This window comes from Cynocephalus volans, chromosome 2 (genome assembly GCF_027409185.1).
Source record: "Cynocephalus volans isolate mCynVol1 chromosome 2, mCynVol1.pri, whole genome shotgun sequence".
NCBI classification, from domain to species: Eukaryota; Metazoa; Chordata; class Mammalia; order Dermoptera; family Cynocephalidae; genus Cynocephalus; species Cynocephalus volans.
In genome coordinates, this window is record NC_084461.1 from 185,452,990 (window position 1) to 186,008,402 (window position 555,413).

The window sequence follows — 555,413 nt, forward strand, 5'->3', positions numbered from 1 at the left end:
AAGGCTGCTAATCAGCTTACCTTAAAACAGGGAGATTATTCTGGATTATCCAGGTGGGCTCAACGTAGTCACAAGAGTCCCTAAAAATGGAAGAAGAGACAGAAGAAAAGGTCAAAGAGATATAACATGAGAAAGATTCAACTGGCCATCATGTGCTTTGAAGACAGAGGAAGGGGCTATGAGCCAAGGCACACAGGTGGCTTCTAGAAGCTGGAAGAGGTAAGCAACAGATTCTCCCCTCAAGCCTCCAGAAGGAACACAGCCCTGCCGACACCTTAATTTTAGCCTATGAGTCCCTTTTCAGACTTCAGACCTCCAGAACTCTAAGATAATACATTTGTTTCAAGCCACTCAGTTTGTGGTAATTTATTACAGCAGAAGCAGGAAATGAACACAAGCACTGACTTGCTGATTCTGTGAAAGATCGCTCATCTGGTTTCCAGCAATGTACGCTTTGTATTTGACTGGTCAATGCCGTGGTTAATAACACACCTATAAATCAAAAACCCTGAAAGCCCTCTTATTTAAAACATCTTTTCTGCAAAAAAAAAAAAAAAAAAGTATCTGTGTTCCATTATATTTTCAAAGTCTTATTTCTGTGTTTCAGTTCGGTTCTTCTCTAAATGGTGCAGAGCCTATTACAGTCCTCAGTCCCTTGGAGGACTCTGGAGTCACAATGAAAATAACCTAACAGTGGGTGTATATTTTTCCTTGCAGTGAAGTGTCTCTCTCATTGCCAGATTGCTCTCCTTTTCTGAGCCACCCCTATAAGGACACAGGCCCATTTTGGGGTATCTTGGCTGTCTAGATCTTCAGGATGACAAAGGGCTGGGGGGGGGGTTGCAGCCAGTCCCCAGGGAATCTGATCGACCCTGGGAGGAGAAGGGCAAACCCTCACAGACTTTTCAGTTTCCCGGATCATCAATATCCCATACCACAAAGACTTTTCATGGTCTTCCATGTTCTTTTCTCCCCAAAAGCACAATTTGGCTTACAACAAACAGGGAAGCAACTTTTGTAACAGATTCTGTTGGTCCAGTCAAAGATGTCGATGCAAATTTTTCCAACAAAAGAGGAATAATACTGCAGGCCTCTTAGGTGAGGCTAATCTCTAACGTCAGGCTAGAAAGGAAATACAGGTCCACAATCCCTTATCCACAAATCCAAAATCCAAAAAGGTCTGAAAACCAAAGGTTTTCTCATAACTCATTTGGCAGCAAAACCTGAGCTGAACTGACGTGAGTTGACCTACAGTCTTTATTGATCCAGCCTTTATTGACTATTCCTACAATTTACTACAGCAAAGAAGGTGTTATTGCAGAGGTCTTCCCCCGAAACCTGCTGGAGGTGTTCTGTCGTACAGCACATGTACAAATGTCTCGTAACACATGACTTTTCAAAGTACAGAAACAATTCTGAGTCCCTAAGCACACTTGATCTTGGATAACACAGAGGTTTTGGATACTGGGTTGTGGGTCTGTACTAGGTTTGCACTTCTCCTTGTGTCTACATTTTCCCTCTCTGACATGCTGAGAACCTAAAATTGAAAAAAAAAATCTTTTTCCCTCAAGAATATTTTTAGTTTAAAATGATGTGCAAATTTCAAAATTGGGAAAAAGCACAATGGAGAATCTGAGTCAACTTCTGTTTTATCCACATTCCTGACCCCTTTCCAATAAGATGCCTTATCTAAGTTCTCCCAAACTGCCCATTCACCAGCTTCCAATGACATTGCTCAGAGGGAGGGAAGAGGACTAGCTAGTGGTTTAATCTGTGTCGAGGCAGCAAGCCAAACAACACTAGAGCACACCCCCAGCCAAATTTCCTAGAAACCAAAGGTCAAGACACCACATGTCTCTGAACATCAGAATCTGCTAAATTCATTGATCTAGTGTGTTGCCAATGTCTCACTGGACATCATTTATCTCCAAAGCCTTTGTTTGTCAAATACTTGACTGCCTAAAATGTAAGGGAGCATCTCAGGCTATTCATAACCCCAGCAGTCTCTGCTGGACAGCCTCAGTCCTTCCAGAAAACAGCCTCAGCATGCAGTCTTTGGGAATCCCAGCCTGGCCACAGGATTTATGTTACAATTCTCTTGTGCAAAAATAGTCCCATTTTTCAGAAAATTGCATTGGGTGTCTTCCAAAGCCTCTAAGATATAGTCTGTTAGGTTGCATTTATTTAGACAAAACGTGATGAAAGTTGAGGTCACTAGCCAGATTGTTCAGAGAAAAGAGTAGGCTGTTGGGGAATAGCGTGGTAAAGGTTTCATTCAGATATTAGATTCTACCTCAAATCAATTTCAATGTATAGTTGTTCAACTAACCACATCTATACCTGGAGGAACCTGGTCTTCGTACCTATCCCGTCTATTAAGTGGAGAGGGAACTTTATACCATGAGAGAAGCTGTCTTAGTTTGGGCTCTCCCAAAAGCAGATCCCGAGTCAGAATTTGAATGTCGGAAGGTGCAGAACGTACTATGAGGGAGTGGAGCAATGAGGCAGGGAGGGGAAGAAAACCAATGGAGCATCCTACATTTCAAGCCAGCCACTGCTGCAGGCAGTGGAGCTCAGCCCCACAAGGAAACTGGGCAATGGTACAAAGCTCATGCCCCAGAATTACTCCACCCAGAAGGGACAGCTCCTTAAAAAAGCATTCCAATTAATAAATGTAACAAATTAAATACTAAATAATTACATATATAAATTTAAGTAAATATAAATAGGTAAAATTAAATGATAAATTAATAAATTCCAAATAAATAAATGAAAACAATACAATATCACCATTAGGCAAACACTTCACTGGCCATTGTTACTAAGATCAGCAGACCAAAGTTGGAGTAGAAACAGGATATTTGCAAGGTCTCAAAGTATCTCCCCCAAGAGTTATTCATTACAAAGGAAACAATAGGAACATTACAAAGGATACATTGGCAGGCATTGCCTTAACCAAGGATTGAGGTTAATAACCTTAGTAGGAAGGCATATTGACGTCATGTCACCCTGGTATAATGCCATTGAGAAGGACACAACATCACCTGTGGCATTCTTGCCAAAAACCCATAACCTCCTTTTGAACATGGGGAAACAGCAGACAAATCCAAACTGCAAACTGAGGGCCATTCTCAAAATTGCTGACCAGCATTCTTCAAAAATGTCAAGGTCATGAAACTCTGAGAAACCAGCACAGATTGGAGAAGGCAAAAGAGACACAACAACTAAATGTAATGTGGGATCATGGATTGGATCTTGAAACCGAAAACAGACATTAGTGGGAAAACTTGTGAAATTTGAATAAAGTCTGCAGTTTAGTTAATCGTATCATATTAATGTCAATTTCCTAGTTTTGAATACTGCACTGTGGTTGTGTAACATTTCAACAAGAGGGGAAACTGGGAGAGGGATATTTGGAAACTCTCACAAGTATTTTTTGCAATTTTTTGTACATTTGAAATTGCTTCAAATTTTTTTTAAAAGTTTTTTTAAAGAAGAAGGAAGTCACCGGAGGAGAGAGGAAAGTGGGGTATTATATATCAGCTGCTCAGAGCCATGGCAATGTTGAGGCCTTCTGTGGGCAGCGCTAATTCCCAGCACTTCATTGCTGGCTGGGCAAGGTGGCCCTCCAGGGTTCAGGGGAAGAGCCTTCAGGCCCTGGCAGCTGAAGTCGAGAGGAGCCCAATGACCATCTGAGAGATACAGGTGGGATCCTGGCAGCATCCACTACAGACGCTCACTCTGAGCCGCAGCCGAGGAACGTCTTAGAAGCCTTGAGATTCAATTTTATCCATTCCGATGGCAAAGCCTTTCCAGGTACATTTCAACAGAACCCAATATACTCAGTCATTCAACAGTGACCCCTTCCTTCCCTTCTGGGGGGGACGGGACCTGTTGATTCAGCCCCACCCCCAGCCCCAACAAGTCATTCCTAGCCACCTTTGGAATGAGCACATCAGCAGGCAGAGAATGAAATCTTAGTTTTTAGAACGAAACTTGATATCAAGTTCAGTGGATAATGACAGGTGAGTTAAAAACAAAAAGATCCCTCCATGTATCTGTAAGTCCACTTAAGAATATGAGTTCTACCTAAATTCAAATGTAATGGTCTGTGACAAGGAATCAGTCTTTCTTTTCATTGTAAATCAAAGAATACATCTCTCCCTCCCTTCTCACATCCACAGACAGTAACCACACTGTGCTATCAGCTTACCTGACACAGCAGCTAGGGACCCCCAGTTCCCAAAGCTACAGTCTCTTCTTAGCAAAAGTCACCTCTTTTGTGAATCTGATGGTACATTTATTTTGAAAAAGAGAGAGAGTTCCTTATACACACTCCCAACTTCTGTTTTAAATTATTGCTTCAGGCCTTACTGCCAAACCTGTCAGGTATAAAGGGCTCATGGCTAAGTGTGTAAATAACTTTTAAAATTCCAACTAGTGCTTTGAAAATAAGGAGGTTTTTCTCTCTCTTTTCCTTTTTTTTTTTTTTTTTTTCCTGCTAAGATTACTAAGGAATGTAACATTGTTTTAATTTGTAACACAAGTCGGGTCTATTAAAACCTTTTGTGCCCTTTGTATGAAACTTGAACTTCACATCATCACAAAGCTTTAGGGTATTAAGTGATTGATTTAATTAAACAAGCAATTTTTTTGCCCTTCAGCCCCACTCTGCATATAAGAAGGTTTTTATAATTTTCAAAGAAGCGGAGACATGGCGTGGACCCATGAACCTAGAAAATCAAAGTGATCACTCATGCATATGTACTGGTGGACAAATATCTCAGGTGCCCCAGGTTTAGGCAAATTTGAAAGACCTTAATATCCTTATTTTATCATAATAGGATTCACTGATCAAGCAGACATTCACTGTTTTTGCTTCCCAGTATCATTCATTTTTTCTTCCAGAACAGTATCCCAGTTTCCCTCCAAGGACCCACCACCTGCCAAATGTTCAGACAAGGGGTTTAAATGGGGCTGCCATTCAGGCAGCCATGACCCAGGAATCCACAGCCACCATGATTGGTTCAGGGGTGGGCACATGACTCAACAGGAGCCCATGAGAAGCCAGGGGACATTGATGAGAATGCTGGGACCAAAGTGCTGGCTTTCTCTTTTCTCGTAGGCACAAGAGCTGGTACCGCTGTCTTGTGACCACAAGGGGTAAGAGTGGTTCTGCCAGCAGCCACCAGAAAAGCCCATGAAGGGACTCAACATGGAGAAGATGGGACCAAGTATTAGAGAGAGTGCCCAAAATCACTTCCTGATGACATTGTTTGGGCCCCTACATCCAACTGTGCCCAAAGACAAATTTCAGTCAAATAAAGCAATAAGTTATTTTACTGCTTAACCCAATTGGGTTTTCTGTCACTTGCAATCAAAAGAGACACAAACCAATTTGTCTGGAAGATTAACAAAGCAGTACCACATAAGTTTAAAAGTTACTCCTTAGATGCTATTCTATCAAATTTTCTTCTCTTGTCAACCACAGATGCAGTGTGAAGGATCAAGAGGATTATCTGTCCATGCTGGAGCTCAAGAGCCCTGGGATTTGACACCAGAGTGGCTTTGGACAGTCACTTGCTCTCTCTGGAAATCAGTTCCTAATATGGAAGAGGATGATATGGTCTCTAAGATCCCATCTCCATATTAACTTGCTTGACTGTAGTAATCATTTTCCTATATATATGTATATCAAAACATCATGCTGTACACCTTACAGACGAGGGTATATACACTGCATCAATCAATCAATCAAACACCAAAAAAAAAAAAAACTTCTGCAAGTTGGGGGGATGGAAATGTTCATTATTTTGATTGTAGTGATGATGTCATGGGTACATATATCCGTCAAAACCCATCAAATTACATAGTTTAAATATATACAGTTTACTGCACATCAACTATACCTCAGTAAAGCTGTAAAAAATATTTTTTAGTTCTATAGTAACTATGTATATGAGCACTATAAGAAATTGGAAATTTGTAGTTTTCATTTTGATGGTAATGGGGAAAAATAAACTTAAACATACTCTGGAAAAACAAAAATTTTAAAAATTAAAAAAATAGAATTCCACCTCCAGAATGATCTAATCTGTGATCTTAGTGACTGTGAAGAGAGACCTCATGATGCCTACACACACACACACCTCATGATGCCTACACACACACACACACGCGCGCGCACACACACAGGCTCTTCCCCAGGATATGCCTTTACCCCACAGACTACTCCAGCTTCCCTTGTAGTACTCACCTGTCCCTGGAACCGAAGAACCAGGAACCCCACTGGACCCTGCGAGTGAGCAGGGAAAGTAAAGCACAAAACCAGAGGCACCTCAGGCTTCCTTATCCCACACAAAATCCCACCTCCAACTCTTAGGGCACCGACGGGAAAAGCAGAGAACATCGATACCTAGTGTTCCATGCCAGAAGTCCTGGGATGCCACCGTGGAAAGTAAAGAAATTGCTGAACTCCCAGAACAGAAGAGAATAATCGTGGCAATAACAGCGCTTTACATCTGGGTGATGTTCAGTATCCTTCCCAGTGCTCTTTGGTTTTCCTACTCTGGTCGTGTCTGAAGATTCAGCAACCCTAATACTAATAACTGCTTGGCTCTAAAATGCTTGTTATGCCTACGATAATAAAGACATCAAGAAGGGCATTAGAAAAAAACCAATTCCTGATTTTAAAGTTTTTTTAACTGAAGAGAGTGGGAATAGAAGGATACTTCTTCAACATAATATAGATATATAGATAGAGAGACAGACAGACAGACGGGTGATAGTTACATATCACACGCCTGCACCCGATACATACATTGGGTGTCCTGTTCACAGGGATCCACCTGTAGGCACAGGTGGACACCCAGCCTGCTCCATTCCCCTTATCAGCCACCTCTTGACCACCCCTCAGGTCTAGGGATTTCCACACCAGGAAGGTGGCCTGTTCCCGGGAATTCTGGGCTCTCAGGTACCAGGAGTTCTCCAAAGCCAGGGCTGGCATGCGGATGAGACCAGAGAGCCGCCTAGGGGGCCAATTTAAGGAGGCGCGCACTGTCAGGCAGCACCCCTGCGTTTGCACCACGTGGAGAGTGAGTGCCTCCTTAAACTGTGCCCACTGGGCTCTCTCCAGCTTCACCTTAGTGTGGCCCTGCTGGGGGCCTTGATAAGCTCTAGGTGGACATGTCCTCTCACCCTTTGGACTCCTGGACCTGTGGGGAGGGACACAGACAAAGGAGGGCCAGAGCGGGGCTCTCTAAAGCACAGACCCAGGGCAGCCGTCCCCCACCCCACCCCCCATTTGCCAAGTTTAAGGGCACTGTTGACCACCAGGTACCACTTCCTAACCACCCTCATAAAAGGAAGTTTGGAAACCATAGCCCTAAAATACACAAGTCAATCCCCACCCCCACAGCATCCCCAAAATACCCTTTCTGGGAGCCCTATTTTTGTGTCCCTGGGCAGAAGCAGCCCTCCTTCCCTCGCTCTCTCCAAAACAGAGTTCTTTTCAGAACCAGGCACTCGGAGCACAGCGGTTTCCTCCTGCTTGGAAAAACAGAATCTCAGCTTCCTCTATCACGGCCGGCTTCAAAGGCATGGGGACAAATTGATTTTTCCAGTGCTTCATTAACAGTCCCGGAGAAGCCCTTTAATCTCTTCCGTCCTGTTCTATTTTCAGGGCTGTGTTTCTCCAGGCGCCTCTGACCACTCTCCCCCAAGACATTTCAGAGAGCTGGAAAGGCCCTAGACAGAGAAATTGGAGGTTTTTAGGAGGAGGGCTGGGAGCAGGGGCAATGCCAGGACCCCAAATCTCATGTCCCATGGGTCTTGGGATGCAAGGCAGAGACTCCACCTGCCTCTGGCACATTTTAATAGGCTGTCCTGGAGAAGGCAGAAATTGAGTTAAAGAAGCAATTTTTTTTTCCAAGCCAAATACCAAAGCCACTTTCACGGGACTGAAAAAATTTGCCAGTGACAGTCGGGAGACTGCTGCTCAGGCTGGAAAGGCCATAAGCAAAAGGAGGAGGCAGAAGAGAGACATCCGGACATGAAACAGTCCAGATCTCTGCTTCTCCACTTTCAAGGGAGCAGACAATTATTTCCACTGGAATCCAGAGAGGACTGAGATTTTCAATTTTCCTACAACCCAAGAAGGAAATTGAGATTTTTAGTTCTGGTTCATTCATTTCAGTTCAGAATCACTCTCTGGTTGGAAAACTCCATTGGTTGAAATTTTATGCCTTCATTCCCTTCAACTCCCCACGCAGTTACCTCCAGGTCTTTCTTTTCTTTCTTTCTTTTTTTTTTCTTTTTCTGTAAGTTCTAAACTGTTGTTGCAAAACTATCTTTCTATTTTGGATTTATGATGCTTCCACCTGTCAATAATCTTCCATCAGACACTTCAAGTGTGAAAAAAAGAATCATTTTCCCAGACCTATGTTAAAAGTTCCTTCATCACAATTTATACATGTAAGGGGTATAAATTCTTATTGAGATGTCCAAGTTACCAGGGTTCGTACCCAAATTTGTCTCTTGGTGGGGCAGAAATCCAAAGCCACTTAAGTAAGGGTGCTCTGTTTTAGGGGAGGATAGGAAATAGGACTGCTCCACAGTAGATTATTACATTTGCTTCAGATGTGTGCATCTTTCAAACCCTGAGACCGTGGACCACCCTCCATAAGCCTCCAAACACATACCCCTCTGGAACTGCCAGTCCTGACCCCACAGACCAACCAACCGCTGTCCCTCATGGACCACAGTCACCTACCCACAGAGTGTCTCAACAAGAAAACACTCTGTGATATGACCCAGCTCTTGCCCGTCAGAGGACAAGTGCATGGCAGAAAAGACGTATTTCTGTTCATGGCAATCATTTCCTTATTAAAAATAGAAAATAGAAAAAGAGTGGGATGGAGAGAAAGGACTGGAGACAGGGAAGGCAGGGGCAGGACCTGTACTTCTAACAACTGCCCTTTTCTGGAACAGAAGCCCAGACCCTGTGCATCATTCCCTCAATCTGCCAAACTCACCCTTCTCCACCAAGCAGTCCCTGCAGCCACCACCCAGAAATACATTCCCATCCAGTCTTTGGAAACTTCTCTTAAAATACTCTCAGTGTTCTACTTAAATGTTAAAAGGCCACAAGTTCCTGGGCCTGGAAAGAGAAAACTACTTAAGATTCACCCTCCAAACATCCTGTGTCTCCCCACCAGCTAGGAAACAAAGTACAGACGGTCTCTGACTTAACGATGGTTTGACTTACAATTTTTTGACTTTACAATGGGTGCAAAAGTGATACACATTCAGTACAAAGCAGTACCGTACTCTCACATGATGCTGGGCAGCAGTAGGAAGCCGCACCTCCCAGCCAGCCTCACGATCACGAGGGTAACCAACCCATACGCTACAGTGTACTGTGGTGCCAGGTGATTTTGCCCACCATAGGCTAATGCAAGTGTGCTGAGCATGTTTAAGGCAGGGTAGGCTAAGCTATGGTATTCAGTAGGATAGGCGTATTAAATGCATTTTCTTTGTTGTTTTATTAGGTTTTTTTAAAAATACATTTTCAACATGATGTTTTCAACATACAATAGACATAGTCCCATCATAAATCAAGGATCCTCTGTGTATTTGTTGTTCTTACAGTGACAAAACAATGCACATTGTAGGTTCTTGACTTATTTGTTAAAGTGACTTAACCTGTGTTTATTTCCTCATCTGGAAGAATGGGCATTAAAATGTGCTCTGCCAATCCATAGCTGCATGGAGGGTGAGGGGCTGCAGAGGCAATTTCAATAACATCCCAAATACTGCCAGCCTTCATGAGATATCTTTCTGTCACTTTTAGCTCAGTCATAGTGTGTTGCAGTGAGCTATTGCTTCATAACAAGCAAGTCTAAAACATAGTGACTTAAAATAAGCATCATTTTATTATACCTCATAATTCTGTGGGTGAGAAATTCAGGCAGGGTTTGGCTGGGTGATTCTTCTGTTCTATATGGTGCTGACAGAGATCACTCTGAAGTATTCACCTAACTGATGGGCTGGCCTAGAGAGTCCAAGATGGCTTCATTCATATGCCTGGCACTATGGAGGGAATGGCTGGAAGGCTGGGCCCCGATGGATTGTCAACTGGAGGATCACATGTGGTCACCCCTACATGGAAGGCTCAGGATAACTTATTTTCTTACATCACAGCTCAGGGCTCCAAGTATGAATGTTCTAGTAAACAAAGTAGATGCTTTGTGGCCTTTTATGACTTAGCTTTGGAAGTCATATGGAGTCACTTTCACACTCATCTGCTGGTCAAAGCAGTCACAAGGCTACCCAGTTTCTGAGGAAGAGTACCTTGATCCCATCTCTCAATGGGAGGAATGTCAAAGAATTTGTAGATATATTTTAAAACTTCCCAACAATGTCAACCATCTTATTTTGCCCCTAGTGGCTTGGAAAACTCCACAAACTAAGAGGTGGTCTCTTTGAAAGATGAGAGAGCATTTGTCTAGTATACCGTGGTGCAGTCTGAATAACTATACTTTTCCATATGGATGATAGACATGGTGAGCTGAGTTCCTGAAAAATCTATGTGATGGGTGAGTTAGTTCCTGAATACACCCAACCAAGATAGGTGGCAGTTGTCTCATGCTCAGTTCAAGATCCAGCTGTTTGTTTGATCTCATCTCTGGCTTTAGTTTATCCTATTGACAGCTCTATATGAAGCTCAAAAAAAAAAGTCTAAAATATTGAATGAAAGTTAATGAAAACAGAGCATAATCTCTTAACTCAAAAATCAGAATTTTTAGCATCACAGTAATGCCCAACCCTTTTCCTTTTGTTCTCTTTCTCTCTTTCTTTCATTCCCTTTTTCTTTCTTTCATTCTTTTTTCCTCTCTTTTCCTTTTATTTTACTCTTTTTTTCTGTTCATTCAACAATATTTATTGAGCAACTCCAAGTGCTGAGCACTGGAAACACGGGGTCATGGGGTAAACTAAACCTAGCTCCTGCCCACTTGGAGCCCAGAGTCTAGAAGAGGGAAGAGATAATCAAATAATCTAGTGACAAGTGTATCATTACAAACCAAGAGCAATGCTCTGGAGCAGAGGTTGCCAAACTTTTCCATAAAGGGCCAGATAGTAAGTATTTTAGGCTGTGTGAGCCACACAGTCTCTGTTGCAACTATTCAGCTCCACCATTGTAGCAAGAAAGCAGCCATAGACAATACAGAAACAAATGGACATAGCAGTGTGCAAATAAAACTTTATTAACCAAAACAAGAGGAGGGCCGGATTTGACCTAAGGGTTGTAGTGTATTTACCTCTACTCTGGAGGAAAGGAACATTGTACTGTGAAGATGTATAATAAAGAAACTTGATCTACTTTGGGATGGTGAGTCTTTCCTTGAGAAAGTGACTTTTGAATAAGTAGGCATTAACCAGCTGAAGGGGTGTATGGGAGGGTGGTGAGGGACTTGTGGTGGGAGAGGCATAGCACATTGGAGGAACATTAAAAAGTTTGGACAGAGGGGAAAAGAGTAAGGGAAACGGCCAAAAAATGCGATTGGGGAGAGGTAGACTGTGGCCAAATCATGTAGGGTCTTAGTAATTATGTTAAAAGTTGGGGGGTTTTGATCCCCAAATCAATGGAAAGCCAAAGAAAGATTTTGAGAGTTAAAAAAAAAAAGATTCATGTGTAATTTTCTGTTCTCTTAACTAGGACCTATTAACCTATCTGAATGAGCAGGTGTTGCATTTTCTCACAAGGAATTAATTTGTCAAAAAAGAGAATGAGGGCAATGCAAGAGCCGAGGTGTCACATTTTGGTGGTCTTTACGACCTTGGAGCAAGGTCACAGAAATAAAGTCACACATTCCAGGGGATCAAAAAGATAACATATGGAAAAGTACTTTTTCAAAGCATTAAAATGCTGTTCTCATGTAAGGTATTATTATTATTCAAGGTTGGTACTCCAGAGGGATTCCTTGCATAATTAACTAATTGGTCTCACATTTCTCACCATGGATTTTGAATTTTTGAAAAGAAGTATTTGGCTCCAAACGTTTTTAAACTATTCTGTTTCGTGGTGTTAATTTTTTCATTGTCTAGACAGCTGTAGAGTCAGACAGGATATCAAGAGGAAAGAGCCGATTTATGACCAAAAGTCAACCTTCTCAGCCAATGGAATTTTCATATTAATGACCACTGTGGCAGCTGTCATAAGAAAACATTTAAAAACCAAACTTTCTTATATTTGTGCATTTCTGGAATTTGGCATTGGGTAGATATTTTGCATTTTTAATACACATGAAAGACTTTTTAATAAAACCACAGAAGAAAGAGATTAATGAGTGTGTACCTAGTGGTGGGGGAATGTGAGCTCAATTTTAAGGGCTACATCAATGAACTTTCTAGAATTTTATAAGAAATAAGATGAATTCTAATATCTTGGTTAAGATGAAAAGGGGCACAAGGAGTCATTCAGCCACTTTTCAAGCTCTGGCAGAATCTAAAAACAGAAAGGTGAGCCCATTAGAGTTGTGTCATACAACCAAATTCAAAGTAGGAGAGAAACTCAGAGGTTACACTGTTTCATGCTTGTACCCCCTTTCCAATTCTCCCCAAGTGGACATTCCACTCCTGTGTGAATTCCTCTGTTGGCAAGGAATTCGCTGACTTCCTCACTGGAATAACTCCTTCCATCTGTAGACTCAATATCTTCTTTCTAGAGATTCTTATTTATTGCTTCCAGATCTGACCTTTGAGGCCAGTAGAATATGCCTGACCCCTCAGATAGATTGTTCTACAGTGATACCCTCTGGTACAGGCTAACATTCCTCATTTCATCTGCCATCTGCCCTAACATAAGGTCCTCTCACCAAGGGGACCCTCTCAGTTAGGGATTGCGATCGGCTACATGGACAGAAACTTCAGTGGCTGTCCCTTTGCTGCTAAAAACTTTATTTAACTGCTCATTACAATAAGATCAAGTCTAAACTTACTACCCTGGATTGACATTACGTGTGTGAAATATTCTGCAAATGCACAACAAATGCTCCGTAAGGGTTAGTTTCCACCCATTCATTTATTCATTCATTCATAATAACATGAATGTGAACCAATATGGGGTTCTGTTTCTCCTAAAATAAGAAGTCCATGGCATTGTTTCACAATGCCATCCATGTCACAGCCTCCTTCTACCTTTCTGCTTCCCTATTTACAATAGGAATGTCCCTTCAGGGTTACAAGATGGTTGTTCCACCTACAGCCTCATGTCCCTGGTTGAATTGAAGAAAAAATGACAAAGAGGCAGGTGTGGTCATTATATAAGGAAAGCAAAACAATCCCAGAGGACTCCTTTGGATTTCCACTTACAGCTCATTTTCCAAAGCTGTGTCATATGGTCACCTTGAGGCACAGGGGAGTCTGGGAAATGTAACTTTAGTAGATAGAAAAGGGAAGCATGGTGACAATCAGGCAGGGGTACTTTGACATCTGATAGAACCTCTTAATAACATTCCTCTAGAAGTTAGGGATCCAAAAGTGGACACCATGTCCGTAACATAAAAATGCGTGGCTCTTCACTCCGGGCTTGGTTTAATTTATACGGACTTGGGTTGGAATCCCAGTTCTAATATGTACTACCTCTGTGAACTTTGTCCATTTACCTCTCCCCCTTTCTAAACAACAGGTTTTCCGCTTATAAACTAAGAATAATCATGATACTTTGCAAGGTCATGGTGGGAATTAAAACAAGATTATGATCAATGACTAGCAGATGGTAGGTACTCAATAATGTTAGTTTCCTTCTTTTCTCCAGATCCAGGCAAACTATGTCCAGGAAGTGACATTGGAACTACCTTGTTTACTTGTATTCTTTCCCCGAATGTGGCACCAATTTCTGCCCTTTCTTCATCTTTCTTCTGTTCCTTGTTGAACTGGCTTGTGGGAACTGATTGTTAAATTTTCAGAAATTATGCAAGCTGGTTACCAAGCACAGCCACTAATCAAAATGTAATAACATAAACTTAAAATGAAATAAATTATACTAAGTATAAAGGCAATAAATACTCAAAACTCATCTCTTCATAATTATTTTACTACATCTTACTGTTACCTATGCTCTTGAGTTTATTTGCATCTGCAGTATCTGATTAGTAGAAATAGTATGTAATCGTGTGCTACATGCCGCCCTTGCTAATTCAACATCCAGTCACATCACATCGGTAACTTGAAGTTGGCTGTGATAGGAGCATTCACACCATGGAAATTGGCAAACACTACTGATCAGCACTTTGTTTATTGTTTTGTTGATTGTCTAGACTTAAGAAAGAAGTAGAAAATATTATCATAATGCAGACGAAACTTAAAAACATATCATGCCTATAGCTATTACATGATGAGTACCACAAAAACATTTTGAGAAAATATTCTTCCAGTATAATGCTAAAACCATTATCCAATTCAGCAAAGTCACTCACATCAGTGATAAACAAATGAATTTCCAACATATGTCTTGGTTATTTTGCCTTCGTCTTTCTGATTAATGTAAATGAAAATGTCAACCAGCGTTCGTGGGTGAAGTACACTTGTTAGTCAATTACAACCATAGGTTGAGTACAGATGCAAGAGTCTGGCAAAAATCAAGAAATATATTCCATGAGAATCCATTGGCTAGATGGAATTTATATCAAAGAATATATTATAGTTTATTATTATCTGCAAACTATGTACTACACATTCTTTATATTAGTAAATTTTGTAATTTATATATAGACATATACATACGCACACTTTCTTTCTCTCTCTCTCTCTTTTTCTGTAGAACTGGTTGTCAAACATTTACCAGCACACCATTGATTCTAAGTAATATTAAATCTCATTCAGCCCAGCTCTGAGGCAAAATGATCCTGTGTCCTTTGCAATTTTTAGAGGAGGCTCATGATGCTACACGACCAGTGGGGCAACGAGAAGAAGCCCCCAGGAAGTAGGAGGCCAGCAGGGATGAACCCGAATCTTGTGGAAAGAGATATGGGCTTTCACTGATATCTTGCCTCCTGCCTCTGGGAGTATGTTTAAGAGCACCCATGCACGTCAAAACCAAGACAGAGAGGGAAGAGAGATGTGAGGAGGTCTTGCTGGTAAAATACAAAAGAATTGATGTGAGACACAAGCCTCGCGGTGGCGAGTGCTCCGTTTCCTAACTATATGCTCACTTTGTCCCTGCTCTGACCCAGGATCTCCTCCCAAGATGAGATCATAATGGATTATCCGATTGCCTCAGCCCAGCACCAGGTCCTGTCCCAAAACAAAGCTCAAAGTAAACAGCTTGACTGATTCTGCCCTTTGTGAAAGGCCTCAGGGTGGGGTGGCCATGTTGCACTTGAAACCTAGGGGTCCCAATGGCAGAGCCAGTTGGAGAGAAATTACAGTCAAACCCCCGCACAGGGGACCTAGGTATATAGGTTGTTCTGGGTCTTTGTTGCTATGGCCGGCACTCTGTGTGAATACTGGACATTTGGGGCTGTACTGTTTTATGCATGAACCAAACACCCCTCCAGCATGGCCCAAGCACAGCCCCACTCAGGGGGGGGTTCACCTATTGGTGTTGCAGTTTGAAAATTCTGTTGCCAAAGCTTTAACAAGCTTCCAGATGCAGGGCAGAAAAATCAATCACGTGCTTTCGTATGTCTTCCCTCCCCTTTCTCCTCATTTTTATGCCCCAGTTTAGATTAGATTTAGGGTCTATACCCTAATTACAATGATCATTTGCAAAGAGGTTGATTCTTTACAAATCAGTGTATTGGTTTAATGTAAATCAAATCAAGATCCTTGATGGAATTTTTGAACATTTGTAGAATGATTCTAAAATGTATCTGAAAGTCTGACCTGGCAGGAATAGCTAACTTTAACAAAGCAACAAGGGAGAGGGATCTTGGCCTTCCATGTATTGAAACCATATTAATAAACTGCATTTATAAAACTACAGTAACAAATGCAATATTTGACAGAAAGTCAAGAATTTACACACAACAAAGATAGCATTAACTAGAGGAAAAGACAAATTACTTAATGAATAGTGCAGGGACATTGGGTAGCAATTTGGGAAAATAAGTGAATTCATATTTTCACCTCCAACCATGTACCAAAATGAATTATAGACAAATTAGCTTATCTCAGTAGTTAGAGCTTGGCACTATAACACCAAGGTCCAGGATTCAATCCTCGTACCAGCCAGCCACCAAAAAACCAAAAAATCCCCCCAAAAAACCCTACCAAACTATAGAAAAATTAAAGAGTTAAATGCATAAGTTAAAACCATAAAAAATAAAGTATTTTTTAGCTTGAAATGGAGGAGGACTTTATATGATTTAGGACAGTGGAAGAAATTTACAAAGAAAGAAAGGAAAACAACAAATTACTAGATAATTTTTTCATTGACTTTGAATCAAGAAACATCATCTACAAAATCAATCTATTACAACAAATTAAGGGAAATACCTGCAATAATCATGACAAGGGGTTGATAGCCTTAATACAGGACTACTTGATACAAATTTATAAGAAAACACTATCTCCAATAGGAAAATGGGAAAGAACATTAAAGTTAATTCACAAAAAAGAAACACTAGAGTCAAGTAAATATATACAGGGAAATGTTCAATCTCTCTGGTAATAAAAAAGCAAATTAGAATAATCTGTGCTCATATTGGAATAATTTTCACCCATCCAATTTGCAAAGATGAAAAAGCCAAACTACTTAATACTGCAGAGATGTCTGATTTAGGCTCTTTTATCAGATAATAGAAAATTGCTTGGTATAAAATAAATTTTTTTGAAACTAAGTGATAAAGTCAGGATACAGTATTGGAAATACAGTATTAACTACATTAAAACAGACAGAAAAATGGTGAGAAGGAAATATATCAAAGAGTTAATAGGATGGGGTTTTATTCTGGGTGGTGGAAATGTTTTGGAGTTAGCCAGAGCTGGTAGTTGTACAGTATAATGCATATACTAAATGCCACCAAATTGTTCACTTTAAAATGATTAACTATGTCATGTGGATTTCACCTCAATGAAAAAAAAGTTAATAGTGGTCATCTCTAAGGCGAGAGGTTATAGCTGACTTCTACTTCCATGTTCCCAAGAGAAGCTCCAGGCACAATGGATACAAATGTAGTGAGTATTTTCTGCTCTCCGGCATCTCATAGCCAAGCCCATTGCCACCCACCCCAATAGAATGAAGCACTTCCCCTTGCCCAGAGGGTCCTTCTGCTTCAAAAGGCCACCAGAGATTTTTCTGATGGTCTGTAAGGTGAAGTGTACATTTCAGACATTCCATGGAAGATGGAGAAACAATGGCCTAAGCTCCCTGCCTGAATGTGGTGTGACAAGCCTGCTCAGTGGAGGTTGTCCAACCTATGTCCTTGGAGGTTTAAGTAGGGTTGAGGGAAATGGGGCAAGGAGAGTTCTGCTATTTCAGCAAAATATCACACAACTGGGAGACACTCTGAACTTCCAAGGGGCTTCCAGCTCTGGATTAGGAGACTAGGGACCATGCTTTGGATGGCATTCCTGGGGAGAGCCATTTATAAAGGGTTAGAGCAGCCCAGCTCAGGGCTCCATGGGATCTGGACTTGGTCCAAGGAGCCTTCAATGGCAATCAGCTCTGAGGAGAAATCCAGCGGAGAAGCAGGCACTAATGACAGCTCCAAATTCCTGATTTCTGAGAACTTTGGGGTGAGGAGTGGAGGTTATGATCTTGGTAATAAGCAGTTTCAGCAGGCGTCACCCTGCAGTAAAACACGAATCCCTACAAAAGGGGCATTGTGTGAACTATGGGAAGTCTTTGTGGAGGCATCAATCTTGGTCACCTAGAGATGTTTATTATGAAGACAATGTCATGTGGCAACGAGGTGGGGAGTCGCAGGCACATGTATTCATCCTGGAGGTGGGCGATGGAGAAGGAAAGCCCTAAGGGAGCCAGGAGCACAAACCCATTCCAAATCCCACTAATAAGCAGCCATTCAAGAGAGCATGTTGGAGATCGCATAGCAAGAAAGGAAAAGACGAAGGCAAGAAGTGGAAAGATGAATACGGGACAACTTCATTTGGCCTCATTAGCGAAGACAGAACCTGCATCAAGTTCAGGACGGCAGGAGGAGAGGGCCTCCTTCAGGCAGTACATCAGGAATTAGCAGCAGCTCAGAAATGCTGGAGGAAAAACATTCTCATCTCTTACAGAGAAACGTGGGGCACTTCCCACGTGATAGGGGTTTTACCGGAAGCTCAGAGTGCTTTATTCCTAAGTAGAGCTCTGGCAGGTTGGTAAGAACAATACAGCCTTTTTCTTCCTTGAAAGATAAAAAGACATTGGGTTTATCTTCACATCAGAAAGCCAGAGCCAAGATCCAGTTATCTCACCCCTCCACAAATACAAAGCCAGCGACTGAGGAAGGGAAAGCAAGCTTTGGAAAGGCCGATTGGCAACGCCTGGCTGTTGAAGCCTCTGGGTTAAAACTGGAGGGCGGAAGCACCAAAATATGATAAATGGGCTAAACAAGGGGAATGGGACTAAAGTACGTGCACCAGCTTCCATGATCCACATTGTCAGGACAGTCTTCCTTCTCCGTCTCAATGTAAGAGTCAAGATAGCCTGGGCTGGCAGAGGACAAGTGTGTACCCAGGCGACAGAAGCGCTGGGTTCCAGTGCAACCACTGCCACTTACTCTCATGTAACATGGGGCATTTAAGCTCCCTGTGCCCTAGTTTCCTCACAGCATTAGGAGAATTAAATGAGACAACGTATGTCAAAGCCTTTCATATCCCATCAAAGGTCATGAATGCAAGTGCCACTGTTATAATTTTTCTTTGTTTTCAGTGTCTAGTTTAAAAGCAGTCCCTGCTAGGACAGAAGAAACCTCCAAGAGAAATTTTGGTCTTTGCAAAGTAAAAAAGAGTCCTTTTAATAACTCAAACACAGCACCTTTCAGGCAGAGAACAGCCAACAGGCTCGTGTTTTGAAAGCTGGATTTTTCCATCTGGGGGCACCGGGGTTTATTTGGAAAAGAGAAGATACTGGCTCAACTTCAAGCATCCTCCTTTTACACGCCTGGCTCCAAGTACGATATTGTTTCAGTTTGACTTGCTGGCCTCTTTAGCCCAAAACAGGCTGAGCCACCCTGGAGAAGAGAAAAGAGAACGGTGGGGGGAGAAAAAGGAAGAGAGTGGGTTAGGTATTTCCTGTACTGAAACCCAATCTGATTGAACTCAAAAATAGCAGGAAAATCTGCAGCTCAGAGACTGGCTTTCAAAAAGGGGGGCAGGGGAGAAAAAAGAAGGAAAAGAAACCTCCCATGTTTGGTCTATGAAATGTCAAGATCTTATTTGTCTGAGTTATGGGCCAGAAGCCAGTGAAAGGAACACAGGACTGTCCTCAATTTGGGGGCAACAGGAGAAAGATAGGGTTTAGATTTTGAGGAGCAAAAAGAAATAGGGCTGAAGTTTCTTGTTTCCCTGTTGTCTTTCTTGGGAAAAGAAGGAAGGAAAGGCTCTGAGCTGGGAACGATTGTCATGTGGCATTAACAGCTGGCAGGCTGGTTCCCCTGATCAGGGAAGCGTAAGGTAGATTCTACACGGAGGGGGGATAATGGAACAGCCAGTCATTTGTGGTTGTTGGCTATGAGTTATCGCACCAAATAAACCTAGGAATGGCATAAATCAACCATGACCCCCTCCTTCCAGGTGATACCAGTGCTTTCACAAGGGACAGATAAGAAAGGGAAATTGAGTCAAAAATAAGAAGGCAACGAGAGTGAATTTACTAACCCTCTGCCTGAAGCTGAGACAATATGAGAAAAATGGTGATTTCTCACAGCACACTTAAGAGATGAGTAAGAAGTAAGATTTCAAGCAACAGATGAGGAGTTTCTCCATCTGTTGGTTGAAGGTGGGGTTCTGGTGCTACTTCTCAATCCTAATATTAGAATCAATGACTTGCCAAGGATACTCGAGCTCCAAAGATTTGGGGGAAGTAAGAGAATATTAATTCTCTTTGGATCAGCAGGAGCAAACACTGGAGTCACAACTTCTGTGAAGATAGTTTCTAATCACTGTAGCCTTGATGTTGCAGAGACAATGTCCAGCCCAGAGCAAACTAATCAATGGGAGAGAGGTGGGAGAGAAACCCTCCATTTGTATCATCAGGATGAGAGGAGCCAAGAGGAGAGCAGAGCCGTGTCCAGCAGCTGTGCCCGAGGTCCTCGGCAGATTTAACGCCCACTGTAGCACTAAATGTTCCAGTAAATGTTCCATGAAGGAGGCTGCCCCAACTGGTGTGACCATCATTAGCATCAGTGTCCCTCGCAGTGCTGGAAGCAGGTACCAGTGGGTCTCCCTGAACACTGGGGCAAAATTGGGTGTGTTTCCAAGGCCATTGTCACATCACCCACACTCTGCATATGGTGTTGTCACCAGTGGGACCTGCAGCCAGACTGAAAAGAAACGGATACTGTCTTCAGGGGGGACACCATGAAGACCTGGGTTTTCCCTCTCTTGCTCACTTACGGAGTGCTTCCAAGCTACTGTGAATGGAAGCAGCTCCCCTTGGCTCGTGGCCGTGTGCTGAGAGATGTATATGTGATTATTTATTTCTCTCAGCTGCCCCATGAAGAGGTCTTGCCACTCCCCTACAGTAGTCTGCTTGAGATGCCATGACAAAGTACCACTGACTGGGTGGTTTCAACAACATAAATTATTTCCTCTGTTCTAGAGGCTAAAAGTCCAAGATCAAGATGTTGGCAGGGCTGATTTCTTCTGAGGCCTCTTTCCTTGCCTTGTAGATGGCTGTCTTCTCCCTGTGTCTTCACACGATCTTCCTTCTGTGTGTGTCTTTGTTCAAATTTCTTCTCCTTATAAGGACACCATCCATATTGGATTAGGCGCACCCAAATCCATTGACCTTATTTTAAGTGAATCACCTCTTCAACTACCCTGTCTCCACCAAGTACAGTCACATTCTGAGGTACTGGGGGTTAGAGCTTTTACATAGGAATTTGGGGGGGGACACAGTTCAGCCCAAAACACCCTCTAAAGAACCTGAGGCTCAGAGAGGTTATGTCATTTGCCCAAGGCCACACAGCAAGTGAATGAAGGTGCTGAAATGAACTACCAACCAATGTCTGGCTCTACATCCAGCCATTACCCTCATCGTGGTGCAGCAAAGCACCTATTTGGCCTGAATTTCCAGCCCCCAACCCAAACTGTAAAAATAGGTTGGATAGGGTTAGAGAGCAAAACACAGTTATTTTTGTCTTTGATTTTTTATTCCCTTGGTATTTGGACCACAGTTGTTTTTATCTTGGCTTCAGGGCCTTTCATAGCACAGCCCCACTCAGCCTACACACTGTCTGAGAAAGCCCATGCTTCATCCCTTCGTGGTGCACTGTGCCCAGTGGTGTTCACTCTCCTAAACCAGCTCTAATTTTCCTTCCTATAGCAAATACTCGCTCCCTTTTCTTACTTTCTACAGCACCTGTTCACTGTATCGTCCTCTGAGCACCCAATTCTATTTCATGTGCACTTTGAGACACAGTTTTGCTGAGTGTGCCAGTTGTGTAATTTATTTCTCACCTGTTCATTCTTCCTGGCTCCCTCCAAGGTTAATTCCTGCCCCGACCTTAAATCTTCTTGATGCCTTCACTGAGGTCTCCATCAATTCACCCTTTCTCTTGTCGATCTGATCTCTCCCTCTACATTAGTTCCCTCTCCTTGGATTGTAAATTGCCAAATCTCTGCAAGATCATGAATAATGATTCTTAGCTCCATCTCTTTCCTCACCAGCTTTCCAAAGATAGTAGTCGTGGCCTTGGCTTTCTCATGCCTCTCCTGGCCCTGTTCCTTACAATATACATTTCTGCTGAAACAGTTCTGTTCCCCAGTGACCTTTTAGTCACCAAACCCCAGGATGCCCTAAGCAGAACTAGGAGAGCACCTGGCTTTACAGATGAGGAGACAGAAACCTAGACAGGAAGAAGGACTTGGCCAAGGTCACACCCATATTTAGTGGCACAGTTAGATCTAGCATGGCACTGCCCAATAGAAATAAAAGATGAGCCACAGTTGCCATTTTCAGTTTCCTACTAGCCACATTGAAAAAAATGAAAAGAAACAGGTGAAGTTAATTTAATAAATAAGTGTCATTTACCCTGATATATCCATAGTCTTACCATCTCAACACGTAATCAACGTAACAAATTACTAATGAGATCGTCTACATTCTTGTTTGGCCCTACATGTTTGACAGCCGGTGTGCACTTCACACTTACATCACATCCAGATTCCCCAGCCCCCTCCCAAGCATTCTATAGCCACATGTGGCTGGTGGCTGCCAGGTTGGACAGCCCAGCAGCTCCAGCCTCAAGTCCCAGACTCCCAGTCCAGGGCTCTCTCTCCACCTGGGTGAGGTCCTTCTGGTTTCTGCTTGTCAGGCCTACCCCACCTGACCTCCCCACACCACGTGACCCTGGACCATCACCACCTCTGTCCACCTTTGCTTCCCATGACCCTGCAACCTCGCATCCTTTGGGTTCTCATTTTTACCTCCTTCCTCTGCCTTCCCTGACTCCTCCTTCCTCTCGACATGTGGAAACCCCTCAAATTAAGTATATTTACTTCAATGATAGTAATGACAGTCTTCTCCTCCATTATCACAAGCAGCAGCAGCATCACCATCACCATCATCATCATCATCATCGTCATCATTGTCCACAGAATTGTCATCACTGCCAATGTTATATTGAGCCATGCACCATTCGAAGTGTTTTCCATGTAATAATAACTCGTTTAAAACTCACAGCTACCACAAGAGGCTGGTACTACTATTGTCTCCATGTATTAGATCCCTTTTGCTGTCATAGCAAATTACCACAAATTCAAGGACTTGAAACTAATTTACTAAATTTATTATCATTATAGTTCTATAGGTGAGAAGTCTGATATGGATCTCACTGGGCTAGCGTCAAGTGTCAGCAGGCTGCACTCCCTTCTAGACCCTCTAGGAGAGGATCCATATCTTGCCTTTTCCAGCTGCTCGAGGCCACCTGCATTCTTTGGCTCCATGACCTCTTCCATCTCTGAAGCCAGCCACAGTGGTTGATTCCTTCCCTCATCCCATTACTCCGACCTCCTCGTCTTTCTCTCTCCTCCACTTTTAAGGACCCTTGTGACTACATTGGGCCCACCCAAATAATCCAGGATAATCTTCACATCTGATCAGCTGATCAGCAACCTTAATTCCATCTGCAACCTTGGTTCCCCTTTACCATGTAACCTAATGTATTCACAGGTTCCAGGGATTACAACATGGACATATTGTAATTATTCTCCCTACCACACCCCATTTTACAGATGAAGAAAGAGAGAAGATAAGTAACTCATGAAGTTCACACAGCTGTAAGTCCCATTGGTTTTAATTCCTTGACGTCTTTTAGACTCAGCTCTTCCCTGACTCCCACCACTAACATCCTGGTCTCAGCCCCCTCCACACCAATCTACCCACCAAAGCCTTTCTTGCTGAATCCCAGGCTTGTTTGCAGCTGTTATTTGCTGAATGCCTTATTCTATCTTATTTAAAACCAATGGGTCGATTGGGAAAGTGTAAAAAAGATGGATTTGCCGAAGTATCATACAGCTAAAATGAAAGTCCTTTGCAAACAACTTAGTTGCAATGTTATGCTCTCCATGGGCTGTGCACACATGTGGATTTGGGCTCTCGTAAAAGAGTTCCTCTTCCTCACCTTTGCCTCACCTGCACAAGGGCAGCCTTACTTGAACTGTGCTTGAAAGGCCAGCCTCAATCCAGGTAACCGTTCTGTGCCCCAGCCCAGAGACACTGGGGCTTGTGATCAGATCATTAACTACTGCCTCCCCGGTGACCCGGCTTCCTTCATTTTTATATACAACCTGTTCAGAAAGAGAAAGAAAATCTCAAATCTACTCCAGTCCCCCCACCAACCCCCACGCAGAAAGGTCGACTTGAGGCAAACTGGGGCCCACAGTCTCTGCCAGTCTCTGTTGCTCCTCCTTCTCCTTGCCTGCTGGTTCGGAAGCTTCCTGAACCTCATATGGATGGATGGACGATACATCACTCTCTCTCCCCTGCTGACTCCAGCTAATTCCCAGTGAGGGAAATAGAGACAAATAAATGAGAGCCCAGAGCAGCCCGAGCCCCTTCCCTGAACCCTCGACTGGTCAGGCCCAGGTCCCCAGTCCTGGCTCTCCAACTGCCTCACGCTTCACTCAAAGATTAGGGCCACTGTTAGAAGTTGGAGGGGCCAGTACCTGCACCTCAGCTCAAGTGACATCTGCAGAGAACTCAAGAGATTCAACTTCTCCTCACCAGAATGTAAAAACTACTTCCCAGCTTTCCAGCAAATTTGATGCTGGCAATAGCCCCGGCCCAAATATCCAGGCTGAGTGACTTGAGCTCCCCTCCCCGCTCCCACCCCTGGGCTCCTGCAGAACGCCAGGGTAGTTGGCAGCTCAGCTGGCCACAGTTACCCACGTCACGGAGGCTGCCCGCCTGAACGACATGCACGGCCTGCCCGCGAAAGTCATCTCGGTCACGGCTTGAGCAGATTTCTCATCTCATCTGGAATCAGAACTTTGCCCGAGAGCGGGGTGGGCCAATTCCAGTCTCATCTCCACTTTCACTTATTAAACGAAAATAAATGAAGACGGAACAAGACAAGGTGTGTGAGGGCACTTCAGATGGTGCCCAGCAAGGTCGGGACGTCCTCGTGCAGATTCTCTTTTCCCGCAGGCATGCCTGGCAGGAGGGCTCGTGCCCAGTCCAGCCATCCAGAGGTGAGCAGGCAGAGGAAAGAGGGCGCCTCCATCTGGGAAAATATGAATACCTATACTAGATGCGTGCTCTTTGAGCAAGTTAAGAAACCTGCAAATGGAATAAACTTACATGAAAAGGTGAGTATTACAGGTGAAAGGCTTAATGACAGAAAATTAGACACACAGTGTGCCCACGTTGATTTCCTGGTTTTAATATACTTTTGTTTGGTTATGTGGGGCAAAGGGCACATGGGACCATCTATATTATTTCTGCAACTTTCTGTAGCGTCTATAATTATTGCAACATAAAAAGGGTTTGGGGTTTTTTTTTAAAGGTAGTTGAAAGGGAAGGAGAGAAGGGAGGGAGGAAAGGAGGAAAGAAAGGGGAGAGACACAGTCAAAGAGGAGAGAGGGCTGGAACGAGAGGGAGACAGAGCCATTGCCTTCTACCACTGGGTCACAGATGACAAGTCCAGGAGCCGGTGTTCCTAGTGGATCACGCCGATCCTCCCTGCTCTATTCTGTATCTATCAATGACTTACGACTGGTCTGAATTCAAAGCCACCTCCAAGAAGTGCTTGGAGGGGCAGATTTCTTTTTATTTATTTACCTTGGACCCACACCCAGCAGAAAATGCCTTCTAAGACATCCGCTTCAGCTCTGGAGCCTGTTTTATTTGGAGAACAACTGAAAATGATCAGCAGCATTACATGCAAATTCTCCTTGGCAGCTCCTTAGAGCAGCACGATGCATGTTCCATATGCGTGGCCACGTGCAGGGAGAAGCCGCCCAGCACAGGCCTGGGCTCACGGAGTCTGAATCCCCCAGGCGAAGACACTACCAGGTTTGTTCATTGTTTTCCAATCATGAGGTGCATTATTCTAATGGGCTCTGGACTGACTTCCAGCAACACTGAGATCCTAGAAAATTCGTTCCAAATCCTGAGGCCTAAGGTGAAACATTTGAATGTTCTCAGCAGACACTAGTTTTATTTGACTCAAAAGAACACAGGCCATGGTGATTGGGGGGCTCCTCATCAAGAGTAGTGGAAAATTTATTCCAAAGCTTCGTTTCTCATTAAAAAAAAATTTAAGCCTAAGGAGACATATATTTTCCTGACAGTGCGGAACAGAAAAAGGCCACAGTACCCAGCCTGAACGTTCAGATCATATCCGCAAGGTAAATAAAGCATAAATTAACCAATTATAATAAAATACCGGATAAATGCCTTTGACAACTTTGAATTTCCCATGAAAATGCTTCCAGCTGTGACCCCTGGCTCGAGATGCACAGGCTGAAGGAGGCCTAAGTTTGTTTATAAAGGATGTTTCAAACACGCAGTCCCGGACAGGGAATCCTACACCGGGAGCTGGCAGGAGCTGGGTCTCTATCTTCGTGCTCCAAGAGGCCTCTGCGTCTAACTTGGACATAATGGGAGAGAAGCAACCCGTTTCAGAGTCCCTGGCAAGAAGAGATAAAGCTGGCTATTCCCAGGACTTCCCATTACTAGACATCAATCAGAAATCCACTTTTCATAAATTGGAAATAGACTTCTAAGAATGGAGCCGAGAGCAGCAGCCTTGATCTAGTAACTGTAATGGTTCATCCGACAAAGGACAAGAGGTGGGACGGGGCCTGGAGGGTGGGTGGGCCCTTTATTTTTTGTAAATAAAGTTTTATTGGCACACAACCAGGCTCATCCATTTACTGTTGTCTATGGCTGCTGTCTTGCCACAATGCAGAGTCTAGTTGCGACAGAGACCACATGGCCTGACAGTGACCTGAAGATGTCCATGGCTTACAAAATGGGGAGCCAAGAGAAGACTCCCTGTGGTGGCTGGAATAAGAAAAGAATGTGGAAGGCCATTGTTTGAAGTTGCAGAGGTGGCTGATTGTAGGGACTAAAGCAGCAACATGCAGCTGGTGGAGGAACATGGGGTGGTGAGGATTGCTGTGACAGCTCAATCCTCAGGACATCTGATGCTGGCTGTATTAGCTGTCTATACTGCATAACAAATGATCATAAACACATAGGAGCCCTCGATGCATGGGTCAGGAGACCAGACATAGTGTGGCTGAGTTCTGTGCTCCAGGCCTCACAAGACTGAAATCAGGGCTGTGTTATCCTCTGAAGTTTGGGGTCCTCTTGCACAGCCACATGGCTGTGTTGGAATTCGGTTCCCAGGGGCTAGAACTTAGGTCCTCACTTCCTTGCTGGCCATCAGCCGGGGCCACTCTCAGCTCCCAGAGGCCACCTGCAGTTCCACACCCTGTGGCTCCACAAGCCAGCAACTGAGTACTTCTCGCACATCAGATCCCCCTCTTGGGTTTCCTCTGTCTCTGACCTCCAGACCCAGAGGTGAAGCACCCCTGTGATTAGGTCAGGCCACCTAGATTGCTCCCTATATTAAGGTCAAATGATTTGGGGCCTTAATTACACCAGCTGAACCCAGAACAGCGTTTGACTGAATAACGGGAGAAGCCGTGTATACAGCAAGGGCCAGAATCTTGGAGCATCTTAAAATTCTGTCTGCTCCGCCATTCTTCACTACCCGGCATAGCAGAAAGTCAACAGACAATGCCTGAAGTAGGTGAACCCCAAATAACCACAGAAGCCTGTCCTTCAGAGGTGTGGGGGCAACCCCCAGAGCTAACACCTGAAACTGTGCAAAGGAGGCTGCCTCCAGGAAGCAGGGCCAGGGGCGAAGAGCCGTTGCTCACATTAGAACACTATTTTCTAGACCCTTTGATTTTTTAAATTATGTACATATTTTATTTTGATATGGATTTTTTAAAGAGGGTAAAGAAAAAGAGATTGACCCCCCTAGATTTCTATCCCTGGAGGTTCTTATCTCAGTTTTATTGTTTGTTAAACTTACCTTCATCTACAGCTATCTTTACTCTCTTTTCTCCAGCCCCCGTGTCCCTTCTTCTCTTCCAGGTCAACTCACTCACCTGTGTCCCGGACACCAGGCCTCCCTCAGGCTTTCCTGGGACCTTGCTCCATCACCATGTACAAACTCTGTCTCCGTTTGGGCTGCCCCAGAGGCAAAGGCTGAGCCCAAGGAGTGAGTGCATGTGTTTATTTGGGAGGTGACCCCCAGAAGCAGCAGCTGGGAGCAGGGAAGGAAGGAAGTCAGTGAGGGTGTGTGTTCAAGCAAGTTACCTCAGGGGCAGCTGCAGCTCAGTCCCCCAGAAGTCCTCAGAGGCCGTGGAGAGCGCACTGCAGAGTCAGCCCAGCCCCAGGAGGAGGACGCAGCGTATCTGGTGTATCCACCAAACTCCTCCGTGGTGGGTAGAGGCTGTGGCTGGGGCATTGGCTCTCTGGCTTGCCTCGTGCACCACAGTGGAATGTGCTCCCACAATGGCAAAGGAAGCTCTCAGGCAGACAGCCATGGTGCCCACAGTAACCTGCCTTCCACACGTGGACATGAGCACCCAATGGGGCACAGATGGGACCTGCAGCTTCCATTGCCTACCCCGCTCTGTACGCCCTCCCCTCAAACAGTGGTGGCGAAAAGGTTTACAGACCCCTAAGGCTGTTTCCCGGGGCTGCCCTAACATGACCACAAACTGAGTGCTTAAAACAACAGAAATATATTCTCTCATGGCTCTGGAGACCAGAAGTGCAAGATCAATAGGGCCACACTACCTCTGAAGGCTCTAGAGGAGGATCCTTCCTTATCTCTTCCAGCTTCTGGTGACCCAAGGTGTTCCTTGGCTTGTGGCTGTGTCACTCCAGTCTCTGCCTCTGTAGTCACACGGCCTTCTCCTTGTGTATGTCTGTGTCCAAACTTCCTTCTTCTAAAGGAGACACCAGTCATTGGACTAGGGCCCACTCTAATCTAATGTGATCTCATCTTAACTTGGTCACACCTGCAAAGACTCTGTTTCCAAGTAAGGTCACACTCACAAGTACCTGGGTTAAGACTTGAACATAACTTTTTGGAAGATACAATTCCACGCACAATAATCCTCTGGCCAGGCTCTGTGCTAAGTGCCTGATGCGTATTTACTCATTTAGATCTCACATGATGTCTTCATGGTAGGTGTAGTGTGATACCCATTTTGCAACTGAAGCCCAGAAAGGTTAAGCAATTTGCCCAGTATCACACAGCTAGTCAGTGGCAGAACCAAAATCCAAACACCCCCAGTTGAACTCTAGCCACTGTGCTACTGCTTCTCCAGTTTCTCTTCTCAGCCCTAAGTTCCTTTCTCTGTCCCTCTTCTCATCCACACTTTCCATCGGTCCACCTATACTTGTTGAGGGTCTTACAGGTAGCAGATCCTGGGCAAGGTGCTGTGGCCGCACTGACCCAAAACAGGCACCTGCCTAATTACTTACCATGCCGTATTTTATGTTTTCCTCTAAACTGCCTTAAATTGCTTTTGGGAACAGAGCATACTGTCCAGGGGCAGAGACCAATGCTAATCAAATCGTTGCACAGACAAATGCAAAACTGAGCAGGTGACAAGACTCTGAGGAGAGGCCCATATGATAAGAGGAGGAGCTGACCTGATTGAGAAGGTCAGTGATGCTGTTTATGGGACACTGGAATCCTAAGTGTGAGGAGGGGTGGCAGGGGAGGGAGATGTCTCCAGGGGGAGGGAACAGCAGGTGCAGACAGCCAACAGGAGACCTTAACCAACTCCTGCCCCATAAAGGCCACCCAGCTAATAAGAGAGATACTCAGGAGAGGACCCTGGTCTTGGGCAGGGATCAGCAAACCATGCTCCAAACAATTCCCATGGGACAGGCCATGGGCTAGTCCATTGCGATGACTCACCGGCCTCTGAATGACTCCTTTTTTTCAGTTGTTGTGGCTCCTTGCTCCTATCTGGGTCCATGGGAACCCTGTTAGTGGTCTTGCTGGCCTGGGGGCTACCAAGGCCCTCTTCTCCCCTGCTGCCTCCAAGCAGCTCCATCCAAAGGGCACAGCTGCAGGTTTTGCTGGCTCCTGCTTTGCATGCTCAGCAGCTCCAGCCTTAAAGTGGCTGTGACCCAAAACACTCCAAGCAGTTTTTTCTTTCTCTCATTGTGGTTTCTCCCACCTTCGTGAACTCGATAGGTCTCTCCTCCTCTTCCCCTGAGCTCTAGCAGCCCCAGCGTGGCTGTTGTTGCTTTTTTATAGTTGTAAATTGGTTGATTTGTGGGAGAGAGTGATGCTGGAGATCATCTATTCCTCCATCTTGACCAGAAGCCTTCCCCAGTAGTAAGTATTTTAGGCTTTGTAGTCCAGACAGTCTCCCTCACAACTACTCAGCTCTGCCATTGACTAAATGCAAAAGCAGCCACAGATGATAGGTAAGTGAACAGACATGGCTCTGTGCCTATAAAACTTTATTCATGGACTCTGCAGTCTGAGTTTCATATAATTGTCATATGTTATAAAATATTATTCTTCTTTTGAATTTTTTCCCCACCATCTAAAAACGTAAAGATCATTTATAGCTGGCAAGGTTGCTCAGCTGACCAGATTTGGCCCACGGGCCTTAGTTTGCCCACCCTTTCCCTAGAGCTCATGAAAGTCCCTTTAAGCTGGTTTGGTTCTGCTGCACCACGCGCACGGTTCATTCTGTTATCCCCAGGCCCTTGTGGACACAATTTTGTTACAAATTACAGAGCTCTGGGGAATTAAGGACTGGGGCTGTGTGTGAAGAGTGACCTATGAAAGAACAGCATTCCCGTTTGCAGAGACCTTCCCAAAGGTCCACAGGGATGGATTTATGGCACTTGGTTATATGTCTTGGGAATTCCCGGAAATAAGTAGGATCGGGAAGATCCTAGTAAAAGATAAGATTCCTGTGTGAAGCAAATTGTGAATTCAAACTGTGGTTATTTAGACACTAACGAAAAACACAGTATCCAAAGGCCAGAAACATCAGAGACGTCTTCTTCTTTCCCTCTCTCTTGTTCTCTTTCCTGCCTGGTTCCAAAAGGGATTTGAGGCAGCTTACAAGGAAGTATACCATTCATCATGATGGATTATGAGAAGATGGATGACAGAAAAACAACAGCAGAGATCCTATCCAAGATTGAGGCTGCTTCTAGACTGCAGCCCATAGTGCCCTGCGTGCCTGAATGAGTGGATACATGAGTTGGACACGACATTTTCTAGGACCCAAAGTGAAGATGAAAACAGGATTGGTTCTACAGCTCACCTCAGAGCATCCCTAACAAAAGATAAGCCAACTGCTCAGTGCACTCAGGTGTTCTCAAAAACAGAACACAAAATGCCAGGTCTGATGTCCCCAAAGCAGCAGGAAGTTGGGCACAAGGGCAACTTTGATGGGGCAGTTTCTCCTTCAACCACATCATTGTTTGATGCATCCTGCTCCTTGCAGTTCAGTAAAGGAGATAAACCACTTGTTAATAGTAATCCCCTCCAGTAGGTCACGTGAGTTAATTAATTCTAAAGGGTGACATACCACAGTCTGAGAGTGGCACTCTCTGCCAGGTGCCTTAATCTATCCAGCATTAAATTTTAGACAGTCTAGAGCAGAGGTCAGCAAACTGTGGTTCGCAGGCCAAATCCAGTCCCCATCTGTATTTGTAAATAAAATTTTATTGGCACACAGCCATACCTATCCCTTAATATATTGTCTGTGGCTGCTTTGTAGCTACAATGGCCTTGTTGAGTAGTTGCAATGGAGACCATCTAGCCACAAAGCCTAAAGTATTGCCATCTGGTTCTTCACAGACAAAGCATGCCAATACCTGGTCTAGATGACGGAAGGACCACATGTCCTTCAGGTCAGCCCTCCATCAAGACTGGTCTTAGCCAAGTTCCTGATAGACATGTGGCAGCAGAGAGTTTATGATCATTCTTCCTGGTATGCACCGCTCCACACTGGTAGTTATAAATGGAACCACATGCCCAAGCCAACGCCGTGGGTCAACCTTGAGAACTCAGGCAAGTGCAGGTGCCTGCATAGGAAACCTCTGCACCACAGCTCAGCAGGGAGAAGAGAACATCCATTAACAGAGCCAAGTTTATCTTTAAAAAGAAACTGCATTCACATTCTTGGTCAGGTAACCAGCACTCGAAATCCCACATTTCTGTTTTGTGGGGTGTGGCCACACTAGTAAGTCTGGAAATATCTCAAGGTTCAGGCACCCAAATCAAACTCCTCAACAAAGCCCTCCAGGACTGCTGAGCAATGAGGTAGGTGCTTTCTTGTGAAAGGTCTCAGCTCCCTTGAGGCCCCGCCCGCTGTCCCCTGGCTCACCTGGGTTTACCTGCAGTTGTACTAAGTGGTCCTGTGCAGTGGACAGCTTTTCTCCTTCTCCGCCTTTTTCCTGCCCCAGGGCTTTCTCTGAAGCTGCTCAGCCAGTCTCCAGGGAAGTCTGGAAGGACTGGGGATTTAGTGCCTCCTAGGCGAATCGTCAACTAAGAATGGCAGGCCATGCTCAAATAGGCTAGCTTGCCCACCCCTTAGGGGGATAATTCTGAGGCCTGGTCCTACACAGTTCTTCAGGGGACCCCTAGCAGGACTGATCAAGCCCAAGTTGCCCACAGTTGTACCCAGCCAAGCCCAGTTTTAGCAAAAGAATCCTGCAAAGTCACTTCATCAAGAATTCCCCCACCCTGAGATCTGATCAAGCTCTTCATCCCCCACTCTCAGTATCTAAGTCCTTGGCCTGCCTTTAGCAAGAATCTATTAAGCCAGTTTAGCAAGAACTCCCCTACCCTTGATGTCTAGTCAAGTTCCTCTTAGTGATTTTCCACCTACTGACCCCTCCCTCTGGCTATAAGTGCCCAGCTGTCATTGCTGTCTGCAGAGTTGAGTTCAATCTCTCCCCACATTCAGCAGTCTTGACCCCTATTGAAATAGTCTTGAACAGAGTATCTGGTGAAATAATTTTACTACTACAAAGCTAAACCTTTATAGAAATACCTCTTACGTAGATCTTCCAGTATCAGAAAAAAATCTAATTCTGGAGCCTCTGAGCCATCAGAAAATGTTGCTGTCAACATGATAACTAGTTTCATCCGTTTATTCATTTCTGCCGCAAGCATTTACGGAGTGTCTGCTATGCAAAGCAGAGAGGAATGGGACAAGGCTCAGACAAGCACAGCTGGGGAGGTGTGTCACATTCCAGGGCACCATGACAAGGGTATAAACGGGGGCGAGAAGGACCAAGAGGACACAGAGGAAGGAGGAGGTTCAGGAAACTTCACTGAAGGGGTGACGGTCAAGCTGGGGCTAACCCAATAGTTTCAATAATTAGAGAGTAAGGTTTCAAAGAGAAACTGCTGGGGAGGAGCAGAGTGAAGGTGACTTCATGTTATGGTTTGACAGAGGTGAGGGACATTGGGGCATTCCAAGCATCTTCTTTCATTGTCCCAGAGGCATGGTCATATTTTAGGATGAGGACAGTTAGTCACTCCAGATACTTCCCAAATCAATCTAGAAAGAGCATAAAAATGATAGGGGAGAGGGCTGCAGACTAGAGGACAGAAGCTTTTGCTGCCTTTTCTCATTGCTGGGTATTTCTGCCAAGAGGCCGTCCTGCAGGACACTGCAATGAGCCATCAGAGAGAGTGAAATGCGCAAGATACAAAGGCTTTGCAGGCAACATGACCCACAGACTCTCCTGGAGCAATGTTTCGGTAAGATCTGCCTCTTCTCAGCCTCTGCAGATGCCAGCATGGTTTGAAATGTCCATTAATCAGTTTTCTTCCAAGGTTTAATTCTGCCTTTCTGCTTCCCCTCAACCTGCCCCTCACACAAATGTTGTTTTCCTTTATTTTGAAAGAAAAGATGGAAAATGACAGAAAACTACAAAGAAAGAATGAAAATCACACATTGACTCCCCACCCAAGCCCAATCGCTGTTAGCATTTTGGTGGGTTTCCTTTCAGTCTTTTTTGGAAGCATAGTTGTGTGGGATTTTTTTACCTATGTAATCATGCAATGCATTTAATTCTGGATCTAGCTCTTATCCCTTAATATTTTACCTTATAGATTAGGTCGTATAATTAGGGTGGTTCATGTGCAGTTTGAGGTCATACAAGGTATAAGTCTGAGTTTGTTACCACATAAAATTTCATCAAAAACATTTTTCATATTATTTTGTATTCATCATAAACATCTTTTGAATGACAACAGAATAAACCGTGGAATAGATATATTGGATAGTGCTTCTATGGTCATATTTGTGCATGATGATATGTTTAGAAATACTTCCTTGAGTTAGACCCCTAGACATGAAATTGGAAGGCCACGGGGAATATCCTACCACATTTTTTATGTAGGATGGTGAAGCATAGACAAGAGAATACTGCCCAGATTCAAATCCCACCTCAGTGTCTAACTGGGTGATCGCGGGCAAATTACTTAACTGCTCTCTGCCCCTCTTTCCTCCTCTACAAGACAGGGGATGCAGATAGGTTCTTGTGAGGATTAAATGAGATAATATATATAAAATGTATAAATAGTGCAAGTAAGTAAGCCCTCAACAAATGTGAATTATCGTGATCAGGATTGTTACTGTAACTATTATCCTCATCACTGCTCTGATACCTATTGCTAAATTGTTTATGTGTTCATAATATTTTTATAATTGTATATATTTGCATATTATATTATTTTAATTTATATATTATAGTATATATTATATATAATATCTTATATATTTATATATTATATGCTTATACTGGGTTTTGAATCTGTTTATACCAAAAACTTACTTCCACTGGAATCTCATTCACTGCAACAGCGTTGCATATTATTTTATTTTATTTTCTTCTTTGCTGATTTGACGAGAGAAACATTTCAATTTGCAGTTCTTTGAATCCAATTTTGGTTGACTTTTATAAAAAGGTGCTTTCCATATTTTCCATGGTTTATCTTTGGGGTTTTTGTCAATGATCTGTCCACATTCTTGGCTCATTTGAGAATATAGTAATAACAAACTCAATTTCTCCTTCTGTGCTTTCACAGCACAATCGAGACAGAACACTTCAGTAACATCTGGTCACCAAAATGTGTGTGGGGATTTCTCCCCACCAGCAACCAATCAATCAATTCTTTCCTGGCTGATGTCCTCTAATTCAATTCAACTGGCACTATCTACTTTAGCGTCAACTCTACCAGGTTGAGGGCTCAGCCTCACAGGACTAACCCCTCTTCTGATGCCAATGGCAAGCCTCAGGTGCTTCTGATTTACTGACTAAATTAACCTTCTCCTTGGGTTCAATTAATTTGCTAGAGCAGCTCAAAGAATTCAGGGAAATGCTTACTTTTACTGGCATGTTGTAAAGGATACTATCAAGGATACAGATGAAGACATGCATAGGGTGAGCATAGGGGACGGGCACAGAGCTTCCATGTCCTCCTTGGGCAGGCCACCCTCAAGGAAGCTCCGTGTGTTCAGCTATCCAGCAGCTCTCCCTGTCCTGTTGGGTTTTTATGGAGGCCTCATTACATAGGCATGATTGATTAAATCACTGGGCATTGATGATCAACTTAACCTTCAGCACCTCTCCCCTCCCCAGAGGTTGGGGGTGGGGCTGAAAGTCCCACCCCTGTCTTTCCAGGGACCAATCCCCATCATGAAGCTACCTAGAGCTGCCAGCCATCAGTCAACACACTAGCATACAAAAGACACATCACTGTGAAGAGTCCAAGGATTTTAGGAGTTGTTTGCCAGGAGACTGGGACGAAGACCAAATATATTTTTCACAATATCATAGCCTGCTTCTGTATGGAGGCCTCACTGCATTTCTGACGCGTCCTGCATGTGCACATTCACTCAAATATTCCTGATCTGAGCACACCTATTCTTTGCCAGGCAGCGCGGGCGGCCCTGGGGACAGAATGGAGACAGGGAGGGATAAATAGACATTCGATTGCAACCTGTCACAAGTTGAGGATGCCATAAGAACATCCAAAAGGGGGTCTCTCTGGTCTCTGCTGTGAGAAGGTGATGCTGGGCTGACAGACGTGAAGGAGGGGTGAACAGGACAAAGGCAATGGAGAGAGATGGAAGAAGAGACATGAATGAGAGAGAGCCAAAAACAGAAAATCAGCTTTTTTTTTTTTTTTTTTTTTGGTAAAGAGTAGACTTTTATTACCACAATCATAGAAACACAACTGTTGCCACAAAATACATAAAAGTGCTTCAGATTCTTAGGCAGATAGACATTTAAAGAAATGTAGTAATAATAATAATAATAATAACAACTTGGCTCTTTCTGTGAGCCATGTGTAATCTAACAAGTCCTCTCCAAGTAAAGACAAATACTCTGGAAGAAATTTAGCAGCCCCGGGCTCACCAGCATCCAAGCTCTGCTTTTTCTCTATTTCCTTATTGTTTCAGACAATATAGCATTCCCTTGTGCTTCCAAAGTTCCAGAAATGCAGCTTTTTACTTCTATGTTACACCTATCTATTTTAAGATGGTCCTAATGGCTGGAAGTCAGTTCGCAGTGGAACTTCTAGGAAAGATTTACCTTTGGCAGTGAGGAAACACAAAGGCTTTCAATGCAGCATGCCAAGCCAAAAGTTCCTCATTTTCCTGATGCTCAAAAAATCTGACTGTGAGGTTCAAGGTTTTCTTCCAAATATGCCACATTAATTCCATGTGTTATATAGTTCCCAATAAATAATGGTCCTCCACTGTTGACGAGACCCTCACATAGCCAAGGGTTCCCTCCTGAAACCATTTCTAAGTCTGCTGCAATGTTTGAATTCACATAAGAAAAGAATCCAAAGGCCTAACTTCCAACCAGGAAAATACAACCACCAAAGGCAAACAGGATAAGAGAAAAGAAATGGGTCAGTGTTGGTTCCAGCCCTGAAAGGAATGACAGATGAAGGATGTCACAGTGAGAGAATTCACCAGCACCCAATCCATCCTGCACCTGTGAGTGATGCTGTGCGCTGTTCTCCATTCTCCAGACTGTAACTTTCTCATTACCTATTAAATTATTTGAGGGCAAAAGTCTTCAGGTTGTCCTCCAAAGGGAGACCAAACAAAAGGGCCCCTCTTCTACCACCCTAGACAAGGGAGAAATTAAGCCCTGATCTCATGACTGGCAGCACAAAACCTGAATGCTTTAGGGTAATTGTCTAAAAGTAGAGTAAGTCCATGGGTGTGGTTCTCAGAGCTTTAAAAGAGTACATAAGAGTCCCTCTCTCTCTGCTCCACCATTTTCTGCCATATGAGACCCCTGCATTGCTGTAAAGCCACCGCCAAAGAAGACCCTCACCAAATGTTTTCCCTGGACTTTGGACTTCCCAGCCTCTGAAACTGTAAGCAATAAATTTCATTTTCTTACAAAACAAAAAATAAATAAATAAAGTGGAGTAAAAATTAATTAGTTAATTAGTTAAATATGAGAAGGGCTTTCTGTCCCCTCCCCTGCCCTCCACATTTGCTCAGGGCACACCTGGTCACCACAGCACAATCAATAAGTCCAGAAGTAATTTTTCAGCTCATCCTATGTGATTGGTTCTGTATTAAATACTCAGAAGCATACTGGAAAATACTATTGCCTTGCCTGCCAAGAGCCCAAAGATTATTTAGTTTAAAAATATGTCTGATATCGTCTGTTTATAAAGTCAATGCCATGGGAAAAAAAGGGAGGGGGACTAGATTAAGAGAAACAGAACAACCAAATACAATGAGGGAAACTTCCTTGGTTCCTGGTTTGAAAAAAAGAGGTAAGAAACATTTTGTGAACAATTGGAGAAATGTGAATATTAGATGATATTTGGGAATCAATGTTACTTTTATTAGACATGATGACAGTTTTGTGGTTTTGAAGGAGAGAGTCATTACTGGAGATGCATGCTGAAGAAGTATTTAGGGTCATGATGAAGTGAAGGGTCATGACATCCACAATTTCTTTCAAATGGTTTGGCAAATAATATACACAGATAGATAGATAGACATGTCATGAAGCAAATATGGCAAAAATATTAATAATTACTAAACCCAGCTGGTAGATATATGGAGTTTGACTTTCTCTATGCTTAAAATTTTGATAATAAAAAAAGTGTTATCTGACTTACAAACCAATTATATGTAATACAATATTGTTTCAATGCTACAATATTGTTTCCAGCAAGAAAAACCATGAATAACATCTAGTATGAGACTTTTACTGGGGGATGTGCTATCCAAGTTTTTGAAAAACCTACCTACTCAGACTGACACTGTATAAAAATAGCAATTTTTTCCCAGGGAAACAGAAGGTCTATTATTAAAGATGTGTAATAACAACTGCATATGAACAGTGCTTTACTCTTTTTAAGTGTTTTCACATACATTATATCATCTAGATGAGAGCATTGGCAATGTTTTCTATAAAGGGACAAATAGTAAATGGTTTTTCAGGCCAGACAGTCTCTGTCACAACTCTTCAACTCTGTCCTTGTAGTGTGAAAGCAGCCATCAAGGACATATAAATGAGAAGAGAACAGAACTGTGGTTACTGGGGGGGGGGGGGGGGGGGCGTTAGCAAGGAATTGGTTAATGGACAAAAAGAATGATTACGTTTTGCAATGATGAATTATCCTGATTTATCATCACATATTGTACACAAATACCAATAGTCAACTCTATACCCCACAAATATGTATAATCAATTAGGTTTCAATACAAAAAAAAAAATGACGTATGAATGAATGGGCATGGCTGGGACTGAAACTTCATTGGCAGGCTGGATTTGACCCCAGGATTGTAGCTTGTTAACCCCTGATTTAGACCCTCTCAATGATGGGTAAGTACTATTTTCATCCCCATTTTACAGGTGAGGAAACCAGGGCTCTGTGATTGATCACCTGTTCAGCCTGTTCAGTGGAAAAATTGGCATTTAAACTCCAGTGCTCAGACCCCAAAGCTCATATTCTGTTTCTACTATATCACGTCTCAACATCAGTGTCTTAAAAGTCAAAGGCAAAAGGGTGGGGAAGGCTGGGAAAGACAAAAGTCTCTCTCTGAGCAGGATCAACTACTTCTCTTTCCCCAGGATAGCTGGGGCTCCTAGTATTCCTGCCAGTGTAAGAGAATAATCAACGTGTTTCTTCTCTAGGGCCACAGCTATAAGAGGATGAAAAATACAATCCTTTGAAGAAAAGCCAACCAAGTAAAGGAGACAGCCTCATAAAGAAAAATAAAAAATAAGCTTCCAACTTCAAAACCGATAGAAGAACTTGCATCAGTTTTGATATGTAAATCTTTTAATTAAACTTTTTATTTTGAAATAACTGCACATTCACATGCCATTGTAAGAAATAATACCAAAATCCCTTGTGCCCTTTACACAGTTTCCTTCAATGGTAATTTCTTGCAAAACTAGAATACAATATCACAACCAGGATACTGACATTTATACAGTCAAGATACAGAATATTTCTATTGCACAAGGATCCCTCATATTGCCTTCTTCCCTTCCATCCCTAACCCTTCCTTAACCTCTGGCAAACACTAATCTGTTCTCCATTTCTATAATTTTGTCACTTTAATATTGTTATATAAATGGAATCATACAGTCTGAAAAATTTTGGGATTGGTTTTTTTCACTCCAGCATAATTCTCTGCTGATTCATTCAGGTTATTGCATGCATCCATAGTCTGTTCCTTTTCCTAGCTGAGTAGTATTCCACATATCACCTGGATATACCACAGTCTGTTTAACCATTCACATGTTCAAGTACATCTGGGTTATCCAGTTTGGGGCTATTACCAGTAAAAATGCTATAAACATTCATGTACAGGCTTTCATGTGAATATAAATCTTCATTTCTCTGAGATAAACAACTGGACAGGCAATTTCTAGATCATAAGGTAGTTAAATGTTTAATTTTTTTTAACTGCCAAAATGTTTCCCAGAATAGCTGTGCCATTTTACATTCCTACCATCAATACATAAGGGATCCAGTTTCTGTGCAGCCTCACCAGCATTTGGTATTGCCACTATTTTTTATTTTAGCCATTCTGAAAGGTGCATAGTGATATCTCATTGTAATTTTAATTTGTGTTTACCTAATGGCTAGTGATGTTGAATATCTTTTCATGTACTTATTTGCCACATATGATCTTCTTCAATGAAATGTCTCTTCATGTCTTTTTCCCATGATCTAATTGGATTGTTTGCATTTTTACTATTAAGTTTTGAGAGTTCTTTACATATTTTAGATGCCAATCCTTTATCAAATATGTGGTTTATAAATATTTTCTCTCATTCTCTAGCTTTTTTGTCCTCTTAATAGGGTATTTTGCAGAGCAAAATTTTTTCATTTTGATGAAGCTTAATTTATCAATTTTTCATTTTATGGACTGTCCTTTTAGTGTCAAGTCTAAGATCTCTTTGCCTATTCCTAGATCACAATATTTTTCTCCTACATATTTCCTAAAAGTTTGAAAATTTTACGTTTTACATTTAAGTCCATAAGTCGTTCTGAATTAATTTTTGTAGAAGATGTGAGACATAGGTTAAGCTTTATATTTTTGCCTATGGATGAACAACAGCTCCAGTGCCATTTTTAAAAAAGACTATCTTTTTTCCATTGAATTCTTTTTACACTTTTGACAAAAATCAGTTGGGCATGTTTGTGTGGATCTATTTCTGGGTTCTACAATTGTTCCATTATCTATGTGTCTGTCAGTATCATACAGTCTTGATTACTGTAGCTGTGTAGTTAAGTCTTGAAATTGGGTAGACTGATTTCTCCCATGTTATTCATCTTTTCCAAAATTGCTTATTCCAGTTCCTTTAGCTTTCCATATGTGTTAGGATAGTATTGCCTATATCTACAAAAAAATCCTGATGGAATTTTGATGGGAATTGTGTTAAATCGGTATGTCAATTTTAGGAGAATTGGTATTTTTACTATATTGAGTCTTCCAATCCATGAACACAGAATGTCTCCCCAATTATTTAAGTCTTTTTTTATTTCTTTAACCAGTATTTTGTAGTTTTCAGCATACAAGTCCTATAAGTGTTTTGTTAGATTTAGACCCAAGCATTTCACTTTTTTCATGATTGTAAATGGTATTGTGTTTCTAATATTGGTATCCACATGTTCGTTGCTAATATACAGAATAGAGTTAATTTCTATATGTTTACCTTGTATCCTGTGATTTTGATGACCTCACTTATAAGTTCTAGGAGTTATTTTTGTAGATTCCTTGGAATTTTCTACATAGATTATCATGTTATCTGAAAATTATTTCTTCTTTTCTGATATATATGTCTTTTATTTTATTTTCTTGCCTTATTAGACTGGCTAGAACCATCAGCACTGTATCAAATAGAAATGATAAGAATATACATTCTTGCCTTGTTACCAGTCTTAGGGGAGGCATTCAGTTTTCCATGATAAGTATAATGTGAGCTATTGGTTTTTTGTCAATACTCTTTATCAAGTTGAGATACTTCCCCTCTATTTTTTTTTCTTTTTAGTTTTTATCGTGAATGAATACTGAATTTTTCAAATGTTTTTAATGCATTGATTGATATGGTCATGTGATTGTTCTTCTATAATCTGTCAACATTGGTTGATTTTCAGATATTGAAACAGCCTTGCATCCTTAGAATAAACTCCACTTGGTCACAGTGTATAATTCTTCTATATACTGCTGAATTTTATTTGCTACTATTTTGTTAAACATTTTTGTACCTATGTTCATGAGGGATATTGATCTGTAGTTTCTCTCTCTCTCTCTCTCTCTCTCTCTGTGTGTGTGTGTGTGTGTGTGTGTGTGTGTGTGTGTCACTGTCTTTGTCTGGCTTTTGGTATGAGGATAACACTAGTGTCATAAAATATATTGGGAAATGTTCCTCTTCTTCTAATTTCTGGAAGAGATTGTGTAGAATTGGTGTTAACTCATCTGTAAATATTTGGTAGAATTCTCCAGTGAAACTATTTGGACCAGGAGATTTCTTTTGGGGGAGATTTTTAATTATTAATTTAATTTCCTTAATATATGGAGAGATAATCCAATTATCAATTTCACATTGGGTAAGTTGTATTTTTCAAGGACTGTCTGTTTTATATAAATTGTCAAATTTATGTGTGTACAATTGTTCCCAGCACTCCCTTATTAGTCTTTTGATGTCTTAATTGTCTGTAGTGATGGCCTCTGTTTTATTCCTGGTAGTGGTGTTTCGCATCTTCTCTCTGTAGTTTTCAGTCTTTCTAGAGGTTTGCCAATTGTGCTGATCTTTTTAAAGACCCAGCTCTTTGGGCCGGCCCCGTGGCGCACTCGGGAGAGTGCGGCACTTGGGAGCACAGCAGCGCTCCCACCGCGGGTTTGGATCCCATATAGGAATGGCCGGTGCGCTCGCTGGCTGAGCGCAGTGCAGGCGACACCTCGCCAAGGGTTGCGAACCCCTTACTGGTCACAAAACGACAAAAAAAAAAAAAAAAAGAACCAGCTCTTTGCTTTATTGATTTTCCCTATTTATTTCTGTTTTCAGTTTCATCAATTCAGCTCTTTATTATGTCCTTCCTTCTGCTTGTTTTGGTTTTATTTAACTCCTCTTTTTCTGAATTCTTAAGGTGAGAGTTTATTGACTTGAGAATTTGTCTTTTTTTTTTTTTTTGGCAGCTGGCCAGTACAGGGATCACACCCTGGGCCTTGGCATTATCAGCACCATGCTCTAATGAACTGAGCTAACTGGCCAGCCCCAAGAATTTGTCTCTTTTCTAATGTATACATTTAATGCTATAGATTTTCCTCTTTGCACAGCTTTAGCTTTGTCCTACAAATTTTGATACGTTGTGTTTTTATCTTTATTCACTTTGATGTTTTGTGTTTCTTGTTTAATTTCTCATGAGTCTTCCTTTTGATTTATGGATTATTGACAGGTATGTTGTTTAGTTTCCACGTGTTTGGAGATTTTGTTGCTATCTTTCTGATTTCTAGTTTGATATCATTGTGTCAGAAAACATACCCTTTAAAATGTCAAATCTTTTAAATTTCTTTGGGTTTGTTTTATAGCCCCAGGATATGGTCTATCTTAGTATATCTTCCACTGGAAATTGAAAAGTACATGTATCCTATTGTTGGATGGAATGTTCTATAAATGTTAATTTGATTTTGTTGATTGGTGGGATTGGTAAGTTCTTCTATATCCTTGCTAATTGTACCTTTAGCAGTTCTATTAGTTATTGAGAGAGATGTTGAAGTCTCTAACTGGAATTGTGAATTTGTCTATTCTCTTTCAGTTCCAACAATTTTTGCTTTACATGTTTTTCAGCTCTGTTGTTTGGTATGTACACATTTAGGATTGTTATGTCTTCTCCGTGGGTTGACCATTTTATAAAGTTTCTTTCTGTTTCTGGTAGTTTTCTTTGCTACCAGTATCATCATTTATCAGTTCCAGGGCAGTATAGAAATTTATCTCCCATTGTCTCTTTACTATACCCAATTTATAATATAATTGTCCTAAATATTTTCTCTACATACGTTTAGTGCCACTCCAGATAGTGTTATAATTTTTGTTTCAGCCACCAAACTTAACTTAGAATAGTCAACAGGAGAAGAAAAACTTATAGAATTTACCCATATTTTTGCTTACAATGCTCTTTCTTCCTTCCTAGTGTTTCAAGACTCCTTCTCTTAGCATTTCCTTTTTGTTTAGAGAACTTCCTTTAGTAATTCTTTTAGATCTGCTGTCAAGATATTCTCTTAATTTCTCTTCATCTGATAATGTCTTGCTTTCCTTAAAGAAATTTTTGCTGAGTATAAGACAGAGTTCCTTTCTTTCCAGACCTGAAAAACGTCATGCCACTTTCTCTGCCCTCCACAGTTTGTGATGAGAATCTGCTGTATTCAAATTGTTTTTCCCCTTTAGGTAAAGTGTTAATTTTCTCTGGTTGCTTTCAAGATTTTTTCTTTCTCTATATATTTCAAAAATTTGATTATGATGTGTCTTGGTGTGAATTTCTTGGGGTTTGCTCAACTTCTTAAATCTGTAGGTTTATGTCTTTGGCCAAATGTAAAAAGTTTTCATCCATTATTTCTTTGAGTACAGTTTCATCACTTCCCCATTTCTCTTTCATTTCTATGACTCTGGTGACATAAATGTAAGATCTTTTGTTATAATTCTACAGGCTCCTGAGGCTCTTAATTTTTTTCAGTTTATTTTCTCTCCCTCCTTCAGATTGGATAGTTTCTATTATTCTATCTTCTAGTTCACCAATTCTTTCTTCTGACTCCTCCATTCTGCTGTTGAACCTATCCATTGAGCTTTATATTGTGATTAATTTTTTTTATTTCTAAAATTTCCATTTGGTTCTTTTTCTATATCTTCTATTTCTTTCCTGAAGCTTTCTATTTTTTTATTTGTTTCAATTGTATTTGGAACTGTTTGTTGAAGCATATTTATAATAGCTGCTTTAAAATCTTTGTCAGGTAATCTAAAATCTCTGTCATGTCAGTGTTGGCATCTATTGGTTGTTTTTCTCTTCATTCAATCTGAGATCTTCCTGTTTCTTAGAATGGCAGTGATTTTCAATGGAAACTTGGACATTTTTGTATTATAAGACTCTGAACTTTATTTAAATATTCTGTTTAGCTGACTTTCTCTCACACCACTCTGGCCGAGCAGAGAGAATTGAGGGTGTTGCCTCATTCCTGCCAGGTGAAGATAGAAATCCAAAGTTTCCCACCTGGCCTCCACACCTGAAGAGGAGAGCTCCTCATTTCTACTGGGCAGAGGTGGGAGTTTCAGCTCCCCATACACTCTCCCCCAATATCATGTTGGGAGTAGACTTATTGCCACTTGGAAGTGATGAAAGTTTGACTCTCCCTAGACTTATTCTAACACTACTCCAGTGGAAAAGGAAAGGGGTGCCTTATTACTGTCAGGTGGAGGTAAAAGTTCAGGCCTCCACGTGGTCTCCACTGACACAATTGGATAGAAGGTCTCATTTCCAGTCATCAGGGATGAAAATCCCAGCTTCCTACCTGGCCTCCTCTGATACCACACTGGTGGAGTGTTGGGGGTGGCTCCCTTAGCTCAATGTCAGTAGCATTCTGATTCTATAACTAGCTTTCACCATTCTCCCTCCTAGTCACCAAGAAATCTTTTTATTACCAGTTGGCTTCCCATGTATGTCTGCCTAAAAGGAGACAATGCACTACTCGTGCTGATATGCATAATCCCGCCAGAATAAATGAGTAAACTGGGAGCCTCAAAGAAAAAAAATTAAATTAAAGTTAAAACAATGAGAAACAAGTTTTCAATTATTAAATGAACAAAAATTGAAAATAATGATAATACCCATTGTTGGCATGGGTATGAGAAAATAAACACTCTTATACACTGTTTGGTGGTAGTATAAATTGGTACAATTTTTTCCAGAGTGCAATTTGACAGTATGTATGAAAAAGGTTCTAGGATTTTGTATATTCTTTGACCCATCCTTCTACTTCTAGGAACCTACCCAGAAGATGGAGTTTTATGAGACTCCATTTTGCTAGCAGAATCACTCTTGCTTCCCTGCTGGCCTTGAAGAAGCAAGCAGCCATATTGTAGACTGCTCACAGCTAGCAAAAACAAAAACAAGTGGAAGTTCTCAGTCCTACAGCCACAAGAAAATGAATTCTGCCAACTAAGTGGGCTTGGAAATGGATTCTTCCCCAGACTAGCCTCCAGATGATAACACAGCCCAATCAACACCTTGACTGCAGTTATGTGAGACCCTAAGCAAAGGAACTAGTTAAGCCATGCCTGGACTCCTGATCCACAGAAATAGTGAGTTAATAAATGTGTTGTTTTAAACCACTACGTTTGTGGTAATTTGTTATGCAGTGATAAAACTAATATACTGTCTTAAGCAAATAATGAATTAGTGGAGAAAAATTAATAATAAAAATTCCCAATTAATCAATGTTTATAATGTCAAAGGACTGGAAAAATAAAAATGTCCAAAACCAGAAAAGTTATTAAATAAATTATGATATGTTATAATAAAATAGTATATAGCCATTAAAAATGACAATGTAGATTATAGTTATTAATGTAGAAGGACACTCATGGTTTGTTTTTAAGTTGAAAATAGGCTACAAAATATTACATAAGGTATCCTGCTTTCACTAATATATTTAAGTGCATATTAATACATTATTATATATATTTATTACAAATACTTATTATTTGCATATATATATATGCATTATTTGTATAGGGAAATTCCTAGAAAGGTGTATAGCAAGGAAGGCAGCCTGGTGCAGTAGTTAAGAGCTCATCCTCTGGAGGCTAGACTGCCGGGGTTCAAATCCTAGGCCCACCATTTGTAGGCTGAGACACTGGTAAAGTTACCCAATCTTTTCACATGTGGTTTCCCATGTAAAACGTGGTGATAGTAGTACCCCCTCACAGCAATGCCATGAGGATTCAATGAGTTGATATTTGCAAAGCACTTGGATATAGTACCTGGCTCATCAATAACACCTGCTCTTAGTGTTTATCTCCTGGTAGTGGGATTTCTTTTTACTTTACTTGATTTTCCCTATGCTGCACCACTTAGGTAAGTTAAATAATTCAACATTTTGATTTTATGTATTGGTCTCATGAAAGTACTCAGGTTTGGGGATTAGGAAAAGATCGTGAAGGAAGAGTAGAATTTCAACAAGAGGGCAAGGGAGGTCACTCCTCCCAGCTGAGGGAGCAGCTTAAACAATGACACAGCTGTGAGGTGCAGAATTTATTGATGATGCACCTGGAGCAGCCATTATATTGAACAAGCATGACCCGCCATATGCAATTGTAAAGCAACTTTCACTTTGTCTCCGACTGTCCTCTTAAATCCACTCAGCAGGTATAATTCTCCTTCGCCCAGGTGAAGTCTGGGGCAGGTCCTATACCTTTTCTTGTCATTTTGAGATAGAACACTTCTTCAGGCCCTTCAAGTCCTAAAACCCACATTTAATACCATCATTAAAATGTCCAGTTCATAGAATAACCAAAACCCCAAACTTGATTTAAAATTGATTGTTCTCCCACCTCCAGCTCAGGCCCTGTTTCTTCTTCTCTCTTTCCCTTTCTAGCTGCTCCCTTCTCCCATCTTGATGTCTGATCTCCTAGGAAGGGAGAATAGGTGACAGGAGCCCAAAAGTTGTGACTTGGCTAGCACCATCATGGCCATCTGGCTTCAGGCTCTCTGGACTCGGTATGTATAAAGCAGAGCCCTTCTCTCACAGGTGCCTCTGTGGGTCTCACCCAGCAGCTCCTGGACCAGGCTGATGCATCTCCATTCTGGCTGGTCAGGCATTTCTGGCCCTGGGAATCCTATGGCTCCTCCCACTTCTCTTTACTGAAGGCTGTTCGCCTCTCAGTGAGGCGGCCTCTGTAAAGGGACATATGACAATCTCATACAGGCTCCTGTGGCCCATGACCCACTAGCTGGTCCAGGAGATAATATTCAAGCATCTTTACCCCAGCAAACTCTTGGCCAGCAGAACATTTTCCCTCCCATTGCCCAACACACACCCTGCCAGCCCCTCTCTTAGCCTTTAGGGAGCCAGATACAAGGCCACTGTGTCCCCACCTCGAGGAGGTACATACAAAGCTCTATGAGAGGATCCAATAAAACCCCTCTCCCATCGGGGAGAGGAGACAGGAGGGACTCACAGAACAACTCTATCCAAAGAAATCTCCTTATTTCCAATGCTGGAGACTTTTATACTCCTGATGTGTGTGCAGGATTAGGAGTCAAATACCAAATTTACAGACACCTCTTTGGGACATTCTTCCGTGGGGGCAGGCCCTCCTTTGAATGCGGTATCTGTTGTCTCTCTGTGCTTCCACCCAAGCCTCCATGGACACCTGTTCCACCAGCACACTCTCGTGTGCCTGGTGCTCGCCCACAGTAAAGGGTGAGGCCCCAAGGGTAGAGCAGGACAGGCCAGATGAGAAAGTCCAGCAGCTGGAGGAGAACAGGTTAGAAAGACAGGGTGGGCATGCCAGGGCAGGGGAAGTTTGGGTCCTTGGGGAGGAGGTGAAGGTGGGGAAGAGCCAAGCCATGCTGGGCAGCCGTGATTGGGCTAGATAGATTGGGGCCTCCTTTGGACCCAGGAATTCCCAGGTCCTTGCTATAGACCTCCCAACTATGGAGGCCACATACAGGGCCAACTTATCCACTAGGTAGGCACAGCAGACACAGTTCCTAAGCCGCGAAATATGTATAGAAGTACAAGAAATGTTTTCATTTCTTTTAAAATAAGAACAAAAATCCCAAACTTTCATCAACGATAATCCTGGAATATATACTATTAATAGATTTGCCTTTATATCAATGCAGTTGTAAAATAACATTCTTAATTTTCTTTTAAGGGAGGAAGGGACCCACAAAGGCAAAAGTGCCTAGTGGCCCACGAAAGTCATGGTGCGGCCTAACCAGCTTTGTACCTTTCATTGCTCATTGCTGAGCACGTGGTTCCTTGGACATATTCCACCTCTGACTCAGTATCCCCTGCTCTTTCCCCTCCCCCACTTTTCACTCCTACCCACCCTACCCCCATCCCATCCTCACTGAGGCCTCCAGTTCTTGACCTCCATCCTGTTTGGCCACTCAGCAGCCCTGAGCTGAGACTCAATCCCTCTGCTCTCTCTGTTGATGGGCACATGGCCACCCCTCCCTTTGAGCACCCCAACTCTGAGTCAGCCAAGCCTCCTTTTCTTCTGCCTCTAACCCCTCTGGTTTCCTCCTGCTGGGGAGGTCCTCCACATTGTGCCAAAGACCCGGCCACACATGCAAGCCCAGGCGTCTCCTCCAGGTCTCAGCGTTGCTTGGCAACCTTCTCATCTGGCCTGACCTCCCTGCTGCATCTCTCTGATCTGCTCCAGGCTTCTCACCTGCTGCTAGCAGCCAGTTGGCCTCTTACTCACTGCACGAAGCCCACCTTGTGAGAGGAGCTCACATCTGCCTCCTCCCCGCTAACTTTCTCTGTGTCTTCAATCACCCTCTCCTCCTCCCCTACTGTCTAACGACGACAACCCTATTTCCTCCTTCTCCCAGGGATACCACCACAGATAGTCCCTCTCTCTCTCTTTTCTTCTCCTCAGCCTGAGAACATCCTCAAATCTTCTCCATCCAGAAATCACCTCTCTTGATGCAAACTTCCTCTCTAGCTAATAGTCTAGCATAGAAAATCTCTGGCAGGATACTAAGAATAGGGATGCACTGGTTACCTCTGCAAAGGGGGTAGGGGCTGGGGACAGGAGAGGGAAGGAGACTGACTCTGGGCAGGATTCGCTGTATCATCTTTTGAACAGAGCACCTATTCAAAGCGTAGCATTCCACGCTCCCTGTCCCTCACTGCTAAGTGGCTCCCCGGGAGATGTTTTCTTCAAAAATATCATTTTTCACGTACCACACACTGCTGCTCTATTCTTGCAACTCCCGGGTGGTAGACGTTTTTTGCTTTGCCAAGCTTTTGACATTATAAGGATGTCACGACAACCATCTTTGTGCCCAAATCTTTGGCCATATCTCTGACGACTTCCTTAGGATAAATAAATGAAAGCAGCCCACCAGATAGATTCCTAAACGTGAGTTATCGGATCAATGAGGTTTCTCATGTACGGGGCCAAACTCTCCCTTTAGAAGGTAGTCATAAACCCAGATGTCCACAGCCATGCCAAAGAGTGCCTCTCCGTGCAGCCTCCCAGCTTTGAATGTTTTTAATCCTTGCTAATTTAATAAGTTAAAACATGTTGCCTCATGGTGTTCATTTGCATTTCTTTTAATATTGCTGAAGTTGAAAATTTGTTCAACTTTTCATTTGCAATTAGTTATTGCCCAATTACACTTTCTCTTCCATAAATTGTCTATTCAAGAGTTTTTGCTCATTTTTCTTTTAGGATCCTAGACTTATCCTTATTAGTTAGTATGAGTACTTAGTACTGTTAAGAATATAACTCCAATACATTTGAACTAATATTTATTTTCCCAGTTAATCTTTGGCTTTTCATTTTCTATAAGATTCTTTGTATATATGTGCATGGAAATTAAAATTTTTAAGTTGTCAATATATTCATTTCTTTACTGAAGGATTTTTTCCTGTTGCTTTTACACTTGGAAAGAAAGAACTTTCTTATCCGGAGAGCACATAAACACCATTGCTCATAGTTTCTTCTAATTTATCCATGATTGTATTTATACATGTATTTCCTTAATGCAACTAAAATTTATTTGGGATGAGGTGAGATTATTAATTGATTTTTTTTCCCGACTCAATTTTCCCGAAACTGTTTATTAACTATGTATTAACTAAGCTATCCCTTCCATTCTTTGGGGGTGCATCCTTTATTGTAACTAAACATATCTTCGCGCCATGCCCAAGGCAGTAGGGCTTGCTGCACCTACCCAGCAACTGAAATTCACAATCTCTGAATCCTGAACCACATCAAAGACAAATGTCAACCGCTGCAGGCTCAGTATCACAGCCTGAAGCTCGCATGTGACGAGCTGGCCAGTGAGAAGTCGGAGATACAGTGTCATTCTGTGGTGTACTACAAGATGTCCTACAGCCTGGACACTGAGATGCACAAGCAGGCTGAAATCGTCAAGAGGCTGAATGAGATTTGTGCCCAGGTCCTGCCCCACCTCTCCGAAGAGCAGCAGCTCTTGGGATCCATCAAGAGAGCTAAGCAGATCACCGCTCCATCATCTGACAGCAGCTCCAAGCCCACCAGCTGTCCCAGCTGCAGGCTCTGGCCCTGCCCCTAACCCCACTGCCTGTGGGGCTGCAGCCACCTTTGCTGCCAGTGATCAGCACAGGCGCTGGCCTCCTCTCACTGTCCCACGTCTCCAAGGAAGACAAGAACAGCCACGATGGTGACACCCACCAGGAAGATGATGGCAAGAAGTCAGATTAGCAGGCAGCCAGGATGGGGATGGTGGGGGGACAAAGAGGAGACAGAGGCCTGGAGAGAAAAGAATGTTTAGTGCAAGACACAGTGTAGCCCAGGATTGGCTAAACTCCAATAGTACTTATGGTAGCCACCTGCTGGGGTCCTACTCCTGCTCATGTGCCACCCTGCTGCTTTGCTCCAACACCCCCCAGTCCTGGCTTCCCTCCTCTTCCTCCCCTACAGCCTGAATAGGTGAATTCCTGCTCATACCACAGATGAGGCAAGCTGAGGCCTGGAGGGGCAAATGGGAGACAAGTTCATAAGGGAGCAAAACCTCAAGAAACCTAATACCCCTGGCACTTCCCCAGTTCACACTCATGTAAATAACAGTCTGCTTGCCAGGCCCCTCAGGGCACATGCCACAGCCTCCCACCCTGGCACTACATTCAAACATCATGGTAGCTGCCTCTTCCCACCCCAGGCACCCCATGTCTCCCCACTGGGACCCATCTCTCACCCCACTCACCTCCACTAGTTCCAGATGCTCCACATCCACCTGGTCCTCCCCCCTCCCCCACAAAAGAGGAGGCAAAGGGAAGCTAGCTTAGCTGGGACAAACAAGGTGGGGGTGGGTGGCCCAGGCTTTCTCTTCTCCCCTTCCCAAATAAAGATGAGGGTACTTTAAAAAAAAAAACAAGTGATCTGTTTTTGAGCTTTCTATTCTGTCCCTTGATTGGCCTGTGTATTCTAGACTTAATGCCATTCTCTGTAATTATTACAGCTTCACAATATGTTTACTGTCTTGTTGGGTAAGTCCCTCTCCATTAGTCTTCTTATTAAAAATTCCTAGTTACCCTTGCCTATTTATTCTTCCTCAAAAGCGTCAGTGTCAAATTCCTAAAACTCTAATACATTAATCAGCTCAACTGATTCTACCTCCACAACATCTTTTTTACCCACTCATTTCTTTATAGTTCCACTGTTACTTCTCTAGGTCTTCCCATTGCTTTCCTGGTAAATAACTGATTTACCTGGTGAACTTATGAGTTGCTTTACTCAGGGTACCCGGAAGCCCCTATTAAAGGCATCAGCTGGCATTTACAACACTAGGCTAAACACGATTAGTACTCTATATGCACCAATGGTGGCAAACTATATTACTGTCCCAAAATGTCTGTTGTCCCTCCCTGAGGAAGGATTATACTTTCTTGCCCCATTGGTGACAGGCTTGGCCACATGACTTGTAGAATGTAGGAAATGGATGTTGAAGTGACATGTGTCACTTCTGAAAAGAAGCTGTAGTGCCTGGTTCACCGTGTTCTTTTTTTCCTTTTGCCACAATGAGGGATAATCTCCAAATAGAGGCTGCTCCATTATGCAGGGTTCCAGAGCAGAGAGGACATGGAACACAGCCACAGCTGACCCAAAATGGACATGTAGCATGAGCAAGAAAAAACTTCTTTTGTTATAAGTCAGTAAAATTGTGATATTTGTTACTGCAGCATAACCTAGCCCATCCTGACTGGTACACTATGGGAAACAAAGAAAATGGATGATCTATGGACTAACAATTTGGGTTGGTTTGTTAAAAGAAGTATCAATTAAATTTCACTGGTAGAGTAGTTTACAACCTCATTTGCCTGTTTATTCTTCTTACATCACAGATGAAGACTCTGGATTACACAGAGACCAACTGATTAGCCTCAAGTTATGCACAAAGTCAAAAGCACTGGTGGCCTGTGGCTCAAAGTCCAGCCTCCTGGACCATATACTCCTTGATGCCTTAAATTAAGACACCCAAAGGAGTGTCTCTCTGAAAGACAAAAACTTCATAAGCAAATATTCACGTAAACTGATAATGCGACTGTCTTCATCAAAGGCGCGTGAATATGTAAAACAGTGAGTGTCAGTGAGTTCCACCAGCCTCTATTTATCCCTTCTCCTCTGTCCAAGGTCAGTCTGGCAACCATAAAAAGCTTGAAAATATATCAGATTGTTTAAACTAAGTCTTTATCTTGCCCTCTGCATCCGTTAGTCTCTTGTTAAGCTCCTACTCGCTTCCTCTCCTGTTGCTGAGAGTACGTGGATGCAGGCGGCATATGCTCTAAACCTTGCAACAGCAGCAGCTAGGAGCTCTTCATTTCAACAATGCCTGTGATCAAGATGAAGGGGGAAACACAGAGCAATCAAAATGTTCCTAGAAAAAAACTCAGCACCAAACGTATTAGCTCATTTATTTATTCATTCAGACACTGTGCCAGGGGAATGTTATGGGCCAAATTGTGGCCCACCCACCCATCCAAATTCATATATTGAAGTCCTAATTCCGAGTACCTCAGAATGTGACTCTACTTAGAGATAAAATCTTAAAAGAGGTGATTAAGTTAAAACAAGGTCTTTAGGGTGGGCCCTAATCCAATATGACTGTTGTCATGATAAGACAAAATTTGGATACACAGGGAGGCAGCAGAAACACGCTCAGACGGAGGAATGACCATGTGAAGACACAGCAAGACATAGGCCACCTATAAGCCAAGTGCAGAGGACACAGAAGAGGACAGACCTACTGATGCGTGGATCTTGGATTTTAGCCTATAGAACTGTGAGAAAACAAATCTATGTTATTTAAGCCACCCAGGCTGTGGCATTAGTTACAGCAACCCTAGCAAACTGAAACTAGGGTACTTCAGAAAGTTCGCGGAAATATTCGTATTATCTTTTAATTCTATTTTTTCACGAACTTTTTGAGATACCCCTGTACAGGGCACGACACACACGTAAATCCTGGCTTCCTGTAACTTACAGATCAGTAGTGGCCATAGAGAAATAAATATAACTAGAACAAAGTGTGTCAAGTATTAGATTGGGGCAGATGTTAGGGAAGCATAAAGTAGGAGCACCTTATCTGGAACCAAGGGAAAGGGATGTCATCCACATCAATTAGTATTTCTCATACATCATTACATTCACCACCTGTACCATTTACTTGGCATCTATCATGATGAAGACATAATGAGAGGACCTCAAATAAAATTAGCATAAATAATTTTATATATTATAATGAGTTCAAGTTGTTTATTATTTAATTTGGGTGACAAGATACATATAAAAGAATAAAAATAAATAAGTAGCCTATTATGATTACTTGCTTAAAGGCAGTAGCTTGGCCCAGATAATTTCTCTATTTCCATATCAGTTCTGTGATTCCATGATGCACTTGTATTTTTATGGCAAACACTGCATTGAACTTTATCACAACAATTGCTTTTCTGTGACATGAATTCATGAGGCTTAACAGTGTTCTAGTAAATTCACTGTATCAGCCAGCTATTGCTGTGTAACAAGCAACCATAAAAATGTCAGTGACACTCGACAGTAAACATTTATTTCTCATCATTCAGATTGGTGAATTGTTGGCTGATCTTCTAGGCTCAGCTGGGCTGCTCTATTTAGGGTGACCAACTGTTCCAGTTTTCCCAGGATAAAGGAGATTTTAGGGATGTGGGACTTTCAGTTTTAAAACCTGGAAGTTTAAAACCAGAAAGTCCTGAGCAAACTGGGAAGGTTGGCCATCCTAGCTCTACTTCCAGCTATGGTTCCAGGTTGTTTGCTGAGGTGTGGGCTCCAAGTGTTCATATGGGGACTCCATCTGAATAGACAATAGCCCCCAAGGCCAGCTCTTCTCATGGTGATAACAGAGATGCATGAGGACAAGTGGAAACACACAGTGCCTGTTAAAGCCTAAGCTCAGAACTGGCACACTGTCACTTCCAATAAGCAAAGAAAGCAGAAATTTTTGACACCACTGTTTAAGAACCTTGATCCATCCATGCCTGAACCAGCATATCTATCCTGGATTTCTCAGTAATATGAGCCAATAGTTTTTAACCTTAAGCCAGCTGAGTTGGGTTTTCTGCCATCTTCAAACAAAAAGCTTCTTACTACAGGGATCATAGATATCTCTCTCTCTCAATCTTTCTCTCTCTTTCTCAGCCTCTTTCTCTCTCACTTTCTCTGTTGTTCCTTTAGAATAAGTAAGGCTAACACTTCTTGGGTTTGGAAGAATTACCAGAAGAGTTGGACTGGAGATATAGGCAACTTTAAATACATTGTTGAGGTTTAAAAAGGAAAGGGCTTGTGAGGTATTACAGTGGGAAGAGAAGGAGGGGGAAGGCTTCAGTAGACAGCCCACCAACACAAACACCAATTTCTCATCTCATGTTTAACGGTCCCCAACATAGTCCCACCTAAATGTCCAGCTCCTTTCTGTAAATACTCTACAGTTTCATGAACCTAGATGATTCGATTTTTCCCAAACAAAGCCCACTCTTACCCATTTCATTTAACACACATTTGTTAAAGAGCGACTGTGTGTGATTGGTGCACTGTGCCAGGCCCTAGGGGTACTACAGAGAACAATATAGACATGGTCCCTCTAGAAGATGGCAGACAGCAGACAAGCAATATCAACAAGCATGGTGAGTATCACAACAGAGGCACCCTTGGAAGGAGTCTCAGGGAAGAAGTCCCACATTTCCACTGGTCAGAACCTATTCATCTGTCCTAGTTAGGAGAAGAGACACTACGTGCTATAACAAATAGCCCCAGCATCTCATTGTTGAGGTTTAAAAGGCTTAATTCAACTCTTCCCTTACATTACAGTCTAATGCCAGGTGGGCAGCTCTCCACAGCAGCTCTCTTTTCAACAACTCAAGGATCTTGGCTTCCACCACTTATCCATGTGGAAGGGGAAGGGATTTCACTTCCACCAGCACCCTATTGACTCTGTTGCATGGCCCAAACATAACTTCATTGTGTGCCCTGGAAGATAACATGGGATTAGTGAGCTTCGGGCCACTCTCTGCAGCACCATCCCTCAAGGTCCCTCACCAATGCTTCCAACTCCATGAAGCCCTCCCTTCTCTCTATTCACACCTGGTGTGTGCTTTCCTGGTGACTGTGACATGCTTAGCTTTCTGTTAGAGTCATTTGTGACTCTGTCTGCTCCTCCTAATCAGATGCAAACCTCTTAGACCATATCTAAGTTGCAATTGCCTCTAAGTCGATAGCCTCCGCCTCGCTCGCAGACAGTGGGTGGTTAACATATTATTTGTTGAATTGTGGAAGGTACTTACACCACTGGGTTGAACTCTATGGTAAAAGTTGAGATGTTCTTTTCTCACTCCTTCTTTTGGGCCACCCTAAGACCAATTTTAATTCTAAAAATAATAATCAATGGTTTTTAAAGGGAAGATTTCTATGTGCCTATAAAACCACATGCTTGACACTTATACCTGTGTTCCACTTCTTTCCACAATTCACTATATTTTCCACTCTTTACTTCCAGCTAATGGTAAATGGATTTTAAAAAATATGCCAGTGTATTACAGGAAACCTCTTGATCCTAGAAAAAACAGAGAAAGGGACTCTTCAAAGGAAGTGAATGGTGTTTCTCTCCTGCGTGTTTGAAGGCTGAAGAACCTCCGTTTCTCATGTGTTGTGCTGGGCTGCCCCCTTGCTGCGTTCTCTGTAGCGACAATGTCCTATTCTAGCAGAGAGAGAGAGGTTTTGAAAAAATAACCTTCACAGGAAATGTCTCTTGAAGCTGTCTGCACAGGAAATATGTACAAAGGCAGAAGGAGGAGAGAGAAATGTGGAACAGATCTAGCTTATTCTCAACTGACAAATCATGGGGAACGTTTGTCGCATTTTCTGTTAGCATGGGAGGTGGGGTTTTGTTTTTCCCTCGCTGCTTCCTCTGTCACCTGCTTTTACTTTTCTGAAAGAGGGCTTTTTTGCTCATATCTGCCCTCTTCCCCTGAAGCTCTCCCCCACCTTTCTCTGAAGCCAAAGGCTCTTTCCACTCTGCCTCCTAGAGCTGCAGATGCCTGGACATTAGAGCTGGGAAGGGACCAATGAACAGCTTATGGAGCTTTTGCATTTCATGGAGGGAAGATCCTCGTAAGTCCCCTCTTCCCTTATATTTCAGAGCTTCTATTGAGGGTTTTCAACTAAACAGAGCAAGATTGCAGAATCCAATTTGTGAAAAGGCTCACAACTGGAAACCTGAGTGGGGATGTCTGAGCTTGAAGGTTCCTTTCTAACCCTGAGTCAATATTTACATGACTGAAGGCACGCCAGGAGCAGTGAGGTATCTGTGGGACCCCAGAAGTGAGGAGATGACACTGGGGGGCACCGCATGCATTTCCACAACACCCTTCCCTGTCATCTCCTCCCTGTTAAAGACAGCGAGGGCAAATTTTTTTTCACTTAAGAAATAACTCAACCCATAGGAGTTAAAATAATTTGTCAAAGGCTGTCTACCATGTCCATGATGGACAAGGGTTCATCCTTAGACATGTGCACCCTAAGTGTTGGGTACTCAAGAAATTAACCAACTTCACCCTGCCCAATATGGAAATCCCAACTTCCCCTAGAGATATGGATGCCTGGTGGGGGAAAAAAATCATACCAAAGAACTCATCTGATTTCTTTATCACCAGAAAATTAAATCCCTGAATGTCCTAAAGATCCTTAGTCTGCACCTCTGTCTATAGACCAAGCAAAGACCACCTTTACATCCTTCCAAAATTTGTCATTTCTTGGAAGTAGACAGATTTAGCAAGAGTTTTCTCTGTTCTCACTAAATATTTTTTTAAATTAACTTTATTAGGAAGTGAAGCACTAATGTCTTCATTTAACCCAAACATCTGCAACAAAGATGAACTCGGTGAACCTATTTCACAAAAGAGGGAAGACAGCCTTCCTTCCGTCTTCTAGCATGTATTTAGAAATAAATTCCAATTTCAGCCTAAGAAGGTCATATTTCTACAAATGCCCCAAAGGAAAGAATGAACAGAGAAAACAAATGTTTATTTAAGTTAACGATACCCATGTGCATGTACACACACACAATGGCCAGTGGAAAAAACATGGATTAGGCCTACAAGTTGTTTGAAATCCAAAAGATCTAATGACTGAATTTTCTTGCATTCGCCTAATTCCTTAAGGGAAGAAGCTAAGTTAACAAAACTGAATTCACACAGACCCCACAATTAGTTGGACTAGACTAAATTCTTCTTATGTAAGTTTCAACTGTGGAAAGTGAGGTGTATCATGACAGAACAGATTCAAGAATAGTCACAGGAAAGTCTTGCCTTTGGAGCTGGTTCTTAAAACTCACTTCCTAGCAATAGGACAAAAAGAAACATTTCTAATGTTAGTGAATCACCCACTTTTTATACACAGGTGCCCAATTTTATAGTGATACCAGGAAAAGCCATTTTGTCCAGGAATCTTCTAGACTCCAAGTCAATTCAAAACCAGATAACTTTCTCAAGCCCCAAAGTAAAACTTGCTTTTATTTTTACCTATTCACTAGTGAGCATTTACTATGATGGGCAGAGTTTCATTTTGTGAGAAAAGACTAAAGAAAACGAAGATTTGCCATCTTTGAGGAACCTCAATTCGACTTGAGAATCATAAACATTGTCTTGATGACTTGAGAATAGAAACATTCAATATTCTTTATCTGTACATGGGAAACACATTTTCAAACTTCCTACTATAGCTCTTTAGGAATAAAGGTAGGGGGTGCTTACAGGGAGCCAGAGGGAATCGGGGAGCTCTCCATGGAGGGGTAAGCCCCGCTCAGAGCTGCACGATTGTCAGGGATCAGGAGGCAGCCCTCAGGGGAGAGGAAACACCCGCAGAAGGCAGAACACCACCAAGACCCCAGAGCCACCTTCCTGTCTCAGTCCAGAAATCACAGTTTCTACATTTGTCCACTGTGGACATAAACTCCCACTTCCAGAGCTCTGGTTGCTTCACTCACCCTGGAGGCAGAGGACTCCCCAGACCTTCACCAAGAGCACACAGAGGACACTCAGCTCCTCTGTGGCTGGTCCACAGCAGGAGATTGACCAGAGGCAGCTGCTGCTGTCAGTATCATCACTGTCATCACGTCATCAGGCCATGGGCCCCATGTCAGCTGCTTCACCCACATCTTTCAGTAGAATTTGCAGGTCATCCTGCCTTTCTGTCGGAAATAAATAGATGAAGAGCAACAAGCGACGGGATTTTAGCTGGAAGTTGGTTGGGCAGTGGGTGAGTATTTACTGAACATAACACGTCTGTCCTTTTTACCCTCCTTTTCATCTTTCTTCCTATATTTAATTTATTAACTATTGACTCTGCACCAGACACCGTTATAGGGACTGGAAGCACAACAGTGAACAAGATTAACATGGCCCCGGCCCTACAGAGCTGACATTCTGCCACTGAAACATGGTTAATGATCTCATTCAAGCCACGGCCTGAGGCTGAAGGTAGCAGAAGTTGGCCAGGTGAGGTCTTAAAGGGGTGATTAGGGGAAGGATTTTCCAAGAAGAAGTCACTGCCTGTGGAAAGCACAGGGAGGAAGGAGAGAATGCAGGGTGTACTGGAGGAGATAGGCCCCAGGAGGTAGGGCGGGCAGTGGCATGGGAGGAGACCGGGAGTCTGGTGGTGCCAGGTGACAAGAAAGTCTGCACACCGTCCTCGACAGCCTGGATCTTCCCTCAAGGAAATGGGGCAAAGAAGTGACGGATATGTTAATTTGCTTGATTTGATCGCCACACTGTGCATACATGTATTGAAATATGACTCTGTACCCCATAAATATGTACAATTATTATATGTCAATTAAAAAAAATTTTTTTAAAGAACAAAATGGGGCAAAGAGAGGGAAGTGATCATATCTGAAGGTAGGACAGTCAGAAGAATGATTTTATTGTTTTTGTAAAAATAATACCTTGTCAATTACTAAAACTCAAGAAATACAGAAAAGTACAAAAAAGAAAAACATCCCAACTCCTGCTACCTGAAAATAACAGCTATTAACGTTAGGCGAATATTACTCCAGACATCTTCTATGCATGTATAAAGTAGCTGGAGGTTGCAAGGTGGGCATGTGGGAGGTGGGTGATGGGTGAGCAGATGGGCAGGTGTGCAGATAGACCGAGTTTTATAAAAGCAATGTCACACCAAACACAGTATTTTTAAATAAAAAGCATTACACTTAATTTTACTTGAATTTAAACAAAGAATAAGAAAGGGAAGTAAAACTTTAGGAATTAGTAAATTTAAGATCGTGTTTTTAACAAGATCTACAGTTCTTTAAATTCTTTCCTTTAAAATTATGCAAAATGGACTATAAAAAAACTTAGTAGCTTGGGGGGCTGTCAATATTTTCAACTCCATTTTAAATTAGGCAGTATCGCCTAACTCTGATCTGAACAATGAGGAAATTAACACTGTTAAAATTCCTCCCATTTCCCCTCTTCAAACCTCCTACTTTTTGTCCATTATATATTTTTTTAGCTTTGTCAGTATTTACAAACATTTTCAAAATAACCGTAATTTTTTTTAAAAAATCTCATGTTGAAGTGAATGATTCAGTGCTCACCGCTATTCGTTATATTACATTTTCTTCATTCCTGAGTTTTTTATTTTAATTTATTTTTTGGTTGGTTTCAAGAAGAATATGCAGATACTTCAGAAAATTCATTAAAAAATAGAATTAAGAGATAATACAAATCTTTCCATGAATTTTTTGAAGATGCCTCATATTTCTTGCTTGAGAATGTCTTTCTGTTGCCTTTATAATCTAAGGACAACATGACTGGGTATAAAATTCTTGGGTCTCATATTCCCTCTGGAACTTTGTAGACATAGCTCCAGTGGGACCCTGCACTGATGTTGTACTAATCCTTTTGCTACAGTTTTTCCACTCATCTTTACATTAGCTGGGTTTTATCTTCAAATGACTTTTTTAAAACAAACAAAAAAATTTATAAACATTATAGTCCTCCAGTATTTGAAAAAGACAGCCTGTTGCCTTAATGTTCTAATGCAGGGAGACATTAGTAAGCAGAATAAATCATCAAATATATGAAATATATTAGGTGGTGGTAAGCCCTATGGAGAAAAAAGCAGGCAGATGGTGAGGCAAGCCCTCATAGACAAGATGGCATTTAACCAGAGATCCAAATGCAATATGGGAACTAACCATGCAGATATCTAGAAGAAAGAGCATTCCAGTATAGCAAGTACAAGTCACTGAGGCAAGAATGTGCTAAGAGTGTTCAAGGAGCAGAATGAGAAGGGGAGAGTAGTGACAAGACAGAGTCAGAAGATAGCAGGTGGACAGGTCAGGGAGGGGTTTATAGACTTTGGTAAGTATTTGGGGTTTATTCTGAATTATACAGGAAGCCATTGACCATCCATTCCTCATAGCTTATTCTCCACATACCAGCCAGAATGATCCTTTAAAACTTAAGTCACATCATGATGCTTACATGACAACTCAGCTGGGTATAAAATCCTTGAGCCAAACATCTTTTCCTTAGAATTTTATAGATAAGACTGCACTGTTTTCTAGCACTAAATATTGATGTAGAAAATCTAAGGTCTATTTTCTTTCCTAAATATTACTTACCTTTTCCACCAAAATAACTGAAAAATTCTTTCTTTATCCTTAAAGCTTATTAATTGAACCCAAACAGTTTTAATGTCAATTAGTATCAATCAAAAACCTAAATTTTTCCAGGAACATAGTGTGCTTTCTTAAGCTGCAATTCAGTACTTCCTTTATTTCCAGGAAAATTTCTTCCAACTCTGAATACCATTTTGGTTCCGTTTGTTGATTACTCTGCTTCTGGGTTACAATTGGTCCTTATGTCAGATCATCTTTGCTGTCTACCATTCTTACATTCTCTTTGACTACTTTACTCCCTTGATTCTATTTCCTCTGGGCCGTACACGTATAGAGTGAACTATATGAAACTGTCTTTATTTATTTTTTTTGTGGGGGGGGCTCAAAAACAGTCATATCAGCAATTTCATATGGTTCAACCTAGTTTGGGAATTCGTTAGAATTTCAGTGGTAGCTGAATTCACAGAAATTGAACTGTTCTCCCCTTGTGCCCTGAAGGAAAATCTTTCCCATGTGCTCCCATCAGACTTTTCCTCATGTCTCATTGGCTAAACCTGGGTCACATGCCCACCCCAATGACCAATCACTGTCAAAGAGAACAGGATGGCCTTACTGATTTACACCTAGATACCAAAACAATTAGAATTTTGTATTAATAAGGAAGAAGGGAGAATGGTTGGTGGGGAGGTGACTTGGATAAGGGAATAGGCTTAGGCTACAGCATAAATCAGGGATTAGTGCTCACACAGCACTAATCTGGGGAGACCAAGACAGACCAGAGTCCCAGGGTCATGGAATGGTATTCGACTGACATCTGGCTCTTCAGAGGAGGTTAGTCACTGTCACAGATGACAGGGATAGGGTCAAATGCTCAGAAAGCACAGCAGGTTCCATAATACCATGAAGGGTCTATATTACCAGGACTGGGAAATGATAGAAAGAATGGAATAGAAACCTGGCTCTCCTGACTCTTAACTGTTCTCCTCTAAACTTCTTTTTTAAAAGATTGATAAGCAGAGATTTTTTTTTTAAGGGAAAAGAAATTCAGGAGCTGAGTTGGGGAGGACACTTGTCGCAGAAAGCTTGTCTCCAGGGCAGCTGGCACCCACAGCACCCAGACATGTTTGCACAGGGAACAGACCAGGTCTGTGCAGTACCGCAGCACATTCCCCCAACTGCTCACACAAAGAGCTGTTGCCAGTGGGAAGTAAAAAGACAAAGTGAGGCCTTTTCCTCTGCATACTGACCTCCTTTGGGGACCCTGTCTACAAAAAAAGTAATCATTTCCCTTTTGGAAACAGACCAGCCTACTCTTTTGTTCACTAAACTCCCCAAGCCTGAATCCCAAGGCGAGCTCACTGCCTCCTGGCCTATAAAATACCAAATTAACAAAATCTCTTGGCCCTTATTTTTTCCCATCTGGAAAGCAGGAGTGAATGCATCCCCTCCCTCACTCCAGGGGTATGTGATAGAGAATAAATGAGGTCACAGGAACCAGGAATTATACTCTACACCGTCTCTTCCCTCTCAGATTCTCCCATAGCACCCTCTACAACAGGGTCTCCGAATATTTCTAATCATGCATCCCTATTAGGAAAACAGAAATGAGCATGGTGTCAGTTGGATCTTCCAAGAAGCAGACATTGAGATGGAGTTGGGAGGGCAAGAGTTTATTGGGGTGACCTCTGTAAAAGGTAAAGGGGAGAGGAACAGGACTGGGCAGAGAAAGTCTCGGCACCGTGCAGATCTGACTGTCTCAGCCAACCCGACCAAGACTCCAGAGCACAGGCTTTCCATTCAAGGAGTCCAGAGTTGGGCAGAAACAGCCAGATCCCAGGACCCCTGCTCTGCTTGGTCATCATTTGCAGCTGCCTCTGTTCAAAAGCTCAGGAGGAGCCTGAGGCACATGTAACTGCTCATTCCATCAGATACCTCTACTCCTGCAGCTGGACAGATTCTTTCTTAAAGGGAGATCTGAGCAGTGCCCCTCCATAACTGCCAGGTGTGAGTGTGTGTGTGTGTGTGAGAGAGAGACAGACACACACACACACACACACACACACACACACCGGTTGATGTACTATATATACCATGCCCTAAAAATGTATCAAAAAATTAAAATTCCATAATGACACGATACAAAACACATAAATAGGAGCTTTCCTGTTTTCCTTCTGCTTCCTCCATGGATGGCATCACGTGCACCCCAGTGTGCAGGCTGCTCCTCTGAGACACATATAGCTCCTTCATGGAATACTCTCCTCTGTCCAGCAGTAACTGGTTATTCCTTGGGTGTCATGAGCCACAGGGTCAGGAGAAGGGACCCAGGATGAAAGGGTGTTTGCTTATCCTTTGTATTCCTTTGTTAAAAACTTAGATCTACCAGCTAAACCATGTCACTTCAGTTTCTGCTACAGAAATTCCCGAAGGCATATACAAAAGTCACGACAGGCAGCTCTCCTTGTCCTTCCCTCAACCCTTCAGCAAAGCAGCCACCAAGAGGCAAGACCTTTCAGATGCTCAAAGGGGAGAAGCAGACACCTTGCAAAAGCATCTCCAATATCGTTCCACAATTATTTCCTTCATCCTTTGTGTTGAAATCCTCAAGGTGCAATCTATTTCAGAGAATATATGAAAGGTTGCCCACCCAGCCTTGAATTCATGGCCAGAAGCAACTACCGAGTTCCTGTGATGACCCACATGAGCACAGAATCTCTGGCTCTTCAGGGGTTGCCCAGGTCTCACATCACCTTGATGGCGTTAATGCCACCATGACCCTAAGAGCACCCACATTGCTTCCCGGGATGCTGTGCTGGGCATAGGACTGTCTTGCCTTCTGTGTCCCCTGTTCTTTGGGAATGTAGGATGTGAATCTAAGTAAAGGAGATCAAAAAAGAAATACAGGAATCTAAACAAGCTGGGGAGAAGCACTGAATAGTTTGACAGCAGCTTTCCATGGAGCAGCGGTCATGATCATTTTATGATATTATATACAACAGCACGCACCCCATGGCCAGAGGATAAGCTCCACGAGGGACGAGACCTTTGTCTCCAAAGAAAAGTTCATTTCTTCTTGTGCAGCACCTACAGCAGGGCCTAACTTCAAATTTTTGCTGAGTTAATCCTTCCTTTCTCCTAATATTCACATTTTATTGAGGAGCTGAGATACCTACAGCAAAAATCTGAATTAAGGAACCCAGGAGACTCACTCCTTCCCTCATTGTGCTCTAGGAAGCCCAGCCCTTTGTTTCTGGGGTGGAGCTGTCATTCACAGCAACTTAGTAATGTGTTTGATTGCCCTCTCACCCTTGATAAAGAGCTGGGGCGAAACCAAGACTTGGCAAGCGGGCACAGAAGCTGTTCCTCCAATGCCTAAGGCACACACATGTGTACTTTGTCCAAATGCCTAAGGCACACACGTGTGTATTTTCAGGATCAAATCCAAAATAATGGCCTGGATCAGTGGTTCCCAACCAGGGAAGATTGTGCCCCCTCACTGCCCCAGGGGGCATTTGGCAATGTCTAGAGATATTTTTGGTTGCCACAACTGGGAAGATGCTCTTGGAATCAGGTGGGTAGAGGTCAGGGCTGCTGCTCAGGAGCTGCAAGCACACCACAGCTGCCACAACAGAGAATGATCCATCCCAAACTCTCAGCAGTGCCGAGGCTCAGAAACTCTGACTTCAGTCACACGAGATCCTGGCACCCTCTTCCCTTTTCTGTCCTGCTGCTCTCTTCTGTTTTGCTATGGAAAAAAAAAAAAAAAAAATCCATGCTGGAAAAAGTAAACCCTTTGGTTGACCTTGAGTCCATGACTTGCCAGGCAACATGGTTGGCAGAGGAGTACAAAAGCCAAGACAGCCTATGAGTAAAGTGTCTGGACTGCCTCCTGTATCCCCTGGGAGGCTTGTGATCAACTCAGGTAGAGGTGACTGAGGTGCTGATTTACCAAGAGGCTTTTTCACTGAATCATGCCAAGGGTCTTTTATATAATACATGGTGGATAATGTAGGGGCATGAGCATCCGGTTTTTGGAAGCCAGGTCCCCATATCCGTGGCCCAGAAAATAAGCAGCATCGTTAGGAGATATTCTGCCTATTGCACAGTGGGTCACGCACGTTACTGTTCTGATAGGGCACATGGTACATAGGGCAAAGGAAGGACAAGGGGCGGGGGGGGAGCCGATGACCCATCCCGTGTTGTCGGAAGGGAAGCTCATCTTCTGACTGGTACAGCAGTCACTGCTTAGGCATGCGGGAACCCCCCTGCCAATCTCTACACCTGGGAAGAAATGCCGGGAAGAAAGTGGACATCAAGTCCAGACTGTTATCGAATGCATCTTTCATATTCACCATCACGGAGGCATCTGTTTCTGCAAGAAGATTCAGATTCAGCATCAGACGGAACTGCAGATCGACAAGGTGATTCTAGAACACCCATCATAGAAGAGAGATCTGTTCAGATGGCCTTGAGAGTCCTAACGTGGGAGAAAGACTCAATTCAATTTGAGTGCATTAATTCAATATTTATTCCATACTCATTGATGATTAAAACAAGTAGAAGTAGAAGCAGAAGAAATTGAGAATTAAAGATATTCCATAATTACTGTTAAATTTGATTTTTATCCTGATGGAGCTAGTGTAATCTCATTATTGCAATAAGGCCATAGAGTTGGGAAAAGCCTCCTGTTTTGAATGTGAAGCATCCGGGCATCCCTCCCATCCAGGGAATCCCCCATTCCATGGGTCTTTCTGTGAGGTGGGGACCCACTGCCCAGTATGGCAAACAAAGGCAGAGGTGCAGACATTTCCACGGCCCATAGCTGAGATGCAGGCATTGGCCTATGCCTGATACTGGGTTCTATTGTGTCCCCCCAAATTCAGGTCCACCTGGAACCTGTGAATGTGACCTTATTTGGAAACAGGGTCTTTGCAGATGTGACCAAGTTAAGATGAGGTCATACTAGATTAGGGTGGGCCCTATATCCCATATGACTGCTGTCCTTCTAAGAAGAGGGAAATTCGGACACAGGGACACACACAGAGGGAAGAAGGCCATGTGAAGATGGGGGCAGAGATTGGAGTGATGTGTCTACAAGCCGAGGAATGCCAAGGATTGCCGGCAGCCTCCAGAAGCTAGGAGAGAGGCATGGAACAGATTTTTCCCTTGGACCTCAGAGGGAGCATGGCCCTGAGGACTTCTGGCCTCCACAAGTATGAGAATGAATTTCTATTGTCTTAAGACACCCAGCACGTAGGGCTTTGTGAGGGCAGCCACAGGACACCATACAGAAGCTCAAGTTAGCCAGTTCATTTCTGTTGTTTGCAACCAAACTCCCTGACTGGTACAAAATCTCATCCAAGTAATTCATAATGCATTGTCTATGCATATAAAAGACCCAGGAGTATTTCTCCAACTTTTGACTGAACATAATCTTCACGTGTCCACGAACACTCAAGCATCCCGTGATTGTGACCAGTAATTCATCAACATTGACAAGGACAAGTGATGGGTAGTTCATCACTACTATTAAAACCATTCGTAACCCTGAGGCCTTACTTGACTTTAGAAAGTAAGCTTTAGTTCTCAAAATCAAAGTTAGAATTTCTGCAACATGTAATTTATCATATGTGTCATCTGTTTGGACTTTGATACTATGCATTAAAATGTTTTTAAGATTGGATATGTCTTTAAACATTTATTTATTTAATCGAAAGATTAAAAATTTTTTAAGCAATGACCATATGTTAAAGATCTCTTTTTTAAAAAATGCTAAAGAAGCAATAGGAGAGATCAAATATGGAAGCTGAAATGAAACTCTACAGTGTTATACATGGAAAACAACAATTGGAAACAAGAAGAGCAGATGTCTCAGGACCAATCAATGGCATATAGACACTCAGCGAGCTGCGACCACCCGGGAGGAGCCCAGCACAGAGAGCCCAGCACAGCAAATCCGCGTTATAGCCACGAGTACCACAATGAACTTGGATATTATGTTCACACCGCATGTACCCCCCAGACCACCTGGTACTGTATAAACTTGCCTTCACGCTCAATAGAAGACACTTCCTATGCATTTCACATTTCCACTGATCACCAGAAAGTCACAGGCAGGAATTTTGGCTGAATTTGCCAAAATCCCACATTTGGTCATGTCCAATTATGTTGCTCCCTTGAGATTTCACTCAGCAACCCTTACATTTGAACTGAAAAGGCTAAATGTACTTATAAAGAAAAGTCTCAATAAAAAATGTTCATACATCATTGGTAGTTATCTACTATAATGATGCGCATTACATTGAACACAGCTAGTTGGAAAAAGACACTTCTAAAAATAGGTACCCATGACTTTGTGAAGGACCACACCGGTGACTCTCATCTAAAGCCATCAAATCTTATTCTCTCGCCAAGTGGAAAAAGAACCTTCCAGGTAAAACAATACCAAATTTTTGGTTCTTATTCCTTTTTCCTCTCCCACCAGGAGCAAACAAAATCTGGCTGGTTTCATTCATATTCCTTTCTCATTCTTTCAGAGTTCCAATCCTCTGGGTAAGCTGTCCTGTGGCTGGGAACGTTTTCTATCCTACCATAAACTCACCCAGTGCCCCATCAAGGGCTGCTGAGTTAGCAGGGCAGAGAAACCAACCGCAGCTGATCACTTCCCGGAGTGAATTCCAGGGCCAGGTTGCCCAGCCTCTTAGCAAGTTGATTCTACCTCTGCAAGTGTTGTGCTGAAGCAGAAATCTGTATCCTAGGTTTATACACTCTCATGCTGTTTTGAACATCAGAGGGTTAATATATAAGAGACAAATGGATTTTAAAAGTTGGACGATCCCATAAAAAAGAAGCATTCACAGAGTCTTTTGAAATCTCGGGTCCAGTAAGGGCTGCTAACGCATCCTTAACCACGTGATATAAGAAAAAGTTTAGGGACAGACCAAAGCTCCATGGGCAAGTTGGAATAATGAAGATTTTCTTTTTAACATACAGCGCAGAGTTAATTGGCTGGGCCTCCGTCTTACATAGGCAAATGTGGGTCAAAGACATCGATCAGAAACGTCAATTACTCCCGAGTGTGCAGGCACTGTGCCCACCCTGCTCGCTCACCCGATCCGTGAAGCAGCACGTTATTACCCCCTCTTTATAGTGAGAGAAGCTGCAGCCACACAGCTAGGATGAGAGGGCGCTGGATTCGAATCCAGAGACTGTGGCTGAACTGCCCCATAGCGATAAAAGGGGGATTTTAAAGGGGAATGGGAAAAAAATATATAAACACAAATTTCCAGGGAAACATTTGTACCTTAAATTTAATAAAGTGAGTCAGGGGAGTATGGATGTTTGTATAAATCATGTATGCTTATGTAAATCAGCCTATTCACTATATGTCAGTGGAATATATTCATATATATATATATATATATATATATATACATATACACATATATTCCAAAAAGCATTTGATACTTTTATTTTATTTTTAAAATCTATTTTAAGTTACTAATGCCATTTCTTTCTTTCCACAAAGGTAAAAACAAAGGATCACTGAAATTGTTTCCTTGTCTGCCACTTTATTTTTGTAAATCAAACAAACTTTTCCCACTGATTTATAATTTCAGGAAAGCTTTATATTTGTATAAAATGATTTAGTGCTTCATCTTGCTTAAAATAAATTTATTTATTCATTTCACCACTAATAATCCTCCCATTTAAATAATCAGAATACCTCCTATTTTTAAAATATATATATATATTTCCCACCTTAAAAATACATCCCACTTTATGTATTGAAATTTGCTTTTATAAAAGATCTGGTGAATCCCCAAGGCATGACAAAGACTCTATCCTTGACCAAATTTTAGTTAGGCTCCTCTGAGACTTCCTCTGACTAGACCTTGTCCTCAGGTCCTGTCTTCAGCCTGCCTAGCACGAATCCTGCTAAACTTAGAGAACCCCCCACGCTTGATATCTGATTGCCCTGGCCTGCCTTCAGAAAGAGCCTCGTTCTGTCGGTTTAGCAAGAGTCCCCCTACCCTTGATGTCTCCTCTTAGTGATTTTCCATCCATCCCCATTCTGCCCATTGACTAAAAATCCCAGCTGTCTGCGTGCGTTCAGAGTTGAGCCCCATCCCTCTCCTTCTGTGACCATCTTGACCCCAATTGCAATAGTCCTGAATAAAGGCTGCTTTACCATTTTAGCAAGTATCAGATTTTTTTTCTATAACAGGCCAAACAACTCACCACTGACCCTACTTTAAAGCATCTGAGGGAAAGAGTAGTACTCATATAACACAAAGGTATTTGACTTTAAAAACCAAACTTCAAAATAAGGGTGCTCCAAGAACATTCCAGAACATGCCTTCTTTTTCTCCTCTTCCCAGGGGGTTGTGTTCACTCCTACAGTATTCAGAGAGGATTCTCAGTCATTCTCCCCAATGTCACCCCCAGACAGCCCCCACCACCTCACAACTGGACAGATGGCGCTGCCCCATGGCCCCTACCTCATCTCTCTCGCCTTGCTAATTCACCACCACCAGTCACTTCCCCACTGGAAACTCCCCCGTGGCATTCAACATCATGATAAGTTCCAAGTGTTCTAGCTCTAGACCACCTAATCCCTTTCAGCCTCCTTAAATATATCCTGTGTTCTAGAATCTTCCACCCTTTTCACTTGCTCTTGACATTCTCACTCCCTGGAATGTCCCAATACTAGCTGACATCCCCTGAATTTCTACAACTTTATCCCATTCTTGTGACTTGAAGTACAAGCCAAGCTATATCATGGTTACCTTTTCTCCCTGCTAGGTCACAAGGGTCAGAAGGGCAGAAAATATTGCATTTCTTCACCACCCACAGTGCCCAGCACAATGCATTGGACGTGGTGGGTATTTGGTAAATATTTATTGAAAGATTAAACAATCATTGCCATTGAATTCAATAGAATGGGAAACACCAAGGGAAAATCTTAAAAGACTTACTTTCTGGAAGAACATTTTATTTCATTGCTGGGCCAGAAGAATGTAAATCATACAAAGCAAACCAGTGCCCCCTTGTGACTGTAGGATGACAGTACAGCATCACCAACAAAAATGGCCAACTCCCTGGTGGAGAGAGCCAGGGAGAAATTAGTTTAATTAGACAGTTCTGAGATTTCCTGCCTGGAGGCTTTCTTCCCCCTAACCATAGGAAGGAGCATGATTAAACTACTCCAACCATAAGCCTAAGGTCTGCTCATGCCTGCAAGGAGACAGGAGCTGTAGCTACAACAGGGAATTTCGCCAGATCCCTTCCACCCCAGATTAAAAGAGATCTAAGAAGCAACAATCAACTGCAATGTGGGGACCTTGACTGGATCATGGTTAAAATAAACCAGCAGTAAGAGACATTTGGGCGAGTCCACAAAAAACCTGTACATGAATGTTCACAGCAGTTTTATTCATGATCACTAAAAAGAAGACATAGCCCAAGTGTCCATCGACAGGTCAACAAATGAGTGAACGGTGGAAAAGCCGTATAATGGGACAGTGCACAGCAATTAAAAGGAAGGGACTATGGAGACACAAAACATGAATTAATATCACAAACATTATGCTGCATGAAAGAAGCCTTATGTAGATTCCATTCGTATAAAGTTCTAGAAGAGGCAACGATGGGAAAAATCAGAACAGGGTTGCCTGGAGTTGTAGGGCATGACTGAGATGGGACATGGGGGAACTTTTTGGGGGTAAAAATGTTTTTTGGTTTTTTTTTTCTAAAAGATGACCGCTAAGGGGATCTTAACCCTTGACTGGGTGTTGTCAGCACCACGCTCTCCCAAGTGAGCTACGGGCTGGCGTTGGGGTGAACATGTTTTACATCTTGATAGGAATGTGGGTTAGACAGATATATGTATTCATCTTAACTCATCAAATATTATATTTAAATTTGTGTGTTTCATTCTATGAAATTCTACCTCAAAAGAAAAAAAAAACTAACAAATACTGAACTCTTGAAAACGATCCCCATGCTGAATGTCTAGGGGGAAGAGTACCGCTAGCTGCACCTTACTTTGAAGTGTATTGAAAAACTAAGAGGGATGGATGATTAGAAGGACGGACGGACAGATAGGTATGTGATAAAGCAAACAGCAAAATGTTAATTGCAGAATTAAGTGGTGGAGAGATAGATTGTTCACTGTAAAATTCTTCCAACTTGTCTGATGTTTGAAAATATTTTATGATAAAATCTTGGGGGAAAAGACATCAAAGAATAACTGGGGATATCCAAATACAGACTTGGTATTGGATGATTGAATGAATTGTGTTAATCTTTTATGTATGATGGTGATGGTATAGTTAATAGGAACATGTCCTTATTTTTAGAGACACATACTAACTTATTTAGAGGTAAACAGTTATAATGTCTGAAATGTACTTCAAAAAACTCCAGGGGAAAAACATGAAGCTAATATATCAAAGTGTTCATAATTGTTATATCCACGCGGTAGACCCATGGTGTTTATACCATTTCCTCTCTTTGTTTGAAATTTTTCATAATAAAAAGAAGAGCACATGCTCTCCCAAGGAGCTCAGACTCCAACAGTTAAAGTTCTGTCCCTTTTCCCTGGTCCAGCCTCATCCTTAAATCTTTCCTTTTAAAAATTACATCCATGATGATGGTGAAAAAACCAGTTAACGATTTGCTAATCTGGTAATGAGCACCATGTCAGAAGGGAATTGCAAAGAGAATGAGTGAAAAGAGAAAATAAAAGATGACAAAATTAACCAGTAAGAGGGTAGTGAAAGGCTTCAGGGAAGGATGGGTAACTGGGACAGAGGGGGGTTGCCTGTCCCTGTGATTCTGGGCAGAATCATCACAGCTGTGCTCCTCCTGCCCCTCCTGTCCTGGTCACTGGCCTAACCAGGTATCTACGAGTATCTCCAAAGTCGAAATCAAGATGTCACCCTCCATACTCTCCCTGTCAGCAAGTGCTGGCTCTTCCCCCTGCCATCTCTCTCTCCAGTCTGCCATCTCCCAGCTCCATGGCCACATCACGTCACACGCTCGGAGTCTCCCAAAGGGTCCGGGGTAAGCCCCTTCCAGTCCACTCCAAACTGCCTGCCCAAGAGGTATCCTGATTATGTTTCTCCCCACTGCCTGTGGGATGGAATTTTAGCTTTCAGTGCTCGAGCGTGGAGCCTCTGGCCAGGGAGAAAAATATTAAAAGTAATTTAGAGAACAAATGGAGGGTGGCAGTTTAAAGGATGGCAGTCCATCCTTTTAAAAAAATGTTTAGAAAGTTGTATGAGGTTGGGGGTGGGTAATTAGGAAGAATCTGTACCGTAGCTCCCGCCCCACCTCTTTTGACCACTAGAGGGGGCACACCCACGGCCTGAGCCTCATCCCCTGCAGCATTTCCCAAAGCAAAATGACTCAATGCCAAGGTGCTAGACCTGAGGTAACCGAGGGCTTCGCTTTCAGCCTCTTTAGTCGTGTAACATACAACTGTCCGGTCTTTCTAATGCTCAATATCTCTATTTCCCTTTGTACAATAACTTTGGTGTTGAACTCTGCTGTGCTAATCAAATGTATCTGGGGGGAGGGTTGTTTTGCCTTGTTTTAAAATAGATCAACCCTAATAAAGGCAATAACAACACTATTCCCAGTGAATAACAAAGCAAATCATTCTCCAGTCTTAGATTCGTTTCATTTCGTAACAGCAAACAAACACCTCTTACTATATTGTGGTCTTAAAAAAATACCTCCAACAAAACACACAAATAACATAAATTCTTCAATATGATTAATCTTCAACTATACACAAATGAATCAACGACTTCTAGATCGCTGTTCTTCACAAAGGAAAACAGAAAGGAACCCCAGGTTGGCTTTTTCCATTAAATTATTGGCTCTTTCCCAACTACCTAGGTAACTCGAATTTGCTTAAGGAATGTAAGCTCATTTAATTATATTCTTCAAAACAGAGTCAGGAAAGCAAATAAAATATAATTAATTCCAAAGCACCATATCTATTTTATTATTCCCTTCTCTTGAGGATTATCCAAGTCATTCCTTCCCATCATCAGCCTGTATATTTAAATTGTATATTAAAATTGTATCAATATTCGGAGGCAATCATCAGGGGGACCAGAGAACTTTGAGGGGCTTGTAAACTATTTGGTGCTTTTTCTCTGAGGGTGTCAGAAAAAGAAAAGAGGGAGCCCCTGGCTGGTGCTAAAGTGCCGATGAGGAGCACAAGTCATTCTTCTGCAGGATCCCTGAGGACAGTGGCCTCCAGAGCCTTCAAAAATGTCCTGCACTGAGCATGTGAGGTTGACAACAATCTGTATTTCCCAGGCATCTTGCAGCCCCAGGATCTCTCAAGGATCTTGATCGGAACTTTGTTGAGACAGACACACTTGTGCTGAAAAAAGATTCTTCACGCATCTGCCTGCTGCTCAACCTCAAGCAGGTCAAACGGTTTGGCCAGCATGAAGCCAGAGCACTAGGGAAATCAGAAAAAGACCTGAAAATGCTGACTCTCCTACCTGCGCTTTTTGAGAAATGAGAAGATCGGGTAGTTAGTGCTTAAGATTTTGTGACCTAAGATTGGATTTCATTAGTTTGGGTTTCGATTTCATTCTTTTCTCAAAATTGCTGTTCCATACATATCGCTTTTGTTTACTCACAAAGGACAGAAATTGCACCTGGGCTCATCTAGTTTGACACCTTTGCTAAGTAACTCTTTGAAGGTGCACGGTGTACACTGTCCTTGAACATGGGTAAGAGGGACCCCTGCCCGGGCCCTACGCTTTCAAGGATCCCACTTGGACCCTCTCGGGGCCAGGGGATATGCCAACCCAGAGCACCACTTCTCCATCATGTTCTGATTATCCCAGCCCTGGAGGCTCCTTCCTAAACAGCCTGCACCTGCTCTCAGGGCCAGCGTGAGCTGCTCTGCAAGTGTGTCCCCCTGAGAGCCAGCCCAGCCCAGGGCCTACAAAGGGGCAGCTCCTGGAGTGGTGTGTAGGGATGGCCAGTGCTGGGACTTTAGGTCAGGGTGTTCACACATGTGGATTCAGGCAGGATTTGACAGGAATGGGAAGGGACACAGGCAGACCACAGTCCTGCCAGCCCCTCCTGCACCACAACCCAAGGGGGACTCTGAGGAGTCACAGCCCCCCACATTGTTCTGAAGGGATCCATGTTATGGTAGAATAGAATATATTTTATCAATCGCTTTGTTAATTTGATTTATGATTTTTAAAGGTGCAATCACATGGGGTGTGTTCTCCATCTGTACTCTTGTCTGGGCCCCCAACATGCTAGGAGCAGGCCAGTGACCAACATGATAGAGTAAAGTCCTGCCTTCTAAGCCTCTGGGGTTTGTTTCGAGAAAAAACATTCAGATGAACGTGTACACACACACACACGTGTAAATAAAATATTTTCAATAATAATACATAAATAAAATAATTTTAAAATAATATAAATAACATTTCTCCCTGGTAACCTGTTCCTAAAGAATTCCAAAGAAATCATTACATAGAGACTGAAGGAGCAGATGGAAATTGGGCACACCGGGTGTTACTGGTTTAAACTAAGTTCTACCAAACCCAAGGCAAGCCTCCAGTACAGCAAAAGGAATGTGGCTGGCAGGGGCCCCTGTAAAGAAATACTGTTGCTCCCAAATGCGTACAGGATGCAAGATGCAGTGGGAGTCCTCTCCGATGCCAGCTGCCAAGAGCAGTCCCTGGGACGAAGGACTTCCTCCCTCCATCCATCCGATTGTCAAGAAGTCATGGGCTTGCAGAAGAGTCAGTGATCCTCAAAGCCCTAACCTCTCTACTGCAGCATGCAAATATTTGCTTTAAGAAAAAGGCAACTAAAAGATTCTTTTTCCTCCTCCTGCTTTTGCTAGGCCCTGGATCCCTGCAAAATCCACCCGAGCATGTCTGGGAGTCACCAGGGACACCTCCCAGGTGCTTTCAAACAGGAGGAGCATGTCCAGCTACACCCACAAATGCCAGACCCTGCTGCCTCTACAAGCACCAGCTCAGCTGTCGTCACCTTCACTGAGGATAGCCAGCTCTGATGGGCAGTGCCAGCCATTCTGCAAGATCAAAGCAGCACTGGGGACCACTGCCACTTCCCCAAGAGCAGGAGGGATAACAGCTAAGACACACTGAGCCATTACTCTGTGCCAGGCACCAGCCGAGTGCTTCAGCTCATCTCGGCCCCACAGCCACCCTAAGAGGTAAGCACTGTCATTCATCCTGTTTTATGGATGAGGAAACTGAGGCTCAGAAAGGTAAAGAAACTGGAAGAGACAGAGTGAGACAGAGGGACAGAGAGAGAGAGAGGACCCCCAGACCAGGAGAAGAGCAGGGCAGGGCTAAGCCCGAGAGTCTGCACCACTCTCCACTGCAAGGAGTTTGGGAGCGAAGAGGTGGGGCTTAAAGAAGGTTCTGGGGGCCTCAGTAGTGCCCCCAGGGGGAAACTGAGGAGGAGGGGGTGAGGCGCAGGATGACCTCCCTGTGGCTTCCTCAAAGCCCACAGCAGTGTGTACAGCACTGGAGCCGCAGCCACACAGTCCCAGAGGTTTCCTTGAGTTAGACATGAGGACTTAGCCCTGTTTCTGGCACAGCCAATTCTCTCTTTTAGCTGTTACCACACAGGGTGCTGGGGGAGAGAGGAGGGGACGCTAATAGTTACAAAGCCAAACACACAGTCACGCTGGCCACCACCGCTATCCCTGGAGCCAGCCAGTGGGCTGCGCAGTGACCCACTTCTCACCACATCCTTCCTCCGCTGGGCTGTGACTGTACCTCCACAGCAGCCTCTGTCACATCTGCCTGCATCACCTAAGCCTAGCTGCTGCTGTTCCAACCCACTGCCTTACAAGCCAATATCTTCCAGAGTTTTCCATGAGAACAGCGCTCTCTGCTTGTACTCACGGCACTCTCCCCAAGCCCCAGATGTAGGAACCCACAGACCATGAAGTCAGGCATTCCTCTCAAGGCTCGGGACTAGGTTGTATCAATCCAGATCCTTCTCTGCAAGTAACCAGTGCAAACCAGATTAAGCAAAAAATGAAGTGTTTGACTCATGAAACTGGACAATTAAAGGGCAGATGTCATTTTTAGGTATGGATAGATCTAGGTTCTCAAACGACATCATTAGGACCCTGTCTCACTCAACCACCTGGCACTGTCATCCTGAGTGTGGCCTTTGTTTTCCAGCAGATGCTCCCCCTGTGGAAGCAGCTCTCTCTTCCAGTAAGGAGTCCCCACAAAGTTGCTGGGAGAGACTCCTATGGCTCTTCCTGGGTCTCTGAACCAATCGCTGTGGCCTAGGGGAGGCAGTGCTCTGATTGGCCAGAGCTGGGTCACATGTCCATCCTGGATAGCAAAGGAAGCCATGCCCCCCATTGATTCATTCACGTGTGCCAGGTGATCTTCCAGCCTCGGGGACTCAGCACTGAACATGACAGACAAGGTCTCATGGAACATGTTAATGAGAGACAGGCAAGTATACAAGTGAGCCGATTCTAGACAGCAGGCACTATGAAGACAGGGCAAGGATGAGAATTTCATTTAAGCAGGAGAAGAAGCTGCTGGAGAGCTTGCGAGCTTCGAGGAACAGCTTTGCATTAGTGGGAGGAACATGATCTGACTTGAATAGGAGAAGACAGCTTGTAGGGGGTGGGCTCTCGTGGGAACCACGGGCAGCAGGGAGACCATGTTGAGGGCTGCTGCAGTTTTGCAGGCAAAAGGTGACTGCGGCTTGGAAAGGGATTTTAGGTCAGTGAGAGAAGGGGAAAGATATGGAATGTATTCTGATACTGGAAGTGGCAGGACTTGCTGATAAATGTGAAGGGAAAAGAGAAATCAAGTTGACTTATAGGTGAGGGGCCTGTCCTCTGATGGGTAGTGTGATAGTTTTATGTGTCACCTTGGCTGGGTCATGGCACCCAGATATCTGGTCAAATACCAGTTTATATGTCACTGTGACAATTTTTGTTTAGATGAGATTAATATTTAAATCAGTAGACTTTGAGTGAAGCAGATGACCTTCCATAATGTGGGTGGGCCTCATCCAATCAGTTGAAGACATGAAGTGAAAAACACTGAGATGCCCTGAGGAAGAGGAAATTCTACATCCGGACTGTCTTTGGACTTGAGCTGCAACATCACCTCTTCCATGAATCTCCAGCCTGCAGGCCTGCCCTGCAGATTTCAGACTTGACCCCCCCAATCGTGATGTGAGTCAATTCCTTAAAATAAATCAAATAATACAGATGAATGCCAAGCTGTGAGCAGGCCCCCATCTTTGATTACTATCCATCCGAGCAGCCACAGGGCAGATTAAGTCTCATCGCTTCCTTTCAGGATTTCCTCCTCTTCCCCTTTTGAGTATCCCCCAAAATTGAGAAAATCCCAAGTCTCCCTGAGCGCTGCCGTTCCACTGCGTCGCTGCTCCATTGCCACAGGGTGGCACTGCTGACAACAGATTCCACCTTGTGGAGCTGGTTGGCCCAAAGTTGATCCAGTGCCCTGGGCTGACCCTTGCAGGAGGTAGGCCACTTGGTCCGTGTGGCCCTGGCTTCGGTGCCCAGGGGCCCCAGATCTGATTTGTTCTTGCAAACCTACAACCTTTCCCTTTCTCCCTCCCCAGGGAGCGTGTCATCACAAGCACACAGCTCTTCTCTTTACTGTGGAAACAAGAAAGGCCTCTCTACACCCCCTTTCCAGGCCAAGAGGGGTTGCCACCCACCCTGCAGTCTCCTATGACACCCCTTTCCTGAACACTAGAGCCCCTTACCAATCTTCCTAAGGGCAGGGCTGCCACACTTACCAAATAAAAATACAGGCCAGTTAGATGTGAATTTCAGATTCACAAAGAATAACTTTTAGCATTAAGTATGCTAGTATCTGAAATTCTCATTTAACTGGGCATCCTGCATTTTATCTGGCAGCCCTAGCTAAGGGTGACTCCTTGGAAACCAAGGCCTAAGGGTGCTGCATCCAGCTGAGGATGACCACGTAACCCAGCATCTCGCTTAAATAAGAAGAAAAGAAAAATCACAAGTTACATCTTCAGCCGTACATCCTGTTATTTATGTCTATGTGATCAGGAAACCAAAATAGGTTACGCTTCACTAGCAAGCCACAGAATCCTCCTCAGGTTCTGTCATGGCTGAGAAACACATCGCAGTGTGTGCAGCTGTGAGCGTGGGTCTGTGCACGTGTGGCCTGGATGGTACAAAGGAAGAAAGGGGCAGAGCTAAATTGCTCTTTACATGATGGTGCAGGAACTGGAGGGCTTGGGGGTAAAAGAGTGGGTTATGGAGGAGAGAGGTGGTCACGAAAGGAAAAGCAAGGCCCAGCAACACAGCAGAAGTTAGGGCCTAGTGGAAGAGAAGCCAAGGGACCCAGGGACAGGAGTGGCCAGGGGCCTCGAGGACAGAAATTCTATCATTCAACATGAAATTGCCGCATGCAATCCAAAGATGGACCCCTGTTGCTACAGTCAGTAAGGGACCCTTCTTCCCCCGCCACCCTCAACGCACTGCATGAGTCTGCGTGCAGGGAATAACACACGGGGCCACAAAGTCCACAAGAGTCCAAATGCAGAGCTGGGAGTGAGGACCCAGAAACAGGGACATGCCAGCCGGCAGTGACACCAAGAGACAGTTCACCCTGTCCCAATCTCCAAAATAATGGATTTCCCATCCCTAGGAACTGAGGCTCATGCTTATTTTACTTAAATTATAAAGGAAAGGGGGATGAACTTACTAAATAATGAAAATGCTTCCATACTTTTTTGTATTGTTTTTCAACTGGCAATAGCATAACTCATTCTGCAATTTAGCATAAATGAGATTTCCCCTCACAAAAAAGAGGGGAAATGTTTTGTCTTTATTAAAAGGAAGTATGAACATCCAGTCTGAAAAAAATTATCCTGCGCTGCTTATAAGACACATAGCTAAGACAAAATGACACTAAAGTTTAAAGGGAAAGGATCAAACATTCCAGAGTAGATGGGGGAAATCTGGAAAAGAAGGGGTTGGCCTTGCAAATATCAAAGTATATAATAAAGACACTAATTAAAAGCAGATATCTGACTGGAATAGAAACAGATCCAAACATAATATAAGAATTTGACTTGTAACACAGGTGGCATTTCGAATCCGCGGGGAAAAGAATTAATAAGTAGTAATAGGATAACTGGCTAGCCATGTGGGGAAAATTTTTTTTTAACTGAGTCTTTACCACATTCCTTACAAAAAAACAATTTTGGGTGGATCAAAGATTTAAACATATAAGACGAAAGCATAAAAGTAATACGAGAAAACATGGGTTGAATTTCCATCAACATAAAACTAGTGATATATATTAAGGTTTTCCATATAGTGGGAAATGATGCAGCCATTAAAAGAAAGATACAGTTTTGAATGCATCAATAATAGTCACTAGGAGGCATCGCTAATTGGAAATTAATCAATCTACAGCACATGCACTGAATATGATCATTTCTTCGGGAAAAAGCAGGACATGCACGTACACATGAGGGGTCTTCAAAAAGCTCATGAAAAGACTGTTATCTTTTAATTTTATTTTTCCACAAATTTTTTGAAGCACCCTTATCTCAGGAAAGACACACTAGAAAGTGGCTGCTCTTGGCAGGGGAGACCTCGGGGTCAAGAATGAGACTCAGGCTAGACTTTTTTACATTGTTTGAATTTTCCAGATATGTGCATGTCATACTTTTCTCAAAAAATACAAAATTATAAAAAGATAATTTTAAGGGATAAACATATCTTAAGCAAACACAACAATGAAAATATGAGTGGAAATAGTTATATAAACATAGAACTCAAGCAAACATCACTGAACAGGATGAAGACTGGTATTTTACACACAAAAAAAATCCAACTGAATATAAAAATCATTAAAAAAAAGAAAAGCACGGATATTTATACAATGAGCAGCACAGAATTAGAAATAGAGAGAAATTAACCAAACCAGAAGGAGAGCAGAAGTTCCCTCAGACACTTACGTGATCGAGTAGAAACAAGTAAATACAAAACAAAGGATTAGAATAATTCAATAAATAAGTTTAATGATATCCATCACTTTATAATCTTCAGCACACAAGAAATATCCCACTTCATTTGCCTAAACTAAACTGAATCCCACCCAAGTCGGCTCTCCCCAGAGTGGGCTTCCTGGGTGGTACCAGGGCTTGCTTTGAGTGAGGCCTCTGCTCTGCATGGTCCTGGTGGTGCTGAAAAGCTGGTGTTGAAGCCTGTGCAGCCTGTGCAATGGCTGTGGCCAGCCAGGACAGCCCTCCTTCCTTGGGCCAGGCTTGCACATAGATCTTTGTTCCCAAGGGCACAGCATCGAGTCCTTGGAAGCCAGGATGCATCCTGGGTTCCCCCATTGCTGAAGCACCTCATATAATGGGGCTCACCACCCATGCTCACGGAACAGGACCATCTCCTTCCTCTTCCTAATGTCAGTAAATCCATCTTTGCATCTCTCTTTTTAGAGGCACCAGCCTCCCTCCTTTCCTTCTCCAGAACATTCCGGACTGATTGCTACAACTGATTTAAAACAGCGGTTGGGAAACTTTTTTGGTAAAAAGCCAGAGAGTGAATATTTTAGGCTTTGGAGGCCATTCAATCTCTATCCCAACTATTCAACTCTGTAGTTCTTGTGCCAAAGCAGCCATAGACAATAGATAGACCTGTGGTTGTGTTCCAATAAAACTTTATTTACAAACACTGACATTTGAATTTCATACTTTTCATGTTCACAGAATACTCTTTAGATTTTTTATTTTTATTTTTTAATCACTTAGAAACATAAACATTCTTAGCTTGGGGGATATACAGAAATAGGAGGTGGGCTGGATTTGGCCCGAGGGCAATAATTTCCTGACCCTGAACTAGACCATTGAAAATAAAGCTTATTGTGATTGACTCATGGGACTCTCACAACTAAAAAATAAAAATGAAAATTAGAAAAAGAATAACAAGATAAAACTAAGGAAAGGAAGATGATTAACAATAATAAAACAGAGTAATTAGTAAGAAGATAGGAAAATACCCAGCAGAATTGATGATAATCAAATCCAATGACTGGTTCTTTGGGGGAGTGGAGGTAGAGAGGGTGGGAAACCACAACAAAATAAACATTCTTCTGGTAAGTCTAAAAAAGGAAAATATAAACACACAAAGGGAGGTATGAGAAAGGGTTATTAATTGAAATGCCATTAAGGTTTAAGAATCTAGTTTTATGCATCTCTAAAAAAGGGACAATTTTTCTATAAAACTATAAATTGCCAAAAAATGGGGGGTGGAAATCTGAATAGACTTATTAGTCTTGGAAAAAGTAAAAACACTGTCAAAGTTTAGTAAGTTCCACCCCCAAGGATCTGAGCCACTGTGGATGAATTCTATCACACTTTCAAGGATCTAGATGATTGATTTCAACAGTAATGGAGATGTTACCTTATTTTTATACTCCAGACAAGTGAAGTGAGACACAGATAGTAATCTACATGCTATTTAATCTCTTCTAGAACAAAGACAGAAAGCTTCTAAATCCTTTTTTAAATGGGACAGCATAACTGAACACTCTCTCTTAAGATTATACATACGTATATTTTCAAAAATTCACTAAAGCTGAAAGGAATTCTCTATGACCAAAAAAGATGTTCTCCTTATTTTTCAAAGTGACTCCGTACATTAACAGGTAAAAGGAACAGGAACATATGACGACCTTGATAAAGGCCAAAAAGTCATTTGATAAAATTTAAAAATCATACGTTCTTTATATATTTTTTTCCAGCTTGTTAGTTTGAATGCTTGGTTTATCTCAGTATTTCTTATCTAGTAACTGAGTTTAAGGCTATGAAAGTCTCTCGTTTCGGTGCCATGCACAAGACATGCTATGTGGTGCCGTCACTGCCACTCTGCTCTAAACAGTCTGCACTTGCTCAGATTTCCTCTTTCGTTGTAACTTGGGGGAAGTGTTCTGCTTTGCTTGTTTTTTAAAATTTCCAGGTGGATATAGTTTTTGGCTTTCTCAGTTGCCTTTGATTTTTTTCATCACATTATAGTCAGAGAATGTGTCCTGTGGGATTTTTACATTTTGGAATCTGGTGATATTATCTTTCCGGCATAAAACATGGTCAATTTGGGGGACTGTTCCAAGAGGGTGTGTTAGCACAAAGTTCATATACAGCTGACAGATCGAGTTTATTAACAGTGCTAACCAAATAGCTAGATTCATCTTTAATAGAGAATCAATAGAGTCCAATAGAGTTCAGATTTCTGAGATAAGGATTAACATTCTGCTATGATTAGGAATTAATTTCTCATTGTATTCTAAAAACTAAAACTATATTTTGAGCTATGTTATTAGCCAAATAAAGGTACAGAACTATTTTTATCATCTTGACAAATCATTCTTTTCATGGACTGGTGCTTTTCACCTTGCCCTCTGTTTTGATTGACAACACTACTACCTTTCCTTTCGCTAGTGTTTTACTGGTATGTTCTTCCACCCTTCCTCAGCCTTTTGTGTCACCTTTTTTAGGTGGCCTCTTGTAATCAACATATACACAAATGTGATGAAATTTGTAATTCAACTTGAAAATGTTCATAAACAGCAGAATTTAACCCATTCAAGTTCACTGTGCAAATGGTACGTTTAAACTTACTCTTGCCATATTATTTTATACTTTCCTATTTTTTTTTTCTTTCTTTTTCTCATGTTTACCGAATCAGGTGAGCTATCTCGGTAGTTAACACAAACAGAATTCACAGTTCTTTCCAGATACTACCTGTTTTGAACAGTAACACCATGTAGCAACAGCCACAGAAACACAGCTTGCCAGTCTACCAGTCATAATCTCATTTGTTCGCCCCAAAACCCCAGAAACAGGACTTACCCTTTGGACTAAGTCCCTGTGGATCTTGACCTTATCTCAGAAAGGGTGGGAGGGACACAGAGATGGAAGAATGCTAGGATTAAAAAAGACATTTTTGGGACAGGCAGGATGAAGGCTCAGGATGACTGAATTTAAACAATGAGATGTTACACCTTAATGTACTCCAGGCAAGTGAGGTGGGACATGAAATTACACATGAAAGAACACACCACCAGGAAATATGAAATAGGTTTATTTGAGAACTGAAACAGCCTACATCAGCACTGGGGACCTTACCCCAATTTTACAGTGAGAACTGCCTCCTCTGTAACCAAGAGACTCGGTTGTAGACCTAGCATTTTCCATTCACACAGCTAATTCTTTCCCCTTCATCAGCCCCTCTGAATACCTAGCTGCCTCACACAGACTTCAGCACACTGTTCACATAACTCTTCTCTTGTGCACGCTGCACTATCCACTGAGCCCAGTGCAACAACACATGCATATGTATCTTTTCATTTTATGCTAATGTCCTTTTCTGTTTCTTCACAAAAGGGCGTAGTGTTATTTTTCCTTCCATTTATAATACCCATTGTTTTCTATTCATTCTAGTAACCCACAACTGTTAGAACTCCTATGCACCCCTTTGCCTAAAATCGGCGCACAATGGAGTAACTGTGAGGCTATGTCAGAAGGTTCTCCTCGGCCAGTGCTCTTTATCTATCAGTCACAAACTGAAGGAAAGTGCTCTTTCCCAGAAAAGTGCATACACCTACGTATATACAAAATTTTGCACACATTTTAAGCAGCTCCTAGACCTCCCTAAAAGTCATCTACAGATCCTAGAGTTTTAAAACTCAACACTCTACTGTAATTCATGACACAGAGAAGACCTGGACCAGGGCCAGCAAAGAACTGAAAGGAGGGAAAGTCAGTCTCTGAGTGAACCCATTTTCAGAAGCAGCATTTAGGAAGTATAACTGGGACGGAACACATAAAAGTCTATAAAATGTATAAATTTACCTAATAGTAAGAGAAATCTATATAAGCTGTTATTTTACTCTAAAAATGTATTTCAAATGTATATTGACAAAATAAAATTTAAAAAAATAAAATAAAATAAAAAATAAATAAAAAATAAAAAAAATAAAAAAAATAAAAATGTATTTCATTTGCATATGCCTAAATCTGAACAATAAAATAGCTTTGGTATAATAGTCATCTTCCTTTGAGATTTATGCCAAGTTCTTACTGGCATGCATAAACACAAGGCCCTGGGATCTTTGGATTATGGGAATAAAAAAAAAAAACAGTAATTCATAAGTTTTCAGCACCGCACTCTCCCATAAGTTTTAATTTACTTATGACCATAAAATTATTCTACCTTATGTACACTGGAAATGGAAACAAAGATATCTGAGGCCTCTCTGCCCCTTAGGTGTTTGGGTAAATTTGGCTCAAACTCCGATATTCCCATGGCCTGTGAAAGCTTGAAGCTTTCCCAAAGACGTCTGCATATCCCTTAGAGCTTCGTCTGGTAGCCACCCTCTTCTGGCTCCTGTATTTACTTATGTGTGGTACTTATGTTTTGCCCCATTTCAGTTTGGACACAGCACTCAGTCCTGAAATCCGCTCATACCAAGCATCCCCTGACTTTCAAGAAAGATTCTGTGGTCATTAAGAATTCATATCCGAGAGCTTACAACTTTATACCATCCGACTCCACTGGTTCCCTCTCCTCCACTCCCTTTCCAATTCTCTTTTTCTTGTCACAGACTATCCTGCGACATTCAAGTTCTCTCATTATGTGGAGCAATTACACCCTCTCCAGGTCCTGCCCCCAAATTAAGATGCCCAAAACCATCACAGTGCTCAGAACAAAAAGAACTCCAAATAACACGACTCATCTTCCTTAATAGGCAACTGGGAGTAATTTTATTATATTACTAAATGCTAGGCACTACATGTTTATTTAGTTCTCCCAACTACTTCATAAGTTAGGTATTTTCAAAACCATTTGATAGATGAGAAACCTGAGGTTCAGAAAAATTAAGAAACTACATAAGGTCAAAGTAAGAGCTCTATCACCTTCATCTTTCCTGCCCATTTTTATTTCTAATCAGTGTTTCTTACCTCAGCTTTGCTATTTATATTTGGATCCTGCCCTGTGGTACTATTAACTTTTCTCATCTCTTCCCTAGTTTGCTTTTACCACTAAGTACTATTTCTGTCTGCTTCTGTTCTCCATTCACCCATTTTCTTCAAATTCCTGAGAATAGTAACAAATTATACAGAAAGACTGCTTGATAAATAATTGTAAATTTTTTACAATAGAACCAAGAGTTAGAGGGTAGCTTGAAAGGCACTGCACCCAAGCTCACAGAACACAATGGAACCCCTCCCGCCACTTGCTCGGAGAGCCTGTGATGAGCTGTGCCCACATTCATAGAGCAGGCTGCGTGGATGCTGGGCTCTGAACTGACAGAGTTCTATCTTCAAGTTGCAATTTGCCATTTACTCAGGCTCCCAAGTTAGAAACTGTGAAGTCGCTCTTGACTTCTCTCACACTCTAAATCCTAGCAGACACCAGGAGTGACCTAGTGGGTGACCTGTGAGCCGACAGGTGACCTCTCTTCCCACCCTGCTCACATCAGAAGGGCTAGTTTGGGTTGCTCCCACCTCAGCATTGGTACCGGAATACAGACTTGTCCCTGAAAGCTAGCAGATGCCAGAACCACTGTCAGAGACTGTTGCATGGAACATGGGCCCCCTCCTTCAGCTGAGAGGATTTAACGCTTTGCCAGGAGAGGGCTACAGTCATCAGGGACTAGCACACGGCTAAACGGGTCACACAGGGAAAATAAATTAGCTGGTAACATTTTAAGATCATTAAATTTTGTGTAAAAACCTAGGTGGTTGTTTTCTTGAAAGAACAAAATATAAGGGAACCTTAGGCCTGTATTCCACCATGGAAACACAGAGCTATAGCTGAGCAGAGGCTCAGCGGGGCATGCTTCCTCCAGTTTGCCAAAGACTTTCCTACTATTCTTTGAATTATTCCTGACCTAATTTAATCATTTGTTATTTGTTTGGCTGTGACCTCTGGGCCAGGTGTCCTCACACCTTGGTTTCCCTGGGACAGTCCCAGCTTAGGCCCATTGACCAGTCTTAAATATTAATAGCACTCCCCCAGACACACCCGTTACTCTCAAGTGTCCAGTTTGGACAGTAAATTATGTGGTCACCCTAAGCATAATGTACAAGCTAATCTCCCACCACACACACACACACACGCATACCCATCACCACTGAATTCACACAACTATGTCAAGCACAGAACCCTGTTATAAAGTGATTTTATTAAATTGATTTGGACATACTGTAGGTCAAATAATATTTTCTGAAGATAACAATTATGGACTTTAAAGCTCGACATAAAATTAGTAGCTTCAAAAGTGTTAGTCATATTCCCCAGCAACAGCATGATAAAATAATTCAACTATGTAGAAATATAGAACTCTAGGACTAGCTGGAAACTCAGAAATCATTTAGCCTAATGTCCTCATTTTGTGAGAAAACTAGACTCAAAGATTAAGCAATTTGCCAAAGCTCACATACCTAATAGTAATAAAGCTAGAAATCAAACCAATTTTTCCTAAAACTAAAATTTATCAATGATATTTCAACTGGTTCTCTATTAACTAAAAGTCTAGGCTTTTCTCTAATGCTCCACACTACTGTGACATGAAAGTGATAAGACACTACAGTAAATCGTAGTTGTGGAATTCAGGCCTGGAAGGGGCTTTAGCAAATAACTAAGCCAGCCCTCTCTTTGTAAAAAGGAGGAAAAGTATGTGAAGTGACTTACCAAAGGCTTGTTAGCAGAGTTGTCTGGATTAAAATCCAGATATTGACTAATTTATCCCGAAATTCCATCTCTAGTTTCATGACCCACCCCACTAAATTGTGTGCTCCTTTTAAATTGTCTTTATGCACTGAGGTTTTAGTTATATGAAAACCCCTTCCAGTCAAACAAGAAATTAATCCAAATATGGAGAGAAAATCAAGCTTTGTTTCAGTATTTCCATGACTATTTTGACTTCATTTTCCAAACTCTTATACAGTTGACAGACACCACTAACCTGATCACCCATATCAGAGCTTCAAAGATTCTTAATTTCCCCCAGCGACTTCCTGAGCAAAAGGACTACATGTGGGAAATCAATGAAAATAGGAATGAGAAGAGAAAGTTAAAAACTGGTTGCTTTTTGTTCTCATCATTGGGGACTTTTGGTCTTCTAAACATTCCTTGAGTTCCTCCACATGAGTTTTTAATATCAATCTAGCAAAAAAAAAAAAAAAAAAAAAAAAAGCCTATAATAGTCAGGATACTGAGCAGCTCAACATCTGTCCCCTCCCCGCTGCTCCCCAACTCCAGCACCTGGCCTTCCTTTTGTTCCTTAAATGTTCTGGCAAGCCCCCCCACCAGAGCAGCATCTGTGCTCTGCCAGCTGGTGCCCCATCCTCAGCCTCAGCTCCAAGGCCACCCCTCAGAAAGGTCTTCTCTGACCGCTAGCTAATGTCACCCCACCCCCACCCCACCCCACCACTCTAAAGCATCACCCTAGTTTATTTTCTTCATAGCACTTAATCACTATCTCAAACTACATTATTTATTTGTTTACTTGCTTATCATCTGTCTCCTCCACCAGAAGTAAACTCCACGAGTAGAGATCTTGTCTTATTCAGTGGTATTCCCAGCACCTAGCACAGTGCCTGGCACATAGGAGATGTTCAATAAATATTTGTTGAATGAATAAAGGATGGATTAATAGACATCATGCCTCAAAAGGAACTGATACACAATACTGAATGAAGGGCTATCGAGGACTCCTACACATTACTGTCAGAGACTACAGAAACAGACTCAATATTAACAGTGACTCCTCCTTGTACCCCCTGCTCATAGGTCTCCCACAGCTAGTAAGGAGCTCCATGTTGCAAAAGGAGCCTGACAGGGCAATTCTGGATGGAGGAAAGTTCTCGCTTTGCTTGCCTCTTCCTCCCTGCTATTTATATTCAGCTATTTCCAAACAATTTAAGTTAAAAATATGTGATGCAGCCACTAGAAAATAAGTCTGACTAACAGAGACACAGTGATTAGCAGAATCCAAACTAAAAAAGGGTTAAAGAAAAGTTCAAGGGCATGTATGTCTGCCAATGATTTCTCTGATAGGCCAAGTGAATGGATATCATGAGTTACCTGAAATCTAAAATGAAATTTAATGCCATCTAGGAAGGGCTGGGTATTTATGGGCACTTTCAGGACATATAAAGTGGGTTCAGAAATAATGGCATATATGGAAAGATATGCAGGAGCTGAATCAAGTGGTAACCTCAGAAACACCAGAACACTACCTCAGTGGGAGCTGTCCATTTTCAAATGCATTAACCAGTATGCTTGAAATCAAGAGGAAAGAAGGGCATGATCTCCTAAAAGGGGGAATATCTGGGATAACGTAAGTAAAGCACAGACAGAAGGTGACTCAGGAGGCTAGGCAATGATCATGGTCTTTCTGTGCAGTATTCAACCACTGAGGCATCGTGCTGAAATTCCAGGAAACGCACATCTGCAACTGGGAACCTGACAGGGGAGTCTACATTCAGAGTCAAGTTGTGGAACACTCTTGGCATGAATCAAAAAATCAACCTCACATATGCCTCCTCAAAAAGAATGTTCTGCTAGGGATTGCTGTAAATATTTCTTGGGTCAATGTTGTATTTACAGGGTTTCCTTCCTAGTGGCACTTATGGGTTTTAAGATTTTTTAACTCATAGCAAAATGTTTTATATAACTGATATTTTGAGATGGTTTCTCTCCTTTGTGTGAACTCTCTGGTGAATGCAGAGACTTGTACTCTGACTGAACGCCTTTCCACACTCATCACATTTAAAAGGTTTCTCTCCTGTATGGACTCTCTGGTGGATGCAGAGGCTGGAACTCTGACTGAAGGCCTTCCCACACCCACAGCACCTATAGGGTTTCTCTCCGGTGTGGACTCTCTGGTGGATGCAGAGGCTTGAACTCTGACTGAAGGCCTTCCCACACTCATAACATTTATAGGGTTTCTCTCCTGTGTGGACTCTTTGATGCATGCAAAGGCTGGAAGTGTGCCTGAAGGCCTTACCACACTCTTCACATTTAAAGGGTTTCTCTCCGGTATGGACTCTCTGATGCATGCAGAGGTTTGAACTATTACTAAAGCCCCTTCCACACTCACTACAGACATAGGGTTTCTCCCCTGTGTGAACCCTCATATGAATTTGAAGATGGGAGCTCCAATTGAAGGCTTTGCCACACTCATAACATTTATAGGGTTTTTCCACTGTATGGATTTTCTTATGTCTATTAAGTTTTGTTGTAGTGCTAAAATCCTTACCACAATCATCACATTTATAGACCTTCTCTCCTGTGTGGTCTCTCCAATGAATATGAAGTTCTGATATATGAAAGAAACCCTTATCACACTTGTCACATTTATGGGGCTTCTCAGCTGTGTGAATTTTCTGATGCATAAAAAGATCTGCTCTCTCAGAGAAAAATTCCCTACACATGGGGCACTTGTAGATCATTTTTCCTATTTGGTATCGTGACTTAGAGGAGAAAATTTGCTTACAACTACTAAAGTTACAGGATTGCTACTTCATAAAGTCTCTTATTTGGCCATTGTGGCAGTTTATCTCAGGCTTGCTCTATTGGGTAAGATTAAGGTCGGCCTAAGCTTTTCCCTGCCTGTCTTTCTATGGGAAGTTTCTTCCTGCATAGTGTTCCTCACTCAGTATTATTATTGGTTATAAAGTGACATTTACCTCCACATGAATTCTGTAACTCATTAACATAGAACTTTCTTTTAGATCCTGAGTTGTCAACATTCCAAGGGGCTCCAACGTGCAAACCTTATGTTTTTAAGCCCCTGGAATCTTCCTCTTGTAGAATAATCTCGTACTTCTCACTTCTAGAAAAAGGACTGCACAGTGTATCCCCCTGTGTTCGAGGGTAAGATACTGGTGGTTGGTCTTGAGCCCTTGTAGCCTCCCCTTGCAGAGTCAGTATGACATTCTGCCTCCTGCACATCAGAGAGGACACCTTTGCAGGAAGCAAGTTCTTCAGGTTCCAGGTATGACCAGCCTTGCTTCTGGGAATTCCCTATATAGGTAGCATGCCAGTCTCCTGTAACAGAAACATAAATAAATACATAGAAAATGCCTTTTTTTGTCTGGAAAACTGCTATTGATTCTGTAATTAATTTTATATCTATGTAACAGCAGTAACACAAACCTTTTTTGATCCTGAAGAAGCTCTCTTATCTTCTGAAGAGACGTATCTCTTGGATTCACGGTCTGAAGAAGAGAATTTTTAGATATCATGTTCCTGTTCATAGCCCAAATACATAATCCAATTACAACCACTTGTAATCGTCTGAACAACATCAAGGGAAATATTGAAAAAGAAAAGTAATCCTCAAAAGACCTACATATGAGTATGAAAAGCAGCTGTCTAAAGGAACTACAAGGAAAACTATCTCTGCTTTGAACTTCAGAAGGCACAGTGTTGCTCCTTTTGGAGATGAAACATCATATGTGAGTTGCATTCTAATCTACAGAAAAAATAATATATGACACATTGTACCAAACATCATTCCCCTGCTTGATTGTCCTCAATGGTTTCTTACTGTAAAGTAAAACCCAAATTCTTCATCTAAAAATCAAGGCCCTGCATGACCTCGTCCCCGCTCTCCCCACCTCGCTCCCTGGCTCACTGCTTCCTGCCATTGGCTTTTTCAGTTCTCAAACCCCCCACACTGTTTCCTGCCTTGGGTCCTCTGTACATACTGTCTACGGGTTTTGAGCCACTCTCTCCCAATGCCTGGCTTTGTGTCAACTGCCCTCCCCCAGCTGAAGAGGGTCCCTGGCTGGACTCTGAATCTCATGTGATTCCTTCAAAGCACATACAACTTGTAATTATCTTATTTATTCCCTGGTTTTCGATATGTCCCCTGTACTAGGATGTAAGCGCCACAAGGAAGGAACTTTGTGTGTTGCTGTCACATTTTGGCAAAGGGGAAGCGTTCAATAAATATTTGTTGAATGAACCTACAGAGTACTTTAGGACACCCCACAGACATAATCCTGCTTCATTTTGGTAAAGGAGATAAAGGTACACTTCCCAGTGCCTTATTTCCAGTGCTTTGATAACCTGCGGGGGACAAAATACACAAGTAGAATGAGGAGAAGATAGAAGAAAAAAATAAATCCCAAAATATTCAATCTGAAATCTTTTGAGGTTTAAAAGGCCGGCCCGTGACTCACTCGGTAGAGTGCGGTGCTGAAATCTTTTGAGGTTTCGGATCATGTCTTAGCAATCTTTTCACTTCCTGCATTCTATACGCAGTAAGTGACACTTCAATTAACTTAATTAAATGAAATCAACAGATTCTCTTAAAATAACTTTCAATAATATGTTCTATACAAAGATGGGGTGCATAGCTGATTGAGAAGATTTAACATTAGAATGGCAAAATAAATCTTCTATGTGGAAGTGTTGGGATTATGAAATTCAACTAGACACCCCAAATTTCTGCAAAATAGTCATCTGCCTTGAAAAATTATATATGCATCTATCCTTTGTCCTAGTAATCACACTTCTAGAAATCTATCCCAAAGATACATTGGCAAAAATAGGAAATGACTGATGTACCAGGTTATTCACCGACACAGCATTTGTCATAGCAAAATTATAGGCAATCCAAGGCCCATCCACAGAGGACTAGTTGAATCAACTACAGGACTTTCTCACAATGAAATACTGCTTAGCCATTAAAATTTAAAAAAAAAAAAAAAAAGAATGAGGAAGAGCACTATGCAACTGATACATAGTTAACTCGGGTAATTCTTTTAATTAAAAATAGCAAGGTACAGAACAGCATGTATTCTATATAACTTTCTATGCAAAAATGGAAGGGAATGTGAAAACATACATATTTTTGCTTATATATATTAAAAAAAAAAAAACACGGTGAAAGATAATCCAAAGCTTAATTTAATGATTACCTATGAGGGAGAAAGAACACAATAATGCAATGTCTTATTAATAATAATGAAGTTATCATTAAAACAATAATAATAATGAAGTTAAGACTTCTCTGAAAAATAAGTCCTAGCGGTATACAGCAGTGCTAGGCATCTACAATCAACAATAACTTATTGCATATTCTCAAGTGGCTAGAAGAGAGGGAGCGTAAATGTTCTCATCACAAAGAAACGATAAATTTTTACGATAGTTAATTTGCTGACTACCCTGATTTGAACACTACACATTGTATACATGTATTGAAATATAACTCTGTACCTAATAAATATGTACAATCAATACATTTCAACTAAAAGACATTTTAAAAGAAATTTTTAAAAAAGACTTCTCTGAAAATACATTGTTATGTAGTTTTGACTTTGGAAACAAATAAATGTTTATTTATTCAAAAAATAAAATGAAATAAAAAAGAAAAAACAATCCCTAAAATTTTAAAACCAAATTAGAAGAATGAACCTTAACCATCATGTTGGTGTCATACCCACAAATTACTTTTGAGCACACTAAGACTGACTGTACATACCTACAAGAACATATTCTATCAACTAATAAAGCTGCAAAGAACTCGAACTTCAATAGTTTAACTGTTACAATAATAATGGTGTTTTTATAAAGTAGGACAATGCAAAAAAATAATTTATGTTAATACTGTAAGTTAGGAACCAAGATTCAGTGTAAGAAAAATAAGATACAAGTATAAAATCAAAGTCAAGATTAAAATCCTGTAACATAAAATATGATTTAGAAATATCAGTTTGAATACATTTTTCTTTTAGCTCTGTCCACCAAAAAGGCCTGGAAGCAATAGGAACTGACAGTAATAAGCACACCTAGACCCCTTCCCTTAATACCCTTACCCACCAAGAGGCAAAGGGATCCTTGGAGGAATGTTTCAAGGCCAGAGCAGCACTTAGAAATTCAGCGGCGACATCTTGTTATGCCAAAAAGCAAGAGTCATGCCAGAGGAACACAGAGCCAGCTGACAAAGAGACTACCATTGGCTAAAAACAGACAACTGAGCATCAAAAGGAATAGAAAATGCAATCGATCGAAACATATAAACCCCAGGTATTCATAATGATTACAAGGGGTGGAGAAGAAAGAGACAGAGGCAGAGAAATGGAAAGACTCAGGCAATGGACAAAATTGGAAGTAACAAGGGCACCAACTTTTTATCGTGAAAATTGGCAATTAAAAGGAAAGAATTAATAAGCATTTGTCCTATGGTTCCCCTATTAACTCTCTTTCAAAACAATGAAACAACCCAGCTAACATATATGTACCCCTGATGAGATATCTGATTCAGACCATGATAAGCACACCCAAAGGCTGACCTGGAACTTGACATCGCCAGGATCAGGCTGTCATCCCCTGAAGCCACTCATCAATCTTAGTGTAACTCAAAGAGGAACAACCAGACATGCTTGCCTCCTGCTGTGATGCAATGAGAAACACACAGAGCCACCTGGAACACTCTTGCCAAAAGACTGAATCAGAATCTAATTGAGCCTCTGGAGCTAATTTTTACTTAAAGGAACTGGGGGAATAGAGGAAGTACCAGGAAGCAAGCAAGAAAATATCAAAAGGTGAGCCAGTCTACAGGACAACTGCCCCTTTTTTTGGAACAAGGGCATGGAAAAAAGGGGGTGGGGGCAGGGCTGCTATAGATGAAAGAGACTGGAGATATAACAATCAAATGTAACAGTAGGACCTTCTTTGGAATCTGACACAAATAAACCAGCTGCTAAAAGGAGACAGCTGAGGAAACATGATTAGGGACCGGAGATCAGATTACACAAGGCTACTGTTAACTGTGTGATAATGCCATTGTAGTTATGTAATCCAATGTCTATAGCTTTAGAGATACACACTGAAGTATACAAGAATAAAACGACACGATGTCTGAGATGTTTCTTAAAATGCTTCAGCAAACAAAAAAAAGGAAAATTTAAAAAGGGCAGACAAAGCAAATGTGTGGCAAAACCATTTTAATTGTTGAATCTAGGTGATGGATAAATGGATGAATAAAATATTCTCTCTACTTTGGTGTGTGGCTGAAATTTTCAAAACAAAAAATCTGTTAATGTCGAGAAGACATTCTTTTCCTGCTCTTCTTGCAATGGCAAACTAATCCCAGGACCAGTCACATGGCACAGAGGTGCAACTTTGAACTAAACAAATATAACCCCTGGGCAGCTGTAACTTCCCCCAAGGATCCTGAACCACAGACTTCTCCAACAGCAGGGGAAGAAGGCAAGGCTCGAGGGCAGAGACAAGCAGATCTCAAAGGAAGCCAAGCTGAGCCCTGACTCCACCCTCCCTTCTCCAGCTAACACCAGACAAGTGTGTCTTCAGAACCCCACTGGGAAATCAAGCAGCAAGGGCAGGGCACTTATACTGAAAGGCCTCAGACAGCGCACCCCGCGCTCAGCGACGGGTCCCCCTGGTCATCCTACATGACCTCCCAGGAGAGCTCCTCTTGAGGAGGAATTGGGCTTTGCCATTCCTTCCAGGTAAAATGCTGAACACGTCTGTCTCACCACATGGTGGGGGATGGGGAGGGTAAGTTATGTTCTGCAGGGGGAAAAAAAGACATACCAAAAGAAACTCCAGCAAATCTGCCATGTAACCAATCAAAGACCACAAAGGCAAACAACAAAAAAGATCATCACAATAGACCTTCCTAACACAGCCCCTGCCTGCTTCCAGACAGATGAAGGAGGCTGTAAATTAAGGGGGCAGTTACAGCTGCAGAATCCTATAGATCCAAATGCACCATGTTCCCAAGGTATCTCTCACTCAACACTCACCCTTTATGTCTCTCATTAATGTCCTACAAGGACTTTCAAGGGGACATCCGTATGACTGTGAGGCCACCTTTCTGACCTAAGGAGGAAGGAGCCTCACACTGAGGTCGCCTGACACTGCCAAGGGCAACATTCAGACTCTGCACCTGTGACCTCGGGAGCACCCCCAGCAGTCTGTGCACTTAACCTACATTGGAAGAGAACTCAAACAGGAAAATCAGAGATCCACTGAGAACTGAGAGAACAAAAACTTAAAATTTAGCCCATCTGCCTCAAATCCCCACCTTCCATGAAAAAGAGCCTTTCCTCTCTCCCTGTAGTTTGTCAATAGGAATCTGTGCTTCATCTAAACTCTGTGATACCAACACATATCTGAATCAGCACTGATCTCCCAGATGAAATTGAGGGACTAGCTAATAAATAACTGATGATGAGATGTAAAGAAGTCAAAAAATTAATAAATGTCTTAAATAAATGTTAGGAAACTGTGTCCTGAGAGAATAAATGCTCTGGGCCATGGCAATGGAAAGGGGCATCTGGAGATGGGGATGCAGGATTAACAGGTTGGGAGAAGGGAACGTGTTTCCCCATGAAGGCTGCTCAGGCCAAATGTTCCTAGTTCTAGAGACAGAGCCAAAGCCCGCCATAATCAAGAGAGAATGCTACAACTGCCCTGTGGGCCTTAGTATAGAGGAAGGAGTCTGCTGCAGCAGTCTTGATTTTCCTTCTAGGCAGATACATCCCTAGAGGGAAAAGCCCACACTGGCCATACCTCCAGGGAGGAAAAGGTCAAGAGGAAGGTACAGAGTGAGGACACAGATTTCCCCCCAACTTCAGCCTGAGTCTGCTGCAGACCCTGAAGATAGCCCATAGCCCTGGGAAGAAGCCATGATGCTGTGCTTATGGAGGGAAGATTACATGTGGATTTTGAAATATGGACTATTTAACATACTTTTGTATATGCCCTTTATATATTAATTCCTTTTACACACTTACCAAAAAATCCAATTTTGCTTGGGGGAAGAAAAAGGCGGCTCTAATTTTTCACAGATATCTTGTTAAAACAATCCTATGATTGCAAGCCAGTAGCTCAAAGCAAAAGGTGCCAGTCTCTACAGGGCAGGTGTTGGTGAATACAGGAACCGCGGGGAGCAGCACCCAAAGGGACAGCGTCCAAGAGGTGCTGACGTGGGGAAAACTGGAGGTGTCAGAGGAATGCCAACTATTCAAAGTGGAGGTGGAGACAGATAAGCTGCAACTGATGTTCCAGAAAGCTGACTCTGATCTGTATTACATTTAATACAGCTGGATATGAAATCAAGACTAATCATCTCGATTCAGCAGGAAAGAAAAATCCAGTTATACTCCTGAAGGAATTACCAGCCACACAGACTTAACATTATATTGCACACATGCACCCAGACAGCTGCTGCTAAGCAGAAAGGTTGAGTGCTCATCTGTGCTGTTCTGAATGAGGCTATGACCTTGACACAAGAACTACAGAGGCCCATGAACCCGGAGCTGTCGCCACCGACTAAGAAAAGAAAACTGCTGCCCAGCAACTAACATCTCACAGCCAAACTGGTGAAGAAACAGGCTTGCAGAAGGGTACAGCAGTGCAGAAGAGACCAATGCCAGGGAGATTCAGGACAGTGTCTTGTTAGCATGTGATGACAGACAAGAGGTGGGAGCTGGTGAGGGAGAAAAAGGTTTGGCGTGAAGACAGGACAATGATGCCTTTAGAAAGATTGGAGATGAAGGGCAGGTGCTGTATGAATGAAGTTCAACCCAAAAAATGGGACAGGAAGAAAGGAATTTAAAAATGGATTCCCACTTAAGTCTTGAACTTCATGCGAGTATATCACCTAACACTATTTTGCATCTGTTTTTTAAATTATATAATTGGGATAATGTAGATGCCCTGGCCTAACACACACACAGGAAATGTTTTATATACTATCAGTCAGTCAAAATGCAAAGGAGAAAGCTTTGGAAACTAAAGGATAGACACTCGTATACTTATTTCCTTTTTGAAAATGTTGACTGCATATGTTCACATTATTGGTGAGATTGCCAACACCCAATATGTGACCTGCTGTTGTCCACAAAACCCAACTCAAGTAATAAACTGGCTACTCATGTAAACATAAAAGTAGGGAGGGTAGATGAAACAAGAAAGGCAAAAAGTTGATAGTTTTTGAACCTGGGGTTCAACCCCTACTGTGATGGGTTCACAAGGGTACATAAGGATATTTTCGCTACTTTTGAATTTACTTGGAATTTTCCATAATATAAAGAAAGAAAACCAGTAATCCCTTGCTTACAAGATTCCTGTAGTGAAGGGATCATAAACCACCAGAAAGATATGCAACAGTAGCATTCTAAATTATAGAGCTAAATAAACTTGGCCTCCGTTGATACCACCAACCCATGCAAATCCAGGCACATCATTACACAAGACAACCATGATGTCATCTTACAAGTTTGTTAGCAATCTGTCCATCTTGAGTGAAACTCTGTTGTTTGACCAAAACACCCCACCTTCCAGCTCTCTAGCTATTAATCCAAATGAACCTTGTTCTTTGCCTCCACAGGGCCTCCAGTTCAGGCTCAGGCTCAGGTTCTGTGGCCCCTCCCTCACTCCAACTTGCTCCCCACTCCCCTCTCCTGGCACCATTTCCATGGCTACACTCTAGCTCTGTCTTCACCAGCAGCTGTGCTCCCTCCCAAATCTGTATTAAGCAACCAATTCTGGAACCACCACGTGCTCCCTCCCCTTTCTGCTAACTGGCTCCAGGAACTCTGCACTGACAGGACTCAAGCCAGGCCTGCCCATCCATTCTCAGCCATCCATTCATGCTTCTTCAGTCTGCACTGCCAGCTTCACTGTTAACTCTCTTGCCCCTCAACCCCTGCCACACTCTTAGTAACACCCCAACCTATTTAAACACAATTCTCCACCTACCCATGCAGGCACCCAAGCAGCTGAAAACACTGGTTATTTAATTCATAATCACAAATCTCAAATGGGCACTCAAGCCTCTCATGAATTCTTCTGAAAGTCTTCAGTATACACATTTTCCCACACTGTAAATTACTGCTTCATACTTCTATATTCCCTCTGCCTCCCTCACTTGCGGCTGACGACCCGACAAGATAACTTGAGAATCCAATAGCAATCGCACGGCCATCCCCTCGTTTTCCCACTGGCAAGCTCCGCACTCTGCCCCCTTCTGTTCCGGCAGGGAAGTGCCCTACTCCCATGATGGGCCAGCCCACGCTGGCGTTTCCTGGGCCCGCTCAAAATCTCATGCTGCAATTATTCCTCTCTCTTGGTAATCAGCAATTTCATCCTTCCTATAGGTCCATGCTCATACAAACACTTCTAGTACAAGCTTCTCTGGACTCCACAGTCCCGCCCCAGCTCTCAGCCACACTACCTGCTCACCCCACCACAGAACTCCTCAGCAGAGCTGCGTCCTCAGCCCTGCCCTCACCGCTGCAGGCAGGCCTTTCTCTACATTCCCCTGGCAAGGCCCTCCGCTCCGGCTGCCCTGCATGCTGCCCACTCGCCCGGTCCCACCTACTCCTCACAAGCCACCCTCCTTGCCTTCACTGCCCACCCTGCCTCTGCTCACTTCTAAATGTCAGATGCCCCAGGGCTCCAACACAGGACCTGCTTCTTCTCAGCTCTAGCCTCTCTGTATGATTCCACCCAGGCAATCCTGCTGTTGCCTCCCCAGCTGCATTTCCAGCCCTGACCTGCTCCACAATTCTTGTCGACAGGCACCACAAACAGTTCCAAACTAAAATCCCCCCTCAAGCCGTTCCTTCTTCATTCTTCCCCATCCCAGTAAACTGCCCCAACACCACCCAGATGAGTTATCCAGTTCCTCTTTCCCTCATCCCCACATATCCAAATCACCAGCAAATTCTGCTCTCCTCCACAACAAATCCCAGTCCCAACCTTGTCCGTCTCTTCACAGCCACACCCCACCCCATCTGGGCCACAGTCACCTCCCGCCTAGACAACTTCAATAGCCTCTCAAGCACCTGGTCTCTCTGCTTTTATTCTTGCTCTGCCACAACTTGGCCTCTACCAGCAGTCACCTTAATCTTTAAAAACATAAATAAAATAAAGTCACTACCCTGCTTCAGCCTTCCACTGCTCTTTGAAATTCACCCTCCGATCGCTGGCTCACAAGTGGGACATGGCCTGGCCTCTGCCCTCTGCAATCTCACCCCCAAGCTCTCAGGACACTACACACCCACCTCCCTCATCACCTTTCCAGTCTCCACGCTAGCCATCCCCTCAGCACCTTCAAATGACTCCCCGACCTGCACATCTCCCTGACCCTCAGACAGCTGGTACCTTCTCAGCACCCAGGTCCCAGTGCAAGCACCACCTTCTTGCAGGACAGCTCCTGGCCTGATCAGCTCAAGCTGATTCACCTCTTTACCCTCCAGTCCATCACCACATCATTCTGCTTCATAGTACTCTCCTCACAGCACTGCACCACTCACTGCCCAAAATTCTTCTGCTCACTTTCGTACATTTCCTTGTTTGTTGTCTTCCTCTCCCTGCTCTCTTGAACGTAAGCTCCAAGACCGCAGGAACCGCAGAGAATTAGTGAATTTTGTAAATATATCAAACTCCTTCATCTGTCTTCCACAGGTCATTCAAGCAACAAATGTTTACTGAGTGTCTTGTCCATTTGACACTGTGCCTTCAACAGACAGCAAAGATGTACCTAGTCCCTTCCCGAGTGCAATCTACAGTCCAGTAGGGAGACAGTCATCAAAGGTGCCCAGCTATGTGGTGTGTTCCAAAGCAGCCCTGTGGTACTCCAACAGCCTCGGACTGGGCTGGAAGTGAGAGCTGACCCAGGGAGGGGTCAGGGAAGTCCACGTGACAGCTGAGCTCAGATCTAAAGTAGAAAAGGAGACATGCCACTTGAGGGAGGAGCACCCGGGGACTGTGGTGAGAGGGGAAGGAGGAAGAGTGGAAGGTGAGAGAAGGGACTAGCCAGTATGGCTAGAGACCAGGGAGCCAGGGGAGCTCGGCAGGAGCTGAAAAGAGAGAAGATAGTGCAGAAGAAGCTAAAGACTGAGGTCTTTAACCTCAAAGCAGGGGAAAGCCATCTAAATGCTTAGTTTATGTTTGTATTAAAGTTTGTAACATCAAATTTGCAGTGTTAATCCAAAACTGTAGCTAAAGTACAGAAATTAACAGATGGGTAGAAAGCAAGAGTGTTTGGGGGTACATGTGTTAGGGGATTATCTTGGTAGTTGTGTTAGAAATAATGCTAATTTGGTCTAAGGCAGTGGGGGACATGAGAGAAAAAATCAATCATTCTTGGTGCTGGACAGAAAACAATGGGTGAGGGAAAAGGAAATGCCAAGGATAACCCCTAACTGTTTTGTTTGAATGATTGGGTGGAAACAGAGCCATTCGTTAAGACAGGAAACTCCAGAAAAGAACAACGTTTGGGGATTAAGATTCTCATTTCAATTTCAGACATGCTTTTGATATTCAAAAGCAGATATCAAGGACAGTAGCTGGAAAGAAGGAACTGGCACTATGATGTCAGGACTTCATAAAGTATAAATGTGTGAACCATTAACATTAGACGGTAACTGAACTGGGGAGGAATAAGTCTGCCTAGGAAGAAAGAATGGGTACGTTGTGAAGAGGAGCCCGGGACTGAACCTCAACATTTAATGACTGAGTCTGAAAGAAGCCAAGCACAAGAGCACACATTGTACAACTCCATTTATATAAAGTTCATAAACAGGCAAAATTAGTCGATGCTGTTAGGAAACAGAGAGGACAGGGGGCTGTTTACTGGAAAGCAGCACGAGGGGGACTTCTGAGGTTCTGGTCCTGTGGCATCTTACTCTGGACAGTAGTCTACAGGTGTGCTCACCTCACAGCTGGGAAAATTCATCAAGCTGTAGCTCTACGATTCGTGAATTTGTATGTTATACTTCAAGGAAAAGTTCAGGAAAGAAAAAATGGGAAGAATTCCACTGAGAGGGAAAGACTGAAACTAGGGGAGAGAAAGGAAATAACGGAAAAGGCAAATGGAGACAGGATCTGAAGCCCGGCTGGAGGGATGGGCGTGAGGGAGGAGGAAAGACAGCTGCTCTGCATGACAGAGGCGAAGGCAGGAACAGTGTGTGTCCAAGCATGGAAATTTCATCTCCTGAGAAGGAGGGCCGAGGGTCTCCAGCAGTTTGAGGAGCACAGAGGTGGTGTGAGATGGCTGTGTGGAGAGTGGAGTAACCGGAGAGATGTGGTGGGACTGCCAGTGGTGCCAAGGGTAGTCGTGCTGTCCCCAGAGTTCGGCTACTCGGGCCTGCATGAGGAATGCAGACAGATGAGCTTCTGCAGAATTGAGTTTTTGCCAAACGGGCATAATCAAAGGACACAGGAGCCTTCCACCTGGAAGAAATCACTACCTACCCCAATCCAAATCTCTGTCTTCGCGTGCGGACAGAGAAAATCATAAAACCACCATGGCTTTCATGGTTACTGCCCTCAGCCAGGCCTTCCGAGCCACCAGGAATGCTTGTGTGACCTCTCCTCAGCTTGCCACACAGCTACCACACCCCTTCCCATATTCCATCTACTCTGACCTGCAGTTAGCTCTTTTCTCCACACTGAATGCCTCAGATAGAAAGCAGAACTCATCAGAAACTCCCTCCATTTCCCACCAAGCTATCAACAAGCACACCCTGCACGACTCCAGTCTTTCCTCCCTCCTTTTACCAGTGCAAGAAGTGTCCATGATCCTGCTTAAGATTCATCCTGACACCATTCCTCTCTAGATGTCTGCGCTGAGCTTTTCTCGTTTTTTGTCTAGAATACATAAGCTAATATTCAGACTGCTGACTGAGAAAAAGCTAAAGTCATTTGAAAATAGCTACACAATTACTTTGTCATAAAAGTCAAGTGACAATTTTCTTTTCTTATTTTTGAGACAACTGTGCTGATTGTAAGAAACCTATAAAGTATCACAGGTTTTTCAGTAGTATTGTTGTTGCAAGTCTTCCTATGAAGCACTAAATGTAAACAACTCCACGTTATATTAGCAGACTCTAATACATCAGTTAAATCTATTTCACCAGAGATCAAATTAATTTGCTTTCCAGAACAAGATCTATCAGAATGTGTGGTATATAATTTTGCCATTCAAAGGGATAAAGGCACCCTTTCTGGGAAGGATAACAATGAAAAAGAATAAAGAAGGAGGTATGTCTCTGAACTCAATTGTGTCATGGAGGCTGGATAAGATTTTCCAAGAAAGATGATCAAAGTGCCTTAGCTCAGATGATGATGCACTAGGCCAGAAACCATGAAGTATAAAGAATCCGAATCAGCTTCTAGATCCCCTAACTAATGGGAAGGGTTTTACAGGAAGACCCTTATGTTCTCAGCTCCCCTAGCACATGTTGATCAGTGTTGGACATAGATAAGTGATACTCAGAAAGGCAGGCCAGAAGAGAAGTATTACTGCTGCAGCAGTCCTGGAAGCTGACCATAAATTCAGGCTCAGAGCTGCATGTGTACGAGCAGATGTTCCACAAATATTTATTTAGCACCCCACATCTGTGAGGCAGGGGCCAGGCTCTAGAGGATCCAGTGAGGAACAAAACAGACATGCCCTCTGCACTTAGGTGGTTCACAGTGCAGGAGGGAAAGCAACAGCTGCAGCATCCTGTGAGGGGCTACGACAGAGGCCTGCCCCTAGGGAAGAGCGAGGCATCCTAACTAGCCTTGGCATGGCAAGGGAGACTTCTAGTAGACTCTACTTTTAAGCTGAAACCCAAAGGATGAAACTAAGTGAGCCACATGAAGAACAGGAGGGCCGAGGGCCTCACCTAGGGAACAGCATGTGCCTCAAGGTAACAGGATGAGGAGCCCTAGGAAGTGACAGGTGGACATGCAGAAGCAGAGGTGGGGCAGAAGCACAGTCACCTGTAAGCTGGGGCCTGTCAGCAACAGAAACACCTCATTGACGTGCTAAAGACTTTTCTACAGGACTATTTCAGAGGTAATATAACCATGACAGTGCAAGACCCCTGGGAGGCAGTGGCCTTCCTATGAAGTCCTATAAAGCTGGACTTCTCTTAAGAAAAACGGCATTAAAGGGCCAGAAGCCTGTGGAGACTGTCACAGGTTCCAAAGAGTCAGGGAAGGATGGGATCCCTAAATATACGGGCAGGTAAAGTATGGTAAAGGCCCCAGTGGGGGATGAGAAAATCAAGTTTCACAGGCAATTAGCTCCCAAGTGCCACTGCATTTCCGAAATGAAACTGCATTTCTAGGTGAATCCGACCTCAGTAGTACTCCTGCAAAGGTCACCCTCACTTTCGGGAAGGGGGAATGCTCTCTTTGGCTCCAGCACTCCTATCCAGTGCCGTTTCCCAAAACTGTGTAAGGTTTTCATTGAAGTCCTCACTCCACTCAACATGAGTTTTTCCTTCAGATGCCCACACGATCTCTGAGCCTCCCTCGCACTGCAGCACAAGCAGCAGCTTCGGAGGGAGCATGGCCCTGACAACACCTCCACCTCAGAATTCTAGCCTCCAGAACTGTGCAAGAATGAGTTTCCACTGTTTTAAGCCCCTCCATTTGTGGCACTTTGTTATAGCAGCCCAAGGAAACTACTCTGAGGAGGACACAGCAAGCTCTCAGTAACATCTTCTCTCTAATGATCTCTGCCAAACAATGGTATCTGTTTACTCTTCTGTGATGCAGACTGGACCATGCCTATTTCACACTTCACCCAAGCCCTGTTCACTCTGTAAGAACCCAGTCATCTCACTTTTACTCATTTCAGAAGAATAGAAGTTGCATATTTCATTTATATACTTTCACTCAAGAGATTACATTTGATAGAAAAATCTTAATTTTTCCTTTCCTTTCCAATGGTGTCACTCTTTGCTCCCATTTCCAAAGCAAATATAAACAGTATTCATAGTCTTTGCCTCCCACACCAAACACACACACACACACACACACACACACACACACACACACTCATCTGGTAGGCAGCATGCTGAAGAGGGTGAGCATAGGTTTCACAATTAGACCAACTAAAGTGAATGGAGCCTTTGTATGCATGTAATGTGGGCCACCCCAACCTATTTGCGACCATCACAAACAGCAGGCTTTGTCTTGGTAATGCAGGAATGAGCTATGTTCCCTCACTGGCCAGGCACTGAGAGAATTCCTCAGTTATAACAGAAGCTAGCCACCAATTATAAAGCCTCCCACAACTAAATTCTGTCTTTTTTCCAGATAGAACACTCCTCCCCATTCCTGCCTGCTCCCCCATTTGATTTCACACCTTAAATTTTCATTCTATGAAAAAAGTGTCCTTCCCCATCATAGGAAAAACCATAATCTGGTAGACCTCACAGAGGTTTAAAGTCCTTCAGGAGGCCACCAAACTCGTAATAGACACAGGCAAAATTTACACTTATTCTTGAGAGCATTCTATCTCTGAAATCTTGAATCTCTAGGCACCTCCAACTCCCTGAGTCCATACACATTCTCCCCAACTACCACCATTCCTGACAATGCTCAGCCCATTTAAAAGCACCTTTTACCCCCAACAAGCAGCAGTTTCTGCCAATGCCACATACTGCAGCAACCACTTTCAAATAAGAATTCCAGATGTCCTGCTTACTAACACTGTGACTTCAAGCACGTTAGTTAACCCTAAGCCTCAATTTCCTCAAATGTAAAAGAGAACTAATACCTATACCTGTACCTCTTAGGGTTGCTATGAAAATGAAGTAACACGATGCACAAGCATTTATTATAGTGCCTAGACTCAATAAACACTATCTTTTTTTCCTTTCTCCAATGTGCCTGCTGGTAAACATGGAGAATAGAATGCACACTGTTAACTGGAGGATGGCTTTAGGAGCTTGCAGTGAACAGCGCAGCCTCCCAGCTTCCATTCCCTTTCCTAATCGCACTCTCATTTTCCTGTTTAGCCATTACCTCTCCCTCTCTACACAGCAATAAAAGGCCAATAACTCAGGATGCTTCATCTTCCCACTGTGAAAAGTATGACACCCCAGATCTTCCCTCTCACTACCTAGCACAAAGGGCAAGAAATAGACTTCAGTCAGACAGTCTTTCTCTCCAAGTCCCCTGAATCATGAAGAAAGATTCAACAATGACATAAAAGATCAGAGTTCATTCATACACTCTAGTGATAGCACCCAGGACAGACATTTTAGCAGTTTCTACCACTATGACCCTCTAGGGCTACTGGGTTCTTCCACTTTCCCCTCCATTTCATAATTCCTTTTTTTTTTTTTTTACCTTAAATTAGCCAGAGTCCATCTCTGCTGCTGATTACCAAGCAGCCCTAACTGACAAAGGGTTTTAAATAGCTACCACCAATCTCCACCCACCTCAGTTCTCTCCAAAGCTTGAGTGACTGGGATTAACATTTGCATCATGTACTAAGAGCATGTGGTAAAGAAAAACTGGGTCTGCAAATCTGATTTCAAAAAGCAATCCACAGACCAGCATTATCAGCCCCACCTGGGAGCTTGTCAGAAATGCAAAGCCTCAGGCCCCACCCCAGACCTACTGAATCAGAAACTGCATTTCAGCAAGATCCCCAGGTGATTCTAACCACTAGAATCTAAGGCACAATAAAGTTTGTAAAGCACTGACCCAGAGGGTAAATGTGGTCTGTGGCAAGTGCCTGATCAGTGTCTCATACTTACTATGAAAATGATGTTTGTAAACTATGGGGGGCGGGGGGGGGCCTCCTTAAGTTATACTCTCCCCAACAGAACACAGGGCTTGGCAGTACATCATCATAGTGGTTAAACACAGCTCTACACTCAACTCCTATGCTTATCACTAACATTGTGACCTCAGATCACATCCTAAACTATCAGAGCATCAGCTTCCTGTCTGTAGAATGGGCCTGTAATCCCTATCTCCTCAAATTACTCAGTACACAAACAGTATATTTTCATCATTGCCTTCACCATAACAGATGTTCCTCACTGCTCAAGGTATGCCTGCCCCAGGTGAAACCATTCCTGAACAAATGAGCAGGGCACCTGTTAACCTGGATCCTAGCTCTCAGCATGCTTCTCACAATTTCTAACAACCCTGTCAATTAACGTCCATCTAGGCAGGAGCTCCGCAAAGGCTCCAAACGACCACCGTGTGGTCATCTCAAGTAAAAGATCTATTCAAAGTCTAAGAGAGACTAATGGATTTTAACATAACAAAGTATGAAAAGTTTACAGATAATTTCAGATTGCACGTTTCAACCAGTTGTAAATTTTGGTGTCATATGACAGATAAAACCACAATTTTCTGAAAAGGCTACAAAAATCCCTTTTCCAATTACATTATCTGTGCAAGGCCAGGTTTCTTCATCTACTTCAGCCAAAACAACATATTGCAAGAGACTGAACACAGAAGCAGATGTCTTTTATTTAAGCCCCATACATTTAAAGAGACCTGCCAAAACATAAGTACCGCCACTCATCCTACTAAATGTTTGTTTTAGAAAATAGCTATTTTTTATTAAAATGTCATTTATATTAGCATGCAATGGGTTTACCATTATTTTTAAATAAATGAATTAATAAATATTTTTGTAAAATTTTAGTTTTCATTTCTATTATGGTAAAAACCAAAACCTGTAACTCACATAAACTTAAAAGCTCTTTGGGGCCCTTAATTATGTTTTTTTAAAGTGTAAAAAGGTGCACAGAATCAATCTTAAGCTCACTTTTTTTGAAGCTTGGAAGTATGGAGACTAAAAGATTAACACTCACTTGTAGTTAGTAACTTCCATCAGACAGTATTCTTGTAGAAGTAAGAAAAATGTCCCCCAAAGTCCTCTAAAGTAATTCTAAAGTCAAGTTTTGTACACAAGAGGACTAAGAGCTGAATACTACAAGAAATAACTCTCTACCCAGAGAGATGCTTTTTAAAGGATTCAGAAATTATTCTGTCCAGTGGCAATTCACTAATGTGTTCTTACAAGACGTTGATTTCCGGGTGGGAGGACATGCACCTCTGTCTTACGTTGTTCTCCTTTACATAATGGATAACTCTGCTCATGGAGAGAGAGCATGCTCTTCCCAGCATGGCTAGGGACTCCTCCTCCTCATAAATGGTCAGGAAGTCCCAGAAATCAAAGCCATAGATTTTAATTTGGCAGGTCTAGGCAGAGGTACAACTCCAAGGGAACCTCTGTTTAGCTTTTCTCTACAGGACTGAGAACACAAAAAAATTAACGGAAAGGCTGTTTAGGAACTATGTCTGTACACTGCAGAACAACAGAACTAAAAAGGCATTTGTTCTGATCAAGGCTGCATGCCTGCGTGCCTCCCCCTGTGGGAATACAACAGAGGCACTACCTACCTCCTCCCTGATCACAACACCTTCAGAAAATTCCAGTCTAAAATACACAAAACAAGGAATAGAAAGACTTAAATACTCAAACTACATACACAGGCCCAGTCCATTTGATCTTTGCTCAGATATTTGTCTGAGAACAACTTAATAACAGCAGTCACTTGTAAGTCATTGATTAGGACTGTGGAATGCCAAAACCACTCTATTTTGTTCCTATCACCACCATCAGTCCTGGAATTGAAGACACTGACAGCCTGAAACATGCCCATTAGGGCTGCCCGAGGCAGGTTCATGTCCCAAATGGGCCCTTCATATTTCCCCAAATTTTTCTAATACCTCACTCTTGAAGATACCAAGGCTGTTTTTCTTCTTTACAGTCCCTCTGCATGTGCCCTGGACCACCTCAATGATAACAGGTCACAGCAAAGCCCACCTTGTAGGTCCTAGACCTCTCACCTTGGCAGTGGGCTCTCACAGAGCCTCTAAAGGAGGGGCCACGTGGCTTTTGTGAACCCCCTAAAGCAGCCACTAAGGCCCACAGCTACTCTACTCACCACCCTTCAGCTCCCCTAACCAACAGCACCTTGGAAGGCCCGACTGCCAGGCCCCTTCCCTCAGGTCCGCTTCTCACTCATGGAAATGAACTCAGGTGCGCTTCTCACTCATGGAAGTGAACTCAGGCTTCTGTATCTTCCTGGGCTAACTTCAGTTATTGGATGTTGGAGGCAGTCAAAGCTAAGAGGGGCGAGTTTCACTTAGAGGAGCCCAAGCACACACCTGTAACTCCTGCATCTAAATCTCTTGTGGTCAAATTCTTCTACACCAAAATGCCCAGCCTCAGACTACATTTCAGGTTTCTAGTCACCTAAAGGCCTATTCAGTTCAGGTACCTATGCACTGCACCTTTGTCACTGGAGTACTATGCATCTCTGAAAACTGGAATGATCTCAAAGTAGGGCTCCTCAAATAGAACATGTCTTCACCCACAGGCTGCCATTCATGCAGCATCTTAGTAACATGCCCTAGCTGGTATTCAAATGCTCCCTTTCCTGGTATTCAAGTAGCAGTTAGCATTTCCTAAACATACTATTAATAATTATTTGCCTCACTAATAGGAACAACTTCCCCAAGGGTCTGAAGTCAACTTTTTAGGTTGATCAAAGGATGCTGACTCTGAGCAGGATTCTCCAATTAAAACTTACAATGTCAGCAAGGGTCAACTCTTCTCCTTTCTAGAATGAAGTCAAACTTTTTAAAAATTTGCTCTTTTATTGAAAAGAGAGGGGTCTTGGTCACTTCTGATGCCTTCCTGTGTGCATCCCTGCCACTGGTTGGCTAGAAAAGACTGTGATGACTACCAAGCATTGGAAGGGAAGCACCTAACAGTTCTTCCAGCCACTCACTCAGATCTGGAGAGGGCAACCTTGTCCCTACTCTCAGACCACTTTCCCTACTTGGGGATCCAGGGGTTTGGGTTCCTCCCCTCCCTTCTCCTATCCCCTTACTGCTGCGCCTACTTCCTTATGTCCTACACACCACAAGTCCTGGGTTCCCTGATTTCTCTCATAACAAAGTTCAATGGCTAATGATTTGGGCTCTGGGTTTTAATGAGTTATAAGGAAGACAGACATTTTCATTTTGTGCTGGGGAAAACTGTTCTTCGCATGACTTGGCCTAATGACTCCTAATGGAGTAAAGATAGACAAAAGAAGCTGTGTCTGGTTTTTCTTTAACTAGAAATCACCACAAAGGCTATGAAATTAGGTCCAGAGAAGGGCAACAAAAATTGAGGGAATGATGCCAAGTTTTCTTCTGAGTCTTGAGAAGGATAGTTGTGTGTGTTATTAAAATGATAAAGGGTAACACAGGCATACATTCCATAGCTTGTCTCCAGCTAAGTCCTCCCACAAAAATGACCTATAGCTGGGTGTAGGCCTCAGCTCTGCCACTTGCTGTATGATCGTGGCTGATCTCAGACTGATCTGCAAACGTCTGGATAATTACATCCACAACCCTTTGCTGGGATAATTAAAGAAGATAATAAATGTGAAAGTACCTATCAGAGTGCCCACAGCATAACTGAGGCTAAATAAATATTAGTTTCCTTATTTCCTTTATTTTAATTAGTGTATGACACATTCATTCATTTGCCAAGAATGTCATTTCACAGGCAGAAGTTTCCAAAGACCTGATGATCTAATCTCCCTGTAATTAGGGTTCCTCCTCTGTTCAAAGTCAAACACTGCCTTTATACCTACGTGTCTGTCTCCTGCTCCTCCCTATTTGTACCCATCAGTTTTTTCCCTGTCGACTCTGAATTCATCGGACTGTTTTTTAAATAAATTTGAATTTAGTGAGATTTCCTCAAAGTCTGAGCTCCAACTACTCTTTCTTCCTGCTCTTCAACATCACATACAAAAATGCCTGAGTAAGGGGACAGTACAATTTGCTTCAGGAACGACCCCGACGTGAACACCACACACAAGGCCTAAGTTTATCTTATCTATCTAGTAAATGTACTACATATGCATGAAGAATCATAATAATTTGGTGGGTAGAACACTGGACTTGTGGTCAAAAGACCTAAGTTCAAATTCTTGATCTGACACTAAATAGCTATGTAACCACAGGTAATCTGTTCTCATCAGCCTCAGTCTACTCAGCGATGAGAGAGAAATGATAAGACCTACTGTTAAGTTATGCAGACGCTCACTCCGACCCTCAAATCAAGGGAGGTTAAATGCTTCAGTGCTCATTCTATCCTAAGAAGGAACGCTGATGGGGTGACTGAAAAAATGACCTTTTCAGAACGCAATTAGGATACCCAGAGAGAGTTAATGCACGATCAGTACAACAGAATATAAGAAAATCCACTCTTTCCTACATACTCTGCCTTTTCCTGTCCCTTCCCTTTGCCTGAGTCTATTGGATCCATCTTCCTCAAGGGACCAGTCTTTCTCAACAGGGCTAGGCTAGGGGATGCATCCTGACGTCAAACAGGAGCGGGGAGGGGAGGGAATGTGAAAGCAAGGACAGAAGGCTTAGGTCAGATCAGCTCTGATGCACAGCAAGAATGACTCTCATTTATTAAACTTGCTTCCTCCTCCCACTGCTGGAGTAGTAAGAGCCAAAGGGACAAAATCCATGTTCAGGCCCAGGAGAAAAAAGAACAGAGACTGGAAAGCTCAAGCCACTCTCAGGAAGAGGCAAAAGAAATACCTGAAAGTCACACATGGCCCAGCTTAGCTAATTAAAGGAAGAAAAAGACAAAGACTAAGGCCCTGGAGACTAGACAGAAATGAGAACCAGGTATTTAGCAGGACTTTTCTCAGTGACACTGAGAGTGGGAGTAAACACAGTAGTTGGCAAAGGTTGGGGATTTGGGATTCTAGCTTTTTATGCATTTTTTATTGTAGTAAAAACCACATAACATAAAATTTACCATCTTAACTATTTTTAAGCATACAGTTCAAAAGTGTTGTATTGTTGTCAGACAGCATCTCCAAAACTTTTTCGTCTTGCAAAACTAAAACTTTGTCCCTATTAGACAACTCCCTTTTTTCCCCTCTCCCCAGGCCCTGGTAACCACCATTCTACTTTCTTTTCTCTATGAATTTGACTACTCTGGGTACCTCAGATTCTGGCTATTTTTATACCTGGGTAAAAACTCATAACTTGTACTGTTTGGCAAACCAAAGTAAGCACGTACAGAGGAGACAGATCTCACTCAGGAGGCACAAAGTGCAAGGCTGGCTGACTACTTACAGCCAAAGAATCACACAAAGATGACAAGAAACCTAAAATTGGGTAGGATTTAATAATTAGAATTCAGGATTGGTATGGATAGAAATTTATTGCCACCCCACTTTCAGAAAGGCCCAGGGAATGGTTACAAAAAATTTAGCAGAACTTCAGTATTCAGGCTTTTGACCTTGTAAAATTGGCACTGGTGGCTGATCAAATGTTATTTTGGAAGAGTATGCTATTAATGGCTAATATCAAATTTGGCCGGTGGTCTCAGCAAACACCCTTAACTTCTAGGTACCCTAGGTGCACAGGACTGAACTAGAAATGCAAAACACATGAACACTTTATTATTAGCTGGGCCTGTAGATCCAACTCACAATGCAGCATTCCATAAGCTAGGCTAGCACACATGGAGAACTCATTTTCCCTACACTAGTGGCAACCTTGAGCTTGAGGCCAAAGTACATATTGGTATGAAGAGGGATTCATAAAATACTAGGCCTGAATCTTCGGTCTTACCATCCAGTCAAGGCTGGCCGAGGATGCCCAAGTCAGCACAGGAGAGAGTGGAGCCAGAAAGAGACAAAGAGAGAACATTTGATGTTATGCCAAGGTACACTTGCTGCCAGCTTCCAAACAGCGCAGTCACCTGTAAACCAATCTAGCACATAGGAAAAGAGAGAAAAAGGAGAGCTGCTCAGGCCCTTTCCATTCAGGAGTAGCCCCAGCCTTACCACTCTGGCCAGGTAAAGCCAGGAAAGAGAAAAGACAGCCCACATCCACGTGGGTTTAAACCTTCCAAATGGGTACAGTAACTAGACCCACTACGACAGAGGCCACTGAAATGTCCTTTACCTCACTGAGCCAATTCTCCTTGTTGGGTGGGGAAGTGAATGAAGTCAGGGTGGAGAGAAGCACAGAGCCTGAGAAATAGGCCTTTGGCAGTGGGAGAAATGAGAAGCCACATGCCCCCCCAGAGGCCAACAGCCATCAAGACAAAGGTTCTTCATTCTCTTGTTTCCCAGCTATATACAGAAATACGGTGATGTACAATTTTACGATGCATGTGTATCACAGAAATTCAGACTGCATGTTCAACTAGAGCATTCTGGATTTCAGCAATGACCAAATAAAGATGAGCAAATACATGTCCTATATAAGATATATGTTGTCTTCTTGAGTTGAACCAAAAAGAGGGGAAAATCATCAAAAAAGGATCACAAATCCAAAGGCTCAAAAGAAAAGGAAGGAAAAAAAATACTTGTGCCAGGAACATGACAGAATCAAGTTTGCAGAGACTGATGTAAAACCTTAATGCCCAGGTAAGAAGACTTTCAGGAACTCATATTTAAGGAAAAGGCTATTTGTTGTTCAGGCTTTGGGAAAAAACACCAGAAACTTAAAAAGCAACAATCTCAACTTTTAAAAAAAGTGTTGATAATTCAGGAACAATGGGAAAAAGACAGGAACAATGGGAAAGAAAAATAGTGTGGCATGACACCTACAAACCATGGAAGGCCTCTAAGACAGCAAAGGAAAATGGGAGACACAAAATGAAATTTTAATTATCAACAGTTTATATGCAAAGAAGAAAATGAAACTCCCAAAGAACAAAAAGAGCTGGGACAAAGATGTTTTTGCCATCTTCATGGTGACGAAGGTGATCCAAGGTCTAGGGAAGGCCAAAGCCAGATGAAGGCAAGAGTTCAAGGAAGAATACGAGGCAGGATTCTCTTCCTTCCTCACTGAGTCCCAAAGGGCACAGTCTGAGAAAAAACTCCAAAGGTGGTTTCGGTTTAAAATATTCAAGGGGGATTCTCCATCTAGGACAAATGGTGAAATGGGGGGAAACTTACCACAGTGACAGGAATCAAAACCCCCAAGACATTCCAGAAGAATAGGTAGAGGCAGGGCCCACAGTGGCTGAAGGGCTGCAAGGCCTTTGGATCCTGCTGGATGGGAGAAATGGAGAGAGAAAAGTAGAAGGTTTATATTACAGAAAATTTAGAATTACAAAGTTTTTTGGAGAACTGGCTATTATAAATGTGGGGATCCAGCTCAGAAGACAGGACATAATCACTTGTATTTGAGATTTATATAAATATACAGGATTCAAGGCATGGAGAACCAAAGAAGGGGTAAAAAAATCTGAGACACATGGAAAGTCCAGGCAGTCTGTATAACTGCCCTCTAAGATAGAGGAGTCTTAGCCTCTTGATAGGAACTTTATCCAAAATTGAGTTTTAAGTTCTTAGGTATCAGATGACTGACTGAGATTGGCTAGAATCCTAGGAGTCAAAAGTCAATAGTGTTTTCTCGCTGATTTTCCAGTCAAGAGGAGTGCTGAAGCAGCAAACTGGAGTCAGACCAAAGTTGTTCAGGTCCTGGCTCTACCACATATCTGCTGTGTAACCTTCACCCAAGAGGTTAAGAATGGAGTTAATGGCAATAATACAGGCACCTGACTTTATAAGGTTACTTGAAAAGGCTGTTTAAGGATTAATTAAGTTAATCTATGAGAAGTACTTAAAATAGTACTGGACAAATTTTAAGGGCTCAAAAAAGAATAGTTATCATTACCATCATTTTATTTATTTCATCTACTACCTCCTTCCTCAGCTATACTGTATAATTTGCTCAGAGTAGCTTGGGTATAGATTTCAAGATCCATTTTTAAGTCCGGGGAACTTCCCTTTTCCTTGGGAGGTATGATGGCATATTAAGGGATTCAGGTATCAAACTGCTGCCACGTTCACGAGTTACTTGTTTATCTAAATGTTGTAAATCTGGGAACTGTGCTGAATTACCATTCATCTATATAGGTCCCCAGACCTTTGGAAGAAAGGAATTCGTGAAAAACATAAGGTTAGAATTATCCAACTTGCTAACAGCCATCTGAAGTTGCTATATCATTTTCAGCAGAAATCACTAGCATGAGAAATAGGGTCCTACACACTATTTTGAGTGGTCCTGTACTGTAAGAGACTGAATAAAATAGGAAGAAAATGAAAAAGTAAAAATGTTTTCAACATATTTAGGGATCTTAGCTTCTCTGTGGGAACAAAGGGTTCACTGAGAATGAAGGCTGTTAGTAGGATATACTTTAAAGGACAGAAGGGCCGAGCCCGTGGCGCACTTGGTAGAGTGCCGCGCTGGGAGCGCGGCGACGCTCCCGCCGCGGGTTCGGATCCTATATAGGACTGACCGGTGCACTCACTGGCTGAGTGCTGGTCACGAAAAAACGACAAAAAAAAAAAAAAAAAAAGGATAGAAATACATTTAAAGAAATTTCAAATGGTTTTGATATTGGGCCAGGTTTTTTCTTCCTTATTGAGCTATACATGCCAGTCATGGTACCCACTAGCCTACAAATCCTACTGATGGGAACTTCCTTTGCTTTGAGGGTGGGCCCAGGCTGCCATGGGCCACCTGACTGCTGATGAGACCAAGTGCAGACATCTGACCAAAGAGATTAACTGCCACCTATGATGTGACTTGGAACAATAATAAAAGCAACAACAAAATCAGATTCCCTCTCTCTCAGAAATCTAAATGATACTGACAGAATGAGGTGATCCACTGTAAGAGATGAAGCTGAAAGGTTACGATGTACAAAGAGACTGCCAAAGGTCATGAGAGATCACAGCAAACCAAAGTCATGAGCAAGGAGAAGCTAAAAAGTAGAGGAGATGGGCTGAGCCCGTGGCGCACTCGGGAGAGTGCGGCGCTGGGAGCGTGGCGACGCTCCCGCCGCGGGTTCGGATCCTATATAGGAATGGCCAGTACACTCACTGGCTGAGTGCCGGTCACGAAAAAGACAAAAAAAAAAAAGAAAAGAAAAGAAAAAAAATAAATAAATAAAAAGTAGAGGAGAGACACACAGAGCAGGGAAAAATAAGCTAAATGGCAGCAAGAGGAGAAAGACACAAAGAACAGAGAGATGCCATGAGAGACCCCACTGTCCATGGGAAAGACTATGGCTTGTCTCTGAACAGCTTTAGTTCCTGACGGTTTTCTAGTCCGTGCACATCCTTACAACGTATCCCCTTCTTCTGAAAATGGTCTGAATGAAGCTCTGTTCCTTGCAACAAAAAATCCCTAACTAAAACAGTGACTTCAACTCCCCCTTAAGATGAAGTTTTCCCAGGAGGCTCCTCGATGCCACCAACAGATTCCCGGCAAGTCCACCCCCACCAGACATGCCTAGGCATACTCAATGTCTGCTTCCCAGCAGAACAGGGATGTCTGGTCCCTAGGCATACAGGCGCAGTCCTGAGGGCTTATGAGCATCTCACGGGCCTATGAAAATGTTTGAGACCTAAAAAAAAATTTACTAGATGGAAAATATGAAAAGAAAATTGCAAAATCAAAGTCCATAAATGTTGAATGTCTACAACTAGTCAAATGAAGCTTAGCTCATATAGTTTCATATAAGCTAATTTTATGTGAGACATGGGTGATTTTTTAATGTTTTATATGACATGGTAAAGGCCTCCAGAGGTTAAAAGTGCTTAAGGCCTTCAAAGGTTTTCTAATTAGTCCCACAGCAATGGACATGTTTGGGCTTATGCTGGAACATGTCCACCCCATCCCTTGCATAAATGTGCACTTTAAATAGCATGCCTTACCATTCAAAACTAAGCAATCTGAAATTAGAAGTTAACTCCCACTGCCAAAATTGAAACATGTTATGATTTTAGCACTTCTGATATTTCCTAATTTCTATTGTTTTTTCTTAATGTAATATTTTGAATAAGTGAAGACAAAGAAATTCTATTAGTCATCCTACTAGTTTTACCAAAAATGAAAACAAAAATGGCATTCATGAGAGCAAATGGTCCTGCACATTTAAAGGATTTAACTTCTGACATTTATCGGAATAATAAATCAAAACTGGTCACATTTACTCTTTCCTTCTGCAAGAACTCCCTCAAACGTCATGAACAGACCTAAACATTCTCTTCCATTTGATCAGTTTCTCAACCTAAGAAAAACAGGAGGTGGCAAAAGTTAAACTAAACTTAGATCCTACACCCTGAGATGATGGTGTTAAAAACAAAAAAGCAACTATAATCCTTTCTATGGTCACTATTGATATGGCTCGACTTCTGTATGCACAGACAAGCCCTCCAACTTTTCTGTGGAGCTGTCTCCTGACCTGTCTGGCTAAGATCAACTCACTCTTCTCACACTCACTGCTGAACTTCTCCACCTCTGCACCTTCTGTTTATAACTCCTGCTTGCCCTTTTCTACCCTCCTTTCCCCCACTCCACCACTTCTGCAAAACTGCTCTCAAAGCTGTGATCGCTTGTCCAACCTCGAGCCGTTCCTCACATCTCACTCTTTGACACCTAGTTTAGACAGGTCTCTCTGGCCCCAATTCCCTGCACATACTCACTTTTCCTCTGGCTTTGCTGAGTGCATTTATCTTATCTTTTACACCTACTTCTCAAAAACAGGTAGCCTCTAAAGGTATGTCCTGACTCCATTTTCAGCACAACTACCTGCACAGCTTGAATGATGACCATTTCCATGATGATAATGCCACATTCTCTTATCACCAGTCTGTCTTCTTACCTATATCTCCAACAACCTACAGGAATATTTCCCTATCATCCCACAATGAACTGAAAATCACTCCTTTATCATACTTGAAATCCGTATAAAAGGAACTTCTTCCCTCAACACATTTCCCAGGCGAGGAACTCTCTCCTCCTCCCCCACCCCCCATATCTTTCAACTTCGTTTTCTCTCTGCACTGGTTTTTTCCCTTCAGTATTTAAACACAATGCCAAAGTCTCTCCTACCTTAAGGAGAAACAACTTTTAATCCTATGCCTTCCTCTAGCTGCCATATACTGCTGCCCCATCCATTTTCCCCTCCAGGCTCCTTAAAGACTTGATTTCCCTAATTTCTACTGCTTCACTTCCCACTCATTCCTCTGCCCACCACCATACCACTGACGTGCCTCTCAACATCAGGTTCCTCCTGACCAATCCAAGTGCACTTTTCATTCTCTGTGTCACTGGATGCTACTGGCCACTCGTTGGCTCCTTCTGTGACTCCATGGCCTCTGTGAACACACACTCACTGCATAAACCCCAGATCTTCAGTCTGCCTGGCAAGCTCCTGTTCCTCTATAAATACTTAGACATTCCCATGGGTTCCATCTTAGCTCTCCTGTGCCCACAACTTACATCCAACCAGTTTCAACCATCTTATCCACTGGCTCTCAACTCTGGCTGTTAAAGAAAACCCTTGCTAGGAGTCTGTGTTTCAACTGCTCATGATGCCTCCAGAGGGCACTCAAACACCTGCTCAGAAAATTTCAAGGATATTTACACTAAGGTATTAAAACTTGAAATGACTTTTACAGTAGATTACTACCTCTAACTAGTTGCCAAGCATCATGAAAATTTGTACGTGTTTTGTGCAGATTCCCTGATTCTAAGTGTGAATCTGGAAGCTTATCACAAGGTCTTAATCCTACCACAACATAAAGATGCAGTAATAAGTTAAATGAATATTGGCTAACTGAGAAACCTGACGTGTTTCTAGCTGATGCCAAGTACTTTTAATCAGTGAAATATTCTTAAACCCTATCGGGCTCAATCCTATACATATTTGAGCTATACATCTAAAAATGATTTTGAAAACCAAAGGGACATAATGGCATTTACTCTGCAGAAGAAAAGGAGCTCCAATTATTTTTATGAATTGTTTTATTGTTAACCTAAGAGCGCAGAACTCATAATCTTTGGGATAGAGGTCTGCTCTGGCTACAAGCGCTTCCTCACAAGCTCTGTCACAATACCATGAAACATACTGCAAAATAAGATCTGGAAATAAGCTATGATTATTTTATGAACTTGCAGGGGTATGAAAAATAAATGAGCTCTAGAATAGCTTTATTGAATTTCTTATATCAGGTGACAGAAGACACACTGCATATTCCAGAGTTAGTATAACACTGTAGAGTTAGAAAGCAATTCAAATTATGCTTCATTAAAATTAAACTTTGAATGCTCCTGGTACATCTCCAAAATAAATTTCATTTTTTAAAATCTTTCCTTCCAGTTTCTTACAAATGCCTATCTACTGAGGCCACTGGTTATCTACCCTGAGAATCTCCGATGTGGGCTAGCTGTGGCACAACTTTAAACCTGGGTTCAACGACTTCAATTTGTCAAATCTAGTTTCACTCTTGATCCCTTCATCACATGTCAGGGCCATTTAATACTACTGCTCCTGTCCATTCTTGAAACTTCCTCCTGTCAGGATACCTCTCTCCTGAGAATCCTCATAAGCATTCCCTCTGGCCAGCCCACGAGGCTCCTGCACACTAAGCTAATCTGCTCCACAGGCCCGACAACAGTGAACCCAACAGTGGTGAGCATGGGAGCTAAGCTGAGCCAATCAGATTCCCCTCCCTGAGAATTCAGAATTGGGAAGTGGAGAGGCTGTCTGTGAAGTGAGCCAGCAGGGGTTATTCACTCTGGATGGCCTTCTGGAATGGCCACTCTGGGGTCATTTATGCTACATACAGCAGAGAGACACTGTCTAGAGAGGGGAGCACGAGCACAGAACAGACTGGCAGTGAGAGGAGACCAAGGCAGAGAGTACAGCCACACTGACTGCTGCCAACTTCCAGCCAAGAAGTAACCTTGGATTCCATGGTGCACTCCTCAGAAAGCCCCTGCACTTAAGCCGTTTCCAATGGGTTTTATTTCTTTCAAAAAACGTTCCCTGGTTAAGACATTCTCCTTGTGCTCTATCTTCCGTTACCTTTGCAGGCACATTCTCCCCTACCTTTTACCCACCTTGTGCTCTGAGGTACCCATGCTCCACTCTGCCTTGCATGTCTTCTGATTCTGCTCTGCATGTTTTTGCCCACTCTCAGCCATGTGGCAAGGACAATGAACGATTCCCAAATCTCTACCCACACTTCTAAAGGCCAGGTGGATGTAGAGCCAGGGCACCACTCTGCCAATTTCCTGGCCTGCCTTTATGTGAAAAGGACCAGTTCATCAACATCAACAGAAATCACTCCAATTAGTCAGGAATACTCTGACAACATGATGACTGACAATAGATCCACGAATGCCCAGAGGAAACACCACCACCAGATCATACAGGCTGAATCTAGCGCAATGGACCCCGAAGACAATCACAATATCACCCAAAGTCAAAGTAAGTCTCAAATAATTCCATGTAAAAGACACTGAGAGTCCAGTCTAAGCTGGACAGATACCATGTAGAAAGATTGATTTAAGAACAGAGCTATGCACAGAACCTGTTCATTCACATAGCAAAGCATATATATGTACTATAAAATAATTCTTTCCAAATCCTCCTCAGGAAGAAACTATATGTCCTATAAGCCCTTCAAACTTTGCATGTCTGAAACTGATCTGTCATCTTCTCACCAAAGCCTATATTCCCAACTACGCTACCCCTCAATTGCCCAACCCAGAAACTTGAATATCACCCACCCGCCTCCCTACCACAAAGTCCATCTCCTAAATACCTCTCAGATCTCTCCACTCACAGCATCTACACAGTCTCAACTTTAACTCAGGCCACCACAGACTTCCCCTGGAATACTACAATAGCCTCATGTTTTGCTTTCCTCGAATCCACTATCCACTCTAATGTAATCTTCCTAAAATGTAAAATGGATCATTCTTACCCTGCTTAAAATTTTTCAATAGGTCCCACCCATTTCCAGTATAATTTCCAAATTTAATCATATGACTTTTTTAAAAAGTACACACATCTGTTCACCATGCACCTAACATATGTCCCAGATATAATATACTTTGTAAAATTAAATTTTCTATTATAAATGTAATACATCTAATCTTGGTAAATATAAAGAAAGATTATTTAAATCACCCAACATCCTATCACCCAAAGTCTACAATTGTGATTTTCATCTAATTTCTTCTAGACATTTTTCTACTCATAGGTTTTACTGGAAGGTTGCTCAGATTTTTGTTTAACTAAGAGTTTTCATCATATCATGCATGCAACTGAGTATTCTGATTTTCTTCCACTTAACACTGTTATGAGCATTTTAACATTTTCCTCATAAATTTTTTTTATTTTAACTTCTCAATATACATTGTAGTTGATTTTCCTGACCCTTTACCCATTCCTCTTCCCCCCTCCCCTCCCCCCATCATATCTGTTCACTTGTCTTAACAAGTTCAAGGAATTGTTATGTCCTCATAAACACTTTTAATGGCAGTATGTCATGCAGTGGATATATCATAGCCATTCTATAAACTGTACTCTTAAAGATAATTCTATGATATCTATCTTTTGTACATAAAGATTCTTTCAGTATTTAAAACATTCCTTTGATGGTTTCTAGATGGTTGCTACATCAAGAAGTATGAATATTTTTAAGGTTCTTGATACATATGGCCAATCTAACATAAGACTATGCCATTTTTACCACATCCTTTTAAGAACTAGGTACTATAATTTTTGGTCTAAATTTAGGTCTTTATTGAATTGGTGAGATATTGTAACGTCTTCATTACAAAAGTAAATGCGTATTGTAAAAAAACTGAAATAATGCAAAGGCATGTGAAATAAAAACTGAGTCTTCTCTATGCTTCCCCCAGAAGTAATAACAATTAAATGTTTTCCATGTATTCTTCTAGACCTTTTTCTATTTTTATTCAACACACACACAAAATGATTATTCTGTTTTGTATCTTACAAAAGACAGGATTAAACCTGTTTTTTGGCTCAGTACTATACTCTAGACATTCATCCAGGCTATGTCAATACATACAAAATCTACCTCTCTTTTTAAAAACTACATAACATTCCATAGTATAGAGATGCCAAAATTTACTGTAAAATTTATCTTTACTTTTTCCTCATAAAAATGATGCCGCAACAGACTTCATTCATATTAACTTGTGTCCTCAAATGAGAACATCATGGATTTCTTAAAGCATGATTTTTTTATTTTGATTGGTTCTGCCAAATGCCCATTTAAAAAGGCTCAACCAATTTTTATGTTCCCAACAATGTATTAGGTGCCTTTTTCTTTACATCCTTTGATAGCTCTTCATTTTTGCACCATGCCCTGCCCTCAAATCTAGTTTAAATCTCCATTTCCCTAATCACAACTGAGGTTGAATTCTTCATTGTTCTGACACTTTCATTTCTCAGAATTACTGAATTCCTTTTTTTAATTGTGTCAATTCTATTTATTCTTTATACCTGTTACAGAAACATTTTTCCCAGTCTGTCGCTCTGTAACATCTTCTGTCACACAGAAGTATCAACTTTGATTATGGTCAAATTTATCAATCTTTTTCTGTATGATTTTAAGTCTTGGTCTCACCTAAATGATCTAACCAAAAAACATATTTTTTAAAATATATCCTCCCTACATACCGAATTCTCTTATATTTCTTTCTAAGGCTTTTACAGGTGTTTGTTTTTGAAGTATTTCTTTAATCCATCTCAAAGTTATCCTGAATATGGTAAAACAGGATCTTTCTTTCTTTCCAAAGAGCCATTTATCCCCATACAATATATTGAACAATAATTTCCCAACTGTTGTGAAATACCAACTTTATCATATACTAAATAACTATACATAAATAGGTCTGTTACTGGATTCTACTTTGCTCCATGGATCAATTTGTCTCTTCTCGTGCTCACCATTTATATTACTACAGCATTACAGTATGCTTTGATATCTGGTATAGCAAATCCCTCATCACTATTTTTCCATTAGAAAAATGTTTTGACCGTTCTAACACGTTTACTCCTGGAAAAGAATTTTAGAAGCACTTTATCAAGTGTCTAAAAATAATTTCCACTGGGATTTCAACTGTAATTACATTGAATATTATAGCTTAATTTGGAGAGTACTGCAATATTTACAATGATGCCTTCCCCACCAGAAACACACAATGTCTGCCCATAGATTAGCTTTTAAATCATTTAGATAAAAGTTTTTACTCTTCTTTGTAAAGGTTTGGTAAATTTACATTTTATTCTTAAATGTTTTCTAGTTTTGCTGCTATTGAGAATAGAATCTTTTCTGTAGGAGTAATTATTATTTCGTTATTAGTGAACAACTACACATCTTTTCAAATGTTTAACAACTTATATTTCTATCTAGTGAACTGTCTACTCACATCCTGTAACCACCTGTGTGTGGATTTTCATTATTTTCTTCATTGATTTGTATAAGCTCTTTACATATTGAAAATATTAACTCTCTGCTTATCACCTGACACAAATATTTTTCTACTTTGTGGTTTGGCTTTCAATTGTAGGGTTTTGTTTCTCTTTTCTTCTTGAAGAAGTTTTAAATTTTTATGTAGTTACTACACTGATTTTTTTTCTCTATTGTTGCCAATAGGAGCAAGTAATAATAAATTTGTGTGCCCTAGGTACCAGTGCCTTATCTCTTACCCTCATACCACCTGCATGGTGGAGATTATTTTCCTCACTGAAAACATTCCAGTTTAGATACACATGATTGCAAAGCTTGTGTTCTGTCCACCACAGTATGCAAAACTCCTCTTTCCAGATGTTCAATATTTACTTCCATTTTCCTTATGACTCAAAAAGCATTCATGATGATTTACTATTTATTACATTTCCATTCAAAATAGTTTATCTCTGGGGTGCTGAACAGGTTCCAGTACAGATACTCTAAAGCCAGTATGACACGAGTGCAGCTCTATACTATATCTAAATATTATATTCAAAAAATGGATCTCTCCATAACACCTAAACATCACATCCAATATGACCTGTCTTTCCATTTGGGATGCTCTTTCAGATCTTTCAGGATATTTTATGGTCTCCTCCACATACATTGCATTTACCTCAGCAAGCTTGTGTCTAAATGTTATATGGGCTTTTTTGCAATGTGATCAGAGCCAGTTTTTTCTTTGATTTTTCCCAATTTTTTATGCTAGTTTATTTTTGGTATTCAGAAGGCTATCAATTTTATATATGCATTGTATACCCAGTCACTTCATCAATTTGTCTAACCATTTTCCTGTTATTCTTGTTTTTCTAGTCAATAGCATCTACAGATATTTCCTTTATTTTTATTTTACATCCTCACCTTACTCTTATTTGTTGTATTACTGCATTGTCAAAACATAAAAACCATATTTTATTTTGACTCCCTGATACTTTCCTTTTAAGTATACTATAGCATAGATTAATTTACCATTTATGTGTACTTTCTGAATTAAAAAAGTACCTTTTTATTATTACTTTTATTTATTCCTACTTTTTTAAAATAAGAAATGAGGTTTGTTTTTTATCAGCACCGCACTCTCCCGAGTGAGCCACGGGCCGGCCCCTGAGGTTTGTTTTATAAATTAAACATCTATTTTGAACTTAGTGTAGTTGGTAGTGTGAATTCAATGTGAACTCCAAGGTAAACACCGTGTCTCTTCTAGATAGCGCTCTGAAATGCCATACCTGGTCTTCCCCACTTCCACTTTCCACCTCCACTACCATCCCCACATTCAGCATGTAGCAACCAGAACAGCTGTTTAAAATTGCATATTTGATGATGTCACTCCCTGCTTACAACCCAACCCTTATAATGGTTTCCCATTTCACTCAGGATAAAATACAACATCCTTGACCTTCTTTACAAGATCCTACATGATCTGGCCCCCTGACTAGCCACACTTCCCCCTCACCCGCTACAATCTATCCACAGTCATTCTTTCAGTTCTCGAACCCCAGCAAAGCTATATCCCCCCTCAGGGCCTTCCCACATGCTGTTCCTCTGCCTGGAAAATTATCCCCCACTTCACTTGACATTAACGCCTACTCACCCTTCAAATCTCAGCTTCAGTCTAATTTTTGCAAAAAAGTCCTTGAGGGCCCCCCTCCCCAATCTAAAATTTGATACGCTTTTTTATACTCTCATAGCAGGTGCTACTTAACTTGCATAACAGATACCACAGTTTCCGATTATCCATGTATTTGTATGATTCTGTTTAATTTCTGATCCCCTTACCTTCACAAATTATAAACTCCATGAGAACAGGGAGAAGTTGATTTTGTTGGCCAAACTACAGACACTCATACGTATGTGAATGACAGAAAAATACCTACAAACCCCTAACTGTACCTCTTACATTTTAAAATGTTGCCCATCACATCATTCAATGTTTAAATTGCTAAAACTCTTTCTGCTACTGCCTACAAATCCCTTAAGAATCCCGAAGGACATAAAAGCTAATCTGAATCTACTGCTGCCACAGAAAAATATATGTGCAATTTACATCATTAGGAAATAAGTTGTGTTTAAATATCACAATGAGAGTTTTGTTTTATCCAGTATTCAATTGGCTGATATGTTTATTCACAGTCAACTGATAGCCCTTTTTAAGGCCTATAAAAGTACAAGGAAAATGTACTTTGCAAAATATTCTTTAAGAAGTCCAATGTATTGCTGGTACTTGATAAAAATTAATTATAACAAAATCACAAATTAAAAAGCACCCAAAGTTGATTATCTCTAGTATACTATGATGCACACATCTGGTCAAAAAAGGAAATATAAATTATATTGCAAAAAAATAATTTTTGGATCACAAACCAATCTTTATATACCACTTTACATTCTACAATGCACTTTCACATGTATAGATCACTGAACTCTGTGGAGCAGACAGAGAAGGTGTTATCATCATTTACAGAAAAAGAAAACAGAGACTTGGAGTGATTATGTGTCCTCCCCAAGGTCATGCGACTTGTAAGTGGTAAAGTCATAACTGCAATGGGGTAGAGGTGGAGGCTCACAAGTAAATTTCTTAACCAAAGAGAACTCACACCATAAACACCATAAACACAATCTCTGTAATTAGCGTGGATTTGTGCTCCCTTCACTAGAATTTCATCTCACCAGAGACCACCACCACCAAAATTGCCATCAATCTGGGAAATGGGTAAACAAACTATGGTATACACAAACCGTAGAACATGATGCAGCAGTTCCTAAAAAATGAGTTATAGCATTATATGCTGAAATCGAAAGACAGAGTACACTAGTACTTGTTAAAACAGTCAAAGATGATCTAAGTACATAGATAAAAGTATTTTTAAAGATCTAGGAAAAATACACAAAATAGTCATTACCTCTGCAGACAGGTTGATGGTCAATGACTTTTACCATCTCTGTGATGTATTCATTTTTACAAAGAAAATGTTCTACTCTAATTTAAAATTAATTTTTAAATTTTAAATGAACCTGTGAGTTGAACAAGGCCATTTTTCTTCTCTAAAAAGCTATGCATTTATAAAGGAAGTAGAGACCTCCTGTAAGAAGACACAATACATAAAAGCAGTTCAATCTTACTGAAACAATATTGTCTAAATATTACAAAACCTTCCTTAAAGAAGGCAATAGCTTAGAAATATTTTTTCAATATCTAGTCTCTTTTGTTGCGATAGACAACCAATAAACAAGCTATCAACTAGAACAGTACCGAGCAGCCTCCTTCTAGAGAGATTTAGTAGTTAGACTTCGGCAAGAAAGGTTTCACAAAGGAGCTGAGTTTTGAGGGACATGAGAGGTGATTTGTCAGAAATCCGGATGGGAAAACGTCTGGGAGGGGGATACATTAACTGGAAACAGAGAACAGGAAGAAAAACGAAGTCAAGTCCTGGAAAAGGAGAGAATTCCCTTGGATGTGAGACCCGAGAGAGAACTCGACTGCGCTGCCGGCCAGTTTACCTGGGTGAGAATCCGGCCCTTGTGGTCAAACAATGGAGGCGTCCAGCGGCAGCAGCCTCCTGCGCTGGGTGCGCAAAGGGTTCTTCATCACCTGAGTAGGATGCTGGCTGCCTCTGCCGGGGCTGAAGGCGCTATAACAAACACAACATCACACCATGCAGCCAGGCTTCCCGGAGCACAGCCTGGCTCCCCGATCCCACGGCGCGGCCATTACCGCCTCTCCGGGGACCCGCCTGGAAAGGCTCCAAGGAGCGGCTCCACGGGCTTCTAAAGCTGTTGTGCTCCCCCTTCCCTCGGCTCCAACAACAATGGAGCCCGGCTCGGGAGTCCGGCTCTCGCGGGGCCCCTGCCCGGCCTCGCCCCTGCTCGCTGCCCATCCTCCGCCTCGCGCCCGGCCGCCATCTGTGACCCCCCAAACCCTGCTCCCAGCACTACGGGCCCACGGCCGCCTTCCCGAGGCCCGAGGGGCCGCTGCCCTCCCCGGGGCCTGCCCGGGGGCCGTCCGGCTGCAGAGAGCCGCTCTGACCTTCCCTGCCGATCCCCAAGGGCCGGCACCGGCGCGAGGCCCATCTTAAGTGATGGGTTGTTTTTCTTTTCTTTAATCCACTCAACCTCCTTCCAACCCCCAGCCCGCGCCCCTTCCCCCAGCCCCCGCCTCCATCCGGAAAAGAAATAAAGAGACTACGGCTCAGCCGCTGGGAACTCACTCCAAGTGAGGGGTGTAAGCGCCCCAGGCCGCGGGCTCCGCGCACCCACCCGCCCTCTCCTCCAGGGACACCTCACAGGTGCGCCTCCGAGCCGCGCGCGCGCGCTCCGCACACCCAGACGCCTCCGGGGGACAGCGCGCGTGCGCACGCACGAGGCCGACGAGCCCCGGGGGAGCGGGGGACGCACGCATGCGCGCCGCCCGGCCCGCACCCCCTCCGCCCGTCTCCGCCCCCGCCCCCCATCCCACAACGGGCCCGGCTACCCCCACCCCACCGCTCAACGCGCGCGCTCTCGCTCGCCTGCCTCGCTCCTCCCTCGCCCCCCCGTCGCGGCCTGCGTTACCCAGGGCAACCGCAGTGCGGCCGCACCTGGGCTGTGCGCCTGCGTCTCATCGGCCAGACCCTCCCTTCCCCTAGGTCCTTGTCCCCGCCCTGCCACAGCTAGGGGGGAGGGGGCGTCACCCCCTCCCACCGGCCAACTGAGTATCGATCGGCCCCCCTCCCGCCCCACCCAGCAGACACAGACCCGCCGCCGCGCCGGCGCCTCGGCCGCCAGTCAGCCCGACGGGTCAGCGCGGCCAGGCTTCGCCGCCTGCCCCGCTCCCAGGGTGCACCGCGGCGAGCGCTCGGGTGGGAGCCGGCGGGATGCGCTGGGCGGGCGGCGCCGACTGACCTCCCTCGGCGGCCCGGCCGGGGCAGGGCCGGAGCCGAGTCCGTCCCGCCCGCTGCCTCCCCGCCCCGCCCATGGGCCGCGGGCCCCCGCTGCCGCCCGCCCGGAGGACCGAGCCGAGGGGGGAAGCCGCCTGAAGGACCGCGACGGCCGCGCCCGCAGGTGAGGCGGGGCCCGAGGTGAGCCGCGTCCAGTCCCCGCTCACCTGGCGGCGCCGGCGGGGGGCGGAGGCGCCCGGCGGGGACGGGCGTTCTTGTGAATGATTTTAAAAGCTCTCCCTGCAGGAGGACGGGGTCCTCCCGCCGCACTCCGGGGCTCGGGAGAAACGGTAGCTCTGGGGTTGGGCAGGGTGTCCCTTTGCGGAGACAACTCTGGGGAAGGAGGGCCAAAGCGAGGCGCAGCGACCACCGCGCCCGCTGCCTGCGGGGGCTGCCAGCCCGCTAAGGGGAGGGGGTGCCCTTGCCGCGGCTCCAGTCCAGGGTGCGGGCCGTCCGCAGCGCGCACCCCCGCCAGCGCCATGGGGGAGGAGAGGCCGGCCCAGGAGCCGCTCCTGCCAGCACCGGGGTGGGATCGTAGGGCGAGGGATCCGCATTGCAGGTGCACCAGGAGCGCCTTGGGGCCTGGCCCGGCTTTGTCTGGGATGCTGTGGGGAGGAGGCCGTCTGCATCCACACCGCTTTTTTAAATGCGTCTTACCACCCTGTGGACGTTAGAGACCTTCCCGGATAAGTTGCGGTTCCTAGTATCCCTTTACGTAAGTACTCTACCTTACAGCCCTTTTCTCAAGCTTTGATGTGGGCTTTAGTTTATCCTAAATAACGATTTGCTTGTGATCCATGAAACGGAGCATAATGCAGGTATGCAGCAGAGCTCCAGGCTTGGCTACTGAGCTGCCGTCTGCTACAGTGAGTTACTGACTGTAGTTTCTCTAACTTAGGTTTTCATGCTGACCTCTGTTGTTTGATTTCAAGCTTTAATGATATTTAGCAGCACGATCTATTCCACTAATGAAATTGAGGCGGCCTAAGAGAAAATATAAACGTGCTCTGTAATTTAGGTTGCACTAAGCGGTTTTATAACCAAAAAAATACAAGCTACCAAGCTGTAATACTTTATTACGCATTTCCAGAAACCTGTAAGAGTGTTAAAAGCTATAATTGCCTTTTTAAAACTTTTAAGTTTTAAATTTATTTAAAGAGCATTGTTATTGTTTTATTAAATTTCCTTTTTTTTTCTTTTCTTTTCTTTTTTTTTTTTTTTTTTTGGACAGTCAAGAATTCCCCAGCATTTTCTCACCATTGAATTGTAAGGGAAAAGACGCTAACATTTAAAGTCGTTTTTGCTTCCAAAGACGTTTTGAAATTTATGTATTTCTTTTGGCTAAATGTTCATCTTATGTGAAATAAGTTTGGAAAAGGGCTTTAGACTTGTGATTATATATGTGTGCTTGTTTGCATGTGTGTGTATATATGAAGGTACTTCAAAAAGTTCATGGAAAGATTCATATTGTCTTTTAATTCTATTTTTCCACAAACTTTTTGAAGTACCCTTCTGTACTCTTGTATGTGTGTACATATACATACACATTACCGAAAAACCTTAAAACCTGCATCATATTATGATTACTAATTAAATTTAGTTCAGGTATATTTAAAGCCTAAAGTACAGGACAGTTATTTGTGTGTATCAGATTTTTACTGTAACATTTAAATACATCAGTCTAACAAGTAGGTTTTTTGGAATTTAGATATTTTTATTGTTAGCTTTTTAAAAACCAAGTGAGAGGCCGGCCCTTGGCTCACTTGGGAGAGTATGGTGTTGATAACATCAAGGCCACAGGTTCAGATCCCTATATAGGGATGGCTGGTTAGCTCACTTGGGAATACGTGGTGCTGACAGCACCAAGTTAAGGGTTAAGATCCCCTTACCGGTCATCTTTTAAAAAAATTAAAATAAAATAAAATAAAAAACTCAAGTGAATACTTTTACTTACAACAGATCATTCATCTTGGATTTTTAACTCATCTATCGTACATTGGATAAATTGATTTTAATGTCATTACCTAATTGGTGGGATGCAGTTGCAACAATACTGGTGCTAATATCAGTGTTGATGCTTTTAAGAAATACTTATAAAGCATTTTTTCGTATTTCTGGCAAGAAAAGACATGGATCTTTTTCCTTCTATCTGGAACAAGGTCAGCTATAAATAGTTCTTAATACATAGGGAGCACACATGTTTATTAACTAAGATTAATTATATCTACTGAATTATATATCCTACAAGGGCAGCAACTAGCTGCCTTTGTACGGCTCACACAGCAAGATTACAATAAATATTTTAGTCAGATTGAAGTTTCAGACTAGTTAGGTAGGTGCTAGCTTAATGACACCAGTTTTTACATCTCTAGCTTTGATGTTTCAACCTGCAGAAAAGTTTGGGCAGGGAAGTGAATATGTCCTAATAGTCTTCAAATATTTGAAGGTCTGTCATGCAGCAAAGGGATTTTAATTATTTAGAGTAATTCCTGAGGACACGTAGTACTTACAGGAAGACAAGATTTCACTTTGATGTAAACGCAGTAGTTGTTTATGATTAAAACTTCCAGCAGTGGAAAGGATAGGCTGCTCCTTCCCAGGGGGCTTTCCTCATGAGCTGGCTCTTCACTGGATTCGAGGACTTCTGCCTTTCCCTTCTAGTTTTGTGGTTCTTTTATATTTCTTATGCTGGCTTCTACAGTTGTGGGCATAGCGACATCTCCAGACATCTATGTGAACCCTCAGAAGATTTTCACTGGGTTAGAGGCCAGCCTGGTATCAGAGATGATTGTAAGCCTACTTTGAATTTGTGTGGGGCCTTACAGGTAATAAAGCACTCTGACATTCAATGTGTTGTTTTAAAAGACTCTTTTTAATTATAACTGATTTGTATTTCTTCCTTTGGCTTTTATTTTCTACAATAAACATTTAATCGAGATGAAGAATACCCTTTTTTAGGAAGACAAGCAGAGTAGTCTTTTTTAAAAAACTCTTTTTAAAAGTGAGATGGTATTAGTCATTCTTTTGAGAGTCCGCAAATTGTGAAGGAGGATAGTTTTTGTTCTTAGCTGAAAATATTTTTTAAAAGATACTGATTAAACGATGATTCTTGTGCTTGCTCTGCATTTTAGTTTCTGTTCATTTCATTACTCAAACATGACTCAAGTTTCACAGCAAAAAGTCCAGTCATATCTACCTACAGTAAGTTGCACTGGGTGTTTTCTTCAATATGTCTGCATGGTTTTTAAATATATGCTGGCAGCTGAAGGTAAAACAAAGCCGAGAAGTAGGATTTCAGTGAATTGAAAGCATTAGGTGAATTGGAGCTTTGTGTTTAAAGAAGAAAAAGATGTACCTACCCTCTTCATGCTAAGCCAATCTTGGGAATGATGATTTTATCAACAGTGGGAATAATGATCTATCCATTATAGCAAAGATTAGGCTACTGAATGTTGATCTCAATACAGGTATTAAGTGGGTCAGTGGGGTAAGGACTCTAGTCTGTGGCCAAGGAGCAAAGCAAAGTCTGCTGTGAACACTAGAGTGCTCAGTACCCAAGGGTTGAAGTGAAGTAAGATAGTAACGAAACCAATTGGGTTCAACCAGTGTCTGACCTCCCCAATTTAGGAAGAATTCAGAGGAAAAAAATAATTCTGAATTAATGTATCCATGTACTTAATTTTTTTAAAACTCTTCTAAAAATAGATCTTCTGTTTTGTTCCTTAGCATATGGATTTGTCTCATGCTTTTGGGCCTGTCACCCATCAGCTGAATTTGGGTGTGATAAGTTAAGTGACAAAGACTCTCAAACTTTGTTTGAGTAAATAATACATCATTTATTTATACTGTATGCATGAAAGGAAAGAGGAATATCAAGTTTTTCTGGCCAACCAAAAAATAAATAAAACCATAGAAGAAGTACAAGTATTTATTACTTCAGAAGTAAAAATCACAGATACTACTTTAAATATTATTAGCAGGACAACAAGTTATCAAGTAAGGTAACTAGTTAAAAAGCAGCTTTTTTAGAGAGAGGTTAAAGGTTACATTTTAAAGCTTCTGGCCACAACCTCGGAATGCATCACACAGATGTCTTAAAAGACTTCTTTGTTAATCGGAACAGTCTTACGTTTTTATTCAGATCCCCATACTGGAGAGCAGATGAAGAATGATACTTTCATGATTATTCCCAATTTAACACTTTATCAGAAATAACTTTATGAGACAAGAAGTGTCTACTCTTCTGCAGCTGTAAGGGAAGAGGGAGTAAGTTTTCTCCTTATTTGTGAAATTCTTTGCTGTAAGTGAATTCTCAAGACTGAGCAGTAAAATTTCATTTGTTAGCACCAAAAAGAGCAGGCCTGAGAAACTTAATGCTTACAATGGGTGTGGGGGGGTGGGGCTCAGAAGAAAACTTAATAAATGATATATGAGGTATATAATACTCTACTTCTACAAATTTTTTCTTTGTTGCCTCTTTGGCAACACTTAATACATTTTGATCTGCATAAGATCTATTCTTTGCTCTTCAGATTTCCTTCCCAATCTATTTCTAAATGCATTCTGTGCCCTTCCTATTTACTGTACAGGTAAGAGAGTTTAGAGGCATTCTTTTAAGCTCACTCTCTGAAATAACATTGCTTAAGCATTACTGTTACATATAAATTATAATTTCCATTGTCATTGCAATCCTGTCTTTCTCAAAGTTGCACATTTTACCTAGAAATCTGTGCCATTATACTCTGAAAGGACCATCTTTGGTGTAATGTAGAGTGGACATAAAAACACTGTTTTCCCAAGATAAAGTTCCATCTCTGTCATGGCATAATTATCCTGGGATCTCCATTTTTTTCTAATGGTTTCTAATCTAATTTTTCTAATGATGAACAAATGTAGGAGGTTAGGATCATGCCATACTCTTAACATTAAAGGAGATTTTTATTTAAGCCCTATTTCTCCAGCTGTCACATACAAAAGGCACTGGTATTATTTCTCCCTCAATAGGTAGTGGCATGCAACAGACGATCCACTTTTTATAAATATTTAAGTCTTGCACATTGATAACAAAGATGAAGAAAGGTCTGATTTTTTAAATTTTGTGTTCCCATAGATAAGAATATAGCAGGGGTTAATAGGCCTGTACTTTCAAAGGAGGGTCAGTCTTTGTCTTTGATAATGAATCATCTTTATCCTTTGGTTGAATACCTATGACCAGACCAGAAAGTTCCAGTGGAATAGAGCAGCAGCTTTCAGCCACAGGGATGCTTGCTCACTAATGTGCATTACTTCTTGGGATAGGGAAGGGCAGTCTTTTTTGATGAGGAAAAAGGACATGTAATCCTCCTCAGCCTCTTCATTGGGCCATAGATGTCAAGTGAGGAATTGTTTTTCATCAGGAAAGTGGTCAAGTCAGTTTTTGACTGAAAGAGATCTGTCAGTACAGTAAGGCTGTGGTGTCAGGACACCCAGTTCAGAGACGACAAGGCCAACCCTCATGCAGGCTTCTTGCACCTGGAAATGAAATGCATTGACACCCTTCATCAGTGCTTTCCAGTGGCAGAACACAACTTCATCTCACACAGGAACATTCTGCCATTGGGGGAGTAACTAGAAGTCCCATAAGCCTACTCAATTTTTAGGCAAATGTCCCAGGTTTTTGTTTGTTGAAATTCTCATGTTTATAGGTAGGGCATCTGGCCACTTCAGTCCACTTTCCACAAAATCCTGGCCAGGTTATTTTTCACAATTCCATTTTGACATTTTACCACATCTTCTAATTCTGGATAAGACAGTGAAGGAATTGATAAGTCTGTAGGGCTTTAGAACTTTACTTACAATCTGACCTGTAAAATGTGGACATGCTTAATGCCAAATCTGGAAATGAAATATTTCAGAAGTCTTTTTGACAGTCATTGTGTCAGCCTTTGCACTTGGGTATCTTGTATACCCAGTGAAAAACCCTTTTTCTTATTTAAATAAAACTAACCTGAATATATTTACACACACACACACACACACACTCACTCTAGATAAGCTGCTCTCTTTGTCTTAATGGTTTCTTCCCACATGAGCTGGACAAATAGGATGACTCATACAACACTGTTGAGCTGCACTGGAAAATTTGGAGCATACTACCCATGTCTAATTATCCCTAGCATCTCATACTGTTTGTGTGTACCAAGCCATGGGACACAGGAGCAACATGAGGAAAGTAGATCCTTTGGAGCTACCAAGGGACTGTCTGGGGAATGCCAAAGATGCTGTGATTGCAAAGACTTACTCTCAGTCTTCAGAAGCCCTTTTCCCGTGTTGGGCCTGATTTTGAGACAAGGCCAGCATGGGAGATCTGCCATAAGGGACTGACTAGTCAATCTGAGAAGGATAACTGGCCATAGATAGCCTTGACCATGTTATTCACCAAAGGAAATATATTTCTGCAATAGTCCCAACTCAGGATAGCTTGAGGACCATTAGAAATGCAAGCTCATCTAAGAGCAAGGAGCCCCTACCATTTTCATGATTGTTCATAGAGCAAGTGAGAGTCAGGAGAAAGAGTAAGAAGGAAAAGTGTGATCACATATCGCAGTGAGGGCAAGAATTTTTGTCTTAGAATATGCAGAGGCAAAAAGGAATAGAGATTCTTTGTAGAGAACAGATTGCATACCAAAGACAAGTTTTCTTTTCTGTGAGCTACTAGTCTTCTCAATTATATACAAGTTTTTATTGATTTGCTTTACTACACCTTGATGCACACATTACATATGAAGGTACTTCAAAAAATTCATAGAAAAATTTGTATTTTAATTTTATTTTTCCATGAACTTTTTAAAGTATCCTCATGCACATGTAGTCATTCCAAACAGTACATTTAAGTGGCAATATGTTATTTAGAAATTTAAAATTGTAGTTTTAAAATGTTATTAAATATATCAAGTGTCCATAATACATTGATTGATTTTACCATCTTAGTTTGAGCTTTAAGAACAGCACTCAGAAAGACCTAACAGATCATCCATGGGGATTGTCAGGTGACAAAGTATGTTTTTCCACCTCGATTTTAATTTCTTTACAAGTCTTTAGGTAAATGTAGATTATTAACTAATTACCACATACTCTACTGGTCCAAAGAGAATTAGGGATTTTAGAAGACATTTAAAGTTTACATTAAAAAATGATGCAATTGTTGATATTAAGAATTGTCAGAGAAGTATGACATCTTAAAATATTACTCAGCTAATGGAAGTAGAGTAGCTTTATAGGTTGCCATAAGATATAATATTGTCCGAGATTTTTTAAAAAGCAGTTTATAAAGATACTAGTTTCTTAAATTATAGCTCACTTTAGTTGTATTCTAAAGAATTACTCTGAAATAACAGTGTAGATGATCATTTATCTGAGTAAGACAAAAGTGTAAGGAATTTAGGAAGTTCCATTCAATTTAGTCTTTGTGAAAAAATTCTTTTTTGTATAAATTGACATATGTGGCATTGTCTATCCCCACCCCACCCCCAACCCCAGAATGGCAGCTCCATGAGGGCAGGATTTTTATCTGTTTTATTCATCAGTGTATTCTGAATGTTCTCCACACTATCTGGCTCCAAGGTGCTCAAAGAAAGGCGCTTTCTTTATTGAAAGAATGAACTGTAGTACTTTATATTGCCCTACAGAGGGAAGAAATAACCCTCCTTTATATCCCCAAATTCACAGAACAATGTATGAAAATATTTGCCTTAAGAGTGCTAGGAGAACTTTTAATCCTTTTATGTAGTCTTCCATGTTATATTGGAATACCCTCATTCTTGTTCTTGGTACAGAAGCTTTTTTTTTTTTTAGGATAAATAAGCTTTTCAGTTTGTATGTGGATCTTTAAACTTTATTTTTAAATGGGGATTTTATAACCTGAGCAACCATTTTTACTTTGGAAGAGAGCTTTTCGAAGTAGAAAACCATTGTAAGATTTACCAGCTCATCACTAATTTCTTTAACTTCTCCAATACATTTGTGCAAATTACAAAGTTTAAATTATGGCTTTTTTTTTTGTAAACAGTTTTCTGGTGACCATGGAGCCTGCATTTTGATTTTTCTCAGCCAGAAAAGCTTTTCTGAAAGAGCTAGTATGTGTAAAATATTAGGAATTTTGGCATGATTTTATACATTTCTTGGGCATCTTTAAAATCTTCATAAAGTTTTTATACTTAGTGGTCTCCTTAAAAGCAGGAATTCCTGTGTATTTGAAAATTTTTAAAGCCTTTTGACATCGAAGTTTTCTAGAAATTTACTACCTCTTATAGATCAAAGTACTCCTGTGGAAACTGTACACCTGAGTCAACTTCACTATGTCCACTAATTTCTCTAGAAATATGCAGCTTTTATAACTGTAATGCTGGAGTCCCTACTTAGGGTTCCAGAATTCTCTTGCACTCACCCTCTCTATTTCTCAGTTCACTTTAGAGTTTGTACAGGAAAAACAAAGTCTCATACTATCAAAAAGTGGGAAGAAAATGATTACATTCTTAAGCAATTTGGAGTTTATGTGCAACCCAAATAATGCAAGGAAATGCCTGTGTTCTGATCCACATACTAGTAAAGGTAAAGCAGTGCCTTTCTGCACACCTGCCTCACCAAGAGTTTAAGGTTCAGCAAAGAAACTCATCCAAATAGGCATTCCAGTGGTCCTTCACCTGACGGTTGCCTTTCCCTCCAGCGTCAGGAGCTCTCTGTTATGGGAAGGAAGCCACACATGGTCAGGGCTTGTCTCTCCCAAGAGCTCCATGCCCCACAGTTTACGAGCAGTCCAGGAAACCCAGGGAGAGCAGAATAAACCTCAAGTCAAAAGGGAAAATAAGGCCCACCTCAGATTTGATTGACTCCAACCCAGGGTTTCTCCACCACAGCACCATTTACATTTGGGGCCAGATAATTCTTTGTTGTAGGGGCTGTCCTGTGCATTACAGGCTGCCTAACAGCATTCCTGACCTCTACCCCCTGGATGCCAGTAGCACCACCTCCCAGTTCTGACAACCCAAAATGTCTCCAGACATTGCCATTGTGCCCCTGGGGGCACAGCCCACCCCATGAGAAGCATTGCTCTAAGTCAAACAGAGTTCATCACTGGGATGGCATTCCGTATGTTCTTCCTTTAATTCTGACTGCTTCCTGTCATCTCAAATTAGAAAATTTACATGCTAACTCCATCTATTCTTTGGGTCAAAAAACACAACTTATGTCTTGCATCAGCCACAAAACAATGACTGTGTAGAGTTTCAGGGGGGGCGGGAAGAAAAAAAAAGCTTATGTAGATGGTGTTCTAAGCAGATTAGAGTCAGCTTGCAAAAGCAAGACAGTTCCCCACCATTTACTCTAAATCATGGCACCAGTTGTTGGTTTAAACAGGCAAAGACTCAAGCTACATTTGAATAAAGAATTTGTCAGCATCTACATTTGTTTCAATATTCTGTATGAACAGAGAAATCCCAAGCCCCTCCAGAAAACCTTAAAAATTTCTGTTACCTTTAAAAAAGAGATGTCACATTAAATTGTATTATTAAGACAATAAATTATCAAGTAAGGCAACCAATTAACAAAACAAACTTTTAGAAGTTAAAGTTACATTTTAAAGGATTCAACAACAATCTCTAAAGCTCGGGTATCTTAAAATACTTGTTTGGTAATAGAACAGAATTGTACATTTTTACACACATTTCCACACAGAAAATAGAGTAAACTTGTAGTTTTTTTTAACAGAACTAGCTTCTTAACCCAGAATAGTGTCTGCTTTTCTTCAACTGAAGGAGAGAAGAAACATTTTCTCTTAATTCTGAGATTTTTTTTTTTTTTTTTTACAAGCAGCATTCTCAAGAATAAGCGCTGGAATTCGGTTAGCACCGAGCAAAACAGAGCACATCTGAGAAGCTTACAACTTAGATTATGGGGAAATAAAAGGTGAGAAGAGAACTTTTAACAGATGGGATATGGGGCGAACAATGTTCTGTCTCTTCAGGATAAGCACTTTTAAATTTAAGTGGGTTACAACAATTTATCTTCATTTAGGGACAACAGTATAGTATATAAAGAAAATGGGCTTTGGGGTCAGACTTTGAGATGAATCCCACTCCTGCCACTTACCATCTGTAACTTTAAGGAAGTCATTTAAGCCCTCTAAGCTTGCTTGCTAATGTGTAGAAAATAAGGATAATAGCATCTACTCCTTAGAGTGTTTGTTAGGTACCTAGCACCCTGGCATGTAAGCACTCAGCAAAAGGTGATTCCGTGTTTCTGCTTTTTCCCAAGAGCTAGAGGATCTGTCGCCACTGCACTTCCCTTCCGCTTCATCCTGCTTCATCCCTGTCAGACTCAATCCCCTTAAGCAGGAATTTTGCCTGTATTGTGTAGAAACTCATCTTTTCCCTATCTCTTTTCTTTTTCTATCTCTTCCATCTAGACTTTTCTGAGCAACTTTCAATATACAACTTAAATCTGACACTAGCTTTTCCATCTAACCTTATTTTCCACAACTCCCCAGAATATTCTTTCCATGTCAGATAGTTTAACGGTCTCACTTTTACTTCTAAAACTTCATTCATGTTTATCACACCAGAAATACTTCCTCCTATCCAAAACATAACCATCCTTTAAAAGGCTCAGCTTAGTCCAGCCTCTTCAGAATAAAACTTTTGTCACTCCAGTCTTTATCCACTTAACATTCATCAGGTACCTCCATGTGCCTGGTAACATATAAGGTACCAGGAATGCTACAATAATTGGGACCTGGCCTCTGTCTTCCAGGGATTTACAAAGCCTGGTACAGGAGGCAGGCAGGTAAATAAGAGAGAGCTGCAGGTGCTGTGATGGGGGTACCTTCATGGATTACCTTCCCCTGGCTCTTGTACTTGGTATATACCTCATGAGAATTTAATTATCCTTTGTTTTCTTTGTACTTCAGTGGGTGGTCTCATATCCCCAAATAAGTTGTAAGCATAGAACTGAGTACACAGTGTACACTTTAGAAATATACAGTGGCATGATCTTTAACCTCTAGGCACATATGTAAAAAGAGTATTGATTGCCCAGCCTATTGGAACAGGCCTTGTCAACTTCAAAAGATAATTTTTTTTTTTAAAGTGATTATGATGCTAAGCTCCTGGCAATCACCATAACTTCTTGGTAATTAGAATTGTTCCCAGGATTTGGAATTCATGAAACAGTGCATTTTTTAATTGGGCAATTCTAAAATGAAAATAAAGAATTGTCCTTTGAATTGAATAAAGTTAGCTTTATGGAAAACCCACTGCATTGTCCTCGTTCACATTTCATCACAGACCAGTAAAAGCATCATCAAAGCTCAGCATGAACATTTCCTGGATGTCTGAGCTTCTTACCATCACTGAGTTCATAAAGCATGAGCTGAGTTAGTTTACATGTGACACAGCCACATCTCCAGTTTGATGCTCTGCCACAATGTCAGCACTAACAATTTACCCAGTTGGCTCATAACAGAAATAATTTTCCCGGGTGTCTGTAGCTGCATCAAGTAAGATACTATATGTCACAAACTTTACAGAAGGTCCTGAACAAGCCCACGCTTTTGTTCCCATAGAAGGGAAACTTTAACTTTTAGATGGCTTGATAATTTTTTAGTCTTTTTATTTGAGAGCTTTCCCACTAACCCCAGTTCCCCAAAGGCATGCATATCTACCTTATCCTCATGCCAGTCAGAGAAATATTTCCAAGCCCTCCCACACTCACCAGTATAAAATATACTACCTAATTCGGGGTGGGGGTGGTGTCAGCCCAGAGACTGAGTGAGATCACTGCTCATTTTCAACTATAAAGAACCCTTTTTTAAAGGGCCAGCTCAGGTTACTAGAGGCATTCATTCTAGGTGCTGGGGATATAGAAGGGAACAAGACAGAAAAGCCCTTGTTCTCGTGGAGTTTACATGCTAATGAGGTAAGAAAGATAAATAAATTACCTGATTTTAGATAGTGATAAAAGCTATGAAGATAGGAAATGGCATAGCACTTCAAAAGGTTCATGGAACGATTCACATTATCTTTCAATTCCATTTTTCCACGAATTTTTTGAAGTACCCTAGTATTATGGTAATGGCATTTAGAATACAATTGTTAAATGATTCCTGCAGCGCAAAGAGAACAGGCCACAGAATTGTTAATGGCGTCTCTGAGAGCAAATGAAACCCATTTAGATGACTGTCCATTTTGGAGTAATAATAGAGGCAAACACATAGTTCTAGGCATGGTGCTAAATGCTTTAGATCTGTGCTGCCCAATATGGTAGACACTAGCCACATGGGGCTATTTAAACTTTAGTTAATTCAAATAAAATAAATCAAGTGAAAAATTCAGTTCAGACACACGAGCCACATTTCAAGTGCTCCGTAGCTACATGTGGCTTGTGGCTACTTTATTGGACAGTAGAGAATAGAATGTTTCCATCATCACAGAAAGTTCTATTGGACAGCACCTCTTTAGATAAATTTCACTTAATCTTCACAACACCCTAATGAGGTAGGTACTATTTTCCCGTTTTGCAGAAAATGAAAGTGAGGCACTGGAGATTATACAAAACCTGCCCAAAGTGGCATAGTTAATGAGTGGCAGAGCTAGGATTCAAGCCATGGCAGACTGGATCCAGAGCCTGGGGGTTAATCCCTACCCTGGAATGTTGCAATAGCTCATAGATAAGTACAGCTCATCTATACAATCCACTTTTAACTGGACTGCAACCAATGCAGGACATTACCTCTTAGTAAAATCTTGTTATTGAACTGTTTAAGATTCAGCTAAAAGAAATTCTGAGCAAAGGATCAAATCTTTTCTGACTAAAAATGTAAGCCTGTGTTAGCACAATTTCTCCCTCACTTGAAAAGGGAAGAGGGAACTACAAAGTGCCTGGAAAACACCTAATTGATGTAACCTCAATAAGGCAAATTAAGTTCTCTAAGTCTCAGTTTCCCCAACAAAGTTGGGAAAATAAAAGCTATCTCATTGAGCTGTTGTGAGGATTTAGTGAGAGAGATACGGAAAGCACTCAGCACAGTGCCTAGCACACGGTACACTCAAGGCAAGTAGCAACTACTGTCATTGGTAGCAGCAGCACTTGGACAGAACATTCCAGAACAAGCAGGAAACAACCAGAATTATTTATGTGGGGAAGCAGCTCATCCTTATCTCCCAGAGCTGTCATGAGAACTGGATTCCAAACACCACAGGTTTGGAATTGGAGAACCCTTTAGGAAGGCCCAAGGCAGAAAACGTGCCAGGCTTTGGAAATATTTTCATCTAGCTCATGCACTTTGTGTTTGTGAATTTAGGCAAGTGTCTCTACTCCTCTGAGCCTCAGTTCTTTTAGAAATGGGTATAATTAGGGGGCCGGCCCGTGGCTCACTCGGGAGAGTGCGGTGCTGATAAACCAAGGCCACGGGTTCGGATCCCATATAGGGATGGCCGGTTCGCTCACTGGCTGAGCATGGTGCTGACAACACCAAGTCAAAGGGTTAAGATCCCCTTACCAGTCATCTTTAAAAAAAAAAAAAAAAGGCACATGGACACTTGGTAAATAATAGCCATAATTACTATTTTTATTAATGATTTTGAGCTTTTCATGATTAAAAAAATGCCTTTGAGTATTTTTCCATCCTAGGTATCTTAGACCCAGAGGCTGTGTTGGGACGGAATTGATTCTTATTCAACACAATTGCTGTTAGCACACTTTAAAGTGCAGTGATCACACCCTTGAAAAAAAGCATCATGGAGCATGTATACAGCACCTGCTTCACTCTCCCCACAACCAGTGAGAAAAGTGGCTATCACATCTGACCTAAGGTGACCATCCTACCCATTCTGCAAACTAAGAGGAAAAACAAATTCCCCAGGCTCTTGACTGATCAATAGGCTTAACCAGAATTGGATCAACCAGAAGAAGCTGAAACATACAACCTAAGAATTTTGAATTTCAAATGAACTATCTGGGCACTTTAAGCCAAAATTTCTAAATTCCAAAAATGTGGACACATGGGGTGCTTGTTAGTAAAAATATCTAAATAAAAGTGAGCCCTGAAAGAGTGTGTCACAACCAAGGCTAATTAATCCCATTGTGGGAACATGATGTCAAAATATAAGAGGAAAAGAAAACAAAGGCAGTTGCACAAACGGAAAAAGTGACAAAAGTGCGGTGAGAAACAGTGCCTTTAACAAGGTGACAGTAAGAGTAAGAAGAAGGTACTGGGCTGCGTTCCATTCTTTGAAAAATCCGAACAAGTATAAGATGTAGGTATTGTTTACTTTCCCCAGTATCTCCCACTCTCCTCCCGCAGTTGATACATAATCTATGAAATAAAGTTGTCCTGCCTCTTATTTTACTATCTTTATCTGTTTTCATTTACTTCTACCGGGTTAATGTACTAATGGCTCATTTGTCTAAGATGATCCAAGTTGTGGTTGCAAAGACAAGCCCTAAAACAAATACACAGCACCTATTTACCTTCTGTTGTTCTCACACTTATCAACTGCATCAGATCTTAGCATAGCTTGTACATTTTAAATGACAGACCTTATTAATAGGTAGATGTTTTGTGGGGAGTTTTTCTTCTCCCCTAGAAATTAGTGCATGATTTACTCAAGAACTAGAATGTATAATTCTGGGAGTTCTCTTGTTCCCTGACATAACAAAGATTGATTGTGAATAGAAAGAACTTTATAGGAGTCGGTCTGAAATGTCATCAGTAAATGTGCTTCATTTATTCTACACATCACAGGAAGCTTACAGGAAGGAAACTTTTAAAGAACTGAATAATCCATGTTGGGACTGTCAGATCACTAGATGGTCAAACAGCTTTAAGTGGACATGCTGAAGCCATCAAAAAAAAGTTCTAGGAAATGAAGATCTAGGGAAATGGTAAATGCCTTCTTAAAACGATAAGTTTATCTTCTTTTAAAAATACTGGCACTTAGTCAAGCTATGTTATTCCAAATAAATAAATGTCCAATGAAACAAAATGTTTATTAGTGATCACCAGAAGTTACATAATTACTAAAATTAAATGCGTGGCCATGGTAACTTTACTCACTGAATTGACTCTTGTTGGACTATTTTAATAATTTCAAAGATCTGCAAATATCATCCCTGTTTAAACTCTTCTGAAGTAATTAGTGTGTGCCCATTTTGTAGATGGGCAAGTCAGAGGAGTTCACTTGCTTTTGTTTGGTTGCATAGTTAAATTCTAATGTTGTCAATGATGACATGGCTGGGACCAGGCAGAGCTCTTTCTGCTACAGCACAAGGATAAAGTCTATTTATTAATGACAGTCATCTTCTCAGATGCCCAGTTTAGCTACAGATGTTCTATTACAGCTAATGAAACGATTGACTTTTAACTTTTTGTAAGTAATAAAGGAAAAGTATGACTAAAGTGTATAGAGCTTCAGTTATGAGTACCTTTCTTTCCTTGAAACCTAAGCTATAATTAGGCAGGCCCATAAAACAGATAAAAGAAGCCCTGTCAGTTAAATCAGCTGAAATGGGTCATCTGCTTGACAAACCATACAGAGAAATTTTTAAAGCAAGTGAACAAGTCTTCTCAACCTAGGGATTACAATTTAGATTGTGATCATCAAGCACTAAGATTTAAGAAATATTTCCTATTTCATTAGTATGAAAAGACAGTTTGGCATTTGGGTCACTATATCTTTTATCAACCAGTAAACAAAAGCTACTGTAATCACAATTAGATATGGAAATGGAAACACAAATTAGATAAGAGCTGCCTATTTTCCCTTCCATTAAAGGAAAATATCACTAGGTAAAACTATTTGTATAGTAAGTTATGAGCTTTATATGTCCGTAAATTGTTGGCTCAAGATCCTTTGGTAAATGACAATCTTGTTAGAGGTTCACAAAGGATGTTTCTGTTGTAAATGTTTCCAGCCCTAGCTTATGAAACAGGTCTATTTGGGTGATTCCCAGAGGGCAGCCCCACCTGTGGCCTCCGGCCCTACAGCCACTGCTCTCTGAGACTTTCTCTTTGAAGTGGAAAGTGTCCAGTGTCCAGGCCTGGACAGCAACCCCTCCTGCTTCTGAGGTCAGGCGATGGGGTGCTGGTGCTCCTGCCTCCTGGGGTGGGTGCCGGCATCCTGGCTGTGAATGGCCCAATTTTGCATGAAGCCCAGGGTACTCCCAGAAGGTACCACATGATACAACCTAAAATACAGACTTACTTTCTTCATGAGATATGTTTACACAGGGGCCAGGCCTTATCAGTGTACAGACACTTGACATGGTTTTTAAATAGAAGCCAAATAGAAATTCTAGAAGTATGAGATAATCAGAGTGCAGAGAAGCCCGGTTAATAAATCCATCATGAAGGCCTCCAGTGACTGCAGACTTCCCAGATGAGCTACATATCGTCTTTCCATGTCTAATCGCCAGTCTCTCTAATCACATCTAATACAACTTTAATGTTAGGCTGCACATTCTTTCAGGAGGAAATGGCTGTCAGTGTCTAAAGAGTTGTTGATGGGCCTTGTATTTTATGATAGATAATGTCAGAGAATTATAGGAATGTGTAATGAATGGGGGGTACCCAAGTGCTCATCCTTGTCATTTTCTGCATATCTTGGGGACATTGAATTGTTGCTTTTGTAAAAGTTGCCCTCCCTTTAAATCTTCTTGGTGCTGATAAACTAATCATAATTCTAGCAATCCAAGATTATCTTGGAACAATATTATTGAGATATACAATACCACTTTGTTAGTGGATAGTGATTATCTTTTTAAAAAGAAATCACTTTATAATTTTTTTCTGACTATGAAGTAATATATGTTCATCATTAAAGAAGCTTTAGGTAGTACCAAAGTAGAACTTTTTATTTTTTTATTTTAATTTTATTTTTTGTCTTTTTGTGACCAGTAAGGGGATCGCAACCCTTGGTGTGGTGTCACCCACACCGCGCTCAGCCAGTGAGCGCACCGGCCATTCCTATATAGGATCCGAACCCACGGCCGGAGCGCCGCTGCGCTCCCAAGCGCTGCACTCTCCTGAGTGCGCCACGTGGCCGGCCCCAAAGTAGAACTTTTAAGAAGTAAAAATTACCCATCTAGAAATAAATGCTTTTAACACTTTGGTGTACATCCTTCTAGATTTTTTCTCTAGTTATATATTCAAAAATATGATGATATACACATAACCTTTTTCTTTTCTTTTCTTTTCTTTTTTTTTTTTTTTGGTTAATGGCTGGTATGGGGCATATAGCTTTTAACATACTCTTTTTTTTTTTTTAACTTAACCTATCATAGGCATACTTTCTTGTCAATAAATATAGATGTACCTTTTTTTTAATCATTGCATAGTTTAGATGTGCCATGCTAACAACCTCTTATTGACAGATATTCAGATTACTTTGTGTGGTGTTGATCTTATAAAAAAACAAGACTTTTGTTTGTTTGTTTCTACTGGAGTTTTCCTCTTTTAAGTTTTGCAGAGATATCTATTAAGAAAAGATGTCTGCTACCTAGCCAGAGAATAGGGGACCCCACAAAACATCTCTATCCAGCATCTGGATGAGTCCAAATTTAGTTCGGTTACCACCTTATCACAACAAGCCAGACATACTGCTAAACGTTTGATCTGAAAGGTTCATTTTATCTTCCCAGTCACTGTAGCATGTCGGCACTATGATTATTCCTCATGTTGCAGAAGAGAAAGGTGAGGGCTTAGAGAGTGGCAGCTTGAACTTGGCCAAGTCAGGACTGGAACCCAAGATGACTCCTATACTAAGCTCTTAACCATACCTGTTTTTATTAGGTTTTTTAAAAATTCTTTAAGAATTCTCAATAAACAAGATTTTGTGTCTCTTTAAAAAGCAATTGCACCTTTTTCTTTCGATGTTTTTTGCCTCTACTTTGTAATGGTGTTAACTCTTTTTACTCAAAATATTTCCGGAGTCATTGCTGAATGCTTCCCGTTCCTTGAAATGACACTCTTTTTCTTGCTGCCCTAACTTTTGGGGATTTTCAAATCACTTACTAGTTGAATTTCTTATATACATGTACAAGTAGGAGTAATAGGATCCCATAACTTAAATCAGTTCATTTATCCAGGTTATTGTCAATTCAGAATAACTCATTTTCAGAGATGGTAAGGTTCTTTTCTCTAAAGCAGGTATTTGGATTGAGAGTTGATGGCCTAATTAGACTTGGACCTTTTTTTAGCCTCTTATAGCATACTATAGATTGTTTTGGAGGAGGAAGTAGGTTTTACTGTCCCTTAGGGCCCCTTGCTTTGCCTGACTCTTTATTCACTTCCCTAAGTGGCTCTTCTCCAGTGAAAAAGGAGGGTAGAGGCCACCAGAAAATGCTTCTATTTGCTTTTATGTTTCCCTCTTTGGAAGTAACTGGAATTTCTTTACTAGCTCATTTCCGTACTTAGATGATGTTCAGGAAATACTCTAGTAGGACGAAGTAAACAAGTTGGAGGCATATTTATAGCACTATTAACCAATACGTATATAAAAATTATATAGCTAACATTTATTGAGAACTTACTATATACCAGCCACCATACCTGATTGATTGCATTTAGCACTTAAAGCAACCCTATGAGTTAGATAGCATGATGATTTAGGTGACAAGATAGGGTTCAGATTTAACCCCAAACACATTTTAACACCTCAAGAGTTTGTCCACTCTGTTCTCTTTTATTCTATTTTGTTAAGTAAATCTTTGGGCCTCAATTTCTTAATCTCAAAACAAAGGCGTTGCTATATAGCTGATTTTGAAGGTGTCCTCTCCCTTCCATGTTTTCTGAGTCCATGAATCTACTTACAAAACCACCCCCTGCTAGGAATCATTTATCCTCCTTTTACATTTAATCACTGCAGTTGCTGCCTTTGTTACTGGCTAACCTTCATTTTCTTGATGGCAGTGCTTAAGCTATAGGACACCAGCCCAGTACAGAAAGTTCCCATGAAAAGCCCCCAGAGGTCCTCGTGCAAACGCTGAGATGCTGCGGTCTGTTAAGGGCCAGGCAGCGTCCACTGGGTCAGGGCCTTTCAGAAAGCACACAGAGAGGGCGGTGGAGCTCTAGTTGTTCCAATCGTTCATGGTAGGAGAGAAGCAAATGTGAATGGGTTATAACTTATTCATGACTAGAATCTAAAATAGCTTGTTATAACTAATTCACAGCTACCACCTGAGTACTAGTGTGCTATTTTTTCAGATTCTAAAATTATTACCCTATTTTCACAGGCTTTGTGTTCAGCTAAAAGATAAGTCTGCTTTTGATTGCCCAGGAACAAAGAAATTTCCCATTTTTTAGATGATGAGACCCGTTCCTACCAAAGATCTTCCATTTTTTTTTTTACTCTAAGAAATGTAGTTCAGGGGTATTTTAAAATATTGCTTCTGGCATGTCAAGAAATTATGAGATGAGGTCATGTTCAAATCAATGCTGCAGCAGTGCTTTTTGATTAATGCAATGTAATTCTGATTTAGATCTCTACTCAGTACCATTATGAAGCAGTATAAAATTACCTGAAGCATGTACGTAATGCATGAGTTCAGACGTGCAGGAAAATGGAAGTTAATTAGGCAAGGGGGCGAGAGGTGGTTTGCCAAGAGCATTCCAGAGAGAGAACAAGGCATGCAAAGGCCCTGTGTTGGGAGGGGTGTTGCAGATGCCAAGGACAAGAGGACACCAGTGTTGATGAGCACAGAGCCCAAAGGGGACCCAGTGGGACAAAGCTAGGGAGGGGCAGGCTGACCTGGGTCTCTGGGGATGTAGGGCTTGGTCCCAAGAGCATCAGAGAGATGTGACTTGATCAGTTGTGCTCACCAATAAAAATGCGTGCAAGATCAGTGTTTGCCAATAAGAAAGAGGCTAAAGAAAAAGGTGTATTTCGAAAAGAGGAAAAGATGAGTCTGCTTTGGTTCCTTCCCAAGGTAACAACAGAGCTGTTTCTGGCAGCTGCTGGCGGAGCTGAGTGCTGCTTTCTGCCCAGGAACAGCCTTCCTGCTGCCTCAGCCCCCATAGGGCTTCTGTCAGCCTGGCCCTGGAGAACAAGAGGGCGAATGCCATATCAGATGGTCAGCAATGCCCTTCGGTTGTATGACTTTTCTACCTTGGAGTGTAGATAGCTGATGAGGCCGTCACATGTGAGCAGTGGTTTTCCAAGGCCGGCACACTGCCTAGCCTCGCACGCTGCCGGAGCTAAGAGCCTACGGGATGGACTGTGTTTATTTTTCCTCTGCAGTTTCAAAGCTTTAGAGACTGACATTTACAACTTGGAAAGCATCTGAATTTCCAAATGAAATTAATTCTACGCCTGCCCTCAAGATTCTCACCCACAGAACCTGAGTGCTGGAAGAAGCTGCAAGGCTCAGGTGCATCTCGGTTTGTTTCCTCTTTCAGTGGGACAGTTTTCTCCTTTTCCTCAGGGTATTGTGAGAGCAAATGACATAAGTGACAGGAAAACACTCTGTGCCCATGCAAGTAGAGATGATCCATAAATAGAATTATTATGTCATCGTTTACACATTAATGCCCTGGAAGAAAGGAAAGAACATCACTTTTGAGTTAGGATGGTAATTAGACTCGAGCTATTGACAGGCCACTTGTCCTCATGCTACTAGAGAGTTTTCAGGGAGGTCAGGGTCCTCAGTCTCTCTCAGACCCTTCATTAGAGCACATTATCCTAAGAAATGACGGCAGTATTTCTTCCCGCTCTGGGAAGCTGTCTCGGCCAGGTCTTCAGAGCCTATCCTTATAGAATTTTGAATGAAAAGCCTTTTTTGAGTGTTAGTTTTCTGGACATGTAGTAAATTAACAGAAGTTTAATACCTAGTGAATTTACCACAGGAAAAAATGTATATGTGACTAAACCTTCAAGTCATGATCAAGGTCACCTATTCAGCAGGTCTTTCACCTTCGGGGTACCCATTCCCATTGCTTCTGCTGGAGGCCTTTGGGAAGAACAACTGGCAGAGCTGTGCATATTCCCCAGTATGAGGCTGGTCCTCTGGCTGCCACTGTGGCTGGGCCCTGGAAATGACAGTCACTTGGAATCCCATTATCTGCAGCTGAAAGCAGAGTCTCCAAGGAGAGAGGGGGACCAGTGTCCAAGCTGTGCTGCCCTTGGTTTTGCGAATAACTGTAAAATTGCCGATGGCTCCCAGCAACGCTTAGAAACAAAATTGGATTGCCCCAAGACAAAAGACTGCAGTACAAAGAGCCCATAATTTGTAGTATCTGCCCTTTTGACCCAGAAAGTGCAGTGTTTTGTAAGCCATGCTCTGTGAGTGTTGCCCTCCATTACCGGTTGACACACAGCTGGGCCGGTGAATGCCTCCCTCAGCAGGATGTGTCATTCATCCATGGTGGACGCTGCTGCATCTCCACCTTTGTCCATCACGCTGGTCCTTGAGGGGCCCGTCATGAATCCTCTTTCATGTTCTGACTCCTAAAGTGTCTTATGTGCTGAGTTAAGCCTTGGGACCAACTCCATGTCTTCCTCTGAATTACCTGCACAACCAGAGGCTTCCACAGCTTCAATCATGCCCAAGCACTGAAGGATTAAATCGTTATAGGGATTACATGTCATCAGTAGCTAAGGAAGAAAGTTGAAAACATCACCATCTTTTAAGCTGCAGCAACCTTTGCCCTCAGAAAGTCAGTGATACTATTATTCTTTGGAGCTGCTGAGAAAATAATTTAGCAATTTGGATACCATTTGGAGATGCGATCTGTTTCCTTGGCCCCAAGTAGACCTGTCTCATTCAGGTATATTCTAACAAACTGCAGAAAACTGTAGAATGCCCTGCACAGATGGTGTCTCCTTGTTAGAACCCTTTAAGTTGGTGTGGAGTGTGGCAGGAGGGGAGGCCAACAGTCAGTGGAGCATCACAGGCTGACAATCCTTGTCCTCCAACTGTGAGCACTGCAAACGGTGCCTTCAGAGCTCACTCACCAGTGTCCCACACATATAATCAGACACTCCCAGTTCACCTGTGTTTCTCCTCATGAAGACTATCTGCCCAGAATAATGGGAAGCTTCAAAGAGCCATTTTTATTATTGTAGTTACTACAGGAATTAATGAAACAGAGTTGTTGGAATTCACAGAGGCAGTTAGAATGGTGAATGCCTATTTCAATTGTATCTAAGTTTATTACAAATAGAATGTAATACCATGCTATGATTGGGATGGGGTGTCTGCTGAGGTTAGATTTTCACTCCCCTCCCTGCCCCCTATGGTAGATATAAAAACAAATTTTTATCTCCATGTACAGGCACACCTTATTTTGTACTGTCAGGACTGGATGAAATTATTTTGAAATTTTAGGATATTTTAGTATATCACATTTTCTTTGAGCAAGCCATGCCTGTACATTGAGCATCTAGGTAGGAGGCCCATCGACACAAGGCTGTTTGGCCATCAAGGCCTAGCACTCCCCTGGCACTACAGCTGTACTTGACAGACTGGCACCAGGGACCCATTGGTTTAGCAAGTGCTTGCTGTGGGCCTCTGCATGCCAGGCACAGTACCAGGGCTCAGGATACAGTGATGAACGAGCTTGTAGTCTGTATGAGAAGGCGGGGACCAGACTCACGCTTACAGACCATCACAAGGACAGTTAGCTAAAATTGTAGATGGGGTCATGAAGTGCCTGGTGCCATAGGAGTGCATAACCCCGTCTGGTCTGGGGGCCAGGGCTTCTGGGAGGAAGTGAACTTATGCTGAGACCTAAGGGATAAATAAATGGCAGTTCCCAGGAAAGGTGGGCAGAAGAGAGGGCCCAAGAAGAATGTACTGGGCAGAGGAGAAGCCATGAGAGGGCACCACGATGGGAAGAGCATGGCCCAGTGGAGACCTGATAGAAAGCTGGCACTGCTGGGAGCACTGGGGCAGGAAAAGGGCCATGGAGGGCGGCAGGACCTGTCCCAGGGATGGGCCAGCAACTCGATTCTCAGAGCAGTAGGAACTGTCAAAGTTTTTTAAGCAGTCTTGTATTTTTTTTAAAAAACTACCCTGGCTGCTATGTGGAGAATGGAATTGAGAAGGCAAAAGAAGACAGAAGGAGGTTTATTTGCAGTGATTGAGGTGAGGCTGACGATGGCTCAGGCAGTGGAGATGTGGGAAAGTGAACAGATTTGAGAACTAGTCTTGAAGTAAGATGAGCAAGATACAGCAATAGGCTGGACACCAGTGACAGGTGATGCTGAGTCAAGAGTGACTCCCGGGGACTGAGGCTCTAGGTCTCGGTCAGTTCTTCTGTCATTCTAGACCTACTCAGTTCTGGGTCAAATTTAAATTGTTCATTCTTTTCAATGGCAAGCCCTAAAATATGGGCTCTGCTTCTTCCACTAGCGAGCAGAATCTTGGATTTGAGTCTGTCATTTTTAAAGTCACGGCGAGGCATCTCATGAAGAGTTCCCACTTCCAAACCAAAGTTCAGATCATAGAAATTAGCGTTCCAGGTGAGATGCTGTCATTGATGCCTGAGTGGATGACTCGGAACTGCCGAAGAGGAAGACATTGGAGGGATTGTGACTGACAGCTCAGGCAGCACTCCCGGGTTTTTCCTTCCTTTGACATCGAGGCTGTTTGGCTTTCAAGCGTTCTGCTTTGTGAGGGAAGGGTCAAGGTCAACAGGGGCTGCTCCCTCTGCAGCGGGCACGCAGTTCTGCACACTTCACTCACTGAACTTGCCGTGGTCGTAGATGGCTCCTTTGTTCAGGTCAGTGCCTCATCCCAAGGCCATGTGCTGAGCAGACAGTAGTGGGATCTCTGGAACTGTGGGGTTCCATGTAGAAATGAGTGTCTGGCCCAGTGGCCTGTACAGGAGAGCTGTGGGTACAGCAGAGGATGATCTCAGGGGCAGAAGCCTCCTCTTGTGCTCCTGCTGGAGGGCTGCACCCAGCTCTGCAGAGGAAAGCCCTGTTTGATGGAGACTCAGCTCTGGCGTCAGCTGTAGCCAGGATGTTAGGTGAGGTAGAGGCCTGGCAAATCCACCTTTGTTTCATAGAAATGGGCCTAGCAATGATAACCCTGTTATTTCACCAGCTCCCTACTGTTGGATTTTGAGTTTGTTTCCAGTCTTTTCTGACTATAAACTGTTCTGCAGGGACAAGTTTCACAGCTACTTGTTTTCACACAAAAGTAATAATTTCCCTTTGGTAGATCCCTAGAAATTATATTGCTAGTTCAAAGAGATGGTTAGTTCTAAGGCTTCTGACAGGCTTTGCCCAATTGCTGCCTGTAATGAAGTACACCAGGTAACACTCCCAGCAAAAACTGAACTTCCTGTTTCCTGATAGTCACTGCTTTCTTTTGTCATTTTCCCCCTTAACTGAAATGTCCTCTTGTTTCTCTTTATCCTGGTCCTTTTTAGGAATGTCATTGTTCACTCCCCTTCTTGAGCTTTGTGGGGTTTATTTCCCTCTCTGCATTTTCAGCTTGCGTTTGGAATGGATCCTGGGGCCTCTTCACCAGAGTGGACCACGGGAAGCTTTCTTGTGTGAATGAAAGTGTGCATCTTAAGTTCCAGTTATGAACTATTCTTAGCTCCAAAGCTAGAGTGTAAATACATCACTGATCTTACAAGTAATAAGAGTTATCAGTGTCGCCTGAAGTAGTGACAGCCCAGGTGTGTTATCAACTCCAAAATTGTCCCATCTGCCATCCTTCAATTGCACTACATACTGGAAGCCTTTTGAGAAGTGGTGTTTCCTTTTTATGGGGGGGGGAGAGGGGTGGTTCTCTGTCATAGAAAATTAGGAAAAATGCACTCTGAGGCTCTGTATTTACAAGAACAATTTATAAGCAAATAATCCACATTTTGTCCTTGGCATTTTTCAGTGCTGCATAAGGCATCTTGAATTACTTTGGTAGTCTTTCCAGAAAGACTATTGACTTCACCACACCATATTTCTCAAGTTACAGTAAAGGCGGAGAATCTGAGGCCCTGAGTGAAGTGGGATGATTGAAACCTGGGGGGGGGGGGGGGGTCAGGGGTGGTAGCAGGGTTTGAGTACAGACTCCAGACTCCCATAGCCTCCATATGGCCCCATGAGATACATTCTCAGGACACTCCCAAGAAGGATTGGGGGCTCCTCTAAGCTCTGTGAAATGCAGAGGACTTCCCTCTGGAATTCTGCCCACCTCTTTCTCCTCCTCCCTCATTGGGAGCTCTAGTTACCATCCATAGGAAACACCCAGCCCACTTCCCAGGTGCCAGGTTTTCCTGTGAGGAAGCAGTTAGTGTCAGGAAAATCTTTCAGGAGTAATTTTGGTCAATCACAGTCTGTTGAGGTTAGGTGGAATATGGAAAGGGTAGGGTTTGGAATCAGGGGCCCTGGATATGAATCCCTGCTTCATACTTCCTGGCTGTGTGACCCACAGGCTTGTTAATCCACCTTCCTTAACCTCTTCCCTCATCAGTTAAGTGTGTGATTGCTCTGTGCTGGACATAACTTGCTGTGTGCCCGGCATGGTGTTAGAGCACACACACTGAGGCCCTGGCACACAGTAGGTGCTCAGTAAGCGGAGGCTTCAGTCCCTGCCCTACGGCCTCACTGTGGTGGTTTGAATGTAGCACTGGAGCCCCCAGAGCTTCTGCCCTCCAGGCTCCACTGGTTTCTTTCTGCATTCTTCTGGGAGGAGTGCATCACTCTGCACCCAGAGCCAGGGAGGGCAGACAGAGAGCAGCCCTTCTTTCAGCTGACTGCCTTGGGATTCTCATTGTTGGGGCAGCAACCAGGGTCTGTGTTTCCTGCAGGTCACCTGGATGTCAGCATGGCAGCCACAAACCTGGAGAACCAGTTGCACAGTGCACAGAAGAACCTCTTGTTTCTTCAGCGTGAGCACGCCAGCACGCTCAAGGGGCTGCACGCCGAGATCAGGCGGCTGCAGCAACACTGCACAGGTACCCCTGCGATGGCAGGGTGGGGAGTGGGGGGATAGGGGTTCCAGGGCCTCTGCCATAGAGCACAGCAGAGCCCATTGTCAGGACAGTGGCAGAGTGGCCAGATCAGAAGCTGGGCCAGGCTCACTCTCCCCCAACTCCCATACTGATGTGTTCCACCTGTGAATGCCTTTCCTGGCCCCCATTTCTTAATCCAAATGCACTGAGCATAAAGCTGCAAAGCCTTTTCTTGACATACTGAGGACTTTAAAAATTAAAATACAGTGGTTGGAACTTACAACACATTTTGGAATCGGTAACCAGAGGTGTAGCCTGTGTAATGTATAGAGCAAACTACTTGCTAATTTTGGATTATTGGGATGTGTTTTGGGGAAATGGGGAAGGGGGTTCTTTGGGGAAGGAAGTTCTCTTCTTAACCTTTGCGGCACTGATATTTGTGCTGTTCTCACACTTGCCTCTAATGCTGCCAAAGCCTGCTCTATCTGCGCAGGACTCACTGGCTAATCATGGGAATCAGTTCTGCATTTTTGGAGCGATGAAGGTTTTGAAATCTACTGCAACAAAATTAATGTATAAAATTTCCTTTTTAGATTTAACATATGAGCTGACACTTAAAACTTCTGAGCAGACAGGTAAGAACTTCTCCCCAAAAGTTAGTGACGACATCATTTCCTTCTGTGGTACACATTGCTGCTGTTTGTTTTCACTCATTAACACATTTAGAACAAAACACGTTTTCTATGAAGAGTTGCACACATGGCCAGAGCTCTCTAGGAAAAGATGAGAATGAAGAGTGATTATCAGTGGGTCGGGGGATGAGTGATTTTATTTTCTTTTGATTGACATGTACATTTGGAATGTCTATTATATGCTTTTCTGGATTTTCTGATTTGTCTGCAATGAATGTGTGTTCCTCTTATAATCAAGAAATGAAATTATATATGATTTAAACCTGAAAGAAAGAGGAGGAGCAGGGCTGGGCTGAATGGCCCACTCCCCTGTGTCTCTAGAGCTCAGCATGGAGCCTGGCAGAAAGCATGTGCTCTGGAAATGCTGGCCAGGTGAGGGATCACATGACCAGACAGCCTCAAAGGATCTTTGACCATCTTTCTCTGGGCTGCAGTCCCAGAAACACTTCCCCCATCAGAATCTTCAGGGACCTCAGGGAACCCCAAAGACTGTCTGCTGAAGACAGCTGGAGCAGAAGAGACGAAACCTGGGCCTTCCCAAGGGCCTCTGTGCCTGCTGCAAATGGCCTGCTCCCCAGAACAGGGTGAGGATTTAGAATGTGCAGAATCTGCATTTGAGTCAAGACTCCTTTTCTAAATAGGCTTTACAATGGCAGCTATTATTCATGAGAGTGTCTGATTCCATGTAAACAACATGAACCATTTCCACTGAGTTTTAGTGTATTACTGAGCACTAATTTTTCCATTTGTGTTACTTGTATTACGTTTTCCTAAGTGCTCCTTTCAGGAGCCAAGACATCTTTTTTGTCTATGTGTGGTAGAGAAGGCACTGTCAGGCTTCATGGGGCCTTGAAACAGCCTACCCTCAGGGGTCTCCCTAGAGAGGAAGGATACCAGGATCCTCCCCCGCAACCCCTGTGGCCAGGAGCTGGGCCCCCTCAGGAGAACAGGATTTCCGCCTGAAGCTGGGGACCCCCATCCATTACCCCTGCCATGACTGAGACCTTTAGGTGTCCATGTCATGAAAACCAGGGCATCCTCACTCTCCATCCCCTCTTGGCCAGGCTAATCTGAAGAAGCACAGGTCCTGCATTTTGGCCTCTCCAGTTGAGGGTCTGAACCCTAAGTCCCAAGGCCACCTGGCATAGTCCTCTCATCAGCAACAGGATCTTTTGGTAATGATTCGCAAAGGGTGTGTCTTAGAAGGGAAGCCATTTGAAAAGCTTCTCAGGTGGTTCTGGTAAGGGCATCTCCCTTCCCCAGTGGTGAAAATCATTGCTTTACATCATTAGTGCACCCACAATGTGCCAAGTTCTAAGAAGCTGTAGGACACAGGTTAAAAATACAGATTCCTGGATTCCCTCCCCTGGAGCCTGGGATTCCAAAAGTCTGGGAGGGGCCCTGGGAGCCTATGTGCTTAAAAAGTGCTACAGTGATTTAAGGCTCAGGCAGGCTTGGGAAGTACTGCTTTTGGTGATAAAGAGCATTGCTGCCATGAGCTCAGTGTGCATAAAGCATTCATGGGGAAGACTCAGTTTTCTAGAAAGGGTGTGTGGGAGGAGGTGGTAGAGTAGAGCTTCCTGTAAAGCGTGGAGAACTGGCAAAACAAGAGGTGCTGATTCATAGGAGTGATTGACACCAAAGAGCAGCTTTCTAGAGTCTGGGAATGGAGAATCAGTTGTACCAGCTCCTTCCCTCAGTAGCCCCGCTAAGTCAGGGCCCACAGATGTCCAGAGCCAGGGCTGTACCCTGAGAGGAGAGAGCAGCACAACAAGGTTATTGCAAGGAAGAGTGATAAGGATATGTCTGTCCAGTAACAGCCTCTCCTAGGACCATATGGCTGACAAGAACAGCAGCTTTACTGTTAGTGAGCCTCAGGTCCACAGCTCTGCTCCAACTTGGAGGAGCTGTGCTGCCTTTGGCAAGTTCTTTAAAGTCTCTGAACCTGCATCTTCATTTCACAGGTGCCCCACATGTGCTAGTTCACAGCCTGTCCACCCAGGCCTTCTGCCTTCATGGACTGCTCCCTTAAGCTGCCCTTTATAGGGTACAAGCAAAGCCCAGGGAGAGCCTTGTTCTCAGATGTTCCGGACATCAGTCAGCCCTCTACAGCACTGCCTGGGGAAAGAAAAAGCCCAGGTTGTTCATGTGGGGATGTAGCTGAAAGCCTGAGGTCACAGGCTTTCCTCAGAGGTAGGCTATGGCCACTGTCCACCTGTATGTGGGCTGGAAGCATAGACCCTGCATCAGACAAGGGGCGTTGCAGGGCTGAGCCCATATGGTCAGGCTCCCGGGCCTCACAGATGGCTTTAGAGCCACATGTGTATGTCTCTGTCACTCTCTTTATGTCTGAAACTGCATTTCAGAATCCATTGTTCTTCTCTTTGGTCAAAAGAAACGCCTCATGAAAATAGCATTACATTCATCCTTTCTAGGGAGATCACATACATGGACACAGGTTTTTAAAATACATAATTCACCAGCAGTGAGCTTGTAACGTACACGTGCTCTGCACAGTCCAAGTGTAGTTGCCCGCAGGGCTTGGGGAGCTCAGAGTCTGGCATACAGCATGCTGCAGAATTTGCTGGCTCAGGCAGGTGGGGAACTGCCCAAAGAGGTGAACAGACAGAGGCTCAGGGGATACGTCTCGGGGGTAGTAGGGTTTGTACAGGAAGGATGGATGTGTAGGTCTGGCGTGAGGTCAAAGATGGAGGTTACAATAAAGACAGATCAAGAGGAGGAGGCTGGGGGTGGGTGGAAGCTTAGGGTCTACGCGGGGGGCAGATAACGTTGGTGACAGACTGAGGAATTGGAAGGCATCTGGCATTTTGGATGTTATCAGGCAGTGAGGAGCCAGTATTGAACAGGGGATGGACTGAAGGAAGACCAGAGGGGAGGCGGGAAGCAGGAGCAGGGAGGGACTGGAGAGCAGGCAAGTCACTGACAGAGGCTGTGGGCATGAGCATTGTAAGGGAGGAAGGGCGAAGATGGCCTGTGACATTTCTAGATTCAGTCTAATTGGGAAAATAAAGTGTGGGAAGAGGAGCAGATACTTAGACTGGAGGGATCTGATGGACCACTACTTATGGAGTAGATGCTCAGGAGACACTCAGGAGCCGACACTCAAGGTGAGTTCCAGATCAGCAAGGAAGAGTCTAGAAAGGAGTGGACAGCTCACGACTTCCTAGAAGCCAGCTGAGGAACAAGGCCAGCCAGGCAGCATGAGGAGAAGCGGGGTGGTAGCACAGGGTCCCAAGCCAAGGGCGCCTAGTACTGTGAGCTAGTGTGAGATGGAGGCACTTGGGGCCAGGGCCTGCAGGTCACTAGAGGAGTGGGAGGACGAGTGGCTGCCACTTGCTGAACGATGAGATTAGGGCAGGCTCCCAAGGGACGGTAGAAGCAGGGAGCAGCCTGTGGTGTTAGGGGAGGTGGGCAGGCAGTGAGAAGCTGAGGACAGCTGGGACAGGAGACAAGAGAGGGAGGGAGACCAGTGGTGGAGGAGAAGTGACAGCCTGACCTCCCTTCTCATCTTAACTTCAGAGTTTTGTGTTTTAGACATGGAGAATTCTTTCTACATTTTGAGTTTCAAAGTAGTGCTTTGAATGTAGCAGGCATGTAAGGAACGCCACCTGAGCAGACAGCTGAATATTTCTAACAGTTTAATCCTAAGTATTTAGTGAAGTCCAATACTCTCTGACATTGCCTGTTTTAACATAAGCATTTTTAAAATTTGGAAACATTCTTTTTGCCATAAGCCAGAGAACTAAGAGCTGGAAGGGGCCTCAGAGACCACCTATCTCCCAGCCTTTCGTAAGGGCAGCAAGGCCTTTCCCCAGGATCCCACAGCCCTGCCCTCCATGTGGCCTCTGTGCACCCTGTTCCTCATACTCGCCCCACCTGAGAAGGTGACAGCAGCCTAGACAGGGCCCTCTCCTCCACACGGAAGGTCTGCCTGCCCCACAGGCCTAGCGCCTCTGCCTTAATCTGGTGGGTTCTTCATCTGTTTCCTCGGCTTATTCTCCCAGGAGACGGATCTTCTAGAAGCAGTGAACTAAAGAAAAGATGTGAAGAACTGGAAGCTCAACTAAAAGTCAAAGAGAATGAAAATAATGAGTTGCTGAAAGAACTGGAGCAGAAGAACGCGATGATCATGGTGCTGGAGAACACCATCAAGGAGCGAGAGAAGAAGTACCTGGAGGAGCTGAAGGTGAAAAGCCACAAGCTGAACATGCTGTGCAGCGAGCTGGAGCAGCGGGCCGGCACTGTCGCCTACCTGACCGCGCAGCTGCATGCCGCCAAGAAGAAGCTTGTCAGCTCCAGTGGCACTGTGGACGCCAGCCCCTCGGGGAGCCCCGTGCTGGCCAGCTACAAGCCAGCACCCCCTAAAGACAAGCTGCCCGAAACGCCTCGCCGTCGCATGAAAAAGAGCCTCTCTGCGCCCCTGCACCCAGAATTCGAAGAGGTCTACAGATTTGGGGCCGAGAGCCGGAAACTGCTTTTGCGTGAACCAGTGGATGCCATGCCTGACCCCACCCCATTTCTGCTGGCCAGGGAGTCTGCCGAGGTCCACCTCATCAAAGAGAGGCCCCTCGTCATCCCCCCCATTGCTTCTGACCGCAGCGCCAGTGAGCAGCACAGCCCGGCCCACGAGAAGCAGCACAGGGCCCACGTTGGGGTGGCTCATCGGATCCACCACGTGACCCCGCCGCAGGCCCAGCCCGAAGTGGAGACGCTGGCGGTCGACCAGGTGCACGGAGGTAAAGTGGTGAGGAAGCACTCAGGGACGGACAGAACTGTGTGAGGCCTGCGGGCCACCGCCACACTCCTCCTGCGATGCACTGTGACCACTACTAGGAAAACTCATCCACACCTTTTTTTTTTTAATTCCCATGCATGCCAAATTTTTTTCAGACCTGTCAACTGATTCTTCTCCTCCTGCTCCTCTTGCCCTCTTACTGACACCAAATTATGATCGTGCTCCTGCTGCAGAAAACGTATTTACTAATTGCTGTGGCAAAACACCTGTGTGTCCAACCGCTTGCTTCTAATCCCACTCTGTGTAATCTAAGTGCGCTCGTGGGCAAAGCACAGGCCACAGGCTGCATCGCTACTCAGTTAGTCACACGCCTAATTATGTCGGAGCAATACATATCAACCTTGACCTATCTCCCCAGTTTCCAGGGCAGCCTATCGGAGCAGCCCCACTCCCTCCTGGAGACTCTTGTAACCTCCTGACAAACCTTTCCCAGGGTGGCACCGATCACCGAGCAGCTGTATGTGTATATCACAAGGAACTAAATAAGATAACGTTATTCCTCCATAGCACCACAACCTGAATGTGTGTTCATATTTTTTTGTTTTATCCAAAATGTTCAAGATCCCAACAAACTTTATTTTCTAAACCGGCCTTCTTTCTGTTTTGTGTCTTTTATTAAACCACCTGATGGAGGGATGGGAGGAGATTTTGGGAGGGAGAGGAGCAGGTCCCCAGCGGTAACTCATGCTTTCTCACTGCCAGAGCTGTTCCTTAGAATGTTCTGAGGTTCTGGCAAAAGCTATTTTTGCCTGCTACTGGCCTCTGCCCTTCTGTCCTTCTAGTGCTCAGCCCTGCCATCCCTCATGGAGTATAGCCACTCCTTACCCCCAGCAGGTGTGGTGTGCAGAGGGAAGAGATGCCCAGTGGCTACTGGTCACAGAGGTTCTAAGTCTGTGCCTGACCCCACACAGACCCAGGCAGGTTGGGGGTAGGCGCTCACATAGGAACAAAACACTAAGCTCAGCAGCCTCATGGGCATCCTGGCAGGCCAGAGCCAGAGGAGCTGGGGCCAGAGAGTTCTGGAAGGGAGAGAAGTGGCTATAGGTGAGTGACTCTGTCCACCTCTACTCTGTGCCCCACATCATCAGCCCAGCCTGCCACCAGCTCATGTTGGGTGCGGGGGCAGGGAGGGGTCACTCTGCCTGACCCCACTCAGAAGCAGCCTCAGCCTTCCAAGTAGACAAGCTCTTGCCAAAAAGGGGCATCTGCTGAAACAGAGCTGGAGTGTCAGAAACACACCTTTGGAAATTTACATTAGGATTCTCACCTGTGCCCGTGACATGCCAGGCACTTTTGCTTAATAGTGTTTCCTCTGAGAACGAAAAGAAAATGCAACACATCTTAAAATGCTCTCTAGTATTTACTTTTTAGTTGAATACACAGAGTCCTTAAAAAGGTGGTTTAAAAACAAAACCATTCAGGTTAATTTGTAAGGAAAGGGATTTAAATGGCTGATATCAAATGAAAGTCAGTGTCAATGCCCCTCCTGCATCTTGAGAGGCCCAAAGAAATGACAGCAGACTTGATCGTTCTTCACAAGTCCCCAGTGTATCCATCACCAGCCAGACGTAGAGTCCGTTAGCCAGTTTTCTTGGCCCAAGGGTTAATCAGAATTCAAGGTGAGGCATACCCCTTGCAGCACCCAGTGAGAAATGTGCTTTGTAGTAAATAGATCAGCTTCAAAAACCAAGCCAACTCCCATGGCGTTCCTTCTCATGGAGGTGGTATAGACAGGTGTCCGGAAGGTGTTCTGCAAGGGAAGGGCAAGTGAGACACCCCCAGGGACAGAGGAGAAAGCTGATTACGTGCAAGGGGTGACAGCTTAATCTAAGTGCCCAGAGTACACAGCTGTGTCTGCGAACACACACGTGGCTGAGGCTCTGCAGAACCATCCCCCGCAACTTAACAGAGACTGGGATTCACACAGACACCCTCGTTAAAAGTGGATCCTGGCCAAGGCAGAGTAGAAGGCGCCTGCTGTCCACACCAGATATAACTACTTTATGATTCAAGTAATGCCCGCAGAATTTCACAAGAAGGGAGGGAGTCTCTCTTTTGCCTGGACCATGGGATCTAAACTTGAACCTGATACCTGTGGAATGATCCACATCCACACGTATGTGCATCCGTGCATTTTCCCAGGAAGTGGCTCCAGAGCTTTCATCATGTGTCCAAGGCTTCCCCAACCCATAGATGTTAAGTGCCCCATTTTAAAAGGCGTGGTGACTATTGGAAACCATGTCATCTATAACTATAGTGGGAAGAAAAAGGGCCCCGGTACCAGCAGAGAGGGAATTGGTCTCCACCTGCAGTTTGAGGCGATGGGCTTCAATGGGGATGATCTTCAGAATCGGCAGGTCCACAACCAGCACCTTGGGTTTGCTCTTGACAAGACATCCTCTCTCTATATCCCAGTCAGCACCTTCCAGGTAGAGTCCTGAGACAAAGCATCCTAGAGATACCAGGAAGAGACCAGATATACACAGAGGCATGTGCAGTCCTGCTGTGTAACAGCTCTATCTGGGGTACCCACAGAACGTACACAGAAATGACTGGCTGGCTTTCCTCCCCAGATGCACTAAGGACACAGTGCAGGCCTTTCTCATCATTTCTGTCCTGCCCACCCTCCTTTTTTAGAGGAACAACTCAGGAGATACTGAAGATCCCAAGAGCCTCCCCATGGCCCCAGAGAAGTGGGTGAGAGGCGTTGCCTTCCCCCAGCTGGGCCTATCATACCCTCTCCCCAGGAATGTGGCATCAAGGCACACAGACTTGGACAACATCAGGCCCTTAGGCTACACAGATGGGTAGCACCAGGGTGGAGTTGGCGCCACGGCAATCCCAACTCCCCCATGAGTCACAGTGGTGGGGGCAGGAACAGGAAGCCTCGCAGAGAAAGTGGCCTCTGGGAAAGACAGCCTGGCAGACATGCAGAGAGTAGCAGAGAAGAGGACAATCACTTGCCCCAGAGAGAGTAACACCCCAGACACTTGCCAGTTTCTCAGAGTCCTAGCTGAACTTCTGCAGCTGGGACCTGTGAGAGTCCCTGAATCTTTACCATAAATCCCCTCTCCTTATGCTAGCTCAAGAGGGCTTTTGTCCTTGCAGTTAAATGGCCTCTGACTAAGACAACATGGCCCCAGGGGAAACATCATTTGCAGCTATCATTTGCATAGTCAGTAATCGTGTCTAAGGGACCTGAAGTTATAGCTTAATTTAATGGTTCCAACCAAGTCCGCACTGCTCTCTGGCTTCCATGCCCCTGGCCCCTCAAGGTATACAGGGACGCCACCTGGCAACCTAATTCTTTGCAAGAGCTAATTTTGACCTAGGAGCACATTTTCCATGAACTAGAATGGTGGACATGACTCAGGTCTCCCCTGACATCAACCCTAGCTGGTCTCAGCGGAGAAGCTTGAGGACAAACCTATGCATTCACCCTCAGAGATGTCCAGACATAGGTGGTGAACAAACACAGTTACATGGCCTGGCCCACCTTGGTCCACACTATACTTGTCCCTTTGAACTGGGGATGGCTCAGGGAGAGAAATCCTAAATGAGAGGTTATGTATGCACACCAAATTGACTGTACCTTGTCCTGCCCGCTCATTCACTTCGTCTGCATCTTGGAACTTGGTCACTTGTGTGAACAAGGTGGAACGGTCCAGTGGCCAGCCGTTCCTCCGACAGGTGGCCTGCACCAGGGCCGTGAGGTAAGATTCTGGGATGTGTAGCCCCGAGAGCCACATCACACTGGGCTCACCCTCAGTGACCTGTAGAGAATGGAGGGCAAATTGTGGGAGCCAGGGGCTGCCATCAAGGCCAGGATTAAGGCTGACCATAGAAGCTCGGTGTGTGATAAAGTCATATTTCACCTCAGTGGCAAAAAGATGGTCATAGAACAATTGGCAGCCCATTTGCAAAATTCCAAATTTGGCACTGTCATATTCCAGATGGAGCAAAGGATTAAATATAAAAATGAAACCACAAAAGTACCGGAACAAGTCTCCAGTGAATGTTTTCATAATCTTGGAGTAGGGACTACAAAGCCCAGAAGCCATAAAAGAAAAGACTGATTCATTTGACTACATAAAAATTTAAAACTTTTCTATGGAAAAATACCATAAGCAAAGTCAAAAGATTTTTATGACAAGCAGGGAAAAATATTTGCAATACCCGCAGACAAAGGGCTAATTTCTCTGATATACAAAGAGCTCTTAAAAATCAATGAAAGAGATGGAGATGTCAATAAAAATGAAATCAAGATACAAAAAGACAATTCACAGAAAAAGAAATACAAAATGTCTATAAGCATGTAAAATACACTCAGCCTGCCCATAATTAAAAAAAAGCAAAGCAAAATGGTATTATTTTCACCTATCAGGTATTATTTTTCACCTATCAGGAAAATATTAAGAATACACAGGTTTGCAAAGAGGTGAGGAAATAATCACTCTCATATATTGTGGTTCAACTTCTCTAGAGAACTCTGATAGAGCTATCAAAATTTAAAATGCACACACTCTGATCCAACTCTTCATTCTCATGCGTTGGAATTTAGCCATGGAATATACTCATATATATAGACATGTGCACCAGAATGTTCTTTGTACTAGCAAAAAAGTATATGGTAACCACATAAATGCCCATCAATAGGAGAAAAGATATGGAATATTTGTAAAACGGAATACTCTAAGAAGGATGAGATCCATATGTGCCAATATGGAACAGTTGCCAAGATATACTCTTAGATAAAATAAAGTATGTATACCATTCTTCAAAGTCTTAAAAACAAAAAAGAAAGGAAGGAAGAGAAAGAAAGAAAGAAAGAAAGAATCACAATAATACATTAAATTTTCAAATATAAGAGAACAGATCTGTGGTTATTAGAGGTGGGAAAGGGGGCGAGGGGAAGGGAGTCGGCTGGTGAGAAACTAGTAAAGGGTCACAAAGATTAAGTTTTGTAAACGTGAGTATACTAATTATACTGATTTGATCACCACATATTGTACACATCTTGATATTCGATTCTGTACCCCACAAAGATATATAATCAATAAAAAAAAAAAAAGATACGGGTATGCTTGTAGAATCTGAGAACATTTTTAGAGCAACCAATAAACTTTAACAGAGGTTAAATAAACTGTAACTGGGGAATGGGTACAGGGGGTTGGGAGGTGGGCTGAGGGAGTCCAGGCTGACCCTTGAACTGGCAAAGAGACTGCTGCCCATCACTTACCCACAACGTGTACTGGCTGAATCGCCGCAGGAAGTAGACCATCCAGTGACCAAGGGACTTTAAGGTGTCAGGGGCAAGCTTTCTCCAGATGTTAGGGATATGCCCGATAAAAAGAGACTTGGCAACATCATCTAACTCACTGCTCATTCCAACTTCTCCAGCCAAGGCCTGTTTCCAGAAGCAAGAGCAATCAGGCAAGACTGTATCGGAAACCCATCTGATACAGTGCTACATCTGGCAGTAATGCACATTAGAAACATGCTCACCCTTTGAAGTTCAGCCAGAGACCTGGTCATCCGGATCACAAGCTTGTTGAAGCGTTCTAGCTCCTGCAAGAGCACCACTGCAGTGGGAGAGATTCCGACTCCGAGGTGCTTCCTGATCTGGTCCAAGTCAAAGACTCTGGGCATCTTGTTTTCTATGTCTTTGGCCACTTGGCCAATGTAATCATCACGGCTGATGCCACTGCTGGATTCCCCTGAAACCAGGACACATTTTAGAGAAAGCAGGGCACCTTGGTGAAGGTCTGAGGCATCCTGAGCCTTCTGGTTCTTGGAAAGGCATCAACAATATGGGAAAGCTACAAGAACCGTCCAGTAGCACATCATGCTAACACCATAAGACCCTAATCAAATTAAAGAAATCCTCTAGAGCAGACTTTACCCGTCTGAGGTTGAAGCTCCAGCAGGTGAGCCCACATGTCTCGGGCCGCCTGCGTGTAATATCCAATCTCAGCATTGGAATGAAGACCAAACACCTCAGGGGTGTTGGCAAGTGGGAGGGCCTCGATGGCTTCTGTAATCACAGGGAACAGACAGAGGTGACGTCATCAAGCTGCCCTTGGTATCTAAGGGCCCACAGCCTCAAAATCCCCGGACAAGCAAGACTGACTTCCACTGCTTAGCAGCTGACATGTTTCCAAATAAAAATTCTACACTACTTTGCCCAATCCAGCTCTATATCTATCTTTTATGAAAATGGCTCAGTGAGCTTCCCCAGGGCCACTCTGCCCTTCCAGGTGGAATCTGATCTATTTACCATCATTCCAAGATGGGAAAACTGAACTCTATCAGCTTTAAGGAAGGGCCTGCCAGGCCACCTAATGGGCTTACCAGTCCATACCTGACCAGCCCAGGAGCCCCACTGGGAGACGGCCAGAGAGCTACCAAGACAACTGCAAAGAACAGAACTGATGACATTTATGATCTCCCTTAGAAAAAGCTTTAAAACTACTTCCTCATGTTCAAGAAATCTCACCCACAAATTTTTCCTTTACATCACCAACAGGGATTTTATAGTCCACTTCCTTGTTCCGGAAAAAGTGGAATGGCTGGAAAGTGTCAAAAATGAAGTCTCCCAGGTACTCATCCATGTAGATGGTCAGGATGCGACGATCGAAGCTGTCAATGGCCCGTCCTCCATACATGACCTGAAATCAGAGGAGGTGAGAGCCTATCATGTACACCCAGAACCCCGGGGCCAGAGGCCCGACCAGGATAAAGACCATGTTTGCCCTTGGTGAGACTCCTGCCACCTCACTGCTGGGCCACCCAAACCTGTTGACTGCATAACTGGAAGGGAGCTTACACACTGCGGCTCTGCTGACTCCCCAGGGGACAGAGCCCAAAGTAAGAAACAGCCTTCATGGGTACCAGGAGCCATTATGCAATTGGCAAAATCCCCCAAACATGTCTGATAAACAACAAAACAAAACCACCTAAGAAGCCAGCAGCCACTCCGTCTTTGGAATCGATGTCACTGTCTGAACCACGTGCAGATTAGCAGAGGAAGCTTTCCCACGAGCTCTGTAGAAAGCCGTGGCCTCCAGCAGTGACCTCTGTGCCCAACGGACATGAGGAAAGCTCCATCAGCATACCTAAAGCATAGCTAGGCAGGCTACCACTGACTCAGAGGTCAGTGAGCCCCGAGGCAATGAACCCAGCTCAGAGACCTCCGTGTAAATGGGGCTTGCTTAGGACAAAGACCGGCAATGAGCCGGGAGATTTTCACAGAGACTGAAGGGGACTTCAGCTGAAAGGGAGCAAGCACAAGAGGTGAGTACCCCTAGGGCTCAGAGGACAGCAAGGGCACCAGCCCACAGCCCTGCTGCAGCCCCCAGGGTAGCCGCGAGGCTCCCTAAGCACCCCTACCTCTCCAATTAGGTACTTGAGGCTGCCCCACGGGATCCTAGGGTCATGCTGCTGGAAGGCTTTCGTCAAGTATGTGTTCAGAATTTCCATGCAGACCTTAAAAGAAGAGGAACAGGCTTGGTTACACTAACATCTCCAAGATTGTTCACACCCTGACTGTCTCGTGAAAAGGCAGGCAGGAACAACTCTGCTGTCTTGAACTTGGAAGAAAGGGTGGGATGACAGAAGGCGACTAAGGAAGCGGTTTCCCCAGGGGGAGAAGGAGCTCGAAGGGATCCCGACCTGGAAGTCAGACTCGTTGAAGTCATAGTACACATTCCACCCGATCTTCCCAAACTTCCTTCTCTCCTGCACCACCGCGTGGAAAAACGCCAGCACATAGACCAGGGGCTTAAAGGCATGGTGCGGGCACTGCTCCAGCATTTCATGGGAGATCTTGAAGTAAGTTGCCCTCATGTTCAGTTTCAGCCCATTGGGCGGCTCTGTGACAACCTTCAGAAAAGAAGAAAAATCATGGCAGAAACCACAGACCCCCAGGGACCGCTTTGAAGGGGACGTGAATGTAGACTTCTTGGCTCTTCCTTCGTCCTTACATAAAGCCGTCTTTCCTACCCGCAACAGCAAAAGCCTCCTGTCCAGGGCCCAAGAGAAGATGTTAAAGAGCTAGATGTTGCTCTAGCTCTTACGCTTGCTCAGCGAGTGACCCTGAGAAGGTTCTTGAACCTCTCTCTGAATGTTAGGATCCTCAACTGCACAGTGAACAGAGTTAAGGCTTCCCTCCACCTGCCCCTGAGACAGAGAATGAAGAAAACCTTTCCAAAAGGATTCCCTGGGGAATAAACTAAATGAGACATGTAAGTCACTAGAAGTTTCTACACATAATCACCAGAATACTGCCGGCTATAAGTGGGCCTATCATTAGAGATACAGGGGAGGTTCGACAAACGTGAAGTAAGTGAAAACTAGCCTAGATATTTTTATGGACATGCGCCAAAGTGTAAAGACAGGGCTGGAGTCATAAACACCCAATTCAGTACAGTGGTTCCCACTGAAGAGAGAGGGAGAGAGGAGTTTGGGAAGGGGTGTCCATGAGGTTTCAACTGCACCCTAAGTTTCAGTTCTGGACACACACACACACACACACACACACACACACACACACACACACCACAGCAAAATGGTAGTCATCTTAAGAACTGGAATGCAGGTACATCAGTGTCTGTCCTAAAGCCAGACCTTTAAGGACTTCTGCAGAATCCCAATGGGGAAGCCCTTGGTGGGGTCCGTGGTAAGCCACAGCCGGAAGTCTGGGTGGGGCTTAGTGATCCTCTCCAGGGACTTCTCCAGATCTTTCAGCCACTTGACCAGGAGATGGCAGTTCTGCAACATCAGCCACTGCCCACGAGCCACCGCTGTCTCCAGCAGCTGCAGCGCCACCTGCACAGAGGAAAAGAGAAGAATTGGCGTCCCCAAGCCCCGCCAACCCCCCACTCTCCCGCAGACCCCCTCCAAGCCATAGAAAAGTGATGGCCCACTCCAGCAGAAGCCAAAAAAAAGCTGGTGATCCAGGAGCTCCAGTTGGAGCCTTCGAAGAAACAATCTTTTAGAGATCCTTCAGGCAATCTGGGTCTGTGAGAACTTGCTGCACGAGTTCAATATGGTGTGGGACAAAGCTTGCACGAAAAGCCCATGAGTGCGTGAGTGTCGTGGTCACACTCACGGGCTTTGCTGTGAACCGTCTGTGAGGCTCTGGGCAGAACCCTCTGCTGCTAGAAGCCCATCGTGAGATGAGGGTGGATACACCAACACTGGATCACCCAGTAGGCATGCCAAGGGCACCTATGTCCATGGGGTTGGTCACAAGCCCGGAACATGAGTGAACATTCTGCACTAAATGGCCTCCCCCAGCCCTAAGAGCTCCAGCTTCTGCCACAGTCACCCCTGCACCCTGACCACCCCGAAGCAGGGCCCGAAGAGACCAGCTAAAACCATCCAAGAGGTAGGTACTGTCCCGGCCATCTTGAAATATTCAGGGCTCTAGGCATGGAAAACAATCACAATGTCCCTTCCTAAATGTAACTCAAAGTAAAAACAAGCTAAACACTCAAATACAACCTTGATTTTCAAAATATCTTAAAACTTCCATGAGTGCGGACATTAAAATAGCTTCTTTGAGTTTGGTGGTTTGAGACAGCTGGCTCTGCCCATCTGGTGCCCTTGGGCTGCCTACTGCGCAATCTGCCCTCAGCGTCTCCACCCTCGTCTCAGGGATGGCTTCCAGCAGCAGAGGGTCTGCCCAGAGCCTCACAGTTCACAGCAAAGCCCGTATGTGTGGCCACCACACTCACTCACTGGCTTTTCCTGCAAGCTTTGTCCCACATTGTACTGAACTTGTGTAGCAAGTTCTCAAAGGTGCAACATGGTTCAGAGAAAGCCCACTGGCCCAGAAGGATCAGCAGTTGCAGATCTGTACCACAGTTCTGTCCTGCGTGGTCCTGGGCTTAGCCTCTCTCCACCCATTTCCTTGGCCATGCAACTGGGCACTGATAGTCCTAATGCACAACGGGGTGTTGCAGGGACTGAGGGAGATCACAGGTGGGTGTGAAAGAGTTCTGAAAACAGCAGAGCACCGTGATCACATGAGGGTGTGGAAGCAGGACTATTGTTCATCTTGTCATCTTTCTATCCTTTGGTGACTGCTCCGTAGATCAGAGAGGCATCCAATTCATATGTGGAATGGCACTCTTAGCCTAAAACCAGGCCACCTCATTCCCAGCAGAAGCCAGGACCCCACCTGAGCGTAGTTAGTCCCTTCCAATAACAAATTACCTTTTCTTGGCCTTGACCCATGGCAAGGAATTTGAGGCGGTTTCCTCCAAAACCAGTTCGCTCGGCTAATTTCATAAGATCACTGGCGGGGTCAGAGCCAGGACTCAGGATAAACACGATGGGTGAGTTTGGAGTGCTCTGCTCAAAAATGGTTTCGAAGCTGATCATCGGGGGCTGCACGTACCTGATGAAAGAAACACAATCAGAAAACTCCCCAGGAAGACAGCTCCAGGCCTGGGCTGGCCCACCTCATCAGTGCTGTCTCCTCCCAGTAGCCAGAACCTTCTGACTCGTCCTCGGCCATAGCTCTTTGCACAATCTTCCTTCTTTCAGAATCCAGTTTGTACAAGTCTCCCACTCCAGATGGCAAACCTCTGAATGACAGGACCCCTCTGTGTCCCTCTGGCACACATGGTACATGAGTGTTGGGCTCATATACTGGTACTGAGCTGAGTACCTCGGCTCATACTCCGGGCAGACATACCCTTGACAGAAAACCCAGATGTTCCCCATTGACAGCTCTACAGGCATGTCCTGAATGGCCTTCGAGTTTCGTTTTTCTTTTTTATTAGTTGCCAACACATAAAGATTAGGAGATATCAAGTAAAAGCCTGAATTTCTAGTTTCTTTCAAACAGTCAGAAGACCTAGCCACTCTGGGTCCCCATTGCCAGCTGGTATCAGTCAGCAGGCACTGAGGGCTGCTGCCTACGTGGACCAGGACCCCACCAAGCCTCATTCATTCGTTCCTACTGCCTGCTGGCCATGAAGGTGCATCTAAGCTTGCAACCCCAAGTTTTCTGTCTGTCTTCACGCTCAGTGCTAGAGCTACATTGTCCAATATGGTGGCCACTAGGCACATGTGGCTACTGAACACTTGAAATGTGGCTGGTCCAATTTGAGGACTTAATACCAAAAAAAAGCACAAAAAATATCTCAATTATGTTTATATTGATTACATGTTGAAATGACCATATTTTAATATTCACCTAAATAAAATATGCTATTAAAATTAATTTCACCTGTTTCTTTTCTAATATGTCTACTAGAAAATTTCAAATTACCTATGTGGCTCACATTGAATTCATCTTGAATAGTGCTGTTCTAGAGTGGCTGTCAAATACCGCTCAAAGATAGGGCTGTGACAGTTCTCTCCAGAGTTGGCCAACTACTACTTTCTCTAAGTCCCAGTGGAGATGACATTAGATATTCTTCCCCACAGAAAAGCCCAAATAAATGAAAATGACACACTTACTTCTCTCCCATGGTTACAGTCACATAGTCCGTCACTGCCCGATATACCCGATCCACACGGAAACAACGCAAAATAAGCAACTTCTGGAAAGGGGTGATTTTGTCATCATAACCCAAGGGGAATGGAAACTGCTCAAGTGAATCCAGGTCATACCACTGGGGAAAGCAAAGAACACTCATGTGGTGTCAACTCAGAAGTGACACAGACCCTCATTTTTATGTGAAGGTGCCAAAAGCTACTGTAAAGGTATGAGAATCTATGGATATGTAAACTCAAGGTTACTTCTGGTCAGATCTGTCATTTTCTACCCCAGAAAACTATAAACTTCAGAAAGGGAGGGACTTAGTCTTATTCATTGTTGAGTCCCCAGAGCCCATCAAGGGACATGGTACATGATAGATACTCAGTAAATATTTCTGGGGAGGATGGATAGATGGGCAGATGGATGGACAGATAGATGGATGGATGGATGGATGGATGGGCGGATGGATGGATGGATGGGCAGATGGATGGACAGATGGATGGATGGACGGATAGATAGATGGGCAGATGGATGGACAGATGGATGGATGGATGGAAGGATGGGCAGATAGATGGATGAATGGGCAGATGGATGGATGGATGGATGGATGCATGCATGCATGGATGCATGGATGGATGGATGGAAGGATGGGCAGATGGATGGATGAATGGGCAGATGAATGGATGGATGGATGGATGGGTGGATGGGCAGATGCATAGCTGGGTGGACAGATAGATGGAGAGTTCTCCTACACAGCTAGCTGAATTGGACAAAGAATTCCACCCAAGGAGTTAGAGGGCATTAATTACATCCCGAATGAGTTACTCAGAGGAATATCTTGTCATACCCAAGGGTTTGGGCCACAGTTTAACTGCGGAAATTGTTGACATGTAAGGAAGAAGAGGAGGAGGAAGAGAAAATGAGCTCACCTCCTGCCAGACAGTCTGATGGTTCTCAACATCATCAGGAAGGTTCCCAAAGGTGTCTGAAAACATTTCTGATAAAAGAATGATATCTTCCCATCCCTGGTCGGACAACCAAGCACAGGGTCTTTTTCGTCTGCTTTTCTCCAGAGAAATGTTTCCTAATCACAACAGAAGAGAGGTAAACAGCCACTGTGCTGCCAACACCAAGCAAGCAGCTCAGTACTTCAACTTCTTTCATTTTTGGGAAAAAGTCCACTTCCCAACAAGGAGACTGGGAAGAGAAGGGGGCACATGCTTGCCCTTGTTACTGCTCGTGACCCCAATCAGGCAGCTCAGTGTGGCTTCCAGCCTCAGGGAAGCCCTTATGCAAAGGTTGGCTGCTCTGAGTCAAACCAGAACCATTGCTGAGGCTGAAATTTTCAACTGAAATATTTAAAAAAGCATTGCTGTTGGAAGACACATTTTAAGGAGAATTTTTATTGTTCCTTGTTTTAATGAACAAACTTATATACATGTACATTGTGGGACAAGGAAGTTGGCGAGAATGAAACTAGGCAAATTCATTACCTTTTAAAAAGAAATCTAATTCTTCCTGGGGGACTCTCCCTTCTGCTTGCTCTATCTTGATAGTCATATTAAAAGAAAAGAGTAGCTTGTGCCTCTCAAACAACCCTGTAGGGAAACACCAGATGAGTATTGATTTTTTTAAATTTTTATTTTAAAAACTGAGTTTCTTATGCACAATGTGCTTAAATTTAAGAGAAGTGAAATGAAACACACAAACTGCATGGCTGCATTTATCCCTCTTTGCACCTAATGTCCATGAATATCTAAGTGCAAGACAGATGGGCTCAACTTACAGGTCATGCCCAAGTGCAGTCTGCAGTGGCATTCACTTGTATGCAACCGACACGGTCATGTCTACAGGAGGTCATTAGCACACCCTCCTGGGAAGAGGAGAATGAAGGACAGTACAGTAGGAGTACAGAGCCAGCTTCTCAACAAAGTGCTGGTTGTTTGCCTGACTCAGAGTGTGAGTACTTATCTGTTACAGTCTAGGAGAAGTGCCAGAAAACTTTCTGTAAATATCTCCAGCTTTGAAAGCTAGATGGTCTTTGTCAAAACTACTCAACTCTGCCATTATAGTGCAAAAGCAGCCGTAGACAATACGTATGCAAATGGGTATGGCAGTGTTCCAATAAAACTTTATTTACAAAAGCAGCAGTGGGCCAGATTTGGACTGCTAGTGGTGGGTTTGCCAATCTCTATTGTAGAGGAAGCACACTCCATCAACAGAGTCTTTATTGAGGGACACAGAATACTGGATTTCTTCTTTCTTTTTTTTAACAGAAGAAATGTGTTCCTGGAAAAAAATGTGTAAATCAAAATTTGTGATTTGAATTCTAGTTTGTATGTATTAGGAGGATTGGCTACTTAAGTCAGCCCTATAGGAACGATAGCTTTCCTGCCCAACTGTTACGGGCTGAATTACATACCCCCAAAACTTCGTATGTTGAAACCCTAAACCCCAGTACCTCAGAATATGACTGTGTTTGGAGATAGGGTCTTTAAATGAAGAGATGATTAAGTTGAAATGAGTCCATTAGGGTGGGCCCTAATCCAATCTCACTAGTGTCCTTCTAAGAAGAGGAAATTTGTACACACAGAAAAACACCAGGCATGCGCATACACAGAAGAAAGACTGTGAGGACAAAGTAAAAAGACAGCCAAGCCAAGGAGAGAGGACTCAGAAGAAACCAAATCTACCAAAATCTTGATCTTGGACTTCCAGTCTCCAGAACTATGAGTAAACAAATTCCTATTGTTTAAGCCACCCAGTCTGTGGCATTTTGTTATGGCAGTCCTACACCAACCTACTACAACCACCACCAGTGTCATATGAAATATTGTTGTCAGTACAGTGTCTTTCCTACAGATGACTGAGAGGGGGACACAGGTGTGCCCTACCCATCCTCTACTTTCTAAGGTCACTATACAGGCTTCTGATTAAAAATGACCTTTCCGAGTTTACCCCAACTCCTTTCCAAAAACCTACTATAACGACACAAGATTTTTAAACATATAAACTCCAAGAAAATTGGAGAAAAGACAATAGCAACAAAGTTTTCAAGCTAAAGACAGATGGACAAGTGATAGCTGATTTAGCAGAGCTGAGAAAGTTGAATCTTACATCAGCAGGAGCCAAATCTGAAAAGCAAACCACAGAATTCCTAAAAATCTCAGGAAGTGGCAATAACAAATACTTCTGGAAGTGGGGTGAATATGGGCTAAAACAAAGGAAGATGGGTAGACAATTTGTTTCAGAAATAGGCTCCAGATCACCTCTCACATTCCATGCTGCTAGGCAACTGCCCTCCCCCACAAATATGAGCTTTGGAGAGGATAAAACAGGATCTATGGACAGAAGAACCCCAGGCATAGTTGAGGGGAAACCATACTGAAAAAATGGCTTTAAGTGCAAGTTTTCATAATGAATGTTGAAATCACCAGTCTTCTTTTTTCTCATGGATGCAGAATGCTGGCAGCCACGACAACATACTCAGGAAGAAGTTGAAGACTCTTCTTTAGGAAATCTTAAATCACATGAGAAAACTGACACCTGAGAGTTTCCCCAATGGCCACAGCCCAGCCAGATCACCCAGCGAAGCCCAACTTGACCAATCCCATCCATGCCGAGAACTTCCAAAGAGCTTTCTAGTCCTACTCTTAAATGTGAACAGATATCCAAGGATCACCAGACATTTGAGGAAAGTTTCTAACTGCAATATACAGGCCAAAACAAATAAATGGGGGGAGGGTAGAACTTATAGGAAATACAGACTATTCCATACAAGAAAAATTTAGAAAAGAAAGATCATAAAAGCCTTCTGAGAGCAAAGAGAAGATAGTCTATCTATGAAATATGAACAGAATGACTTTTTTAAAAAAAGAATATTAGTGTGACAAAGAGTTACTAGAAATTAAAAATATGATAGTGGAAATAAATTACTCATCAGAAGCATTAGAAGATAACCTCCTGAAACTTTTCCAGAAAACAGAGCAGCAAAGTAAAAAAAATGGAAAATATGAGCAAAAAGAAAATTAGAGAATCATCCAAGGAGGTCCAATGTCTAAATAATAGGAGCTCCAGAAAGAGAATATAGGGAAATTAGAGATAAGGAAACAAATAATTCACGAAAATTTTTCAGTACTGAAAGACATAAATTTACAGATTGAAATGGCCCACTGAGGGCAGACCACAGTGGATGAAAATAGGTGTAAACCAATCCAAATTATGAAATTTTAGGATATCTAAAATAAAGAGAAGACACTAAAAACTTATATAAAGGAGATAAAAAAGGGATTGCCAAAATAAGCATTAAACCACAAAGGAGGAAGACACAAGAACAGAAAACAGAAGATTCAACACAAGAGAAAGGTAAAGTGAATACCCAAGATGAAAATGAAGATAAGACACCAGAATGGAGAGTAATTGGTCCACCCTGAAATTGGTCATTTTTTTCCAGAATTTCCTGAATATATTTTGACTTCAGAACCATGTACATTTAATTAAAATTTTAAACTCTTAACAGTCAAAGGCAAAATGAAAAAATAACTGTGTATTAAGTTGGTGGCATAAACACACAGAGAGGAACTATTCTGAGTTATATAAAAACACAGTAATTTGATTGAACATCCCACTTGCAATTTTTATCTTTGGGGACAAAAAAAAGACATTTTGAACTGCTTTCAGTGATCATATTGGTGGCTGTTGTTTTGGTATTGTTATTATGAGACTATTTGTGTGTGTGTGTGTGTGTGTGTGTGTGTGTGTGTGCATGTGCGTGTGCGTGTGCATGTGTGTGTGTGTGTGTGATAAGCAAATGAGTTTATTGACGTAATAAAAAAGAAAAAAACAGCGTTTTTACATGAGGGAAGGAGATAGATACTGGTATATCATTGATGTGATTAAGTATAAATCCTTTAGTTCTAAATTTGAATTGGAATTGTCACTATGAACTCATGGTATATTTTTTTAATTTCTTAGCTCAGCCCACTGAAAAGGTATTGAGCACCCATAGCACTGAGATTTTGGTCTCCAAATAATATTTTGTGCTCAAAAGAACCAGGGTTCCTTGGACAAATGACTGATTCCAGGTCTGAGGCAAGTTATGTTCATGATGCCCCTGAAATACTTTGTCCTACCAGAAAGTAGGGAAACTGTCAAAGACTACAAATTGGGGCAAAGGACTCATAAGCCAACCTGAAAAGGCTCCAAATAGCCAAAGGTAGGATGATTTGAACATCAATAAGGACAATTACTGAAATGTACTGAAACATACCAAATACGTTTAAATCCATGAGTTCATAAGAATACAAAAAATAAAAATAAAAAAGGAGAAGAATACAGCATTTGACCTGCCTTTCCCATATGAACTATACCTCATGGTAACCAAATAGCTGATCAGAGCTAAGTTTCTCTTCATGAAACCATTTCAGCTAAGAAATGCAGAATGATTGCAAGAATTAGAATATTATTCTTCTGTAAGCCTTAATAAATAGGCAGATTTTTAAAATCCTTTTAATTGGCTGGTAACGTCACGCACAAAAAAGACTAGAAATTATGTGATTCCTGATGGAAATACCCTACACCACGTATGAAGTATTCTTACCAAAAACAGAACCCAAATCTGTTCAAGCTCTAACTTCATTACAAATTTGCAAGAAATAAAGGAGACAGAGGAACATATTTAACACATCATAGAGATGCAATCAGCAAAATTCAGACTATGGGAAATCATCCAAGACAATCAAGCAGGTTTCTCCCAAATAAATGTAAGGGGGAAAAAAGAGAGAGATTAAGTGACATATAACCAATTATAATGTATAGACCTTATTGGGATCCTGATTTAAGCAAATGTAAAAAATAGTTTATAAGGCAACTGGAAATACTCGAACACTAGATATATGGTGATATTAAGGAATTTTAAATTTTAGATATCGTAATGGCATTATGTCTAAGTTTTGAAAAAGAATCTTATATTTTAGAGTAGGGATGGGTAAATCACAGCCAGGTTTCAAATCCAGCCCACTGCCTGTTTTTGTAAATAAAGTTTGATTGGAATATAGCCATGCCCATTCATTTACATATCATCTATGGCTGCTTTTGTGCTATGATGGCAGAATTGAGTAGTTGTGATAGAAACCATATAGCCTTCAAAGCCTAAAATATTTATTATACGCCCTTTACAGAAAAGTTTGTTGACGCTTGTTTTACAAATACAAACTAAAATACAGTTGGCCCTCCATATCTGCAGTTTACACATCCTCGGATACAACCAATTGTGGATCAAAAATATTTAAAAAAAAAAAAATAACAATACAACAATAAAATAATACAAATAAAAAACAATACAGTATAACTACTTACATTGCATTTACATTGTATTAGGTATAAATAATCTAGAGATGATTTAAAGTATACAGAAGGATGCATGTGGGTTATATGCAATAATACACCATTTTATATAAGAGCATCTGAAGGTTTTGGTATCTGCAAGGGGTCCTGAAACCAATCACCTGTGGATACTAAGGGATGACAGTATTTACAGATAAATGATTTAAATACAAAGAAAAATTTCAAAATAATCTGGCTGACAGGAAACTGTGTTGTGGTCTAAATTAACCCAGAGCTGATTATTGCTAGGTAATGGGTACATGGAAGATCATTATACTATCCTATTTTGTATATGTTTGAAATTTTCCATAATAAAAAGTGTTTAGAAATCAATGCTTTAGGGATTGAAAAACAATGCAGCCATTATGGAAAACAGTTTGGCAGTTCCTCAAAAAGCTTATATAGAGTTACCATATGACCTAGCAATTCCACTCCTAGATAGTTAAAAACATATGTTCACATAAAAACCTGTACCTTAATGTTCATAGCAGCATTATTCATAATAGCCAAAAACAAGAAACAACCCAAATGCCCAGCTCTTCACGAGATAAACAAAATGTGGTCTGTCCACACAATGTAATATTACGCAGCCACAAAAAGGAATGAAGCACTGACACACAGTTCAACATGGATGAACCTTGAAAACATGATGCTAAGTTAAAGAAGCCAGGCATGAAACGTCTCGTACTGTGTGATTCCATGCATAGGAAATGTTCAGAACAGGTAAATCTGTAGAGACAGAAAGTAGATCAGTGGTTGGCAGGGGCTGGGGAAGGGGACATAGCGAGTGACTGCTAATGGTCCAGGGTTTTGTTTTGGGGCTGTTGGAAATGTTCTGGAACTAGATGGTGGTGATGATTGTACAACTCTGTGAATACACTACAAATCATGGATTTGTGTATCTTTTAAGGAGGGAAATTATGGAATGCGAATTACATCTCAATAAAGCTACTATTTTAAAAACCCGTACTCTAAACATTCCTCTTATAAAGAGAATAGTCACATTTCTGCCATTTGGTAAGTTTTCATTTTCAAAGATCATTTCCTTAAGGCCGCATCATACACACCGAGACACGCACATTGGTTCTAATCAGTGCGAAAAGTGCTCACCTGTGCAACCATAGTTATAGATGTTGAAGGTCAACGTGTCCATGATGTTCCTTAACCGCTTCATGAGAATGGAATCAGGCAGTGACTTCTTGAGTGACAGTCCAAAGACCTCTAAGAAGGCGATCAGGGAGTACTGGTACATGGAGTTGACAAGGGCCATCTCGGACAGCACGAAGAACAGGATGGCCCCCCTCCTGGCAGCCGGCCGGTAGCCGTCCCGCAGCCGGTCGATGTCCAAGGCTGTCTTCTCCGCTAGCTTGAGCTTCTCTGACACCTGAAGACAAGGCACAAATTACCCAGGAAGCAGGAAGATTTATGCCCACCATCAGGAAGACCTAGGAAATGGAAAGGGGCAGGAGCAGTGAGGGGACAGCCACGAGATTGTGCAACACTCCCAGAGTCTGGTGCAGATGGGGACCCAGGCACCCACCCTCTTGCGAGATGTGGTAGGTATCTGTGGCCTGACTCCCCTGTACCCATGCCCCCTTCTAGAACAGTCCCGGCTCTTACTTCTCTAAGTACCCCCCCACACACCCTTTTCATTCCATATGTGGGGCTCTGCCCCAACTTCAGGGGAGAAGGATGTGACCCAGGCCCAGCCAGTCCACGCCTAGCATCCTCAGGCCACAGGGACTGGTCTGGGTAGGCATGTGACTTAAGGGACTCTCAGGACCTTCCAGATAGGAACAGGAAAAGATTCTCACTTACTCCCTTGGATGTGAACCTGAGGGGACATGAGTCCAGACCCATCCTGTGACCACGAAGAGAAGTGGCAGAGAACGAAGCCAGCCCAGCAGAGCACCCAGCCCAGAAATGGAGAGAAACTGAGTCCTGATGGTACCTTTGGAGTCCTGGATCCAGCCCTGCCTGAAGCCATCCCTGGCCTTCTCTGCGTTCTAAGATGATAACTTCCCTTTTGACTTAAGCCAGGTAGGGTTGTGTTTCCTATCACTCTCAGTTGAAAGAGGCTGACCTGAGGCACAAAGGTCCCTGGGAACATCTTTAGGACTGTCCTTCCTATAGCACACCCCAGTGGAGGTGGCCTTTTCTCATCAGGAAAATCCTCAGGTGAATCAAGCCTGAGTCTGATGAGAGCACAGGTTAATGCCCCCTCAACCCTCATTTACCGTGAATGAGCCCCTGAGATCACAGAGTCCCCTTTCTCACTGAGCGAATGAGGAAATTGGCTCTCCAAGGGCATGTCCAGCCCCGCACCCCCATCCCAATGCATTTTCCCCTGCAGTTTATACCTCTGTGGCTTTGGATTTGGTGTCCTCCAGCGTCTGCACCAGTTCCACGTTGTCCAGCATGTTCCCTGTGGAGGTCGCCAGTTCTCGAAGGAGGGAATCTTCCAGATCCTTCAGCAGGTTCTTGTTCTCACTCGTCTCCTGGATGAGATGCTCCCTCTGCTCTTCCAGCTCCCTCCTCTCATAGGCCACCAGCACACTCAGCAGCTGGTCCTCGAGGCCCTTCAGCGTGACTGTGGGGGGACAGCGAGTGGCCTTCACTGCCTGTGTTCCCCCTACAGGCTGGGCACCGTGTCTTCCCACCTACACAGCTGTGACTGGCATAAGCTCAGAGTGGGTCTAAGCCAGCATTTCAGGAGCACAGAGACTCACTTCCTACCAAAATCACTCTAAAGCAACAAAGTGGAAAACATCAGACAGCACAATGGTGACATTGCTATACAGAGTGGTGGACAAAAAGGACAAAGAGGCACTAATAAAATCCAGGCCCCCCACACACCCAGTTCAAAGTACATCCAAATCAAATTAAGCTCTTTAAATAGCTGTATGACCACCTTAGAAAATGTGAGACATGGCTTCTGATTCCTATCAGAATTCAACTGAGAGGAAAAGGAAAAGTCCAAAACTATAACATATATTTAAATACATAAACATAGAATGACCTCCTGCCCCAGCAGACAGAGGTCTCAGCCCACACCAGTGTGAACGCACAGCCTCACGGCCCAGACTCAGTGCACCTAAGACACATAGCTCATTGCCTTCCAAAGGCCCCCAAGCCTTCTTAGTCGAGTTGTTTAATCATTAAAAGCTAACCAGTTAAGACATGAAAGAATGATCTAGGGTCCCTGAGTGAAATGACGTCCCATGAAAGCCTTGGCAACCCCCTTGATTTGCACCTGAGCTTCCGTACATACTTCTTACCAGTATAATTGATGACCATAGCCTTCCCAAACACTGATGGGGTATATCTGGGATTGGCCAGCTTGGTGTTTAGATACAGTCTGAAATTTGAGTCATAGTCAACTTCCTTGTCTCCCAGCACGATAAACTGCCGTCCTTGGGAGACTTTTATATTTTTTTCTAAGAGGTTGTCAATCACAGGATCAATATATTCATCAACGTCATGGAAAAGGAAAGGAGTCCCATACTTTATGGACATCTCCAGCTGCTTGAGGAAGTCAGGGTCATTAAAGGAAGCAACCTAGAAGAGAGGGAAAGCAGATGCTGGACGTCAATGTATTTCATTGTGCCCTCAGCAAACACGAGGGATCTTCAAAAGTTCGTGGAAAGATTGGTATTTTAATTCTCTTTTTCCACAAACTTTTTGAAGTACGCTTGTACAGGGGGACCGTGAATTGGAAGTGGGGAGTAGATGTGTCAGGAATTTGAAGGGAACCAGAAGTGAAAAGATTGGAGAGAAAGAAGCAAGACGTGGAACCCACAGAAACCCAGAGATCCATGAGGCTCAGGCTCAGAGCAGCATCATGTAGAGAAAGCTCAGTCCAGGAGCCAAAAGTCATTGTGAGACAGTTTCATTACATCAGAAGACTTCAAGAATTTAAACACAGATCCACAATTTTGGTTGAATCCTCTTTCCTCTTTAGTTCACTTCCCTCCAACCTCATGACTGTTTTGATATCTCAACATACTCTCCAGCTAGTCCCAGCCCATAGGGTTTCCCTTTTCCCTTCCTCTCCAGCCTCTTTTACTATGTTGATCTACCTAGCCCCACACCCCATAAGCTAGACTCCTTCCTCTTTAAGAGATGGGATGGAGCTGGAATGGACCAGGGGACCAGGAGTAAGCTGGCAATTTCAGAACTCCCTGGCAGGCCAAGGGAAGAGGGAAGTCTAGGAACATTCCTGTAATAATGATATTTGTCCCACTATAGCCATTTATGAATTCTAGAGGCACATGTTCCCTTGACCTTGGAACTCAAATGGGTTTCCCCCAACAGCATGTAAATATCAAGAGGCAGGGAGCAGAAAAAATATGGAAAAGGTAAAACTGAAAATCACTAATTTGTTAATTAGTTCAGCAAAAAATGATTGGGCCCCAGCAATTCCACTCCTAGGTATATGCCCAAAAGAACTGAAAACATACATCCACATGACAGCATTATTTGTAATAGCCAAAAAGTAGAAACAACCCAAATGTTTATCACCTGATGGACAGATAAACTAAATGTCGTCTATCCATACAATGGGATATAATTCAACAATTAAAAAAAATGAAGTATGCATGCTACAAGATGGATGGACCTTAAAAACATCATGCTAAGTGACAGAAGCCAGACACAAAAGACCACATATTGTACGATTCCATTGATATAAAATGTCCACAGCAGGCAAATCCACAGAGATAGAAAATACACTTGTGATTGCCAGGGTCTCGGGGGGAGGGGGGAATGGAAGGATGGGGCGAGGTGGTGACAGCTAAGGGATACAGCATTTCTTTTCGAGGTTATAAAAATGTTCTAAAATTGGCCCCAGTAATTTGTTACACAACTCTGTAAATATACTAAACCACTGAATTTTATGTTCTAAATAGGTGAATTATATGGCATGTGAATTATATTTCAATCAAACTGCTACTCTCACCCTCCCACCCCCATATCCAGGGCCACCAAGCCCTGTACTTGTAGAGCGGACACAAAGATGAGAAAAACCTCACCTTCAGGTTGCTCACAGCCTGAAAGGGCGACCCACATGTCAAGAGGAGAGGACAATTCAAGGTGGTTGGTGCTGCCCTGGAGGACACAGGGGCTGGGTGAACAGAGGAGAGGGCGGGCTGCCATGGGGAGCCAGGGTGGTGGCGTTTCAACTGGGCCTTGCTGGAGGCACAGGGTTGCCAGGTGGAGGAGGTGGGAGGGGCCTTCTCAGGAAGCTGGACACTGTCCTGAGAATGGGCAGTGAGGGCAGAGGGGAGCAGGGTGGAGCTGGCCATACCCGCAAGTTGTTTTTCTCCTCTTTCCTCTTTATCCAGTTGAGGGCCTGCTGCTGGGGGTCAATGCAGAGGGGGAAGCGGCTGGCCCGGGTGGTGAGGATGCCATTCTGTACCGAGAGCTCATCAGGGGGCAGTCCCTGGGAGCCCCACCTGCAAGGGACAGCCATAGGGAAATGGATTTTTCTCACCAAGTTGTGAATTCAGGAATGAAGATGTAGGATCATCCTTCCAGAACAATCTACCACCCCCAAGGCTGCTCCAACCCTCCTTAGACTCTGGGGAGAACTCCGGGCTGGATTTGCAGCTCACCCTGCCATTTCTGTGCAGTCAAGCCAGTTGTACCCCTTACCAAGCCCCCCCAGCCCATCAGCCCTCCCCAGGGTGGCACCCACACAGACCCCACCCTTAGGCACCCCTCCACCCCATCCTCTGGATCTAGGGCACCATGCACCTGCTGATCTCAACATCATCCGTGAGCAGGCTTTCTAGCCGAAAAGGCTGGCTCAAGGGGATCTCCCGCTCCAGGATGTCATTTTGCCAAATCTGATTGACCATCTCGTCACGGAACTCCCACGTGAACGCTCCCTCGTAGCTCAGGAAGGCAGCGCAGAGCAGGCAGTCCCCCAACAACTTCACTCGCCGGTGCATCAGTTCATCCAGATCATGCAGCCACCTGGCACACGAGAGGGAGGCTGTGGTCAGCAGTGACTCTCTGGCCACAGTCAAAAGGAACATTCTAGAAGAACCAGCTTCACACCTTATTAGCAGGGCCAGCCAGAAAGAAACTTTTTTGTTTTTTGAGATATTCTTTCCTTCTAGAGTCACCAGCTCATCTTGCAATTTTCCATCCTAGTGGACCCAGGGTATTGAAAGACTTTGTTCAATTCCAGGGCTCAGCAGAACTTGGCATCAAACAGGAGTCTCAATAAATATCTGTGGGACTCATTTAGTCTCAAAGCTATTTATTAAGTAGTAATCACATTGTTTCCAAATGCTTAATCAAAGACATGTAAATAAGCCCAGGAGAGCTAACAAGCTCTGGTCCTACTCAGTGACAGAATTCTACCCAAGAGAATTCTACCTAAAAGAAAGTGAGTGTTTCATTTGACCTCTTCTGGTAAACACCCATAGTCTTCTAGGTTTCAGAAATATTGAAATCTGTTGTTTCCCGTAAGCAAAAAATATTTTTCAGTGTTTTCTGTACCTCAATTAGAGATGCCAGATTAGAAACTATTGTCATAGTCAGTGGGTAAACTATGACTGGATGGTCTTGCCCATTAAGTATCAAACAGCCCCACCCACTGAAGACTGAAGGCCAGGACCGAACAAGCCACAGGGACTCTTAGAAGGCAGCTGTGCAGTGACAGAGATGGGCTCCCCCTCCAGACTCTTCCAGAACAGACCCAGGTGTTAAAAGTCACCAAGAAGTAAACATTCCCCCAAATCTTAGGGCATCTTGCTAGATATTATCCGGTTTCCCCTTCTCCACATCTGCACTGTCTCCTTAACACTTTATAATTACTTAATAAATAACACGTGGTACCAAATAAAAAACAGAGTCTGTAAAGTGGCCATTAGCCACTGTAAACATGATCATGGCAAAATCAGAACTTGTCCGTGGTTTTCAGCTAAAAATGCAACATGGAATAAAGAATCAACACGGCGAGAAATTCTGTTGATGAGGTCCGTCTACAAAGAACAACAGTTTCACGCAGAACCACTCATCAGGTGGCTTCATTAACCAAGCTGACCTGACGTTTTCCGATCCTAGACCCGAGATGAGTTTGTCTGCAGCGATCAGCCGCCTCTCCATGATTTCAGCTTCTTCCTGCAGCTTTTGCTTCTCCAGTATGGCTGCCTCATACTTGGCACCCAAAGCTTCCAGTTCTCTCTGGATTGTTGCCAACTCATTCTGGATCCTCTCTAGTTCCCGTTTAGTTAGGTAAAAATTCCGCTCCAGCCTGGCCACCTAAGTGAAGACCATTTGCAGAACGATGGAGAGAAGGACCGTAGTAGGGCGGGGATAAAATGATCTCCTGCCTGGGCATATGTTCTAATGATGTTCACACTCTCTGGGGTCACCATATGCTATACTGAGGCATGTGGCTTCTTTTCTTAGTTACTCCTTTAACTGTTTGCAGATCCTACTAGAAAAAGATATCCCACACCCAACTTAGCCGATGGTTTACTTTTCATGCATACTGAGGTCACAGTAAGATGATACAGTAGTTCTAAGTCAAAAACGCAAAAGAATACATTGAAGACAAAACTGGTCTTACTACTGGTTCTAAGTTTTCTGAGTAATAAAATTCTGAGTTATAAAGCAATGTCAAAACATGACTCAAAAGGATCATTTCAACCTTATAATTCTCTTTGTATTTTGTGTTCTCCATGTTACTTTGACCCTGTTGTTCTCAGCTGAGGCTAATTTGCCCCACTGGGGACATTTGGCAATGTCTGGAGACATTTCTGGATGTCACAACTTGGGGGAGAGGGCGCTACTGGCATCTATTGGGGCGAGGCCAGGGATGCTGCTAAGGATCCTACAGCGCCCAGAACAGCCCCCCACCCCACCCCCCAACAACAAGGAACTGCCCAGCCTCAAATGCCAATAGTGCTGAGGTTGACAAACTCTGCCTTAACTCTAGAGAACAATTTTGAGCGTCTTTTATCCCACACTTTTCACACACAGTCTGAAAGTCTTTGAGACCTCCATTCTGTCCGTTCACATTATGTCTAAATGAGAGTTGTATTTCAGGGTTAGCATTTACTGGGGAAAAAGATGTTCATGTGGTTTAAAGTCAGAACCTTGCCAAAATTTTTCCAGCAAAACTGAGGACACAGTAATTCTGACTCCAAATCAGTCCCTTGGCAGTGGTGTTTCAGTCTGACAGATGGGAAATACCTTGTCTCTTTTGGGCTTGATCTCTCTGAAAACATCACAGTAGCCCATTACAGCTTCAACAAATTTCAGCATTCCCAGCCCAGCTTTGCTTACAGCTTCCATTTCTTCAATTGTGGTGTTGAGAGTCCTCAAAAGGCCTAAAGGTCAACGACACAATGACTTCCGTGAGTGGCAAGCTTCATCTTGGGAACATAAAACAGGAATTGCCTATGACCCAAGTAAGTGTAACCACAAGTTGGGTATCCCTTATCCAAAATGCTTGGGACCAGAAGTGTTTCCGATTTTGGATTTTTTTCAGATTTTGGAATATTTGCATTACATTACACTCACTGTGGAGCATCCCAAATGTGAAAATCCAAAATCTGAAATAGCTCCAATGAGCATCTCCTTTGAATGTCATATTGTCATTCAAAAAGTTTCGGATTTGGGGTTTTTTGCTTTGAGATGCTCAGCCTGTACTCCCTCATTCTGCAGTAACCCTGTGAGTGGAACCCAGACAGCCCTCCTATGGACATCAGCATGGGGCCAAACCAGGGTGGGTTTTGTGTAAGTGGATGTTTAAGATGTGAGTGAGGGGCACAGTTTGCTTCCACCTGCAACATCTTATGACCCAGGTGCCTCCGTGTGACACGCAGCAGCCCCAGGGACCCAGGGTACAAGGGAGACTCCCCCCTGGGCACCACGGTAGCTCAGCACAGGCAGCTGACAGGGATTACAGGCCATTACAGGTCACCTCTTACCTCCACCCGCACCCTCACCCCAGGAGCAATTTCACATAGGTGGAAATTCATCCAATCAGTATTCAGATAGAGGGAGTACCTGACGTTTTATAGTTGTTATGTTTGTGTTTAGTTCACTTTTATTTCTAAGGGGCAAAAAATGAGCATTTGATGATAAGGTTCTAAAAACACCATCACGATAAAGAGCGACAGTAGGAACTTGCACTGATTTTTGCAAAGACGAGCATCACTCTGCCTGCTGAGCACCAGGTGGGGTCGGGGTTAGATCAGGCTCAAAGAACTCAGGCATTCTATAGCCAAAGACAGAGGGGTTGGCCCTGGGTGATGCCATCCTCTCCCCCTTGCCCATTCCCCAGGCACTGACAAGAGGTGCAAGGGGAGAAGTCAAGGTTAGACCAGCTCTTGGCCCCACCATGCACATGGGAGGAGATGTGCAGAAGACAAGGAGTCTTGTTCCCTGACAGGGAGAACCAGAGCTATCAATTACATTAAACACCCACAGGCATCACTGCTATTGTCTGTTCAATCCATTCTTCCTGTTTCTTGCAACACTGCTGCCATTTTCCTCTGGGGACAATCAGTCTACCTGTTCTATCTGCAGGGACACAGTGACACCATTTGACTACAGGGAGAGGGCCTGCCTGTGACAAACCCCCTTCTCACTCTCCATCCATGACCCATCTACTCAAATGCCAAATTTAGATCAACCCTGGCTCTTCCCACATCCATTTATATCCACCTTTGATATTTTTAACTTGGCTCTGGGAAATGGAATCAAAATCAATCTCCATCAGGGACCTCAGGAAGTTCGGGTCGGACATCATGCCTTTGGCAGTTTTCCAGTTGAGCTCTTTGTACCCTTTCATGATGAGGATGCACTCACAGACCGTCTGCACCTGCTTCGGGGGCTTAGCAAATGACCTGGCAGGAAGCAAAAGCACATGTGGGTCAGACTGGGGGGGGGTCAGAATCTGGCCTGGAAGAGCACTCCAGAAAGAACGGTTCCACCAGAAGTCATTCTCTGGAGGTGATAGTGAGGGACGCAAAGGAAGCCTGATCCCCACACAAAGCAACTCCTGGGTGGGAGCTCCCTGAGGTCAGGGTGGGTTTCATCCATCAGTTCCAGACAAGGCTCCCAGAACCCAGCTGGGCACAAGAATCATTGCGGGGGGTCAGCAAAATACAAACCTAGGCCACCCCCAGAGTCTGAATCAGTAGTTCAGGTTGGAGCCTGAGAAACTGTGTTTTAATTACTCCCTGGGGTGATTCTTCAGATTCCACGTGGTAGTTACCATCATTATTGTCATTATCATCATCATCATCATCATTTTTTCACATTTACCAGATAAAGAAACAGGATAACCTGGCTATGTTCATTCAGCCTGGGAGGTCTGGGGTCCCCGCATCCTGGGATCCTTCTAGGCCATGTCACCCCTTAAGTGTTTTCTTTGGGTTTGCTAAGACTAGACCACCACTCTGCTTCTCCAACACTCAGATGTCCAGTGCCCTCAACCCCTTGGAGAACCAGAACCCCAAAAGGAACAGGAGGCAGAACAGCAGCAAGTTTAGGTGCAAAAACCTCAGAAGGATGGAACCATCTCCCGCAGATGGTACCCATGGGGCAGCTCAGGCTCCCCGCTGCCAGGCAAAGTCTATGACAGACACATGAGCCTCAATGACAAAGCCGTGAAGAGAGACAGAAGCAGAGGATGCAGAAAAGGCAAAGAAAAAGAAGTGAAGGAAGGAAAAGGAAGAGAGGAGAGCAGGAGGTGACGAGGCCCTGGAGGGCATGGAGGCAGCATGGGAGAGGTGGGGCAGGAGCCAGGTGATCTAGAGGAGGAAGGAGGGGGACCAAAGGACAGAGACAGAGAGACAAAGAGATAGAGAGAGACAAAAAAGAGAGAGGCAGAGAGACAAAGTCAGAGACAGAGAAAGGCAGAAAGAGAGAGAGAGAGAGAGACAGAGAGAGAGAGGAGACAACCTGACCAGACAGCAGTCTGAAGACTTTCTGTACTGGGCAAACCCCACACCCTCCTGGCCCCAGAACCCCCACCGTCTCCCCTGCAGACAGGCGAGGAGAAGAGGAACCCCAGAGTGTAAGGACAAGCCAGGGCAATGGCCAGGAGGGAGGGCATCCATAACTCCAGCACAAAGCCTGGTGATTAAAGCAATAGCCCTGAGTCACCAGGGAAAGGTTCAATTAGGCCAGCGCCTGCTGCTTATGAAAGTAGGCAACAATGTCAACTGTCTTTAAAACGTGTTCTCAGAGTTGATGAAAGCCAGGCCCAGGCCGCTGCTCTCTGAATAATCAGGGGAGGAAAGAAGCAGGGGGGTGTTTTCAGATTCAGTACAGGAAGAGCCCAGGCCTAAGTGTCAGGGCAAGTTAGGAACCATCCAGGGGTCTCAGTTTTCCCATCTATAAAGTGGGGACGTGGAACCAGACCTTTCCAGCTCCCAAATCCCATGAGTCTATGAAAGTGAAGTTCTCCGCTATCAGCTTACAGACCGTGCCCTAGGACCTCATTTATCCAGAGTACAGAGCTTTCCGGAACCACGTAACTGAGGTGTTTGAAATACTGAGGCTGCAAGTCAGAGAAATGGAGATGGCACTGCTTCGTTTGATTCCTTTCTTCTATCACAAAACAAACCAGTGATAAGAGACAGAAATGGTGATATGCTGCCCTCCCTGGAAAAAAGACTCACTACGAACCCACTGCTCACCTCCCCCTGCTCCACCCCAGACACATCAGCCGTCTCTGCTCTCCTTCTTAGCCTTCTCCCATGTCACTTCACCGTGAACACAGGATTCCCGTAGGAACACAGACGGTGAAGACCCCACCTGCCTGGCTCTCTGCTGATCTGCCCCAGTGCCTGCTCAGGGTGGGCAGGAGGTAGACAGCCAATGACTATCCAAGCAACTAAAGGAAGAAAAGTAAAATCAAAAGCCAGTAACAAAGGGAGCCTTTTACACTTTTATAGTGAGAAACATCCACTTGTAATCTTCGTTACTCCTCTTCTTCCTGCTTAACATTTAATGATTTCTGCAAAGGGGATTGAGGATTATAGAAAGGAAGTGCTTTTCAAGGAATTAAAGGATTGTAAAATTGTCAAGGTGTAAGGGCTGGCTCACTGCACTCAACATCCAGGTGACCTAAAGAAATCCAGATTGTAGTCATCTGGAAAAAATAAAATTGGGTCTAAACTTACAGGGAACCCCAGGAAAAAATTCCAAATAGATAAAAATTTTAATGTAAAAAATCCAACCATAAAAGTACAGGAAGAAACTATGGGGAAATTATTTCACAATCTTGTAGTGGTAAGGCCTTTTAACTGACACAATATCCAAAAGCCACAAAATAAAATCTTGTTAAAATCTGCCACATATAAATAAACACACACAGCAAAAACAAACACCCGTACAAACCTCAGAAACAAAGTCAAACAGCCAGTGAAAACCTGGGAAAATATCTGCAACTCACATTGAGGATAAAAAGCTAGTCTCCCTATTGTATAAAAAGCCCCCCAAAATGGGTAAGGAAACAAAAGGAAAAACAAAAGGCAACAATAACCACAACAACCCAACAGATAAACAGACAAAGCACAAAACAGTTCACAGAAAAAGGAAATACATGTGACTCTTACACACATTTTTTTTTAATATGAAAAAAGGCCAACTTCACTCATAGTAAAAGAAACGCAAATTAAATCTACAGAAATACCACTTTTTATCTACAAAAGCAGCAAAAGTCCAAATGTTTGATAGTGCCCTCTGTCGGTGAGGCTATGAAAAAACAGGTACTCAAATGGGTTGCTGGAGAGAGTGTAAATTAGTTCCATCCCCAAAGAGGGGATTAGGCAACAGCTATGGACATTATAAATGCACACACCCCTGGACCCAGCAATTCCACTTTCAGAATGTACCCTGCAGGTGGACTTGCCCAGGTACACACTGAACTACGGGCAGGTTTATTCTTTACCACGCTGTTTGCAAAGGCAAAAGACTGGAGTCAAGCTAAAGATTCATCAATAGGGGCTGGTTAACTAAATGTATAAATTATATAAATGTATATAAGTGTATAAATGTATATAAATTATACAGCCATATAATGGAATGTGATGAGGCTGTTTTAAAATATCAAGGAAGTTCATCACATATCGACATACAATAGATCTCCTATGTGTATTGCTAAGCAGAAAAGACAGAAAAATATGCAGAGTGTGTTACCATTAATAGATAAAAGAAAGGAGAAAAGGATTTACAGGTATTCTTCACTCTGCAAATCCTAGCAATGCAGAGTAAGGAACTGAAGACACCCTTGTGTATCTGGTTGCCTTAATGATGCATAAAAACTCTCTGGATGGATACATGAGGAATGAATGGTAATGGCTGTCTGTTGCAGTGTGGGAGGCGAAGGAAGCTGATGGAGGACACAGTGCGAGGGAGCTTTTCCCAGCATGCCTTTCTGATGTTGGAACCATGAGAAGAGATGATGCTTACATGGTGCTAACCCTGTGCCCTGCCCCATCCGAGAGCTCTGCCTATATTACCTCGTTGATCCTCACAAAGCCCCTGATGCAGTGGGGACAATTATTATTACCCTCATTCTACAAATGAAGGAATTGAAGCACAGAGAAGTTAGATGACTTGCCAAAGGTCACACAGTAGGTAAGAGGCAGAGCCATTCATGAACGTATTACCTATTCTGATAATGGCATTTTATTTATTTATTTACTTATTTGGCCACTGGCCAGTAAGTAACCTTTGACCTTGGTGTTATAACACTGTGCTCTAATCAACTGAGCTAACCAGCCAGCCCAATAATGACATTTTAAACAATTACTCTTTTTAGCTTTCTCAGGGGTGAGCCGGGCACCTGTCCACACTGCCTGTCTCGCTGAAGGAAACACACGTCAAGCTCTCCACGTGGTCCCATGGAAGCTCCCTCCCACCTCTCCCCCTCAGGTTCATGAGGGACTCACAGCCCCTTCCTCCCAAATAAATCCCTTTCAAAAATCCTTCCCAACTCTCTGCTCTCACAATGCTCTTATGCTGCTGACCTGTGAGCAGTGCCTAAAATCAGTGCCAGTGGCTAGATATTTCCCTCGAAAATGTGTACGCTGATGGTCCCTCCTACCACACAGCTGCTTGTGCATTTCTTCTCTGTCCTGATGCCTCCATCGGAACTCCTAACACATAGTCTGAGATTTTAAAACGTCCATCCTTACACCCTCATTGCTACCACACTTTGCAAAACACTGAAATGATGACTTCTGGCCGACAACAGCAGCATCTCCAGGTGACCCCCCAAGAATTACTTAGGTCATTCTCTAACAATAAAAATGGGCATGGCCTTCGATGAGGACAGCTGCCCAGCCTCCACAGGAGACACAGAGCACAGAGGAGCAAGAAGCTCCGACAACGAGTGTCACTCTGCCCGCCAGGACACCAAGTAGAAAGTTCACAACCAACCAGTGGACAGCAGTCTCTCTCAGCTGTGAGACCTGCCTATGGCCAGGGGGACCGAAGCCCTCCTGGACATGAGCAAGTGACAAAGAGTAAAAGAAGGAGAGACAGGTTCCCAAACCCAGAGATCTGCGTGGGGCCAGGCTGCCAGGGGAGGGGGCTTCACTCACGCTGCTCAGTTTACCAGCGTATCCATGGCCGGTGTCCTGGGCAGACCAGGCCATGTGGGGAGAAAGCCCACCCGCTGTCCACCCCACACCAGACCACTCTTCCCAACCACGGATGAGCCCTCTGGCTGTGGGGGACGGAGTCACTTCACAGACTGACTTGCCACAATCATCACCCACTCGCCCCAGCCCTTGGAAGCCCACTTGGCCAGACTTGGATCAGGGCATCACCCACACAGGCTTGGCTTGGGGCACATCTTTGTCCCACTATCCCCTCTATGTTGAGCCCCTGTCACCATTTAGAGCAGACACTTCTGTCATGTTTTCTGTGAAGAGGACTGAGTCACAGCGCTCCATCCCTCTCTCACAGCCCGTGCTGGAGCCCAGCCTGCTTTTGTGAGCAGGCCTGGGTTCAAGGTCAGCAGGCCCTGCTCCCACTGTCTGGGGAAGGGCGACACGCCACCTCTCCTCCCTGGGCCTCAGTTTCCTGGTCCGCAAGTCAGGGCAGTAACCGTCCCCCCCGGGGAGAGTGCTCAGCACCGCAGGGGCCCAGGCACGAGCTCCATCAGCGCCTGACCGCCACGCTCACGGAATCACTGCTGGGAGAAGGTGGCGGCCGAGGCACACTTGCCAATGGCCATCAGGTACCTGATTTCGGTCACGTCGGATTTGTCCAGCTTCTGCAGCTCCAGCTTGGCGGCCTCCAGGATGGGCATGACCTCGGCGAGGGCCGTCTCGGCCTCAGCCTTCTCCACCGCGATGATCTTGTTCTGCTCCTCTATCTCCATGGCCTTCTCCTCCGCGAGCTTCTTCTTCTCCTCCACTGTGGGGGAGGGACACGAGTGAAGCTGCTGGGTGCGGGGGGGACGCGCTCACAGCCGCTGACCACGCAGCCCTCAGAGGTCAGTTCTGGGCAGTGTGGAGTGATCAAAGGGGGTTAGCCAGGGTGGTGGCCTCGGCGTCCCTGGCAGGACAGAAATCCTCACCAGGCATGGGGTCTCCAACACTAGGGCCTCCTCGACCTGTGTCCCACGCCCTCTACCCTGTGGCAAGTCACACCGCCCTGTGCGGCCCCCAGCCCTGCCTCGTCAGGGTCAGCAGGGGACACGGCTGCCCCTCCTGTTCTCATGCTCACTGAGATCTCTACTCTCCATCTCTTTATCACCTTTTCCTACATTCACTCAGGCCCAGCTCAAGAGCCACTGCCCTAAGGAGACCTGCCCTCTGTTCCTCTCCATCTCATTGCTGTTTATTTCCTTCATGACACCAACTCCAATCCAATCAGAAGTTTCACGTATTAGTGGTTTGTTTATTGTCTGGCTGCCCTGACCAGGATGAAAGCACCTCCCCAAGGACTGTAACCCCAATGCCTAGAACAGGGCTTGACTCACAGCAGGTGTACTGGGTCAAACAGTGTCCCCCCTGCACCACCACCAAAATTCGTGTCCACCTGGAACCTCAGAATGTGGCCTTATTTGGAAAGAAGGTCTTTGTAGATGTAATTTAAGATGAGGTCATACTGGGTTAGGGTGGACCCTCAATCCAGTGACTGGCATCCTTATAAGAAGGCCATGTGAAGACACCCAGAGAAGAGGTTGTGTGACAGCGGACAAAGAGATAGCAGTGATGCATCTATAAGCTGAGGAATGCCAAGGATTGCCAGCAACCACCAGATGCTGGAAGCAGCGAGAAAGAATTCTTCCCTAGAACTTTTGGAGGGAATACAGTCCTGCCAATACCTTTGCTTTCAGACTTCTGGCCTCCAGAACTGTGAGAAGGAAATTCCTGTGGTTTTAAGCCACCCAGCTTGCAGTACTTTGCTATGGCAGCCTAGAAACTGCTACGATAGGTATTGGGTAAACGTATGCTGGGTGCATGGATCTCCCCGAGGCTGCGAAGTCTCGGGACTGATTGCCACAGCCCACAAACAAACACTGATTGGGCAAGCAAAGCTGCAGGTGGCCCTGACACTGGGATGGGGCCCGGCCCTGGAATCGTTCCTTGCTGAGGCTGTGGGAGGATACATTCATTGGAAGAGGGTAGCAAGATCATGGGTGGGAAAGCTTCAGAAGGGAGAAGCAGAAGGGGAACCTCCGAGAAGGACCAGAACTGGCGGGGACAGCAGCACAGAGGAGGCAGCACTGGGGCTGGGTGGGAAGGTAGAGCTGCGATAATCATTCCAAGTTCAGTGCAGGGTGTGCCTGCTGGAAGGGCCAGCACAGCCCCTGACGCTCGCGGCTCCTCCCACACATGGAAGTGTCTTGGTGCTTACGAAAGGGGACAAGACTGCCTAGACACTAACTCAGAACAAAGAGCAGCCACAGGGTCAAAAGATGCCACACTCCGTGACTAAAGCATTTCTCAGGGATGTCCCCGGTGGAGCCATGTCCTGTTGGGGGCGGTCCCGACCTCAGAGCTGGCCCCACACTCACCTATGGCCGTGTTGGCAGCAATCTCCTCCAGCAATGCCTCGCAGGCCGCGGACTTCTCAGCCAGCACTATCTTCTGCTCGGCCAGCTTCTCGTTCAGCTCCTCGAGCTGAATGGCAGCCTCCTTCAGCTTGTCCAGCCCCCCCTCCAGACGCTTGCACTGTGCTGAGGAAAGAGAGCACCCAGAGTTCATGGTCAAGGGGGCACCGCTCCCAACACACGGGGCGAGCATCCTGGTTGCCCCACTGGGATTCACCTCCCTTGGGCTCACCGAAGGAAAAATCATTTTTATGAGATGTCATGCATCTTTCAGTAATGAGACAGCATCAGCCAAAATGAATATATTTCTGAAAACAGCGCTTCACTTGGCCAACAGCCAGGGCCAGAGCATCTTTTAAAAAGCATTTTCCAACAGAGCATGTTGCTGCTTTAAACGATATCTCTAATGGGATAAAGTTTAGGGCTACAAAGTGTATGGCCCAACACTGAAAATAAACATAAGAGCACGCCAGGGTCCTACCCACACAGAAGAATAAATCCAAAATCCAAAATGTGCTTTGCTCTGCCTCAATCTTGAGAGTACCTGAACTTGCTAAGCAATATCTGCTTAAAGAAAAGATCAGCGCTTGAATCCTTACTCCTAAGTAATAATGATTTCTGTTAACCATCCCACCCCAAGTCTTACCTATATTATACTGAGTTTTCTCATCCAGCAATTTTGAATATGTGTGAATAAAATCAAGGTAATTCTTGGGAGTTACGTAGTTGCTGCGCCTCAACTTTTGCAGAAACTGTTTGCTGAACTGATCCACGGATTGGTGGACCAAAACAACATGCTTCACCAGATCTTCTATATTTTCAGCTGGAATCATTGGATTCTCCCCTGGAGAAGAAGAATGAAAAAAAAAAAGTGCCCCTTAAAGAAAGGAAAAGAGGGTTTCCCAAAAAGGTAAACATGGAATTACCATATGACCCCACATGTCCACTCCTAGGTATGTACCCAAAGGAACTGAAAAACAGGGACTCTACCAGCTTCTTGTGTGCCATTGTTCACAGCAGCATCATTCATAATAGCCAAAGGGTACAAATGACCCAACTGTCCATCAGCACATAAATGGATACACAAAATATGGTCTATCCCTACAGTGGACTATTAAGATTCAGCCATTAAAAGGAATGAAGTACTGACACCTGCTACAACATGCATGAACCTCAAAAACACATGCAAAGTGAAAGAAGCCAGACATGAAAGGACGAATACTGCATGGTTCCACTTACACAAAATATCTAGAATAGGCAAATTCATAAATACAGATAATAGATTAGAGGTTACCAGGGGCTGGAGGGAGGGAGTGAACGGGAGGTATTGTTTAATGGGGACAAAGTTTCAGTTTGGGATGATGAAAAAGTTTTGGAACTAGATAGTGGTGATGGTTGCACAACAATGTGAATGTAATTAATGCCACACATACACTTAAAGTTAATAAAATGGAAAAGTTTATGTGATACATATTACCACAAAAAAAATTTTTTTAATTTAATTTTAAAAAGAAAGGAAAAGAGCAGCTATCATGTGTCAATGGCTTTTCTGGACCCCAGAACTGACCCATGCTCTGGCAATTTCTCTGATAGCGCAGAAAGCCAATTTTCTTTCCCTACTGTTAGGACAATCTGTCTTCCGTAATGACTAAGATACCGTGGCGGGAAGCGTTTAGGATTTCTGTAGAGATCACAGCATTTAATCCCTGCCCTGTTACCTGCCAGCCAAGCAGCCTCCCACCTGCAGGCTGGGTGGGCTTACTCAGCCATTCACCACTGGATCTCCCACACCCAGCACAAACTGGGCAAAGGTGGGCCTTCTATGAATCTGTTAAAGAATTAATGACCACTTCCAGTGCCAAGGTCACATCACTTGGATTACCTGACAGATTGTGAAATACATTCACCTCAAAGCAGAATATGCCTCATATTACAATGAAAGAAGGAAAGATTGATCAAAAGAATCAATTCATCCAGATTCTGCAGATCTAATCTTGAGTTATACCATAGGTCAGAAAACCACAGCCCAAGGGCCAATTTTACAGCACACATGAAAAATTTGCCTTACAAAATTCAGACTTTTGGGCATAGTCATCCCAATTCCAGGGAAGATATTCTAAGAAAAGAAAATCTAAACAAATTCCAGATAATGTTATTTATGATACTGAAATATCAAATACTGAAAGCAAATCCAAGTGCTAACACATGGAAATGGCTAACACAGCTATGAAAACTAGGGTACATCTATATTAGGATTGGCAAACTACAGATCAAAGGATAAATCTGGTCCACCACTTGTTTTTGTAAATAAAGTTTTACTGGCACACAGCCACAGACATTCATTTACATATTGTCTATAGAACTGAGTAGTTGCAACAGAGCTGGACTTTTAGAGGAAAAGCTTGCTGACCCCCAAGTTATGTCATCAGAAAAAAGTCATTCTCTTAGCCCCTTTCCCTGAAAAACTGCACTATGATTAAACTTATGAGTTCTGTTTATATAGAGGGACTATTTATTTACTGAATATGTATTATAAGTTTGAAATTATTTACAAGGTCCCCCAGTGTCATTTCGTTAAGTCTGCTTGTTAGGTCCAGAGAAAAGGATTTTCCCTGAAGATAAACTGACTCCCTTTCTTATTCAAAGATTAAAATTAATATTCAAGACCTCAGGTGTTTGAAACTTTAGGGAGAAATCCAGTGCTGACTGATAATCAGTTAACCAAAAGGTCCTTGGGGCATCCTTGGGTCAGGGGTCAGCAAACCTTTTCTACAAAGAACCAAATAGCCAAAGAGCATGGTCTCTGTTGCAATTACTCAACTTTGCAGTTGTAGCATAAAAGTAGTCACAGACTATGTTAATTAATGAGTGAGTCTGTGTACCAAAAAAACTTTATTTATCAAAACAAGCAGTGGGCCACATTTGGCTGGTGGGCCATGGTTTGCCAATCCCTGCTTTAGATAATACCTAACCAACTTTTTATCATAAATTGTCTTTATAAGTCTCCTGAAATCCCTTTGGACTAAAACACAATATAAAGCAGAAACATACTAACAAGATAAAAAGCCATTCATTACCATAGGAGTTTACAGTGAAGGATCAACTGGACCAATATTCAAAGATAGAAAAATGACAACAAATTGCTTTATTATACCAACTATGTAGTCCCTGTAATAACTGTGACTTACCTAAAAATGACTTAGCAACTGCATAAAGGGCTTGGGAAGGCCAGGGCATGAACCAGTCAATACCAGTGTTATTGACCAGACCTTGAAGAGAAAGAGAGATGAAAAAGACAATCACTCTGCAACCCCTAGATGCTCAAGAACATTAATAGCATCTTCAGTAGCCAACAAATTGAATAACATGGACTTGTCCAAGTCTGATTCATCAAAAGCAGGGTTTCTCAACCTAGATACTACTGACATTTGGGACCAGATAATCCTTTGTTGCAGGGGCTGGCTGTAGATTACAGGATGTACAGCAGCACCCCTGGCCTCTACCCACTAGATGCCAGTAGCATCCCACACCCACCCCCATGCCCAGCTGTGACAGCTAAAAATGTCTTGAGGCATTGCCAAATGTCCTCTGGGGGGGCAAAAAAAAAAACATTCCCCCATTAAGAACCTCTGCTCTAAAGGCAGGTACTGTGCTTTCCAGGAGGCTGGCAGAATTTCCCCAGTGGCAGAGACTGGAGAGCCACCCTCCATGCTCTATGGGCCTTGACCTGGGAGTGTGAACATGTCTTTGTGTCAAAAGCACATTACTCACGCCTAGTGACAATTGGGAGGGACAGAGTGAGACTCGTCCTACAGTGCAGAGCCCAAATTTCAACCTAATGACTGTGTCTTGTTTTACTTTGCTGGTGGATGGATCCCCAGGGAACTTGCCCTGCTGAAGCAGGGGAAATGGATTTGCAGGCTCAGCTTGAGGGTACCTGGGAAATTTCTGCACCGGGTCCTCAGGGTGTCCCCCACTGGCGACATGCCTAGGACAATGTGCAGGTTGTTGGCGCTTTTGTTCACGAAGTACTGCCACACAGACTCCTTGGCCGGCCCCAACCCTTGCTTTGCAGCTTCTTGTCCAATCTGGCTGAAAATAGACTCCTTTTCCTCTTCAGAGAAAAGTGCAGGTACGATTCCTAGTAAACAAAGACATATGGATTTTTTTTTTTAAGTCTCATGGTTATTACCTCTCTGGGCACTGACTTAAATGACAGAAGTGCACATCACAGAAAGAGCAGAAAATGGCGATTGCAAAGATCAGGGCTTGGGTCCGGGCTTGGAGACCTAGGGCTCGCTCACCTGTGTGTGTAGAGCCTCAATCTCCTCATCTGTAAAATGAGGGTAATAAATTCCTCCTGCTTTTATTAGGATTATTGTGAGCATCAAAGGTGATCATATATATGACAGCCTTACTTACCTGTAACTCTAAAGCAGGATTGGCAACAGCAGTTGATTTGCCCCCCACCCCAGGAGACATGTGGCAATGTCTAGAGACATTTTTGGTTGTCATAACTTAGGGAACTACTATCATCTAATAGGTAGAGGCCAGGGATGTGGCTAAACATCCTTCAGTGCCCAGGACAGCCCCCCCCACAACAAAGATCTGCCCAGCCCCAAATGCCAATAGTGCTGTGGTTCAGAAACCCTGGTTTCTGGACTTCTTGTTTACTATGTCTACTCCACTTCAAATTATGCGGTACATTTTAATGAAATATCTGATGTTCTCCTGGACAGAAAATAGTCAGCCTAGCAGGCTGCTCGCCTTTGAAAGGTCTCCTCCCCAGGTTGGCTCTCGGCTGGCATTTGGGAGCTTAGGTTTTGGAAGGGCTCCTGCCACCATAAACTGATAAGAGTGGATCACCATGCCTAAACCGTATAAAGAATATACTTCGTGTTGACCACCTGCCCTCCCTCTGGACGTCTGGAATTTGAGTGCACACCAGACAGAGGCTGCCAACATGAGCAGTCCCCAAGAAGGACCCTGAGCACAGAGTCTCTAATGAGCTTCCCGGGTAGACAACAGTTCGTAGGTGCTGTCACAGTGATTACTGGGAGAATTAAGTGCATCCGATGTGACTCCACTGGGAGAGGACTCTGGCACTTCATGCCTGGTCTTTGCCCGACCATCCCATGTGCCTTTTCCCTCTGCTGATTGTGCTTTGTGTCCTTTTGCTGTGACAAATCACAGGCATGAGTATGATTGTGTGCTGAGTCTAGGAGTCCTCCCAGCGAATCAGTGAACCAGGGGTGGTCTTGGGGACCTTGACACAGTTCCTAGGACTGCAAGAGATGAACATGCACTCACCCCCGCTCTCCCCCCACCCTCTTGGTCTCTCACTCCTTCTTCTTCTACCTGAACCCAGTCTTGGGCTCTCCCCTGGATGAATCCATCTTTTCTGTGGTCTCACAAACCACATGTCAGTGACTCTGAAGTTGACATCTCCACCCTGGGCGCCTAATCTCAGAATCAGACTGTTATACCCAACTGCCTATTTATTACGGCTGGAATTGCATTTCCCAAAAAGAGAGATATATTGTGGTCCCCCCAGTACCTCAGAACGTGGCCTTATTTGGAGATAGGGTCTTTACAGAGTTAATCAAGTTAAAATGAGGTCATTAAGGTAAGCCCTAATCCGATATGACTGGTGGCCTCATACATGGGGAGAACTTGAACACAGAGACAGGGAGGAGCTATGTGGAAATGAAGATGTAGATCAGGGTGATGCTTCTACAAGCCAAGGGATGCCAAAGACTGTCAGCGCACCACCAGCTGCTGCGGCTAAGGCAAGGAACAGATTTTTCCTTCAGAATGAACCAACCCTGGCAACACCTTGATCTTGGATTTCATGCCTCCAGACTGAGACGACGCATTCCTATTGTTCTAAGCCTCCCATTTTGTGGTTCTTCAAGAGGGCAGCCCTAGCAAACTAATACACTCTCTGACATCCCATTTGGACTCCCCATTAAATGTAGGAAATTCAACATGCCCAAAACAGCACAAGCCCAGATCTGACCTTCCTCCCCTTAGTAGATGGTATCACTAATCACTCACTCATGCCAGAAACCTGGGAGGCACCTGTGATCTTCCCCCTACCCCCTAATCTGCTCAAATCTACTCCCTCCAAGTCCTGCTGGCTCTGCCTCCGAAACAGCTCGTGAATCCACCCACTTCTCCCTCCCACCTCTGCCCCACCCTCATCCAAATCCATCATCTCTGACCCATACCATGGCAGTAGCTCCAAACATTCCCCTCCTGATCTTGTCCCCTCTAACCAAGTCACTATGTGGCAGCCAGAAGGATCTTTTAAAACATAAATCTACACCTGAAAAATGGCTCCCTGAAGATGTACACTTCCTAATCCCTGGAACCTGTGAAGATGTTTCCTTACATTTCCTACAAAAGGGACTTTGCAGATGTGACAGGTTAAGGATCTTGAGAGGGGTGAATACACCACTGATCACCCAGAGGTCCCGATGTGATCACAAGGGTCCTTACAAGAGGGAAGCAGCAGAGTTACAGCCAGGATGACAGAATCAGAGACTGGAAAGGTGCAAGCCCAGGAGCCAAGGAAGGCAGCAGCCCTGGAAGCTGGAAGACATGAGGAAGCAGATGCTCCCGGGAAACTCGAGGAGGAACCAGTCTTGCCAACAGCTTGAGCTGAGATGGGTCATGCCATTATTCTCTCTCACAGCACATGTTTTCATTCATAGCACCTATGGCAACTTGGAATCGCTGTGTATCTTTGTATGGTTTTGTCTTTGATGATAATCAACACACTGGACACTGGACTGCAAGCTTCAAGGAGAACAGAGGTCATGCCTATCTTATTCTCTACCAAACCCGGTGTCTGAAATAAACACTACGGAATAAATCCAAGTGGATGCCACGGTCCCTGCCCTAAAAGAGCTGACAACCCATTGAAACAGATATAGCTTAAAACCCAATGATCAAAATGAAGCAAATATTCACTTAAAATGTGTGCATTTCATAGTATGTAAGTTTACTCTAGATAATGGTATGCTGAAGCATTTGGGGGGGTGCACTGAGGCTGCAATTTACTTTGAAATGCATCAAAAATGAAATGGGTGGAGGGAAAGATGTGTACACATGCGATAAAGCAAGTGCAGTAAAATATGAATGGCAGAATCCACATGGGTGTACGCTGAAGTCACTGTAAAATCCTTTTGAACTTACTCTTACATTCAAAATATTTCAGATTAGGGGTTCGCCCATGGCTCACTTGGGAGAGTGTGGTGCTGATAACACCAGGTCCACGAGTTCAGATCCCTATATAGGGATGGCTGGTTAGCTCACTTGGGAGAGTGTGGTGCTGAGAGCACCAGGTTGGGGGTTGAGATCCCCTTGCTGGTCAACTTTTTGGAAAAAAAATTTTTTTCGGAATAAATGCTGGGAGGGAAACTCAATGAATAACACAGCAATACAATAAAAAATACAGTCACATGCCAAAATGAACCAGCAATAAGTACAATAAGTCCCTGGGAAAGAAGGTTCCTCTAAGCCATTTGGTGGAGCAAAGTCAGCCTGAACCTTGGCAGGGCCCCAAGGCAGACAGGATTTCGATATAGCAAAGAGGTTATGAGCATGGCTATGATGCTCAGGTTCCTGGGATCAAGTCCCACCTCGGTACCTTCCCCGCACAGTGCCCTTGGACAAGTTACCTAGTACATGTATTAGGCTGCCATAATTAATTACCTTAAACTGGGAAGCTTAAAACAACAAAGAAATGAATTCTCTCCCAGTTCTGGAGGCCAGAGGCCTAAAATCAAGGTATTAACAGAGCCATGCTCCCACCCACAGCTCTAGGGGAGGGTCCTTCCTTGCCTCTTCCAGCTTCTGGTGGCTCAAGGCATTCCTTGGCTTGTGGGGGTCTGTGCCTTCATCTTTACATGGCCTTATTCTCTATGCCTCAAATCTCCCTCTTATGAGAATGGCTGTCATTGGACTTTAACCCACCTTAAATCCACAATGTCATCTTAAGATCCTCAACTTAATTACATCTGCAAAGACCCTCTTTCTTAATAAGGTTCCATTCATGAGTCCCAGGAGTTTAGGACCTAGGACTTTTTGAGGGGCCACCATTCAACCATGTGCCTCACTTTCCTCAGCTGTGAAATGAGATGGTAATGGTACCCTCCTCATCAGGTTTTTGTGGAGACGAAGCAATGCACAAGTGCTTAGAAGGGTCCTTGGCACAGGGCGGATGCTCAGTAACACCAACTACTGCTGTGACTGCTGTCGTTATTATCAGTGATGGAGAAGCGGGCAAGTTCAAGAGATTCTCAGGAGGGGCAGGCCTCAGGGGTCTCATTTGCAAGATGAAGATAATCAGACCTATCCCGAGGGCTGCTGTGAAGGAGGAATGAGGACACACCTGTACAGGCTACAGCAGTGTCTGCAGATAGTAAAATGCTGAAAAACATGAACACATGTCAGGTGGCCCCCGTCCAAGCCAAGCTGCAGAGCCAGCCCAGGCAGTACCTGACGTTAGCATGTTGTTGATGAGCTCCAGGAAGCCCTCCTCGGCCACGTGGGCATCCGTGAACAGGAAGATCATCTTTTTGCTCTCAGTCCCAAGTTTCAGATAAAGGTTCTTCAGATCTTCCCGGAAATTGTTCTCAGAGTAGCCTCGGCTCAGCAGGATCTCAAACACCTGCTGACACAGAGCACAAAGTCAAGAGAAGGAGGGGAAGCTGGGAGATGCCAGGTGCACAGGGAGGGCACACGCATCTGCAGCCAGCTAGGGGCACACGGGCAGCGATACCAGATGACTCGGGCCATCTTCCCAAAATGCTTTGGAATGCAAGGTGCAGATGCAGACATGACGCGCGTTCTGCATGCGCGTGCGTGTGGAGGTGGGTGAGCGTGTGCAGAGGGCACGGGGTCTGTCCAGATGGGCGTGGGTGGTCTGGAAAGGAAACAAGCACGGCAAGAACTCTCTCCAGCCTGAAAATGAGGTCCTGGAGTCACAGGGGGAGGGACGGCAAGACCTGGGCAGGCGGGAAGGCAGCAGGGACAGGCCAAGCAACAAAGGAAAAGGGAAAAGAGGGCGGCATCCCGCAAAGCGTGTGCCGGGCCGCACACTGGAGTCACATAAAGTTAGATAAATTGTGGCAAGATGCGTAAGGAAGTTAAGTAAGAAGCCATGTTAAATTCTTAAGTTAGAAAATCCTATCTAAACACAAAATACATGTAAATGTAAATAAAGATGTACATTTAAAGCACACCTTTTCTGTTCAAGCATTTATTCTGGCTCAGAGGTAGAAGTTGTAACTATCACTGCAACCAGCAACCATCATTTTGGAAACACATCAGATTTACAGTAACTGGGAAATCTGTACCCTACCCCCCTCAGTCCTGTTCATTTGCACACAGTCACCCACTGTCACACTCACACAGACACTCATGTGCACTCTCAGGCTCACAGTCACACTTCGCAGTCACTCTCGCACTTTCACACGCACACACTTCTGCATGTGCACTTTCACACCCATACACACGAAGTCATCACACACACTCTCACACGCACACACACAGTCACACACACAAAGTCAAGGCAATAAGGACGCCTTCCAGCTAAATAGAATGTAGTCTCCAGTTCCAGCCAACACCTGCAGACCTTCTTTGCCCCTCCCAAGTGTCGCTCTCTCCCCTGCCCTTCAACAGCTCCTGGCACCACTTTGTGTGAACCTCCACTCTCATACATTACCCACCTGCCCTCCACTTCCCAGGGCCCCGTTCCAGTCCAATCCATCTTCATCCTCCTCTCAACCTCTGTCCCTCAACAATCTCTCTGGGATTCCTCGTGGCACTACCTCAGAGGAGAATACTTCAGATATACCAGGACTAATCAAAGAAAAAATCAACTTGCCAGAGGGGAACATCTTATCCTACAGAACAGAGTAGCAAGAAACTGTAAAACAACTACATTTTAATAATGGATGGTTTCGAGTACATATTTTATCAAATGTAAAGGTAAGTCAACCCTATTCATTTTTCACTTTTTTAGAAATACTTTAAACAAAAGGTCAATATTTGTGAAATACTGTGAGCTGGATTCATTGAATGAACCATGATCACTCTTCCATATAAAGAGTTCTCACAAACCAATAAGTATACAGGGAGGCGATTCACAAAAGAGAAAGGCAAATGTCCAATGAATCTATAAAAAGGTCTTCAAACTTCACTATGAATTGAAGAATCATTTAAATGCAATGTTTTTCACCTACAATATTGGCAAATATCACAATGACAATACCCATTTGTTGCAAGAGTGTGTGGAATATGGACATTGCCGTACATTAGTATAATCTTTTGTTGTGGGAGTGATTGGTGAAGATATTTTTTAAAATAAACCAAGCGTAATGAATACCGTAATGCTCCTACACTACCTACCACTCATATTTAACATTTGCTAAAAAAACCATAAAACTTGTCATATTTGCTTCAAACCTATTTTGAACTCAGTTATGGATAACTTAGTCACGGATGTCTTTCCCCTTGTCCTTCATCTCCGTGCCCTTTTTACTCCTCACGAGTGTACATGAATGTGAAATCTACAGTGGGTCCTCTGAGGTCTGGGCCAAGCCCATTACCACACGAGTACATGTCACAATTCCCAGGATTTGCTTGGGTTTGACTTTTGCCCTTGATTTGTCAAATTCTCCATTCTAAAAACAATACAATGGTAAGATGCTTTGGATATTCATTTAATATAATATGAAGCCAAAAACAAACCCCCCAAAAAATCAACAGAAACTCCATCTCTATACTCAAGGAAAACATCATGTTATGATCTGCTATAGATCGGCCCAATATTTGCATGAACTACCAGCTACAGGAACTGACATAAAAAACCTATTTCTGGGAAGGAAAGCGGACTCACCTCATAGCCAGCTGTGAAGGCAGCCAGCCTTGAAAGAGACTGCTTCCCTGAGCCCCCGACCCCAACCAGCAGGGCGTGGCCGCGGTCCATTCGAATGATGCGGTGCACACGGGTCAGGTGCTCCAGAGCATCATCAAAGAGAACCAAGTTCATTTTGGTGTTGCTTTCACTATACTCTTCAAGAATTTCCTGAATTACAAAAAAGATTTTTTAAAGAATCACTGGATTTTAAGAGGCAGACTCTCTCCTTTTGTCCAGGAGAGATTAAGAAAGGAGGAGAGATTTTTCTGAACACCTATAGTAGTTGAAATAGTTAAAATAATTCGGGTTTACTGAACTAATCTAGCTTTCGCAATCAAGATTTTGATATGCTGGTTTTTTTTTTTTTTTTTTTTTTTTTTTTTTTTTTGTCGTTTTTTCGTGACCGGCACTCAGCCAGTGAGTGCACCGGTCAGTCCTATATAGGATCCGAACCCGTGGCGGGAGCGTCGCCGCGCTCCCAGCGCAGCACTCTACCAAGTGCGCCACGGGCTCGGCCCTGATATGCTGGTTTTTGATTGGCCACCAGAGAGCCAAAGCAGATGAAAGGCTCAGCTCATGAACTAAGAGACAAGGAGTATTAGGGAGTCAGATGAGTGGCTCTTAAACCTGGCTGTGCATCACGATCTTGGACCCTCCATGGGCTTGATGAAGCAAATCTCAGGGGGGTGGGCCCCAAGAATTTGCATTCAACAAATTCCTAATGGCATTCCCATGCACCACTGGATGTGGGAACCTCTGGATCAGACACAGCCCTGGCTATTATCCTTCTAGGCACCCATGCAATGCTTGGCTCCCCAATTTGGCCCATGGCCCTGAGAGGAAGTGCGAGTCCCGTCCACACCTGGAACAGGGCCTTGGCTGCTTCGTAGTCCTGGATGTCTTCATAAACACGTGTTCCCTCTTCATGCAGAGCCATCCGGAAGTCTCCAAACAGTATGGGATCCCTCATTACCACCTTCAAGTCATCATTAAAATGTTCCATGACCAAGCGTCCTATGTGGTCTTGTACCTTAAAATATGAGACCACTTAAGGACCCAAACTCAACTCTACAGGTGCTAAAACTTATCAGGAAAAGAGCACACACTATTATTATCGGAAGTAATTCACATTCGATTTTTTTCCCAATTGCTACAAGGTAGCTAATAACCCCCTCCTTTTCCTGTTGACTTATATTCTTAGCGTCTATTTTTTTGCAGTTAGTGTCATACATACAAAATACATTGGGATTTTTTTTTTTACACTTGCTTGTTGTACCCAGAGAAGAATTTTGTGGTTAGATTTCTGGATTTGCTGGGACACTTGCATGTACTGACCAGCTGCTTGTCTGTTTCATTGATCAGTCGGTCATGGAAGACCCTCAGACACTCATTCCTCCAGACTCTCACCATTTGTGTCACTGTCTGGAACCTACATAATGGAAGGAGCAAAATGAGCCATGAGTCGTGTAGAGAAGATCAGAGCTAAATGCTACTATTTTCAGATGGACACACGGAGTGCAGTAAAGGACTGACATTTCTACGGTCCTTTTTCCCCTAGCCTCACATTCATGACATCTAACCAGAGAGCTCTACAGAAGCTCACAAATTAAATGAAAAGACCATGATGTCATCATTCACAACTTACCTTATTGTAAGGAAGAAAAAAAAGCATTATCTGTAAATGGCATAATTGACACCTAGCACCACCCTTACTTTCTGGAACACACAAATTTAAAATCAGCATCAGGGCCGCTTGCAGCTCCTCTCTCTAAGAGCCAACTCCATCTGGCCTCAGTTCTGGAACTTTCCCTGGTTTCTGTCAAAGAGCCATCACTCCACCCAAAACACCTGGAGCAGCCTGCCGTTCAAAGCCTTTCAAGGGCAACAAGAGCAAGTCTGAGTACATGGAAGGTCCTTAATTCATTTTTCAATATTTTGTTGATCCATAATATGAATCCACATAATTGGACCATGCTTGCAAATCCACAAAAAATATACATTCATGTAAAGACATAAGTCTAGTTTTAATGAGAAAATTTCTATACCCAGACTTAAATCCTTTCTGTCTTCTGTGCTTAATGATCCTAAAGACACACATCATATAACCAACTGGCAACTCAGTTGCTTGAGCAAGAGGCTCCACACAGGCAAATTCCAACTTCAGACCTGAGAACAAGAGGTCAGCGAAGGGGTCCCACCCGAGGGGTCTGATACAACTGTCCACAGGCAACAATTCTGCTCTCTTGATCCCACCTGGCTTATAGAGCTTCAGGCCTTAAGCCAAGCATTTACGGCTTTTCTTCATTTAACAAGAGCAAAGACATTGGGTAATTAATTGAGACACTGATTCATTGAATTCATTGATAAGTCCCCTGTCTAAAAGAATAAAAGAAACCATCATAGCTATGGGGCATATTTTAGTAAGACAACAGACTCACCGCTCTGGGTTAGTGAGGACAAGACCACTAAAAACCCGCGAGAGATCTCGAAGGTTAAAGATGTAATGGAACTTTGAAGGGGTAGGCGGTAGATCCTGAACAATATTTTTGTAAAGTGCTAATGTGCAGAATGTCAACTTGTCACTCACAGCCATGATGCTCTCATGAAACATCTAAAACATAAAAAGACCCCCCAAAAAATGTCCATCAATGAATGAGTAGATAAACAAAATGTGGCATATTCATACAACAGAATATTATTTGACCATAAAAAGGAATGCAGTACTGACACATGCTACAACATGGATGAACCTTGAAAACATGATGCTAAGAGCAAGAAGCCAGACAATAAAGGCTACATATTGCATGATTACATTTATATAAAATACCTAGAATAGGAAAATTCATAGAGACAGAAGGTAGATTAATGGTTGCCAGGGGATGGGGAGGGATGGAGAAACTGCTAATAGGTATGGGTTTCCTTTTGGGATGATGAAAATGTTCTGGAATTATAGTGGTGATGGTTGCACAACTCTGTGAACGTACTAAATGCCACTGAATTGTATACTTTAAAGTGGTTAAAATAACAAATTTAATGTTATGTGAATTTTACCACAATCTTTTTAAAAGGAGATAAGAAAAATTAAAAGACCAGAGAAGCTCATCATCTGATCTGCTTTTATTGTCCTAGATTCTCACATTAACTGACAAGTTGACATGATGTGAAACAAAAGCCCCAAACGAGCCCTGAGTCTGGCTTTTATTAGATTGGTGCTGACCTCACAGTTTTGAGAGCGAATACCTTCAGGTAGGGAATGAACACACCGAGTGCTCACGGTTCCTACTGATCATGCCTGGCCACTCCATACTTGAACCTTATCCACTCAGCCCCTGAAGCGTTTGAGTGTGCAGACCCCAATTTGGTAGGGAAATGCCAAGATCAGAAGGTCATTGTTTAAATGAATGGGTTCCATTTGAGGGAGTGGCAAATAAGTCATAATAATAACCTCAATACCTAGTATCTAATGAGCGTCTGCTGTGTGCTAGGCAGTGTGCCACATGCTTTACATGCATTTTTCTCCTTTCATTCTCCCCAAACCCAGTGAGGTGTGAACTATCATTATCTCCCTGTTCCAGATGAGAATGGGGGCCAGGAGAGTTCAGGGGGCTTCCTTAAAGAGCAGAGTGGGGACTGACTCCCCTAGTTGGTTCACTGCTGTAACTCAATGTGGCCTAGGTGACTCAGAGCCCCATTGTGACTTCCATGGACTGAGGCACTTTCACTTTTGTGGACCCCTTGCTCCATAAAAAATATTAAAATTATATTTTATGACTGCATTGGTATAAAGATGAATTTTTTCTTCTGATTTTGAAAGAAATGAAAACATTTTCATGGGCCCCTACAAGTTTCGCAGGCTCTAGGCACTGCGCCTGCTGCTTTTACCCAACACAAGGTCTTCCAGTTTAGAGTTCTAATTAAAACCAAGTTACCGAGGTATGGCCTTTCAGGATGGAGGAATAAATTAAATGCAAAGACTCCTCTGAAGGAAATGGTACATTGAAGACACTGAATAGTGATATAAATCTTGGGTCAACTTCATTACGGCCTCCTCCAGCTTTTCCCATTGCGGCGATAAAGCCAAGGTCTCGAATGCTTTTACAGTTCAGCTCCTTGCCCCGGTCATATAAGTAGCCTTTTTCCAACAACAGCTTCAGCAAGGCAATGGGCTGCTGTGTGCCATATTCATCCACCTGGATTTTTTTTTTTTAAAGAAAAGAGAGAATACCATCATAAAGCAGAACTCAGAGGGGCCTTCACCAACCGTCTAAACTAAAGCTCGTCTCTCCTGTTGTCCTCTCAGAGAACCCTTGTTTCAGTTTCATGGGGCTTCTCAAAGTTCACAATTACACACTCATTTGTGATTTTTTTTTTTTTTGTCTTTTTTGTGACCGGTAAGGGGATCGTAACCCTTGGCTTGGTGTCGCCCTCACCGCACTCAGCCAGTGAGCGCACTGGCCATCCCTATATAGGATCCGAACCCGCAGCGGGAGCGCCGCTACGCTCCCAGCGCCGCACTCTCCCGAGTGAGCCACGGGGTCAGCCCATGTGATTATTTTTTTAAAGTCTGTCTCCCTCACTAGATTGTAAGCTTCATGGGGGCAGGGACTATGTATGTAGGTCTTACACACTGCACAGCACTAGTCCCATAAGAGGTGCTCAATAAATATGTTAATTGGATGGATGGATAGATGGATGGACAATGAGTGGAGGGATGAATGAACAGACGGATGGACATATGGACAATGGATGGATGGATAGAAACACGGATGGAAGGATGGATGGAGGGACAGATGGACGTGGATGGATGGGTGAATGGATGGGCGGATGGATGAACAGATGGACGGATAAATGGACAGGTGGATAGATGGATGGATGAATAAATGGATGGGTGGATGAATAGATGGATAAACAGATGGATAGGTGGATGGATAAACAGAAGAATAGATGAGTAAGATTAATAAATATATGTATATATGTATGTATAGATGAATCCTGGCTTTACACACAGTCCTTCTGAAAGATAAACATTCAGAAAAAAAATGGTTCTGCGAAATGATATAAAGTTAAATTCCAATATGCTAAGAAAACTTTGCACTCCTCAGACTCTGGCCCAGAAACACACTCATCATGCAGCTAAAGTCCCGCTTCCTTGGCAAATCCTGAGGAATTCTTGGGAAGCATCTGCCCTTACACTTCTCTTGTATATGGGGCAGAGAACAGTTTTATTATCTAAAGCAGAGCTCATCTGGAAACAACTTATTCAAATACGTACTGAACATACTTCAAAGGCTGCCTGCTACCTGCTCTCCTCCTTTGAGAAACTAAGGAACACAATCAGTAAAGGAAAAGTCCCTCCATCTGAGAAGAGGTCCCTGGGAACACTCTGCCCACGGCTGGCTCCCCACAGCCGGAGCCCTGCAAGCATTGTGCAGCGTCAAAGGCAGGTGTTGTCACACTCACTCACTTCCAACACACACACACACACACACACACAGACACACATACAGGCACACTGTCTTGTCCCCTCCCTCCCACCTCCATAGCCTCAAACCACCTTCGGCATATTCATGTCGTCCATGAACACCAGGAGGCGCTTTCCCATGGGTGGGCCGTAAGTGTCTTTGGTTCGCTTTTCCACACTTGCTTCTAAATTTCTTTGGATATCCATGGATGTGGTGCGGGAGGAGAAATTGACAACTAACACGATCTGAAACAGAAAGAGATGATTTGAAAAACTGGTCTTTTCTTCAAGGTCTCAGCAGTAAATGTTTGACCGTAAGCTACCATCTATTTTGCTGATTCATTGGTCTCTGAACTTTTTTATAACCCAATGTAAGTCCATGCTTCATTATTTTTTAAGCACTAAGGAAGAATGTCTCTCTGTTTGGCAGGTCATATGAGGCAATAATACAAGTTGTCACATGTGGACCTTGGGGACAATGTGACATAGCAGGAAGTGGACGAGGGGGGGTCTTGGCTCTGCACAGTTCTAGCTAGGTGACCTCCAAAAAGTCATTTAACCTTTCAGAGCTTCGTTTTTGCCACGTGTAAGAAGATTTTAATAACATCTACTTGGACTACCTCATAGAGTGATTGCATTACACAAGACACGAAGCACAAAAGCATTTTCAATACGACTATATCCAAACGTGAATTAGGATCATGCCAGCCTCACATTAATAAATACGTCAAAGAAAGCACGCACAGCCATTGGTCCTGTTTTTGGAACTAGTTGCTGGAGAGAAGGTGAGGGAAGCCCCAGATCCTCATGCACGGGCACTCAGGGCCTCACCTGGCTCTTAGAGGGGCTGGGAGAGCCCACTGATCAGCGGTTCTCACACTTAATTACACACCAGCTTCACCTGGAGGCTTGTGCCACACAGCTGCTGGGACCCCATCCCCAGAGTGTCCAATTCAGTAGGTCTGGGGTATTTTAAACAAATTTTCAGTGATGCCGAGGCTGCTGGTCGGAGGACCACACTTTGGGAACCACTGCCTTGGATGACACCCTCCAACTGGACTCATATGTCTGCGACCACTGGAACGTGCAAACTGAACGTGCTGAGGCTGATCGTGCGTCTTGTTAGAGCGGATGTGTTCAGATGCACCTTGCTGGGCCGAGGAGCACCAGCTGCAGGGTCCTAGTCCAGGGGGTTGCGAAGGAGATTTCTGAATGTGGCTTCCCTTTACCTGATTCCACAAACCTGTAGCTCCCTCTGGCTGCAGACATCCCTTCTGTGCTCTCCACACTGACTCCCTTAAAGCTAAATAAACTATGTTTGCATACACCAGTGCATGAGTGAGCTTGACCATGCACAGGCAGCCGGGCCTAGTCCTGCCCACGTCCCTCACAACGTCCAGGGCAAAACCCTGCTGAGCTCTGCCTGCCCTGCAGGGCCACATGGTTTCCTAGAGGCCCTTGGCCACCTGAGCCACTGGGAATAGAAGAGGCACGAACCTGAGCAAGAGAATCAGGGAAGAGAGTGGTGGGAAACTTTTCTCCCCTCTGGGGTTCCAGAAAGCCAAAATCAAGAACTGGAAACTTAAATGACCAACAAGCATTAACAAAAGTAGAGAACCTGGTCAGTGAGTGGGTCTGAGGGAAGTATGTACAGCTGGAGATCCCAAAAATCACTGGAAACTTCTTGGAGGAGGAGAACCTTTACTCAGTTATAAAACATAAGTGAAAATCATTGCAAGCCAGGAGAGTTGGAGTGGTCAGCAGGAGAAGCCCATGCAGGGTATAAGGAGCAGAACCAGCTCCTTCCTTCCCGCTGTACAACGGCACTGATGCGTTCCACATCTCCCTCCCCGTGCTGTCTCCCCCACTGACTGCACGTCCCTCAAGAGTAGCCCTGACAGCCTCGTTCACTATTGCTTGTCCTGGGAACCCCACCAGCTCAGTGCCTGGGGTATCTCAGACCCCCCCACACACACACACTGGACAAATGGCTGGAGGAAGGAAGGGAAAAACTTAAAAAGTTTTAGAAACCACAAAATGGTGACGACTCATGTGACAGCTAGCCTCCGAGGCAGTCCCTGATCATCCTCACCTCCAGGTCTTCACAGCCTAGTGCAGTCCCCTCCCACACTGTATTAGGATGGCTCAGGGTGGTTTCTGTCTGACTTATAGAACACAGCAGAAGTGATGTTATGTGACTTCCAAGGTTAGGTCCTAAAAGACACCATAGCATCTGCCTTGCTCTCTACCTTGGACATTCGTCTGGAGGAAGCCAGCTGCCATATCAGGAGCGCACTCAAGCAGCCACATACAGTGAGGAACTAAGACCTCCAGCCACCAGCCACATGAAATATCATCTCCAATGATGCCCTTCCAGCCCCAGTCCGGCCTTCAGATGACTGCAGCCCTGGCCAAGAGCTTGACCACAGTCTCACGACAGAGTCTGGGCTCTATCCACCCAGCTAAGCCACTCCAGGATTCTTGACCCACAGAAACAGTGAGATAAGAAGGGTTTGTTGTATTAAGCTGCTGTGTGCTGGCACAATTTGTTCTATGACAGTAGATAACAAATAATTAATGACTTACGTTAACCTCTTCATTAAGATTTTTGAGGAATTTCTGAGTAGTGGCTGTCTTAGAAGTGCCAGATTCGCCAACCAAAAGAATAGGTTGTTTAATTTTAACCATTTGTTCCAGCATCCAGGTCATGCGGGTTGTATCCACTGTATGAACTAAAAGATACATTAAGAATGGTAGCATCACAGGATCTCCAAATAGGAGGAGCAATTGGCTACTTGGAGTTGTCACAGAATCCTATAAATCCCATAAAAAACAACAGCAAAAGCCAAGACATGACCTCGAAAACATACATATGGGTAAAACCCTCTTCTTAGGAGAACCTCTCTATTCCAACCACTATCTGTCATATCTTTACTGAGGTATAAATTATGTATCATAAAATTCACCCATTTTAAGTGTTTGATTTGATGAGTTTGATACATTTCTATAGCTTTGTGATCATTGCCACAGTCCAGGTTTAGAACACCCAAACTGTTTTTAATATCCAATTCTGACATATACTCAGTATATTAAAACTCCACTTCCCTGTTGCTTCCATCACTCAGACACCAGCAGGATTTGGTTTCCTGACCCACAACTTCCTCTGAAGAGAGAATGTAACCACAGAGTCAGGTCTGGCTCCTCCTACCTTGGCAGTTTTTCATCCTGAGGTTTCTCTAGAAAACAGGTATGCCTCACTCTCTAAGCACACTGGACCAAACTCAGACACACGTTTTGTGAGATCATTCAGCCCATATTTTATCTGAATAGCCAGAGGAATGCATTTAAAACATGGGTCAATACATAAACACCCATGGTCCACAACTCCTCAAGGCAGACTTGTTTACAAAAAGCTGTCCTGTTCCTTCCTTCCTGTTTCGTTCCTTTCTTTGTTCCTTCCGTGCCCAGCCAGATCTGTGGGCTGAAAGGAGCCTATGGAGACATGAGGGAAAGAGAACCTCGCCCATTTGTGGGGACCGGCCTGCCAGGGAAAAGCTGAGAGTCACAGCCATTGAAGCGCCCAGAGCCAGCACAGACAGAAAGAATCAAAGATGCCATCCTCTCAGGAGTCCAGGCTCCCTCTACTCAGTTCCCCTCAACCACGCTCTGGGCAGGACCCAGATTCACCAGAGAGGCCGTGGGAGCGTTCTCACTTCTTCACAGAGCAGGGATCACACGCTCTTAATCCAAGAAACAGGCATTGGCTCTCACTTACCCAGGATGTCGATAAATTTCCTGCTATAGTCATGAATATACTCTGGAACTAATTTATTCCACGGGATCCATTGATTTCGTAGGGTATCAAAATGAAAGTCATATAAGATTGGAAGATGACCTGCAGCAAATAATGGTCTATTTCACTTTGATCATAGACATGCAAATTCAGAATCAGTTCCGGCTCATGCTTGAAATGAACTAAAGCTGCCTGTTCACTGGACAGAAACTACATTGAGTACTTTAGGGCTATTCTTTCACTGGACAGATACTATTGAGTATTTTGAACTAATATTACTCATTCACTGGTCAGATACTAAGTATTTTGAAGTACTGCTTCTTGTTCACTGGTCAAATGCTTTCTGAGTATTTTGAAGTAAGGCCACCTGTTCATTGGATAGATAGTTACTGAGTCCCTTCCCTGGGAACACAATGGTGAGGCAGGGAACTCTGGTCCCTACCCTTAGTTGTTGGTGGGTCAGGTGAGGGTAGACAGAGGCAAGTGAACAGGCAACTCAATGCAGCTGCTGAGTTCTGCGATGGGGAATTGCAGGTACAACAGGCATCTAACCAAGCTGGGACAGTGACGAGATCTGTGAGGCACCAGGTGCCACAGGTGGCTTGGGAGCCTCAGCCCTCTACATCATCACCATTGCCCTCCACCCACACCATTCTTTACCATGATTGACAACCACAGGGGTGCCATGCAAACCCACCTTTTAGAAAAGTCCCTTCACATTCTTCTTCCCCAAACAGACTGCCACCCATAGGCCCCGCCAATACAAAATTTTGGAGCCACAGCTGCGAGGAAGGCTTTCCAAAGAAAATGCCATCCAAACTGAGGCCTGCAGGATGGGTAACCCTGATCCAAGGGGGGCGAGCAGCTGGGAGACTGTGTCAGGGAAGGAGGGAGCCCCAGGGGAGGCCAGGGCACAGCGGGGTGCAGGGGCTGGAGCAGCTGAGAGTGGGCAGAGCCTAGCGTGGGCAGCAGGTGAGGGGGAGATGAGCTGGCCAGCCTGACAGGCTACAACCTGAAGAGCCTGGTAAGCCTTTTCAAGTGCTGGATCTCTACCCTGTAGGGACTGGGGAGTCATTGAAGTTAACCCTTCAATGGGAGACCTGATCAGATGTGCCTTTGTAAAAGATCAGAATGGCTGTGATAGGAGAACAGGCCTGAAGGAGGTAAGAGTGAAGACAGGGAGACCTGTCAGTGAGGCTCCTGCCTTGCCCGGGGTAGAGACGATAAGAGCCATGCAGATGGGGAGAAATGGGCACGTCGAGAGACGCTGAGGGGGCAGAGTGAATGGGACTGAAAGGATGGGTCAGGCGGGAAGACAATGTCAAGGTCACTAATGTGGCTGTGTGTATAGATAATAGAGAGATATACAGATAGATGATAGACTGATTGATGGATATACAGATGATAGAGATAGAGATAAATAGATGACATATAGAGACAGATGATCGACATAGAGATAGATGATAGAAAGATCTAGAGATAGGTAGATGATAGAGAAATAGAAAGAGAGAGATAGATACAGAGAGAGGGAGAGATGATAGGTAGAGATACAGATGAAGATAGACACAGAGATAGGTGATCAGTATAGAGACAGACAGACAGGCAGATATGGACATACATACTAGGGCACTTCAAAAAGTTCATGGAAATATTCATATTATCATTTAATTCTACTTTCCCATGAGTTCTTAAGATAACTGAACTAGGGAACTGCAGGAGAGGGCCCAGCAGGGAGAGAGCCTGGAAGCCAGAGCTGCGGGCGTGGCAAAGAGAGCTCGGTGAAGGGGCGAAGAAGGAAAAGATAGGACCAAATCCTGATTTAAGGGACAAGCCGCAGAATGACAAAGGAGGCTTTGGAGGAGCGGGAGCGGGGTGGTGGAGGATGTTTCAGGAAGGCAGGAAGTGGTCTGCTGTGCCCAAGGCTGGAAAGCAAAGACAGAAGGGCCCGTGAGGTCTGGCAAGGAGAAGGTGGCAGGTGTGCTGGCTGGAGTCCCTGGGAGTTGTGGGCAAAGGGTTAGGGATGGCAGTCGGTTGACACGTAGGAGGGGAGGTTTCAGGATGCTTGGCTTTAAAAGGCAAGAGGCAAAGAGACATCTCTAGAAGGGGATAGAACCAGGAAGGTTTTATTTGAGCATGTCTAAGAGCTGATGGGATGGAACTGGTAGAGAGGGATGGGCTGAAGACACAAGAGAGAGAGGAAAAGACCGATGGATCAAGGACCTGAGGAGGAGCGGGGACAGGCCTCCAAGCACAGGGCAGATGGGCCTTGGCCAGGAGAGGGTCTCTTCTCCCACCGTAAAAGGAGAGAGAGGAGATGGGATCTGTAGGCTTGAGAGCTGAAAGGAGAAATGCCTATCAGACGGCTTCTATGTTTCCTGCTGAAGCAAGAAGGATCATCTGCAGAGAGAGGGGAGGGAGCAGGGTGGAGATTTGGGGAGAAAGAATGTGAATTGCTCCTGTGGAGACAGGAGAAAGTTCTAACTGGAGACTGTGAATTGATGGAGGCACAGGTCTTCGTGGCCACGTGACATTCTCAGCATCTCTCAGCCCCTGGAGATGCAGAGGAGACAGACTTGGGGTTTTCTCGGAGATATGCAACAGCAGCAAAAGGGGTCAGGGGATACAGGCAAGAGTGGCTGGCAAGTGACTGGGCGACAGCAAAGAACAGAAGAGGCAAGGAGGAGCAGCATGGCTTGGAGTTCAACGCATTTTGGGGAACCTGGGTGACAGAGTGATGGTCCCCATGAGGTCAAAGGTAAGCATGGGAGGCAGGAGGCATAGTCAGACTGTAGGCAGAGGGTGGGGGCAGGAAGTCATGATGCAGAGACAGACAGTGTCAGGGCTGTCATAGCCGAGGATGTGGTCAAGGGACCAGCTGCTGAAGTTGCAGACAGAAAGCGTCTGGAACTGGCATGTCCCAGGATGAGGGCAAACTAGGGGTGCAAGACAAGCCCAGAGCCAGGGCCAACATTGTCTCTGAATGAGGGCTTGCAGATGGCGGCAACATGTAGCCAGCACCATGTGCATAGCTGGGCACCACCCCCCACCCCCAAGGAGACTTTAGGTTTTTCAAAAGTGCAATCAGACTGCCATCAAATAGAGCATGGACTTTTAAAACATCTTCCATTTGCTCAACAACTCCCCATCAGAAAGACCTGAGATCATCTTATTTACTTTAAAAAGAACATCCCCAGGACATGATTATAAAATACAACTTAGAAAGTCATCTACCTGCCAAGCCATATTCAAATATCAGTAAGAGATGAACAAAGAATGACCCTAGCATTATATATAGTCCTTGGAAGACACACATTTTGCATTGTATACTCATATAGTTCTTTGAGGATGCACATTTTTCATGCAAAAACTTAAAACCTAAATATGACGATTTCCCATGAGTGGTCTACAAGTGCATACTTGATGGTCTACTGTGCAAATACTCAGGAATATAGCAGATGAATTAAATTGTGGAACTCTAGACAGCTAGGGAAACTCTAAGGAGAAGAATCTCAAAGTCATGCAGAATATGAAAAGTTTAAAGAGCTTAAACAGAGCAAAGGAAGCAAGTACCTAAGCTCAGGTGAGAAGAAAGTTTAGATTCATCAGGAAAAGTCATCCAAAGGGCCTGGGCTTCTGCTATAACAGCTGATGCATTTGAACTTCTCCAAGGGGTACCACCAGGTACTCTGGCCCTGGCATGTTTCTCTACAGAAGCAAACAAACTTGAAAACCCATACAGGCAGAATATGGAAAAGCAAGTTCACTTCCTCTAAAAACCTAACCCAATGCACTCTGAGCAGGAAAACAGGATAACATTAAGTTCCTACCTGGCAATTCCCCGGGCCTGGCCCAAACACCTTCCATATCAGCAGTAGGCAAAGTAGCGATACGTTTGATACATTCATCAAATTTAACCCTTCCATCCTCAAGCAGAGAAGCACCCAGTGAGCAGTACAGAGCCTCTAGGAAGTAGCACTCCAGCAGGTCCGGGTCCTCTATCTCGCCTTCCAGTAATGCATCCAGCATCCTGGTTAACTGGGTGACCTGGTTCACAGGAAAACACCTGGTTCAGCCCAGCTATTCCACCCTCACAGTGGCCAGTTCCACTCGTAAGTCCTGGGATCCCAGGTCCCAGAGTAATGGGAGGATAGGACCCACCATATAGGTTCAGGCACATGAAGTCCAGTGTCTTGATTTGCACAGGGTCATAAAAGCAAGTGTCATGTCCTCTTCCACCACTAAGCTGAAATGTTACCATGCACCCATCTGGCACCTGTGCTCCCCTTAAAAGCCCACTATGGGTCTATCTTCAGGGAAGAATTTATTTTTGCTAACAGCAGTGACTGTTTCTTACCATATTTAGGTCTGTCTGAGAAACTATCGTCTTCAGCTTCTCTCCTTGTCTTCCATCCACTATCCCTTCCACTATCACACCCATGAGATAGGGCACATATTTCTCAAAGAGATGATCTAAATTGCATTGCTCCACCTATAAAAGAGCAGAATTCCAGAGCATTTTCAAGGGTTTGTTTGTTGAAATGGAAGTTCATGGAAAGCTTTTCTTGTCCAAAGAGGTGTTATAAAACATCTTCTGATGAATGATAAATTTGGCCAATGAGGAAACCCTGATAATAGTGCCTTACATTTGTAGAGAGATTTGTCCTCTACAATACTCTTTTATTTCATCATGAAGCATTTCATTTCACTGCCATAGGGTCTACCCACCCCAGGGAGGGAGAGAAGGAGGATAACAGGTCCCATTTGACAGAAAAGGGGCTAATGATCTTCGAGTTCAGGTGGCATGACCATGGTCATCAAGCAAAGATTGTAAAAGAGTAGAAGGCCTCTCTCCCTATCAAGGCATCAATGTCCACCAGGGATTGCATGGGTCCTTAGACAACTCTCTCTCCTAGATGGTCAAATGGTCCTGTCATGTTTCCCTTGGTCTTCTCTTCTCTAGGGTAATTATGTCCTGGTTTCCAAATCACCACCAGCCTAGTGGCCCTTCTAAAGATACACCCAGGCCACCTGCATCCCTTTGAGAATGCGATCATGGTGCCCTAGATGTGGTCAAGCCACAACCTGCACATGACTGTCATATCCCTCTCTGAATCTTTAAAAGAAGCCTCTTGTTAAAACAATACACACTTGTGAGTGGCCATGTGACACATCACATGGTTTGAGGTCAGCTGAAACCACTGGATCTCAATAACATGACAAACTGGGTCCTCCACACACTGCACTCATTCAACTGGGCAAAAGTGCAGGAGTTGGGCACCTCCTGGAGACACGTCTATCAACATCTGGGCTTATCTGGACCAAGGGTGGCAAACTACAACCCACAAGCCAAATCTGGCCTGCCACCTGTTTTTGTAAATAAAGTTTTATTCATACGCAGCTATGCTCATTTGTGTGCATATTGTCTGGCTGCTTCCATGTCACAACCATGGAGCTGAGTAGTTGCAAAAGAAAGCAGATATCCTGCAAAGCCGAAAATATTTACAATCTACCCCTTTACAGAAAAAGTTTGTCAAGCTCTGGTCTAAACCATCAAAATCACTACCTCACCCCCAAGCTATGAATTATGTGAAATCTACTGTGTGTGTGCCATGTTTTTATCTGATTCCTGCTCAAGGACATGGGAAGATCAAGAACAAGATCATGAATCCAACTACAAACATCCCTCTGGGCTATGTTATCCAACTAGCCACCAATATTAACAACTTAAGTTAATTTTAGAAACAATTTTTACCTTGTTTTGTATTTGATTAACCCATTTTTTCCAGTATGGTTGATATTTCAAGTTTTTAGGATCCACATAAACCATTCCACATCGAGACACAGTTGCAGGGGAGGCATACTGTAAATCTCCAACCTGGAAAAATAAGGAAAATCAATCATGTCTACAGCTATAAACAACTGGACTAGTTGTTAAAGACCTTTTTCTTGTGCAAAGTTTTTATAAATGCATAAAACTCAAGTCATACAAATTAACTCAGCCTAAATGAAGTTTCTAATTGCACACTTAGATTTATGATGGAAAGATTATACAAGTCTGACATAATATTTGTTTAAGTTTTCTCTTACTAAAAACTAATGTGAAAAATTAATATGCTATAGAATATCTGACAAAAATAGAAAAGTATAAAGAATAAAATAAATTATCCAAATCCCACCAACCAGAAACAAACATTGTTTTGGAATGTTTTCCTTTCAGTTTGGGGTTTTTTTTTTAAACAAAGTTAAGATTAGGTAGTATAAAATTTAATAAGTACACAGATAAACCAGTAATGTTAACAAACCATCTTTCTCCAGGAAAAAAGATGCAGTTCAGTCAGCAAATCAAATAATAATATGCACAAATACTCATGGACTGACAAATTTTGCAGGCCAGGCTAGGAAAGGCATTAATAGTAAGCTAGAATGAAAGTAAGTCTCAGGGCCACAGCTGTGAAACAAGCAGTCCATATTGAGATGGAGGGCTTGGAGAGTGGTCTCCAAAAAAAAAAGAAGACGCTCAACAGTATACTTGATATGATAGAAAGTTTGAAAAACCAAATAAGGATAAGATAAAGGCAAACAGTGTGAGAGAAAAAGAAAAGCAATTACAAATTCCAGACAAAACAAATGGCTCTAAATGAAAGCAAATGTAATCACAGTACACTAGTTGGCTCTGCAGTAAATATTTCCATATACATAATAACGTAAATACTGTTTACTGTTAATCAATTTAGCAACATACTATTCTGAGGAGGGGAGGTGGGCTAATGGTATGAGATGAATCCTCACTTTTGTAGCAGTCAGTCAATAAATAATGTGCAAACTTGATCAATGAAGAAGTTGCATGCTAAGCATGTTGCTTATAGATACTAGAGTAATCATCAGAAGAGACAACTCAAAAAAAGTAAAAGTAGTCACCTCTGGGATAGAGTAAAGAGGGGATGAAGGGAGTAGGTAAAGAACAAAGAGGTGCACTTATAAACTCTTCTGCATCTTTTATAATCATCTATATTATTATAACTTTACTAAACATTTGAATTTTAATTAAGAGAAACACATGTTCAGAATTATTTTTCATCACTACTTGCCTCAAAGAGCAGAGCACAGTGTGCTTGAAGCCGAATGCGTTCCCCATTGGCCAATGTCAGCAGCTTGTTGTCATCCATCACAGAATTCATGTTTTCTACCCACAGAGCGTCCACATCACCATCAAATAATATATACCTGCAGCAACCAAAAAGAGGTAAGTCATGTGCCCTAAGAGCCTCCTGTGAAGGAACTCAGTGTAACCTGCCCATTCGTGTCGAAAGTCTTTTCCCAGGGTTTTCTAGCCAGGACCTGAGACAGAGCATGCTACTCGGTCCAGAGGTTTGACCAACATGGCACATAAAAACTGTCTGAGTTAGTCACCAATATTTAAGAGTCAGGGAACTTCATACAAAAACCTGATTTCTTGCTGCTCAGGCAAACTGGAAGGTCTGACCACACAGACTGCATTCCTGCATGGAACAATCTGCTGATGCTGAGTACGAGCTTCCCATGAGACAGAAAGCGTCACAGGCCGCCCCCATGCCATTCTCTTCTTAAATCTGAGGCTGAGCATCAACTGCTATCTATCACTGGTTTGAACCCCCTAGTTCCCCTATGGTAGAGTTAAGAGAAAAGGGAGGTGTTTCGTATACCCATGTGTAGTGAGTTGAATGGTGCCCCCCACCCCAATATATGTCCACCCAGAAGCTGTGACTGTGACCTTATTTGAAAAAAAAGGTCTTTGGAGATGTAATTAACTTAAGGATCTCCATATGAGACCATCCTGGATTATCCAGGTGGACTCTAATCCAATGACAAGTGTCCTTATAAGAGAAAGGCAGAGGAGTACTTGAGACACACAGAGGAAACACCTGACCAACCCAAACTGAGACCATTCTGTAAAACTGCTGGCCAGAACATCAAGGTCATAGAAGATAAAGAAATACTGAGGAACTGCTCAAAATTAAAGGATGCCAGAGAGACGAGACAACTGGATTGATAACTTAAATAACTCTTGTTAGTTAAGGTTTTTTTCTTATTATTAGGGGAATTTGACTAGAACATAAAATCAGGACTGTTCCTTAGTTGACCAAGGAGTTATCATAGGAAGAACCAAAAGCTTTCTGTCTGATGTACTCACAGGGCACTTCCGCACGTGGCCTCACTTGACCCTCACCACAGCGTGTGGAGAGGTAGGCCATATCTACAGGTGGGAAAGATGCAGCTCGAAGGGTGTTCCAGCACTCTCCACAGCACTTTACTTGCCCTGTCTGGCCTTACTTTGCCTTACCTGGCAGTATGGCACAACGAACAGAGAGCCTGGCACAGTGGCTCTCTGAAGGCTCAGGGTTGCACGGCCCAGGTTCAAATCCTGGCCTTGGAGCAAATTTCTGACCTCATCTAGGCCACAATTTCCTCTGTGGCAAGCTGGGGACAATCCCAGTGCCTACCACGTCATATTCATGAGGAGAACTGACTGAGATCACACATAAAAAGCCCTAAGATGGTACCTGGCACTTTATAAGCAGAGCCTCCAGGATTTGACTAAATCTATGGAGGTCCAAGCAAAAAACTACAATATATACTTAGCCACCATTTTTAATGTTTAGTTAATTAGTATTAACTAACCCACACTCCTTCCTACTTATAAAGATACTCACTTTCTCTCCTTCTTATCTGTCGGCTTGTTGATTTCCCTGAAGATGTTTGACAACACCCCATCTGTCCAGTCTCGGGTGGTGGGGTCCAGGATGCCATAGAGTTCTATGACACTCATGGCTTTGGGGTTCAGGATGTACAACTTTGTCGTCAGCCCAAGCCTAAGCCAAAAGAGAATCTTCAGCCATGGTTCAGGCAAACCAAATGCATGAGGAAAACTATCTGGGTCGCCTATGTGAGGAATTAGATGTTTTGAATCCATTCCAAAATTTAAAACGCAATCCACACAAACTCTCCGCTTGGCTTCCCATTCACTAAACATAAAGTCACCACACTTCACCAAAAACGGGGCCCCAATAAAAATGAGGTCTGCACTGGAAGCACAGCTCTGCTTGTGGAGGGCACCAAGAAGCTAACTTTCATGTATATTATATATTTGTGTATATGATATATTTATATAAATATTTAATAATTAATGATGTATAGGAGACAATACTCAGTCATCCAGAATAATGTAGTGAGCCTTTGAAGCACTAATGTTCAATCCCTCTTATTTACAGGACAACATTTGCTCTGTGTTGCTGACTTTATAAATCAAGTAGACAGGGTATTTCATACCACAATGCCTGTAAATTCCTGCAACACTATATAATTAATTCATCTAAAGAAAACTAAACTTCACAATAATCATGGTTCATAACTAACAAATAAATAATAACATACATATTATATTACACACACACATATGTATGTGACAGTTCTATAAATTATCTAACAATGAATTAACTAAATAATTAAATATAGATGACTACAGCATAGTCCACTTAGAATCAGTAAGCCACTGTCCACTGGTTTTCTCATATAAAACATATGAAGAAATAATAATAAGAAATGACAGCCATTTATTAGATTTTATAAGCTATCTAGAAATGTTAAAGTCACAAAGTATATAAGGCTTCATTTAGATTTTTGCTGGAATATTAGCATACACTGAAGTCTTTCTGGAATCTATATATTGCTTAGGAGAGAAGTAAGAAATCAGAAAAGGAATGAAGGCTGTCAATTCACTACAGGCCTCTGTTATATTCTATGCACAAGTGTGAGATCACTCTTTCCTTCAAGCAGAATTACTCCTGCAAGGCTGGTGATAAGGCTCTGGGGAGGTGACACTCTTTTTCTGGCCACTCCGATCCCACAGCAGTGCTGCATAATGGTGGGTCCTGAGTCACTTTAAAGGTGCAATCTGAACACCAAGAAAATATGACTTAATTTTCAAAATATCCTTATAATATCCTTCTCATTTTACAAATAAATCTATTCACCGTAGGATGCACAACAGGGTCGCTATTTTGCATTCTAAATCATGTTAATTAAGTCAGCAATGAAGCAAGGGAAGACACTTTCAGTTCAAAGGGGTGTTTAGGACCCTTTTACCCTCCTAGGAAATCAGAGAGTAAAGTGGCACTAGGAAATATTGCCACCAAACATCTACCACAAAACCACCCTGGCAACTGGGCCCTCCCCACGGAGGTCATACTCACTTGGACTGGGCCTGACACAGAGTGTTAATGACCACGGACTTGCCCCCTCCCGTGGGCCCCACCACCATTGTCGTGTGGCGGGTTAACATGGTTTCGAACATTTGCACCACTTTATCCACCTGCAGGACAAACATTGGCCGCTTGGTTAAAGCACATCTTTATAAAAAAAAAAAAAAGAAAAGAAGAAGATAGTTTTGTTGAGATATAATTCACATACCATACAGTTCACCTATTTAAAGTGTACAATTGAATGGTTTTTAGTAATATTCATAGAGATACACAACCATCACCACCACCAATTTGAGAACAGTTTTATCACTCTCCCCACAAAAACCCTGTACCCATTAGTCATCCCTCCCAATCCCATTTTTCCCCAGCCCCTGACAACCCCTAATCTACATTCTGTCTCTATGGATTTGCCCATTGTGGACATTTCATATAAATGGAATCATCCAATATGTGATCTTTTGTGTTTGGCTTCTTTTGCTTAGCAGGACGTTTTCAAGGTCATCCTCGTTGTGGCATGTCAGTGCTTCATTCCTTTTTATGGCCAAATAATAATCCAGGGTGTAGACAGACCACATTTTTTTCATCTACCCATGAGCTGCTGGACACTTGGGTTGTTTCCACCTTTTGGCTATTGTGAATAATGCTGCTATGACATTGATGAACAAGTTTCTGAGTGGACATATGTTCTCATTTCTCTTGGGTAGATACCAAGGGGTGGAATTGATGGGTCATATGGTAACTCTACGTTGAACTTGTTGGGGGATCTGCCAGACTGTTTTCCAAAGTGGCTGCACCATTTTACATTCCTGCTGGGGAACACATCTTTTTAAACAACCATCTCCAAAGAAAAAGTCAAGGCCAGGACAGGCACAAAGAGCTATTGTCTGTGGCTGGTGCCCGCTACCCAGGACTGAGGTCTCAGGGTAGCCTGATGCCCCCAGGCAGCCCAACCAGAGGCAGCCAACCTGATCCTGCAGCTTTGGACACTTATACTCTCAGCAGAACACTCTGCCAGTAAGTTTGCCTTAATGACAAAATATACAACCTTACAGGCTTCAGATCATCAAATTCCCACCCCAGCAAAATTTAATGTAATTTTTTTTGTAAGTGTGACTGAAAAAATAAAAGGTGGGATGGAGAAAGAACATTAAATGGTTGGGCCCCAAAACAAGATAATTAAGTCATGTGATCACATTGTGCCAAAGACAATTGGAAGGTGGTATATCCATACAACAAAATATTATTCAGCCTTACAAAGGAAGGAAATTCTGACACATGCTACAACATGGATGAACCAACCTTGAAGACGTTATGGTAAGTGAAAAAGATGCAAAAAGACAAATACTGTATGATTTCACTTATATGAGGTATCTGGAGTAGTTGTATTCGCAGAGACAATAAGTAGAATGGTGGGTGCCAGGGTCTGGGGAGAGGGGAGAAAGGGTTTAAAAGCTGTTTAAAAGGTATGGGGTTTCAGTTTTACAAGATGAAAAAGTTCTGCAGATGGATAGTGGTGATGGCTGCACAACAATGGCAATGTCCTTAAAGCCACCAAACTGTACACCTAAACACATTAAGATGGTGAATTTTATGTTATGTATATTTTATCATAATTTAAATAATGGGAAAAATGGTTAAAATGGTAAAATTTATGTTATACATATTTTGCCATAATTTTTTTCAAAGAGCTGCAAAAAAACAAACAAACAAAAAAGCAATTGAAAGAACCCCAAAGTCACAGGGAGGGCCCAGGTTCAGCACTGCGCACCTGGACTGGTAAAATGACATAGCCGTTCTCCTCCAGCACCTGCTCCACCGCATCATTGAAATCAGGGTAGCGCACACGGGGGCAGTCTAGTCCAGGAAACAGATCGGAAATCAAACCGAGGAAAAGAGGGACATCTTCAAACACAAACTTGGGCAGATTCATGTCTCGCAGGGCCCGCATCAGTACCACATCCTGGATGAAACAAAACGCAGAGGTTTCCAAGAGATTTCTGAAGGAACCGAGTGCAAGTCTGGAAACCCTCTTACGAAATATAAAATGAAATTTTCCATAAAATTTATATACATTCTCAAATTTTTTATATTTTTAATATGTTTTTAATTTTTTTCTTAATATGTAAATATAAATAATACATTAAAATTACATATTTATATCTTCTATTAAATTTCCATATAAAAATGTTATATGAAAATTTTATATAAATTTATGTTAAAGTGAAATATATATTTTATTTTAAGATGCAAAATTTCATATTTCATTTTTCAAAATTTCAAAATTTTAAATGAAAATAGAATCTAAAATGAAATATATAAAAGCAAAACAGAAATTATAAAATTTTATATAAAAATAAAAATTAAATAAAATATCAAACAGTGCACATATAGTCTCTTTCAAGTATAATATCCAGGGCTGGCCCTGTGGCTCACTCGGGAGAGTGCGGCGCTGGCAGCACCGAGGCCACAGGTTCAGATCCTATATAGGGGTGGCCGGTGCGCTCGCTGGCTGAGCATGGTGCAGACCACACCGTGCCGAGGGTTGCAATCCCCTTACTGGTCAAAAAATAAAAAATTTTTTTAAAAGTTCAAGTATAGTATCCAGAGAAACACGAGAGCTTGCTGCCACAGAATGGGATTGACTGAACTGAACCTACACTTTGGGGCAAGTCAGTGTCATGTAAAAGAAACAGAATTAGTTCTCTCAACTTTCGTTGCAAAGAGAAAATAAAAATTCACATTTGTGCTTTCATGGGATCTTGTCTGTCCCCACCCCTCCCTCTGCCCCACCATCCTGAGGTTACAGACTGATCATTACTACTGAAGCACCATATGTGCTGGTACTGGAGTGAGGACATCAGACTGGACCTTAAGGTAATAAGTCTAATTAGAAAAAAACAATATAATGGGTAAGAGACCAAAGTAAGGCCAGATATCTAAAGGAAGTGACAGCCAAAATTTAAAACCTTCAGTTGAGCACTGTACTGTACCCGTCCCCTCCATCTCAGCATTTATTAAGTGCCCATGAACCAAATGAAGTCAAAGGACGCCCCAGGGTCCCTACCTCCCTGAGATCAGCAGAGCCTCTCTTCAGCTCACCAGCCATCACCAGCACGGATTTCAGGGCTCTGAGTCCAAAATCATAATGATGCTGCTTGGAGAGCTGCTCCCGGGCCAGCTTATACAGAACAGTCATCTTTTTGGCCAGAGTCTTTTTGATAGAAGATAATGAAAAAAATAAAATGATGTGAAAGCAATAGAACATTATTATACAAAAGCAAGAAAATGGACACAGATGTTCCAACACAACTCCATAAATAAACAAATCTCATCTGTATCTTTCAGAAATGCCAGGGTGGGTCCTACGTTTTCACTTATGGCAAGTTGAGAACTAATTTAAAAGAACACCTGCCTTATCAAAATTGAATGACTCTCTTAAAAAGCTGGGGGAAATCTCAACTGCCTTAATTTGAAGAACAAAATCCATCGTAGTAATCACACTTCAAAAAGATGCATCTTGTTTATTTGGAACCTAAACCTATAATTTAAGCTGTAATCATTTTTGAGGACAAGTCAGTCACCTAGTCTACATCAAGTGTTCAAAGCCCTACTGGTCCCTAATGCTGGTGTGGGAATTTTGGTCATGAAAAGAACAAGAGATCTCATCCCGCTAACTCAAAATCCTGACATCATAGTAGAAACAAGAGCTTTCAAAATACACACACACACACACACACACACACACACACATACATGTTGCAGAAAAGCAATATAACAACCCTTCATGTTAAAAGCTTTATTTTGTACCTTTTCTAGAACCTTCTGGAAATATCTATGTGCATACTTTTTTGTCAACATTTTTAAAGAGGATAAAAGTTACCTATATACATATTTTTATACCTATATATTCTTAAGTGCATTATTCTAAGTGAAAAAGCCCATCTCAAAGGGTTGCATACTGTACAATTCCAGATGTAGAACATTCTAGAAGTGGTGCAATTACAGTGACTGGGAAACAGATGGGGGTTAGGGTTGGGGGAAGTTGTGACTATTAGGGGTAACACGAGGGAGTTTTTTTGTGGTGATGGGACAAGTTTCATGTCCTGATTGCGGTGATGGTCACTCCAGTCCACACATGTGAGAAAGTGTCATAAAACTACACACACAGGAGGAGTGGAGAGAGAGAGAGAATGCAAAACCTGGTGAAATTCAAATAAAGTCAGTACCTGAGTTAACAGCATTGTACCCACGGCAGTTTCCTGGTCTTGACAATGGACTAGATGTGTAAGACATTATCATGGGGGAAGGGTACATGGGAACTCTGGGTTACTACTGTTGCAACCTCTTGTGAGTTTATTCCAAAATTAAAAGTTATCATTAAAACAGAGGGTGGGTAGGCAGGAGAGAGACAAAGCCAAAAAACCTAAAGAGCCACAGAGAGCTACCACATCCTGACTCCCCAGTCTGGACACAGACATGGGAGGGTTCACAATGCCTGGCTCTGCGCTGACGAGGCCCCCACCTTGGCCCACAGGAAGCCCTCGGAGAAGAGCATGATCTCGCAGATCTGCTGCAGGTCAGGCACAATCACAACCACGGGCCTGAACAGGGCCTTCACTGACTCAGGCAGTTCCGTGCGGCCCGCGTAGCCAGGGTTCATGGTGATGAAGATGCCCATTCGTGAGTCCAAGGAGATCTCCTGCCCTTCGAACTAGAGGACAACAGGGGAGAAAGGAAGGAGTTACGCGGCCCGCCCAGGAAAGGAGGCCTTGGGTGAGCCATGTGGTGATTTATTCTCATAGTATGAGGCAGACACCACCATTTGTCTCCTTTCCCTGTCGGGGAGTTAATGGAGAGCACCTTGCTTAAGGCCCAACAGTTCCAGGGAGGGCAAGCCTCGGCCGACCCCCAAACTCTGATGTGAGCCAAGGGTCTCTTCACTGGAGAAGCAACTGAGGTTGAGAAAGTGCACAGCCTGAGGCTGATTTGAGGTGCTGTGTGACCCTGAACAGGTCACTTAACCTCTCTGAATCTCAGTTTTCTTTTCTGCAAAACAGGGATGCAACCTACCTCATAGCATGGTTGTGGCGATTAAATGAGATAATATATGCAAGAACCCGGCCTGACACATAGCACAACACCGATTTCCATTCCTCTTACCTGTCATGCCTTTCCCCACTCCCATCTCCACCCCAGCCTGCGTGCCTGGACCTCATGCAGTCAACTCTTCCTAAAGAATTCTATCGCAGTATCTTCCAAGAAACCAGTTTTTGTCCCTCCAGTTGCCCCAGACACCAGCGAACTGAAGAAGCCTGTGCATTCTTAGACTCTTTTTTCTAAGGTTGAGTCCCAACGGTCTCTTGTGAACTTTCCTCTCACTGAGATTTTTAACTATGCTATTTCTCGTGACTGTCCACCAGATAAAGGACAGAAATATTTACTTTTATGAGGCACAGGCTGCATCAATGACAAGAGGGCAGCCCAGCAGATAGCTGATGCTTCCCAAAAAACAAGGCCACGGACTCGTCTCCCCAGTCCACACCGAGACCATCCTCACCACTCCCCAGCACCCCATGTGAGGTCCAGATCATCCTCCGGGGAAGACTGACAGGCCTGCTCCTAACACCTCCCACAAGAGCAGTCAACTCAGCCCTAAAATATTTAAGAACAAATTTATAGGAAACCTATCCAGAACTTTACTGGAATCCTGAAAATATTTCATGGTATCCAATTTACATAATCTCTTGACAGTGGGCCCCCCCCCCCAAGGTCTGGGCAGAAAGCAGGTGGGATCCCAGGGCACCAGCTCAAGCCAAATTTTAATCCTGAACCTCCCAATGGGTCTCGGTAGGGCCTTGGAGGATGCATAGGAGTTTTCAGATGAAGGGAAAGAAAGGACAATTCCAGACAGATGGGAATATACATGGTGTTGCAGGGCATGCTGTGTCTGTGGAGCAAGTGGCATGAGAGGAAAAGAGTGAAGGGCATGCAAGGGTGAGGACAGTGTCAGGAGGAGAGGTGGAGCACGTTGGGACCACAGAGGGCCCCTGTACTGGCTGCTCTGGTCCTATGTTGTCATAGAACCTGTTTCTGGGCTACCTAAATTGTATAATCAGATCGTGTTTCTCCAAATTCTGATCCAGATTAATACAATACAATTTAATACAGACTTTCCAAACTTGAGTCTGCAGGTGTATTCTTGGACAGGGAGAGACTGGTGAATTATCAAATTTTTTTAAAATTTTGCCTTCTCGCTTTGATAAATAACCTTATAATGTCATAAGGCCATATGCTTGTTATAATGCCATAACTTTACAAGATATGAAGGTAAAATTTATTGTTCACTGTGATAATTTGACTAAATGGAATGTTAACTTTTTAAGTCAGGTTTTCTCAAACTTGGGAAGTCACCAAAAATATTGTTTTTCCTTTAAAGGGGGTCACGCACATCAGTTATTTGAGAACACAGTCCTCCTACCCATCTATAACTATTAGTTATATGTCTGGAATTAGCTTGAAGTTCTTGGAATATTACAATCCTTAATCATCAAAGATGACGATAATTTTGAGAAACCCAACTGTCTCAAATGGAAAAGAAAAATCCATCAAATCTTCATCTGTAGGGAGCCTGGTCTGAAGATAACTCCCACTATCTGATGTTTTGAAGGTTTTACAGCATTTCCATCCTGGGGACATGACCCAGGCAGGCCTCACACGTATCCTCACCTGGAACATGGTTAACTGATGGATCAGAGCACTTCGAATCGTCTGAATCTGAGACGAGATCACTGACAGCACAGAGGCATCAATTCGATTAAACTCATCAAAGCAGCCCCAAGCTCCGCACTGGGCGAGGCCAGAGAAAATCTTCCCAACAGCCTGGAATGAAAGAAATGTCAGGACAAGGGCAATCTCCATCTTTAAAACTGCAAGCAACACATTCATGGATACATTTTCTAAATTAGAGCAAACAATGAGATTATCAGATTGGCAGAGAAGCAGCGGGCAGCCACTTCACTAACCGATCTTTCTAGCAAGACTCCCAAGGCCTCTTACGAACCAGCTCCCACTCAGATTTTTGTGTAAAACTCCAGATTTCTGACATCTCTTGAAATACTGGAAAATCTAGCAACATTAGGTTCAATTTCCCAAGTGGTGATAATGAACCAAAGCTGAACAGAGCACTCTCTTTAGGCAGAGCATTGTTCTCCAGTTGGCCACAGTCTCCACCACTCTCTATTGTCTCTCTTGCTGCTTTATTCATTTACATTATCTACCTGACCATGCCACACATGTAAGTTTGAGATTCCTACCCTACATGCTGTTAACAAAAACAGAATCTTTAAGCAGACACATGTAAGTTCTGAGACTACAGGGGTGAAAGGTTTTCTACTACATTCTTCCAGCTGTCACCATGCCATTTCATGGAACACTTTGAGGTGAAACACTTTCCTGCTACGTCCTACTTTAAGCTCTCTACCTAATAAGATAGTACCAAAAGTGACAGCAAGGCCTTACTTTGTAATCCATGCCTTCACCACAGTTGGTTACGACACAGAGCAAGCCCAAGGCTTTCGCGAGGTCCTTGGTGGTCTCGGTTTTGCCGGTACCTGCTGGGCCAGCAGGGGCCCCGCCCAGATACATGGACAGTGCCTATAAGCAAAATGCAAAACATGTTTTCTGATTCACAGATGCAAACAGGTGTCATTTCCAAATTCATCACTGTGACAATATATGCATAATATATACATAAACACACATACACACACACACACAATTGACCCTTGAACAACATGGCTTTGAACTGTGCAGTTACACGTGTACGTGGATTTTTTCAACAAATATCCATACAATACTGTAGGTGTATTTTCTCTTTTTTATGATTTTCTTAATAACATTTTCTTTTCCCTAGTTTATGTATTGTTAAGAATACAGCATATACTACACATAACATACATAATATGTGTCAACCAACTGTCTGTGTTATTGGTAAGGTTTCCAATCAACAGTAGGCTATTAGTAGTTAATTTGCGGGGAGTCAAAAGTTACACATGGATTTTCAACTTCACAGTGGGGTTGGCGCCCCTAACCTCCATGTTGTTCAAGGGTCAGTTATATATGAACAAAGTGATGGTTAATTTTAAGGTGGCCAGATAGCTGGTTAAGCATTATTTCTGGGTATGTCTGTGTGGGTGTTTCTGGAAGAGACTAGCATTTGATTCGATGGACTGAGTCAAGTAGATGGCCCTCCCTGTGCAAGTGGGCACTGTCCAGTCCATTGAGGGCCTGAATAGAATGAAAAAGTGGAACCAGTAAAGGAACACAAAAATCAACTACATTGTATGTTGATAAATTAAAATAATAAATAAATAAATAGATAATAAATAAATAAAAATAAACTACTATTAATTAAAATAAAATACTATTAACTAAAAAGAAAAAAAAATGAAAAGGTGCAGGAAGGTTGGATTAACTGCCTGACAGGTGTACTGGGACATCGGTTTTCTCTGGCCCTCAGCACTGCTGTTCTCCGGTCTTTAGACCCGGACTGGAATCTATGCCATTGGCTCCCCAGCTCCTAGGCCTTTGAGCAACACCACTGGCTTTCCGGGTTCTCCGGCTTGCAGACAGCAGATCGTCAGCCTCTATAACAGCACGAGTCACTAACCTTATAATCAATCTCTGGATATATATATATCCTGTTGATTCTGCTTCTCTGGAGAACCCTATTACATGTAAGTTCACACTTTTGTTTTTCAATCACAAAGGACTGTATCACTCACAGCACAGTAGGCAGCATGGGCTCCATGCTCTCACCCGTTCCCTTTGTCCCTGCCCCCCAGGTCCCTCAGGGGCGAGGTGGAGACAGGCCCCCTCGGGCATGCTGCACACACAGTGGGCTGGAGTTGCAGCTGTGGAATCATGAGCCAGTCTGACAAGGGGGGCTGTGCCAGCAAATCCCCAAACCCTGCCCTGGACAGAGACATCTCCTTCATTACCCTGGAGGTAATGAAGCAAACAAATGTGCCCTCTGTCCTGGAGGGAGACAGGGAGACAACTGTCTCTCTCATCTAAGGCTGTTCACTTGAACAGACAATCCAGAATAAAAGCTGTCACAAGACGTGCAAACACATGGCACCCTCACCCTCTTCCATAGTCCCCATCCTTGACATTTTGGCATTTTTCCATTGACCTCCACAGACCACCCTCCATTGTACAGGGACCAGCGTACCAGGGACTAAGCAAACGGTTAGCATCTACCCTGAAGACAAAGCCCCAGCGGTCCCCAGAGATGACACTCACGGGCACGCTTACACCCCAGTCCCAAACAGTGACAATCAGATCATATTCCAAATGGAACATTATTTGGAGATTTTAAAGCAATGATCTTCTTTATATTCCAATCGCCGCAGTCATGCTTATAGACACAAGGTCAGATGTAACCACAAGCGCCCACAGTCACCTGCGTGAGCGTCAGGTAAATCCGGTCTGTGAGCGGCGTGATGACCAGCCTCCCGTTCAGGCCCATGTACTCGTAGCCATAGCCGAAGGTCCCTGTGCACTGACGGATGTTCAGCTCATCTGGCTCTCGGTCCCAGTAAAACCGCAGCTGACTTTCCCACTCAAACTCCCGGGCCTCGAGAATGCTGGACGGTGAGAAAAGTGGAGGAAGGTGAGGTGATAAGGGACGCCAAAGAACGACAAAGGGACGGTGTCCCTTTGGAAACACCGGTGCCATGGTAAGGGATTTACCTGCCTCTTTTTTATTTATTTATTTATTTTTGACAGTTTTTTTTTATCGAAACATAATTGATTATATATATTTGTGGGGGTACAGAGCTGAATATCAATATATGTGATGATCAAATCAGGATAATTAGTATACTCATGTTTACCAAACATAATTAATCTTCGTGACCCTTAACTAGTTTCTTGCCAACCACCCTCCCCTCCCCCTTTCCCACCTCTAATAACCACAGTTCTGTTCTCTTTTTTTTATTACCTGCCTCTTATAAAAGAATCCACAATGTCTCTGGCGTGCACATCAATGATGAGAACTGTGTTGTATTTTTTCCTGTCGTTTTTGCTCAAGGGCATGGTGATGCGAGTCACCAACTCATCAATTTGCCGGTGCATTTTCTTGCCAAAGTCCTTCATGGCTTGTGTCTTCCCTCCTTGCACCTGGCGGAAGACATCCTCCACCTCCCAGGTCCACCACACCTGGCTGGCGGCCAGCACCACCATGCCCTGGTACAGGAGCATCCAGTCAACCCTACAGAAAAAGCACACCTTTAAGAGACCTTTGCCCATCCAGGCATTGGTACAAAGACAGTCCCATTAAGAATTTAGTATCTGATCTGGAATAGGGAAGGCAAGTAAAAGAGTTAAGTAAGCAAACGACAGTAAGATTCTTCCGACTAGATAGTACAGTACCAGGCCAGTGATACTCGCCCCCCAAAATATTGTAGGTATCTGACTGCAGAGAAAGATGTCAGCTCACCTTAAAAATGCTTCTTCATAAGGTTCCCAAATTACTTAGTATTATGGGTTCATTGTAAGAAGTAAAAAAAATTGCAACAGAGAAATTAATAATCTCTGCCCACGTTTTCAGCCCTTTTTATAGCTTCCTGCATGTCATGTCTTTTCCATTTTCAACCAAACCTAATCAGAGTTACACATAAATGTATGGTGGGAAAGGCTGTGGTGGTTGTTTCTCCAAACACAGCAGCGTGCGAAACAAGTTACTCTACACTTTGCTTTTCTCGTTTAATAATTCTAATAGACATGCCTTTAGATCAACAGATATAGGTCTATCTCAGTCCCTGTAAAAGCTGTATATTTCAGAACACAAAAGTACCACCACAGTTTACTCAAACATACTAACTGAGGCCTATTCAGATTGCTTCCAATTCTTTTACCAATACAAATAATACTGCAATAAACATCCCTCTACATCATTTGGCACAGTCTGAAGACAGTTTTGGTTGTCACAGCTGGGAAGGATGGTGCTATTGGCAGGGTAGTAGGGACTAGGGACACTGCTAAACATCCTACAATGCACCCGACAGCCTCTCTTCCCCCAACAAAGAATAATCTGGCCCCAGAGTCTATAGTGCTGAGTTGAGAAACACCACTCTACATATATCATACATCCTGATGAGTCAGAGCTGCTTCCAGTGTTACTTCTGGAAGGCAGTGATTTCTGTCTAGTTCAGTTTTGAAATAGCATCTAGCATAGTGAATAGCCCAGAGCAGAGTTCAGTAAATGTTAGTTAAATGAATGAACATGTCTAGTGATGGGCTAGGACCACCCCTATCAACTCACAAGAGGTAACTGTTGAACAGTCAGGAATTTTATAAGCTGGTGGTTTAATCACGTACTGTTAGTGCATTTAGCTTTGAAAACAGCCATGGTGGGAGCATTTACACCATGGAAGTTGGAAAATGTTCTAAATTTACACTTTAATTTTTTTTCTGGAGAGCCAGTTTACCACTGAATATATCTACATATATGTTATTACATAAAGAGGTAAATTTTTGATTTATCACAGTACCTCAGAAATGGCAGGATCATAATCATATAAATATTATACCATTTTCTAATAATTTATTTTTAAATAGATGTTTTCACTTCACAAAATCAAAAAAGCAGTGTACAAAATCAAGAGGACAGTTTTCCCATAACGATAGTAAAGATTTTATGTCTGCATAAAGGCCCTGCCAAATATACTACAGCTTTACTGGGAATCATGCCTAAATCTTCTAGAACAAGTTATCCAAAGACACTGCATGTATTTGAGTTCAACCGCACATTAAAGCCCAGCCCTTCTTAGCCACTAGGAGCTGGCATGCCTCCATGTGGCACCCTGAAGCTTCACTGGCCACAAAAACTAAGGAATGATTGAAATTCACTAAATATCTTAGAAACAACTTTGCTCATTAACCCATATACATAATCAGTTCTACCAAACACCTGGTTTCTGTTGCTTCACTAGTCAGTGGTCCTAGTGCTTGAGGTGCTCAGAAACCCCTAGGAGGCTCATAAAAACACCCATCCCTGGGACCCATCCCCAGAGCTTCTGATGCACAGTGCGGGGTAAAGCCCAGGAATGTGCGTTTCTAACAAGCTCCCAGGGTCCTGAGACTGCCGATCCAGGACTACGCTTTGAGAAATACTGCACTAGGTGACCCCTTAAATAAAGACAGCTATGTGTCAGCTAATTAGCTATTGTAAGAAAAGAAAACTGCATTTAGACTGTCAGCCAATCTACGCCAACCCCTTAAAATTAATCCATTATGACTATAAATACGGTAAAGCCAACGCAAGTTCACATTTACGACCTTACCTGCTTCTGTCCTCACAGTACCTAAAAATAGCCTCTTTGGTAATTCGTCTATTAGTTCTTCTCATTTCATTCAAAACTGCCGTCATCCAGTCCTCCACTCGCCCCTCGGCCCGGATGATCTTCAAAAACTCCATGACTTCTCCTTCTGCTGAAATCATGGCAGACACCAGTTTCTCTCCACTGTCCCCGTCATTAAACCTCAGCAAGGCTATGTTGTCATACATCTGCAATCCAGCAGGAGAGGCTTGTTAATTAAAAAAAAAAAACTCGTTTATGAAAGTGGAAACAACATAAGTCTCCCCTTTGAGAAAGGAAAACATGTAATCAAAAATATGAATCTTGGGCCGACCCTGTGGCACACTCGGGAGAGTGAAGCGCTTGGGAGTGCAGCGGCGCTGCCGCCGTGGGTTCGGATCCTATATAGGGTTGGCCAGTGTGCTCGCTGGCTGAGTGCGGTGCGAGCGACACCAAGCCAAGGGTTGCAATCCCCTTACCGGGCACAAAAACAAAAAGACAAAAAAAAAAATATGAATCTTAAATATGAATTCTTAAGAAGGAAATCAGCATTTATTAAAGGGAAAGAATGGAATAAAGTACTTATTCCTAAGTGCTTTTTTATTAGGGATGAAGGAATTACTCTACAACACTGGTTCTCACCAGGGATGACTTTGTCCCTGGGGGACACTGGGCAATATCTGGAGATATTTTTGGTTGTCATAACTGGGGAAGAGGTGCTACTGACATCTAGTGGGTAGCGTCCAGGGATGCTGCTAAACACCCTACAATGCACAGGACAGTCCCCACATCATAAACCATCCAGCCCAAAGTGCCAATAGTGCCAGGGCTGAGAAGCCCTGCTCTAGGCTGATTCTAAATACAGAGCTTTGATTAGCCAGCCAAAGATTATGCATGGAAAGAAAGAAAGAAGGAAAGGAAGGAAAGAAGGAAGGAAGGGAGCGAGGGAGGAAATAACAAGTTGAACTCTCAGAAGGAGAGAGCAGAACGGTGGTTACTAGAGGCAGGAAACGGGGGATAGTGAGAGGGTGGTTAATAGACACATAACGGTAGATAGGAAACACAAGTTCTTTTTTGGGGGGGGGCGGTTCGTGACCAGTAAGGGGATGGGAACCCTTGGCTTGGTGTCGCCCGCACCGCACTCAGCCAGTGAGCGCACGGGACATCCCTATATAGGATCCGAACCCGCGGCCGGAGCGCTGCTGCACTCCCAGCACCGCACTCTCCCGAGTGCGCCACGGGGTTGGCCCAGGAAAAACAAGTTCTATGGGTGTACAATCGAGCCAGGCATCTACAATTAACAATAATTTACTTCATGTTATCAAATGGCTAGAAGAGAGGAGATCGAATGTCCTCACCACAAAGAAATGATTGTTTTGTAATGATGAATACGCTAATTACCCTGATTTGATCATTGCCCATTGCATACATGTATTAATACTCAACTCTGTACCCCACAAATATGTATAACCAGTATGTTTCAATAAAAAAGAAAAAGAAAACAAAAACAAAGATTATGCCTGGCCATCCTCTGCTCTCTATCACACGGGACAGTTTTCTCTGTTGTTTCCTGCCATTCGAGATAGTTCGTGGATACACATGCGTATGCACATAAAAAAAGTAAGAAACACTGGCTGGAAGGAATCACACCAAACCCGTGAGAGTGGCTGCCTCTAGGAGGCAGAGGAAGAGCTATGAATGCGGATGGGGTACAAGGAGTATGACAACTTTATCTGTACAACTTTACCAAAAAAAAGAGACAGAGCGAATATGACGAATTGGTAGCAAGTGTCAATTCTGGGGGGAGGATAAGATTATTTAGTTGACATTATAAGGTAGGTACTGTTGTAAGTACTTTATAAGTATTAACTCATTCCACCTTTACAACAACTGCACTGAAACAGGTAACTATTAGGGTTATGTCCATTTACAGATGAGGAAACCGATGCCCAGAGAGGTTAGGTAACTAGCTGAAGTTCACACAGCAAATCAGTGGAGAGCCAGGATTGGAACCCAGGCGATCTGGTTCCAGAGCCCATGTGCTAAACCACTATCCTCTATTGCCTCTCTGTTTATTATATTAGTCTTTGCGTATTTCTGTATTTTTTCAGTTTCTCAAAAAAAAAGTTTTTGGACTATGGGAAAAGAACAAAATAACAGCAGAGTTCTGGTGTAATTTCAGACTAAATGCGTGTCATCAGGTTTATGCTTCAAATAAAACCCCCAGCAGCATTTCAGTCTCAACCCTCCGGGTTGACCGTCCTTGCACAGAGAAGTGGCGGAAGACAAGCTGCAGCTGTGAACTGCACACTGGCAGCCCCCACGCGGGCCCAGAGGACCGACCTTGATCATGTGCTCCTGGACGCAGAGTGGGTCGCTGTTTCCCAGGATGCTGAGCAACTCGTCATCAGAAATGAAGAAGAACCTCGGGAAAGCATTTCTCTTTGAATCTAAGTAGTCATTTAAGCTTTTCTGACATTTCTCCAGGCTCTCGCTGATGTTCTGTAGCTCATTGAGACGGTTTGGGGCTTCACAACATCTCTTGATCACGGGGTCTTTTAAGGTCTCACCCATGATCTGGACAAGGGCAAAAAGAACCGTCAAGCAAGGGAGAGAAATGCTGTTCTCATTTCTGAAACAGGCATCCACCAGGGCCCAAGCACAAAGAGAACAACACTGCGAACACCCCAGTGCCAGAGCCGTTGGGGAGACCAATTTGGCAAAAGCTATCAAATTTTTAAACAAGCATATCATTAGCACCTTCCAATGTACTACATATAATTAACTTTTTCTGATCTTTTTTTTCCACCTTCCCACGAAAAGGCCAGCTGCGTGGGGTAAGGATTTTTATCTGTCTTGTTCACTAATGTATCCCACCGGCCTGCACTAGAGCTTGAATATAGCAGGCCCTCAATCGACATCTGTTGAATTAATAAAGCCAGCAAGCCACTTGGAGCAATTTGTATATATGGAATATTCACTACGTCTTTCTTTATCGTGGCAAAAAGAAAAGCAAAATAGCCTAAATGTCCAACAACAGGGAATCAGGTAAATAGTTTGTTGTGTGTGATCATTTAGACTTTTTAATTGAAATATGTCAAAGATGTTGAAAGAAAAACTCCAATTATACTGGTAAAAATGATCCTATTTTTGTAAAATATTTATTTATTCATCTATATCTATTTATATGTTTACATAGGAGTAAACATTCTTGAAAAATATATGCTCAACTGTTAAAATGGTTATCTTGGGTGAGGGTATTTTTTTCTTTTTCTTGACTTTTTTTTTTTCCTTTTTTGTAATTTCCAAATCATTCTACAATGAATAGATCTTTGTTGTATTTTTTTTTTTAAGTTTTAAAAAAAGAACTTATTCAAATGGATAAGGTATAAACTCTAGTGAATAAAGGAGACCAAAACATGATCTGACCACCTGTAACTGAAGAACACAAAAGCAAAGCTAAATAGCAAAATATCTGGGCTTTGAGGTCTGGGTTAAAATCCTGGCTACACTAATTACCAGCAGCAGTAATGACTGGTAAAACACTTTCTGAGAAGGACTTCAAAAGGAGCATACCCTTTCAGGGGCAATTTGTCTTCTAACAATCTATTATAACATATTTATTCTAAATATGGAAAAAGCATTAGGCACAAACCTGCACATTATGTGTGAAAGCAAGGAGTTCTGTTCAAACAAAATGCCTAATTACTAAAGAATAATCAACTAAACTAATGTCAAGGTACTCACTGGAACATTATATGAAGGCCTTAAAATATTTTCTCAGATGATTTCATAATATGAAATATTTCTCATAATATTAAGAGAAAAATACAAGATATAAAAATATATATAATATGATCTGTTTATATAATTATTATTGTGTTTTTTAAACCTATACACATAGGGAGATTTTAAAAATATATTGTCATGTTAAAGTAGTCCCATTAAGGTAATGGAACCATGGGAGATAAGTTTTTTCTACTTTTCTACATTTCCAAAAAAAAATTTTTGTTTTCTTTTTAAAGATGACCAGAAAGGGGATCTTAACCCTTGACTTGGTGTTGTCAGCACCACGCTCTCCCAAGTGAGCCACAGGCCGGCCCCTCCAAAATATTTTAAACACACAAATATTACTTTTATAATAAAAATAAACATTAACAAAGTTTCAATGTTATATGCCAGCAGCTAAAGATCAAACACATTTTTACTAAGTAGATTAAAGTCATACATAATGACAGAAAAAATTCAGAGGCCACTAAAGGAAAAAATACTACAAAAGTACAAGTATCTCAAATCACTGTCCTTCTTTCTTGATTAAAATAGAAAACAGTCACTTGCCCTTTTAAATACTCTATCGATGTTGTCAAACTTTTTCGCCTCCTCTGGAAGTTGTGATCTTATATCTCCACCGATAAAAATGCTTTCAAGATACATCCATTTTCTCTGAACCAACATCCAAATCTGTAAAAGTACAATGTTAATCGACAGGGGTTACCAAGTACCTTGAGGAGTATATGGCAAAATCCCACCCTAACACAGGACAGATTCAAATCAACTTGGGTTGAAGAACTTTCCAGGCAAGATGGCAGAGTGAATATATACGCGGCCAACTCCCCTTCCATTCCAGAGGTACAGGAATGTGGAGAAAGCATAACTATATATTGTAAAATACATGATCATACTCAAGAGCAAAAGAAATTCTCCACGCCAGCCCAGGACAGAGAGGAAATTTCTAGCTGTGAGCAGGGATTAGAGCCCTGTGACTCACAACAACCAAGGACAGACCAGGCAGAAGTCCATGCAAAAAGCAAGCCAGGTATATGTGCCCAGCAATTGCACTCTTGGGCATAGACCCCAAAGAATTTAAAACAGGGACTCAAACAAATAGCTGTACCTGCATCCTCACAGTAGCACTATGCACGGTAACCAAAAAGTGGAAATAGCCCAAATGTCCATCAACCAATGAACAAATAAACAAAATGTGTATATCCATACAGTGGGATACTATTTGGCCATAAAAAAGAATAAAATACTGATGCCCACTACAACATGGATGAATCTCCAAAACATTATGCTAAGTGAAAGAAGGCAGACACAAAAGGCCACATATTATATGATTCTATTTATATGAAATATCCAGAATAGATAAGTCCATAGAGACAGAAAACAGGCTGGGGTGGGGATGAGGGATATTGGGTAGGGAATGACTGTTTAATGGGTACCAGGTTTTCTTTTCGTTTCATGAAAATGTCCTAGAACTGCAGGTAGTAGTTGTACAACATTATGGATGTACTAAATTGTGCACTTTAAAATAGTTAATTTGATGATATGTAGATTTCACCTCAATAAAAAAAATTTTTTAACAAATAAAGAAAAAAACAGTGCTATATCCCATGTAAGATCTTCCACTAATAAAAAGTCATAGACAAAAACAGCAAACAAACAAAGCAAGCCAAGGGAGCACAGGCATGATGGGAGGCCAGGGCCTGGATCACTGCCCTAAGCCGTTGAACCAGGCCTGGCATCATCTCACCCAAAACTCACGTTGTAGCCTGTGGTCTGGGGAGGAGAAAAAGGCAGCCATACAAAAATGGTGAAATGAGTCTGAATTGTTCACAGAAGTATGGACTAGTATTGCCCACAGAGGAAGAAAGCCCCAAACCACCTCATACAAGACTGTGACTGGTACTGCCCAATGTCACAGGCGAGGCTGGAGAGACTGCAAAAACAGATGACAAAGTGAAGCAAGCACAGGAAAAGAACTTCATGTGAAATGAATTTTCAAAAACTGAAAAAACAGAAAAACTCACCACCATGAGATACAGTTGACAGACACAAAACAAGTGGGAAATTCCTGCTTGAGAAAATAACAAGTATAGAGAAATCTGAAAAGTACTTTAAAATAAATATGTTTACAATTTTCAATGTGATAAGGGAGGTGAAAGCGTCTTTGCAACAAGAACAGGACAGTATCAAACAAGAATAGGGACATATGAAAAAGAAACAATTGGGAATTTTAGATATTAAAAATGCATCCATTGAAATAAAAACTCAGATCAACTCCTCTAATCATGCCATCCTCCTCCCAACATAAATCAAGACAAAAATGTTTGAAAGATCATTAGTTTCTAAGAACAAAATATTCTCATATAAAAGTTCTTTCCTGCTATGAATTAGCTCGAATCCATCTTCCGTTTATCTTTTCTCTCACCTCAATAACTTCCCCTATCACAGAAAGCGTTTTTTCCCATTTGTGAACAGTTTGCAGAAAAGGCCCCACAAATCTGCTTCCTGAGATGCTCTGCAGGTTGAAAGTGTTGTCATCAAGACACTGAATAATCTCATCAACAGACCCCAAGATGTAGCCTCGCTCCTGCGTGCCTTTGTAATACTTGACCACGGTGAATTTCATATTTTCCCATGTGTCTAGAATTTCCTTCACAGCCTGGTCAAGAATATAAAAAGAATCATTCAGGATAATGATTCAGGTTAAATTGAAAAAAATGGAACCCCAGCCCAACCACAACTTCCTTAGTTTGCCTTTGATCAATGACTCAACCCAGAGTCCTGGGTCAGTTTTCTGAAAAGTCGAGCTCCTGTCATGGTAATAATGGTCATCATTTAGCAAGCGTTTACTATGTGCCAGGTAAGCATGTTGAACACATGATCTCATTTAGTCCTCAAAGCAACCCTACTGCGGAAGAGATTACTATGACCCACATTTTACAGAGACGGAAATTGGGGCTCAGAAAGGCAAAGCAGCTTGCCAAGTTCACTCGGCTACTGAGAGCCAGAACGAGGGTCTAAGTTCCATCAACTGCCTCCAGAGTCTGCATACTAATGCAACCCCACGTGTGTTTACTCTAGTGTTAAGCTGGAAAATTGAATTACAAAATAATATGACTATTATGATTCCATTTTCAAAAAACATCTGTATCAATATGTATATACCTTTATATGTATATATATAAGTATGTGCACATTGTGTGTATATGTGTACATATGTATATGTATATTATGCATATATATGTGTGTACGTGTTTGTATATATGTATATATGTGTGGTGTGCAAATGTACTTATTATTCATGTACATGTATATATGAGTACATATATGCATGTGAATGTTTATATGTATTACATATTTGCATATGGGGGCTTGTTTGTATCTGTGTATGTGTATGTTTGTATGTATACATGCATGGGTGTATGTATACATATATGTGTGGTATGTGTACATGTAAGTATATGTGCATATGTATATGTGTGTGCATGCATTTTTAAGTAGGGTACACTAAACTGTTAATAATTATCTTCAGGTGGTAGGATTTTGAGTGACTTGTTTATTTTTTCAATTTTCTACCATGAACATCCATTACTTCAATAATAAATAAATGGAAAGTGCAACTATAATTAGGAACAATAAAAAATTTAACTGAGGCAGAAGTTGTATTTTAACAACAAATAATTCTTTATTACTCAAACGCAACAGGTACTAGTGTAAATATGTTTACCGTTGAAATAAAAGATTCTTTTCTCTCTAGACTATTTTCTAACTATAGTCTTACCTTCTCAATGGCGACCTCCTTGATAGCGGCTGTGACAATCTCATTGAGAACATCCGTATGTTTGTGAAGTTCCATAGCAAACATATTTTCCAAAGTGAACGTCTCGGTCATTTCAAAAAAGACGCCTGTTTTTTCCATAAGTTCTTCCCAATGCCTGAAAGTGTACCAACATTAAAATCTTTATGCTTACTTAATTTAGTGATGAATTTAATTAGTCCCTTTTAAATCACAGGACAAATACCATTATAAAAACTTCTTATAATGGAATTCTGAAATATGAGGACATCGTGGGAATTATATTTCCAAAGTTTTCCAAAATCCCACTGGCCACCAGAGGTAAACCCAGGAAATAACATTTAGCAAGATACTATATACACTAGTCTTCACAGCCATCTAAGAAAACACACAACTTTTAAATTTTGGAAACTGCTTCTGTCACAGTCTCCAGACCAGTGATCTCGACCTCTGTGGGATCATCCAGCCTTTTTGAGAACCTGGTGGAAATTACAAGCACTCATGTCTTCTATAAATATTTATCGAGTTCCTTATAGCACCAAGGTCACAGGTTCAGATCCCCATACCAGCCAGCCACAAAAAAATATTTTTTTTTAATTATTATTATTATTGTTGTTATTATTTATTGCGTACTGGGTGCCAGGTAGTAGGCTAGGTGCCCAGGCTGCATGGTGACTAGCAGGCAAGGCCCCTCTCCTTGAGGAACCTATCACCTACTTGGGGAGAGAGTCAATAAGAAAACAAATCTAAAATTAAATCATTACAAATAATTTTGAGTATTATGAAAAAACCACAGTGTGACCAAGAAAGAAGGAGCCTACTCCAGCCAGCATGATCAGAACAGACTTCCGTGCACACAGACACAACAGTAAGCAGCTGTGCTCTTGACCCAACTTGGCCTTCTTTCAAGGCTCACATTCAGCCCGTGGGTTTACCAATTTTTATGGTTCCAAGTATATGGAATGAATGAATGTAAGACAGCTAACCATGGTGCTAGACAGCAGAATGCCAGGTACCCAGCACATAAGCAGTAAGTGCTGAATCACGGATTCTTGTACACACACATTACACAGAGAAATGATCAGAAAGAAGGATCTACTGGTCAATCTACCTCTGTATTTCCAAGTTTAGCACAGGAGCTGACAGGAAGTAGAAATATCATAACCCCTGCACAGACTCAACATTATACAGCACTGAGTCACCCAGGAAGACAGTGATTCCCTCTTCCATCCCTTACAATCCCTTTCATTATATCAAAGGGAAAGTCTCAGCTTGGTGTTGCTGTCTTCAACACCTTTTCACTGTTATTCACCTTTCTTAGAGGGCAGGCCTCTGGCTCAGGAACAGGCAACAGTTTTCAGCAAAATTTTTAAATTTTTTAAAATTTTTATAATTACTTCCTATTTATGCCTTTTGGTTTTCCATTTATGGTGGCAAGTTTCTTTTTAAAAATATATTCATTTAAGTAAAAAAGAAATAAACTGATAGAAAAAATATAAAGCCATGACAGCATAGGGGATACTCAGATATAACAAAAATGGTAAGAGATGACCAAAGTTTGGGAAACACTGAGTTATGGGATCATAAAATGAGGACCTTTAGCTAGAAAATGCTTACTTCTATCTAGTTTTACAGATGAGAAAATTAAAGTATGCAAAGGTAAAAGTGAGAGCTCCAGGCTAGTCACTAGCACAGTGACAAAGAGGAGCTGAGAACCCATGTCACCTGGGAAAGATAGGTCCATCACAAGTTCCACCAACAAGAGCCCTTTGGAAATGCAAAAGTAACAGAGGTGTTAAAGATACATGAGCACTTAAGAGAGACTTTCTCACTGGCATGATCAGAAGAACTCAAGAGATAAAAAAGAAGAGATAAAAAAAAAAAGGAATGACTTTCTCACTGAGTAAAATAAACTTGTTTGATGTCATCACATGACTATATGACCACACTTTGAGAAGTATGACAGAGGAAGAGAGGAACACATCAGGGAAAACGTAACTCACAAAGCTCCTACTAAGTCCCGTCTGTGAGGAGCCATGTCCAATGACCACAGACCCACAAGTGGTGCGTCTCCTCTATCCCATCTGCAAGACCAGCTGTTCCATCCAAAGACTAGTGAGACCTGCACTGTCCAATATGGTAGCCACAAACCACACAGGGCTATTAAGCACTTGAAATGTGGCAAGTCCAAGTTGAAATATACTGTCCGTGTAAAATACATGCTGGATTTCAACATTTTATTTTAAGAAGAATATAAAATATCTTACAAGTAACTGTTTTATAGTGGTTATATGTTGCAAGAATAATGCTTTGGATATATTGAGTTAATTAAAATGTATTATTAAAATAATGTCACCTGAGAGACTTCTGATCAAGATGGCAGACTACATGGTCCCCAGCATCACCCTCTCTCACAATCAACCAATTTACAACTATTAAAAAGCAATGACAGCCAAGCTGGGGCCGCTAGAGCTCAGAGGAAGAGGAAGAGAGACCTACAGAGTGCATGAAAACAGGAGAAGCCAGGATGAGAGAAAGGAAGGACCGCTCCAACCATTTTGAGCCCCAAATACTTCAACCCTGGCCCTGGTAAACAAACGGAGCAAGAGCTGGCAGAAGCTGCTGCTGTGTCCTTCAGATGAAGTTGCTTGGAGGCTGCAGGGGAGAAGAGGGCCTTGAAGGCGCCCAGGCCAGCAAGACCACCAACAGGGTCCCCATGGACCCACATAGGAGTGAGCGGCCACAAACAACTGAAAAAAAAGAGCCACTCAGAGACCAGTGAGTCATTGCAAGAGACAGGCGTGTGGCCCATCCCATGGGAAGTGTTTGGAGCTCAGGGGGTGTGGGAGACTGGCCCACTGGGGGAATATTAGGGCACAGCACGAACAGCTGATCTGCCCCCCAATCAGCGCAGAACCATTCACTGGAAACTGGTCAGGAATACAGAACTGCAGGGGATACAGTTCGCTGAAAAGACTCAGGCCCAAACCAAAGTTTCCACACAACCCAGGTGTACTGGACCTCACAAGACCCAGAAGTGCTTACAAGGCCAATAATTAAAACTCGAGCTACACAAAAAGCCCACCCCAGAGGATCAGCAGCAAAGGGGCAATTTAGCTCAACCACAGGGCTCAAGTGCTGGTTCCCACAGGAAGTTCCCCCAATTTAGAAGTAAGCAAAGGACAGCAAATCAGTTCCCAGTGCAAAGTTAATTGGTGGGAACAGCAAATAATACAACGCAGAACTGAAAAAAAAACCAAAATACCCACATACCAGAGACAAAGTTTGATTTTAACTAGTAAAGGTCTCACATCACCAAAGAACACCTATAACACCTAGAAGGACCGGAAGTCCCCCAGACTCCTGAGACAGAGTGGGGGCTGAGGATATCAGCCACACCCTCCTGACATCCACATCCAGCCCAGCCATGACCAAGCTGTTTCTGGAAGCCGCCTGGGCTCCTCTGCCTGAATGAGGGGGGTGCCACGGGCCTTGACCACACAGCCCCTCCCTTCTTCTCCCTCCTACCGCTCTATCCCCTCCCTCTTCCCCTCTCCCCCTCCCCCACAACTGCTCCACAACATCTTAGAATGTGAAAAAAATATATTAATAAATGAATTTTTAAAATAAAAAATAAATTAATGTCACCTGTTTCCTTTTTACTCTTTTAATGTAGCTGCTAGAAAATTGTAAATTACATAGGTGAGTCCCATTACATTTCTGCTAGATGGTGCTGGATGGCACCTTGCTATTTTCTTTTTTAAACTTCAAATGTAGCAACTGTAAATGCCACTTTATGCCTGATGTGGATTTTTTTTTTTTTTAAAGAATCCTGGGGATGATAATTTTATAGAAACTTTACATAGGAACAATATTCTAGAACTATCTCTTGCACATTTGTAGCCCTGATTCATGGTTGAAAACTTATTCTTCGTCATCAGATCTAAGCAAAGATAATGAACTGAGGGACATAGTTTTAAACTAAAAGCTCCTCCTACACTTTCACATCGGCCAACAGAGGACAAAACAAACCTGTCTCTTAGTGCCTCATGTTTCAAGTCAAGAAGTAAAGGAATTGATTCTTTGAATGACTTCATCTTTGCTTCCAAATGATAGGCCACTGATAAGCTGCGAACGGACCGAGGTAGCTTTCTGAGAGTCCTGAGAAAACCATCGATTCCTTCCTGGAGAAACTGGACATTCAGGTTGATCCAAAGAGTCTGAGACCATTCTTCTTTTGCAATCTGGAAATGTGCGAGAAATAGTTCCATCAACAAGAGCCCTTTGGAAATGCAAGGGTAACTTGACAAATGGAGCAAGCTCCTGATTCTTAGTCATGTTAAGCTATCTTAAAATACTATCACTCATCTAGCCACAACTACCTCAAATTCACAAATGAAGAAGTGATTACAAGAACCTAAAACAGAAACAAAAGAATTCCAACTTTCTTAAGCCCTTGCAGAATAATGCTGTATCTGAGGATGTGTGGAATCCAAAAATACGTCTTCCTTTCTTCATGACAAAAGTAAGAAGTATGAAGTAACAGGCTTGTTTGCACTTCATTCAAATGCTGTCGTAACATGCTTCTCTTTCCTGGGAAAAGAAGCTGAGGTCACACAACACTTACAGTTGAGATTTCTAATCCAAGAATCTGTCTACTATACATCAGACTGAGGCTAGGAAGTAAGAATAAAACATGATCCTGCTGGATTATCATAAAGAAAAGGTTTTCTGTGTTGTATTTTCCTGAGATTTAATGTAAAAAGTACTCTCTTGCATAAAATTTACCATCTTGGGTAGTTTGCATTTGCAACCTATAACATCTAGGCTTGACAAAATTACAAAAGTCATGCAACGTATTTTTTTTTTTTTTTTTTTTTGTGACCAGCACTCAGCCAGTGAGTGCACCGGTCATTCCTATATAGGATCCGAACCCGCGGCAGGAGCGTTGCCGCGCTCCCAGCGCCGCACTCTCCCGAGTGCGCCACGGGCTCGGCCCCATGCAACGTATTTTATAGAAAACTTCGTTAATGGATGAAACGTACTTATGGCGTTTTTTGAACTTAAAGTGTAAATGACGTGATGCATTTGTATTTCTCATTTCTCCTCCTTTATTTTCTGAAAACAAAGATATAAAAAGCTGAAAGAGGTTTTGGATTTTTTTTGAGACAACAGCTATGATTCATTACCTCCTTTTTGCAGAAATTTAATGAGATGCATTAGAAGGAATTCATAAAGAAATTAAAGTCCTTTTTGGAGTTTCTAAACCTAAACACAAGACAGCCAGTCAGTCATGATCATGCCTTTTCTTCATCCACCCTCAGTCCCTTTGCCTTTGTACTTCATCGACTGCACTTGGCAAGACCACAGCCCTGGCTAAACCCACCGCTCAACATTCAGTGATGCTCAGTCCTACCCCTGGATGCCAACTGTGGCTGATGGGAACACCCCGCCTCACTCACCAGCCTCAGTCTAAGTCCAGACCCTTAATGCTTCCATCACTGCCATCGGTCACCCCACGTTTCCCTGGCCCAATCACTGCCCCATTCCTGTTTCGCTATCCTCATTAGCCAGCCCCCCAGCCCATTGTCCTCTGCCCATCATCTCACTGCACACATCACTGGGGAAACGCATCTTTCGCCAAGCCCCGCGCCATCAGATCTCTGCACACACATTCTGCTTTCCTGATAGGACAGCAGATGACTTGTGTGCCCCTTCCTGAGGCCACTTCTTGACCCTATCCTTTCCTACCTACTCAAGGACATCACTCAAGCCATTCTCTTCCCTTCTGTCTCCACTCCCCAGTTCTTCCTCTTTACTGGATCACTCCTATCAGTATACAAACAGTGTCACAATTTCTCTCATCTTAAAAAGCGTTATCCTGACCCCACATCCCCTCCAGCTACCACTGCCCGTTTCTCAGCTTCCCTTCATAACAAAACTCACTGAAGAAGTCGTCTATACTTCCTGTTTCTAACTCCCCTCTTCGCATTCTCTCTGTTTTTCTTCCAACAGCGTTCTTGAGGATCCACTGGCCCACGGTAAGGGGTGTACAATCAAAGTACACAATGCACTAAGTTCTGACACGTACACACTCGTGAAACCATCACCACAAGCAAGACAGTGAACTGATCTGTCACCCCCAAAAGTCTCCCCTGCCCTTTGAATCACCCTCCATCCCTCTCCTCCTGTCCCCACCCCTAATTAACCACTGCTCTGCTTTCTGTCACTATAAATTAGTTCACATTTTTTAGAATTTTGCACAAATGGAATTACAGAGTGTGTACTCTTGTTTCTGGCTTCTTCCCTCAGCATGATGATTTGGGATCCATCCACGCTGTTGTGTGGGTGGATCAATAGTCCGATCCTTTCTCTTGCTGAGTAGTATTCCAGCATATTTATCCCTTCTCTCACTGATGGACATTTGGGTCATTCCCAGTCTCGGGCTGTTACCAGTAGAGCTGCTATGAACATTCATGCCGAAGTCGTTATAAGGGTCTCTGCTTTCTTTCCTCCTGGGTAAATACCTTGGACTCTCTCAGTCAGGCTTCCATGGCCACCACTCCCTTCAAATTTTTCTTTCTAAGGTTACCAGTGGGCCCCGTGATACGAAATTCTGTGGTCAGTCCCCGTCCCCTCTCACTTGCTCTCTCAGCAGCATCTGTGAAGTTGATCGGTCCCACCTCCTCGAAACGCTCTTCCCACGTGGCTTCTAAGACCTCATCCTCGCCTGTCGTCCTTCCACCACCTGGGCCACTCTTCGTTCTCCTGGTCTTTCAATCTGGGGGATCTTCTCCTCGTGGCATTTACTGTTGGAGTGGCCCAGTCTCCATCCTTGCCCCGTCCTCTAACTACCCCTCCCCTACATGTGCTGAGTTGAATAGAGCTCCCAAAATTCATGTCTACCCAGAAACTCAGAATGTTTGGAAAGAGGTTCTTTGCAAATGTAATTGAGAAGAGGTCACATTAGATTAGGATGAGCCCTAAAGCCAATGACAGGTGTCCTTATAAGAAGAGAAAACAGACACAGAGACAGGCACAGAGGGAATACAGCCATGTGGCAGCAGAGGCAGAGACTGAAGTGACGCATCTACAAGCCAAGGACACCAAGGGTTACCATCAACCACCAGAAGCTGGAAGAAACAAGGAAGGACCCTCCCCTAATAACCTCTGGAGGGAGCGTGGCCCTGGGGACACCATGACTTCTGGCCTCCAGGACTGTGAAGGAATAAATTTCTGTTGTTTTAAAACTCCCAGTTTGTGTTCATAGTAAATTCTTATGTCAGCCTAGGAAACAAATACACCAGATGAGCCCATCCAGACTGGTGGCTTTAAGTAAATTCTCTACCTTGACAATTCCCAAGTTCACACCTCCAGGCCAGACTTCTCTTCTGAGCTCCAGATAAGTGTATCCAAGGGCTTACTCGACATCTTCACATGAGCATCTAATAGACACCATCTCGTGCTGAATTCCCAATATTCGCCCCCACCCCAAACATTCTCTTCCAACAGTCTACACTTAAGAGTGACACTAACCTTTGGCTCCCCACGCCAAAAAATCTTGGTGTCCTTCTTGCTCTTTTTCTGCTCTCACTCCACTTCTGAACCTCCAGGAAATCCTACTGACGCCACCTTCCAAATAGATCCAGAATCTGCCATGTCTCCCACCTCCACAGCTGCCACCCCCAGAGCTCACTGGGATTATGACGATGGTCTCCTGCCTGGCCTCCTGCCCCCACTGTGTGTTCTCGATACACAGATTTGAAAAGCAATTGCTACTAAAAAATAAATTTGAAGGAGGGTGGAAGTCATTCTGATGAAATATACCTTCATAGCAACAATCCACAATGGCTGGGGACCAAGCCATGTGTCAATATTGAATTAAGTTTAAAAAAAAAAACAAAAACACATTTTGACACACGCATGGTTGTTCCCAATTCACATAACTTTTCCTTTAAAAATTGAGTATTTTTTTACTTTATGAATTTTTTCCATTGTGCATGTATCTAATCAGTCACTAAGTCTTATCACTTTCAACGTTAACATGTCTCCAAATATTCTCATCTCTCTATTCCTTCCATAATTGTTCTAAAATGCAAGCTATTTGTCCTTCTGCCAGGACTGCGGCAGTGACCTCCTAAATGTCTCCCTGCTGCCTCCAGAGTACCTCTGACAGCTTCGTCCCCACCAGCCCCTCCCCACGTCCCCAACCTCATCTGCTGGCCCCTCGGCACAGTCTCCTCCAGCCACAAAAGGTGTGTATACACAACACTTTTCCCATCTCCTGTCTTTGTTCCTGCCTGACCCTCTCCCTGGAAAGCCTCGTTTGGCACCAGGCAAAAACCTGTTCCTGATTCAGAGCCTCACACAAGTGCCACCCCTTTAGGGAAGCTCTCTTGGCCACCCTCCTTCCTCCTCTGGGCTCCGCAGTGCTTTGTGCACCTCATTTCTATCACATACCATAGCAGTGTGGTTATTTGTTTATGTATCACTGTGATGGTTAATTCTATGTGTCAACTTGTCTGGGTCATGGGGTGTCCAGGTATTTAGTCAAACATTATTCTGGAGGTGTCTGTGAGTGTGTTTCTGGATGAGACTAACATTTGAATGGGTAGACTGAGTAAAGCAAATGTGAGTGGGCCTCATCCAATCCATTGAAGGCCTGAACAGAACAAAAATACTGAGTAAGAGAGAATTCGCTCTCTCTGTTTGCCTTTGCATAGGATATCAGTCTTCTGCATCCACCTTGGACTCAGACTGGAGCTTACACCATGGACTCTCTTGGGTCTCTCCAGCTTGCCAACTGCAGATCTTGGGACTTCTCAGCCTCCATGATTACATGGACCAATTCCTTATAATAAATCTCTTTATGTAGAGATGATATAGATATAGATCTCCTATTGGTTCTATTTCTCAAGAACCCAGACTAATACAGGCATTCATCCCTGGGGGCTCAAGAAGGGCAGGGGCAGGCATGAACCTTGCACATCACTGGGCTAAGTCAGTAGATGAATGAATGAAGGAAGGAATAGTGTGAATTTGCATGGGGAACATATACTAAAGAGATGCTGATGGAGTTTGGATGTGTTGTCGCCTCCAAAACTCGTGTGGAAATTTGATCGCCAATGTGACAGTGTTGGAAACTGATTGAGTCATGGGGGCGGATCCCTCATGAATGGATTAATGCTCCCCCTGGGGGAGGGGCGATTAATGAGTGAGTTCTCGCTCTACTAGTTCCCGCGAGAGTTTGTTGCTTAAAAAGACCCTGGCACCTCCTCTCTCTCCTTCGCTTCTCTCTCTTGCTTCCTCTCGCCATGTGATCTGCTTGTACCTGCCGGCTGCCTGCCACTTTCCACCATGAGTAGAAGCAGCCTGAGGCCCCTGCCAGATGCAGCTGTCCCAGAATCGTAAGCCAAATAAACCTCTTTTCCTTATAAATTACCCAGTCTCAGGGATTTCTGTTATAGCAGCACAAAACGGACTAAAACAGATGCATTCCAATGACAGGATATTTGCTACTTTTAATTTCCACTTCCAATGAAGCAGTTCAACCCACACCTTAACCAAGCCCTTAATCTCGAGAGAGAGTTTTCTCTTTTATGATTTTTGTGAAATACACATAATACAAAATTTACCACTTTAACCATTTTAAAGTGTACAGTTCCATGGCACCCAGCACATTCACAATATTAGGCAACCACCACCATTGTCTAGCTCCAGAACTTTTTTAACATCCCAAATGGAAATGCTGCACCCTTTAGCCATCCTTCCCTATAACCCACCTCTCCCTGCAACCAAAATGAGAATTTCTACAAAATCTGACCCAAGCCTTTTATTATGGTGGCATCTAAGTCCACTGGGCCTAATTAATTCTTATATTCACTTCAGTGAGATTGAGTCTTTCGGAGAGATGCTCACCTTTAGTTGTTCGTACAGCTCGTAAATCATTTTCAGCCCACTCATTTCCTTCTGCACTTTGAGCAGCTCTGGGTACATTGTAATAGGAAGATCGAAAAGTTTCTCAGCATTAGCCAACTCCTGACGATTCTTTTCATGTTTTGCCAGCTCTTTCTCATAAGTGTCTAAAAGTTCTACTCCTAGTAAATAAATATATAGATAAATGAGTAAACAAAATTTTAGGGTATACAAAACTGAATAAGAAATCATGAATAATGCACATAAATTATTAATTCATCCACATAAGCTGTATGAGAAGATGAATTTATAATGACCAGACTTGATCACACCATCATTCTAACTAAAACCAAAGGGCCAATTACATCTGCAAAGTTCTCCAGTTAGAAAATTCTGTCTAATTCTCGCACTCAGGGCATGCAGGAAATGAGGCTATTCTAATGCAATATGAAGTGGCCTCTATTATGGTCGATGCCATCCATCCTTCTTCATCACATGGTGACTCTCCTGACACTCTTCTCCTCCTCATTCCAGTGGCCATTATAACTCCATCCCTGCTCATATCACCCACCAAATACCACCTTTTCAAGATGACTTTTCGAGCATCTCTTAATAGACAAGACCTTCTTTTTTTTTTTTTTTTTTTTGAGTCCCTAGCAGTCTTTGGTTTGTAACAGTCTCATGGTATTTATCAAATTCTGTTTAGAACAAGAATTTTAGTGTTTTTTACCTTGTCACCCTCTTAGCTTATGTTACTTGAAGGGCACAGGACAAACATGAAGGGGTCAGGATCTAAGTCCGAAGAGTAAATGTGGTAGGAGTAAAGCAGTAAGGAAGGTGGAAGGATAAGAGGTTGCGTTTACAAAGGCAGCTGCTGGCATGTGAGATTACTGAGCAGCAGCCAAGATCTTTGTATCCCCTTCAGGAGTGAATCCTGCTCCAAAGCACTTTTCTCAATGCCTTCACAGAGTAGGCACTGAAGAGCCAAGGAAGTAAATTTGTTTAGCTTTTCATAACCACTAAAACTATCCAACAAAAAAGTATCTGAGGGAAAAATAAATATTTAAGTCATAGCTCAATAACCACGTCTCATAAAATTCTTAAGCAGAACATACTCAAATAGCTCAGTAAGACCAACATGAATATTTTACCTTTATCAAGATCTTCACCAACAGAGCCAGGGCCTTCACTATAAAAACGTTTTGCAAACTCCACTATCTGAAATCTGTAGTTCATTATTTCACCTCGAGTAATCTGAAAAAAGCAAGGTTACATCAATTTAGCACAATATACATTTTTCAATATCTTTACTTAGAAAGTAAAATTTAAAAGGTACCTCTGTGAAAGTTCTCTTTATGCCTCCAAGAGCATGTTCCATATTCAATGAATCATTAAACAGATTTAACCACATGTTCTCAATATTTTCAACCAGTTCACTCTCTGCCTCAGAAGGCTAATTTAAAAAAAAAAATTATCAATATACAATGTAGTTGATTTTCATGTCCCTTTACCAATTCCTTTCCCCCCTCCAACTCCCCCACATAACCTGGTAAAAAATATATATATTTTTTTTATTTTAAATAAATACATAAAAGAACAAACAATAAATGATCAGCAATTTGGAACTGAAATTTCTGGTCAAAGCTACTTTCCAGGGACTTCTGCTTCTGTTAATAGGGGACTACATGATCTGAACCAACTGAAAATCTGGTTGAAATATTAATATTATATTTTTATAATTAAAATAAAATCAGGATAGAATCATTTTTTTAAATAAATAGAAAGAGATACCTCAGAGAGATAAGCCCTTCACAAACTAAAGCCCAGCATCAAATCAACTTAATCTCTGATTAGAATAAGGTTATCTTGGCTTACTAATGTAACCAGTTGTGCTGTCTGTCTGTTAGAAGAAAAATAAATTTCCTCTGATGAAATATAGCATAATCTAAGGCCTCCAATTCTCTCTACAATTTATCACATAGAATGTTGAGAATGCAATAAGATACAGAATATACATTCTTTTCATCAGCACACAGAACATTCTCCAGGATAAACCACGTTAGGTCACAAATCAAGTCTCAGCAAATTTTTAAAAACTGAAATCATTCCATGTATCTTTCCAGACCACAATAAAAATAGCAGGCATATAAGGATATGAAAGGACTTAAATGAAACCAAGAGATTCACAGACACAATAATGCAGTTATAAAACACAGAATTTAAAATAATTTTACTTAAAGGAAACAAAAGACAGAAACAAAATTGAGAATTTTGGCAGAGAACAGGAAATTGTGTTTAAAATGTCAATTCTAGAACTAACAATTACAGTGCCTGAAATTAAGAGGTCAAAGGATTGGTTAAGGAAACAGTTACGGGAGATGAGACATAACTCAATAGAAAAGTAATGAACTGAAAGACTAGGTCAAAGTATTCAGGATGAACCACAGAAAGAAAAGACAGACAAGAATATAAGATGTATAGGGTATTAGAGAGAAGGTCTAAGATATGTAGAATTGGAGTTTCAGAAAAGAAGAGAATAAAGCAAAGCTGTTAATTGTCCAAAACTAGGTAAAGACACCAACCTGTAGATTTTAAAAGTACTACAAATCCCAACCAGGATTAAAAAATAATAATAATAATAGTTATATCATATTAAAACTGTCAAAAACCAAAGACAGAAAAAAATCTTAAAAGCAGACAAAGGCTCCTGACCCAGGGTGGTGGGGGGCCCAAAGACCTCAGTCATGCCCCCCTGACATCTGCAACCAGCCCAGTGACAAGCACCAAGCCACCACAGGAAGCACCCCAGGCTCCCAAGCTGGGGTGTTAGAGGGCCAATGTCAATGACCACCTAGCTGCCACCAGAAACCCCCTGGTCTCCCCTGCCAAAATGAGGGGGGTGCCACAGGCGTCAACCAAGCCCCCCTTCTTCCTATTCCTCCCACCCTATTTCCTTCCTCTTTCCCCTTTCCCCTTCCCCCGAAATGGTCCTCAACATCTTAGAATGTAAAAAATAATAATGATGATGATAAATAAATTTCTTTTTAAAAACCAGACTACCAGACTACCTCCAAATGGAGCAGCCAAATGACTTACAGTTGACTTATCAGTAGAAACATCAGAAGCCAGAAGATGATGGAATAACATCTATACTTAGAGAGGACCAAGAAAACCAAAAGTTGGTGTTTCGAAAAGACTAATAAACTAAGCGTTTGTAAGGATGTGGAGCAACTGAAACTCTTATACATGCTGGTGTGAGTGTAAACTGGTGCCATTGGTTTGGAAAACTAGCAGAATCTAGTAAAACTAAACATACAAATTTCCTATAACCCAGCAATTCCATGTCTAGACTTATATCCAACAGAGATGGACACATACATAAATTCACCAAAAATATATACTAATATGATCATAGAAGTAATACTCATAATATACAAACATTGGAAATAGTCCAAATATCCTCTGGTGATATATTCACACAATGGAATATTATATAGCAATGACAATGAATAAACTATTGCTACAGGCAATGATAATGAATAAATCTCAAAAATGTAAAATTGAATGAGAAAAAGACAGACACAAAAGAATACACACTATTATTTGATTTATATAGAGTTCAAAAACAGGCAAATGTAATCTACAGTGTTAGACATCCAGGTAGTACTTACCGCTACGAGAAGGTGGTGACTGGAAGGGAGAGTGGGAGGGGCTTGTGGAATGTTGGGAATGTTCTATGCCTTAATGAGTGCTAACTACAAGGGGTATTCACTCTGTGAAAATTTATCAAGGTCTATACACTTACGATTTGTTTACTTTTCTATATGTATGTCATGCATCAATAAAGGTTATAAAACTAATCAAATTGATAAACCTCAGGTGAGTCTGATCAAGAAAATAAAATAGCTAAAGCACAAATAACCAATAGCAGGACTGAAAATGGCAACATCATTACATGTCCTGCAGCCATCAAGAATATGAAAATTCCTATGGAAATAAATTTGAGAATTTAGATGTGATGGTGTAAAGGAAATTTTATTACTCTAACATACGTGATTTGCTTCTGTACTACTGCTTGCTTGTGACGGGGAACATAATTAACGCCATTTTAAGTACATCAGCCATTTTAAGTAAGGCAGCTTCTAAGGGGTCATGTAAAGGATAAGCATAGTCAAGGTGGGCCCAGGCACGGTAGATTCCAGGAAGGGAGTAACCACCAAAAGTACACCCAGTTCCAGGAAGCGCTGACTAGTTTCTTACCTAGGGGCCACCGGGTCTGACCCAGAGGGGAAGATGATTAAGCAATACACTGTTCCTTGTTAGCGTGCAAACCCACCAAAAGCTATCAATGAATTTAAAGGTCACCTCAGATGACCAATAAGCTATGTACAACTTATCCTGTTGCCAAAGTCTGTCTAAAAACTGTATAAAAAGTGCCTGTGTTAAGGGCTTGGGGCCACTTCTGTCCTGAAGACGGAGCGACCCCAGCATGCTGGAATAAAAAAACCTCTTGCTTGATTGCAGCGATTTCTGTCTCCTGGTCTTTGCGAGATGAGCCTTCCCAACAAGTAAGATTCGCGCTTTCGGGCCAGTCTTACAATGGTACAATTCTTTGAAAAATAAATAAGCTTCAAAAAAAGTAATCAAGAAGTAGAAAACCTGAAAAATCCTATAGCCATTTTTAAAAACTGAATCAGTAATCAAATATCTTTACACACAGACACACACACACACACACACACATACATCCTCCAGTATCAGATTCAAAGAAGTTACAATTCCAGTCTTACACCAACCTCATCTAGAGAATAGAAACTTTTAGTAGACTTCCCCATAAATTTTACAAGGCCTGCATAACCTTGATATGAAAATCCAACAAACACAAAGGCCTGTCTTTCAAAATTACAGACTAATCTTACACAAGAACATAGATGCAAAAATCCTAATCATTGGGCCGAGCCCGTGGCGCACTCGGTAGAGTGCTGCGCTGGGAGCGCGGCGACGCTCCCGCCGTGGGTTCGGATCCTATATAGGAATGACCAGTGCACTCACTGGCTGAGTGCCGGTCACGAAAAAACGACAAAAAAAAAAAAAAAAAAAAAAAAAAATCCTAATCATAACATTAGCAAACTTAATCCAGAAATATATTAAAAAGAAGACAGATGGTATATGGTTTAACATTAGACTACTAAAGGAGAAAAGCCATATTACCATTTCAATAAATACAGAAATGATTGATAAAATCCAAAATCCTATAAAAACAAACAAACAAACAAACAAAAACTCTTAAACTCACATTAGAAGGGAACTTCCTGATCCAAACTGTTTTTACTCACATTTCTGACACCAAATGGATGGGTTTTTTCCACATCAACAACCAATTATTCAATTTTCCAGACACCAAATGGATGTCCTATAATTAAATTGAATTCTGACAGTAACTACCCAGAGTTAGCGTCAGACGCCACACATTTAAGGGTTCAGACCCACAAGACTGCCCTCATTTCAGATGCCTGTTGCAAGTATACTCAGGGTACCCAGACTTCTGTCTGACTTGGTTACAAAGTTAGGGGTTCCCAGGTTCAACAGCTTGCTAAAATGGCTCACAGAACTCAGAAAGGCTCTTTACTTACTATCACCAGATTATTATAAAGGACACAACTCAGGAACAGCCAAGTGGAAGACACACATAGACCAAGGTATGGGACGGACGGGGGGAGGTGCAAGGAGCTTCCATGCCCTCTCTGGACACATTACTGTCTCAGCACTTTGATGTGCTCAATAACTTGGAAGCTCTTCAAATCACATCATTTAGGGGTTTCTACAGAGGTTTCATTATTTGGACGTGATTGATTAAATCATTGGCCATTGGTGGCCCCCAGTTTCCAGCTCCTCCCTCCTCTGGTGGGGTGGGTGAGGGTGGGTGCCTGAAAGTTGCAAACTTCTGATCATGCCTTGGTCTTTCCGGCAACCAGCCCCCACCCTGAAGCTATCTGGAGACCCCAGCCACCAGTCATCTCATCAGCATACAAAAGACACTCTTATCACTCCAGAGATTCCAAGGGTTTTAGGAACAAAGCACCAAGGACAAAGACCAAATATTACACCAAAAGATGTTTCTATGACCCCTATCATTTAGAAAATTACAAGTGTTTTAGAAGCTGTGTCAGGAACTGGGGACAAAGACCAAATCTTTTATCCCTTATTTTATCATACTTGACCTAATGAAAAGGTATTTACCAAAAAACACACAGCAATTATCACATTCAATGATAAAATGCCAAAAGCTTTTCCTCCTAGATCAAGAACAAGACAAAGATTTACTCTACCACCCCTTTTATTCAACCCTGTACAGGAAGTCCTACATAGAGTCATAAGGCAAGAAAAATAAATAAAAGATATAAGAATTAAAAAGAAACGAAAATGTCAATATTCATGGATAATATGATATGTGCTAGAAAATCCAATAAGTGATTAAAATTAACAATTTGTGAACTATAAAAAATTGTGCAAATAGTAATTGTATTTCTACATAATAGCAACAAAAAAAATGAAACTAAAAATATCAATTATAAGAGCATCTAAAAATAGCAAGTACCTAGAAAGAAATCTGGCAAAAGATGTCTAAGATCTCCATGGGGAAAATTATAAAATTTTACTGGGAGACCCTAAAGAAGACCTAAATAAGGAGAGGAAAAACATGTTCATGGATAAGAAAATTCAATGTTATAAGTGTGCCCATTCATCCCAAATTAATCTATAGAATCAATGCAATCCAAATCAAAATATCAATAATTGTTGTTGTTGGAATTTGACGTGCTGATTCTTTGTGTGTGTGACACATTGCACACTGTGCAAAATTCTTTGTTACAGTGATTCTTCTATTATTTCTGTGATATAAACCAGATGAAGTAAAGTCAGACAAAATCTTGGCCAAGGGAGAAATGCAAAAAGGGAAGAAACAAATAGCTATTGTAAATCTGGATTCCAGCATTTATTTGTTTGACTGCTTCAAACAACAGCGTTCCTGGTAGTCTAGTAATCAGGATGTGTCACTGTCAAACACCTTCACTGAGCAGTAGACCTGGGCTGGAAGCTACAGATCCCCTTATCAGAAAAATGCACAATATGAAAACTTTCTCATACAATTTCAGGAAGAACCCAGACCCCCACAAACTCATCCATGGACTTCAAAAGGTCTTTGGAACCCACATTTAGCAATCCTAAACAAAGCAAGACTAATCAAATTATTATCTTCTACCAGTTTCTTTTATCTTACAACTCTCTGTCTCTCTCTCTCTATTTTTGCAAGAGCTCTGTATTTATTAAAAGAAATTAACATTAAAAAGAAGAAGAAGAAGAAAGGAAGAGGAAGAATTGAATTGGTGTGCAGTTATAGACTAGTCTACAAAAATACTATTTGAGCCATGCAAGATCAAAAAATAAGTTCTAAGTTTTCATTATTCTAAATAACTGTGGGGTTGCTTTACATTCACAATGTGTTACTTAAAGTCACTTATTTGGAAACAAATCTATGGCAGTGTCCTTGAGAAGTATTTCTGAAGAGAGTCAACCCAACTGTAAAGTGCATTGGAAAAGAGAAGTTGACTTACGAAGAGGTTATACATTGCCATGGTACGGTATCGCTCCTGGACGTCACGGTATCTTAGCTCCATGACTAAAGATTTACTTCTAATTTCTGAAATTGTTGTAAGGACAAACTTGAGATCTTCAAGGGTACTGGGGCTCTTTTTAAGGCTTTTAGCCAGGTGCTATAAAAGAAAGTTCAAAACATACTAAATAAACATAGAAAATGCAGTAAAAGTACAAATAAAGACCAACCTTCATGAAAAGTAGTTTTAATTTAACACGGTGATAAGTACCTCCATCTCTTCATGCAGATTATAAAGTTCCTCCTTGGCTGATTCATTGAGAAGTTTTCCGAGTGAAATCACCCAGGACTTGGCATTTTCCTGCACTGTGTTTGCCAGAGGTGCTAGTTGAAGCCTAATGCAGTGTTCGTCCTTGATTAAAGGGTGGCGCATGACTTCATAGGCTATCTTAGAATAGAACTGCAACTTTTCATCATACAATATACAAGGAGGTTTCCTGGCAGCAAATTTCTCCATCACAATAGCTTTGTCCAATTTCCAGAGAGGTCGATAGCGCTTCCATTTTTGTAGATACTTCATAAGATTGATCAGAATCCTGTGGACATTTTGGGGGATCATCACAGCATATTCAGCTATCTGAGGGTTCAGACAAATATCATTGTAAAAGCTTATTATAACAACTTCTTCTTCCTCCCCCTTCAGAGGAGGGCATGCTATGCAGCTTCCATTCATCCATCGAACAAAATGCTGGCAAAATAAGAATCAGGGGAAAGACAGTATTTTAGTATCTATTTTGCTTTCTATGCATGTATTACTATTCAGTAAGAAATCTCACTAGTAATGGGAAGTCACTTTATTACTAACAAATTGTGCTAGATTGCAAAAATTAACAGAATCCCTTGTTCTTCCCATCAAGAGATGAAGTCTATTTTCCCCACCCCAGGCTAGCTTTGTGACTTGACTTGGCCAGTGGAAAGGGAGAAAAGTTGTCTTAGGCAAGTTCCAAGCCAAGGACTCAAGAAGCCCTGTGGCTTCCACTCACATGCTCCCAAAACCTTGTAATCACCAGATGAATACATTTGAGCTAGCCTACCAGGTGATGACAAGCCCTACACAGGAGAACCAAGCTGCCCCAGCCACCAGCCCCCCAATCATCAGAGCTGGGATTGAGGTCAGCAACTGCTAGACACATGAGTGAACACAGCCAAGACCAGAAGAACCACTCAGCAGAACCCAGCCCACAGAACCAGGAGCTAAAAAAAATATTGTTTTAAGCCACTAAGGCTCAAAGCAGCTTGTAATGCAATAAAAGCTAACTATACTATGGATGAATAAAACATTTGTTTCCATATATACAGATGAAGAAACACAGAGGCTCAGGCAAATTGACTGCCCAGTGTCCCAGAACAAATCTGCTACTTTGACATCTCTCTGCTGCATAGTCAAGGCTGTCTCTTCTTTTAATCCAATGTGATTCACAATAGCAAACCACAGGTGGGTTACATATAAATTCTCTGAACCACAGCTTTCCCATTTGTAAAATGTGAATAAAAACTACCACTTCTACTATTAATATTACTACAAATAGTAATACTAATACTAATAGCTAACATTTATTTAGAGCTATTAACAGCCAACTCTCTGCATGTGTTGTATCATTTAATCCTCTCAACAGCTCTAGATGGTGGATAGGACCATCATCTCCACTTCAGAGATGAGGTAATTCAGATCTTAGTTAAAAACTTTTGCTTGTTTTTTTCAGCCATGAAATATGAATCCTGAACATCAAAGAGAAGTGACAATTAAGACATATTGTTACCTAGTCATATATGTTTATTCACAGAGTTTTTTTTAATGAAATATACTTCTAACATTTTCCAAGAGGATAGGTAAAGATTCCTTTCATTTAAAAGGAAAGGAAAAAATTTATGAAGATCAAATAATACAGGCTTCATCAAAAGCCTCAAATCCATCTACTAGTAATGAGGAAAGTTAAACTGGCATAAAACGTTGTGATTAATATTCATAATGATTTATAGACTGTCTTTCCTACTTAGTTATCACTTGGAAATTGTTTTGGCTCCCTGCACAAAGACTCAGTGATGCAACGCCTATAAGTTGAGAGAATTCATACAGCAGAGGCTTAATAAATAAGTGTATTAGCAAAGATTATAAAATATGTACAATTTGCTCATTAATTTCCAAGTACAGTGAAGTGAAATTCCCTATTTCTGATATCCATACTTATTTTTAGGCCTGAAATATGTCTGACTTGCTATACAAACCAAGATGTCAGTGTGTGCAGCGGGTGTGGGGTCTCTTATCCACAAAGATGACCCTATTTTCCCATTTTTGGCAAGACAAACTTTGGGTTATTGCCAACAAACACTCACTCAAAAAACATTCTCTGAGATCCAATTATATGCTAGATGCTCTTCTCAGAGCTGGGAATCGAAAAGTGGACAAAACACTCAAGGTCCGTGTTCTCGTAGAACATGCATTCTCGTGGCCTGAGACAGTCGACAGATAAATGAGCAGGGGAATAAATAAGAAAAGGCCAGACAGTGAGAGGTGGTAGGAAGAAGATGGAGTGGGGTGATATGAGAGAGAACAAGGAGGAGCCAGCAAGTAAAGGTCGGGGCAGAACGTTCCAGGCACAGGGAACAGCTAATGCGACCATTTCGAGAGGAACTAGTGTCACCTGCTGGAGGTATAAAAAGACGGCCAATGAAGCCAGCACATGCTGGAGCATGACACAGGTGGGAAATGAGATCAGAAAGGCAGGCAGGTGGTAGATAGAGGAAGGCCCCATAGACCAGGCGAAGATGTTTGGATGATGTTCTAAGTGTAACTAAAAGTCATTAGGGGGTGGGGGCTGAGAGGGTTTACACAAGGGATGGCATAAAATGATTTGTATTTTTAAAAGATAATCCTGGACACCTGTGGTAGAAAATGGACGTAGGAAGATCACAGCAATCGTCCAGGAGAGGGGAGTGGCAGCTTGGGATGGGATGGTAACGTGGAAACAGAGAAGAGGACAGATGGGAGGGAAGTCAACCCCACTTACCGATGGGCTGGTTGTGGGTGGGGGAGAAAAACAAGGAATCAAATGGCTTCTGGGTTTCTGGCTAAAACAACTGGGTGGATGTTGGTGCCATTTCCCAAAGTGGGAAAACTAGGGCAGGGCAAGGTCGCAGGGTTGGATATCAAGAATTCCATCTTGGACAGGCCAAGTCTAAGGTTCAAGGGGAGACATCAAGTAGGCAAAAATGGAGAAAAGTGTGGTGTGCTGCGGAGAGGTCTGGGTGGAGGTGGAAACGCAGCGGTCCTTTCCACGACAGTGGTGGTCAAAGCCGGGGGACTGGTTGTGATTAAGTAGAGAGGGAAGCTGAAGAGAGAAGGCAACGGAGCCAGGGTCAGCACTGGGACACTCCCAAATGTAGTGCTGTACAGAGGAGGAGCGGGGAAAGAAAGATGGAGGACAGAAGTGGAACCCCGTTCTCCACCTCCTCAGTAACCCGCTTTCAATACCGGAGGGCCCCGCCATCTGTGATGAGAAGCCACCTGAGAAACAACACAGACTTTTCTGCCCTTACCTTGGTGATCTCCACGCAATTTCGGACACAATGGACGCACATTTTGTCAATCTCATTTGCATTGGGATGAAGGATGATCTCAGGAGCAGTCAGAATGGTTTCCGTTTGGAACAAAGGGACACTTCCGAGGATTAAAGAATTAAAAGACTGCAAATTCCTAAGAGGGGTTAATGAAAAAGACTCAGTACTCACCATAATGAAATACACCAAACAATGGAAATAGCTAGAGTCACAAAAGTCACAGGTCACAAGCCTGTGACTACAAGGAATAACACACTACGGAGCTGTCATGGACAGTTTGAGGTGAGTTTTATGACATATTCTTTTTGTGTGTAGTAAATTTATTTTTAAAAATAGTTCATTTCTACTTTGAGGAAGTTGAATACCTACTGGTTGAAAAATAAATAATAATATGATGACTTCCAAATGCTGTCCAACTCTGGTTCAGGAGAAAGGAACACTCCCATCCCTGCCCAACCACCCCACGTAGCTCTATCCTTTCTGGGATCAAATTGCAGGTGACACTCTGGGATGGAACATTTCATTAGCTTCCAAACCGGTCCCCCTGCTTCCCCTCTCTCCACTGCCCCCAGGGGCCCCCATCCAGGAATCCATATGTCAGCCAAAGAGATTTTTTTAAAACATTTAACGCCTATCCCCTCTCCCCTTACCCTTACTAATCTCTAGTAAACACTATTCTAATCTCTACTTCTATGAGATCAACTTTTCTAGCTTCCACATATGAGTGAGAACACAAAGTACTTCTCTTTCTGTGCCTGGCTTATTTCACTTACAATTTTCTCCAAACTCATCCACATTGGCAAATGGCAGGGAGAGGGTGGTTGATGGATACAAAACTGCAGCAAGACAGGAAGAATAAATTTTATTGTTCTCTGGCACTATAGGGAGACTACAGTTAACAACATATTATATAATTTCAAATTGCTAGTAGAGAGAATTTTTTTCTTTTTCTTTTTTTTTTTTTTTGGCAGCTGGCCCATATGGCAATACAAACCCCCTTGACCTTGGTGTTATAACACTGTGCTCTAACCAAGTGAGCTAACCGGTCAGCCCATAGCAGAGTGAATTTTGAATGTTCCCAACACAAAGAAATGACAAATGTTTCCCCAAAAGCACAGGCAACCAAAGGAAAAATAAACAAATGAGACTATATCAAACTAAAAAGCTTCTGCACAACAAAAGAAACAATCGACAGAGTGAAGAGACAACCAACAGAGTGGGAGAAAATATTTACAAAATATACATCTGACAAAGGATTAATATCCAGAATATACAAAGAACTCAAACAACTTTACAGCAAAAAACCAAGTAACCCAATTTTAAAATGGGCAAAGGAGCTGAATAGTCATTTCTCAAAGGAAGATATACGAATGGCCAACAGACACATGAAAAAATGCTCAACATCACTCAGCATTCAGGAAATGCAAATCAAAACCACTTTGAGATGCCATCTCACTCCAGTTAGGATGGCTAATATCCAAAAGACTGAGAATGATAAGTGCTAGCGAGGTTGTGGAGTAAAAGGAACTCTCACACACTGTTGGTGGGGCTGCAAAATGGTGCAGCCTTTATGGAAAATGATATGGAGGTTCCTCAAACAATTACGGATAGATCTACCATATGACCCAGCTATCCCACTGCTGGGAATATACCCAGATGAATGGAAATTGTCATGTCAAAGGTATACCTGTATTCCCATGTTTATTACAGCACTCTTTACAATAGCCAAGAGCTGAAACCAGCCCAAATGTCTGTCATCTGATGAGTGGATAAGGAAACTGTGGTATATCTACACAGTGGAATACTACTCTGCTATAAGAAAGAATGAAATACTGCCTACTGCCATCTGCAACAACATGGATGGACTTAGAGAAAATTATATTAAGTGAAACAAGTCAGGCACAGAAAGAGAAATACCACATGTTCTCACTTATTTGTGGGAGATTAAATAAATAAATAAATAAATATACAAACAAATAAAGGGGGGGAAGACATAACAATCACAACAATTCCTTGAACTTGTTAAGACAAGTGAACAGATTTGATGTAGTCAGCGGGGAGAGGAAGGGGGAAAGAGGAATGGGTAAGGGGACACAAAAATCAACTACAGTGATATTGTGAAGTTAAAATAAAACTTAAAAAATTTAAAAATTAAAAAAGAAGAAATGACAAATGTTTGAGTTGATGGATATGCTAATTACCCTGATATGATCATTGCACACCATATACCTGTACCCAAATATCACGTTTTACCCCATAAATATATATAATTATCATATGTCAATCAAGAAAAAAAAATTTAATTGAAAAAAGTTGTTAGAAATAAAATAAATAAAAATAAAACATTCAATCCTCTCTCTCAGCAGCTGAAAACACTCCAATAGCCTCTCGCTGCTCTCAGAATAAAAGGCAAGCTCCTCGCCACGGCTGCCCAGGCTCTTTGTGACTTGATCCAGCCCCTGCTCCCTCTCCAGCTTCACTCTAGTCTTTCCTTCCTTCTGTTCTGTCCACCAGCCAAAGACCCACCTGTGGGTCTTTACACCAGCTCTCGTCTTCCCCCAGACAGGTCCTCATCTTCAGTTCTCAGATAAAATGTGGCCTTTCCGTGGCCTTTCCTGACCACCCAGTCACCTCAGTCCCTCCATTCTCTCCCAGCACATTATTCTGCTCGACTTCTTTCAAAGAAATCATCTCATTTAGGTCTGTTTCTTTGTGTCTTCCCTCTCTCCCTGTGAGGATGGAGAAGCTCCAGTAGGACAGGGTCCTTGTCTGTGACCAGGGTCTAGTCCAGAGCCTGTCACATGGCAGGCTCCAATAAACACTGAAAGGATAGATGGATGCATGGATGCATGGATGGATGGATGGATGCATGGATGGATGGATAAATGAATGGATGGATGGATGGATAAATGAATGGATGGGCTGAGGGAAAACAGCATATTAGAAAGAGAAACACTATGTGAGGTAGCTCCAATATAAGGGGCTGCTTTAGGAGTCTAAGTTATAAGCGACAATAAAAAAATAAATTAAATATGTAGAAAACAGATTTATTTAAAGGATCAACTTAGTGAAGTTTGTCAAACTGGGTCCAAAAAACAAGAAGACCAAAGGTCTTCATTTTATTTATTAATGCATCATTCCAGAGTGGTTTTTAGCAGCTCACAAGGATACTTTAACTGCAGTAAGAGACCCTAAAGTCAAAGTGATGTAAAATAAGAAAAGAAGAAGACATAATCAGAGAGTTAGTGACATGACACTGAAGTCAGACTGCCCAGGTTCAAATAGTAGCAATTTCTCTTACTGGCTGTGTGGCCACAGGCAAGTCAATAGCCTGTGTCCCTGTCCGTAAAACGGTGATGAGGATCGTAAAGAGCATAGCACAGAGTCTGGTGTGGGGTGAGCTTTCCTACATGTTAGCTTTACAAATATATAAATGTAGAGTCAAGAATGATACTAAAAATGCAAATCATAAATACCTACACACTTTTGCACTCAGGCTACAAATTTGGTTCTAAGCTTCCTAGCAGCCAAGGAGCAAGGGAAAGCCATGAAGTCAACTATTCAGTGTCCCAAGCCATTTAGAAATAAAACAAAAAATGAAAGAGAAAAAAAGAAACACCTTCTCAGGGAGCTAAGTTCAAATGGGAAATCAGAGAAATTTCTTCTGGGGTTCTTCATCAAGACATTGTATGTTGAAATGAATGCCACCCTTAACAATATGGATGTAATCGTAACAGTGATGAATTTCATAGGCTGGTCTCTTAGAATGATCCTAAGCTGCCAACTTAGGACACCCATCCAACCTGGTAGTGTGTGGGCCACCAGTGCAATGAAGTCCAGGCACTCAGCTCTCAGCTGGTCTAGCTGAGCTGCTGGTCTGTGATGCCCAGGAGGAAAGGGACAGAGTCCACCATGTCTAAGGCCAGCACACGCGATGGGAGCTCAATACAAACGTGGTGACGATTCCAGCCAAGGGTTTACTTTAGACCAGCCAGGAAGAGAAAATGGGTCATGTATCCTTCAAATTGGTCTCTCTCAATACGAAATTGTGGTTAATATTGAGTGACAGATGTCCTCTGTTGCCATTTGAATACAGACACACTATGTCTTTCCGACAGCTGGAGTGGGCAGAGGGAAAACTGCATTTTCTGAATGTTGAGGGGCCTAACAAGAACGTGAGCCGAAATGGAAACCCAAATCCCTCCATCCTACGCAGGCCCTTTGTCCAAAAAGCAGTCTTATCGTCCAACTGATAGTCATTCATTCTGTACTTTGCCACACACCCCCCCAACTTTTACTGTGCACATAGGTAAAATATTTTAATCTAGGCACACTGTTTATAAGACATGCAACAAAAAGATGAACTTACTTCAGGATGAGCTTTGTGAGTACCTCGTAAATTCTATTTTCCCAGTATTCATAGTAGGAGGCCAGCTTGGAGGCCTTGCCTGTGTTGGTGTGGATGACCAGCCCCTCGACTTTGGTCAGCAGAGGCCCAATGGCAAGATACCACCTGACCATGTGGTCCACGTCTTTGGCCCTTTCTCGGTCAATGTGCTCGAAGAATTCTTTCACACCTATAGAGAAAGACACCTATTACATCTGCCCATGAACACAGGAAAGACATCCCTCAAAAAGCAATCCAAACATTAGGTGTATGTCCTGGGAATACAAAAAACAGTCTCTAACCTTGACCCTAGGCAGAAAACATGGCAACACCAGAATTTAAGATGCACAATAAGCAAAAAATGACAAAGTTGGAATGCTTGTTAAACGTGCTAAAGCACACACCACACACACAGAAGGTAGCTTTTTACACCTTTGGGCAATCTTGTTTTTTTGAAGTCCTTGTTGACTAGTCTTGAATTCCTTACTTACTAGTCGAAGACTGCTTAAAATATCTTGTTTGAACAAGTGAATATGAGCCCATAAAAACACAGTTTACTTTACCGTTACAAAGTTGTTGACAACAGGACTACTGATTTTCATAGACTCAAGAATTTGTAAAACTATCTAAGCAATACATAAAATATGACAAAAAGTAAGAATTACCCATGATCCTTTCAAGTAAACAACTGAGATCGTTGGGAATGGTTTTATTCCGTTCGTGGAATACACACACACAACGAGGAGTCTTCAAAAAGTTTATGGAGAGATTTGTATTATCTTTTAATTCCATTTTTCTGTGAACTTTTTGAAGTGCCCTCATATATAGAAAATCATATCCAAGAGGTTTCTTATTCATTTCATAACTGGAGAACCAAGAAGTCAGATCTACCTGGGAGATCCTCGCTTTTAGGTGCCGGATATTTAAAGAGATTCACGGCCTCTATTAATGCAAGCCTGGAAGAAATGTCATCTGCATTCTTATGAATCTGATGGACGAGAGACTCAAATTTCCCAATGGCCTGTTTGCAACGAGTTATGTAGTCAGCAATACCTTTGGAGAAAAAAAGAAAGCTCTTTGGCTTCCAACTCTGTCTTTCCATGTCCCTCCCACCCACACTGGTCACGTTAGTACCGGCATCCCTTCACAGGAGAGACCCTGCTCATTCCAACTCCTCCAGTCTTTGAGGTGACAAAGATCCACTTAGCACCCGGAGGGACTGAGACGAGGAGCCCTGTGCCCAGAATCCACCAAGCGATACATTTCTCCTGTTCAAATGTTAGCACAGCTGTGTTTTAAGTGACATGGGGAGAAAGAGCAGGTTGAGCCTGCTGTCCTGTCATAGCCATGGCTCCCTGACCCATCCACCCTATACCCACTGCCTACATCTCCTTTGGCCTGAGCTTAGAAAAGGAAACAGCAAGAATGTGAAGAGTAAACCCAGGTTAAATATTTAGGACCACACTCACACTCTGTACCAAAGAAAAAAAAAAAACCTCAAAATCGATCACAGACTGAACTATAAAATGTGAAACTATAACATTTTTAGATAAAAAAGAGAGAGAGAGAGAGAAATTCTCAGACTTGACACCAAAAGCATGACCCAATAATGGAAAAATTGATAAAGTGGACTTCATCAAAATTTAAAACTTATGTTCTTCAAAGAAAGACCCTCCTAAGAGAATGAGAAGACAATGTGCAGAGCAGCAGAAGATATTTGCAAACCACGTATCCAACAAAGGACAAGTATCCAGAACGTGTAACATGCTCTCAAAACTCAGCAGTTAAAACAAACGATCTACTTAGAAAATGGGCAAAAGACATAAAAAGACACTTCACCGAAGAAGACGTACAGATGGCAAATAAGCACATGAAAAGACACTCGACATCATCACCATTACAGAAATGCAAATCAAAACCACGATGAGAAATCATTAAGCAGCTAGCTATCAGACGGCTAAAATAAACAAATAAATAAATAGTAGCAGCACCAGATGCCGGCCAGGATTTGAAGAAACTGAATCAACTCCTGCCCTGCTGATGGAGGTGTAAAACGGCACAGCCACCCTGTAAATCAGTGTGGCAGTTAAACAAGAAAGCTAAACTAAACGTGCAGCTACCGTACAACTCAGCAACAGCACTCCTGGGCATTCATTCCCAAAGAATGAAGACTCGTAGTCACACAAAACCCTGTACACAAATGTTTATAGCACCTTTATTCATAATATCCAAAACTGAAAACAACCTAGATATCCTTCAAAAGGTGAGTGGCTAAAAAACTGTGGTACATTGATACCAGCACCACAGCAAGAAAAATGAACTATTGATCTATGCACCAACTTGTATGAACCTCCAGAGAATGAGGCTGAGCAAGAAAAGCCAACCCAAAAAAGGTTACATAATACATTATTTCACTCATATAATATTCTTGAAATGACAAAATTATAGAAATGGAGGACAGATTAATGGTTGCCAGGGGATAAGGAGAGGGCAAGGATTGACTGTAATCACTTAGTGTGGAAATGTTCTGTATCTTGACTGTATCAATGTCAATAGGATGGTTGTGATATTCTTGTTTTTGCTAGAAGTTTCTATTGGGGGAAACTAGGTAAAGCATACACAATGTCTCTGTAGTAATTCTTACCGTGAATCTAAAATTATCTGAAAATTAAATTTTTCATTAAAAGAAAAGTAAAGATCACTTAGCTTTAGTTCAGCAGTTTGTTGAAATGGTATCCCATCTTACCTTCACCCCCAACTAAAGACTGGAGGTTCATTCTAGGTTCCATAAAGTGTATTTCATCAAACATTATTTGTTAACCATATCTATATACATGCAAAAATTATCATTCAAATTAAACTATCTAAAAGAATTATTGCTGCATCCCAAAGTCTAAAAGGCAATAAATAGATGAATTATACTACCTAGTGAGTTCCAGTTCAACCTCTTATATCCAGAGCTAAACACTCTGATTAATTCCTGGGAATGATTATCAAGGAGAACAGTCTCTGCCTCATTTAACATTCCTATGAGCATGTAATAATGATCCAACATACTCTGTATCCCTTCTGTGTACCTGTACATGACAGAAAAGTCATTAACACGAGGAGAATGCAAAATTAAACTCATAAAAAGCTTAATAACCTTACCAACAGGTTACAAAGGACCACGAACCAGTCTACAACTTTGATCAAGAGATTTGCAGAAATTTAAAACCATGCCACTCTCCTCACTTTCCTTTTTGGAAAATACTAGTTACTTTTCATTAAAAATGTTCTTTACATTAACATGTAATAGATTTATTGCTATTCTTTTGAGATTGATGAATAAATCTATATTTTAAACATTTCTTAGCTTCAATTTCTAATGTGGTAAATAATGGTAGCTATAAAATCCAAAAAATGAAAGCTTTTGGGGGGTCCTCAATAATTTTTAATAGTGTAAAGGAGTTCCGAGACAGTAAAGTTTACTGCGGATTTAAGAGAAGAATCTTTTTACCTAAGGAATTTGTCCTCCTGGAGAGCAACATTTCTTGCTAATTCAGGGACAGCAAAACCCAGCTGTTCCAAGTACTTTGCTTCGTTAATGATCTCTCTGAGAGCAGGTGAAAAATTGATTGCAAAAACAGGCCCCCTTTCCGAGGTCGAAGCCTCCTCAGCCGCGGTAGAAGACTGTAGAAGAAATGTTTCATAAGCATAGAATGGGCAGGCAGTCCAAGAAGCCGTGGGATCAAGACGCCTCGAGTGAAAAGGGAATTGAAAAAGATAAATGCAAGGCCCCTTGATCCCCCACAGACTGGGGTGCTGGCTGGAATGAGCTAAAATACATATTTTGTTTGGTGAACAAAGTTTTCAAAGTATTCAGTTTAGTCGTGAACACTTAGAAAATGGGCATTTTCACATAAAAATCCAGAATTCTGGCTTCCCTTGAAAAACTGGAAAATCTGATGATGTGTAGCAAGAATAGGCTGGAGCTGAGGAGGGTCGCCCCTTTGACGGGATTTGCGCTGTCCATTGCCCTATAGGTCCCACCAGCCTGCCCCACTCCTTGTGATACCTACTTCAGAACTGCGGGGACCAAAGACCTAAACTGTGAGGCCCTTGTCTTTCCTCCCTAACAGCGGGGATTCACCTACTGAGCATTTGCTGCCTGCCGGGCCCAGCATAAAAATAAGGATGAGTCACGTGAAATGGCACTTTTCTACAGGTTAAAAATGGTCAACTGTCAGCTATTTGATATACGGTCCAAGTAATACGCTGCATGTTTATGTCATCCGATCCAACTCATTTTATAAATGGGGAAACTGAGGCTCAGAGTTAAGCCACTTGCCCAAGGAGTCAGCAGGGCAACCCGATTCCAGCCCATTTCCTAAGCATGACATTGTGCTGTCTCTGTTCTCTTCTCCCCAGTCCTCACCCTTCTTTGTCTTTGATTTTGGAAACACCTATCAACTTTATAAGGGTTGAGGAAATGATCCAGATGCCGTCTTCTCACATGGCCACCATCATCTAGGACAAGGGTCTGGAAATGCATACCTTAGTAAGCAGACTCTTCTTCATGAGGTTCGGAAGGATCAGCTCTGTGGACTCTCTCCAATGCTCGTATTTCCTATCTTCGTACTCCTTCATTGTCTTACCCACTTCCAAATATTTTTGTTTTACCTATCAAAGAATTCAAGCAATTGTCATTTGGCCCCTGGGAATAACATTTTCTCCTCTCTCTCTGTCTCTCCGTCTCTCTCTCTCTGTCTCTCTCTCTGTGTGTGTCTCTGTCTCTCTCTCTCTCTCTCTATATATATATATTTTTTTTTTTTTTTTAATCATCTGTGAACACATTTTCGAAAAGGAAGGAGACAGATTTTCGCAAATTTTGGAGGGTTCGTTTGAGATGATACTACTTGAAACCTAGGCTGAAGAGCAGGGATTAGCAAACAACGGCCCATGAACTAAGAATGGTTTATACATTCTTAAAGGATTAGAAGGAAATCAAAAGAACAATAATGCTTCGTGAAAATTATATCAGGTTGCAGCACCCATCAGTAAAGTTTTATTGGAACACAGCCACAATTGTGCATTTACATATGATCTGGGGCTACTTTCTTGCAACAATAGAAGGTTAAGTAGTTGCAACAGAGACCGTGTGACCCCCAAACGCCTAAAATATTACTATTTGGATATTTAAAGAGATTTGCCAACCTCTGCTATATAACGTACAAAAATCCATGGGTTGAGGAAGGGATAGTATTAAAAAGATGGCAATCATCTTCCAAAGAAACTGAAGGTCAAGTACCGGGAAAAGCCCACGTGACCACTACCTGGAAGATGTCCCAGGTATTAAGATGTCAAAGAGAAAGAGCATGAAAGGTAATTTTAAATATGAGCCCTAAGTCAAGAACCACAAGCAAGACCATCTAAGTTGCAGGCGTGGATTTGAAATTGAGCAGCTTCTCACACAGGCAATTCTATGTAGCCCACTGCAGGGCAGCGGCCGCCCAGATAGAATCACTCTCCTGGATGGCATCAGGGAAGCCTACCCATTTAGGATTAAAATGTGAAACACAAAAGGAGACAGTTCCAGCAAAAGCAATGTACTTCCTGTCCTCGGTCACTGTCCAATAACTCCGGTACTTCTTGAAATCTGAGGATGGTTTGCTTAAGCCGATAGAACAGAGATCGTTCCCAGTAGATTGCACCTGCTACTGGAGGGTGATTCTTATATAGTGGTGGGTTTTCAAGGTTCTGGACAAAGATTTTATTCACTATGTCAATCTGAAAAGGAACCAAACATATTCCATAAGCAATAAACATTACCGTGTTAGCCAAGAAAGATTTAAGTTAAAGTTTGAACCTTTAAAGAAATGGAATTTGGAATGTCAAAAAATATTCTATGATAGAGAATAGATGATTTACCACTTTTTCTTATGCCCTCTAGTAATCTTTTCTTTGGTTTAATATATGCAGTGCTCCAGATTGCCTTGTAATTACAGGCTATGCACACCGTACACATCGGTTTGATTGAATTATTAGAAATCCTGGGCCGAGCCCATGGCGCACTAGGGAGAGTGCGGCGCTGGGAGCGCGGTGACGCTCCCGCGGCAGGTTCGGATCCTGTATAGGAATGGCCGGTGCACTCACTGGCTGAGTGCCGGTCACGAAAAAGACAAAAAAAAAAAAAAAAAAAGAAATCCTGAAACCTGTTCTAGACATGACCAGTGGCAGACCTGCATTTTAAAAGAAGCATTTCTGAGGCCCCGTTAGGGTAACTAGTGTGGTAAGCACAATAAGGGCACCCCAAAGATGTCCACACCCTAATCCCCAGAACCGTGGGTATGTTATATTGTGACAAAGGAGAATTATGGTTGTAGATGGAATTAAGGTTGCCAGTCAGCTGACCTTCAAGTAGAGAGATTATCATGGATTTTCTGAGAAAGTCCAATATAATCAGGAGGGTAGTTAAAACAGGATGGAGAGGGCTGGCCGGTTAGCTCAGATGGTTAGAATGTGGTGCTGGTAACACCAAGTCCAGGGTTTGGTTCCTGTACAAGCCAGCCACAAAAAAAAACAAAACAGGAAAGCGGAGGCAGAAAAGGAGGTTGAAATGATTTGATGTGAAACTGGCCATTGCTGGCTTTGAAGATGGAAGGGGGCCATGAACCCCTAAAATCTGGGGAAAACAATGATACAGATTCTCCCAGAGACTCTAGAAAGGAACACAGCCCTGCCGACACCTTGACTGAAACCCAGTGGCACATTGGCAGACTTGTGACCTCCGGAACTATAAGACAATAAAGCTGTGTGGTTTTAAGTCACTCAGTCTGTGGTAATTTGTTATAGCAACAATACAAGACTAATACATTAGGAGACCACTTCAGGCCTTTCTTTTTTTTAATACTACCTTATGTTGACCTAAATATTTCACATATTCTCATTTTATCTTCTAAATAAGATTACAAGCAATTTTTTTTTCTGTTTCTCCTACTAGATTTCTTTAAAGTCAGAATCTGCATTTTGTTCATCTCTCTATCTCTGTGTCTAACACCATACTTGGAATAAGTGAGAATTGGATAAATTTTTCTGAATTAATTATAAATACATATACTATCCTTGGACATGGTTAGTTATGACTACTGCTATTATTATGTGATTATTACTAATTCACACAGGGCCCACCACAATGTGAGGTAAATATAACATTATACTTGATAAATTCTTATTAAATTTCTCCACTAAATAAACAAATCCACTTTGTTTGGGTACTAGTATTATGTGACATGCTTATTTGGGAAAATTCCAGTTTCTTTGAATTTAGATGGGAAAGACAGATAACAGTGTAATTTAATTATTCACATTTTGCCAAATGTATTTTTACTGCTATGTCAGCTATGGATTTTTCAATTACCTCTTTACAGTACTGTGCAAGAATATCATTAAATTTCATCATCATTTGTCGATTAATAGCCTCTCGTGAACGAATATGCTTAAATTTTAAAAGCATGTCAAATGCTGCTTCAGCTGATCGAAGTGTCTTAAAAGAATCATCAATAAAATTTTTTGCTTCTTTCTCAATAACCTGCAAAAAAAAAAAAAAAAAGCCAGAGTCAATAAAAAAGCCCTCCTGCCCCTATAATTATCTTGCAAAAACAAAGTGGCAAGAAATAAGAAAAAAAAAAAAAAAATCAGTGGCACGGGATAGATTTCTCTTACACCTTAATGGAAGCTGGAATCCAATTAAAAATGGCAGATTGGTTGTGCTGATTTTCTGATCTCGCTCCACAACGGGTTCAAAATGATAGAGAAAAGGAATTTTCAAAAGTATCAGTTCATATAAACAAAAAAATATGGGAGAGGACACAACAGCACAGGAGATAGTTTCACAGAAAGCAGAGAGTTATGACCTGATGCTCGCAGTAGGGGGAGCTGGTGAGTACCTGTCCTCTCTGGGAGGCTGAACATCTGGAGGCGCCAGGAAGGTGGGGGGCAAACAGGTGATCCCTTTCTCCACCGTGCAGAACCAGGCCATTATGCCTCCTCTATCCCTCCCCTCACCACCCCATTCTATAAAAGAGGGGAAAGTTAGTTCTAGAAAAATTAAATCTGAATATCAGATTTCTAATAACACTGGAAACTAGAAATCAATGAAGAAAGTCTTTAAATTTCTGAAGAAACATTGTTTTCAACCTTGAATTCTATACCTAACTTTTACTTTGAACTTCACACATACAAGACCCAAAGAATATATGTTCCATAAAACCTTTCTCAGGAAGCTACTAAAAAATGTGCTCCACGCAAAACAAAGGAGTAAACAAGGAAAGAGGAAGACGTGAGGTCTAGAAAACAGAAAATCCAACACAGATGAGAGAAGACAGAAAGTCCCAGGGCCACTGCTTTTGTAGCAGCCCTAATAGTAAGCCATCTGGGCTAAACAAGGACAGTGACCTCGGGGAGAAAGGCCTCCAGGAAAATGATGGCACTGATGTGTTTGACCATGTAGTACCCATTATTGATAGGTAGATGGCAGAGATGTTAAAGAGGCTGGAAAAATTAACAATGGGTATGTGAATAACCAGGCAAACGAAAAACAAAAGCAAAGTTTAACTCCAGGGAAAACGAAGGGTTGGACAAAAAAGGTGTCATGGTTGTGATGGGTTTCTTGGCCTAGCTATGAACAATATCTCATAGATATAATGAGTAAACACAGACCATTAATTTAACCAAAAGGTACAATAAAATTATGTGACATGACAGAAAGGGAGATAGGACAGTCAAGTCTATATTATTCTGAGAAGTTAATAGAAGTCTAAAATTCATACAGAAAATAATCACATTGGCACATTCTTTAGGAAATATGGAAGCAAACAACAAAAGAAACATCTAAAAGTGTGGTAAATGATGGTAAGAACAGAGATGGAGGGGAGTTACTCATGAGGCTGCTTTTTCTTATTATGAGCCTTTTAGTGGTACTTGAGTGAATTTGATGAAAAGCTCAGTTTAAACAATAGTGGGTTGGACAGTTAGCTCGGATGGTTAGAGTACAGTGTTACAACACCAAAGTCAAGGATTTGAATCCCGTATGGCCAGCTGCCAAAAAAATTAGAAAGAAAATATGCTGGCAAGTTAGCTCAGTTGGTTAGAACACGGTGCTGCTAAAACCAAGGTCCAGGGTTCGATCCCTATACTGGCCAGCCACCAAAAATAAAAATTTTTAAAGTCGAAATTTTTTAAAAAGCACTTAAAATAAAACAGAAGCTGAGAATAAATTGGATACAATTTAAATGGAAATGTCTATAAAACATAACAGAACTGCCTGGGATTGACCAAATAAAAAGATGCTCTGGGCTTGTAAAAACAAGAATGTAAGACTTAAAATGGGGATGCTACTGACAGAGCTTCCCGCCTGAAACTGAAAAAGGGAGCCTGCTGGGCCGCCCTTCATGCTACGTGGAACGAAATCTGACTCTCAACTACAGTCTCTCTTTGCCGGACTCTGCCTCCCCCACACCTCCTATATCACCTCCCCCTCTTCTGTCGTTCCCCAGCCCAAAGCAGCCCATGCGTAGCCAGAAAAACCTTCCTAAAGTATAATTCTGATTATATCACTCCTTGGTCAACAACCTTCAGTGGCTCCCTACCGCCTACTAAATTAAGTCCCCTGCCTCACTCGAGCCCCTCCTTAGTCCTCTCCAATGATGCGCCCAACCCACTTTTCCCTCTATTATCCACCCCTGCATTTCACCAAACCGTTCTATTTGCTCTTCCTTAAACAAGTCCTGTGTTTTTGCTTCTGATGTTTTTCTTCCTGCTGTTCCTAGGACCTGAAACAGCTTCGCTTTCGCAGCCTCCATCCTCACCCCCATCTTCACCTGTCCAGAGCCTCCCCAACTCTAAAGTTTGCTTCCAACTTGTGCTTCCCATACCCCCAACCTCTGACAAAACACCATCATCAAAAACCCATTGGGTAGAAAAACAAAACTCTTTAAATACACCTTATTCTATGTGCAAAAAAAAAAAAAAAAAAAAGAGCCATTGGGCATATTGTGATTCTCTTGTCATATTTAGTTTATTTTACCTTGATTCATAGACAAGTGAATTAATGTTATATGAAACAAACTTTGTAGAAACACTACTGTGTCTAGCTCTATTTAAACTTATTCCACCTGAGGAACGGGAATGGAGACAAAGGAGATGGAGAAGTATCCACTTTTACCTTACACACTTCTCTATTATGTTGTGTTTTTCACAAATAAGCAGATATTACTTTTTGTGATTAAAAAAGCATCCCTAAATAACCCAACAAATTGAACCCGGGGAAAACATGGTGGCCAAGATCGAATCAAGGGATGTGTTACTTGCCAGAACTTCCACCTTGAAGTCATCCATCACATATTTCCAGTACTGGGAGGACCTGATGCTGAAGGGGTCAAAGGTCAGGTTTTCCATGGGGGTGACCAGGCTGTCCACCCTGCACAGGACATCATCGATGCGCTTGGGATCCCCTGTCACTGCCTTTAGTTCTGGACCAAATATGTTGTAAAATTCCTCCATAACCTGTTCAATCAAACAGAACAATGCAGACGTGACATTTTGGCCTTCTCATGAATATTCTAATTACAAAAAGCATATCTAGATTTACCTGAGGGCAAGAATCATGCCACACAGGCAACGCCCTCCCCGTCTAAGACCTTTGGCACTATGCCTACTGCACGGAGGGTAAGATCCAGATGCCTAACATAGCCTATGAGGTTAGCACATTCTGCCACTCCTAATCCTCCAACCTCTTGCCCATACTGCTCTCCCCCTGCTGTTCCATGTCCAGTTCCATGTTCCTTTCTGTCTCAAGGCCTTTGCACTTGCAGTTCAAAGTGCCTCACTAGTACCAATTCTTCATTTAATATCACGTCATTGAGTCCAACCCTTCGAGACCACATCAGGCCCCAATACACACTGCCAGAGCACCCTGAACCCTGCTTTTCATACCATGTGCCTCATTTATAGCTGTGTATTTGTTTAACTATTATGTCTACCATCTTCTCTCCCACTGGACGGAAATCTCCCTGAAGCCAGAGACTAGGTATGTCTTTACAGGGCTGGCTTCCCAGGCGTGTGACCTGGGCTGACACACAGGGCCCCGTGCTCAGAAGGGCCCCAGGATAGGTCTGAGGCTCTGCTGCTACCATCTTGAAATTCTGAATAACTTCACCTCTGAACATGTGTTTTGTGAACAAAGTCTGATGGACAGGGGTGCATGTGTGCCACACAGAGCCTGGGAAGCAGTGGCCCCAGGAGTTCAGCAAGAGCCAGTGTGAGCATAGGTGAGGTGCTGCGTCTCTGGCGAGGACGCAGGGGCACCAACAGCCCTGAGTGACCACGTTTGCGATTCAAACCAGAGCTTGCTTCAGACCCAGAAAGGAGGCTAAGAATCGTTCACAGAAACACATGCATCAGAGGAACCTTGTCAGACCCTCTCTCACTCCTGTTACTTCCCTGTGTTGGCCACACTTACACTGGAAATGATGACATATGCCAAAAATAGGACAACCTGTAGTGCCTTTTGCTTTCAGTTCTTCCTATCAGTAAACAGAAAGCAAAGAAGTATCAAGAAGTGAAATTAGAGCAGCTCACTGAGCTGCATGCAGAGTTTCCACTGTTCTGATAACAATGAAACACATGAGCACACACTGGCTATGAAATACGTATAACCTTAGCGATTCCACACAGGAGCTAAATGCCCTTATACATGCATTTTAAACTGACTTCAAACAATATAAAGATGAACGACAAAAGTCATGCTAAGAATTTAAAAGTTTAATTTTCCTTTCTTTTCTTTTCTTTACTACTGTGGTGGCAAACCAAAAAAACCAGAATGAGGAGAGAGACATTGGAAGAAAAAACTTTCTATTTAAATTCTTTTTACAGCATTTTGCTTTCTTGCTTTTTGGACAAGGGACCTGGCATTTCCATTTCGCACCAGGCAGTGCTACCACGTAGCCCGTCCCATTTTTGCTCACCGTCGTTTCTCTAGCAGCCAGCACAGTGGGAGTTCTCGATAAATATTTAGCACACATGAGACGACGAGGGCTGTGGCTAACTCATCCGTTCACTGAGCACTTTGGTTATCCACCCAGAAGAGGTTAGAGATCAGAGACACACGTGTTGTCCCTGGCAGATGGGGAGCAGTCGGCGCAGAGGACAAGGACCACAGGGCTTAAGGAGAGAGTGGAGGGAGAAGGTCTCAGGCTGGCCTTCAGGGAATTCCAACATGGAACAGAAAGACAGAGGAAGAGGATTTTGCAAAAGACAGAAAAGAAGTGGCCAGAGAGGTCAAAGGAAAACCAAAAAGGGGTGAGGAGATGTCACAGAAGCCAAGAAAAAGCTGCAGTGGCAGAAGGTCTGGTGTGCTCTGGTATACGAGATACTTCATGGAAAAAATAGAATGGAAACATAATGTGAATCTTTCCATGAACTCTCTGAAGTACCCTCGTATTCTAGTACATTCTAGTATATTCTAAATGTTCTTCTCTCAAGTGTTTCTCCTGGCCAGGCTCTTTCTGACTCCCAGCTTCTACCTGACATGGAGAGAGGTCCACTGTTGAAAAGCCAAACTGCTTCCCCTAGGGCAAATTCTCACTCTAATCACCTTCCTGCGCATTGAAGAAACGCAGCTCAGCCTCCTACCTGCAAAATGTCGTAGAGGTCCTGGCAGATGGAGGCCATGTAATCGGTTCTCTCAAAAAGCCGTTTCCGATCAAATTCCCATCGAGCTTCTCTTCCCGAAGCCTCAATCTTGGCCCGGACGTCAAAATAGGCCTTTTTCCACATCTTGAGGGTGTTCTTGGCCTCCAAGGTTTTGTGTTGTGCACTTGATCTATTTTCTCTGCAAAGCAAAGAGATGCCATGATGGGAAGGAAGTCTGAGCTGCAGGGGTCCAAGCCCCACTCCCCAGGGGGAGCAGGTGAGTTCTAACCAAGGAGCCTCCCAGACTTCACAGCCTCACTGTAAAAGCTTACAGGCGAGCTGCTGCTCTGCCGCAATTTGCAAGGGTACTGGTGGGAATTCCAAGCCGTGGCCAAGGTTGGCCTTTGCTGCAACTGCACACCCAATGTGCAAAGCTGTGGGGCACCTGGTAAGCTTTCTGTCTGCACTAGAAAGGAAGCAGTTGGCCTTGGGTCTCAGGCCAGAAATGGTGGCTGCAACACTGGGGCAAAATGACAATGCCAAGATTTTGGTACCTAGCTTACCTATATAGACTTTTTTTTAAGAAAGTAAAAAAAAAAAAGGTTTCTGTTTCCCTCAACATCATCAAAAGCTGTTCCTTCAGAGGGGGGGCTGGGGTCCAGGATTGAGGATCCTCCCACCCTCTGCCTCAGTCTCTCCAAGTATAAATAGGGAAGAAAGTCCTAGTTAAAACAAAACTTGTTTATACATATGTATATACACACACACACCAGGGTACATCAAAAAGTTCATGAAAGGATTCACATTATTCTTTGATTCTGTTTTTCCATGAATTTTTTGAAGTACCCTCGTACACGCACGCACAGGAGCATATATACAATCAGCCCTCCGTATTTGTGGATTCTGCATCCACGGATTCAACCAACCATGGATCAAAAATATTTGAAAAAAAAATAGATGGCTGCACCTGAACACATACAGAATTTTCCTCATCATTATTCCCTAAGCAACATAATATAACAACTATTTACATAGAAGTTACATTGTATTAGGTATTATAAATAACCTAGAGATGATTTAAAGTATAAGGGAGGATGTGTGTAAGTTATAGGCAAATACAGATGGTTCCAAATTTACGATGGTTTGACAAGATATTTTCCACTTATGATGGGTTTATCAGGATGTAGCCACATCATAAGTCAGGAAACATTTGTACTGTGCCATTTTATATAAGACACTTGAGAATTGCACTATATATATATATATAAGAAGCCAGACACAAAAGGACACGTATTGTATGATACCATTTATATTCAAAAGGCTCCATATTATATGACCCTACATGGTATGATTCCCAGGGATAGGAAGATGGGAGGTGGGGGTGGGAGTGACTGCTAAAAGGTACGAGGTTTCTTTTGGGAATAAAGAAAATGTTCTAAAATTGATTGTGGTGATGGGTGCACAATTCTGTGAAGATACTAAAAGCCATTGAATTGTATATTTTAAATAAGTGAATTGTACAGTATGTGAAGTATAGCTCAACAAAGCTGTTTAATATCTGAAAAAATAAATAAAACAAAACCAAAAAGCCACCGTTACTTCTTACTTGAACAAAGTCCGCAGGTTGACCACTTTGCAGACTCTTTCTGCAATTTCCCAGGCAATGCGCTCCATGAGCGGAATCATCCTCTCGTCTTTATTGTAGTGTCGGGAGATGATCCAGACCATCCGCAGGGCACTCATCATGGAGGGGATGGTGTCCAGGACAACGTGGAAGCCAGACCCATGCGTTATGTTCTGACCAGAGACCATGCGAGAGAGGAGAGAGCAGTGCAAGCCCCCTGAGCCTTGGGGTCCAAAGAGTTCCATAAAACAGTAAGCATGCAAGAAGTTTCATGCTTCTTAATTCATGAAAAATGAACTTATTATAGAGGAAAGTGTTTAACAAACAAAAGAACTTTGAAATAGGTCTGTGCCCGCTGCCAGGGAAAGATAGATAAGATTTACAATTAAAGTAAATAAAGCAATTTGCAGATGTGTATATAAAGTATGAGAATGTTCATGTATTTTACAAACATAGAATATATAGGCATGTGTAGAGAGAGAGACAATATATATGTATATGTATTGAGTATACACACACACACAGCATATGCAAAGTACATTTAAGGGGCCGGCCCATGGCTCACTTGGGAGAGTGTGGTGCTGATAACACCAAGGCCACGGTTTCAGATCCCTGTATAGAGATGGTCAGTTAGCTCACTTGGGAGAGGGTGGTGCTGACAAGGCCAAGTCAAGGGTTAAGGTCCCCTTACCAGTCATCTTTAAAAAAAAAAAAAGTACACTTATCACATGTGGCAAGCTGTATTTTCCAAAGATAGACACAATGGCATCTTAATCCTGTCCCTTGCCACTCTCCATCAAAACATGGAGTCATCCTCTCCAATCCCTTGAATGCAAAGGCTCTGTTCCTGCTTTGGCCAGTAGAATACAATGGCAGTAGTGTTGTGTCACCTCCAAGCATAGCCCTTAGCTGGCCTGCTTCTTGTCTCTTGGAAGCCAGTTGCCATGGAAGAAGTGTGACCACTCTGTTACCCTGAAACTACCAGGCTATGAGACATCCCAATCACACGGAGAAGGCCTGGGACATAAGACACCACGTGGAGCAAGAGAGGCCAAGGAGCACCCGGGTGCCATCCTAGAAGGGGATCCTCTAGCTCAACCACCCACCAGTTGTCACAGGAGCCAAGATGAACCACCCTGCTAAGCTTTTCCAAAATCCCTGACCCACAAAATGAGGAGACAGATACAGATACTTCTTAATTTACAGTGAGATTAGTCCCATTAAACCCATTTTAAATTGAAAATATTAAGTCGGAAATGCATTCAATACACCTAACCTATTAAGCATTGTAGCTCAGCCTAGCCTACCTAAATTGTGTTCAGAACACACTTTAGCCTACAGCTGTGCAAAATCGTCTAACATAAAGCTTATTTTCCAACAAATGCTAAATATCTCATGTAATTTATCAGATACTGTACAGAAAGTGAAAAATAAAATGGTGTATGGGTACTCAAAGCACCGTTTCTACTGAATGCTGTCACTTTTGCCCCATCATAAAACCAAAAAATCGTTCAGTTGAACCATGATAAGTTGGGGACTGTCTGTACAATGGTTGTCATTAAGAAAGTGAAAAAACAACCCACAGACTGGGATAATTGCAAATCATATATCTGATAAAAAAAATTGGCATTCCAAAAAAATTTTAAACTCATAAATCAATAATAAAAAGACAGACAATGGGGTAAAGTTTAAAACAGACATTTCACCAAAGATATGCAAATTGAAAATAAATAAGCACATTAAACACATAATAAAGATGTTTGATCTCATTAATTATTAGGGAAATGCAAATTAAAACCACAATGAGATACCACTTCATACCCACAAGAAGGGATATAATCAAAAGACAATAATAAGTGTTGGTGAGAATGTGGAAAAACTGGAAGCCTCGTGCATTGCTGGTGAGAGTGTAAAACGGTACAACCTCTTTGGGAAAGAGCCTAAAAGTTCTTCAAAAGGCTTAACAGAGTTACCACATGACTCAGCTATTCCACTTCTAGGTACAACAATAATTAAAAACCTATGTCCATGGGCCAGCCCGTGGCTCACTCGGGAGAGTGTGGTGCTGATAACACCAAGGCCATGGGTTCGAATCCTATATAGGGATGGCCGGTTAGCTCACTGGGTGAGCATGGTGCTGACAACACCAAGTCAAGGGTTAAGATCCCCTTACCGGTCATCTTTAAAAAAAAAAAAAAACATTTGTCCACACAGAAACTTATACACACGTTTGTAACAGCTCTATTCATAATAGCCAAAATGCGGAAACAACTCAAATGCCCATCAACTGACGGATGGAGAAACAAACTGTGGTCTATCCATACGACGGAATATTATTCAGCCATAAAAGGAATAAAGCACTGATAGGAGGGTACTTCAAAAAGTAGATGGAAAGATTTGTATTATCTCTCAATTCTATTTTTCCATGAACTTTTTGAAGTACCCTCGTACAGGCAACAACATGGAAGAACCTTGAAAACATTATGCTGAGTGAAAGAAGCCAGACACAGAAGGGTAAATACTGAGTAATTCTACTTATATGTAGTATCTAAAATAGGCAAATTCATAGAGACAGAAAGAAGAAAAGACGTTACAAAGGACTTGGCGGATGGAGGAAGTAGGAATTCGTGTTCAATGGACACAGAGTTTAAGTCTGTGATGATGAAAAAGTTTTGGACATAGATAGTAATGATGGGTACACAGTATCGTGTATGTATTCAATGCCACTGAACTGTACACTTAGAAGTGACTAAATGATAAATACTATGTCATATCACAATTTTTAAAACACTGAATGGGAAAAAAAAGAAATTAAATCATGTGAAATCTCATTTACAGAGCTGACTTTCCAAAGAACACCCAGGGTACCTTGAAATGACGCTCTACAGTGGAGAGAAACCGCACGTTGTCTGAGGCCTCCATGTGGAACTTGAACAATTCCGTTAAGACTGGCTGCAGGTTAGACACAAGCATAGACTCTGATTCCTTGATCACATCCATGACTTTTCTGACTATTGGAAGCTTTGTTTGTTCATGGAGTGCACTTAAGGTTGCATTTCTTTCCCGCCAGAATTCAATTTCAGCCAGAGGACCATTACCCTGAAAGTGACATGAACACACAAACAACGCTCATCATGAGTGTGGAGTGGACATTTGCAGGGGTTTCTTCAGCACTCATTCCTGTCTTCCCAGCTGCTCCAAATAGGGGCCAATCCATACAGGGTCTTCAGGGGCGTGTTCTTGACCTAGGATGGTCCAATCAGAGTAAATCTCAGGACTCTGCCTGGGAATGCTAGACAAAGATACTCTGCCTTTCTCTGGACAATGTGGTGTGCAGACGTGGGGCCAGAAACTGCTGCAAGTTGCTGCCATGAAGGAAACCAGCTGGAGGAGGAAGCACCCTCCACCCCAAAGAGAGGAGGTTGGAACTGAGAGATTTACAGAGAAACACAGTGAGAGTCCTGATCAAACTGTACCTGAAGCCACCCTGCCTCTGGACTTTTCAGTTACTTTGAGCCAAGAAAATCTCTTTCTTATTTAAGCCAGTTGAGTTGGGTTTCCCGTTTGGGGCATCCTGACGATACACGATGTTATCTTTATCAATCCAGGCAGTAATCTGGTAGCACACTAACATCAGAAAGCCCAAGAATGATATTTTGGGTATCTTACTTTGATCTTTTAAGGAAATCACAAAACAAAGAGACTAGATCAGCCAGGTCCCCAGACTCCTGGCTCTTTCTCAGGGTGGTAAGCACGACCTGTTCCAGGGATCTCTGAAAGCCCTGCACAAATTACCTGAGGTGTCTTCTTCAGCTGGCCCTCAACAGCTGCAGATATCTGATTCAGCCAGTTTATCACACATTGCTCCAAGGTTTCAACAGTTTCTGGGTCAGCTGCCAGATCAGACACCTCTCCCTCTACACTGATGCTTGGCATTTCTAACTTGATCTCACCTAGTAGAATAAAAATGGTCAGTCAGCCACTAGAGTTTAGGAAAAATGATTATAAACAATACTGTTCAAGTTAATTAGCTGGCTCTTCTCTATACATACCAGTATAATAAAGTTTGACACATCCCCTTTTCTAACCTGTCTCTATCTCATTCTCTTTCATCAGAATGTAATTAAAACATTTTAGATCATTGTTCCAGTGTTAAACTCTGTCAAAATGATTTAGTTATTTAAGATGTCTCCGAATTTATAAAGACATCAATTTTTAAAAATTTAAGAAAATCTCCAGCATGAAATACTAGAAGATAAATCCAAAAAAAAATGACTTCAGAGGAAATTGAGATAATATATAGAAAAAGAGAAAATTCCCAAAAAGAAATCCCAATTACTGGTCTCAGAGATTTGAGATAATGTGGCATCCATCAAACAAGAACAGATGCTATGTAAAAAGTAAAATCAGAGAATGTGAGGTCTTAAAAAGAAAAATATAATAGCTGATATGAAATTTGATCAAAGGTTGGAAAGATAAAAGTTGAGGAACACTCCAGGAAAGTAGAATACAAAGACAAAAAGATGGAAAATACAAGAGAAAAGATAAGAAATAAAACCTACACACATCCATCCAACAGGAATTTTACCAAGAGGGAACAGAGACAAATAGTGGAGGAAATTATCAAGAGAATTTTTCAGTTCTCAGACTAAAAAAACCCACAGAGTGCTTAGCAAAATAAATAGAAAAACAACCACACAAAGGCCCATCATCATTACATTTCAAAACACTGGAGATAACAAGACAGTCCTAAAAGTTTACATAAAATAAAGAATAAAAGAAAAATCAAAGGAGTATTCAATTTCTCATCACTGGATGCTGGCTGCTAAAAAGCAATGAAGAAAATGTGTTCAAAATTCTGTGGTAAAATTATTTTCAACCTAGATTTCTAATACACAGACAACTAACTAACTGTAAAGGTACAATAAAGTCATTTCAGATATGCAACTTCTTGTAAAATTACTTCCCACACACCTTTTCTCAGAAAGCTACTTAAGGATGTATTTCTGCACAATGAGGGAGTAAAACCCAACTAAGAAAGAAGAACTGGGATCTGTGAAACACTGCTCTGGGATGACAGCTATGGAACACACTAAGAGAGGAACTAGGTCACACTGCAATGGGGAACTTGGGGCCCTAGGAAGGTGCACATCCAATAAAAAGAGTGCCATCTCACAAGGAGGAGATTTTGCAAAAACAAAACCAAAGAGGACTTTATGAGATATTTTAAGAAAGGCATTTGGGAATGCTGGGGGAGGAAGGGAAAAACTGTAAAAGAAAAAAAGAATATCAACATATACTACTCTGCCTTGCAATAAACAATATTCCTACAGCCATAATAATGTAAACACTTTTTAGTATTTAATGAAAAGCAGGAATATAATTATAATGGAAGAAAGGAGGTAAGCTAGCAGTGGAAAGAGGATTGCAAAATCTTCATCATCGTGGCAGGAAATAATTCACAATGTCTACAATTAAGAAGAAATAGCAGTGTGCTCATATAATTTAGAGATATGGCAGTACCATGGACAGAAACAGCTAAAGAATTTTGCAAATTCACTATGAGGGAGCAGAACTGACAAGTAGGGAAAGTGAGGCAGGGTCATTTTTTTTCAACTCAGTATCTGTTAGTACTATATAATTTTTAAACATTATGCATTATTATAAGAAAATTTAATATATATTAAGTTATATAGGGTTATGAGTTAGGGTTAGGGTTATAGAATTGTATAATTATAGAATATAGCATTATAGAAGAGGGGTTATTTTTTTTTTATTGGGGAAAGAATTTAATACAACACAGACTATGAAAGATCTAGTAGGCAAAGAGTAAACTCTGAATCAACAGGCAGAGGATGCGGTCAGTGATCAAAGTTTCCACCTTAAGAAGCTAGAAAAAGAAGAGCAGACTATACCCAAAATATGTAGAAGAAATAGTATAACAAAGAGCAGGAAAAAAATTAAAAATTAAAAAACAGATAAACAATAGACAGAAAACAATGAAAGCAAAAGCTGGTTCTCTATTTCCCCCACCCCCTGGGGTTTTTTTTGTGTGTGTGTGTAAATTTATGTATTTATTTTTAGCTCCCACCAATAAGTGAGAACATGTGATATTTCTCTTTCTGTGCCTGACTTGTTTCAATTAATATAATTCTCTCTAGGTCCATCCATGTTGTTGCAAATGGCAGTATTTCATTCTTTTTTATAGCTGAGTAGTATTCCATTGTGTAGATATACCACATTTTCCATATCCACTAATCCGATGATGGACTTTGGGTTGGTTCCAACTCTTGGCTATTGTAAAGAGTGCTGCGATGAACATTGGGGAACAGGTATACCTTCGACTTGATGATTTCCATTCCTCTAGGTATAGTCCCAGCAGTGGGATGGCTGGGTCATACGGTAGATCTATCTGCAATTGTTTGAGAAACTTCCATACCATTTTCCATAAAGGCTACACCATTTTGCAGTCCCACCAACAATGTATGAGGGTTCCTTTTTCTCCACAACCTCGCCAGCATTTATCGTTCAGAGTCTTTTGGATATTAGCCATCCTAACTGGGGTGAGATGGTATCTCAGTGTAGTTCTGATTTGCATTTCCCGGATGCTGAGTGATGTTGAGCATTTTTTCATATGTCTGTTGGCCATTTGTATATCGTCCTTAGAGAAATGCCTACTTAGCTCTTTTGCCCATTTTTTAATTGGGTTGCTTGGTTTTTTCTTGTAAGGTTGTTTGAGTTCCATGTATATTCTGGTTATTAATCTTTTGTCAGATGTATATTTTGCAAATATTTTCTCCCACTCGGTTGGTTGTCTTTTAACTCTGTTAATTGTTTCTTTTGCTGTGCAGAAGCTTTTTAGTTTGATATAATCCCATTTGTTTATTTTTCCTTTGGTTGCCCATGCTTTTGGGGTCTTATTCATGAAGTCTGTGTCCAGTCCTACTTCCTGAAGTGTTTCTCCTATGTTTTCTTTAAGAAGTTTTATTGTTTCAGGGTGTATATTTAATTCTTTAATCCATTTTGAGTAGACTTTAGTATATGGTGAAAGGTATGGGTCTAGTTTCATTCTCCTGCATATTGATATCCAGTTCTCGCAGCACCATTTGCTGAAGAGGCAGTCTATTCCCCAGTGTATAGGCTTGGTGCCTTTGTCAAAGATCAGATGGCTATAGGTGTGTGGGTTGATTTCTGGATTCTCTATTCTATTCCATTGATCGCTGTCTCTGTTTTTATGCCAGTACCATACTGTTTTGCTTATTATAGCTTTGCAGTATAGTTTAAAGTCAGGTCGTATTATGTCTCCAGCTTTTTTTTTTTTTTTTGCTCATCATTGCTTTGGCTATGCGTGGTCTTTTGTCATTCCATGTAAATGTCTGGATAGTTCTTTCCATTTCTGAGAAAGATTTCATTGGAATTTTCATGGGGATTGCATTGAATTTGTATATCACTTTGGGTAATATAGACATTTTCAATATGTTGATTCTTCCAATCCAAGAGCATGGGATATCTTTCCATCTTCTTGTATCCTCTCTAATTTCTCTCAGCAGTGGTTTGTACTTCTCATTATAGAGATTTTTCACATCCTTGGTTCACTCAATTCCTAAGTATTTTATTTTTTTGGTGGCTATTGTAAAAGGGCAAGCTTTCTTGATTTCCCTTTCCGCATGTTCACTATTGGAGAAAAGAAATGCTACTGATTTTTGTGTGTTGATCTTGTATCCTGCTACTGTGCTGAAATCATTTATCAACTCCAAGAGTTTTTTTGTAGAGGCTTTAGGCCTCTGTTCGATATATAGGATCATGTCATCTGCAAACAGGGACAGTTTGACTTCATCTTTTCCAATCTGGATGCCCTTTATTTCCTTCTCTTCTCTGATTGCTCTGGCTAGTACTTCCAACACTATGTTGAATAGGAGTGGTGAGAGTGGGCATCCTTATCTAGTTACTGTTCTTAAAGGAAAAGCTTTGAGTTTTTGCCCATTCAGGATGATATTGGCAGTGGGTTTATCATATATAGCTTTAATTATGTTGAGATACTTTCCATCTATACCTAACTTATAGAGGGTCATTGTCATGAATGAATATTGAATTTTATCAAATGCTTTTTCAGCATCTATAGAGATGATCATATGGTCCATGTGTTTGATTTTATTAATATGGTGTATCACATTTATCAATTTCCATATGTTGAACCAACCTTGCATCCCCGGATGAATCCCACTTGATCGTGGTGAATAATTTTATGTATGTGTTGCTGTATTCTGTTTGCTAGTATTTTAGTGAGGATGTTTGCATCTATATTCATCAAGGATATCGGCCTGTAGTTTTCTTTTTTGGTTGTATCTTTACCTGGTTTTGGTATCAAGATGATGTTTGCTTCATAGAATGAGTTTGGGAGATTTGCGTCTGTTTCAATCTTTTGGAATAGTTTGTAAAGAATCGGTGTCAATTCCTCTTTGAATGTTTGGTAAAATTCTGCTGTGAACCCATCTGGTCCTGGGCTTTTCTTTGTTGGGAGCCTTCTGATAACAGCTCCAATCTCCTTTATTGTTATTGGTCTGTTCAGATTTTCTACATCTTCATGGCTCAGTTTTGGGAGTTTGTGTGTCCAGAAATTTATCCATTTCCTCCAGATTTTCAAACTTGTTTGCATATAGTTGTTTATAGTAGTCTTGAATGATTCCTTGTATTTCAGATGAATCAGTTGTAATATCACCTTTTTCATTTCTAATTTTTGTTATTTGAATCTTCTCTCTTCTTCTTTTTTTTTTTTTTTTGTTAGCCATGCTAATGGTTTGTCAATTTTATTTATCTTTTCAAAAAATCAACTTTTTGATTCATTCATCTCTGTATTGTTTTTTGGGTTTCAATTTCATTAAGTTCTGCTCTGATCTTAATGATTTCTTTCTGTCTGATAATTTTAGGTTTAGATTGTTCTTGTTTTTCTAGTTCTTTAAGGTGAAGTGTTAGGTTGTTCACTTGCCATCTTTCCATTCTTCTGAAGTGAGCATTTAATGCGATAAATTTGCCCCTTAGTACTGCTCTTGCAGTATCCCACAGGTTTTGGTCTGATGTATCATTATTTTCATTAGTTTCAATAAATTTTTTGATTTCCTGCTTGATTTCTTCTTGGACCCATATGCCATTAAATAGAATGCTGTTTAATTTCCATGTGTTTGTATAGTTTCCAGAATTTCGTTTGTTATTGATTTCTAATTTTAATCCATTGTGGTCTGAGAAAATACATGGGATAATTCCAATTTTTTTGAATTTGTTGAGACTTGATTTGTGACCTAATATGTGATCTATCCTGGAGAATGATCCATGTGCTGATGAGAAGAATGAATATTCTGAGGTTGTTGGATGGAATGTTCTGTAGATATCTGCCAAATCCAATTGGTCTAGAGTATTGTTTAGATCTTGTGTTTCTCTGCTGATTCTTTGCCTAGATGATCTGTCCAATATTGACAGCAGAGTGTTTAGGTCCCCTGCTATTATGGTATTAGTGTCTATTTCCTTCTTTAGGTCTAATAGAGTTTGTTTTATAAATCTGGCTGCTCCGACATTGGGTGCGTACATATTTATGATTGTTATGTCTTCTTGATGGATCAATCCTTTTATCATTACGTAGTGTCCCTCATTGTCTCTTTTTATGGTTTTTAGTTTAAAGTCTATTTTATCAGATATAAGAATAGCTACTCCAGCTTGTTTTTCTTTTCTGTTTGCATGGTAGATCTTTTTCCATCCTTTCACTCTTAGTCTATGTGAGTCTTTATGGGTGAGGTGGGTCTCTTGAAGGCAGCATATAGTTGGGTCCTCCTTTTTGATCCAGTCAGCCAGTCTATGTCTTTTGATTGGGGAATTTAAGCCTTCTACATGAAGAGTTGTTATTGAAAAGTGTTGATTTATTCCTAGCATTTTATTGATTATTGTTTGGTTGTCTTAGGTGTCTTTCGTTCCTTGCTTTCTGATTTACTGTTTGTTTTCTGTGTTTGTTGGTTCCTTGGGTTGTAGATAGCCTTTTTGTTTGTTTGTTTTCTCTTCATGAATGCCATTTTTATTATACTAGTGGGTTTTGATTTTTCTTGGGTTTTTATGGCAGTGGTAGTTATTTTTCAGGAACCAAACCCAGTACTCCCTTGAGAATTTCTTGTAAGGGTGGTCGTGTGGTGATGAACTACCGCAGTTTTTGTTTGTCTGAGAAATATACTATTTGCCCTTCATTTTGGAAGGATAGCCTTGCAGGGTAGAGTATTCTTGGTTGGCAATCTCTGTCTTTTAGTATTTTGAATATCACATCCCATTCCTTTCTGGCTTTTAGGGTTTGTGATGAAAAGTCTGATGTTAGTCTGATTGGGGCTCCCTTATAGATGATTTGATGCTTCTCTCTTGCAGCTTTTAAGATTCACTCTTTGTCTCTGAGTTTTGCCAATTTGACTATAACATGTCTTGGAGAAGACCTTTTTGGGTTGAATACATTTGGAGATCGTTGAGCTTCCTGGATCTGAAGATCTGTGATTTTTCCTATACCTGGGAAGTTTTCTGCCACTATTTTGTTGAATATGTTTTTAATGCAATCTCCTTTTTCCTCCCCTTCTGGAGTACCCATGACTAGGATATCTGAGCGCTTAAGGTTGTCTGATATCTCTCTTAGATTTTCTTCAATGCCTTTGATTCTTTTTTCTTTTTTCTTTGTCTGCTTGTGTTATTTCAAACAGCCCATCTTCAAGTTCAGAGGTTCTCTCTTCAACTTCCGCAAGCCTGCTGGTTAAACTCTCTGTTGTGTTATTTTGCTGAATAACTTCTTCAGTTCAGCAAGTTCTGCTACATTTTTTTTCAGGGCATTGATTTCCTTGTACATTTCTTCTTTCAGGTCCTGTATACTTTTCCTCGTTTCATCATGATGTCTAGCTGAGTTTTCTTGTATCTTATTCAGTTTCCTTAGAATTATCACTCGAAATTCCTTGTCAGTCATTTCAAGGGCTTCTTGTTCTATAGGATCTAGAGCTTGAGATTTATTACCCTTTGGTGGTGTACTTTCTTGATTTTTTGTATTTCTGGTATCTTTTCTTTGATGTTTATTCATTGTGGCAGGGGGTTTCACAGTCCACAGGTTTGACACTATTGTCTGACTAAGATGTTGCTGGGGTTGTCAATTTGGTAGGGCTACCTCAGTGACTGCTCAGTTGGCCACTAGTGCCTTGTGTGTGTGGTTGCCTCGGGTCTTGGGCCTCTCCAGGGAGCCACCTCTCTGTTCAACTTGGACTCTGCCGGGCTGCTGGGTCACGGGGCGGTACCGCATGGTGTGTGGTCTCTGCTGAGCTTCCGCCTCCCCTGCTGGACATCTCTCTGTTCCACGCGCACTGGGCCAGGCTGCTGGGATGCGTGGAGGCACCGCAGAGTGTGTGGTTTCTGCAGAGCTTCCCCTTCCCCTGCTGGATGTCTCCCTGCTCCGTGCGCACTGGGCCGGGCTTGGGATGGAGCCGGGTGGTAGCGGTGAAGCCTACCTGCTGCTGGATCAAGGCGGCGGCCCCCCCACAGGGTGTGTGGTTTCTGCGGAGCTTCCACCTCCTCTGCTGGATGTCTCCCCACTCCGTGTGCACTGGGCCAGGCTGGGAATGGAGCCAGGTGGTGGCAGTGAAGCCTATCTACTGGATCTTGCGACAGCAGCCCCGCAGGGCATGTGGTCTCCAAAGAGCTTCTGCCTCCCCCACTGGACATCTCCCCATTCTGTATGCACTTGATGTTATGTTTTTATAGTTGTAAATCAGATGACTTGTGGGAGAGAGTGACGCTAGGGACTGTCCATTCCGCCATCTTGACCAGAAGTCCTGGTCCAGCCGGGCTCCAAGGCTCAAATGGGGCAGACGTGGTCCCCTCCCAGAGGCTCCAAGTGCTTCTCTACCCACCTGCAGCGGCGGCTTCTCTCTTTCCCAGGAGAGGAAGGGAGGAGAAGAGGCTAGAATAGGGGTTATTATATAGAATAGGGTTGGCAAACTTTTTCTTAAAAGGCCAAACAGTAAATATTTTATGCTTTGCAGGCCAAATGGCAAAATTGAAGATAGGAGCTTACATAACCACTTAAAATGTAACCATTTAAAACTGCAAACACTACTCTTAGCCCAAGGGCCATACAAAAACAATCAGCAGGTTGGATTTGGCCCAAAGTCAAATGTGTATATGCTGGCTCCTGTTATAGAATATTAATTCATCTGCTTTTCTGGTTCATGCTCATTGTAGAAAAATATGGAAACAGAAAACAGAAAAAAAAAAATCTTACTCTCACAACCTAATCAGTAATAGTCACTGATAATAGTTTAGTGTATTTCCTCCCAGGTTTTCATCTAAAACCCAAATATGTTTTCCACTCATTTTTACTACAGAAACAAGACACACAAATCATATTTCAGATTATAAGAAATGATTCTTCATGCTTCTGCCGTGTTATACCAATTCAAGGAGCATGAGAGAGGGAAGAGAGAGAAAAAGGTTAGGCAGAAACACGGGAAGATGGTACAAAACACAGAGAAACATACACAAAGGAGCAACTTCACTGGGGGGATGGGGTACTTCTAAAATAGAAGCCTTCTAAAATTTAGAACCCTTCTAAAATAAAAAACACTTCTAGAACATATTAAAGGTCTGGATCTCTATGCTATTTCTAGATTTCTCATTTCCAACACAGAAAATTCCTACAGAGCAGGACATGTTAAATTTTCCTTTAAAGGAACAGAAAAGTTTATTTTCCTAGAATGATAATCCGATCTTATGGACCTTAATAGCCTTACTGATAAATGGCAATGTAGGACCCTAAAAATTTACCCACCAAATGAGACTCATCGTCCTCACTATGCCAGCCTCTCAGCCTTCCTGTTCTCCATTCACGACCCCCATTCTCCCATGACCCAGGCTCTGGGACTCTCACCGGGCCACCCACCCCGTCTCATGAGGTGCAGAGCAGCTCGAGTCAACAGTAGTTGCTGCATGCAACTTGCAGATGATGTCAAATGCCACCTCCTTCATGAAACCCCTTTTGATTTCCCCCCATTTTTCCAGCTTGGTCTCCCTCTTCCTTCCAGACCCTAAAAGCCCTAGTATCGTTCTTAAGCTCCGTATTCTGCCACGGTTCTTTGTGTGCTGACTTCTGAGGTTGTTGAGGACAAGGATTTCATCATTCCTTTCTGTGTCTCTTATAATGATCAGTTAAGTGTCTTTCACAGAGTGAGCATGTAAATAAGAATTATCACAAATTAAAACAAAAAGCCTCCTGAACTCTTAAACTGTCTTAATGTAAATTAATCATTCTTAACTAAAGAGGAGACAAATGAAACCTTACCTTCAAGTTGCTGTATTATTCTTTGAATACTACTTGCAAACTTCTGAATGCTCATTAGAAATTCATCCCGTATTAATTGAACACTGTGATATTCTATTGCTTCCCCAGGTGTGGTGGGTAGGTCTATGTCATACTCAGAAGACTCCAGGATTTCTCCAGATGTGTGTCCCATGGCCGTATCCATCTTGTGCTGGTTGTAAGACAATGCTGGCAAAAAAACCTGAAATGCCAAGTTTATGAAACAAATCACACGGCATCATTTTCAATAATTCATGTACTTCAATTGCTTCTGGCTTTGAATATTCTGTTACATGGAGGTACAAATACGCAAAGTGAAAACTACTCAAATCCAGAGCACAGACCTAAGGAGAGAGAAATTACACTTAACTTTAAAATGACCCAAAGGTTAAGAATTCTAACTACGCCTAAGATAAATACCCAGAAAACAATACTGTATTTGTTTATCTGCCACCAGTCACTGAGAAGTTAGAAAGTGAGGGACAGGGAAGGGAGAAACTATGTGTTAAACCCATCAGCTCAGTGTTACGTTAGTTAGTGTGAAGAAAATAAAAGAGATACTGAGGACACAGTCTGTCTGAAATTAAGCTGGGGACAGAAGTATGCATTTATGAAGTCATTCGGACACAATTACAAAAAATCTTACCCCACATAAAAAGTGATATTCAAATGCCTGTGGGTTAGTTTGGTTGGTTGATTGGTTGGGTTGTTTTTGGTTTTTAGTTTTGCCTATTTTTCTTAAAACTTTGATATATCTTTTAAGACTCTTTTAATCTACAATTGATTGAAGCACCCAGGATGTTTGAATGGATTTGGCTGACAGCACTCTCCTGGTGCAGAGGAACCAGCTTCTTCGGGATCTGCATTTCCTGCCGTTGGCAGAGACTTCATTGGAAAACCTTTACCAGGGCTACTGCAATTGTTATCCTTATTGAAGATCAGTGTGAGTCTCTTCAAGCTGACCCCTGTGTCCTTTAGACGAGACTGTGGTAGTCTAAATGGTGGAGAAAACATGATGGTAGAGCACTGGGAAAACAAACTGTGCTACATCCATCCATACTATGTGGTGGAACATATGTAGGATGTCAGCAGTGGTTGCCTCTGGGGGTCTGGGGACATTATGCGGAATTCCACTTTCTAGTTTATATATTTCTGTAATGTTTGGGTTTTCATCATGAGCATGTATTCCTTTTGCAATCAGGAAAAAAATTTTTACAACAAATTTTACTGAGAAAAAGTAACAGAAAGGAGAGGAATTGCATCATTTGTTGGTTACTTAATTTGTGCAACCATTAAGAATTAACTATGAGTTATGTTTTGACGTTATTTTATAATGAAAAGTTGGATTCACTTAAGAAGGTGGCCAGTACTGTTGAGTTCTCAGGATTGCTCTAGGAAAAGATGTGCAAATGATCAGGAGCATGGTCAGTGGGAATGTCACGTGCAGGCAGTTCAGAGGGGCTTGTACTCAGTGAGCCCTTCTGTCCACTCCTCAGCCCACTTCCACCACCTCCACTGGAAGTCACCAATGGCCACCCCACCAGCCCTTCTTTGCCCATCTTCTCATGACTTCTGGATCACCCACCCCTAACTCCCCCATCTATATGCTCTCCCTTGGTTGTTTCATCCAGTCCCTTGACTTTACACCATCTCCATCTCGATGACTCACATATATTAAAGGGCTGCTCTAGTTGGCATGTGGAGAATGCAGTGTAGGGGGCAATAACAGAAGCTAGGAGACCTTTTACGAGGGTTCTGCAATAGTCCTAGCAAAAGAGGATATTGTGGTGGTTGGGACTTTAGTCCAGACCTTCTCAGTAAGGTCTTCCTGGCCACCCTATCCAAAACTGCAAAGGCTTCACCTTTTCCTATCCCCCTTATTTTCTATCCCTCTTTTTCCTATCTGGCTTCAGTTTTCTCCTTAACTTTTGTTGCTATCTAACATACTATATCTTTTCTCATTGATCTTGTTTAAGGTAAATCTTCCCGACTAGAATGTAAGCTCCATGAGGCACAGACCTTGTCTGAGCTGTTTACTGCTTTGGAATATAGTAGGTGTTCAATAAATATTTGCATATTTAATATTTGCCAGATGAGTGCCCTGAGTTCTCCCCTGAGCTCCAGACTTCTACATCCTGCTTCACTCCTCGACTCAAATGTCTAAGAGGTCTCTCGAGCTTAACATGTGCAAAATAGAATTCTTGGTTTTCCCTCCAGATTTGTTTCTCCCAATGCCTCCAACTCTGTAATGACTCCACCATCCCCCCAGCTGCTCAGACCCGAGTCCTACAGGTCACCCTGGATCGTCTCTTTTCCTAAACCTCGATATTCAAGTCATCAGCAAGTCTTGTTGGCTTTATCTCCAACAGATACTCTTTTATTCCATTTTTTTAAATTGTGGTAAAACATACATAAGGATTGCCATTTTAAGCATTTTTTAAACATACGGTTGTGTGAAGTTAATTACATTCACCATGTTGTGCAACCACTACATCTACCTATTTCCAAAATTTTTTTGTCATCCTAAACATAAACTCCGTACCCATTAAGCGATAACTTCTCATTATCCTTAACCTCGGAAAGGCTGAGATTTCTTCCTCAGTCCATTATTTACCTGACATATAATATCCTTCAGAAAACCAAGCACTTTAGCATTTATAATTCCATACTCCAGCGTTTCAGGCATAATTTCCATAGCTTCCTTCACGTCAGTAGCCTCAGAGATTGTCTCTGAAGAAGAACAGATCCAGAGTGTAAGATCCATAGGGAAGAGAGGCCAACAGTTAACATTTCCAAGCGTACAGAAATCTTCTCCTTCTTCTCAAATTGTTAAAAGGAATGTTCCAGTCACAGACTCAGAATATACACTAATTTGTACTTAATCAATCCCTGGGCCTATGGGAAACTGAAGTAATGGGTTAGTACCAGCAGCACGCAGAGCCACACACATTAGCTAATCTGGTTGGAATATCTAAAGCTGGACAGAAATAGAAATAATTTGGGTTATCTAGAAACACTTGTTGGATTCCTTGCTGCTATGGACTGAATGTTTGTGTCCCTTAAAATTCTTATGTTGAAGCTTAAATCCCCAGTGTGATGATATTTGGAGGTGGGGCTTTGGAAGGTGATTAGGCCATGAGGGTGGAGCCCTCATGATGAGATTAAGTGCCCTTGTAAGAGGAGACACAGGAGGTGACCTCCCTCTCTGCTCTCTGCCATGTGAGGATTGGAGAAGATGGCCATCTGTGAACCAGGAAGCGAGCCCTCACCAGACACTAGATCTGCCTTGATCTTGGACTTCCTAGCCTCCAGACCCATGAGAAATAGACATCTGTTGTTCAAGGTCTAAGGTGTTTGTTAAAGCAGCCAGACTGGCTCGGACACTTTCTTTGACTGTCCCCCACTCCCAGCAACTCTTCCTCAATTCATTGTCAAAGTACCTTTTGAGTCATTGGCGTTTTTAGAAAGACATATTTGGTAACAGTCTACTCTTCTGACATTTTATTTGATATGCCCTGCCACCCCCCATACACACACACACCAGAAATGTACCTTTTGTATTTCTGAGAAAATACACTACATCCTGGTCAAGAAATTCCTCAGGAACAGGAGTACAGAGCACATTGAGATACATCTTTTCCACAATGTGCTTCACAATTCTCTGAAACACGGGGAACAAAAAAAACTGTCACACCTGAGATACATCTGCTCACCCAATGAACCTAACTAATATACAACTGAGCTCTCTTAAACCAGTGAATGATCTTATTTTCTGATAGTACAGCCACAGCCTTACAGGGTACTAGCAACTACCAACATGTGAACTAAAATGCACCCAGACTCTGAACACTACACCTGACTCTACTATTAACTGGCCAATAACATCTGAATAAACTTACCTAGAAAAAGTTCAGATAGAGTTTCACTAGGATATATGTTGCAACAAACAGGCTTAAATTTTATTTTGAGGGTGGGATATATGAAGTAATTAGGTATAATTTTGTTAAGCATGGGCCAGACCGAACACTTACCTCCTAGCTTTAAACTCCACCCTTGGGATTTTTGCAGTAAAGGGTTCACTCAGCAGGCCTAGGTTGTCCAAAACCTGCACATTCCAAAGGTCCTCAGGACTGGCCCTTGACTGACTCCTGGGGGATAACTTCTAAGTTCTTCTAATATCTTGCCTGATATGAGTGTCTTTGTATACCTGTAGCTTTGGGACCTGCCAGATAGTTTATGCTAAGAATGTGATTTACAGTGAATGCCTGTTTTTGTTTGCCTGGAGCCCTGGGTCACACTGTATCAGTTTGACCTCTGGGGTGGGGGTAGGGGCTGGGGACTAGGGGGGACTGAGTAACCAAGGTCAGCTATGTGGATGCTCCATACCTACATGACTGACCCCCAATAAAAACTCTGGACACCAATGTTCAGGTAAGCTTCTCTGGTTGGCAATACTTTGTGCATGTTACTGGGGGAATTAAGCACTGTCCATGTAACTCCACTGGGAGGGGACAACTGGAAGCTCATACCTGTGCACTTCATTTTTTTTGCTCATTCTAATTTGCATCCTTTCACTGTAATAAACTATAATCATTAATATAAAAGCTTTTCTGGGTCCTGTGAGTCCTTCTAGCCAATCACTGAACCTGAGGGTGGTCTTGGGAACCCACCCACAGGATTCTACAGGATGAACTGTGTCGGTTTTCCTGATTCATCAGAGGACACTAGAGTCCCATTACCCCACCAACAAGGATGAAAAGCCATGCATACTTTGCTGGGGACTTTTTCTAAAACGTCTCTGGTCGTGTCTTCATCCTCTATGCCAATTAAAGGTGGAGCTATGGAATCACTTTTCAGACGCAAATTCTTAGCTGCAAAACATGATTCAATATGTAAGATGAAATAATCAGAAAATTAGTTTTCTTACCATCAAGACCTGTCTTGAATTTTGCACAATAGCATATTTCATTCAACAGGCATATTATCAAAAAGCTATACACAAACTTTTTACAAATGAATCCTATTGTAGCCCTGACTTACAATTGAAGAGGCCTATTGATAGGTCATCCATCAGAAATTTAACATGTGTGTATGTGTTTATGTGTGTATCAGTTATAGTGTCAAACATGTGATTTCTCTGAGATTTTTGCTTTAAAAAAAGACCATCTTTTTTTTTATCCTTATGATGAGAATTACAGCTAACACATTAGCATTAATTCCTTTTTCACCATGAGACTCAAGATTTGTGGGGGACAAAGAGAAAAGTAGTCTAAATAAAATGATCACATCTCTCTCAAGTGCTCTGGGATCGATGCAGATTTGGAAACCTGGGAGGGCACCAAGTCTCAGCCCTGACAGTTTCTGACAAGTCACAAGGAAGCACTGTCCCTGGAAAGCTCAGCTTTTCCTTTGCAAGGCACTGAGCAAGGATAGTGTGGCTTTGGAATCACCTCTACGTGGGGGTTCTGAATCCTCTCTGCTGCTGGTTTTCTCATACATAAAATGGAACACTAAAATCTACTGATCAGATTCTAGAGGATTAGATTATAACACGGTTGAGCACCTCGTACATTGGTTGGCAGAAAAAATAGTCTATAGACAGCAGTACCAATTATTAGAGCACTGGTAAGAGCCTACAGACAACAATGCAGTTATGTACTTAATGCCACCTAGAAATGGTCAAAATGGTAAGTTTTGTGTTACGGATATTTTACCACAATAAAAATAAATAAATAAATAAATAAATAAACATTGATTTAGAAGTAATGTTAATTTACTTTGTGGGAAAGGATTTCCCTGATCTTCCTACCTAAGCAGCCTCCTTCCACCCAAGTCTTTCCTGTTCATGAATTTATTGGTGCCGAAAACAGTGTGACTCCCTAGCAGGCTCTTGATAAATATTGCTGTGGCCTGCAAGAACTACTGTCTGTCTTATCGAAATACAATTTAGATAAGACTTAATAAGAATGTCTATCCTTGAGAGAAATAGAGAACAGAATAGTGGTTATCAGAGGCAGGGAAGAGGGTCGGGGAGGAGGCTGAGGAAAGGTTGGTAGTACAAAGTTACAAAGTTACAGTTAGATAGCAAGAATAAGTTCTGGTGCCTTAGTATGACAATAGCTAATAATATTGTATTGCGTATTTCAAGATAGCCAGCAAAGAGGATCTTGAATGTTATAACGACAAAGAAATGATAAATACGTAGGTGACAGATATGCTATCTATTCTGATTGGATCATTATGCAACACATGCATGTATTGTAACAACATACATGTACCCCATAAACATATACAACAAAGAAATTCAAATGTAAAAAAAGAAAATTTGTTTTAAAATAAAAAAATTTTTTTAAATTTTTTTTTTTAAATGTCTGTCCTTTATTTCTAAACTTGTAGTTCCCTCCCCCCAATCTTTTCTACTTGAGAGGATTACATTTTGGTTAAAAATAAATTCTTCTGAAAAAATAAAGGTCACTTAAGGAGACAGTACCTATTGCCAAAAGCCTTCTTCCCCTTGATTTTCAAACATTGAGTACATTGTTAAATGCATGTGTCTAATCTATAGCTTCTGCTTTTTTGTAAGGGAATTATGGGATAAATGGGGAATAGAGGTTGTTTAGCTCTGCTGACAACGTGGGTGGTCTGGAGTGGAGTTTCTCAACCTCAACAACCTTGACATTTGGGGCTGGACCATTCTTTGTCGTAGGGGTTGCCCTGTGCATTTTAGGGTGTTTGGCAGCATCCCTGGCCTCTACCCACTAGATGCCAGTAGCACCCACCCCCTAGCTGTGACAACCAAAAATGTCTCTAGACATTGTCCATTGTTCCCTGGGGGGCAAAATCGCCCCAGCTGAGAACCTGTGTTATGGAGAACTGGATCACAGCATGTCGCTAAAGCCACCTCACCAGTACAGGAGAAACAATTGAAAGCCTGCAAAGGATCAAGAATGTCACAGTGAATGTGAATGTCACAGTGCCATGTGGCTTCTCTAGTTCAGACATTTTAACTGACTATCAGTAAAAACCTTGACTTGAACATTATTGTGCCTTAGAGATTCTCTCAAAGAAATAGCATCTGTCGTTCACGCAATGGGACACCCTCTCTACAAAACAGCATATAGCACATGTTCCCCGCACTGACCGAGACACTGCCTGTAGGAGAATGGCTGTTTTTATGCTGAGTTAAATAGCGTCCCCCCAACATCCAGGTCAAGTGTGACCTTATCTGGAAACAGGGTCTTTGCAGATGAAATTAGTTAAGATGAGGTCCTACTGGACTGGAGTGGGCCCTAAATCCAGTGCCCGGTGCCTGTGTAAGAGAAAGGAGCAGAAGACTCAGACACACAGATAAGGCCACGTGACAACAAAGGCAGAGACTGGGGTGATGCAGCCACAAGCCACAGAACGTCAAGGAAGCCACCAGCTACCAGAAGCTGGGAGAGGCAAGGCACGTCCCCTCCTTGACTCAAGAGGGAGCAAGCCCTGCCGACACCCGGGATTGGGACTTCTGGCCTCCAGAACTGTGTGACAATACATTTCTGTTGGTTTCAGCCACCCGGTCTGTGGGCAGTTGCGACAGCAGCTCTGGGAGACTAACACATATGTCAGTTAACAACCCAGCAGTTTCCCTTTGTACTGTGTAAAAGTAAGAACTGATTCTAGTGTGGACAGGGGAGCACCCCACTTCCAGGTGAAGGCTTTCCCAGTTCTGCCCCCCGCCCCGCAGTACCACACCTGGCGCTTTATCCAAGGACTCTATGTTTTGAGGATCAGTCACTTCTTCCTCTTCTTCCTCTTCGGACGACACAGGTATCTCACTGTCTTTACAGCCACATAAACGGAAAGAAAATACAAAACGTAATTGCTTCACTGCGCACCTGATATCTTTGCTTTGCCTGGAGCCAAGGGGTTGGGATGCGGCTCACAGGATGATTCGTGCATATCACAGTAACACAGAAATATTCCAGTTACTGGAGCCAGTTTTTGGTGACAGCAAAGAAGGCTTGTGCAAATGCTGCTGAGAAACAAAAGACGCAAGAATGATCACAGAGTTACCACCAGCCCAGAAGAAATATAAATGACTGACAAGCATAGGAAAGAGGCTCACGATTTCCCATCATCATAAATATATTTAATAAGACTGAACTGTACACTTAAAAATGGTTAAGATGGTAAATTGTAGGTGATGTGTATGTTACCACAATAAAAAATAATGGAAGGGAAAAAAAGAGGCTCAACTCCACTAGTAACTATATAAATGTAAATTAGAATAAGGAAGTGCATCTACTCTTCATCTATGGGATTGGCAAAAATTAGGAGGATTGACAATATCCAGTGTCAGCAAGGCTGTTGGGAAACAGGCACCTCCTCCACTGTTGCTGGGGTGAGAACTGGCAGGGCCTTTCTGGAGAGCAGTTTGGCAGGACCTATCCAGATTGTAAATGCACACACCCATTACTCCAGCAATTTCACTCTTATACATTTATCCTACAGAAATATACAAAGCATGCAAAGATAGATGGACACTTGTTACATTCCTTGTAGAATGAAATACTCTGAAAATCTAAACGTCTATTAATTAGAGAATGGGTAAATAAAATATGGTACAACTATGTACTTACTAACTATAAAGTTAGATAGATCTATAGGTATTGACATGAAAAAAGATATGTGGGAGGAAGGGGGCAAGTCATAAAATAATATGTATAGTATGATCTTATTTATGACTTTAGGAACTATATATATATATATAATTATATGTATAACTAGACAGTAGATAGACAGACAGACAGACAGACAGACAGACAGACAGATAGATAGATAGATAGATAGATAGATAGATAGATAGATAGATAGATAGATAGATAGATATTTGAGAGAAGAGCTGGCAGGATACACATAACAGTGGTTACCTATAAGAACGGGAGTAGGACTGGGGCTTCAGTGAGGTGAAAGGTTGCTTTTTCACTTTATATAATTCTATGTTATATGAATTTTTAAGAGAACATGATTCTGGCAATACTTATATAATTTTTTTAAATGTAAGCAAGTTATTGAATGATATGTACCATACAATTCCATCTTGTTCTTTTAAGAAACAACACATGCATACCTGTTAGAACAGCATCTGGGGTAGCTGCTGCTAGTGTAGACACCTCCCTTGCCTCACCACCACCCTCCCCTGGCAGCTATTTGTCTCCATTCATATCATTTTTAGCAGGGAGCAGAGAGAAGTCTTGATCAGCAGAGGGGCAGAAAGGAGAGGGAAAAGGAATGAAGGGTATGCACTGGCCCCACCACAGGTCCTCCAGACAGACCAGAGCCCCCATAAGGATCCAGTAAAACTGTTCAAGGGTCTTTGTGAGCCTGTAGACTTAGTAAGCAGAGAATGAGTGCCAAGGTGAAATGCAGAGTTGGGGGGAGGCCCCTTCCCCCCACCTCTGGCCAGAACCCATCACCAACTCAATGCCATTCTGGAGTTTCCAGGATCAGCAGCTTTAAGAGTTTCCAGAACCAGTATCCTCGGCAGGAAACCCATCAGCATTCTCTCCATGTGGTGACAGTGGAAAAGAGCGGAAATGGAGGGGAAGACCACAGGGCAGAGCCATCCCAGAAATAAGTCACAGTTGGCAGGGATATCTGAGCACACTTTGGAGGGTCCAGGAATTAACCAGGGGGACCCTCTGAAGAAAGACTGAAGTCTGCCTCCACGTAGGACAGGGACCACCAACCAGGAGACCTCTGGGCTAAACAGTTAATAGTAAACACCAGGCACAATATAGCCACCCAACTATTAACAGAAGCCCTCAGAGGTTGCAAGAAGTCTCAGTCGTGTCATATTTTAGGGTCTTGGCATAATTTCTTTTAAGTGTACAAAATCTGGATTACTGAAATTGTGGTATATGTTAAATAGTCAATCCTGTTGCTGTATTTTTTTATCCATAATTTCACTTGGTGATAATGAAAGAGCCTAAATTCGAAATCCCATTATAATGTGATGTCCAGGTCCAAAGGTCTACCTGGGAACAAAAACAAAAGTCTGGAAGGTTAACTGTGTGGTCATTTCTCTGAGTGCCCCTAGCAATTTGTTATTGTTGTCGATTTGTGGTCTTGGATTTCTCTACAATAAATAAGTACATTATTTTGTGCAAGCAAATAATGCATATTTAAAATAAATGAATCTGCCTACTACCTTTGAAAAAAAAAAAAAGGTTTGCCTGCCACACCACCCATGAGAGGCCCTGTAAGGGATCCACAAGTCCTTACAGAGCTGGAAGACCAGCACAGGAGGCTGCTGTGCTCCTGCCAGGAGACAACTTCTGTATTTCTCAGTCTCCTTCACGGACATGTTCCTGTCTGAGTGTCCCCCCCCACTCAGTCCTGTCTCCTCCTCTAACTCTGTGCTGGTCCCTCTGTGTCCCCGGGCTATCAGAGAGTGGGCTGGACCAGCCATTGGGCTGGGGACCCACCTTCACAGAGAGTTCTGGGCATTCAGTCACTGTCATGGTTTGTATTTAAGATGCTAATTTGTTAAAAGTAAATATTTAAAACCTACTGCGATTTTTTTAAAACCTTGTGTTGTCATTACTTTACTTTTTATCATATCAGGAGCCTCCAGAAATAGAAAGGGGTGCACTTCTGACACCCCGTGAGAACCTGCGACCACCAAAGAAGGTGAGGATGATGTGGGTACCCCCAGCGCCTGGGTCATTGCTCTATCCAGCCACTGCACGTTATTGGACAGATTCGCATTCTTCTGAATCTTTACTGCCTATGTGACCTTGGGCGAGTTGCCACAATTTGCTCATCTGTAGAATGGGAATAACAATACACCCACCTCATAAGATTAATGAGATGGTACAAGCATTTGGAACCATACCTGGTAGAGAGCAAAGGCTAAATAAGTGTCTGTGGTTATTTTTCATTCGAGCTCTGACTTTCCAAGTCGGCTGTAAGCTCAGGAGGGCAGAGACATCTGTGGTTGTTGCTTCACTCTTGCCTGCACGTGGCGGGCAACAATAAGCATGTATGGACTGTACCTGAGGCCCAGGGCGGGGGGGAAGGAGGGGCTCACCCATCTCCAGCTCCACCTCCTCCGGCACCACCACGCGGTAGAAGAAGAGCGTCAAGGCGGCCTCCTCCTCGCTCGTCTGGTTGAGGAAGTGCAGGATGAGGTCCTCGACCTCGCCGTCGTCGCGGCTCAGCAGCTCCTCGAAGATCTGGGGGTCGGTGAGGCCGAAGGCGGTGTACACGCGGTCGCGCATCCACAGCACCCGCAGGTCGTCCATGGCGCCGCGCCTGGACTAGCGTGCGGAGAGGGCCGGGAGCTGGGCGGGCGTCCGTGGCAACGCGCCCTTAGCAACGGGCGCCCCGGCAACGGCAGCCGCCTGCCCCGCCCACGGCGCCCGCGCGTGGGGCGCACCGTCTGGTCGCGCCCCGCACGCCGGCAGCGCGCTCGCTCGCGGAGGCGCGCCCCGGGCCCGCCAGGACGCCGGTGCTTCATCTGGGGGCCGCGGGCCCGAACGGGGCGGCAGCACGCAAGCGCCGCAGGCGCGGAAACGCGCACGGCCAGGAGCTGGCTTCCTGGGCAGATGACTGTCCCCGTGTCGCCGGCTTCTGTAAGCGTGGCCCCCCGTAATTTCCCCGGGCCCTGTCTGCGAGCCGCAGGCCCACTTTGCAGATACGGAGGCTGAGGCAAAAGAGGTGGCAAGACAAGGTCACGGGGTCTGAGAGGTGGAAAAGGCAGAGTCAGAGGTGAGGCAGAAGGACTGAAGTCCCAGCCCTCGGCCACGATCAAAGGGCATCAGCGGTTCAGGATGGGTACACGTTCCTTCTGGGGTATGGGATCAGGGAAGGAGGAAGGGAGTTCTTTGGCTTACTAGCAGAGCCAGAGCGTAATAAAACAAACACCCATGTTTTAAAAATATAGATATATTTATTTGTCTTTAATAAAAGGAAGTTCAATACTGATAGGAAGATGCAAATTTGTCCTTTTATGCATTTATGGAACAAAATGCTAACTTGTTCACTGTCATTTCCCCCCACAGGGAGCTGAGCCCCTAGATTACTAAGCTGACCCTAAGAACCCAGACTTCTTGTTGGATTTTCCCATCAAGGAACAAGTGGAACTTTATAAGTATTTCTTAAAATTCTAAACCAAAGCTCAGCATCAATGGCCTGTCACAAAACTATTACTCCAAAGTGCCTTATTTCCATCATCTTGAATTAAGATTTCTTAATAACCTTCCTGGAGATATTCCATATGGCATGCAAACAAACCCTGCTTTAAAATTTTAACAGAGAAATTTGTTTTTAAATGCAGACTGCAGAATAGTTGTAGAAGTTAGTTTTTGTTCTTATTTTCCCAAATGAATCAGGCTCTAAAATGTCTGAATATTTAATTCATAACCATTATAAGTTAACTGTGCTATAGATATTCTATGCCTTATTAAACTACTGCAGGTTGAATGTTGAGACTAGAATGCTATAAAACACCCACTCCAGAAACAACAACAGAGTAAGGTGAGTCCTCAAAGTCCTATCCGCCATGGAACACCCTTTGCACTCCTTAACTGACTGTGACTAGCACCCCAAGTGCCATCTCCACCCTTGCAGGATGAAATCAAATTCTACTTTAATGAAGAAAACCCTTGGGTTTTATTTTAGGACTCCATTAACACATGGCAGCAGACATCAGAATGAAAACTGAAAAATGTGCCCATCATGACATTTAGCTTTACGAAAATAAACAGATTTTTTAGCATCATCCAGACAATTGACCATTTTTCCTCTGGATATTTGCTATCAAGGGAATGCAGTATGTCCTAAAAATTGCATACATAATAGGTCTTGGCAAATAGCTTAAGCGAAAAACAAAACAGAGCAGCCATTGTAGTAACATGACACTGGAACCAATCACTTTATAAAGAAATAAAATTTCTCCTTGTGTCTAAAAAATACCATATCAAACTAGATTTCCAGAGAGTTCTTTCACAAAAGTTAGGATTATTAGTTTTTTTATATTACGTTTTATATCTACTACATAGATTTCAACTGAAAAATTACTCTTGACTCTCTGTTCTTTACCCTGATAAGAGATGTTAATTAGAATTAAAAAGTGGCCCCCATGACAATTACCAGTGGGAGCAGTAAAAAATTACAGCAGATACTATATGTCCCTCGCTTACTAATCAGTTAATAGTGACTGAAATCTTGGGTTTGCTAGGAATGAACTAGTTACCATTATTTTTATGACAGATCCTTGGAGTAAAGTAACAAAAGTGACAGCTTGTGGGGGACATCAGCTATAAGTGAGGAGCAAGTTTGAAACCTAAATAGCATCACCTGGATTTCATATTCACCCAACAGAAGTGCCCAACTTACACCTTTTTGGGAAAACTTAACTTTGAGAGGAGAATCATTTTCAAGAATTTCATCAGCATTGTTTTATGTTTGACAATTTACTATTAGGGACAAAAAGCAGTAAATCCAAACTGGCTTTAGGTAACATATCATCAAGTAGCAGCACAGAATCTGCTATAATTAAAAAGGTTTAATTTTAGAGTCACAACTATTTCATATATCAGTTCATGCCTCTCAGCAAACAGGCTTTGAAATTACCGGAAAAGATACGCTTAAATTCAGTGCTACCATAATCTCAGCTTGTAATGAAAGTGCCAAACTCGCTACCATTAAACAGGGTAAAGGAATATGGTGACAAAAAAGCCTTTTGAGGTGTTTTACTCAAAATTTTTATTTTTTTTATTTTTTTATTTTTATTTTTTTTTAAATTTATTTTTATTTTTATTTTTTTTTTTTAAGATGACCAGTAAGGGGATCTTAACCCTTGACTTGGTGTTGTCAGCACCACACTCAGCCAGTGAGCGAACCGGCCATCCATATATGGGATCCAAACCCGGGGCCTTGGTGTTATCAGCACCGCACTCTCCCGAGTGAGCCACGGGCCAGCCCTACTCAAAATTTTTAAAAAGTGAAAATACTTCAGATTTCTTTTTGAAAATAATAATCTAAAATCAATTAAAGTAAAATATGAAAAATGACCATAACTGACAATACGGAATAGATCTAAATGTTCAAGAGGACTCAAATTCATATAAAACCAAATGTCAAGTAAATAAATGAATTTAAACTAAAGATGATAAATTAACGGCTTAGTAAGAATTAGTTTTCAACTGATCTAAACAGTGTTTGGAAGTTTAAATTAACTCTAAATACTTTTATCAGACCATTATTTAGGATTAGACCGAAAGTAAAAAATTATACTGTTCTCAAGGATAAGTACAACCTCTTCACAGTAAAATATCTTAATTTAAATTTTGTTTTTAAAATATACAAAATACTACTTTTTACACTTCCTACAGTCAGTATAAACCCTTTTGGTTCAGGAACAACAGCCAAGATGATCATTAAGTTCAAATCAGATGCATATTACAGCTTCCACAGTCACACTGGGTTTTAAGGCTCAGTATACAGTATCTTTCCAAACAATTACCATAATGGGTTTTATGTAAGGATAACAGCATTAGAGTCTTTAAAAAAATATAAGTGGGATAACCTTTTGTATGTTATTTTATCCCATTTTCCCCAATTGTTAAAACAAGACAAAACTGTAGAAACAATCCTCTACTTGTAATTCTAGATAGCATACCTTAAAAAATGTTTGCATATTTTTAATCAAACAGAATAAATGTGAATCTTTTGATTATCATCACTACATTTTTTATAAAACTATGCTTAACTTCAGCTGTTGGAAAATATTATCTGACAATTTCAGATTACAGATGAATTCCTTGTTTTTCAAATAAGGTGAAAGAAATCAAATATCTAAGACCATTTTCAATTAGCCATTCAAAATTAGCTTCTCTCCCCCAATCCTATATTTTAAAAAAAACTTTAACATTTGGCATTAACTTATATTTGCTCATCATAAAAACCAAAAGAACTTTATATATCTGAAATTGGTAAACTTTACAAAATATTTAATATATGAGGAAGAGGTATATCTTACAAAATTATTTGGCTATATCATAAGGCAATCGATGAAGACAGAATTTTTCCTATCATAAATCTGACACAAGTGAAATTCTATAACATGATAATTCTCCATATATCTGAAAGCTTGTTGGTTACAGCAACATGATCATGCCACACTGTCATCATTATTGAACTTTGATGAAAGTAGACGGAATGAAAAAGGAACAAATTTGGTGCCGGCACCAACGTAGAATTTGTTCTGAAATTCTACCCTAAAAAGAAAAAATCCACATATTAATGGAAGGTTGGGAGATAACATTCCTACGTTTCTTAAAACAACACTTATAAGTTCAAAAAAAAAGCTACTGGGCTGAAATTGCTTCATTCCATACATGCTTTTGGCACAAATATTTTGACAGATAAAATCCCACCCCGTTTTCCCAATGTGCAACAGAAACATTAAAACAGCACGCTACATCTCAGACTCCCAGACATAGAGAAGGAACATGCACGAGTACTAAGAACCTCTCTTCTCTCCACTTAGGTAACTGGATGCTCAGAGAAGTAATCTGATATATACTATAAAACATGACAAAATATGTAGGAAGTATTTTATAATCCAAAGTGAATTAAAATATGAAACATACATAATTATCCTGCAAGCACACACCTGCTTTTACCTGTCAGCGATAACAGTTCAGAAACAAAATACAATTTTAACTCGGAGGATTTGAATACAGATCCCAATGTTAAAAAGGGAAAAACTAGCCGAAAGTAAGCATTAGATTTTCGTGGGATTTAAATATATTTTGGAGGGGTTATATTTTTTTAAAATAACAGCTCCAAGGCTAAATTTCAAACTCACCAATGGAGGCGTATGGCATGAAGAAATGCAGAAAGCCCTTCCATGATCAAAAGGATGAAAACTGTCAGAACTGCAAAAAGCGCAATAACCGGGAGCAGCAGCAAGACCCCGTATGTCCTGTCCACACGAAGGCCCACTCGCATCAACATGGCCCACAGGACATCGGATAACTCTGAAAAGGAATTTATTTTGTGGAATTCACTTTTGTTTACGTTCAATGAATCACTTCAGTGAGCTAGTTGGCATGGGTTTCCCTCTGACAACTCTGAATTGTCATCCCATAAAAAAAATACATGCTTATATTATATATATAAACTGCTTCTCGTGTACAAGTTTTTTGGGTTTTGTTGTTTTTTTACAAAAGGATTTTTATTAAATGAAAAAAAATCTGGTGAGTCAAATATGAAATATACAAAAAATTTACATCAGATCTCTCAAAGAAGTAAAAGGCCACCAAGAAAAGTGATGCCCCTTATGTCATGCTGCCCACAGTGGGAGGTCATGGCCGATGCAGCCCAGGCCGTGTGGTGTGGACCCTGCGCTGAAGCCCCAGGGCACCCACGGGTCACGATGTGTCATCTGAAGGATGCAGGATCAGCTGGGGCTCCCGGCTTGCCATGTTCTGGGCATATGCACTGTTCTGGTCCATTTAAAAATCCTTTAAGACTAGATGGCTTTAGTTGTGACAAAGCACAAGACCCCCCAGGGTCTCGCTGCATCAGTCTCTATGTCCTGTTGGATCCCCCCAAAGTCTTCACCCTAAATAATATGCTGGGTATTTAAAGGGGAAACACCTGCCCACGCACCCCACTACATGACAACAAACCATAACCCATCCCACCACACGTAGGGTCCGCTAAGCTCTTTTGGTACACACAGTGACCTCTTTTAACACTCTACCACTTAAAAAAAGTAAACTTTCCTATAGTAAAACTTCTTAGCAAAACCTATTTCTGCAAAATAATGTGTTTCTATATGTGGCGGTCTGCAAAATACACACGTGTTTCTGGAGAAAAAGAAACCAATCCGAGGGCTGGCAGAGGGAAGTCATGGGTTAAGCTCCTTGATCATCTCAAACACTGGGAAAGACAGCATTCCAGAAAAATCAGAGGCCTTCCTCCCAAAGGGAGACCTTGCCTCAGACTGGGGTCAGGTTGGCTCCATCCCAAAGCAGCACTGGACCAGGCAGGGGAAGCCAGACTTCCAGTCCCAGCCCTGACACCAACAGACTAACTGACCTGAGTAAACAATGACCTTCAAGGGGCTTCAGTCTCTTTCTATGCAAAATGGAGATGATGGACCACAGGGTCCCCTCCAGCCACAAATTCTAGACCTTTGGCTATGCTTATAAAAATATTTGTGTAATTAAAAAAAAAAACGCTCTATCATCTGGTGGTTTTCACAAGTACAAACAGCCCTTGCTTTGTACAGTAGTGCAGAAGTGTAGAAATGACCATGCAATTAAAACTGTCTAAAGCACCCCTATTAATCAATGGGAAAAATTACAATTATTCTGTGACCTTTAAAAATTCTTCTCAAAACATTCAAACTATCTTACTGTGGCTAATAAATGTACAGGGAAATGGAAAAAAAAACAGTAAATCTATTTTGAAAACATTGCAAGCACTGAGTATTAAAGTGCTTTTTCAGGACCGGCCCATGGCTCACTCGGGAGAGTGTGGTGCTGATAGCACCAAGGCCACGGGTTCGGATCCCATATAGGGATGGCCGGTTAGCTCACTGGGTAAGCATGGTGCAGACAACACCAAGTCAAGGGTTAAGATCCCCTTGCCGGTCATCTTTTAAAAAAATTTTAAAAATAAAAAAATAAAATAAAGTGCTTTTTCTGTTTAAAAAACAATTTATCAGGGGTAGTTTGAAGAGTGCCTGTCACCTTCTCATTGCATAACTTGGCAAGTTTGGTGACTTGACACAGAGCAAGCATCTTCTCTGATACTTGCCAAACTGTCATATTCTTCTCTAAGCTTGGATCCTCTTTCAACATTATATCTTTTGCACCTTCAATGTCCTGAAATACCTCCAAGCATCGCATCTTCTGGCACGTCTGCATCTTCTTCATACAGCCACTGTCCTCCTCATCATGTCGCTAAGCTCACTGCACCAAATTCCTCTGGGTGCAAATACAGAGTCTCCTGAATGGTAGCAGGGTCAGCATTCCTGCGGTCAGCTGGTTTTTTTTGTAACTCCATTCACACCCCATTCGAATTTCACTTCGAGCATTATCGCTTTTCGTTTCTTTGCTGCACTTTCATCTTTGTTGGCCAATTATCTCTTTTGATTATGCATTTTTGTAAAATATCCCAGGGGTTTGCCACTGGCCAGCAAGGAGGAAACACAAACTACACACTTTGCTGTCTGTGCACAAACGGAATCACAGATGCACAGTGCCCAGTCCAACAGACTCTGAAAGGTGTGATGTGACCAACCACTGACCATGAAACTCAAGTGTGTTATTTACGGGATTCATGGACTAAAGAGCAAGGAGTGAAGTGTGTACTTTATACACGTCTGTCCTTTGGTGTCCATGGGGGATCAGTTCCAGGACCTCCCGCAGATACCCAAATCTGCAGATGCTCAAGTCTCTGATAAAAAATGATGTAGTATTTGCACATAACCTACACACATCCTCCCGCATACTTTAAATCATCTCTAGATTACAGTACTTATAACATCTAATACAATGTAAATGCTATATAAATAGTTGTTATACTGAACATGGGTAGTTCAAAAAGTTCATGAAAAGATTTACATTATTTTTTAATTCTACTTTTCCACAAACTTTCTGAAGGACCTTCGTTTTGCTTAGGGAATAATGACAAGGAAAAAAAGCCTATACATGTTCAATACAGAGCTGACTTTTTTCCCTGAATATTTTCGATCCGAGGTTGGTTGAATCCATGGACGCAAAACCCACAGATACAGAGGGTCGACTGCACACTGTGGTACCTGAAATTTGAACCATGTTCTTGGGGGATAAGTGTTATTCAATCTTTTGTGCATCATAGGAACCATGCGAAGGGAGGACCACCTATAATCAAAACTATTAAGCAGCACTGTTTTAGGACTTGCTTGAAAGAAATAAACACCGATACTTCATAAGGCAGATCTGAATAAAATAACAGTAACAACAAAAACATAGCAGTGGCAGCAGAGAGTGACAGTGTCTATGCCAGAGGTTCTCCAGCCTTCTCAGTTCTCAGTTGTCTTTTCACAGCACCCTTCAGCCAAAAGAAACAGCCAAGAGAAACATGCATGAAGTAGTTAAGTCCAAACAACTTAGTAGCACTAATCACACAGGAATTGAAAGACAGTGCTTTGCTGCCCTCAAATTGAGAACATCCCACAGTGCCTCCTGTGAGTTCACCATGGTGCCACAGGGTGTCTCAGCACAAAGTCGGGGAACTGCAAGTCTAAGCCAAAACTTACGTGCATGAGCCAGACTGAGCGCCCAGAGCCTCAGGTATGAAGCGGTGTTGGAGATGCATCCAAGACAGTACTCAATGGAGTGAATTACTTGGGTCATTAATATTTCTCCAAAATTAAACTGAGAGAGATTACACAAGTGTGTTAGGTTCGTCATATCACATGAACACTTCCACAAGTTAAGTTTGTTCCACCTCCTGGGGTACAACAAACGAACTGCCTTCTGGAATGCTGGTGAGAACACACCAGGGTGTGAGGTGCATTCTGCTCACAGCTCTGCCCCAACCAGCTCAATGATCACAGAGCTCACCCACCCAACTTCCCACACTCATCACTCCCCTTCTACCTCAGCCTCAGTACCCCCTATGTAAACTGAGGGGGCTGGACTAGAGAGCTGTGATTGCCACAACTGCCACACCTTCGCCAGCCCAATGAGACCCCTGATCTAGTCGCAGTCATTACAAAACATCTAATGATAAAGTGGACATTCTCCAACCACAAGACTAGAAGACTATTATTGAAAGTAGGTGTTTAACAGGTAAGAGCATTCTAAATAGAAAGCTGGAGAGGGGAAATTATAAAAGGGGTCCTGGTAGTGAAAGGGCTGCAAAACACTGGGCGAGATGACTCTAACGTTCTTTCCAGCTCTGCTTTCTATTTTCCTATGCTCCTGTGAAATTAATTATTAATCATCCCAAATTAAAATACTGAATTACATGATAATTACAAAATGCTGATTATAATGTTGAAATTTTGTTTAGTCCTTACTAAATGGCCAAACAAAGTTTCCAAGGAAATAAGGCAGCCAGAGTCATGGACATGCTCAATTCTGTCTGCCCAGGATGCGCCTCCCTTCCTTGGGGGAACTCTTTCTTCCCCTGTCCAACCTTATACCGCTAGCCAAAGCGGTTGTGGACTGAACTGTGTTCATCGGAAATTTTTATGTTGAAGCCCTAATCCCAACATGACTATATTTGGAGATAGGGCCTTTAAAGAGGTAACCGAGATTAAATGAGGCCGTAAGGGTGGGGCCCTAATCCAATATGACTAGTGTTCTTATATGAACAGGAAGAGACACCAGGAACGTGAGTGCACAGAGGAAAGGCTATGTGAGGACACAGCCAGAAGACAGCCATCTGCAGCCAAGGACAGAGGCCTCAGGAGAAACCAACCCTGCCAACATTTTGATCTTGGACTTCCAGCTTCCAGAACCGTGAGAAACAAGTTTCTGTTGTTTAAGGCATCCAGTCTGTGCTATTTTCTTATGGCAGCCCCAGCAGACTAAGAGAGCAATCACTCGTCCAGGGATGGCAAGTGACCCTAGCCAGGTCAATCACAGTACATCCTTGGCATTCTTCCTAACAGCAGCCAGTGCATAAGAGCACTTTCCTCTCTGATTCCAAGACTGAAAAAAATAAGCCCAGGACTACCTGCAGCCATGGTTCCATCATCATGGGGCCAACTAGTTTCAGAATATAAAGCAAACTTACAAAGAAAAAAAAAACAACCAAGGCCTCTTGGAATTGGAGATCCAAAAAATGTAATCATCTTCCTGAAATCAACTCAACTTCTGTCCTGTCATGAGCCAGTAGGTTTCCCTTTGAAATTCGTGTGAATTGGATCTCTATTTCCTAAAACTATAGAAAAGTTCTGGCTGATACAGGAATCACTTGAAAGCAATGTCAATGGCACCATAAGTCACTTCAATCATAACTTATAATATTAACACTGTTAAGTCCCACTGTCAAAGTGAAACAACAAAATAATAAGCCAAACTCTTGTATTATGACACCAACTGTATGGCCAAAACAGCAATTGGCAAGCTTTGAGTAACCATTATTTTGGGGTTTTTTTTAGGTTATTGATTATTATCTTTTTGGGGGGGCAGGGGGGCCAGTACCGAGATCCAAATCCTTGGCTTTGCTATTATAGCACTGCGTGCTAACCAACTGAGCTAACTGGGCAGCCCCCTAATTACTATCATTTTTATCACAATGGTTATCTCTATGAAAGCTTGGTGACTTATCTAAGTTTATCAAGAGCAACTGGAAAGATTACCTCTTCACATGTCACTTCTCTGCATCCATCTTCCATCTGGTTATTTCCCTCTTCTATATCTTGGCTTCCCAGCAAAGAAACCTCTTCCTCACTGTCTTTCCTGACAAGTGTGTAGCCACTCTAACAGCCAAGAGAGACAGTCAGTGCCTTCAAAATCACAAGGCGTGACAAACCAAAGTTATACAGCCCTTTTGTTTCTCTTAACAATTCAGCTCTTTGGGAATAAAAATGTTCTTAAAAGAACATGAGTACTTCATTAGGATGGCTATTAGCAAAAAAGCAGAAAAAAGCAAGTACTGGCAAGAATGTGGAGAAATTGGAACCCTTGTGCATTGCTGTTGGGAATATAAAATGGTTCAGATGCTATGGAAAACAGTCTGGTGGTTCCTCAAAAAACTAAACATTGAATTATCATATGACCCACTTCTGGGTTTATACCCAAAAGAACTGAAAGCAGGGATTTGAAGAAATATTTATACACCCATGTTCACGGCAGCATTATCCCCAATAGCCAAAAGGTGGAAACAATGCAGGTGTCCATCAGCTGATGAATGGATAAGCAGAATGTGGTCCATCCATTCAAGGAATATTATCCAGACTTAAAAAGGAAAGAAGTTTCGACACATGCTACAGCATGGATGGACCCTTAAAGACATCATGCTAAGTGAAAGAAGCCAGACATAAAAGGGCACATACTGTGTGATTCCATGTAGATGAGGTCCCTAGTGCAGTCAAGTTCACAGAGACATACAATAGAATTGGTGGCTGCCAGGGGCTGAAGGAGGGGGAGTGGGGAGTTGTTTAACGGGGACAGAGCCTCAGTTTTGCAAGATGAAAAAGTTTTGGAGATGGACGGTGGTGATGGTTACACAATCATGTGAATGCAGTTGATGCCACTGAACTGCACACTTAAAAATGGTTAAAAGGGTAAATTCTATATTATATATGTTTTACCACAATTTAAAAAAAAAGAGGATGAAAAAAAAGACATATAGGAGAACAGTCTGGAAAGAAATTCAACAATATAGTAACTGGTTATAACTGGGTGGTAGAACTTAAGGACACTATTTTCTAAATTTTCTATAATTCAGTTATATTATTTCAGGAAAAAACTCTTTAAAGAAAAAAATTAAGAAGTAAGAATATGGAAAAAAGCTTTTTAATTATGACAAGTGGTGCTGAAGGAGTGACTCCTAACAGGCTTGTGCATAGAGCAGGTCCTGTTTCCACAAGCCCGGGACACGGCAGGCTCTTCTATCAGCCTCCATAGGACAGGCAATATCAGAGTTCTAAATACAGCAAGCTGTGGCTTTTAAATCAAGACACTGGGACCCTCTGAAAGGTGTTTTCTACACCAATCCTTACAGAACTAAAAGTAGACTTTGCTCACAATTCACAAACATGCATCCAACCTCACACTTACCCGGCTTACTCCAAAGCAACTGCGCCCGTTGTGCAGCCACAGCAAAAAGAGTGGTTTTCCCAAGAAGAGGATGGGGACAGACAAAGCTGTGACAACTAGCAACACTCTCTGGACATGCTCCTGTTAGTGCAGAAAGAGAGAAAATCGATTAAAAATGCAAATGTGTGCCAACAGTGTCATTAGCACAGAATTAAATTAGTAAAGATCAAATAGAATGTCTCTATGCAAGGAACATTAAATAAATGTAAGCCAAGTTGTATTTGCCAACGGATCTTTTTCCCAAACTCACAACTGAATTCTGTAACTAATAAATAACATTAATAATACCATAGTAAAATACTGTCTTGTTTTGGATCAGTAAAGAAATTTTAGGAAAATTCTAAATAGAGTCAAACTCTAGCTAATCATTTTCTGAAAACACTATAAGTAGAAAAATGCAAAACCAAGTACAATATTTTTTTTTATATTCTTGGTTCTGTTTTTTTTTATTATTATAAAGACTACTGAAGAAATGTGAGCATGTTGTAAGTAGTTTACTTCTACACACAAAAAACACTGAAATAGCATTCAGAACAAAACCAAAAATACTTCCTTAGAAAGTCGGGAGATTTGCGTTTACTCAAAACTAATTCAAGGGCAAAACACACTTCCACTGACTGAGCAGCTTGTATAGCTTTAAAGGATCTGGACCAGACACTGCACTGCCCTGTGCTGATCACTCTCTAAGGCTGATCCCCGTGTTAAAAAGAGTTCCCAGAGTCACATGCGCTACTCGGGTTGTACTGTCTATGCACCATCAACACAATTCAGTCCTTAAAGTGCCGAGAAAAGTGAGACCACAGGCAGAGCCACATCAGAAGTGCTGGGCTGTGGAGTCAGGCAGACCTGGGTTAAAATACCAGCCCTACTGGCTGCAGAGTGGCCAGGCCTGCCCTGAGCTACCAAGCTACCGGTCATCACCAGTAAAATGGGACACCACCACCTACCTTGTGGGGCTGTGAGAATTAAGAAAGAATAATCAAGGAAAGTACACTTTCAGGTATATAGTAGGTGCTACATAAAGGTAGTTCCCTTTACTGATCTTTCTGACCACAGCACCTATGCCCCACTGAACTCCTTTGTACTTATTTGTATCTATATTATTCTACAAAGTTTCAATAAAATAATGATGAAATACAATTCTTAAAAATCATGAATGGGCGAAATATAAATAAAAGTTGAAAGTTGAATAATTCAAAAAGAACGCACACACACGTCTCATAAATGAAGCCCAAAGTTCTGTAAGTTAAACTTCAAATCTGACTTAAAACTTTCTAGTAGTCAATGGAATGTGAAAAACAAAACCAAATGCTCGTTTCACAAAATCAACAAGATTAAAAACAAAAACAAGGCTCAGAAGAAACACAGGTTCCCACACTAACAATTTAGAGGTATCCCCATCCACCCTCCCCAATGGTACACAACAGGGTGCGCAGCGTCTTCCCCATCTCGCCTCGGGCAGACACTGCAGCACCTAACCCGGCAGAAAGATCCTCTACGTAAAATAAACGCGACAGTAAAAGTTAATGTTTATTGAGTATTTGGTATGTGCCACGCACTTTTTTAAGCACTTTGGACATAACAGCTCTACACTGTTTTTAATCCCATTTTACAGAGGAGGAAACTGAGGCACAGAGAAGTTAAAGAATCTGTTTAAACTTCCATCTTGAGGAAGTGGCAGAGCTGGGCTTCCCAACAGGGTGGTCAGCCCTCAGAGCCCACATTCGGATGTCACACAAATGCACGATTATAGAAAAGTCATTTTTTGAAAGGGCCTGGGTGCTGTGGTCCAGGTGCCCTTTCTAAATGGGGGGCCTGGGCAGCCTTCTGCATTTTCTTCCCACAGTTTTGACAGCTACTGAGAGGGAGCAAGCTGGGTTCTGTTGCCTGACCAGAGCCTCCAGCCACCAGTACAGTGTACAGAGCAGTACTAGCACCTTCTGGTGACAACACACATAAAAAAAACTTCCTAGGTCTGTGGAAATCTCCTTCCTCATTCTACTGGTCAGAATGGAAAGGCTATCAGGAAAACTGCTGCTAAGTTCACGAGGGTGGAATATTACCTACCTGCCCTCGATAAAGACCATTTGTCTCACTAGCTGGGAATAAAAACATGTTGATAAATTCAATCAGAATGCTAGGAGCAACTCTGGAGGATTCTGCTGAAAAAACCAGCCACTTATAAACAATCATAAATATAAGGTATCCAAAGATGCAGAGCATGAAGAGAAGTTCTGGGATGGAAACCAAATAAATATTGAACTTCTTCCTGAAGTGCCTAGAAAAAGAAAGTAATCAATCAACTCATGAGCAAGATTAGCCTAAGTTAAAAAGTAAAGAGAAAATTAATGTGAAATTCTTGTGACTAAAAAAATACAGTACCCCCACCCCCACCCCCAGTTTAAGTACCCATGGTCAACCACAGGTCCGAAAATATTAAATAGAAAATTCCAGAAATAAACAATTCCTAAGTTTCAAATTGCACGCTGTTCTGAGTAGCGTGATGAAACCTCACTCCATCTTGCCCAAGGTGTGAATCATCCCACGTTCAGCATCTCCACACTGTCTCCACACTACCCTCCTGTGAGTCGCTTAGTAGCCATCTCAGTTATCACATTGACTGTCGTGGTATCCCAGTGTCTGTGTTCAAGTGACTCTTATTTTACTTAATAATGGCCCTAAGTCACAAGAGTAATGATGCTGACATATCATCACAATTGTTCTGTTTTATTATTATTGTTGTTAATCTCTTACTGGGCCTAATTTATAAATTAAACTGTATCATATGTATGAATGTATAGAAAAAAAAACACAGCACATATAGGGTCTGGTACTATCTGCAGTTTCAGGCATTCACTGGGGGTCTTGGAACATACTATCCCTCACAGATAAGAGGAGGACAGCCGTGAAGCTTATTTCAGTCAAATATCATTTGTCTTATGATGACTCATACTAGTGTTTCAGATATATCCACAAAGAAAAGAGATGTGAGGACAGTAAAAATGACTCACATTTTTGTGGTCAAACCCCACTCAAACTTTCTTCCTTGGTCCTTTACCAGAAACATCCCTTTCTTTAAAGCCAGTACACAAATTCTTTAAAAAAATTTTTTTTTAAGTTTTCTCATTTGTAAAAATAAAAAAGGAAAATGACAAAAATCACTTCTGGAAATAAATATGAATTTATATGTTGCATGACTTCCCCACTTGAATGTAAGCTTTGTGAGGGCAAAAACTTTTTTCTGTCCTCCTCACTGCTGAATCCCTAGTGACTACAACACAATATGTGCTCAAAAAATATTTGCTAGGGCCGGCCCGTGGCTCACTTGGGAGAGCGTGATGCTGACAACACCAAGTCAAGGATTAAGATCCACTTACCGGTCATTTTTAAACAAAAAAAAAAAAAAAAAAAATTTTTTTTTGCTGAACAAATGAATCGCTGAAACCACAAAAAATAATCAAAATAATAAATAACTAAATAAATAATAAAAACAGAATTGTATACTACAACACCATATTGGTTGTCCTTTACCCAATAAATACAATCTATCATCAAAAAAGCAAAGAAATGCAAAACTTGGTTAATAAACATTGCTTTAAAAAAAAAAAATCTGTACTTACAAGTGGTTAAATATTCCCAGAATGACTCCAAAGGTCATGTGAATAATTCCTAAAATCACAGACATTTTCATTTTGAAAGAGTTTAGAAAAGTGAGGCGATTTGTGGCCAAGTTCCAAATCTAAAGATCGAACAAAATGAAAAAAGATATGTTTAACTTCCTTCAAGAGGTGATACTTGAGAAAGTTTCTGTCTTAAATCAAAAGGCAGCTCTAAATTTAAAAAGGAAACATTCAGATATTTCTCCTTATGCTTTCAATCTGAGAACCACTGATTTTCTTAAAGCAGGGCCACAGACTGTTAAAAAACAATCCCATCGATATAAAGTTCAAATGAAACAATACAGCTTTAGGGGAGGTGCTTAGGAAGTAACCAAAAGAAAAGCCACAGACAGAGAAACACAAAGTTCAGAGAACGCAGGTTCCCTCCTGGGTTACAGCCCCTCTCCTACCCAGGGCGAGGGACATAAAAATACGCATGTTAGATACGTTTACACATGTGCTTTATACACTCTCGTGTGTATATTTGGTAATAAAGTTTAACTGCAAAAAAAAAAAAAAGAAAAGAAAGTGGAAGTGCAGCGAGTGGCCAAGTGGAGGTGACAGCAAAGCCACAGCACGAGAGAGGGACCCAGGTCCATGCACTCCCTATGGTAGCCTTGGCCCCAAGCCAGGACCCCACTCCATGTCCCTGTTTGCTGACTGCTCTTACTCTTTGAAAATTAATTCCTACAGTCCCCTCTCCAGGGGGATTAGGAAAAGAGAAGCAGAGCCTATTAGCACAGAAAAAAATCATTCTCTTTAGGTGGAAAATAAGAATTTAGAATGGGGTGTTTAGGGCTGGGATCTGGGAAGAAGAACGGAAAGCCAGGAAACTTCACTGATTTAAATACAGTGGACATGTCAGGGAGGGGAGGAATAAAAGGGACATGCGGGGAGAGAAAAGCGAGCAAGAAGCCAGATGGAAAACTACACACGCACAGAGCCCATACAGATGCTCAACATCGAAGTCTGTCTTTCCACAATCGTTAAAAAAAAGCTGGGTGCAGAACTATCTTTTAGGTAGAAAGGGGAGATAATAAGAACATATATTTGTGTTTATTTGTATATTCATAAAAAAACTTTGGAAGGATATAGAAGAAACTGTCAGCAGTGGTTCCTGGGCAGGCAGCAGGGAACCAACAGAATAAGGCCATAAGGCTGGGTGGTTAACAGGCTTTTTAGAAGACTGCAGACATGTATGTGTACATATGTACATATATGTATATGTAAAGTACATGCATTGGTATATTTTTGAACCATACGAATATAATGCCTATCTTAAAAATGAAAGCAAAAAAAAAAAAAAAATGCCCCAATCTCTCCTTCCCCCCCCCCCCCAAAAAACCCACTCAAACTTTCTTCCTTGGTTCATTTACTGAGAAACAATTCTTTCCTTAAAGGAAGGCTACAAATTAGTAGTGAATTTGGCTCCAAAATGCTGTATCTTAAGAAAATTATTGTAAAAGTTTTTTGAAGTTACCGAGTGTATTAAGATAATGCTATGACATTAAATTATACAAATTGTGTTTAGAGATGAGAATGAACAGAACATATTTAGAGACACTATGTACTCAGAGAGCTCAGATTAAGGAATGCTAGACTTTCTTGTTCAGGTTTTTTTTTTCATTACTGTACACAATTATATCCATATCCCTCCAAACCAATGTAAGATCATTTCTAAGCTCTCCTTTTAAGAACAAGAAATTCAAATAAATTGAAAAAAGAAAGAAAGGAAGATACAACAATCACAATAACAAATTGAACTTTCAAAAGGAGAGAACAGAACTGAGACTACCAGAGGTGGGAAAGGGGGAGGGTGTGTCAGCAGGAAACTGGTAAAGGGCCACAAAAAGTGGTTACATTGTATTATGTTGAACATACTAGTTATCCTGATTTGAGCATCACATATTGCACACTGGTATGGATATTCAATGCTGTACCCCATAGATATGTACAATCAATTATGTAAAAAAAAAAAAGAATGAGAAATTCCCCAGGAAGACTCTTGCTGGCCTAGGGGAACACCCCCAGGTACATCCTGTGGTCTGTGACCCACCACTGTAGCCTCATGGGACTGCCTGCTGAGTCCCCTTGGTGGATAGGAGTAGGGGAGTCCTCGCACCCTGGGGCTACTGTCCTCACTTTGGACAACTACCCTAAAAAGTGCCATGAAAACTTTAAGCTCCCTTTCAGCTCTAAAATTCCATACTACTTCCCTCTAAAGCCAAGGGTAAAAAACAACTCACATATACAAAGAAGAAATTTAACAGCATACATTGCATGGCTACTAACTGTCATTTTTCACTAGAGTAAAACAGGTCAGAAATGTGACAGAATGCAGCCCCACCTCTCTGTAGATTCAGGTTGGGACAGCAATATCGGCTTCCCAAGCTGAGAGCTCCACAGCTCCCCGCCTCACCTATGGGTCCATGCGGCCAGGCACGCCCAAGGGCCACTGGCGTCCACAGCACCCGCCCCAGACGTACAGACATGTGACCCGTGCTATAGATGCTAGACAACATTGGGGCATTAAAACTCAGTGGTTCCCCCAAGCAAGTGGAGATGATGGTGGGAAAACTGCACTCACAGGGTCAATGCCAAGAGGATAAGGGCCTTGGAACACTCCAGGAACACTCGGATCCAACTGCAAAACCCTGCTGTGCCTCACGACACTGTCGCTGTAACAAAACAAGTGAGAGGCTTACTGCAGGGAGGAGGAAGGAATCTTGGAAAAATGCTTTTTCTACCCCAAGTGTCAAGTGGTGACAGCACACTTACTTCCAAAGTACCATCTTCTTATGTTCCTGCAGAGCGTGACTGGAGCTGTACATGGCAGAGACATTCCACCCAGAGCCAAAAAGGTTGACTGACTTTGAAAAGCAGTCGTTGTAGATGAGGCCTGTGTATACTGAGAACAGTCCCATCAGCAAGAGAATGTATCGACCATTAAAAAACATTCTCATGATCTGTGGAAAGAGAGCGTGACAGTCAAACACGACTGCTGGCAGAACACGTTCCCATGCTAAAAATGGGTTTGGCACGTTCCCAGCCTCTCCTCTCACGGTTTCCCAGAAAACAACCTAATGTAGCAGATGTCCCTGCCATCCACGTACACAGCATAGTTATCACCAAGAATGAACACTACTAACACTACCCAGCCAGACATAATGAACTGAGTATTATACTTTTACCTCCTGTGACTGCTTTAGTCTGGGATGATTTTCATTTAACACCAGCAAGAGGGCAAATAAGAACATCACAAAGCCATGTCCAAAGTCTCCAAACATCACAGCAAATAAAAATGGGAAAGTGATGATGGTGAAGAGAGCTGCAGGAAAAATAAAAGGTAAGAGACTTCTCCTTTACAGCAAACACAGAAAATCTAAATTAATTCAAACACAACGATATAATATGATCTTGACTTTTTCCACAAGCACCAAGATAGAATTGTGAGGTTACTTTTAAAACTTTATTCTTAATAAGATGATTAAAAAGTAGCAATGAGCCTATTTTACCAAACATCTGTTACATCCTTATACCAAGAAAAAGTAGCAATAACATATGAAATGCAAGGATTTACAAACTGAGACTTCCCACCTGGATTCACTTCTCTGTAGCTGCCAACTCCATAGGCATCCACGATGTTCTGAAATCCCTCAGTGAACTTGTTGGTGCGGATGAGAGTGGGAGGTGTTTCTTTTGTTGGGATTGTGTTCATAAATGAGGGGATTGTAGAACCACTCTCTCTCTTTTGCATAAAGAAAGGAGAAAAAAATTACTACACACTATTCAACAAATCTAGGTTAGCTGCTATGGGCCAGGCTCTGTGCATAGTTATGGTGAAGTTATTATATTATGGCAGCAGGAGAAGCAAGGGCCCCTGTGAGGAAGAGGCAAGGCTCGGGGAGGGCCGGGCTGGGGGTGGGGCCACGGGAAGGGCTGCGGAATGAGAGGTGTGTGCACAGAGAAGTAGGCCTAGAGTCACTGACACAAAACTGAAATCGTGTACTTTATCTCTCTGAAATTGTCAAGAAAGAGGAAGTTAGAGACAACTACAGTATCACCTAATAAAAAACGAGAAAAACAGATAAGAATCATCAAAATGTCAACATTAACTGTATTTGCATGGCAAAATCATCTATCTAATTACTAATTATATAGTATTTATAATTCTTCTGAAATAAATTACGTTGATCAATAATTTTAAAAAAACTTTTTATAACAAAGTAAAACAGGTTATTAACAGAAAAGTAGATTTTCCCGTAAAATTAAATTTCTTAAAACACACACATGGTAAGGGGGTTCTGGGAAAATTCCCAGCAGTGGCAGTTTTGGATCTCCCTGAATCCCCCTGAGAGAAGGCGGTGCAACTAGACAGCAAAACAAAAAACCCGCAGACAATGTTTGCAGAAAAACTATGTCCCCACAGACACCAAAATGCAAATGGGTGGCACAACCACCAATAGCTGTGAGATCTGCATAATGGCCCCTGGACCACAGGAGGCATAGGAAGCTATGTAGCCTCTGAGAGACCAGAGAAAAGAACACCCAAAAGAGCCAGAAAGTATTCCCTGAAAAGCACAGTAGGCCAACCCAAGAAAAGCAGCCGGACCAGGGAAGGATTCTGTCCAGTCCAAGAGCGGGTGCAACTCACAGAAGTGACCAGCCAGGGCTCTCCCCACCAAGGGGGCCCCATGCTGAGGAAACCTGCTGGGAGGGAAATCAAGATTAAGCAGGACAGGGACAAAACAAAGCAGGAAAGAGAAGGTCCAGATAAAAGAGACAGAGAGGAAATCTCAGATCCAGGAGTTGACATGTTTTTATCAGAAAAGAAAATCTCTGTGGAGCTTGGAAAGCTGTGCTGAACCTTCCTCCTTCTAAGAGTTTCATGAGTACCTTAAACATGTTCCAGAAAACTAATTTCATTTAAAAGTGAACAAGAGAAGGATGGAGGTCAAATCTCATACAAAGTTATAACAACAAAACAGTCTAAGGAGCAGAATAACATCTATACGGACAGTGAGAACACACCAGAAAGACTGCCCACAAAACAGGTGAAAATGGCAACTTACTGTTTCAAAATGAGCTGAAAGAATTAAGAAAATAATACAAGACAGAAATCAGCACCATAAATCAGAATAAGGAGGACTCAGAAATGAGATAACAGAACTCAGGAAGGAATTATAAAGAAAAAAGGAAAAACCTTATTTCAGAATGAGCCAAAATAGGAAAGAATTCACAATGCCATCAGAGAAACAGAAGGTGGGAAGACAGGAAATTTTTACAAATCAAAAAGAAGGGAAGAAAGACAAAAGGATTCAAAGGAAGGTGACAGATACTGAAGATAAGCAGAGAAGGTTCAACCTGAAGAAAACAGGAGGTCCTGAAGAAGAAAAGCAAAGCAGGAGAATGGAACAATACTAACAACAATAACTCAGGAGGACTTTTCTGAAATTAAAAAACAACAGAAGACTACATATTAAAAGAATACACTGCTGGGCCGGCCCGTGGCTCACTCGGGAGAGTGTGGTGCTGATAACACTGAGGCCATGGGTTCAGATCCTATATAGGGATGGCCGGTTCGCTCACTGGCTGAGCGTGGTGCTGACAACACCAAGTCAAGGGTTAAGATCCCCTTACCGGTCATCTTTTTTTTAAAAAAAAAAAAAAAAGAATACACTGCATATCTGAGAATACCAACCCCTAATGACCACATCAAGACATATTCTAGGAAAATTATCGGTCTTTAAAGAAAAAGAAAAATTCCCTTGTGCATCTGGGCAAATAAAAAGCACATCACTCATAAGGAAAAGAAAATGAGATAAACATGAGGCTTTTTGTCAGCAACACTGTGCCCAAACAAAATGGAGTAACACATTCAAGATACTCATAGGGGAGAAAAATTGAGCCAAGAATTTTTTTTCCAGAAAAACTTCCAATTATAAAGGCAGCAAACAGACACCATGATTGACATGTGAGAATTCTGGGAATACTGTTCTCCTGAGCCCCCCCGTCTCCTAAGGAATCTCTAGGGAACAAGCTTCTGACAGCCACATGACTGAGATGTGGCTACAAGAACGGGTGGCCTGCAGGTGGAAGCTCCGACTCCCAGATGAGCCTGGTGCCCACGCTGTGCGCCCCAGCAAATGCAATCTGGCACCCTCCAGACACGAGGCCTCCATCATGAGCCAAAGGTGCCCGAGGAGCTTGTGGCGCAGTGTGGTGAGCTGGTTTTCACCAACACTAGAAAGGGTTTTAACTGCCTGGTTACATCCATGAAAGGCAGCCTTTTTCAAGAAAAGTAACAATGCGAGGACAAATGAAAAGCAACAGAAGAGACCAGAAGAAAGAGAAGGAAGGGGCAGAGGGAGGAATATGGGCCAAGGGAGCTCAAAACCCCTACAGTGGAAGCCTCAGTATCAGGACCTGGAGGTGGAACAAGGAAGAGCCACGCAGGAGGCCAAATGGTGACCGACACCTTCACTGGGAACTTGCAAGAGACACCAACAGCGTATGCATGCAGGAGATGGCAGGAACAGCAACTTGGGCAATTTCTGAACTGGACACAGCAACCTTAAAAGTTTAAAAGCAGCACGCACACACACACACATGCACACACACCACATCACTCCCTCAAAACTGACATTACCTCAGTAAATAAGATTCATCTGTATTTATCTTTAAAACAGATAGCTGTACTCTAAAATCACAAAATAGTATTTACATGTTGTCTGCTTTCTCAGCATTGGGTATTTTACATTTGTGTCATAACCAACATTAGATTTTACATTTGCCCCGAGCTTTTACATTTGCACCTGTGCTCCCAAACTGGGGCAGCAGGGGGCCCAAGGGCTTCAGCCACACACCCCCTGACACCTGCATCCAGCCCAGCAACAACCGAGTCACCACTGGAAGACACCTGGTCTCCCCTGCCTGAATGAGGGAAGTGCCACGGGACTCGACCACACCCCCCTTCCTCCTCCTCCCACGCTATCTCCCTTTCCCTTCCCTTCTCCCCCTCCCCCACAACTGCTTTGCAACATCTTAGAATGTAAAAAAATAATATTAATGAATAAATTGTTTTAAATAAATAAATAAGGAGTCTGGAGGGGGGAAAAAGATTTTACATTTGTATCATCACAGAATTACGTAATAAGACAAGGTGATTAACAAAAAAAAACAAAAAAAACTTGTTGTCTTAACTGTTAAGAACTGAGTTTCAATGTAGGAAAAAAAACTCACTGAAACATACAAGAATTACTTTACAGCCTTGGAGTGAGAAAAGCCTACAATTCAAAATCTAGAAGTCCTAAGAGCAAGGATGGATAAGTTCAACTATATTTAACAAAAACTTCTTCATGACCCAAACAAACAAGAATGCCATAAGTCAAAAGACAAGTGACAAACTCGAGAAAATATTCTTACTCATATCACAGACAAGAAGCCAACAGAAATTAGCAAGGAAATGAAAAACCCAACAGAAAATGGGCAAAGGGTATGAACAGGCAGTTCACAAAAATAGAAAATTCAAAAGGCTCTTAAACATAGAAAAAGGTATTCAACTCCACTCATAATAAGAGAAATGCGATGGCTGGCAATTTCTGTGGAAATTGATCCAGCAATTCCATTTCCGGGAATTTATCCTACAAATAAATTTGTACATGTACAAAACATCAGAGGTCAAGTGTTATTCACTGCAATGGTATTTATGAAATTGGACACTAGCTAAATGAGTAGGGAATTAGTTAAGTAAACCATGGTACCTGCATACAACAGAATATTACATAGTTATTTTTTAAAACGGAAGTTTCATTAAGTCAAAAGAACAGTATAAACAGCACATAATCTTTTGTGAAGGGAAAGAGAAATATCTATTCATATCTGCTTAACAATGATTAAGAAACCCAAAGACACAGCGGATCTAAAACAATGGTTATCTCTGAGTAGAGGAAGTGGACCAAGGAGGCTAAGAGATAGGAGGAAGCCACTTTGCTGTGTCTTTTGTACTTTTTTATATTCCTTGTTACTTTTAAACCATGGGAATGTATTACTTATTCAAAAGAGCGATTTCAAAATGCATGCACACAAACACATCCGCAAATGGCCAGCTCTCCCTAATGTCAGGTCACAAGAGGGGTCAACCCAACGCCTGCTCCCTGGCCTGTGAAATCCCATTTCCTTCCTTCTGGAGTGTCAGGGCTCTGCAGTCTCCCCAAACTGCTGGCCGAGGAGAGGAGGTGCCTTACCGAGCCTTCCTCCAACGCATGGCGCAGGTCATGCAGGTCAGCCTCAGGACACCAGACCTCGGCAATGAGGCACTTGTTGGTCACGTCAAAGCTGCACATGTTCAGCATGTGGTAAATAGCCTTCATCTTCCTCACCTGGATGACGCGGCTGTAGACCGTCTCAGCAGCCTTACAGAGCACTTGCCTTAGGTAATCCTCAGTTTTGTGAAGCACCTGGGGAAGAGCACATGTGGGCTGGCAGCGTCGGGCACGACTCCTTTTTGTCCTTCTGGTGCCTGACTTCCTTCAGGGGAGTTTCTCCCCAGTGATAGAGGGTCATTCCAGGCATCTGCCTCTCAGGGTGGCAGTTAAGGGGGCCATTCATTCCTTCACCTCCCCGATCCCAGGTCCACCCGGGGTCAGGCAGAAAACTTAAATGCAGCCAATCATGTGGCCCCTCTTGGGAGGCTGCCTCCAGAGAACATGGCCCCAGGGACACAGGAGACGGTCAGACCTCATCTATCTCGGTCCAGGGAGCTCCCAGGGTTCTCCTTCCCCATTCCCCAGCTTGGCCAGTCCCCTATCAACCCTGTGAGCCACCAACCCACCCCATCCCACTCTGCCCAGAAATCCCCTTTTGCTCAAATGAGTCAGAATCTGCTTCTTGCCACTTGCCACCAAGACCCCCTCACTGGCATCAGGAGAAACCTCCATTTAACTAGTACAGGTAAAATAATACCCACCATCTTAAATAGGATTACTTGTCCTTTGTGATCAGGAATGACAATCCAACATATCAAAGATGACTAAAGAATCTTTTTTTTATGTCCCATCACTACTACCTAAGCTTCCAACAGGCTGCTAAAATGAAACTTCATGAAGAGCAGGTAGGGAAGTAACATTTCAATCTCACTAAAACATCCTGATTTGTCTACAACCAAAATTAACCACATTAAAAAAGTAGTAGGATTTGTAAATGTTTCACATCCCTCAGGTAAGAAGGCAGCAGTTTCCGGGTTACTCACAGTATAAAGATCTTGAATCCGAGTATTTAGTCCCTCCTGAATCTCTCTTCGCTCCTCAGCCGTATTTGGATATGGGTAGACATGGCAGTGGTAACTAGAAGACAGAATGAAACACAGTCCCACATATGTCAGGACTAGAAGGGGCTATATCTAACACTAGAACTAAATTCCATTCACCACCCAGGCCTATCTCCTTCCAACATGGAATAAAAGCAGACCTCTGGGAGAAAAAGGTGCAGACATGGGCACCTGCCCATGTTAAGACCTTGCACACAGACACTCAACAAATATCTGCTGAATTAAACAGATTTAGCAAGCTCTTTCCAGGATCCAAATCCTACTCCTGCCCTCAATGATTCCTGGAAGCTCATTCTCAATTCCATCTTTCTGAAATTCACCAACATCCTTGGGCTAGGAATCATTAAACAGGTTTAAATAAAACACAAAAACAAAGACAAATCACACACATACACAAAAATAAAAGGAAAAAAGAGCTGTCTCCTCACAGCTGCCTCTAACAGGTTCTCCCATCTCCCTGGTTTCACAGAGCCAATGTCTGCACAGGGGCCACTTGACACCCAGACCACACAGGGAAAACTGCAGTCACTCTCATACCACCTTAACATGTTAATACCATACTTACAATTTTTCTTTAAGTTCTGACTCTGAAAAATTTAATACCTACTCTGGCCTTATCCTTAGCAATGACACCTGTGAAATCATGGGTTGCTGACTGGGTATAGTTTTCCTAATCTATGTCAACACAGATATATATTTAGTAAAATAATAAAAGGTTTATCCAGGTGACACCTAAAATTACTTTCTATACCACCAATGAATGAGAACCAAACACAGGTAAACAGAAAATATCCAGGCCTTACCCTGCATGCAAAAAACAAGGCAATCGGGCCGACCCCGTGGCGCACTTGGGAGAGTGCGGCGCTGGGAGCGCAGCAATGCTCCCGCCTGCGGGTTCGGATCCTATATAAGGATGGCCGGTGCGCTGCTCACTGGCTGAGCGCAGTGCAGCCGGTCACAAAAAGACCAAAAAAAAAAAAAAAAAAAAAAAAAAACAAGGCAATCTAAAAATCTCCATTGGTATAAGAAAGCGAAGGGCTTTGAGTTTTTTGTTTGGCTTTTGCTTATGTTTCCATTTGTTGACAGGAAGAACTCACAGACAGGTTTTTGTTGCAGCACTACTCAACACTTACTGACAGCTTACATCATACTAACACCTCACAGCTGCGCCATCTCGTTTAGTCCTAACAGCCCGATGAGAAAGGCATTGCTATCCCCTTTCACAGATGAGGAAACTGAGGCTTGGTCACTTGTCCAAGTTAGCCCATGGAGGGAGTGGCAAAGCAAGGCTCCTCGTCCAGGCAGGGCCACCCAGGGTCCATTCATCCCCATATACCATGCCCCCGAACTCATGGCGCACAGGAGAAAAGATGCACCATGGGGTACTGATGACGGATGAACTGTCATGTGGCTGACAGCGATAGGAAGGCACAAAGAATTAAAACCTAATTCCTTCTCAATTGATCTGAAGCCTGATTCCCAAGGAAAAAAAAAACCAAATCCGGAACATTATTAACACTGTCACTACTTTTAATTTATTCTAAGTAATGCACTGGCAAAAGAGATGACAAATCTCTTTGCCCCTACCATACTTCACTTGACTATACAGGAATATTTAAGGAAAACTAGAAGTTACTGAATATAAGGAAAGAGATGAAATGAAATGTTTCTTTTTCTTACCAATCACATATCTTCTTAACCTTGTGGCCAATCTGCTCTCCCCAAAAGGATATTAAAAACACATACCATTTTATGACTTCCCCCTGGAAAGAACGAATAAGGGTAACTGTTACTTTTGTGTACATGACTTCTAAATCCTTGGCAGCTCAAACACTGTCAGTTTTAGTTCATTCATTCATTCAATACAGACAATCCTCATTATTTGCAAATTCACCTATGTGCTAAAATAACCCCAAAATCAATACGTGTAGTGCTTTCACAATCATGTGCAAAGCAGAAAAAAATTTTAGGTACCCAACACTCTCGTTCCCAAGGCCCAGCAAGGCAACACTCTGCCTTCTCATTTCAGTTCTCACGCTGTAAACAAGTGTCCTTTGCGTGGTCTATTTAGAGCCATGTTTTTCACAATTTTGTGCTTTTTGCTGGCAATTTTGCTATTTAACATAGCCCCCAAGTGCAGTGCTGGCTAATGTTCCTGAGCACAAGAAGGCTGTGACGTGCCTTATGGAGAAAATACGTGTGTTTGATGAGCTTCATTCAGGCATGAATTACAGTACTGTTGGCCATGAGCTGAATGTGAATGAATCAACAACATATATTAAATAAGGTGTCTACACAGTAACACAAATAAAACAAGGTTATGTATTGATCAGGTGACATAATGTGACCAGAGGCTCACAGGAACCCAACCCTGTATTTCCTCTAGGAAAATGGTTCAGTATTCACTACTCAGTGTTCTCAGTGACTTTATAGAACATAACTACTGCAAATAACAAGAGTCAAGTGTATTTACAAATATTCAGCAAAATAGAATTCTACAAAAAAACTGAATAGGTTTCAGGTAACATTGTGGACACCAGGGACATGGCAGTGAACAAAAGAGATAAAAGTCCCCGACCTAGAAGGGGAGGGAACTTCTATTCACGTTGACGGCGAGAAATACAAAGAAAATGTATAACACACTGGATGGAGAAAGTGTGATGAGGAAAATAAGGCTGGCAGAGGAAACGGGAGGGCGGGTGCTATGATCTCAAACAGGGTGGCAATGAAGGCCTCCCAGAGAAGGAGTGTTAAGAAGTAAAGGAGGGAGCGAACCACACCAACACTGGAGGAAGAGCCCTCTGAGCAAAAGGAAAAGCACAAGCAGAAGCAAATTCAGGAGAAGAATAGGATGAAGTGGGACAGCCAGGCTGAGAGTAGTAACAGAGAAGGTCAGAGATGTGACGAGGGCCCATGGCCCACTGTAGTGCGTGGGTCTTTTTGCTGTGTAAGACAGGAAGCCACGGGTCTTAAGTAAAGGAAAGACATGATCTGACTATAGCTGCACAGGGATCACTCTGGATGTTGGGAGCAGGAGAGACCGGAGTGCGGCGGGGCAGGAGCTCAGACAAGAGGTGAGTCCTGGGTTGGTAATGATCCCTGGACCAGGACAGTGGTAGAGGAGGTGAAGAGAAGTGGCCAGACTCTTTGTATTTAAAAGACAGGTCGCCAGATCTGGTGATGGATTGAAGTATGAGAAAAAAAGGAGAGTCAGGATAACCCCAAGGTTTCTGGCCTGAGCAGTTAGAAAAATGGAGTTGCCATGTTCTGAGATGGAGGGTCTGGAAGGGGACTTTAGGGGGAAAGATCAGGAGTTCAGCTCTAGGCATAAGGTGGAAATGTCTTTCGGATATTTAAAAGAAAATATGGAGTAGACAATTCAATTTAAAATTCTAGTGTTCAGGGGAGATCCAAACTACAGATACACATTTTGGGGATGGTATTTAAAACCAAGAAATTATATGAGATCCCTAAGGGCAGAGAGAAGAGAGAAGCTGTCCAAGAACTGAGCCCTGAGGGCACAGGGAGCAGGGGACAGGTTGGGGAGCTACAGCAAAGCCCAGGCAGGTGGCCCCAAAGCCAAGGACACAGGGCAGTGTGAGGAAGAACCAGCTGACTCTTGAAAGAAGAGAAAGGGTGGAGAAAGGTTGGGAGAAAGACTGCACTCAATGAATAAGTAAATTAACTGAGCACTCATTCAATGTATTGAGGATGGTGGGAGCCAGACTCCATACCATCAGATGAGAGTTAAAAACACAGAAAAAGAGAAGTCTGGTAAGAACTGATTAGAACTGAAGGTTACAGTTTGAACACGTGGCTTAATAACATACATGTGGATTGCTATAGAAATAGTTAAGGGGTATGTGTGCACATATGCTGTGACTGCTGAGGAGGCCTAGAAGCAATGACGCTGCAGGATGAAACAAACACTCAAGCACCAGATCATCATTTCTGAATCCCACCTACATTAAAAGGGACCAGGGCTCCTTGGAGAAATGGGTGATTCCAGGGCTGAGGCAGGGAAAGCACAGGATGAAGCTAGAACATCCTGTGGTGCCAGAAAATAAGGGACTACTCCATTTATGATGAAGACATGCCAAAGGACACAGGAACATGCATGACAGGACTCCCAGTGGTCAGGTCAGAGACAATATGGGCATCAAAATTAGTAAGGACAGTAAGAGACTACTTAATTTAATGAAATAGGTATCCAAGAGTCCATGGTGATATAAATAAATGGGTGAATGAATGAGGGAGAAGGGAAAGTTCCCCTTATGTAGAACAATAATTAAGAAATACAGAAAGAAGGATAGGACAATTGGTGAAATCTGAGTAGGATATGAGGCTCACAATGTAGGACCGTATCTACATTCATTTCCTGACTTCGAAGGCCACATAGTGGCAATGCAGGAGAAAGTCCTTGATTTTAGGAACTACACACGGAAGTGCTCCAGGACACTAGTCATCAGGTCAGCAACTCACTCTCAAATGGTTCAGGAGGAAAACGTTCTTTGCACTGTACCTCCAACTTTGCTGTAAGTCTGCCACTGTTAAAAGGGATCATGACATTTACTCACTGTTTCAGGGTCTTCAAGGGACTCATCCAGTTCTGCATAGGTCACAATGGTGTACCCTTTGCAGACCCTCCACAACATTTTTTCAAATGCTTCAACTTTTCCTTGATTAATTAGGCCAGACACAAACCTATGAGACAATAAAGACAACCTAGTCAATTAAAAGCAATGAATATCATCAAACTGCATTAAAAGAATGATAACAACCTCCATGTCTGGAAAGATGGTGAAGAAATCCTGAAAGCCCTCCAAGTGCCAAACATCTCAAATGCTAGGTAAAATATTTTTGAAATGGTCTTTTAAATGTATAGCTGAGCCTATAAGAAAGAAAAATTCTTAGAATCCAAAAATAAAACAGGATGTCATGGCTGTCCTGATGTAAAATACTGTCTCAGTATCTTCAGACCCCGAGTTTAATGCCAGCATGGGAGACAGGAGACAGGCACAAGCCCAGACAAAGTGAGGAGATGGAACGGAATCCCCCCTGAAGTTGAGGACTTCTCCATATCCAAAGGGCTACACCTTCAGTGAATGAGTGGACTAGAAAGAAATCCACCTTGCAAAGGAGCCTACAAGTAAACTTTTATTTCAGTTTTGGTTCTGGATGGAGGGAGGAAGTCTTCTCTGAGAATTTATAACCATAGGCTAGAATTGACTTGGGTTTGTGACAAATTCATATTACTTGCCTATTCAAAAATCAAACCAACCAACAAAAAATCCCATGCTGAAAGACATATGCAAATGATTCCAGGTTGGCAGAGCACGCCCAGATACCTGACGGATATAAACATAAAGTCCTCTCTGGAGGAACACATCCTTAAACTAAACATCACTACATTCCTTCAGATAAGGAACTGAGAAATGTAAGTTCATAATAAAAAAATTTTTTTAAAAATCACAAATTACGTGAGGAAACAAGTTACCATTAGTTGTTCAAGTAAGCAGAAAAACAGCAGAAAGAGACCCTTAAAATATGATTAATAAAAAAATTAACCAAATCACTTTAGCCCCTGTTTCCATCAAAGAGGACTTGATGCTCCAATGATTTCAATTATTTGGGGCTGATGGGAGTAAGAATGAGTGACATAAATGTTCCTTCTTTCTACCTCCTACCAAAAGAAGAAATGTCAATCATATTTAGCTAAAAAGTCAACACAGCTGAGTAATTCAGCTCAACAAGGATAGGAGCACAGTGTTTTCTTAAACAAACATTCACTTTCATTCAATCGTGGGCTGTGAAATGGTCCCCATTCACCCATCTGCAGAGCTCTTCTAAGAAGGGCAGAATGACACTTGAAGTCCCATCCTTACCACCTACCCCAGTTTTGCTCCCAGCCTCTGCATACAGCTGTAGTCCAACAAAGAATCATTCTCTAAGGCAGGGAATTCTTCATAAGTGGGTTCAAACTAGAAAGAGATACATAAAACCAAGCGTGTCTCATTAAAAGTGACACTTTGTCATGTCATATTTCCAAACAAGTTTATACAGCATCATAACTACCTACTTAGACCTGGACACAAAAGCCCCAAGATAACTTAGACATGTAATTCAGCTCTTGTAAATAAAAAATAATTCCCCATACCTTATTTTTAAGCCACTTGAAGACAATTACATACAAGAGCTATAATTTAAGGCATCGCCTTCATCCAAGATAGAATAACTTTATCAGAGGCAACCTACGTCAAGTGAAACTAAGTTTGAAGGTATGTACTTCTCCTTCCTTACTCAGCTTAGCAAAGTCCTACGACACAGACCATTCTTTATTTTTATAAATTTTTTTACTTCCTTTATTTTGGCAGTTTGGAAAAACTGAGTTTTTAGAGTTCTGTTTCCACTATTCAATTTTTTATCACCATCATGAAAAGATTTTTCAACTACAAACTATAAAGCATTTTACAAATATGAAGTATGGTTATTGCTAAAACCAACAACAAGAAAAAGCTCTTAAAGCATTTTTTTAATGTCACATAATCCAACTGAAAAAAAAAATAAAGCTAAGATCTAAATTTATCTCTTAAGGCTGGCTGGTTAAGTCAGTTGGTTAGAGCACAGCCTTATAACCCCAAGATCACAGGTTCAGTTCCACTTACTGGCCAGCCACCAAAATAAATAAATAAATAGATTTATCTCTTAAAAAGAGCAATACATCTATCTAAATGAATTAATAACAAAACCCACAACCTTATGGGAATGAGTTTTAATAAAAGGAATGTATTTCCTGACATGAGCCATTCAGTACCTCAACATTTCGTTTCACAAAGGTTTTTGTCACCCTCAGCATGTGAGTATACTCAATCAGTTCCAGCAGATTTTTCCTCAGTTTCTCCTTGTTCTTAGTGACTTCTCTTAGTTCAACCTCGAGCTTCTGCAACTGCTCCTACATAAAAAACAGCAACTTAAGAGCATGGATTAGTTCCACGTGTGTCCTAATAACCTTTTCACGGCATATCAAAACGAGTGGAGGACTTAAAAAGCCAGAAAGTTAGTTTGGTAGAGATATGAAAACATGCAAAGATTTTAAAGGTCTCTCATTTATTGTTTCATATAAATTCTGTTAATTTCTGTGAAGTCCACACCACAGATGATATGAAACATTCTGGAGGCTGTGAGGTCCCTGAGCACTCAAAGACACTTCTCTAACCTGAGGTCCCGGCATTTCTTTTAGTTTTTCTTCCTCTGCTTATTCATTATCATACATCAAAGAACCTGCCTCTTATAGTCTACATTTCCTTTTATTTGCAACACAGAAAAATGTTTAGATAACCTTTTCTAATGCATATTTTCTTAATCTCTAGCTTAAGAGTTTCTATGCATTCTTACTTACACAATTAATTTGGCATAAAAATTCCTGAGAATAAATCTTCTTTAATAATTAGTTACATCCTAAGCATCCTTAACAATACTTCAGTATTAAAAAATAGAAATAGAAATTTGTAAAACAAATCACTGAGTTGATGGAAACTTGCATTCAAACAAATCACTTAACATACTACATTCATTACTTCTGCTGTGCCTTATGAAAACTATAAAGCAGTAATCACTGTTTATAATGATGTCATAACCACCAATCAAACAGGTAAACCCAATGACTGCTTTCTACTCATATCATTGTATAATTCTCAAGTCTACTCATACACCAAATGTTAAATGACTTCCTCCCAGACAAACAAACAGAACAGCCATCAATGGAATGGCCTCAGTTGCACAGTAATAATTGTTTTAAAAGAGCTATGAAGAGCTCTAGCTTATTTCTCAGTGTGATGAACTAGCAAATGATTAGCCTCAGCCTGAAACCTCAGTGATAATTCACAGGGGAATGCTAATAAATACCAGCAAGTGTCCTCACAGGGGGAGCTGTATCTCCAACATACAAGCCAGTGAACTCAGGGTGAAACAATTCTGTTTGCTGCCACCTGTAACAACCTACTGTCGATAGTATCTTCTGAAACTGAGAGCGGGGAGGGTCAGGGTGAACTTGGAAAGAATGTTAAGGCATAGCCTTGATTACTCCAAGAAAAGGCATGCTAAGGCATGGATGATCCTAGGATGAACTGTCTGAAACATGACATGACGAGGAACAAGATTTGATGACCTGATTCTCATTCGCCTCTGTTCACTGCCACCTGAAAAGGGAGTACATGTCTTACACTGAAAAGCGAACTGAATTACAGTTAAAACTGACCACAGATAGTCTATGACTGAGGGTTAACCATAACATCGTTCTTTGATTTTCATTCCACGGATTTGAGAAGAAAGGCAGAAAAGCATTAGACAATATAAAATACATAAGTAAGCAGCCCCTGAGATCAATGCTTAAAACAGCTTCTGCACAAGTAAGTTACCTGCATTTCTAGAACCTGTTTAAGAGGTGGCGCAGGAGGACTGGCCTCTCCCTCAGGAAGGGGAATATCAGCTCTATTAATTTCCTGCACCAAATACACTGTGAAGATAAAAGTGAAACAAGTTAGATACAAAACTTACTATCATACATTTCAGTCAGAACATTTTAAATCCCAACCTTTCATTAAAAGCACAAAAATTTTGCTTGTTCCAACTGACTTATAGGTCATTTTTTGCAAACTTGTTTCCAAAGATCTACAAAATAATGCTGCCTAGAGAGATCCGCATGCAGTGGAAAAATGAACCATAATCTGGATAAACATTTTCTGAAATCACTGCAATTTTTTTCATTTCTAAAATTCGAGTTAAAGAACTTTTGAGTAACGGCTGTCTGCACCTGTAGAAGGAAGCAGAAGGTTAGGGATACACTTGAAAATGCAGAAATAACCCAAGTGATAGACCTGTAATAGTCCCCACAAGAGACTACAATGTGACTTCCCTGAAGACGCCCTTAGGCAGAGATGGGCATCCACCATGAAAAGCAAGATCTCTACCAGCAAAAGTGCCCCTGAGAGACAGGGCAGAAAGCCAGGCTCTCCTGCAAGTCCCCAGTTAGCCCTGATGCTGTGACTCGGGACAACTCGCACTCTTGCTTCGCTACAGAAATTAAAAGCTAGATTCATGAAACTAACAGTACACCAGCCAAAATTAATTTACTTTCTCTAGTTTATATTTTCAATTCCATGAAGGATCCTTTTCCTTACGATAAATGTCACAACACTAGGTAAAATCATTACCAGACATAGTATTTTGGAGAAGTGTTACTAGTTAATTTTAAGTAGGTAGTTAGGTAAAAAGGAAAGAAGGAAGGTAGGTAAATAGATAGGTAAGGCAGGGAGGGAGGGAGGAAAGAAGGAGAAGAAAGAAGGGAAAGAGAAAAGCAACTATGTCTTAACAAGACAGCAAAGGAAGCACTGGGTTTAAGAGGTTTCTACAAATGAATGCAAATTGTTTTAACCAATTTATACCTAAATACACAGGATAGTTCCTTTTTTATTTTTTAAGTATGCATTCTTTTTAAAACAGTTTAAGCTACAGGAGGTTCTGGAAATGTCTAAAATGCTATCACTTTTGCCCTGCCTTTAAAAACCTCATTCCAAACATACCACCTGTCCAATGACTCATATGTTGCAAAGACAAGAATATGACATCATGCTAGTACAACCTACACAAATGATTGGGACCTCAAGAAATATGAAAATGAATAATTTCAGATGACTAAAAGTTTTTGTTTATCTTAAAAAGCCCCAATTAAAAAAATAAAATCCACATTAATCATTAGCTATTAAAAATCATTCCAGGCTGGCTGGTTAGCTCAGTTGGTTAGAACACAACCTCGTAATACCAAGATCATGGGTTCGGATCCCCAAACCAAACGAGCCAGCTGGGCCCCCCCCCAAAAAAAGAATGCCCAAATCATACTCCCCCCAATCCCCATTTTTTCTGTTCATCCTTCTAAAAACATATTTTGTACTTCAGTCAACTGTCTGTCATTTTCCCCTCTATTTTAGCCAGAACTTTAAGGTCTAACTTGACAACTATTTCAGGCTAAGATGTTAAACATTTTAGAGATTTAATGGTTAACAATCAGAGAGCACTGCTCTAACACATTAGTGAAGGAAGCCCTGAGAAAAGAGATTATACTACCTATCTGCCATTTCCTCCCTCCTTTGTACCTTGATATAATTTTAAATTAAATAATATATTAACATGTATACAATGTTAAGTTATAAAATACTACCAGGGATTGGTTAAATAAATCATAGAATGTTAATACAATGAAATACCACACAACTATTAAAAATGATGATAGGTTGATCTTTTTTTATTGACATGAAAAGATATTGCAGTAAGTACTGTTAAGTAAGAAACGAGGCTGATAACAAAATAATCTGACCATTGTGTATATAAATCCTTCCTTTAATAGATAAATAGTAAAAAGTATGGAAAAATAACACATACAGGTTGAATATCCCTTATCCAAAATGCTTGGGACCAGAAGTGTTTCAGATTTCAAACTTTTTCAGATTTTGGAATATTTACATACACACAATGAGATATCTTAGGGAAGAGACCCAGATCTAAAGACAAAATTTGTTTGTTTCATTTATACCTTATGCACATGCCTGATGGTAACTTTATACAATATTTTTAATCATTTTGTGCTTAGGGCTAGCCAGTTAGTTCAGTTGGTTAGAACATGGTGGTGATAACACCAAGGTCCAAGATTCAATCTCTGTTCCAGCCAGCCACCAAAAAAAATAAAAATAATTTTGTACATAAAACAAAGTTTTGACTGTGACCATCACATGAGATCAGATGTGTAATATTCCACTTGTGGCATCAAGTCAGTACTCAAAAAGTTTCAGATTTTGCAGCATTTCAGATTTTCTGATTAGGAATGCTCAACCTGTACCTACATAACAGTGACTACCTCTCAATAGTAAGAATACGGACAATTTCTTTTTTTTGTTTATTTTTTTCCTTTCTGCTTGTCTACATTTTCTATTTTTTCTAAAATAAACAATATTTGCTTATATAAAAATAATTATTTAAGTTGTTAAAATGGAAAATAAACTTACCCAAAATTCGCTCTAGCTCTTCGCACCTCTTCACCTCACCAACAAATTTTCTTTGGAAAGAACTTACATTCTGGTTGAGCTGAAAAAAGGATGAAAAATTTGTTAAATTTCTAAAATTTAAAAATAAATTTTATTTTAAAAATAAAATATTCTTAGCAAGGATTTGGGGAAAAGTACACTCCCATATACTACTGAATGGGAGTATAAACTCACACAACTTTTCTGGAGAGTGACTTGGCAACTGTTATCAAAGAAGCCTGGAAAGTATACTTTGCCCAGCAATATCCAGTGAAGAAATTTAACCAAAGGAAAAAATTATGGACATAGACAAAAATTTATCTATAAGATCATTAGCCTCAGGGAAAGAGAAAAAAAATAATAACCCTAAATTCTAACAATAGGAAAGTGGTTAAAGAAATTATAGCCTATCTTCATACAACAGAATACTACCCAGCAATAAAAAAGGAACAAATTATTGGCACACAGGACAACATGGATGACTTTTGGAAACATTATAACTAAGCAAAAGAAGCCAAACACAAAAGGCCACTTATTGTATAACTCCATTGATATGAAATGTCCAGAAAAGGCAAATCTAGAGGAAGTAAGTAGATTAGTGGTTGCCAGGAAGTGGGGGTAGGAATGGGGATTAACTGTAAACAGGCATAAGGAATCTTATTGGGGTGATGGAATGTTCTAAGACTGATTGTTAATGGTTGTGTGACTCGATAAACTTTCTAAAAAATAACTGAATTGCATACTTGAAATGGGTGAACTGTAAGATACAACTCAATAAGTTGTAAAAAAATTATGGTTCAGCCATATAACTGATTACTTTGCACTTATTAAAAATTGTGTTTGAAATGACCAGATATTTGACTTTACTAAGAAATTTATTATTAAAATTTTCAGGTATGATAATGGTATCATTGTTATGATTTTTGAGTGCTTATCTTTTAGAGATACTTAGTGACATATGAAATTATACATCTTAGATTTGCTTCAAAATGATCTAGTCTGGGAGGAGAGATAGGGGATAAAATGAGTGGCCACAAGTTTACATTATGGGTATATTGGGGTCCACTGTATTCCCCCCTCTACTTCTTATAATACAGAGCTTAAAGGAATGAAAAATATTGTAATAGAATACTTAATAAAATTAGAAAATTAGTCATGATTTGTGTGTGAAAAGCAGATTAAAGATATTTTCAGTGGATTACAATTATATAAATATACATATATATGTACATTTTTATTATTAGAAAAATATTTGATTGTCTAATATTAACCAAAAAGTTAAAGTGTTTATTTCTAGGTATTGGGATCATGTAAGATATTATCTTGGTCTTCCATTTTCCAAATTTCAAATTCCAAAGAGTAATGAACGTTTATTACTCTTATAATAAAAAAAACTTTATAGTAATCATTCACGCTGAAAGCCATTTAGGATAAGAATTTTAACTTTATTCCGTACAGTCCTGGGCACTCTCAAAAAAACAATTAGTCAACAACTTGTCATGAAACTGCTCAACCTGAGAAGTGTCTTCCCCAAAAGGGCTCAGTTCTTGTTCAGTTTTTAAATTTTTTTTTAAAGAATTAACCAGAAAGAAGATAAAAATTCAGATTTCACTTCTGTTTGTCACTTTCTTATTCATGTCTGGAGGTCATAGTAATCTAAAGTAAACACTTCCTAATTCCTAATGATTCAGATACTCTATTTCTGCAGAACCAAGAATATAAAAAGGAAGCTGTGCATCAGAGCTGTCTGTGCATGATCCTACGTCACAGTTTCAATTTTTTTTTCTACAATATCAAACACTAGTTAACTCTAAATGGACATAATGGTTCCACAAATAGTAGACTCCTTACAAGAGGTAAGTTTCTGTGGCAATGATACAAGCATGATTGGATTTGACATATACCACCATCACCAGCTTCCATACCATACCCTAAGTTTTTTTCTGTTGAGTGCTTTCTTTCACAAATTTTGGTTTCACTTTCCTTTTAGGGCAGAAAAAGCAACCTAATTCAAGGCTAACAGTATAAAGTACATTTTAACATAGATTCATTTAAAGCTGATCTTTACCTAGAAAAACCAGCAGAGAAGACCTTTGATATTAACACCCTTGATCCTCCCACTCCCACAGCTAAAGGACTAAAGGGGAAAGCAGTTCTTAGACTGAGGACTGTCACAAAGTGAGACAAACTTTCCCTTCACTGAATCCTACTGCTTAGCAGAATGACCTTTTTTTCCCCTGGTCTTCTCACTGGATGTCACTACGGAAATCCCTGACCTGCCCCCTTTCCCTTGCAAGGGTTACTAAAAGAAAAGCCTAAGCAAGCCAGAAAAAACTGATAGTGATCCCACCCCGTGACTGCAAAGTGAGAAACAAACTCCAGAAAAAGAGCAGAGCAGTTTGGGGTGGGAGGACGCTTTCTGCCCTAGCACCCACACTGCCTGACGGTCAGCCTGGACACAGGAAAACCCAGCACCACACCAGGAAGAGCTCATCACAGCAGCGTGGTTTTATTTTCCTTCTGGAAAAAGACCAACAGCACTTTCTTTTTCTTTCACCCACTTTCAGTTTAAAAGGATCCCAAGTACACACTATGCCCTAATGTAATGGTACTTAATGAAACTCAAATTTTTGTGATGATTAGAGCGTTTGTTCAAACCCCTGAGATTAAGTGTGATAAGCATCTTGCTTGAGTACTACCACCATGGAATAAATTTACCTGTTACAAAGAAAGGAGCCTGTTCCCCTGTGACTGTTGCCTGAATTTTCAGGGTAGTACTCACAGCTCAGCACAGACAGCACCTGCCAGGTGAATCGGTACCATGTGCTGAAACCCAAGTAGCTCCAGGAACCAGGAAGAGCGCTGCACCTTACTTACTACCTTCTCGCCTGTCACTCAGGAGTTCTTCCATGACCTTGCAACCGCCTTGGGGCCAACCCACGGATCACTGATATCAGATCTTGGGTAGGGATGCTCCCTTTTGAAATTAAGGACGTCTCAGAAAGATGAAGAGAAAAAACCAGGAGATGAAAGTGGTGGCTCAGGAAATAAAATGTACACCTGACTTCCAATTCAACCAGTATTAGGGCCTGCTTAACAGCCTCCTTTCCACACCCTGTTCTGTCCATTCACAGCATTTGTCACAGCTCATAATCACAATGTGTTTAATCTCTCCTCTCAGACTGTGAGCTCCAAGAACACAGGGGCTTTGTCTGCCCTGCTCACCACTGAGTCCCCTGCACCAAAAACAGTGCCAGAACAGAGCAGGCACTCAATAAAAGCCTGTTCACTAATTCAACAAATGCCAGAGACTGTGCTGAGTCTTGGAGAATCAAGTGTGAACAAATCAGGCAAGGTCCTTACCCTTGGAGGGTGACATCCATGGTAGAGACAAACAATTAACAAGTAAATGCATACATAAACAAGTGTTTATTAGTACTTGCTGGGGAGACAGCTTCCATTTAACAAATACTGACTGCACTCTTAGACCTTACCACGCAACAACGGAGGGAATGTACATCACCACACATTAGTGAACGAAACAGACAAAAAGCCCTGTCCTCGAGGAGCCTACACCCTGCTCATTCCCAGTTCAGGCTCTGTCTATGCTCCTGCTATTCCCTCTACCAGGACCCTCTTACCCCAGATCTTCCCACCGCCGGCTCCTTCCCATTCGGGTCTCAGTTCAAACGTCACCTCCTCAGAGAGCCCCTCCTGGACCACCCCTTCAAAAGCACCTGAGCCACCATCGCAACACCCTGTTTTATTTTCTTTATACAAACATTTTCTTTTTCTTTTTTTTTTTTTTTTAAGATTATAGGTAAGAGGATCTCAGCCCTTGACTTGGTGTTGTCAGCACCACGCTCTCCCAAGTGAGCTAACCGGCCATCCCTATATAGAGATCCGAACCCATGGCCTTGGTGTTATCAGCACCACACTCTCCCAAGTGAGCCACAAGCCAGCCCTATACATTTTCTCGTTTACGTATTTATTTGCTTGATGTGTCCCCTCACCCCAACACCTGAAGTCCCAAAAGGACTCCGGGAGGCCTCTATCGGATCTGTTCTCCTGCTTGGCGTGGTGCCCCCGGGCATTTGATGAATACTACCCCCGAGCTGATGAGGACTACACAGGAGCGACCCTATCCAACTCCGGCGGAGCCGCCGCGAACCACACGTCCGGGGACCCTGGCTCAGTGCCCGCTCGGCAGAAGCTCTGGCCGGTAAGCTGGGGCCTCAGCGTCCCCGTCTGGGAAATGGGAACAGGAGCGCGCCCCTCCCCGGGAGCCCGCGGCAAGAAGGCCGAGCGTCAGGCTCTACGGACGGCGGGGGGCGCTTGGCGGGCAGATGCGGCCCGCGTCTCCCGGGAGACACTCACGTCTCGGAACTGGACCAGGCCCTTCTCCCCCAGGGCGCTGAGGCACTCGTAGGCCGTGCCGGACTGCAGGAAGAGCTGCGCCAGGCACATGGTCTCGCTCCGGAACAGGGACCCCATGGCGGGCCGGCCTGCGCCCTGGAGGGCCCGCCGGGCTGCGGCGGCTCCGGGCCGTACGGACCCGCACGGTCAGCTGGGGCAGCCCGGGCCTTGGGCTCTTCCTGCGGCCTGGCCGCGGCCCCGCACCATGGGGCTCCGGGCTGCAGCGGCCGCCCCCACTCCTGCCACCGCGGCCGCCGCTCCGGCCGCCGCTCTAGCCGCCGCACAGCCGCCAGCGAGTCCCCGCCCCCGAGCCGCGGAAAATTCCGGTTCCGCCCCTGCGGTCCGCCCCCCGCCGGCCGACCAATGGGCGCCCGGAGTTGCGGCCGCGAGTGCGGCGGCCCGGCCAACCGGCGCAAGGCCGGCGGTATGGTGGCGGCTTCCCACGCTGCCGCCGGCCCCGGGGGGAGAGTGAGCTACCCCGCTCGCTCGACTTTTTAGGGCTTTCCAGGTGAGTCGCAATGAGTTTACCCTCTTGAAGTGCACGGTTCTGTGATTTTTAGTGAAGTTACAGAGTATGCGCCCATCATCACAATCCAATTTTGGAGCATTTCCCACCACCCCGGAGAGATCCCCTCCCACCCGGCCCAGCCCCGGACGACTTTGTCTCCCTAGATTTGCCTGCTCCAGACATGTCCTACCAATGGAATTATACAGTATTCGGTGTTTAGTGTCTCACCATGTTTATAATGCAGTTGTGCAGGACCTGGCCTCCGTACCCGCGCAGACCAGGAAGCAGAAGCGCCCCGCCTGGAACACCCTCCCCACCCACCCCCAGGTCCTCAGAGCTGGCTCCTTCGGGATTCGGCTCAAATGTCTCCCTCGAGAGGCTGTCCTTGACCGCCAGCTAAAGTAGCCCTGCCACCCCACCTCATCGCACCTGTTTTATTTCCTTCCCAGCGCTTACCACCACCGTCTGAAATGACCTGGTCTTCGTAGTTATTGCCCGTCTTCCCCACCAGAATGTAAGCGCCACCAGAGCAGGGGCTAATTTGTCTGGGTCACTGTGGGATCTCGAGGGCCCAGCACATAGTAGCCATTCAGTAAATACGAGGTACTTCAAAAACTCTATGGAAAAATAGAATAAATACATAATACGAAACTTTCTATGAACTTTTTGAAGAACCCTCGTATTTCTTGAATTCACACTTGAATATATAAACGTAGAGAAGTTAAAACCATATAGTATGCAACCCATATCCCAATCTACTGCCACTGAGTTTTAACCTTTTTAAAGTACAAAAAGCATCCTAACAAAGTCCACACTATCAGGCCAAATTATTTGTCATTTGGAAATTTTAAATTAATTTTCCGTAAATATCTTAAATCCAAAGCTAGTTAACTGCCATTGAAAGACTTTCTGAACCCCTGCAATTAATCAGTAGGTATTTCCTTACCTCTGACAGAAGACAACTTTTGACTCCTATTGGGTATAATCACTTCAACCTGCAAAGATCCAAATCAAAGAAAGAGAAGTAGAAGAGGGAGGAATCCAAGTGGTACTCGATGGGGGGGAAATGTTATGGCATTTTATGTTATGTTATGTTGATTACGAATTAGGAAAAAATACAACTATAACATCAAACCCATAGTTTCACAAATACTATTGGTTAAGTCGGTAAATCAATTTAAAGAAAGGTTTAAACAACAGTACAGGTGCTACTCAGATACAGTAAGAATTGTGAAGGTGAATCCAAACCGCTGAAGTTTGGACAATAGGCAACACTTACCCTGGCCCCATGGGTTCAATACTGACCCAGACTCCTAAGTCAGGCCTACCTGGGGGATGCTGAAATTGACAGGGTTTCCATCTTGCTGAAAATTATGAGCTGTGTGATAATTGGTTCATCCCCCTATTCAAAAATGGACTTAAGATTGGAAGGAAGATTTGAAATTCCCCCTGCAGTGAAAATATAACAAACACATTTTATGGGGTGCTAGGATTCAATCAAAAAGTGTAAAATGGAAAAGGTTCACTTTTCAAAACTATTATCAATGGTGTACAAAATCCACCTGAAACAATTACATAAATTACCTGGCACACAAAGAAAACTTACAGGTGATGTGCTCTGTGGCTACTACAGGGCTGTGGTTAAAAGACATCCATTCCCATCCATTATTGCATCAGCTGACTGTCCCTTTTGAGGGTGCAGGGGAGGAATTTCTCTCAAGACTCAACTAGGAAGAACTGTCCTTCACTGAAAATCAGTTTATTTTAATGTATGGACCCCATGATTCCTGTAGCAAATTATATTTGATTTTGTATAAACTGAAAACTAAATTAGGGTCTGCCTTTGCTAAATGCAGTCTTTGGCATGTATTTTCATGGCTTATATTCACCCCTGATTTTGTTTTACTTTCTTCCCTATATTATTTCCCTCTCCCAACCCCCACATCTTTCCTCATCCATTTATTATTTTGCGCTTTTATATTGTGTGCACTTTTAAGGCTTTATGCATTTCTTCCTTTCTTTGGAATAAGGGAAACTAATCAAACACCACAAATAAATAAAAATTAAAGAAAAGATTGACTCTTTCTGGTATAAATAAAACTCCTATGACTTTAGTAATTTGTGACAAGATAAAATTTCTAACATTTATTTACATGCATTTTACTCAGTCCAGTCCAGTTATAAGAATGTTCATTCTGCACTGCTGTGAACATCTGGATAGCTACATTGTGAATTAAATTCGCAAAACACTTTATAAAAATTTTTGGCAAAAATAAAACATTTCATTTATTACAATTTTATAGAGAGACATGTGGGACTACAACAAATCGCTGAAGTAAAGGTGTATGGTTTTTAAGAAATCAGATAGTCGAAGTCCAAGCTTTGCACAGTCTGGTCCAGGGGTTACTAAGAAACACAGCCACCACGAGGAACGACACCAACAGTAGGCTCTTGGCAACGCACTGGGAGTAAGGCTCCCCTGAAAAACAATGAATAAAATTAAGCAACATTATTTCTTAGCTCTTTTTGTAATTATATAGGTAGAAAGAAGCCAAAACATTAACAGTGATAATTTCTACATGGTAATATTATCAATAACTTTTTTTTAACTTTTTTGTATGTTTTAAGTCTTCTGTGACATTTACACATTATTTTTTATTTATTTATTTTATTTATTTATTTATTTTTTTTTTAATTTAAAATTCTTTTTTTTTTTTTTTTTTTTTTGTCGTTTTCGTGACCGGCACTCAGCCAGTGAGTGCACCAGTCATTCCTATATAGGATCCGAACCCGCGGTGGGAGCGTCGCCGTGCTCCCAGCGCAGCACTCTACCGAGTGCGCCACGGGCTCGGCCCTACACATTATTTTTTAAACCTTTTTAAATTGACAAAACAGAATTTATTACCATTCCAGAAGTCTGTTTTACCCTACCTTGATAATATTGGGTCAATGGATACAGAAGCTGTGGCCAACACACCTCATTTCTGTTACAATCATACTCTGTAAAATTGATCTGGAATCTACAAAACATTTAGAAGGTTACAACAACTACAACAAGTGGAAACCATCAGAACTTGATGAAAGGAATAAACTTCCTATTTTCAAATATATATTTTTCTGCTTCCTAATAATGTCAAGGAGGTTAGCAAGTGGATTACCTGGTCAGAGGGCGGGGTAACTGTGCAGGTATTTTAATGAACTGGACTGATGCACTGAGAGGGAAGAGGTCGGCCTTATCTTCACAAGTAAGCCCACACTGGTACTGCCAGTTCACCGAGGACAACCTAGGAAGAAAAGATCATGCAGGCAATATATCCACCATTCATTTGTACTCTACTAAGAACATCAGGTAACTAATACAACCACGGTGTAAACTGAGATTCTCTTAAGAAGTTTCAAATTCTAGTGGTGTTTTTTTTTTTCTTTGTATTATGTAAATTTTCAAATCCAGACAAATCCTAAACTCTCATGTACCTATCACCTAACTACAGTTGCCAGCATGTTGCCAATCTCTCTCCTCTCTAGGCATCTCATTTTATACAGGTGCTTTTAAAGGTAACTTGTTTCATCACTTGTGTGCCTCCAACAACATAATAATGACAACAACAGCAGTTAACTATTTATTGAGGGCTTTCTATGTTGTAGGAACAGAGCTAAGGTGCTTTACATACACCATCTCTTGTAATCCTCAAAACAGTACTACAAGGTAGGTTTCGTGGTTAACATCTGTTATTTCTGCTTGCCCAGAATCCTTTCTCCCTTTTCCTGGTAATTTCACCCCAGTTTTCTCTTGGGGAACGACCACTCCCCACTCTCAGTTCAGTGGACCAAAGGGACTAGCCTCAATCTAGGGGTGGACCCATCACCTGAGCCACGCCAATCAGAGCTGTCTATTGCCCTGGCCATAGTAATTGGTTCAGAAAGGAGCACATGTCTCAAACTGAACCAACAGAAGTCTGCCCAGATCTTTTTTGAGAAAGATGGGGAAAGAAGCACTCTCTTTCTATTGGATTTGCTAAACTGACATAAGCCTGGAATTGCTGGTATTCATCTTTGCTATCTTTTGAGAAGAACCTCCCTGAGAATGAAGCCAACCCAAAGGGAAGAGGGGCCAAGTAATAAAGAGAAAAAGATCCCTGATCAGACAGGAACCATGACCCATGAACTAGCTATATGGGGACTTGTGAAATATTCTTAAAGTAAATGTACTTCACAGGGCCTGGTTTTCCAAAGCCTTGCAGTTTCAAATATTGACCTTGTGGAGGACTGGAAGTTTTCCTCAGGCTATAAAGTCTCTGGTGTAAGATAAAGATTTGTGGCACAGCAAGGTTGCTGGCTCAAGGACAGACTAGTTACTGACTGAAATGTAAAGATACTGGAAATTTTCTGGAGGGAGAAGGAATGTTTGCTAAGATCAAGCTTTTGTTGCTAGGACCACTTAATTGTCTAAGGGAATGTCATCTGACTTGTTTCACTGAAAGTTACCAGCCTATATTGTTAAACTATAACCCCATCTATGTTCTCTTCCTGTAACTTCCTGGTCTGGAAAATAAATGCAGGAAGAGAACCCCAATTTGGGGTTAATTTCCCAAGGAAGGGATGCCTCTTGCTTGAGGGTTCCAGGGGAGATTAACCACTTCGGGGTCTCTCACTGCTTGGACGAGATGGGCTTTGAGTAATCCCTTGCAGCTCCGTCACCCAGAGGAAGTGGGGTGACAAATCCGTGGGGGGCAAAGCAACAGGGACTTTTTCCAAACTTGAACTAATACACTCCCCTTTCTGCTTAAGTCAGTATGAGTTGGGACCCTGTCACTTAAAACTGACAGACGCCTGATACATAAAGGTATTATCACCACATTACAGATGAGTAAACTGCAGCTCAGAAGAGGTTAAGTGATTGCCCAATGTCACACAGTTCATAAGTGGGAGAACCACGATTTGAATCTGCCTTTCTGCTGCAAAAGTCTCTAACCACTTGGCAATACTCCCTGATCAGCATGCCAGCTACATTCATGGATTTCAAAACATGCTTAGCACTAAGCAGCCCCTTATTCATCTTTGTACTCCCTAAAATACTTTGCAGAGTCTCTTACACCTAGCTTTAGAAATACTTGTGAGAACAAGTTTCCATCATGAACATAGTTTACACATATTGCATTTATACATATAATCATATTACTAATAACTACAATTTGTAAATAAACAGTCAGATCCTAAATTAGCATTTCCCTGTTCTTTGGAGCACACTCAACTTTACTGACTCTCTCTAAACTGCACTTATCCAGGATGTGATCATACCTTGTCTCTACGCCAAGTATCTCCTGCTGAGTAATCCCCTCCACTGCGCCAGCATCTGAGAAGAGGATGCGGATACTCAGCTGAGCAGGAATATCCCCACAGATGCCATTCATGCTCCCCCCAGATGAGTCGGCATCCATATCAGGGGCATCTACACCTATGGAAAGGTTAAGTTATGCATTTTTTAAAGAATAATTTTATAAGAGTTCTCATACAAGGTCATGATACCAAAGGAATGGGAAATAATATTAGACAGGAATCATACTAATGAGGCTTTCATGTCTGATAGGCTCGAGTTACAAGTCACTCAATAACTGTTACCCCTGGAAGTCTTCAAGATATAGGCTGATACTAATTAGCCAGTTTAAAGTGTTTAAAAGCCCTGATCCACATAATAAAACTATAAATCATGATTGTTTCCAAGGTCCCCACTGAAATCCACTCAGCTTTTTAAAAGAAACATATATAATTGCAAGAAAATGCCACTGAGAGTTATCAATGCAGTCATGATTCTTGTAAAAGCTGTATAAGACATTTAAAATCCATACTAACCACTAGAGTTAGTATGGATTCGATAGATAACAAGTAATCTCCTACTGTACTACTCTGACATTATGACATTTATATACTGGTTTCCGTCCACGGTTCCTGGCTCTGACCTTCCCCTGCTCTCCTTTCACCTGCTCCTTTTTCTCCCCAAGGCAGAAAATTCTCTGACCTACGTTAGCTGATTGTAGGTCATAAGACCCCCATTTCAGGAGGGGCTCTGCCCCATGCCTAGGAGGAAGGAATGCTGCACAGAAAGGCCAAGAAGAACCCAAACAGACAGGCCTTGCTGGGTTTCCCCACCCTGTCTGTTAGTGTTAGATCAGACCCCTTTTGTCCAATCACATTTCTGCATGGTTGTCCATGCTTCAGTCGTGCCTACAGAATGAAGCTTCCATAAAAACCCAAGAGCACAGGGTTGGGGGAGCTTCCAGATAGCTGAACTCCCTGGAAGGTGACATGCCCAGGGAAGGCACGGAAGCTCTGCGCCCTTGCCCCATACCTCACCCTATGCATCTCTTTGTCTGTATCCTTTGTAAAATCATTTTTAATAAACTGGTAAACATAAGTACGTGTTTCCCTGAGTTCTGTGAACCACTCAGCAAACTAATCGAATCCAAGGAGGGGTTGTGGGAAGCCCGATTTGTAGCTGGTGTCAGAAGTTCCAGAGGCCTGGGCTTGAAACTTTTACCTGAAGTTGGGGGCAGTCTTGGGGACTGAGCCCTCACCTTGTGTGATCTGACGCTACCTCCAGGTAGATAGTGTCAGAATTAAATTGGTGGCCACCTGCTGGTGTTTCTAAAGAATTGCTGGCTTGCATGCCAGTGGGGAGAAATCTCCACACATATCGTCACAGAATCAGTCTTCTGTGTTCTTGCTTGTTGCTAAGTAAGAGCAAAGGAAAAGCACTTGGCTTTTGTTTGTGTTTTTTCCCACTTGCTCACTCAAATGCCATAGCAGTAATACAATTGGAAGAGAATAAAATCGAATGAGAAGTTAATTTTCATTTGTCTTGAAAACTGGCATTTAGGGGAAAAACCAGCAAGGTCAATGCAAGGAAGTAGGTGGCAGATTCTATGGTGACTCTGGAGAGGGGTTTCTTTGTTCTTTCAGGGATTTTGAAGGTCAGTGGCACTGTTTCTTTATGATGCCTGATTTCCTCATACACGGGTCAACATCACTTCTCATCTGTTTATTAACCAGGATCAGGGCTGCTTTTCAGCTGGACATGAAACAGAAGCCAACCTCTTCCACCTTGAAGGCAACAAAATGTCATCACCTCTCTGATTTTGTATGTAACCAACCTGGGTTCTGTGTCTGGAAATTTCCCATACTTTTTACTTCTCAAGTACTTTGACTCCTTCCTTGCATCCCTCAGGGGTCATTCACAGCCCATCTAGCTGGCCAGGATGGCAGAGCCCAGGAGTTGACAACCCCACCTCTGGGTTCTCTTTGCACCTCTGAGCCTAGTGCCTTGAGTGTAGGCTGGATTGGCCTGAGAGCCCTGTGGCAAACAGGACCCCCTCCTGAGGCAGAGAGTGGTCTAGGGCACTTCAAGCCCACAGACATATTACATGATCCCTGGCCACCCAAAGGGGGATGGGAAAGGGGGCAGTCCAAATCATCAAGACCCCAATCACAAGGGGTGGAGACAGTGTGGGCATGTGTCTGGATGGTCCCTTGTGTGAATTCCAGCCTGAGCTGAAGTGACCTCAGAGGGTATAGGAAGGGAGAAGGCAGAATCCAAAGAGCCGCTCCCCCTGAGCCAGGCAGAGCTGAGGAACATGGCAGCACCCACAGTGAGAGGAGAGGACTCAGGAAGGCAGATGCTGCAGGCTCATTGAGAGTTAACCCCTGGATAAATGTCCACTTAAGCCACAGAAAGAATGCTGACCTACTGGGTCAGGCTCTAATGCTACAACTGCAGGTGGTAGTCATGGCAACCAAGTGACACATTTTACTGTATGCAACTTTGACTTACGTATTATTTCCAGCCAGCCATCACTGAGATCGCTGTAATTGGAGTTGCCTCTCATTGCAACATGAGTTGCTTGTATTAATGTATCAAGTCTTTCAACAGCATTCTCCCTGTAAGAGAGTAAGACATTTCTCAGCTCATGACCAACCAACCACAGGTCTTGTCCTAAAGTCCTTTTCGGTCAATGTCCAGGTCAAACTTGCTGGGTGCCTAAATAAAAAACTGCCAGAGAAAATGGCATTAAAAACTGGCTGCAAGTCATACTTGTCTTCAGTGGCCTTCCCAGGATAGACCTAAGCGGCTATGGGAGGATGGACAGAAGCAATCTTTTACCTTGGACTTAAAATGTTAGTAACTTATGTTAGTATCATGTGTATTACAGACTCCATTGAGTGTCACGAAACTTGGGACGTGGTGAGATCACATATCAACTTACCAGGATAAATTTCTGGGCCAGAATTATCCAACAGTAAAAGGAACCTAAATATCTAGCTAGAATTTTGAGTCATAAAATTAAGTGAAGGGACTGGTTGGTCAGTGCAGTTGGTTAGAGCGCACTGTTATAAAACCAAGGGAGGGTTTGGATCCCCATACCGGCCAGCAGCCAAAAAAAAATTAAGTGAAGATTAAGAATTGGCACTTATTATCCCTGCTGTCCAGTGATGCCACTGGAGGGTACAAATCTTATGAACAACAGGAGAAGGATTCTGTGAACTCAGGCCTCATAACCTATGATCAGGAGCTTCTACTGAAACTACCAGTTTTTCTTAACTTTTTAGTGTTACCCCCATCTTCTCCCTGCTCCCCAAAGAACTACACCACTTGGGATATGTTACAGATAAAATGTGTGTAAGAATGCATGCAATCCAAACCATAGTGAGATACCACCTCACACTTACTAGGATGGCTATTATCAAAAAAATAGAAAACAACAAGTGCTGGCAAGGATGTGAAAAAGCTGGAACCCTTGTACACTGCTGGTGGTGTAAATGGTGTAGCCACTGTAGAAAACATTTGGCTATTCCTCAAGAAACTAAACAAAGAATTACCATATGACCCAGCAATCCCATTCCTGGGTATATACCCAAAAGAACTGAAGGCGTTCAAACAAAAAATTGCACATAAATGTTCAAACAGCATTATTCACAATAACCAAAAGGTAGAAACAACCCAAATGTCCATCAATAAATGAATGAATAAATAAAATGTTGTTTATGTATATGTATATACACAACACATATATACTGCCTTAAGTGGTGGTACATTATTCAGCTATAGAAGGGAATGAGGTACTGACACAGGTTACAATATGGAAAGCCTCAATAACACTATGCTAAGTGGAAGAAGCCAGCCCCAAAAGTATGATTCCATTTATATGAAATATCCAGAATATGTAAATGCATAGAGACAGAATGTAAATTAGTTGTTGCCAGAGGCTGAGATGAGGAGGAAATGGGGAGTAACTGCTTAATGGGTACAGGTTTCCCTTTTTGGTGATGAAAATGTTTTGGAACTAGACAGAGGTGGTGGTTGCACAACACTATGAATATACTAAATGCTACTGAATTATACACTTTAAAATTATTACGTTATTTGAATTTCACCTCAATTTTAAAAAAAAAGAATGCATAAGCATATCCATAAATACACTAAGTGCTACCTATACAATTAAAAGGAAAGTTCTTTATATATTGTGCAACAAGGCTTAAGTATTCTTAAATGTTAATCACACCAATTACACCTTGCTCTTGCATTTTTTAAAGCTCTAGGAATACAAGGTTCCAATAATCTGAACAAACTTCAACAGAGAAACTTGCTTAAATACGGATGAAATGGCTTTCATCCACAGGTCTGTTTTCCCTTATGTTGATGTTTGAACCAACTCTAAACTATATTGCAAGTTTGTATTTATTAATTATTCATTATACTTTTACAAGTTTTAATCCAGACTCTAACTGTTAATATTCGTGTTGTCTTTAGTATTCATGTGGTGAATTAATTTTAAGCAAACCCTTCAAAACACAGATAAATTCATCAATGAAACACTCACCTGAGCTGAGTACAGTTTTCATTAATCCCAGCTTCTAAAAGGCACCCAGATAGTGCATTTTCTCCAAATAAAATCGGTTTTAAAGTTGTTGATGTACACAAACCCCTTCCAGCTATAATAGAAAAAGATTATATCCTCTTATTATTTTAGGTAAAGTTTTACTGCAAAGTTTTTCTTGAAAAACAGAGAGAAACCAATAAAGTAGAAATAAAGTTTCCAGTTTTCAAAAACTGAGATCATGGTTACTCTAATCCTTTCACAGCTGAACAAAGGCGCCTTTCTGTATCAGAATTCCCAACCATGACCAGTTGTTTATTTTGAACAAGAAATTGACTGCTTCTGGCAGATATGGGTAATTACCACTGATGCAAACACTTTCCATCATTCAGAATGAAGTTATTCTTGGGTCTCCAATTAGAGCCCTGTTAAACTATAGAAACAGCACAAGGCACTGTCAAACCAATCTCATACCTAAATCTCTCTTACTAATATCCAGCACTTCAAGTGCAAACAACGTTACTGTTCCTTTAAAAAAAAATAAAAGCTGTAGAAGCATGAAAATTAACCACTGCCTCCTCCCTGCTAAATGAACCAACCAGGCTTTAAAGTAACTGATTACTTGATTAGATTCAAAATATGGTAATACTTCTAGCTCTAGCTTGCCAGAGTGCTAATCATAACGGCCAGACCAGATTACCTGATTGCCAAAGGTGTAAAGTCGTAACATTATTCATCCCATTGGTATTTAGAGCTCGGACAGGCTTGCCAAGTTGATAACCTGGACAAAAGCACAAATGGGAATTCACATCTTTCCTTCTAAAGTTATTCTAACATAGCAAGTATTAGCTCATCAAATAACATGTGAAAATACACAAAGCTTTTTTTAAAATACGCTTGAGAGAGGGATATCACCTTCATTTTGTTTTTGTTTTTGTTTTTTTAACAGACAATAACATTAATGTGATTTTTAAAATATGAGGGTATTGGGCCAGCCCGTGGCTCACTCGGGAGAGTGCGGTGCTGATAATACCAAGGCCCCGGGTTCAGATCCCATATAGGGATGGCCGGTTGCTCACTGGGTGAGTGTGGTGCTGACAACACCAAGTCAAGGGTTAAGATCCCCTTACCAGTCATCTTTAAAAAAAATAATAAAATAAAATATGAGGGTACTTCAAAAAGTTCATAGAAAGATTCATATTAGCTTTTAATTCTATTGTTCCACCAACTTTTTGAAGTACCCGCATAAATAAAGCCTAAAAAAATAAAAGGCAGGCATGAGTCAGTCGTGGATCTCTCATACGAGAGACATATAAGCTGTGGACCAGGCCAGTTAATGAACGCTTGCTGAATGATTAATACCACTTATCACAGGAGCTTGTGAAGGAAACTTAAACCAAAGAAATCTTTCAATGAGACCATTTTCCAGTAAATCCATTCAACCACAAGGTCTGGTTTGAGATTCTTTTCCCATCCATCTCCTACTAATCCAATTTATTTCCAACTGTCTACTGTGAAAATGTTCACATGTACAGAAAAGTTGAAAGTAATACCACGGACACCAATATAGACACCACCTAAAATCAACAACTATTAATATTTAGTCATGCTTTTCTTATCTATATCAGATCAGCATGTGTGATATATATATATATATATATATATATATATATATATATGTAAATATATAGCAGGACCATTTGAAAATAAGTTGCCAACATCATGACACCTCATCTCAAAGCTCCATCACTCATCTTCTAAAATTACACAACCATGATACCAATATTTCTTCTAAGAAAATCAATAATTCCTCATAATCATCTGATATCCAGTTCATATTCATATTTCCTCATATGTCCCCAAAATGTGTTGTACATGCATCATTTTTGGGTTTCCAACTTTACCTCCCGCCATTCCTAAACACTCCACCTCCCCTCTGGCCACCGATCCGCCCCCTGCCTCCTTAGCTTTGCCAGATGATTCCTGTCCCCAGCAGGTTCTATCTGCTTTCCAAGGCACAAGCTCCTCCACACAGCCGCAGAATGGAAACTTGCCGATGCCTGTTGCTTTACCTCCAGCCCTGAGAACAGTAGCTGGCACACACTAGACACTCTACATAGTTCCTTAATGATCGAGAGTTTGGGTGAATAATCAACTTCCTACTCTTCTGAAGCTCTGGAGTACCTGTCCAGAAGTCCAGCCTTCATTTATTAATTATCTTGGATTTTTCACCACTGTGTCCTGTAACATGGTGCTGTCTTTCCAAATAAGATACTTAATTCCTTGAAGATAGGGCCCATGTCTTATATTCCTCCTAAAACCCTATCCTGCCTTGTAAAGTGATAGAGAGAAAGTGACTTTATACATAAGAGCTGTTTCATTGACTGGTCAGTTCTAACTCTTAACCAATTTATTCTTTCTTGACAAGAGCTTCGACATTTTCCACATATTCTGACCGTGTTCCTCACAAATACTACAAAAACCCTTAAACTCCAGGAGTCTGCTTTTGAAGCCAACAATAAGCCCCAAAACTCCACATTAATAGATTTAAAATATATATACACATATACACATATGTATAACGGATTGTGTAGTATTAAATCAGTATATATAAATATTGAAGAAGGTCATGCTAAAGAAAAAGTTATTTGAAAGAAGTGTTCCTTCATGGTTAATTACTGCCTGATTAAGAACAGGAAAGGGGAAAACATTTTTTAAGACACAATGGTGGGGAAGTTCTGGCCAAGATGGTGGAATAGACGGTCCCCAGCATCACTCTCTCTGACAAATCAACTAATTCACAACTATAAAAATGTAACATCAGCCAAGCTGGGGCCGCTGGAGCTCAGGTGAAGAGGTGGAGAGACTATGGAGTTCATGAAGGCAGGAGAAACCACGACTGAGAGAAAGAAGAAACTGCTCTCAGCGTTTCGGGCCGTGGCCACTTTAATGCTGGAGCACATCGAGCAGGAGCCGGCAGAAGCCACAGCTCTGCCCTTTAGATGGAGTTACTTGGAGTCGGAAGGGGAGGAGAGGACTTTGGTGGCCCCCAGGACAGCAAGACCACTAATAGGGTTCCCGTGGACCCACGCAGGAGCGAGCAGCCAGAACAGCTGAAAAAGGGGAGCCATTCAGAGGCCGGTGAGTCATTACAAGAGACCAGCGCAGGGCCTGTCCTACGGAAAGTGTTTGGAGCACGGGCAGTGGGGGAGACAGGCCCACCGGGAGAACACTGGGACACAGCAAAGACAGCCGACCCACCCCCATTCAGCACAGGACCAGTCAGAGGAAACTGGTTGGGAAGGCAGAATTGCATGGGGTGCAGTTTGATGAAAAAACTCAGGCCCAGATCAGAGTTTCTACACAACCCAGATGCACCAAGTATCTGGAGAGCCAGAAGTACCTGTAAGGTCAACCATTAAGCCCTGAGCTGCACAAAAAGCCTTCCCTAGGGAAACAGCAGCAAAGCAGCAATTTAGCTCAATGACACAGCTCAAGTACTGGTTCCCACAGGAAGTTCCCCTTTGTTAGAAGCAAGCAAAGGACAAAAAATTAGTTCCGGCCCAGGCACAACACCAATGCCTTGGGATCCACCAGGGTACATGAGGTATGGAGCCAGGGACTGGACCCCACCCCCCCACAACCAGGCACCCCACGCCAGTGCCTCAGGGCCCGCCTGGGGACCCGGGGCATGGAGAAGGGGACCGGATCCCCCTCCCACAACCAGGTATCCCATGCAAGTGCCTCAGGGCCCGCCCAGGGTCCTGGGGCACAGAGAAGGGGACCAGACCCCTCTCCCACAACCAGGCACACAGCACCAGCACCTTGGGACCCACTCGGGGACCCAGGATATGGAGCCAGGGACTAGACACTGTTCACAACCAGGCACACCACCAGGACCAAGGAGCACGCCAAAAACGTCTCCTCCGTGTGGGTGGCCCACCACAGCCACCACGATAACCATGACGCCACAACCACCACACAAATGGTCCACCAGCCACTGGAGTGCGTTGACACAGGAGAGTCACCAGCAGAGATAAAGAAAGGGAGGAGAATGTCTCTCGCCACATAGCCCAGTTCAGAGTGATGGAAGAGGCATCTGCTCTATGAAAGTATTGGGGGACCTGATCATGCCTCTCAGCATTGGACAGATCATTTGGGCAGCAAATCAACAGAGTAACCATTATTCTTTCAGAGCGAGAGAAGAAATCTAGGGTGATTAGAGGGGGTAGGGAGGGGGAATGGGGAGGGACTGGACAAGGGGCATAAAGAATAATTACGATTTGTAACAATATATATGCTAGTAATATTGATTTGATCAACATATCTCAATGTTGAACCCAAAAATATGTATAATCAATTTTGATTCAATAAAAATTAAAAACAATAAAATTAATTTTTTTAAAAAAAAATGACACAATGGTGGTTTATCCAACAGATATTTACTGAACACCTACTAAGGGCTAATCCAATTCTGTTTGACAGAAATGTAATGCAAACAACACATGTGATTTTAAAATAATGTGTATTTTTAGAATTTTTTAGAAATTAAAAAAATTTGGGGGCCGGCCCGTGGCTCACTCGGGAGAGTGCGGTGCTGATAACACCAAGGCCCTGGGTTCGGATCCCATATACGGATGGCCGGTTCGCTCACTGGCTGAGCGTGGTGCTGACAACACCAAGTTAAGGGTTAAGATCCCCTTACCGGTCATCTTTAAAAAAAAAAAAAAAAAGAAATTAAAAAAATTTTTTCATAGACCCATTTTAAAAAGAGGGGAAAATAGGTGAAATTAATTTGTTTTTTGCTTTGTGAAATTAATTTGAATAGTATATTTTATTTAATCCAATATATCTAAAATGTTATCATTTTTGCATATGATACTGGCCACATTTCAAGGGCTCAACAGCCATATGCAGCGAGAGGCTACCATATTGGATGGTGAGGTCCTAAGCACTGTTTTAGTCACTGAGGAGGCCAAAGGGAATAAAAGAAACAAATATATAACAAATTAGGTGGTGATATATTTGCATGTTAATACAAAATGCACATGACAGGAAGTTCACAGACCCCCTGCAGTCTCTCCATGGCTCCCAGGTTAAGAACCCATCATCTGCAGCTCATTATTTCTTAAAAATCTACTTTTACCAACACTTTAAATGCATTCTGTCTCTTTCAAAAGGCCAATAGCTAAAGAGAAAGAATCTTTCACATTTAGAATAAGCTGTTGCCATATACAACACTCTGTAAAAATATTAAGTTGCTATGAGAAAAAGAATACTGTGTCACAAAAGCGAATGAAGAAAAAGGTCAGAATCACAAACCAAAATTGGAGTTACTTATAACCATTGTGACAGTACAAGAATGCTGAACTAAGATACAGTTTCTAAGATCCCTAAGATCACTGGCATATACTCATCTTACCTGGATTTCCAGATGATTCCTTTTCATTACCACTATTATAGCTTAAAAATTTTACGATAAATCTCTGTATCATTATTCCTAGAAACAAAAGAAAATAAAAATATAATGTGTACTATTTCACTAGGAAAATAAATTATCCCCCTGTTATTTTCTGCACCTTAAAATTATATTTTGATGTGCAAGAAAATACTGCCTCTGATTAAATCATAAATACACATTAAAAAAAGGCTGACTCAGGCCGAGCCCGTGGCGCACTCGGGAGAGTGCAGCGCTGGGAGCCCAGCGACGCTCCCGCCGCGGGTTCGGATCCTATATAGGAATGGCCGGTGCGCTCACTGGCTGAGTACCGGTCACGAAAAAGACAAAAAAAAAAAAAAAAAAAAAAAAAAAAGGCTGACTCGGTTTTATTTATTATAATTATAAAAATCTTGAAGAAAGAAAAATATACTCTAAGCTGAAAGCATTCTCACTATGCTCATCAAAGTTACCTTTCCGGTGGGCATTAATTTCTGCCCTAATAATTTTGACATTTATTTCACTGATTGTATTATTATTCCATCTGAAAATATAATGTTCTTCCACATTCACATTTCTGGAGTCTGATCCATTATTTAGAAGAGTTTCTGCAAATACAAGAATACTTTCATAAGTTAAAGACCCTCTTAGAGCTCAAATCTATTACTGGTTGGTTCTCTCTGCCTAGGTAGCCTTCCCCATACTCCCAACCCTTGCCCAGCCTATCTCCAACTGCCTAACACAGCATGGTCATTACTTCCTCAAGGAAGCCTTCCCAGGTCCCATGAAGTCAGCGTTAGCTGCCTCCTTTACACCATCACAGTGCCCTGAATGATCTCTGTCCCTTTCATTTCTGTTCCTGCAGCACCTAGCTCACAGCTTGACAAGGAGCACACACTTGGTAAAATATTTGTGAAATGAAACATTATAGAGTATCAGCTCTGTAAGAACAGGGGCCTGCTACCAAGCTCCCTACTATATTGTAGGAACTCCATTAACATTTGATGAAGTAATGAGTAAACCAGAGAATTACAACACATTGAGAAGAAACACAAATAGTATCCTTCATTAAAAACAAAAGTCCTAGGAGCCAGCTGTTTAACTCAAAGCACGGTGTTATAACACCAAGGTCAAGGGTTTGGATCCCGGTACTGGCCAACTGCCAAAAAGAAAAAAAAAAAGTCCTGGTAATAACAGCCAAACTCAACTTATTTGGCTATATCACAATTGCAAAGTTTCATTATCAAAAAAATAAAAGAAGGCAAGAAGTGAAAGTGCTGTATTCTAAAGAATTCTTTACCTATCTGACAAACACTTAAGAAAATCTTCCCAGAACCCGAGAACTAGAAGGGACACTGAAACTCACATAATCCAGGACCATGAAGGAACTCACTCAAGGTCACACACAGTATTCCAGAGCAAGGCAAGACAGATTAAGGAACAAATGAGCTACTCGGATATCTTTCTAATTGTTGTGGACCTCTTTAAACTCTTAATAAAAATGCATTTTACTCTGGGGCTATATATTACTTGTAAGAAATGACATATAAATTTCTGTAAAAATGACATAAAAGTGTAAATTAAAATACCTGTGTTGGTGATGAATCTGTCTAGGTCAGTTGCTTCCTCATAGATTACTTTTGGTGTAACTATGCCTAAAAAGATACATAAATTAACTTCCACAGGACTACGTGGCCTAACATGATCACGTTTACTTACTCAAAGGAGTTTATCAGCAAATATGGTAATGGCGCTTGCCCTGTGCGCCAACTACAAAACTCACCCCACTGTCTAAACACCAACAGATGGGAATCCCACTGCTTTTAGCATCCAACTATAATTGAGGAGGAGAATTCCAAAATTCAGTGATAATAATCTGGTGTGTCACTATCACGTAAGAAAAAATATGCAGTACACTGCAGGTGGGAATGTAAAATGTTATAGCCACCGTAGGAAATGGTTTGGTGGTTCCACCAAAAGTCATATTATCATATGACATGACAATTCTAAGTATATACCCAAGAGAAATGAAAACATATGTCCACACAAAAACTTGTACACAAGGGTTCATAGCAGCATTATTCATAACACTCAAAAAGTAGAAACAACCCCAAGTCCATCAATTAATGAATGGATAAACAAAATGTAGTATATCCATACAATGGAATGTTATTTGACCATAAAAGAATGTTTCTTGGGGGGACCCGTAAGCGGATCGTAACCCTTGGCTTGGTGTCGTCCGCACCGCGTTCAGCCAGTGAGCACACCGGCCACCGCTATACAGGATCCGAACCCGCGGCCTTGGCGCTCCCAGCACGGCACTCTCCTGAGTGAGCCAGGAGGTCGGCCCAAGAATGAAGTTCTGACACACGCTACAACCTGAATGAACCCTGAAAGCATTACGCTAAGTGAAAGAAGCCAGACACAAAAGCCCATATACTAGAATAGGTAAATCTACAGAGACCAAAAACAGATTGTTGGCTGGTTGCTAGGTGGAGGGGGGAGGGGACAATGGGGAGTGATTGTTTAATGGGTACAGGTTTCTTTTTTGGGTGATGAAATGTTTTGAGACTAAATACACATGATGGTGATACAACATTGTGAATGTACTAAATGTCACTGAATTGTACACTTTACAATGGTTAATTTTATGTTATTTGAATTTTACCTCAAAGAAAGAATATGCAGGGTGCTATCTTACGGAACTGAGCTTTTTCCAAAGAAAACAGCTTCCTCAATTAGTAGTTGAAATATTATTTTAGTTGGTCCAGTAGAAATAATTTATATTCTCATGAGATCATAGTTTATCCTAACACTCAGGTATGTGTTCTTTTTTCAAACAAATGTAACATACCTCCTACGGCACCATTCTTTACCTTCACATTGATCACAGAATCCCGTTCTCGGTATACTTCCAAATTAGTAATACATTTAACATCGAAATTCTGAAGGAATGCCACTGGGGCATTCTGCATACACTGCCCAGCTAGGGACACCTGAGGGTAAGGGAAAAACCCAGCGGATTTACGGCTTCTCTTCCAATCATAAAAAAATAGATAAACATTTCTTAAAATTATTCTTTCTGCAGCCTGCTCTTATTGCTAGTTTAGTTTCAACAATGGCTAGTTCACTGACAAGTGGACCAACTTAGGAAAACAACTGATTCGCTAATCAAGGTCTGGAAGTCACTGGTTGAGGAGCCCCAATAAATATTATTTAATAAAAACAAAGAAAACACCTTGCCCTGTTCCATTTACTGTATAGAGACATGAGAGACATGATTATGTTCAACTTCATTTTCTCTCCCTCATCACAACCAGATTTTTTAAATACTATAAAAATGGATTCACATGAATAGTGAAGAGAAATGGTTTAGCCTCCCATGCTTTCTTCCCACAAGTATTTTTTTCTCATAATGATGACTTAAAAAAAATAAAGATTTCAGGCCGGCCCATGGCTCACTTGGAAGAGCGTGGTGCTGACAATACCAAGTCAAGGGTTAAGATCCCCTTACCGGTCATCTTTTTTTAAAAAATAAATAAATAAAGATCTCACCCATACCAGCCAGCCACCAAAAAATAAAAAATAAAGATTTCATATAAAATTCTATAGCCTTAAAATATTTTTGAAATTCTGAAATGTTATATAAAATGATATATTTATAGCTTACTAGAAATTGGCTATTAAACTAACAGAAGTGAAGAATTATAGTTACTTCCATGGAAATTTATAGAAATCTTTTGGTTTTATTTTGTAAGTTCACTCTGAGATTTAGCAAAGGCTGTGATTAATTCAAGAGTGACTACTTTTTTAAAAATCCAGAGACTATTAATAGGTAAGAGTCTGGAAAGTCTGTAAGAGAAAAATAAGTAACTTAGGGAGAGATGTTAAAGAGAAATATGCGTTAAATTAACAATAGGATGGGAAAAATAAGAGAAGGGCCGAGCATATTAAAATTGAAATTATTACCTGTGGAATAGTAAAGTATGCCTTGTCTACAGTCATAATTGGATCTCCTTGTTTGTAACCAAAGTCTGAAAAGTCTTTTAGATCAGTATGCAAATGAACTTCAAAGGAAGAGTCCTGTCTAGGGGAACTGTAAATCATTAAGAAAGATTATCACTGACACAGCTATCATCTGCTAAAACACAATTCTTCCTGTAAGTTTTTCTTTACTTTTAAATTACAAAAATCACAGATAGTTGTAAATTTGCAACAATATGGAACTGTAACATACAGAAAGTTAAAGTCTCCTACAATCCCTTCTCCACCCTAGAAAATCACTATGAACTGTTTGGGTATCAGTCAATTTCTCCAATGTGGCCCAATTCTTTCAAATACTTAATGTACAACAGACATTCTCACTGAAATCTAGAACTGAATTGTTTAAGCCTGGCACCTCTGGAGAGGTTGAGCAAGCATGACCTCACCAGCACTGGCAAAGGACGCCCTCTCCCAGGAGCTGTGCAGACACTTACATGGAGCCGTGATAGAAGTAACCAAGGAAGGGCGAGTTGGCAAGGGGCGACTGCACACACAGGAAAGGAAACCAGTCAGGGACATGGTGTGGGGTCCCAGAAGAGCAGAGCTGATCAAACAGAGGATTGACGTCTCCTCCAAAAATGCCAGTGAAACAGGACTGTCTGAACAGTTCTGTTAAATCTGAAGAGCATTCCTTGGAAGCAAATGCAAAGGAACAATGAGAAGACAAAGCTTACGTGTCACCGCAGGTCAAGATCTCCTGGCAAGACACAGGTATTGATATTCAACTCTGTACCCCACAGATACATACAATCAACTACATTTCAATAAAAAATCAGATAATGCACACAGGTATCAATATTCAACTCTGTACCCCACAGATATGTACGATCACCTATGTTTCAATAAAAATAAATTAATTAAAAATAAAACAAACAAAAAAAATACTTAGCAAGGTTAGATCTCTTGGCAAGCACGTTGAACACCAACTCTCTGAGGCCAGCAGGACTCTACTGAGTAAGCGAGAAACAAATACAATCTCTAGCCCGTCTAAAAGCACATTGTGCCCACATAAAGTAAAATAGCTCTAGAATTTCCTTAGTCAATTCCCTAATGAGCCTCCATGTCAGGAACTTCAAGTCTTCAAGGGAACCACAGCTTTACCAGGAATATAACATTTGCTCGCAAAAACAAAAACAAAGAAAAAAAAAAAAAAAAAACGAAACTATAGGACAAGAAGAAAAGACAGCACAGAATAGACCCCAAATGGGGATTAAAACAGTAAACTTCCCTTTCTAATTGTCATCCACTCAAATCCCTAGCCCAGAAAAGTCTAAGGACATTTAGAGTTAAGGCAAACAGTTTATGTTCCACAAGAGTCCTCAAGGCCCTCAATGTATTATAACACAACCCAATTAATGTCATCTTGTGGGGGGTGATGGAAATGCTCTAAAATTAGATTGTAATGAGGACTGTACAACTCTGCAAATTTACTAAAAATCATTGAAAAAACATATTTTCTTTGTTTTATATTTTCTTAAAGGCTTCTAAATAAATAATACTGGAACCATCCTCTCAGTATCATCTTTGCAATCATAACTTGATCCAAACAGATACACTCTTTTTTTCACATAAACCAGACTGACAATGCCAGAGAAGAAAATATTCAATTTGAAACCAATTTGCAAAGCAAAATATAATCTCAGTTTTGAAAGACCATCATTAAAAAGCTATTGATGGGGAACTGTTGGCGTTCTTTCATGTGCTGTCAGGTAGCACAACTTTTGTGTGCAGTAATGAGCAAGAACGTACCTGGTCACAACAGCAGCGAACATCACAGGCCCCAGCTGTTAAATTACAAGGACAAGGACCAAGGGGCTGATATACTTGGTTAGGAATAACAGTCATGTTCTCTGAAAGGTACATAAAGAAAAGTTCAGCTATGAAATACCCTGACATAACAGTGTCATATTTTTGACATTCAAAAGAAAACTGAATCACCATGTTGTATAAATCTCCATTACCAAATATTTCACATTAAGAAATCTCTGAAATGAGCTATACATAAAACATATCTGAGGACTTAATCTACTACTCCAACAAAAACCCAAAAACATATAAGAAAACATGCTAATTATAATGAACCAAAGAAGTCACAGTTGATCCCAAAGAAAATCAATTGATTAATAAGTACAAGTTAGGATAAATGTAATGCACTGATTTTACTTTGCAGTATACTGAACAATCCTTTCATCACACATCCTGATATTAAGCATTTACTCCTTCCAACTCATTACCTCTTCTTAGCAGATAAAACTGAAGCCATGGTAAGATTTCAGAAGCTTATCTGCAATCCATCAAACCACAAGATCATTTTAATTAGGCCACATTCTCAAACTCAAGTCTCTATTACATTGTAAGTCCAAATCTTCACATCATGATTCTCTTTCAGCTGTGAGGGAAATTAGCTCACCCCTTTCCAAGTGTTCAGTAGGCACACGTGGCTCGTGGTTGCTATCCCCAACAGTGCAGGTGGGACAAATGTGGACTGACTTCTAGGGCAGGGGAGGGACTGTGCTATGCACTGATGATACACTGAGACACAGCGGCTGCCCTTAATGAATGCTCACTCTCACAGGGAGCAGAGACAGAGAAATAGATCATGTAACCACCATAATGGGGTAAACACCAAATAGATTTGTTCTGAGTACCCAGGCAGGGCACCTGGCTTAGGCTGGGGTTCAGGGAAGACTTGCCTGGCAGAGGGAGAGTCTGAGCTGAGCCTAAAACATATAAACAAGCTTGCCTAGGTAAGAGAGGCTATCGAAGAGTTGTAAGTAGAGAGCAGAGGAGGCAGATGGACAGAGGGAGCAATATGATGGCAGGGGAGAAGGTAGAGGGGGATTTGAAAGGGACAAAATCAGCGGAAGAGAAACCAGCTCAGGAGATGATGCAGTAACTCAGGAGATGATAAACTTGGGGATAATATACCTAGAGACAAGGGAAAGCACATAAGAAATACTCGAACAGATAAAAATTAGCACGGCTCATTGCTTATAACACTTCAGGATATTACAGATTTCCGGACTTTTTTTCCTTTGAAAACGGAATATGTTAGATGACATTTCAGCATCCTAACTCAGCATCCAGAGGCAGTAGTGCTTCCAGTTTCTCTGTAATCATTTACCAGATAAAAGCTACAGCCTGCTGCACTTTACGTCTTCCTAGGATTTGGTACATGTTAGAAAACTATGTAGTAATTATTTGTTCAAACTCTACGAAACAGTTAACTTTTATGTGTGTGTCTGTCTGGCCCTTACTGGGATCCAAACCCTTGACCTGTGATGGAGTTTGGATGTGTCGTCCCCTCCAAAACTCATGTGGAAATTTGATCTTCAATGTGGCAGTGTTGGAAACTGATTGAGTCATGGGGGCAGATCCCACATGAATGGATTAATGCTCTCCCTGGGGGAGGGGGGATTAATGAATGAGTTCTCACTCTATTAGTTCCCGCAAGAGCTCGTTGCTTAAAAAGACCCTGGCACCTTCTCTCTCTCTCTTGCTTCCTCTCTCTTGCTTCCTCTCTTGCCATGTGATCTGCTCATACCCACTGGCTCCCTGCCTCCGCCATGAGTAGAAGCAGCCTGAGGCCCATGCCAGATGCAGCTGTCCCAGAATTGTAAGCCATATAAACCTCTCTTCTTTATAATTTACCCAGTCTCAGGTAATTCTGTTATAGCAACACAAGACAGACTAAAATAACCTGGATGTTACAACACAATGCTCTAAACGACCCAACCAGCCAGCCCTTGTAACACTTAATTTTAATGACATGATAGTTGAAACATCTAAAGAACAACTAAATACATATTCTATGTTATGATATAGTAGAACCCTAGCACGTCAATGGTATCAGGAATGAGCAGGTCCACATAACAGACCATCTTACAAAGGCAAGGGTCTGACCCTCAGTGTAATCAAACCCATGGACACCAGCGAGGCATTTTATTTATTTATTTGTTTGTTTATTTATTTTTTGGTAGCTGGCCAGTACTGGGATCCAAACCCTTGACCTTGGTGTTACAACTGAGGTGTTTTAGCATTGGGTTTTACTATGCGCCATATAGATAGATGTTTGCCTATCTATCTATACGTTTCCTACGTCAATGGCTAGCTTCCCCGTCACTAGGCATACCACATATCTCCCATCTGTCCTTCCACCGTTTTTCTTGTTTTGATCTCTATCTGACTGGGTGCAAAACTGTTCATACCTTCATGGGTTCAAAGTGGACATCTCATAATCACCAATATACAAGGATTGTCAATTTCCTAAGTTTGGCTATTTATACAAGGACATTCCGAAATATACCTAAATACACTCAAACATATTTTTCAAAGGAAAAAAAAAGTCAGTGCTTTGAATGATACAGCTACCATTAATCCCTTATGCAGTTTATTATTTTTAAAAAAATTTTTTTTTGGCAGCTGGCCATTAAAGGAATCAAACCCTAGACCTCAGTGTTTTCAGCACCATGCTCTATCCACCATCCTGTAGTTTTTTATAGCATCCACTGAAGGATTTTTTTTTTTGCTTTGTTTTGAATTTTAAGCATTAGAAAATGCTATTTTCTTCTGAAATAATGTTTTTCTTTCTTCAAAAAAAAAATTGAAAGTAGGTCATACATTTGCATAGTTCCAAAAAAACAAAAGGCTATAAAAAAAAGTAAAAGTCCTCACTCTCTTATACAACATATATAAGTATCAAAACATCAGACTGTACCCCATAAATATGCACAATTACAATATGTCAATTAAAAAAATTGGGGGTGGGCCGGTTAACTCACTTCATTAGAGTGCAGCCTTGTAACAATAAAGTCAAGGGTTCGGATCCCCATGCCGGCCAGCCACCAAAATAAATAAATAAATAAATAAATTTTTTTAAAATATGGATATTATTTTTAAAATGTCCTAACTCTCAGCCTTTTCCTGACCCCACATTATCCCTCCACCTGGTAGCTTCTTGGATATCCTTCCAGAATTTCTTTAGACAAATATATGTTTTTATTTCTGCCTCCTTTCTGGCAAAAGATTGCACACTATATTCACCCATGTGCACTTGTTTTTTTATTTTGGATATCGCCCCATGCAAATGCCATGAGGGTATGGTATCCACTGAATGGCACCATCTCATCTTGTCTTTCTAAACTTCCAAAACCACAGGGAGACCACAGTTAGGGGATGCGATAAGGGAAGTGACAGTGCAGGGGCTTCAGAGTAACAGGCCTTTGCTACTATAAAGGGATGCTTCGTTCCATCCCAGGTGACCGTAAAGGCAAGATATGTTAGCACTCACACCTATCACAGCAGACCCCTCAACATCGGCACATCCAGCTGGAAGTTCTTTTGTTCTTAGAGCACTGCCATATGTGAAAGAGAGAATAAGGCAAAACCATCTTCTCATGTCCAAAGACACAAGTACATGTGCATAATGATATCTGCTGTAGCACTATGGTATCAAAAGCTGGAAATGACTTAAATTCCATCAGTAAGAGCCTGATCAAATAAAAAGTGGTATATCCACACAGTGGAATATTATGCAGCTATTAAAAAGAATGAGGTGAAACTACATGTGTTCATGTGGAACAATATCTAAGTTATATTATTTGTAAAAAAGGTATAGAATCATGAATCATGTGTTATTATTATGTGTGTTTTTTAAAGAAGGGAATACATGCCTCTATAAACATAAGTTAGCATGCTGATTCTAGGAAGGAAAGTCAAAAGCTTTCACTGAAAAGCTGCAGTTTTTCTATAAACTCATTCATGAGTCTTTCCTCTCCTTCCCCCTGCCCCCCGCCTTAAGATGGAGTCATGAGAATCAATACACAGAAACAAATCTCTCCTTCTCCCAAAAAAAGGATTTTTTTTTTTTTTTTTTTTCTGGCAGGTGGCTGGTACAGGGATCCAAACCCTTGATCTTGGTATTATAACACCATGCTCTAATCAACTGAGCTAACCAGCCAGCCCCCAAAAAAGGATTTAAGGCAGCTTACAAAGATGCAAACAGTAGAGCAAGATAAAATAAATCTTAACTAAATAAATTAGTACAAAATGAAAACTTTTAAAACAAGAAAACAAAAGAAAACTAAGTTTAGGAAGGCAAGACACACCCAAATGTGAAGTGAAGTACACTTTACAAACTGCATGGCATACTCTTATAATCATACAGATAATGTTTGACATGAATGTTCTGACAAAGACTTTACTTGCCTGAAGCATTATGGGTCAGAGAAGAGTTGGCATAAATTTCCACTTGAATGAGTAGATGTGCTAAACAGAATGAACCATGAGATGCTAAGACCAGAAGAGTCTGGATAATACACGGCGATTCTGAGAAGAAATCTGTCTCATTAGAGGAACACCACTGCAGACCCCTCTTCAACCTTATTGTCACTTCCAACACATTCTGAAAGAAAATATTGCTGTACTTTTAAGAGTGACTCAAAACAGCATTTATAATTATAAGAACACATAATGGAAAACACAATAAAAGCATATATCAGCCTCAATTATTTTACGAAAGGAGAAATGCTACAAAGAATACATAATTCTCTTCAATTCCACCCATAAACCTGTGGTAACACACAAACCCTGATTCCTAATTCTTAGTTTAACATAAAAGCAAACAACTTTTGGATACTTAGAGAAAGCTAAACACAGGTCTGATAAACTAACTCAGTTTGTCCAGCACTTTTTTAGTTTATCATCCTACCAGCAGAAGATTAAATACACAAACAAGTCAATGGAAACAATCCCTAGTTCATCTCAGAATGACTTTGGAAATGTAAATGTTCATTCCAGGGGTGCAAGCAGGGTCTGCCTTTTTCATCCTTTTATCTCCAGAGTTGATGCCTCGCACATACACTCATCCCTCAGTGTCCAAGTGGGATTGGTTCCAAGACCCCTGATACCAAAATCTGAGAATGCTCAAGTCCCTCATATAAAACGATGTAGTATATGCATATAACCTACGTCCATTCTCCCATATACTTTGAATCATCTCTAGGTTACTTATAATACCTAATACAATGTAAATGCTATGTAAATAGTTGTTATACTGCATTGGTTTTTTATTCCTATTATTTTTTATTATCATATTGCCATTTTTTATTTTGGTAGTTTTTTTCAAATATTTTCATTTGGAGTTGGTTGAATCTGGATGTAGAACCCAAAAATACGGAGGGCCGATTGCACTTATTAAATAGAAGATATTTACTCTCTCCAGGCTTGAGTGTCCTTACAGAGAAGCTCAGAGTTGGGCAAGATCAGTGGTTATGAAGCTTTGAGTTGCAGACCCATTTGATAAACTGCTGGAAGCTGGTAACCACCTCATCAGAGAAATGCACATACATACAGAATTTTACACACTATATCATAAAGTTCACAGACTACCTGACATGCATCCAGGGACCCCAAACCCTGGGGTAAGAATCCTGGGCTGGATGAGTGTCTCTGAGATCTGAAAGCTCATAATTTTGTGGTAGTTCTGAGCATGGAGTCAAGAAAGCACTGCAGAAACCCTTAAAAGTGGGCCTCTACAGCCACTACAGAGACGGTTTTACTCTTGGTCTTACCACACCGGGGGTCACAGTCACACTCCAGTCTCCTGTCTCATTGCTCAGTACTCCACAAGTCGGAACTGGCAAAATGCCTAGGGGAAAGAAGATAGAAGGCAAGGCAGTATTGCACTCTTGGGTGAGACTGCCTAGGATGGAATCCTTTTACAAGCCTAGGACTGGGACCTTTACAAGCTGTGTGACACTGGGCAAGTAGTAACTTCTCTGAACTTCAGTTTCTTCATTTTTCAAGTGAAATGAAAAGATGTTACTGTTCTTATTAAGGAAATTACGCGATACATATAAAGTACACGGGGATGGTTCAATGAATACTAGCCATTATTTCAAGAGAACCTGTCCGTCGGTTCTGTTTGGTCTACACCCCACCCCACCCTTCCCGACTTTACAGAAGACAAGGCAGCGGCCCAGAGGATGCCACCTCGCTAAGCTTTCCTTGGGCACCCTGGATCTGGCCCAATCCCCACCCTCCCCCTAAGAAGGGCCGACTCTTTACCCGCCTCTTCCTGCAGCAGGACCAGGGACACGTTCACATCCTCGGTGCCTCCTACCAGGAATGCGCTGACCTCAGGGCCGGACATTCGGATGAAAGGAGGGATGAAAACTAGGCGGGAAGGAAGGGGAAAGGGAGCGTTAACAGTTGAAGAGACACTGCCTGAGGCATGTGTGGCGGCTTTTTTTGGCGGCCGTGACTTCCGGGGCTCCCAGAGGAGCCCCAAGTCTGGCCCTTTAAACGCCTGATCCCCTCATCCCCGGCCCCTGCAGGTCCCTGCCCCGCCGTACACACCCAGGTCCCCCCGCAGCGGCCTCAGGACGCCCTGCAGAAGGAGAAGCCCCAAGAGGAGAGGGGTCAGCGGCAGAAACCCCATGCCTTGAGCCTCACGGGCCGGGCAACGCAGTAATGCTCCCGCCTTACAAGCGGGGAAGGGACCAGACGCGAAAACATCGCCTCTGCCGCTCCGCGGCCGCCATCTTGTCAAGCGAACGCCCGGAGCTATGGCAACCACCAATCGGCCGCCGGCCAGGAGCAGCGGCGCTCCGTGATTGGGCCAGGGGCAAGAGAGCCCCACCCCCGGCCCGGGCCTGAGCAACCCGGTCCCTCCCACGAGGTCTCGCGTATTTTTCAGCTTAACTTTTTATATATAAAAAGGATCTTGAGAGACGCCGGGAGGGGGACGGGGCGGGGAGGAGGGAGGGAAGGGAAGGGCAGGGCGAAGGGGAGGGGAGAGGAGGGTAATAAATAAATAAATAATAATACAAAGGATCTTGAAAAAGCAGGAGTCCGTGCTCAGTTCAAAAGCTGCGTTTTCTGCCCACCCTGGAGTTCATGCCACCACCTCGCAAGAGCCGGCCTATGGGCACTGACTTCTAAACAAAAAGGGTAGGATTTGCTCCTTAGTAAAGCTGATTTTTATGGGGATTTGGGGGAGGGAGGACACAAAAGGAAGGAGGCTGCAGTGCTATAATTGGGTGGCGCTGTTGAATTTTTATGATCGTTCTCCCAGTTTTTTGAAAGGTTTTCTTCACCGCACAGAGCTAACAGCACTCTGAAAGCAAATCTGATCAAAGAACACACAAAAGATTTTGCCCAGCGATAGGACAGATGCAAAAGCATCAGAAGTCTGCCTTGAAAACATCAATAGCCTCAAACTATTCTGTTATTATAGTTTAGTGCAGGCTCTGAGGTGGAACTGCCAGGTTTGGGATTTCGTATTCCTTCCACATGTATTCTCTCGCTAAGTGACTTTGGGCAAGTCGTTTAACCTCTCACGCTTCAGTTTTCTCTAAAAAGGAAATAGAAAGTCCCTCCCTCACAGGATTGTGTGAAGATTAAATGAGGTAACATACCTAATAAGTTTAGACCAATGCCTAGCATATAGTAAGCACTCAATTAATGCTCACCCATTTTGTTAGCTGTCATAGGGATGTTGTGTCCATTAGCTGAGAGAATCCACGTATGGTGTTCAGCACTATGCCTGACAAACAGAAAATGCCAAGTAAGTTTGTCATTATTACCCTTAATGTTCACTTACATATTAATTGATCAGCAAATCTAACGTTCTGAAAGGATTCTGAAAGTTGAGGCTCTGCAAGTGTCTTACACCAAGCGTTACCTTTTTCTTACGCGCTCCTGCAGAACAGCAGGTGGCTGCAGTTGTAACGTTAGTGTAAAATTTCTCCTGCACCTCAGCTTCTCTCTGGGAAACTGCAAAGTGTTTACATCTCTTGGTAATAAATAAAGCTGGGAATAAAGCCGAGGAGAATGTTATTAAGAGGAAACTTGTCACTTAAATACTTGTGTTATTCCCCATCTGTCTTCGGGAGAACGAATCTACAAATTGTCCGCATGGCCAAACTGAAAAGCTGCAGAGGTAAATCCTCTCGAAAGAAACATTCCTAGAAATACGTAACCATGGCCTGTTCTATTCCTCCCCACATCATTTCAATGCATGTAGTTTGCTTAGGATTGTTCTAGGTGTATATGTGATAGCTTGACCGATCCAAGGTTGAGTCAATGTTTAGCTCTAATGGGAAACTGAAAATAGCCTAGCAGGAGATTCGTTTTGGAACTTGTAAGTGGTTATCATCAGAGCAGTGGATTGGCTAGGGCATCCTGAACAAGGCTGTACAGGAGGGATGCTTGAATGACTTAGCTCTAAAGGAAATCCAACTCAGGGATGCTAGAAACAAGCCCAGAGTCGATGGATGGTGAACATGTACTCTTCCTTTCACTCTTGGCTAAATAACTCTGGAAAAGTTACTTAACTCCACCCTCTGTCTCCTCACCTGTAAAATGGGAATAATAATATATTATGAGGAATAAATGAGTTAATATATTTAAAATATATAGAACTGTGTTCGATATAAAATAAATGCTTAATAAATAACTAAATAAATGCTTAATAAATGCTAGCTAATATAATCATTATTCATTCCACAAATATGTTTTCACCATTATTTAGCCATTGGGGAGAAACACTAGCTACTGTGAACAAAATATACAAAAATTCCAATCCTCATGAAACTTACATTCTCAGAGGGTAAACAGACAATAAACAAATAAAATATGCAGTGTGTGTCAGATTAGAATGGCTAGTGAAGGAAAATTAAGCAGGGAAGGAGAGAACTGGGGAGAGAGATTACATTTTTAAATAGGATTGTCAGGAAGTTCTCACAGAGATGATTATTATCTCCATTTTACAGATGAAAAACCCGAGGCACAGAGAGGATAAATAATTTGTCTAAAGTGGCAGAGAGCCAGGACTCAAGCCCAGGCAGCCTGGCCTCAGTGCCTGGGCTCCTACCCCTACAACGAATTGTTGGGATGATTGTATCATTGGCGTGGACTGCAACGTGGTGTCATTACTACTACCATCCATAACTGTAGGGGAGAAAGAAGCCAATTCCCACAGGAAGAAAAGTGTGTGGGAACCATAAGTAGAGATATTTTGGTTCAAGGTATAAAGTTGACTAATAATTAGAGTTGTTTGAAATAGAAGGGGCCAGGCTGGGAATGTAAGAGCCCACCACAGCAAATAGTCATAGACACTTAGAAGAGCTGTTTTGTGGCATACAGCTTTAAGCAGAATGCTAACCATAAAGAAGTTTCTTTGTAACCTCGGCTCACAAGGCGTAGCTTGTTGGAAAACGTTGTAGGACTTAGTGCTCAGGAAGAGCAAAATAATAAGAGCTAATCAGTAACTTCGTGCACTAACCATTCTTCCTCTGGAGTTACAGCTGTCTGGGAACAAGACAGCATCCAGATGGTGGGAGCCAGATAACACCCGTGTTCCAAGGATGAATGAAACAGTTACAGAACTGGCCCTAAGATTAAAAAGACAAAAAAAAAAAAAAAAAAAAAAGCCCTGGAGCTTGCAAGATTTCATGTAGCAGCCTTCTGATGGGACTAAACTCTTTGTTTCCCACACTTCTCCCTTTAAAAACCCTTGCCAGACGTTTTTAGTTTAACTGTCTCCTCAGATATTTGATGATAAAGCTTCCTACCTCACACCAATGTTTAGGACTTTTGTTTCTTTGAGCGAAGAATGGCTGGACTTGGGCTGCAAACAGCAACATGGTGTTTTGAAAGCACTGGAAAGCTGGTGGCTTCCTCGTAGGACCCCTGGGCACGGACTAACTACCTGAGGATGTGGCCCTTCCCATAATGAAACCACATAGATGGTGTCAATTCTTTGGGCATGGTGATGAAAGCACAAATATAAGAGGGAGTGGTATAATAAGAATTTGGCCTCTTATCAAAACATCAGATAGTACCCCATAAGCATGTACAATTACAATGTCAATGAAAATAAAAATTTTAAAAAGGTACACAAAAAACATTATTTAGCAAAAGATCTAAATAAATGGAAGGATATACCATGTTCCTGGGTTGAAAGAATTCGTATCATATATACATAAATGTTGGTTCTCTCCAACATGATCTGGAGATTCCATGCAACCCCATTCAGAATACCAGCCAGTTTTTTTTGGAAATTGACAAGGTGATTCTAATATTTACATAAAAATGTAAATGACCAAAATTATCAAAAAGAATTTTAAAGAGCAGAGTTTGAGGACTTATACTACTACAGATCAAAACTTACTAAAAATTTTCAAAGTGCACTTGAAAAATATGTGTATTCTGTAATTGTTGATTATAATATTCTATATAAATTTATTGGATTAATTTTTTCAATCATGTATTTCATAGCTTTTATATATTTTCTGATTTTATTTTTGATCTATTTTATCAGTTACTGAGAAGGTGTGTTAAAATCTCCTATGGAATAAATTTAACAAAAGAACTACAAGACTTGCGTACTGAAAACTATAAAACGTAATTGAAAGAAATTAGAAAAGACCTACTAAATGGAAAGACATCCCATGTTCATGAATTGGAAAACTTAATATTGTTAAATTTTGTTAAATTGTTAAATATTGTTAATATTGTTAAAATAGCAATACTCCCCAAAATGATCTATCAATTCAGTACACTTCTTATTAAAAAAAAAAAAAAAAAAAAAAAAAAAAAAAAAAAATCCCAGATGGATTTTCTTTCCCCTGAAAACAACATACTGATCCTAAAATTTACATGGAAACACGAGGACCTAGAATAGCCAAAACAATCTTGAAAACGAAGTACAAAGTTGAAGGAGTCATACTTTATGATTTCAAAACTTTCTGCAAAACTATAGTAATTAAAACAGTGTGGTATTGGCAAAGGATAGGCAATAGCATAGATTTGAATGTCCAGAAATAAACACATTTATGGTCCATTGATTTTCAACAGGGGGCCAGGATATTTAAATGGGTAGGCAGTCTTCTCAACAAATGGTACTTGGACAACTGGATATCTACAGTAAAAGAATGAAGTTGGACCCCTTACCTTACACCATATACAAAAGTTAACAGAAAATGTTTCAAAGATCCAGCTGAAACTAAAATACCCATTAGAAGAAAACAAAAGTAAAGCTTTGTGACCTTGGATTAGTCAATGGTTTCTTAGATAGGACAACAAAAATACAAGTGATAACAGCAAAAATAGCTAAGTCAAAATTAAATACATTTTTAAATACATTCATCAAAATGAGAAACTTCTGGGCTGGCCCGTGGCTCACTTGGGAGAGTGTGTTGCTGACAACACCAAGGCCACAGGTTCGGATCCCTATATGGGGATGGCTGGTTAGCTCACTTGGGAGAGCGTGGTGCTGACAACACCAAGTCAAGGGTTAAGATCCCCTCACTGGTCATCTTGAAAAAAAAAGAAAAATGAGAAACTTCTGTGTCTCAAAGGACACAATCACAAAAGTGAACTTGAAAATCATATATCTGATCAGAGACTTGTATCAAAATTTTTACAACTCAATAATAAAAAGACAACCCAATTTAAAAATAAGCAAAGTATTTGAGTAGACATTTCTCCAAAGAAGATATAGAAATGGCCAACAGCACATGAAAAGATTCTCAACATCATTAGTCATTAGGGAAATGTAAATCAAAACCACAATGAGACATCACTTTACACCTACTAGGATGGCTATAATTTAAAAAGAAAAAAACAGAAAATAGCAAGTGTTACCAGGGATATGGAGGAATTGGAAACCTCATACATTGCTGGTAGGAATGTAAAATGGTGAAGATATTATGGAAAACAGTTTAGCAATTCCTTAAAGGGTAAACATAGAATTACAATATGACAATTCCACTCCTAGGTGTATACCCAAAGGAATTGAAAGCAGGGACTCTAACAGATACCTGTAAATCCATGCTAGTATTATTCAAAATAGCCAAAAGGTGGAAACAACCCAAATGTCCATCAACAGATAGATAAACAAAATGAAGTATATGCATACTACGAAGTACTCAGCCACAAAAGGAAATGAAGTTCTAATGCATGCTACAACTCAGATGAACCTTAAAAACATTTATGCTAAGTGTAAAAAGCCAGATATAGAAGGACAAATTTTGTGTGATTCCACTTACATGAAACACCTAGAATAGGCAAATGTATTGGCACAGAAACATTAGAGGTTAACAGGCTCTGGAGAGGGAAAGGAGGGGGATATCGAGTAATTGCTTAATGGTTACAGAGTTTCTGAATGCAGTGATAAAAGTTTTTGTAATAGTGGTGATGGTTGTATAACACTGTGAACATAATTAGTGTCACTGAACTGAACAATTAAAAATTGGCTAAAATGGCAATTTTATTTTACAATTTTAAAAAATTAATAATCTAATACAGCAGAAAACATTGAATTTACTCTTTAAATGAGTAAATTGTATCGTATTTAAATTATATCTCAATAAAGCTGTTAAAAAATAATCAAAGGACTTGAATAGACATTTTTCCAAAGAAGACATACAAACGGCCAACAAGCACATGAAAAGATGCTCAACATTATTAGCCATTAGGGAAATGCAAACCAAAACCATGAGATACCACTTACCCACTAGGATGGCTATAATTACAAAAACAAAAACAAAAAACTGGGCAATAACACGTGTTGGCAAGAGTGCGGAGAAATTGGAAGCTTTATGCATTGCTGGCAGGAATGCAAAATAATGCAACCAGTTTAGAAAACAGTTTAGCAATGCCTCAAAAGTTAAACAGTTACCATTTGACCCAGCAATTTCACTCCTAGGTATGCACCCAAGGTAACTGAAAGCATCTGTCCACACAGAATTGTACACAAATAGTAATACCAGCATTATTCATAAAGCCTGATGTTGGAATCAACCCAAATGTTTATCAACTAATGAATAAATAAAAGAAAATGTAGTATATCCTTACGGTGGAATACCATTTGTCCGTGAAAGGAATACTGATACATGTTTACATGCTATACCATGGATAACATTGAAAACATGTTAAGTGAAGAAAGCCAGATACAAAAGGCCACATATTGTATGAATCTACTTAAATGAAATGCCTAGAACTGGTAAATCCATAGAAACAGAAGGTAGATTTAGTGGTTGCCTAGAGCTTGGCAGGAAGGAAGAGCAGGGAGTAACAAGTATTTGTGTCTTTCGTGATTGATTAAAATGTTCTAAAATTGGGTAGAGGTAATGGTTGCACAACTCTGTGAATATACTAAAAACCACTGAATTTTACTCATTAAAAGGGTGAATGTAATGATATGTAAAATGTTTCAATAAATCTTTATTTTAAAAAAAAAGAATTCAGCTTCTTGGCCAACTCTGGCAGAGAAAGTATATGGGCAGACATGAGCCCTACAGGAATGGCGGGGGGGGGGTTAAAAATGTGCTGTAGCTACACCAGCTCTGCAGTCTTCTTGCTTCTGCTGAGGTCTGAATTCTTGGCTAAACCCACTTAGAACAGCTGTGTGTGCACGTGCATGTGTGTACGTCTTTTCAACAGCCTGAGCCCTGGAGAGGCAGGGACTCAGCACTTGGCATCCTAAACAGAGGCTGGATGGCCACCCTTGGAACACACCCAGAGGAGGCCAATGTGGGAGGGAGGCTGAGCCGGACCACCTCCAAGTCCCTTTCCCATTTCAGACTCTACCATCCTGCTTCTCTGCAGCACTACAATTTTGCATGCAATCTCCTTGTTCTTATCTGATGCTAGAATATTTTTATATGCAGTATTTTAAAGCCTGCTCTAACCAATTCCATTTTTATTGTGTAGACAGGCACTAAAGAAATTAGAACACCAAAGACTGACTAGATTAAGACAACTGAATGAAGAGGAAGATGAACAGCTGTGCTCCTCCTGGAAAGGAAGTCATCTGGCTCAGCAAGTGGTCCTCTTCTTGTTTCAGTGAAGCCAGGACCTGCCCAGCACGTGTCTCTCGCAGCAGGAGGCTATGTCCACACAGGACAGTCTCGGAGCCTGATTCCAAGCACAGGCCTGTACATCCAGTCCGACCCTGGTACTCCAGCAATTGCCTGAGTCTCCAAACGAGGCCAATGAGGGTATTGCAAGTAGATGGCCACAGTGGGGACAAGCCTAGCATGTGTGAGAGACAACAAGGCCAGTGGGACTGGAGGGAGGTGAAGGGCAAGAAACGAAGGGAGAGGAAGGTGGAGAAGTAACTGATAACCAAAAGAATCAGGCTGGTTGTTTAGCTCTGTTGGTTAGAACACAGCCTTATAACACCAAGGTCATGGGTTTAGATTCCCATCTGCCAGCTGCCAAAAAAATAATAAAAAGTATACTTCACTTTCCTGCTTTTATTTTTTATTTTTTTTTAATTTTATTATGTCAATATACATTGTGGCTGATTATTGCTCCCCATCACCAAAACCTCCCTCCCTCCTCCCTCCCCCCTCCCCCCCAACAATGTCCTTTCTGTTTGCTTGTCGTATCAACTTCAAGTAATTGTGGTTGTTATACCTTCTTCCCCCCCCACGGTTTTGTGTGTGTCTGTGTGTGAATTATATATTAATTTTTAGCTCCCACCAATAAGTGAGAACATATGGTATTTCTCTTTCTGTGCCTGACTTGTTTCACTTAATATAATTCTCTCGAGGTCCATCCATGTTGTTGCAAATGGCAGTATTTCATTCATTTTTATAGCTGAGTAGTATTCCATTGTGTAGATGTACCACATTTTCCGTATCCACCCATCTGATGATGGACATTTGGGCTGGTTCCAACTCTTGGCTATTGTAAAGAGTGCTGCGATGAACACTGGGGAACAGGTATACCTTCGACTTGATGATTTCCATTCCTCTGGGTATATTCCCAACAGTGGGATAGCTGGGTTGTATGGTAGATCTATCTGCAATTGTTTGAGGAACCTCCATACCATTTTCCATAGAGGCTGCACCATTTTGCAGTCCCACCAACAATGTATGAGAGTTTCTTTTTCTCCGCAACCTCGCCAGCATTTATCGTTCAGAGTCTTTTAGATTTTAGCCATCCTAACTGAGGTTAGATGGTATCTCAGTGTGGTTTTGATTTGCATTTCCCAGATGCTGAGTGATGTTGAGCACTTTTTCATATGTCTGTTGGCCATTTGTATATCTTCCTTAGAGAAATGCCTACTTAGCTCTTTTGCCCATTTTTTAATTGGGTTGCTTGTTCTTTTCTTGTAAGGTTGTTTGAGTTCCTTATATATTCTGGATATTAATCCTTTGTCAGATGTATATTTTGCAAATATTTTCTCCCACTCTGTTGGTTGTCTTTTAACTCTGTTAATTGTTTCTTTTGCTGTGCAGAAGCTTTTTAGTTTGATATAATCCCATTTGTTTATTTTTCCTTTGGTTGCCTGTGCTTTTGGGGTCGTATTCATGAAGTCTGTACCCAGTCCTATTTCCTGAAGTGTTTCTCCTATGTTTTCTTTAAGAAGTTTTATTGTTTCAGGGTGTATATTTAAATCCTTAATCCATTTTGAGTTGATTTTAGTATATGGTGAGAGGTATGGATCTAGTTTCATTCTCCTGCATATGGATATCCAGTTATCCCAGCACCATTTGCTGAAGAGGCAGTCCCTTCCCCAGTGAATAGGCTTGGTGCCTTTGTCAAAGATCAGATGGCAGTAAGTGTGTGGGTTGATTTCTGTATTCTGTATTCTATTCCATTGATCAGTGTGTCTGTTTTTATGCCAGTACCATACTGTTTTGGTTATTATAGCTTTGTAGTATAGCTTAAAGTCAGGTAGTGTTATGCCTCCAGCATTATTTTTTTTTGCTCAGCATTGCTTTGGCTATGCGTGGTCTTTTATTATTCCATATAAATGTCTGGATAGTTTTTTCCATTTCTGAGAAAAATGTCATTGGAATTTTGATGGGGATTGCATTGAATTTGTATATCACTTTGGGTAGTATGGACATTTTCACTATGTTGATTCTTCCAATCCAAGAGCATGGGATATCTTTCCATCTTCTTGTATCCCCTCTAATTTCTCTCAGCTGTGGTTTGTAGTTCTCATTATAGAGATTTTTCACCTCCTTGGTTAACTCAATTCCTAAGTATTTTATTTTTTTGGTGGCTATTGTAAATGGGCAGGCTTTCTTGATTTCTCATTCTGCATGTTCACTATCGGAGAAAAGAAATGCTACTGATTTTTGTGTGTTAATTTTGTATCCTGCTACTGTGCTGAAATCATTTATCAATTCCAAGAGTTTTTTTGTAGAGGTTTTAGGCTGTTCGATATATAGGATCATGTCATCTGCAAACAGGGACAGTTTGACTTCATCTTTTCCAATCTGGATGCCCTTTATTTCCTTCTCTTCTCTGATTGCTCTGGCTAATACTTCCAACACTATGTTGAATAGTAGTGGTGAGAGTGGGCATCCTTGTCTAGTTCCTTTTCTTAAAGGAAAAGCTTTCAGCTTTTCCCCATTCAGGATGATATTGGCAGTGGGTTTGTCATATATGGCTTTAATTATGTTGAGATACTTTCCCTCTATACCTAACGTATAGAGGGTCTTTGTCATGAATGAATGTTGAATTTTATCAAATGCTTTTTCAGCATCTATAGAGATGATCATATGGTCCTTGTGTTTGACTTTATTAATATGGTGTATCACATTTATTGATTTGCATATGTTGAACCAACCTTGCATCCCTGGGGTGAATCCCACTTGATCGTGGTGAATAATTTACGTATGTGTTGCTGTATTCTGTTTGCTAGTATTTTAGTGAGGATGTTTGCATCTATATTCATCAAGGATATCGGCCTGTAGTTTTCTTTTTGGTTATATCTTTACCTGGTTTTGGTATCAGGATGATGTTTGCTTCATAGAATGAGTTTGGGAGATTTGCGTCTGTTTCAATCTTTTGGAATAGTTTGTAAAGAATCGGTGTCAATTCCTGTTTGAATGTTTGGTAAAATTCTGCTGTGAATCCATCTGGTCCTGGGCTTTTCTTTGTTGGGAGCCTTCTGATAACAGCTTCAATCTCCTTTATTGTTATTGGTCTGTTCAAATTTTCTACGTCTTCATGGTTCAGTTTTGGGAGCTTGTGTGTGTCCAGAAATTTATCCATTTCCTCCAGATTTTCAAATTTATTGGCGTATAGTTGTTTATAGTAGTCTCGAATGATTCCTTGTATTTCAGATGAATCAGTTGTAATATCGTCTTTTTCATTTCTAATTTTTGTTATTTGAGTCTTCTCTCTTCTTTTTTTTGTTAGCCATGCTAATGGTTTGTCAGTTTTATTTATCTTTTCAAAAAACCAACTTTTTGATTCATTGATCTTTTGAATTGTTTTTTGGGTTTCAATTTCACTCAGTTCTGCTCTGATCTTAATGATTTCTTTCCGTCTGCTAACTTTAGGTTTGGATTGTTCTTGTTTTTCTAGTTCTTTAAGGTGAAGTGTTAGGTTGTTCACTTGCCATCTTTCCATTCTTCTGAGGTGAGCATTTAATGCAATAAATTTCCCCCTTAATACTGCTTTTGCAGTATCCCACAGGTTTTGGTATGATGTATCATCGTTTTCATTAGTTTCAATAAATTTTTTGATTTCCTGCTTGATTTCTTCTTGGACCCATATGTCATTAAGTAGAATGCTGTTTAATTTCCATGTGTTTGTATAGTATCCAGAGTTTCATTTGTTATTAATTTCTAGTTTTAATCCATTGTTGTCTGAGAATGTACATGGGATAATTCCAATTTTTTTGAATTTATGGAGACTTGATTTGTGACCTAATATGTGATCTATCCTGGAGAATGATCCATGTGCTGATGAGAAGAATGAATATTCTGAGGTTGTCGGATGGAATGTTCTGTAGATATCTGCCAATTCCAATTGGTCTAGAGTCTTGTTTAGATCTTGTGTTTCTCTACTGATTCTTTGCCTAGATGATCTGTCTAATATTGACAATGAGGTGTTCAGGTCCCCTGCTATTATGGTATTAGTGTCTATTTCCTTCTTTAGGTCTAATAGAGTTTGTTTTATAAATCTGGCTGCTCCAACATTGGGTGCGTACATATTTATGATTGTTATGTCTTCTTGATGAATCAGTCCTTTTATCATTAAGTAGTGTCCCTCATTGTCTCTTTTTATGGTTTTTAGTTTAAAGTCTATTTTGTCAGATATAAGAATAGCTACTCCAGCTCATTTTTCTTTTCTGTTTGCATGGTAAATCTTTTTCCATCCTTTCACTCTTAGTCTATGTGAATCTTTATGGGTAAGGTGGGTCTCTTGTAGGCAGCATATAGTTGGGTCCTCCTTTTTGATCCAGTCAGCCAGTCTGTGTCTTTTGATTGGGGAATTTAAGCCTTTTACATTGAGTTGTTATTGAAAGGTGTTGATTTATTCCTAGCATTTTATTGGTTGTTTGGTTGTCTTAGGTGTCTTTTTTGTTCCTTGCTTTCTGATTTACTGTTTGTTTTCTGTGTTTGTTGGTTCCTTAGGTTGTAGAAAGCATTTTTGTTTGCTTGTTTTCTCTTCATGAATGCCATTTTTATTATACTAGTGGGTTTTGATTTTTCTTGGGTTTTTATGGCAATGGTAGTTATTTTTCAGGAACCAAACCCAGTACGTCCTTGAGGATTTCTTGTAAGGGTGGTCGTGTGGTAGTGAACTCCCGCAGTTTTTGTTTGTCTGAGAAATATACTATTTGCCCTTCATTTCGGAAGGATAGCCTTGCAGGGTAAAGTATTCTTGGCTGGCAATCTTTGTCTTTTAGTATTTTGAATATATCATCCCATTCCTTTTTCTAGCTTTTAGGGTTTGTGATGAAAAGTCTGATGTCAGCCTGATTGGGGCTCCCTTATAGGTGATTTGATGCTTCTCTCTTGCAGCTTTTAAGATTCTCTCTTTGTCTTTGAGTTTTGCCAATTTGACTATAACATGTCTTGGAGAAGGCCTTTTTGGGTTGAATACGTTTGGAGATCGTTGAGCTTCCTGGATCTGAAGATCTGTGATTTTTCCTATACCTGGGAAGTTTTCTGCCACTATTTTGTTGAATATGTTTTCAATGGAATCTCCATTTTCCTCCCCTTCTGGAATACCCATGACTCGGATATTTGAGCACTTAAGGTTGTCTGATATCTCTCTCAGATTTTCTTCAATGTCTTTGATTCTTTTTTCTTTCTTTTTGTCTGCTTGTGTTATTTCAAACAGCCCATCTTCAAGTTCAGAGGTTCTCTCTTCAACTTCGACAAGCCTGCTGGTTAAACTCTCCGTTGTGTTTTTTATTTCGCTGAATAACTTCTTCAGTTCGGCAAGTTCTGCTACATTTTTTTTCAGGACATCGATTTCCTTGTACATTTCCTCTTTCAGGTCCTGTATACTTTTCCTCATTTCATCATGATGTCTAGCTGAGTTTTCTTGTATCTCATTCAGTTTCCTTAGACTTATCACTCGAAATTCCTTGTCAGTCATTTCAAGGGCTTCTTGTTCTATAGGATCTAGAGTTTGAGATTTATTAACTTTTGGTGGTGTACTTTCTTGATTTTTTGTATTTCTGGTATCTTTTTTTTGATGTTTATTCATTGTGGCAGGGGGTTTCACAGTCCACCGGTTTGAGACTATTGACTAACTAAGATGTTGCTGTGGTTGCCAATTTGGTATGGCTACCTCCGTGACTGCTCAGTTGATCTTTAGTGCCTTGTGTGTATGGTTGCCTTGGGTCTTGGGCCTCTCCGGGGAGCCACCTTTCTGGTCAGCTTGGACTCTGCTGGGCTGCTGGATCACGTACCACAGGGTGTGTGATCTCTGTTGAGCTTTCACTTCCCATGCAGGACTTCTCCCTGTTCCGTGTGCTCTGGCCCGGGCTGTTGGATCGTGCAATGGCGACCCCACAGGGTGTGTGGTTTCTGTCGAGTCTCCTCCTCCCTGGCCACACGTCTCCCCACTCTGTGCGCACTGGGCTGGGCTGGGATGTGTCTTCTGCAACCCTTGTCTATCAGCTGGGCCTTCAAGACCCTGCTCAGCACCGCCTCGCCCAGGAAGTCTACCAGGTTTCTGCTAGGCACAGACGACTGGTCGCTCTGGGTGCCTTTGTAGCACTGTGTAGATCTTTCTCGGGACTTATCACCTTCCTCCTGGTATCGCGGTTATTTGTGTACTTGTCTTATCTCCCACACCAGAGCGTGAGCTCCTCGGGGGAGAAGCCCGCAGCACATGGTTCACCTTTGTATCCCCCCAGCCCGGACGAGTCCAGTGCCCGCCTGCAGACAGCTCTCTGGCAGGTTTAAGCAGACTTGGGAACTCTCCTACTACACTATTCCCAACCAGAAATTGGTTAGGCATTTTTCCGAACTGGTGGCCGCAGAGATGGTATCTGCCTCCCAGTAACAGGAAGTTTACCGGGGGCCGGAGTCCAGGGTGTGGTGGAGTGACAGTCGGCCCTGCCCGTACTTCTTTGCCCTCCCAACACTGCCTGGGGACGCCCCACGCCACCAGCCCTGCCAGAGAACTGAGGAGGGAGTGGGAGGGGAGGCCAGCCCGCAGGCCCTGGGAAGCCCCGCGCCGGGGCAAGCAATTGGGAAGGCTCAGTGAGGAGTCGAGCCGGGCCGGAGCTGCCACCACCTGAGAAAATGGAGGCGGCCCCGGGGCAGTGAATGGCCTGGTGATGCAGGCGGAAGCCAGGTGGGCATCAGCCTCCCAAGCAGGGCCGGGCCAGGGGTCACTCATAGGGCTGTGCCAGGTCGGGCACTCACTCTCTGCCTCTGGTTTGTCGCCTTCCCCATTCTCGGTTCTTGCCGCCTCGGGCTGTTCAGTCAGTCCCGCGGCGCGGCTCGGGCGCTCCCAGGAATCTTCTTTTATGCCGGCCTGAAACCTCGAATCATGAATAGGGCAGCTGGCAGCCTTCAGCACGGCCCCGGCCTCCGGGATCCTGTCTGCATCCACAGCAGCCCTGGCGCCGTGTTCCCCGTTTAGAGACTCGCTTTTGCAGCTACGAAACAGTTCTTTTCATGTTCCATACTTCAAAGCTGTTGCCTGTAAATGAGGCAGCCTCTCCTGCCGAGGGCAAAGTGGCGGTCAGCCCCCACTACCGGCCACCAGCAGCAGTCCTCCCTTAAGAGATGGCGAGAGGAAGGTCCACAAGTTTCCCGGCTGTCTGAGGCCCAGTGGCCGCCTTTTCCACCTCAGCTACTCCACGCCAACCGCCGCAGCCACCGCCATCTTGAAACCCCCACTTTCCTGCTTTTAGTTGCATTGAACTATTTAGACAGTAGTGAAATTAACTATGAAATTGAAGGGTATTACAGTCAAAAGAAAGTTTCAAAAGTTTAAAAAAACTTATTTTTTAAGTACAATTTTATTAAAATCAATTACCATAGAAAATTTTTCATAAAATTCTCATTTCTATTAATATAAAATGTAGGCCTAAAAAAAAAAAATTTTTTTTGGCAGCCGGCCTGTATGGGGATCCAAACTCTTGACTTTGGTTTTATAACACCACTGTCTAACCAACTGAGCTAACCAGCCGGCCTATAGACATAAAATTTAATTCAACTATACATGCAAAGCCCTGACTTTTATTTCTTCTTCCTCTTTTTTTTTTTTTAAAAGCCCTGACTTAAAAACTGTATTTCTTATATTTATTGGTGTATTTATTACTGCTGTAAACATTCCATGCCATCTTTTGGGAATCACTAGTATTCCTACAAATCATTTCAGACTATTTGAACAAAACAAAATAACTTTAAAAAACAGAACAAAAAAATAGCAGAAATTCTTTTGAAGATAATACCCAAAGGACTGCCTTTGGAACAGCAAGTTGAATAGTTATAACTATTTACTTTGTAAAAGAATAATTGCATGGTTTTGAAATTAACTATTAAAAGATAGTAAAGTGTCCTGCTTTTCTGTCATCAAAACATACATTAAACCTTAAAACTGGCCTTTTTTATCCAATGAAGATATCAAATAATTGAGATTTTGCTAATCTTGCTCTCAACACAAAATACAAGCAAACATCAAATCTCTCTTCTAATCCTTTCACACTTAGAAATCTTGCATCAAATCTTTCTTACCAACCTATTATTGTATAATATTTGTAACAGCATTTTCATGTACAATTTTGGCAAGGTTTAAAATTAAAGTTCTTCAGAGTTGAATTAAAAACTGTTTGGCATTTGACCAAATCCAATTAAAAAGTACACATTTGAAGAAGAATTGAATGAGCATGAGATAAACAATGAATAAGAGGAAATAATTCAACTAAATATGAAATCTTATTTTATTATAAAAATTTATACAAAATAAATCATAAACACAAGTTAAAAATAAAACTTAAACAGAATTAAGCAAGTATACAAACATTTCAAACAAAAAAGTAATAACAAAAACTTTATTTGCTTGTTTGACAGTTTATTCACCTTTTAGATACATGATGCTTTATTTCTTAGACTTAAACTAGTAATTTCCATTTTAAGTCTATGAAACATTAAATATTCTTTTTAAAAGACAAGCAGATTTTTAAACTCAAGGATTAACAAAGACTTGCAAAGTGATGGCCAAAATTTTGTGTATTTGTTAGCAAAACTGCAAATCTAGAATACAAAATCTACCTGAAATTATCTAACCAAACACCAAACTATTGAAATACGACTCAGTTTCTGAGATGGTATAAACAGAAAATTAAAATTTTATTTACATATAAGGTTTTATACACAAATGGATTTTTGTCAATATACTTTTAGAAACAAACCAAACTGGCCACCATTCCTGAAACCCTTTTTACACTATGCTGGAACTTAAAAGAACTTTCAACAATTTCAAGTTTACATAGAAAAATAAATTTTTTACTGATGAAATAACAAATAATTTTTCTTTTGAACTTATGAAAGTTTTCAGCATTCAATTCAAAGCTTCTAGAGAACAGCCCTCCAATATTAATGGGGTTATTTTCCCATTAAAAAAGGAAAGAACTCTATCTGGGAACAATATTTAACATAGAGTCCATTTTCCCCAGTAAACTCCCCCTCACAACAGGAGATTAGCTTTCACAAGTAAGCTTTTCACACAGCTGTTTTTGAAGAAAAATTTACTATCTTGTCCTCACTTAAAATTAGATTTTGTAGTTATATGGTGGCAAACTATTATTATTATTTGGATAACTTTGTTCAAACATGTACTGATATTGGACAAAAGAATAAATATCTGCTCATATCTGAAGCTAAATCACAATTTAGACAATAAGGATTACATGACCATTGTGGAAGTTAACTGTTTATTCAAGTAAGATCTGAATAAAAGTAAATAGTCACTTTTTCCAAAGTTGTGTTCAAATTTCAAATGGGTAATTAATAGGTTCTAAAGCCTATAATTAGTTATGATAGGCTAACTCTGACAAATGATCATCCCCCATTTAAAAAAAAAAAGTCACAAATTTGTGCTTTCTTCCCACCTTTTGTACAAAAACCAGTCAGAGCTTTTAGGATACAGAGGTACTGCATAGAATGATTTCCTCAAACAAATTAGTCCCCATGAGCATAGGATGAGAATGCTGTTTTAGAAATATTCCCTGTCAGAAACTCAGTACATTACAAATTATCCTATACATATATATATACATTTTTTCAGAGTCTTACCAACAAAGATTCTGCCATACAAATCCTATTTTCTAAAAGATGAGGAAAACACTTTACTATCATGCAGACACTTTTAGTTTCTTTTTCTTGGCCTTCAGTACAGGAGGAAGAGAAATCTTAAAGGCTGTCCTAAAATGACAAAGAGAGGAAAACACTTTTTCTTTTTTTTCTTTATTTTTTTTGTCAGCTGGCCGGTTAGCTCAGTTGGTGAGAGGGCAGCCTTATAACACCAAGGTCACAAGTTTAGATCCCCCTTAGGGCCAGCTGTCAAAAAACAACAGAACCCCCACCATGCTCTAACTAACTGAGCTAACTGGCCAGCCAAGAAAAACACTTTAAAAAAAAAAAAAAAAAAATGACCGGTAAGGGGATCTTAACCCTTGACTTGGTGTTGTCAGCACCACGCTCTCCCAAATGAGCTAACCGGCCATCCCTATATGGGATCCGAACCCATGGCCTTGGTATTATCAGTACCACACTCACCCGAGTGAGCCACGGGCCAGCCCAGAAAAACACTTTTTAACGCTCTCAGTCTTTTAAGTGTGAGCCACCCACACAACCTCAAAGATACTTACTCGCATGTGGTACAGATAGGGCTGAAATTGCAGAATACTGTAAATTAAAAATAAAAAAAAAAACAGGATGGCTTAAAAATCACATGGTTGAGATATTTTCTGCTCACCCCACCCCACACACACAGAAAAAAGAAAAACTAGACACATGAACTTACTTGACAAACACACGGAACAGACATAGCCAATTTCGATGAGATTTCGGTGACAGAAGCAAGCGGCCCTGTAGTCAACATGAACTGGGGGTGGGAGGATTAACTGAGCTCTCTGATCTTGATCGGGAAGAAAAACCCACTGTGGGGGAGGAAAAAAAAAAAAGGCAAGGAACTTTTATTTAAAACATGGGGAAAAAAATAACCAAAAGTCAGAACAAAGACATCAGTCAACACTAGGGAGAATACTAAATTAGATTTTCTTTAAAAGCCTATTGAGGTATGCACATTTACTCATTCAACAGTTATTGAGCACCTACACATACAGGCACACAGAATGACATACAACATTCTGTAGACAGTTTACAGAGTTCAAAGACTACCTGAGGCCCACCCTTCTCAGCTTCAAACTCCGAGGCCGCCCATTTATTCCTTTCTTCCAATTACTGGCATCAGCCATCTTGCTCCCATTCATTCCCCAGGAAACAGGGGTCACACTGAACTCAAGGCGTTAGAGTTGCTGTTGCTGTTTCCTTACCAGTAAATACTGTAGAAGGGAGGGCATCTGAGGTACTTTCAAGTACAGTCCTCCTGTGATGTCACAAGCCTGCAAGATATGCAAAAGGCTCTCTGCCAAACCAGCATATACTTAGCTTTTCCAGAAGGATGGAATTCTCACCAGTAATTCTTTAGCCCTACAAAAGGAGAGGAGGTGACAACACTGCAAATTAAAAGGGAATGTTTTCCTGAGTGAGGACCAGAAACTTCCAACTACTTCTCAAGATGTTCAAAACATCTGATTTTTTCCTGTTAAGACCCTCTCACCCTTTGAAGACTGTAGTGTGGGAATATATGCCCTTTCTCCTGTTTGTTTGCTACTGATACATTTTTATTGTTACCATGTTTATACATTTTCATAACGCTTTTTAAATAACAGCTTTGAGACAGAATTAACATGCCATAAAATTCACCCTTTTAAAGGATAAAATTCAATGGTTTTTTAGTATATTCAGAGTTGTGCAACCATCACCACTATCTAATTCCAGTACATTTTCATCACCCCAAAAAGAAACCTTAAACCCATCAATCGCTCCCCGTTCTCCTCTCCTCCATCCCCTAGCAACTACCAATCTGCTTTCTGTCTCTATGGATTTGCCTATTCTGGACATTTCACATAAATGGAATCATACAAAATGTGGCCTTTTTTAACTGGCTTCTTTCACTTAGCATGATGTTTTCAAGGTTCATTCATGTTGTAGCATGTGTCAGTACTTCAATCTATAATATTCCAGGGCTAGCTCAGTTGGTTAGAGCACAGCCTTATAACCCCAAGGTTATCAATATGCCACAATTTGTTTACCCATTCATCAGTGGATGGACATTTGGGCTGTTCCCACTTTTTAACTATTATGGATAATACTGCTACGAATATTCCTATACTCATGTACAAATTTTTATGCGGACATGTTTTCATTTCTCTTGGATATATACCTAGGAGTAGAATTGCTGGGCCACATAATAATTCTGTTTAACTTTTTGAGGAACTTCCAGACTGTTTTCCAAAGTGGCTATACCATTTTACATTCCCACTAGCAGTGTAGGAGGAATCTAAGTTCTTTACATCCCCCCAACCAACACTTATTATTATCTGACTTTTTTTTTTTTTTTGGCGGCTGGCTAGTAGAGGGCCAGTAGTTATCCTAGTGGAGTGAAGTGGTATCTCACTGTGGTTTTGATTTGCATTTCCCTAGTCACTAATAATATTGAGTATCTTTTCACGTGCTTATTGGCCATTTGTAGGCCTTCTTTGGAGAAAAGTCTGTTCAAATCCTTTGCCAATTTCTAAATGAGTTCTTTATATAACTTGAATAAAAGTCCCTATCAGATACATGATTTGCAAATATTTTCTCCCATTCCATGGGTTGTCTTTTCACTTTCTTTCTTTCTTTCTTCCTTTCTCTCTCTCTCTGTTGGCTGGCCAGTACGGCGATCCAAACTCTTAACCTTGGTGTTATAACACCTGGATCTAACCAGCTGAGCTAACTAGCCAGCCATTTTCACTTTCTTGATTGTGTCCTTTGAAGCACCAAAATTTTTAATTTTGACCAAGTTCATTTTCATTTTATTTTATTAATTTCATTATATAAGAAGAAACTCTGTGAGGTGGCTTTACTCTGTTCTCTTTAAAGAAATACATTCTTTTGAATGTGGTCCTCTTTTTTTAAACTTGCTGTAGGGAAAGTAAATATAACTTGTCAGGGTCCCTCGAAGGGTTTGGAGTCTTGCCAAGCATTTGATGTAAATATGTACGTGTGCCCCGGTGTTTCCTGGTTATTGTCTAAAGTAATTGCGTATGTGCACCCAGGTGTCTTGGGTTATTGGACATAAGTATAAAGGATGAGCGGCTCTGATACACAGTGCCCTCTGGATGCCCCAAGAGGCCACTAGGACGGCTGCTGCTAGCTACCTGAGCTTGCATCTGAATAAAGCCTATTAATTTTTTTTCTCACGGCTCCCAGGATCTTTTCCTATTACCTAGCACATGGGTCTGCAGATGAGGGGTTTGTGACTCAGCCTGTACAACAGGTTTATAAGGTCTGGGAGCCCTAGCCCTAGTAATACACTTGCCATCTTCTAAGTGGTTTTCCAAACATGCAAAACATTTAAGGCCCCCTAATTGCCTATATTAAGGTTTCCTGTCCATCTTAATGAATTTTTCCAAATAATCTTTCATCTACTTATTTAATAAAGCTAGCTCTCCCACTATGACATGCTCGTGCTTCAGTTTATGCTGAAAGACCTAGTTCTGATCCTAGGAACTTGAAGGTCCTCTGATAGTATAATTCTGCTTCAACTGGACTATGAGATTCATTTCCTCATTCAACAACTATTTCTGGAGCACTACCATGTGCCTGTTCCAGGCTTGGAGGTTACAGCAGTAAACAAGACAGTCTTATCCTCATGAAACCGACATTCTAGTGGGATAGGTAAATGCAGAAATAATGTTATGGGTTATGATCATTGCTATGGAAAAAAAAGACATTGCATAAGGGGATAGGGAGTGGCACTGGCACTGGTGGTCAGGGAAGGCTTCTCTGAGAAGGTGACACAGAAGCAGAGACCTGAATGAAGACACAGAGTAGGCCATGAAAATACCCAAGGGAAGAGCCAGAGAAGCAGAGGGAACAGCAAGTGCAGAGTCTTAACCCTCAGCAGGCCTGTGTTTTCAGGCAGCAGCAAGGAGCCAGTGCACTGAAGAGAAGATGCAGAGAAAGCAAGATGTGAGGCCAAGAGGCCTGTGTTCTAGGAACCTCAGCATGGGGAGTCTAGAAGGCTGTGCCAAGGACTCTGGGTTTCAGTTGGCATATGATGGGATACCATGGGAAGGTTTTAAGCAAGTGAGCGACATGATCTAAGTTATATTTTGAAAGCTTTACTCTGACTGTTGTGTTGAAAACCAACTTTGGCAGGTGGGGGTAAGCATGGAAACAGGAAGACCAGTTAACAGGCTACTATAATCACCTACTTAAGCGGTAGCAATGAAGAAGACAGGTGGTGGTATTCAGGATAAATTTTAAAGACTGACTCAATAGGATTTGCTATAACAGACAGGAAAGGAGAGGAAGAGAAGAGACAAGGAAGAGTCAGGTGTTTGGTGTGCCCTGCTGAGTGACCTGTGCTGCCACTTACTGAGACCAGGTTGCCACTGGGGGAGGAAGAGGCTACATGGAAAAATCAAGAGTTATGTTTTGGACATACTAAGATTGAGATGCCTGCTAAATGTCCAAAAAGAGATGTTGTGTACACAGCTGAATATGCAAGTCTGGAACTCAGAGGAGAGGCTGGGACTGGACTAGAGATAGAAACATGAGGGTCAGGGAGGCAGAGCTGGTTTTAAAGTCATGGCAAAGACCAGATCTTCCAGGAGTTAACAGACACTCTATAAACTGAAATGTGCAACTAAAAAATGTATTCAACATTTTTATTTTTCAATAATGGAATACATGTATAAGAGTTTATGTACATAATATGTAACTGGTTTAAATAAAAGGAACACCATGTACCTACCATCAAGCTTTGGAAATAGGACAATCCCAGAACCCTGGAAGCCTGTGTACTTTCCAATGGGATCCCCTCTTCTCTACGCACCCATCATTCTCAGCAGTACTCTAAACACAGGGTTTTCCACAGTTTTGTGCTTTCAATTGATCTTTTAGGAAATAATATTTCTTGTGGCCAAAACACATTTATCAAAAGCTCAGTAATTTCTTCAGCCTTATTTCAGGTTATTTTTTCCTTTCTGGTTAAAGTAAAATTCAATTTCATACTGCTGGTTAAAAAGCAACATCAAACAGAAAACAAATAGAAAACAACAGAAAATGATGCAAGCATTATACGTAATTTAAAATTTTTTAGTAGATACTTAAAAAGGGGGGAGAAGCAAATAACATTAGGTTTATCTATTTATTTTTGGTGGTTGGGTGGTATGGGATCCAAACACTTGACCTTGGTGTTATAACACCATGCTCTAACGAACTAAGCTAAATAGCCAGCCCACATTAGCTTTTTTTTTTTTTTTTTTTTTTTTTTTGTCTCTTTGGTGACCGGCCACACCACGCTCAGCCAGGGAGTGCACCGGCCATCCCTATATAGGATCTGAACCCACAGCGGGAGCACTCCTGCGCTCCCAGCGCCGCACTCTCCTGAGTGCGACATGGGGTCGGCCCCAACATTAGCTTTAATAACATACTTTATTTAATTCTGTGTATCCAAAGTAGTATCATTTTAACATGTAATTGATATAGAAAGTATTAATTTTCATAATCACTAACAGTAAGCATTCTTTAAAAACATACCTGTTGGAGGAGTCCTGAATCTGAGTCTAAAACGCAGGCATCAATCAAAATATTCTGAAAGGAACATTTTAGGAAAATATTATAGGAATAATAACAATGACTACCTTATACTGAGAACATACTATGTGCCAGACTCCATTCTTAAAATAGCTCATTTAATATGCATAATAACTCTGTAAGGTAGATATTCATTTAAATTTTGCTGCTGAAGTGCCCAGGACTTGTACAGGCTGTGGTCAGAGCCAGTGGGTAGTGCAGCTGTCACCCCACTGCCTGTGTCCAGAGCCTGCACTCTTTTCACCACATCGTGCTGCTTCTCCACGATGGAGAACATTATGCATGGCACCAGCAGCATTTTATATTAAACCTGAAGTTTTGAGAACATTTTTTCTTTTTTAAAACAAAGAAGAAAATGTATCACAGTCATAATTCATCTGAACATTTCAATTATTTGCAAAGTAAAAATACCAAATCTTTACACACATCACTAAAGTAAAGAGAGAAACTGAGGCAAGGTTTTTACAGCAAACTGTCAAGCCAGGGATTCTTAGTCTGGAGTCCAAGGTGGAGCTAAAAGGGGTTAACCGAACTCCATGACACTATGTGCAAAACTGTGTTTGAGTGCACATTGTTCTGGGGATCCCTCAGATTCTCAAGGGGTCACGACCCAAAATAGAGAAATGACTAGTACAAAACTTGGAATCTGGATTCCTAATCTATTAATAAGGCTATTTAGTCAGAAAACCTTTCTGAGAAGGTTATTCAAAAAATGAAACTGATGATGGGCCGAGACTGTGGCACACTCGGGAGAGTGCGTCGGATCCTATATAGGAATGACCGGTGCACTCACTGGCTGAGTGCCGGTCACAAAAAAGACAACAACAACAACAAAAAAAAATGAAACTGATGGACCAAAAAAACAAAACAAAACTGATTTCTTCATTATGAAACAAATATTCTTTTTAAAAAAGGCTCTCAATTCACCTGTTTCTGTGCTGCAAAGATGACATTCATGAAGTTCATGTACTGCAATGCGCTGTCTTCTGCAGCCTTAATCACCTAAAAGCACAGCTATGTTAATACCTCTTCTCAGGCACATCCCAGTACTCACTCATATGTCACACAGCATACTACGAACCACAACCAACACTACTTTTCTAATTTGTCTTCCTATTTATCATTATTAAATAATCCCTAAAGTATAAAGACAACAATAAAATTTCCCACTAATCCTACCACCCAGAGATAATCCTTGTTTAGTGTGATGAACTTCTAGAGAACACCTATGTGGGCACATATATACACTCACACCCAAAATACACAAACACACACATACACACACACACACACACACGTAACCAGATGATACTCAGTGCTCCACAATCTGCTTTTTCAGTCCACAATATATGGGAGAAAAAAATCTTTTTATGTCATTGGATTAGGATATACCTGCTTCTTGCTGACTTCATAGATTTCCACTATTTAACCCATTATCTATAGAGAATATTTAAGCAGTTTCCAATTTTCAGTCTTAAAGAATGCTGATAACACCCTCGTAGATCCTTTGCATGCTCCTTAATGACCTCTCAGACATAATCAGTGACTGCTAAAGTATATGCATTTAATTTTGATACAGATTACCAAACTCTCCAGAAAAAGTTTATCTATTTATCCTCCCACAAGCAATGCATGAAAATAACTAATCCCCTGGGAACTGCCATGTTTTTCATTTGTGCAGAACAACAAGTATACAATAAAAATCCCATTATTTCACATTTCTTTGCTTCCCAGTAAGGCTGAACATATTTTCAAATGCTAAAACTGGCCATTTGCATTTTTTCTTTTACAGATTGTACATGTTTTTTACCTGTTGTTTCCTAGAGTAAAGCTTGACTTTTAAAAATTAATTTATAAGTGTTCCTCTTTATTTTAGAAATATTACACTAATTCTCTATCAGGTAACTCTGCTGAAAGTACTTTCCCTAATATTTTTTTCTTTCCTCCTTGTTTGGGAGTCTTATTTTTTTGAAGTTTCAAGCTTTCCTATAAAGTTTCACACCATGCTTAGCATGGCACTCACCTTCCTGAGATTATCAACCGATATTTTCTTCTAGCACTTTTACGACTTAAATTTTTGCACTGAAATGTTTCATCTTTACTAGACCACATTTAGGTGTAAGCAGTGAGATAGGAATCCAGCTGTGTTTCCCCCCTAATGGCCAACCACTGGCCCAGCACCTTTTGTTGAATAATCCATTTTCTACCCACTAATTTGAAGTGTTTCCTTTGTCACAGGTCAAATTCCCATATGTACTTGGTTATTTATTCCTGGATTCCGGCCTTTTCCATTTTCTGTTTGTGTCCTACTATACAATACTGCACTGCTACTTTAGTTTTATAAAGTGTTTTAATGACTAGCAGAGCAAGTTCCTACTTATTATTCCTTTTCAGAAAGTTCCTGACTATTTTCTTTGAATTATTCAGACAGATAAACTGTTGAATTTCTTTTAAATCTCTCACCCTGCCAGGAAAAACAAACAAACAATAAAAAAACTCACTGATATTCTGACTGAGATTGCATTGAATTCACAGTGTGATTTTGGAAAACCGACATCCAATTATGAAATATGTCTCTCCATTTATTCAATTCTTTTATTTCTCTCAGAATTTTAGTTTACCTTCATAATCAGTTTGACATCTTGCCAGTTAAATTAATTCTGAATATTCAATATTTTTTGCTTTTATTATAAATGGGTCTTATTTCCCATTATGTTTTCTAATTGTCTCCAGTTGTATATAACTATAGTATTGATTTTTTAAAAATCTTACCAAAATCCTTGATTTCATTTCCTGATTATCTGTAAAGAGATAAAAACAGATTACAATTTAACTGAATCTTACTAACCAATTTTTAAACGGTCCACCAAACATACAAATAAATAAGTAGGAGTATAGTTCTCATAGAAAAACGTAGGCTCCTACCTTTAACTTCCTTATTTATTCTATGAATATCTTAATTTCTTAGCATTAAGGAATATAAAAATATTTTATTTCATAAATATTTATAGTAAAGAGAAAAATAATCTCAAATTTAAAATAAACCCAGCATCCCACTTAGCTGTAGAAAGGAAATGCTCTATTTACCATGGTAGACACACGAGAATGATTGGGGGTTTTCAGTTACTAACTGCAATCAACTGGGCTTCGTAACCTGATGAAAATATGATCTTTGCCTCAGAAGATTAAAATTGCCAACATTTGATTGTCCTATTATTACTTACCACATCCTAGATTTGAATACTGGGACCATAAGTAAGTCAATAAACCAATCAAATAGTAACAAATTTGAAAGCCATACAAAGATGATCAGACAAACCAAATCAAAGTCTAGGACAAAGTAATCACTCAATACTATCCAAAAAAAAGTTTAATTACATAAGACCAAGAGATCGCACAAATGTAGAAAAAATTGAAATGCTTAGAAAAGCATTGACGCCCCACGCTAAGTGCAAAATAACCTGTTCACCTGTGGAGAAGCAGCCACTCATTTATTAAGCTAGAGGGTCAGTAAATGACTTTTAAAATCAAACATCGTTCCCAACTCAAGAAAGATGAAAATTTTAAAAAGCCCTAATTTATCAAAATAAGGAACAAGAAAGCATCCTGAAGAAGCATTTGTTGCAGCCAGGATACAGTAGAGAAATAGTTTTCTCATTCTTCCCATTTTAAGTTTTTACAACTTGTCTTAAAAACATTTCAAAGCCAAGATTAACTATGTTTTTCATTATCCACCACTTTAGAATATTCATGCCTCCCATTAACATGGACACCCAAAGTTCTAAGAAATGTCATAAGTTAAAATATGTCTATTAAAGAGAACACTTTCTGAATGATTCAAACACCAAGGATACAGCAAAGGGCTTTGGCGAGGGATCCTGCCAGCAGAGTTTCTGTATATTGACCCTTTATGTCACCTATGAATAAGAAAACACATTAAAAAGGGAATTTTTAAGTACTTCTTAAACTAAAATCATTTAATACTTTCCTGAACTAAGTATGCTTTCAAACCAAAGCGTTCTTCATGAACTGAATCAAATGACATTTTCAAACTGGGTTTAGAAACATAGATAGCAATTTGTTCTCAGTAATGCTTAAATAAGCAACTTTTTAACCTTTTGTCAACTTAAAATATCCTGGTGTTGAGGGGCTGGGGAACAGGCAGGGGAGTCATTTAATGGGTACAGAGTCTCAGTTTCAGAAAATGAAAAAGTTCTAGAGATGGATGGTGGGGATGGTTGCACAACAGTGTGAACGTACTTAACACTATTGAATTGTGCACTTAAAATGGTCAAAAAGATCAATTTTATGTTCTCTGAAATTTACATTAAAAAATTTAAAAACTGGTAAAATGGTAAATTTTTTAAGCATATTTTACAATAAAAAATTAATAAAAATATCCTCTGTTATTTGGAAAGGTTCAAGTTTATTAATCTACATGGTACAAAACGTCATGTGTAACTGTAGGCAGCCTGGACAGAAACCAGGCTCTGAGACTCCCTGCCCACCTTCTCCCACCACCACCTCCTTCCCATCAACCTCTGTGCCTGGCCAACGAAATAGACTGGAGAAACTCTCCCCTGGCTATGAGAAGCAGGGAGGAAGTATGCCACTGGTTTGGTGCCTTGAGTGAAAAGTCACTCTCAAGAAATCAAAATCCTAAGCCTGCAGCTCAAGAGGGTGAGGAGCCCAGATTGACACTGTGCAAACAGGACAGCAGCTGGTCTGGAAGTGATGCCCCCTGTGTGAGGTCAGATCAGGAAAGGCTTGAACACTATACCTGAGAAGTTGGGACTTTACCCTGGAGGCCTGTGGTTCTCAAAGTGAGATTGTGGAACCAGCTATGGGAGCATCACCTAGGAACTTAATAGAAATACAAATTCTTCCCACCTCCCTACCTAGTGAATCGGAAACTGTGGGGTGGGGCCTAGCATTTCTGGCTTAATAAGCCTTCCAGGTGATTTTTTTTTTTTTTTTTTGTCTTTTTCGTGACCGGCACTCAGCCAGTGAGTGCACCGGCCATTCTTATATAGGATCCGAACCCGCGGCGGGAGCATCACCGCACTCCCAGCGCTGCACTCTCCCGAGTGCACCACGGGCTCGGCCCCCAGGTGATTTTTTAACAGCTTTATTGAGGTATAACTTACAGACCATATGATTCATTTCTTTCAAAGTGTGCAACTCAGTTATCTTTAGTAAATGTACAGCTGAGCAATCATCTCCACAATCCTATTTTAGAAAAGTTTCCATCACCCCAAAAGATGACTTGGGCCCATTTGTAGTCACTCCCTGTCCCTCCCCAGCCCTGGGCAATAACTAACCTACTTTCTGTCTCTATAGAGTTGCCTTTTCCCTCCAGGTGATTCTGATACAGAATAAGGTTTGAAAACCACCATCTGTGAGCAACAGAGAACCAATAAAGACCAGTAAATTGCAGAATGGCAGCTTTGATTTTCTAGATAACTCTGGAGGCTGAGTGGAAAGACTTGAATGAGGAGACAGCAATCAGAAGACCAGTTAGAGGAAGCTGTTAAAATAATTTAGAGCAGTGGCTCTCAACCTGGGCGACTGTGACCCACAGGGAACACTGGCAATGTCTGAAGACATATTTGGCTGTCACAACTGGGGATGTTATGGCATCTGGTGAGTTGAGTCCAGGGATACTGCTAAGTATCCTACAATGCCCAGGACAGCTCTCACGACAAAGAATTATCAGGCCCAAATGTCAATAGTGCTGAGGTTGATCTAGATGACAATAAGGGGTCAGATTTTGGAGAAACTTCTGAGGCTAAACTAATAGGATTTCTCAGCCAGTTAGATGTTGGATGTGAGGAGAAAGGAGTCAAAAATGAAAGCTTTGAATCTGGAAAACTATGTGGATGGGGGGTGACAGAAACAGGAAATGGAAATGTTGGTGTAACTGAGGGCACAAGGAGACTTTGGGACACTTAAATGGAGATAACTGAGCTTGAAAGAAAGTCTGGGTTAGAGATAAAGATTGGAAAGTGTTCATGTGTAAATGATAGTTAAAGACAAAAGTAGATGAGAACACACAGAGAAAGAAAAGAAAATCATGTGCAGAATAAAATAAATATTTTACAGGACAAGATGAAGGAAAAGCCAGAAATGGAGACTAAGAATGGTCCAAAAACAAGAAAAAAAAAAGGGTCAGAAGCATATCCGTAAAAGCAAAAAAGAGTGTCTCAAGAAGCAGAGGCTGGTCAAGTGTCCAATGCCATAGAGGTCAGGCAAACAATGCAGAGACTTCCACGAAAATTATTTTAAAAAAGAAAAAAGTGTGGGTAGATAGTACCAAGAGCCTCAAATCTTTGCACTTAAAACCTCAAGGACCTCCAAAATCAACTCCATTTGCAAAATAACAAAATAATAATAATAATAAAAGCAGTTACTCTGGGTCATTAGATCTTTGATCTCTTCAACAATAACTTCATTTGCTGCTGTCAACAGCTCGTATTTTCCATCTTTACTCCCTGAGGGATTAAATTCAGAAAGAGGGTTGCCAGGGTCTCCAAAGAAGTCTCCAAGTCTACCATTCTTTCCAGGATATAAGAATCGACTGAAATAGTGGAAAAAAACCCAGTTACACCAGGACTCACTGTTCTTGCTCATCACTTGTGATCACAATGAAATTCAGCAGGAAAACAAAACAAAATCACAACCATTCTGGACCTGCAAGATTCTATAATAAATTTCATTTTTTAAAAATGTATAAAATAGGCAAACTGGCAAACGTGACTCTATCATCCGGAAAATGTGAGGCCATAAAGAGGGTATTAGGTTACAGTCTCCTGAAATGCTTTAGGGTGGTCCCCACTCTTTACTTTCTCAGATTACAATCAGAGGAGATTCACACCAAATTCTAACTTAACTACTAGTTTACCAAGGCACATATTATCTACCCCAGTAATAAAAATCTGGTCCAAGGGTCCCTGAAAAGATTCTCCTAGTGCTTCATGACTCTTTAGGTTATCACATAGAGAACACTTTTGATTTTCTTTTTTGTAGTTTGGTTTTTTTTTTCTGGTGCTGACTGGCATGGGGAACTGAACCCTTGACATTGGTGTTACTAGGCCGTGCTCTAACCAGCCCCAATTGTTTTTTTTAAATGAAAACTTTGACTGTTATCGTTTTTACTAGTATCTTAACCAAACTAGCACCGTCTTTTTCATCCAATTCTGAGAAAAGTGTGTAGTAAGGATGGGAATAGGAACACTTACATGGTGGCCAACAGGCTCTTTCACCCCACCAAACAAAGTAGCCCTAAGCACCAAGAAAATCTGAGAACTATCCACTAGCCTCATATGAAATATATTGGTAACAAGGCTCACTTCTATTTAGTATGACAATTAAGAAACAGAAGGTGCCGGCCCGTGGCTCACTTGGGAGAGTGTGGTGCTGACAACACCAAGTCAAGGGTTAAGATCCCCTTACCGGTCATCTTTAAAAAAAAAAAAAAAGAAAGACACAGAAGAGCTGTACCTTACATGGGGATTTGATTCTACAGTCAGTGCATAATGTGACAAGCAAATATGGTCAAAATTACTCATGAAAAAAATTACTCACTACCATCTTGCAGTGAGTCTAATGCAGCCAGTCCTTACACCAATGTTACATAAGATTACTGTTTCTTCAGCCAAGCATCAAATGGAGTAGTTAGCTTGGGTTTAGAAGCCAATATTATAAGAAACATCCTTATTTCTAAACACCAGAATCACACACAGAGCAGTGAAATAGTCACACCATGAGAGGTACGCAGAGCCAAGACTGGCTGAAGGGAAAACAGAACCGCAACTCCCATCTCCCATCCCACCTGCCCTCTGGGGCAGATACATAATGAGGAGAGAGGTGAGGGGAAGTACCTGCCCAATTTGATAGTTCTTTCACTTTTTTGCCTAGACAATATAGTTCAATCTGTGTAAATTAAATGTGCCATTGTGCAATTCTACCATATATCAACTAATGAGATTTTCAATATTCATACATATCAAAATGTACATGTATTTGTTCTTCAAGCCATGGCTATTGTTCACGGGTACAGAAAAACATTTCTTTCATAACATAGAGTAGAAACAGTACATGCCAATTGGCAGAAAAACCTACAAATGTTAAGCACTGAACAGGAAGAGTAATCATAACGGTCATACCTTTCTTGAATGTGACTTGCTATCACAGCAAGTTTGTTGCAACGATTCATGAATAAATGGGAATTTCCCAGCACCATCACAGCATCTATGCATTTGGATAAAGTAAACTGTTGGAAAAACAGAAGACATTAGGAAAAAAACTAGCTATCCAAGTAACTATGTCAGGTCTTGAAATGACTAGGACTTCATTTAAATTTAGACAATTATTCACTGCTAAAAAATTTGCTCAAGAGCACCCCTTCTCCAAAGCCATAAGAAAAAACTCTTGAAAACTATAGTTTTCTACTTATATATTTCTACATCAGTACGAGTTCCATAAATATTTTCTGCATAACATTTAGGGAATAGCAAACATGTCACATCTTCTGTGATATAATTACTAACAAACTATTGCTACATATGGAGAAGATAATACATACTGAATAAATTGAAGATTTGCAAAAGTTTTCAATTCACTCATTCACTAAGTATGCTAAGCACCCACCATATGCCAGGCAAGGATCCCTTCTTTCATGGAGCCTACATTCTCACAAGTTCTAATACTACTAAGAAACATAAGTGGATATTTTCATAATCTTGGAATAAAGCATGTTTCTCTTAAAGAAAGAAATATTTTAGATAAACAACAAAACACTGATAAATTTCATCCTACTGAAAAATCTTAAATTTATTAAAATTTCTATATAGCAAAAAGTGACACTATAAACAAAAGCAAAAGACAAATAACTGGAAAAAAATACTTGTAATATATGACAAGCAATGGGTTAAACTTTTAATATAAAACGTGTATACAAATCATTAATTTAAACAAACCATGAACACCTAAAGAGAAAAATGGGCAATACCCCAAGGGAGAAATACAAATGGCCATCAAAAATACTAAAAGCAAACTGAGATTACATTGTTTTTGCACATCACGTTGGCAAAAGATAAAATAAGGAAAGACAGGATCTTGTGTTAGTACAAGAAAAAAGGAGTTCTCATATACCACTGATAAGAGTGCAAGCCAAGACAGCCTTCCAGGAGAGTAATAGGGCAACATGAAGTGATGTGCTGGTAAATGTTTATCCACCAGCTACCTAAAAAGCTAGGTATACATATACACAAGTATACAGGTTTATTAAAACTGTTACTGATATAAAGGCTGTGTAGCACACAATTTACAAACAATAATGAAATATACAATACTCGTTATAGTAAATCCCATATAGGCATTTGATTCTCATAGAATGCCTATGTTGGTTTTTGCTGAATTCTTGTCTTCATAGCCAACCTACGGTTTCAATTGAAAAACAAGTGTAGTTCTGACATGAATATTGGGTGTGTTGCCATAAAAAGGAACTAAGACCAAATACATATAGCAAGGATTTATTGAGCCAATATGACTACTGCAACCGGGGAAACACACAGATGAGGTCACCCTGAAAATGTGTTTCAAAGAGGGCCAGCAGAACTTAACATTTTATAATCACAAGAAGAGGGAAGGGTCAAAGGAGAGAGAAAGAAAGCCTTTTCTAAATACTTCATCAGGCTTTCTATTAGTCATACATGAAATATACATTTGGGATTATTACTAGGTTATGACTACATTCAGAGATCAAGGGTAATAAGAAGTGTTCTAGGTTATTTTATGGCTTTCTAGAGCCATGATGGCTGCTTCTAAGTAAAATGGTCTTATGATAACGTTTTCCAGGACATAAACATAGATGCAAAAATCCTCAACAAAATATTAGCAAACTGAATCCAAGTGGAGCTTATTCTAGGTATGCAAGGCTGGTTCAATATTAGAAAATAAATCAGTCAATGACAGGCTAAAACGAAATATCATTAATTGATGCAGCAGAAGCATTTGACAAAATTTGACATCTATTCATGATAAAAATCTCTAAGAAAATCAGGAAGAGAATTTCCTCAACTTGATAAACAGCATCTGCCAAAAAACCCTACAGTTAACATTATACTTACTGGTGAACACTGAATGCTTAATATTCTGAGCACTGAATGTTCCATAAGATCAGGAACAAGGTGAGGATTTCTGCTCTCACCCCTCTTATTCAACATAGTACTCAACACTCTAATCAGCACAATAAAGTAAGAAAAGGCACATGGATTGGAAAGGAAAAAATAAAACTGCCTATCTGCAGATAGGACTATCCATGTAGAAAATCTCAATGAATCTATAATAACACTGCTAGAACTAATCAGTGAGTTCAGCAAGGTTGTAGGACAGGGGATTAACACACAAAAATCACATTTCTATATTCTATATGCTAACACCAAGCACAGAAACCAAAATTAAAAACACAATTCTCATTTAATTAAACACAATTCTCTCAAAATAAAAGAGAAATATTTAAATAAATAAATATAAATTTAACAAAATATGTACAGGACTCATCTGATAAAACCTATAACACACTAATAAAATAAATCAAAGATGTAAATAAATGAAGAGTCAAACAATTATCCCTGGGTATCCCCAGGGGATTGGTTCCAGGAACCCCCTCCCCCTGCTCCCCTTGGATATCTAAATCCAAGGATGATCAAGTCCCTTACACAAAATGGCACAGTATTTGCATATAACCCACACATATCCTTTCGTATACTTCAAATCATCTCTAGATTTTTGTAATATCTAATAAAATGTAAAGCTTTGTAAACAGTTGTATTATTGTATTTTTATTCGTGTTTTTTTTTACTGGTTTTTTTTTTTAGTTGTTTTTTTTCCCCAATATTTTCAGTCCATGGCTGGTTAAATCCGCAGATATGGAGGATCAACTGTACTATGTTTGTGGATTAGAAACTCAATGTAGCAAAGCTGTTAATTCACCAAATTGATTAACAGGTTTGATACAATTCCTTTCAAAATCTCAGCAAGATTTTCGTAGAAATAGACAAGCTTATTCCTTTCCTATGGAAAGAAAAAGGAACTGGAATAGTTAAAATAATTTTGAAAAAGAAGAATAAAGTAAGGTGAGTCAATCTACCAGATTTCAAGACTTTCTATATAGCTATAGTATTCAAGACTGTGTTGTACTGGTGGAGGTATAGACACATAGCTCAATGGAACAGATAGAGAATCTAGACATAAATCCACATATATATGCCCAATTGATTTTTGATAAAAATACAAAAGTTAGCACCAGCCGGTGGCTCACTTGGGAGAGAGTGGTGCTGATAACACCAAGGCCACAGGTTAGGATCCCTATACAGGGATGGCCGGTTGGTTCACTTGGGAGAGCGCGGTGCTGACAACACCAAGTCAGGGGTTAAGATCCCCTTACTGGTCATCTTTTATTAAAAAAAAAAAAAAAAAAAAAAGATAAAAAAGCAATTCAACAGAGAAGAAATCATCTTTTCGACGAATAGTGCTGGAACAATCGGACATCCACAGGCAAAAGAAAATAAACCTCAAACTAAACCTTAGCTTATTAAAAAATTAACTCGGGCCGAGCCCGTGGCGCACTCGGGAGAGTGCGGCGCTGGCTCCCACCGTGGGTTCGGATCCTATATAGGAATGGCCCGTGCACTCACTGGCTGAGTGCCGGTCACGAAAAAGACAAAAAAAAAAAAAAAAAACCTGAAAATGGATTATGGATTTAAATACAAAACTTTTTCACTGAAGACATGGGCGAAAATCTTCAAGACCTAGGGCTAGGTGAATAGTTCTTATATTTTAGCACCAAAAGCATGATCCAGATTTTTTTTTTTAAATCAATAAACTGAACTTCACCAAAAAAAAAACTTTTTGCTCTGTGAAAGACCCTCTTAAGAGGATAAAAAGACAAGCTAAAAACTGGAAAAAAAAATTTGCAAACCACGTATCTGACAAAGTACTTGTATCTAGAATATATAAAGAAATCTCAAAATGTAGCAGTAAAAAAAAAAAAAAAAAAAAAAACCAAAATCATACAATTAGAAAATAGACAAATCATATGAAAAGACATTTCACCAAACAGGCTATTCACATGCTTGTAAAGGCAAAACAAGTACAAGGAGCAGTACAATGGATCTCCTTTGTGGTGAGGGAAAATTTGTAAGTCTTGATTGTGGTGGGAGTTACACAAAACTACACGTGCAACACAACTGCACAGAACTATACACACACCCACAAATAAGCACATGTAAAATTTGTGATATGAATAAAGTCTGTAGATTGTACATATAGTTTCGATATTGTACTATAGTCACGTAAGATGTTACTGCTGGGGGAAGGTGAGGGAAGGGTACATGGACCTCTCTGTGCCTATGAGTTTCCTATGAGTCCTTAAGTATTTAAAAATGAAATATTCCCAAATAGAAAGTTATTTTTAAAAGACTGTATATTATATTGAATCAATATATGAAATGTCCAGAAAAGGCAATACAGAGACAGAAAACAGATCAGTGGTTGCCTGCAGCTTGGGGTGGAGGCAGGAATTGACTACAAACAGGCACGAGGGGACTTTACGGGGTTACAGAAATGTTCTAAAACAGACTTATGGTGCTGGTTACACAATTTTATAAATTTACTAAAAAATCATTGAATTGTACATTGTAATGGGTGAATTTTATAATATGAACATTATACCTTGATAAAGCTGTTTTTTAAAAAAGCAATATAAACATACACTCAGTTAAACCAGAATTACCCAAAGGCCACCTCAAACAGTCTTACCTGAGATTCCTTTAATGCTTGCTTTCCCCACCAAATTGGATTGGTATCAACTATGATAACCAGAAGATTCAATTCATCTTCTGAAAGTATTAACAAGAAATAAATTAAAAACATTAGCCTCATGAAAAGGAATCAAAGCTAACATTCCCAATTCATAAATTAAATCCAGAGTAAACACTATTAAATGTCTTTAAATGTTTATCATCCCACAACCACAAAATTAATAGAAGGCCAAGTTCTTTCAAGGATTTAAAGCTCCCAGGACCCTTAGCAAGCTCTTAGCCTGCTTCCTATAATGTACTGCATCTTCCACGCACCAGAACATAAACTCCGCAAGGGTGGGAATTTTTGTCTGTTTTGTTCACTGCTTATCCTCAGCTCCTAGCATATAGCAGATGATGAATAAATATCTACTTAATGAACCCACATATATTTGCATTTTAAATGCATGCTCAAGGACAGAGGCCCTGTCTCCTATATCAGGATAATCCCCACCCCATGTTTGATTTCTTGCACATTCAAATCCTAGTTACTCTTCAAGGCCCCAAAACAATGCCACTTTTTTCTTCCAGTGGGAGGTCACAGCTTCCCCATATCAGGGTAATGGGAATACCAGCTTCTGCTGCATCAGGCACTGGCATCTGTAACTCACAATCCCTCCATCCTGACAACAAGCCAGCAAGGGACATATTATTGCCATCTTTCATCAGTTATGAGATGTAATCCCCCACTTTTTTTCCCCACATTTAACAGCTGCTGAAATCCAGATGGTATCTTATTATTAAAACTGGCAGCATTTTTTCTTTCTTAGGGGTACATTAAACAAGGGCACATTTCTTAATCAATACTGTCTTAGATAAGATGACATATGGTAGTATTCCTAGTCTGCAAATGAAAGTAATTTCCCTAACTTACACAGCCTGCTACCAAGTGGGATGATTTGCAAAAATCATCATGTAAATCACAAAACAAAGTGCCTAGCTCAGAAGCTGCATTTAACTATCTCTGCCACAGGCCCTCACACCCCTATCTATAGCCCTTAAGCCTTCAGCCTTATTCTCAGTGCCCCATCTCATATCAGGCCCCATCCCACAATTCTCGGGGCCATCCATTCTTTGCTACCACTAAGTACTGCCTGTCAGTCGGAAGAGGTGTGTATCATTCACATGCAATGTCCCTGTTGATTTCCTCCTTTGGGTCTCTACCTCATTTACAGACAGAGGCAATGCCAGGGCTGCCTTTCTCACAGGGTAGTGATAAGGCTTAAAACCGATAAAGGGATTATTGTCAACTGTTACAGCCCTGTAAAGGGTCTCCCTGTCTCTCTCTTTTTTTTTTTTTTGGCAACTGGCCTGTATGGGGATGAGCCAACAGGCCAGACCTCTTTGTATTTTCGCTCCTCACAGTCCACTTTCCACACAGCAGCCAAAGTATCTTTTAAAATTGTAAATCAAGGGCCGGCCTGTGGCTCACTTGGGAGAGTGTGGTGCTGATAACACCAAGGCCGCGGGTTCAGATCTCTATATAGGGATGGCGGGTTGGCTCACTTGGGAGAGCGTGGTGCCGACAACACCAAGTCAAGGGTTAAGATCCCCTTACTGGTCATCTTTAAAAAAAAAAAAAAATTGTAAATCAGATCATAACACTTCCTTGCTTAAAACCCTACAACAGCTTTATATTACACTTCAAAAAATAAAGCTCAACCTCTTTATCGTGGCCCACAAGGCCCTGCATGACCTACAACGAGCTAGCCCTCTGATCTCACTCCTCTAGCTCATTTTGCTTCCACCACCCTGGTCTCCTTTCTCTTCCTTTCAGACAGCAAGCTCTGTAACTGGCAATTTAATATGTGAATGAAAGCCTTTCCCCGCTCTCCCATTCTCTACTCTCAGGCTCTCCACTTCCGTATTCCCAGTGTAATGTGGTGGCTGGGCCCGCCACAGGGCCTTTGCACTTAAAATGCACTTCCCCTGGAACTTCTCATAGTCATTCAAGTCTTAGTTTCAATATTTCGCTCTTTCCTGGACTCCTGTCTTCAGGAGCTGGTCCTCAATCATCCCCTAGTAACAATCTACCACACCATCCTATTAGATCGTCTTCACAGCTCGACACTCTTTGAAATTATTTTTATTTCCTTGCCGATTGTCTGTCTCGCCCACTAGACTGTCACCTCCACGAGGGACCCTGCCTGTCATGTTCTCTGCCGTATTCCCCAGGGCAGAAACTAATGGCTGGCACACAGCAGGCGATCCCAGAACATTTACTGAATGAATTAACGGATACAGACGCTACTCCTCTAAAGACCAAACAAATTCCACCCAGCCCAAAAGATACACTCCATTTGGCCGCTCCTGGCCGGGCCAAGTCCGTCCAACCCTGGTGTCGGGGTCCCACCTCCGCTGCCCTCACCGTCTGAGACCATGGCTGCCCTGGCTCCTCAGCGAAGAGCAGATAGCGGCGAAGCGAGCGTCTCCGACGCCGCGCACCCCGACTTCCGGCGCCGTCTTGTCATGCGCGAGGTGGTTTGGCCCGGGCCGCTCGCCGTACTCTCGGCCCCGCCCCCAAGGCGACGGAAGTGGGGTGTGGAGGTGTGTTCTACGCTGTCAGTGTCGGTGGCTCGCAAGTCGGAGCGGTCACCGGACTTACCGAGGCAGAGCGGGCGTCCTCTGAACCCTCGAGCTCGGCGGTCCGGAAGCCACCATGGACAACAAGGGTAAATTGGGACGGGCCATGGCTGCTGAGCCTAAAGCGGAGCCGCTCAGGGGTCCCCACAACCTCCCGTGCCTAGGCTGTGCTCTGGGAGAGGTCGCTTTCTAAGCTCGGGTTGCTAGGCTGGATGTGTTTTCTCTAGTCACGACTGAATCCCCCTCGCCGCTCCCGTATCTAGGGGATGGGCCCCGAGAGTATCCGCAGGCCCCACTCCCCGCCCTCCGCACCACGCTCTTTCCCAGTGCCTTCATCCAAAAAAGTGAGACTTTTCGGACGGAGTGTGTAGGCCTTGATTTCCTTATACTTGAAGTAGGAATAGGACTCCCTGCCCTGTTGGATTTGTTACTAGAATTAAAAGAAGAAGGCGTATTTGATGTGCTCGTCTAGTATGGTTATCAAGGTGTTTTATTAAGTGAAAAACAAAGTGCAAACTAATATAACACCTTTCATGTAAAAAAATAAAGGGTGTGAGTGGAACTCTACTTATACATGTATGTGTATATACGAGTATGTGTATGAGAGTAGACTTGAATCAGCATAGACTGTCTGGAAGTGTACAGGAGAAATTGGTAAGGTGAGTTGTCTCTGGGATGTCTCAGAACATAGGGCCTAGAAGAATGACTTTTCATTGTCATTTAGTAGAGCTTAAATTTTATGTCTTGGTACACTGACAGCTTTTTCAGAATAGAAAACAGATCTTCCAAACAGTAAAGTAGCGTCATCTCTATTCCCATCAACATTTATCATGTCCCTGAAACCAAATACCCTGAAAAGAAAATACAGTATTTTTAAAATTATTTTGCTTTTTAAGGTCGACAATTATTAACAAACTCTTTAGCCTTAAATCCTGTGAAATGAACTTGATGAATCACTTTTTTCTCCCTTCCCAGAGTTAATTAAATACTTTAAGTCTCAGATGAAAGATGATCGTGACATAGCCTCAGCAGTGGCTGCCATCCGGACTTTGCTGGAGTTCTTGAAGAGAGATAAAGGTAAAGAAGGTCCTTCTTGAACACTCTCGGCCTTAGGAAATTTTTCTAATGGCTGCTGGAAATGTAGAAAGTGAGATGCATGTTGCCTACAGAAGGTAATGCGGTCCTAGGCTCAGCTTTTGCCTTCATTTCATGTCTTTCAACCCGGATAGAGTCCTCAAATTATCATCCAAAGGGTTTCATAAATAAAATGTGCTTAGAATAAAGAGTGACCATTTTATACTGAGTTAACCGTGAAGCTTAAATTGCAGCAATAGTTCAACTTTACAAGTATTTATTGAGCTTCTGCCTTGTGCCAGATTCTGTGCAGATGCTACAGAGAATGTTCAGAATAAATTCTGGTATTAATATTCATTGTGATCTACTAATTCAACATTCTAAATGTAAGCATTTGGGTATAGCATGACATTTGCATAAGCAAAATAATAATAATGAAGCAGGCTTCTTTAATCTGAAGGCATGTGTCTCTAAGACCACCTTCAGTGTCTTCCCATTGTACTTACAACAACATTCGAACACCTTAGTCTCACCTACACTGCTTTGCAGACCTCATCTGCCACTGCTACTTGATTGCCTTCCATGTTGTCCCTCAGTGAACTGTGCTTCAGCTGTGCTGGCCTCTCTTTGTTTCTCATACCAAGTTTGTTCCCGTCTTGGGGCCTTTGCATTGTTATAGTCTGCCCCTGGATCCTTTCCTACTCAGGTCTCAGTTTGAATGGCCCTCACTCCAAAACGCCATCCCTGTTAAGTAGCTCCACCTTGCTCACTATTCTGCTTTTTTTTTGTCTTTATTATAGTCTGTAACTCACTTATTTCTTTGTGTGCTTGTTTATTGTCTGCCTCATCCACTAGAAAGGGAGCTCCACTAAAACAGAGCCCTATCTGTCTTGTTCACTGATGTATCCATAGCACCTGGAACAGTGCCTGGCTTACAGTGTGCATCCAGTAAATATTCATTGAATGAATGAGTGAATGAATTAATTCATTAATTGCAGACCCAGGATGGGGCTTTGATACTAAAATGAACATCTCATTCCTTGTTTGATCATTTCAGGAGAGACAATCCAGGGCCTGAGAGCAAACCTCACCAGTGCCATAGAAACCCTGTGTGGCGTGGACTCCTCTGTGGCAGTTTCCTCTGGCGGGGAGCTCTTCCTTCGCTTCATTAGCCTTACCTCCCTGGAATACTCTGTAAGCCACTGCCCTCCCCCAGGTTACCTTTCCACTTCTGTTTGGCTACAGATATCCTCACCTTTATCTGGATCTTTCCTTTGCCCTTATTTTACTCTTTTCTTCCTAGGATTACTCCAAATGTAAAAAGATCATGATTGAACGGGGAGAGCTTTTTCTCAGGAGAATATCACTGTCAAGAAATAAAATTGCAGATCTGTGCCATACTTTCATCAAAGATGGGACGGTGAGTAGATATCCATCATGTGTGATAATTAGGACCAAGGACTTTACAGTCAGACTATCTGAGGTAAAATCCTGACTGTGCCACTTACTGACTGTGCAACCTTGGACAAGTTACTTAACCTCTCTGTACTACAGTTTTCTCATCTGTTAAATAAGGGTAATAATAATACCTACCTCATAGAGTTATAGTAAGGATTAAACTAGATGTATGTGTAAGGGCTCAGCACTATGCCTGGCACATAGTAAGTGCTATATGAGTATAAATATAGGTATTATTATAGATGGTTGTCATTGTAAACAGGCAGAGAAAAACACTGGGACAGCATGGATGATTGATTTAATGAGACGTTTACTAAAGAAGTACCTGTACATTTATTATTGAATATACAGTAAATTAATCTGAATTATATCAACACAACAGCTTCATCAGCCTTACCACCCTGGAATTAAGACTGTTTTTCCCACAAAGGTTAGCACTGGATGGAGGTTTTCTTTTTAGCTTCCTTTCAGATGCTCTTGCAGTGATGTAGGCTGCCAAATGTTTATAAGTGAGGAAAGACAGGAGCCGCAAGTTAAGCCAGTCTCCCAGCAAAGGGGTAATAAAACTTTTAGAAGTCTCTCCCACCAGCATATGTCCTTTGTGCCACCTTAGTCTACACCGACCATAAAATTACTGACTTGCATTTTGACTTTTAAAAGTGCATCCTCTGTTTTATTACCCCCTTCCCAACCTTTGAAGTATGTCATTGAATAAATGACATAATGGATGTGAGTGGAACTTGCACAAAAACCAGTTACAAACAAAGCCTTTTCTGGCCAAGTGGAGGCAAGGTTGTGCCTGCCTCTCACTGAAACGCTTTCCATCCTCAGACTCGCTGTGCTGTCAGGACTCTGCAGGTCCCATTTGCTCTAGTGCAGTGTAATGTGTGCGTATGCTACCTGCATTTGAACATGCAGATGAATCACCTGGGGGCCTGATTAAATGCAGATTTGGATTCAATAGTTCTGGGGTAGGGCCTGAGAACCTGTGTTTCTAGTAAGCTCTCAGGTGAGGCTCAGAAAGGAGCTAGGGAGCTGTGTCCATATTCTTGCATTAGACAGTCCTCTTCATTCTTCCTGAGAACAGAGATTATATATAAGTGTCTACAAATTGTATCTGCACCACAAATATGTTATGTTTATCCCAGTGTTTATAAATTTTTACAAATTAGCCAACATTCAACATTGGCTCCTCTAGAAAAGTCAGATGACCTGGCAACAGTAGAGCACATGATGACAGCTGGAGCTGAGGGGCACTGGTCCCTTTAGCTTTTCTTTTTTGCCGCTGGCCCTCCTGGCCCACTGCACTGACATATGCCACCTGCCTGGTGCCTGAAGGTCCAGGTGTGCAAATTGAGTCTTGGAAATAGGGAAACCAACCCAAAAGAGCTTCCTAGAGCCTTCAGATATTTAGGCTTTTTGTGAGTAGCACAGCGTGAGTTCCACTTCTGCACCTGCTATGGGAATGGAGACCCATACTGTAGTCCTCTGTCAGAAGCTTTGTCCGCTTGTAGGTGGGCTTGAAACTCAGTGTACTATCAAGGTCTCCTTTCTGATTGTAGTTGACGTGTAAGAAAGCATACAGAGAAATTTAGGGTCCCAGGAACAGGCATTCCAGCGCAGACAGTATGGGTGATCGCCAGGGAACCTGCCCCTTTGATGAAGTGTTCTTGGTCCACAGAGAATATTGACTCACGCCTACTCCAGAGTGGTCCTGAGAGTCCTGGAAGCAGCCGTGGCAGCCAAGAAGCGTTTCAGTGTGTACATTACAGAGTCACAGCCTGATTTATCAGGGCAAGTACCTTTCCATTTGGCTAAGTCCCAGCTGCCATTTTGAAGAGCAAACTGAGAATTAGAACCCATTGTAATAGGAACCAGAATGTGCCCCTCCATTTGCCATACAGTCAGCATTGCTTTTGATTGTGCCGGTTCCTGCCCCTGGAAGAAAAATCACTGTGCATTTGCAGTAGGTCACAGGACAGGATTTAGCATTTTTATTTAAATAATTAAATCAAAGGAACAGCAAGAGATTGTGTTGATGAAAAGTTTTTATCAAGGAATAGATAATTCACGTCCCCATCTCTCCAGAAGATAATAAAAGCAAAACTTTTTTTTTTTCTAAATTTGTATCTCTTACCCAGAGTCCCTAAGAGTATAGTTTTCCTAAAATGCATACCTCTTTCTAAAGAATCCAAATTCTTGTTTTCTTAGTCCAAAGTCTTGGGATCTACCCCTCAGTCCATTAGTATTAACTGTTTCAAGCTAACGTGATTTATCACTCTCCAAATTAAGTGACTCATCAGATATCACTTTGGGGCTTTCTTGGACTTTCTCTAATGTTCTCAAAATGTCTTCTTCAGTAAGAAAATGGCCAAAGCCCTCTGCCACCTCAACGTACCTGTCACTGTGGTGCTGGATGCTGCTGTTGGGTAAGTGCCCGTCTTCCCTGGTCATGATCACCTTTCCTTGCCCATCCCCCGGGATGGCTCAGAGCAGGCTTTTCAGATTAAAGGTTTGAATCCCATCATAAAAATGCACTGGTAGCATCCCATCTCTTAATTAATAGTTGCCTTACACCTGCAGGCTCATTATGAGGTCTCCATAGTGTACGCAGAAGACAGGGCTGTGGGATATCACGGACACAAGTGTTAGTATATTTTAAGAGCAAGGTGCAAAGGTCTGTTGGGGTCAGCAGTTAGGGTAATTAGTGCTGTCTCTTCATCCAAAGCCATGGATTGTCCTCAGTGACATACTGGGGTGCTTTGTTTCACCCATGCAACTTCTCTCCTAAAACCGAGGTCACATGTTCATTCCTTGGACTGTCTGTGTATTTCACAAAACAGGAGTAAGCTCTTGGAAAGAAAACACATAATGACAGACAGTTAAGGAAATCAGAAATGTGTTCAAGAGAAAACATTTAGAGGAATTCTACTAATTCATCATTTTAAAAGGTAAATCATATTCGGATCCCTGTACCAGCCAGCCACCAAAAAAACAAAAAGTAAATTGTCCTCCTACTAGAAAGATTCTTAAATCACATAACACTTTTTCCAACTTCAGATCACATCAGGTTTTTAGATTTCCATTTTGTTTGTATTGAAGTAGAACATTAGTAAGATGAACACTGTATCAAGCAATTCTTGCTTCATTACACACATATGTATGTGCATGTACTGGGTAGCAGTGTGTGGGGTTGTGATCAAAAAAGTTTTAATGCCCCTGAAAACAACTGGTAACAAATGCCAGGGGCTGATCATCTCATGTTAAGAACTTTTTTGAAGAAAGGTAGCTATGGGAGGAATTTACTGTGATGAAAATGGAATATTAATCTTTGCAGATGATGAGGCTGCTAACAAGAGCCAAGAAAACAGCATAAAAAGGTGTTTTTTTTGTTGTTGTTTTTTTAATTTCCTTAGCTATATCATGGAGAAAGTAGATCTTGTCATAGTTGGTGCTGAAGGAGTTGTTGAAAACGGAGGAATTATTAACAAGGTAGGACATCAGTTCTCCCAATTCCTTGCCCAAGACATGGGGATGTTTTTCTGACCAAGAACACCAAAGCAGTATTGTATATTACAGTTCACTCTTCTCCTAAGCTTGTTTAGCTTCATGACCTCATCATGGTACTGAAATGTGGCCCAATTCCATAAGCCACTGCAGTGGTCAACAAGAATTTGTTCAAATTTCCTTCTCTGGAGATTGATCTGTGTAAATTAAGACAATGTAATTTATATTTACTCAAAATGGGCTTTAATTGAAATTGAAGTTTGTCTGGTTTTTGTTTTCATTTCAATTGAGCATATTTGACCTCAATATAGTATTTTATTTCAATTTCTCTATTGCTTAACTTGGAAAAGGTTTCACGAAAGTTTTTTGTTGTTGCAGTAAAATATACATAAAATTTGCCATTTTAAACATATTTAAGTGTACAATTCAGTGGCATTAAGGACATTCACATTGTTGTTACCATCACCACTGTCTGTTTTCAAAACTTATTCTTCCCAAACAAATTCTACCCATTAAATACTAACTCCCATTCCCTCTCCCCCCAGCCTGTGGTCACCTCTATTCTACTTTCTGTCTCTGATTTTACCTATTCTAGGTACCTCAAAAAATGGAGTCATATATTTGTCTTTTTGAGTCTGACATGTTTCACTTAGCACAATGTTTTCAAGGTTCATCCAAGTTGTAGCTTGTGTCAGAACATCATTCCTTTTTATTGCTGAATAATATTCCATTGTATGGATAGACCACATTTTGTTTATCCATTCAAATCTTGATGGATACTTGGGTTGTTTCTATCTTTTGGATTTTGTAAATAATGCTGTTATGAACATTGACATCTAAGTATATGAGTCCCTGTTTTCAATTCTTTTGCATATATACCTAGTAGTATAATTGCTATGTCATATAACTGTATATTTAGTTTTCCGAGGAACTGCCAAACTGATTTCCACAAAGGTTGCATGCACCGTTTTACATTCCCACCACCAATATACAAGGGTTCCAATTTCTCTACACCCTCACCAACACTTGGTTTTTTTAAAATTATAGATATCCTAAGAGGTGTGAAGTGATTTCATTGTGGTTTTGACTTACATTTCCCTAATTAATGATGTTGAGCATCTTTTCATGTGCTCAGTGTCCATTTGTATATCTTTGGAGAAATATCTATTGTTTTCTTTTTTAAGTCTGCTTTGATTCCAAAGACAGAATTACGTATATTTGTTTATACACTTTCTGTTGTTTCCACTTCGAATGTGCTATAAGAGCTCATCCTTCTCCATTTTCTCTGACTTCCCAGATTGGAACCAACCAGATGGCTGTGTGTGCCAAAGCACAGAACAAGCCATTTTATGTGGTCGCAGAAAGTTTCAAGTTTGTACGGCTTTTCCCACTAAACCAGCAAGACGTCCCAGATAAGTTTAAGGCAAGAGTTTTACATATTTGAAGAGGTACTTGAGTCTAAACTGAAACCTTTGAAAAACTGCAGGGCTAATAACAATGTGCCAGTAAGTTGTTCACTTCCCATTGCTATTTTCTCCAACAGAGATTAATTGGTGGTGTTGAACTTGGACTCACATTTGTCCCCAGAATCAGTTTTCAGTCTCTCCATCACTTCAGTAGCACTGTAAGAGGGTACTTCAAAAAGTTCATGGAAAAATAGAGTTGAAAGATAATACCAATCTTTCCATGAATTTTTTGAAGTATCCTCATATATGAGCTGAGAGGAGGCAGGGAAGCTGGTGGTGAAGAGTCCATGCTTTGAAATCAAGTATTTGGGCTCAGCTCCCATCTCCACCATGTATGAACCATGTGCCCCCAGACAAGTCCTTTCATTGTTATCATCTCCGAACTTCAGTTTATCTGTAAAATGGGATAGTATTACCTGGTTTATGAAGATCCTGTGATAATCCATGGGAAGGGCTTAGCACGGTGCCAGGCACCAAATGGCAAGCTCTCTGTAGTTACTCTAAATTGTTACCTTGAGGGGTCTGGCGGAGTTAATCCAGCACACAAACGAGGGGATGTGAGTTTAGGTTTTTCATTATACTTACGGATGTTGGCCATTATGCCACAGTGATCTGGCTCACTCCATGTTCCAGCTTATGCCATGATCTGGCTCATGGGAGCAACTCTGCCCCCCTTGCCAGTGTGTGACGGCTGGCTTCTCCCCATGTCCAGAGAGCAGTCTCAGGTATTATCACACTAACTGCTCAAGCCGAGGCCTCGCCAGTTCAGAGCCCTAGACGTGCAGGTGGACTAACATATGCTCTTCTTTCTTCAGTATAAGGCAAATACCCTCAAGTCTGTGCAGACGGGACAAGACCTCAAAGAGGAGCATCCATGGGTCGACTACACCTCCCCTTCCTTAATCACCTTGCTGTTTACAGACCTGGGTGTGTTGACGCCCTCAGCAGTCAGTGATGAACTCATCAAGCTCTATCTATAACCTCTGGGTCCTCTCCCATCAGCGTACAGCTCACAGAGTTGGGGCAGGCAAGTGGTCTCTTGACCCCCAGTGAGTGCAGCCAAAACTGAATTGTTTTTTAATGAAGGTTTATGGCTAAAGACAAAACCATAAATCTTGGAGAATCTTTTTTACTAATCTCAGCCTCATCTAAAAGGTGTTCATGGTTCTAAAACCCAACCTAAATTTTGTGCTTTCAGTTTCTAGAAACTTTCATTCATTTTCAGTTTCCAGAAATAACAAGTTCAGTTACTAGCCATGAAGACAGAAGATGTACCCAAGTCCACCTCCCTTCATCTTCCCCTGCACTTCATACTGATTTGCCAAAAGCATCAATGAAAGATGCCAAAAAGCAGGTGTTCCTAACAGCAGCCAGGCACCTCTGCAATAAATGACTAACAGCTGGCCAGGAAACCCTTTCCATATGGTGCCTTGTAGGAAAAGCAAGAAACATTTGCTAAATTTGCATCTGGCTTACAGATAGAGTAGAGGCTGTATGGAGAGAACACAAGGAAGGCAGAAACAGCATTTAGCAGTTGTACCCTTCATGGCTTACCACTTATAAAGATGCCTTCTGGAATATTTGTAAACTTAGGTTCTGTATCTGTAAAAGATGTGAGTTTCCTTTAAACGTGTTTGGGTCCTAAACAGCTTTTTAAAATTATACTTGGGAACCAATTCAGCATCTTTTCAAATAAATTATATGAAAGATTTTGATATGATGTTGCATTAATATTGCAAGCTGACCCAGGCCCAAAACATTGGCCATCTTGGTGAAAACACTATGCAGCCACATTCACATGCTTAAGACTCAAAGTTTCTCTCCCAGAATATGACTTCCTCTGTTTTTCAGATACTCACCAATAAAACAGTACTGGGGACTATTCTTAAGAAAGAAACACCTCAGCCCATTAGCCATTCTGCAGGTGCTCTGTGCTGGGCATCAAAGAATAACTGAAGTCTGGGGACAGGACACCCTGGGAGACTAGGTGCCTGAAAATATTAAGGAACTTTAAAAAGCATAAAGTCAACACTTCAGGATCTTTAAGAATTAAGTATAAAATAACCTTAGAAAAAATCAGGTCTTTAATTATAAGTGACCCATCAAAATAAATAGACATATACTATTTACACTCAAATAATTTTACATTTTCTTCCGTTAGAATTCAAGACTGGTATGTTTTTAGTAAAATATTCACAAGTATGAAAGCCCCTAATTTCTCCCCACTCTGAAAGGATAGCTTTCAGGAACTGATTCTTCTCAGATGTCTCCTAAAGTAAAAGCAAATGGAAGAGCTGTCCACCAAGTTCAGGGCCAGCTGTGTCCTGGTACACATTAGAGGCACTGGAATCAGCAGTCATCCTCCAAATCTGAGATCCCTATATCTGCTGTCTTGATAGCTCTTTTGCCACTTGTCAACAGCCCCTTCTCAAATTCTTCTTCAGTAATTTTGCCTTTTTTAAGCTTTTTTAAGAGCCTTGTGTCATTGAGAAGTTCCTCCATGTCCTCCTCTTCAATATCAGAGCCCTAAGTGCAGAAGAAAACAAACTACTGAATTTCTCAGCAACAGTGTTCTAATCAAACCAGCAATTTTTAATCAGGAACTATAAGCTTTTTTTTTTTTTTAAAGATGACCGGTAAGGGGATCTTAACCCTTGACTTGGTGTTGGCAGCACCACGCTCAGCCAGTGAGCGAACCGGCCATCTGTATATGGGATCCGAACCCGGGGCCTTGGTGTTATCAGCACCGCACTCTCCCGAGTGAGCCACGGGCCGGCCCAGAACTATAAGCTTTTTAATCAGGAACTGTAAGCTCTCAGATCAGCTTTCACAAATATAGTAAGTTCCCCACTCTAGTTGCCAACATAATATAAAAATTTGAAAGCCCCACACAATTCCTATTAAAAGATTCTATTACAATATAATCTGTTCAGAATTCTAAGTTGAAAATCTTTTTTTATTGAGACATAGTTGATTGTATGTATCCATGGGGAACAGCACTGAATATCCATATCCATGTGCAATATGTGATGCTCAAATCAGGGTAATAGTATATTCAACACTACACAACGTAATCACTTTTTGTGGCCCTTTACGAATTATTGAAATTTAGGTAATAAGGAAAACTGCAAACTTTACCTCTTCTCTTTTCCTTTTTTCATTCATCTTTTTCTTCTTTTCCTTTTTGGCCTTCTGCTTCGACCAAGCTTTATTTTTTATGAATTTTCTTCTCCCTTCATTTTCTGTTTTCTCTTTTCTTTGTTGCTCTAACATTTTCTGCCTCTGTTTCTCTCTAATTTTATCTTTAAATGGAATCGTGTCTGTGTTAACATCCACGGGCATGAAATCTGGAAAGTGCTTTCCTCTCAGCTCTGGCATCCTGGGCAGCCTCAGCAGGGCAAAACCTCGAGCAAGACTAGCAAAATCAAGATCTAATTAAATCAAAACATCAGAGTTAGCACACCAAAAATATGATAAAGACCAACAGTGGAAGATTCCTGATAATTCATATCTTTCTAACTAAAGGATTCAATGAATTCATTTTAGAATTAAAATAATTACATTTTTACAAGGCAAAAAGGAATATTCAGCAGGCAGTGGCCAGTTTATTCTGTCTACTCAAAGCCTAGGAAGACTTCCTTTTAAATGTTAAGAAAACATTAACTCTGACATATTTCTAACACTTTTTCTAAGAAAAAGCAATTTCATACTTGTAAGACCATCAGAGAGTTGAGATGGAGATACAATTATATGAAGAAAAAGTCCAACTTACCCTTTAATCTGAAGATCAGGTTGCATTCGTGCTTTGCATAAGCCTGGATGTATGACACAAAAGCTTTCATGCCCTTTTCAAACATAGCTCTGTCAGTCAGGGCCATGGACTTGAGCTTTGGCAGAAGGTCCACTGTGTTTTTCTGGAGTTTCATCTCCTGCAGGGGGCACTGCACAGACACGACATTCTTACCCTCTCTGGCTGGCATTAGGTCACCCCCAAGTCTTCCCCATTACAGCCAGTGCCAATAAAACCAAAGGCAAAAATTTTTCATCTTATTTTGATTTACTTTGTTTTGTTGGCTGGCTAGTACAGAGATCCAAACTCTTGACCTTGTTGTTATAATACCATGCTCTAACCAACTGAGCTAACCAGCCAGCCCATAACAACTCATTTTAATCTTAAATCAGAGACCTATAGCCCAAATCCTTCTCAAATACTTCATTTGATCTGAAAGTGTTTTGAATCTTTAAAAGAAAATTTACAAATCAAATTTCACATGATAATCCTGATTTGGTAGGAGAGTATGGCAACACGGGTCCCTGTTCACAAGTAGCAACCCTTGCCTGGGAACCAAAGTGCTGCCCCACAGAAGAGGCTAGAGGAGACCTAAAGCCGCCAAGGTCCAGCACTGACACCAGCAGCCCAGCCTCTGAGTTTGCTGCCCCTAATTTAAATTTCTGACCTCATGCTGGAGAAGAACTTTTCCAGCTATCCTGTCATTGAGCATTCTGTATGGAAAGAGAAGACAGCTCACCTTCTGGTTAATTGCAAGGAAGTTGATGTAGGACTCTTCCATGGGCAGGAGGAACACCAAAGCACTGCCGCCGTGGCCGATACGGGCCGTGCGGCCACAGCGATGCACAAAGGCACTGTGAGAACACAGGATGGGAACAAGCACCCAGGTGACGACAGGGAGCAGAGCTCAGGTTCAGCCTCATACAGACACAGCTAAAATGCTATGAAGAGCCACCAGACTTGACAGCTCAGTGCTGACTGGCCACTTATTAGTGTGAGAAATAGAAGAGCTGGCAATTAAAGAGACATTGCAAACAGGTATGATTCAGGAAGAGACATTTACTTTGAACTCTAAGTAAAACTTTAAAACATCCTTCTCTTTGATCAAACAGGTAGGGCATGGTCCCTGCAGAAAATCTGGGAAACAATGAAAAGTGTAAAGAATAAAATAAAAATGACCTGTAATCTCAGAAGTAACCATTATTATCACTTGAGGCATTTTGCTGTTTGGAAGCATATATCAGCTTACACTGAGGAAAATAATTGCAATTTCCATACATGGTGTTATGTATTGCTTTTTTCATTTAAACATTCAATTGTGCATTTCTTCAAGAACTTACACTACTTGAAAATACCTCTAATTGCTACAACATAGTATTACTACTGACAGTTATTCACTCATTTGCCTATTTTTGCTATTTAAAGCAATGTTTTGATGAATGTCATCATATCTTCCTCAGGATTCCCATTTCATTAGGGTAGGTTCCTATATGGAGAGAGGCTAATGTTTTATTATGCGGTACCTTGCATTGCTGGGAGGATCATACTGCAAAACCCAGTTTACTTCAGGAATATCTATTCCCCGGGCCATCACATCAGTGCACACTAAAATCCCGCTAGAAAAAGAGAAAACAGCATTTTGAGAAAGCAGGTCACCATCTTCATCGCTTTCAGTCTTTACTGATCTCAATGATGATGACAGTAATACACAGGTTCCAGAGTTTCTCACAGAAGCAAGGACTTATGGATGTTCATATTTCGATTTTTTTTTCTTGTTCCAAAGAATCTCTAGGACTTTACAAGTTCCCATGAAAATTGGCGGTGGAGGAAGGGGGAGGGGAACATCAAAAGGACTTTTAAATTTAGTATATTTCCATTTGAAAAACAAAACTGTAGGGCTGGCCCGTGGCTCACTCGGGAGAGTGTGGTGCTGATAACACCAAGGCCCCGGGTTCGGATCCTATATAGAGATGGCCAGTTGCTCACTGGGAGAGCGTGGTGCTGACAACACCAAGTCAAGGGTTAAGATCCCCTTACTGGTCATCTTTGGAAAAAAAAAAAAAGAAAAACAAAACTGTAGTGCATCTAATCCATTGCAGCTATTTAAGAAAACAAGTGATGAAAAATGCAGAGTGAATGTTAAGTGTTCTCACCACAAAAATAACTGTGAGGCACTGCATTTGTTAACTAGCTAGATTTAACCATTCCACAGTGTACATATACTCCACGACATCATGTTGTACATGATTAATACCTACAATTTTGTCTGTCAAATAAAAAAATAAAATACTTTTTTCATTTTCAAAAAAGAAAAGAAAATGAAAACGTGATATTTTCACTTTATGACTGAGGTACAACAGTCAGGTGTATCCCTTTGCCCTTAATGCTTTTAATGCAGCTGCTCAATGATTAAGAAAAACAGAAAATTATTTATACATCAAAAAGTTCACGGAAAAATAGAATTAAAAGATAACATGAACCTTTCCATGAACTTTTTGAGGAACTCTCATATGTACAAACAGAAACAAGCTATGATCATTAAGAGACCACAAGTTCCCAACTGTGACAACCTACAGTTTCCATCCCAACAAGGCTCCTTTCTGCTCTATTCGTTCAGTCAACAAATAGTTATCAAAACCCTCCACTGAGCCAGGCCCAGGGAAACCTGGGAACAAACACAACATCCAAGATTCCTGTTTTCATGGAGATTACAATCTCACAGGGAGATCCAATAACTAAGGAAGTCATCCCAGCAAAGTGGAAAGCGGGGTTAGGACAGAGGAATGGGGGGCTCTGGGCAATGACACAGAGAAGATGTGATGACTGGGTTGGAGAAGGAAGAGAGTCCAGGCAGGGGAAAGAAATGTGTGGAGCATTACAGGCAAAGGGAGAATGGGGTGAGTTTGGGGACCTGAAAAAGTGTAGTGTGGTACTAGATCTACCATTTCCAATGAAGCCAACCCACCTTTGCAATTTGCGAAAGTCCATGAAGATCTTATTGCGCTTATATTTCATCTTTCCATGAATGCACATTATCTTCACGCTTTTCACCAGTGCCTCCAGAGCTTTTCCATAATATTCCACACAGGCACAAGTGCTGTGAGAGAGGACAGGGGTCTTAGAGGCATTGGCCACATTTGTCCTCCTACAACTGGGGGAGGGAAGCAGCAAGCAACAGATGCAGCAGACATAACCTCATCATGAGCCCTCTTTTGGAGAATGAAGGAGTATGGCTATATCACCTTCTGCTAAACTCTGGATCTGAAGCCCTTTCAGCTGATGAAAGGCAAGTCTTTTCACAAAATCCCTTAAACATGAGTTAAAACCCCAAGGATGTATTCCCACTGCCTAAAGATGTTCAAAGCCCGGGAATCCTCCTGTGCCCCTGAGAAAGAAATTTTGTTCTGAAGTAGTCATTCAGAACAAAAACAGTGACATCCTAGACATAGTCTTATTAAGATTTCAAAGCACTCCTGCTTTTCCTTGGGGGACTGCTTCTTCCCCAGTTAGTGGGATTCCCAAGGGCTCTACAGATAAACCAAGTTAGACCAATCAGATCCTCTCTCCCAGATATTTTGTCGTTTTTTTTTTTTTTTTTCGTGACCAGCACTCAGCCAGTGAGTGCACCGGTCAGTCCTATATAGGATCCGAACCCGCGGCGGGAGCGTCGCCGCGCTGCCAGCGCAGCACTCTACCAACTGCGCCACCGGCTCGGCCCATCTCCCAGATATTTTGGACTTGGGGCTGAGTCACCCAAGGACAAAACAGGGCTGGAGCAGGGTCATCCCAATGAATATGTGTCCTAGAGAGATGGCCCGTGAACTCCTGCCACAGAGCTCTCTGGGATTCCCTGGATGCTGTCTTCCCTAGGGGCTTGGGCACTCAACTTTCTCTTTGAATCTGTGAGCTATTTGCCCAGTAACCTTCTATTAAAGTTTTCCCCCAAACCCATTTTTTCTTAACTGGAAGGATCGCAAAGTGATTTCACGTCCCTTTGGACATGAGGGAACTGCCGCTTACTGCGAGGCAACGACAGTTAAGTGGCAGAGCCAGAACCAAGGTTTGATCCCTTTCAGTGTTCCTCCCACTCTACCAGGCTGCAGAATTCCAAAGTGGGCTGACACCTGTCTACGCAAATACTTCCACCCGTGCTAAGTGACCGCAGCCAGATTCTTCACTGTTTCCCACCAGGAGTCACATGAATATACAATAAAGCAGCATTTTACACAATAAGGGCCACTACCCACAGATCCCAAAAGCACTCTGGCAAATCCTAAAATCAGTTTAGCGGGTCTCAACCAGCTTTTAAAATAAAATAAAACAGAATAGAAAACATCAAAATGCATCTTCCCTATAGAGTACACAGTTTTGCGAAAACTTTTATTTTCCTCTGTGTGTACCAAGTTGTATTTCTTACTGTGGGTCATAGTCAGTCAATACAGCAAATGCACTTTATTGATGGAATGATGGATGGAAGAGAAACATAAAGGGCAGTTAGCTCACTTTGTTAGAGTGTGATGCTAATAACACCAAGGTCCAGGGTTCTATCCCTGTACCGGCTAGCTGCCAAAAAAAGAAGAGAAACAAAATTCTTTTGGTACTGCCAAAAATCTACACAGATATATTTGGAGGAGAGGTGAAAAAATACACAGTCCAAAGAATGCACATATCTGTTCCTATCTTGCCTTCCAACAATAGGACAAATCCCAACTGTGGCACTCCATGGGTGGCTGGTCAATGGTCATTCCCAAGGGCCGGCCCATGGCTCACTTGGGAGAGCGTGGTGCTGACAACACCAAGTCAAGGGTTAAGATCCCCTTACCGGTCATCTTTTTAAAAAAAAAAAGGTCATTCCCAACCACTTCTTCCTTTTTCAGCTTCTACTACAGAGGCTGAGAAAGTTACACACTCATTTTCTCTACCATTCTTGAAGTGACAGGCTGCCATGTGACCCACTTTTGGCCCACAGGATGAACTCACAGCAGTAGTCAGCTAGGGCAGAGGGGTTTCTGAGAAAGCTTTTTGCTTTTCTGATTGACAGGGACAGATATAGCTAACATTGCCCTACCCACTCTGCCTTTCCTCCTTTAACTGCCTTCAGCGCAGACACAACAGAGTATTACAGCGGTCATCTGGAAACTATGAGGTGACATATAGGAGGAAAAGGCCAAGACAGTCACAGAACGTTAACCATGACACTGCTGAGACATTAAACCAATGTCAGAAACTGCCTACCTTTGGACTTTTTACAGGAGAAACATAAATCCTACTTGTTTTAGGCACAAAAGTTGGGTTTTCAGTTACTTGCAGCCTAAAGCATCTGAGAAAACCATCCTAGATGGAACTGAAAACCAGAGGGCCACATGCCTCTGTGCATTCTGGGAGTGGCTAAATCCCTGACTCCCTTAAACCAGAGTCCAAAAGGATTACCTGAAGAAGACTAGGTGTTTTTCCTGCTTATGATTTCGAAGAAAATGTATCAGCTGATTAAATTTTTCATCTGCCTTACATACCTACAAAATAAAAAGGAAAACTAATAAAATAACATAATAAAAAAAAACTATAACTTATTTTCAGTTTCAGCCTTAAATTTTAGGGAATGTAATTTCCTCTCTGAATAGGACAGACCTCAGTCAGAACGTTAATCAGTCTACCTAGCTCAGGGTACACGTCAACAAGTGCTGCTGACTGTAAATGTTAATCTAAGTCATGAAGTCCTGTAACTGAGCGAACCTAGTCATCTAATGCAATAGTTCCCAAATCCCAATATACAGACACATACCATGCTGGCTATAACACCAGCTCTATGGTAGATTTTTAAAAAGCAGATTCTTGACACAGCATACAGACTCCAATTCAGTAGGTCTAGGACTGGACCCAAGAATGCATATTACTTAAAAGCTCCCCAGGAGATTATGATGCCACATTCAGAAATTACTGCTCTAAGGTGAACACAGATTTCCAGAAAGGAATGTACATACTTATTTGAAAGACCTCTATGGAGACGGACCCCACAGTCTCTCCTAATAATGCAATCAAGTGCTCCATTTAAGCTCCCATATTGGTTTTGGGTTTTTGTTTTCTTTTGGAAGCTGGTATGGGGATCTGAACCCTTGACCTTGGTGTTATAAACAACATGCTGTAACCAACTGAGCTAAGCAGCCAGCCCCAAACCCTAAATTGGAGACATTAAATTCACCTGAACACATTCCCCAATTTTTAACAAAAACAAATTCTCAGTTTGGAATTTCTTCTGATGTACTCAGACATGCCTAAATGCAATCACTTAAATGAATGCAAACTAGCAGAATGCAACAGCCACCCCAGTGGATGTCCAAAACTAACATTTATTAGTACTTACTATGTACTAAGCCCTGTCCTAAACACCTTTACATGGACTGATTAATGAATCCTCAAACAACCCTATGAAGTAAGTACTACTATGGCCCCCATTTACAGGTGATGACTGTAAGTTCATCCAGTTAACGTAGTAAGGGGCAGAACCAAGACACATGCCCAGGCAGTCTTGTTCCAGCGCCCAAGCTCCCCACACCATGCTATATACTTGAGTCCTTCCCTCTGCCTGGAAACAGCCAGCCTCCTGCCGTGCCCAGTCCACTCTCTGTCAGAAATGTCAAGGGTCGGGCCGGCCCATGGCTCAATTGGGAAAGTGTAGTGCTGATAACACCAAGGCCAAGGGTTCATATCCCTATATAAGGATCGCCGGTTAACTCACTTCAGAGAGTGTGGTGCTGACAACACCAAGTTAAGAGTTAAGATCCCCTTACCGGTCATCTTTTGGGAAAAAAAAAAGAAAGAAAGAAAGAAAGAAAAGAAATGTCAAGGGCCAGTACAACTCCCACTTCCCATGAGCCCATGTAATTTCAACAACACTCTCCCGGGAGTTGCACTAGGGGTAGTTTCTGATTTGCAAACTCATTCTACCTTTAATCTAACTGTAAATTGACACAACACAGCAGCCTCATCCACCTAGCAGTCTACAGCAATAAAGACACCCTGGTTTTGAAACCAGCCTCCTTCTTTGTAAGCAGCAGTGATCAGGAGCTGAGGAGCCCTTTTGGGCCTAAAGAGAAGCCCCATCCCTGGGCTGATGGGATGATGTGCCTTGTAAGCAGGGACGCTGGCCTGTGGGTTCTCCAAGCTCCCAAAGGGTGCTGCGTCCGCCGCTGCCCACACTCTGGGAAGCCTTGTGGTCTATCCCAGTGACCGGAGAGAATGGAACAGGTGAGGGGGTGGACTCATTACTAAATCAAATTTCCAAAAGCCTGTCCACTGCCTACTGAGGAAACTACAGAAAAGGGTAGCTAGGATTTACTACTACAGATTCAGCTATTCCCAGATGCAGTTCAAAAATACAGAACATTTAGGTTACAGAGAAGAACAAAGGCTCCTTTACAGTGAGTCTGTCCCTTGATTTTGTGTGTTTCACCAGCCCATCTAGCTATGCCCTTCTGTGTGATGCAGACATATTCCGACAGGCCCAGCAACCAGTGTAAGATCATGCCTGCACCCAGCACACCAGGCATGTGTAATATAAATGTTCGGCTACCTGGGGGTAGGAGATTCAGAGACACTGTCCTTGGAGACTGTGCTTAAAATACATTTATGCCCAAGTTAACTTACTTATTCACTCATTTAACAAGTAGGACCACCTAGACCGTTTGTCCTAGATCTGTCCCTAAATGCATTTTATTTTATTTTATTTATTTATTTATTTATTGTCTTTTTCGTGACCGGCACTCAGCCAGTGAGTGCACCGGCCATTCCTATATAGGATCCGAACCTGCAGCGGGAGCGTCGCCGCGCTCCCAGCGCCACACTCTCCCGAGTGCGCCACGGGCTCGGCCCCCTAAATGCATTTTAAATATGCCACAGGGTCTCTTTTTATAGATTCATGATTCTAATAAATTGTGAATTCCTAGAGCACTCATCATAATACTAAATTGCAGGCCTGAGCAAGAAGACGGCCAAGGTGCCCACCATGTAGTAGTTCTCCAGGCGGGAGGGGGTCTTCTGGGTGCTGCTGGCTGCCACACCCTTCTCCTTCACCGAGACCCGGACAGGGTTCCGGAGGCCCGCTCTCACCAAATTCTCCACTTCCTGAGTCTGAGTGGCAGAGAAGAGGCCTGTTCTCCTCTGCTTTGGCAAAAGCTCCAGGATGGTGTTTATGCTGAAAAGAGAGGGCTCACAATTAACCCCTAACTTACTAGCATCATCAGCAAACAGAGCTTTGTGATACTAAACAGATATTTAAAAAGACTGGAAGAGAAGCCTTCAAAATATTTATAATAGATACTATTGGGAGGTGAGATTATGAGGAATTTTTGTTTCTTCTTTATACTTTCATTTTTCCAAGGTTTCTCCAATAAAAGCATATAACTATACTTTTATAATGGGGGGCAATTAACAGAGCGAAATTAAGAAAAAACTTTTGGAGACTGGAAACCACTGAGCTGTAGACTTTTGATGGGTGAACTGTATGGTATGTGAATTATATCTCAGTAACACTGTGCTAAAAAAACAACAAAAGGAAAAATTTAAAGAAACCATGGAAAACACATTTTCAAGACACGTTGATATGTGTAAAAGAAAAAAAAAAAGAAAATGCATTTTGAGAAAATCAAGATAGAAGAACTGGAATTAAAATTGTGTGTTTAGGGCCGGCCTGTGGCTCACTCAGGAGAGTGTGGTGCTGAGAAGACCAAATCAAGGGTTAAGATCCCCTTACCGGTCATCTTTAAAAAAAAATTAAATTAAATTAAAAAAAAAACAATAATAATAATAAAATTGTGTGTTTCAGGGTATATATTTAATTTTTTAATCCATTTTGAATTGATTTTGGTACATGGCAAGAGGTACAGTTCTAGTTTTATTCTTCTACATATGGTTGTCCAATTTTCCCAGCACCATTTACTGAAGAGGCAGTCTCTTCCCCAGTGTGTGTTCTTGGTGCTTTTGTCAGAGATAGATGACTGTAGTTGTATGAGTTGATTTCTGGGTTCTCTATTCTGTTCCATTGGTCTGTGTGTCTGTTTTTATGCTGGTACCATGCTGTTTTGGTTATTATTGCTTTGTAATATAGTTTAAAGTCAGGTTGTGTTATTTTTTTTGCTCAGGATTGCTTTGGCTATCTGTGGTCTTTTGTTATTACATATGAATGTTAGAATGGTTTTTTCCATTTCTGAGAAGAACGTCATTGGAATTTTGATGGTGAAACACTTCAGGAAGTAGAATTGGGCATGGGCAAAGACTTTATGAATACAACCCCAAAAGCACAGGCAACCAAAGGAAAAACAGACAAATGGGATTATATCAAACTAAAAAGTTTCTGCACAGCAAAAGAAACAATTACCAGAGCGAGAAGACAACCAACAGAGTGAGAGAAAATATTTGCAAACTATACATCTGACAAAGGATTAATATCCAGAATATACAAGGAACTCAAACAGCTTAACAGCAAAAAACAAGTAACCCAATTAAAAAATGGGCAAAGGAGCTGAATAGGCATTTCTCAAAAGGAAGATATACGAATGGCCAATAGACACATAAAAAAATGCTCAACATCACTCAGCATTCGGGAAATGCAAATCAAAACCACTCTGAGGTATCATCTCACTCCAGTTAAGCTGGCTAATATCCAAAAGACTGAGAATAATAAATGCTGGTGAGGATGCAGAGAAAAGGGAACCCTCCTAAACTGCTGGTGTGACTGCAAAATGGTACAGCCTTTATGGAAGATGGTATGGAGATTCTTCAAACAGTTACAGATAGATCTACCATATGACCCAGCTATCCCACTGTGGGGTATATACCCAAAGGAATGGAAATCATCATGTTGAAGGGATAGCTGTACTATGTTTATTTCAGTGCTATTTACAATAGCCAAGAGTTGGAACCAGCCTAAATGCCTATCATTGGATAAGTGGATAAGGAAAATGTGGTGTATCTACACAATGGAATACCACCCTGCTGTAAAAAAGCATGACATATTACCATTCGCAGCAACATGGATGGACTTAGAGAAATTATATAAAGTGAAATAAGCCAAGCACAGAAAGAGAGATACCGCATGTTCTCACTTATATGTGGGAGCTAATAAAAATAAATAAATAAATAAATATACAAACAAATAAATGGCGGGGGTGGATAAAGACACAACAATCACAATAATTCCTTGAACTTGTTGAGATAAGTGAACACATATGATATTGATGCAGTGGGGAAGGAAGAATTGGTAAAAACATGAAAATCAACAACACTGTATATTGATAAGTTAAAAAACAAAATATAAATAAAATAAAATTGTGTGGTAGAATTTGAAGGCTCCAACTACCTAATGATTTGAAATTCAAATGTCATTAGTGATAAAGGAATTCCATTTTGCTCTCCTTTTCCACCAGTATCACCCAACTACCCAAAGCCAGTTAAGTCCAAAATCTGGTACCTTGCCTCAAATCCCATGTCCAGAAGTCTGTCTGCTTCATCCAGCACCAGGACATCCAGGGTTCTCACACAGCTGGCCAGATCCAAGCCCTCTGCCTTCCTTCGGAACATGTCCTCTAAGCGGCCTGGAGTTGCCACAATGATGTTCCCACTTTGGAAAGAAAGTCAACACACCATTCATTCACATGTGGTCTATCGCTGCTTTTACACTGCAACAGCAGGAGAGTAACTGCAACAGAGATCACATGTCCACGAAGCTTAAAATATTTACCATCTGGTCCTTTACAGAAAAAAGTTTGCCAACCTCTGACCTAGAGCAAGTTATTCAATCACTGTAGGCCCTAGGTAACTCATCTGTGAGATGAGAATATTAATAGAATTAAAGAGAATCTTATGTAAGATCACCAACTGGCAGACTGAGGGCCAGATGTGGCCCCTACAAACTGGCTGACTTGCAGGGTGTGTTTTTATTTTATTTATTTATTTATTTATTTATTTTTGTCTTTTTGTGACCGGCCGTACCGCGCTCAGCCAGTGAGCGCACCGGCCATCCCTATATAGGATCCGAACCCGCGGCGGGAGCAGTGCTGCGCTCCCAGAGCCGCACTCTCCCGAGTGCGCCACAGGGTCGGCCCGCAGGGTGTGTTTTTAAAATGCGGATTACATGCCAACAGCTAAAAAAATCAGGATACACATGAATCTGGAATTCCATCTTGAATTTTTTTTTTTTTTTCTAAGATGACCGGTAAGGGGATCTCAACCCTTGGCTTGGTGTTGTCAGCAACACACTCAGCCAGTGAGCAAACCAGCCATCCCTGTATAGGATCCGAACCCGTGGCCTTGGTGTTATCAGCACCGCACTCTACCGAGTGAGTCACGGCCGGCCTTCCATCTTGAATTTTAAAAGTTCAAAACCTGGGCTGAGCCCGTGGCGCACTCGGAAGAGTGCGGCGCTGGGAGCGCGGCGACACTTCCACCGCAGGTTCGGATACTACATAGGAATGGCCGGTGCACTCACTGGCTGAGTGCCAGTCACAAAAAAGACAAATAAATAAATAAATAAGTAAGTAAGTAAGTAAGTAAAAGTTCAAAACCTGGCAATACTGAGTCCAGAATCTTGCCAGGCAAGTACCAGCTGGAGATGAGTACTGGGGGCAACTACTGGCCAGCTCCTCACAACCCTCCCAGCCCCCTGCCCCACTCATTTATATCATCCTCCTGACCCTGAGGAAACTTGAGTTTGTGGAGCGTTCATCAGAGCCTTATGGCAAGGAGCCAGCAGAGCAAACTGGGAGGCTGGCCTGGAGAAAACGCTTTTTTGTGGGGAGGAGATTGCTGAAAGGGGCACTTACGGTTAGGCCTCCATCCTACATTGACTCCTCTCGGGTTCAGTGCCAAGAGCAAGCAACAAAAGGAGCAGAGGCAAGCAAACTTACCCTTGCTGCTTAAACCTCTCAACATCTTCTGCAGGATTCCTGCCTCCGATCCAAAGAATCTGGCTAAAACAAGAAATGGGTCTTTGAGCAAGTCGGGCAAAACAACAGCCCATAGCTGACAGGGACACTGCATCCAATTTACCTGAACTGTGGGAAGTGCTTCGTGAAATGCAACAGGACCTCATCTATTTGAATGGCCAGCTCTCGAGTGGGGGTGATGATTATGGCTCCAACCTATCCAAGTAGAGGTAAGGGACACAGTTAACAGAGCTGAACACACACGCCCCACACCCTCTGTCTCACAGTGGAAGGTCCCAGAGAAACAGTACTTTCTGGACTTTCTCAGCATCATCTGGTCACAGCACATAACTACAGATTCTCCTAGACTTAATGACACAGTTACATCCCGATAAACCCATCATAAGTTCAAACTATCTTATGAAATATTAGAAAACGCACTTACATTAGCCTGCAGTTGGGCAAAATCATCTAACGCAAAGCCTATATATAATAAAGTGTTGAATAGCTCATGTAATTCACGGAATACTCTACCAAAAAAGTGAAAAACAGAATGGCTATATGAATACTCAAGGTACGGTTTCTACTGAATGCATATGGCTTTTGCACCAACGTAAAGTAGGAAAAATCATAAGCCAAACCATCATAAGTCAGGGACCATATGTATTTTGAATTTCAGTCATTTATTGTTATTAATCATGACAGTTACACTCTATAGTCACCTTGAATACTGATTTAGTTAATATTGAACCACTCTTTCTAGGGGAAACACAGGGTTAGATTCCTCCGAGTCTCTAGTCACATTTTTGTCAACCATGCCGTATATTACCTTGTTTTATGTGTTTCTACTTAAAGACACCGTATTTAATATATACTATGTTGACTTACATTGAACTCCTGGCCAACAGCACTATAACTCACACCTGAACAAAGTTTATCTTACACATGGATTTTCTCCATAGGAACATCCCAGCCTTCTTGTGCTCAGGAACACTAGACAGCACTTCAGCACTACACTTGGGGGGTGTTTTGTACAGCAAAATCACCCACAAAAAGCACCAAAAGAGTGCAAAAAACATGGCACTAAACAGACCACGAAAAGGACACTTGTATATGGCAGGAGAGCCAAAACAAAAGGCAGCTCTGTGCATGCCCCTGAATGACCTGAAGTCCCCAAGCACTGATTTGGGGGTTGCAAATCTTAACAGGCAGGCAAATTTGGAAATACAGAAGCCACAAGTAGTGAAGATCAATTGTCTTATTTTCTCATGTTTTTGACCAGCTTCTTACTCAACTTTGAATTCTCGGTGACTAAATGAAAATAAATCACTTTAGCTCTCCTCACCTGACTCTTTTTTAACTTCTCGTCCCTTCTCAGAAGAATTTCCAGGATAGGGATGACGAAAGCCAGTGTTTTGCCACTACCTGTGACCTGTAAAGGCGGAGAAAGTTTTGGGTTGCTTTTCTTCACAGTTTATTTGAGGGAACACATGAGGACAGGCTACATTTACACAAGGTACTCACTGCTTCTGCGGCGACATCTTTGTTTTTCATGAACAGAGGGATGGTGGCGGACTAAAGAGAGAAATTGTAAAGCACTGGTTAGAGAACGCCATGAAGCCCTAGGGACATGCTGGGTGGCTTTGGTCCCCACCAGAAAGGGGACTCTGAGTAACCAAGGCACCACAGAGGCGTTGAATCAAACATGGCAACAGAGTCTACAGTGACGGTGTGGTGGAGACAGCAAGCTCAGCTGGGAGTCCTGAATTCTAGTCCTCCCTCTCCTACTTCTCTCTAGACCAGGGAGGGGTTGAAAACATTGTGTTTTAAGGTCCCTTCCAGCTCTAGTATAATAGACCAATGATTCAAATAAACTCTTTCATTTTAAACACTGGAGGACCTCCAGATTTTACAAGAAGCCTGAGCCCTTTGGTTTCAAAGATCAAAGTGGCAAAACCTGAAATAGATTTAGGTTTTGGCCTTGAGGTCACTCCCTCCAGGACTCTGCTGGATCCCTAGAGCCTGAGCACACCCCATCACAGCATGTGTCATACTATTCCAACTGCCTCTACACAAGTGATTCTCAACCTGATTTCTGTCACTCACCAACCCCCAGCACAAACATCCAAGGAACATTTGGTGATATCTGGAGACACTTTTGATTGTCAAAACCCAGGAAATGGAGGCTGCCACTGGCATCTAGTGGGTAGATTCTAGGGATGTTAATAAACATCCTACAATGCCCAGGACAGCCTCCACAACAAAGAATTTTCCAGTCAAAAATGTCAAGAGTGCCAAAGTTGAGGACCCTGCTCTTGACCACTGCTGTCCAGCAGAAATATAACATTCATGACTTTAAGTTTTCTAATAACCACATTAAGTAAAATAAAATAGGTGAAATTTTAATAATATATTTTATTTAACCCAATATCAAAAATACTGTCACTTCAACATTTAATCAATGTTAGAAAATGAATGAGATATTTTCCATTCTTTTTTCATACTAAGTCTTCAAAATCCAGGGTGTTATTACACACTTAGAGTACATCTCAATTTGGACTAACGGTACTTCAAGTGCTCAATAGCCATGTGTATTAGTGACTACAGCAGTGAACAGACAGCTCTAGACAATAAACTTTTGTGTGTACTACAATCTAAGGCATGGCATGCAGAACTCCCAGACTTTATCTACAGTTGTGCCTGCTGCTTCTACATCTTTCCTGGGGATTTTACGGACGTCTCAGAACTTTCTTGATTCTCCCTCTGAAACCTGTTACTCCTCCCAGCCGTCTTCATCTCAGTAAATGGTAACACCACGCGCCCAGATATGAGGAACAAAAGCTCAAGGTCCCTCTAGATTCCTCTCTTTCATAACCCCCACATCCAGTCCCTCAGCAACCATCAAGCTATCCCGAATTTGACTTCTCAATATCCACTGCTTCCACCCTGCTCCAAGTCACCATCATCTCTCACCTGACAATGGCGTCCTAACTGACTTCCCTGCTTCTTCTCTTACCCCTCTAAAGTCCGTTCTCTACACAACAATCATACCCCTTCCCCTCCTGTACAGCTTCCCATGCATTTAGAATCAAATCCAAGCTCCTACAAGACCCTGCACAATCCAGCCGCTGCTTGGCTCATCTTACACTACTCATGGCACTCAGCCACAAAGGCCTTCATTCTGTTGCTCAAAGCTCACTTCCAGCTAGCCCCAGGGCATCTGCACTGGCATTTCTCTCTCCTGGAATAATCTGCCCCAATCACCCCACAGCCAGCTCCTTCTCAATTATTCAGGTTTCGGCTCAATGACACCTCTTCAGAGAGGCATTCCCTCACACTCTATCTCCTATCCTGCATCTGCTCCTCACTATTACATCAGTCTGTTTTAGTTCCTTCATAACACTTACAACAAGCTGAAATTATCTTATTCCTTTATTTCTTTCTCTAGCTCCTGCACTAGAAAATAAGGCCCATGAGTAGGTACCAATACTGCAGAATACCCGGAGCCCAGAAAAGTACCTGATACATATAGGTCCTCAATAAATACTCCTTGAATGAATGAATAAATCGGGTCAGGGCGCTTTGCTTAGCCCACATGATAACAAGAGCAAGTAACATTTACTGAGCTCCTATGTGCCGACATTGTCTTACTTAATCCCCACGACTACCTTATGTTATGGGGATGTTATTTTCCTCATTTCAGAGAAGGAAAATGAAGCCCAGAGAGGTTAAGTCGTTTGTCCGCGATCTCACAGCCAGAGGGCAGAGCCAGGATACGAAGCAGGCACTAAGGCCCCAGCACCCAAGGGCGGGTGGGGCAAGATCCTGGCGCAGGTGCTCTACTGCCGGCCGCCTCTGCCTGCCTGATCATTACCCAGCTTCGCATCACCCCAGTACGGGCAGCCTGAAGATGTGACAAAAATCCCATGGGATGAGAACACAGGGCTCGAGTCCTGGTTCGATCATGTACCGGCCGTGTCCGATTAAGCGGATGCTTGCCCGCTCTCAGCCTCACTTTCCCCACCTGGCCCCCGGGGACGGATACCTGCACCGGCGTCATGTACGGGAAACCCAGTTCCCGGAGCGCACCCAGCACCTGCGGGTGCAGGGGCACCTGCAGCGACTCCCAGGAACCCTCCGTCACGTGCTCCATGGCGCGCTTCTCCGCCGCCTCCATCGCCACTGCCACGCGAACGCCCCCAGTGCATCGCCAATGAGCACTTCCGCTTCCGGCAGCGCCCGGGGCCGGCTGGGAACCTTGCTTGAGCCGCAAAGTTCCGGAGGACCGGGAAGGCGCCCTCGCCGCAAGAGGGAGAGAAGCCCACTGCGGGAGAGTGAAAGCGGGCGGCGGGGACCAGGCCCGAGCAGCTCCACCCGCCCGGCTCTCCCACTTTGGCTCTGGGCGCCTTCCCAGACCGAGTAGGAATTTCGGCGAGAGGGATTCCGCCCGGCTCTCCCACTTTCTCCGGCAGTCGGAGGCAGGTGGCAGCACAACACCACGTCCCGGCCAGTGGACCCTGGGGCTGGCTGGAGTGAGCAGAAACGTACCCCAGCCCTGGAGTCCCAGTTTAACAGACATGCAAAATAGGGCTGATGGTGGGGAGCAAAGCCTGGCCCGTAACAAACGTTGGTTTACTTTCGAGGACTTTACGGTCAGTCCCACACAAGAACACTGCCTTCCCATTGCTGTGTTCACTGTTGGCTTGGGCCATGCATTGTCCACGCACACGTTCATTCAACAAACTTTTACTGACCACGCATTTTGTGCTGGGCTCTGTGAGGGAATATCTCCTGCATCTATGTGCATGGCTTGCTCCCTTACATCCATCAGGACTTTTGAAATGTCACTTCTCAGTGACGCCTTACTTTCCCAATCACTAAAACCCCCTACCCTGCTTTACTTTCCCTCCTTTGCACTTAACGTTATATACTATATAACTGTCCCGGCCGCGGGTGGCCCCTGACCGTCCCACGCGACCCTGCCGGCCCGCTCGCGGTCTCTGGAGCCTAGTGGGCTCCGAGCCTTCCAGTTCCTAGGTTACTACCCCGCACACAAGCCGCCGCTCCCGCGTCCAGCCATTCTGCGCCCTCTCAGAGCCTCGGTTTTCTCGCCTGTTAACGAGGCCTTTGTGTAGAATGGGCCCGCGGCCCGGTGTCTCTGACTATAGGCTGGAAACCGGGACTGGATCGGCACCGCCTCGTTCCGAGCCCTGGGCCGGGCGTGTCGTCCCGTCCCTGTCTCTGGGAGGGCCTGGTCCCGGGACTCTTCAGACTGGTGGCGGAGACAGGAGGGGAGCACAGCTCGGCGCATCAGCGGGAGCCCAGAGGGACGTCTGGGAGGGCTCCCTGGAGGAAGCGAACTCAGAGCTAAGAACTGAAGGACTGGAAGGAAAGAGGAGCTCCCCAGGAAAGAGCCATGTGTCCCAGAGCCTGGGGGGCGGGCGGGGGGGGGGGATGGCACGTCCAGGAAACAGAAGTCTGGCTGCCCAGTGTGTCAGGAGCACAGAGATGGGAGCGGTAGGGGTGGGGGAGAAAAGAGTCCAGAACGCAGGGCCCAGATGCCAGATGACTACCAGTCTGCACTATCCGAATCAACTTGGAAGATTGAGTCATATGTGGGAATGACAATGCAGATCGAAACCAGAGCATTAATGTTTTTGTGTTGAGTTTATAAGTAATTTCTGTGTTTGACATTTTACGTACTGTAAGGGAATCTGGCATGGTAGAGTATCTGATAAACCTGATTCCAATGTAAAAAAATACACACACACACACTCACTCACTATATAACTTACATATTTATTAAGTTCATCTCCTCCACCAAAAGGTAAATCCCACAACAATGGGGTCTAGTCTCTACTTTATCCCAGTGACTATAACTGCAGGACACAGCAGTCAAATATTTGCAGGATGAATAAGTAGGAATAAACAGTACTTCTGCAGACTCCACTCATCTCAAACTAAATTAAGTAAAAGATAAAAGCCTGAAGCAACATATTCACAGAAATATGATCATCCATCCTCATAATACTTTTGACAACTTGTTTATGAAATGGGACTTCTAGACAGCTCTGAAAGAAAAGGCTCACGAGAAAAGCATAACTCTTTGCCTTTCGGGCTCTGCTTACTAGTTTTCTGATCTTAGGACCCTTTCCAAACTCGGTCTATTCCCAAAATGATTTAACCCAAAGTAATGGCATTTTTAAGGCATAAATAAGACAAAGTAAAGCACATAGCACTGTGCCAAAACAATACACAGTGCTTGATAAACAGTAGTTTCTTTTATTACTAGCAAGTCCTGAGTGTTAATAGAGGAAGAGAATGGTTTCTATAGGCAGAGATGTAGTTTCTGGTTCCACCTTTTCCATTCTATCTGGAATCCTTGGGCAAATCATTTAATCTCTCTTAAACCTATTTTCCACATCTATAAACCACGTGGTTGAGGAAAATAATTAACTTTATTTTTCCAAATAAAAAAATACTTATGATGGGGCCAGCCCGTGGCTCACTTGGGAGAGTGTGGTGCTGATAACACCAGGTAATGGGTTCAGATCCCTATATAGGGATGGCCGGTTAGCTCACTGGCTGAGCATGGTGCTGAGAACACCAAGACAAGGGTTGAGATCCCCTTACTGGTCATCTTTTGATATTTTTAACAGGCATGATTACTCAGAAAACACGGGCATGTCTCATTTCAAAGAAGAATAGAAAGTTGGTATTTAACAAATGTGAATTAACAATCATTAATATATAAAACACAGAATACAATGCTGACTGTTTTTAAAAAGAATTGTTTATTTACTGAACCTGGGGCATATTAAGATACACAATCAATTTTAAATTTACATCTTTTAATTCAATTTTGAAGTGTCTTCACACACACACAAAAAAATTGGCATGCAACAGTATTCCTAAGGTGAAACAGTCACCTTATCAATAAACTGTTGCAAGTATTTTCACCTAAGGTTGAAAAATTGTTTATCCTGAACGTGAAAACCTGTAACAAATTTAAATTAATTATATAAAACTCGTTACTTGTAGTTTTCCCCTTGCAAATATCCAAAAACAATGTACAAGTAACTAATATACATCAGTCACAACATAATCCTGGATCATCCCCACACTAAAACCAGATGCTCCTTTAATTTTAAATCCATCATCAGAGATCAAGAGAAAGTCATTTCATGTTATACAAAACAAAATTCACATGTGCCAAAAAAGACCCAAGAGAAACAAAAACAAAAACCCTAGTATTGACACTGATGTTCAGTGCCCGAGTTAAACAGTGGCCCATAGGCCACTTGACCAAAAATAAAATAGTGGCTGTAAATCACCACAATGAAATCCAAGAGGCTTTAACCCTTTGGCATCAGAAATCCAGATTTTTTCCAATTATGTGAATGCATACTTCCTACATGACAAGAGTGGAGAAAGTGGATGTGCCAGCACAGAAAGAAAAAGAGCTAGTTTTAGCTGAAACACCCAGAGAATTAGCTTTGACAGAGACTTCTTACAAGATTAGGCAGAAACCTAAAATTAGTTATTAGCTGCTTGTGTCATCAATTTAATTGGAGGTGATTGAGTCCTAAGGTTCAATGTAAAAATTCAGAGGGGAAAAATGTGTTTGGGGGCAAGTCTTATCTTTAAAACAAAAACAAGATAAAAGTATAAAACTACCCAGCCTGGTAGAATACTCCAACGTCAAAGAGTTCTGCCATTAGGATGGGAAGAAAATGTGGAGATTCAGAATGTTCTTTCTCATAAGGATTCAACAAAATGAATCTTTAATGAATTGAACCACAGGATGAAGGAATCCAAACAATGCAGTCATTTTAGTATAGTACTATAAGGCTTTGTGCCAATTTCCTGAACAAACTGCACTTTATTATGAAAACAAAAGAAAAAGAACACATAATAAGGACTATACTCTTATATTTCATTTACAGTGTTTGAGTTCTGGACACAGCATTTAAATAAGAAATTATGCCAATCAAATGTCAAAATTTCACTATAACTTTCCTAAAAAGGTGTTTTCCTCCCAATATCTATTAATCACAAAGAAACATAAGCTGTGAATGTACAGTTCAGAAAATAAAAACATAGAAACTAATGACATTATTATGACCAAGGTGTATGGTAAACAGTGAATTATGAGTTTGGGATCATCAGGAAAAGGCTTTTTAAACAACCCTCCGGACTTCAAAAAATCTCTTCAGGTAGTAGATCTGTCCCAATGTCATGGCAACTAGAACAAGAGCTTCAAAGAAGGACCAGAGGACCACTCTGCTATTTGTGTTGTCATTGACTGTTGAGGACAAACAAACAAACAAAATTTAACAACAACCCCCCAAAAAAGCATAGACATCATCAATTATCTCCTCCCCTTTATTCTGTGTAAAAGTTAATATTTTTGGACACCATTTGTAGCACTCTTCTTTTATCTTTCATCCCTAAGCAACTCAACATTCTAAGGAGCAGAGATTTTTAGCCCACTCTACTTTTGTATGGGGAACAGAGAGGAAAAGTGATTTGCACAAGGTCACACTTCTAGAGTTAAAACCCAATCCAACCTTCTTTGTCCTTCACCACTGAAATGTCCTACATTATAACCCTTTTTTAGCTGAATCAGAAAATTGACAAAAATAAAATTTAGGGATTATTTCAAGATTAGTTATCCAAAAAGCAGTATCTACCAAGTCAAAATATGTCAGTTTAAGTGCCTTTTTCCTTAAACATTTGTTCAACAAATATTTACTGAGCACTTACTATATACTTGGCATTTGTTCTAAATGGGACAGGTTTCTCAGTTTCATGAACCAATACTGGCAGTTATTACCACACTGTCAAATACAAGACAAATGAACCATTCTCATAATTTCTCCTACTCTCAAGCTAAGGACTTGATCCTTAAAGTAAAAGCTATGACTACTCTCTATTAATTTACTCTGCTCAATTTGCCACACTGTTTTCAAATTTCTGAACAAATTCTACACCCTTAAACTTTTTTAAACTACTAGGTAGTTTCTGATTTTTCTGCAAATGGCCAATATTAAAAACAATTATAATAAGCAATATAATAACAGTAATAATCACATGACTTATTCATGTTATCAGTCACATGAATAAGTGACTGCCATATTTTTATATTTATGTAAACCATTTATAAGAAAATTAACTAGAATCATAATAACTACCAGACTAATGATCACTAAATAAGAAATGAAAAGCAATTAACATGTTTCCAAACAGACAATTTATAGTTACTCAGAAGTTACATGCCCAAAAACATTAACTAGAACTCTAAAAACTACCAAAATTACTGAAATTTTAATACTAATTCCATGACATAAAGTTTACTTCTACTGAAAACTGAGTAACCAATTTCTACCATAACTGTGAATGATTATCATTTTAAGATTGTGTCTGAAAGGGGAATAGTTGAATAAATACTTCAAAATATTAAGGAACCATTAAAAGATGCTTTAGAGGGCCGGCCCCGTGGCTCATTTGGGAGAGTGCAGTGCTGATAACACCAAGGCCACGGGTTCAGATCCCTATATAGGGATGGCCGGTTAGCTCACTGGCTGAGTGTGGTGCTGACAACACTAAGCCAAGGGTTAAGATCCCCTTACTGGTCATCTTTTAAAAAAAATAAAAATAATAAAAAAATAAATAAAAGTGACTGAGAGAAAAACAGGATATGAATTTGTCTATGCAGCTTTACTCACTTATGTCTAAATTCCTATATACTCACTTATGTCAAAATTCCTTTTTCTAGGGGAAAAAACAGGCTGAAAGAAAATGGACTTAAATGTTAACAGTGATTATCTTAAACGGCAGACTATGAGTGATTTCTATTTCTTTCTTTATACTTTTCTGTATTTTCCAAACATTCTAACTGAATATGTGTTAACTCTTTTCCACTAATTATGAAATTATATTTGAGAAATGTTATCTGCTGCATGGTCTCTTATTTGTGAATGTGAAAAGAAGTACTTCTTTCACTTATAGAAAAATGCATCTTTAGGTTTAACTAGAACACACTGAAGCATAATGACATAGGAACGCAGCCACCTCATTGTCTTCAAGCCATTCACACATTAACCTGATCTAGAAGCAACACAACATTATAACAACATTGCAGTAAAGAAAAGGTCTCATGTTCATCTGAGGAGTGGATGCTATAAGAATATGCATGAGAAACAAACAACACTGTGGGTACCATTTGACTTGCAAAATTAAACCGAGTATCTGAAAATTCAATTTTATAAATTACTAATACTTTTAACATGAGTACTTACTAAGCCCACTATTTATGAAACAAATACAGGCGTACCTCCACTCATATTAAGGACAAGAGAATAAGGTTGGATGTCCACGCAGACTGGAAGACATGAGCTTCCTCTGGCTGCTGTGTTCCCAAGAACACAGCACATACTTTAAAAAAGCCATCTGGTCTGAGCTAGTTGAAACTGCAAAGCAGTAAAAGCCCTTAGCCCTCAGACTTTGTTCAGTGCCCTACTTACCCCGGAATGGGCTAGCTCCTACCTGGGAACAAGGTAACCAACAAATGTGTTATCTAAGGTGAGGGAGACAAGGTGGAGGTCCCAGAGGGTAAAGAATCTAAGAGTGTAGACAAGAAGAAGAACTCATGAGGAAAGAGGCAGGAATGTGTGTAGACAGACCTTGGTAATCTCATGCCCCACGCCACTCCCAAAAAGGGGGGTATCCTCCAGTCTGTTACATTTACACATTATCCTGCCAAGGTGAGGTGAAGTCTGTGTTCTAGGTCCTGAAGGTTCATTTCCATTAGTGGCAAGAACAGATATGAGAGAGTGGGTAGAAACCACATCTTGAAGAAACTCAAGCTATGCTTATCTCTTTGAGCCACTTTTCTCTCCACTCCCTATCCCAATCTCAGAACAAAGACTGCTGATATAAATCACTTTGCACTTAGAGACAAAGAGTTTGCTCCGAACTACTTGGAGGATGTAAGACACTGAACAACAGGTGTGGGTATAGACCTAAAATAGGGTATTTGGTCTATGTGTCAACATGGTCCCTCTTAATTTTAAATGCAAAAGCATAATATTTAAGGCTATATCATGTGCTTTTATATAATCATGTGAAGACTTTTGCAACCTAAGACAAGATTCCAATCACCACTATTTCTACAGAAAAATACACTCTAAGTTCCCAATTTATAAACTTGGGAACCCAAACTGATCTTCACCTGGTGACTTGCCTACATTCATGTTTTGATGTTTTCCATTCCAAACAGACTAAGTCTCCCATTTTAGGGAAAAGAGTATATCTCAGAAGATAATATAAATCACACTGGCAAAGAAGTTCCAGATTTGTGATTAAAAACTAATGCATTTTACAATGTTTTTCCCTTCTGCTTCAGGAAAACTATTAGCATATCCTTTAGCTGGCCATATATTTTTAAAAAGAACTCTTAAAAGCTTGCGCTGAATCTTAATAACATTTTTTGGTACAGAATAAATGTCCCAATAAAACTAGTTTAGTACAAAGCTCTACAAACATGTATACCCCAAAAATATCTTTGCATGGGTGCTTTAGCATGGTATGTTTGCAGAATTTCTAAACGAGGAAAATACAAACAAGCTGTTGGGTAATACAACCTTCACCATCAGATACTGCTACAACACTAAAACATGAACCTACTGGCTCTGTGTATCCTCTCCCGGACTTCCATGTACTCCTGTTCATGCTTTACAGCTGTCATCGCAACTGCTAGCTCATTAATCATCTCTTCTAGCTTGTTCTGGTGAGCTACAGAAGGATTTGAAACAGATTAGCACATATTAGGCAATCTCTTTTTGAAAAATACTTTTTAAATAATAAAAATATTGCTCAGAGAAGGCATATAAAAGAAGCTATTTTTTGAAACAGCTCAGACATCAATTTGGACCACTGATATGAACCACCCATGACAATTGAACTCATAGTATTTTTTTTTAAAGTCCATTCCCAGTAGAGAAACCTCTTTAGGGTAGGAAACATACTATACAATGCTTACTGACTAAAGGAAAACAATTAACCCTAAGAAAGTTCTTCAGATGAATTGCTATTATGTGAAGTTCACTATACTAACTACAGAGGAGAAGTAAAAGCCTGAGAAGGAAAAAAATAACATGCAAAAAAAAAATACATTAAAAAAAAAAATCCTGTATCAGTAATAATATTTAAACTAAAATCAAAATCTACTCTTAAGAATCATATAACCCCAATGTTAATTTAGGAACAGCATCAAAACAAACTCCTAATGTCTATGAAACTGAGCAGAGAAAAACATGAAGACAGTCTCGGGAAAATCCACACCAACTCAAACATTCTTTTGTGACAGTCAAAGTAATGATTTCACTACAGTGGGGAACAGCAGGCACTATAAGTAAAGAGACAAGCTCTCAGCTGCACAAGGATTTCAACCAGGTATCCTCTTTAACCAAACATGAATACAAGGTGACATTCTGAAGAATAAACATATGTTTCCAGGTAGTGCTATATTATAACAATGAGCAGGCAGGAAAAAAACAGCACAAGTTAAAAGTCAGCGGGGGGGTGGGGGGGGTGTAGGGGCAGGGAGAGGAGGAAATCTCTTCATTTCTGCCCAAGATTGGGCCTCATCTGGAATTCCAGATTACTACAGATAAATCCTAAATTTCTTAAGAGAAGCCAAGGGCCCACACCATTTAAAGTAGTTGAGCTGGAATCGCAAATCATCCCTTACCAGTTACACTCTGGAAGCCCATGTACTACCTAGAACCTTTAGAGCAGAATTTCTCTGGAGCGGCACTGTTGACATTTTGGATCAAATGTTGTCCCATGTTGGTTGTGGGGAACTGTCCGATGCATTGTAGAATATTTGAGCAGGATCCCCTAGATGCCAGTAGCACCCACCCACCTAGTCTTGAGAATCAAAAGTATCTCCAATTTTTGGACATATTGCCAAATGTCCCCTTGGGGGACAAAGATCATCCCCACTTGAGAACCATTGCTTTATAGGAACGTTTGATTTGACAGCTGATATTCACTGGCAATAACAAGCAAAAACAAGAATTTTAGCTATTGCGTTAAAAGATTATTTAAGAAATTCAATATTCACATTGATCAGCCAACATTTTCTAGCTATTTAAATATTACCAATTTCCAAAAAATGAACAAATATTATGCCCTTCAAAACTCCTAATTCTCCTTGAGAATTAGCCAAGTCCTACCCTGTAAATGGCCTTGAAAAATTAGCACAGAAATTACTAAGTAGTATGACTCTCTAAATTCTATAGATTTCAAAATACTTCATCTTCTTTACGATGTTAATATGTCTCGTATCTAATACTACGGAATGTGTTGAACAACTGCTAGCTTCCAAAAACCCCTGGCATACACTGTGGCAAAAAACCCAAAACACTAAACAAAAACAAATGTCCTGGTAAACAATTTATCCAGAAGAACCAATCAGGACTCACTGCTGGTTAGTTGAGCAATAAACAATTTAACTGCAACATATGGCCAAAAGAACTTTTGTCCTCATATCTACACATGGCTCCGAGAACTGTACTTCATATCCAACCAAGCTTCAAGTTAGAAACTTAAATAATGGTAAAACAAGACTACAATATACAAGGGTATTTCAAAAGTTCATGGAAAGATCAATATTATCTTTTAATTCTATTTTTCCACAAACGTTTTGAAGTACCCTCATATTTCCTAGAAAATCAACTAGCTATGTTTAAGACATTTACTTGTCAAGTTATAGTTGAATCTTTCCATCCTTTAGCATTCATTTTAAAGAAACAAAGATGTTACTACTAAAATGTCAATCACATTGTTCTAAGTGCTATTAATTTAAAATAGCCTAACCCCCATCTCCTGTCAACCAAATAAAAAAACCACCAAAAACAATCAATCTAATTAGTTGTAGGGTTTAAAAAAAAAAACAACACTCATGCCAACAAACTGAGGTTAGAAAAAAGGAAGGCAGAAATTAGACATTAGCTAACAGAAAGATGCAAGAAGACAGGATGCTGTCAAAAGCAATCCACGTACCATCCCAGGTATCGCCACCACCTAAAGAAAAGTATAAGATATAAACAAAAAAACCAACAAAAAGTTTAGCTAAACTAGTCGTATATACAAATGAGCAAATAAAGATATACATGACAGGATTAGCAAATTAACAGAATTAGCAACCTAAGACACATGTAACCTAGATGGTTACAAGAACACAAAGTGACTGAGAAAAACTGCCAGAAGTGGCAACCATAAAGCACGAAAAAATAAACCTTAACTTCCAGAAACTTTGTTGCCAATTAGGACACCTACATAAATAAAAAGTGTATTTCACAAAAGGTTTTTTTGTTTTAAGGCCAGTGAATGAACCTGGAATAGGAAATCAAAAAAACAAGGATTCCATTCAAAAAGATAAAAGTGTACAAAATTAAAATTAGATCTTGGAATGTGATAAAAATCTTTTGAATATTCATCTTACCTTCTGTTTCCATGTCTTGTCCTTTTGGAGCCTCCCCAATATCAATGGTGAACATCACTATCTTTGGAGTCATGGTGGACATCCTATTACTAAAACAAAACTTATATGTTCCATCCATGTGAGCAGCAAATGTGTATTTCCCACTGGACTCTCGATCTCCTTTATAAATTCCTTTATTATCAGGTCCTGTAATCTGAAGGCAGGAGAGAAATACACAAAATGTCACAAAAAATTTAAAATCATAAACTTTGTAGGCAATGTCTATTGGCAGTAGAAAATTCACTACAAATAGGTAACTTTCACTTCACTTCGGTAAGTGGCAGTGACCACTTTCGGCTACAATTCGCCAACTTAATAAAACATAGGTGGACTACGTGGCTCCTTAAAACACTTTCAGCTCTGACTACATTTACGTCTTGTCCATTTAAACTTACACCCCAGGAGAAGGGGTAGACTAATGGGTACAAAACTATGCCATATACCCTAAGTGATTCATTGTGCAGTATATGCATGTATTGAAACAAAACACTGCACCCCACACAAATAAATATAAATGGAAAAAAATAAAAATAAAACATAAGTAGAAAATTTAATAAATTAAAATAAGCTTAAACCTTTCATTAACAGAAACCGCACGTTACACATGGTCTTCAACCAGCCTAATATGACCAACAATCATGCAAACAGGTGGCTGACATCAAACCCCTTCCCAAAAAAAGAAAGAAATCTCTTTAAAATGAATAATTTTTATAAAGCCATATTTCAATGTTTTCCTGATTACCGTCAAATAATAAAGGAACTGCTTTATCTGAGATGTCTGAAGGCTCAAGGGAAAGGACTAGACTGGAAATTAAGAGACCCAAACTCTCAACCCAGTCTGCCCTAAGTCAGCCGTTAGGCCCTGGCCAAGTCAGTTCCTCTTATAAAGCCTCTTTCACCTGTAAAACTTGGAGACTGCAATAGTTTATCTCTGAGATCTTAACTAATGCTAAGTCTCCCTTTCATTATCCCCTTACTTTGGGATTTCTCTTGCATTTTGTTAAGTTGTGGCCAGCTCTCCCGATGTTCACTGTCAAAACGAAAAATTCTTAAACCCAATTAGTCATGCTAGCAGATGAACTAAAGCATCGATTATATTTGGTTTCCTATTTTTAAAATTAGCGGCAAATCATTCTTTTGGTTTAAAAAAAGATGTGGGCGGAGGTTTAAGGGCGGCTAGTTTCTGAAAATTCCTGTTTTCTCCAGATACTTGACCACAACCACCACTCCTAAAACGCATGACCCAAACTCCACATCTCTCCCAGGCAGAGAGAGCTGAACAAAATTTCTGGAGATTTGAGAAAAAAACGGGTAAATCATTAAGATTGTTTCTATGAAAAACAAATAAAAATACAACGCGAACATCTGCCTAGCATTCCTCAACGGCTTTCGAACTACTTTTCAAAAGTTTTCATGCTGCGTTCCAACGTGAGTCCGTAACACGAAGGAAAAGCAGTTGCTCAGCGGATCGAGACGCGCCTTCGGGCCCCGGAGCCGACACGCGGAGCCTAGTCGACAAAGCTCGGCGAGAGGCTCCAACGGGAACCCGTCATCCAAACTGAGAACGCAAAGCAACGTCTCCGTATCCCAAGGGGGTCCCGGAGCCCGGAATCCGAGCGGGTTGCGGGGAAAGGGGCAGGTAAGGGGTCGCCGGGGCGGGGGAGCGGGCTGCGGCCCGGACCCCTCCCGGGACTCGGACAGCGGCCTCCGTGTCCGCTCCCCCCCGCAGGCTCCGGGAACCACCAACCCCTGCGCGGTCGCGCGACCCCGCCTCGACCGCGGGCAGTGCGCCCGCACCTCCACGTCGATGTCCAGGAAGCCGCCCTCGGCCACCTCGAAGATGAGGCCCATCTTGGTGCCCGAGGTGACCCGCTCGAAGAAGCACTCCTCAGCATGCGCGTCGATGCTGACGAAGTAGCCCGAGACCGTGGCCAGAAGAGCGGCCAGGAGCACCAGCAGCTCAGCGAGCGTCACCATGGTGGGGCTGGGGCCGAAGCCAGGACCAGGACTGCGGCCTCCAGAGCCGCCGCCGCCGCCACTGCTGCCTCCTTAGCCGCCGCCGCTTCGGCTCCGCCCCTTCCGGCTGCGCCACCCTCGGGGGCTGATGCGGGCGCCGGGGATTGGCGGGAGCCTACAGCTGCCACGTAACGGATGCACGGCGGCCGCCGAGGGACATGGAGACTCCGCGAGGCTGGAACTGGACGGCGGCTCCGAAGGGCCGAAAACCATCGTCCGCAGCCTCTTCGCGCTCAAACTAAAATTCACGTGGACTTCCGAGAAAGTAACAGTGTCAAGAATCCTCCCCTGCCCGGCGCAATGCCCTCTTAGGATTGCCCAAGAAGATGGCGAAAGATCTAAGGGCAGCGATAGAAGGGGAGGGAATGGGAGGCAGGGGTTTTATATTGTCCTTCCCCGCCCCGCCCCAGTGACCCTGCTTACCCGGGACTGCGGAGGTGTGGAGGCCGGTATAGATCGGGAAGGGGCACGTGGAACCTCTTGGGATACCGGGTATGTTCTGTGTCTTCACCTAAGTGGTGGATATATATATATATGAGTGTTTACATGTGTTTTTAAAAATCCAGAGGCTGTGTACTTAAGACTAATACACCTCATCTTACTGTGTGTATGTAATACCTTAACTACAAAAAATAAAATAAAAACAAAAAAACTACTGTTCGAATTCCCCCAAATTAGAATTCCCCCAGCTCCCCAAAGTCTTGCTGTTCCATACCCCTGTAGCTCTTACCAGCTGCTAAGACTACCCTTTCCGGTGAGAGGTTCCTCCTACTCATCCCTCAAAATTCAATTCAAATGTCACTTCTTATCTTCTCTGAAATGTTCCTAGATATCCTTCTGCCAAATACAAGAACTAGCCCCTTCCTCTGTGCTTACAACACAGATTTGTTCCTACTGAATTATATTGACTAGTCTGTGTCACCCATGAGGCACCAGTCTTAGGATACGTATGCTGTCCTCTCAAGCTAGGGGGCCACAAAAGACCTCACTCATTACATGTTAGTTGACTTCATTGAACTGACCTGGGTATGAGGAGCTTTGTTGCTACTCCACTTTGGCACATAGCTGTGTGACATTGATTGTGTTCCATCACGTCTCCGGCCCTCAGTTTCCTTATGTGTAAAGAGATGACACCACATGCCTTCCAAAAAAAATTTTTTTTAATGACCGGTAAGGGGATCTTAACCCTTGGCTTGGTGTTGTCAGTACCAGGCTCAGCCAGTGTGTGAACCGGCCATTCCTATATAGGATCCGAACCCATGGCCTTGGTGTTATCAGCACCGCACTCTCCCGAGTGAGCCACAGGCCGGCCTTGCCTTCCAAATTTAAGGGAGTATTTCTTCAAAAACCAATAGGCAACAGGGGGCAGTAGTGGTCCAATATCCAATTTCCTGCTTTAGTTGTCAAGAAGCAGGTGCAGGGCCGAGCCTGTGGCGCACTTGGTAGAGTGCGGCGCTGGGAGCGCTGCAACGCTCCCGCCGCGGGTTCGGATCCTATATAGGACTGGCCGGTGCACTCACTGGCTGAGTGCCGGTCATGAGAAAAAAAAAAAAAAAAAAAAAAAAAAGAAGCAGGTGCAGCTGCAGTGAGGAAGCTTCCTGAGCTCAAGAATTCTAGTGGTCGTCCCCTGCCTCCCCTCTTCCAGACTGGCAGACATCCTGCTTTCCCTGGCAGGTCAGTTCTGTAGTGTTACTCCGGGTGCCATTACTGGAGGAAAACTCAACCTGGAACCTGCTCCTCCATTCTTGCCAACACATTTAGAAGCCTCTATTCCCTGTATTGAATCTCTTTTTGTTGAGAATACCTACAGAGGTTTCCTATTAAACTGAATTAAACTGATGGACACACACCCTCCTTTTTCTAACACAGCCCCTTTCAACTTCACGAGCAATCCTACTGTAGAAAAGTGCGAAGAACAATTTTGTTTTCCCCTAGAAATTCAATGTTAAGTTTCATTTTTGGACTGATTAAATAATATTCTAACTCCACCTATCAGGGATTTAAACTGTGGAAATTTAGCATCTCAGTGGAACACAATGAATTGTATGTTGTGGTGTATTACGTAAATCACGAGACCCAAATTCAAATGCCTTCAGGAATCAGGCAGTTTGTATGAATGAGAGACAGCATTAGCTTAGGCAATAGGTAGTAGGGAGGACTGGCAAACTGGACTGTAGATGTCATAACTAAATACATTCAATTCCAATATTTCAGAATACACTGGTGGCCAAACCAAAGAGGTAACCAGTAGACATCTGTGAGTTTATTTTTTATATTATTAAAGTAATTAACTGTATTATCTAAAACTGGAAAAGATGAAGACTAAGAGACAAAAGTAACTCTAATTACAGTACTGTAAAATAGTCAGCCCTACATATCCATGGGTTCTACATCCATGGATTCAACCAACCACAGACTGAAAACATTTTTTTTTAAATTGCATCTGTACTGAACATGTGCATACCTTTTTCTTGTACAGACATTTTTCTTGTCATTATTCCCTAAACAATGCAGCATAACAACTATTTACATAGTATTTACATTGTATTAGGTATTATAAGTAATCTAGAGATGATTTAAAGTATACGGGAGGATGTGCATAGATATATGCAAATACTATACCATTTCATATCAGGGATTTGAGCATCTGCAGATTTTGGTACCCAACAGAGGTCCTGGAACCAATCCCCCGTGGTTACTGAGGGATGATTATAATCACTATCAACTACTTAATATACTTCTTTTCGCAGTTTTTGTTTGCTTGTTTGTTTCTTAGCATTGTTGTAGCCATAACTAATCATCAGGTATATTTCCACATGACTATTTCAGGATCTGAAGTCAAATTAATACAAAGAATCATAGGCTCTCAGGACTTGACAGGTCACCCACAGTTAATGTATATTTTTAAGGTTATCCACACAGATTGATTGGCATGAGCTCATGTGCCACTGTGTGCATGAATACATCCAACACAACCAACAGTTGGCACATAATGGGTACTCAATGAATATTTTGTGATTGATGAACAAAGCTCTCAACTGGGGTCTGGCCGGGAACCAACCAGGTGGTGATCAGTAATCAGGGAGGTGCAACACAGAATGTGCCCTTTTTCTTTCCTTCTTCCTCCCTTCCTCCCTTCCTTCTTTCCTGCCTTCCTTTTTCCTGCGTTATTGAGATACAATTCAAGTACCATAAAATTCACCCTTTTAAAGTGTATACTTAAGCAGTTTTTAGTGTATTCACAGAGTTATTCAAACATCACCACTACCTAATTCCAAAACATTACATTACCCTAAAAAGAAACCCCATAGCCATTAGAAATTACTCGCCATTTCCCCCTCCCACCAGCCCTGGCAACCACAATCTACTTTCTGTCTCAATGAATTTGAAATGGAATCATACAATATGTGGCCTTTTTTGATTGGCTTCTTTCACTTAGTATAATGTTTTCAATGTTCATCCATGTTGTAGCAGATGTCAGTACTTCATTCCTTTTCCATTTTATGGATATACTTCATTTTGTTTCTCCATCCATCAGTTGGTGGGCATTTGAGTTGTTTCTGCTTTTTGACTGTTATTAATAATGCTGCTATAAACATTTATGTACGTGGTTTTGTATGCATATGTTTTCAGTTCTCTTGCATAGATACCTAAAGTGGACAAAATAAAATATTTCTGTTTAGAATCAGAAGCTGTGTGGCAAAGACAAGGAAACCAGGTCAGAAGTTGATGAGGGGCTTGTTGCATCAGTCAGCTCTCAAATGCTGACAAGTTTGAAAGAGAATAACAAAGGCTGTTTCAACAAACTGGATCAGCTTTCTGCTGCCTGGTTATGAATGTTTCCCTTCCCTCTGGTCCCATGGAAGTCTATAAAAATTCAGGAAGATTAAAGCAGACTAGAGAATATTCTTTCATTAATTTTCCCCCTTAATTTTCAGTTTTAAAATGTTACTTTATTGAGAACAAGACTGAGACATAAAAATGTTCAGAATCCAAGACAAATTTAACCATAATATAATCCATCACCTACTCAATTCAGCCATTTGGGGGGGGGGGCTTGAGGAGCCCTGAGCTAGTCCTTTGCCCATCTACCCTCAGATCTCTCAGATCTCTCAGCTCACCTCAGCATCACAAGGAACAACATTTCCCAAGCTCTCTTGCACTCTCCTTCCTGGCAGATTCGTCCAGTTGCAGACACTGGCAGAAGACTGGAGGGCAGGACAAAGGGAGAAGCCAGAGCTTTAGTCTCCCTCTCTCAAATGTGGGAAGCACCTCCACTAGTGACTTCTAGTGACTGCATCTTAATGGCCCCAGTTCCCACCAGGCAGCCCCTCTGAGGTCCTAGCTTCCATAAGATGGTCCTGGCTCCTGGGCTCTAGTAACCCCACTTCCTCCCTTTTTTCCTCCAGTCCTAAGTGAGTTAGTGTATTTCTGCTATTGTTAATCTCTGGGTTGGATTGGTCCCTCAGCTCTATCATCTCCTGTTGTGGTAGTTTCACGATATATCCACAAATTATTTGGCTCTTCTCCCTTCAAAAGGTGGAGCCAGATTCCCCTCCCCTTGAAGGAGAGGCTGCCTTGACTCAGTGACTCACTTCTGTCTAAGAGAATGTGACAGAGGTGACAGCATTGTTGCATCTACCATGTTCTCTTGAATCATGTCCTCCAGAGGAAGCCAGCTCTCATGTCATGAGGACACTCAAGCAGCTCTGGGAGAAACTCATGTGGCAAGGAGTTGAGGCTTCCCACCGATAGCCATGCAAGTGAACCATTTTGGAAGGGGATCCTCCAGCCCCAGTCAAGCCTTCAGATGACTGCATCCCCAGCCAATATCTTGACTGCATATCATGGAAGACCCTGCATCAGAAGTACTCAGCTAAGTTGCTCCCAAATTCTAGACCTGCAGAAACCATGAAAGATAATGAATGACGATTGTTCCTTTAACCCACTAAGTTTTGGGCAAACTTGTTACACAGCAATGGATGCTAAAGCACCTACTTAACCAATTTCCTACATTAAAACCTTTCCGTTGTAAAGACCTGGGGTGGGTTCTATTTTATGACCAGTACAAACTTCTGTCCTGAATTGTAAACTAAGAGCAAAAATAAGACAAAAGAGTAAGGAAGATGGAGTATCAAAATATTATAATTATTACTTGTAAGTGCATGTTGGAGAATGTGACTTATAAATGCAGCCAAATGTGGTTTCAAATACAGAATTAAACAGACATAGTCAGTTCTGTGACGTACCAATCACAGGTACTTCAGGACCAAAGTGGGCTTCTGTCTGGGCAGATCTTGGTCACGTAAAACGTATGGTAGGGCCGGCCCGTGGCTCACTCTGGAGAGTGTGGTGCTGATAACACCAAGGTCACGGGTTCGGATCACATATAGGGATGGCCGGTTGGCTCGCTTGGGAGAGCGTAGTGCTGGCAACACCAAGTCAAGGGTTAAGATCCCCTTACCAGTCAAAAAAAAAAAAAAAAAAGTTTATTTCCTGCTCACATCTCAGTCCCGTGCACTGTCCAGTGTAAGCCTTCCTCACAGTGATTCAGGAACTTAGGATTCACCCCATTTAGTGGCTGCACCATTCCCTACAATTTCAGGGTTTCCCTCTGGAGCCACTGCATCTATCTGGCAAATGAGGAATGAAAGAGGGTAGAGGATCAGTGAGAGGTTGGGGGTAGGGGGCAGACCTAGAAGTAGTGCATATCACTTCTGCCCACATTCCACTGGTCAAAACTCAGTCACATGATGACCTGTAGCTGCAAAAGACAATGTGCCTGAGAAGAAAGAGCTACAGTTTGAGGGAATACAACCAGCCAGTATTTACAAGAAGGGGCATACAATCATTTAAAATGGAAGATGATGCAGGCTGAATCAAAATTTAGATGATTCATTGAATTTTTTTATTTTTCTTTTAAAATAGATTCAGCTATGGATATATATATAACATGAAATTCTGATGTGTGAATGTGCAGCACATTGAAACTGTCCAAGTGGTAGAAGACATCAGCATTTCTTTGCCCATGAGACTGGCAAAAACTTAAACCTCTGATAATATCCAGTGATGGGAGGAGGGGAAGCAGGTACTTCCATACACTGTTAGTGGGAAAATACATTGGAAACCATTTTGGAAGGCCTTAAGTAGCATCTATCAAGATTTTAACCAGCAAATTCCATTTTTCTACAAGTCTATTACACAGATATACATAAACCTATGGCCAGAGGTATATGTACAGGAAGGTTCATAGCAGTGTTTTTAACAACACCACCAAATATGGAAACAATTAAATTACCATCAATTGGGTTCTGATTAAATGTACACTTTTAAAACTAAAATACAACACAGCGTAACCATGCTAGTCATAAGATAATTATAGGATTTAGGGCCGGCCCATGGCTCACTTGGGAGAGTGCGGTGCTGACAACACCAAGTCAAGGGTTAAGATCCCCTTACCGGTCATCTTTTTAAAAAAAAAAAAAAGGATATTTATAGGATTTATTTAAAATGTTAATTCACAAGTGGTGTGGTCCGGTAATGGGACACAAGTTGAAAGGTCACATGACCATCTTCTTTCAATATTGACATCTGTACAAAGGAAAAGTCTAAGTGTAAGGTATTTACCAAATGTGAAGGCTGGGTCACATAATCTCTGGAGCCCTGTGATGGGTTCTGCATGCCCATAGGAACAAGACCAGGAAGTAATTAACACAGGCTGAAACAGGTAATCCAGGTAGAAAAGGAGTATGGAAGGGAGCCATTCCTGACAATTTGATGCTCTGGTGAGAATATTAGTGAAGAGGGAGGAACAATACTCGAAGAAAGATTTGGATACTTAAAGTGAAAGGAAAGGATAGTCCAGATCATAAAGACAATATTGAAGTATAATAAGAAAAGTTTTTAGTATCAGCTTTGTTACAAGGCCACATTCCTACAATGTGAGCAAACAGTACCAGTTTCATGGTCTCAAACTAAATATTGATTTGATTTTTTTTTTTTTTTTTGTCTGCTCAATATCCATTCTCCCCTCTGTTTTTTTTTTTTTTCCAAAAGATGACCGGTAAGGGGGATCTTAACCCTTGGCTTGGTGTTGTCAGCACCACGCTCTCCCAAGTGAGCTAACCGGCCATCCCTGTACAGGATCCGAACCCATGGCCTTGGTGTTATCAGCACCACATTCTCCCGAGTGAGCCACGGGCTGGCCCTCCATTCTCCCCTCTGTGACAGCGCTCTCATTTTACACTAAGGAGTCACTTCCCTCCTAGCTTATCCCATGTCATTCAGGTAGATGGCCCCCAGCCCCTGGCTCTAAGCCTAACCAATCAGCAACTTCCATCTCCCTAGGTACAGTGATTGGTCCAGGGGTGGCATGTACCCCCAGGGGAGCCAATGATATAAAATGAAAATTTAATAAATTTCCTGAGGTTATTGAATGTAGAATATAATCCTATTGGTCCTGGAGGGTGACTGTGCCATCAGGTGAGGAAAGCCTGCGGGAGAGCAACACCAACATTATGCAAAATGGGAGCTGAAAGGCACAGAACAAATGACGTCAGATGACATCACGGATCCCCTGGGTCCAGCTCTGCCTAAAGTCCACACCCTGGATTTTTTTATTTATGTAACTTTTCTGCTTAAGCCAGTTTGAGTTACGGAAGAGTTTGGATAAACTATGGAAATCTAAAACAAGAGGTGTTACAACTACAGAGACTTCTGGCATGTTTGTTTGGAGATGCTCATGACTGTAGAAGCAAGGCCAGGATCACAGGCTCGATGCTATACATGCTTTAAAATAATTTAGATCAATTAATTGGTGGCATGGTTTAGATATCTTGACAGTGCATAAGGAGAGACTGTGTTTCAAATAGTAGGTCATGTACTAGAAATTACAGTACTAATCATGTTAATTCTTAGCCCTGTCACTCATTTAGAGGATCAGACTGGGAGGGTCTTTAGTTCCTCATCTGTAAAGTGAAATAATGTCTCCTCTGAAGGCTGCTTGATTCCCCCCTCCACAGACTGAGTGACCTGCTTTTATTCTGGGTTTCAATAAATTCCTGTGTGTGGCTCTACACATAGCACTTTTTCATTACTTTATTTTCATTTATTTATTTATTTATTGGTGGCTGGCCTGTACAGTGATGTGCATCCTTGACCTTGGTGTCACAACACCACACCCTAGTCACCCTCTGCCCAGAAGCAGGCAAGATAGCAACACCCGGGGTCCTAAGCAGGAGCTGTGGGCAGTTGCCCCCTCCACCCAGAAACAGGCAAGACAGCAATGTCTGGAGTCCTAGGCAGGAGCCATGGGCAGCCACCTCCTCCACCTAGACGCAGACAAGAGAGCATGCTGAAAACACCACTTTCCCATGGGTGGCCAACCACAGCCACCATCACAGCCACAGCGGCCACAAAAGTGGCTTAATGCAACAGCAGTAGCCACAGCCACCATGCAGGCAGCCCACCAGACACCTGACTGCATTGATACAAAGGGAGCCACCAGCAGAGACCAGAAAAAGAAGAGGACCTCTGTAGAGCTAGGGCTGAGTCTGGAGCTCACAGACCTCTTGAGCCCATTCACAAACCCTTCACACAGAGGTCTATGAGCTAGGTAACAGGGAAAAGGTCCTTCGAGCCTTGGTTGAAAAGATAATAAGCTTTATCTTGCACACACACATCTAAGAGTTAGGCAGGCCAAGGAGAAACTGAGCAGCTGCGAGCAAAGTAAACATACTCTATTTTTAGACACGAGCTTTGCCCACCAGCAGTTCAGAGCTGCTGCTTCACACACACTGAAGAAGAACACACTAAAAATAGCAACAATTTAAAAGATACTGGGGTGTGCATGTGCACTAACTCCACCCCCACACAATTCGTTTACAAAGAATGTGCTGCACCACCCCCAACTGGACCTGAGGAAGGAGGGCCTGACTAAACTACTCTATTTTCCTCACAGTCCACCCCTTCAGGGGCCCTCGCCATACGACCTACATGTTCAGAATCTTCTGCAATGTTCCCTTAGCCAGGATAAATGACCCTTACATTCATATAACCTATTGTCTGTTCAATATGCCTTAAGGCTTGTCCTGTAGTTCTGTCCTTTCAACTATTAGCCACACATATCCAGTTAGCAGTCATCACTGGTGTGATTTTTCCATGGGAATCCTGTAGTCATACCGATGGGAAATTCAATACATATTCAGTAGGTGATCATGCCAAAGTATGCATGTATCCAGTTGACTCTGGTGCCTGCAGCCAGAACACTGTGGGTGAAAAACAGAAGGGTTATTGGTACCAATAGGGGAAGTTCTCACCCCTCTGGTAAGATACATGCCAGTTTGCCACCCTGAGAAAGGATGGTTGCAGGAATAGGTATCTTACCTGGTTTATGATACCATACTTTATCCGCTAACACTGTTGGATCTGTAGGTTCTACATGTAACAGTATAGGGGAACTCGTAATTGGCCATAATGATAATACAAATGTGACCTTTGGAATAGAGCACTTATCTGTTCCAGGCCATGTTACCTTTACTCAAGGAGACCAGGTACTTGTAACCCAAGGTGAAACTTGCAAGTTTTCTTCTAATCCTTTCCTTCAAGGCCCTATTAGACCTACCCAGCATATACGGGGGTTTCTATTCTCCAAGGCCATTCCCATTGTACTGTCTGTCCCTGTTGTAAACAGGTTGAGGCTGGTAAGAGAATATTTCCATACTTGCCATATCCTGGCTTTAAAAGCTTATCTTTAGTAGTGAAGCCTTGTAACTGTGCTGGGCCTAGTCCACTTGACTAGGTCCCCAGCCACTAAACCATGACAGATGGTTGGGCTACGCAGATAAGCTTGGCACAATACTTGAAAGGTCCACTGCCTCCATTCCCAGGTGAAGGAAAACTGATCTTGGCTATCAGCTGAAATTGGAATAGAGAAAAAAGCATTTGCAAGGTCCAATACATAATGATAAGTTCCCAGCTGAGTCATCAGCTGATCCATGAAGTCATGAACTGAAGGCACAGCTACATGCAAAGGAGGCACTACTTTGTTTAGTTCTTGATAGTTTACAGTCATTCTCCAGGTACCATCAGGCTTTTTCACTGGGCTCTGAGCTGGACCAATAATGCCAACTTTCTCTAACTCAAATATAGTGGCACCTATCTCTGCATGTTCTCCCAGTAGGTGATACTGTTTTACATTAACTACATGTCTTGGCTTGGGTAACACCTGTGGGTCATGTTTAGCATATCCCCATAACACAGGCTTTACTGTCCATATTCACAGCTGAAACTCTCCAACCATTGTTTGCAGGTGCAAACCATAAAGTACATCCATACCCAAGGTGTATTCAGCTACGGGGGATATATATACGGTATACACAGGAGGGGACAATTGTCCTATGCCGAATGGCAATGACACAGCTTTGACTTCAATAGTCTGTCCTCTATAGCCATCTACATGAACTGTGGCCCCTGGAAACTTATCTGGATTGCCATATATCAGGCTACCTTCTGTGCCTGCATCTACCAATTCCAAAACATGCTACACATTTGTCCTCAACCAATATATTGCCAATTGAACATGAGGGCTCTGGTCCTCGCCTGCCCCCAAAAGATGAGTACCTTGGCCTGCTCCCTAATTGAAATGGAACATTTTATCCGCCTCCTCGGGAGCAACCAAAAAATCCTTTAAATCCACTGAGCATACCTTGCTACCTGTTTCCAGATGTTTAGTGAAATGCTGTTCAGGGCGCAATTGCCGCCACAAGGCAAACAGGACTGCATTTGGCTGCCAGTCAATTTTCTTGCTATCAACCCCTGCTGCATGCAAGTCAAGACACATCTGCTTATGGCTAGTCTTGCTTGATCCCCTCAGGATAAGATCCTGATCATTTCTTATGGGATTGGTTTTAGCCACCTTTTGGACCCCTTTTGCTTGTCTGCTATCCTTTATTTCACCCAAGCTGTCTATCATGGTCGTTACTTCGTGTATAGGATGACCAATGTACTGGGCCAGTATGGCCATCAGTGACCCAAAGGACTTACACGGGGCATTTTGCAGCACTGTGTCTCTCATGCTGCCTGTAAATTTTTCATCATCCAGGCCATGAATGTTCACATTAAACATGGACTGCTACATCCCCCGCTCCTGAATTATTTGAACTAACATACGTTCAAATACGTTCAAACAGCATACGTTTGCCATTTACTAACAATCTTGGGCAGTTCTCCAGCATTTGCCCACATGGTTCAGGCAGCTGCACTCACCCATTCTATTAAGGAGTGATTACCTGATCCTTGTGCGTATCTGTGGCTATTCTGTAGTTGCTGCCTCAGGGATGGGTGCATGGTGATGGAGTCTAATTTTTCCATCTCCTCACCAGAGCATATCACACTGTCCACCCCTAGGTCCCATAACCACAACAGCCAAGCAGCCAGGGGCTCCCCCTGTTTCTGTCAGAACTGTCTCCCCAAGTCAACTAATTCAACCTGGGTATGTGGGACATAGGTAATGAATTGGGTCACCTGTGAATTGCCCACTGATTATCCACCCAGTCCCATAGGCTGCTTGCATTTCACTTTCTGATGAACAACAGGTTGTGCCTGGAGATGCACAGTTTCACCCAACTCACCACTGAGTTTGTTGTCCTCCCTGGTGTGAGAAGCAGGGATGGCCAGTCTCTGCATGTCATCCTCTAGGACAATTATCCATGCTTTCAACAACTCTACTTTCTTCTGCAAATCTCAATCAGTTTGCCATAGTGAGCAGTAACCAGGCTCCAGTCACCAGAAAAGTAGCCACTGGGCACCACATGCTCAAGGATAGTCACATTTCCTCCCCCTCCCAAGGAGTTCTCTGCTGTAGTGCCTAGTCTATGCTGCCTTGCAGTATAGTTAGCAGCAACCAGATCCTGGTCAACAGGAAAGTGGCCATAGGGCACAAAATATTCAAAAGTAGCCACAGGTCCTCCTTCTCCCAAGGGCTTTTGACTCCTGTATCTGCTCAGAATCCTGTCACAGACTATACCAATTGTAGAGCTAGGAATTAGTCTGGAGCTCACAGACCCTTCAAGCCCATTCACAAACCCTTCACATGCAGGTCTATGAGCTAGGAAACAGGAAAAAGGTCCTTGGAGCCTTAGTTGAAAAGATAATAAGCTTTATTTAGCACACACGTCTAAGAGCTAGGCAGGCCAAGGAGAAACTGAGCAGCTGCCAGCAAAGTAAATGTACTCTATTTTTAGACACGAGCTTTGCCCACCAGCAGTTCAGAGCCGCTGCTTCACACACACTGAAGAAGAACACACTAAAAATAGCAACAATTTAAAAGATACAGGGGTGTGTATGTGCACTAACTCCACCCCCCCACAACCTGTTTACAAAGAATGTGCTGCACCACCCCCAAACAGACCTGAGGCAAGGGGGCCTGACTAAACTACTCTGGTTTCCTCACAACATCTCTCTCCTCAAAGCCCACCCCAGAGTAATAGAAGCAGCAACTGCTTTACCAGATGATGAGATATGAACACGGAGATACCAGAAATATGAAAATCCAAAAAAAAAAATGACACCACCAAAAGAATACAGTAATTCTCAAATACCAGACCCTATAGAGCAGGAAGTCCTTGAAATGACTGAAAAGTAATTCTAAGAAACGATCTTAAGGAAACTCATGAGATATGAGAAGACTCAGACAACATAATGAAACAAGAAAAAAAAATCCAGGATATGAAGCAGGAAATTTGCAAAGAGATTAACTCCTTAAAAAAGAATGTATCGATAATAATAATAATAATAAAACAATGTATCAGAATTCATGGAACTGGAAGATTCACTCAACAAAATTAAAAAACACAACTGATAGCTTAGCAGCAGGCTAGAACAAGCAGAAGAAAGAATTTACGATCTTGAAGATAGTCTTTTAGAAATAACCCAGGCAGAAAAAAAAAAAAGGAAAAAAGAATTTTAAAAAATGAAGAAAATCTAAGAGAGCTAGCAGACAACCAGAAGTGCACAAATGTTCAAGTCTTGGGTGTTCCAGAAGGGGAGGAGAAAGGAAAAAGCATGGAAAACCTATTCAACAAAATAATAGCAAAAAACTTCTCAGGTATAGTGTCTCTCCCTACACCTGCAGATCCAGGAGGCTCAAAGATCCCGAAACAGATTCAACCCAAAAAGATCCTCCCCAAGACAAACTGGCAAAGCTCAAAGACAGAGACTCTTAAAAGAAGCAAGAGAAAAGCATCATGTCACCTAGAAGAGAGGCCCTATCAGACTAACAGCAGACTTCTCAACAGAAACTCTACAGCCAGAAGAAAATGGGATGATATAAACAAAATACTAAAAGAAAAAAACTGCCAGCCAAGAATACTATATCCAGCAAGTCTATCCTTCAGAAATGAGTGGAAAATAGTGTGTTTTCCAGACAAACAAAAACCATGGGAATTCACCACCATACAACCAGCCCTACAAGAAATCCTTGAGGAAGTCCTGCATCTGGAATCTGGAAAACGATAATCAGTACCACAAATACACAAGAAAGAACAAAACAAAAATGCTAATGAGAAAGAGAAAGAAACTAAATCTTACCACCAAAAAACGCCGTAGTGACAATGTAATAATGCCCCTACTTTCTTTCTTTCTTTTTTTTTTTAAAGATGACCGATAAGGGGATCTTAACCCTTGACTTGGTGTTGTCAGCACCACACTCTCCCAAGTGAGCAAACCGGCCATCCCTATATGGATTCCGAACCCATGGCCTTAGTGTTCTCAGCACCACACTCTCCCAAGTGAGCCACAGGCCGGCCCCCCTACTTTATTTCTGATCTTAGTAATTTTGGTCTACTTTCTTTTTTCTCTTGGGGTTTGCAGATTTTCATGATCTTTTTAAAGAACCAACTTTTGGTTTTGTTGTTTTCCTCTATTGTTTTTTAATTTCCTATTTCACACATTTCCATTGTAATCTTTGTTGTTTTCCTACTTATATTTGCTTTTGGTTTAGTTTACCCTTCTTTTTCTATTTTCTTAAGGTAGAAGTTTACATTGCTTATTTGAGACTTTTCTTTTTTTTTTCTTTTTTTTTTTTTTGTCTTTTTCGTGACCGGCACTCAGCCAGTGAGTGCACTGGCCATACCTATATAGGATCCGAACCCGCGGTCCCAGCACCGTACTCTCCCGAGTGTGCCATGGGCTCAGCCCGACTTTTCTTATTTTTAATATAGGTGTTTACAAGTATAAATTTTCCTCTAAGCACTGCATGAACCCTGCATCCTATAAATGTTGATATGTTGCACTTTGACTTTTATCTCAAAGTACTCTCTAATTTCCCTGTGGTTTTTCTTTTTACCCACTGTCTATTTAGGAGAGTGCTGTTTAATTTCCACACATTTGTAAATTTTCTAGATTTCCTTCTGTTATTGTGGTCAGAGAACATATTTTCTATTATTTTCTATGATCTTACTCTTTATGAATGTATTAAGACTTGTTTTGTTGCCAAAAATAAAATTTTAATTTAATTTTTTAAACAATTACACTCTAATAACTGAGCTAACCAGCCAGCCCCCTATTTTTTAATTCAGATATAATTCATATACCATACAATTCACCCATTTAAAGTGCAAAATTCAATGATTTTAAGTATATTAGAGTTGTGCAACCATCACCACAATGAATTTTTAAAAATTCTTTAAGATTATTGGTTCCTGCAAATGAAAAGCCTAGTGGTAGCAAAAACTCAGACACAGCTTAATGCAGTTTCCCAAATGACGTCACCAGGAGAAGGTTTGCTCTCCTGTCCTTGCCCTGTTTTTCTCCCTATGGGCTCCACATTCAAGCATGGCTCTCCCCAAACAATTGTGAAGTGGCCACCAGCAGCCCCAGGCTTCCAGCCTATCCTCTCAGCAACCCCACAGGAAAACACAAACAAGCAAAACACCTGGGATCCCAGTGGACTATCTGAAGTCAACCCGCATTCCGACAATAGCTGAGGTTCTTGGGTTGGACAGTGCTGATTGGTGAGGCCTGGGTTACTCCTTCCCTGGAACCAGGGATCCAGAGGGGTGGTTCCTGTGAAGAAAACCAAAAAATTGGGATGGATCCCACAGGGCAAAATTGTAGATGGACCCTCTATACACCCTGGAATATGAGCGCTTTGAGAACAGGGATTTCTTTTCTTTCTTTTTTTTTTTTTTAAGCTGACTGGTAAGGGGATCTTAACCCTTGATTTGGTGTTGTCAGCACCACGCTCTCTCAAGTGAGCCACGGGCTGGCCCTGAGGGCAAGGATTTCTATCCTCATTTACCTTTGCACTGGTAGAGCCATACCAGGTGCCTAGAAGGCACTCAATGGCTATGAGCTTCCTGATGGAATGAAATCCCTTTCCTTCCTCCCCTCATCTGGATCCTGGTTCATCTCCCAGAAACAAGGAATTCTGTGAGGAGGTAAAGATTTCCATGAAGTGATCTGAACCTCTTTCTGGAAAAGTATTGTTTTTACCACAGGTAAAACAACAGGGAAGCTGGAAACAACCCAAATGTCACCCATAGATGAATGAATAAACAGAATGTGGTCTGTTCATTCAAGGGAATATTATTCAGCCATAAAAAGGAAAGAGGTTATGATGCTACAACATGGATGAGCCTTGAAAACATTATACCAGTGAGAGAAGCCAGACACAAAAGGCCACACATTGTATGATTCCACTTATGTGAAATGTCCAGGATAGGCAAATCCCTGAAGGCAGAAAGCAGCATGTTGGTTATCTTGGGCTGAGGTGGGAGTAGGGAGGAAATGAGGAGTGACTGCTAGTGGAGTTTCTGTTTGAGGCACTGAGAATATTCTGGTACTAGATAGTTCTGACGGTTGCACATATCGTGAATATACTAAAAACCACTGAATTGTACATTTTCATACATTATTGTATGGCATGTGAACGATATCTAAACAAAGCTTTTTAAAACAAGCAAACAAATAAACAAACAAGAAAGGTTTGCAACCATCTGAGATGTAATCTAGAAAAAGCCAGTTTAGCACAGCTGGAGTAAGACGGCAGAAAGGTTAACCAGGAAAGGTGGTGTCTTTGAGATTTGATCACATTCCAGAGCTGATTAGGATTGGGTTTTGTTTTTTCCTAGACCATATTTCCACCATGAATATCAAACAAATGTCATGGCTTTGAGAAAGAGAAGAGCAGTCCCTGATGTCCAGGAGCTGCCTGGTACTATCAGCCGGCCTCGGTGTTCTCCTGTTGAACTCAACCATGTCCCAGGGCAGCAGCATCACATGAGGCCAGTCTGACCACGATGGTTCAGGACATAAGTAAGACCATCACTGGTTCAGATCCCCACACCGGCCAGCCACCAAAAAAAAAAAAAAGACCTTAGCAAAGACCATTCCATAACCACGTCTGAAGTTAGATAAAACATGAACACTGAAAAGACCTAAAATACCAAACATCTTCCCTCTCCCAGCTAATGCAGTGGATGGCTGCTGCTTTACCAATTCCATCTTTAGCCTCAGGCTAGTCTCCCTCCTAACAGATAAGATTTTATTAAGATCCCCAATCCCAGAAGTATCCTGTTCTCCCTTGCTACAACAAATAATAAGCCCAACTTGTTTGACTGCCAGTGTCTCCCTGCTGGTCTTTGGCTAGAGGGCATTGTCAACTTCTGCACATCTGCTGCCCTTTTTATTTTTTGGCATCTGGCCTATAAAGGGATCCGAATGCTTGACCACACTCTAACCAACTGAGCTAACTCCAAACATTTGCTTTTATTTTATGCCAAAGCTGGCTTAAATAGGGCACTGTGGTCAACAGCACATGCTATGATCTTGGACAGACCTTGTGAAGGTTAATTCTAAGGTATCAACTTGGTTGGATGAAGGAATGCTGAGAAGCCAGGTCAAGCTATGCTTTTTAGGTGTGTCCATGAGGGTGTTTCCAACAGAGATTAGTATGAGAGTCTGAGTGGCCCAGGTCAGAAAGACCCAACCTCAGTGTAGGCGGGAACCATTCAATCCACTGGGGGTCCGGAGAAAACAAAAGACAGAGGAAAGAAGTGAAGCTCTCTCTTTCTGCTGGAGCTGGGAGACACTCTTCTCTCCTGTCCACGGACTTCAGAGCTTGAGACTCTTCAGCTTTGGGCTTCCAGAACTCTTCCCTGGTTTTGAGGCCTTTAGACTTGGACTGAGCCACGCTACCAGCATCCAGTTTATAGACAGCCTATCATGGAACTTGTCTTCATAGCCATGTGAGCTAATTCTCCTAATAAATCCCTCTCATATAATTATAACACATCCTATTGACTTGGTTTCTCTGGAGAACCCTGACTAATACAGATTTTGGTATCAGGAGTGGTTCTAGAGAAACATAATCTTTTTTTTTTTTTTGTCTTTTTGTGACCGGCCACACCGCGCTCAGCCAGTGAGGGCACCGGCCATCCTTATATAGGATCCGAACCCGCGGCGGGAGCACTGCCGCGCTCCCAGCGCCCCACCCTCCCGAGTGCGCCACAGGGTCGGCCCTCTAGAGAAACAGAATCTTAAGGATGAATTTCTTCAACTGGTTTCGGGGCTTTAGACCTAAAAATGCTAACCGCTTGGGGGCCGGGCCGTGGCTCACTCGGGTGAGTGCGGTGCTGATAACACTAAGGCCACGGGTTTGGATCCCATATAGGGATGGCCGGTTCGTTCACTGGGTGAGCGTGGTGCTGACAACACCACGTCAAGGGTTAAGATCCCCTTACCGGTCATCTTTTAAAAAAAAAAAAAAAAAAATGCTAACCACTCAACTTCTAATGATATGGAGAATGCGGATAGTCCTTGGCATGAACTGTTTAAAGAGATATGCAAAGTAAATCCATTTGATGGTCCCGATTCACCACTTGTAAAAGGCAAGGGATTCAGTGACTCTATACATAATACTTTTGAGTATTTGTGGAAATCCAAGGACTATAATGACGTTGGTTGGTTGCTCCTCACAACACTGGATAAACTGAAGAAAGAAAAGAAGGAGCTTGGGCTGGCCCATGGCTCACTCGGGAGAGTGTGGTGCTGATAACACCAAGGCCACGGGTTCAGATCCCATATAGGGATGGCCAGTTAGCTCAACGGGTAAGCCTGGTGCTGACAACACCAAGTCAAGGGTTAAGATCCCCTTACCAGTCATCTTTTTTTAAAAAAAGAAAGAAAGAAAAGGAGGAGCTCAGTGAAGTGAATTCTCATCTTAAGCACCACATAGATGACCTAAAAGTTTCTAGGTGTACTCTAGGCCAGAATCTTCTCTCCAGTACCCACAGGGCTGAAATTGCCGAAAATCAAACACAAGCCCTCATCATAAGATTGGCTGAACTACAGCAGCAGTTGAATTATCAGCCTCGCAGGGTATTGCCTGCTAAAGGTGAGGTACATAGTGTGACCCATGAGGAGGTGTGTTACACTCCAAAAGAGCTAAATGAATTTTCTACTTCATACAAGCAGAAACTGGGAGAATATGAATGGGAATGGATATTAAGGGTGTGGGATAATGGTGGAAGGAACATAAAATTGGATCAAGCTGTATTTATTGATAGGGGCCCACTAAGCAAAGATTCTGCATTTAATGTTGTAGCTTGGGAAGTTAAGAAAAATGCTAATAGTTTGTTTGGTTGGTTGGCTGAAATATGGATCAAACGATGGCCCACTGTGAGTGAGTTAGAGATGCCTGACCTCCCTTGGTTAACTGTAGATGAAGGGATTCAAAGGCTTAGGCAGATTGGTATGCTAGAGTGGATTTGTCATGTAAAACCTACTCACCCACACTGGGAGGATCCAGAAGACATACCTTTTACTGATACCTTGAGAAATAGATTTATGAGGGGAGCCCCACCATCCCTGAAGAGCCCTGTTATTGCTCTTCTCTGTAGACCAGAACTTACGGTGGGCACTACAGTCAAGCAATTGGAACACTTAAATGCAATGGGACTAATTGGATCCCAGGGTGGCAGGGGCCAAGTGGCAGCACTCAACAGACAAAGGCAAGATGGGCATAGTTACCATAATGGACAGCTGAAGCAAAGCAACAATCAAAATAGTTTGACTCGTATGGATCTATGTCATTGGTTAGTTATTCATGGTGTTCCTGTAAGTCAAATAGACAGGAAGCCTACTAAATTCTTGATCTGCATAAGCAGAAAACTTCTAGGTCAAGTGAACAAAAGCCTAACTTGAATCATGAAAACTGAGAGTCATGGCCTCTCAATCAATTTCCAGACTTGAGCCAGTTTACAGACCCAGAACCCCTTGAATAAACGGGTGGCCAGGTCCCCTTAAGGAAGAACGCTGGTACACTACCAAAAATTCATACTATTAATCTTTCTCCCATCCTTCCCCAAGACCTGCAGCCTTTTACCAGAGTAACTGTACATTGGGGAAAGGGAAATAATCAGATCTTTTGGGGACTACTAGACACTGGATCTGAATTGGCATTGATTCCACAAGACCCAAAACATCACAGTGGCCCTCTGGATAGAATAGGAGCTTATGGGGGTCAGGTGATTAATGGAGTCTTAGCTCAGGTCCAACTCACTGTGGGTCCAGTGGGTCCCTGAACCCATCCTGTGGTTATTTCCCCAGTTCCAGAATGCATAATTGGAATAGACTTACTTAGCAGCTGGCAGAATCCCCACATTGGTTCCCTGACTTGTGGAGTGTGGGAAAGGCCAATCGGAAGCCATTAGTGCTGTCTCTACCTAGGAAAATAGTAAATCAAAAACAATACCACATCCCTGGAGGGATTGCAGAGATTAGTGCTACTATCAAGGACTTGAAAGAGGCAGGGGTGGTGATTCCCACCCCATCCCCATTCAACTCTCCTATTTGGCCCATGAAGAAGACAGATGGATCTTGGAGGATGACAGTGAATTATCATAAGCTTAACCAAGTGGTGACTCCAATTGCAGCTGCTGTGCCAGATGTGGTTTCACTGCTTGAACAAATTAACACATCTCCAGATACCTGGTATGCAGCTATTGATTTGGCAAATGCCTTTTTCTCCATCCCTGTCCATAAGGCCTACCAGAAGCAGTTTGCTTTCAGCTGGCAAGGCCAGCAATACACCTTTACTGTATTACCTCAGGGGTATATCAACTCTCCAGCCCCATGTTACAATTTAGTTCGCAGGGATTTTGATCGCCTTTCCCTTCCACAAGACATGCTGGTCCATTACATTGATGACATTATGCTGATTGGACCTAGTGAGTATGAAGTAGCAACTGCTCCGGACTAATTGGTAAGACATTTGCAGGTCAGAAGATGGGAAATAAATCCAACTAAACTTCAGGGGCCTTCTACCTCAGTTAAATTTGTTTTCTTTTCTTTTTTTTTTTTTTTTTAAGTAAGGTTATCTTGCTTTAAGGTAAGGGAATCTTAACCCTTGATTTGGTGTTGTCAGCACCACGCTCAGCCAGTGAACCAACCGGCCATCCCTATATAGGATCCGAACCCATAGCCTTGGTGTTATCAGCACCACACTCTCCCGAGTGAGCTACGGGCCAGACCTACTTCAGTTAAATTTCTAGGGGTCCAATGGTATATGGCATGTTGGGATATCCCTTCTAAGGTGAAGGATAAATTGTTGCATCTGGCCCCTCCTACAACCAAGAAAGAGGCACAGTGCCTAGTGGGCCTATTTGGATTTTGGAGGCAACACATTCCTCATTTGGGTGTGTTACTCCAGCCCACCTACCGAGTGACATGAAAGGCTGCTAATTTTGAGTGGGGCCCAGAGCAGGAGAAAGCTCTGCAACAGGTCCAGGCTGCTGTGCAAGCTGCTCTGCCCTTTGGGCCGTATGATCCAGCAGACTTAATGGTCCTGAAAGTGGCAGTGGCAGATAGGGATGCAGTATGGAGTCTTTGGCAGGCCCCTATAGGTGACTCACAGGGGAGACCCTTAGGAATTTGGAGCAAGGCCCTGCCATCATCCACAGATAACTACTCTCCTTTTGAGAAACAGCTCTTGGCCTGCTATTGGGCCTTAGTAGAAACTGAACGCTTGACTATGGGCCACCAAGTTATCATGTGACCTGAGCTGCCCATCATTATCTGACCCAGCAAGTCATAAGGTTGGGCATACGCAGCAGCACTTGATCATCAAGTGGAAATGGTAGGTATATACATGATCAGGCCCAAGGAGGTCGTGAAGGCACAAATAGTTACATGAAGAAGTGGCCCAAATGCCCATGGTTCTACTCCTGCTATGCTGCCTTCTCTTCCCCAGCCTGCACCTATGGCCTCATGAGGAGCTCCCTATGATCAGCTGGCAGAGGAAGACAAGGCTAGAGCCTGGTTTACAGATGGTTCCGCACGATATGCAGGCACCACCCGAAAGTGGACATCCGCGGCACTGCACTTCTTTTCTGGGGCATCCCCGAAGGACAGTGGTGAGGGGAGATCTTCTCAATGGGCAGAACTTCAGGCAGTGCACTTGGTTGTGCACTTTTCTTGGAAGGAGAAATGGCCAGATGTGCAATTATATACTGATCTGTGGGCTATTGCCAATGCTTTGGCCAGATGGTCAAGGACATGGAAGGAACATGATTGGAAAATTGGTGAGAAAGAAATTTGGGGAAGAGGTATGTGGATAGACCTCCCTGAGTGGGAAAAAGATGTGAAGATATTTGTTTCCCGTGTGTATGCCCATCAAAGGGTGATCTCAGCAGAGGAGGACTTTAATAATCAGGTGGACAGGATGACCCATCTTGTGGATACTAGTCAGCCTCTTTCTCCAGCCACCCCTGTCATTACCCAGTGGGCTAATGAGCAAAGTGGCCATGGTGGCAGGGATGCAGATTATGCATGGGCTCAGCAACATGAACTTCCACTCACCAAGGCCAATCTGGCTACAGCAACCACTGACTGCCTAATCTGCCAGCATCAGAGACCAACACTGAGCCCCCAATATGGCCCCATTCCCCAGGGTGATCGGCCAGCCACCTGGTGGCAGGTTGATTACATTGGACCACTTCCATCATGGAAGGGACAGCATTTTGTCCTTACTGGAATAGACACTTACTCAGGATATGGATTTGCCTTCCCAGCACAAAATGCTTCGGCTAAAACTACCATCCATGGACTCATAGAATGCCTTATTCACTGTCATGGCATTCCACACAGCACTGCTTCTGACTAAGGAACTCAATTCACTGCTAAAGAAGTGTGACAGTGGGCTCATACTCATGGAATTCACTGATCTTATCATGTTCCTCATCATTCTGAAGCAACTGGTCTGATAAAGTCACAGTTACAGCGCCAGCTTGGTGACAATACCCTGCAGAGCTGGGGCAAAGTTCTCCAGCAGGCTGTATATGCTCTAAGTCAGCACCCAAGATATGGTACTGTTTCTCCCATAGCCAGGATTCATGGGTCCGAGAATCAAGGGGTGGAAACAGAAGTTGCACCACTCACCATTACCCCCAGGGACCCATTAGCAAAATTTTTGCTTCATGTCACCACAACTTTATGCTCGGCTGGTCTAGAGGTCTTGGTTCCAGAGGGAGGAATACTTCCATCAGGAAATACAAAAATGATTCCATCGAACTGGAAGTTAAGGCTGCCACCTGGCCACTTTGGGCTCCTCATGCTTCTGAATCAACAGACTAAGAAGGGATTTACAGTGTTGGCTGGGGTGACTGACCCAGATCATCAAGGGGAAATTGGACTACTACTTCACAATGGAGGTAAGGAAGATTATATCTGGAATACAGTAGATCCCTTAGGACATCTCTTAGTACTACCATACCCTGTTATTAAGGTCAATGGAAAATTACAACAACCAAATCCAGACAAGACTACAAATGGCCCAGACCCTTCAGGGATGAAGGTTTGGGTCACTCCACCAGATAAAGAACCACAGCCAGCTGAGGTGCTTGCTGAAGGCAAAGGGAATACAGAATGGGTAGTAGAAGAAGGTAGTTAAATATACCAGCTTGGACCACGTGACCAATTACAGAGGTGAGGATTATAATTGTTCTCCCTGTTATGTTAAGAATATGTCTCTATGTATATATACTGTACACATATTAAGCAGTTATCTTTGTTTTTGTTTCTCTTGTTCTTTATCATGTACCATGAGACTTACTGACTTTATACCAGCATTTAAATATTGTTAATTGTTAACTGCAATTTTAAGTTATGGGATATTGGGAGAGGGGTAAATATCATCTAAGGACTTTACCTTTTTTTCTTGAAAAGGGATTAATGCATTTCTGGTTATATGCAGGATAGTGTATCATGTTAGGCGAAACTATTATGTTATGGTACCATTTGAAAATTAAGTGTGATTTAAGGAGATAGTATGGACACCAAGTTGACAAGGGGTGGACTTGTGAAGGTTAATTCTAGGTGTCAACTTCATTAGATGAAGGAATGCTGAGAAACCAGGTAAAGCTATCTTTTTTGGTGTGTCTGTGATGGTGTTTCCAATAGAGATTAGTATTGTTATAAAAAATTGTAACTCTAACCTATATAGCCTTAGCCTGTTATGAAATTGTAACAGAAAAGTAATAGAGAAATATGACTTTAGCTTAACTTGCACAAATTATTCCTGTAAGCACTTACTAAAAGCGGGGAAAGCATATCTAAAGATATTTTAAGTGAAGCAGTTTTAAAGAGGTCAGGCAGAAGTCAAGGCAGAACCAGGCACACATTCCAGGAGACAGCCGGTCCCAAGGACTGAACTAGCCCCCCCTTATCCTCTGAACACCTGGCTGGACCAGGGAAGATAAACATGTAACATCTTTTATCGGGGTGCTAGCAGTGCGGGCCTGTTAAGCCTAACCATAAATCTTAAGGCGCCACGGCTAATTAACAACTCAGCCTGTTATGAAAATCTGTCGAAAATAAACTGTATAAAAAGCCTTGGTATTGTAAGTTCGGGGCCGCTTATGAAAAAGCGACCCAGCATGCTGAAATAAACACCTCTTGCTTGATTGCAGCGGACTCTTGTCTCATGGTCTTTGTGAAGCGAGCTACTCCGGCGTGTGTGGGATTTGTGCCTAGTGCACGGGTCTTACAATATGAGAGTCTGAATGGCCCGGGTGGGAAAGACCCACCCTCAGTGTGGGCGGGAACCATCCAATCAGCTGGGGGTCTGTAGAGAACAAAAGACAGAGGAAAGAGGTGAAGCTCTCTCTTTCTGCTGGAGCTGGGATACATTCTTCTCTCCTGTCCACGGACATCAGAGCTCAAGACTCTTCAGCTTTTAGGTTACAGAACTCACACCAAGGACACCATCAGCTTCCCTGGTTTTGAGGCCTTTGGACTTGGACTGAGCCATGCTACCAGCATCCAGTTTATAGACGGCCTATCGTGGGACTTTTCTTCAGTCGCGTGAGCTAATTCCCCTAATAAGTCCCTCTCATATAATTATTACATATCCTATTGATTGGGTTTCTCTGGAGAACCCTGACTAATACAGACCTGGATGGAACCCCAGCTCAGCCACTTACTTGCTGTGTGGCCTGTGGCAAGTTAATTCATCTCTCTGAGCCTCCATTTCCTCAGCTATAAAATCATGTCATGCCTCTGGTCAAAATCCTACAGTAGCTCCAAAGCTCTCTCAGAATCAAATCCAAACAGCTTAGTCTGCCCTGGGGGGCTCTATGTGATCTGACTCCACCCTGCTTTCTGACCACCTCTGACCATATTTTCCTTCTCAGCTCCATTCAAGCCCCGTGGACCCCCTGGTTGACTCTCTACCACACCAGCCACATTCCTGATTCAGGAACTCTGCATTCCTTGTGCCCTCTGCCTCTTCCCCAAGCTCCTCGTGGCTCACTCCCTGGCTTTACCCAGGTCTCTGCTCCAATGTCACATTCTATATTACAAGCCCCCCAATTCTATCATCCTCTAAGCCTTTGAGTGTTTCTCAAAGGCCCGGTCCTGTTCTACTTCATCACTGCAAGTGGGAATGTAAAATGGCGCAACCACTTTGGAACACAGTAGGGCAGCTTCTTAAACGTATTCTTACTGCACAACCCAGACATTCCAACCCTAGATATTCACCCGAAAGAAAGGAAAGCACAAGTCCATACAAAGACTTGCTGGTGAATGTTCTCAGTGTTTGGGGGGGCTAGCCAGAAACTGGGAATAACCCAAATGTTCAACAACAGTTGAATGGATAAACAAATCATGGTATATCCATACAATGGAATATTACTCCACAATGAAAAAGAATAAGGTATTTATACACAAAACAACCTGAATGAATTTAAAATCATTATGCTAGGGCTGACCCATGGCTCACTCGGGAGAGTGCGGTGCTGATAACACCAAGGCCATGGGTTCAGATCCTATATAGGGATGGCCGGTTAGCCCACTGGTTGAGCGTGGTGCTGACAACACCAAGCCAAGGGTTAAGATCCCCTTACTGGTCATCTTTAAAAAACAAAAAACAAAAAAACTAGGAAACACAAACTAATCCAAACAACAGAAAGCAGATCAATGATTACTTGAGAGTGTTGGGCAGGGAGGGGCAGGAAGGAGGGGGTTACAAAGGAGCAAGAGGCAACTTTGGGGGTGATGGAGATGTTCACTGTCTTGATTGTGGTGATGGTTCACAGGTGTATACACGCTCAGTGTTAACGAATCAACAATATATATTAAATAAGGTGTCCTGAAACAGAAACACACATAAAACAAGGTTATGTATTGATCACATGATGAAAATGTTGTGACCAGAAGTTGGCAGGAACCTCACCTTATATATTCCCTAGGATCAATGGCTCAGTATTTGCTAATTCACTGTTTACCATGACTTTGAGAACATAACCGCCTCAAATAATGATGGTAGACCCTGTGTGTGTGTATGTGTGTGTACATATGTATTCATACCACATAGAGGGAGACAGTGCACAACACTGAGCAAGTCTAGCTTCAACCCTCTGGAATAAAAATTCTTCAAGGACAGACACTATATTCCCAGTGCCCAGAACAGTGCCTGACACATCGTAGGTCCTCGGTAAATATTTGTTTAATGACTGGCTATTTCCCCCCTGAGAGGGTTGCTGTGAGAACTGATCATTCATACAAAGCATTTAGCCCAGAGTCTGGCACATAGTAACTGCTCAGTAAATGTTAGCCAATATTAACTAACACTTCTGTAGCATTTAATATGTGCTAGGTGCAGTTTTACATATATTTATTTAAATTTCACAATAGCCCATGACATTAGTACTATCATGGTGCTCATTTTACAGATGAGGAAATGAAGCATAGAAAAGTCAGTGAGGTAAGAAGTACTTGAATCCAAGCAGTCCAGCTCCAAATTCTAAAGGCTGAGGCCCAGCTAAATCTACCACATGTTCATCAGCTTCTATTAGTAGAATTCTCCATTACCTCAACTTGTCAACTTGTTAGGCACTGGTTCCTGCTAGGATCACAGCTGCTTATTATAGCTAAGGCTGCAATTCTTCTCAAACATGGGGCCATGAGCACAATTCTAAGAGTTTTAGCACCCGCACAATGATAAGCTCAATAAAACCTAAATTAGCTGACTCCATGAGTAACATGTACTTGTGGGAGGAAATATTTAAAATAGTAAAACAGGGTTGGCCGGTTAACTCACTTGGTTAGAGTATGGTGCTGATAACACCAAGGTCAAGGGTCAGATCCCCATATCCGCCAGCCCCCCAAACAAACAAAAATAATAGTAAAAATAGTAAAATTATTCACTAGGCTTTGTTCCAGATGGGGTAGGACATGTAGGATACAGCATGAACAAGACAGACAAGGACCCTGCCCTCGTAGCTAACAGTCTAATAGATGGCATTTGTCAGTTAAGACCTTTGGTTGCAAACTTGACCTAAACTAGCATAAACAAAAGGGAATATATTGGCTCAAGGTACTGAAAATTCAAAGAGACCTTCACCTATTCCTCAGTTCTGTTCCCCTCTCCTCAAGTTCCATTCTCAGGCTCCCTGTGATACAACAAGGCTGCCCCCAGGTCCAGTTTTCAGTCTTCAAGTTCAAGAATAAATCTGAAGAAAGGGCTCAGAAAACGTCTCATTGGGTCTCCTTGGCTCTGGTTGGGTCACCTCAGGGCCAATCATTGTGTGCAGAGGAATTCATTGCTCTGATTGGCCAGGCCTAGGGGTGGCACCAACTCACTGGAAGCACGTGGAGACGCGGAGCAGGAAGTGGAAAATTAAAATAATTTACCAGTAGAACGGTGAATGGTTTGCTGGTGGGAGAAACAACAGATTAATAACACATATTTACAGAGATTACAAAATCATCACAGAAATAACCCCAACTTGGTTAGAGTGTGGTGTTGCTAACACCAAGGCCAAGGGTTTGCATCCCCTTACCGTCCAGCTGCCAAAAAAAAAAAAAAAAGAAAGAAAGAACCCCAACCATAACTTCAACTCTTCAGTTATGAAGGAAAAATCTGCAACTCTATAGTATTAGCATATAACAGGTAGTCTGACCTAAACTGGAGGCCAGAGAAGGTGCCTTTAGCAAAGTGACAGTTCAGCAGAAGTCCAAAGGGTGAGATGAAGCTAGAAAGAAAAAGGGAGAGGAGGGAAGGAGGAAAGGAACTCTGCGGACCCTCAGAACCAAGGAGAGGAGACCCTAAGACATGAGTACTTTTAATGCTATTTTACTTTACCCTTTTATTGAGATAAAACTTGGTTACGATGTGCACAGATCTTAAGTCACAGCTCGATGAATTTTTACATATGCACAAATCCATGAATGCATCACCCAGACCAAGATATAAAAGATTTGCAGAACTTCAGAAAGCTTCTTCTGCCTCTTCACTTTCAGTTGCCACCTCCCACATGGAGTAACCACTATTCTGACCACTATCCCAATGCTGGTTTGCATGTTTTTAAAAAATGAACTTAGGGGCCGGCCCGTGGCTCACTGGCTGAGAGTGGTGCTGACAACACCAAGTCAAGGGTTAAGATCCCCTTACCGGTCATCTTTAAAAAAAAAAATAAAGAACTTCAATGAGGTGTACTTCACATATAATAAACAGCATCCATTTGAAATGCAGTCGTCCTTCCATATCTGCGGTTTCACTCCGCAGTTTTCGTGACCCGTGGTCAATCGCAATCCAAAAATATTAAATGGAAAATTTCAGAAATAAACAATTCGTAAGTTTTAAAATACAAGCAATTCTGAGTAGCTTGATGAAGTCCTGTGCCATCCTTCTCTATCCCGCCTGGGACCTAAATCATCCCCTTGTCCAGTGTCTCCATGCTGCACTAATATGCACTATGTGGCCATCGGCCACTTAGTAGCCATCTCAGTTATCGGTCCACTGTCATTTATGGTAGTGCTTGTGTTCAAGTAACCCTTATTTTACTTAATAATGGCACCAGAGGACAAGAGTAGTGGTGCTGGCTTACTGTTATAATTTTCTACTTTATTATTATTGTTGTTAATTTCTTACTGTGCTTAATTTATCAATTAAACTTCATCATAGGTATATACGTATAGGAAGAAATGTAGTGTACTTAGGGTTCAGTACTGTCCCCAGTTTTAGGCACCCACTGGGGGTCTTGGAATGTATCCCTGGCAGATAAGGACTAATATGTACAGTTTAATGAATTTTAACAGATACACACGTGTATAACCACAATTCCAGTTAAGATATAAACATTTCCTTCACTCTAGAAGAGTTTTCTTGCACTCCTTTGTAGTCAGTCCCCATGCCCACTTCCTGCCCCAGGCCACCACTGCTCTGCTTTCTGTCCTTTGATCTCAGTTTTGCCTGTTCAAAAATTTCATACAAAAGGAATGATACAATGTGTACTCTTTTGTGTCTGGCTAATTTCTTACAACTTTATGCCTGTGAGAGTCATCATGCTGTTGCATATAGGAATGGTTTGCTCTTTTTCATTGCTGCATAGCATTTCATTGTATGAATATATTTATCTGTTCTATAGGCAGTGGACATTCAGCTTATTTCCTGTTTTGGATGATTTTGAACAAAGTTGCTGTGGACATTCTTTTCTCATTTCTGTCAGGTTTAAACCTGGGAATGGAATTGCTGGGTCACAGGGGGGATGTGTATAGATTTAGTAGGTACTGCCAGCTTTCCAAAGTGGTTTCACCAATTGCACTCCTACCAGCATTGTATGAGAGTTCAGACCTTGGCAAGTTTGAAAACTTAAAAAAGGCTCGTGTGGTTGAAACGTGGAGAACAAGAGAGGGTGAAGATAGAGGAAGGAAGAGCTAGATGCCTCCCCAACTCCAGCCCCAAAGAGCAAAGGAAATCATGGGAAGAATTTAAGTCAGAAAACGGCATGGTCAAATTGCATTTTAGAAAGCTGCACAGCTGCAGGATCAGGCCACCAGCACACACCAGTACGCTCCTTGGCTTTGCTCTCAATGGTGACGAGCAATAGCCTTCAGCTTTCCTCCTTTTTGTCTAATTTATAGGCAAAAATGGAGGTCTGGGCAGATGATGATGTAAGATGTTTAGGCCACTTTCCACAAAGCTGAGAGAACCAAAAATCATGTGCCAATTTGCACAGCAACATTGTTTAAAATAAACCAAAGGAGGAAACAACTTGAACATCTATTGAAGGAGCAACGATGGGGTGATTTACAGTCTATACCTAGAACAGAAAACTGTACAATGGTTTAAAAGAATGAAACGGGTATTATCTATTTTTTAAAAATGCAAGGTAGGTCTATATGTGCTGAGCTGAAAAAATGGTATAGGATATTATTCAGTGAAAAAAGCAAATCGCATACTAATATATATATGTCATGTTTCCATTTTAAAAAATAAGTGTATGTTAAAAAAAATTTTTTTTTTAAAGGTCTGGCCAGTTAGCTCAGTTGGTTAGAGCACAGCCTTATAACCCCAAGGTCACAAGTTCAGATCCCTGTACCCACCAGCTATGTTTAGATATATGTACATATAAATAAATTTACATATTCTCAGGAAAAAAATCAGGAAGAGCATGGACCAAATCTCAACATAGTTACCTGGGAGTAGAAATGAATGGGAGGAGTTTCTTTTAAGTACATAATATTTTAAATTGTCAGATTATGGAAATGGCAGACCCAGATCCATTCATACCACTTGCACCCCACCCCCACCCCCAGACCCTGCTCCTTGCCTTGCTTCCTGGCCCAAACAGCATCAGCAACAGCTCACAGCTCCCTGGCTGGAAAGCCCTGCCCAGTGCCACAACCACCTCAGCTCCTAACATTTCTGACTGTGTCAGAAGACGGCAGGGGCAAAGGACTACAGCCACCTCAGCATCCAGGATCAACCCCACTAGAGGGAGGACACCTGGAAATGGTGGGAGGATGTTAATGCTCCATGGGGGAGACTAAGGAGGACATGGAGGAGCTGGCAGATAGATTTGTCACCTTCCCCCACATACCCACCCCTCTCTCCCAATAGCCCCTCTGCACTACAGACTGTTCCGAGCTGGGGCAACTTTGGTAATACTCCACTTGCTCTTCCTCCTTTCCTGCCTCACTTCTCTTCTTCCCTCCTGCTTGCTTCCCTGGTATCCTACTGTACAACAAAACATCAGCTCATAGCTTTACCTTGGGCTCTGTAATGGGTGATTTTTCCTTTTTGTGTGTTTTTCTTTCTTTTTTTTTTTAAAAAAAAAAAAAAAAAGATGACTGGTAAGGTAATCTTAACCCTCGACTTGGTGTTGTCAGCACCACGCTCTCCCAAGTGAGCCACAGGCCGGCCCTTGTATGTTTTTCTTTAAACATCTTCTTTAATTAAGAGCCCAAGCATTTAAACGGAGGAAAATCTTGAAGCAGAGAGGCAGTACCATGTTAGTGCAACTGTTATGGAAAATCTACACAGATCTAGCATTTACAGGTAATCTCTCTTCACAAAGAAACAGACATTGAAATTCAGAGAGTGTGCCCAATGCAGTTACAATCCTGTCACTAAGGTCTGGTCCTGTTTCTCAAGATGGATTTGGGGAGTCTGATGATATCTCTTATATAATGTCCTTAGGCATGGGAGGGGTGATTATCCAGCAGAACTCAGGGCAGAACAGACTGTGAGTCTTGAGTGACATTTCTGGTGTTTAAAGATGCAACAGGGCTGGCTGGATAGCTCAGTTGGTTAGAGCATGGTGCTGATAATGCCAAGGTTCGGTGTTCAATCCCTGTGCTGGCCAGCCCCCCCCCAAAAAAAAATGCAATAATGACATCAGAATTACCAACGACCACCTCAAGTCTGTCAAACTGGAGGAGGAAGAGGAGAAGGAGGAGAAGGAATGAAAAGCCAGAACAGCAACCATGGAAAGTCAGGAGTGCGTTATGGGTCGACGAGTGTTTGGCATGAGGCTATTTCAGGTCGTCAGTCCCTGGGATCTAGCCTAAGGGATAGGACAGGTAAAGCAGAGTTGGATTGATGACTACCCAGATCCCTGAAAAATGTTGGTGCTCATGAAAGAGTCCACTGGCAACAGTACAGGCAAGCTACACTCAAGCATCCTGAAGTCGCTTTTTGAGCCCTAGTGTGGTTTCTCAGGCCCCTGTGGCCGGATTTTCCAGGAAGCAGTGACTTCTCCTTCCACAGAATCACTGCTTCTCTCTGCCATGTGCCCAGCCCAAGTGACTTGCAGGGTGAGGAACTTCTGTCATCTGCCTGCAGCTCTTCCTCCTACACCTAACCATGGTGGTCACCGACACCCAGTCCTGACAGCTCTCTTCAAATGCTCTTCCTGATAGCTCATCCTTTCTCCAAATCTTCTACTCCTGTTGGTGGCATCAAATTGCTTTTCTTTTACCCATGGCTGAAGCAGGACTTGTGGTCACCTCAGGCACACTAATATTTTGCCACTCCTTCACGACCATAGACTTTATTAAAACAAACAAAAAATACCAAAAAAAAATTTTATTATTAAAATTTTCAAATATTACAGAAGGAGAATAATACAATGAACCTCCATGTGCCCATCACCTGGCTTCAATGATTATTTACAAAATGGCCAGTTTTCATTTCATCTGTAATATTAACTATCCCACCTTCCCAGTGGACTACTTTGAAGCAATTCTCAGACGTTATATAATTTTATTCATAAATATTTCAGCAAGCCCATAGTCTTATTTAGAGGGGAGATTGAGTGCTGTGTGGGGTGGATGAGGAAAGAAGCCCTCCAGTGGAGTGACCCTTAATCCCCTTTCTGTTGCCCCCAACAATTTCACTCTTGCCCAAACCTGCATGCCCTCCACTGCAAGTTATGTGCTGTTGTTTCCTGCTCAGCATTTGAACTCCTTTCCTAAGTCTGGGCAGTCCACCCCTGTATGAGTCTTGGTGAAAACAGGGTCTGTTTCTTCTATGGATGCTGAGAGGGTTAAATCCCTGCTTTCCCTAATCCCCCATGCCCAGGGCCTGGGTTTATGACCCAAACTCAGCCATTTGGCTGCTCTCACCAGGGACACGGTCTTGGAATAGATAAATCATGGTTCATAGTGGACCTGAAGGAATAGTAGGGGTGGCTGGTGCTTAGAGAGTGAGGAGATGGGTGTGAGATGAAAATGGAGAAGCAGACGCATACCAGACTATGAAAGCCCTTGGCAAGGATTGTGTATTTTACTGTAAATTGGCATGAACACCTCCTGTGGTACAATTTACGTTTTTATCAAAATGATTGGCTGCTATGTAGAACACAGATGATGAGGAGGAAAAGATAAAGCAGATAAATCACTTAGAAGCCTCCTGTAGTCTTTCAGGAGAAAAGTAATAGTAATCTGGGCCAGGGTGGTAGCAAGGAGGCAGAGAAACACGGATGGACCTGAGAGATATTTTGGAGGTAGAACTGATGCAACTTGGTTGCCTTAATTTCTAATTCCTCTAATAGACCCTCATACTACAATCAGACATCAGTGTTGATTCCATAATATCACTGTTCTGAATAAAATGCTCCAGTGGACACGATAACAACAATGAACAGCAAATGCAATCATAATAATTCTAGCAATAGCTGACATTAATAAAGGTCTAGCTCTTACCAGCCCGTGTTCTAAGCCTTGCATATTTTAACTCATTTAATCCCCACAAAATCCTGGAGGGAGTTACAATTGAGACTATTCCTATTTTACAAATGGAAAAACTGAGACAAAGAAAGATTCGATGACTTGTCTGAGGCCATACAACATTCCTACTACAGCAAATATGCACTTGGCCCAACGGTCAATTTTTGATTCCCTCTCCATTTCTCTCTGTTCCCCCACCTGCCCCGTCCAATCCAGTCTCAGTGTGCTGACTCACGCACAAGTGCAGTCTGTTCTGCTCCTGGCCTCACACACACGTGGTTTTTGTCTGTTTTCTTCCCTCTGCATCTTCAATCCCCTCTCCTCCAGAAAGCCACACTGTTTGGTATAAAATTGGATAGGATACTGACTTGTATGGTTTGTCTTGTTTACATGTCAGCTTTGTACAAATAGATGGGCTTTGCCTGGCAACGACTTACGTTTACCGTTTATCACTGTATATCCTTTTATTTTTATTTATTTATTTATTTTTGGTAGCTGGCCAGTAGAGGGATCTGAACCCTTGATCTTGGTGTTATAAGGCTGCGCCCTAACCAACTGAGCTAACCAGCCAGCCCTTTTAGGTAACATTTTCTTTTTTTTTTTTTTTTTTTTTGTCTTTTTCGTGACCCGCACTCAGCCAGTGAGTGCACCGGCCATTCCTATATAGGATCCGAACCCGCGGCGGGAGCGTTGCTGCGCTCCCAGCGCCGCACTCTCCCGAGTGCGCCACGGGCTCGGCCCAACATTTTCTTTTTAAGCAGATGTATGGTTTACCTTTAAAAGTTTTTTAAAGGGCTGGCCAGTTGATTCAGTTGGTTAGAGCACAGCCCTGTAACACCAAAGTCAAGGGTTCAGATCCCTGTACTGGACAGCCACCAAAAATAAAAAAATCTTTTTAAAGGTGGTTTTGGAATTAGAGAGTCCTCCAGGATTTTTACGAGGATTAAATAAGTTAAAATGGGCAAAATGCTTAGAACAGAGCCTGGTACATATAAGAGCTATCTAAGTACAGTCGTGCTTCCCTTAACCATGGGGATACATTCTGAGAAATGCATCCTTAGGTGATTTTGCAGTTGTGCAAACATCACAGAATGTACTTACACAAACCTAGATGGTATAGCCTAGTACACACTTAGGCTACATATAACATATGATCCAGCCACCAATATATATGAAGTCCATCATTGATCAAAATGTCATTATGCAGTGCATGACTGTACTGAATTTGAAATCAAACTGTGCTAATTTACTAGCTAAAAGATGTTCAGCTTGGGTTGGCCCTGGCTCACGTGGGAGAGCATGGTGCTGACAACACCAAGTCAAGGGTTAAGATCCCCTTACCGGTCATCTTAAAAAAAAAAAAAAAGATGTTCAGCTATTTGGGCAAGTAACCTAAACTCTCTGAGCCTCTTCAGTTTCTTCTTCTGTAAATGGGATAATAAAACCTATATCATTGGATTGGTTTATAAAGTACTTAGTGCAGTCCCTGAAATGAACATGAAACAAATGTTCAGTAGTTACAATTATTATCCCTAGACTATAATCTCTTCAAAAAGAATTGTGTCCTCGCATCAGACAGTGTCTAGGCAGAAACAAGCAAGCGTATTCAAAATGGGATAATTTGAGAAGAGTTGAATAAGGGGATTGTTTCAGAGGGGTGCTGGTAAACTAGCACAGTGGGGAGTGAGGGGGTCTCTGATTTGTAGCATCCACCAATTGCCATGGTGTGAAAATTTCTAGCACTTTCCAACTCTTTCAGTGCAGAGTTGGGTAGGGTTGCAAACAGGAGGCTCTCACAAACTGGTACAAGCCAGCTCCATCACACCACTGGGACAATGTACAGAGTGTGGGAGGATGTAGTGGAGCCAATAGGGACGGTGCAGGACTTTGGGGCTAGCAACAGCAGGGAGCTGATACTGCCCTGGGACTGAAGGGACAGGGCTTGAGACAGAAGGAACACAGTGGAGAAGTGGTGAAGTGGATTGGAGGACGAAGGCAGCCAGCCCATGATGACCCTGCAGCAGGGAGCTGGGCAATAAACACCCCATTTGTACTCTCTCCCGCCCTCCTATCTCTTGCTCGGGCTCTCCAAGGGGTAATTCCAGCTGGAAGCCAAGGAAAGGAGGCCATTACCCCCTTCACACTACTTAACTCCCTGAGACACAGAGCAGGGTGGAGGAGGGAGGGTGGAGGGACAAACAGAAGATGTCCCGCATTGCCTTATAGTGTTTTGGCCTAAGTATTTTAAAAAATATCATATTGAGTGGCTGGTTGGCTCAGTTGATTAGAGTGTGATGTTATAACACCAAGGCCAGAGGGTTCAGATCCCCATTCTAGCCAGCCACCCCCCAAAAAACTCATATTTACCAAAGAGTTGACCTTCAGTCACTTGCGTAGCACCTTCATGATTTTTGCCATATCCAATTATATCTCTCCTATTATTTACTTACCATGTGTAGTTAAGTTGACTCACTATTTCACTTAATTAAATTTTTTTTCAATGCTATGCAAATAAAAATTACGATGCTAAACCACTTCACACCCACTAGGATAGTTAAAATCAAAAGGATAGATAATAACAAGTGTTGCCGAGATGTGGAGAAATTGGAATAGTCATGCATTGCTGGTGGGAATGTAAAACAGTGCAGCCCATTTGGAAAACAGTCTGGAAGTTTCTCAGAAGGTTAAACATTGAGTTACCGTATAACTCAGAATTCCATTTCTTGTTCTTTATCTCCCCTCCTAGGAGTATATACCTAAGAGAAATGAAAACATATGACCATGAAAAAGCCTGTACATGAATGTCCATAGCATCATTATACATAAGAACCAAAAAGTAAAAACAACCCCAAATGTCCATCAATTGATGAATGGATAAGCAAAATGTGGTATAACATACAATAACATTATTCAGTCATAAAAAGGAATAAAGTACTGATACATGCTACAACGTGAGTGAACCTTGGAAATATTATGCTGATGAAAGAAGCCAGATGCAAAAGTTCATATATTGTATGATTCTACTCATAGGAAATGCTCAGAACAGGTAAATCTATAGAGACTACAAGCAGATTAGTGGTTGTCAGAGTCTGGGGACAGGAGGGAATGGTAAGTGACAACTAGTGGGTACAACGAGTGGGTACAACAAGCAGGGGGTGTTTAATGAAAATGCTCTGAAATTTGAGAGTGGTGATCCTGTGAATATACTAAAAACCATTACGGTACATGATAAAAGGGTGAATAATATTATATGTGATTTATTTCTAAATTTAAAAAAAATTAAAAATGAATCCTCCCCACAAAAGAGAAAAAAAAAAGTGCTGGAACATACTACCACCAAATAAATTGAACTCAAACCTGATCAAACCTCCTGATCCAACTACCAGTTTATGGAAAATATAGGGACAGACAAATATGTTAAAGGACATCATCGCAGTGTCAAAATTAGCAAAATCCAGACTGAGAATCTCTGCAAGAAAAACAACCTTGTTTCATCAACATAAACTTTAAGTCTAGGAAGAAAAAGAGATGGAGGATTAAAAGAGACTAAGGGACATATCAACAAATTGTATTATGTAGGTATTGTTTGGCTCTTGAGCTAAATGAACTATAAAAGATAAACTGATGATGTAACTGACATTTTGGGATTTTGTTTTGTTTTGTTTTTTATAACTGACATTTTGAACACACTGAATATTTGATAGAAATTATTGTTAATTTTTTCAAGTATAATTGTAGCATTGTGGATATACAGTTTCAATATGTTTGAGCAATATATATTAAAATATCCATAGATGAAAAGATACAGTGTCTGGGACTCTTGCAATTAAAAAATGCTGGCTGGTACACCTGGTTTCCATGACATGCTAATTTCTTCATTCTCTTCCCCCTTCTCAACCTTCTCTTGCTCTATCAGAACTTATTTAGTCAGTCAGCTCAGTTGTTTAGAGTGCCACCTCACAACACCAAGGTCAAGCGTTCAGATCCCTATAACAGCCCCCCCACCCCCCCAAAAAAGAAATTACATAGTTTATTTTTGGTTTTACCTGTATACTGTCTGTTTCCCATGAGAGCTATAATCCTATCTCTCTGGTAAATGGCCATATCCCAAAGGTTTAGCATACTACCTGGCATGTATTTAAGAGCTAAATATTTATTGAATGAATGAATGTCAGTGTGGGTCTTACTGCATCTACTTCCTTAGTCCTGAGCTCCAGGTCAACATTTCTGGTTGTCAACGGGACATTTACATCTCTGCTCAGACAGGGTATCTCCTGCAGATTTCAATAATAATAATAATAATATAACTTTTATAGCACATTGTGTGGCTGGCACATATGTTGACTGATTTAATAATCACAATTTTACACAATTTTACTCTGAACTAGGTACTGTTATCCTATTTTACAGATGGGGAAACTGAGGCTCTGAGAGGTCACATGACTTGCCCAAGATCACATACCTGGTCAGTGACTGTGCCCAGTTAGAATGCAGAGGTGGCTCTGGGAGCTTAACCACTAGGCTCGACTGCCTCTCCCTCCTATTCTTAAGATTATAACCATTCTCCTAAGCACTCAGATCACCATTTGGGGGTCACCTTGGACTCTTGCCTCCCCTTTCCCTCCTTAATTTCCATCTCACCCACCTTCCCATTCCTTTCCTGCCCCGTCCAGAGGCACAGGCTACAGGCTGGCACTGTTGCTCCTTGAACATTATCTCGCTTTCCTGCAGACTGTCAGTACATCTTTGCTGCCTGGAGGGCAAAACAGCCCCAATTTGGACATTTACTATTTATTCTTTCATTCACCACAGGCACCCACTGGGTTCAACTCCCAGCTTTATCCCTCCCAGCTGTGGGACTACTTAACCTTCTATAATGGATTGGATGATGAACCCCTTTCCCACCCCCCAAAAAGGTATAACCTTGTCATAATCCCTGGAACCTGTGAATGTGACCTTATTTTTAAAAAGAAAAGGTAAAAAGGAAAGGGTCTTTGCAGGTGTGATTAAATTAAGGATCTTGAGATGAGGAGATCATCTTGGATTGTATGGGTGAGCCCTGAATCCAATGACACAAGTCCTCATAAGAGACAGAGGAGAAGACAGACACACATAGAGCAAGGGCTGTGTGAAATCAGAGGCAGAGATTGGAGTGATGTGGTGACAAGAGACAGAACGCCTGGAGCCACTTGAAGCTGGAAGAGGCAGGAAGGATCCTCCTCTAGAGCCTTTGAAAGGAAGGAGTCTGTGCTGACACCTTGATTTCTGACCTCTGGGCTCCAGAACCATGAGAGAACGTGTTTCTGTTGCTTTAATCTCCTGGAGGAGATTCTGTGGCAACGTATTCCAGTAGCCATAGGAAACTTATACCTCCCATGCTTCATTGTCCTTGACTTAGGAGGGGGATACTAGGAGGGGTTGCTGTGAGGATTAAATGGGTGTAAAGTGCTTAGCACATTTCTGGAACATGGATGAGGTGATTATGGCACAGACCTGAAGCCAGACTGCGCAGGTCTGACCTGGGATTCACTTTTACCAGCTGCCTGGCCTTGTGTGAGTTATTTAACCTCTCTGTACCTCAGTTTCCTCATTAGTAAAATAGGAATAATAATACTTCCGTCTTAGGATGTTGTAAGGCAGCAGTTCTCAAACTTTTTGGTCTCAGGATCCCTTTATACTCTTTTTAAAAAAAATTTTTTTTTTTTTTTGTCTAAAGCAGCTGAAATCAGATTCTTTTCTTTTTTTTCTCTTTTTCTTTTTTTTGCTATTCCTTGTGGAATGGATCCTTTACACTCTTAAAAACGATTAAGACCCTAAAAGAGCTTTTGTTAAGTGGCTTATATCTATTGATATTTATTGTAATTAGAAATTTAAACTTATGCTTTTTAAAAATATTAATTTAAAAACAGTAGACACATTACATATTAACGTAAGGGGGTTTTTTTGTTTTGTTTTTTGGGAGGCTGGGTGATACAGGGATTGAACCCCGAACCTTAGTGTTATCAGCACAACACTCTAACCAACTGAGCTAACCAGCCAGCCCTAACATCAATATTTTTTAATAAAATCAACTCTGTCCTTCATAACAATACCGAGAACAGTTGCATTGTTTTGTTCTTGCAAGTCTCTTTCAAGTCTGTCTCAGTAGAAGAGAGCTGGATCCTCAAATCTGCTTCTGCATCCAATCTGTTGTGATATGCTGCTTTGCATTAAGTATATGAAAACATCCAGCCTCACTCTGATAAGTAGCTCGTAAAGGGACTACCTCACAGAGACCCTTGGAGTATTAGGGATCTCCAGGCCACACTTTGAGAATGGATGGAGTAAAGATTAAATGAGGTAATATTTGTAAAGCACTTAGAATAATGCTTGGCACATGATAAGCACTATATACTTTTTAACTAAATGTAAAGTAAATACTCTATACATTTTAAACTTAAAAAAAAAATGTAATCAATATGTGCTCGGTTGGGATGGGCTTTATGGCTACAAGGGCCTTAACATTTCTGCCTTCAAAGGAGCTAAAAATCACATGGTGGAGGCTTATCCGTGAGCACACGTTAAAACACAGGATGCTAGCTAAGAGCAATTTTGATGGGGGAAGGCAGCAGACTGTGGAAATGCAAAGGAGGGTCCCTAACCCATGCGTGGGGGTGGGAGTGGGGGTCGGCAAGGGTCGACTGGGCTGTGGGTTCAGAAAAGGTTCCACGGGGCGGGGGGGGGGGGGTTCTGATGGACAAGTGGATTTAGCCTGGCCAAAAGTACAGGGGAGCTTGGGATAAGAAAACTCGTAGTTCCGAGATGCAAACCCCGGCCTCGCCTCCGCTGTCAAGTGGTATTTCTGTGACAAGGAGCCGCTAATGGACGTGGCTCGGCGTGGGGGCAGCCCGGCGGCTTGGGGACGGAAGACCCCTCGACCCGTCTGCCCCTGTCCTGGCGTCTCTGCTGAAGCGCAGGGCCGGGAGCTGTCGGGTCCGCCTGAGTCAGCAGGAGGGTCTGCGGGCCGGGGGTCCCCGCTTTCTCCCCAGGATGGGCTCCATCCCGGAGTCCACCTAATGACCCCTCCATTCCTCTCCAAGGCAGCAGCCGCTCCGCGAAGCAGCGAATTGTCCAGCGAGACAGGCGTCCCCACCCCCGCCCCCTCTGCTCCGGGCCAGCCTCGACCCCTCCCTGGCTGCGGATCGAGGGAGGAGGAGCCAGGACCCGGCCCGGGGAAGGGGCGGCGCGTCGGGACGCGCTGGGGCACGGTGGCGGAGGGGCGGGGCGGCAAGTCGGGCGGGGAGACAGCGGGGGGACTAGGGACAGGCTGCTGAGTCGGCGGGTGGGGGGCGGTGCCGGCGGGGACACCAGGGCGCCCCCGGCCGGCGGAAGCCCGGCGCGCCCCTCGCCAGGCCGGGATCGGGGCGGGGCGCGCGGCATCCCCGCGGGGGGAGCGGGTCACCCGGCCTTGTCGCCGCCGCCAAAGTTTCCCGGAGGAGCCGCGGGCCGCCCTTCCTCCCAGGCCCGGGGCGTGGGGGCGCGCCTCGGGCGAGAACTGTTTCCGAGGACAGCGGGGCCCCCTCTCCAGCTGCACCCCGAGCCTCCATTGCGCCCAACTCGGATTCCCAACTTGGGAGGCGCCGCGGGCCTGCGCACGCGCGCGCCTGCCTCGCCGCCTCCTCGTCCGCCTCCTCCCCCGCTGGGGAGCAGGCTCGGGCCGAGCCCGGCGCCCAGACCCGCAGCCCGGCGCGCTGACCTCCGGCCGCCGCCCCGCCGCCTCCGCCCATGCCGACGCCGGCCGCCCGCCCGGTGCGCCCTCGCCCGCGGGCCGGCTGAGCGCGGCGTTGGCGGCGCCAGGGTGGGCCCGACCCGGCGCTGTCCTCGACAGCGGCAAGTTTGGGAGTTGCACTAGTTTGCGGGGTGGGGGAGAGGCCGGGAGGGGGGCCATGGAGGAGGAGCGGGGGTCGGCGCTGGCGGCCGAGTCGGCGCTGGAGAAGAACGTGGCCGAGCTGACCGTCATGGACGTGTACGACATCGCGTCGCTGGTGGGCCACGAGTTCGAGCGGGTCATCGACCAGCACGGCTGCGAGGCCATCGCGCGCCTCATGCCCAAGGTCGTGCGCGTCCTGGAGATCCTGGAGGTGCTGGTCAGCCGCCACCACGTCGCGCCCGAACTGGACGAGCTGCGCCTCGAGCTGGACCGTCTGCGCTTGGAGAGGATGGACCGCATCGAGAAGGAGCGAAAGCACCAGAAGGTGGGCAGCGGCCTCAGTCTGCCCGTCCGGGCAATGGGGCTGCCGGGACCCAGGGGCCCTTCAGCTTTGGGCAGCTGTGAGTGCACACGTGTGTGTATACAGGGACTAGACCGGAGGAGACCAGACCGGATGAGGGAGGGAGGCCCTTGGCCCTCTTTTGCCCAGCCAGGGGCACTTGGCGTATACCTCCCGAGAGATTAAGAGCAGTTCTCTGGAGTCAGACCTGAGTTCCATTCCCACCTTTACCATTTAATAGCTGTGTGACTTTGGGTAAGTTACTTAATCTCTCCGTGCTTTATGTCCTCACCTGTCAAATGGTGATCATAATAGGACTCACCTTATAATAATTAAAAGGTATGATATAGGTAAAGTGCTTCGATGTTGTTATTCTTTTCCAGAAATGAAATAAGCCCCCTGCCCTTCAGTATTACCCAAGAAGATATGACACCAGGCCCCTTTCTTCATCCCACCCCAGAGCCCCTCAGAGCAAAGGGGATGTGACCTCCAGCCACTGAACTTAATGACGCCCAGTCTCTGGATTTATGTTTGCAACTTTCTTCCCAGGGTTCCCCTAATTTATTAATCTGCACCCTGAGGTGCTTTCCCCTCCTTGATTTTATCTTTAATCCTCACAGAACCCTGTGAGGTAGGAATTATCTTCACTTTACAGATGAGAAAACCAAGGGTCAGAGTTGGGGGAGTAATTTGTCCCAAGTCAGTGGTGAGCGAGCCCCGACCCCGGTGAAAGTAATTCTATGTCTCTTCCCCACCCTGTTTGCACTGGAGGAAGAGGATGATTTGGGGCAGCGTTAAGGCCAAGCCTCTGCTCTGGGTACAGGAGTTTCTCTGAATCGGGGCCTCCCCGCTGGGCTGGAAGTCCAGACAGATGAAGTGCCTGGGGAGAAGGAAGTGGGAGACATGTGGTTTCCTGCCCTAACCTCAGCCCAGGGACGCTTCTGGCAGACCCCTCAGACTGAGAATGGGAGGAAACACCTTTCCTTGAGGGATCAGGGTGACTGAGTGTGCTCTGGCTTGCTGTGTGGCCTCAGGAAATACAACCGGCCTCTCTGAACCTGGCGCACCATCACCAATTGTGTACTTTGATGGATCTGTGTGTTTTCAAGGAAAATGGCTGAAGCTGGGTCTGCAGCCTTAACCTGAGGGAATCCGTACGTGGTTAACAGCAGTATTGCCAGTTTGTGTTTGTTCTCATAGGTCCCTATGCCCTGGAGTCAGGAATGAAACTCAAACTCCCAAGAATCAGGCAGCATTTCCAAGGTCACACTAGGAGCTTGAAAATGCCAAAATCCTATAATTAGTTTCAAGATTTCTAGGAAGCAGGGACTTTGGAGCTAGACAGTCTGGTTTCATATCACCTGCAGGCTCCGTGACACTGGGCAAGTCACCTAGCCTCTTTGTGCTTTGGTTTACTCAGCTATAAAACGGGATAATAATAGTACCCACTTGTAGGTTTATGGTGAGGATTAAAGGAGTTAATATATGTAAAGTGCTCAGGACAGAGCCTCCCATAGCAAGGGCATTATAAGTGTTAACTATTATTTTTAAGCCAAAAGAGACTTTCACTGAGGTGCTCACAGGCTGATATTGGGGCTCCTACTTCCACCCCATACACCTCTACTTCTACCCCAGATTCCTCCATCTCTCCTAGAGTCAGGGAGGGAAGGGACCTTCAAAATCCTCTCATGTGGCAGCCTCTCATTAAGAGGGACTAAAGAGTTATGGTCACACAGAAGTCCTGTCACCTGTGTCCCTACCCCTGGCTATTTAGTTCTGCCATGGCCAGGGTGGGAGACGCCCTTGTCAGAGGCCACTGGGCCTGAAGTCGGATGGAATTTGCCAGCCGCACTTGTTGCTTCTGGAACACTATCAGCCAGGATAGGAACACGCATTTATGCAGGGCCAGGGCTTGTTTGTGAACAGTGAGGGTGATCTCTCATCCTTGATGGCTCTTCAAGGTGATATTTCCACGAAAATCTTCTTAGCATGTCCTTGGTCTTGCCCATCTGTCCTTCTTTCCTTGCATCCTTCCCTTCCTTGCTCCATCTCTCCCTCTCTCCCTCTCTCCTTTTTTCCCTCCTTTCCTTTTCTCCTTCCTTCCCTCCCTCTCTCTCTCTCAGCAAATATGGCTGCAGTAAGGCAGGTAAAGCATGCACCCTCTCTTCCACCTGTTCCTCCTTCCGACAGACACATAGACTCAGTCAGTTCTGCTCATCACTCATCCCAGGCCACAGTTACATCATGCTCTATCCCGTTACTCAGTCTGCAGCCCCGTTGATGGGCCACAGTGTGCAATGCACCCTCCTAAGTGATGTGGGCAATGCCAAGAAAAGCAAAGCTGGTTCCTCTTGTCAGGCAGCAGGCAGGTGATAGGGAAGACAGGGAAAACACACAGATAGACTTTAGAAAGCAGTGGCTGTGCAGGTACAGTTGCATATAACATAAACAGCATGTGTTGTTCATTCATTCATCCAACAGATATATTTATTGAGCACCTATTACATGCTGTTCTGGGCACTGGGGAGACAGCAGTGACCATGACAGATTAAGTCTTGACCCTCATGGGCCTGATGTTTTTAGTGCAGTGCCGTCCCATAGAGATATAATGTGAAGAAGAAAAAGAAAACAAACAAAAAAAGAAATATAATGTGGCTTTCCATGTTAATGAAAATAAACAGGTGGGGTTAACTTTAATATATCTTATAGAATCCAGTAAATCCAAAATATTTTCCTTTCAACATGTAATCAGTGTAAAAAATTATTAATGAGATATTTTGCATTCTTTTTTTCCTACTACGTCTTTGAAATCTGGTGCGTATTTAACCCTTAGTCCACGTTTCAGTTCAGACCAGCCACATTTTAAGTACTCACTAGCCACTTGTGGCTAGTGGCTATTCTATGGGATGGTGCAATTCTAGCGTGAGGAGATAGTTTTTTAAATATCAGCTTATGATAAGTGCCGTGAAGAAAATAAAATGGAGGTATGAAAGAGACTGGTTAGGGTGGGGGTCTCATAGACGGGGCAATCAGGAAGGCTTCCCTGAGGAGGTAAGATCTGAGCTGAGATCTGAATGAAGTGTAGAAACCAGCCTCAGAAAGATCTGGGGAGAGACATTCTAGGCAGAAGACACGGCATGTGCAAAGGTCCTGAGGTAGGAATGTGCTTGGCATGTTCAGGGAACACAAAGAAGGTCAGTGTGGCTGGAGCAGAATGAGTGAGGAAGAGGCTGGGAGATGAGGCCATGGAGGGGCTGGGTCTTAGAGGCTGGAGCAAGTTTGAGGAGTATTGGTGCCAAGAGAAGGAAAGGAGATGATTAACCATGGCTGACTTTCTGGGAAATAACTTTCAGCTGGTATGGAGGCAGGATCAAATACTCCATGGTCAGCTCAGAGGCAAGAACCAACTCCCACAACATCAACTTCAGGGCATTAAGGAAGAGAACTGAGGGTTAAAGACTGTATTCATCTCTTGTGGCTGCTGTAAGAAATTACCACAATCTTAGTAGCTCAAAACAGCAGAAATGTATTACCCTACTGCGTAATGTGATATTATGGATACATATGGAAAGAATGTAACACAATATTATGGATACATACAGTTAACGTCAATATGGATAATACTGGATAAAGTTCTGGAGGTCAAAAGTCGAAAATGCATCTCACTGGGTTAAAATCAGGATGTCAGGAAGGCTCCATTCCTTTGGGAGGCTCTAGAGGAGAATCCATTTCTTTGCCTTTTCCAGTTTCTGGACACAGTCCGCATTCCTTGGCTTGTGGCCTCTTCCTCCATCTTCAAAGCCAGCAGTGTAGCATCTTCAAATCTCTCTAACTCTGACCTCTGCCTCTGTTGCCACATTGTCTGTAACCCTGACCCTCCGGCCTCCCTCTCATAAGGACCCTGTGATTACATAGACTCACCCAGATAATCCAGGATCATCTCCCCATCTCAAGATCTTTAACTTAATCACATCTTCAAAGTCTCTTGCTGTGTAAGGTAATTCATTGTCAGGTTTCAGGGATCAGGACGTGGACATCTTTAGGGACTGTTGTTCTGCCTACCCCAGCCAAATACACTTGACTGCTGCTCACCAAGCCCTCTGCATGCCTAGCCTGTGCAAGGTGGGAGCAGAGAGGAATGGGCTGGAAGAGCTTGAGTCTGCTTTCAGGCCACACCTATGTGTGGGAAGGTCGCAGGCTCACTCCACTGTCCTACCGCTACTTCTACCCCTGACCCTGGACTTCATCTCCCCCCGTGACCTTGAACCAGCTGCACAAATACTTAGTTATTACCTCCCATTTCCCCAGTGCAGCAGGCTTCCTGACAAAGGAGGTGGGATTTAGGGACTTATTTAGAAGATGAACGGAGGTGATGCTGAGCATCCGGCCACCTGGCCAGCTAGTGTCGAATTGTAGGAGGAGCAGAGACCAGCACCCACCCCATTAGCACTTTCTGGTGCCAGACACAATTCCAAGAGCTTTATGTATAGTAACCATTTAATGCTCACAACAACTACATTATTTTCCTCATTTCTGGAGCACTTAAAGGTTGAATAACTTTCCCAAGATCAGCTAGTAAGTGGCGGAAACAGGATTCAAACTCGGGTTGACAGGCTCTGGTATCCATGCCTTAAACCATGGTTTTATGCAGGCAACAGCCATAATGCATTGTGAGCTAGTTTTTTGTGGTTTTTTTGTTTTTGTTTTTTAAAAAGATGACAGGTAAGGGGATCTTAACCCTTGACTTGGTGTTGTCAGCACCACGCTCACCCAGTGAGCAAACCGGCCATCCCTATATGGGATCCGAACCCGTGGCCTTGGTGTTATCAGCACCGCACTCTCCCGAGTGAGCCACAGGCTGGCCCCCATTGTGAGCTAGTTTACGATTTTACAAAGTACCTTTTTTTGGTAACAGCTTTATTGAGTATAATTCAGATACTGTACAATTCATCCATTTGAAGTGTACAATTCACTCGTTTTTAGTATAGTCACAGAGTTATGCGACCATCACCACAACCAATTTTCCATTTTCATTACCTCCCAAAAGAAAACCTGTAGCCACTAACGACTGCTAACTAACGACTCCTTATTTCCCCCACGGCACTGTACCCTGGACAGCACCAGTCTGCCTTTTGCCTTTATGGAATTGCCTACTCTGGGCATTTCATGTAAATGGAATCATACTATGTGGCCTTTTGTGTCTGGCGTCTTTTCTTAGCATGATGTTTTCAAGGTTCACTAATGTTGTAGCGTTTTCACCACTCATCCCTTTTTATGTCTGGATAATATTCCATTGTGTAGATAGACTACATTTTATTTGCACATTCATCAGTGGATGGACATGTGGGTTTCCGGCTTTTGGCTGCTAAGAATAATGCTGTTGTGAATATTCATGTGCACACTGTTTTGTGTGGATGTATGTTTTCATGTCTTGGACAGATCCTAGGAGTGGAATTGCTGGGTCATATGGTAACTGTGTGTCTAACATTTTGAGGAACTGCCAGACAGTTTTCCAGAATGGCTGCACCATTTCACATCCTCATCAGCAACATTCGAAGGTTTCAATTTCTTCATGTCTTTGTCAAACTTATTAGCATCTGTTTCTTTGATGATAGCCATTCACAAAATAATGTTAATAGGCTGATCTTATTTATCTTCACATCTACCTTGTGAGCCTTTATGTTTTGGTTCCCCGGCTGAGGAAAACTGAGGCTCAGAGAGGCTACATGAGTTACTCAAGACCCCTTGAAGAGATGCCTGCGTTAGACAGCCAAGAAAGTCTGGGCGAGGGTGGCGCTGTCAGCCTGAGCATCCCCAGAGCCTGTGCAGCCTCTTTCTCCCTTGGAGAGAGGTTTGTCCTGACTGTCTGTCTAAAGATTGGGGACATGACCCTCCCAGAGGCAGTTGGCAGTGTTAGGACCCCCATAGCCTGGAGCTGCTCATCCACTCTCTCTTCTCTGGAGGCAGCTAAAAGTGCAGTGCCAGCTTCAGGGTTGTCCTCGGGCCAGGTCCTCATAGCATAAATGCAGGTGGCTGCCCAGAGGAAGAGCGCCTTCTCTCTCTTACTAAGGTGCCACAGGAGTTAATGGTGGCCTTGTCTACCCACCTGCCTGATGCCTGGTTCTCCTGGGGAAGAGGACAGCCCAAAGCCCCAGCAACCTGAGCTGCTCCCGGGGGTCGGGGTGGGTGAGGCTGCTGCTCTGGGCAGGCTGTGACCGCCTGCTGTCCCCTCGCTTTGGCAGGAGCTGGAGCTGGTGGAAGACGTGTGGCGAGGGGAGGCGCAGGATCTGCTTTCCCAGATAGCACAGCTGCAGGAGGAGAACAAGCAGCTCCTGACCAACCTCTCCCACAAGGACGTCAACTTCTCTGAGGAGGAGTTTCAGAAGCACGAAGGTAAGAGAGGGGCCGGCGTGGAAGTGAGGAGAGGGCTGCTCCTGTTCTCGCCACCCACGCTACCAGTAACCATCAGGATAATGGTTTGTGTGGTGCTATCTTATTTCCAGAGCATTTTGGCTCCTACTGTTGTGTGGATTTGCACCATAACTTCTGGACAGAAATCGTGTAGCCTTGATTTACAGATGATAACGCAGAGGTTCATTCAACAAATGGCTATCGATTCCATTCTATATGATAGGCTCTCTTTTAGGCCCTGGGGAATACATGTGGGACATGACAAAGACCCTGCCCTCATGGAGCTTATGTTGTCCATTTATTTGTTTACGTAGTGATCACCTCTCTCCTCTTCTGGCGCATAGGAGATAGGTGATCACTATGTAAACAAATAAGTAGATGGCATAGTTCCAGCAGGTGACCAGTGCTATGGAAGAGCTAAACAGGGGCATGAGATAGTGACCTGGGAGGGTGTTCTGTAGGTCCAGTTATCAAGGAGGTCACATTTGAGCCATAATGATTTGACAGAGTGAGCCATGAAAATACTTTGTGGGAAAGCAAGTGCAAAGGCCCTGGGGCATGAGAACTTGAAGGAAACCAAGAAGGCCCATGTAACAGGAGAAGATGGTCGAGGTCAAAGGTGGTTAGAGATAAGGTCAGAGGGATCAGCAGGGGTCAGATCATGCAGCCCCTTAGAGGCCAAGGTTTGGATTTTATTCCATGTCTGCTGGGAAGAGATTTGAGGCTCTTGTCACAGGCACATGTTTACCAGTGAGCAACCCAGGATGGCAACCTAGATCTGAATGATGCTGGAGCCTCTCCACTGTTGTCCATCCTATGAACAGTTACCTAGAACCTTCTTGCCAGATCCTCTGCTGGTGCTGGGGAAACAAGGATGGACAGTGGGATTTGGTCTGGGCCCCTTGGGCTGCATCTGCTGTGTACTGTCCAGCAGCCTCCCTCTCTCTAAATCAGAGCCTCCTGTACTTCACCCCAAGGAATCTCAGAGCCATCTCTTTAGTTTGAGAAAACTCCCTTGGTCCCCATACAAGCCCCCCTACTCATGTTTGGTGGGACAGGGGATGGACTTGTGTAGGGTCTGAACTTCACAAATTGTGGTTACAACATTGTGTGAATAAAGTATCACACTGCTGGGGACTGTAGGAACCAAGAAAGAAGGAAAAGTTTGATCCAGGTCTGGAATTCTCTTTTCCTTGGAGTTCCTTTGTTGAGATGAAATTAGTGCAATGAAAATAAAAGTTTTAGTGGTTATAAGCATTGTTTCTAGAGCCAGATTGCCCAGGTTCGAATCCTGACCCCAACACTTACCTGCTGTGTGACTTTGATCAAGACACTTGACCTTTGTGTGTCTAAGTTGCCCCCTGTGTAAAAATGGAAGAAATGATCATACCTCCCTGTTGGAGTAAGAGCGAGTGAGTAAGTGGGAAAAATACAGTCTTTCTTCTACACTCTCACAGCACAACAAGTAACACATAACATGACTTCTGACTTCTGTGACCATATGTGTGGGGATTTCTCCCCACTGGCAAGCAAGCCAGCAGTTATTCAGTAGACATTAGCTAGGTGTCCTCCAATTTAACTCTCACGCTATCTACCTGGAGATAGCATCAGATCCCACAGGGTGAGGGCACAGTCCCCAAGACTGCCTCCCACTTCAGATGCAAGTCGTGAGCCCAGGCCTGTGGAACTTCAGACGAATCAGCTGTAAATCAGGGTTCCCAGAGCCCCCTCCTTCGGTTTTATTAGTTCATTAGAGTGGCCCACAGAACTCAGGGAAACACTTACTTATGTTTATTACAAAGGACATTTTATTTTTATTTATTTACTTATTTTTTTTGTGGCTGGCCAGTATGGGGATCCAAACCCATGACCTTAGCGTTATAAGGCTGCATTCTAAGTTAACTGGCCAGCCTACAAAGGACATTTTAAAGGATACAAAGAAACAGCCAGATGAAGAGATACATAGGGTAAGATCTGGAAGGGTCCTGAGTGCAGGAGCTTTTGTTCCCATGGAGTTGGGATGCACCACCTTCCCAGCATGTGGATGAGTTCTGCTGTCGAGAAGCTCCCTGAACCCTGTGTTCTTGGGTCTTTGATGGAGCCTTCATTGGAGAGGCATGACTAAAGCATGGACAACCATATACAAATGTGATTGGACAAAAAGGGTCTGATCCAACACTAACAGTCTGTGTGGGGAAACCCAGCAAGGCCAGTTTGTTCAGATTCTTCTTGGCCTCTCTATGTAGCATTCCTTCCTCCTGGGCTTGGGGCAGGATCCCTCACTAAAATGAGGGTATTGTGACATAGTCAGCTAAGGTAGGTCAGAGAGTTTCCTGCCCCAGGGAGAAAAACAAGTAGGTGAAAGGAGGGCAGGAGAAGATCAGAGAGTAGCATGAGCCAGGTACCGTGGACAAAAACCAATACATAAATACAAAAATATCACACTCTCTCAAAAGGTTGTTGTGAGGATTAAATGAGTTATTATGTGTAGACTGCTTAGAATCGTCCCTGGTACATAAAAAACACTCAGCAATTGTTAACTGTTATTACTACGAGCTGTTGTTCTCTAGGTCAATCTCCTTATTGAACAGATGAGAAAAACTTAGGCTAAGAGATAGGGAGTGATTTGCCCAAGGTCACACAGCAAGTTAGTGGCAGAGTTAGGACTAGAACTCAGATCCACTGATCAACCCCATGAAAGAAGGCTTATATCTCTCTGGGACCTCTCAACCTAGGACTAATGGAAACATGGTTCTGGCTGGGAGAAGGTGGGAGTCATTCCTAGTCCCATAGATTGAGCCACTGTGGGTATTCCAGTGCCCAGGAGCTTACAATTCCAGACAGACAGCTACTGCTGTGTTCCTTCAGTCACTCTTTGTCTCATTTATCACTGATGGAGTGCCTGCTCTGTGCCTGGCATTCTGGACTGTGCCATGTTCTGGACTCAGGCAGGGAGACATGATATGGCTTGAATCACCCTTCTGCCACACCAAAAGGGGCAAGGATGGAAGAATGTGGTGTAGTGGTACACTCAGTTTCTCAAAGGCAAGAAACAGGAGAAAAACAAAAACATAGAGCAAGTGTGACAAATAGCACAAAAAGGAGGTAGATTGTAGGATGGGAGATTTAAATCAGTTATATCAGAGGTTACATTAAATGTAAATGGACTAAATGTTCTAGTTAAAAGACAATGATGATCAGATTGGATTTAAAAAGTACTATTTTAAAGGTTGATAGTAAAAGGCTGGGAAAAGATACACCATATGAACACTGACCAAAAGAACGGTAGTGTAGCTATATGAATGTCAGAGAAATAGACTTTACGGCAAAAGCATTACTAGAGGGTTACTTCAGAATGATAAAAAGTTCAGTTCTCCAGAAAGATAAAATGATTTTCAATTTGTGTGCACCTAATAATTTAGCCTTAAAGTATATATTTTTAAACAGACAGATATATGTCCAGAATAGGCAAATTCATAAAGACAATAAGTAGATTAGTGGTAGCCAGGGTGGGGGAGGGAAGAGGGGAATGACTACTAATGGGTAGGGTTTCTTTTCTGATATGATAAAAATGTTCTGGAATTAGGTCGTGGTAATGGTTGCATAACTTTGTGAATATATTAAAAACCACTGCATTGTACACTTTAAACATAATGATTTAGGGCTGGCCAGGTCACTCAGTTGGTTGGGGTGTCGTGCTGATAACACCAAGGTTACAGGTTCAGATCCCTGTACTGGCCAGCTGGCAAAAAAAAAAAAAAAAAATTGAAAAAGTGGACAAAAATAAAAAGAGATATATCCATAATCATCGTGGATGATTTTAACTACCTCTCTTAGTAATTGTTAGAATAAAGCAGAAAAATAACTGTAACAATCTAAAATATGTCTGATCAATGGATTAGCAAAGCCAGTACTCTCTGTTGTTACCTCTGCCTGCTCCTTCTCATGCCCACAAGTGGGGATATAGGGGCCAGCCATAGTCCCCTGGAGATTCTGGCCCGGTGAGCCCTGGAAAACACAAGTCAGACAGAACAGCCAGAGAGGTGGAGCAGCTGAGAATGGGTGTGCACACACACATGTGCACACACGCACCTGCCAAGAACCCTCTCAGAACTGGGCTCAGGTGGGGCAAAATGTGAATTTTCCTCCATCAAAGTGCTTAAAAAGGCAGCCAATAGCATACAGTCATAGATAGAGCTGAATAACAGCAGAAAATTACTTGGACATTAGAAAATTTTCTATCATTAAAGTAGGCCTGAAACTGGGGAGTTCTGAACTGTAGCCCCAATTTCCTTCAGCTCAAGACTTGAATACATTTTTTTTTTTTTAATAATTTATTTTAAGGGCCAGCCCGTGGCTCACTCGGTAGAGTGCGGTGCTGATAACACCAAAGCCACGGGTTCGGATCCTATATAGGGATGGCCGGTTAGCTCACTGGCTGAGCGTGGTGCTGACAACACCAAGTCAAGGGTTGAGATCCCCTTACCGGTCATCTTTAAAAAAAAATAATAATAATTTATTTTATTTATTGAATGAGAATCGATTATACATATTTTGGGGGTTGAACATTGAGATATGTTGATTAAATCAGTATTACTAGTATATATATTGTTACAAATCATAATTATTCTTTATGCCCCTTGTCCAACCTCTCCCTATTCCCTCCCCCTCCCCCCTCTAATTGCCCTAGATTTCTTCTCTCCTTCTGAAAGAATAATGGTTACTCTGTTAACTTGTTACCTAGATGATCTGTCCAATGCTGAGAGATGTGATCAGGTCCCCCAATATTATCATAGAGCAGATGCTTCTTCTGTCACTCTGAAATGGGTTTTGTGGAAAGAGACATCCTCTTCTTTTCTTTGTCTCTGCTGGTGACTCTTCTTATGTGAATGCACTCCAGTGGTTGGCGAACCATCTGCGTGGTGGCTGTGGTGTCTAGCCACTTTTGCAGAAGGCATGGTTAATGTGGTGACCGTGGTGGGCCACCCACGTGGGGGTGCTGTTTTTGGCATGCTCCTTGGCACTGGTGGTATGCCTGGTTGTGGGGTGTGTTTGGTCCCCTTCTCCTTGCCTTGGGTCCCCTGGCAGGCCCCAAGGTGCTGGCAAGTTGTGCCTGGCTGTAGGAGGGTCGTCCGGTCCCTGACTCCATACCCTGGGTCCCTGGGTGGGCCCCAAAGCACTGGCTCAGTGTGCCTGGTTGTGGGAGGGTGGTCTGGTCCCCTTCTCCATGCCCTGGATCCCTGGCAGAGCCCAAGGTGCTGGCTTGGTGTGCCTAGTGAATACATTTTTTAAAAATGTTTTATTTTCTAGGAAAAAATAATACAAGTATATGATTTTTTTTTTTTTTTTTTTTTTTTAAAAGATGACCGGTAAGGGGATCTTAACCCTTGACTTGGTGTTGTCAGCACCACGCTCAGCCAGTGAGCGAACCGGCCATCCGTATATGGGATCCGAACCCGGGGCCTTGGTGTTATCAGCACCGCGCTTTCCTGAGTGAGCCACAGGCCGGCCCTACAAGTATATGATTTTTTTTTTTTTTCAAGTATATGATTTTTAAAACAAACAATACAAAAGGGTTCGTGGTGAAAATTCGCTTCTACTTCTCATGCTTTTAAAAAATTTTTTTTAATAATTGTGGATTCACAGAAAAGTTATAAAGATTGTACGGAGTTTCAGTATAGTCCCCAACCAGTACCCCTCAATAATATTAACATCTTACATTTCTATGGTCATCTGTCAAAACTAAGAAACCAATGTTGGTATGGTACTACTAACTAACCATCAGACATTATTTAGATTTGACCAGCTTTTAGATTAATGTCCTTTTTCTGTTCTGGGAATCAATCCAGAATGCCACCTTGGATTTAGTGCATGCCGATTTTTTCCACTTAATATATCTTGCATAATTTCCATATCTGTGCAGATCTCTTTCTTTCTTTTTTTGAAAAACAGAGAGGTGGTATAGCATGGAGGTTGAAAGTATTAACTTGGATGCCAGACTGCCTGGGTGTAAATCTTAGCTGAACTAGATTCCAACCTTGACCATATTATTTACTTTTCCATAAATCAGCTTCCTCATTTGTAAAATGTGGATATTATTATGAAGATTAAATGAGTTAATACATGGTAAAGTGTTTAGCACATGGTAAGCACTAGATAAATATTTGCTATCATTTGTTTTGTAATAGCATTACAGAGATAGCATTCCCATACCATACAATTCACCCATTTAAAGGGTATAATTCGGGGGCTGGCTGGTTAGCTCAGTTGATTAGAGTATGGTGCTGATAACACCAAGGTCCAGGGTTCAATCCCTGTACCAGCCAGCTTTAAAAAAAACAAAAAAAAAACAAAAACAACAACAACAACAACAAAAAAAAAACCTTCATAAAGGGTGCAATTCAGTGATATTTAGCATATTGCACAGAGTTGCAATCACAATTTCAGAACAGTTTCATCATCTCAGAAAGAAATACCATACCCGTTAGCTATGACTGCCCAATCCCACCTCCATCCCCACCCCCAGCCACAAGTAGTCACTCCTCTACATTCTGTATGGATTTGCCTATTCTGGACATTTTGTATAAATGGAATTGTATTATAAGTGGCCTTTTGTGACTGGATTCTTTCACTCAGCATGTTTTCTTGTTTTTTTTTTTTTTTTCCTCTTTCTTCCAACTATGAGCTTTTTTTTTTTTTTCTAAAAGATGACTGGTAAGGGGATCTTAACCCTTGACTTGGTGTTGTCAGCACCACGCTCAGCCCGTGAGCTAACCGGCCATTCCTATATAGGGATCCGAACCCGTGGCCTTGGTGTCATCAGCTCCACACTCTCCTGAATGAGCCATGGGTGCCCCAACTATGAGCTTTTTAATGCATGATATTATCAAGGTTCATCCATCATGTAGCATGTGTCAGAACTTCTTTCATTTTTATGGCTGAATTGTATTCTGTTGTATGGATAGACCACATTTTGTTTATCCATTCATTTATTAATGGACATTTATTAATTTCCACCTTTTGGCTATTGTGAATAGTGCTGCTGTGAACAATGGTGTTCAAGTGGTGTTTACGCTTTCAGTTCTTTGGGTATATACCTAGGAGTGGAATTTCTGGGTGATTTGGGAACTGTGTTGAACTTACTGAGGAACCGGTAGCCAAATTTTTCTCTGTGACATTTCTGCAGGGGGCATGGAGGCCTTTGGGGTGACCTGGGAACTCCCCTTCCTGCCCCAGTGAAGCCCCAGTTGCCTCTGGCCCCCCAGGTCATGGGCCCAAAGCTCTGAGGTGCCTCCTCGGCAGGTCATTGCATCCCTGTTCACGTGACATCCTCTGTGTGGGGAGAGTTGCTTTGCCTCCACAGCTTTCCAAATCCCTGCTGGGCTTGTCATGAAACAGCCCACACATGTGCAACTGAGACGCACTTAAATGGCATCTAGCGTGGGTCCAGTTCCCAAGGGGCGAGCTCAGGAGCAGCCCCCGCCTGAGTAGAGAGAGCAGGCAGATGCCAGGCGTGCTTTTCACGGTTATTTTTATTGTGCATGGGAAACTATGGGAACACAAGGACAAAAGCATTTCTTCCACCTGCTGGAGGAGCAGACATGGGGGAGAAGGTGGAGCCTGTGAAGTTGGGACCGTGTGCCAAGTGCCACTTTGAGCAGGTTCTGGGGAGAGTCCTAGGGATAGACTGAGGATTGAGGGGTGCAGTCATCTGGTTCCAGTGCAGGTGGCAAGGTGGGGTGCTCAAAAGAGCACGACCTGCATGGACCAGTGTGGCTTTCTCAGCAGTTTATAAGTGGGCACAGCACTCAGACCCACGTTGGCCATCTCCTGTCTCCCACTCCCTGGAAGATTAAAAAGCACTTCCAGCTTTAAACAATGTCTTTTAAAAACATTTCATCTTCTTTTAATTTTCAAAGCACTTTTATAAGCACTCTTGTCCTTTCTCCTGGCTGCAACCTGTGAAGGATAAAGTGACACTCAGAGACTGGCTCTGTGCCAGGTCTGTGTGAGCACTTTCCTTACATAGATTAATTCTCAGGAGAGCCCCCAGGCAGGTCTCCAAATGATCCCTATTTGCAAGTGAGAGAACTGAGACCTGAGGACAAAGCAAAGCCAGTGTGAGTCCAGGACATCCCGTTCAGCCCCCTCCAGATGCCAGGTGCTGGCCCCAATCTGTTCTCTCTGGAGTTACAGATCCAGGTTTCCCTTCTCCAGATTCATACTTTCCCCACCACTTAGCTATTTGTCCCACCTGATGTCTCCAGGAGCAGAATCCGCCCCCTCTGAGGATTAATTGAGCTAGGTCCATGAGGTTCCAGCCCAGAGCCCATTGTGGGACAGGTGTTCAGAGAGCGAGCAGTGAAGGCTTTGGTGGCTTTTGCAAACTCTGCCTACACGCAGGCACACACACACATGTGCACACACCCCGTGTGCCTGAAGAACACACTCTGGGAGATCTTAGCAGTATCCTCTTGTCCACCAGCTAGGCCCAGGCACTGCTCTGCAGCAATGGCCCAGGTATTGACAATAAGGAGGACACCAGTGCCAGGATCCCCCGATGGCCCTGGGGTTCCTCCTAGGAGGCTCCATCAGCCTCTGGGCCGAGCGCTTGCAGGATCAGGACCAGACTCCAGCTGGACAGCATCCTTTGAGGAAGTGGCAGGGCCTCATGGAGCCATGTGTCTGGAGGAAGATCCAGCATTCTAGCTCCCAGTAGAGGCCAGGGGCGTAAACAGCTCTCTGTGCACTTAAGGCATACGAGCAGCTCCTCTCAGAGCCGCTTCCCAGCCTCGGCTCTGGGGCCCTGCTGTCCTCACATTCTGCCATCCAAGAATGGAGAGATAGTGCTGGTGCTGGGAGTGAACCCCTTTAGCCTTTCCTGGTTTTTCTACCTTTTTCTTTTCTGTTGTGGTCAAAAATACATACGATAAAATTTACCATTTATCCATTTTTAAGTGTACAGTACAATGGTGTTATTTATACAGATGATGTTGTGCAAAGATCGCTAGAACTTTTTCTTGCAAAACTAAAACTCTGTATCCTTTCAACAGCTCCCTGCCAACCCCTGGCACCCACCATTCTTCTTTCTGTCCCTGTGGATCGAGTACTCTAAGGTCCTCATATGAGTGGAATCATACAGTATTTGTCCTTTTGTGGCTGGCTTATTTCACTTTGCATAACATCCTCAAGGATCATCCATGTTGTAGCATGTGTCAGAATCTCCTTATTTAGACTGAATAATATCCATTGTAGGGATTGACCACATTTTCTGGATCCATTCATCTGTTAATAGACATTTAAGCTGCTTCCTCCTCTTGGCTATTGTCCTTTTTTTTTTTTTTTAAACAGCATTTTTAATTGAGGTATATCTTAGAGTGAAGTGAACAATTTTTTTTTTTTTTTAAAGATGACCGGTAAGGGGATCTCAACCCCTGACTTGGTGTTGTCAGCACCACGCTCTCCCAAGTGAGCCAACTGGCCATCCCTATATAGGATCCGAACTCGTGGCCTTGGTGCCATCAGCACCGCACTCTCCCAAGTGAGCCACAGGCCTCCCCTGAAGTGAACAAATTTTAAATGTACAACTCTGTGAATGTTTACGTGTGTGTTCTGATGTGGGTAGAGAACAATGCTACCTATTCCTTCTCAGATAGTACCCGCTACATAACCCTTATTTTGACCTCTATTACCAGAGCTTAGTTCAGCCTGGTTTTGAACTTCATATATATAGTCATGCTTCACATAATGACAGGGATACACGCAGAAATGTGTCACCAGGAGATTTGATCATAGAGTGTACTTACATAAACCTAAATGGAATAGCCTACTGCACACCTCAGCTGTTTGGTATTTATTCCGTCATTGGCCAAAACATCATTATATGACATATGACTGTACATGGAAACATGGGAGGGTACTTCAAAAAGTTTGTGGAAAAATGGAATTAAAAGATAGTATGAATCTTTCCATGAACTTTTAGGAGATACCTCGTACAGTATATACTTTTTGAAAATTGTTATAAAATTCACATACCATAAGATTCACCCTTATAAAGTGTACACCTCAGTGGTTTTTAGCGTATTCACAAAGTGTGCAACCATCATCACCACCTAATTTTAGAAGATTTTTGTCATCCCAAAAAGCAGCCCGCCTCTCTCCCCCAGCCCTTGGCAACGACCGATTGATCGATCTACTTTCTGCCTCTGTGGATTTGCCTATTCTGGACATTTCCTATAAATGGAGTGATACAGTATGTGGCCTTTTGTATCTGGCTTCTTTTACTTAGCATCATGTTTGTAAAATTCATCCATGTTGTAGCATGTGTCAGTGCTTCATTGCTTTTTATAGCAGAAGAATACTCCATTGCAAGGATATATCACATTTTATTTATCCATTCATCTGTTGATGGACATTTCGGTTGTTTCCTCTTTTGGCTATTATGAATAGTTCTTCTATGAATGTTTGTGTACACGTTTGTGTGGACATGTGATTTCAGTTCTTTTGGGTCTATGCCTAGGAATGGAATTGCTGGCTCATATGGTAGCTCTATGTTTAACTTTCTGAGGAACCAGAAAACTGTTTCCCACAACAGCTGCATCATTTTGCATTCCCACCAGCAGCGTTTCTCCACATCCTCACCAACATTTGTTATTGTCTGTCTCTTTGATTATAGCCATCCTAGTGGGTGTGAAGTGGTATCTCATTGTGGCTTGGATTTCCCTGATGGTTGATAACGTTGAGCATTTTTTCATCTGCTTATTGGCTACTTATACCTCTTTTTTGGTGAAATGTGTATTTAGATCATTTGCACATTTTTAAATTGAGTTCTTTATTGTTAAGTTGTAAGAGTTCTTTATATATTATGGATACTAGACCCTTATCAGATATACAATTTCCAAATATTTTCTCCTGTTCTGTGGGTTGTCTAGTACTTTTTGACTGGCTTTTGCATGATGTCTGAGAGAGTTGTCCATGTTGTGTATCATAGTAGTTTGTTCTTTTTCATTGCTGTGTAGTATTCTATTGTGTGTTATTACCAGAGCTAATTTTTTTCATTCTACTGTTGATGGGCATTTTGGTTATTTCTAGTTTGGAGCTATTATGAATAAAACTGGCCTGTCTGTTGGGGATATAACCAGGACACAATGGCTGGCTCACAGAGCATGAGTGTCTGCTTTAGTAGGTAATGCCAACCAATTTCCAAAGTAACACTTCCAGCAGCAGTGTTTGAGTCTTCCAGCTGCCCCTCCTTCTCGCCCGCATGTCAGTCCTTTTCGTTTTAGCCATTATGGTGGCAAAATGGATTCTTGCCCTTTCTTTCCATCACTGCCTTCCCATCTCAGCCCAGGCTGGCATCTCTGAGGGGCCCTAGGGTTTTCTGCAGCTCTCTGCCTCATAGCTGAGCAGGACCCAGCAGATACAAGGAGGAAGCTGAGTGGTCTCAGGGCCTGAGCTGATGTTCCCGTGCCCACTAGCAGGAGATCTTATTACATGGCCTTGTGTAACTTCCCGCTGTACTTGCTTTGTATGAACAATGTGGTCACAGAGATGGAGTATAGAAAAATCATTAGCATACCAACATTACACTTAAGAAAACGGAAGCTCAGAGAGGTTAATGCCACTTCAAAGTCATAAGCCATGTGTGGTCTGGGGCCTCCCAGTCACTCGGGGCCCCGTCTGCATTTCTCATTATAGTTCCTTAAACTGTTGGGTCCTGTCCCTCCTTGTGTCATTTACATCTGTAGGCACACCACCCCTCCTGTAAATCTTTCCTTTCTGGCTGTCCCTCCTGCCCTGTGCAGCCTCTATGTGTTGAGATCATGGTGCCCCTTCAGAGGAAACTCCAACCTCCTTACTCTGGCCTTGAGGCCCTGTGTGGTCTGCACTTGCTCCCACCTCAAGCTGGTGTCACACCTATGGCCTCCACATCTTGGCCCTATGTCACCCTCCAACTTCCCAGACACATCTCGTTCCCCTCTAGGGTCTTTGCACTTTCTGCTGCCTGCCTGGAATGCATATCCTCGTCACCCAGCCTCCGCTGGCTTTCAGGTCTCAACATAAATGACCCTTGCCCTAGAGGCCTTCCCTGTGCCCACAGTCCACATTGGGTCTCCCTGGTCATTCGTTCTCAGCCCGTTGTATCCATCACAGCATTCGTCATGGTCTGTAATGACATGTGTCTGTCTGATGTCTGTAAGTCGGTAAGCACAGAATCTTGTTTCATTTAGTGACCATCCTGACCCTTGTGACTAGCTCAGTGTCACAGACACAGCAGGGACTCTATAAATACTCGACAAGTGAATGTTTTTGGGGGGTGTGATGTGAGGGTGCTGCCAGCAGGCGCCCTGTCCTGGGAGAAAGTGTGGACTACAGTCTGCCCCATGGTGACCCATCCTTGTGACATTAGGTAGCCTCCTGAGTCTTGTCTCCTGGTGGCAAGGCAGCATGGCATATGGAGAGGACGTGGGATTTAGAATCTGAAAACCTGATTTGAGTCATAACTCTGCAACTTTGAACAAGTCTGTCTCTGGGCCTCAGTTTTTCATATCTGTAAAATGGGACTGATATTATAAATAACAACAGTGGTATTAATACCCACTTCCAGTGGTTGGGAATGAGAATAAAATAGGGTCCCGGGTACAGAGTGGTTTGTTCTTCCTGGGATTATCAGGAGGAAGCTGCACTTTGGGAGCATGAGGGAGGCATCTGTCCCTGTTCTAGCAGCCAGCCTGAGTGTCTGCCACGTGTGGAGCCCAGTAGGACAGAGACAATGCAGACAGGAGGGCTGCCCTCCAGCGCTGTCCTGCGCTCATGCCTATTCTATAAAATCCCAAGCTTTTTAAGGGCAGGGCCCTTGTCTGGGTTTGTTCTGGACACACACCACAGACACTCGTTCATGGTGGTGACCACCTGCTTGAGAGTATCTAGGACAGGAGAGGGGAGGTCAGTGGAAAAGTTCTAGATGTGATGGAGCAACATGGGGAGGGAATCACATAGGGAAAACAGTTGAGGAATCACCCCCATGGTTTCTCTCCTTGGGGTTGGATCTGGCCACATGTCCCCTGAGTCCCAGGGGGCAGCTAAGGAGGATGTTTCTGTCTTGTTAATCTGTGTTGATCCTGCCCACCCTCTACCCAGCCCAGGTCTCCAGAGAGCAGGGATTAGCTGTCAGCCACAGCACCTATGGAAGGCTGAATAATGGCCCCCAAAATATCAGGTCCCAAGCCCTGGAACCTGTGGATGTTACCTGGTATGATAAAATCTTTGCAGAGGTGACATTTAGTTTAGGATCTTGAGAGGGGAAGGTTATCCTGGGTTATTTGGGAGAGCCCTCAATGCAGTCACAAGTGTCCTTATAAGAGGGAGGCAGAGAGAGATTTGATAGACAGAAGAGGAGAAGGCCACGTGACCACAGAGGCAGAGACTGGAGAAATGTGGCCACAAGCCAAGGAATGCTGACAGCCATCAGAAGCCGGAAGAGGCAAGGAACGAATTCTCCCCAGAGCCTCCAGAGGGAGCATGGCCCTGGAAACTCTCTGATGTCAGACTGATTTTGAACTTCTGGCTCCTGGAACTATGAGGAAATAAGTTTCTGATGTTTTAAGCTTTCAAATGTGTTGGTCATTTGTTACAGCAGCCACAGGAAAGTAATACAGCAGCCCCATCCTCACAGTTCATTCATTCACCAAATTAATGGGCACCTACTATGTGCCAGGCACTGTGCAAGGCCCTGGAGTATAACAGCAAGTAGGTCAGACGAGGCCTTGCCCTCCTGGGGGTGACAGTCCAGTGGAGGTTGGGGGAAATTGACAATAAATAAGCAAGTCAGACAGCCCTTGGTTGCCTGCCATGTGCCAGGCATCATCTTCAGTGTTCATATGCATCAACTCAGTCTGTCCTCATAACAGCCGCATGGGGTAGGTACTGTTATCATCCCATTTTATAGATGTGGAAACTGAGGCAAAAAGAGGATTACCCAAGGTCACACAGCTAATGAATAGGAGAGCTAGCATTCGAGCTCCTACCCTGTGAATCATTGTGCAGTCTCATCTTTTGTTGGATAAAAGGACACACAAGACACTTAGTAAATGTAAAAAGTGCTTCAAAGGTACTAAATGATGGGTGGGGAAGCGGGGATAGGGAGAAGCTACCTTGATGGGTGGGAGGTAGGGGGGCTACTTTAGGGTGGTCAGGGGAGGGAATGCCTCTGTGAAGAGGTGACATTGGAGCTGAGGCCTGAAAAACGAGGGGAGCCAGCTGTGGAGAGGCTGGAAGGGGCATTCTGGGCACAGAAAGCAGCATGGGCAGGGCCTTGAGGTGGGAATGAGCTTGGCAGGATCAAGGCACAGAAAGCAGATGCCAGGGTGGGCAAAGGGAGGGCGTGAAGGGTTTGGAGGGCGAGGCTGGGGACTAGGGCCTCAGTTTTGTTCTCAGGGGGAAGTGTGATTTAAGCAGGGGAGGGGCGATTCACTTGCTGGTCTCCCTCACCCCACCCCAGGCATGTCAGAGCGGGAGCGGCAGGTGATGAAGAAGTTGAAGGAGGTGGTGGACAAGCAGCGCGACGAGATCCGTGCCAAGGACAGGGAGCTCGGCCTGAAAAATGAGGATGTCGAGGCTGTAAGTGATGCGTCCCTAAACCATGGCCACTCTCCTGGCCAGTAGGTAACAGCAAGAGACTGGATCCTCCACTCAGGAGGTTCCCCTCTCCCCCTGGAGCTCATTCTTTGGGCTCTGTGGGGTGGGGATCCTTCCCATGGCTTGGCCCAGCCTCGAAGCAGCAGTACCGGGCACTGCCCAGTGACCTCGCTCCTTCCACACCCTGGGAAGGTCCTGAAGCCCCATCAGTCTTTGCTCTGACCCTGAGGCTTCCTTCAGCCCACCCCCTTCAGGCCCATCTGTGAGCAGACTTACCATGGTCCAGGCTGCTCCAATAGCCCATACAGTGTTTCTGCCTGAATTACAAAAAGATGCCCCTTTTTCAAGGCATGTTACCGCCACCTGTTGGGAAATTGTCATAATATATTCATTCTAACAAAACACTTACCTTCCATCTGCATAAAATTATCATAGTAAACATACAAATTGCCCATCTCTGGTGTCAGCAGAGTTATAGGAATATGAACAAATTCCAAACAAGTAATGATGTCTACAGTATAAATAGCACACCTGTAGATGGTTTGCCCTTGTGCAGTGCACAGCCTGAGCTACTGTAGGGGGCAGCCCCACACAGTGACCTCCTTCTCTCTACAGCTGCAGCAGCAGCAGACCCGGCTGATGAAGATCAACCACGATCTTCGGCACCGGGTCACAGTGGTGGAGGCCCAGGGGAAGGCCCTGATTGAGCAGAAGGTGGAGCTGGAGGCAGATCTGCAGACCAAGGAACAGGAGATGGGCAGCCTGCGGGCAGAGCTTGGGAAGCTGCGGGAGAGACTGCAGGGCGAGCTCAGCCAGAATGGGGAGGAGGAGCCCGAGGTGAGCAGGAAGCTGAGTGCTGAGGTGATGTGGGAGGGTAAGTGAAGGCTGGCTTGACGCAGGCATGGTTGCCTTGTTTTCCCCATTATACTTGAGAAAGTGGGAGCCCAGAGAGAATAAGCTACTGGCCTGAAGACCCACAGCTGGGTAGAGTTAGAGCTGGGCCTGGAAACCAGGACTCCCTGCATTCTAGCCTAGGGTATTCAGCTTAGTGATGGTTACTCGGCACCTGCCATTCATTCATTCATTCATTCAAATAATTGTTGACTGTGTGGCATGCATGGAGGCTAAAATGGTGAGCAAAATACAGACCTGGTCCCTGTCCACGTGGAGCTTACAGTTTAGTATGGAAGACAGATATTACTCAGTAATCACATAATACCATATGACACAGCAATCCCACTCTAAGGCATATGAGGGTACTTTAAAAAGTTCATGGAAGGATTCGTCTTATCTTTTAATACCATTTTCCACAAAGTTTTTGTAGTATCCTTGTATACCCAAGAGAACTGAAAACCGATGTTCATATAAGAACTTGTACATGAATTTTCATAGCAGCACTATTCACAGTAGCCAAAAAGGTGGAAACAACCTACCTGTCCCATCATCTGATGAACGGATAAACACAATGTGGTGTGTCCCTGCAGTGGAGTATTATTCAGCCATAAAGAGGAATAAAGTATTGATACCTGCTGCCGTGTGGATGAACCTAGGAAACATTAAGCTGAGGGAAATAAGCCAGTCTCAAAAGACCACAATGTGGATGATTCCATTTATGTGAAATGTCCAGAATAGGCAAATCCATGGAAACAGAAAGTAGATTGGTGGTTGAAGGGACAGGGGAGAAGGGAGAATGGGAAGTGACTGCTAATGGGGATGGGGTTTCTTCTTGGGATGATGGAAGTGTTCTGGAATTAGCGGTTGCACAACTCTAGGAATACACGAACGACCACTGAATTCCGTACTTTGAAAGCGTGAATTTTGTGGTATGTGAATTATATATCAATTTCTTAAAAAAGCGATTCATGCTAAAGGAGAGGCATGGAGCCAGAAGGCCTCATAACAAGGGAGGAGCTGTGCTATGTAGCCAGCTATGTGGACTCTAGAGCCTGACTGCCTGGGTTCAAGTCCAGGCTCTGCCATTTACTACCTCCATAATGCTGGATTCGTTATTTAGCCTCTCTGTGCCTCAGTTTCCTCATGTCTAAAATGGGACTAACAACAGTACTTACCCCCAGAGAGTTGTCATAAGAATTAAATGTCAATTCACTCAAAGTTAGAGTTAACTGTTCTTATTATTACCAGTACAGTCCAGGCGAGGCAGAGAAGAAGGGAGAGGAAACAGGTAAAGGGGGAGTGAGTTCCAGGCAGGAGGAGTGGCATGAGCAAAGGCCCCATGGCAGGAGACCTGCAGTGCGGTCAAGGAAGGCAGGGTGCTAGTGTGCAGAGTGGGGGGATGGAGAGGGTCCAAGGGAGACCAGAGGTGGGCAGGGCCAGTCCCACGGGCCAGAAAGGCCAGGGAGAGGAGTTTGGTCTTTCGTCTGAGAGCCCTGTCCTGGGCACTGTGGAGATTCCAGGAGCTTACAGCCCAGTGCAGGAGACAGACTTGGCACCAGCGGCCACACTCAAGGAGGGAGGGGATTGTCTTAGTGGTGAGAGGGTGTCTTAATCTAGGTTCCCTCGAAACAGAGCTTGAGAAAAGGACTTTGGGCAGGAGGTTTATTTGGGAGGTAATCCCAAAAGTCAGGGAGTGAGACAGGGAAGGAGGAAAAGTGAATTTGAGGGTGTGTCCTTGAGGTCGCTGCCCCAGGCAGTGGGAACCCAATCCCTCTGGGATCTCTGATAGGCACACAGAATACCTCCCAGAGATGTCATTCTGAAGGACAAAGGCTTGGGATGTTTATCTGCAAGCTCCTACCCTGAGTTGGCTCAGGGTGGCCCCCAGGTGTGTGACTTCTCCCACACTTCTGGGCAGATCCCAGGGCAAAAGTGGAAAGACACGGTGTGTGCTTCAGGTCCTGCCCGCATGGACTGAACTGCCCAGCACGGCTGCAGCTGTTCCCTAGGGAGGCCCAGCGCTGTGAGGTGGGTGCTGGGTATCTGTCACATAGACGTGTCCCGAGTGTGCCAGCAACACAGAGTGTGGGGCAGTTAGTTCCAATGGGACTGGTGATGTGGGGCTTCATGGAAGAGCAGTTTCTTGAGCTGGGTGTCAGTGCTAATAATGCTAAGACTTTGATAAGTGGAAATGTGCAGAATGGATATGCTGGTTCAGAAAAGTACAGTGAACTGTTAGGGAAGCACTCAGGGCTTGCTCTGTCTCCCAACAAGTATTTATTAAGTGCTTAAGGTTTGCAGACACTGTGCTAATAACCCAGGTTACAGGTAGGGGAGTTGAGACAGACAAGCTTACAGTCAGGTGGGCTCAAGTCCCAGCACAGCATGCTGTGAATTCAGGCCAGTCACTTTTAGGTTCTCTGAATGACAGGAACCTGGGAGACAGATAAGGAAAGTAAGGGAGAGAAGTCTTTTAAGGGAGAGGTTAGGGCCTTCTTTTGACTTAAATGACATAAACCTAAGTTAAAATGTTTTAAGGGCAAAAAAAAGGAATTTATTGGCTGTGTAACTAAAAGCTGCGAGTTAGTATTGGCTTCAGGTATAGCTGGTTCCAGGCGCCCTAACGATGCTGTCAGGAATTTGTTTCAGACCTCCTCTTGGCTCTGCTTTCCTCTGTGTTGGTATCATTTTCAAGCAGGCTCTTGCCGTATAGTGGCCCCCAGTACTCAACCAGCTTAGCAACCCCAGTGGAAAGAAATTGCATCTTTCCCAAGAGTCCTAGTCAGAGTCTCAGAGAATCCTCTCATTGGCCCATCACTAAGGCAGTCATTGTGGCCAGAGGTCTAGAATGTGCATATTGATCAAGGTTTAACTAAAGCCCTTTGTAACAAACCCAAGTCACATGGCTGCCCTGGTGGTACCAATCTGTTTTAGTCCATTTTGTGTTGCTATAACAGAATGACCTGAGACTGGGTAATTTATAAGGAAAAGAGGTTTATTTGGCTTACGATTCTGGGACAGCTGCATCTGGCATGGGCCTCAGACTGCTTCTACTCATGGTGGAAAGTGGCAGGGAGCCGGTGGGTACAAGCAGATCACATGGCGAGAGGAAGCAAGAGAGAGAGAGAGGAGGTGCCAGGGTCTTTTTAAGTAACGAGCTCTCGCAGGAACTAATAGAGCAAGAACTCATTCATTTATCCCTCTTCCCCCAGGGAGAACATTAATCCATTCATGAGGGATCCTCCCCCATGACTCAATCAGTTTCCAACGGTGCCACATAGAGGATCAAAATTCCACAAGAGTTTTGGAGGGGACAACACATCCAAACTCCATCACAATCCAAGCCACATGGACTGAAAAGTGGGAGGGGGCTGTTTTTCCAGAGGCCAGTTGCAGCAGCTTAGCCCAGAGAAGTGTGGGAATGGGTACAGGTCTGGCAGAGACAACTGTTGTTACAGTGCCTGAGAATCGGGACTGAGAGTGCCACACACAGAACTCTGAGCAGTGGGGGGTGTGGATCCACTTGCAGAGTTTCAGCAGGTGAGTGATCAGTCAGCTGAGTTTTATGGACGGAGTGAATGGGAAGGACTCAGGGCAGACGTAGTTGTCAGGAGCCCTTTGTAACAAACCAGGCAAGAAAGGTGAGGGCTGGACTCAACCTATGGCAGGGGGCTGGCAGGGAGGAGGCTGATGGCAAAGACAGAGCCACCAGGCCAAGCTCAGGCAGTCGCTTTCCCTTCCCCCCCGACATACTTCTTCCAATCCCTCAGGCCCCACAAGGGCTCAGGCCTGTCTCCTGCTGGCCAGCTGGGGCCCAGTCCTAACCTTAGTCTCCAGGACATCACTCTAGCCATGAGACTCCCAGCCCTGTTCCAGATCTCTTTAGCAACAAGGACAGGGACATTTCACACCTCCTTGGCCTGGCTGCCTGTCAGTTTCAGCTTCCCTTTCTGGCAGCCCAGAGGGCGGGGAAGAAGTGGGAGAGTAAAATCAGGTTGCAGTCATGACAAACCCGCTGAGCTGCTTTGCAGCATCTATTCCAAGACTCAGGACAGCTTTGCTGGGTTTGCTTCCATCACTGTAGCCATGTGGAGTTCAGGATGCTTGTCAATCAAATGGGGGAGCTGCAGGTCACAGTGGCTTCACCACTTGCTACCAAGTGACCTGGGCCTGTCCATCTCTTTGGTGGTCAGTTTCCTCATCTGACAAATGAGGGGAATGACCTTGACTTGATTCTGTAGTTTCACTATTTAGTGTGGCCTGGAGAGGACTGTGGAATCGGAGGAGAGCACAGTGAAGTCAAGAGGAGGGGGCAGGGCAGGCCTGCAAGGCATCCAGTCAAGTCTTTGTGGGGTGGGTAGGGTTCCAGGGGTGTAATGTGGAGCAGGCCATTCCAGGCAGGGGGAACAGCATCAGCCAGACTGCAGAACGTATAGCATGTGGCTAGGGTGAGGGGTTAGTTCTGAGGCAGGATTGGTGGGGGAAGATGGGAGCTATAGAGGGATCCAGAGCTAGAGAGGAATCCATTTTCATCATTGCCTTGGTGCATCTCAATTCACATGATCCTTTCCAAGCTGCATCACTGTCAAGTCAGTGTGATATCCAGTAGCCAAGGCTCTCTTTTCTATTTTTTATAGCATACTTATTGAGATATAATTCACATGCCATACAATTTAAAGTATACAGTTCAATGCCATTTAAAGTATACAATTAATGGTTTTTAGTATATTTACTGTATTGTGCAGTCATCACCACTATCTAGAATATTTCCATCACCCCAAAAGAAACTTCCTACTCATGAGTAGTCATTCCTCATCTCCCCCTCCTCCAGCCCCTGGCAACCACCGATTCACTTTTTCTCTCTATGGATTCCCCTGTTCTATACATTTCGTATCAATGGAATTACACAACATGTGGTCCTGCCTGGCTTCTTTCCTATGGCATGTTTTCTAGTTCATCCAGCTCTTCACATTTTAACTAAAGGTTTTCCTGCCTTTCATGATTAGACATATAAATCCTTAAGAAAATGAGGTGGGCTTCCTGTCTACAGGACTTTAGATAAACATAATAAGAAAACCATCAAATTATTAATTATCTTCTGGATTTTTCTGCCTTCTAAGTTCTGATTTCTTAGTAGGCTTTTGTTTTTTAAAGTGAGGGATGTCTGCACAAGGAAAAGCAGACAGGGGTCCATTGGCTGGTACGGGAAGCAGGGTTTAGGCCGAACTAAAAACCTACTGAATCAAGTCAAGGTCATTCCCCTCATTTGTCAGATGAGGAAACTGACCACCAAAGAGATGGACAGGCCCAGGTCACACGGTAGCAGGTGGGCTGAAATTATACGTGGTAGGCCTGGAGGTACCAAGCGTGACCAGGGCACAAACCGTCATTCCCTTTTGCTGGGCCAGGGGCTGCTCAGAAGGACGTTCAAGGGGCTGGGGGAGCACAGGATGTTTTGATGCACCCAGGCAGTGGGGAACATTCCTGGGAGCCAGGCCTTAGGATGGAGGCCCTGAACCAGTACGTTGCCTCCCTGGGGCCTCTGGATTGGCTCTGCTGCTTGTTAGCTGGTCTCTTGGGCCTCCCTGGGGAGCAGCTGGGGCCTCAGGGTATTTTCCTCAAGCTGTGCCCAAAGTGCCTCCAGGGACCAGCGAACAACACTGGAAGGCCCCAGCTTATCCAAGATAACCCAAGCGGCCTCTGTGGTCCCTTGTGGAGTAAGCCTAGAAAGGCGCTGCAGATGGTACTTGACTGCCATCATGGGAAGAGCCTTCTCGGTCTCTCTTGGTCTGGACAGGCCAATCCTGGGCTGCCCACGGTGCTGCAGTCATTGCCTGGTGGCCTCTGGAAAAGCTGGAGCCCAAGCTTTCCCTCTTTCAGGAAGTAGTTCCAGAAGTCAGGACTTTTGCACACGTGACTGGGAATCCCCCAGGCCCTAAGGGAATCAGATTACCTCTCCCACCCCCCGCAAAAGCTGTCCCTTCTCCAGAGAAAAAGCACTGAGGTTCCCAGGAAGCCCTTCAGTGTCTTGGATGAGTACAACCCTTTGGGGGTGAGCAGGAATTGCTGAGGCTTTGAAAGCGTGTGTTCACAAAAGTCACATCAAGGTCATTTATTTCCTCATCTGTCAAATGTCTGTCGGGAAGGGCCCTTAGAAATATTACTGGGTTATTCAAGGCTGGACTGGGAAATGAAGGCCCAGGGCTTGTCTGAGGGCCTTTCAGGAAGTGAGCATTCCCCAAGGTGTGTGGACCCCTGTCAGAGGGCCCCTCCCAGAGGCTCAGAGAGGCAAGTCCCTTGCCTCTTAGTGAAAGGCAGGACCTGAGTTGTCTGGGGAGGGAGGGGCTGAAGGAGTGTGTGAGCCTGAGGTTCAGGTCCACAGCAGGGCCAGTGTGGCCTGAGGGCTCCAGTTTGCTGCCTATGGTGTCCAGGGAGGGAAGGAAAAAGGGGTGGGTTGGGCAGCCACGGAAAGCGCTTGTAAAAGGCAGTAGCTGCTACTCACCCTCAGTGCATGTCGCCCAGTCAAAGTGTTTTCCAAAAAGAAACCCAGAACCCAGCCTTGAGGGTGAAATAGCCCAATCTTAAACAGTTGACAACTAATGCAGTAGTGTTTTAGAACACAGTGGGGGCCAAACAAAAAAGTGTGAGGGGGCCAGTGTGGTCTGAAGGCTCCCAGTTTGCAACCTCTGGTCTGCACAACGGATGCCCCGCGTTCCTGACAAACTCCTACACATTCCTCAAGACGACATCTGCCGTAACATCTTCTCTGATTCTCTCCAGTTAGACTTGATGTCGCTGCACCTCTTGTAAGTTTCTATTTATGTGTATCTTCTCTTCAGCCCCACCCATCTGACTCTGTTCCCAGTGCTCAGCTCAGCAACCCAGCAAGGCATAAAGTTAATTGCCCAATAACTAGTCGATAAATATTAGACACCCAAGGTTGCTGCATGGGAAACCTGAGCAGGGGAAGAGAAGGGAACTGCATTATTGAATGCCTGCTGTATACCAGTCACTTGCTACATGTGGTCATGGGGAGAGGACATTGTCTGAGTATGTGGCTGGCAGGTGGTTTTAAGAGCAGCCCCGGAAGCTCTGCAGAGGAAATCAGACACTGAAGGCGTACCCTGAGGACACAGCTCACGTGAAGCTGTGAGATGAGCAGATATCTAGAATACTTCCTTGGGAAGTTAAAGCCTCCACCATTTCCTCCCTTAGTTTTCCGGCAGGAAGAGGCCACACACAGTTGCCCAGGTGGCCTAGGGGGTTGGCGTGTGTCAGGTTTCCAGTTCTTGCTGTATCAAGCAGGCACCTCCCCTGCTGCCCACTGCCCTGTGCTGACTCTGACCCCAAGGCTGGATAAGGTCAGAACCACTCCCCCCACCCAGGACTGCCATGTACCTCTTCTGTCACCTAATCTGCCCTGGTGGGTAGTGTTTCCTTTTAAGTGTCTTCTCCTAAAGAGCTCATCCAGGATTCTCCCAGGATATGAAGCATCTCAATTCTGCCTTCTGGAGTCCTTCAGCCTCCAGGCCTTCTGGTGCCATCCAGGCTGGGGTCCCCTTCTCCCTGCGCTGTTAGGGGTTTTTGAGGTGGGGTGGAGTGTCTATTTGCATCCCCCTTTTCCCTGTTCCAGAACTTTTCTATAGCTGTCCTGACTTTTTCCCACTCCTTCTAGTCAATCCTGGAACACTGGTGGCTCAAGGGTGTTTGGGACACTGCACTACCTTGAGAGGATGGGCCACCTGTAGATTTAGCCAGCTGACTTGGGGGCAGCTGTCAAAAACTTCCTTGCTGTCAAAAAAATAGAAAATAACAAGTGTTCGCAAGAATGTAGAGAAATTGGAATCCTTGTGCATTGCTGATGGGAATGTAAAATAGGGCAGCTGCTGTGGACAACAGTTTGACAACTCCTTAAAAAGTTGAAAACCGGTGATCAAGTAAATACTTGCCCATGAAGGTTCTTAGGAGCACTATTTACAATAGCCAAAAGGTGGAAACAACCCACATGTCCATCAACTGAAGAATGGATAAACAAACTGTGATCTATCCATACGATGGGATATTATCCAGCCATAGAAAGGAATGAAGCACTGACACATGCTACAACATGTATGCACCTTGAAAACAGGATGCCCAGTGAAAGAAGCCAGACACACAAGGCCACATATTAAATGACACCCTTTATAGGAAATGTCCAGGATAAGCAAATCCATAAAGGCAGAACGCAGTTGGTGGTTGCCAGGGACTGGGGTAAGGGGGAATGGCAAGTGACTGCTTAATGGGTATAGGGTTTCCTTTGTGATTGATGAAAAAGTTCTGGAACTAGATAAGGTGGTGGTTGTACAACATTGTGAATGTTCTAAATGCCACTAAATTGCACACTTTAAAAAGTTAAAATACTAAATTTTATGTTATGTGTATTTTACCACAATTTTTTTTTTTAAAGGCTCCCCTGCTCTGGAAGAAGGTGCAAGGACAGGGTTTGGGTCTGGCCTGGGGCAGTTAACTTAGCATGATGCTGGGATACGTGCATGTAACCTGCCCTGAGTGTGCACCTCACCAGTGCTTTCACTGAACTCCAGGGACAAGATGCCCAGAGCCTCTGGGTAGCCCAGATGGCCCATAACAAAAGGGGGAAATGTTTATGACTTAATGTCAAATGAAAAAGAAATCAAGAATTATGTCTAGGTTGTGAATCCCACCATTTTGGCCAAATCAGCAAAGGTCTTGGAGAACCTGGAAAGGGGAAAGCAGGCAGATTTATGAGGGTGGTGGCATGGGAGGCGCGATGTTTCTTCTCTTGTGCCTTCTACCGTTGTTTGTAACAAAACCCTGAGTCAGGTAGGGAGGTGCTGGGACTGCAAGTCTGGCTATTGAGAAGGCCAACAATGAACAGGTGGCCGCTGGCTCCCATCTCCAGAGGGAAGCTGTACTGAACATGAGCAGAGGCCGCCTGCGAGTGCTTAAAATAGTGCCCTCAGCAAGCTGCTCACACCCAGGGAGGTGGCAAATTTGGGCTCCATCAGGATGCGGAGTGGGCGCTGGTGGTGGCGGCCAGGAATTCATTAGCAGCATCTCTGCCTCCTCCAGACAGAGCTGGGCGGAGAAGAGTGCGTCTCAGATGCGGAGAAGGTGGCCATGGATCTCAAGGACCCCAACCGCCCCCGGTTCACGCTGCAGGAGCTGCGTGATGTGCTGCATGAGAGGAACGAGCTCAAGTCCAAGGTGTTCTTGTTGCAGGAGGAGCTGGCCTACTATAAGAGGTAAGCGTTCCCAGGAAGTCCAGGCCTAACCCCTGCACTGGGCAGCCTGAGCTAGCCCCTCTCTAGCATGACTCCAAGTTTTGTACAGTTAACTTCAGAAGACAAGCATTTCATCTGTGTCCTTTTCTGGTGCCCCTTCTGGCCTAAACCACTTACATTTAAGTTCACCATCCCTTTGTGAAACTCTTGAGCCCAGAAGCATTTTATAATTCAGAACTCTATTGCTCTTGTTGGGTGCGTATCAGGGGGAAAAAAAAAGAACTTTTCAGCTGTTAGAAGAAATATTGCATATGCTTTATGTTACCCCGCCAGCAGGGTCTGGGGCAGCACTGAAATCCAGCAGATTCATACTTTTGCAGCAAAGATATGAACATTCAAACTAAGTGAGATAAATAAAGATTATAGACAGTCTGATGACAGTTCATTTCAGGTCTTGCCAGCACATGAATTACCAAAAAGTAAATTATGGTTTCTAGAGCTTCCTCATACCATGCCCCTCATACTCATTCAGCTTCATACACACTGCCCTTCGTTTTGTTCCTCAAAACACACCATGCTCATTTCCACCTCAGGACCTTTGCACTTGCTGCTCTTGCTGCTGGGAGGACATTCCCTTGGCACTAACTATGGTGACCCTTGGTCATTCAGGGATCGGGTCAAATGTCACTTCCTCCTCAGAGAAGCCCTCCCCATCACAGCTTATCCAAAGGAGTATCGTGTCCTGGTCACTGTCTGTCACTTTACCCACATTTACTTTCTTCATGGCCCTTTTCACCATCTAACATCATCCTCTTTATTGGTGTGCTTGTGTTATTGTCTGTTTCCATACCAGACTGTGAGCAACTTGAGACCAGAAGCCTTATTTGACTTATTCATGGCTAAATTGCCAGCACTTAGAATGGAGCTTAGCACATAGTAGGTGCACAACAAATATCTGTTGAAAGCTGGAAGGAAGGACAGATGCCTCAGATGTGGTCCCTGTTCTGTTGGGAAAATAGATGCACAAAAAATACAATACCACATATTTTTATTGAAAACCCACTGTGTGCTGTCCTGTAAGACAGGTTGTCCAACTGTGCACTGGCTGTTCAAAGACGGGAGAGATCACTTCTGGCTTAGGGATGGGGTAGAAATCAGGAATGCTTCATGGAGGAGGTGGCATTTGGACTGGGCCTTCCTGAAAGGATAGGGTAGAACTGGAGATGTTGAAGGATAGGTGGCATATTCCAGGTGTAAGAAACAACAAAGGTGTAAGACAAGCAAGCATGTGTAAGGACAGGAAACAGGGAGTATTCTGTTTGTTTTGGTGTCTGGCCAGTACAGGGACCCAAATGCTTTGACCTTGGTGTTATAACACTGTGCTCTAAGCGACTGGACTCCAAGTAAACTGAAAATACAATTTAAAAAAAAAACTCCCCCCAAAAGTATGCACCTTCTCAGACCACCAGACAGTACTCTTCTGGAATGTTCCAGCTCTCACGGAATTTTTCACTTTTTTATCTCACATCTCTCATCTCCTTCCAGTGAAGAAATGGAAGAGGAAAACCGAATACCCCAACCTCCACCCATTGCACACCCAAGAATGTCCCCCCAGCCAGAGTCTGGGATCAAGCGACTGTAAGTGATGCGCTTCCAGCGTGTGGGATGCTCTGCATGCAGCTGACCCGGTGGTTCACACGTCCTGAGTTCTCTTACTGGGCACCTGCTCCCAGGGCCAGGCTAGCCACTAACCACGTCCCACTGAGACATGCTTAACCCTGGAGCACATTTGGCCTGGCCACCTACTCTGAATTCATCTCCCTTCTTGAATGTTGAGTTCTTCCTAAGGGGTCTCTGGGCAGAGAGGTTTGGGGAGGGCCGAGAGGGAGGGAGGAAGTTTGGGCCTGTGGCTGATGCTCAGGAGCTTGCTTGGGTGTGTTTCAGGTGGGGTGGCTGTGTCTGGGCCTTTGAGGACAGCAAATAAGGCGGGGGTGGGGTGGGGGTCATTCGTCTTAAGGGCTTAGAAGCTCAGCTTGGAGATGTCTGGAATGGCCCCAGGTCTGTGCATCTATGCATTTCTATGATGATTCATCCTTGTAGCCCTCTGTCTATCATTAAGTATTGATTGGTGCATAATACATGCAGAGTTGTGCCCTGGTTGCTGTGGTGAACATACACACAAAAAAGAGCAACCTAGTCCCTGCTCTCAACTAGACTTTAAGCCACTTCAGTGGTTCTTACCATTAACACATCCCTTTGAGATTCTGATAAAAGTTTACAGACCCTTTCCCTGGGAAGAGGAAAAAAAAAAAAAAAGTAAAATTTACAAACAATATTAGCAGGTTCATGGACCCCTGAAGCCTTTCAGATAAACAGTTAAAACCTCTATTCTAGTTAGCTAATATCCACTGAGAATGTACTATGTGCAGGATACTGTTCCAACAGATTATCTTGTTGCATCCTCACCATAGTCTGTGAGGTGGAGGCACTGTCCTTTCCATTTAACAGTTAAGCAAACTGAAGCACCCATTTAGGGCCACACTTCTAACAAGAGGAAGAGCTGAGATTTGAACCCAGTTAGCCTGGCCCCAGAGCCCACATTTTCAGCTCTTTGCAGGACAGCCTCATGCTTGCGCTGTTGTCTTGTAGCCTCATTATCTCCCCTGAGAGGGACTCCCTGGCTCAGGGCCTTCCAGTTCTACCCAAGGCTTGTTACAGAAGAGGCTTTGGTTTTTTCCCAGCAGAAGCTTTGTGAAACGGGGCTTGTTGGATGTGAGGGCGATCTGGCTGCGACATCTGTCACCCCATTGATCGCCAGGGTTGAAACGGGGCTTGTGGGTTGGAAAGCCAAGAGCATGTGGGGAGATGACGGGGAGTATTATTCACATGCCTCAACCTTAAAACCCAGTTACATTTGGAAATTCTTGGCTAGTTCTCACCCTCCAAGTTGACTTAATGTACAACGTGTGCAGGTTTGTAACTGCTGGACCCTCTCTTAGAAAATGGTGCCCTGCTCAAATTCTAGGCCTGGTGGCCGCGGAAATGGTGTCAGCTTCATGGAGTGTGTGGGTTAATGTGGGCTCCCGTCCAAGCCTCTTGCCAGTTTCACGTTGCTTATTAGCTTGGCCCTAGGTCCCTGCTAGATTTGAGAGGGAATGTGGTCCCCAGTTCTGGTTAGAGATAAATATTTCCTAGGGATAAAGCAGGCAACCAGAAAGCTTCCTCTGGATCCCAACACCATTTTGACCGTAGATTAATTAGTAATCTTTTATTTGCAATTGAAATTCAACTCAGAATAACTTAAAGAGAAGAATTTGGCTATCTAAGTAACCAAAAATTCCCAGGTTACTGAGGCTTAGCTGGATCCAGGCCTTGTTTCCTTCACCGCTGTCTTGGTTTTCCTCTCTGTGGGCTTAATTCTCAGACATGCTCCCCAGACACAGGATGGCAATATGGCAGCCATCAGTTCTAGATTTCTGTTTTCTTCTATCTGAAACTCCATTTCAGATTCTATATTCCCAAGAGTTCCACAAAAGTCACAGAATCAAGTATCATTGGCTCTGACTGGGTCACATGACCATCCCTAAACGAATCACATCAGTTGTCCAGGTCTGCATCTCCTTCAAACCCCTGAAACTAAGAGTACCTTAAACTCCATCCAGTTCACATAGACAGAAGTTAGGGGAAAGACAAGTCCCCAGGTGAGGTCAGAGTGCTAGACAGACAGAAAGACAGGTGTTCCCTGTAGCCTCATCTTGAGGGTGAAGACGCTCTTGGTCTTGATACTGTGCAGTACTTAATACCTGGGAAAACTCTTATCCTGCCAGCCCCAGTTTTACTCAAGGATAAGCAGAATCGATCTCATGTGCTTCAGTGGCTCCTTACCAGGCAGTGCCAACCACTTCTCTCCAGCCAGCAGCTGCCCAGTCACAAGATATTCTTGGAACACCTTCTGGGCACACTGTTTGGACTGGCAGTGGGAGTTTCTGGTTCCCTCGCCGAGTTCAGTCCAGAAATGTGGAGTTTTGGGTTTTAGCTCTAGAGAAGTTGCCAGAAGCTTCATGAGCCCAAACAGTCCCTGCCCGGGCTGAGGGAGGGGGGAGACCAAGAGACCAGAGTTCTGCAGCCTTCAGCCATTCAATCTCAGGTCTTTAAAAATCAGACCTTTCTAGCATCTTCACTTCAAGTGTGCTGCATTTATAGAGCTTCCAGCACCCATGATCATACATAATTCTAAGAATTCCTTCCAAAGCTGGGTTTTTCTGACTTTTAGATTTTCTTCTTCAGCCCCCTTCCTCTAAACAGGTAATTAAGAGTTAGCTTTCAAAAAAAAAAGAGTTAGCTTTCACAAATCTCATATTGGGTAAAGTCCAGAGGAATGTAATCAGAATTAGAAAGCAAATCTTTCCACTAGTTCTTCTACCCACACTTGGATAGGCTGTAGTGTCTGCCCTTCTCCAGATTGTTTCAGAAAGGACCCATTTTCAGAGCCCTTCTCCCCTTTCGCTTGGCCTCTGGTTGCTCAGCAAGACCTGGGGCTCTGAGTCTGGCAGGGGAAGCAGCCAGAATTGGGGAGCACAAGAGAGATGAGAAGAGACAGAGCAGAGACAGAAAGAGTGAGACCAGAACCTCCCATCCACAGGGTGCAGGTGGCCAGTCGCATTGCAGCCCCTGCCTTCTAGAGGATCATTGGCAGAGCAAACTGACACAAAAGGCTTTTAACCAGCACAGAGAGGACACTGATGGCCTTTGTCCACCTCGACTGCCTACTGGGAGCTGCATCAGTGCGGCCTGGGAGGAGGTTGGGAGGAGCCTGGGCAGGGATACATCTGCCCTGGGGCTGGGTTGGGGGGTGGCAGTTCCTAAGATGGCTCACAGCCTGTCTCCCTTTCCCCCCTTCACTCCTCTTGCACCCAACTGGATTGGTCTGGTCTCTCCTACCCTCGTTTTTGGGGGGTATTCGTCATGCAGTCTGTTTGGCGCAGCTAGTGGCAGCTCTCCAGCTCAGCCTCATGTCCCTGAACCAGTCCTTCCCCACCCCCTTATCCCTCCAGCAATTAAGTAATAACCACCAAGAAGGTCTGAAGGGTCTTCGCCAGCTAAGAGCACTTCAACTAAGGTATCTTCCACCCTATCAGAGTCCCAGAGCTGGGAAAATTATCACCATTTCTCAAATGAGGAAACTGAGGCCCAGAGAAGCCCACTGACTTAATTAACTAATTTATTTATTTATTTTATTTATTTTTTTTTAAAGATGACTGGCAAGGGGATCTCAACTCCTGACCTGGCACTGTCAGCACCACACTCAGACAGCGAGCCAACCGGCCATCCCTACATACATCCCTACATAGGATCCGAACCCATGGCCTTGGCGCTATCAGCAACACACTCTCCAGAGTGAGCCACAGGCCAGCCCCCCACTGACTTAATTTAGATCATACTGCTGGGAAGGCTCAAAGCCGGGATTTGAACCTATGCCTTTTGTCTGCCTTCCACCCCAGGCCCCCTTTTCCTCAGTCCACTCCCCGAGTCCCCAGCTGTGGGCCGAGTGCCCAGGTCCTTTATCTCTTGAATGCGCCACAAGTCAGAGACGGCAAACTCCACTTTTCTGGGCTGAACTCAACAAGGGAACCAGAAACTCCTGCTTCCAGTCCAAACAGCATGCCCAGAAAATGTTCCAAGAATAGCTTGTGACTGGGCAGCTGCTGGCCAGAGAGGAGGGGTTGGCACTGCCTGGGAGGGTCACCAGGGAACACTGGAGTGACTTCAGCCTCGTCCCCAGTGGCTACTGGGCAGCAGCGCCCCCTGGTGTGGTCCCGGTCTCTCAGTCTCAATCGCACAGATGCACCCACAGCTGTTTTCTGTGGGGCAGGGGCCGGGGCTGATGGGGAGACAGGAGGCAGGCAGTGGGTGGGAGGGAGAGCTGGCGGGGGGATAGATCAGAACCGGCCTTACAGACCGGAAAGGTTGGCTTTGGAGTGGGCGACCACCTGGTGTCAAATGGTAGTAGCAACAGAGCATTCTGTCCCTGTCCTCCTACCCACCACCCCTCTTTGCGTTGGCCCAGAAATAGCTTCTTCACAGCCGCCCATTGTACTGCCTGTAACGCCATTGTTAGAACCTCATTTAGTTGGAGTCTTCCAGAAATACTAGGTGGGGAGGGGGGAATTAAAACCAGCTACACTGTATCCAAGACCTACACTTTTGATCAAAACAAGCCAGTCTTTTCATGGAAATGGCTGTCCCTCTAGAAGGGGCGGCTTCTGCAGGGCAGCACCTGGAGCAACGATGGGAGGGACTATCCATTTAGTGAGCCCAGCAAGACACACTCCAGTGTCCCAGAGCTCCTGGGTCTGGCCCCTGGTGCAGCCCCAGGTAAAGTCCAGCATTTCCAGGTGAGCAAACAGCTCTCCAGGCAAAACGTCTACCTGTTATCTGGGGCCATCTGCCACACAATGACCTGGTATCTGGGGCCTCCCATGCAATGACTGTGTCTTAGGCAGTGCCCTGTTGGGTGTCCTGGCAAAGTTGGGTGCAAAACCGTGTGACTCGGAGCCTCTGGAAAGCTAACTGTGCCCAGTAGCCTGGCCCCTGGGGATGGGGCCCACTCATTTAGCAAAAGGTCTCCCCTCTTCTCAATGTCACCATGAGAAACCATCCATGTAGCTCTGCAAATATGCCACCTCCCAGCTACTCTGTGAAGTGCATCAAAGATGATCCAAACACAGAGAATCCCCCAACCTCATTTGAGACAATTATTTTATATCTTTTCCCAGCCAACCTTTAAAAAAAAAAATAGATTTTCAAAATAAGCCCTGGTGGCTCAGTTGGACTGTCATTTTCATTTCCCCTGCCCAGCAAGGTACAGATGAGCATTTACTGTTGGCTCTGACCTATTCAGAGGGGTGAGGAAACATCTTTCAAGATCATGCAGGCTCTCTTTTTAGTCCTTGTCCTGGCCTACTCTGTCTGCCTCAGTTTCCTTCCTGGTTCACACATGGCTGCCCTAGGGGCATGGAGCCTGCAGCTTTGGCAGTTGGAGGATACATCCCAGAAGGCCCCCTAACAAGGTGTCACCAGGACTCCCAGAGCACATTCTGACTCCTTCCCTCCCCACACCCAGGCCTGCCTTTTCAGCCCTTGAGGGTCATTCTCTCCCCTTGTGGCTGTCACATACTGTATTAGTCTTCTAGGGCTGCTGTAACAAAGTACCACAGACTGGGGGTCTTAAACAACAGTAATGTGTTGTCTTACAGCTCTGGAGGCCAGAAGTGTGAGATCGAGGGTCGGCAGGGTCAGTTCCTTCTGAGGCTGTGAGGGAGAGTCCCAGGCCTCTGTCTTTGCTTCTGTGGTGTGCATTCCGTGGCATTCTATAGGAGCATCACCTCAATCTCTGCCACCAAGAATGCCACACGTGGCATTCTCCCTGTATGCATGTCTGTGTCCAAATTTCCCCGTTTATAAGGACACTAGTCATACTGGATTAGGGCCTCCTCTATTCCAGTATAACCTCTTCCTAACTAGTTACATCTGTAAAGACCCTGTTTCTAAATTAGGCCACACTCTGAGGTACTGGGGTTAGGACTTCAGCATATGAATTTGGCAGGGGATACAGCCCAACCCATAATATATACCATAAGCAAACCCTTCAGCTGGTCTGTCTGTGGAGTGTTATTTTTTCATGCCTCTGCTGTTTTTATCTTCTCTGTGTCTATCTGTACTTTCTGACCAGGATCTTTACAGCCATAATGCCCATGGTAGCAGCTGGACTGATAATAGATGACCCCACACTGCAGCCTGTCCGAAGACTTGTTTCCCTTGTAGGCACTGTGTGTGTTTTTGGTTTCGTTTGAGCTGTGCCTTTGGAATGTCTGCTGCAGCTACTGCTGGGACTGGCCTGTCTTCTCTGGCCACTTTAGTTGCATGGCCATCACCTGCGTGTTCCCAGTTGGAGTGGGTGTTGAGTGTGATTTCAACATGCTGCCCACTGCACTCTATCTGCACAAGTGAAGCCTCAGAATTCTCGGCTCTGTCACCTATAATTCTTTTTGTCTCTTCTGTTTCTGTTCTAAAACCACCTTGCCCATGATCCAGTAAAGAAGGTCCTTTAAGTGACGGGTCAGTAATCAACGCCCACTGCGATCCCCGAGTGACACTAACACTGTGTTTTCCATCTTCACGCCATAGCTTTCTAAATTGTGTTGTTTTGCCAAGCCAATGTCACTCAGCCCTTTGAACTTGTTAAAAAAAGAAAAGCAGAGAAGGGGACCAATGTTTTGATCCTCTCCCTGTTGGAGGTGCTTGATGGCTTTCCTGCTTACTTGAGTCAGGTAGATGTGAAGCGTAACAGTGATGTGTTGCTGCTGTATTTTTGCCAGCTAATTGCCCTGATCACCCTATGGAAAGAGCTCACAGATGACCAGTATGAAAATTGTGCCTTCTTTCCCCACATACATGTTGTAGAGAAAAGAGACCTTCATTGCCAGGAGAATTTCGCCAGATAAACTTGGCTTGCTCTGGCTTTATGATGAAAGAACACTTTATTCCTGGTGGAAGGTGGCTGTTGGATCCTAACCACAGAAGAAGAAATCATTTTTACTCAGATGTGATTAAAACTAAACTCCACAGGCTACAGCACTGAAAGAAGCTAATAGGTGAACACAGAGAACCAAAAAGTGTTTATCTGAAGCTTTGATTTCTTGGTGGCTTCATGCCTATTCTTGCCTCCCAGGAAACATTAACGTAGTTATTATATTATGTCTCTTACCAAGTTCAGAAACCAAAATTCAAGAGTAAGAATTTGGTGACAATAGAAGCAATCTTATTAGAGCCTGGTAGCATCAAAGGACAGTTGGCACCGTGGAAAGAGCTTTTGGGAGATCCTCAAGGTGGGCCAACTCAGGTTTACTGGCCAGGGCCCTAATCCATTTACATGCTCTTGAAGCATACGGGTTTTTTTGTTTGTATTTTGTTTGGGTTTTTTTGTGGCTGGCCAGTACAGGGATCCAAACCCTTGACCTTTAGTGTTTTCCAAGCTCTAACCAACTAAGCTAACCAGCCAGCCCCAAACCTTTTTTTTTTCCACCTCCATCTTTATTTATTTAGTTAGTTATTTTGGCAGCTGGCGGGTATGGGGATGCGAACCCCCGATCTTGGTGTTACAACACTGTGTTCTAACCAGCTGAGCTAACCGGCTAGTCCCCCAGACCTTGTTTTAAATGGACCACTTTATAAGCTTTTTGTTTGTGTCTTTGCCTTTATCTTTTAGGCATCTGACGTTTTACGGTTCACTCTAATCAATATGCAAGTCACAGTTGCTTTATATTTTTATTTATTTATTTTTTTATTTTTTATTTTTTTTAAAGATGACCGGTAAGGGGATCTTAACCCTTGACTTGGTGTGGTCAGCACCACGCTCACCCAGTGAGCGAACCGGCCATCCGTATATGGGATCCGAACCCGGGGCCTTGGTGTTATTAGCACCGCACTCTCCCGAGTGAGCCACGGGCCGGCCCCACAGTTGCTTTAGAAAGACCTTTAGGGACTGGCTGGTTAGCTCACTCTGTTAGACCATGGTTCTGATCATACCACGGTCAAGGGTTTGGATCCCCATACTGGCCAGCTATCAAAAAAAACCCAAAACCTCTTGGCCTACATAAGCTGTTGTTCTGTAGCTAGCTACAGTGATAAATTCTAAAAGCTTTCACCATTAAATCCATCTTTGAAAGTCCAAATTAATGTTTCCCAAGGACTGGCCAGTTTGCTCACTTCGTTAGAGCACAGTGTTATAACACCAACGTCAAGGGCTTGGATCCCTGCCCCGACCAGCCACCAAAACAAAAAACAAATTGATGTTTCTCAAATTCAATTCACATACTATATTCACAGTGTTTATCTAATCAGAGAACTGTGTGTACTGTGATTTACTTAATATATTTTTTAGTTGTCTCATTTTTCTTAAATACCTACTTTAGCCTCATCCTCAGCAGCAGTATCCATGAAATCTGGGCTTTGATGATGTGCTACTTATAAAGTTTCCTGATTGACGTTAAATAAATACATAACTATTTAAATGAGAAATATTCATCTGTTTACATCAGAATCATCTTACATTCCACACGGCTTTCAAGTATTCCTTTCTCAGCAACATTAGGATAATTAAAGACACCCATGATCTGTTTCCAGTAGCTTTTTATATCCTCCGCTAATGGGAAGGCTCGTCGGCACTGGCTGAGGCAGGAGAGGTACCTCACACATCACACGCATGCATGCCTTGCCCACACTGTGTGACCTCCAGGGTACTGCAACTAAATGACACGCAGAATCCCCTGCTGCTTTCTTAGAATAACTTTGACCCGAACCCCCAACTTTTTCTTTTCTTTTTTTTCCCCCCAACTTTTTCTTTCACACCTGGAATTATTCACTCCCTTCCACCTTTGCTGCTGTATGTCTCTAGCATTGCAAAACACACAAAGTGCACAGCCAAGGGTCAGCTCTCATTTCTCTCTTTGCTTTCCCTTCCAAAAGGTTTAGCTTCTTCTCCCGAGATAAAAAGCGCCTAGCCAACACCCAGAGAAACGTGCACATCCATGAGTCCTTTGGCCAGTGGGCAAACACCCACCGCGACGATGGTTACACAGAGCAAGGACAAGAAGCCCTGCAGCACCTGTGACCTTGGCTGCCTCTGCCCTTGGATGTGAACCATCTACAGCCAGCACTTGCAACCAAACCTGCAGCCCAGAGGTCACTGCCTCATGCCTCTTGATGCAGATGCACCCTCAAAACGGCCCCCTCAAACAAACTGTCTGTTTTGAGGATGGACATCGAAAAACTGAAGCCAAACTCTAAAGAAATGTATATTTATACCCAGGGCTATCACCGTTTATAATAGATAACTCTGATCCCTTAGGATATATATATTTAATAATCCCATGAACTGAGGCCAGACTTTTGCATTCAGTAACACAAGCTTCTTGCCACTACCATTGCCGTTTGACTTGCTTTGTATAAAATCCTATGTGTAGAGGTTTTATTACCATGTTTGTCATACTGCCGTGGGAGGCAGGAAAGGGATAGCTTTTTATTAGTTACATCAATGAAATTATCATGGTGGTAGCATATTGTTTAGGATGCATTGACTGGACAATCACAGGATGAGCTGGCACAACTCAAACACAAAGCAACAGAAAATACAGATGACAGCCCTCCCGTGCAGGTTGGAGACAACTTTGTAAGAGCCCATGGTATCTCTACTGCCTTGTTCTTGATAATGCCTAGAGCATGTAGCAATGTTCAAGGCAGTGTGCCTTGGAATCTGCTGTGAGTTATGCAGTACTAACCAAACAAAGTGGCTAATGATGAGATGTTGCAACATTTCTGGTGTGCATTTCATTTTTTCCTGTCATCTTGTTTCCTTTTAGCATTCACCATGTCAAATACTTAGTCCCCTGCAAAGAAGACAAATGTCCCCAAGCAGATTGGGAATGGGGCATGAGAGCCTTGGGGATGTGGGATGGCGAGTGGGAGAGACTTAGCAGAGTGAGGGCGCTGGGTAGGAAGGTGTCTCAGGGACCGCGTGTCTGGCTGAGTCACAGACCTGCAGCAGCAGACGGAGAGCCAGGTGCCCTGTCTGTAACTGGTGAGTTGGGGACCTGCCACACAACACAGCCTTTCTCTCCACCCCCGGAGCACCTAGGGAGCAGGGTTGGGTGCTCACGATTGAGAGAGTCAGCACTTTGTAACAGTACTCAAGTACAGCTGATGTATGGGGCCACATTCCACACATTCTACTAAGATTTGCTAAGAAACCATCAGGTGGATTTGTAGAATTTACAATAGACTCTTTCCAGAATGCTGGGAAAAATGATCAGACGGGATAATGTTGCTGCTTCAGTCAAACCTGCCTGGCCGTTAGAATTACTAGAATTTATTTTTCAAGAGTATAGAAACCTACTGCATTTGACTAAAAAAAAAAGAAGTATAGAAGCATGAGTACTGAGGAATTCCTCTCCCACCCCCAGCCACCCTCAGTTGCCCTTGCAACAGGTAACCAGTGTTCCCAGTTTCTTGGGTGTCTTTCCGGAAAGTTTATACATGCAATTATGTTAAAAACAACAACAACAACAAAAAAAAAACAGGCTAGCCAGTAGTGTCTGGAGACATTTTTCGTTGTCACAACTGGAGGGGGAGGGAGGTTACTGTTACCTACTGGGTAAAGACCAAGGCTGCTGCTAAACATCCTAAAATGCCCAGACACCTCCTACAACCAAGACTTACCCATCCTCAAATATCAACAGTGTTGAGGCTGAGGAACCCTGGTCTATCATATATTATTTATATAGATGTATAATTTATTAATGTTTATCTAGGCCACACTGATAGACAGGTAGCTTCCTTCTAACCCTTTACTCAAAAAAACAGTGCCACACACTTCCACACTTGTGCAGAATAAACTAGAAACAGAATTGCTAGGTGAAAGGGTATCTACAAGAGGTCTTCAAAAAGTTCATGGAAATATTTGTATTATCGGGCCGGCCCGTGGCTCACTCGGGAGAATGTGGTGCTGATAACACCAAGGCCCCGGGTTCGGATCCCATATAGGGATGGCCGGTTCGCTCACTGGCTGAGCATGGTGCTGACAACACCAAGTCAAGGGTTGAGATCCCCTTACCGGTCATCTTTTTAAAAAAAATAAATAAATATTTGTATTATCTTTCAATTCCATTTTTCCACGAACTTTCTGAAGTACCCTCATATATGTCTTGTTATGTTGATGGCTACTACTGAAGTCCCTGCCATTAGAGTTGTACCTTTGTTTTCTTTTTCTTTTTGGAGGCTGGCTGGTACAGGGATCCCAACCCTTGACGTTGGTGTTACCAACACTGAGCTCTAAGCAAGTAAGCTAACTGACCATCTTGCCTTTTTTTCTTTTAAAGTTACCAGGGCCCATACAACACTAAGCGCAAATGTACAGGGATAGGGTCTGAGCATGCATTTTTTAAATCCATCCATGTTCCGATGCTCAGAGTTGACAACTATGTGAACACTGCAACTGGGTATACTTTTCTCCTGGTGGCATCTCTTTTTTTTTTTAAAGATGACCGGTAAGGGGTTCTTAACCCTTGACTTGGTGTTGTCAGCACCACGCTCACCCAGTGAGCAAACGGCCATCCCTATATGGGATCCGAACCCGTGGCCTTGGTGTTATCAGCACCACACTCTCCCGAGTGAGCCACGGGCCAGCCCCTGGTGGCATCTCTTAACACATGCTTTCTTGCTGGGCAGTCTTGTTTAGCTAAATAACTGACCAACTCTGGCCCATGACACACTTCTGGTGCCATAGTAGGGAGCACTTGCATACTGGCCAGTTGCCAAAAAAAAAAAAATAGGGAGCACTTTGTAAATGAAATGGGAATGAAATCAGAAAGGTGTTCTCCCTGCAAGCTTGTTTTCTAAGACAGGAGATAGTAAAATTTTCAAAGGAAAGAGCATATTTCTCTAAAACTTCTAATAGCAGCAGCAGCAGCAACAGCCACTTTAAGACACAGCAGGTTGGTCCAGTTCCCTATGTCACACTGTGAGATTCATACTGCTGCAAAACCTAGTAATGAATGTGAGTTTTGGTACTAAATCATTTATTTTGCATGAAACATCTTGAATTTTTAAAACCTGAACTTTCAAAGATACAGGTATTGATAAAAATGTTAAATGTCACTTTTTTTTTTTTTTTTTTTTTAAAGATGACCGGTAAGGGGATCTTAACCCTTGACTTGGTGTTAACAGCACCACGCTCAACCAGTGAGCTAACCGGCCATCCCTACATGGGATCCAAACCCGTGGCCCTGGTGTTATCAGCACCGCACTCTTCCAAGTGAGCCACAGGCCGGCCCCAAATGTCACTTTTTTGAAAATCATGTGCAAGGTATGGAGCTTATTGAAAGTCCTGAGTTAAGGTCAATAGATCCAGCTTTCTAGCAAACCAGAGGATGGATCATTAAGAGGGAAAAGAAAAATCAATCCAATCCGTCGGAACAAGCTACAGTTCTTTCATTGATTTTGACCACTCCTTATTTTTCATTTTAATTTCATCCCCTCTTCTGTTGAACTTTATCTTTTCAAAGGGCTGGGAGACTACCATAGATCACAGCCCTGCAACTTTGGTTTTTAATTTTAAATGTCATCCAGAAAAAGAAAAAGAAAAAAAAAGACAGCGTTTTGTGCAAGAGTGGAGTTACATTTGTTCAAAAGTAGCTGGTTGCTGACCCAGATGTTCAGACTGGCTTCTAGTATTAAGTCTCTGAACATTCCCCTTGGATTTGCTTTTCTATCCAATTTTTATTTCAAATCACTAACCCCTTGGGTTATAGATATGAAGATGGAAAAGACAAGTTATTCTGACCAGATTAGGGTTCCCAGGAGTCACACATTAGTGAGAATAATTTTAGGTCATCACGTCTGTTTGCCATGCACTCAAAACAATCATTTCAACTAGATGGGAGAAAATCAAAACAAATTCTCCACTGCCAAATTAAATAAGAATCATGGCTCCTTACAAATAATCTGTACAGATGCCAATAATTACAAAACTATTTCTCAATCCTACTAAATAACATATCCTTAAAATGTAAATTAAAAAATAAGCAAAAAAAAAAATGTCTTTAGAACTATTTGATGAAGATGATCATAACATCAGCTTGAACCTAGGCTCCAGAATGGAAAGAAAGCGATTCCAGACCCCATTATCATCAGTAAGTTTTATTCAACCATTCGTTAGTCTTACACTGAGTATAAAGACAATTACCCTATGCTTTCACTTAAAGCTGAATCTGTATTTGAGGGTCTGTAGCTGTTGGGCCTCACTTGCTTCTATCCCTCTTCTCCCTCCCCTTGATCCTGTCATCCCTGAAGTCCCTCTCTCTTTCCCAGTCATTTTCGGGCCACACCCTGGTTGACTCTCTTTCTTGCCATCTCTTCTCCCGGCCGTGATCTCGATCCCTTGTTCTAGAGTCCCAATGCCTTTCTCGGGATCGAGATCGCTCCCTCCTTTCCCTTTTCCCCTCTCTATAGACGTCATTTTTAACAACTGGCAGATTAATAGGTTTTCGAAAAGGCCGATCCCGTCCCCCAAATCTCAGCTGCCCAGATTCCTTTTTCCCCCCGAGACCGCCTCCAAGTCGTCGAGGGATCCACCCTTTGAGAGTCCTCTCCAGTTCATAGTCCACAAATACCTCATGTTGGTCAATAACGAGGCCATCTGCATCTCGGTAGGCTTTGATCAGAGCACGCTCTTCTTTGTACTCTATGAAGGCGTAGCCTTTTGAAAAGCCCGTGACCAAGTCCCTCACCAGGCGAAGCCGCCGGATGTCACCATAGCGGGAAAACACTTCCTTTAATTTGTCCTCTTTGGTCTGCAAGTTTAGTCTTGCCACAAACAGGGTGAGGAGGGGGTCTCCTGTGACACCTTTGTTGGGGACGTATCGTGCCAGCATTGCCCTCCAGACTGCCCGATCGTGTGGCTCTTCATCAGTGCCATCGATGCTGCCAGCTTTGAGCGGGTCATACTCCTTGGCAATGGGCATCCAATCATTCATGTTCTAAGAATGATAACAGCAAGTGTGTATGTAACATCGGCTCTGAGCTGCCCATTTAAACCTTAGAAAAACCCCATGAAATGGACGCTATTATTACCCCTTCTTCTTTTTTTTTTTTTTAAAAGATGACTGGTAAGGGGATCTTAACCCTTGACTTGGTGTTGTCAGCACCACGCTCTCCCAAGTGAGCCACGGGCTGGCCCTTATTCCCCCTTCTTGAAGACAGGAAAGGACATGGACACTCACAGAGGCGAAGGCCTCCCAGCTTGTAAGTGGTGGAGACAGTATCAAAGCCAGGCAGCCTCCAGAGAGGCCCTTCCCCACTCCTCCCAGCTCCCTCTCAGGAAGCAGAGGGCGGCGTGCTTGGGTTTCACCCAAAGGTGTATCATCTGGCTTAGCAACTACATTATAACATGGCAACATGGATCGACATCCAGGCTCACCTTTCAGAGACTTTAAAATGGTCCTAGGAAAGGTAGCCTAGGAACTGCTGTGGAAAACAGCATTTTAAAAAACTCTTTACTGGGGCTGGCTGGTTGCTCAGTTGGTTCAAGCACAGCCTCGTAACAACAAGGTCAAGGGTTCCGATCCCCGTACCAACCAGCCACCAAAAACATAAATAAATAAAAACTCTTTACCACTAAGAATTTCAAATATATACCAAGGTGGAGAATATATAATGCTCCATGCATTCCTTACCTGGCTCCAGCTAGAACCAGCACACAAGTGGCCAGAATAATCCACCAATGGATTATTCTGAAACAAATTCTAGATATTACATCACTTATCTGTAAATTTTCCTGCATGCATCACTAAAAGATAAAGACTTATAAAAAAACCAAAACTACAAGGGAAAATGGTAATTTGACTATAGCATTTTGCAGTAAATAGATAGCAAAGCTAAGACTACAGTGACCCAGCAGCAGGTTCTTTAGTTCTAAAAGAATATGGGATTTCTTCTCAACTCTTTAGCTGATAATCCATTTATACCTTGGAGCATGGGAATTTACTGCAATGGTAATTTTCACCCAGCAAGCACACTGCAGTTGTCATTCCTTCTGATACATGATAATTAATTGATGTGAACCTTTGCTGAAATAGTAAGGCGAGTGCCAACATTTCAGACTTGACTAATGCATATGTGACCAACTCTGTAAGACTTTGGAGACAATGCTGAAATATGTTACTTAAAAACCAGGGCTCTGTGAAATATATATGGTAATTCTCATTTCCAACAGCATCTTTCCATAACATTTATCAAAATGGCACCTATAACTTTTCCTCTCTTACTCAAATTTTCCTCAAGGATCTTTTTGCTTTTGTTCTTCAGTTGATGAGTTATGACGGGGGAGTGATTACTTATGCGATGCACTGTAGATTTTTTTCCCCCAGTAAAAAAGCCAAACACCTACAGAATAAAATTCAAAGTCAAGGGCACTGCACTCAAGACCTCTGACGCTCACACGTAGCCTTTCACCATATCCCATCACAAAACCAATTCGTAAACTACCCAGGATTGCTCCTTGAATATGCCCCAATTCCCCAGTCCCACGTCTTTCCCAGTGCAACTTCCTCTGCTGGAAATATTCTCTTCCATTCCACCTCCCACATCTCCACTTGTGGAAATTCTACTGGTCCTTCCAAGTCCAGCTTCAAAGCCCTCCCCCATGAAGCAAATTCATCTCTCCTACAGCTCATTGTACCTCTTCTGTAATACTGATCATGTTTTGCCCAATGCACAGTAAACACTCTTCAGTCTGGTGTCTCCAGATCCTAGGGCACTTCCTGATAAATGCTGGGGAACTGAACCAACTCCAGTCAAAATTCACAGAACTTGTTTTTGTCCAAATCAGAAAACAAGGACTCCTTCGTTGAAAACTGAGAGGCAGAACAACGTTGCACTGTCTACCATCAAATTGTAAAAGGAGGGCAATGTATGCCTGTCATCATTAACAAGCAACTTTGGAGACGATGCCTCTCTGGTGTCTTTTTTTTTTTTTTTGTAAATCTCTGGTATCCTTATCAGCAAAAAGATGATAAACAGCTGAAGCAACAGAAGGAACACGGGACAAGAGTGAAACAATTTCAGTCCTGGTCTGGGCTCTGGCTCTAACTTACTTTCTGTCTTTTCTCTCTCATAGCTGAATTTCTCCACGTGAAAAAAAAGAAGAGATAGCATTATGTTATTTCAGTCTCTCCCTGCTCTGGTATTCTCTATAGTGATCCCATTCTACTGGGCCTAAAATTCTTGGCATCTAATCTTACTTTCCACCTCCGTCACTGTGCTAAGCTCTTAACTCCTCTCACCTCTCAACAATACCTGGATGTAGGTACTACTATTATTGCCATGTCAGGAAGGTCAGACACAAAAAGGTTATCTTTTGCCCCAAATCACAAAGCTAAGAAGTAGCCCAGTAGGGGAGTTAGTACCACGGGCTGTGTCAACTACAGGGCTTGAGTTCTTAATCATTTCCTCAGATGCCTTTCATAAAATACAAGGCTTTGGAAAGAGGGATGAGAAAAAAACACCAGGATTCTAGGTTTGAGGCTGAGACCAGACCCCACCCCTGTGAGAATCCCTTCCTGTTCAACAGAAAAAAGTCAGAGATTCTCCAAATAAAACTGACATTACTGTACATAGTCAAAGGTCCTGTTCCAAGCTTTAACACTTCTTCAAATTAAAATCAAAGAGAATTACAAAGGGATAAGCATGCATTTTGTCATCGCTCATCTGCATGCTTCTATCAATGCTAACTGCAGAGAGAACAGCAGGCTTCACCCTCATTAATCCTCTAGGTGTATATATTTCTTCCGTTGCAGCATTATGTTGAGATTTACTACAACGATCTCTTCGGATTTTTACATTCTCCTCATTTTTTGAGATTTAAGAAATGGTGGGGATGGAGGTGGGTGCATTAAAGACAAAAGTGTGGGAAAGTGAAAAAGAGCACAGGATTGGAACTCAGACACCCAGATTTAAGACCTAGTCCTATGTTGTCATTTAAATTTTAACTTGGGGATTCTTATCTGTAAAATGTAGCTAACTGCCATTTCACTAGGTTTTTGTGAAGATTAGATAACGTGGTGTCTAAGAAACTGCTTCATAATTATAAGTTGTTACACAAATAAAGTTTTTTTTTTTTTTTTTAAGTCTCTCCTTACTGGGTCTTTGGAATTAAAGTTTCCTGAGCTTCCCACCCAAGAGCGAAACAAAACTGAAGGCGGGACCCGCAGAGCCCACCGGGCATGCGCAGTGGCGCCGTGAAGGCAAAGGCGGAATTCTCGGTGGAAAAGCCTATGCTGTACTCCCCAAACCCCTCCCAATCCAGCCAGCCCTCGAGGCAGGCTCCCCCAAACCCCTCACCTGCTGCGTGGACACAAGGAGGGAGGAGTCGTCTTTCCAACCCAGCTCTGGTCCCTGCCTGCCGCAGCACTACACCAAAAGGTCTCCCCTTTTGCCAGGTTTCAACATGGCGGCCTGCACAAGAGTGGACACGCGTCGAGGTCGCTTCCCCTCTTCCTCCCCCACGGCTTAGGCACTACTCCGTCCGAGCCGCTTCCACTCACCTCAAGAAAGTTCGGGCTCCCTTTCCCACGGAGACGGGCAGCCGGTTCCAAGCGACGGAAGCTCGCTGGCGCCGGCCTCGACCGGACCTTTACATCGGAAACAGCAGATTCGCCACAGACGCTGGTTTCCCTTTTGCTTTAAGAAATTTAATTACATGCGTTGATCATAGAGGACGTACCCCTTCCAAGAAGAATGGGCTTTCATTTTTTTCTATTCTTTTTTTTTTTTTATAAAAGATGACCGGTAAGGGGATCTTAACCCTTGACTCGGTGTTGTCAGCACCATGCTCTCCCAAGTGAGCTACGGGCCGGCCCCTTTTTTCTAATTTTTTACACGAAGACAAAAATCGCTAAATTGAACAAGTGAGTTTAAAGACTGTCGAATGTGCACTTAGTTCTCTGGGAACAGCTTAGACTCAGAATCTAATTATATGATTTCTTCCTCGGAAAATGAGTATGTTGATTCACATAAAATTTCGTACATAATCCCAGAGTTTTCCTAACCCCTAGACTTAATAAATTCGTTTTCACTCAAGCAAAAACATTTTTTTCAAAGTGGCCTGTGAGCCATTATCCTTAGAATCTTGTAGGAACTTGTTAAATGCCATTCCCTGGGCCCAGCCGCGAATCTATGAACTCGAAATCTCTGGAAATTTGAGTTTTTTGCAAGTGTCCAAGTGATTCTTCAAGCGTACTGGAAGACCCATGCCACTAGAATCACCGTTAAAAAGGCCACATCTATAACAGGGAGAGAGGGAGAGCAGAGAACTGTGTGATCCATAAATTTTGTAGAATGGAGAGATCTATACATTGTGATTACGTTTCGTTTTTGATAGGTCGACGTATTCGATTAGATTAGGACTTGATTGTGTTACAACTTGAAATTCGTTGTTACAGCCCTGCTTTCTTAAATTTGCTGATGTGTGTTATAAAATTCCTCAGCCACCTATTTTCTGATTAATCCATTACCAGTGTGTGATTTCTGCAGATGACTGAGCTCATTTTGATTCTAATCTTATTTTTAGAAGGTAATCTTATTTTTAGGGCCCACCTGTGGCTCACTCGGAGAGTGTGGTGCTGATGGCACCAAGGCCACAGGTTCGGATCCCCTATATAGGGATGGCCAGTTGGCTCGCTTGGGAGAGCGTGGTACTGACAACACCAAGTCAAGGGTAAAGATCCCCTTACCGGTCATCTTTAAAACAAAAACAAAAACAAAATTAAATATTCAAAATATATTAGTGTTTTGAAATAAAAAAAATAAATTACTGCTACTTTCAACGATGAGGTTGAATGTCTCCCAGATATGATGAGCAAAGAAGCTTGACTCAAAAGAATTTACTGTGTTTCCATTTATATGAAGTGCAAGGATAGGCAAGACTAATCTCTTGTGATAAAGGTCAGAATAGGGGTGTGTTGATCCATTTCTGTGGCTTATAACAGACTACTTGAAACTGGGTAATTTAAAAAGAAATAACATTTATTTCTTACAGTTTCAGAGGCTGGGATGTCCAAAGTCCAGAGAACACATCAGGTGAGGGCTTTTTTTTTTTTTTTTTTTGCTGGTAACTCTCTACAGCAAGACAGGGTATCACATGGTGAGAATGGACTGAGCAAGGGAGAGCTAAGCTTCTCACTCCCTCTCCTTATAAAGCCATCAGAATCACACACATGACCACCCATTAAACTATCAGTGGATTAATCCATTCACACATTACTCACAATCTGGTCACCTCTTAAAGGCCCCACCTTTCAATTATCATAATAGGATTTCCTACCCTCTTAACACTGTCACAATGGAGATTAAATTTCCAATACATGAACTTTTGGGGGATATAATTAATACACAGCAAGGGGTGTCTCTCAGGAGGAAGAAATTAATTAGGAAAGGGCATTGGGAGCTTTCTGGGGTACTGGAAATGCTTTATTTCTTGATCTTGACAGTGGTTACACAGTTACATATTTATAGGAAAATCATCAAGTTTACACTTAAGATTTGTGCACTTTAAAGTATAAAGATGAGTGTTATAATATCAAGGTCAAGGGTTCTGTTCCCTGTACCAGCCAGCTGCCAAAAAAATGTGGGCTGGGTAGCTCAGTTGGTTAGAGCACCACTTTGTAACACCAAGGTCAAGGGTTCAGAATCCCCATACTAGCCAGCTGCCAAAACCAAAACAAAACAAAAAGTATAAAGACGTTATACCTCAATAAAAGATGTAAATATATGTGTGTGCGAGAGTATCTGCATACATGGATGTCAAGAACACACTGCTGCAATCCAATATGATAGCCTTAGCCACGTGTGGCTGTATAAATTTCAACTTTAATTAAATAAAATTAAAAACTTAGTTTCTCAGTTGCACCAGCCACATTTCCAGTGCTCAATAGCCCCATGAAGCTAGTGGCTACCATAGTGGACAGTGTAGATACAGAACATTTCCATTGCTGTAGAATTCTGTCAGACATCACTGGTGTAGGACAGTGCTGTTCCACAGAAATGGAGCATGAACCACATGTGTCATTTTAAATTTTATAGTAGCCTCATTAAAAAAGTAAAAATTAGCAGGTAAAGCTAATTTCAACAATATATTTTATTTAATTCAATATATCCAAAACATCTTCTCAACGTGTAATCAGTAGAAACACTATTAATGAGATAGTTTACATTCTCTTTTTGGCACTAAGTCAGAAACCTGATATGAGGGCCAGCCCAGCCCGTGGCTCACTTGGGAGAGTGTGGTGCTGATAACACCAGGGCCATGGGTTCGGATCCCTGTATAGGGATGGCCAGTTGGCTCACTTGGGAGAGCGTGGTGCTGACAACACCAAGTCAAGGGTTAGGATCCCCTTACCGGTCATCTTTAAAAAAAAAAAAAAAAAGAAAGAAATCTGATATGTATTTTATACTTACAGCTTATCTCAATTAAGACTAGCTACATTTCAAGGCGTGGTAGCAACATGCTAAATGGAAGTCAGCTTTTATTCAGGAATACTGGTGACCTGAGGAGAGATGTGAGGCTAACCTGTTAGAGCATACTCAGCTCCTGGCTGAGGCTCCCCAAAATTGATATAGAACATACAGGTCTGGCTGCCTGCCCCCAGACAAAAGCAAACCAATCAAAAGTCAAATGTTGGTGAAGATGGAAGTCAGCTTTTATTCAGGAAAACCAGTGACCTGAGGAGAGATGTGAGGCTAACCCATCTCTCCAGGAAATCCGAAGGACAATGGGCAGGCTAAAGCCATCTCAAAGACTCGGGTTTCCTGAGGGGTTTTAATTTTTAATTTTTAATTTTTTTTTATTTGTTTTTTTTAAAAGATGACCGGTAAGGGGATCTTAACCCTTGACTTAGTGTTGTCGGCACCACGCTCAGCCAGTGAGCGAACGGGCCATCCCTATATGAGATCCGAACCCGTGGCCTTGGTGTTATCAGCACCACATTCTCTCGAGTGAGCCAAGGGCGGCCCTCCTGAGGGGTTTTTAAAGAGGGAGATGAGGGAATGGAAAGTGGGAAATGAAAAGTAGGAGGGAAGGAGACATAAGCAGCCAGGAGTCCATGTCTGTGAGTTAGATACAAAGTCTCTCCAAGGCCTCGGCTGGTTTCTGTTCTCATCTTTGTTGTTATGTCAGGACCCTGCAAGATTTTGAATTGCTGCAGACTAGAATGAACTCTTCTGCAGTCTTCTGTGTAGTTTTGCTTCGCAGAGCTCTGGTTGACTTGGCTGGTGCCCTTGGTCAGGTTCCAGTCATTTGGCCTTATCACTTCTCAAAACTCTACAAGTCTTAAAGAAAGAACCATTAGCTTTGTAAAGTCCTAATTAGCTTCTCAGCCTTTTCTCCTATTTAGCAAGCAAGATAAGAAAGTCAGGGGATGGGAAGAAAGAGTGGAGAGAAAAAAAAACTGTCCTTTTTAAAATCCCACCCCCCACCCCTTGCAGCCCAGGTGGTTTTAGGTCTCAACATGGCTTCAGTCCTGCTCATTCCAACAAAGCCATCTCTCCAGTAAACCTGAAGGAGAATGGCCAGACTAAAGCCATCTCAAAGACACAGATTTACTGAGGGGTCTTTTAAGAAGGGGTTGAGGGACTGGAATGTGGGAAATCAAAAGCAGGAGGGAGGAGGCCATGAGCTGTGGGGGCTCTGTGCAAGGAGCCAGGTGCAAGGACTTGCCAAGGCTCCATCTGGCTTCTGCTCCCATCCTTGCTGTTGTCTCATGGTCCTGCTGGAGGGGTGGAATCAGCATAGCTTTACTGATGAGTTCCTTCGTTTCCCAGGGTCTGGATAGTAAGGGCCAGTTTGCAGCTTTAGTCTGACTGGAAAGCAACTTTACATTTGTGTAAATAATGTCATCTTGCCTCATGACCAAGGTTCAAAATATCAAATAACCCATGGGAAAAGAGAGACCTCAGAGAAATGCTTGCCAAGAAAAAAACTGTGTCCTTTTAAAATCTTTTATTTATTTATTTTTTTAAAGAGATGACCGGTAAAGGGATCTTAACCCTTGACTTGGTGTTGTCAGCACCACGCTCTCCAGGTGAGCCACGGGCTGCCCCTCAGATATTTCTATAGAAGTTCCACATGAATATAATTGCAAAGCAAACACTTAGCATTACCTGCCAGGCCCTGGGCTAAGTTCACTTCATTCTCAACAACTCTGTAAGGAGGGTGTTGTTGCATTCCAGTGGTGGGGTGAGGCTAACTTGGAGGGAGGGTGGAGAACTTTAGTCCCTTCACCATAATCTCCTTTAATGCTCCTCCCACCCACCACCCTTAAAAAACATATTACAGAAGTTTAAAAAACAAAGTGTTTTCTTACGCAAACACAGACTCAAAACAAGTACCCTGGGCCCTACACTTCTTGCAACTAGATTCTTTTCCTTATGACATTAAACTCCTCAAGATGAAATCACTGACCTGGGATTGCAGGTATTTTAATCAGACTGGGAAATCCCTAAAATCCCTTCTGTATCCATGTATGATTTAAGGGTAACAAGACCAGGAAATAATGCAAGGGAACAGGAAGAAAGTCACACTGAGTGTACCACATACATTCAGAAGACCCTACAATTACATTGCTTCATGTACCAAATAGGACCACCAGATATTTGCCAATGGAAATTTCCTACTTGTGGACATTAGTCCCCAAACATTTGCAGTTCCATTATTAAGTGTGAATCCAGCCACGTGCTCTTCTTTTCCTTTTTTTGTTTTTGTTTTTTTGTTGTTTTTACTTTTTCCTTTGTTTAGCCAGGAGTAAGGCCTGACCTTGTTATTTCATGCTGCCTTTTTCAGTTATTTTTTGGTTTCTACTCAAAAGCAGGGGAGAAAAAACGCAGCTGCATGCCTATCTTAAATCTCTGGGGAGCAGTGTTTTTGAACTTATTTTTACCGAGGTGGGCCAGTGGGAGGCCAAGGGCCTCAGCCATGCCTTCAGATATGCACAACGAGCCCAGTGATGACCACCAAGCCATAGCAAAAAGGGCCCTGGGTTCCTGAGCTGGGGTGGTGGGAGGCGAGGGCTTTTGCCACACCCCTGACATCTGCACCCAGCCCAGCAATGACCAAGCCACTGTTGGAAGCCCACCGCCCTAGGTCTCCCCTGTGGGAATGAGGGGGGGTGCCATAGGCCTCAATTCCACCCCTCCTCCTTGCACCTTCTTCCACCCCATTTCCTTCCCCTCTCCCCTCTCACTCTCACTCCCAAATGCTCTGCAACAACATCATAGAATGTAAAAACATAATATTAATTTTTAAAAAGATCATTTTTAAAACTTCTTATAATGATGTATCATTGGAACTATTTACAGGCTTTATTTTGGCGATAGAAGTAGTTTATAATAATAATAGCTGATTTTGTTGCACACTTACTATGTGCCAGACACTGTCAAAAACACTTCACAACAATCTCATGAAGTACATCCTATCTTTATACCCATTTTACAGCTGGAAAAACTGAGCCCCAAAGTGGGGTTTAATTTGCTTGCCTAACATCACACGGCTTGCAAGTGGCAGAGCCAATATTTCAACACTTGTGGTCTGGCTCTAAAACCCACCCTCTTGAACACTCACTGGTTTTCAAACTTGAGCTTGCATCAGAATTACCTAGAGGGCTTGTGAAACAGATTGCTGGGTCCCACCCCCAGAGTTTCTGATTCAATGAGTCAAGAATTTGCATTTCTAAAAAGTTTCCAGATGATGCCTCTGCCTCTGGTTCCAGGACCACACTTTAAGAACCTCTGCTGTAACTCATAATTGTTTTCATAATTTCCCAACAGGGAGAGAAGGGCCATGATCACCTGCCAATAGATTGTCAAATGTAGGAGAAATCTAAGTGCTAAGTTTGTTTTAAATTTTTTTTTTTTCTTTATTTTGGGCAGCTGGCTGGTACGGGGATCTGAACCCTCAGCCTTGGTGTTATAACACTGCACCCTAACCAACTGAGCTAATGGGCCAGCCCAACACTTCTTCATAGTGGCCAACATCCATTGATGCTTACAATGTGTTAGATAGACAGTTTTCATGCATCATATATCATCCAATCCTCACCTCAGTCTTGGGGAACAGATACTTTTATTTTTCCCATTTTACAAACAGGAGTTTGGAGAGCATGGAACTTGATCAAGCTCATGAACCAGCAAGCAGCAATCATAAGGTTCAAGTCAAAGACTGCTTAACTCCACAGGCCTGTACAATGCTATAGCCTTTGAACATAATAGATGCTCAGTCAATTAATTATTAATGAATAAACCAAAGAATCTTTGGTTTTTATATCAAAAGCATAGCTGCTCAATGGAAAACATTTTGACAGTTTAAAGGCATGATTGACTAGGCTTTACTATATGATAAAAGGGTATAAAGCACAGAGGAATAAACACATTGACACCTTAAAGGGTGAATTTCCGGGGTAATTTCAGGGCAGAAGGGACTTTTGACAAGGACAATGATGCAGAAGAGATTCATGCCAACAGTGGTGGGAGGGGATAGGGAAGATTAAAAGAAGAAAGGCACTTACATTTCATTCTTTCTGATGGCGTTGCTCTGGGAAGACTACTTCCATTTAACAGCATTGCGGCATCATCTACATATCAAAAAATTAACCCATTTAAAATGTACAATTCATACCTCGTTGATCCTGCAAGTAAAAAAAAAAAGTACAATTCAGTGGTTTTTAGTTTATTCATAGAATTGTGCAACCATCACTACAATCTAATTTTGGAACATTTTCATCACCCCAGAAAAAAACCCTGTATCTATTAGGAAAGAAAACCTGTACCCTGTTTTGCTCAGCCCTCACATGAGTTTAGACTGGGGACTAATCTACTCTCTGTCTCTGGATTTCCTTATACTGGACATTTCCTATAAATGCAATCGTATAATATGTGGCCTTTTGTGTCTGGCTTCTTTCGCTTAGCATTATGTTTTCAAAGTTCATCAGCACTTCCTTCCTTTTTTTATTCCAGCACTTTATTGAGATAAAATTTAACTAATTATGTATATATTCATGTGACCTCCACCAAGATTAAGATATAAAACATTTTCATCACCCCAGAGAATTCCTTTTTTTTTTTTCTTTGCCCTCTGGCAGCTGGCTAGCCTTCCTCATTCACTTTTTAAAAATTTCTTTGGTAAAATACACGTAACATAAAATTTACCATCTTAACCATTTTTAAGTGTACAGTCAATAGTGATAAGACTATTGGCATTGTTGTGCAAGCAATCTTCAGAATTTTTTCATCTTGCAAAACTGAAACTCTGTACCCATTAGACAAAAACTCCCCACTCTCCGTCCCCACAGCCCCTGGCACCCACCATTCTGCTTTCTGTCTCTATGAATTTGACGACTGTAGTGACCTCCTAGAAGTGGAATCATACAGTATTTGTCCTTTTGTGACTGGTTTATTTCACTCAGCATAATGTCCTCAAGATTCGTCCATGTTGTGGCACGTGTCAGAATTTCCTTCATTTATAAGGTTGAATATTATTCCATTGTATGAATATGCCACATTTTTTGTGTGCATTCATCTGTTGATGAGATGAACATTTGGGTTGCTTTCACCTTCTGGCCCTTGTGAATAGTGCCACTATGAACATGGGTGCACAGATATCTCTTTGAGATCCTATTTTTAATTCTTTTGGGTATACACCCAGAAGTAGTATTGCTGGATCATATATTAATTCTATTTTTAATACTTTGAGGAACCTCCTACTGTTTTCCACAGAGCTGTACCATTTTACATTCCCACCAGCAATGCACAAGGGTTACATTTTTCTCCACATCCTCACCAACACTTACTATTTTGTTTTTTTGACAAAAGTCATCCTAATATAGCAGGTGATATCTCACTGTGGTTTTGATTAGCATTTCCCTAGTGATTAGTGATATTGAGCACTTTTCATATGGTTGTTGGTTATTTGTATATCTTTTTCTGAGAAATGTCTATTCAAGTCCTTTGCCCATCTTTTAATTGTTTTTGTTGTTGTTGTGTTGTAGAAGTTTTTACATATACTGGATATTAACCTCATATCAGACATGATTTGCAAATATTTTCTCCTGTTCTGTAGGTTGCTTTTTCATTATGTTGATCATGTGCTTTGATGCAGTTTTAAATTTTGATACAGTCCAATTTATATATTTTTTTCTTTTGTTGCCTATGCTTTTGGTGTCTGTATTAGTCCATTTGCATTGCTTATAACAAAATACATGGGACTGGGTGATTTATAAAGAAAAATGAAATTTATTGCTTACAGTTTCTGAGGCTGGGAAGTCCAAAGTCCATCTGGTGGTGGTGACAGTGACCCAGGGGTCTCACATTACAAGATGGTGGAAGCAAAGAGAGCAGAGAGAGAGAGAGAGGAGAGAGAGAGACAGACTCTCCTCTTCTTTTAAAGCCCTCAGGGGGCCGGCCCGTGGCTCACTCGGTAGAGTGCGGTGCTGATGGCACCAAGGCCACGGGTTCGGATTAAAAAAAAATAATAATAAAATTTTAAAAAATAAA

General features: G+C 42.5%; 10 protein-coding genes, 1 long non-coding RNA gene and 1 pseudogene across 31 annotated transcripts; 4 read left to right on the top strand and 8 right to left on the bottom strand.

The window, feature by feature from the left end:
• The first annotated feature begins 50,145 nt into the window (after positions 1-50,145).
• On the top strand, positions 50,146-50,689 carry LOC134370722 (TLE family member 5-like; annotated as a pseudogene).
• Positions 50,690-87,412: 36,723 nt separating this feature from the next.
• LOC134369370 (uncharacterized) lies at positions 87,413-127,277 on the bottom strand. 3 transcript variants are annotated; one of them, XR_010022611.1, is made up of 5 exons: positions 127,170-127,277; positions 125,937-126,067; positions 113,040-113,135; positions 90,400-90,461; positions 87,413-90,291 (listed from the first exon to the last, which is right to left on the bottom strand). It is a non-coding gene; the product is annotated as an uncharacterized LOC134369370 (long non-coding RNA). The 3 variants fall into 3 exon arrangements; XR_010022612.1 differs by lacking the exon at positions 127,170-127,277 and adding an exon at positions 126,644-126,757 and having other exon boundaries at positions 113,040-113,132; XR_010022610.1 differs by lacking the exon at positions 127,170-127,277 and adding an exon at positions 126,644-126,757.
• Positions 127,278-127,283: 6 nt separating this feature from the next.
• CCDC92 (coiled-coil domain containing 92) lies at positions 127,284-159,378 on the top strand. 11 transcript variants are annotated; one of them, XM_063085797.1, is made up of 7 exons: positions 127,284-127,475; positions 127,890-128,066; positions 137,201-137,293; positions 147,619-147,748; positions 153,141-153,287; positions 153,878-153,919; positions 158,002-159,378. In XM_063085797.1, the coding sequence occupies exons 4-7, from the start codon at positions 147,673-147,675 to the stop codon at positions 158,775-158,777; spliced, it is 1,041 nt and encodes a 346-aa protein (XP_062941867.1). In that variant the 5' UTR covers positions 127,284-127,475; positions 127,890-128,066; positions 137,201-137,293; positions 147,619-147,672; the 3' UTR covers positions 158,778-159,378. The 11 variants fall into 11 exon arrangements, 10 of the variants coding, with proteins under 10 accessions (XP_062941867.1, XP_062941865.1, XP_062941868.1 ...); XM_063085795.1 differs by having other exon boundaries at positions 127,911-128,066; XM_063085798.1 differs by lacking the exon at positions 127,890-128,066 and having other exon boundaries at positions 127,284-127,492; positions 137,198-137,293.
• Positions 159,379-160,395: 1,017 nt separating this feature from the next.
• On the bottom strand, positions 160,396-308,556 carry DNAH10 (dynein axonemal heavy chain 10). The gene is made up of 79 exons (XM_063085892.1): positions 308,343-308,556; positions 305,003-305,089; positions 302,039-302,139; positions 300,821-300,929; positions 299,883-299,998; positions 297,251-297,470; positions 287,707-287,864; positions 286,780-287,010; positions 283,894-284,084; positions 282,288-282,486; positions 279,966-280,160; positions 277,015-277,185; positions 275,208-275,384; positions 274,152-274,277; positions 273,115-273,287; positions 272,541-272,692; positions 270,507-270,668; positions 269,598-269,805; positions 265,208-265,364; positions 261,882-262,358; positions 261,612-261,770; positions 255,335-255,451; positions 255,150-255,252; positions 254,002-254,180; positions 248,116-248,327; positions 244,069-244,222; positions 242,713-242,946; positions 240,840-240,962; positions 238,845-239,078; positions 236,487-236,710; positions 234,143-234,412; positions 233,603-233,786; positions 231,658-231,792; positions 230,866-231,018; positions 228,662-228,850; positions 227,204-227,350; positions 225,908-226,099; positions 224,131-224,249; positions 222,592-222,750; positions 220,990-221,125; positions 219,654-219,776; positions 218,256-218,390; positions 217,729-217,945; positions 213,884-214,003; positions 212,695-212,840; positions 210,202-210,354; positions 208,577-208,837; positions 207,086-207,258; positions 205,983-206,076; positions 205,510-205,677; positions 204,627-204,815; positions 202,223-202,394; positions 197,655-197,858; positions 196,906-196,986; positions 194,364-194,561; positions 193,682-193,843; positions 191,898-192,072; positions 186,358-186,539; positions 184,879-185,015; positions 183,725-183,942; positions 182,425-182,646; positions 181,976-182,123; positions 179,949-180,228; positions 179,031-179,260; positions 177,781-178,054; positions 171,780-171,884; positions 171,216-171,370; positions 170,265-170,419; positions 169,011-169,194; positions 167,418-167,618; positions 166,464-166,673; positions 166,182-166,277; positions 165,289-165,460; positions 164,695-164,826; positions 164,298-164,509; positions 164,032-164,199; positions 162,385-162,565; positions 161,099-161,244; positions 160,396-160,542 (listed from the first exon to the last, which is right to left on the bottom strand). Exons 1-79 carry the CDS (start codon positions 308,554-308,556, stop codon positions 160,396-160,398), a joined length of 13,773 nt encoding a protein of 4,590 aa, XP_062941962.1.
• Positions 308,557-312,213: 3,657 nt separating this feature from the next.
• On the bottom strand, positions 312,214-348,843 carry ATP6V0A2 (ATPase H+ transporting V0 subunit a2). Of its 2 annotated transcripts, none has more exons than XM_063087998.1 (20): positions 348,531-348,843; positions 344,136-344,214; positions 341,496-341,593; positions 339,893-340,030; positions 338,971-339,059; positions 337,656-337,782; positions 334,759-334,841; positions 333,001-333,094; positions 331,997-332,209; positions 327,348-327,498; positions 326,942-327,078; positions 326,529-326,716; positions 326,338-326,428; positions 323,712-323,830; positions 322,159-322,369; positions 320,053-320,172; positions 318,630-318,749; positions 316,575-316,692; positions 313,128-313,299; positions 312,214-312,534 (listed from the first exon to the last, which is right to left on the bottom strand). In XM_063087998.1, exons 1-20 carry the CDS (start codon positions 348,645-348,647, stop codon positions 312,429-312,431), a joined length of 2,571 nt encoding a protein of 856 aa, XP_062944068.1. In that variant the 5' UTR covers positions 348,648-348,843; the 3' UTR covers positions 312,214-312,428. The 2 variants fall into 2 exon arrangements, with proteins under 2 accessions (XP_062944068.1, XP_062944069.1); XM_063087999.1 differs by having other exon boundaries at positions 312,470-312,529.
• Positions 348,844-351,385: 2,542 nt separating this feature from the next.
• On the bottom strand, positions 351,386-376,867 carry TCTN2 (tectonic family member 2). Its single transcript, XM_063085712.1, has 18 exons — positions 376,786-376,867; positions 376,495-376,602; positions 375,999-376,075; positions 374,635-374,830; positions 370,177-370,277; positions 368,862-369,058; positions 368,353-368,479; positions 367,238-367,379; positions 365,973-366,038; positions 364,857-364,991; positions 364,369-364,446; positions 359,647-359,727; positions 358,950-359,061; positions 356,903-357,009; positions 354,376-354,532; positions 352,236-352,361; positions 352,009-352,097; positions 351,386-351,556 (listed from the first exon to the last, which is right to left on the bottom strand). The coding sequence occupies exons 1-18, from the start codon at positions 376,865-376,867 to the stop codon at positions 351,438-351,440; spliced, it is 2,100 nt and encodes a 699-aa protein (XP_062941782.1). The 3' UTR covers positions 351,386-351,437.
• A 16,011-nt stretch (positions 376,868-392,878) lies between these two features.
• Positions 392,879-414,894, bottom strand: GTF2H3 (general transcription factor IIH subunit 3). 2 transcript variants are annotated; one of them, XM_063085709.1, is made up of 13 exons: positions 414,810-414,894; positions 412,416-412,495; positions 407,759-407,865; positions 406,004-406,170; positions 403,448-403,510; positions 402,519-402,548; positions 402,366-402,394; positions 400,521-400,595; positions 399,537-399,590; positions 395,219-395,287; positions 394,687-394,822; positions 394,532-394,568; positions 392,879-394,085 (listed from the first exon to the last, which is right to left on the bottom strand). In XM_063085709.1, the coding sequence occupies exons 1-13, from the start codon at positions 414,835-414,837 to the stop codon at positions 394,016-394,018; spliced, it is 945 nt and encodes a 314-aa protein (XP_062941779.1). In that variant the 5' UTR covers positions 414,838-414,894; the 3' UTR covers positions 392,879-394,015. The 2 variants fall into 2 exon arrangements, with proteins under 2 accessions (XP_062941779.1, XP_062941781.1); XM_063085711.1 differs by having other exon boundaries at positions 414,825-414,890.
• Positions 414,895-414,997: 103 nt separating this feature from the next.
• On the top strand, positions 414,998-424,259 carry EIF2B1 (eukaryotic translation initiation factor 2B subunit alpha). Its single transcript, XM_063086574.1, has 9 exons — positions 414,998-415,128; positions 416,015-416,116; positions 417,171-417,307; positions 417,417-417,533; positions 419,253-419,369; positions 419,936-420,000; positions 420,988-421,063; positions 422,376-422,501; positions 423,360-424,259. The coding sequence occupies exons 1-9, from the start codon at positions 415,116-415,118 to the stop codon at positions 423,522-423,524; spliced, it is 918 nt and encodes a 305-aa protein (XP_062942644.1). The 5' UTR covers positions 414,998-415,115; the 3' UTR covers positions 423,525-424,259.
• A 386-nt stretch (positions 424,260-424,645) lies between these two features.
• Positions 424,646-442,424, bottom strand: DDX55 (DEAD-box helicase 55). Its single transcript, XM_063086871.1, has 14 exons — positions 442,298-442,424; positions 439,777-439,827; positions 439,598-439,684; positions 438,377-438,468; positions 438,235-438,297; positions 436,800-436,949; positions 434,336-434,525; positions 431,765-431,847; positions 429,300-429,431; positions 427,858-427,950; positions 427,074-427,188; positions 426,317-426,485; positions 425,683-425,975; positions 424,646-425,070 (listed from the first exon to the last, which is right to left on the bottom strand). The coding sequence occupies exons 1-14, from the start codon at positions 442,403-442,405 to the stop codon at positions 424,894-424,896; spliced, it is 1,803 nt and encodes a 600-aa protein (XP_062942941.1). The 5' UTR covers positions 442,406-442,424; the 3' UTR covers positions 424,646-424,893.
• A 2,603-nt stretch (positions 442,425-445,027) lies between these two features.
• TMED2 (transmembrane p24 trafficking protein 2) lies at positions 445,028-454,889 on the bottom strand. Of its 2 annotated transcripts, XM_063086557.1 has the most exons (5): positions 454,601-454,889; positions 452,765-452,957; positions 452,323-452,343; positions 449,941-450,048; positions 445,028-446,557 (listed from the first exon to the last, which is right to left on the bottom strand). In XM_063086557.1, exons 1-5 carry the CDS (start codon positions 454,778-454,780, stop codon positions 446,433-446,435), a joined length of 627 nt encoding a protein of 208 aa, XP_062942627.1. In that variant the 5' UTR covers positions 454,781-454,889; the 3' UTR covers positions 445,028-446,432. The 2 variants fall into 2 exon arrangements, with proteins under 2 accessions (XP_062942627.1, XP_062942628.1); XM_063086558.1 differs by lacking the exon at positions 452,323-452,343.
• Positions 454,890-495,177: 40,288 nt separating this feature from the next.
• RILPL1 (Rab interacting lysosomal protein like 1) lies at positions 495,178-538,634 on the top strand. 5 transcript variants are annotated; one of them, XM_063087470.1, is made up of 9 exons: positions 495,178-496,062; positions 502,320-502,470; positions 516,989-517,107; positions 517,741-517,962; positions 527,110-527,282; positions 528,807-528,899; positions 534,994-535,081; positions 535,356-535,379; positions 537,789-537,848. In XM_063087470.1, the coding sequence occupies exons 1-8, from the start codon at positions 495,754-495,756 to the stop codon at positions 535,356-535,358; spliced, it is 1,158 nt and encodes a 385-aa protein (XP_062943540.1). In that variant the 5' UTR covers positions 495,178-495,753; the 3' UTR covers positions 535,359-535,379; positions 537,789-537,848. The 5 variants fall into 5 exon arrangements, with proteins under 5 accessions (XP_062943540.1, XP_062943537.1, XP_062943541.1 ...); XM_063087467.1 differs by lacking the exon at positions 534,994-535,081 and having other exon boundaries at positions 537,789-538,634; XM_063087471.1 differs by lacking the exon at positions 534,994-535,081 and having other exon boundaries at positions 535,361-535,379; positions 537,789-537,879.
• A 3,365-nt stretch (positions 538,635-541,999) lies between these two features.
• SNRNP35 (small nuclear ribonucleoprotein U11/U12 subunit 35) lies at positions 542,000-546,495 on the bottom strand. Of its 2 annotated transcripts, XM_063087429.1 has the most exons (3): positions 546,419-546,495; positions 546,216-546,329; positions 542,000-542,854 (listed from the first exon to the last, which is right to left on the bottom strand). In XM_063087429.1, the coding sequence occupies exon 3, from the start codon at positions 542,849-542,851 to the stop codon at positions 542,117-542,119; it is 735 nt and encodes a 244-aa protein (XP_062943499.1). In that variant the 5' UTR covers positions 542,852-542,854; positions 546,216-546,329; positions 546,419-546,495; the 3' UTR covers positions 542,000-542,116. The 2 variants fall into 2 exon arrangements, with proteins under 2 accessions (XP_062943499.1, XP_062943498.1); XM_063087428.1 differs by lacking the exon at positions 546,216-546,329 and having other exon boundaries at positions 546,419-546,489.
• Between the last annotated feature and the right edge of the window lie 8,918 nt (positions 546,496-555,413).

Coding starts and splice junctions, on each gene's coding strand:
- ATP6V0A2 (XM_063087998.1), bottom strand. CDS start 348,647: ATGGGGTCCCTGTTCCGGAGCGAGACCATGTGCCTGGCGCAGCTCTTC. Junction 327,079..327,347: donor CTACAGAGAAGTGAATCCAG/GTGGGAAGTCTC, acceptor TTTTTCCTGCAG/CTCTCTTCACCATCATCACT. Junction 318,750..320,052: donor GTTGCTTTGGAGTAAGCCGG/GTAAGTGTGAGG, acceptor CTTGGCTGTTAG/AGTGGCTACACACTTGTCAG.
- TCTN2 (XM_063085712.1), bottom strand. CDS start 376,867: ATGGGGTTTCTGCCGCTGACCCCTCTCCTCTTGGGGCTTCTCCTTCTG. Junction 376,076..376,494: donor CCTGCTGCAGGAAGAGGCGG/GTAAAGAGTCGG, acceptor TCTTTCCCCTAG/GCATTTTGCCAGTTCCGACT. Junction 364,447..364,856: donor AATTAATGCCCACCGGAAAG/GTAACTTTGATG, acceptor TTTTGTTTCTAG/GAATAATGATACAGAGATTT.
- EIF2B1 (XM_063086574.1), top strand. Junction 416,117..417,170: donor GTTCTTGAAGAGAGATAAAG/GTAAAGAAGGTC, acceptor TGATCATTTCAG/GAGAGACAATCCAGGGCCTG. Junction 421,064..422,375: donor ACGGAGGAATTATTAACAAG/GTAGGACATCAG, acceptor CTGACTTCCCAG/ATTGGAACCAACCAGATGGC.
- DDX55 (XM_063086871.1), bottom strand. CDS start 442,405: ATGGAGCACGTGACGGAGGGTTCCTGGGAGTCGCTGCAGGTGCCCCTG. Junction 427,951..429,299: donor GACTTTCGCAAATTGCAAAG/GTGGGTTGGCTT, acceptor CTCTTTTTCTAG/CGGGATTTTAGTGTGCACTG. Junction 425,071..425,682: donor AAAAAAGGAAAAGAGAAGAG/GTAAAGTTTGCA, acceptor TTCTGCACTTAG/GGCTCTGATATTGAAGAGGA.
- GTF2H3 (XM_063085709.1), bottom strand. CDS start 414,837: ATGGTCTCAGACGGTGAGGGCAGCGGAG. Junction 394,823..395,218: donor CCCTTCTACAGTATTTACTG/GTAAGGAAACAG, acceptor CCTCCCCCACAG/TGGGTTTTTCTTCCCGATCA. Junction 394,569..394,686: donor CTGTTCCGTGTGTTTGTCAA/GTAAGTTCATGT, acceptor TTTAATTTACAG/TATTCTGCAATTTCAGCCCT.
- SNRNP35 (XM_063087429.1), bottom strand. CDS start 542,851: ATGAATGATTGGATGCCCATTGCCAAGGAGTATGACCCGCTCAAAGCT.
- CCDC92 (XM_063085798.1), top strand. CDS start 147,673: ATGAAATTAATTCTACGCCTGCCCTCAAGATTCTCACCCACAGAACCT. Junction 147,749..153,140: donor GAAGAAGCTGCAAGGCTCAG/GTGCATCTCGGT, acceptor TGTTTCCTGCAG/GTCACCTGGATGTCAGCATG. Junction 153,920..158,001: donor TAAAACTTCTGAGCAGACAG/GTAAGAACTTCT, acceptor TTATTCTCCCAG/GAGACGGATCTTCTAGAAGC.
- DNAH10 (XM_063085892.1), bottom strand. CDS start 308,556: ATGGACGACCTGCGGGTGCTGTGGATGCGCGACCGCGTGTACACCGCC. Junction 270,669..272,540: donor GTTGAACTGGAACTCACTAG/GTAGTATAATTC, acceptor TTTTCTCCAAAG/GTATTGCTGACTACATAACT. Junction 224,250..225,907: donor ATGTCATTTTACCAGTCCAG/GTGCGCAGTGCT, acceptor TTTGTCCTGCAG/GTGGATAAAGTGGTGCAAAT.
- TMED2 (XM_063086557.1), bottom strand. CDS start 454,780: ATGGTGACGCTCGCTGAGCTGCTGGTGCTCCTGGCCGCTCTTCTGGCC. Junction 452,958..454,600: donor TCCTGGACATCGACGTGGAG/GTGCGGGCGCAC, acceptor TCCTGCCTTCAG/ATTACAGGACCTGATAATAA. Junction 450,049..452,322: donor TGGTGGCGATACCTGGGATG/GTACGTGGATTG, acceptor ATCCTTCTGTAG/CTCACCAGAACAAGCTAGAA.
- RILPL1 (XM_063087467.1), top strand. CDS start 495,754: ATGGAGGAGGAGCGGGGGTCGGCGCTGGCGGCCGAGTCGGCGCTGGAG. Junction 517,108..517,740: donor AAAATGAGGATGTCGAGGCT/GTAAGTGATGCG, acceptor TTCTCTCTACAG/CTGCAGCAGCAGCAGACCCG. Junction 517,963..527,109: donor ATGGGGAGGAGGAGCCCGAG/GTGAGCAGGAAG, acceptor TGCCTCCTCCAG/ACAGAGCTGGGCGGAGAAGA.